The 576,716-nt window shown below is 44.3% G+C and overlaps 15 protein-coding genes, 1 long non-coding RNA gene and 2 other non-coding genes across 25 annotated transcripts in view; 9 read left to right on the forward strand and 9 right to left on the reverse strand.

The window, feature by feature from the left end:
• Positions 1-11,524: 11,524 nt before the first annotated feature.
• On the reverse strand, positions 11,525-12,352 carry LOC125907282 (uncharacterized). The gene has a single exon (XM_049608617.1). The coding sequence runs from the start codon at positions 12,292-12,294 to the stop codon at positions 12,100-12,102; it is 195 nt and encodes a 64-aa protein (XP_049464574.1). The 5' UTR covers positions 12,295-12,352; the 3' UTR covers positions 11,525-12,099.
• A 129-nt stretch (positions 12,353-12,481) lies between these two features.
• Positions 12,482-14,087, reverse strand: LOC120956282 (pickpocket protein 28-like). Its single transcript, XM_049609016.1, has 4 exons — positions 13,897-14,087; positions 13,578-13,769; positions 13,071-13,533; positions 12,482-13,015 (listed from the first exon to the last, which is right to left on the reverse strand). The coding sequence occupies exons 1-4, from the start codon at positions 14,085-14,087 to the stop codon at positions 12,482-12,484; spliced, it is 1,380 nt and encodes a 459-aa protein (XP_049464973.1).
• Positions 14,088-17,296: 3,209 nt separating this feature from the next.
• Positions 17,297-19,048, forward strand: LOC120954882 (pickpocket protein 28-like). Its single transcript, XM_040375176.2, has 4 exons — positions 17,297-17,602; positions 17,661-18,099; positions 18,216-18,691; positions 18,751-19,048. The coding sequence occupies exons 1-4, from the start codon at positions 17,376-17,378 to the stop codon at positions 19,046-19,048; spliced, it is 1,440 nt and encodes a 479-aa protein (XP_040231110.2). The 5' UTR covers positions 17,297-17,375.
• An 8,884-nt stretch (positions 19,049-27,932) lies between these two features.
• On the reverse strand, positions 27,933-187,677 carry LOC120959401 (uncharacterized). Of its 2 annotated transcripts, XM_049609959.1 has the most exons (2): positions 186,688-187,677; positions 27,933-27,943 (listed from the first exon to the last, which is right to left on the reverse strand). In XM_049609959.1, exons 1-2 carry the CDS (start codon positions 187,578-187,580, stop codon positions 27,940-27,942), a joined length of 897 nt encoding a protein of 298 aa, XP_049465916.1. In that variant the 5' UTR covers positions 187,581-187,677; the 3' UTR covers positions 27,933-27,939. The 2 variants fall into 2 exon arrangements, with proteins under 2 accessions (XP_049465916.1, XP_040238653.2); XM_040382719.2 differs by lacking the exon at positions 27,933-27,943 and having other exon boundaries at positions 186,606-187,677.
• LOC120957196 (MOXD1 homolog 2-like) lies at positions 87,737-113,917 on the reverse strand. Its single transcript, XM_040379263.2, has 7 exons — positions 112,793-113,917; positions 104,480-104,930; positions 92,565-92,720; positions 91,049-91,327; positions 90,777-90,962; positions 89,340-90,167; positions 87,737-88,878 (listed from the first exon to the last, which is right to left on the reverse strand). The coding sequence occupies exons 2-7, from the start codon at positions 104,735-104,737 to the stop codon at positions 88,540-88,542; spliced, it is 2,046 nt and encodes a 681-aa protein (XP_040235197.2). The 5' UTR covers positions 104,738-104,930; positions 112,793-113,917; the 3' UTR covers positions 87,737-88,539.
• A 1,578-nt stretch (positions 187,678-189,255) lies between the features above and the next one.
• LOC120956285 (chondroitin proteoglycan 2-like) lies at positions 189,256-190,565 on the forward strand. Its single transcript, XM_040377667.2, has one exon. The coding sequence runs from the start codon at positions 189,790-189,792 to the stop codon at positions 190,501-190,503; it is 714 nt and encodes a 237-aa protein (XP_040233601.2). The 5' UTR covers positions 189,256-189,789; the 3' UTR covers positions 190,504-190,565.
• Positions 190,566-190,681: 116 nt separating this feature from the next.
• LOC120955787 (uncharacterized) lies at positions 190,682-191,485 on the forward strand. Its single transcript, XM_040376933.2, has one exon. The coding sequence runs from the start codon at positions 190,682-190,684 to the stop codon at positions 191,483-191,485; it is 804 nt and encodes a 267-aa protein (XP_040232867.2).
• Positions 191,486-191,615: 130 nt separating this feature from the next.
• Positions 191,616-192,327, forward strand: LOC125907463 (uncharacterized). Of its 2 annotated transcripts, none has more exons than XR_007452686.1 (2): positions 191,616-191,852; positions 191,925-192,327. It is a non-coding gene; the product is annotated as an uncharacterized LOC125907463 (long non-coding RNA). The 2 variants fall into 2 exon arrangements; XR_007452687.1 differs by having other exon boundaries at positions 191,616-191,842.
• A 101-nt stretch (positions 192,328-192,428) lies between these two features.
• LOC120955785 (multiple epidermal growth factor-like domains protein 6) lies at positions 192,429-196,971 on the reverse strand. Its single transcript, XM_040376931.2, has one exon. It carries the CDS (start codon positions 195,972-195,974, stop codon positions 192,429-192,431), a length of 3,546 nt encoding a protein of 1,181 aa, XP_040232865.2. The 5' UTR covers positions 195,975-196,971.
• A 104-nt stretch (positions 196,972-197,075) lies between these two features.
• LOC120955786 (multiple epidermal growth factor-like domains protein 6) lies at positions 197,076-200,470 on the reverse strand. Its single transcript, XM_040376932.2, has one exon. The coding sequence runs from the start codon at positions 200,158-200,160 to the stop codon at positions 197,143-197,145; it is 3,018 nt and encodes a 1,005-aa protein (XP_040232866.2). The 5' UTR covers positions 200,161-200,470; the 3' UTR covers positions 197,076-197,142.
• Positions 200,471-202,214: 1,744 nt separating this feature from the next.
• LOC120956810 (MOXD1 homolog 2-like) lies at positions 202,215-282,158 on the forward strand. 2 transcript variants are annotated; one of them, XM_040378555.2, is made up of 11 exons: positions 202,215-202,417; positions 203,145-203,581; positions 223,781-224,305; positions 243,348-243,503; positions 250,630-250,902; positions 257,243-257,422; positions 263,222-263,743; positions 263,822-263,984; positions 264,182-264,317; positions 274,180-274,348; positions 280,989-282,158. In XM_040378555.2, the coding sequence occupies exons 3-11, from the start codon at positions 224,024-224,026 to the stop codon at positions 281,292-281,294; spliced, it is 2,187 nt and encodes a 728-aa protein (XP_040234489.2). In that variant the 5' UTR covers positions 202,215-202,417; positions 203,145-203,581; positions 223,781-224,023; the 3' UTR covers positions 281,295-282,158. The 2 variants fall into 2 exon arrangements, with proteins under 2 accessions (XP_040234489.2, XP_040234491.2); XM_040378557.2 differs by having other exon boundaries at positions 203,148-203,581.
• A 25,373-nt stretch (positions 282,159-307,531) lies between these two features.
• Positions 307,532-311,952, forward strand: LOC120958795 (uncharacterized). The gene has a single exon (XM_040381799.2). The coding sequence runs from the start codon at positions 307,571-307,573 to the stop codon at positions 311,756-311,758; it is 4,188 nt and encodes a 1,395-aa protein (XP_040237733.2). The 5' UTR covers positions 307,532-307,570; the 3' UTR covers positions 311,759-311,952.
• A 25,439-nt stretch (positions 311,953-337,391) lies between these two features.
• Positions 337,392-345,082, forward strand: LOC120957860 (collagen alpha-1(I) chain-like). The gene is made up of 7 exons (XM_040380277.2): positions 337,392-337,598; positions 338,195-338,604; positions 338,791-339,686; positions 339,765-339,863; positions 341,251-342,375; positions 342,440-342,979; positions 343,042-345,082. Exons 2-7 carry the CDS (start codon positions 338,310-338,312, stop codon positions 344,767-344,769), a joined length of 4,683 nt encoding a protein of 1,560 aa, XP_040236211.2. The 5' UTR covers positions 337,392-337,598; positions 338,195-338,309; the 3' UTR covers positions 344,770-345,082.
• A 68,166-nt stretch (positions 345,083-413,248) lies between these two features.
• Positions 413,249-453,119, reverse strand: LOC120959087 (protein cortex). Of its 2 annotated transcripts, none has more exons than XM_040382257.2 (6): positions 452,724-453,119; positions 417,576-417,707; positions 416,644-417,490; positions 416,402-416,551; positions 414,905-415,024; positions 413,249-414,820 (listed from the first exon to the last, which is right to left on the reverse strand). In XM_040382257.2, exons 1-6 carry the CDS (start codon positions 452,775-452,777, stop codon positions 414,576-414,578), a joined length of 1,548 nt encoding a protein of 515 aa, XP_040238191.2. In that variant the 5' UTR covers positions 452,778-453,119; the 3' UTR covers positions 413,249-414,575. The 2 variants fall into 2 exon arrangements, with proteins under 2 accessions (XP_040238191.2, XP_040238190.2); XM_040382256.2 differs by having other exon boundaries at positions 416,644-417,493.
• Positions 453,120-461,003: 7,884 nt separating this feature from the next.
• LOC120958773 (structural maintenance of chromosomes protein 5) lies at positions 461,004-465,289 on the reverse strand. 2 transcript variants are annotated; one of them, XM_040381773.2, is made up of 5 exons: positions 465,101-465,289; positions 464,885-465,026; positions 464,263-464,819; positions 462,213-464,187; positions 461,011-462,141 (listed from the first exon to the last, which is right to left on the reverse strand). In XM_040381773.2, the coding sequence occupies exons 1-5, from the start codon at positions 465,151-465,153 to the stop codon at positions 461,761-461,763; spliced, it is 3,108 nt and encodes a 1,035-aa protein (XP_040237707.2). In that variant the 5' UTR covers positions 465,154-465,289; the 3' UTR covers positions 461,011-461,760. The 2 variants fall into 2 exon arrangements, with proteins under 2 accessions (XP_040237706.2, XP_040237707.2); XM_040381772.2 differs by lacking the exon at positions 465,101-465,289 and having other exon boundaries at positions 461,004-462,141; positions 464,885-465,082.
• A 16,158-nt stretch (positions 465,290-481,447) lies between these two features.
• LOC125907585 (U6atac minor spliceosomal RNA) lies at positions 481,448-481,503 on the forward strand. The gene has a single exon (XR_007452788.1). It is a non-coding gene; the product is annotated as a U6atac minor spliceosomal RNA (small nuclear RNA).
• A 63,283-nt stretch (positions 481,504-544,786) lies between these two features.
• Positions 544,787-544,858, reverse strand: Trnam-cau (transfer RNA methionine (anticodon CAU)). The gene has a single exon. It is a non-coding gene; the product is annotated as a tRNA-Met (tRNA).
• A 16,920-nt stretch (positions 544,859-561,778) lies between these two features.
• Positions 561,779-576,716, forward strand: part of LOC120958048 (transcription factor AP-2-epsilon) — a 71,275-nt gene continuing 56,337 nt past the window's right edge. The window contains exon 1 of one of the 3 annotated variants that reach the window (XM_049609209.1): positions 561,779-563,580. Coding sequence is in view for 2 of the 3 variants with exons in the window: in XM_040380595.2 (XP_040236529.1) it covers positions 563,572-563,580 (9 nt within the window). In the remaining variant the exon portion in view is untranslated. The remainder of the gene's footprint in view (positions 563,581-576,716) is intronic. The other 2 variants (XM_040380595.2, XM_040380597.2) reach the window with 2 other exon arrangements.

The raw sequence follows: 576,716 nt of genomic DNA on the forward strand, positions 1-576,716 counted from the left end.
CCGGGAAGCAGGGGGAGCAATGCTTTATACACTTTGCCCCGCTATCGTGGCATCTAGCATGAAATGCATGTGTGCATCACGGCACACAAAAGCACACTGTAGACATCAAAGTAAGTGCACAGTGGTGCTGGTTCGTTTTCGTGCTTCGTGTTTTATATTTTTCGTTCTTTTTTCGGATGTAAAATCCTTCCCCATACACACACCACAAGGCGCCACCAGTGTGAATCCCAGTTGAATCATCAAAAAACCAAGGATTCCACAGCACCGATATGAATGGCTGCATCAAGGAATGAAATTGACATTCGCCTGGTGATGATGGGACACGATTTTAACTAGCACATATACACGTTTTGACTATTCTTCAACGTACTTGCACTCCGAAAATTTCCCCGTTGCTTCGTACGTATATATAAATGGTTGAGAGAACTTTAATCTGTCCTTCGGGAAGAATGGAAGCAAAACTGTTCCACTGTACAGAAGGATTAGTTTTTCTCTCTTCAGTACCGTCGAGTAGAAGCAAATGCTTTGTAGTGCATGGTTCTGTTTTAGGTGCGATCTTTGTGATAAGCGAACTTTCGCTCTACCGAACACTGTTCAAATGAGTTCATAATTGGTCGTGCAGGAGGGTGCAAAAATGGCAATTAATTAAAAGTTTTCCATTGCCAGCCTGTATCGAGCAGAACTTATCTAGCTAATTGGAAAGCCATTGCTTTGAGAAGAAAAAAGAAAAATGGCTTAACATTATGACGAACAAAATGCAAGCGATAACGAGAGAAGACTACCAAAGAGCAGGAATGAGGAAAAAAATGCAACTATTATTTTGGTCCTTCGAGCCGGATGATAATACGCATCTTTTACGATAGATGGCAGCGTCAAGCATGTGCTTGTGTACTTCGGTGGTTATTTTTTGGTATTTTTATGTTTGATTGGTCGGTTTTTAAAAACTTTTTCAACACTTAAAGTATTTCTTTTAACATTTCAAACGCTTAGTTATAAATGCTTACTTCAACTTGATGCTTAATCTTTGTTTTATGGGATGGTTTCAAGCATTATTTTGTTATGGGATGGTTAAAAAAAAATGTATATAATATTGTGACTTTTAACAGAAAATAGGCAAAGGAACTTTAAGGCAGTGTGTTAAAAGTAACATCATTGTCATTACTGTAACATGAACTATTTCACATGATTTATTTTCCATTGTATCCATTCGTACAACTGCTTACCACTGTTAAATCGGCCCCAAACTCGACTACAAATTGGACTTTAAAACCCTTTTTAGTAGAAACCACTTCTACAACCAGTGTCCAAAACAGATGAAACGAGCAAAATCTTTTTTTATCCCCTCTCGGTCTCCACAAGCTCATACCAATTTCTTGAGCCGGTATGCTTCGAAGTATAAAAAGGATACTCTTCCTGAAAAAGTCATGAAGCGCAAAAACGCACACACACACATATACGATACAATACAACCACAACCCAATGCTTCGGAATGGCTTTTATGTGACTGCAAGTGAGAATGACCTGGCGGTTGACTGCCCTACAGCAATATCCTTTGCAATCACAGATCACATGGCCAAGCGAAAGGATTACATGCAGAGGCACAAAAATGTCCTACCACAACGATCGACCGGTAGCGGGCGGGGGAGGCTCGTACGCTCGTGACCACGGGTAATGATTATGATGGTGACGATGGTGACCATAACGATAGTGATGAGAAGTGGCCTGTGGGCACTTGAAAAGTTCACACGATGTCCTTACGGAAGGATTTTATCAAGCACACGACCACACACACACACCGAGCAGTTTTTCCCCCAATCCCACTGGAACAAAGTTACAAAACTCGATTAAGAAATCATCGGACCACCTTTTTTGTCCATCTTCCAACGCTAGTGTGCTCTATTCACACGAAATATCCATTTTTTCCGGGAATTTTTGCACCATTTGTACCGGCACCCGGAACCCCGAACACAGCATACGCGAAAGGAGCGAAAACCGAACATTTATTATCGGACCCTGGCTAGACAATGCAGCTGACAGTTTGGATTTCCCTCCAGACGCTTGATAAATTGTATTGTCGTCCCAAAATGCACTCGCCCTTTCCCGGTGCAGGGCCCAGCCGTTCCAGCAGCGCGAAGCGCTAAAAACCGGAAACGAAATGTTGCTCAAAGTGTGCCAGCATTTATTTCCTTTTCGTTTCCAACACTCGCCCGCTGCGTTCACGTGTTTATTTGCAAAAGTCCGCCCGCACACACGGACAAAATGTTCGGAGCGAAGCGAACACTTCGGGGCAGCTTCTTTCACCTGTAAGAATCGCAAATGAATTCATTAAAGGCACTTCGTCCTGGGATGGGATTGGAATGGACAGCAAACGGCACACATTAAAAAAAGAGAAGGTAAATGGCACATTTTGATGTGTTTAGCACAATACACGGCAAAATATTTGTGCTGCCAGCGCGAAAACACCGATCAGTTTTGTTCGTTTTTGTGGTCTTTGTACCACGGTTCTCAGTATTCTTCACTTCCGGAGCCGTCCGAATCTATCTTCGCTCTTTGTGCTTTCTTGTCCTGCGGAAGAATCCTGCCGAACAGAACAGTACAGACAGGCAGAAAAATAAACTCAAACAAGCTACGGAAATAAATACAGCGAAATCGTTTGCAAACAGCGACAGCGATTTTGCAATCCGGTGGTCGACGGGCAGCTGAAAAAGCCACACGAGATAATAGAGCACAACTCGAATGAGCAGTGTAATGTTGTGCACGGTGCGGCCGGTACACTGCCGGCACTGGCGGGGGCCAATAACAAAGTGCCGGGAGATGTTTTTTGTTTACATCGTTGCTGTGTTGAGCTTTGTTGGTTTGGTACCTTTCAGGCTTGTACGAGTGATTTGAAGTTTCTTTGGGAAATTGTTCATTTTCTCAGAATGTATACGTAATGGAACTGTAACCGATGAATAGCTAGCAGGTAATTAATATTGTGCAGTTATTTCTGGGCAAAACACGGAATCTTCTGGAGGAATCACAATTTTTGTTTAGTTTTTTCATGTTCATATCATGATGCAAAATGAAAACAAAGAGATTTTTCTCTTTAAAAAGGAAAGAACAACAGAAGATCAAACGTACCAACGTCAACATGCTAAAGTTCTTTCAAGCAGGCTTAACATCATGTAAATCACAAATTAAAAAAAAAACATTAAAATCAAGTTGTAAAAGAAGTCAAATAATAATCATAAAACTATAAAATTGCAGAAGAAAATAAAAAAGAAGCTTATTATTATACCAGTTCTTTAAAGATGAAATTGATGACGACTTGGTTGCAAAATAAAATGTACGTCATGCACATAAACTAAATTTAATCAATACGGCCATTTGTTTCCGTTTCCCTTGATTATTATCGGACTCCAAGACTATACAAGATATGAATATATTTATATTCTGAGCCTTTCGAAGTCATTCCAACTAGTGATGTGCTCTTTGGAGCGCTGACCCGACTCCAGCATCATTCGAACCACAAGTTTCGCACTGAGTTGTCCGGAGTCGTCCGAAGCAGTTCAGAGTCGTCCGGAGTCGCCCGAAGTCGCTTAGAGTAACGCTTGTTTACGTAGTCTTCCGGAGTCGATCGTAGTAAACAGGAGGATGTACTTGTGATCAGGCATTTCATTTATTTATGGTTATTTGTCTTTAACTGTGTGCGTCCCAGTGATGTACAGGCCTTTGTTTCAACAGCCAACTCTGGCCGACTCTGGACGGCTCCGGGCGACTAAGAACGACTCCAAACGACTCGGAACGACTCCAAACGTGTTCAGGTGACTCCAAATAATGCTGAGCGGACCTACCTTCCGGAGTCTAATCCGAAATTATCGGAGTCGGATCGGAGGCGACTCCAGATTTTTGCCAACTTCAACCATCACTAATTCCATGGCAATTGTAGACCTTAATTCTTATACAAGGTTGATTTAAAGTGAAACAGTGAACTTGAATGTGCTTGATTCCTGATCATAGCTGCACCATTTTTGAGTTATTCAATTGTAACAATAAAGATTCACTCACAACGTAAACCTTGAAGAAAATGTGTAATTTTCAATTGAATGTATTGAAAATACTAATCTAATGAATCTTATGCCAGCCGTCAAACCGAATATTCTTTAATAATTGTCCACAACACGCACACTTACTCCAAATCTGTATCATCCAGCTCCATTGCCTGGAACATGTGCTTGTGATACTTTCATTTAGTGAAATTAATTCCCTAAATGAAGATCGATGAATGCAAAAGCAGACGCTAACCGAACGGAATGGCAACAAAACAAAAGTCTCTTATGCCTAAAACACCTCTCCACGCACACTCTCGCCCCATATCACATAAATCAAGTGTGTGTGCTGTGCTCTCGGACGCTGTTTCGGATGAGATATCTAATTAGATAATGCTTCAAACACTGGTCAAAGTGTTAAGAGCCGTGATTGAGACATTGGCCCAGGATGGCATTCTTTTAGCCGTTTGTATGAATCATAAACAGAAGGGCTTATGCTCTGCTAATTATGGTTGATTGATTACCCAGTTGGCGTGATTCTGTTGTCTTAGAGTTGCGTGAGTTGGTTTTTCTTTTTAATTTGGTGCCACTAATGAAAAGCAATGTGCTGAGGGAAAATCTATGCACCAGGGCCTAATACGGGCGAAATAATGTGTGATTACTTTTTCTAAAAACTTCCCTAATCAACCATGTTTGATTGTCTAAATATTTCCACAACAATTCGACTCGATCTTCGCATTGAATCTTTAATCAGCAAACGTATTCGCTTCGTAACGCTTTCCCATTCAGTGCATTATTCCATTTTTATCCGTTTAGTAAACAAATGCACCACCACACTTTCCCCCTTCAGACTGTCCAGGAGCTGTAGAAAAGGGAGCAAAACAGAAGCCACTTGAAAATCACATCCGAAACCCATTCGGATCAATCAGCTGTCAGCGGCACCGTGCGGCTCCGCATGCAGTGGTGTGTGTGTGTGTGTGCCTTCCACCTTTTAAATATTTTAATCATGATTGATTGATTGGTTGATTAGCTGGGGATAAATTATTTCTGCCTACCGTACGCGGGGCCCGGCATCCGCACTTAATCCGTTCTCGGACGGCCGCGCGGCGGTATCGTAGGCTAGGGGTGCTATTTTTCACCCACTTCCGGGCCACGTTGAAGGCACTTTCCCAGTCGGGCCCCAGTGGGCTTAGTTCCAGCGAGCTGCGAAAAAATAAAAAGCTTTTCACGCGAACGGCAAACGGTTGCGGCGAGTGTTTGGCGAGTGTGGTTTAGCTGCACTCTTTTATCTTACCCCTCGGTAGTGAACGCAAGTGGTCACGTGATGTGACTCCCAGGGAAAGCAAAGGCCCGTTGCCTCAAAAGGGGGAAAAATCTCCCACCGCTCGATTGCCGTCGGTTTTTGCTGACATTCAGAATCATGAAAAACAAGGAACAACAACTTTACGCATTCTTTCCATTTTATCGTACATCCATTTCTACCCAACAGTCATCCTCGTTTCTTTCAATTGTCTTTTCCAGATCCCTGACCCCTTTCGTTTCTAGCTGCTCGCTTTGGCCGAAAAAGGTGCTCACCAGACCCACCCACCAAACCCAGGCGGTCTCTGTGCCACCGACCGTAATAGGCTGCAAATAATTTAATTGAAAATGTCCTGCAGCACTCGAAACCGCGGGGTCGGTTTTATTTAGTCGTCGGCCTCTGTCAATATAATCCTTATGAATTAAACCCTTCACCCGTGACCGTGCGGAGGTGCTGTGTCTGAGTGTGGGAAGGGAATGGTTTGCCATTATTTGGTTCAAACATTGTGTGCATTATAGAGCCGTATCGTCCTTCTGGCGAAACGGGTAGGAAAAGATAGACACAACTCATTGAGCGTGGCATTTTGTGCTGTGTGTTGTTGAAAAGGTCTTGTCACTTTGCTTCGCTATTGGTTGGGGCGCATTAGGCGGGAGGAAGGATCGTCCTTTCAGTTCGATCAGTGAAATAGAAACATTTAAATCTAGGCATCTGATTATGGGTGTGCCCGAGGGATATTTTTCATTCGGTTTAGTGTGAGCTGGGGGAGCCGGGACGGTGCCCGGGAAAAGTTTTCTAATAATTTAAATACACTTCAAGGGGAACAAAACCTTCAAGTGGGGTTTATGCGACGGTTATTAGAATTTACTATAAATTTTTGTTTGTTGTTTCATAATTTCAATTGTTGACATCAGCACTATTTGTTAGCATTAAAATCTTCAAACATTTTGGTTCGCGGACCGCATTTCTTCACAATTAATAATGTTGAGGGCCATTTTGACGTCCCGTTAAATTTCGTTTTGGTCCGAAAATGCTCAGCGAATATTTGGAACTTGAATGAATTTAGATTCGATTATTGCAGAAGGTTTTTATCTTAAACATTAAATTGTTAATGAAAATATTCAAAATAATTGACTCTTTATGTTAATTTTTACAAAATTATCGCAGGCCTCATTACTGGCTTATTTCCAGGATGAACATTGTTTCGATTGATCTGTTCCATGACCTGCAAGACTTTAGGTTAGGATCTGCCTCTTAGGTTTTATTATCCTCTATAAATTACGTCCTCAAATATAAAGTCTTCAAATTATACTGATTTTATAATAAATTCAAAAGATCAAATAGCTTTTGCTCAAAATTGTCATTTACTTCACATTCGCTAAAATAAAATTACTTTTGTTACCAAGAAAGTTATGAATAGATGCAAAAGATCTGAAAAAGAATTATAATCATATTATAGGAACCCATCACAGACACTACGCCTCGAGAGGTTTTAGTTCTAAATTTATCTTTTGGTTTCTGTTTTTGGTGTTTTTATGTACTTTTCATCATCTTAGAAAACGGTCACGCATTATGATTTTCCTATATTAAAACAATTTTTGCTGTAGATATATCCAGCCACTTAGGAAAATTGTTCCTATTTTCCCAAATATTTGTACATCAAAACCAAACACAAACACCGTACCATAAAATGCTACACGTTTAATCGATTTTTATTGAAACATTGTTCCTAGCTGAAAATGACTTACCTTCTTTCTAGCAAAAACGCCCTCGCACGTATCGTCCACGTGAACTATCCTAACGTACACACTGGAACGACATTTGGTTTTAATTGAAATTGACAGCTTGACTCCCTATCGCCGTGTTGGATTAATACGTTCCAAACAGCTTCGCTGCGCCATCCTTCGCTCTGCACGCTCTGCACACGAAAAGTGTTCTAATTTTCGAACTAACCCAAGGGCGCGTCAATCATCCATCGTTTCGCTCCCGATGCGTTTAATCTCGCCCGCTACGCCGGCAGCAGGACGTTCCGATCGATGTCCGATCACAAAGGGCCTCTGTGCTAGGGATGTGTGTCACCACTGCCAACAAAGCAAACACGTATCTCATTAGCATACGCGTACATGGCCGTGCGAATAAGAAATAAAAAATAAAAGGTGTGCCCGCTAAACCCTCTGCGACAAGTTTGCATTGCATATGTTCGCCCGACCCGTGCGCCCCGTTTTTGCGCTTTGCGTTTGATAAGTGAAGATGAAGGAGCGCAGCAAAAGCTCACACGAAAAAGGGTACCACCGAATAAAACACCACACGCTCGTGCACTTGTGACTGTCACGACTGTCACCCACCCGCACAGCGGTGTAACGTTTGCGCTCATCGGGATAGAGATAGCACGGTACGAGCTATAAAATTCCCATTTTGCACTGGTGGAACGTGATTTTTGATAAATTCATAACATCCATTTGCCTTGCAGCAGCGGGGGCACGCCGTAGGAAACTGTTTCGAAACGACGAAGTAACGTGGCACAAGGAAAATGATTCCAATCTTGAAGAAACCCGGCAACGTGTGCGCGCAATCATGAGCAAAATGTGAAATTAGAATAATATCAAAGCGTACGGGTTGCCCCCGGGACTGCAATGACGAATGAGCGATGTGTCTCTTGTGCGGGATACACCAAACCCGAGACCCCCCCCCCCCGAGAAGAAGAAGAAAACACACGAAAGCGTAAAGTGATGTAATTGGTATGGATGGTACGGCCAGCGGGTACTGATTCCGGGAAATCGATACCGGGTGGAATTTCCAATTCCTTTCCTTTGCCACTGTCAGCGGGTGCAGCGACATTGAATTGAATGCAGTTAAAATGTCAATTGAATTCAAATTTTTCGCCCTCCATGCCGTACGCAGCATGTGCTTGTGATGTGTGTGTGTTAGGGGTGATGCGCAGCATGATGCTTTGTTGGATGAGAAATGGGGATGAGGGATCGAGCGCGTTCGAATCACCAACGCACAAGCAAAGTGCGATGATTCGTTGAATACAATGCAACGCTGTTTGCTGCGAGAATACATCATTTTCCAAGGAAAAAAGGTGTGCGCTGATTGAGGGCCTTCGGAGCAATGCGTTAAGGTGCAATGGTAATGAGGGTTTGTTACACCGTAAAGATGGTATTTATGATCACCGATGTTGATCAATTTGTTTGATCGACGCTATTGTAACGATTGGATGAGTTTCTTACAAAACATCTTTTACTCCAAATTTTTTTGTTAAATTTTGCACTTGTTTTGGTTTTGAAACGTTCAAAACATGTTCTAAGTCTTCTCTATTGCACTCATTTTAAGTAGGTAAAGCTTGACCGAACTTTAACAGTACATAAAAATCGTTTATTAAAGCTACAAACATGACAGTTAATGAATAAAAATGTTGCATTCTACTTACAATATGGACCTTCTTTATGACAGAATTCCTTCGGAAGTTCACGATTATCGTGCTCAAGCAGTAGAAAATGGTCAAAAATATTCGTTTAAGGGTTTAAAAGGAACGAAGGGGCTTAAAACGTTCCAAGAAATCAAGAACATGATGGACAAAAAGACATCCAAAAGACACTTGCAGAAATTCCCAGTTTAAACACTTTACAACATTCTCTGAAATCTTTCGAACTGACCCACTGTCATAAGCCATCAAATTTACTGTTTTATTATTTTAAATCATTGTGAAATTACGACAGCAATTTTGGACAAGCAATTCCATTTTCACACAAATGAACGAAATTTTCCACACAGTCCCTTTTCTGCTGGAAATGAGCGAAATTCAGCTCACGCTTATTCCACGCAATAAAAGCTTTACCAAAAAGTCCACCCACCCATTAAACGGCTCGGTGGGTTCAATTTTTCAGAAAATTGTCCATTCAGCTCTAAATTGACCTCTCGCGGGCAGGTTGACCCGCGGACCGATGGCATTGTTCCCCCAGATGGACAGTTTACCGTCAATTTGCGTACACACCGTGCAGCCGATGAGTTTGACGAACATTTTCCGTCATGGAATCGGGAACACGTGAGGCCTGCTAAATCGTCGGCGATCGTGTGTGTGTGTGCCCACGCGCAATAATAATCATAATAACTAAACATTAATTTTCCACCTCCGGTGGTGGCTTGTCCCTTGAGGTTGGCGGAATGGGATGTTAAAACGCGAGCTTTCCCTGCTCGGCACGCAACCCCATTCCTCGGCTCATTAGTGGCGTGCATGCGTGGTTGCGATGGGCAGCGATGAGATGAATTAGAATAATTATTAAACTGTCCAAAAAATGCTATCACATACGCGGTTTCAGCGGTTCGATGTCATGGCACGTTGCGGCTGGCTTTTAATGGAAAGGAAGGGCGACAAGCGGCCCAGCAGAAAAAAAGCGCCCGCTTAACAGAATAAAATGATTTGCTGACCGAGGTTTGAGTAATGTGTGCGCTGCGGCTTCACTTAAGGTCACGCTAATGGGCGACAACGGGCGATAGCGGGGTGGTTACGGCAGACCAAGCACTGGAGGAGAGAAAAAAAACGCACCTCCCTGTCGTCCACGGTACGCTGACCAGACACTGCCGGTGCAAAGTGAGTGTAGAATAGGTAGCTAATGTAGGAAATTTACAATAAAATAAATAACACCCATTCATTTTAAGCTGGCCGGCACGAGCACGAGCACAGCCAAAGTACGGGCAAGGCGGGTCGGAGCTCATCATCAATTGCTTGGGATGGTCGGAGCTTGGGAGAGTGCAAAAAAGAAAAGAAAAAGGAAGCACAACATTACGATCACCAATTGCGTGGCTGAATGTGAAAATAAGAAAAAAAATGTCAAATAAAACAGCAACCAAAAGCGTCGTGGAAAGGGAGAAAAGTCTTTAGACCTACCTGTGAAGGCTTTTTTTGCCACAACTGATGAATGATTGGAATCTTCATTTCAGTTTTTGGTTTTTTGTTAACGTTGCAAAAATGTAGGTTTCTTCGTTCGGTGCGGGGAAAAGGCTTTCATCGTGCGGATTTTACATTTCTCTTTAACCTTATCCAGGGGCACACACGGCACAAACGCACAATTTGCGGCATTAATCGAACAACATTTTGCAGTATTTAAGAAAGGACAGGTACATTTTTTATTACAGTGTGGGTGATATTTATAATCATGCCTATCATTAAGCTTGTTAATATAACATGTGTCATCAGCTTGAAACAGAGTAGTTTTTCATCTACTTTTTTATCACATATAAAATTCAATTTAACAAAAAACCCTTCACTATATTGTTTCAAAAATGCTTCCTCATTATTGGTTATTAAACCTTTTGATTAATCCTGCATAAAAAATTAAAATGCATATTTAATTTCAATTAGCAATTAAAATGGCGAAGATGAGTTTTTTGTTGTTTTTTTCCAACAACAAAATTCCAGCTTAAAAAATTAAGAATTATTTAATAAATCGATAAATAAACGAATAAGCCCAATTTGAACCATTTCAAAAATCTTTACATTTAAAAACAAATTTAGAAAAGCATATGCGATATTATCGAACGTTGAAAATGAAACGAAATAATAAGTACTATTACAATATTTGGCAACCATTTGTTGTACAATTACAGAATTTTCTTTTATTTTAAAGGATGTACAATTTGAAAAATAATAAATGGTTTGTTACTATACTTGCAAAAACAAACAACCAAACAAATAGTTACACCTATTCATTCCCTCATCACTGTACGCGTTTCAAGCCGCAGCATGCATGGCCGGCGTTCAGCATTACCTTCCTCCAATTCACATGTCTTATATTTTACGGCCCATTGATGAGAAGCTAAAACGGATGCCCCCGTAGTTACCAACTTCATTTATTTATTTGCAAACATACAGACACCCAGCACATTCATTCACATGCCCATAAATTGGCTATTTATATTCATAAGCAATTAGGAAAAGTTTAATTGCATTTTACCCGTGGTGCGCAAGTGCTTTAAGACGCTGGCTGCGGAGCTTACACACGCTTCCCAATTACCGGTTTAAACAGGTTACCAAAGCAAGTAGCTACCGTCGTGCCGTGCTGGCGAGTGCGATGTTGGTTTTTAAGACACTTCTTCACGCACATCAAGTGCCCATTTGTGGAGGGCTGTGAAGAAAAATTTAAGATATTAATAAGTCATAGAATGGGAAGATTTATTACCTTCATTTACTCACCCCGCGCCAGAGGCTCACGAGGGTTGTTCTGGTAACGAATTTATCATCTACCGCTGCCAGCGCCGCCGCGTTGATTAGATAAGATGAAGTGTGTGTGTCTCGCTGTACTTGTTCTTTTTTCTGAGGTGCAAAATTTCCTAAAAGAATGTGTTTGACACACGTTCCAGTAGAGGGAGAAATTTTAAAACTTCTCCCGCCGAACAGAAACGCGCCGACGACTTATCGGGCTCCATCACCGTCCATTAGAAGAGCGATCCGTTTGCCCGAAAAAAAGCACACAAAGCCGCCGTGGTGCAGGAGTGAATTTTGGTGTTTATAATTTATTCAACCAATAGGTTGATTTATGGCGACAAGTTTCGATAAATCGGCCCCGGACTCATTTCGGGCTGGAATGAAGATCACTTCCTAGACCGCGATCGCAAAAGGGGGAGAGCCAAGCGAGATGATAAAGCAACGTGCCATTCATCTTAGCTCATCGCCATAAATCTTTCGAGCCTTTTGCCGGACGACACCGGTCCAGTTAGCGCGAACAGGCGGTGACACAGCACGGAACTGCAGGAACTGAGTGGAATGCTTTAGTTTTACCACTTGTTGGTGGAGGCTTTGCGAATACGAATGTCGCCCGCCAGCCCGTACTCGGGCGGTGGAAGAATGAGCGTCGATTTGACCACCCTGGCCGTTTCGGCCCGATCGATGCCGGATCTGGTGCGTGCAATCAGCGGTTTCAGTGTGCAGTAGTAGACGAGCTCGACGATGCTCAGTATGCTGACGCCCATAAACAGTCCCAAAACGCCGCCGCAATTGGCGAGAAAGTCACTGATGCCAAACAGTTCGCTCCGCTTGATCGGGATAAAGCGAGACACTTTGAAGTATATTGAGAGATAGGACAGTTCCGTGCTGGAAGTGAAGTGAAATCAGTTTAAAAAAACCCAACCTATTCCGTAAATGTGATTCTATTATGGCTCACTTGTCGTCCACACCAGCGATGAGATGAATGTTCTCCGCCAGCTTTCTCCAATCGAACATTGCCTGCGATATTTCCGTGTTGTAGAACAGTGCATTACAGGACGGCAAACAGTTGCAGTGCTCCAGAAAGTTGTCGGTTTTGTTCAGCTCATGCAGCAAGTCCATCTCCTCCAACACGGACAGTGCCATATCGGCACAGCTAGCCTTGCCCATCCCACAGATCCTGTCATCCTTCGTGCGAGGCAGCGGAAACGGCACGCAACCACAAGTCTTCAGCGTGTAGTTGGAAAGACACTCAATGTCACAGTTGTACTTGGAGTACACCTTGAAATAGCGCAGGTATCGCTCGTGATTGTAGTAACAGAGCCGCCGACTTGGATCATATCGTCGCACATTGGCAGTGGTGTCGAACAGGAGTGGTTCAACCGACACGGACACCTCCTGGCTAAGCGGGATGCGAAAGAACTCGTTCACCATCCTTGGATACTGTACCGGTGAGTGTAGGTGCACCTTAAACCCTTGGAATGAGTTCTGAGAGAGGCAACAAATTATGGTTTGTAAAGATGATTAGAATTTTGGCACTCACCCCACACATATAGTCCATATCCGATATCTGAACCTTCGTTATGACAAACAACCCAGCGCGTCTTCCCGCTCCAAAGGCACGCCTTGGGTACGTGTCTCCCCCGGCCCGGCTACTGTACCCTTCGTCCATGTTCCACTGCTTGGAGGATTGATTCTCCGCCATGTACTCGTACTCGGAGTGTAGCTGATCGCGCCGCATCAGATCGTCCGCAGCGAGCGAGTTGAAGGTGTAGCAAATTCCCGCCTCGGTGAGCGTTTCCTTGAAAAAGTCTCTGCAATCGATCACCTGCTCTCGCCAACCGCACAGCAAAAACATATCCTCGAACGGTATTGCCATGCGCTGCAGGAGCGGTACCACGTCGTCCGCGTACGAGTCGTTATTCATTTCGATGCCGAACGAAAAGTCACACACCTGCAGCAGGGCCTCTAGCTTGTCAATTCTGTAGTAGAATAAGCAAACGACGCTAATACCAAAAACCAATGATTATTTCTAGATATTGACACTCACTGCTCTTTTGCCATAAATTGCCACAACTCCTCATCATTGTACAGCTGATAAGCGGTCGTGAAGTCGAGATCCTTCTTGCGCACCTTTGTCTCGGGACAGATCGTTACGGCTGGAAAGGGAATTGTAAACACGGGGACTGGCTTCTCTCCGAACGTTACCACGACTGGCTCTTTGTCCCATTTTATGTAGACACTGTGTATGAGTGTTCCACAACCGTACAGTGAAAGCAGACACACAACAATCCACCAGATTCTATGAAGATGGTGAAGATGTGCATTAAATTAAGTGTTCAGTTTTGGTTTATTCCACGCAAAATTACCTCTCAATAGTTGTCCGCTTATTGCCTACAAGGTACTTAAACCCATGGATCGTACTGTTCATACAGTAGTCTACCCAAAGACTGCGCGGGCCACTCTCTTTATATGACTCGTTTAGAAGCTCCGGCTCCCAGAGATTGCCCTCTGAACCAGGTACTGACGTACGTAGCTTCGGAAACTTTGTTTCCACCATGTCCAGCGTTATGTAAAGTTCTAATGCAACTGGAACATTACTTCCGGGGCGCTTGACGCACCAACTCGTGGCGTGCAAATGGCGAGAAGGATCCTGATTAAAAATTGACACGAAACAACTCCCAGACGTGCCCTAATTAATACGAGCGTGTCATAGGGCACATTAAAAATGAATTTGAAGATGGTTGTAGATTTGCTGTGAGATAAAAAGTAGCGTCGAACAATCATAAATCAGTTGGAAAGTATAGCACAATTTATTTAATTTTCAATTGGCCTTACAACTGTCCCCGAACGCAATAATCGTCTTAAAATCCTTTCCCATGCCTTAACTCTTGTCTTTAAATCCCCTGTATGTTTTAAAGCTTGGTGTTGAGTTGAAAACCTCCGAGCTTTACGCCGTTTCTTGTTCCGGAAATTGGCGTGATAAAACGTTGCACTCGATGTGCAACAGCTCGTCGTCGCCGAGCAAGATTGACAAGTCCGTGATCGTGCCCGTCCAGTTTTCCCTCCGCCAGAGAAAGGCAGGCAGCGAAAGGGCTTCAAAAATATCTTGGAAGTAATGAATATTTATTTATTCACTGTTGTTTATTTATTATTTCAACAGTTTGGCGAACCGTGGCAGCCGACTTCGGATTTGGATTTTTGCGCTGGCCGATGGACGGATGAGCAACGGATGGCTGCAGGCGATTGCAGTTTTCGGCTGCTTCTGCATAGTGAGGGAGAGTCGTTCACTTCAATGGACAATTTATTTTAGAATACATTACGCTTCAATGGCGGTAAGATCGTTTTAAAAATATAAAATATTCCGATTACTTAATTTAAAACAGTTCTTACATGGAAATCTTCACTTTTCACAATATTTAAACCTGAATTAAATAAGAAATTGAATCTTTTTGGCCAAAGAAACGTTTTGAGCCTGCTGTTTCAGCATGAAAAAACCACAGCAAGAAGCATAAGCTAAAAACGTGCCAAAAGCAAAATCGTGACGCTCCAAGATCATAACTCGGTGCACCTTCTTCAATCCGTACTTCACCACAATCAAGGGCCTGCAAATTCATCAGCAAAAAAAAAATGGAACGTTCTGATCAACTGTCAAGCAGTGGAAGATTTTCGGTTGTTTATCTGACGAAAATTTCACGGCCCAGTACGATGATCCTCCCCAAAATTTAGGGCATTCCATCAGAGGGCGCGCGCAAAAAAAAAACCTCCGATCCAGGCAAAACGAATTGTTAACAGTCTCCTGTCCCTTTCTACCTTGCTTAAGGAGACGATCGTTTTAAGAGCACATTTTTCATGCCTGTTTGAAGCTTGCAAAGAACGCTGTCGAGCCATAATGCAAACAGTGTTACCTGTTTTGGGTGCACAAAAGGGTGAAAAATCCACATACGTAAAAAAGCCGTGCTGACGTGCCCAGCGAATTAGCTGAAGAAGATCGGACCGGACTTTTTTAGAGCGAGAGAGCAAAAACCAAAACAAAAAACTCCATTAACTACGCAATTTGGTGGGAGGTGAGAAAAATCGTGCGCGATCGCGAACCGCAATTTGCAAACAATTTTCACCAGGTTCTCCCGTTTCCTTGTTGCGTTTCGGTATTGCTGAAATTGAAATTTACCCCAGCGGCACGCAACTCGATCAATCTCCAAGAGAGGGCGTGTACCCGCAAACGGAACCGTGGAACAAAATTGTCCCGCTGACGACGCTTCGTATGATGGACGGGGTTCTTTTATTTTAGCGACGTCCGCTAACCAATTGTAGCGGGGCAGTGCTGTCACATCGCGATTGTACGCTTCTTTAAATTTCTTTTGCGGTTTTTGCGGAGTCCCTTTCCGGCGGTGTTCGCCACTCGCTTCCCCTTTGCCATCCAGATCCACAGGGCTGATTAGGGACGGTTGTAAACGAACAACGTGGCCAGGGCTTTTGCGTTGTGTGAGGATAATTGGAAGATGAAGAAAACAAAAGCGAGTCCCCGTTCGGTGCAGTGTGTAATTTTTTTGGCACTTTCTCCGCAGTTGAGCAGCTTTGCCCGAGGCAGGAAGAGCAAAACTGCATTACGTTTTCTTTGAAATTGTTCCGAAATAATCCTGCACTGAAACGCGAACGAAAGTGCACGGATGATGGATGGAAAGCGGCTTTTGTAGACGCAGGACTGGTTTGGCCGCAAGCAGCAAATAGTTTGATGGGCAATAAAAAGCTACAGACAAAGGTGCGGAACGCTTCACACCTTCGAGTGATGAAAGCTTCAGTTTCAATTCGAGACAACAGAGCAATGAGTTTTGAAGCAATTGAAGAAATATTTAAGATTTATAAAAATCGTATGTTTATTTTGATGTTTCACTTTTCCAAACTCTTAAGATTGCCCAAGAAAACTAATAATGAAGGAGCTTCAGGGTATGAAGAATAAACAAACATAATGCCAAGGAATAAGGACTTCAAATTCTGGTATGAATACATTATTACTAAGAATATCATAAGAAAAGTATGTTCTGACCATAATCTGCAGCTTAATCCGTTTTTAGGGCTTAATATCAATAATGATATGATAGATTGCTCAATGGAATTGTTACGAGTCTATTTAAAATAGAAAACTACAAAAATAAAGTATCTATATGTAGTTTCAAGCGTGACAAACCAAAGTTTATCAGGCCGCCGTAACACCATCTTGATAGTACACTGTACAAGCAATAAAACAAGAAAAAGGTCAAACAAAACCCTAAACCACCGCTTGTAAAACTCAACCCGGTTACATTGCCCAACCCCTTTTTACAAACACAGCCATATCACACATACGCCACTCCGAAAAGCGCCGCGTGCGCGTCCCATATTTGCATGTCGCTGTCGTGCTAGCGATATTTCGTCTGAATATTTTACAGCTCCGTACAGCACCAGAACCGATACATGACATCGATATGCCGCGCGAGGGCGTGCTAATTGCACGACTTGCCAGAATAGAAACCGCACTGCACCCGGGCCCGGAGAAGCGTTGGCTTTGGACGTAAAAGGTTTTAGTATGACAATGGCGCCAGCGTCAATACCGATACGGCTCTACTCCGATCGGGCGGCCAAGTTTGTGCGACAAAGCCGACCGATCACCGAGCGCAAGCTGCGAAGGACGCGAAACGCGGGATTGAATATCTTTCGCGACTACTGTGGAAATAGCTCTATCCATGGGTTCAAGTATTTCGTCGGCAATGGCCGAACGAGAGCGGAGAAGTAAGGTTTTGTTTTTATTATTCAAGTACTCTTCATAACGTTTCGTATCTCTTATTTTGTAAGGGTTTTCTGGATAGCGATGTGCGTCCTTTCGATCTACGGTTGTGCAAGCCTCATAGAAACGGTGTACGATAAGTGGACACGCTCCCCGGTGGTAGTAACATTCGCAGAAAAACCAACACCAGTCCACGATATTCCTTTCCCGGCCGTTACAATCTGTCCGGTTACGAAGGTGAAATCAAAAGTGCTCAACTTTACTACCATCTATCAGCACCTTGTGCACGGTGGAAACGTGACGGATGAAGAGTAAGACTTCACTAAATAGCTTGATGGTTCTTATTGACAACGGGCTTCAATGTTACAGCTACGATCGGTTCCTCGCCATGATACAGGTGTGCGACTTTTCGTTCAATAAATACTTAGTCAAACAGCAATTTGACGACAATCTCGTACACCTGCTGCAGGAGATGGCACCTCCGTTCGAGGAGCTGTTCCTAATGTGCATTTGGCGAGGTAAATACGTCAACTGTAGCGATCTGTTCGAGCCAACGCTCACGGAGCGTGGCATTTGCTACACCTTCAATGGACTTGGAGCGGACGATATTCTGAGGAAGGAGGAGTACCACCAAGACTTTGAACATCTTGGAGAGAAACGATCATCCGAGAACTGGTCAATGGAGCATGGATATCGTCCTAATATAGGGCTGAAAGCTTATCCACGACGCGTAGCCAGCCCAGGTTCTACGGCAGGTTTGTTCGTGGGCCTGAAATCTGAACTGAGCGATATGGACTACCTGTGTGGTGTAAGCCTTACCTTAACATCAAAGTTAGTGAGGAGTTTACTAACTAAAAGATCCACCTCTAGAACTCATTTCAGGGATATCAATCGCAACTCCACACCCCAAACCAGTGTCCACAGATATCAAACCAAAACATTCGCATTCCGATGAACCAAGCACTTACCGTAAGCGTTGATCCGTTGCAAATCACCACCTCGGAGAACGTGATGTCCTACAGTCCGGAGAAAAGGCTGTGCTACTATCCGCACGAACGCTATCTGCGCTTTTTCCGTCTCTACACCAAGGGCAACTGTGAGCTGGAGTGTCTGTCTAACTTTACGCTGCATATGTGCGGTTGCGTCCTGTTTTCGATGCCACGAGCGGCCAACGTCCACATCTGTGGGTTGGCGAAACTGGCCTGCTGCGAAGAGGCCGAATCAATCCTCCAGGAGCAAGGACTTGGTTCGGTGGATAACTCAACGAAAATGTTGCTGCAGTCGTGCAACTGTCTGCCGGCCTGTATCTTTCTGAAGTACAAGACAGAGATCTCGCAGTCGCACTTCGATTGGCGCCGGCTAACTGACACGATTCATATCTGTGAAAAGGAACTGAATAAGTAGGTGATCAAGGTAAAATTTGAGTGTATGTAGCTAAATCTTACTTTGTTGGTTCTAGCTCGGAACTGTCATCTTTAGCAGTCTACTATAAAGAGGTGCAGTTTATCTCGATCAAACGCAACCAACTGTTCGGACTTAATGATTTCATCGCGAATTGTGGCGGTATTCTTGGTTTGTTTATGGGTGTCAGTTTGCTTAGCATCGTTGAGATGCTATACTTCTTTACGATGAAACCACTGATCAACTACTGTATGCGGAGGTCGAGGAACAGCTCAAAAATTGCTACCGTGGAACCGTACGTCCCTGGAGGCACCTATAGCATTACCTTTAATAAGTTTATTCGTGATGCTGCTTAAAATCGAACTTCTATAGGAGTTCTCAATGTACTCAGAATATTTGTTGATTAATTTGAACTAAGAATTTCATCACTTGCTTTGGATTTCAAAACTTAAATATATCAATACAAGTTGCATTATAAGGACAATTATAAGTTTATATTAAATTGAGAAAGTAGGTTGAAAAAGATAGTAGTAACAGAACTATATGAATGAACCAAATACGAATACTCTACATACAGCTCTTGGCACCAACCAAGCCATATAATTGCAAAGCTCATGCAAAATCTGAAGAATTGCCGTAAAATAATGAAAGACGAAACATTTTTCTTAGATTCAAACAAGAAATCAAGCATGACTAATGCTACACGTGTCCAAAAGTTCTCTGCATTTTCTTATCACAAAATCATATCTCTAAGCATTCCACTAAAAGTCAATTTCAATAAACGTTTCCCAATATCCTGCCAGCTGCATCCGTTTGAAGGATCCCTTAGAAAAAAGAAAAACCATTTCAACCCCGTTTACACTGCCTGAAGCACAAAGATGCAGGACGCTTATCTCGGGACTACAAATCAGCCTGTCTAATTCTCATCCTCCACCATCCGCCGAAGGTTTTTTTGCGGTTCGTTGGATGCATTTCGTTGGGAGTGCTTATGAATGCGATTATTCCATTCTTTTTCTGCTCTCTCTTTACAAAAGCCGTCCAGCGGTTAGAATGGAACTGCGAGGCATCATGCCACACGATCTGGAAAAGATTAGAAATACATCGGGGTTCGGGCTGGCGGCAACTTTTAACCTTCTGACCACACAGACACGGACGCGCGCGCGCACACACACCCGAGAGTATCCTGAAGGGTTTGGAAAGGATCTGTGCTCTGCAAAGGGTTCCAGTGTCGTTATCTCGATGGAACGCATCAAAACCTATCAAGCTCTCATCTTGCCTTAACCGATCGGGGGAGAATGAAAAAGACTTGAACTCCGCTTCGGAAAGGATGCGGTTTCTTATGACATTTAATTTTTTAATTAAAATTACTGTTTATCTTTTTAAGGGCTTAGGCGAGCACAGGAATTATTCTACCGAGCGCTCGCAGGAAGGCTTTGGCTCGCTGATGTAGATGGAAAGTGATATTCTACCCTCCGGGTTGTGGTAGAGACTTGTGTACAGCATGAAGCTTCTAAAGGTACGTGTGGAGTAGCAGGTGTTCTTTATTGTTTTCCTTCTTGTAAAACCATCACTAGCAACTTCCACCGTCATATGGGTAAGAGTGGAACATTCTGCCGTGCATAACTTCATCGTGATCGTGAGTATCACTACATGACATTTCAGAAAATGTTAATGGAAGGCTCATAAAACAAACCGTGGAACAATAGTTTCCCGTTGGAGTTGAAGTGAAACCGAAGGAGGGATACATTGTTTACACAATGCCAGGCAAAAACATACAGTTGGGCTTCCCTCAAGTCTATAGAGAAGGCCTCAAAAAATAACACGAACATGTGCACTGGAGGTGCGCGATCGCGCGTCTACAATAAAGATATGTTCAGCGAGATAAGACGGCGTGTAATAATGGAAATAAAGTAAATAGTTTATTTGTACCAGCTCATCATATGGCAGCGGGTGCGCTTACTTAAAAGTGACCTTTCTCCGGCGAAACTATCGCTAAGAATTTAATGTACTTTTCTTTTCCCATTCCGTTCCCCGTGCATCCAACGGTCGCATCCGATAAGCATTTTACCGTATCAAAGCATCGGGTAGTTTTAATGGGCCAATGTTTTGATACGCGTTGACCAGAACGCATTAAAAAAGGGAACACTTCTCGGAAACGTGCTAAATTGCGTACAATGTCCGGTGGGGGAGCACAGAACCAACACCGGAAGCTTTTAATTCAATAAAAGAAATAACCTTTTCCATGGACGGACCCTGGAACGCACAAATAGGATTTGAGCAATGGAATTAATCTCAAAGGATTATAGACTCATCGGTGGGACCTGCCTGCTCCACCACCTTTTTACACGTCTGGAACGAAAGGGAGGCCATTAAATCGAGAGACACCTGGAGCTACACCGACTCACCCTTTTTACCCTACCAACTTGTCAGTTGCTGTGACATTTTAACGTCCTTTTAATGGTATTTTCCCTTCTTATACTTCCTAAACTGCAAAATCAAGCCGATAAGACACCGAGTACATGTCGCCGTTAAATATCCCTTCCCTTGTATATCACGCCCTAACCCCGTGGAAAGTTTTGTGCACAAAATTCCAAAACCCCAAAGTTGCGCCCTCAAGTCCCAACATTCCTTATCGGAAGCGAAGTAGTTAAATTTACGAGCAAAACCCAAACCTACCGCCAGCCTGCAAACTGTGCCGCCGGCCGGGTTAACGCTGCTCTATTAACGCCTAAATAACCGGAACCATCTTAAATTTCCTAAACCACCTTTCCCTCCGCTGCTCTTTCCTGTACCATTCCTTGCTTTCCGTAAAGCTTGAAGATCGTTAACCATTAACGACCACGCGGCGGCGGCGGCGGTGACGACGATGGCAATCGGACACGGGCAATCTTTGGCATTATGGGTGGGAGTGTATGTTTCCACCGGCAGTATTGTGCCGCCGAGGATCATAATCGTAATCGTAAATACGCATGAAGTTATTGTTTATCGTGGTTTAAAACAAATAGACGTGTGCCCAAACCGGTATAGGTGCCCGTGCGTGTGTGTGGGCTTACTAAAAGATGTTCTCCAACGAGCTGGCGAGATGTGTTGTGCGCTGTATTAGATGATGCTGTAAACATAGTTAGCCGTCACGGAAGATAACGTTTGAAAAGGTTAGATTTAATGCATTGACAACTGCAATTAAAATTGTAGTCTAAGTCATTTGAGCTTTTGGTTTTTAATGTGCATGTTATATGCGAAAAGGCCATTACATTAACACATGTTTGATGATGACTTAAAGGTTTAGTTTTGCATTAAGCTGTGCTTTTGAATCTGCTGCATTTATGATTCATCGTAGTCGTTTGAATCCTGTTAACATTTAGTGCAAGTCATTACTACACTATTTTATTTTAACACTAGAACAATTATTCTTTTATATGCAACAATTTTGTTTCTTATGTAGCGTTTTTATTTGGTGTTATATTTTGATATTTGAAATTAATTAATTCAGTTTTACATAAAATACAATCAAATTGATTTAATTTTGATTTTTTTTTTGTTTTTTTTGAACTATAATTCAGTTTTTTGTTGAAATTTTGTGTTTCGCTTTGCAGTTTCATGTTTCAGTGTTTTCATTTTCATCTCATTTTTTTAACACAAATGAATCTAAATCTAATCTAAAATGTCTGAATTGCAGTTCTATTTATTTTTCTAACACTGTTAAAAACATCATAATTTTTACTTTAATTTCTTGAAACTTTCATTTATATTTTCATAAAGCATTGTGATACAATTTCTTACGTCAGCAATGTAATAAAACGTTTTGCAATTTTTCTTTGGGCTTAGCTAATTGTCATTTTGAATTAGGAATGATTAACGCTTATCAAAATTACCGAAATGTTGCTTATTTTATCCCTCGTTGTTTACATTTTTCTCTCCTTTGATAATACACCTCATCAGTGGCTTCGTGGTGGGTAGATGACCCATCCCAAATAAGCTCACAAAAATACACAGTACATCTACAAACTTCCTCCCACAACAGTGACTTTCAGCACCAGCCCTCGTCAACCGTGGGCAGCGGGCTTATCGCATTCCGGAGCCGAAGTTGGCGGATGTTTTATGACCTGCTACACTCCACCATTCGCACCGGGCACGCCATTCTTCCTAAGCTCTCGATGCTCAATCGCTTTCTTTCGGCCGGGGCTGGGCATGGAAAGGGAACGTGCAAACAGCATTAACCTGCCACACCGGAAAACGGAATTTCGTTCATCGGAAGGAAGTTCTGTAGGCAGATTAGATGGAGCAAGGCGCGGAAGAAGCAGCGGGTCGGTGGCCGGCGGTCGTCACACGAACCACTCCGAAAAATTTATCGCTTTCTGGTACGATGGGCACGAGCGTAAGCTCCCATTCTTTGGGGAGTTTTGAAACGTTTTAGATGACCACCCGTGAAAATGGCATAACACATTCGTTGGTGCGCTGTGCAAACAGCAGACTGAACTGATCAAAATAGAACACACAGCACGGGCAGGACGGGATCTAAGCTCTTCTTTTTCCATAGCAAGCAACTCATGAGACCATTAAAAGCTCAACAAAGAACAAAAAAACAAGTATTTACCCCTTTGCGCATTGAAACACTGTGTGTTAAAGTGAACGAGCTACGGTGAGTCATTTTGACACCTGTTGATTAAATCTTTACATTTTTCAGTCCACCCCAGTCCAAACTGTCTGTACGATGGTGTTTGCATTTTGGAAAGGGCTTCAGCTAAATAGAAAAAAAACGGCAATAAAATTAGACAAAGAAACAGGCGTCAACTGACCAGTCCAATTCTCTTCACTTTGGACACTCATTCCAGAGAACACACACCAGCTTCGTGGAAACACTTTTATTGTTACCATGAATATTCAACATTGTTTTACGGGTCGTTTTATTTTTTCGGAACGATCAGAACGATCTGCTTTCAATATTTCTCATTAAAATCATTTCGAGGAAAATGGTGACTGCGCTGCGTTGGAGAACGGTTCAGGGAAGCAATATTTTCATTTTTAATTCACCAGGTGTGGCTTGGATCAATCGATAGAAATCGTTAATAGAAAAGTGTGAGATTGAAATACGTTCGCAGAACCGCTTTGATCAATCGATTACTGAATATTTACACCGAACGTAAGCAGTGCATTGGCTAAAAAACTATCTTTTCACATGAAAACTACTGATACACCGATTGTTTTTCCTTTTTGTATAATATTTGGAAAAATATAGCTAAACTCTGTAACGATGAAACGATTTTAGCAATTGGAAATAGCCAGGATTTTGAAAGAAGTCAAAATATTTTAAATAACGCTTTGTTTGTTACCCACTATCTCACCTTCCTTTGCATAATAAAACGAACGAATCGAGCACATTTTCCTCCTCATTTCACTCACGCAGCCCGACTGATGGTTGAAATTTCAACTTTAGCTCAAACTTCTCCCAACAGCTACAACAAAAACACCTCCACCAAAGAAGCAGCTACGGCAAATAGGATTCTATCAAACTCTAGGACAATCTTCCTCAAGGTAGAAGTTTTACGTCCAGGGGGAAAAAACCCATCACCTCGGAAGTAAAAATCGAATCTGCCAAACTCTACTTTCAAACAACCGAAACAGCCGAAGAAACCGGCTGGAACGCGATTGGAATATTAAGTTGCAGCAGGTTCGATCTAATGCAAAACCGAGTTCTTTCATCCTTCGAAGGAAGGACATGAAGCACAATTTTACTGTTTGGACCTCAAGGAGGAGTAAAAAAAAAGGACTAAAAGTAGAAAAATCAGTAGCTCCCGTGTCTGACCGGTGCTGCTGTTCCAAGAAAACAGCGAGAAAATCAACCTAGGAAATGCGTGCGGCATTTGTGAGTGCATCAGCAAGCGGGAGCGTCTCTAAACGAATGGCGGCTGCCTACAGTCGATAAGACGCTACAGGGAAATAGAGAAAAAAAAGAATAGGGAGCGAACGAATTATTCGTACCAGTTGGTGCCGGGGAAGCAGAATGCGTGCCTTTCCTTACCTTTAAAGCGCTTCTTACAGCGCAACAAACGCAAAGTAAAAAGGATGTTCACTGAGGCACAAAATTAGAGAAGTGAAAATCGGGAAGCGAAAGATAGAGAAGAAAAAAAAACTAATCATACACCCGTCTGTTGTTTGTTGTGTGTGTATGTTTCACTGCTTTTTTACTCCGTATTGACGATCGTTCCGATGCTGTGCGCTCGATTGAATGTAGATCCGATTCCGAAATGCTTTGTGCGTGGACGTGTTTGTGCGCACGATGCTTTAAGGAGAGTTTGGTCGCGTTTGCGGGGTTTTTTACCTTTTTCTATTCTTTCCCTCCATTGCCTAAAATCTTCGAAAACATACAATAAAACAATTTCGGGATTAGAAACAGTGCCCGGAGCCGTGTGCGCCGAAGGAAAAGGGATCGCAAGGCCGCTAGGTAAGCGAGAGCATATGCGCTCCCTTCGAGGATATTGAAAGCTTGTAATCCCATTTTCGAAGCGCTTTGGGTGAGAGCTTAGGATAATCCGTCATTTTTATTCCACCGTTTGTACCTTTCTCTTTTTCTTGTTCCAGTTTTAAGTTCCCCCCCAGCCAACACACCTTGCCGGTTTTGTTGCGGTGTGGAAATGGTAGAATTCTCATTACTTTCTCCAGGGAATCGGTTCGGAAGGTCTTTTGATTCATTATGCATCTCTGCTCCCAACCTTAGCAGAAGACGACATCCCGAAAGGTGTCACATGTTTATTTGTGTGCTTAACCGATTTGTCACTTTCCCGAGTCTTTCTCTCCCGCCGAGGTGATGACCACACATTCCCGATGTGCCAAACAAAACAGGGATCAGAAGAAACACCTAGAGCAGCGAAAGGACACGTTCGAGTGACAAGTTCGTCTGCCTCGGTGTTCCTCGGGCGCTCTAATCGCTCCCGGTTGTTTGACCATCTGTTTGTCGCATAGGATTGCATTTTATTCACAATTTTTTCACACATTTGGCACACACTCACATATAGACGGACGCGCAGTGAGCAGTGTGCAGGATTAGAGTGGCGACCCCGGCCAGCGGCCGCCCATCACTGTAAATGAACAGCCCAAAACGATACCGGGGAATGAATGACGGGTTTGCCGTGTTTGATGGATTGTTTGGGTGTGAAATGGGTTTCGCAGGCAGCGAAAAGGGACGCTGCCGGATGGTGTAAATAGAGATTTAATGGACTAATTTAATGAAGCCAGATGGTGTACGCACTGTAGGTCCAAATTAAATGCGCAATCGAATCACTGCGAATATATACTTTTTGCCGCAACCTATCCTCTCCCTGCCTGTAGGTTTTGGGATTAGAATTTGACGCAAAGTCGTATTATCGGTGTGTCTCGGTGTTGTGTTGTTTATTGTCAGGTGAGTGAGAAAAGCGATTGAGGGCCCGTCACAAACGAGGTTAAATTTGATTGGTACATGAAAATGGTTTAAGCATGGGATCAGTATTGTTTATTCTATTGCTTAAACAAACGATGTAAAAGAGGGTTCTTTTTGATTGTAGCTTCCGTTGGTACATAGCTAGGGCATAATAATCATCAATACTTTCAAGTTTCTGCTTCTGCATTACTTTCAATGCAAGTTTCGGCTTTTGAAAATATCCCTGAATTTCAAGGCGTAAAGATGCAAAATTATATGAAATAATGCAAAGTGTATTATGTTTAGAACATTACAAAATCAAATAAGAATTTACAATAAAGCATACTTTAATCAATTTCCAAAAAGAAATGTTGACAAATCATTCATTCTTCATGAATTTTAGCATTCCTGGATCAAATCTAAATAAAAGGAGCTAATTACACCTTAAAGTTGGACAAAATTCAAGTGATTTAATGCAATAATTGTAATTTTCAGTTATGAATAAATAGTACAATTGTAAATATCTTGCAGCATCTTAAGACAACGGTACTTTTGCAGAAAAAAACAAACTTTAATTCAATAAAATTTATGTTACTGCTCAAAATCGCAAGCAAAGTATTCCATATCACAGGGGCATACAAGCCGCCTATAGCCCAACGGGAGGTAACGATCTCGTTTAAAACAAACACGCATAAAACAGCTCACCAAAAACAAAACCAAAAACCGGTGCATCCTCACAATCCAACACACACACTGCACCACGGATCAATCCAAATGGATCGAATAACATGTGTTTCTGCTGCGTTCGGGGCTGAATGGGAACTGCGAACGATTCGTTAGCCCCGTTGCTGCGTTGCATTCCATGGTGGCAGTAAAATTTGGCACTAAATTATTTCAATTTGTTACCGAATGTTAACGATCTCCCGCTGCCAGCGCAGAGGGAAAGGTTATGGGGAGTGAAATAAACAAAGGAGAAGCAAATAAAAAAAAATACGCACACATCTGCCCCCAAAGATCCGGTAATGAGTCCTTTGATTTTATTACGAGTCTAAATTGGATTAATTGGTACTCGCGCCCGGAATGTCAGTGTTTTTTTTTTTTAATCTTTTTGTTCTGTTCTGCAACACAATGCAACATGCTTGCGCAAGTGATTAAGAACAGGCAAGTTCCACACACCGTCATCCGCATCGCCTCCACCGGCATCGTGCCGGATAAGGAACGGAACACTTATTGGTTTTGGGGGGAATTAAGCGACACAGCATGGAGCATTGCGAGCCGTGCTGGGAAAGCTGGGCGGTAAATCTCGCGCGCGAAACTTGACGCGAGTACTCGAAGCTGTTTGCGGAGGCTTTTAGGCTTTCTCTCCGGGGCCTGTCAGCTTGACGTCCGGGACATCTCGGTACGGGACATCCGCCGTCAATCAGTTGATGCGGTGTGCACCGCAAAAAACAAGAACCTCACTGAATGGTAAATAAAACTTCACTTGTATCCGCAGGTGGGGGGAAGAGCGAAAGCAAAAAGAATATCTTCTCCATTTCCCATGCGATCCAGAGTCCTGCGTGCGGACCTGAAGGGGGAAGTGCACAAGAGAAACAGGCTCAAACGCGACACTCATCCGCTTAGCGCAACAGGATCGCTGAATCGGGTTTGTTGTGCGGATGGTGTTACATTTCAATTTTATAATTTATTCAAATCCATATCGCGCCGTTACATCGCTTCCCCTTTCTTTCCAAAGTCCTTGTTCCAATGATATCCTACACGGGAAATGGGAAGATGCTTCCCTACTTCTTTCCCCCGTCGCTGTGGGATAGTGCTAATGTGTTTCTGACAGACGTTCACAGACGTTCCTCCACTCTATCTCTTCAAGCCCGAGTGGTCGTAATTTATGCACACCCACCAGCGCCTGCAAGCCTACGGACGGCCTCTAGGGCATTGCAAGAGAAAGTAAACATCATTTAGCGGCTTGTCATGACTTCTAAAGATGCCATTTTTTCTCTCCGCACATTTCCTCCGCCTTAGGGGAAAAACGTTCCGTCGACCCAGGCCCAGTTCTAATCGCGAGTGTCGAAAATCGCACCTTTCGGAAAGATATTGCGCTCCTTCGGGAGCTGCCTGTCAATTGGAAGCTTTTCCGGTCGGTCCTTCGTCCTTAACGCGGCCATCAATCATCTTCCGCTCGAACATCGAGCGTTTCGTTTCGTTGCTTTGCTACGGACAGCTTCTGGATCGTCCTGCTGGCCTGCCTGGGTGAGGGTTGTTACTGGCGTAATAGGTCTGGGTGTTCCTGGACACTTAAGGAAACGCGAGACACCAAACACGCATAAACAAGCAACACTGCTTCCATTATGTAAATAGCACAGTAAATCTTAAATTTGAAGCCGCACTTCCACTTCAAGGTGGCCGTGTTTGGGATTGTCAGATTTGATCGTTCTTTGCAGATTCCTTCCACCACTCTCCTGTATTCCCTGGAGATGCAGCCGGAACGCGCTCTGCATGATATCCCCGGTAGTGAAACAAGAATCCCAACACTGCGCTTTCACAACAGCGCTCAGATGTTTTTGGAAAGTGTTGCTGCTGTGGAGTTTTCTACCAAAGCCCTTTAACTTCTGGGTGGTGACGGTTGCCTATCATATTACCAATCAACCGACGAACCATGTGGGAATTGGAACATGCCGGGCGTGTGTTTGGTGACATCTCAATGGGTCAGAATTAGTTTACCCGTACCTCAATTGAGGCGAATGTTTACAAACATTAAGGGTTTTTTGGGTAATTGTATCCAGTGTGTCGGAATGTATCTGGGTGTTCTGCCAGCAAGTAAGTTTGATAAATTGCAGCTTGTGTGTGCGAGTGCGTTTCATTTACGGTGTTTCATGTTACTTTGTACAGGATTTTAATAGGATATCGAAGGTTGTATTCAATTTGGGGAGAAAGTAGAACCGAGGCACGTGTGCATCGTGTGACAAGCAAAGACAAGGAGTTGAGACACTCGATTTATTTCTTAACCTGAAGAAATTAGGTGATAACTGAAGCATGTGTGTCCCATTGAATTCATGACATCACAGTTCGAGTAAGACGAGAAAAAGGATGCATTAGGGGATAGTAAAAATGAACAAATTAGGATACTGCTAGGGCAGATTCTTCGAAATGAAAAGTCGTATGAATGTTTTCACTAACGACAAATGGAAGTTACAATGCATCTTATACCTACTCATGTTGAGAATTCAGAGTTTATTGAGTTTCGATCTAATTAATTCACTTAATCCGAACAACATTTCATTAGTCCTGATATTGTAAGGTCTTAACCAATATCTCGTCAGCATATTAATATCATTGAAGAGATTATTCTGTGAAGAAGAATAGACTTGAAGTCATACGGATTGGTATTCATCGATGTGAATCTTGTAACAAGTGTGAACATATTTCTTATGATAAGATCGATTGGTTCTAGATGGAAAGCATGATCTAAAATTAATTAGCTTTACGTCTCCCACAATGGTTTTAGATCTTCATCAACAGTTAATAGATTTCAAAATATTTTAGCACAGTTTGTGTAGTACGGCGTATTTATAAGCATATACCTATACGTCTTCAAGCATATTCATATTCAAAATAAACTATCTGAAATCATTACTGCAATTTAAAATTGATAATTTAAAGAAGACCAAATTGGTGTAATGCTCTTCACCAAATCTTCTTTCCGTAGAATGCAACAGTTCCTCTTTTAACAGAGCAATTTGTTCTAATGATATCCCCGCATTAAACGCTTTGCTGAAGTTTATAAAAAAAAAACCGCGCCCCAAATTACAGCAACCGGCTTGTACGTAATAATTTGAAAATTTATTAGTTCTTCATTTGTGTTTGCTTCCATATTCCCCAGATGCACTTGATCCGGCCAATCCACGTTTCCCAGCAACAGCTTCCTTTCCCTAATTACGGTATTCCTTATAAGGTATCCCCGCTCCTCATTGCATCTTACTCCGTAACTGCGTGTACCGTAATGGAATTCGGTGATTACAATGCAAGCGCACATGCGTTTTAAGGGTGACGCGTTATGATCCAAAATCCTTGCCTTCTTGTTTGATTTCATTTCTTACCCAAACCGACAAAAAGCAATACTCAAGTGCGTGTGTTGTGTGCCAGTGTCATAAAGCAGAACCACGTCATTTGCGTCAGCGTGCTCCAATTTCTCTCTCTCTCTCTCTCTCTCTCTCTCTCCATCTCCCGGTTTTAGGGTTTTGATGCAATAAAATTTTCATAAAATACTAAAACCACGCTCGCTCAGGTGCAGACACCGTACGCGCCCATCTGCAAACCGACACACTTTAACATGCACCGTCTTGGTTGTGTGTGGAGAGGGGTGAAGGGAAAAGGAAATGGTGGGACGAACCCATCATCCCCAGGACGGTCGTTATCATCCGTCCGTACCGTCCGCACGGGGCGAGAAAACGTCCTTGGAGACGCTTCTGGGCAGCGCTCCTCGGGCTCCTCCTTGGAGGTACATTCCGGGAGGCGAATGTTCCTCACTCCGGCCTGCAGGTTTATGATTAAACGTATTATTACTCGAAAAGGTAATTACTGACATTACTCTTTATGAATGTTTCTTCTGAATAATATTAAATTCTTAACTCTTTCCTCGGGACGTACGCTTTCACGTTCGCCGGTGCCGTGTTGCTTCACGTTAGAAGCTTTCGCCGCGTTTACCAGCGCCATCAGAATACGTAGACGACACACACAGCACGCACGCGGACGTTATTAGGCAGAACTGCACACATCGGAATCGATTCGCGGCGCTGGTGCGACGGTGCAGTGGCAGGTATTAAAAACGACAAACCTGCCATTTTGCACACACGGTGTAGTATGGCCGGAGCGTAATCAGGGCGCAAGCCGGCAAACGACGACGACGATGACGGCGACATTACTAATTATTATTACAATGTGCATGCGGCGAAGCATCCTTGATACATCGGTGGCACACCGCCACACGGTTGGAAAAAGCAAACAGCTAATAAGCACTTCAACCAGGGCGGGGAAAGCTGTGCAAGTGGAAAGGAGTGCGCAGAATGGTCGACCGAGCATCGGTTGTCCTGTGGTGCTATTTGCTTAAGAAGTTTGGTTAAGCGGAAGGTGTGTTGCACCTTTTATGATACCCCTAAAACGGTAAAAGCAAAGAATGAAATGTTGATGTTGGAAAATTTACCTTTTTTTTGCATGAAGATCGGACGGTTGTGGAAAAAAGAACAAAGAAAAGAGGGAGGTTAAGAAATTACCCTTTGTGGGGTCGAGTACTTAAGCAAATTATAGCCGTGTGGTTTGCCCGCGTTGTGTTATTTTGAGACAAAATTTTGATTAGCAAGTAAAGGATGGGGGTTTGAACATGTTTGGGCAAATGTCACTTTTGCCAACGGAGCCTGGAGTTGAACCTTTGATGATCAGCTTAAAATCTGTAAGACAGGTGACTTAATGTAAGAATCTCAAAGCAGTTTCAAGTGGTTGTTGAACGATATTTTAGAATACAATTACTTGATTCTGAATCAATCAATTAGAAGAAGTTAAGATTCATAATATTTATAATCAGAAATTATGATCAATCAATTTAGAAACTAAACCATTCAAAATGAATACAACACAAACAATAACAAGTGCTCAAAACCTTATTAGTAATTAGACAGTAAAGATAAAGGAATAATTACACGAATAAACACACATCAGACACACTATTTCAGTTTGGCAGTGTGGTTATTACATTTAATTTTTACTTCACTTTTACGTTCCGTCAGCTATTCACATAGATCAAAGCTATCGCTATAATCACATAAACCTTTTTTTTTTCTTCCACTTGTGCATCCCGCCGTGTGAGCCTAAGTCATTCCCTAAGTAATGAAACGACAGCTCAGTACCACCACCACCACCACCATCACCAGTAGCAACCATTAAATTCACACTTGGTCCCCACACTGGTAGAAGAAAGGCAAAAGTGTCCCAAAGAAAGGAAGAAAAAACACCTCCAGCCACATCCCATCTGGGAGCTCTGGGACGAAGACAAAGAAGTCCTCCGTGCGCCCAGCAAGACGACGTCGTATAAAAGAAACGACTTGGAAAGCAAAATTTGCCCGGAAGCTGCACGGACCAAAGATATTGTGCCGTTTCCCCCTAAGACATCCTAGACGCACTACGACGTGCAGGAGCAGACCCGTTCGATGTGAATTGGTTTATGGAGCAATAAAAACGCCGCCCATTCGCCGCCTCGCTTGCTCTGCTCGGGGTGTTTCGGGATTTTTACGGACTACAAAATTTTCTGATGAGCACAGCGAATGTGATTAGATTAGTAGATGTAATGAGTGGATGCTGGGTGATATCGGGGCTTGTTTTTTTATTCATTTCCTTCTCCAGCTTAGCTGCTACTACTAGTAATACTACTACTGCTACTTCCACTGCCAAAAGCCCTCGTACCGGGGGTGTGGTGTGATTAGCCACTTTCGTCCATTGGGAAAATGAAACAGAGTCATAAAATATTCTCCCATTACGTACACGTGGGAGGCCTTTGGCTGTTTATCCCTCCGTTTCGGATGGCTGACACGAGTGCTTTGGGGGAGTTTGTTGCTCTTTTCGACATACTACACACATACAGCTGGCAAACGTTGCTCCCCAGCATTCCCGTGTTGCAAATGTAACGCTCTCCATTTGGCGTGATGTTTTCCCGTCACACAAACCCCCCGATCGTTGGAAAGCTCCCTTTTGCTTCGACACACGAGCAGACGACCGAAATACCGTTTACAACTCCCCGGAGGCATTTCGCAAAAGTGGTGCACACAAAACGTCATTTACATAACAATGCTCTAAACTGCACTCGAGCTGCTCTCCACCGTGCGCAGCCGGTGGAATCTGTTGGTTTTTCGCGGAAAATTGGTACCAGCCCTATTGCCTATTGGTCTGTGACGGAGTTGCGTCAGCCCGTTACCCGGGCTGCACCGAGCGAAAAGCTCCCGGGGTGTACGTGGTTGTAGCTATTTTGTTTCAATAATAATAATTAGGTGCTAGTAACATTTGGCGTGAGGGTAAATTTTGCCGTCGAACAGTGGTGGGGAGAGTGTCTAAATTATGAATAATTTAATTATTGTTGCAACACAAGCACTAAACATATACGCGCTGACCGACCGGACGGTCCCGCGGTGACGTGCTAGTTAGGTTGTGCAAGTAATTAAAGTTACATGACACTTTGGTGTTGTAAGGTTACAGGACGTGCTCGTGGTTGGTGTAAACATAGGGTGACCTCAACTCGTGCTGGCGTGCTAACAAGCGACCCATTTTGAAGGTCGAATATAATTCTAGTGGATTAAAATGATTTGAAAGATTCGAGTGATTCAACAGCTGAAGTTATACCTTCAAAGTATGTGAAACCATTTAGCCTTTATAACGATACAGAGCAAGTCCCAACGAACTGTCGGCTATTTTCCTTTGCTTGATTCAAACCGAAACAATTGTGTTAATGGGAAAAAATGAAAAATAATGTTGTACCCAAAGCTGTGGACGACTGTTTAAAAAATAAAATATCGTTGCTTCGCTCTTTGAACTTTGGAACTACCAATCTTTTTTGTAAATTTTGAGGACATGCAGGTAGTCGAGAATTAGTTAATTACCACAAAAATCTTTTGAGAGGAATTTGTATAAGATCTTTTTATGTTCAATATAGACAAATTTTGTTCTGATATTGATATGTTTCGAGGTTGCAACTCCAAAATCAACCATTCCTTACAAATCAACAGACAAAATGCATCAACTCGGGGTCAATGTATCCCGGTTGCAAGAATAGTATACGTCAGAGCTATACCTTACAACAATCAATATATAGGTAATAATACAAAATAGTTATTAAGAAACTGTTCTTTTGAGTAATCTTTCTATACGTAATGAGAAAAAACAACCGGGAATAATCATAACATTATTCAAGTATTCTCCTGAAGTAGGTATACTATCAAGAACTACTTTTGAGGTATTTTTTCTGCAAATATCCGCCATTTTCCTGCATCAACAGTAATAGTAACATAAATTGTTAAATTGAGTAAAAACCAGCGGCTAAATATTTTTTTCACTATCATAAAATCACCAGTTGAAGGCAGACCTGTTACCAAAATTGCAATTCTGTTGAGATCAATCTGTGTATTTGAATATGTCAAACGTCCATCAGTAAATTCAACAAAATATGTATCACAGAAAAATGAAATTCATAAAATCTCCCAACGCTCTACATAAATTAGATATTTTGTTCGTAATAAGCTGCGATGTATCGGAAATATAAATCACGCCTAATGAATCCAGCAAAATCAAACAGTTTTCCCCTAAACCTTTTCACGTTCTCATTCTCACAGCTTTGAAGAAAACTCCCAAATTTATCACCCTCTCAATTGCGCGTCTCAAACCATTCCCAACAATTCGGTCCAAAGTATTAAGGGTCATAAGAAGATTTCATCCTCCCGCCAGTACCCTACCCCCTTAGCCCTTGGCTTACGACGATGAATCATGTCTGATCTTCCATTTGGTAAAGATGCCTTGGGGACAACTTCACATCTTAATAGCAACCCAGCGTTCCCCGTCCAGTGTCCAGCTTTTTTAAAGTAAACCGTCCTCCACCAATCATCTCGTACTTTCCTCTTCGTACGGCCAGGTTCTCCCGCAACCAATTGATAATCAACCGAGTGCTGTTACGAAATTGCTCTAATCCTCCCATGTGCCAGCCACGAACTATCTCAAACGGTTATTGCCGTTTTTCTTAAGAGGAAGGAAATAAATTGATTCTGGTGTTGCGTCTTTTAAAAGCCGGCTTGGAGGTTGTTTTTTCCACCCTCCCTACAATTCCAAACGCTCCGGAGCTTTAGGTTCGCATGGGAGCAAGAATTTTCTAAACCTTGCTACCGCACACCGCCTTCAGTTGGTTACGGGCCCCCAGCAAGAAGTAATCCGATAAGCGGGTCAACGTATTATAATCCCACAACACGGGGTAGGGAGTTGCATTCTGCTGCAGCCGCGCTCCGAATGCAGCACTGCGTACGGTGGGGAAGGGTTTGGACGAGCGGTGGGTTAATAAAGTTCTCATAAATTGTATTTTATTGGTTATCGTCCACCAGGCAACAGTGGTTGTTTATTTTTTTCAGTTCCTGCAAAACAGTAGGGATTGAGCGTGCTACGGGCGATGGTGTGGTGGGGATATTGATTTAATTCGCAAATTAATTTCATAACTACAGCATTTTCAAAACACAAGTCCACCGGCCAAAGCGTGGCAGGCATTTTCAAACGAAATAGCTGAAGTTGGAGCTGTTCCAGTATGGTTCAAACGTGGTCAAAAATATGCACGCATCAACATGGATAGCGCCATCGTGCGTCGCTGTATCGTTCATTAGCGTTCCTAGAAGGATCAGCGAGTGACCCATTCCCGATCGAGCACCGCCTTCCTGAAACCGTTTATTTATGAGTTTACCGAAGCCGAAACAAACACCGGGTACAGCGCGGTTCAATAAAGTTTGAAATTTATTCCACCCAGCGTCGAACTCCGATAATCCGACATTTCGGGTCGTCGCCGTAGTGCTTAGCCTCCCCACTGCCCGCACTATGTGCCTTCCCTAGGCATGTGATAACTTGCCAAATGCGGTCCGGCCGGCTAGTAAGGGAGAGCTTTCATTTTAGCCCATCCAAGTTTGAACCATTTCCATTAAGATAACGAGGGCAAAGTGGCAGACGGGCAGGCAGCCGGTGTCTTCTGCCAGGCTCCCCCCGATACGATCCCATGATCGTGATCGTGATTCGGGGTAGCCTTTTGGCTGTGCAGCAGGCACTTGCTTTATCAGCGGTAGCGCATTTCGCTGTTTTTTTTCCTCGTTTAGGGAGGATGTTTTCACCATGTCTTTTATGATGCGTGGAAGCTCTCTCACGGCAAATTAAAAGCCTGCCCTCGCTTTAAGATGACACTCGAATGAGTTATGCAAACACACACACTCACACTCCCCAAACAGGAACCCCCTAGGCTGGATCGAACTCCAAAATCAATAATCTTACTATAAATTAGGGATTTGTAGCTTCTTTTTTTTTGTTTTCGAGTTCATTCTCGAGACTATTTTTTGTTGGAGTTCGCTTAGGACCACGGAGAAGGTTGTTGATTGTGTTTTATCGTTCCGTTTTCTTGCCACTCTTGAAGAACAAAAGGTGAGCGCAAGGTGAACAACCTGGTCCGTGTAACGGCGGCGTGATAAATTCCAACGTCAGTGCGCTCTAGATCTTCCACTTTGCAGGCCACAAAACACACCCTTTCTCTTGCAAATGCAGTCTCCGGATGTTTTCACCATCTCGCCAGCGTCTCCAACAGAAGATCGGCGCCCCCTTTTTTATGTGCGGGGAATGCATCGCGGCACACGACGCAACAATTTATTGCTGCTTCAAAACCTATCAACGCCAAATCGATGGGTGGTCTGAACCCGGACCCGACGGCGCATACGGTGGCAGAAAGTTCTTCCTAGTCACGCGCGCAGCAAGCAAACGCGGCTGCAAGAAGAAATTGATAAAATATAGCAACCAATAACTTTTTTTTCTCTCTCTCTCCTGGTCTTATCCACTCGACCAGGATGGACTGTTTTCATATGCTAATCTCCACACACGCCACATTCCTCTGTGGGTGGACTTCAGGAGGCGACGAGCTCAGGTTCAGCGAGGAGTTGGTTGAAGCACTGGAAGACGAATGTGATTTGTACGCTTCTACGGGAACGGAAGCAGATTACAATGTGAAAGCTCGTTCCATCGCTGGCCGAGTACCGTTTACGACGCTTGATCGATGTGCGGATACTTTCAAAGTTAGGGGAAACATTGCATGTAAGATCGAATGGGTTCTCTCATCAACAAGAACTTTCCTTAAATCTTGCATTATAAAAATGGAATGTTTACACATCAAGATGTTGAGTTGCGGTGAAAGCTACAACATATATCCAAACAAACCCCGCACTAACAACCCCATGCTGTTCGGACAAGATGTTCTATTTCTAGCGGAAAAGATGGAGAGCTCAATTTTTCGGGGGGAAATAAATCAACGCAATGTTTGTCTGCAGCTATGCGGCGAGTTCGTTCATCTTGGGTAGAAGTTAACATGGACCTTTAGGACCTCATGTGGAGAGCAAAATACTTCTTCTCTCCGCGGCTATGTAAGTGTGTGTGTGTAAAAACGGTTAAAATTATTGGTCTGTTGTTGAGTTTTGAAATTTAACATCCCTAAATGTCCTCGTACGTCCTCTCCGAAGCAGTTCGTGTTTGTGTAAACACTGTGAAGAACCATATGCTTACCGTAGGCCCCGTATGCATGCATGCTATGCGTGGGCCACACTTTTCGACATCGGGAAAGTGTTAACAGATTTATCGCAGCGTGACGGTGAAATTGTGTACCATTCTTTACGTACATAATGAAGACACTTCTCTCTTTTGGAGGTTATAATTAATGGAGCTGATAGAACGCTCTGACGCGATCGCTTGCGCTCTAGTTTGGGGGTAGTTATGCGCTAGATCAGCGTTCGATTCTTGTGCAATCGTGTGTAGCAAACTCTCTCATGGTGTTGGCTTATCGAATAGTTTCGAGATAAAACTGAACGTTTCTTGCAACAGTGGGCTTCATATTCTGCCGGCGAGACCTCCCGAGGTCCTCCCGAGCGCACAGCTGGAGCTCCCGGCACTAATCATGCGCTCACTCTCTGGCACTCGCTCAGTGGGAATCCATTATTGATGCTTTCTTCGCACCGTTCTTTCGCTGTTGCTGCTGCTGCTTTCTTCTCGCTTCATTTTTGCAGCCAGAAGAAATTTGTGCCCCGCTGAGTTGTGTGCCCAGAAGAGGGGAAACATAAAACACCAAATGTGGCCCAGGCACCGCACGTGGAGCATGGAAGAAAGAGGAACCGCGCTGGAAAGATTCAATTTCGCTGCTGAATTATTATTATTATTTAATTGATTGTGAGTTTATTTCCTTGGCTGGGTTTGACTGCCGGAGTGGCCGATTGAACCGAGTTTGTCGAGTGCCCACCCCTACACGTTTGTGGTTGAAGTAAAACAGCCCTCAGCTTGCCCACCTCGTGCCTCATTGCGCTTCATTGGGTCAACGGTGGGGTTTTGTTTCTGCCTCTATTTCTCTGTGCATTTAATTGAACGCGCTTTCCACGGGACGCATCCATCGATCCATTAAAACCGTTGAGCAATGTCTTCTCGCACACTCTACGACCATTAGCGAAGGTTTTGACGCGTTGCACGTGAATCATCACATCGGCTGTGAGCGGGATTAGTTACCGTTCCGTCCGCTCCATTCCGCACAGACCGAACCGTTCCGAAAATCGATTTTAATGGAAAGCGTACTTTAAGATGCCATTTTTGAGGTCATTATCGAGCTGTTTGGCCAGAAAGAGAGAAAAAAGGCCAACCATAACGCGCTTTTCCGGACGGTGGGTGCTTGCTCACGGGCTACGTCTACGGTATTTTGACAGGCAAGCAATGATTGATGGCGGTCATTTGGAGCTGCAAGGAGATCGACCGAAAGCCGGTGGGATGTGCCGTCTCCCACTAATCCCCAATAATCTCGATGTTTACGACGACGGTGTGTCTAAACATGTTGTTTGTTGATTTTTTGTGTGTTGGTCCTGTTCACTCAGCTGTGGGTAAATGTTATCGGTTGAGATTTAATGGTTGATTAAACGTTAATAAAGATGCTTTTTTGTTGGTCTTGCCGATGCTTCTGGGGTTTGAAATTTCCAGCGTAATCGAATGATTGAGTGACACATGCAATACCGTGTTAAGTAATTTTAGCCTTTGCAAGCCGTCTGCCTAAGTTGTCCTAGTAAATGTTACAGCTTTTATTCGTGAAACGATGACTTATGCACATAAAGCTTCTTGCATGTACACTGCACGACGAGCGCACAGGACGACTTAATCTTTGCTAAACCGTTTTCCACCACGTAAGATAACACCAGCAAAATATAGCTTTAGCTGCTTCGCTATCTTCTTGCTTCATACAGGACACTTGGCACACTTCCTGAATGCTTCAATTTGAAACATTCCAACAGCTTTTTTTTGTTGAAAAAAAGGTAAAGCACAAAGAGGCATATGTGTATACTCTTTTTCTCATCCCTGGGTGTATTGCTCACCGGAATGCATAAATTATCATTTCGGGTTGAATAAATTTACCGACTGCATAAATCAGACAAGATACATATGCAACGTCACTGGCGGGTGCTGAATGGGAGGCGCAAAAATATGGCAACCGTAGGATTTGCATCTTTCACCTGGCGGGTTTTTGGTACTCGAGGAGAACGAGGACTAAGTTTCGCCTAAAAGCAACCCCACAACCTTCCAATTCTAACAGCTTTGCAGGACTCACAAAGTTTGCACACATTCTCGGAGGTTTGCCATTTGTGAACGGATTTATTATATCTTATGAAATGCACCTTTACTATGCAGCTGCATTCAAAGAGCGAGTAGCTCGGGTGGCTTGTAATCGAATTACAATGGTAACGAAACACGTAAACTAGTTTCAGAAAGTGTTGCCGGACCCGGAAGACCTCAAACGCATCGTGGGATGACTGCAATTATTCTCGTTATTCAATTGAGACATGAATGGAATGCTTATTAAAATATATGTCTTCAATGCGGCGAAAGGATTTGCAGACAATACTCTTGCTAGTGAGGCTAAAGTTAAATCGTTCTTTGTGATGTAGGAATTTATCCATTTTATGAACATCTAACAGAAGTTTTACTTTTTTTAAAATAAGGCGAATTATTTGGTGTTGAGATATGTTTTTTGCAAAACAAAACTTGTTAATCTTGATTACTTGAATTGAAGGGGAAGAACAACATGCAGACATTTTGCTCTAGCAAATATTGACATTTTCTGTTATTGGATTCAATGAAATAATTTGAATGCAATAAAACAGTCCATCTATTAAATGAAAAGCCCATTATTTTCCTTACAACTTTTGAATAAGCTTTAAAACTGTTCAGCTAAGTGTGCCCGGGTGTGTCGCTATACGAAACTCTAGAACAAAGCACTAAAAGTTTAATGCACTGTTGGCCCAAAATTACGACTATCTTTTTCATTCTTTGTGACCACAGTGTGAGAACTGGAGCAACTTGGGCCCAGCTTTGAAATTGGAACTGACACCACTGGTCAGTCACTGTGTACGGAAATAAAGATGCAAGATTGAAGTTCATCGTTGGACCGTTCTGTAACTCTTACTCTGTTTTCGAAAGCATGCAAAAATATAACGTTCCTCTTCAAGAAGCTTCCGTTCGGCGTGCAAACAAAGCAGCGCAAAGAAGTTACTCGTACTTCCTACTCCACAGCCAGGCTGTGCCTGTTAACTTGCACTTTGCAAAGGGTAATCTTACCGAACTGCCGAGTTGGTTGGAAGTAGGAACCGAGAGGGATCTTTTCTAAAATAACTAATTCAAAGTTTTAAATTAAAATGCCATGCTATAGTCTTTCCTTTTCCCAATCCCTCTTCCTCCAGGATGACCAGTTGCAGAAAGTGTATCGTTAAACTACCAAAATCCTAGCCCTGTCAGCTGCGTGCAGGAAGTCAGTCAGTGGCCATCCTCCAAGTTACCCAATCCCAATAGCTTCGTCTCAGGTGAAATTCCTACCCAACCCTAGAAGCAAAAGTTTCCTGCGAAAAGATCACGCTTCGCATATTTTGAATTTCTTCTCCCCGGTCTATGTCCCTCTACCTCCTTGGAATAGTCCGCAGTGGAAATCCACAACGAGGAAGATAGATGACTAATTCGATGTGCCCAGTTATTTTGGGGAAACTGTGAAAGAGAATGCTGATAGGGTTGAAGAAGCTTCGAACCTGCTGATTCGTCTTGACTTAAGAAGGGATTGTCGGGAAGTTATCAATGAAACGTCTTCTCCGTGTCAGCCCGTACCAGTGTCTTTCGGGCTTTACACGGATGTTACGCTAGGGGTGACAAAGTCAAAACAGGCGAATGAATTAATGACAGCGAGCAATGAGAGCCACACGCGGGCACGTCCGGAGCACTTAAGCGGTGAAGAAGATTCTAAAAGAACCGGGAAGCAAAACACGAAACTCCCCAAAGGCGCCATTAAACCCGACCAGAACCTGTCGCGTTTCGGAGAAGGAAGTGCCGCACGCCGTACTGCCGCACCAACCGCCGTTTTGTGTGGGGAGATAATTCAATGGATGCTTTTATTTCACCTGTTTAGGTTAATGTTTATTGGTGTCCCCGGTCCAAGTAACGAATAAACCGGCTTTGAAGTTCATTTGCTTGCTTTACCCTTCGGCATTATCTTGCCCAGTACCTTCAAGGGTTAAGATCATTCAAGAAGAACCAAAACGGGCACCAACTATCCGTCCCATTCGCTTTTCGACGCTTTTAAGCGGTCCATTAAACAGGAACGGTCCGGAAGAGTCGCATTCCAGACACGGGTCACCTGGTCAGCTGGGAAGATAAACTGTCTCGCACGTTAAGGGGATCCTCTGGAACATGTTGAAGTGGTATCAAGAAAAATTGGAGAATCTTGTCAAGAAATTTGTATCAATTAGAATAGACTCGTGAGGGCTTCGTGTTCTTGTGACGCTGTGTAGGACTCACGTTATGTGTTTTATTCTCTTTTTATCTATCCAGCCCGAAGAGAAAACGATGAGTAATTCCACTTTCGTAGTCAGCTGCCTCACTACGTCGCTGTGCAATGTACCAAAAGTCGGGAGAAGAATAAATAAACCCGAAGTCGTTTTGCTTTTGTTTTTAATTGTGGCAATGAAAAGTGTCTCCTGTCTCGCACGCTCCGTGGTCTAACTTTACCCATAAGCGCACCACGAGATGACGTATTTGGCACTGGGTAAATCTTTTGTAAACTATACCGTTGTTCGTAAAGCAGGTAAATCCTTCTCTAACGGGGTAACGACTTGGCAGAGGTTTTTCGTACACGAGACTTACGAAGATAACTTTTTTTTCGACTTTACAGAAACTCTCTCTTCAAACGGGTTCACCTGGTCCTGGTCTTTAGGACATCTTCGCGTTCTACAGACAACGAAACAGTAGAATATTTTGTCGACGTGACAAAGTTTGCCGGTTTGTTGGCACCTTTTTTTTGGTAAAGGGAATGGTAAAGACAGTCACCCATCATCGCTTCACCAGGCCGGTTATGGCCACCATGAGCTTAAACCGGTGCGTTATGAGCCGAAACCCCTAACGAGACGAGGAGTTGGAAAAACTTTGGCGCCAGACGCTACTGATGTCAACGGTTTAATAAGAGCTTGGTCGCTCTCCTCCCAACCTCAATAGCCACCGATGATGGATTGGGTCGATTTATCAAAACGGGTGACTTAGCGCACTTTCCCGGAGCGGGGAAGGCCTGCACCGCGGAGTGGTGCACAACACTGCGTGAAGATTTAATTTCTGGGTGGTTTACTTTTGGATTATTCTTTTTTTGCCCCTCCAACAGTTGTTTGCTTTTCGGCACTGTTTGACACGACAAAGACCGAACTAAATCGGGTAGCTCGCTATCTGTCTCTATCGCCTAAGGGGCGTTTGTTGATTCTAGCTACATGACAAACTCGTGGCTCGTTCGGTCCAGTTTGTCGTATCAATTAAGGCCGTAGTTTGGTGTAAGTTCGACCGTCGACCAGCTAAAATGGGGACGATGTCTTCGCGCATCAATCATTGGAGAAGTACTAACTAACACACCCTTAAACCCCGTTCAGGCTTCAACTGTCTTTGTATGACCCCTCAGAAACTAGACGGAACCCCTCGTTTAATGACTCACAGCTCCCGGTGTCGACTCCGACTCCAAGAAGCACACCGGCACTACATTTTTCCCACCGACTGGGAACCTTTGTCCAAGAAAATAGTTTATGACCCCCTCGGCACACACACAAGTTCTATTTCCCACATTTCCCAAAATGACGATAAATCGAACTAGGCTGTACTTCCCTCCCTTTGAGCGCTAAGGTTGATTGGGTCGCAGGAAGTTGTTAACCGATTTGAATTTGAAGATGTCGGGAAGAGCGGGCAGCGGACGGAGCCCAAAGCTTACCCGGGAGTTGTCGCTCGAAGGTCATAAAGCTTGGGACTTGGTCTGGAGTTGGAGAGTTGATATTCTCGCGCACGCAGAGATACACCTCCCCTCCCGGACAAAAGCCTCTTGGACATGGCTTGTTAGCGCATGAAACATTGAAAAAAGAAGGAAGTGGTCGCCTGTGTGAGAATAGCGTCGAGGGTGTCTAGCTGGTTGTGGATACACCTTTCCAGTCTTGTTCGATCGTCCGCCAATTAGTCCGGAATCGGATTTGTGTGTTTTAAAACGCCAAACAAAAGACGTACAAAAGACAAACGGCAAATGCTGGCGGAGGTTCCGTTCCATTTGGCGTTGTTTGAAGATTGCGCGGGAACCTCCCGCTTCCCGGCGGGATGTCTATGGAACGTTTTTTTTTTAAGGCTTCGTGAGGCAAAACGGCTCATCGTAAAGATGTTCTGTTGCGTGCGCCATGCAGGAAAGAAGACTCCCAGCAGGAAGGAGGAAGGTCGCAGTTGGCGCTAAGCTTTCGTGTTTACGCTGAACGGAACGCTCAGCTTATGAGCAGGAATTGGAATGAAGGCAAATGAGTAAATGAGCCACAGCAATCAAAAGCACTAAAACTTTGAAAAGTTCATGATGAAGCTAGCGCAAAAACAGGCATTAAAGGAGGAAAGCCTGAAGTCTTCTGACTGCTAGAAGAAAGAAAACAAAAGAAGACAAAGCCAAACGGAGAACGAAAATCTCGTTGTTCGGGCACCATTAAAGAGACATCCCATCGTAAATTATCGCACAAATGATGTGTTAGTTGTCTGCCGGCGACCAGTTCCGATAGAGGATGGCGGAGAAGGTGTGTAAGGGAGGCCACACCGTTCACAAGTTCCCGCTGATAAGATAAGCATGAGCGGGTGTGAGCGTCTGTCTAGGTTGTGGAGGAAGAGGACTCATTTATTAATCATAACACACACAGCACAGCGCAGCTCATCGAAATTGGACATTTCTCAAGGTGTGCATTCGGCGGACCTCGGACTGTGTGTGTCGCTTCGAGACGAGATGAAAAGTTTCGGCAGAGGAGAACGTCGCGACTGATGAATCCATCACGGGTCTATTCCTCCCCTCTCATCCAGCGTGGTGAAGTCATTCCGTTCCGTCATCGTGCTTGTTAACATTTATGTTTATTCCCTCCACACCGGATCGGACCGGTCGATTCTACGAGGGTCGTCACATTGATAGCGACCACAAGCTCATTAAAACAGACCTCCAACGGCAAACGGCGAGTTGGGAGTGGATGGAAAACAAAGGTTTATGAGTAGTTTAATTTTAAATTCTAGTTTTATGAAATAAAACCCTGCTCCGCCACCCAACCGCACCGTAGGGCGGCTTTTGGGGTCTTGTTTCTTTTTTTGTTTGGTGAGGTCCAAATTTTCTCTCTATCACCATCCGCGTTACCTTCCCCCATTCACAGGCCGTTTATCCAACGGTTGGCGTGTGTCCGAACAAGGGTGCGATTGAGTTAAGGAAGAGATATCACATCGTAGCGATGATGAATTATTTATACCGCGTGCGTTAAATCGAGCCATTTTCGTTTGTTTTCCACTTCACGGAGCTTGTCCGGGGCCATGTTTCTCGCACCATTTCCATTATCTCGTTCGTCATGTTTGGCTAACTGGTCAGCTGGTGTCTTACGTAAACTACAAAAGGCAGCATCAAAATAGGAAATTAAATTAAATTACGTAAAGTTTTTGGAATTAATTCAAAACCACATTGCGATCCCTTGCTGCCCTAGAAATGGGGCCTTATAGCTGATCGTATCAAGCCGTTAGCCCTTTACCGATTGTTATACCTTCTGCAAAAGACAGCAAATGAAATCGTCAGTAAAAGCCATTTCAGCTCTGGCTAGCAATGTCTTTCTCCCGCCTCACTCATGTTCGGATACCCTGGGAGTGTGACATTTCTCTCGGTACGGGGCCACATTGTTCGGGGCGTGAGACGCCATGCGGCGAAGAATCACCAGCGCAGAACAATGTGCAGCCTCACCGGGAACGATGCTTTTGCCCGGGCGTGAGCGTGATGAGATTAGAAATCTTTCCGTCTACTACCAGCGACGCCCCGCGCTTGACCATGACCACGACAATTTCGACAGTTCAATCGTGCCAATTCGATTGTTACCGCCACCCGCTCCCTCTTACCTTTGTCCCATTGTTGGCGCAAACGAAACCCACTAGATAGAAAAACACGCACGACGACGATGTCCACGCTCCCGGCCGTTGTGATCGGCGGTCGCGAAATGCTACAATCGTGTCGCCCGGGACGCGACCACTTTCTCTTCCGCGGGTTCATCTTCGGCACGACGCGTGATGACGATCGCAATCCCCTACGCTACAGTACAGCGGTCCAGCGGGGTCGGATCGCGATCGCGCGGCTCGATCAACGTCCCCCTGCGGCGAAAGAAGATGTGCGCGCGGCTGCAATTTTTTGAGCCCGCTGAACGTTTGGCCGTGTTTGGCCGATTGAAAGTGAAAGCTGCCGCGGTTCGGTGGGTCTAATCGCGCAATCGCGGGCTGACCTCTTGCCGGCGATCTCAACCGGCGAGGGTTTTTACAGCGGTGTGAATAAATGTATGAATTTGGCGGAGCGTTTAAAACAATATTGCTAAAGATGTGCGAAAAGTCATAAGGCTGAAGCTATTTCGTATCTGTCTTGCTTTTTAATTACTCTGACACTATGTGTTGGTGTTAATAAATACAGTGGATCGCAAACGCTTTCAACAAATTGAAAAAAAATGCAAGGAAAAATGAATCGTAATAACGATACTCAATTTTGCAATTAGCACAGTCAAGTCAAGCTGCCTGAATTGAAAGTATTTCAAGGTGAAATTCCGGTTTGAAGGACTTAATTCATACGTGAAATATATTCCTGAATCATTTATTTGGGATGAATTTTACAGGCGAGTTTAAATCTAGGCAGACACCTAACCAACAACTTCAAACATTTCAATCACTCGGTTTAGCTTTGAATAGCTTTTTCAATGTTTTCAAATAAGCAAAAAAAGGTTATAAATGACGAGTATACAAAATCCCATATGAATTTAGAATATGTTATCAAGACAATAGCAATAACTGTATGTATTAGATTTTAAAACATGATCGAACCTCGATTAGAATTACTCCATAACGATAGCAATAGTCACCAGAAATACAATAAGTACAATATATTTCAGAAAAAAAACATTCATTTGGACGACAATTTTTGGTAAAAAATATTTTTCCTTTAAATTTAGAGTAATAAATTCGAGGGAAGTCCCAATGATTATGCAAGACTGAGATTAACAACATTCACCCAAACAACCACACTCTTCAAGAAAGAAATGAATGTATTTGAAAGCAACAAAACCGCACATGAACACTACCCTGACTGAATCATACACCACTCACTGTACGGTCATAGATTTGCAGCCATCAAATCCAGTGGGAATAAACCGTGGGGGAATCTTCTTCCCTTCAAAATGGCAATTTCAATGCAGGATCGAAAAGAAAGAACCAGCTAATGGCCGGACGCTGGAGCTAATGGGAGACGGACTTGGCTTTACTTCACTTGCAAAGCCGGCATGTGCGCATGCATTCGGGAAGGAGAAAGCAGCACACCGAATGCCCGATAGTGTACTTCGGTCGGTATAAGTCAATAAGTCACGGCACTGCAACTAGCGCAGTGCCCCTCAGGGTGCAGCTTTCGCCCGGCTGGAAAAGCAATCTTTTTCACTCGCCGTGAAATTACATCAATTATTTGCTATTCACCGGGATTGATTGAAAGCGGTGATGGGATAGAAGACGGCATGCGAAGAGCCGACGTTGGAAAAAAAAAACAGTTTATTCCATCTTCTTTCTTTAATTAGAAAATAAAATGTAAAGAAATCAGACACAATAAAAATCTAAGCGTCCGTCTTCAACTCAAAGGCAAAACAACTGATTGATTTTAAAGACATCTTTAAAAAACAGAGTTATAAAAACAGAACGAAAACTACCGCTCCCACCTAGCAACAGCACCTTGCGCTTGCTGTCTGTCTGTCCACCAAACGAGGGTGAAAGATCTTGTTACGCCCGGTAATATTTTACGCCCGCTATTAAATGTTTGATTAGTACAAGAAACTGCTTTTTAACCGAAAAGCGAACCAGCCCTACCCTTTCCATCGTCCCACCGAAATCCCAATTCCAAAACCTGTCTCTCGCTCTTCCCGAAACGCGTGTTCGAAAATGCGTGTTTATTCATAATTAATGCTCGCATATCGAAAGTTGGAACGGCATCAACGGATTGCGTGAAAAGATTGAGCTATCAAACACAATTCAAAACAACGAACCCCATACCTTCGAGCAGCGGCTCATCTTCCGTGCGACCGAGAAGTTTCATTGGTCGGCGTTTGAGATCGGCTCGTAAAAATTAAAACCAACCCGCAGCACTATGCGCCCAGGCACCCGGGGTTTTGCATCTACGCGTACATCTTTCTCCCATTTTTTTTCTACGCAAGAGGGTTTAAAAGCGTCCCATCGTAAAAGTGTCAACCGTCGGGCATCGGTGGCAAATCATGAACCTCGGTGTGATGAAACTAGTGTTCCCTCTATCGCTCGCGCGACCCGCAATGGACTGACAGCTTGATCTGTGGCCGGGTGGTAGAGCCGGCAAGTAGCATCTGTTGAGCGTTCGCGTAACATGTCTCCCGGGCTGCCGGACACTCAACTAGAACTGTATCGTGTTACCCACTGTTCCACCAACTCGACCTCGGCATTATTATAATCTGATAAAATCGATAGTAAAAAGTATCACCAGCCAACCATCACTGCTCCGTTTCTAAAGGCACACGCGCACGAGTACGAGGGTGCTGGAGTTGGTGTCACAATCTTGAGCGTTTCGGTCGTAAAATGTGCTGATGACACCTTTCGCTTCATATCGTACGGTTTACGATGGTTTCTGGGGCGATGAGGAACACAAGGCACAGGTTGCGCTATCGCTCCGTTCAATCTCAACGTTTTGGCAAAGTCGGTGTAGTGGTGTAGGTTAAATAGTTTAATAAAACAACTGCTCATCTGGTGATACCTTTTTGCTCTACGGCGCATGATTGAATTTTCAGCTTAACTACTTCCCTTTCAAAACCTCCAGTATGTTATTAAAGTTCAAACCAGTAAACCACCCTGCCAGCCTTTCCACCGTAGGTGCTTGGTCTCGTCCACAGTCATCATCTCCCAACCAATTCGTTTGCATACACAGACGTGCACGGTTTGGAGATCCGAGAAAGCCATAAAAGCATCTCAACACTGGAGCTCGACGGTAGATCACACCGCGCCCGGGTCGTCCGCCCATTAAAAACGATGGGTGAAGTGTTGACGTGATTTGTGACCAGCGTCTGAGACCGGTACAGTCACAGGAACAAGACTCCAACGTACTCCAACATGATGTGACGATGATGATGGACGAAGGTCCTCAAGGGTCTACCGGGATGCAAACAATTTACGATAGCAGTTACTGTGCTGTTTTTTTCTCCTCTTCCAACAAGGAATGGTGAGACGAAAATACACATAAAGCAGTCTTTAAAGACGGCCTTTGTGCGGCTATAGTCACAAACGCTCACCAACCGGTCACTCCGGAAGAGCAATGGATGTGTTTAATTGGCTCGGGTTTGCTCAAAATTAAAACCTCAATCCCGAAAAAAAACTCTCCTCCATATTGCCCTCACAGACAGACAGCGAAGTTTAAGATCTCAAGAGCTTCAGCGGCCGACCGGTGCTACTGCTTTGAGGGTTACGTTTCCGAAACGTTCGCGCACGTTTCGTTTCGAGCCGCGCTCGTAAAAGTGACGATTTACGCACGCGGGTGAGCAAATTCTACCACCAGTGCCCGTGCTGCTTTGAGGTTCTTTAACGGCCCACCAATCGTGGCCCCCGATCGACACCTCTAATCCTGCTCCTGGGAGGCTCTGGGCAGTTGTTTATTACCCCGTGCTGCCCGGGACTTGAGTTGAGAGATCAAAGAATGATCGTAATGTCCGCGGGATTTCCATACCGATCACGGATCTCCCTCAGTTCGGGGATGATGATTAATGAAGGCTGGGATGGGGGAAAAAAAATCGCTAACAAACCTCCGCCCAGGGAAGGTGATGTGATTTATTGTGGCTCTGGTGCTCCGGTCCCGATCGGAAATAAAAACGAGTCGAGGCGAAAGACGAAAATAAATTACGTACAAGATGCAGGACATGAACGGTTTTGAGAAGCAAAACATTGATTAACACTTATTCTTTAGTGATCAATAAAAAGAAGTACAGAACAGCGCGAGGTAGGGACATAAAAGATGTAAGGAATTTGTACAAATACAATGCCTGAGTGTTGGGGTCTCGAAAACCTTTCAAAAGTCATCCTGAGAAGAGAACGTGCCTGACGCATATAGCAGCGTGAGCGTATGAGATGAGATGTTGTGCAATGCGCCCCTCTGATGCGTCTTTTTTCATATTCCCATTCTAATAGAAATACACAAAACTCAGATCTAATGATTCCACAAAAACACCCAAAAAACACACACAAAATGCCACAAAAGCACGTGATACTTCCACCATGCGCCAACTTGCCGGCGCCACAAAACGGTGCAACGGTGACACGGTATCCCCACCGGCACAAACTATTTGCCCACGTAAGCGCCACACGCGATAGGTGCGGATCATATCGAAATTGATTCTACACAACTTCCGCACGGTGTTGGGTACACGTGCGACCGACACCGGCCGACACCCGGGTTTTTGTGGCAGCCGTGTACGACCGTGTCCGCCAATTAGAAGCATTCCACCGCGTGTAGAAAATAAAACTCTATTGATTTTACGTGTGCGAATAAATAATCTCGTTTTCGGCGCTGCTTTCTTTCACGCCGGCGCTTGCCTTCCGACATCGCCAATCCGCAGGGTGTCAGTGTGAAATTTATGCATGACGGTGCATGCTGGGCACGCGCTTCACAATTGTCGTCGGAGTCGTCGTCGTCGTCGTCAGGACGCCAGCGAGAACTTTTCCCAAACCGTTTCTATTCCCTCCAAAGCTTCAATCCTCCTATCTGTAGTGCAGATCGGTAGGACGGAACTGATTCCTCCATGCCGGTTGAAGTTCAATCGGTATCCATCTACTAGGAGCTGGCTGCCCGGCTGCAAGTCACAAAGCGTACATTGATTTATGGTGATTTTCACGCTGAACGAATAGACACCGTGGCGTGTAGGTCAGCACACAAACCACTGCGTAGCCCCATCGCAGAAGGTGTCCGGCAGGATGAGTTTTCAATTAACTTATCGCAACCGGTTTTGCTGGGGTTGGGAACGTGTTGGAATGCTATCGGTCCATTTTCTGCGCTTCACAGCCTGCACAAACTGCGAAATGAAAAGTCACTTCAAAAGGTTTTTGTATTTTTTTCCTTCTCTCTACAAATTTCCCCACGGATGTGATTTTTTGTATGTTCAGAATTGTGCATGCACGCGCGTATGCACTCCGAGATGACTCATGAACCCGTACGAACATGAACTAATTATGCCGCACGGAAGATTCAACTTCATGGTGGTTGCTGTCATTGGTTCGTATAATTGATGTTCGTCCAGTCGTTTATCATCAACAGTCAAGGTGGCGACTTTGTTCCCGGCAATGTCCGAATGCCCGCATTGGCTTTTTTTGGAGCATCCAATGTAACCCCAAGGCAACTAAAGCAACATTCCAGACGCACAACTACTTCACGTATGCTACACAGTACCTTTCAAAGATCCTATTTGTTTGATCCATTAGGATATTATTAATCGAGCTGCGTCTTTTTTATTGCCGTATGCCGATCGATTTGCCGTTTGCGAGTGCACAACCCCGTTCAGCGAACCCTCAGAAAGGAATAGAAATGCTCGATTTTGTACATTCTTTTCCGCTCATAATTTGATTTGTTGTGAATGATTGAACCACTCGCATCGTATGGTCCCTTCCTGTCGTCACCAACCGGGCTGTCTCTCTCTCTTTCGTTCTTCTTTTTTACCACAGCTCACGGGAGACTACATCAATCACGCAACGGCGAAAGGCACAAAACACCGCCGCACCATTTTAATAACCGAAGAAAGGATCATGGTGCGCAGGAATGAAAAATATCACGCGCCCTGCCGGACACCGTCCCTCCACAATCGAGCATACGATCAATAATAATAAAAGCAAACGTCGGCCGATCGATCGCCGTATCCCGAAATCAGCGATCCCCTGCGCAAACGCACGCAGAGACGGATGGCTTCGGGAATGAATTGTAACAAGTTTGACGTTCACAGTGAAAAGTCGTACCAACACCAACACCACCAGCTCCAGACCGATCAGGAATCGATTAATCAATGTTTGTGTACATATGAACATGTTGTTTTGTGCTGTTGGCTGGCTGCGTGGAGACCCCGCTGAAGTGTGTGAGATTCCCCGCTGGTCATTTGTGCGCCGGCAAAGGGAACGCCGATCGCGCGGCGCGGTCGATCGACACCGGGCTGGAGGTGGCATGGTGGAGATTAAACATGCCGAAAAAGAATGCATGAGTGAACGCGAACATAAGCGAGCGAACAAACGAATCTTGGAAACGAGTGTAGGGAAAACAGGGGGTACGGATAGAAAATTATGAGCGGAATCAACATAAAAGGCGAACGTTATTAAACGATGAGAAGGCATTATTTTGAGGGGTAGGAGACAAAGGGAGGGGGAAATGCGATCGACGATGCGTTTGATCGACTCGATCGGGATAGTGTTTGAGTTTGAGAAACCGTCCTACCACTGTCCGGCCTCTAATGGTCTGCAGAAATCGCGATAGGCTCAATGTCTAAACTTGTGGTAATTAACCATAAGGAAACGGGGAGCGTTGGCAAAAGGTGCGCTACATCCCCCGAAGCGGACACTGCGGTGGACCGCCGAGTGCACATGTGTACATGGAACGCGCGTGTATGGTCTCCCTAAAATGGACGTCACGAATCGTTCACGATCTGACCTAGAAAGTGGTTCGCGCTAGTCCAAACTTCAAGGTTTTCCTCCTCAGTGAAGCCCGCTTAAGGAGCGTCACCCCATCTATGGTATTGTTTGGGCAGAGAGAGAGAGGGAGATAAAGTGGGAAGCAGGAGTTCGGTTCAAGAGATAAAACTCCAAGCTGCATCGATGACCGATCGGTGAATAGGTAACAATCGACCAACCATTCTCGCCACACGGACACCGCAAGATCCTAGACGGGAAGATATCCACCAACGAACGAACGGTTCCGGAGATCTACTCCACTGACTTTAACCTCCTCGCGGGCGCTGAAGGGAGGACCAACTACCCGCACCAGCCCTCTCCATGCCGTTAGCCGGCATCAAATGGTTATCACGATCATTGGACATTTGCGGGAAAAAGCGAAAACAGTGCGCCGATCGCCCCGGTGCCAAAGTTCAGCCTCGTGCCACGACACGATCCTAACCCATACGCTCGATTTGGAGTTGCAATGTTTGGCAAAGCCGAAGCTCAATTCCCTCCCTACACTCGCCAGCTCTCCACAGAGCGAAGGTGAAAGAAAGGAAAGTCATAAATAAGCAAATAATGACCTCGGGACGCGTCCGGGACGTAGCGGTGATCGCCCATATCGCCCCATGCCACGGACGGGACGCTGGTGGCGCAACTGCGATAGTCACGATCCGCCCCAGCGGTACTTGTACGCGAGTGGTGAAAGACTTTCTTCCAACGAGATTTCGGCATTGACTGTATGGACTCGTTCTGTATCGTCTGCGTGAAGATTCAGAGGTGAAGCCCAGCAATGTTCTACAACGCCAGAAAGAAAACTGCGGGCGCCATTTATTCAGTGCAATGTCATCTCAAATGGCTGACATTTGTTACCTTCGAGAAACCGTCCGGGGTTCGAGATCTTGGGGCTGAGATCGAATTGAGCAGCAGGGCCGAAAACATCTGCTTCCCTGCGCGGCTACCGTAATGTCGAGTTGGGCGCAAGGGTAAATAAAGCTATAGCCCGTACCGCGCCTGCTGCGCCGATTTGCCCGCTGGTTGGAGCATAAATTTTCTCCCGGAAAGCTCACGGTAGTTACTTATCGGGAACGATCAAACCCAAAGGAAAACTCCGTGATGGAACAATACTCGTACAGTGATCCCTCGCACCACCTCGTTTCTCTTGCAGCTCGGTGCAGCTCCTGGCAAGAAATCTGGCACAGTCATGCAGCTCACACCGGTCGTACTTTCTCGTGGTTCTCCACCGTCCACAGCTGCCCAGTTGCAGGCAACATTCTTGGGCCGTTTTAGAGATTTGCACTCGCGGGGGCTCCTTTATTTTTGTTTGTAGGTCGTAACCTATTGAATACTGTTTGTGTGTGTGTGTGTGTGTGTTGTGTGTGTGCCCTGTGTTTTTGTCTATCCACAAAGACGCGCCGAGTCGTGCCCCGTGGACAGAGGGTGGAAATTTATCGACTTTCTTCCTTTCTTCACACGCTTGCGCGCCCGGGTGGCAATTGAATGCATCAGCCGATAGGCCGTCCATTATTTACATAGCGCACGAACAGCTTCGCGCTAACCCGTTCTTTCTCTCCCCACAAAGGGGATAAAAGAAATGGGAAAAATGTCTATCCCCAAGATAGAACAAAGCAACTCTCATGGGTGAAGCAGCACGGGTACTAGCTTCAAGTACAGCCCTGCGGATGGCCAGGGAGCCGGCAGTAGGTGTTAAAATTCTTCCATTTAGACACCCCGTAGTCCCCGTTCCAAAAGCCCCATAAAGGCTATGACAGATCGGTTCTTGAAATGCATAATCCATCCAGCGCGAACCTTCCTTAGCCAAAGACACTCGGTTGAACAACCGAGCGGGAGTCGTTGCCGGGCGCAATCATCAATAAATTCTACCCAATAAACGAACAGCCGCGGTACAGCCATATGGTTGGTAGCCGGCAGACATGGCCGAACAGCTTGGAGGATGCATAATCCTCAAATACGACAGCCCATGAAGAAACGCTCCAACCATCCAGTGCAATGCATTAATTTTCAAGAAGGTGGAATAAAATAACACCCTTTACATCCTCCCCCGAGGGCATGGAGTACGGCGATGCCTTCTGCAATTGCATGTGCTGGCTTTATGACTTCAATCTGCTACAGCTGTTGCTGCTGGCAGCTTCTAGCTCTAGCGAATGTCACACGTTATACACCTCGGAGTCACATTAATCGAAACCGAGGAAGTCTTTGGATGGCCTGGGTGGGACGGAGCTGGGAATTAAATTTATGATCAATGCCCTCCAGGTCTCCCTTTGGCTGTGGGTTTGATGGTAATGGTATGGTTGCAAAATTGGACACGGTGGCCCCAGTACTGAATGGAATCTGGGGGTGCTTGGAGAGCTGAAATTGATGAAATGCATATGACCAGAAAGGGTTAAGGGTGAAGAAGCTCGATACGGAGTTGTGATGAGTTTTAGGATGCATCTGCAGTCCCAAGTACATTGTCCACGGGGTCTAACGCATACCTTCCCTGAGTGCATTATGATCTTGTCCAACAACTTTCAAGAACATTACTTTTATCCGTTTCTCCAACGCAAACGTAGTCACTTGATTGCTCAATCGAACACTTGCCTTGAGAGCATTGCTGCATTGACTCCATGTCCAGAGATAAAGAACCACTCTGGATGTCGCTTTCCCGCACTCTAAGGCATTCCCAACCGAATGGCTACGATCAATTAATTATGATGTACGTCTGATAACAACTCCCCTGCCTGAGCCTCGGAGCAGAAAAGTGTTAATGTAATTTATCATAAAGCCTATCCAAACCCTACCGTTCATCGAGTGGGTCTAGCATTCAATTCCTAGTGTCCCCAATGCTTCGAGCTTCTCCACGAATCCGGTTTTGTGCATCACGGATTTCAAAGCTGAACAAAACAGCATTTCGAAGCCTTCAATTATCAAACCGATTCGACAATAAAAAGGCGAGACGGGAAAAGCTTTCAATGCAAGATGACCCCCCCCCCCCCTGTTCATGAGTTTGCTGAACTCCGGGCGCATAAATGACGGTAAGAAGATTAAGTCCGCGGTCGTAGGGTCCACCGTAAGTGAAGGCAAAAATCCCTCCACAAGTTCAGTTTATAATCGTAATACCATTTAATGCTTTTTTGCACGCGGGATGCGTTTTTGGGGGGTTGCGTGTGTGTGTGTAACTTGTTGCCAACTTGAAGCCATGCGGGTAGACGTGCGAAGAGGATCTAAAGCTTTTTATGGCCTGCAAGCCATCGATGGCATCGTTTTTGCGATGCAACACACACACGCGCGTCTTCGACCAGCAGACCTTTTAAGACGATCAACCTGTTGGCTGTAAGAAGGTTATTTATGACCGGACAGGATACGAGGGACACGAACAAGAAGGAATGGGAGTGATGGCATCGTTGCGAAGACCTTAAGAATCTAAACACGAAGCCCGCAAGAGTGTCCCGCAATCGGGAGGTGATTACAAATGGCTTATTTTCGGTGAGGAATGTTAAACCAGTTGAGTGCAGTTCGTGCATAAAGTGCATTTGTTTTTATCCCTTATCCCTCCACCAAGGCTTGTAATTAGTGCTTCTCTTGTGTGGCAACTTGTGTGCTCTGTTTTGCGTGGCGCTTCACTTTGTCTGATGCGCCAGATCGATTATTTTAACGGCCATGTTTACGAAGTTGCCCCACCAAAACACACACCCACCAAAAAGCCCTCTAATGCATCAATTATCGCTGCAAATCAACAACCCAAACAGGATGCTACCTGACCCCTTTGGTTGCTCACGGGAGCACTGTTCCTGTCAGGTTGCTAATGGTACAGAGAACCTGTTCACGTGTCAGTAGCATCTCACGTGGAGTGGAGCATGAATATCGGGGAGAAACGAAGCACAACCGCCAGCACAAAACAATGAAATCCATACAATCGATGCGTCGATGTAGTGCCTCGTGCACCAATTGCGCCATTCCCTGCTAGAAAAATCAACCATCCTTCGGCCTGAGTTTCAAGTGCAAACAACAAACACGACCCCCAAAAACGAAGTTTCGCTGCAAACGCATATTAAATCAATTGGGCCAAAATAGGGGATGCAAACGGTCCACTCGGTGGACGCGGGGTTTGAGTTGGCGTTTGTGTGGCGCTCGATAACGAACCACCGAAACCTCACCCGGACCGAGAGCTGGCCCCGGAAACATTCCAAACAATGTACCTCGAGTTCATTATTCAACGGCCCAGCGCCAGAGTTAATGCGTTTCACTAGCGAGCCAACACGAGCGAGCGTCATGATGGGTTTGTGGTCGACACAAGCTGCACACAGAAACTGGAATCTGGAATGAAGCACATACACACAGACCCGTAGAAAGTTTGGCTGCACTTCCGGCGCCATCCGGTAACTTCTTCCCCGCAGCACAGTCGTTGGCAGCGCAGCAAAATTGTGTGAGTGATTGATGAGTAAATAATCATTCGGAGCTGCCAGGCGAGGTACTCTCCGCGTAAGCGTAGACTATTATTTTGGGATCAGCTCTGCGCGGGAGCTACTGTGCACAGCGCCACAAAACTTCCCGACCGCAAACGCATGCACAAACTAGCTCGTAAAAGTATTACAAGAAAACTCTTTACCGCTGTTGCAACTAGCACGTGAGCTATGAATCCGGCTCGAAGGACCGAGTTGTGCATTTGACATTTCGCATCAAATCGCAACCGGTTTGTGGTGAGTGAGCACCGGGAGGGGATTTGTACAATAAATGATTGGTCACAATTCTAATTGGAATGGCGCAAAGGAACCCATCCGGCAGTCAATCTGACCGTTTCGTCGTGTATGGGAGTTTGGGCACACACACACATACAGACACTCTCACAACCATCGACGAGGATCTCGTACCACAAACGCAAAACGCAAGCATTTTGTAATTTGAATAGCATTAAGGTGTATTAAAAACATATTTATAAAGCAATCCGAGCGGCATCATTCGAGTTTGGAGCTCTCTTTGCGCGTGCACTGCTTGCGGAAAGGGGAATATCGTTTAGTATTCATCCTTTGGGGTGCTCCGGTACCACAATTGGCCATATGGAAACGGGTTCCGCTCGGGAGGCTTTGGCGGTCGAAAGGAAAAAGGGATTATTAATTTAATTAACTCACGCCTCGTGCCACTTGGTTCGAAGCTGTCGAAGCTTTCGTTCGCCTAGTCAGAACATCTACATAGGTGTCTTCCGTCTGCAAACAATACTAACATTGCTAAGACATTGCTCCGTGGCCCAAACGAGGTCTCGCAGGTTCTATTTTAAATAACGGGAATTTCAATCGCTTCGCTTTCCCCGTCAGGTAATAGCGTCGGTTGAAGGTAATCAACCATTTCAATCCACCCTTAATGCCATCGACTTTCCTTCCCCGACTAAAGCGTGCGTATCACAACCCAAGCCATTTCCGTGGACGTGAGATCGATTTCAAATGTGTTTCCAACTTCGAATTTCGGGGTGGATTTATTAATCATTTCCGTCGTTGTTTCTTTTGGAGCAATCTCGATAACACCGATGTTGGCGGGTTTGTGACGTGTTTCGTCACAATCCTACGCAATCCGGCCCGGGACCGTCCCACTCCTACCTTGCTCAGCTGCATGCGTGCCATTAATCATGCACTACCCCATGGCCTTATCTAGAAGTACATCTGTTTTCAGCGAGTTTTTGTTTTGAAGATTGAACTCGTAAAGGTAAACCATTCGGAGGACAGCAAAGGAGTACAACGACCTGATAAAACTACTGTGACACCTCCCCAGCGCTACCCGAATCATTGAGAAGCTGTGAAGTTTTAATTTGTTAACATATATTGGTGGTTTTTGCTAGCAGCTTCACTCCAAACAGAAGCAGCCGATTATTAATGATGTCGGCGAGGTGTATCTCGAAGATCTTTTCGGTGGCGGAGTTTGCGGAGCTCCAAAGCGTCGCGTTAAAAGCGTTTGTTTACCTTTTTGGTTGGGCGTACAAGAGCTTCAACCAGGGAGATGATGTTGCTTCATTTTCACCCAAAACGGTAAAACTTTATCCTTTGAGCTTTGTGTGGCGAAATGAATCTGTTACGGAAGGTGGCTTTTAACGAATGCATACTTGCCTCTCTCTCTCGTTGTCTGTGTACCGTGCCTGACAGTGACGTTATTATTTCAGCAAGATATGGGTCCTGACGCTGCATGGTAAGAGAAATTTTATCCTCTTTCTCCCATTCCATGGAATTGCATTTTAGCAGCAAAAGCAGTTGTAAAGCACACTTTACCTCTTTGTACAGCAGTGTGCTTCTTTTCAGAACGCACAACAAAACGCCTGGACTGTAGTCAGTTCAAACGATTTTGCTCCCTGCAAGAACTCCAAGAACACTCGTTGTGGGAAAGGGAATCTGGGGGAAACACGGGCAATGGTTGCAAAAATTGTTCCCTAAAAGCATCCAACTACCCAACCCAACAATGTAAGTGACATTTTGAGTTTTCTATTTTAGTCGTTGGGATGGAAACGCAAACACAAAAACTCCCGAACACTGGGGAACCGTTTTAGCTTCTTTCTTGCTCTTGCGCTTGGAGAGTGCTGCAGGAAGACCGGCTCGTATGGTTGGATCGTTTAAAACAAAAACAATACCCCTGGATACTCGAGAATGTGTGCCACATTCTCTTTCATCAGGCAAAGTACCTACCGGAGTGGCAGCCACCGCAAGGACGAGGCATCTTCCTCTCATCATGAGGCGCACGGAGAGCCTAGCTTTCGCACCAACTGGTCAAGGAGGAGTCTTTGATTGAGGGCATTTTTCTTTTAATGCTCTTTCCACTTCATGGTACACAAATACACGCCGGGATAGGTTGCAGGTTGTGGTCAGTGGGCGGTCAGTATCCATTCACTGTACAATCAGTCCACATCATGTGTTTGAGGGCGCTCCTTTCACATATTTGCATCTCGTGGAGGAATAAAAACTAAAGGACAAGCTTCCCGGCAGGAGAATGGCAGGACAAAATGGAAATTACTGTATTCGTTACCGAGGCTGGGAAAACTTTGTTTGTTAGAGTAGTGGAAATGTATGTTTGGTGTACTTTCATTCATATTCTACAAACTTGAGACCGAGCGTCGGCCGGGATGCATCTTCTGTTGGCGATGGTAACGTTTGCTCCATTTACTTCTCACCTTCAATTCGATCAACAAAAGCAACGTTACTGCAAAATGGCGTTGGTATGATTTTTCACTCGCCTGTACGAGTGCTTGTGGAAATAACGTCATCACACATTCCTGCGTTCACTCGTTCTGGCGCTTGCGGGTGGCCAACGAGCTGTGGAAACCTCGTATGGGCAAGCTTCTGGTAAGCCTCATTTACCAATGGTGCTCCCACTGTCTTTGTTCTTCACTCTGTAATTTTACCAGAAACAAAAGACACACATACAGCTGCTCCTGTGGGTTGTTCCTGTGGTGTGTTTGGGTGGTAAGTTCTGTGCGAAATTTATCCAGGTGTGCAGCATTTAAGCATATTCAATCTGAAAGAATAATCTACACTAGAACATACCAGATCGTAGTTACTTTTACGGAAACTTTTTCTAAGCATTGTTTTGATTTTTTGCATATTCAGCATGGCTGATGGTGGTAGTTATTCATATGAGTTCAACGTCTTTAAATTTAGATTTTTTCTAAAGTTATGGTATTTTTGGTAATTACATATTGTAAAATACAATATTAATTATCTTTTCTGTCCATAGAGCATTGATTTAATGAAATGCGTCGGTACATCCTTCCCATAGTCAATATAACCAACCAATTTATTTGTATTTTTTATGCAGTATAAGCCTCTATAAGCCACTCAGTCTGGTCATGCCTTCAAGTACTTGACAAGACAACTTTGTACCCCCTTTTTTATGATTTGCGAAGTATATCAGACTGCTTCTAGTTATGTATGTTAAGTTGAAACAGTTTCAACTCTTTGGGTTCTACATATCAATAAATATTATTATGCATCTTGAAGTACAAATTAACATATTTCATCGAACGTTGTTCCTCCTGATTTCCTCCTGATTTTAAAAATAAAATATGATATGAAAGCAGAATCTTATTGTAAACTTCATTTTGTTTCCATTAAGTGTGTTTATAATTATTTATTGTTGCTTCTTTCTTATTGCATGCAATGTAGTTTTTTATTCCAAGAACGCAGGATATAAACTATATCAGATATAAATTGTTAACTTAAACTTATTAAAATGTAAAAATGCATATCGACCAGAGTAGCTTCAAAGGGCAAAAACGCTCTTTAAAAAAATATGTAATCCTGGCAATAACTTATTCTCATTAATTTCAGCAAAGAAAATCATCCTCAAGCCAATCATCCATCCCTCGTGCGTAATATGATTGGCTTCCAATAGCCACCATTATCAAACATGCAAGAGTAGCAGTCGTGCCAATCGTGCCTGTAAAACTGCATTCTCATCCTTACTTTTGTTCGCACTGTAGCACTCCAAGTAATCACGCCGACCGGAATCAATCGGCCCGGATTGGCACATCATGTCCCCATCCTTCTCTGCTCTTTTGAAAGAATTGTGCGTCTGTGTGTAGAAATAAGCTATAATACACTGTCAAAACGAGACATGCTGATATTATCTTATCAAAAATCCATCATTCTTACCATCGTTAGGTCGGTTGCTAGTTAGCTGCCGCTGTGATTGCAACGCTCATTGATTTGAGTTGGTCGTCTAAAGAGTGTGTGTGTGTGTTTGTGTGAATGAGAGTGTTTTTTTCTTCTTCTTTTAGTTGGCTCCTACTCGACACACCCTCCAGAAACTCGCTGCGTCATTGGCTATTCAAATCGAGTGATGTGAGCACATCGCAGAACGTCCCACAGGAACGGAAAAAGGACTGTGCTGTTTCCCGCGGGCAACGGATTTATGCAATCAGAAGGATGAAAAATGCACCCGAAATGAGTTGGCAAAAGTGGTGGTCCGAGTCACCAAGTGCCCGCCGAACGGTGCATCTAGCAGTGGTGTAGCCAATTCCCAGGACATTTTGCACCAGAAATCTCCTCCGGCACAGCGGGCAGTGGCTGTTTGGGAAGTTGACGCGAGATTCGCAAGGGCGAACCCAAAATTGGCACAACCACGCCGAAGTGCCCGATCGAGTGTGGCTAACCGTAATCCCGTTTCGGAAGGTTTTCCCTTCGCAGAAAAGTCAAACCTACCGAAATTTTACTGCAAGTGCCCATGTCCGGTCCGAGATGTGTCCGAATGCCCACAAGCAACAATTTCTCATCGGCTATAATCTCACCCAAAACCCAAAGCTATAGTCGGCTCAGCGCACATTTACAGCCTAACAAGATTTGGCTACTTACGTCACTCAAACTCGGAGTGTCCTGGTGGGTAACGGGAGGCCCGTTCCTAGCAACCCACCAACACGACCAACCTATTGCTGGGCATGGAAAGACCTTGCCCTATCCCCAAACCCCAGAAACCCCAAACGCCATAATTCGATAATTCGAATTTTCTCAATTTGTGTCAACAGATTTTCCAACAACCTTGCTGCAACCCCAGGAAGCCATCGGAAGTTGCAGCTTTGGATGAAGGATCGACACGCTGCCTTAATCTGGCCCACATTCGATCACGGTGTCGGTGTTCGATTACGCACCGGTGTGGCGGGAGCGTTAGAAAATGGGTTTCTTCCGGGGCGTCCAACCGTGACTCTGGCACTCTGGGTAGGAAGCGCGTGGTCAACACCCTCCCCGCCACGAAGTTGTTGCTTAAACTCTGGCACACGCAACCATTTTCATGAACGCTTTGACCTAATCAAATGACGAAAAGCGTTTTCTGTCCTTTCCTATCACCCCACCCCGGCATTCGGTTGCAAACGGTGGTAACTGGACACCGAGTCAGCCAGTCCACCCGGCGGGAGGATTAGGTCCACTTGTTTGTCTCGCTCACATGTCAAACCTCGCATACCATCGGTGACCGTCTTGACGTGTTGGCGTGTTCTCAGTCTGGCAGCAAGCCACACACACACACACACACAGCACCAACTCACTTGTGGTTCTTCGCTAATGCTATTTAACTACTTTTATTTCGAAGAAAATTGACCACCGTCTTGGAAACCACCGGAACCATCGATATTCGACGGAACCGATCGAAAGCGCTTATCGGCAACCTGCGTGGAGCAGGAGGATACAAAAAAGAGCACACCAGTTCGCTGGATTCTTGTTCCGGAGGGAGGAGAAAGTTATTCCATGTTCTGCGCCTGCCTTTGACATGGGTAGCCAGTGAGCATACGGCGTTGGGCCCGGCTGTCACACAAGGACACGACGGGTCGCGGTTCGAAATGGAGAGGGAAACCCCGGAAAAACAGTTTGAAGCTGTCAGAACCAGTCCCAAACAGTATCACATTACCGCTCGGGTATGATGGAATAGTTTCACACGTTTTTGTTTCTGTCCTATCTCCTCCTGTAGCTCTCTTCATTCCGATAAAGTCTTCCTAGGAAAACGGTCAGAAACTCTAGAACACTGGAAGTTGTGCATTGGACGAACGATTCCATTTCAGCTGACCACCCATTCAAGTGTGCGGAATGATGCACAAATATCTCTAAGCCACAGCATTAACCCAAATGAAACACTTTGGACCCCCGGGGCACGGGAGGACTATTCCTGTGCGGATGAGATAGAAGGATCAATTTCAGGTTCTAGCTTTATCCGGATCTTTTACAAACACACACACACACACAAACACACACACACACACACACAAACACACACACACACACACACACACACACAAAACATGGGAAGGGCCTGTAACTCATCTCATCAGAATCCAAGTCCTTCATCAGCATTGTTGCTGAGAACAGGAACATGTTGTAACTATTTCACTCCTTCGGGTCATTATTTCTTCGGGCTGCTCAGAATTCTTTGCAACACGTTGCCACATTTTAGAAGCAAGTACGTGGAGCACTCCTTTTTTTGCAACGAAACTTTAAGAATGCACTTACGAGAGAATGCAACGGCATTGCGGTGGGACTGGGAAAGCGATGAAGTAAAACTTTTTCCACTTCATCACCTCATTTCTTATCGCTTGGTAAGCACCTGGACCTGGCGAGAGGCCCTGTAAATCTCGAGCACGTCCAGCCAGCCCACGGGCTGGTCAAAAGTTACTGCAGTCTTACATTGTAGCTCTCTACAGCCGGTACTACCTGCGCCTGGAGGTATGTTGATAAAGTAATTAGTATCTCGTGCTCCGCTCTGTCAAGCCGCTGTGTATCTGTGCTGCCTTCTATGCGGGCTTCAGGGGCGGATCGTAACAGCCGGCAGGGATGCTCGGGTGTCGAGCGGTCCCTTGATCCTTCAATGTCGGTGGTCTGCCGTATGTCTCGGGCTGGAGTGTAACGCAAACCAATTACGGCACGAAAACCGATACACACACACATACACTTCCCATTTTCATTGTACGCTTTCCCTATTTTTCCATTGGCGAACACACCAGAACAACGTGTCGGTGGTGCAGTCTCCCTCTCAAGGGAAAACCGGAGGCAAACAGCTGTACAACACGCAATCGTCCTGCCAATCAATCGAACTGGTTCGCTCTTGAACGTAAGAAGAAAGGATGCACTTCCACTCCACTCGCAGGGAAAACAAAACTCTGGCAAAAGTTCATTATCTTATCGTTTGAGTTGTTCGTACGCTTTTTGATCAAAGATGCCCGTCGGGTGAATGGGGCAGGGTGGTGGTTTCGATTGGTTTGCTCCTAGGTGAAGTGGACGTGACGTATGTACATTGGAAAGTACAAGCCACCCCAAGAGCTATGTTGCAGTTTTTCAATAAATTCCAAACGCATGTTTGAAGCAAACATATCGACACAGAAACACACACTCTTCAACAACATGAAACATACACACACACAAACACACGCACCATCCAAAACCGCGCATCGCGTAACGCGTGCCCATGGTCGGTAAATGAGCTGTGGTTTTTGCGTCAATCAAATAGCAGAAGTGTTAATTAAGTGGTTGAAATTTTATTAAAATAATTTAATTTTCCACGCTGGCTAGAACTGTTGAGAGGAGTTGTTGGTTGTGTTGATGCCGTTTGTTGCTGACAGCATAGTACAGAGAGGGAAACAATTGTTATAGTGTTAGTATATTACGATCACCAGAAAAATGCTTTAATAAACCCGAATAATAATACCATATTGTGACTTTAAAGTTTGCATAAAAAAATGGACAAAATTTGTCGATATTTAATGGATTTATCTTCACCCGCACTACCGGAACGTTAATTGCAATTTCAATAATAGTGTCCCATGAGTCAGCAGACCAAATTTGACACCTCTATTAGGCGAACTCTAACCGTGATGGCCAAACAAGTGAAGCAACTTCGTTCTGAAGCATGCGCGATCTAAAAACGGCACCCCGTAGCGTCAAAATGGACTCTACGAAAGCACGGTAGGCCAAATAGCCGACAATCCTGAGTGACTTGAGGTTCTAAAGGAAGCTGAAAATGAAGGGCGAGGGACATGACATGGCTACATGGCTGCGTTAGTTTAACCGGAAGGTCGATGCAACGGGCCAAACAGTGAAATGGGAACAGTGGGAAACATGAACAAACATATCAGGAACCAGAAATTGCGTCCTCTGGCTTCGCAGCGGCAAGCAATGACGCAAAAACTCGATCCAACCATTGAGATTTAGGCGAATTTAGATTTTAGGCTTAATTCCGATATAACACCCTAGTCCGCAAACCTTTTCAATATCCCTAAGCTGCGTCCCGTCGAATTTGTCTTTATCAACCTGATGCACAACCTCTACTCCAACAGTTTTGTCGCGAAAACTGAGTAGGAAATGATAAAAATCGAAGGTAGATCTTAAAACATGTTTACACGCATGTCTTCGTCCGCCATGGCGAAAATTTCGAATAACTTAGGACAGGCAGATCGCTAGTCTGTAGACTTAGTTTTACAAGTAAACTTAAAATTGTTTTAGGCCTCGTAATTCTAAAAGATGCGCTAAGAGCATCATACAATCCTCTTCTCTAACAACGCCTTCTTCGCAGGCATTAAACATGAAGCAGTTGAAGGTCTGAGATCATGTGGTTGAACATTCGCTAAGCATTCTTTGACTTCAATACTACCAAGCTCTAATTACACAGTAGGCCATTAACATGTGGTCCTAATCTCATTTAAAAATCGTAATCTCTAAACCCTCCCCGTTAATGGGTAGATTATTTGAAAATAAACGAGTTTAATCATTCAAGAATCTTTCGAGCGCGACAGCATTCTCATGCCTGCCACTATTCAATCTAATCCTCCCACAGAAAAAAAAAATCACTTAAAAGGATCCCAATAATGCGGAAAATGTGCATTCCCTCCCCCACACGATCGGGTGTCCCACGCCATCGAAAACAATAACAATCAATCAAAACATTATTTTACCACCAAACCGGGCACGGCCACTGTCCCATCCACAACGGAAACAAGAGGCGACAACCGTCGATCGATCTTCGTTCGCCGTACTTTCGAGCACTCTCGCGAGCGCGCTGTCGTCAATTACGGGTCTGACACTTTTAACACTTTCCCTACCACCCCGTGGAAAGTCTGGTGGGTGTCGAGGCGAAGCAGGGAAGCATTCCATCCATTTTGACCTCTCGTTACACGCGACTTAGTGTGTTGCTAGCGTTCCTTCGAGCGAACGATGCGCAGATAACACCCTCGCCTGGTTCTGGGTGCGCTATGTTTGTTTAGTTTCTTCCACCGCCACCGCTTCAACATCACACATCAAGCGGTGGAGATTTATGAGAGCCGATGGGAATATTAGACAGCGCAGTGCTGCCCGCTGCAGCCGGGGATAGATTTTCAGTGGAGGGAGCGTAGTGCGTAGGTGCATCAGTTAGAAAGGGTTTAATCGATAAGCGGAACTGCTTGAGCGTAGGTTTGACATTCGAGTGGGGTCGCACGTGGCGTGCTGGATGGTACACGCATCGCGACTGTAATATAAAAACGTGAACCGATTACCGAAAATGCGTCGATGAAGCTTGAGCAAACACTAGCATCGGACTGGTGGGCGATTATTACAATCTTTCTCAAACTAACTACCCGCTGTTCACTCGTCAAACGAACGACTCGTTCATAGTTGTGACGGACTCACTTCGATTTACTTGCAAATACTTCCCTCTAATAAACATTGAAGCGTACTTCAAGTATCACCCTTCATAAGAGTTGCTCCTTTTTTTTTACTCGTCGACAACCTTATTGCTCGAGAATGACCAGCAAAAGAAACGCACATTCGGGTGTAATGATAAATGAAGTTACTTACCCGGATCGAACATTCTGCATTCTGGATCTGAGCGGAAAGAACTGGGCCGCCGCTTCATTTCGTGTACGTGCTCTATGGAGTTTCTTGCTTCCTGCAAGAAGTGCAGAACAGCGCACGATGATTCAGCGAGTAAAAGGATGATGATAGTCGCGCTACATTTATAGTCTAATCAATTTTGCATGACGATGATTTGACAGGCAAGGGCGAGCAGGAGAAGGTTTGAGTGAACGAGTTAATGTAATATTTTATCACTCAACGAGTGAATAACGTAGTGAAGCGCCAATTGATATGCATCTATTGCCTGATTTTGGAAAGGAAAGGAAATGCAATTATATAATACTACAACGGGTGAGTTGTTTAACGAAATTTTAGAATTTTCTTAGCAATCAACATTGTCGTCGGAAGTTGTTGTAGCAATTTATCATAATTTGTGAGAGTATAGAGAACTTAAAAAGGCATTACTAATAACAAATTTCAAACAACTCAAAATGCTTAAATAGTCAAACATAAAAACTGGTTGAATTAAGTTCATTTTTAATATCTTCATCTATTTTTGGGATTTTAAAATTTGCGACAGCTAGAGACATTTTTTAATCTCTAACAAGAACTTCAATTAAGCTGGCAGTAACATGAAATTCAGCCACGTAGAGTCTCTAATTCGTAGTTTGTCTGGTTTATGACAATTCACACTAACCAATGTCGACAGTTATTACTTAGCTACTGAACAAGATATTAATTACTAGATACAAACATAGTATTACACACCATTGATTTGCAACTCCAGTAGCCTGAAAATGCAAAGCAAAAACAACCAAAACACACAACAAATGTCCGTTTTAAACATCACGTTCGGTGCATTCAACAAACGCCATAATTCAACTTAGATTCCGTGACAAAAACGCCACCACCGACCGCCGATCAGCAATTGCGCCGTAGTGCGTGCGAACGTCCCCAGCTGGTGAAGTGTATTTTAATCACATGCTTTGGTTTTGTTTCTATGTGTTTTGCTTGTTCCCGTCGTCATCGTTGTCGTCGCCGCAGGCGCGGAGGGGGGGGAGGACAGAGAAATAAAACATCGCGAATTAAAACCGGAACACGATGCACCTGCACGCAGGGCCATTGCATGATGCACCGTGCGTCGTGTGCTTGGGGGTCATTAGTTAGGGATAACAAATTAATCGCCTTTTCTCGGGGTCAACCTGTGACCCGAACCGTACGCACGCACGCAGAGCGCGTGTGTCGCCAAAACGCAATCGTTTGTGTGCCTTTTTTGAAAGGCAAATGCATGATGAACGGTTTATTAGGAGCACGAGGATAATTTTTTGTTTTGTTTTATAACTCATCAACACATGTTGCAATCAAATGCGCACCGACATTTACAAAAACATTTGAAAAACCTCCAACCAATACAAAACACTTAAATATCTCATTTGCATATTGAAAATAGTTCGCATCACTTTTGCCGCCCTTGAAATGGCTGTTAGTTTTTCCTTTTTTTGTTAGGCGTACGAAATTCCGATCGTAGCAAAGCAAAACAATACCCCGACCGCTCAGAAGGCGCAACCCCGAGTATTTGCGTCGGAATGCACATCCTAATGATGATGTACCGAGCCGCCGAATGCGTTCGGAATAGCATTCCCTGATGTGCAGAGCAGCAAGAAGAGAATAAAAAACCCACTCGTGGTGTGGAATGGCCGAGCGCTATTGAAAGTGATTTAAGTGACAACATTAATTAATTAGCATGCAGTGCTTCTTGCCCGGTGGGTTTACCGGACCACGAGCTGCTCTGGTTGATGACAGAGAACTATTCAGGATGGCGGAACGAGCTGACGGTACAGTTAAAAGCGGTGGCACGAAGGAAACATAAATAGCGTGAAAAAAAATAGATACATATAATGAAGTGCAAACGCTGGGGAGGAAGCTATAGAATGAACACTAATTAAAAGTGTTGCAAAATCTATGCCGCTATGGTTCTTGTCGGTGAAATGAAGAATTTGCGGACGTATCCGTTCGGGTGATATTAGCATACTAACACCATTTTACAACATACGCAATACAATGTGACGCACAAAATTATTCTGAAGTTGTTTTCCATCTGTTGTTAGTTGTTTTTTAAAAACATTTATGAATTCAATAATTTTTATTTACATTATAATCTAAATAAACTTTCACAAATAAACTCACTAAGGGATCTTTTAACGCTTTGTCTTTTTCTTTTAATCTTTTCAAATAATGTAAGCAATTTATGTTGACCATAGGAATAATTAATCTAATCGGATTAAACAGAATTTCCAAATCGTATTCAAACGAAACACATATCATGATATTGCTTTATGTGAAAAATAGCTCTAGGGAGCTCTAGCGAGTTATACCCAACACTTGTCTTTGCGATTTGCACTACATTTCCTTTCACGAAGCAATGTTGCACCCTACCCCAGCACTCGTTCCGTGCTTTGATGTGCATCCTATTCGAGCGGAAGCACTTCGGTAACATTGCCATGAACGAAAAGGAAAGAAGGAAGAAAACAGGAACCAAATTTTACCACTTCAAACACAAAATACGAAAAGAAAAATCGCTAGCGCAAAGCAAGCAACCAATTGATTCAAAAATATCTCACCAACGTGCATTACAAAAAAAAACAAACACACAAAAAGCTGCTCTGCACTAAGAACATTTCATTGATGCTTATGAGAAAAGCAGAATAAGGCACTGCAGTGGAATGGCGGAAGCATTACAACTATTGGTTGAAGCGTTTAAAAAATATCCTCTTCCAGCAAAAGAGCTCTTACAGAATTTCTGCCAAATACTCCTTACCTGATTGTGCATGTTAATGGGGTTTTGAGCAGTTTCCTCCACCGCGAAATCTCCTTTGATGCAGTTTACGCGAGTTTTGATGGTGTGTATGTGTGTGTTTTGCAAAAAGCTCGCCTATTTCATCAGTCACTTTAGATTGGATTCCTATAGAGGAATTTTTATCACTCTTTATGCTAATAGGCGATAGGCTGGGCACGTTTTATGGGAAACTTGTTCGCCTCTTCTGTGGTCGCTCAGCAAGATACATTTTCATTTCGCACAACAAAAAAAGACTTCATAAACGACATGCTTTTGATCTTTAGAAAACCGAAGTTTCTAAAAATAAATCCAATAAACGTGCAAGGAAACATTTAACGTCTTTTTTTTTTTTTTTTTGCTCTCTAGTCAACCGATCGCTTATGCTGAGAACACATTCTCAAAACTCAAACCCTCACAGCCTCCCTGTGGACCTCCCGCCGCGGCTGGTACGCGCTCGGCCAAAAAGTGTGAAACGACGGTGACGATGTTGATGTTGAAACTGTCACCCGAGTCATAATTTAATGTGACACGACTTTTTGATTAACATCTAGAGCGAACGATTAGCCTCCGGCAGCTGCTCCGGCGCGCGTAGGTGTGCGATCCGATCCCGGCCCTCGTGGGTGGGGTAACAGGACAAGTCGGTTAACGGGGAGGATGGAGATGGGGCCGAGTGTGTGTGTGTGTGTTGTTGATTTAGTGAAATAACCTCTCATGATGCCGCTTCTAAGCAAAAAGCAACATCGCACACGCATCGTGTGAAGTGAATTAGAGACCAGCGGCTGCATCTCGTGCGTCCCGGGTGTGTGTGTTACGGATATCACACTTGTGCCGCTACTCGCAATCTAATAACTCTCACACCGCGTGCTCCACATTAGCGAGAGGGCAGGATATTTATTAATAAGAAGTGTCTCCATCCCGCCCCAACTCAGCGAGTTGAACCTGCCGAGGGACGTGCCACGAAAAGTGCCCCATTAAAAGGGGTACTCATGATGGAGCCGTCCACCCCATGGTGTGGGTTTGGGGAGAAAATTAACGTGATGGAGTGGTACTGCTGCTGCTGCTGCTGCTCGCAGTTTGGAACAGGTTGAGCAAATGTATTAGCCTCCTCGTGTGACACAGTTTGTTCTGGCGCGGGTATGGGAAATATGAGAATCCTCAGAACGTGACGTAAAGAAGCAACGGATGCGTCGGAAGGGTTCGAGGGGTTTCACACCACAGATTACGCAAAAGTTTCGTTTAAAGATTGTGAATTTATCTGGAATCCGTGGCCGGGAGGAATTGAGTTTCCATGTTCCGAGGAGGGCGCTGCAGGAGCGAAAAGTGTGTCAAATACAACGGGTGAGTTGTAAGTCAACGATGTTTGAATTGTTTAGCAATTTGTTTGACAGCTACGTTCACGTTGGAATATAATAAAATATTCGGACAAGAGTCCATGCAGGTCGAGATAGCTCGGAAAAGTATTTCTTTGAGAAATAAAACAAAAAAGAATACTAAGCAACAACAAAGAAAGTCTCCGTGCACCTAAAACAAAAAATGAACATTACAAAATTAGGAAGATAACGTGAGTGACTTTTCTCTTACAAGACAAAAAAAAAGATAACAGATACAAGGAAATTTACAAGGCAGCTATAAACTATATAAAGTGAAAAAAAGACCTAGCAAATTACATTTAAATATTTCTGCTCTTATATTCCTTGAAATCCAAAAAAGTTATATGTATGTTATGCCTAATGTAAAGCGATATTATGACAAGATTGGATAGTTTTTTGGCATGTCATTAGCTACAATCTATTGTAACAACTTATCAAAAATTCTTTATAGAGGGCATCAAAAAAGTTCGTTGCGTTCTTCAATAAATGCCTCTGATCTAGGTTCAACTTGTAAAACTGTACTGTTTGTAGACTGACTTTTATACAGCCGTGGACGTTAAATTTTGACTCTAACTCAGCTATTTTTGTCTCGAAGGCATCAATCTTAGACAGAGTGTCAACATTTTTGCCTCGTAGGCATACACTTTTGACAGTGCGCATCAATTTTTGACAGTAAGCATCGATTTCGTCTGTGAGTCAATCGCTTTAATTACAAAATTTAACGTAATCTTTGAATTAGATTTTGTTTGAATTCCCATAAGATAATACGTTTTTGAATACCGGTAAGCATCGATTGACGGCCTCTTCCGGGAGTAGCGACTATGGATTTGGCCTTATGGAAGGTCGCAATCATTTCTTTCACTGGAGGATTTTTGGCAGTGAATTGTCCATTTTTGTGAACAAGAACTCTTAAAACACTGAAAAATAAGCTTTACAAGACAGGATATCGTATCGTTACCTTTGTTAGTGTTTAAAAAGCTGTTGCTTAGTATCTTGAAGTGATCTTCTTGTGTCACTTTTCATCTATTTTACAATTTATCCAACTAATAAAGGATTATTTACCCATCGAAAATTTGACAAAACCTTTTTTTTTGTTTTTGGCAAAGTTTGATAAATTATTTAAAAAATAGTAAAACTTGTTTTAGTCAAATTATAAGATACACTTAATGCCATTATGAACGAGTACTTGAATAAAGACCAGTTACAGCATTTAATGCAAAAGGTGAGGGCAAGAATTTGTTTAGGTTTAAGCAGATAAGAAGCTATTTGAAGAAAATAAAAAAAATCCTACAATTTAAACCTTTTTTAGGTATGATAAATAGATAAATCAATGATACTAATTCGCGCTTAACAACATTTATTGGAAGACTCAACACTAGATAATGCCAGTTAAAAATTTGGATCAAAAATTATCACCATGAAATTACTTTTCTTTTTATATTGATAATGTAAGTACGTTGAACCATGAAAAAAACGATTAAAGTTAAAAATAAAACACCATTAAGAGTAAAATCCTTCAAATGAGTTTTTTTTTTACTTGCTCGTCTTTTCTGCTCTGCTGCCCACCTACAACTTTTACTTTGACCTGCCGCTTTCATTTTCATCAAAGATGCGCCCTGGTCAAACGTTGCCAACACGCTATCTGCGTATCGAACGCTAATCCATATTTGCTTTATCTAGATCGCTTCCGTTTGCTGCGCACCAACGCACCAAATTATATGCGCACCCGCGCGATACGCATGGACGATCCAGCTGGTGAAAAACGCTAGCCGAAGGAAAACCCCACAAGATTAACACCTTTCTCCACATGAAATGTGGCTTGTGATTTGCTACGCGATGCGCTAAAGGCAACAAGAAAAAAAAAACCACACACAGCTACTAATTTACCTCCCCAATCCGGGGAGGAGGAGGGAGTGAAAGCGTTAAATTAGCAGCCGAACAAATTAATAACCAAACGAGATTAATTGGTTTAATTTTCACCGCAATGCGATAGCGGCAGAATCATCACCGTTGCTCGTGCAGCCTAATGCCAGCCGAAGGAAGGAAGCATCTCCAAAAAGAGAGAGAGAGAAAAAACGAGGCCAAGTGCTTATGGGAGACCCCATCCGACGCCACATATTCCTCCATCGGAAGTGGTGCCCTCTATTCGAAACGAGAAACGGACAGCGACGAAAAACTATTAGCCACCAAACGATACGCCCCAAAACCATCTTCACCGTTCGTGGATGTTACCCGCTTCGCTTCGGGAAAATAAGCACCCTCAAACCGCGGAAGTTACCGATTCGGTGCCATATTTGAGAATGACTGAAAATTGATAATTTGCCATTTCACCGTACGACCGTAAGCGCAAACAAACCCACCAAAGTCCGAGCAGAGCAGCGCTTATACGGGTTTCTCTCCCAAGAGTTCAAACATTCATCAAACGCTCCAAACAACGCTTCCCAATTTATTTTTACACGTTTGCTTAGCTTCGGAATCGATTTTTGGGGCGAACAGCGTCTCAAGAAATCTAGCGCGCATCATCGTGTGTTGTTTTATTGGAAAATTGGCACTGCCGGGTGTTTGAAGTCAGGTGCATCATCGCTACCAATCATGATTCGACGAATCGTCCCGAAAGAGGATCGTCCCAAGGAAAGGTGGACCGTTTGCGTGCCCGGTCGGTGGTTCGCTAGGATTTCCTAGATTCGCCTTCCGCCACGCTACCTTCGAAAGGACCGCTACCGAAAACGTGACTGAACCGCATAATTTTGGAAGCAAATATTTGAGCACGTTCCTGCCTCTTCGCAGCGGTTCGATCTCCCACTGGGAGTGGGGTGTGTTCGGTGCTTCGGAAGTAAAGGCAGTAAAGCAGGGCAGTACGAGAAGGGTACGACGATGTGACGATTTCGGAAGCGGAAGAAACACTTCGAAGCACATCAAAGTTTACGGGATTTTTGGTGGAAAAGTGAATGCAAAAGTGGGTTAGTTAAATTTTACACCAACTCTATTAGATGTGCAGCGGAATGTGCGATGCCTTATTATCGGGTGTACCCATCCGTACGTATTCGATCGATCCCTTTCGTTTGAAGTTGAAGCCACACTGGACGGGGGAATGGGCGACTCCTCACCGACGGGATTCCGTTAAGTGCCGCACAATGGGAAGAGCGCTGGATGAGTCCGCTGTTCGTGACTGGTGGATGAAATCTTGCGCCCCTGAGGGCAGCATATGTGAGCATGAAGCCATCCACTCGGCACCTAACTAACGGGTACCGCCCGTGCCCATTCGTACGTGTGTGTGTGTGCGTCGAAATTATCCGAAAAGAAGAGCCCTCGGTAACGGCGCTTCTTGGCACGCTGCGATCGGAATCGTCGAAATGGCAGTTAAATAAAATTGTGCACAGTGCAACACGCAGCAGGATGGTGTGATGTGATGAATGCAACTGAGGGAAAGGGGAGGGTAGGGTGGATACTTTCCCTTCCACTCATGGTGGTGGTGCATTGAGCGAGTGCGGTGCCCCTCGCGATGCTGTTCCATTCAATGCCGATAAACCGTTACGCAGCAGGGTATTCGGGCGGCGGTTGGGTGTTGTTGTCGGATGGCATGAAAGGTGGCCCTCGTTGCTTTATTATTATTTTTATTGCACCGACGAGTGATTTACAAATTATGCGTTCCAGTGTGGGGAGACAAACGTTGAGGTCTAGAAACTAGAAATTATAGAGAGGTTTAGAATTATGCGTTCAAGTATAATTCATGTACCATTAGATTCTTGATTATTGAAAAGATCCTCTTTCATGCCAAAAAGTGGATTAATCAATCTTTACATCAAAACTAAGGAACTCAGAGAATTAAATTGGAGTTGAATCCCTCGAAGCTTTCAATAAAATACTAACAATTGTCACACAAATTTGAATACGACAACAATTAACGTAAATCAATACAATTGGTTGTACGACAAAAATCTTTAAAATAAGAAACATATTGGCAAAGGGACCAAATTGACAGGTAAGGGAAAAAATAAAAGATAAATACAAAGGACAGTATCAAAGCTAGGTGAAACACAACTATATGACCCATCCAAACTGCAAACGTTTATATGACTAATTCGAAAATATTACCGTCAATCAATAGCAAATAACAAATCACCTTAAATAATAGAAAAGAGATAATGAAACAAACAAGCAAAATTTGTTAAACTGTAGAATGAAGAAAGAACATAACATAAAAGAAACAAAGAATAAAGAGACAACGTTAAATTAAGATTGAAAATTAAACAAAAATTACAGATAAGCTCTAAATGAATAAGTAAAATAAACAAGAGTATGACCACTCAAAGCACACAAAAATAGGATTGTGATGCATCACAATATTTCTCTTGTTTAATTTATTAAGAATAAATCATCAATAAGATTCAAGAATTTTCCCCAATATACATTTATCTATATGAACTCATATAAAATATAAAACAATTCAACAAAAATAATCAATATGGAAAACAAAAAAATTCTACAAGAATCTTACTTGTATAAGCAAAATGCCACTAGAAAACAGAAAACTCATGGAATGTGACATCGCTTTATGTTTCCTTGTTGGCATGTCTGTACTTGTCGCGTCAATTTATCATCCATGAGCGAAAACAATCTACAACACCCAAAAAATCTCGTTTCTTATTTTACACCTTTCAAAAACACAAAGCATCAAGAGAAAACGGCAGCAATTGCATTGAAAGCTAAATAAGAAACTAGAGCCAATGTCTTCCGACAGTCGTACGCTGGTAAAAGGTGTGCATAATTCATCGCACTGAACACAAGCACACAACTACAGTAGCAAGAATGCACACACCAAATAAAAAAAAACAACGCTGTCACATGATTGACTGCACCAAGTTGCACCCAGCGCACTTCCTGCCATACATTTGGCAGCGTTCGCGCTGTGCAAGGAACAAAGAAAGGTGGGCTTCCTTTCTAACACCTTTTGCCAGGGACCCAGCACGAGCGTACCCGAGCATCGACACATAAATTATGCATGCAATGATGATGATATTGTGCACGGTTACACCACCAACCTGCCAAAGGAAGGAGCTTACGGAACTACAACGTTACCTTTCGGTACTTCCACTGTGTGCCGTACTGTAACTCTGTTAGCGGCGCGGTTATGATGTGCCTTGCGAAACTTCAAACGTTTATCTCGCGCTCGGGGCTTGAGAGTGAAGAAATCTTTAAGGGCTTGAACTTTATATTCCACCAAGAAGTTCCTGCGAACTTCCCGCAGAAGCTTTGCTTAATCCTTTCCCGCTACAAATCTTCGCGCAAAACGGTGTTTGAAGAGCGTTTGTGTGTGTGTGTGCGTGGTGAGTATGTGCCGGTAATGCCCGCAGAAAGGAAGAAAATTCATTAGGAAGTTGAAAATTGCCGCACCGAAAGGCGGGAACTGCTCTTTGCCAAAGCTTCATGTCTAATGTTGTTGCTAAAATTATGACTCTCAGCCCAAATCCACACTCTGCGCGAACGCACACAAGATGAATGCTCCGATGCCCATCCGGTTCCTGCGGACCTACGAAAGTGGGACGAGTTGATGACCCTGTGCAGGCCACAGTACTGCTACGGGACGCCGGTAAAAGGCTGGCTGTCCGTGAGGCAGGTCGTCAACACACGATGCCCTTTTTTCCCATCGTCCAATATGCTTCAACATGGGCTTACAAAGGGTCTGCGCGAGTCGCTGCGGACGAGGGCGGAAATCGGGCAAGCATCGGACGGGGAAATTCATTCGCACATTGTGTTCGGCCCGAAATGGGCACACGGAACGAACTTCGAGAGAGAGAGGAAAAGGCTATGGCTATCGATGGTTAGGCATCATCGGGTGCGGTGTCTAACGTTCCGCATTGCCCCCTAGTCCGCTTACGAGGTCGGCGTCCTAACGAAATATGGTCAACCGGGCGAAGATAGGGGTACAGTATCGGACAGAAAGATAGGGCATTGGTTTTTTAACGCACCATGCACCCGTTGGGTCAAGTTTATGTGTGGTTTGTATGTGTTTGTGTTTGTGTGTGTGTGTATGTGTGTGTGTGCATGTGTGTGTGTGTGTGTATGTATGTTTGAATGTGTATTGATGTGTGTGTTTGTTTCACAAGTAGGTCGTTTCGGATAGATTTGTCAGTAGTTTTTTTGTGTTTTGGGTTAGGTTTTTGTTGTAATTTGCAGGACCACCGCCCTCGCGAGCAGTGATCCCTATTCAAAAATGCAATAAGCTCAGTTTTTGATCTTATTGCCGTCGCCCACGATGACATTAATCATGCGTTGACGCATCGACATCACCAGATTCTGGATCGTTTCAGGTGGAATTTTGCTCCACACCTCTTGCATGTGATCGAAGAGATGATCCAGATCTTCCGGTATGTTTTTACCCAGCCTCTTCTTGAAAATTGCCCAGAGGTTCTCAATGGGATTGAGATCCGGGCTAAGGGCTGGCCACTTCATTGTTTTGACATTGTTGTCAGCAAGCCAAGTTTGGACAGTCCCGGAAGTATGCTTAGAATCGTTGTCTTGCATAAACATCCAAGACCGAGGAAGGTTTTTCCTAGCGTGTGATAGCAAATGAGTATCAAGAATATCTCGATACCCAAACCGATTTAAATTACCGTGGATTCGAACCAACGGACCCATCCCATAGTAGGAGAAGCATCCCCACACCATGAGACTACCACCGCCATGCTTGAAAGTTTTGAAGCAGTACTTCGGATCAAGAGCACAATTAACAGGGCGCCGAACCAACCTACGTCCGTCCGACCCCTGTCGATTGAATTTTGACTCGTCTGACCACAAAACCCTGCGCCAATCCTCTTCATCAAAGAACATGTGCTCAATTGCAAATAACACCCGTGCGTTTTTATGCGCAGGTGTTAAATTGGGCACTTTGCGTGGCACTCGCGCGAGTAGCCCGGCACTGACCAATCTTCGCTGAACTGTTCTCGGCGTCACCGCCAATTTCAGTCTGCCTCGGATCTCTGGTGCCGAGCTAAACGGATGTTTCTTCGATATGTTAACAATCTTACGGTCTTCCTCCGCCGTGGTCTTCCGAGGACGTCCGGGTGACTTGCGCGTTTCGGTTGTCCGAAGCGCGTTCGCCACAAAAGTGCGCGATCGTTCCATCACGAACTCGATCGTTCTGCGCTTAATGCCAGCAGCCGCCATTCGCTTAATGATATGGCGCTGATAATCGGTACAATGTTTACCTCGACCCATTGTAATAAAAATTGCTTGCTTAGACCGTCAAGAACACACTGGTTAAAAACTTGGACACGACTGATGCCGTGCACTGCCTGCGTTCTGCTTTTATACGCGATGAATCACATCGTTGTCGAGCAGCAAAAAAGCGTATGGATAAAAACAATCAATGAGTAAGCGAGTGAGCATGTATCCATTCAAAACCAGAACAGAATACTGCCGCGCTCATGAAACAAAACGCCCATTGAAAAGAACACCTGCGCGCTTGCTCAATGCACACACAAAGTTTCCCATGCGCACACAACGTTCAACGCAAAGATGCACGCAGGCCTTTCAATGGCGTGCACTGGAGAAACACCTGTGAGGGAATGCCGAGTTCATTGCTATTGTGCGCGTTTTCATTTCGCACCGGTGTCGTATTCACATTCATGAAACAGCACACCTGCGTTCTCGTCCGGGGAACAAGCGCTGCTGTCGATGCAAACTTTAGCATTTATCCAAGTGTGAACGCACGCTGTTTCACATGATAACACACATAAACAGAATGCTTTCAATGCAATATGAAACCATGTCAAGCTACGTTTCTTCAGACAAAAACCCGCGCACTCGCACACACACACACAGACTCGCACACACACACACACACACACACACACACACACACACACACACACACACACACACACACACACACACACACACACAAACACAAGTAACGTGGCAAAAAAAGTGTACGGTGCGTTGAAAAAACTAGGGTCCTATCATTCTGTCCGATACTGTACATATGTTCAATCATAAACCTTCACCATACGGTGGGAGCCTCACGGATGACCCGCACCGAGCCGCCCGAAGATGGTGTGCGCACAATTTTCCGCCCCATCGAGAAGCGGCCAGGCGTTCCCCCGATGGCACCAGCAAGGGAAGAAATAATTGAAAATGAAATAAAATACAATAACGAAAGTTATCGCCGTAACTACGAACCCATTGGGGCAGCCGAGATGATGCGTCCAATAAGTCGAAGTCTTGGGAGTTTGGGGGACAGGCAGAGCGACACAGATTTAGATATGCCAAATGGTTTAGGCGGTCGGAGGGTGGTGGTGAGCATTATGCTGTTTGTTGGCCATTTCTTTCTCCAGCACGCTGCGTGCAACCGAGGCCAAGGGCTGAAGCGTATGGTTTATGGTCGATTCTTTCCGCATGCTGACCTCCTTTTCTTCGGCGTTGGAAGCATTTGCAAGATGCGAGTGATGAGAGTGAACACGCGGAAAAGGCTTTCACAAAGGCGAAGCCACCTTCACTTCCCATAAGGCGCGTAGCGTCGTCGTTGTCGTTGCCATCGTGCGGGCAACGTTTGGGTCACGTCGGTGATAATGTTTGTCTGTTTCGGGGGCAGGCGGTAGAGGAACGAGCACTAGTGTAGGGGTGGTGTAAGGGCTAGATTGCATCCACACACATGTGCGTGGTGGGGTACTGTAGCCGTTTTGCCCGGTGACCTCCATTAGCAGCGGAGAAGAACCCATACAAAAGAACGGTGGCTCTGACCTCGGTGCACAGTGGGAAATGAAGTAACTAGTATTCTTGAGGAAAGATCCAAAATTGAAAATAAAACATCTATATGTTAGCTGATGCATGACATAAAAAAGAAATAAACAGTTACTAGCCTTTCTAATCAATTCTTTGGTTCTATCTTCGGTTTTACAACCCGTAGCTGGTAAACGAAAAATCAAGCTAAACATTTTTACACCATATGTTGTTCAAGTTGAATATATGATTCAAACAGTTTCTTCAAACAGGCTTTTTGACATGAGCATCTTATATCTATATGTTCTGCATTTAGATTGGAATTTTCTATAGAGATATTGAGAGCTAACTGAAAAACAGATTATCATTTAAAAAATGACACACAATATATATTAAAACACTGTGAACAACACAAGTAGAGCCTCAATTCTTCAGAATTGAGGGATGCACGATACTAGCTAGCTTTTTCTCCAATACTAGATATCTAGCTAGATATTCCATATGAGTGGAGTTTTCATGCACGCTTGTCGACTGAAATCATATCACAAATCAACTCCATACAAAACTACACACCAAACTCAGATCTTCCAATGTACTAAATGCTTCAACATCTATATTAAATACACCTTGCAGTAATTCATGAACTTTGATCTTGTGACTTTCTTGCGGCTCCCAGTCATTTGTAAAAAGCATACGAATGGAATGGTTAGACTTATTGATTTGCCTAAATCAAATTTTCTGTGAATCATTATTTAAATCAAAACTCAATTCACCTATTTGTCCACATCAAACCCATAGTACCCATAGCACTGGGACACGTGCAAAAGGCTACAATTTCTCCCGTATTACCCTATCGCACCCGTTTCCGCACACTACCACCCGTAAAGTCCCCGATCCGTTAAAGGGGTAAAAACAAACGTAAAGTTTCAGGTAAATTGGACAATTTCACACCGACAGTTCCTAGTCGAGGAAGCGGGGGGAAGGTGACTTCGAAAAATCCTCCCTGAACCCTGAAACCACTTACTGCTAACGAACGGTGGTTTGAAGCCTTCCGAGTCCTGCCAGCCGGCACCCTTTGCTTTGGAGGGAAACGCTAGCTACCATGCGATGAAGCCATTAGGCTTAATTAGTAGTTCCCGGGTGCCAGGTCTGCCTGTTTGGGGTAGGTAGGTGGTTGTTGGTGGTGACGTGTTTCAGAACCTTCTTCTTCAGCTAACCTGACCTCATTTGCACACACATAGACATGTAGACACACACACCCATGCACCAAGACTCAGTGAAGGAATCAGTGAGGCACGTCAGATTTTTATCGGTGACTAATTTTTGAACAATATTGATGATATGTGCACAGGCATGTGAGTAATGTTCGTTGCATGTTCGGTGCATATTTCTGACGGCATTCCAAGCTATTCATGTCGCCCTGTTCACCGCCCACCAGCGGCCTGTAGTTTCCATTGTGGCAAAGGTGATTTGTTCTGCCATTTGCGATGCCTAAAAGTCGATGAAATTGAACCGGAATGATGCACTGACACGAAGAAATGTGTTTTGTGGTGCAAGGACATAGTTCGAACCGATGTAATAAAGTCATATGCGAGGGGCAGGTAAGCAGGAGCATTATTGTGCAACGAATGTAGCCCATAGTATCAAAAGAGGGTTGGAATGTTAATCTTGATTTTCCAGCTTCTACCCGTAGCACAGGCACATTGACATCGGCACGTTCGGTTTCGCAACATTTCAGTCCTGACACACAAAGAAGCCTCATTTCTACGTACTTTGCACAATTCTGTACCCAAATTTCGAACCAAAGTTCAAGTTCAAAGCCGTTGTACGTTATGGCGCAATGAATGCCTCAATAATTCACCAAGTACGTGCGTTCATTACAGAGAATATTTTGCTTCTTCGCCTAATGTCGTTCTTCCCATGGCAAGTTCTTCCAATCTCAAGTCTGCTCAAGCGCATGGCACGGCACACACTGCTGGCACTGGTTGAAGACCTCTAAAAACAGACCTCTGAAGTGCTCGTAAATCTTTCACTGGACGTATATTTCCATCATCGACAAGTTTGTGGGAAAATTGGAAACAATTTTACGGCCATATTAGTACGGCTAATGTATTTTGTAGCAGCCAGACGTCGACAAATTTGTTGAAACCACACACACACGCATACACGATCGCTTCAAACGCATCTCGCGTGGAAAAACTCACGCCCAATATTTATCATCACAAGCACCCGGGAGTAGATGTCGCGGTCGCTGCGAGTCGGTCGCAAACATCTTCACCCGCTAGTGGAGTTTTATTTTTAATTCAATCCAATGCTCGAACACCACTGGAAGCTGGTCCGCGGAGTAGTGTGTGCTGGCTGGTTTTGTGGTCTACATATCCCACCACACCACACACGAAGCACGCCTGTTGCACTCACACACACACACACACACACAAAGTGATCGCACGTTTGCGTTTCTTCAACGCCGGGGCCTCGGTTCGGCGGCTTGACCCGCGAACGCCCGTCCACAGACGGCGGGGCGGACAAATGAGCTCGCGAGATAAAATTAATGAACATAATCCGTTTAACATAACTGTTTTCCATCGGGGGCAGTTTGTGCGGTTTTGCCAGGGGAGTTGCGAGCGATTACCGAATCGGCTCGGTGGACCAGCTCGTCGCGAATGGGCGGTAGATGAATTGGATTTTTATGCTGCATCCTTTTCTAGCTGCGAAGTTTCGAGTGGGTCTGGATTGAAGCTCAAGCCAGCCACTTGGAATGCGTGGTGGAGTAGTTCCAGATCGCACTGTGACCAGTGGAGCATCTCAATTGGGTGAGTGCAAAAGTTTTGTAGATGAAAAGGAAAGATGAAATTCGAAGCAGGAGAAATGGAAATTATGTGTTATATTTCAAAGCAAAAATAGCTATTCGCAACCATGTCTGAAGCTATATCAAATTTGAATTACTGCGAAAGAGACAACTCTTCAGCATGTAGGCTTTACGTTTTATTTAAAATTATTTAGATTATTGGTTGTAAAGAGTTTTACATGCCTCTGATAATGCATTAAGCACACAAAACATTCTGAAGTTTTGAATGTTTCATTCTTCTAATTTAATTTCTCATTAAGAGCTCCACTGTAAAGCTAGTTCACTCTGTCACAGCTTTCTTTCCTCTATTTTGGTTTTTTTTTTTTTTTTTTTGCAGGAATTTAAAATCTTAACAAAGAGCAAGATTTCAAACTTTGTATAGCATATATTTATTACAGAAATTATGGTTTTAGTTATAGGGTTGCCTTTATCTTGCATAATCTGTGAATTTGATTCTGTTTTACTGGGTTTACAGTGTATGTATTACTTTTGTTAGAGTTGTTTCTCTGATATTTAAACATCTATCTTCTTTTCTCAGCTCAGATAGCTTCACATAATTATGTTCTTCATCTCCATTATTTCAAATAGTTTGAGACATTACTTATTCTTTTGCTCGGTCAAAAGTGATGCTATATGTAGCATTATCAACTGCTCTCCAACAAAACAACTTTTCTTCGCACCTTATCCATGCACATATCTCCGACGCACAGTGCGGGACGCGCAACGCGCCGAGGTAATATGCGTTCATAAATAATAATAATAGCGATAAAGTAACCCCCATCATAATCATAATCATCATCAAGCGGATCGAGTGCCCGCTCGCACACAGCTAAGGAGGTTTGTGCGGTTGTTCGGATTGTTGCGCTAACCTTCGTCAAAATAACCGCCCGGGAATAGTACGCAGCGGGTAACGTTTGTCTACGATCCGTAACGATCGTGGGCCAACAGCGCCGAAGATTATAGACGCACTAAATTGAAGAGAAGTAAGGTGTGTGTGAGTGTGGTGAGTAGAAAAGGCAATTTGTACGAGAAAAACAAATCGAGCCCAAAGAACACGTGCGCCGACTCGTTACGGGAAGTAAGGAAGCTGAAGTGTCAAATTAGGGTATGTAAACTAGCGCGGAAAAAACTATGATTAGCCGCCACTTAAGCGAAGCTTTCACTTAACGCAAACTGATGCGCTGCTCACTTCAATTTCAATTTCTTATTCATGTCAGTTCACTGCTCTCTGGCTTGTAGTTTCGCTTGTTCATCAATTCTGAGTTAATTTCACAACACCAATTGCCAAAGGACGATGCCAATTGCCAAAGGTCTTCCAATTTTTATTGGAATAGTTCGGCAAAGCCCTTCCCCAGGAAACTGTCAACTCATTTGCTGACACGCAGTTTGTTTCCTGTTCGCTCAAGACACCACAATCCCCCGCGCACGCTGTGTCCCCAAGGCAAACAGTGAGAAGCTTCTTCTGCTGCGGAAATGTTTATCTGATCAAGTGTCTTCCTCTCGAAAAGGAACGGCCACCAGGAGCCAGCCACGAACACACGAACGGTCCGTACGAAATGGATCACTTCCGACTCTGCTTGCTGTGTAACCGCGCCGTAAGTGCAGGTGATAAGAAGCGCCCGGACCGATGTGCCGGAAGTGCAACTGTCCTTGCTCGGGCTAAATCCTCGCCGTGCGCCCTCCAGCAACTTCTTGGAAGGCGAAGGCGAAAATAAATAATCACACCAGAAAGACGCCAGAAACGAACTGTCGAGTCACTCTGTCCGGCCTGTCGAAAAATGGAAAACTGTACCAGTGATAAACGCTCCCACCTCCCACAACCCAAAGTGCCAGTGGAAGTGGTGGGGTTTTGATGGACATAAATTCGGTTGATAATTTTGCCCTTCCCTGGGAGCGGCCAGAGCTGGGTTCCGTTTTCCGACGTCGTAAAGATAAAGAAAGCGCCTCCAAGAAGAGTCGTCAGCAGTGTGCAAAAGCGCCAAGACAGCAAGAAAATGAAAAAAGAAAAATTGAAAGCAAAAATAAGACATTTTAATTTATTTATTCATTACACTCTCGTGCTGGTATAAGTGTCTTTGCTCGCTGACTTGTATTTACGACGGTAGGGATAGGGCTGAGGAGTGCACAGGGGATGAAAAGCTGATAAGCGACCTAGCTTACAGCGACAGAACACTCCAAGCTTCGAGCTGAACCTTAAACATAGGTCCTGAAGCGCACAAGATGAATTACATCGTCCCTGCCAGGGCTGTTAGGCTGGTAATTTGGCATTAAAACTCACGGCTACTAGCGGATGTAACGTGTTTCTTTTTTCGGCTCGTCCTTCGAACACGAAAAGTCACTTTGGGTCACGAAACGAATGGACACAAAAAAATCAACTAAGGGCGATCAGCTAATTGAAGAAAGTAAATCTCATCAACTATGCAACGACTCAGAAATGAGGAAGAGAACAACTTTAAAGTCCTACTTCAGATATCGGAGCGTGTGTGTGTGTATTGTGTGCTTTATTGGGCAAATCTCACATCTCACACAACCCTGTACAAGATTGTATCGGGGCGTCCTAAACAAACATGCTTGGCTCTGATCGATCGGGAAGGATTAGGCGTTTGCGTGAGCTTTTTCCTGTCCTCTGCCGTGCGTTAAGGGTGGGCTTGTTTGCACTGTCCCGAAGGCTCAACTGTGTTAATGGAATTGATTTGTTGTGCGACAAACGCACACAATGTCCTTTCTTTAAACCGACGGACCTAGAACGGCATCGTCCCGAATGCCTCTTCTGGCGGGAGTAGTTTTTCCTATCCATTAGCGATTACATTTCCATCCCCTTCCGGTGTGTGTGTGTGTGGGCCTTAAAACTTGTTGAGTAGAGCCTCTGATACAAAAAAAGGAACTCCACCCAGGGCCCAACGGTGAAAGTTTGTTCTGCTTGCTTTCAGGCAGCCAGTTTTTTGCATCACAGAACCGGACGCATACTAAAAAGTTGTTAACAAACGGTTGATAGGAGGAAGGATGAAATTGAATAAATTTCAATTATAGTGGATTAATTTGCCGTGATTCGCTGCTTCGCGGCTAGACTGGCTAGCGGAGCAAAAACTATTCCCTTTTCGCCGCTCCGCATCCAGCAACGAACCCCTGGCTGGCGCCTTTGGAGTAGATGGAAATTAAACGTTACCATCAACCGGACGATCGACGCTTTCCCGGACGCCGGGCACGATAATGTTAAAGTTTATGTGACTATACATTAAACAACACGCTCTTCTTACCATGCCGCTGCCCGGTTTTCCCACCGGGCTCTATCGGTATCGGTCCAATCTTTGGAATGCACTCGATGACTCTAACTCCCTCCGATCAAGCGAACGCGAGAAACTCTTATCCTCCCGCCGAGAATACAATGTCCCCTGGATTGCAACTCGCCGCATCCGCATGATAGCTTGCGTGCCCTACCAAGGTACAGAAAGACGGAAAAGTTTGCCGAAAGGATATAAAAATAAATTAAAAAGAGATTTTCCCGTTTTACCAGTGTGTTCCGAAAAACTTCCAACCCTGGATGGATCCCAGCCAGTTCAGCACACCGAATGATTGGAGCGGGTCGCTAGAGACGTACTCTGTCACCGTGTACTTCTGTGTGGGTTGAGTAGAATGTGGCGGGGATTGAAGTTTCGGACTCTGTTCAATTTAATTTTATCGCTTAACTAAACCAACCTTTCCCTATCCCGGAGGCATCCCAACGTACATCCTTTGTTGCGACGGGCTTTTAATGGTTCCCGGTGATGGTGTATTGAGTAGCTTTCTATAGTCCAACGGGGGGAAAAAGTCAAGATAATTCTTTCCACCGTTTTTTTAATGGTTTTAATGTACATATCACACCCAAAACCGGGATTTTGTTGCCCTTCCGTTTTATAAGTGAAGGAAAAGGATCACACAAAAAAACTTTAAAAATGAAGTCCTCCGAAAAAAAGACAATGGAAACCATTTTCCCCAAACGCTAAGTGAAAGTGTCATTTTCGCGAGCTAATGAAAATGGAACCATTGCCGGATATGTATACCGGATCTGATAAGCAATATCCGAGTCTCGCGCTAATGGATCAGAGAAGGTTTCGCCGGGCGAGAAAATTAATCCATTTGGAGAAGAAGAAGAAGCAAAAAAGAGAATCGTTCCAATCCAACCAACAGTTGTCAGCGCGCTTTCGATTTCGCTGTCCGTTGTTTTAAATGGTATGCAATGGCCTTTTTGTCTCGCGTAGCTGCCACTTGCGACTCTGATTGATGGTCACCGGGAGAAGATACGGAGTAAAACGGACCGATTTTGGCTATAAATCAGTGCACCGTTCTTTTAGTGCACAGGATCGCCGGCTAGATGGCGAACGGTTTATTAGCTCCAAAAAGGCGTTATAATTCTACTCTCGATATCCTCTTGGCACGATTACAACGCTGTAATTGAGCTTCTATTCTTCGGTTTCTTCTCCACCCATCGAGGGAATGAATTATTGAGCAACCTGCGTGTGGTAATGAGTACCGCTTTATCGGATGATTTCTGCTCGATTTGCAACTTACAGGCCTGTGAAGAGGTTCTAATCGATATGCGTTTAATTTTGTGTTTAACAGGCAAACAGAAAACCCATCTCGGGGAAGAGAATGTCATCAGAGTGATCTGAAGAATGCAAGTCAGGAAGATTAGTTTATCTTTTCAGCAGCAGCAGTTGGGAGACGGCGGCAAATTTATCATCCCAACTAACTCTGGACAAGATTTGACTTATAGCACGCAAACCCCACCGGAGTAAGTTTTGCTGTTTACCGAACGCAAACATTTGTCTATGCTGCAAGGCCATTGTGCAGCAATCGGACGATCTTCGGGCGAAGAATGCATCTCACAAAACGGGGCGCACCATTTCGAAGCGGATGTGCAAAACAGCCCGCCCCTGTTTGCGACGCCTACGCCTACATCGGCCGGATGTACCACTGTGTTCCGTTTAGCCAAGATACCGGGCAAGCGTCCCGGATGAGAAAAGATGCACTGGTGCATTGTACGCCTACACTCATACCCTCGAATCAAGACTGGACCTTGAGCCTTGCACCAGGATTCCGGTTGTATCCGGTGAAAGGGTGATACCAACAGCAACCAGAGTCCCGGGCTGCCGAAGTTTGTTACGGAAATAATTTGAATGTTTGATGTAAGTTTAACCTCCCCCCTCCCTGCCTTGGTTGGTTGTCTTTACTCTCACCAGTCGCACGGACAGGAAACTGCTCTGCCTGGTTGCATCGTAGACACACAAAGGGAGACTAAAACCAAAGCCACGATAGAGACGGCTCCGGCTTCCGGACGAGCAACAAGGGGAAACATTTTATCGATGCACCAAACTTTCCTGCAGTCAATTCGCCACCCATCCTCTCCTGGCATTGTATGTGTGTGTAATCTTTTACGGATTAGTTTCGGGATGTTTGTAAAGACCGCTTTTAAACTTACTTGGTGCTGGGCGATTTGGAAAGGATGCGGTCAACGGCTGGTTCTTTCAATTCGTTACAACAGATAATGGATACAACGTATTCTTGTTTTAAGTTTTTAACTGAATTTCACTTTTTGAATAGTTTATTTTCAATTTATTACAATAAGTCCTATTTATTATGTACATATTTACCGTACTAAACTCTTCTCTCTTGCTCTCCTGCTCTCTTTCTCTTGGTACAGATGCACTAGCTGCAATACATATAGGAGAAGAATCGAGTTCCGTTCCGTTCTCGCAAAACGGACTGTCACTCCATTCTTCCCACAAAACTGGCTCACTTCTTGGTTTTCCTTCCTTTCATTTTTTTTTTTTCATTCTTCCGTAGTGTTTGACAATTTACATATCCCTGAATTAAATACGTACTACTCAACGTTTCCCCGTAACGCTTCCACCTCCCGTGTGCGCTCCGGCACACAACCCCGTTTGGGCCCCGTTTTGTGGGCACCTAAAATGACTAGTGAACTTGTGTGTTTAACCCCCTTGTTTTGGTCCTTCGAGCCGGATCGTTCTCTCCGAAAACGCAATCCGTTGGCATCGCAGCGACACTCAAAGCGGGCGGGTTGTGCGTGAGCCCGGAGCAGCGACACGGTAAGAAGAAAAGAGCACCTACCTACACAACTACTATCAGACTAAAACGCTCTGCACCTTACCGTACTATATATACACCGCTTCTTTTAAAATTCCCCCTTCTCCCCCTTCCCTGCAGCACAAAACTGCTAGTCAAAAACCCAGTCTTAGTATCACGTGCGCCATACGCCCGGTGTGGCAGCTGCTGCTCGCTGGATTCGCCTGTTATCACTGTTGTTCGTACCTACCGTGCCCAAACGCACCGTCCCGCTACACAGCAGCCTCACAGTAACCTGACCGTGTTGAGAAAGATCACAAACAGCACCAGCCGTGACACGGCAACGGCGAGCGTCACCCCGCTCGCCAGACTGGCGGACGGGGCCGAGCTGCGGATGGATTTGCTCCGGGCCGCACCCTCGATCACGTTCCACCGGTCATCGTCGTCCTCCGGCGGCCGGTCCAGGCTGATGTCACGCTCGGTCACGAACCGATTGACGCTGTAGCTGCTGCCACCGGCCATCGTGCCGTGGGCCGACGATGCACCACCGCTAAAGCTGCACGTTGCCATCGGGCGCCAGATTTTCGTTAAGTTCGGTGCGTACGCATCCACGTTATCGGTGCCCTGTTAAGAGAGAGAGAGAGGGAGAGAGAGAGGAAAACCGCACGTTAGTAAAAGGAATTTTCCACAGCTCAGGTTGGCCTGTAATCCCCTATCACGCTCACAAAGTTTGAAGTACAGAAACGAATTGGGAAACGGGGACATTGGGAGTGAAAACCTCAATATTTGCATAAAATTGATTTATAAAGTACGATGTAGCGGCGCTTCACGGGGATTCAGATCGAGTGGGAAAGTGTGACCGAAGGGGGTAGTAAATTGAATGTTGGGAAAGTTTTACAACCGATTGATCCAAACCCGGTTCGAAAGACGGACCAGAAAGGGCCCAATTTGGGATATTCATTAGTTTCGGAAACTAACGTCGTAACATGCAGGTCAATCCGATCTGCTTGACCAATATCGCCGCTTCGAGCTGCTGAGCTACCTACAAGGGTTCTAATTTATTCATCCATCACATTGAAACTTACCGGTATGGGCGTGTTGCGGGCGCTCCAGCACAGCGGCTTGAACGCACCCTTCCGCACGACGTACTGGAAGTCGTTGAAGTTCACGCGCCAATCGTACGTGAGCAGCCGTTCCTCCAGCGTCATGCCCGCAATCTCCGCCGGCGACGCGATCCGGATCGGGTTCGTACCGGCCGCCAGCTCGTTGATGCCGACCGCCCGCAGCACCGTCGGCAGGCTCGGTATCGAGTGGCAGGACGTCAGCTCCTTCTGGCGCGGGTAGTACAGGCTCAGCACCAGACAGGTTTCGTCACGCGACGAATACCCCCCGAGCGCGATCTGCTTCCTGCCCGTACTGTCGTACGTACATTCCGCGATCAACCGATCGCCCGGCAGCGCCTTTACCGGCGTGTGTAGCCGGCGGTACTCCTGGTAGTTGGCGTCCACATTGCCGTCGTGCGCGATCGGTGTCAGCTCTTCCCGCGAGCGCACCTGGCGGAACCGGATCTGCCGGCCCATGCCGTTCGTTTGCATCATCACCGCGAAGATGTTGATGCCGGGCCGGGGAAACGCACGCTGCGTGCACTCCTCGATGCAGTGGCCCTCGGACAGGACCCGATCCTGGCCAGGCGGGATGATGTGCCGCCAGTTCGGCTGCATGCCGACGGACAGTACGCCGGCGTCGTGCTTGCGCAGCGTGGTCGTGTAGTAGAGCCGCAGGCCCGAGTTGTCGACGCGTGGCGTCAGGTCGACCGAGTTGCTCTGGAACCCGGTGTAGTGCGTTTCCATCATGTAGAAGCGGGCCTGGTACGAGTCGAGCGGGTAACCGGCCTCGAGCGGATAGGTGAAACCCTGCGAACAGTGGACGGGAGAAGAGCAGAGAAGAGACCAGCCCAATCAGTTACAATGTACGCTGGGGGGAAATTGGTTGGTGCCACACCTCGGCGAGTTGCTTAACGCGTCACACTACGGGACGCCTGCAGGCAACATCATGCTCGAGAGTGGTGCTTTCTAGGTATCTGTCCTTCAATCAGACGCGAGAAGACATGAAAGCTGTCTCTTGCTTGCGTAACCAAAAAACCCCGCGGGCGCTTCGGCAATCAATCGCTCGCGCGCTCAGCTCCAAAGCGGAGCAATTATTAACTGCTTAAGAGGTTTGATTGATTTTGTTGTATGTTTTTTGCTTCATTGTGTGTGTTGCTTCATTGCCCAGAAGGGGTTTTAAATTGTTTACGCTTTATCTGCTGCTCAAATGATGATGAAATGTTTTCTTTGGAGGTTAGCGGAGAGTGAGAGAGTGATTCACAATTCCTTCAGTAGCACCTGGGGTTTGCTCGTTCACCACCACCGACATCAAAATGAGCAGTTTACACAAAAAATAACATTGAATTCTCTGTTTAACATCTCGCGTCGACTGTCAAACGCCGTTCCATAAATTCAATCTTTTGACCTGACACTTACCTCCGAACCGCGGGACCACGCAGCGACGATCGAGTTGCACGTCAGCAGCTCCTTCTCCGCCTCCATGCACGAGCGGCCAAACTCGCGCGACATAATCTCCAGCTCCGGCGTCGAGCCCTGACACTCGTACAGCACGATGTGTCTCAGATGGGGAATGTTTGACCGTGACTCAATTACAGGTTCATACTGGGGAGTAAAAAGAAGTGAAAACCCGACATTAACTACTGAACGAGTTAATCCAACCAGTAGAAGTGACTTCTACAAACACTTACCCGAATTACGTGATGCTTTCGCACGAACTGATCCAGCTTGAACATCGTACACCAGCGCAGATTATCATCCGTCTGCGGTATCGGGACGTCCTTGTTCTTCAGCTCGATCGTGCGCGTCCGCGAGTCCAGCTCGATCGGCACCTGATTGACGCGCTGCGTCAGAAAGATCGGCACCGAGTCCTTGAACGCTTCGGTCGGGTCGGGCAGTGTGCCCATCGCCTGCGAACCATTCCTTGGCTCACTGTTGTGGTACATGTAGATAATACGAATGGTGTCATTCTGTTTGGATTGAGAGAAAGAGAGAGAAATAAAACCAGAGTCATTAATATTTCAGCTCAATTCAAAGTGCACCGGCAGGGTTACACGTTACAGAGTGGCGCCATCTGGTGACAAGAGTTCATCAAACCTTTTGCAACCTAAAAGGCGCACCCGGCACAGCACACATTCGCAGCTCAATTATCGGCTTTATTCAGATGTAAATTTATTTAAATCCTCTACCTATACCATGGAAGGAAATCGTTTCCAGAGCACCCGGATTGCCTTCTAAGTGGGAAGGGTACACCCCGTGCTCCAATGAACCGAAACCCCAAAACCTCCGAAAAAAGGAGTTTTCAGGCATTCTGATGCGGAGGGCTACACTTTTTTTTTGCGCTGTAAAAGCAAACACTGATGAGAATTTTATGATCCCATCCAACATCCCGACCGAGGTGATACCGATGTGGCAACATTTCAAATACTGTCCAACAAAGAAATCAAGCAAGCAAGTAGTAATGGTTGGCGTTGGTTGAGTTGATGCTGAATGATGCATTCGCGCTCCAAACCAACCCTGCGCTCGGGATGGAATGGACACGCGCGGGAGTGGCCCTTAAGCGATTTATAATTTGAATTTGCATTCATAACAGTGCGCACAATTTTTGCCATTTGCATAAATTCATCATCGTCTCGGCTGAGGTTGAGGTTTACCCCGGGAACTTCAGCAAACGAACGAATGGTTGGGATTTGAAACAAAGGAGCAACCTAACAGAACGCACACACAAAAAAAGTGATAAAGTTACACTCGATTTCTTTTCCTGCTTCAGCCTCTGGCGCCTTCGGGCGGAGTGTTTGAAGGAGTTTTGCTAACTTTTTTTTTTCGACGAAGGAGATTTATTCTCTCTGTGCCGTCAACAGAAAAAAGTAACAATCCCAGGCAATAATTCAACGTCATAAAGCGCAGGTGAAACTACATCAGCATAACAATTAGCCAGCTGTTGTGTGGCGGAATGCTCAATGATACACGTCTTGAAGTTTGCGTTTTGCTGTGAAAGAATCTTTCCAGCTGTGGAACTCCCCTTTTCGGGTACTCTTCCCAGCCGTCCGATAGATCTCCGAGGCGCGAGGGAAGGCTAGTGACAAATTAATGCAAATTCCTGCCCAATTCCAGGCGACATTCATCGGATGTAGTAGCATTGGAGCTCATTCCGTGTGGGGAGCATTCTAACCGAGACCCCCGCATCTACTTCGTTACCAAACTTACCGTAATCGGCACATCTTGGGCCGTATCGCACGTATCGAGCTTCCGGCGGAACCGCAGCACCGTGTGGGTTGCATTCTCGTACCCGAGCAGCAGTACGTAGTCCTGCGACGAGTCTACATGTGGTTCGCCGTTACTGTTCTGCTTAAAGTGTCGATCCTGTAAATAAAGCGGAAAGAGTGTAGAAGAAGGCCGTTAGTGTATAGTGCTTTGCCTTAAGGAATTGCTTAATAAAGTATGGTTGAATAAATTAAAAGCCAACCCGGACGACGTTGCTGTTGGTACGCTGGAGGTTTTTTTTTTCGGACGTACGGGACGACGTATAAATTATGAAAATCAAGCACCCCAACAACAAAAAAACAGCGAGCAAAGCAAGGCTTCGTCAAACAGGTGGTCGTCCACTAACAGGGGTCCTCCCGAACTAGGTCTCGTGTCGCAACAGTAGAAATCGCAACAGTGCCGGGAACCGGTGGTGTTAATTATTTCACACCTTGATGCACAAACTCACACACAAAACCTTCGGGCGCGTATGTTTTTCGTCCCTTTTGTCCGGTTTGGAGTGATGGAGCCTCCCTCGAAGAGGAGCTAAGCGTCCCCTCGTGAAGAGGGTCACTTCACACCTTAACGGATGGTTTGCAGCGTGGGAGATAATATATCTATTTCGCAAATAAGGCTTCCCGTTTTTTTGAATGTCTTAAGGTGAGAAGCGTTTGTTGCTTCTCAAAATGAGTGTAAGCTGCTCATTAGCAACTTGGCTTGGTCGTGACGTTTGCATACAGTGACATCACGATGTGTCTTTTTCTGCTGTCCTCTTTTTACACATGATTTATTGGCCAAATAAAATGAAAAGCCGGCGTGCTTGTTTTAAAGAATCGCCCCACTTACGTCAGCTAATGCACGTCCCGTTTGCCTGTTTACTTCCCTTGCTCGTCCTATAACTCGATCAACTCAAAGATGGGAAGAAAAAAAATACATGCACGCAAACGGGAACACCTTCGAATGAAGGCTTATCGTGCCGCCAGCAGGCGACAGCAGCAACATCACACCGGGATTAAAAAGTAATTAACTTGCCCCTAGACGCGACGGGCGTACGATCCTAGGGCAACATTCTTAGCACAGAACCAGAATTTGAAAGGCCTGGCGACATAGCGAACGGCGGCAAACGGGGCGAAGCTAACCTGAATTTGAAAATCCCAAACATCTAAGCCACTGCCACAGGTCATGTCGTCAAGATGTCGGGACGGTAGGTGATAGTGAAATATTTTTCCACGTTTCGTTGCTCTCTATGCTTCACTTTTCTCTCTCTCTCTTTTCTCAATCCCCGGAAGTTTAGTGTGTGTGTGTGTTTCTAGAAACGAAGAAACAAGTTCACCCAAAAACAAATCCCCATACAGCGTCACCATTCAAGTTTTCTAAGCCAAACTATCCGATGACTTGTGGTGGCCATTCCCGCTATCAGCATGGGACAAGATTAATTGGCTTTTCGGCATCCCAAGAAGGGCGTATGGAGGTGGTTTTTGGTGCAAAAATATTAACACAAAATGTAGGCTAATTTCACTTCCTTCTCCGGTTGATGACGGTTTGCGAAGGAGAAACAAACACTGGGTACAAATTTGAAAAAAAGATATAGCGCCGCATCCCATCGGCAGCGGGACGGCGGTCCGAATTTTTGATTAATTAAAACACACACACACGCGAACGCGGAAGGTGAAAAGATGCTGTTTCACCAAAGTTAACCATTGGCAAGCGATAATTACAGGACCGTTCCCCGATGCCGAAAGAAACGTTACGAACTGACCATGATCTCCCGGTAGGTAACCCTGTCATCAAACGTTGGCGCTAGTGAAAGTTCGCAAAACCTACATGGTGGTGCTGGAGGGACACTTACACACACACATGTGAAGAAGAAGGTGAAGAAAATAATTCAACTTTTGATTACAGGCCCGCGCGAAGCTTAACCAAAGACCCTGAAGACCCACAAAAATAAGCCAGCCCACTGTGTGGTAGGGTCACAGGGCGTCCGCACACGTTTTATGGCGCTCCACAGCGTGCAGAGCGAAGCGGACTGACCCAGAAAAGTAAAATTAATTCCCCCGTCGGTAGATTACTACTACCGACCGGCGCGCTCGTTTCGGCAGGCGGTGGAATCAATTTCTCTGCGATGCTCCCAGAAGATGTGCGATGCTCTTCTCGTTTGCTGTTGCCCATAAGTCTAAACTTCCGTTCCGAACGGGGTCTTCGCCTTTGGTTGGATGTAGCCCCGACGGTCAAAGGCCTCTTTCTAAGACCCATCTGCACCAGCCCGCTCCGACTTCCGGGTTTTATGTGCCTTTTTGATGGGGGCCCGAACAACCCATCCCGCTAGGGTTTTTCGGGGAAGAAGATTGTAGGTTTTGCAGCGGCTTGAACCCCGGTAACCACCATCACCGTGGGGAGTTGGGCTTTCGAGCACGAAGCAAACAATCGCCATTGATTGAAATCAATTTCCGCTCCATTTCTTCGCAAGTTTGCTTGCTGACCCGAAGTCTGCGTCGCTGCGTCGATCGATGACGGAAGATGACGGAGAGTGCTGGGGTGTTCGAATTGGGCAAGTTATCGGAGTGTCAAAGTGCGTTGCGGAAAGTGTCAAGTCACCGTGGCTCATGCTTCCGGTTTTGTTGTTTTGCGTCAGCAGAAACAAATCAAGGGGGACTCCTAGTTGTGCGCAAATGCAATCCTCTGTGGGTTTTGGACAGTGACGGGACGGTTTTTCCAGCTCATACTTATGGTGGCATGGTTCAAATCAATCATGTTGTTTAAAATTAGACGGAACACAGATTTCAGAATGTTGCGCCGTTATCTGTCTAGCCGCTCGATGGCGTCTCGATGGCGAAGCATGGTGTACAACGAAGATATCAGGAAGGAACCGAAAAAGGTTGGAATTTTGTAAAAAGGACACCGACAGACATTTGGAATCGGAAAGAGCAGAAAGGAGGAAATCCATTTTTTCCTTCTCTCTCTCTCTCCCTAAGCTCTGAGTTATCGTAAACGACAACCGCATCAGGGTTAATTGAGCGTAAATCTTTTGAAGGAATCCTAAAACCGTCACCCGCGATAAATGCATACCGTCGGGGCCGTGAGTCACCGCGTGCAGTTAGTTGCCGTGCTCGAATCGAAGAACACAAAGTGCACCCGCTCGTTCTCACGTTCCACCGACGAATGGCACTTGGAAAAAAAGTTCGATCTTTCAGCTTCAAAGCAATCGCTTCCATTCGTGGTTGTGGTTTCTGTTGTTTTCCTATTACCCAGAAAACCTCAAAATCGCTACAAATATTTCCATTTTATGTTCACCCTGACTTTACAGAAATTCAGATTATTCGTGTAACGTTGCTGGACCACTGTACAAAAGCGAACGAAGCAACGAACGAGGAGACCGCAAAGCAAAGGGCCCGATCGTCTACTGCACACCGAAGCCAGCCCAAGAAGTAATGTTAATTAAAAGCAATTATTCTTCTTCTCGTCAACGCCAAACGGGCGGCGCGGCTACGTACATGTGCGTACTGCGGGTGCACTGGGCCTTACGGGGTGCGCATCTTACGCATATCTTCGTTGCCTGCCTTGCGGTACTACCATTATAATGGGGGCGCAGCCCAGCAGCTTGTGAAGATCGCTTGGGGGATTTTAGTTGTAGTTTTTGCTCTCCTTCACATTTTCCCTTCACACAAACACAACTCAACCAACAGGTATTTGTGTCTTGTGTGTCTTGTGTACCGAGAGCTACAATAGCCCTCTTTTTTATTGTGGTATTGTGACCAAGGCGCAGCGTCGTAGCTCTTCTTGCGAAGATTTGTCTTCGTGGATGGCGAGATGCAAAGTGAATTAAATGTAATGTGAGTAATTTCTAGTAGCAAAAACGAGCACACCGACTCCACAAATTGGCGAAAGTGTGTACAGTAGCGAGTAGGGTAGATGACGCTGCACAAAGTTTGCTGGCGCCAATCGCTTCAAAACCCCCTACCTATAAGGTCTAGACGAGCGCGCGCGCCCAAGCTGAGTTTGCTGGTACTACCAGCAATATGAACTAATTAATAAAAATTACAAAACTACCAAAGTTACTGTGAAACACCGAAGAAACAGCGCGCGCAAAGAAAAAACTCACTTTCTTTATTGCCAAATGTTAGCCCTGTTATTGGTCTTACAAATGAGGGCTCTACCCCTTGCCACTCCGGGTGCCAAACCGGTGCCGAACAGATAAACCAAAGTCTCGGTATCATTGCCCACACAGCGTCATCATCATTATGGAGCTGGAGGGGAGCTGGGCTGATATTATACCCCTGCTTTCCACCAACATATGGCGCAGGCAGGATGTCGAACTCCACACGATAGCCCGAGAGACGACGACGACGACGACGCAGAAGGTTATGATTATTATGACCATACACCCCATGCACCGGGGCTGTGTCGATTGAACCGGGAGCAAACATGTTGGGAAGGCGAAGCAGCACACACACACAAAAAACACGGTTCTTATAATGCAGAATATCAAGCAGCTTCTGGTAGGTTATTTTTCTTGCTTAACTACAGCCCCACTCACACACACACACACACACACACACACACACACACACAGACAGTCCTTTTCCCATCATAACTGGTAGCATGGCAGCGGTAGCACCAGTAGCAGCATCAGACGTACTCTTCGCGCCAGAAAAACTTTGCCTGTGTTACGCCTTTACTTTTCATGGCCTGGTGCTCCATTCTGTTTCCTTCTGCCATAAACGCTCCCCCCCCCCCTTCTCTCTTTCCCACTAAACCGTATGTACCAAATTATTATGACGCTCCGAAACGTCCCCCACTCTGCTATTGCGCCTTTTTGTTTGTCGCCACCGTGGTGGTTGCTGCCGAAACTTGATCGGGATGTTATGATTACACATTCATTGCAAACAAAGCAAAGAGAAAGCGAAGAATATGGTTGACTGTGTGTGTATGTGTGTGTGTGTCCCAGTCAATGTGTAACAAAATGAGAGGAGAAACCAGGAGCATTGTCCAGCATTGGCCGGTTTCGATCCTTTGGAGCAGATTGCAATATTGCGAACTGCGCGCACAATATGCTGTAACTTCATTTCGGTCCGTACTCATGACGGTTTTGGAATTGCAATTGGACTGTTTTTTTTGTATTCGCCCTCCGCAAAAATCTATCACTTGTTTGTGAAACTGAATACCCGCCGCCGTTGCTAAGATGATCTATTGCTTGGAAGTTCATCGCAACTCGGAATAACAACCCGTCAGCAGTTTTTACTGCCACCCAGTAGCTCAGAAAAATGAAAACGGACAAATATCGGAGAGATTCTTAAACAGATGTTAGAACAGGAGAGGGAACACTGGAGGTGGGAGGCAAGCAACTGTCATAAAAACCAAGCCAGCCATCTGCTCATGGATACCAACAGTACCTCGGACATTGGAAGCTTCTGAGCGGATCAAGAGTTCAAACTTTGACGGATCATCGGACATCGGGATTAACCTGACCACGTGATGAGGCCCTCATCAAAAAGTAGACAAAGAGAGAAAAAACTTGTTGCCCAAGTAATTTCTATTCCAAAATGACTTTACCAATTGAATTCCGGAGTGCCCTCTTAACATCCCTGCGCCACAAAACAAAAGGGGAGAAAATGATAGCGATGATGATGATGGTATCGTGTCATCTAGAAGGGCGACCTCAACTCAATCTAAATGCTAATGCTGCCTTTGCTTCTGTAACGCACTCACTTCACTCAACTTGGGGCAAGTTCGATTGAGCTGCTCCATCGCACCTGGGTGCGATAAGTTCGCAGCTTTTCTGGGTCATTGCAGACAAACCCCGTTCCTGGACAGTGCAAAACTTCCTGCCCAGGGGCGAAGATGGCAGGGAATACAATTCCAGTTTCAGGATTTTCGGGCCACTCTTCACGACCAGCTTTGGCGCCCACCTGATTGAGTTGTTACTGGCGGCTAAGTAGCTCACCGTAATACCTTTTCCGAGTGAACGAGTTCTACGGCCAGAAAGTTTGGGCACGCATTAAAAGGTCCCGCTTGACCTCCACATAATCCCGGTAGCACTCCACCCCGGAAAGCTGCTCACTTCCACACGAGTGCGTTGCGATGCGGCATCGGGAGGGATATTAATGTGAAACCCAAGAGCCAGAACAGCCGAGGCCCGGAGAGTGATAAATCATTCAAATTAGTGACCGAAGCCATAATTTGCATTATGGACCCCAAAGCAGGCCCGCTCTGAATGTGGTCCGTGCAATAAAAGTCGTCCCAAAAGTCGAGAGTCGTGGGCTAAGGAAATTGGAATTTCCGAACCACTTCAGTATAACTCCGAAATGGAAAGCAAAACACACACAAAAACGAAAACAGCACGCTGTATGTTCAGGCGAAAAACTGCCTTAAAATCCGAAAGTTGAAGTTCCTCCTACCAATTAATGTTTTAGAGAGCATCGGCGTCGTCCTTTTTGCCTTTTTTTTCTCCTTTTGGCACATCTTCTGCCTTGTGCGCTTCCCACACCGGGCTCGTTTGCATGTTCCCGGTGGAAACGGTGCTTTTGTGTTTGTGTGTATGTGTGTGTCTATGTATGTCTGATTGCTTTGTTAAGACCAGATATGCGTGTGTTCTGAAGCCTCATCTTCACCACCCTCCAGTGCAAGCGATTCTTTTCTCTTTCTCTTCTTTCATTAGACTGCAGCAAGTTTAAGGCAGCAATCGCAAAACTTTGTGCTCACGAAAAACCACCAAAGTAGACGAGGAAGGGATATTCCGTTTACCCAAAATCTCCCCCGGAAATGGACCAAGCGGGGAGGGGAATGCGAATGAGCGGAAAAGGTAAGCAAATCATAAATCTCTATCATTGGGAAATGAGTATTTCTTTTCTCGGGAAGAATAACGAACCCATCCTTTGCTTTACAGGGGGCTTTCGGGACCATCCCAAAACATTGTGACGTTTATGCGTGCCTCTTTTGTGCTGTTGCTGCTGCTGCTGGTAAAGAATTTCTAGCTTTAAAAGAGAATGAAATGGGAGGGCATTTCAAACCCATGTTCCACCCATATTTTTGTGCTTGAGAACTGCAACAGGCTGAACCTGGACTGGAGTAGCGGAGCGCGTCGCTGGGTAAGGGGCTCAAGGGAGAACTAACGTCATCAGCAATGGCCAGACAGAATGGCCATTAGAAAGACGTCCACGTATCCACTGCTCAATATAAAGTGCCTTGCTCTCTGCAAGGCAATAGAGAGCGAGAAAGGTAGAGAAAAGAATTGTGCTGATTTAGCCCCTGGGAACTCTCTGGGATGTGTGAATGTGTGTGTGTGTGTGTGTGCTGTGTCTCTGCTGGCTTGTTGGTCAAGCAAGCACGTCCCGCCCCGGGGAATTGTCCAATATCTGAGGCGTCAATCACCTTTTTTGCACTCGTCAATTCCCCGGCCCTTCCCAGGCTGGTGGAGCGGACATTCATATTCCAGGATAATGGCATCATGAAGATGTGAACATTTTAACGCATCGTAGGAGTAACTCTTACCAGGATGGAGTCTCCTGTTGGACACACACAACAACAACAAAAAATTGCTTCTATTCCAAAAGCATCCTGCACAAACCACAACTGAAGCTGCGAAAGGGAGGGTTCGCATTTGCATATTACATTTATCAGCCAACCCGGTAGCGAGTAGCCGTAAGGTATTGCGCCTTGTACAGCTACACCGGCGTCTGGTTGGCTTGATATAGACCTCTCCTCCCAGAATGCTCCGGATAGTGTCCTGCTTCGTTGTTGCTCAGGACACAGCTGCCCGTGAAGCAACACAGACCCAAGCGTTCACGAAAAGCACCAGACGCCAGAACTGTCCAGATGATAAAGCGAAATGCCGGAAAGCATGCCCAGCTCTTGTCGGGGTGGTTTTCCTGTGGTTTTGACCGAACGCTCTATGGTAGTAGTGCGCTAGAGCGCTAAAGATTTGTTTTTCCTAGCGTTTCTCTCTCCCCGTGAAACGCTCCTCTCGGTTATACGTTCGGAAAGGATATTAAATTGTTTTTAAAACGTGTAAAGCAGGTGTCGTCCTGCAGGGTGGAAAGAACGCGTCGATGCAACTGGAGCCGTTCCCATCGAAACGGGGTCTATGTAATGTGATTGTTATGACCGGTACGAACCAGTTGGCTCTGTCGGTTGCGTGCAGCTTTGATGCGTTTCAATTGCATCAAACCGAAAGGCTTCTTTTAATCTGGCAAAGCTTGGCCCACCTCTCGACTCGAAACGGTAGAACATGAAGCGCAAAGCTGCTCATATTAATTTCACCTCGAACTGCAGAACAAGCAGAACGCAGCCGTTTTCGTCTGTAGTCGTGTACAGTAGGCAACGCTCGTTCCAAGTGCAGTTGGAACGATATAAATCGTTGCTCATCGGTCTTCTAGTTTCGGGCTCCAGACACTGTGGTCCGGTCGGTTTTGCGCTATGTCTTTTGAAGGATTACCACGCAAACATTGCAACACACAGACCAGCTGGGGCACACTTCATTCGTGTGCAGGAATTTCTGGGGTTACAACAATGGCTATTGGTGCTTGTGCTGGATTGGAGCACATTAATCAAGCCATTTTTTGTTGTTGGCAGCGCTGTATGTAGATTGCAGAATATTCGTTCCCATTTTGGAGCTTCTTCAAGGCGATGTGAAATGAAAAGATGCACCCTCAGACACACACATAGAGTCGACTGCCGTTCTCAAATCAAAACAAATTGATTTTAATCAACTCAACTGATACTCCCTTCAGCTTCAATTACATCGTCATAACTTACGCACGAAACGTGGACTGAAAACTCTTCAACAACAGCAAACAAAAAACCGCTGCTAACCTTCCCGAAAACTAGACCCAACTCATCACGGGAAGTAAAAAAGATGCTGTGTGTCTTCAGCCGTAACGAAGTGAAACGAACCGCAACCGCATCGGAGACGAGTTCGAGTTGCCTTCAAAAAACGGTTCAAACATTCGGGGAGCATAGAAACGTAGAAACAACAGGCTACTAATATGATATCATTTTTATGTCCCTAGATCCCGAACCGAAAGGAGGGCAAAAGATGGACAGCATCAAACGCCCCGAGGTTTTCATCAAACGAGTTCTCGCAAGGTTCGTCTCCCAGCCTCTTAACTCTTGCCTCTTCCTATCCCAGATGTTACTCAGAAAGATGGTTCGATTCTCCAAAAAAAGATAAAAAATGTATAACAAAAAACTTCTCCAACCGGGGGGCCTCGTGTGCTCCAAAAACCGAATGATTGCCACCAATCAAGACACTTTATCTACCATCTACGGGGCATTTGGCGGGTAGTAGTTCCCTCGCTTGAGCGGGTGCGTGACGACAGCGTGCCTTGGAGATGCGTTTTGGGGGAGAAAGAAGAAAATTGATTCAAATCACCGCGCCGCCTCGCGCCACACCAAGCACGGAAACACGGAAACAATCAGTAGATGTGTTGGCCTCGACGGCTGACGTCACCGGCTAGCGCACACTGTGCTAAGGGCCCGAAACGTTCCCGATCGGTTGTACCAGATAGCAATGCGTGGACCCGTGTGGACATTCAATTCCACCATTTTAAATCATCACTAACGAGCACCAACAAACACACACACACACACACACACACACTTACTATGCTGTGAAGGAAAAGTTTCACACCACGAACGAGCAGGAGGAGAAGGAACAAGAACATGAGGGCTTTAGGTTTGCGCCACCCAAAAAGCAGGTGAGTGTGTATGTTAGGTAATTTATGCAGCCACAAAACACTGTCTCACTATGTCCGAAATTCTGTCAGATGGGGGGATGGAAATCATACGCACCAGGTTGCTATCTTCCTCTCTTTCATGTACATCAGCAGGGAAACAGTTTTCCACGCCCAAGTACCGAAAAAACAGCTTGCTTACTTTTCTTTCCCTTGCAAACCAAAAGCACCAGGGAAGCCATTTTGAGTTGTGTATTTACGCTGCTTTCCTGCTTTGGCAGCCGGTCGGATGCGATAAGTAAGGGAATTTGCATAACCAACGTTCCAAGTTAAAACAACATTTTCACCACATTTTTGGGGCATGTGTAATGGAAGTGCGTTAAGCTTACAATTCGATTGTGTAAGCTGTTGAGGTTTTTGTTTTGTTTTAGCTGGGAGGATTAAATGCCCGCAGAAAGCGCAATGGCGTTCAGTATTCGCTTCATTCTGGAACTTGTGTTCCACGCTAGTTCAATTAGCAGAGGCAGTTGGAATGAAAAGAAAATAAATAACGCCAATGTCTGGAAAAAGAGGACTTTTTCTAAATAGAAACACATAAACTTTTGAGTGATCATACATTTCTTCGAGCGAAATAAATCATGAAAACATAAATTCACTATCGAGGAACGACTGGGCAAGACGATACGTCATGATCCTTGTTCAAGATATATTTAATAAAAACTAGAATAATGTAACTTCACAAACGATAGCTAGTGAAAAAAAAACTTTATCACACACCCAATAAACAACTTGTTTTGTCCGTGTGTCATCAACAGCAATGCCTTCGTCTGATGCTCTCATTAGCTCTCCGCCATATCGAGCGGCATAGCGACAACAACGAAAAAAAAACACACAATCGCGTCGACAAACGCTTTCGATCAAGCGGATCTTATCTGATGCACTTTTTCGCCGTCACTGTTTGTGCTGTCCCGTATAGTTTTATTTTTTTCTGTGGTTGCCTCACGTTCCTCTGGCACAGCCACCCACTAATTATGAATCCTCGGTGGAGCGACATACCGATGGTTATCGCAAAAAAAGCCGAGCGATGCTGCGCCGACGAGGGGAAAGAAACTTGTTCCCCGATGCTATTTTCTCGTCTGTCTTGGCTAAGTTTCCTTCCTGCTTCATATTTTAATTCTTGCTCCCCGGCCCCCGGCTGGTGGGTCCCGCCGTGCCAGCTTGTCGGAATGGAGTGTGTATTTGCTTATCAGTGACCCAAGATCAGTGTGCACTGAATTTCTTTCCCCGACAACGGGAAGAGACACACAGCACGGAGAACAAGATCACAAGGAAAGGAATTATTCTCGAGCTGGTGGAGCAGCAGCAGCAGCAGAAAGCCGCCAGTCCTCTCAACGCAGTGGAAAAAGTGGGAAAATTTATCGTCACTCATTAATAACATTAATTAAATTATAAGCAGGACGCAGCAGCAGCAGCAGCAAAAAAAACAACTCCAAAACGCAGGGACCAGTAGTACCAGCAAAACCTGAGCGCCCCTTTCTTCCGGGCGCGGGCAGAGAAGTATAATAGAATCATAAGATTTTATGAATGCATTCATTCTGCGGTTCCAGGTCAATCTGAGTGTGTGGAATTGTGTTTCAACATTACAAAAAGGAAGACGCTGCTGCTCTTATTAACGTTTCGCGTCCGTAGACGTCCATGTTGCTTTGATCGTGCTCGATGATAAGATGGCTAAAAACAATCTCCCGCGAAGAGCCACAAAAAACAAAACAAACCAACTCGCTTTGTTTATTCTTGTAGCAGACACGCATTCAAATAAAGTCTCTGTCTCTCTTGCCGTCTGTCCGTGGTTTCAGCCAACTCGCAGCCAACTCCCACACCCTACTTAATGCTTAATCCGTTCCGAGCCGCCAATCCGCTTCATTTGTATGATTTATGGGATTGCCTCAGTCCGGGGCATCGGCAGACAATCTGATCACTCAACCGCCATTACCGTTGGTGATGATGATCGTTGGTGCGCATACAAAAAGGGCTGTGAGTCAATCCGTCACCGGAGATGTTCATCGATCGCGACGACAACGCTTTTACACGCATTATTAAACATCGCGATCATGGGGTGATCGCTCCTCGAAATATCTGCTACGAATAATATTCCCCCCTCAGATACTGCCGCGTAGGCGAAACAATCGAATCGTCTCTCGCGCTATGTCTTACCTGGAAGTGAACCTGCCCATTCTCGACCCAGCCGATGATAATGTCCGCACCGTAGATGGTACCGTCGGTGGAGAACCCGAGCCCGACGTACCCGGACGTGCGGGCCTGCACCTCGAACGTGATGTCCTGCTGGCTGAGGCTCCACAGTAGCCGATAGTTCTCGTCCAGGTCGACTGCATGGTCCCAGTGGGCGGCGGCGGCGACCGCCGACAGGAAGCCCACGACCACGAGCAGCACTTTGGTTGGGTAGCAGCACATTGTTGTGCTATCACACACTGTTTACTGAAGAACACTTTGGAGGTTTTGGGTATTATTAAACCGTTTGCTCCTTGCGAGCAGTTTGAGATGATAAATTTTCGTTGTTAGACACTTTCTCTCTTTGGAGGGCTTTTCGCTCACTGAACACTGAGGGAGTTAAGTTTCCACACATTGAAGACACTAGATGGTAATTCTGGAATGTGGAGAAGTTGAAGAGAAAATATTACGTTAGAAATTCGTTCCATAAAAATATCGAAGAAAATAAATAAATGATTTTAAATCTTTCAGACTACTGCGTTCACCAACCAAGGAAGTGAAAGAGAGAAAAACGGGCTATTAAGTAAAGCAATTTCCCCATCTCAATCCCGAACTAGATTAAATCAATAAATAAAACCCAATCCCTTTCCCAGCCAGGTGTCCGGATATTATACAGGTCCACCCGGTCCAATCTCATCCTTTCGCCCCTGCTGATAATGCCCAAACGCATCCATTACGCACACGCTCACACCCGTCAGCAGATCGATTATCATGATCGTGCGTGAGTGTGTGAAAAGAAGACCCCTCCGCAAAGGAAATAAACGTTCGACTCTACGATATCCTGAAAGCAGGTGAGTTTGCGCGAAAATACAATTTTCCCGAAACGAAACGCGTAACGGATTTCCTCGAGCTTCCGCGGCAGCATTTGAATTGCTAATATGATGGCGGTTTGGGGGAAGATTTTGCCGCGTTTCTGCCGAATTCAATATTCAGTGTGCAGGGTTTTTGCTGTTTTTTTCTTTTTTCTTGTAAGAAATATGCATTCCAGGCCATTACGGAAAATTTAATACAAACCACAGCCTCTTCTTCCATTACATCATCTCGTAAAGTATCTTCCCTTGAAGGGAAGGAGCAGAAGGGAAATACCACCAAGCAAGATGGCACGTATGTGCGAATATTTCAACACAAACCGTAACGTGTGGCATGTTACCTGGAAGGCATTTCCCACCTAGGAGCGATTAATGCAGCGATTGCGATAACGACTCTAATGATCAGGCACCAGGCACTAGAGAGTGTGTCAGCAAAAAAGAGCTTAAGGTGCGGGATGGCAGGCAGTCTGTCAAGCGCAAAACCGAAAGGCCCCGAATTGAATTCCACAAGAATTGAAAATTGAATCTTGAAAACGATCCCCCGGTTATCGCAAGGAAAGGAAATTAGAAACACTCTCTGGGCCCGTTTCGCTACGGTTTGCTGATTTTTATTTGAACCTTGTCGATGATCGTCTCATTTAGATATGAACGAATGCGATGGAGAGCGTCCTCGCTGAATTATGTTATTTCGTATGGGTGGTTTAAATTAAAAAAAAAAAAACTTCCAATAGAAAATCCCAATGAGTTTGAGTTTTTTTAACTCCATTTCATTTAACCTTCCAACAAAGAAAGAAAGCTGCATCTTTTCCTGGAAGAATCTATAGACCAAACAATACCTTATCCACAACAAACATCATCATCATCATCAGCGGCAGGGCAGATCGTGTTTCTTGATTATGATCCACACACACACACACAAAACACACGACCCATGGAACCTTCTCTCGCCGATTGACCACCGATTGCGAGAGAACGACCCCTAGAAACCCTCCCAAAAAAAACTGGATTTTTGACCTGCAAAGGTGTGCGTGCCTTGAAGATCTACCGTTCAGGAAATATGAAACGCTCTGGGTCTGCCTGAAAGGCCCCGAAACTTTGAAAACCGGACTGAAGGGAGAGTCCTGCAAGAGGTAGACGTGGTTTTGTCTTACTACCTGGAATTGCTTACAATATATAAGTTTGATGGTGCAGCCCAAAACTGCATCCGCAATTACAGACATAGAGCATTTGCTTTTACCAAAAACAACAACATCATCCTTTTGGCTTTCACGGAAATACACGAACTCCCAGCAGATGAGGCAAAGATTGTCTGCTTTTGCGTGTTTTTCGCCAAACAGTCCCTCCCTCTTTTAGAAGTGGAAACAAGCAGGAATGCCCAAAGCCCAAGACTCAACAATTCATAAACTAGCAAACATTAATAAAAATCCCTTCCTTCGTGTTCATGTTCTTCCATTCGCTGTGTCTAATAAAGCCCGAGGATGTTGTAGAGTCGCCAGGTTTTTGCCTCTCTTCCTGTTTGTTATGACAATCGAGAAGGTAACATAACAACGCTGATGGAATGCAGCCATGTCTTTGCAATAAAATGCAAACATGTTTGAATGAAGTTTTACCTCTACCCTCCCCGTTCTGTGCCCGGCAAATGGTGAACCGTATGTTTGTATTAGCAACACACAAACGGTGTAATGCATCCCATCCATCAATGCAGCCCAAAAGGCCGTTCTGACCGATGGAATGTCACACCTTTGGCTAGCACTGGCAGATATTGGAAATTGCATCTGCGAAAAAAAAATGAGGAGGGATGTGACATTTTCCTGCCTGTGACGAAGGCAACCTTTTTTGCCTTGTCAAAATATGTTTTTGTGGAAAGTTATTACAAACACATGACGCGAGGGGTACGTCGGAGCTCAAATCGTTTGGGAGGAGACAACACGGTACGGGGATTATTGTGAATGGTTGTTGTTTTTTTCCTTCTTTGGGTCGTCTGGCTTTTCGATGCCGAAGGTAAAGGGAATGGGCCTAATCCTTTGCTGGAATAACAAACTGTGCTTTTACGAAAACAAAGGAGATATTGGTTATGTTTTGGTGTTCGTGCTAAACACATTCCTCTAGAGGATAATGTTAGAGCAAAAGGTACTTCTAGTAAATTAAATTCCATTTCAAGGAATTTATCTAGCATCAAACTAGTTGGCGTAAAACATACAAGTTCGAAACATTCCTTCACAGTCTCAATTCCCAACTAGGGTTAATAAATTATCCATCCACAAGAGAGAGAGAGAGGAGCTGGGAGCGTAGGTTTACGTATATTATGGTACGTATTAATGAATCGAATCAGCTTCTCGCACCATTCGATCGTAAACAATCAAGCAGAAGGTTCAAATTTCAGTGTCGGAACCCGGGGGCTTCGTTTTAAGGAAGGAAAAAAAAAATGTTTTCATTTGTACCTCTCGTACGAGGGTTTCGAGATGATTTATCGCGACTGTGGAAGGAGGATCACTGTAACAGGAGCAGCCCTTTTTTTTGAAAATGAATTGTTTAATTACGATTAAAGGAAAACCTTTCCAGCGACTAAAGCTTACAGGGAGTGTGTCTAGAGCACCGAGAGGGACTCGTTGCAGCCGGGTTAGAGCCTCATCTTCCTTCTCGGCGGGTAATTATTTATCGTCCCATTTAATAACTGCATTTATACATCTTTCCCCAGCCTAAAAGCGTGAAACCATTTCTCTTTGCGTTCTTAACCCCGAAGAAGAAGGTTTTGAGAAATAGTCGAACCGATTACGAAATTATCGTATTAAAGATGGACTCTGGAATGGCTTTGCCACAACAACAACAACAACAACAATAAAAATCCGATCAAGCCACCCTTCTTTCCTACGCCGGAATGTGTCATCACAGAATGGACGTGGGCTTGGGTTTGTTACGACCATATTCTATCAATAATTATCACCCTTATCCCCGGCGCGTCTTCGTCCACGCATGTCAGAGAATAAACATAAAACCCCGGCTAATAGAGACGCATTTCGATCGACGGTTTCTGATCGGCTCGATGTGAGTCATGTGGGCCGTGGTACGGTAATGGCGGTGAGATATTGGTGTACCTTCCAAGTCAACGGCTAGCGAGTCCAAGAGGGCCCAAGCAAAGTAGAGAAAAACGCTTTGAAACAACACACACACACGCGCGTCTGGGTTGGATTTGTTGCGTCCATCTCAGGGTTGGCTTAGAATATTTGGAAATAGGAATAGAGGCATTCGAGATTCTGAAGAATCGGTTTGCTCGCTAACACAACGGCAACCTGAAAATACAGATTGCGTGGGAAGGCGCGGGACGGATGCGATGTGCTTTTTCCTGTTTTCTTCGTCATTTCCTTTTGGAACGTGCTTCGCTTGGAAGATCTTTTTTTTTTCATTCTTCTTGGTTAATGTTCTTTAGGCACACATTTGGAAGGCCCAAAAACGTAACCACACGGTTACGGATGCGACCGGCGGCCAGCTTCCAGATGAGAAGCTGAAACAGTACGTGCACACAATCACACACGCACACACTGGCACGTACAGGAAGCACAAGAAAAAAACGTGGTGAAACTCAATCCACTCCAAGCTCCCTTTCTGTGCGTTCGTCTCGATACGTGTTTCTTCGTGTTGCTCTAAGCTCGCTAGAACACATGAGCGGTTTATAAACCGCAGGCAGCGCCTGCAAGTGGCACCAGACCCAACTGGGACGAGCTCTCGGTCTCTCGCTCCTCTCCACATAAGCCGCTTCACGTCCGAATGCCGCGACGCATAAAATGTGGTATTAAATGACGCCAGGTTCGGTCGGGGCGAAGGCGAGCGAAGGCGAGGAATTCGTAAATCCGTGGCCCGGCGCACAGACTCCACGGACTCTAATTTGTGCTCCAGAAAAGAAGCCCTGAGTCCAGACAGGCAGGCAGGATAATGTTTCACGTCGCCGATAACAAAAAAAGAGATCGGCGGCACAGAAAGAAAATAATATTCTCCACCGCGTGCTGCCAAATATGGAAAATGCGAGTTGAAATGTTGTAGGTAAATATTTGGAGCGTTGGTTGCGTGCAGAGACAGAGAGAGAGAGAGACCGGCGATTGTATGGCTGTCCGGTCCCGGAAGCTGCACATCCAAACAGCGCCCGCAGAATCTGGCGAAAAAGATCGAGCACGATCGTAGATGGCCATCTTTTTCGAAGCTCGCCGCCATTTACCATCGCGCACCGGGCTTCCGTTTCGGAGGTCGTTCAGGAAAAAAAAGAGCGAGAAAAAGAGAGGTTTGGTGTTAGGTTACGATCGCGCCTCGAACAGGTCGGCGCGGTTGTTTTTGCGCGTCTTTATTCAATTAAATCATTTTGCACGCAACTTGACAGCTGCACGCTTGGAATGGTGTGAAATCGAACACCGTTTTAAGGCACACATTGCATCCACAAGGAACACAAACTCATCCAAGCGAGGTACGCAACACGGCTACCGGGAGCGATGGGTCGTAACTTTTCGGCACGATCTCTTGCATTGCACCATCTGATGTACGATCGAACACACCGAAAGCTTGGGTGAGATTGATTTATATTGCCAGCTGGAGCAGCATTTTTTTTCGCTTATGCTTGTTTGTCCATCTTCTACTGTGTACGCCGATTGATGCTTCTGCCCGTCTGCCCGAGCGGCTCAAAGATCCAATCTGCCGAAACTACGAAAAACAAACACTGGGTGGGCAAACACACCGAAAACAGATCGGAGACCCTTGTGTGTGTATGTTTTTTCGAACAATTTTTCGGACCACGGCACGATTAGGTTTATATTGGAAGGGATTGCTGGGTTTTACAGCCGGGACCGTGTGTGCGGTAGGGCCCAATTCCTGGAAGGACCTCATCAGGCCTTTTGAGGTGAAACAGGCTTTATAAAGGTAAGACTTTTATGTTGATCTTACTGTTTGCAAAATATCAAAAGATCACGCAGGCATCACAAGTTCACACATTACGATTGGATGCGGATGATCGATACCCGTACGGTCGAAGACGCACAGGAAACGATGCCATGAGTACAAAAAAAGGACATGTTCGTAGAAGGAAGCGCACTAGATCATCCGTGGAAGCTCAAGAAAACACAACAGCGAACAAAGCTAGAACACAGCAATTTGTGTAATGGTTTCAGCTTACACAAAAAGCCACTAATAGAGCAGCCAGTTGCAGTTGCCACTTGACATCGACCAGCCGTGGCTTCAGGTTATTCGACACCGCCTTCTCCAGCAGCGGAAGTGCGTGATTTAGAGCACTTTCGTGGGATATCACCGTGCGTGGCAGGGAGGGAGCATTTTTTTCACTGGAAAACAGAAGCACTAAACACCACACCACCATATGGTGCATCGTGTGCCGAATGCAGCCGGGAAGATGCACCCAGATGCAGGCAAAGCACGGCCCTACGCAGCACTGAAACACTCAGGAAGATCGAAGATCGTGTAAATATTTACCACAGCCAGCCAGCTCGATTTGAGTGATCACAGCACGATCGTAAAAACGCACTTCTTATGGCGTGTGGTACTGTCAGGCTGGCGGACCGCGCACACCAGCCTCCAGGCTCCTGGGCAGGCCACATCCACAAGAATTGGGGAACCGGCATTTGTTCTTTTGCCGCCCGCGTGTATGAGTGATGGACCAATTTGAACGTCCGAATCGAACCGTGTGTCGATCTCATGCGGCGTCGCCGTTGTCGTACCCGGGCCTAGAATTAATTAGCCCTCTATTCTACCAGTGCTATCACCCTCGGCTCGGCAGGATGTGTCGGCGAGTTGCGCAAGTGTAGCGAGCGGAAAACGGTTGTCTCGCGTCCAAAATCTGTCAACCTTCAACCAAACACCGTCAGCGACAACGGTGACGACAACGGCCATTCGGGAATGGTCGGAATGGACAAACACGGAGCACCACGCGAAAGGTCTATTTTTAATAATCCAAACGTCTGACGGGTTTTGACTAGCTCCAATAGTTTGCGGAGAAGGTAGAGCGGTGGAAGAATTTATGTGCCGACAGCTGACCGGCTCATGGTCAGAAGAAGAAGAAAAAAAACTGATCACAAATTAGCGTTTGTGCGTGCGTTCACGGTGGACGATCGGTTTTGTAATAAATATTATTAACCCCGCGGTCACCACAGCTCACAGCTGGGAATGTTCTCGTAGTGGTGGTGGTGGTGGTAATGATTGGCTGGAATTTATGGTGACATTAAACTGCCTGGTGCGGGCACCAAGAGCAACGCAACAGCTCCGGAAGATGGTTTGGGCATTGGGCAAGGGTGAGCTTCAATCACGATTTCCATAAATTTCACATCCACATACGGCTGCCAGCCAAAAGGGAATGGGCCAACTGTTGCGTGGCCCAAGACGCAGCCGAAAGAATAAAGCACCTTCACACACACACACACACTCGCAGACACTAGCACGAAAGAAAAAGAAGTGCGTGATGAGTCTAATTTTCTCCATGAATCATACATTCACAATGCTCGCTCCCATGCATTTCTGGCACGTAGATCGACTCGCCACTTCACTCAGAACTAAAAAAAAGCGATGGAGTATAGTGGTCTTGCCGCTGTATGGTTCTTTGAGCTGCTTTCAAATATTCAAAAATGCGCACTTATACTCGGATGTGCCTTCCAGCTCACGAATAGAAGAATGAAAAACAAAAAAAAACGAACAACAACCATCAATTGAGACTTCCTCCCTCTCTCCATCTCTCTGCCCACACCGGTCTAGCATTCCACGGATGTGGCACATTCTACACATGCTCACGTACGAGACGCATAACACAACGAGCAGTTGCACAGTCGAGGCTCTGGGAAACACTTCAGCAAACGCCCGGTGAAAAGCCCTACGTTCCGGGGATCATCATAAACTGCGGGGTCTTTATCTCGTTGGGTACTCTCCCACTCTCCCCTTTCGAATGGGTTTCCGGGTTGGGTACGAGTTTGGAAGTAAACGAACCAAATAAAATGCCCGCTTTTTTTACCAAACAGCTCTGGGTCAACTCGCTATCGTGCTGAGCGGGAGCGGAACATTCCCGGTGACTATTGTCCCATTTTATAGCACCACCACCACCACAAAGTTGATTGTTTTGGCGTTTTTTATTATTCGCTCCCCACCAACCACAACATTACTTCCATGTCCCAGTTTAGCTGCCTGGATGTTCTAGTTTTGTCGTGGCTGCCCGTGTACAGGTGACTCACGCGCCACAAGTGTGATTAATCGTTCCGGACAAACGCGCTCTAACACGACGCCAAATGAAGCAACACGGTCATTCCCTTCACATTGCCACACGTTATCAGTTTGCTGTGGTGAGCACACAGCACACCAGAGGATCTAAGACGGAACCCACCAGGCGACGACCCGCTGTCAACACTTCGCGATCGATCATCGCGCGCACGTACCGCTGTCGACCGACACTTACTTCGCAATTATTCGCAGCCTCATCGCATGCGGACCCGTTGATCACACACACCCGTTGGTGGACGACGCCATCTTCCTGCCGGACGTCATCGCATCCGTGGGCAATATGGTGGTGGGATGGAGGGGGTTTGTTGCTGCACTCGATTCTTCGCACGGCTACTTGGCTCGTTAGTTAAGCTAGCACCGTTGCTCGCATCAATCACTGACAAGCATTGACATTTGAACGTTGAACTGCCTTTAAACTCACACACACATACACTTAAGCACACTGCACGTACGCACTCATTTGGGTGGGGGGGTTAAAGATTTTTGAAAAGCAAATTTCCTGGTCACGGCACCAGCGGTTTTGGAAGGCACTTGAGAGGGTTGTTTCTTTTAGCACCACCACTACCACTACTCTTCGGGTTATTTTTTCCACCCTTTCGCTCCGTTGCGGTTTTACGGGTTTCCGGACGTAATAAATACGACTCACCGACAACGGCTCGGCTTTTTTTCTCTTTCCTCGACCTCTTTACCACTTGTGCACACAGACACGCTCACGCTTTACCACATCACAGGGCACACACAGCCAGGGAAAGGAAAGCTTCCACAACCCCGGTGAAATAATGCACTTACGTAAAGGAACAAAAAAAAATAGCGAGCAACCTCCACACACGGTACGGTAATATGCACATGCACATCCCGGAGAGAGGGTTAAAAGCCGTTAAACCGTAGAATGCGCTTCGATTTTTGCGCGCTCTGCAGACACTCGCTCTAGCACACTCTATCTCACACAAGCACACACACACACAAGTTTTCACTGTTGTTGATGTGTGTCGTTTTGAATGGAATAAAAAAAAATAAACACACTTTTCACTGCTGGAACGTTTTGTTTTTCTCCAAGCTAACCCTTATTGTACACTGAAATTCCCCAAAAACTTTCGAAGCAACCCGGGGATAGTTATTTGCCGAACGCGACGAAACACAAGCGCGGGCACGACACGACGCACACACTGGCAAAGCGGACTGTTCTGTACGCTATGCGTTTTGGATGGGGTGGGTTCCGATCACGGCACGGCGAACTACGGACGACGCACACCCTTCTCGTTTGACGCTTCGATGCGGAATGAACCCTCTGCGGCGGGTGTGACGGTAACCGTGCGCGATGGTCGAACAGCGTGCATGAACGGTTGCCTGCATAGGGGTGGGGATGGCTGCGAATGAATGAACAGCAGAAAGAGAGAATGAGAAAATGAGGGAGAGAGGTAGCGATCGTGACATTGGTAGAGAATGAATAGGTATGATGAATAAGTGAAGAAATTCCAAGCATTTTGCGCATTGTTCTAGGTTGCTGTTAGGGACTTTTGCATTTTAGAGGCAATTAATGCAATCAACGAGCTAAAACTTTAATTTTTAATAATTTTATTCAAGAATCAATTGAGCAAGCTTGTATTTGGAACAAAAAGTACTATAATAAATGAAATAATTCAAATAAAAACGAACACATTTCTAATGCCTACAACATGTAAACATTGTTTTCATTGGCGTCTAACCCCTCCTAATTGCAATTTCTTCTTGTAAGCGTCACAAAATTACTCGTAGTGACGATTATCGAAGCTAAAATGAATTCATGTCAAATGAATCTCCCTCGTGAACCGAACCAACGAAAAACAAAAATGGGAAAGGGACCCTCATTCTTGTTGCATCGCATCACAGTATGGAGAGAAGAAAAGTGGTGGGAGAATGATTGCGTTCATTTCCACTGGCTTAACGCAAGTCTGTTGCGTACCCCCACCACCAATTCTTTTCCGTCGCCGAGTGAACGATTCATCCAAACTGGCTTAAGCTATGCGTGACGTTTATGCCCTCTCTACCGAGTTTTTCTTCGCAAAGCTACGAAGAAGCCATGCAACATATGTCGGGCGCCGTTTGTTTCGATAAACTCTCCTCTCGCTAGAGCGCGAATGTTAGAAAGAGAGTTTGAGTTGGAAGAGTGAGAGAAGGCGACGAAAGCCCGTAAGGAATGAAGCGCCAAGCGTTCACGCATGGCTGACGACCGGTGCGCTGCGGTGCGTGAAGCGAGACCTCAGTTCAGCGACCAATTCTCGTTGCGCGTTCCTCTGCTGGTTGGTTCGCAGTAGGAGTAGCAGCAAAAAAGAAAAAAAAAAACTTCCAAACTAAACTCCATTCCCCGAGTGCGATTTTGGCAGTTTCTCTAGCTCTTTAACAACTACCTGGAGGCGCACTTTTTTTTCTTCTTTTTTCGAATGCTTAAACTCATGCGATTTTAACGATTCAAGCGTACACGCGCGTGTGTACCCGCAGCCGGCGGTTCTATTGTCGAAATGATTTCGCATCAACGCACCGCCACCAGTTGTCCAACGGTAGTTAAAAAGGCACTTAAAAAACGAGCTGTCTCGGAACTAAGCCCAAACGAATGTGACTCGTTGACTGTGCCGCGAAAAAAAAACGATCAAGATCAGATGATCCACCCAAAGGGGGGGAAATCCTTCCCTTACGACCAAACATGGAGGAGCTCCAATTAGAAACAAAAGGTGCCCTCCGTTGGCTGTCATTTTGTGTGTGTGTTTGTCAGTGTGTAGATGGGAAGGTGTTTGCTTAACGGCGCTCTTACAGCGGGGGTGGTCAATTTGTTAAACCAATCCGGACGCTTCTGGTTTTGCTGTCCGCCCGGCTGCTTCAAGCGGGGGTGTGAAAAGGTGTCAAATTCGCGTGGGAGCTAAGGTTTACGAATCGCAAAACAGCCGCAGTTTCGCATATAAATGTCAAATTTGACGTGTTATTGTTGGTGGCAGGTTGGGAGAAAGGAATTTTATTTGCGGTTTATAGAAAAGAATTGAATATTATTAACGCAAAATGTTAAAAATATGCAATATCTACAAGGAAACAATCGTTGTAACAAAAAGTTCCGATTTTTGAGTTTCATAACAAACAAAATTAGCACATTGAAACAACAAAGTTAGACACAGGAAGGATTTGCTAGCCCAAACACAACATTCAAGCAAGAAATATGCTGACCTCATGGCCCTCGGCGCGTTAGAAGGTTGAATGGTGAAGCACGCGTTTCATGCGTTTCCTACATTTCCCATCAGCAGCGTGCGGCAAGTTCAGTCAACCTTTCGAAGGTTCGATCAATTCGCAGCCCTCTCCCACACTTCGGCGCGCGGTCATCTCCAGACCTAATCATGGATGGGGAATAAATTTAAAGCAATAAATTTCATTAGAAACAAATCAAAATTAACGAACCGCTCGCCTCGTACCGGACGGGGCCGATTTTCGGATTTTTAGTTTGGAATTGGTTTCTTCCCCGTTTGTGTCCATTGCGTACACTGGATGTTATGAGGGTGTTTTCCCAGCATGAAGAAGCGACCAGAGCGTGTAGGAGTCGTCCTCGTTGCACTTGACCCCGGGAAGAAAAACATCGGTACGCACGGTATTCTTTAACACCCAGCGACATCGAATCGACATTCGAAGGGAATAAATCATCGTTACACCGTTAGGAAAATGAAATTACAATCGTCTGTACTGGTGTACACAGACACAGCCATAGCACAAAAGAATTACTTTACCCCAGTGGTCGGCAATGTATGAATGGCTAGTGCCATACGGTTGTTAAGTGTTTTGGATTGTGATTCTTGTACAACTTATTGGAAGTATTGAGTAAAATTAAATTTTTCGCTGCAATAGTCCTTAAAACTATTTTAGGAAGACAAATGAATGTATGTGTCTACACATTACAAGTTCAAACAATTATATGTTTTAAGATTGTTAATTATATTTTTTATTCAAAATTCTATAACCTATAATGATAATTTATTATCATCTGAAATTCTGAACATTCGTTTAACTATGATACATTTTTGTTATCATTTGAGTGTCAAAAACGGCATAATAAGTTTTTTTCTGATAAGAGTAACAAGGTATCAGACCAAACCATGTTATGTGTAACTTTCCCACACTCGACTGCACACTATTAAGGACAATAAATTTGAGTAAATAATTCTACAAAAGCCTTAATTATTAATTAAGTGGTTTTTCACGTGTAAGTGATGATATCTAATGAAAGTTTTCAATTTAAATGGTGCTATAAATATGATCAATCAAAATTGTATTGAGGCAAGATGTACCTTTTAGTAAAACTTAGTCCCATTTTGTACTATTACTCGTTCATTGTATCAGAACTGCCTCTTTTCTCTTGCCAGCTTGTCGATCCCTGTGCCTATCTACCCCACTACTCCGTGTAGCGATTCTACGAAAAATCTATGACCCTCCCTGACGCACTCCAAAACGGGGGAAAACGGGTACCCGCAGGCTACAGCGTACAGCAAGTTCGCCCTCTCTGCACACGCCACGGCACGGCAAAAAGTGTCCGTGAGGTGTATGTGCCGGCCGGGAAGTCAGTTTATTTAAATTATACGACCACCGTTGACACTTTGACCGGCAAGCTAGAGAGAGAGAGAGAGAGCGAGTGGAAAGAGAGTGGAGTGAAGAAACGGGCGAACTGACCAGTTGCCGACCAACAAGAACCCCTAATGTGCGTGTGAGTGCAATTGGTTTCGAAGTGCGCGCTATCGGGTTTAGACGTCGCAGCACGAAAAACCCGGTTATCCGAGCGTCATGTGTGGCTTCCACACTTTTTTTCTTCCACTCAGGTCCTAAGCTGTTGGAAGTACAAAAAGAAAGACATATATACACTCACTGTGCAGGCACAACCGGAATATTCGCTCTCCGAATAAACGTCCAGCGGGGGAATGAATTATGGACCCAATGGTGGTGAACACGTACGACACACACACACACCTCACCGCGGCGAAGGTGACGATGGCTTCCCGCCGTTGGTCCAGGTGACGGCGAAACGTACGACTGCCCTACCCGGCCGAGCGCACTTGGAAAGAATTAAGATATGCACGCCACGAATCTGCGTGCTGCAGAGATACCGATTAGACGGACAGCCAGCGACACTACCGTCGTGCTACCTTTAACCCGTCCGGTTATTATGGATGTATGCGTCGTACTGCTTTTCCCGGAAACCCGGCCGGACACCATTCTGGATCTCTAATCGCCTCCACCATAGCAGCTGCAGTTCTTTGCTCTCAATATCTCCTGAAGAAACTCCAGCTCTAAAATCCGAAAATCCGACAAACCACATGTAATTGCAACTGAGCGTTATCTTTTCCACACTATCTAATTCACACTGTTTGAGCCGCCGGAGTGGCAGCGTCTTTGTCTAGTTTCTTCTCCTTTGCATTAAAAGCTTACCACAAAACCCGGTGAGAAATGGCTGAACTGTGTGTGAGTGTCTGTCATAAAAAAGACGTGAATAAAACCCCTTTCCCAGCCACCAGAAGGGCAACCTGGAGTGCTTTTAATGGGCAAAAGTTTTAAAGACAAAGCCACCAGAGGTTCCCATTCCCCGGGTCTCGGGCTCCCGTACCACAAACAACATAATTCCAAGGTTGAGAGGTCGAGGTGAGCTTCAAAGTAGGATGAGTTAGTTACCCATTTCGGGAGGATGGACTTGTCAACCAGACACAGAATCCGACCGGTGGGATGGACCGAACCTTAAAGCCTTAATTTACTGTCTGTCCCGCGGGCTACCGGGTTTCGTGTGTCTGTGTGTGTGTGTTTGTATTGCGGAATAAGACTTTTCGGTCTCCCGGAGGTCACCTTTCGGGGGCTTTTTTTACGATCTGCACTTAACGACGAAGGCGTGCAACCGGCGCGGCAACTCCCGGGCACACACACTCTCTCTCTATTGCTCGTAAATCATCGTCACCAAACAAGGAAAGAAAGTGAGGACCGAAAAATAATGATGATCAACTGCTGCTGGTCGCAGCTAAAACTACAGTGTGTCTGTGCCAGTGTGTGTGTGTTGTGTATGACTTTCTGTACCGAAGGTTAAATTCCTATTGCGAAGTGTGCGAAAACGGCGCCATCTACATACGGACGGCGTGCGTCAGCGCGTGAGTGCAGAAATAGCACCCGATGTAAGAGTTAACAAAGTATCGCAATAAAACGTGAACAGAGAGAGTGTGTGTGTGCCTAACCAATTTTCGCTATACTGCACAGACACACACTCACGTATACGCAACGACTAACGTAAACGCCGAAGTTAATTTAATCAAGTAAAACCCTTCGTTAATCAACTCCGGTGCCCCGGCCCGGTTCCGTTTTTGGCCGCATGCCATCTCATCGTGACGTTGGCAGTCAGCGCGCACATTCGGGATCACATTTGGGGTCTCGGTCTCGGCCTACACCTCGAAGTCACCGATGCAGGGCTGGGCGGACTTTCACGACGTCATGTGCCGGTGGCGCACCAATGCCAAGCTCCGCACCGACCAACCAGCCGACCCATTATCGATGAGCTTTCCGTTTTTCCCAACACCGACACACAAGCAGCACTGCGAACGAGCAGGCACATGTGAATGAGGTCAATCGAGGTACGGTGTAAAAAGAAGGAACTGACCATCTCATGCCACAGCGCAGAATTTCGCATCATGGAGGTGGCCTCGCAGGTACGCAGAGAGGATTACGCCACGCGTACGTGGCGGGTCTTCGGTCTTGCAAATCGTTGACACGTTGTGGCGGACTACACTACACGGCGGGAGGTAATAAAATTCCCCAGTTCCCCCGGCACAGGAAACAAACAGCACATGCACACACGCACACTCAGCACACTTGCTGGCTTTTGTGAAAAGGGTTTTTTTTGCGCAAAACTGCAATATGAGGTGGCTAACAACGCGCTCACTCTCGGTCCGGCAGCGTAATATGTGAACGCCAATAAATCCGTCCCGGTAGCAGCGGCTTTCCCCGTCCACCAACGGGGCCCAGCTTGAACCCGGAAGGGTGGTGGGTTTCCCATTGACAGGTTGCATTGTAAAGCTGACCATTTCCGGTTACAAACTGTTTACCGTTATCGTGTTGGGAGTTAGTTTTGCAAAGGTCGGTAAAATAGGCGCTAGCGAGGCGGGCGCGCCCGTGTTAGAGATGTGGTTTGGTGGTTTTGTTTGAACGGTTAGTTTAGGGTTCGACGCTTATTAGTGCAATAATTTGCATCGGTTGTAATGCGATCTGAAAAAGGTGTGGTTTGTGAAGGAGTACAAAGGGGTTATTTATGGGACTGGCTCATTTAATTTTCTCGTTTTCTTTTCTGACAAACTTCTCTTGATAAAAATGATGATCTTGAGAGTTCTTTCACGTTTTTTACGCTTGTTGAAGATTTTTTATTCATAAAATGGTTTTTTGGTAGATATGATTGGGTTGACCTTTATTAATCAAAAATTAAATGTGTATCAAAACTATAAAAGAATGTCTACAAAGCAAAAGCCTTCTGAAAACAAAAAATGAAACAAGAGTGAGGACAAATTTAGCATCAAAAATAAGGAACGAACAAAATCACGTTTGAAAATAATAAAAATAATGGTGTACGTTCATGCATATTTTTTAGATTATCAAAATCGAACAAATCATCAATAATTAAATATTGAATAAAATTGTAAAAATGGTTAAAACATATTTTCCCCCTACGCTATTGAAAACCATCATTTCATGGAAAATAAAAAATAAAAGTGTATAGCTCAACAATGTAAAGAATAAGTTAATAAGTAAGTAAGTAAGTTTATTCAATTAAGGAATAATATCAATAAAGCAGATAAAAAAAAACAAAAATGCTTTATAAAAAAATCAATAAAGGAATAATATCAATAAACTAGATATAAAAAACAAACATGCTTTTTCAAAACGGAATCGTGCTGTACAAGTGATTCCTAACAAAAGACATATCACAAAAGATCATGAACACATGGAAAGGGGTGAGTACTAAAGAGCTTTTCATACAAAATAAAGACAAAGCTTCTCAGTCATTTAAACCATAAATCTTTTTCTTTACATGTCTATATCCTATTAACAAACCTAATATAACTCTCACCTATACTCATCACAAACTAACTTCCTTATCTTTGTACTAACACACAACAAATGCACAATTCCACCAAGTCAACCAACACACAAAAACAGCATCCAGTAACACACAATTAAACTTTTATCATGTCGCATCACGATATCACGACAAACTATACACAAAAGAAGCAGTCGGGTTTTGTAGAGTCCTTCAGTCTAAAGATGGAATGACAAAAACCGGCTTAAATCATCAGCTATCAATAAATAGCAACGCACACTTCCTTGCCAACAACACAAAAAAGGACAATAACACACATCGTCAACATCGTACCGATTCCTAAAGCCATGCTAAAACTAATGTCATTTAAGCACAAAACTTGCTTACCATTCCTTGATACCAAGCATGCTCATCTCACAGAAGAAGAGTACGAACGTTAAAAAAAAACAATCTCCTGAAGAAATTAAAAGTTGCTCCATCAACTAGACGCAAAAGATAGCTCGAAAGTTTGGCTTCCGTTTGGCGAAAACTGCTGTTTCGGAGCTTAAGCTCGAGCCGCCGCACTGCTCGCATCCCTCAACCTTAACGATTCCAATGCCATCGATCTTTAGGACTTTTTTGGGAACAGAAGAAGAAGAAGAAGAAGAAGAATTTCTGCATCGCAGCTTCGCTGTGCACAGTGCAGAAGTTGCTGGGGGGAAAGTTTGTTTCACACTGCAAACTAGAAGCAGCTTTTTACTGCTGCTGGAAGTTAACGTTACAATGTTTTACCTTCCCGATCGTTTCGCTTTTTTGTCCTGCTACAGAAATGGAAGGGATATATTTACGTCTTATCATTTTGACTGAAGCTCTTTCCGTTTCACACACACACAGCCACACACCTCCTCCTCAAATCCCAGCTTTATCTTCAAATTTGGGAAGCAACCTCCCAACGCAATGGCTTCCTTTGTACTTAGCTTAGGTAGAACGGAGGAAGATTTATCCCACGCGTCTGTTACTATAAATCGTCGTAGAATCCAGGCACTGCAAAACTGGGAAAACTTTTGCCCTGTCTGCAAGAACTTTTCTCCGTCGCTCGCCCGCAAACCCTCGCAGCGGATGCGTTTACCTCGTCGGTTTTTGCCTATTTTTATCGTCAAGTTTCGTTTCGTTTGTTTTTTTTTCGTTCATTTTCTCTGCGTTTTTGTGTGTTTTTCGTATAGCAATGTTCCTACGGGAGAGTTTCTTTTCGCTCTGTTTTCGCTACTCTGCCTCACACAAAATGTTCGAAGATTTATAGCCGAAATCAATTTTCGTTTTACCTTTTTGTTGTTGTTGTTGTTGCTCAGTTTCGTTTTACACTTTCTTTCTCGCCGTCGCTTGCTTGCCTGGTCCTTCGAGCCGGACGTCCGGAAGTGTCCCGGGCCTTTCGTCCCCGCGGTGAAAGGTAGATGATAGTGCAACCGTATGCAGTTTACACTGTAAAATGGCTTCTCTTATCAGGCAACTTATCAGCTTGACCGTTTGATTTAGAATAACTTTTTTTTTGGGCAAGAAATACAACGAGGATGCAAAACTGGGAAGGCAAATTCGACACGCAACGAAAGTTTCCATCCGCCTTCTGGTGCAAGCAAAAGCACTTAAGAATCTCGTGCGGCCTCTCGACCGCCCGCTGACGCTGTTGTCAAAACCGCGTCGCACTGTTTGGACAGCGGCCGAAGGCAACCATGAAGCGTGAACACGTTGAGCCGTAGCCGGAACGGCTTAAAAGTAAGCAGACTGTAGACCGGATCAATGCGGCGTGCATACATTAAGGGGCAAATTGAGGCAACATTTTGAAAGAATCGTTTGAATCGGAGGAAATGTATAATTGAAACACAACTGACGAATAAATTAAGCCGTTTAACCAAGCTACAGCCCCTTATCGATACTGCAAAACATCAAACGGTTTATATCTTGAGAAGCATCGTGAAAAATATGAAAAGGGGACATTGCTTATTAGTCGCCGCATCCTTCTGGAAAGGATTTAGAGAAAGCAAACGAGAGCAAAGAAACAATCCGATCCGAGAAGAAGCAAAGGATACAGACACAAACACCAGGTTGCGTATTTTCCACGTCATATCGTGTGTTGTTGTTATTCTGTTGCTGTCAATTCCTGTACGGAATCGGTAATCCTCTCGAACTCCTCGGAAAGACATCATAAATAAACTTGCCTAATGAAAAACCCTCCACATTCGGTGTAGAAAATGCAACCCCTTTCCCGAAAGCAGCTCGTCAGGAGAGAAAAAATGGGAAAAAGGGCTGTGGTCGATTTTTGTTTTGCCCCGTTTGAACATCAAAAGGAATCATCCTCCCCGAGCAAAAAAAAAACAGAGGGCTTAGGACATCCCGTTAAGGATGCAAGCACCGAAAAACCTCTTCCAATTGAGGGGAGGTCGTAACTGGGCAAAGTAGAAGAAAAAACCATAAAACCTAAACCATCGGCCGTAAAGCGTTACATCTGCAGGCCCGAGAATGGAAACGAGTGCTATCTGTCGAGTTTTATCTCTTAATTTCTTGTTGAAAACGAGGAACGGCAGCACCTAAGTTAGAGAGATGGAGCGAGACAAAACAGAGCTCACAGCCTAAGAAATTGCCGATTGGACACGATCACTCTCGTGTGAGAACTATCGAATTCGTTGCGGGATTCTGGGCCGCCGGTTTCTTATTGCTTCTTCTCTCTGCCCTTGCCCGGGCGTTTTGACTTACGGAACCTTTGGGTTTCGATGATTGCTTGCTATTATATTCCGGCTGAGAAGGGGGTGCCCGTTCCGTTTTGGTTCGACAATCGATCGAGCTCGGGAAGGGAGCAGAGGGAGCGCAAACGAAGCAAGGGTGCCCAAGACGCACCAAACATTAACCTTTTCCCGATCGCCATAAATAACGATTTGGCCACGGGTACGTGACGCACACCGTTTTTTTTATTTTTCATTTTTTTGGTTTCAAAGTCACTTTTTGGAAGAAGATTCCAAACGCAACACAGACAACAAAATATCTCCACCTCACGAAGATACGCCCAGAAACTAGTGAAGTCTTAACATATTCAAACGACCTACCCAGAAGCCCTGTGTGTGAGTAAAGGTTTCCTCCCTTTGGACCACATCGCAACAAGGTGTAGTTTTTCTTGCCGTAGATTCCGATTTTGTTTCGTTAAAACTTCGATTTTATTTTATTCCCGTTTGCCGGAAGAAGGGTGTACTTGGGGGTGCTTCTCGCTTTTTTTTTGTGTACGGAGGCACCACATCGGAACCACATCGAATTTGAAGTGGAGCAAGAACTCGCTGACGCGGTGCTGCAATGGCCACGACGAGAATTGATCGGAACCGGAGAGGAAGAAGAGAAACCTACATATCGTTACCGATTAGTTTTAACGATATGTTTCGACTGCTTCGCTTTCACGCTCGATTCGAGCCGGGAGGAATAAATATTTATGTTTCACGTCGATTACGCGCCCGGCACCGGCACCGGTATGGCTCAGGGTAAGGATGGTTGTTCAGTGGCGGTGTATTTCGGACATTTCGATTTTCGGGCAGCGGCGGGACGATCCCGGTTTCTCGATGCGCGCGAGGTGGACGAAATCAACAACTGTAGCGGAAGAAATTTGTTTAATTTGGAAAATTAATCGCTAATCAAGCGAAAAGGAATCGAAGGGAGGAGCTGGATTAGACGTAAGAAGTAAACCTGTGGCGACGAGTTTTAGCACAGGCGGAGGTTCTTGTAGCGACGGGCATTCAAATAACAATAAATTCAATTCAGTAAAAGTTACTTTTAAACAAAGATGAAGAACATTAAATAACTTCAAACATTTTTGTAATTCTTCCTTTTTTAGTCCTTTTGTAAATTCTTTCGCTTTTTGAATTTGCGTTATGATAATTTCAATCAAACGTTCACCAAGGAGTAAATTGATAGAATTTAATTTGATTTTTTCATGTAATGGATAACAACAAGTAAGACTGACTGCCGTTTAGAACACTGTGAATTCTGCAAAATATTTTGAAGTCCTAAATCTGTGCCAAAAAATAATTATTAGGGCTCGTAGTTACCGTTTTACATCCTGAATACGTTAATATTATTATTTTAAACAATTAATATTGCTTTTTTTTAAATGATGATAAAGCATAGATTCCTCGTAGGCATTTTTAGGCAATATTAACCAATTTCCTATAAAGAGTGTGTTTAAAAATCACTTCCTGAACGACTAATGTCATTAGTCCTCAAAACCTTTAGAAGTGTCCAACTGTGAGTCTTTTGACCGACCAAATATTCCAATTATTCTCCTGTAACTGTCACCCAGGAAATGCAATCACGCAGAATGCAATCTCACATAAACCAAGACCGAGTATCAACACCGTAGCAAACTATGCGGGCAGCGAGCGATTATTAAAGACAGTTCAAAATTCATTACCGTACTTTTTAAGTTCCCATCTGACCCGCCTCGCGCAGACCAGCGCGATGCAATTGCAGCACAATTTCACCTCAGCGCACCGCGGAGTTTGACGTATTGGTGGCGATGGTGTGCGCTCGCAAGCCTGACATTCCATTCCCAAAGTACTTTGCCCGAAGAATCCTTCAGCATCAAAGTTTGCCGACGGTAGCGCGGGCTCACGGTTCATCGGTCGGTTACGAAATTACAGCGGCAAAACTTCACGGGCTCGCGGACCATTGAACTCGCGAGAAGCACAAAGCAAGAGGCAAGAGCGAGCGCTTATCGCAAGACGCGCACCGCGAACCCAAACCCGCAGAAGCCGCAATTCGCGAAGGACAGTTTTCATGTGATTCAACCTGGCGATAGAGGTACCACTGCCCGTTGATAGAGCAGCAAAAATGTACGCACCGAATCGGATATCTCCCGTGCGGGCAGGCACGCAGATCTTGCCGCAGAGCGCAGGGCACACCGCAGATTCCGGGCGGATAAGCGTGCGCACGGTCGCGTCCGCGTACGTTGACAAACGAAATGTGCAATGAGAAGATAATTGGTCACATGACCTCATCGCAGTCTGCACATCTGAAGCACGCATTCGGGTCGGTACACTGGCGGGTGACAGATTGCCCGTGGCCAGATTGGTAAGCTGACAGACCTTAACCCGTGTACTACGGAGGCACGGGACGGACATACTAAGCTCGTTAGAAGGACGGATAATTACACCCAATCGCGGCTTCTTATTTGACTGGTACGTTTGCGGCGTGTATTCTTACGAAAGGATAGGCTGTGTAGATGCAAAGGAGCACCACGACAGAAGGCTCGCTGCATGTCGTAGCACGGGATGAGCACGTTGGGTTTGAGGAGAAAATGTGACATAAATCCTTTATGGTGCTGCCTCCGTGCGCGGTACGCTTCATAAAAAGCCACGTCTGCTTCACGAAGCATAATCATAAAGTTGTTTACGGGTTAAACTTTTCCCTTTGAAACAATGTTTTCGTGCGTCGAACTTTGGTGGTGTAAAACTTCCCTTCTTTCTTGCCTCTGCCTCTATGAGCGGCATTATGCATGATGCGAAGCTTCCGAAAAGTGTTGTTTTATCCTTGGCAAATGGTAATGTTGCAATGGTTGTCGTCGTTGGGTGTTAGAACAGTAATTTTTAACAGCCTCTTCTGCATGTGTGTGAGAGAAGGTGGTCACATCAACCAAATCTCCCAAAAAACCTACCCTTGTTGATCGTGCATCGTAGAGCGGTCCTAAGCATCGCCCTGCATCGTCAATCAAGCGTCATAAATTCGACACTCGAAGTACCACAGCTTTATAGCGTCGGTAAGTCGGGCTGTCTTAATTTATGTCGCCCTTGTTTGTTGGCTTGTAAAACTTGATAACATGCAACACTGCTTCCGCCGGGTGCACAGTGAGTTTGTTACGTGGCAAACATTGAACACACTAGAAGAACACGCTTTTTTAAGCAAATTTAAGGTTAATTTAAGGTTAATAACAAAAAAACCTATTTTAGTGGATTATTTTACAAAGTTCAATGAAATCAAATCAAGTTCAAAATCTGTAATCAGTTTTAATAATTGGCGTTCCTATATTTAGGTGATAAAATCAATGATTAAAGCTTCATAGATGAGAAAATACTTAAAAATTAAAATATCTAAAATTAAACTTTTGAACTGTTATATCAATTATCAACATTTTGGTAACTTCTTTGAAACTAAACAAATGTAAAAAAAAAACATTAAAATTGACAAAAAAGGTACAATTATAATACAATTATTCAGCAATGCCCTGTGTAATGCCGAAAATGATTGTTAACAATTATTTAAACAATATAAAGTTCAATATTTTCATCCTTTTTTTTAAATAAAACATTCGTAAATTTCATCTCAAAAGTTATGTCGTATTGTAGAAAAAGTTTAATAAAACAAAATTTTGGTGGCCAAACCTGACAATAAACAATGCCTGCAGAATACTTGTAAACCAGAATAACGGGTCGTTTGATAAAAAACAGAAGATGTTTCAATTTTAATAAGAACAATGCCAATTCATCCAACAATCAATGCATCAGCAATGCCAATTGAAAAGAATTCATATAGTCTTAAAAGAGAATTTCTTTTGTTAAATTAATAATTAACTCAAATTTACCTCTTATTTTGCTTATCCACTGTGCAATAGAGTTGTTTGCAAGGAGAGAAAATTATGTAAACCGCTTTCTGCCGAAGCTCTCCAATAAAAGCGTACCCCGTGTGTGCTTCTTCAAACCACTTGGTTCTGACTTACGTTTCGAAAGCTCCCACGGGATCTCCACAATCAAAAAAGACCCACCACAGACCAGCGCGCACACACGGTAAGCTGGCGACTACCCTGCCAAGTGATATAATAATTGCCCAATAATCCGTCCCATTTATGTTCGCAGTTATCGCTCACTACTCGAGAGAAGTCTCACCCCTCGCCGGATACCGTTTCGGCACCGGCGTTTGCAGCAATCCAGCGCAAGAAATATCTACCGAAAACAAAAATATAATCGGCAGCCAGTAGTAGTTCGTTTTTTTTGCCCCGTTTCAAGCACACACACACACACATAAACACATTCTGAAAAAGATCTCCCAAGATCCCCGGCTGGAGAACCTTTGCGACAGTCGCGCAAGCAGAAGGGAAATTCAATTACTCCGTTAAATTTATTGCTTTATTTTGCAATTTCCGATCCTCGGGATTGAGGAGGACTCACTCTCTCGCTCTCCCTCCCTCGGCATCTCTCCCATTCCCTGCCCTAGCCCAAAGTGAGGTGTGTTTATTCAAATGCCTTTAAAATTCAATATAAATTTAAATTTCTTACTTACTTTCAACCCAGCGCGAGTGAGCGAGTATCTGCATCGAAATTCCAACCCGCGTTGCAAGTTGCGCTTCACTGAAGGTGGCTCGGGTTTTGTGGTTTCGGATCCCCTAGCGCACACCGCACGCAGCCGCACACACACCTGTCAAGATGTGCATCTCAGGCGCGTTTTGCACTCGCGGGGCGGCCGCGAAAAGCAAGTTGACGACAAAGTGCATACCTTCCGTATGCAGATCTGCTGCCGCAGTACGGCGAGTGTAAGCGCCTTTTGCCGCTTCTTTCGTACGTTTCTCGCGTTTTTTTTTTTGTTTGCTTCTCGCGGCTGCTGTTGGCTGATGTAAGCGGCGGCACGAGCTGGTAAAAACGGTGAATGTGGAAATATGCAGATGCACGGGGAGCAGTTGCAAGATGCTGGAAAAGCGGCGGTGCCGAGAGTGAATCGTTGATAAAGCTTCCAAACCAGTTTGTCGATGCCGAGCGGCGCTTCTTCATACATGCACAGACTCGGTGTGGCATCGTCTGTTTTTTTCCGATCGTATTACTTCCGTGATTTCCGTCCTCGGTCCCGCACCACCTAGACCACCTACTCTGGGTCTCTGTAAGAGCTTTACCACATGCGGCAGCTTTTCGAGTTCAAGAATTGCATTCCACCTCGGCTCAAGGAGGACCTTTTTTTCCTCTTCGCCTCCCATGCAGTTCCCTCCACCCCCCCCCCCACCCCCCCCCCCCAACCCAAACCGTCGGCAAGGCGGCCTTTAGCTGCAGGTAGCTTCATCACCAGGCCGTTTTTAGCTATTAGGTGTACATAAATGAGCGGAATGATTGCATCCATTATCCTACAGCGCGCATCGCAGCTAAATCTCTTCCCGGCAAGGCTCGGCATCGTCTCGGTTCAATGCAATATAACCCCACCGGCCGCCCCGGGTAGGACAATCTAGACGGAGGGAAATAAATTATAGCACCCGCATGGATGTGCCAAAGGGGGAGGCAGGATGTGCTGGGTTGAGTTTCGATCGCGATAAATGTTGTGTGCGAATCGAAGCATAGGTGATTGTTTTATAAGCAAGCGCTGATGGTGGTATTTTTGCTTCCTTTCTCCGCAGATTATTGTAATGTTTTGTCTTGGTGAACGGGCTTTTCTCAAAGGGGGACCAGATTTAATTGTAATGAGTTATTGTGTTGCAAATTGCGAAAGAGTTTAAACGTTACTAGACAGGTTTATTTACCTCCTATGCGATTTAATTTCTTGAGTTTTCCTCAAAAGAATACTAAAACATTGTTGAAAAATCATAATAGCAATAATCAGGATCTATGTTTCGTCTGCTTCACTCTGAGTTTTTTTTAGTTTTTGAACGCAATTCTATCTTATTTTGTGTTATTCTGAAGGAAAAGAATGCTTAACAGTGGATGTACTTTGGAGAATTTTGGAGCGTCAATGAAACCTGTGTAAGATGGAAGATTTTTCATCTATAGTCACTCACTCAGTTAGAAAGCTGAATAAGATCTCAAGTGTTGCTATTCCTATAAGAGATATTGGCCAGATTATTGTTTGTTTTGAGCCTTTTTTAAATTCCAATACGGAATCTATCATTGCAAATTGCGCAAAGGCTTAAAGATGAATAAAAGTCAAAGCTTTGTCGCCTTATTATTTTCGTGAATAATCGGGTTTATCATGCTTACTGGCAGCACGACTGGCTAGCAGTTTGAGACCTATCGGTTAATTTATGTGAATTTTTTAATTTCCATTTCCATTATTTAAAAGCGAATCCGATTCGTTTGAATTATTGCCCGACTCCTAACAGCACAATTATGCACGAGAACAGCTTAATATTTTCATATTTCAACGCAAAACAAACAAAGAACTCCAACAAATACATCCACCATTAATGCCCGTTGAACAACTTCACCCCACCAAATCCCAAAGCCTGGCGTTACAGCCCCCGCCAGCGTTTGCCATCGTGTATTCCTTTCGCTCCAGACCCGTTATCGTAAATTAAACGCTAACAAGATCCAACTACAAAAAACATTGCCAAACAAATGATTATTGGAGCCGCTCGCGCTCCAGATACCTGTCGCGCTTTGAAATGTCTCAAGATCATCTTGGGAGAAATCGCCAGGCAGAAAGAAAAAAACATAACCGTGGGGATGGAATACAAATTAATTGCTTGCGTTATCATTGATTATGCAACCGGCAAGGTGGAGTGTTTTGGTGGTGCTGCTGTGTCTTCTCTTTGACTGGCGTGTTTAGTTCGTACAGTGAATGGTTGCGCTGTGGGGACTAAAAACGAAGGAAACATTATGCACAGAGGGTGGTGGCGTGAGTACGCACTCGAGTCGGGAAGTATGGGAAGGTTCGCTGAGCAGAGCAGCCAAAAAAAAAAACCCCGACAAGTATAAATAAATTCAAAACCGTCCATTCCGGCGTTGCTGGATGCAAATTAATGAAGCACAAAATGTGTTCTTTCGCGTTCTTTGCGCAACTTGTTTGCTTTATTTTTGAATTGACCAGCGTACGCTCTCGGCCGGTCACAATGGGGGAAGCGAGAGAAGGTGAAAAGGCTGGCCAGACCACATCTTTCAAACAAACCCTGTCCACGAAGCTGTTGTGTTCTAATTTATCTTTCACCTCATGCCGGGCGCTGAACAGCTCCGATGCGTCCGATGCGCGAAAAGCAGCGGTGCCGAAATCTTTTGCGCTTGCTGGTCTCCAGCTGGTGGAAATTAAGAGCGGCTGCTGCCCAAGGGGTATCTTTTGTGAGGCGCGTTGCGAATGGCGCGCAACCGAGCTGCATTTGGGAAGAAGAAGAGCTAGCGACAGCGGTCTGGAAGAATGGTTCGGTCGGCACGAGTGCTCAGAAAAAGAATAGAGTAAAAGTGTGCTCCATGCTAAATTTAATGTACTATATATCAGCTATTTCAAGATTTTGAAGTTTATGATTTTTTAAACGTTTGATATCTAGTACCAATTAATTTGTTAATAATTGCAAGCTTATGAAAACTAAGTAGTAGAATTACTATTAAGAATTTTAAATATTATTATTATATGTTCTTTGTTTTTGTCATTACACAGTTGATCATACGGTTTGTAAAAGATTGTTTTTTCTTTAATCTAATCTGACCTTCACAGTGAAAAACCTTTTATTTTTATTATTGAATTCTTTTAGGCTTTTAAACTGTAAGCTCAGTCCCTCGTTCTCATGCAACTTGTTTCTTCATCAGCGTCAAATGTATCAACTGCTTCTAATAACACAAATCTGTACTCACGCGTGTCCAGGATGCAACAACCTCTTGAAGACAAGAGGAACATGAACAAATTATTACTCCACGAGCTTGTCTCCATAAATTGTACCGCCTAATAGACCGTCGGCCTTCGCCGGGAATCATTCTCACCAAGAACCGTTGCAGGAACAACCCAAAAACCACACGACCCGACTGTCCATCGCGCGTCGATCTGAAATATTTTTCCACTCCGTAATTGCTTACCTCTCCATTTGCTTTTTTTTGGCAACGCGGGGAAAGAATTAATTTAATTGGTCCCCCAAAAAGACACAGTGCGAGAAAAGTGCAGCTTTGCAGTGCGGAAGAACCTCGGATGCAAAGGAATGTATCGGAGTTAAGGCAACTTCAAAGCTGTGGGACAGTGCAACAAAAGGTAACATAAAAACACGTATCCTCACGGGAGCGGAAAAAAGGATTCGGGCCTTTCGGAGGTTTGTTTTTTTCTTTCTTAGGGACTAATTTATGTCATGACCCGTGAGCGTGTGCGTCTAAAAACGGATGCGTTCAAATGCGCTCTTAACGTTCTTTATTGGCCATTCCGAGGATACGCTTCTTTAAAGGTTGACAAACACTAGAAAGTAGGGTAAAAGTTGTATCAGTCAGGCCTTGCCGAGAACTTTGTCGCGGGGTGAAAACACGGAAATGTCTGCAAGAATCGAACGAGATCGGGAGAGATAGTTTTTTTCTTTCTTCTTTCTTTTCATTCGTGGTTTCGGATGGTAACTACAATCATAAATTTTCTTCCCGCAGGGGCATCGACGCTGCAAAGGTTGGAAAAAAAGGAAACACAACCGAAAACGGAAGACCTCTGCCGGCCTTCGTACGTTCGCTCCCGACGCATGCCACTGCCTTTATGCCCCTAATCCAGTTTTCCCAGTGCCCGCATCGGAGCCAACAAACAAGCCCCTAAACATGTGTCTCCCATTTCAGCTTTCGGGCTAATTATTTCCATGTTTTGGTTGTTTTTCGTGTGATAATTTAAATGAAGACATTTCTATGGACCGTGTGGTGTTTGTTTCGGTTTGATTTCTTTCCCTGCTGCTGCTCGATCGTCCCCGGACTACGTACGGGCTGCCATGAGCAACCTTTGCCGTTCACCTTGCTCGCGGTGGTACGCGGGACCATTCTTTGTGCCACACTTATAAACCGTATGATAATGGTTGGTTGGCCCCGGGCTGGTGCTCGATTGTCCTCCGCATGCTACCAAGCGAAGGTGAGAGAGAGGGAGAGCGAAGGAACGAGAGGCCAATTGTTCTAGGCCTTGATCGTTGTTTATTTTTGTATGATGCATCTCCAATGTAAAGAAACCACCGGGAAGAGGGAGCCGATGCAAAGAAGACCGTGGTGCAAGGCCGGATCCTGCATCTTTTCGCTTGCGCTTGTTTGTGTGCTCGCAGTTCCTCAAAGCTCCGCGACAATGCACCGCGAGATCCTGTACGAAACGACGACGACGACGCGACAACACTGTGAGCGTGGTTTCAGCGCAATCATAAATTGTGCTTCAGCGGACCTTTCGGTTTCGTGGTCGGTTGATTTACGACATCGCCGATTAATTGGATGGGAAAGGGCGATTGCAGTTGGGCCCCGAAAAAGACCTCCCCGTTCAGCACTCTCAATGGATGCAATCGCTATTCAAATAATTGGATGTGACATAATCGGACGGTTCGGGCAGTGGGAGCGGACGGAACTCCACTAACTTTCCTGGGACCCCATATCTATCAAAATTATCTCCGTGCGGGTAAAATATTACCCCAGCGCAACTCCGTCAGTGGGCAATGTGCAGGTCGGGAATTAATAGCCTGCGCACAGCACACAGCAGCTAATGAAAACGGTCATTCTTTCAATGCGCTCCTTGACAGGACGATTTAGAAGCAGGACTGGATAAAGCGGCCTGCTTGCGTGTGTCTTTTAAGATGATCAATGTACGGGGTCAATTATCTTCCTTTTTTTGGTGCGTTTGGGAAGAACGAGAGCGCCGGGAAATAAAGTCATTAGAAGCATTATCATGGATTAGATTAATTGGGATTCGTGTACGTTATCGGCGTTGTTTGGTGGCTGATCACAGCAAACAAGATCTGTTAAGAAAGATTGTCGTTTTGTCGTGTGCTGACAAATCACTCACTTCGCTGGAGGGACTTTTGTGTGTGTGCTTATCTCTCTCTCGCTCTCACACACAACTTCAGAAGTACCTCCGGATATTTGCTTTAACACGCAGTATTATGCTTTGAAGAAGGCAAAGACCGGGCCCAGCTGGCGCCCCATAGTCCGTAACGCAAGATTACCCTTTTATCGACCGGTTCATAAACATAACCTCAACTGGGAAAGCTGTGTGTTCTTGCCATGCCGCCCGCGGGATCATTATGTGTGTAGTATCCTCTCCGTGATCATGTCGGCGCAGATGCCGAAGGAAAAAAGGGAAAACCCCTAGCCGGCTCGGTCCGTTGCTACCGCAATATTTATGACGGTTTTTGCATCGCACAAACCACCCGGCCTCCACCGGCCTCGGCAGTTCTCTCGGCTGGGGCAGGCAATTTAATGGGCCACTTCGACGCGCAAATCTTCTTGCCGAGTATCGAGCAACGAGCACCGAGTACGGGCAACGCTGTCTCGCTGGTTTGGCCCAAAACTTGTCGTTCGCGGGCGCACGGAACGAAGTCTGCCTCGGAAGTCTGGAAATAACCTGCACGGTTCTGCTTTAAATTTTCTCTGTCACCGAACGGCAGGCCCCCTATTCTTGGGTAGCGGAGCGCGGTAATAAAACTGTTTCCTCCTATAAATCATCCCACAAATCTTTGAAATCGGCAAATGTGCGTTCTCGGGCGGGGCTTGTTTTGCCTCTGTTGCAAAGTACCGAAGTAATGAAAGAACCAGCGTTGCTTACTTAGCGATGGCTTAGAGGTGGCCACGGTGAAGGTTGAAGGAAGAACGGTGTGCGTAATTTTCGGAGTTCACCAACCGACCCGCTAATTGGATGGAGTTGGTGGATGGTGCTGGTGGGCCCTCCTGGAAACATGCAATATTTTGATCAGATTAATCAAGCACATCCAACGCAGGCTTTTTATTTTAATTTCCAGAAGGCGGGAAGTTGTAAGACATCCATCAGAGCAGCTGCTGTCATGAAGCGCGGGTGACTTTATGCGGAACTTTTGTGTAAAAACATCATCCAAGCACGTGATGACATCTTGATGACGGCTTGGTAAATATATTTGCTTTCAGAGCCAGAGCTACACTGAAACATGCTCGCCAGCAGGCCAATTAACACGATCAATGGAACTCGGAACGCGGAGGCTGAAAGATGCTGTACACCGACAACGGGTAGACTTCCCAGTACATTACAGTAGTCACGCATTCGCACCCACCGTTGGATATATTCATCGAAACATCGAATTAATAATAATAACGTAATTATTCAATTATCTACCCCCAAAACCTAACCTCTCGGGCTTGATTGGAGGAATTGGAGGGAAGCAAATGGGAGATGTTTCGCCTTCTCGGAGAGCCGATGGAGATCCATTAAGACCATCTCCTACAGCCTAGTTAGGGTGCATGACGCTGCAACATCTCCTCGCACGATGGTCATTCCACTGTTGGAATGTGAAGTCTTCTTGGAATGCTTACGCTTCTTGCTGGCGAAGGCGAAGGTGTTGCTGGGATTTATTTATTTATATTTACTTGCTATTTTCTGTGCGCCCAACTACTGATTACTTCTCACCCATTTCGAAGGCTGACTCATGCCCGGCGTTAGGCACAAGAAGTGAGGCGTACTTCGTCACAATCCCTCCATTGCGACACTTGGGCACGTTAGATAAAGCTCCCAGGGAGGGGGTGAATTCCAAAGGCCCAACTAGTTCCTTTTTCATACGAAATGTTTTGTTTTGCTGTTTTTGCTAGTACATTGTGATTCCAAACAACCGACTTAAAGGCAACCGTGATGAGAAGAAGCTCCCATAAACATTCTCACCAGTTCCAAAAACAAGCGAACCAAAACCAAACAAGCTCATCCCCTGGAGACCTCGAAAGGTAGCAAAAGTAGGATCTTAATAATTCCCCCTTAACCTACTCTTGCGTAGAATAAGATTTAAAAAAGCTGTTCCACAGCCTGTAAAGAATCAATTAAACGCCGATAAATATTCGTCATTACCTAACAACCAACCAACCCAAGCGAATGAAGATCCTCCCGGGGATGAAACGGACCGACCGAAGGGTGGTTTTTTGTTGGGTGTAATCTGTGTGGTAGCAATTGGTAGCAAAACGATAATCCGGGTTAACGTTGCGTTTCAGCTGGGTTGCGTTGGTCTAGCAAGACCGCTCAGTTCCTGCAAGAACCTTTACATCCGTACAAGCATTCCACACGGGGGAAAAAGAAGCGATCTACAGCGGACCCGGTCGGTCTAACCGCTAACCACCCCGAACAGTACCATTGAAGATCACATTATTGTCGGCAAAGTTCACGCTTCGCTAGGAGCCCGAGCTGCTGGTTGGGCTTAATTTTTTTCAGTTTTTCAGCACAATTGAACCCTCGCGAAGGTGCGCGCAAGCACACACGTACGCTCGAGCCGGAGTTGAATACTCTTCTTTACTTCATACTGCTGCGTGTGTGGTGGCAGGCAGTCGGAATAGTTCAACGTACCCTTCCGCAGGGCGCAGAGAATCTGTGTTCCAAAAATTCCCGCTGGCAGGCCCGATCTCACCTGCCAGAAGAAGCTGAGACGCGCAGCAGTACAGGGCCCCTCCAGACGCCCAATGTTTATGATCGCTTGAGCTGCAATAAATTAAGCGGCTTACCTCGTTTGATTACAATGTGTTTCAATGCGGTGGTGAGCGCAAAGCCTTGCTGCTGCTGCTGGTTCGCGTGGAGTCCATTTACCATTAAATTTGTACTTCCAGCAGCTTGGCGTGGTGTGGTTTAAGGTGGGATACGGTTTTTTTTCTCTTCTTCACTTCTCGCTCGCTTTGTGCAACTGTTCCATCTTCTCGTGCATGAATTTCTTCGGCAGGGTTCTTTACTCGTGGCCGCTTGGTGCGTACTTAAATTCGCTTGCCGCTGTGTGGCTTCTGCTGCCGCCGCCGCCGCCGCTGCTGCTGCTGCTTTGTGGTGAGTCTAATCCTATCCCGGCGCAATCGCTTTCAATTAGGCAGTGTCTAAACTTTCCCTCCACAATGCCAGCACCTTCCAAATGCTCCCAAAACCACGACCTGAAGGGCGAGGCACTGCCGAAATGTTAATCCTTCTTTTCGAAGCCATAAAGCAGTTTTATTATCGCCCACCAGACACACACAGCTCGAACGCACGGACGGACGGACCAGACATTTCTAGGCGGGCACCACCAAAGCCGGACAGACCAATTTCATAATTCTTTTATTTCGGTGGGCTGGCGGCATCAACTTTTCGTTCGTTCGTTTGCCAAATGCTATTTTTAAATCGCTTTTTATTCATTTGCAGCCGCTCAAGGTCAGTAGGATGAGGGTCGAGCCGCATCGCGAATGATTCATCCCGCTGACTTTGAAATGGAATCTGCAGCATGTGTGCACCGCCGCCAGCACGATCCTTCGCACACAATGCGAACGCGGAACGTGCATTCACAGACGCATTGGCACACAGCGCTGCAAAAGGGCCCGGTAATATGCAATCGATCGCTAAATGCCTTTCGAATTAATTTACTCCAGTACATTCCACGGTTTTGCCGTGTTTTGCTTTCGATTTGTTTTCCAATCGATAGGCGATTGGGTGTGTGTGTTTTTTTCTGTTTCTCCTCTTTGTTTTTTCCCTTTTCTTTCTCTCTTTCTCTCTCGCGTGCAGCACATCACATTGAGTGCACATTTTCTATCATTTCTGCCACTTTTTCCTCGTGCTGCGAGAGTGGACCAGAAGTGGGAGAATGGGCAAAGGCAAACCCGGGGAATGTGTGGCCCTTTTCTCCCGGGTTGGTGCTTCCTGGCAGGCGGTGGTGGTGTTGTTGGTGCATCCGTTTGCACCGACCAATCGATTCGAGTGGGTTGGTGAGAGGATGCGCGTGTTAGAGATAGGGAAGAGGATAAACGAGCACATGTTTGGCTGATTGCCTACCGCTAAGCGGGAACGGTGGGAAAGAGTCATGATTTTGGATGGATAAAAAGGGGCCTGCTGCATTCGAAGACTTAAGGCGATGTTACTATTTAGTTTGAATTGAGGCACGTTGTAAATTTGGAATTTTCTAAACAAACTTAGTCGCTTGATTGGCTTTGAAGTGTTTAATTTTAATTTTAATAATTTGAGTTGAATGATAGAGCTTTTTTTAGCCGGTCTCGTAGTACAGTCGTCAACTCGTACGACTTAACAACATGCCCGTCATGGGCTCAATCCCCAAATAGACCGCGCTGCTATACGTAGGACTGACTATCCTGCTATGGGGGGAAATCAAATAGTCACTGAAAGCCAAGCCCACAAGTGGGTACAAGCAGGCCTTGATCGACATCGGTTGTTGAGCCAAAGAAGAAAGAAAGAAAAGATAGAGCTTTAGAACAAACTGTAATCTGAAAATAAGCTCTTCAATTCTTCAGCCTACATTTGATTTTGATCTCCCCACAAAAGATGTTTAAATCCCTTGAACCAGTAATAAACATCTGAAGTTATGAAAATTGTATAACATATTGGTATTTTTTTGTTCCCTAAAGTTTGGAAAATATAGAAAATATCTAATAAACTGTCATATGTTGATTCGGTGTTTAATTCCGACATGAAAGATGATAAAAAGATGAATGTTTTAACGCTTAACGGACACATAATGGTGTTTCAAGGAGCAGTACTTTACCACATTTGTAACTTCCAATAGTCATTTGGTGTAAGAGGATGCTTTGTCCTTTTTATTTACCGAAGTTGACCAAACTCATAAAGTGTGAGGACCGAAAATGATGAAAAACTTTTCCAAAACAGTATCTAATAATATCTTAAATTACAGAGCAAATGACAGCTAATTAGTATGCACAAATAGGTTAAGCTCAATCAATTGATTGAATTATGTTAGTGAACCATTTAGCATTCAAATTATGATTGATGTTTTTAAAAAATATTCCAAATCGAATTTCTGGCCAATTTTGTTCCCACTGTGGAGCTCACGCGCACCGCGCCAAAGCAAATCGCAAAATCGTACCCCGCTCATTTGCCGTGCCAAGTTTGAAAGTGGCTTCCAAAGCGTCTGCTCTCTCTCTCTCACCCGTACGTTTCAGCAGATCCAAACCCCAACAAACTGGAGCTCGTTATCGGGCCGCGCGCGAGGTTTCGCGATGATGATAGCAAATTGATTTAAATTTCATGTCCATACATACGTTTATTATCTTCGAGTGGATTAAACGAATGCGTTTAATCAATTAATACCCCGTTTGGGAGAAAGGCACGGTAAAAGAGTCAGCGGTCGGGAGGTGGGATGTACTGTACCCCTGCCGGCCGATAGCCAATCGACTGCCATAATCTGAACTCCCTGTGTTTTGCCCCTAAAACCCGGCCTGTGTGTGGTTATCGTTTGATGCGTGCGTTGTTAGTGTGTGGTTATGCTAGTGCGTGTGTGTGTGTGTGTGTGGTCTGCATGATACCATTTTTCCACTTATCCTTTCCTACCGATCGAGCCTATCTTGTTATGTGTTGCTGTTGTTCTTCTGGTAAGTAAGTGCAATTTAGCGATTTGTATGTTGTTTTTTTATCTTGAACTGTGCGTATTACTCTACCGAAAACGCTGGAGCTGTCGGATGCACAAATTAGTTCACGTGTTTTTACCCTCCTTCTTCCGTTTTGTCCTCCTCCACCTTCGATTAAATAAGGGGGGAATGAAGAAGCACTCTTATTGGTGCATCCTTCTGGAGGTCATGCTTCGAGCGGAAAAGGACAGCCATGTTATTCCTTCCGAAAGGATTTTACAACCAGCCTGAACAACCTGCGATAAGCTCCATTCGATTGCATTCGATCAGCCCCTTGCTCAGCTTATGTGAAGGAAGAAACCCCCTGTTACCTCACACAAAACAAAAGCCATATGTCCTCACGGTTGACTGCCCTTTCTGCCCACTCTATAAGTCCTACGCAGGCGGGCGTCATGCATGAAAGGGGCAGGCAAATAGAATCTTGCAATAACTGCAGAAGCCGCACGGGTAGAGATAACCCACCGTTGAGTCGTTCAAAGGTGGCTTAGCCCGCTCTGCAGTCTATCCAGGGCCTATCCAGGTGCAGCTTCACCGTCCCGTTGTCGTCATTTTTATCCTTAAAACCGCTCGCAATCATCGCACCGCCTTTTTGACCGTTCCGTTATAATTGGACCGAAATGTTTGTCCCTTGCGACGAGCTTTTCCCGCTCTGAAAATGAGAAGCGCTTGAGAAGCGAGCAAGGGGGAAGGATGGAAAAAAAACTGCCATTCCCTGGGAACGACTACCGACAAGGCCCCGCGAGAGTATTTACGCGCTTTTGCGAAAACGAAAACGCGTTCGGCACCGGACAGTTAAGGTCCATGGTCTTTTGCCTTTTGTATCTTTTTTGTTTTCTTTCTTTGCTTCTCACTACACTTTTGCACTAAATGCCAACGCTCGAACGATTTCGAATATTTCCGTACCAGGAGTGTTGGGCCGGGGCCGTTATTGCGCCCAATGTCCATCCAGCTAACCATACATAATTGACCCTCAGCGCGTTTCGCTCCCGCTCCATGCACCGGTGCAGTGCCGCGTGTGTAATTTATCAGCTCTATCTCCGGTTTCGCGTGTGGTTTTTTTTAAAGCGGAGACGGTCGCGCGATTACGAGATGGTGAAAATTGCGTCAAAATTGCCAAGCGTGAGCAGGGACAGAGGAGTTTTTTTTTCTTTTTCTGCTTTAAATGATGCACTTTTGGTGTTTAGTGTTTGTGGATTTTTTTAGAGTTGGTTTTGGATGGGTGGAAAGAGTGACATCCTTGGTGTAGCAGGTGATTGGAAGTTTTTCAAGTTCGTTGCTTTCAACAAGGCGTTGTTTTATGAGGTTAAATAATATACCCGTCGATGTAAGCATTTGTGTTCGTTTACTACTTCCTCTGTTATTACTTTTTTGTTACTCTATTTCTTCACATATTGTCTTGAGCTTTAATTTAATGGTTTTGTTTTTTGACTTTTACATGTTCTGCAATAATTTGTTTTACTACTTCACAGCTTCAAATACTAAACCAAGCAGACTTCTCATCTTTTATAACCATAATTATCGATTTGCTATGTTTATTTCAAAGGTGTTGAGCTTTTGACATGAAAATAATGTATTTCCCAATACTAATTATTTCAACTGCTCGTTATTCTTTGCCTTGCAATTAGTTTCGAACATAAGTGGTTTTGCGTCGAATTTAATTTAAAAAATATTAGAGTTTTTTCATTCTTCATGACAAGTGTTGATTGTGAATTCCTTTTTTGTTATTCAGGAGGAACAGCCGTATTGCTTAGATTGCGAATTCTTGTGGTTATTCAAAACAGTCAAGCTTTACTGTTTTCCATGTTCATGTTTCGTTTTACAGATTTATTGTTATAATTTAGAAAAAAATTAACCAGTTTTTCGTAATTTAAATGTAGAAAGGCAATAATTTTCTACGAGATCAACTACAGCCGTTGACGCCTAGTTTTTTCTCTAAAGCATCAATATTTTACAGTGTATATCAGTTTATGCCTTAAAGGCATCATTGTTTGATTCTAACGCTCCTATTTTGATCTGTAAGCATAACTTCTTATTTTTTTCCTATAGGAACTACGATTCATTAGCAATGCCGTTGAGTAGATTTATGGCACATGTAATTTTACATTTTAAAAACATTTTTTACATAACGTTGAGTTTCATTGTACTTTGTGATAAAACTGATGAAAATAATAATCACGACACTGTGTACGCCTGAAAATACATTGAAACCCTGCATTCGTTCTAGTGACTCAATCGTCATACTTTTTTCATATAATTTGTATCAAATCTGAATTATTTGGTTCCCTGGCCGAAAATGTGCTGCTGGCGAAAATATTCCAGGACCAAAAGTGCTCATATTGCAGCTGGAAAACTAAAAAATGTCTTCATAATACTAGCAATTTGTAGAAGACGCGTTAATAAAATGTTTGTTACGAAAAAAAACAAAAACAAACGTTTATATGTCACACACTTGTACAAAATTCGACAAAACTTTTCCTCCTTAGATGTAGAAAATATCAGAAAAATTAAATTTATCCAACAAACACTACAAATAACTGCTTGAAAATGTTAAAGATTCAACAATTTCTTTGCATCAAACATAATACGAGCAACGTAAAATGAATTATAAAATTAAATCAGGATTTAACAACAACAAAAAAGGGTAAAAAGACAGAATAACATACAAAATGTAGAAAAGAAATGAAGTATTTGGAACTAAAAGAAACATGATAAATTAAAAGCTAAATAAAAACATATAGATCATGTAACATACATAATAGTGTAGTGCAAAAATAAAACAAACAGTGCGAAAGAAGCACTGCAATCAACTCTTCAATTAAGCAGACATACGAGCTCTTTAGTGAAGCCATGAACACCACACTCCATGTAAAGCTTTAACAACTCTCAGTGCTTAAGTTAACCGTTTTTTGCCTCTACTCTTTTGCAACTGCAGCACTGCGCTCCCCATAATCCAACTTACATTTTGTCACCCCTTTCGACCATGCGCAAGCTTTTCCCACTGCCCATTGCGCCCGCAGAGAAAAGTTATCCCACCACCGGGCACACTCATCAGTGCGGGTGAGTTATTTCTGGGCGATTAAAATTGATTGCACATTCGAAGTACCAGCCAACTCACTGGCACACACACATGTTAGCTTACAAAGGGTTAGTGGAAGAGAAACAGACGGAGAGAAAAAGTTCCAGCCAAAGGGAATGGAACGCGCCGTTGCAAAAATCTTCGTCCATTGCTTCGTCCGGTCGAATGACGATGCGTTTAAAATTCGAAAACTTTTCCACCTATCTTACCGTGCTAATCGCGGGCTCGGGCCCGGGCAGCGTAGCCCTGTGAGGGTAGGTTGGGGGATGGAGCAGATGGAGACAGCAAAATAGCAACACACAATCGGTCAACATCAAACGATTTTTCTCTTTTTATTGCACACATCTTCTTCTTCGCGTATGTGCGGGTTTCAGGTGAGCGGAGGGATTTTTTACTTCACTTTTCCGTTCGCTGCAACCTGCACCACGCTAGATGACAGTTTTTCTTTTTCCCCGTTGCGGAGCTTGGTTTGCTTCTTCAAAGTGCAATTGCACCCAACACACACGTTCACAAAGGGACCGAGCAATTGGAATGGCATTCCCGGTGGTACGCGAAATGATCGGCACGGGCATGATTTCATACCTTAATCGATCCGCCACGTTCGATTGGTGCGATTGGGGATGGAGTTGGTGCTGCAACCGAGCGCGAGTGCCTTTCTCACTTTTTTTTTTATTGCAACCCGCTTCCTCCTTAATCTGCAACCAGTTCGTTGCTGCACAGTGGTGAACTAATTTTACAGCCATTTTCTGAGGCGAGCGCGGGACGGCGTCCGTGGTGGTTAGATTTTTGCATGAATCCGGCAGTCCGGTTATGACACCCTCTCCTATATGTCGCCGACACGACAACGGCCACCCACCCGACTTAACCCATCCGCCCGTTACGGATGATACAATTTTACTGCACGAGGAATGAGTTTACGATTCATTTAGGGTGGCCAGCCGGGTTTCCTTCGCCCCGCAGCAAAGGGGGCAACGTTTTCGTACGGCTCAAACAACACGCAGCTGCAACACACCGTTTCTGCTAAGCGGGATTTACAATTTCCGTCCGTCTTACTTCGCAGGGTGAGTGCGCGGTGAGTGCAATAAGCATAACCAGAAACTCCGACATAAATTTCTCGCGATTAACGATAATTTATGACGCGGGACTAGTGAGTGTGTGTGCGACAACTGGACCGTAGCGCAGGGCAGAGAGTGCCAATCCCGTGGCCAACCCGGTGGCGTTTTGCACCGGTAGCCGTATCCGTTCATCGTCTCGAGTGTCTTCGGGCGAGTGCTGGTTAAGGGCTGTAAAGAAGCTGCTTGAAGGTGTAACTACTCCGGAAGACGTTTTCCACCAAAAGCAAAAGGACAAACACTGCCAAACAGCTTTATTGTGTATGCATAGTTTGTATTTTAAAATTCACATTTTATAGCGCCACTTGTTTTAGGTGGGTAAGGAGTTATTCCTCTTTCAGGTGCTGTTTCCTGCACCACCGTTTAATCAGCGGAAATGCAATTTTAAAGCAATAAAGATAAGGCAAAGGTGTCAATCCGATGGCTTTCCCGGCTGTCCAATGCGTTCTACGTCATGCAGATGGGTACGCATCTTGCACAACGGATGGACGGTTTGTCACTTTCTGGGACGTCAGACCACACCCGAAACGGGCTGCAAACGCTCCTGTTTTTGGGCACAGGTGCACGCCGGTGGCCACGAAGCGAAAGCTGTTAAGCTCGCACGTAATTGTTTAAAAAGGTAATTTCGCCGCTCTTGCAAAAGACTTGTAATAGTGAGGAAGATAAAGAGAAGAAGAAGAAGAGAGAGAGAGAGAGAGAGAGAGAGAGAGAGAGAGAGAGGCGACGAGAAGGGGAAATTGGGTGCCGAAACTGGGCATCAAATTAGATTTAATTAATTGTAGCAGTGCAAAATTGGTTCCTGGGGCTTTGCCCCACCCATTGCCGCGTCGCGCTGCACTTCCGGTGTGCTGCAACAAATGCATCCAAATGTGGCCCCTCCCGGCTGCCGGGGAGATGAGGAGCAGTTGTGAGATTGAAGCTAACGAGATTTCAATTCAATTTAAAACGATGATATTTGGAAGCAATTTCTGGCCCGTTGCGTGGGCACCGGAGGAAGAATATTCCCGTGCGAATGACTTTGAAATAATTCGGTGAAATTGTTTTATGTATTGCTCGCTTGTGCTGGGTTTATCGCGTAGTTTTTTTGAGTGTGTTTCGTGTTAAATAGTTGGATCTATTTTTAATTGCAATTTGTAAGCGGAGAGTGGTGTGTACAAATTGTATTACATCCGGCAGATGCTGCAGGTGCAATTTAAAACAAATTATTGTATTCCACACAGATACAACTGATTGTAATCCATTAATTACGACAAGGACTGTTAAAAAAGTATTCGTGATTTTTTTATGAAGTTGCAATGCTTAAAAATGGGCACAGTATGTTTTATGCTCGAATTGAAGGACTTTCAAATTACTACAACATTAGAATTTGCAAAGTTACTGATTGAGGTTTTTTAAAATTATTTTCTTCGTTCAACAGCATTGGATGAAATCTTCTTATCATTTTGATGTTTCGTTACACCGTTTCGTCATTTCTAAAGATTTTCTATATATTCTTGCAATTTGGTCGATCTGCCTCAAACATTTGTGAGAAATAATTAATAAGCTTGGAGATGATTAAAACTACGAAAACATAAAAACACAACATAAAAATGTTCAGGAGAACTGTTATGGGCAGTTCTATTCGACTATTTGTGAGATCCTCGTTAAGAATCGTTCAAGATATTCTTAACACACTTATTTCATAACATTGAAAGCAATTAAAATGTTCGCAGTAAGAATTATTAAAGATATTGTTTTATGGTTTATTTTGAGAATTGTATTGCACATCATACTTTCTCCAAAGTTATTGTATTTGTTATCACATAACGATGGCTGTTTATCAGACTTGACTTCAGGGAAGTGACAAGGATTTGTGAGGAAAATATATATTTGTTTAAGTTAAAAGAGCAATTACTTTCGACAAAAAACAATATCACAGCATCAAAGTAGCATTAGAACATAGATTAAGTGATTACAAATCATTAGAAGAACATGTTACAAGAACATAATTCAGTTGATCAACTAGAAGCTAAATATTCTAACAACTTACACACCATAATACATTTAACAGTACTGTTTGTGCTGCTACACAAGCACGCTTGAACGCGAGTATTTCTTCCCTACAAAAACACAACCTTTTCGCGGAACCCAACAACTCCCGTCCAACAGTGGAAACCACGAGGTAGATAAACGTAAAATGCTTTGGTGAAATGTCATAACACAGGTGAAACCGACGCTGTTTGTTCCTTCGAACCGGATCTCTCGAGCACGCTGGAAAACCACGGAACAGAGGGAGACCTGCGGTGGAGTGGAGAGCAAAACCATCCGGCAAAGCATCACAAAATATGCAGCCCCGTCTACTAATCGCTGGATGGAAAACAATATTAAGCACAGGGTTTTTTGGGTGGAAGCCCCCGTCGAGACTTTGTCCGCTCAGGTGCTGGCGTGTGCGTGTGTGTGTGTGTAAAGTGGTGGTTTTTGCCTGCGTGAAATGAAATTTTTCGACCCCCTTATCCCGTTGGCTCATCGTTGGTCGGAGCTGTACTCCGCAGGCCCGGGAGCTCATAACTTTGTCGCACAACACAGCACGCACGCACTCTCGCACGCGTCGTCACACATTCCGGTCCCGGGCGAGGTACAGGACACACTAATCCTTTCTAACGACCCGTGATGTTTCATCCTGTTTCCGCTCGCTCCGGCCGCCCGATTGGAGGCGCGGCGGTTTGCGCAGCATTCAATGCTCCATTTCCGATTGTTTCCACTTGAGCTCGGGATCCCTTTTTTTATTCTCCCTCGCGCCTCGTGCAATGGACGGATGGCGCAAAACCCCCTTGCACGCTCAGCCCAGACCTCAACCGCAGGACCGATCCACGTGCAAATCTCGTGGATGGCGCTGTTGAAGCGGGCGTGATATTGACGTGCGGATTCCTTCACTGCCGCACGACCTCGGCACGGCGGAAATAGGGGGCGCGTAAAGCGATATACATTATTAAAAACCTCGCTCCCAAGCCCGCATTCTTTCCCCGATTGCCGTACTTGCTAAGGAGAGGTTGGTTCTTAACCCTTTAGCAGATGGGGCTGATGCCAAGGCCTTGGCAAGATGAGTGTAGATTTTTTGTTTGGTTATTTTTGGATCACCTTTTCTCCCGCTGTCTGAGCGCTTGCTGCAGATAAACAGCAAACGCACAAAAAAACCCTAGCAAGCTTTAGCATATTGGGCTTTGTTGCGACCTTCCGACGCTTGCTCATCCCTCGCGGGACTGCAAACCGGGACAGAGGTAGGTAGAAATAAAAATTGCGCTACCTGAATCAATAAAAGGATCATACAGAAGCGTTGGCTCACGAGACCAACAAAACAACAAACGGCAGCGGCGAAGGCTCCAGCTTTCAGTTTCGGCAGCAGGCATTGCGGCACATTTTTCGCGGTTTTCCGGAGCGGTACACCGCACCTCAAGTTCTCACCTGCGCTCAACCACGGTTATCCTGGATGCTGCTGTGTCCTCCATTCAGTCCTTTTTTGGCTCTTCATCTAAGCCTTTTTGATGCCAACAGGGGACAGGAAAAAGGAAAGCCTCCGCAGTGGGAGCAATCGACGGGCTGGCAGCAATCTTTCACGCACCGTTTCGCCGCTTTCTGGAAGTTGTTTGTTCGCTGTGCTGTTTGGACATTTTTATGATTGATTTCTGACATCTGCGCCACGGAAGGCTTTCTCGCGCCGTATGAAACAAAAAGCGGCAGGTCGGAGGCTCATGGTTTTATTGATATTTCACCGATAGCGGGCTCGTGTGCTCTTCAAATTGCGTTCGGATTTGTTTTTGGTTTCGTGGAAGTATTTTTTGTTGCTTTTGATGGAGTTTCAAAAACAAAAAAAGCGAGCTGAAACAATATTGTTCGGAGAAATTTCTTTAGGTCGCAAAGGGGGTCACAAAAAGAGGTTCAGGTGGAAATTATGAACAAACACTGTTTGAGATTGATGAGAACCAACGATTATTGAAACATTGCTTATCTTTATTCCAAGCATACCGTAGTGATTTTTTCGAAATTCTTTTTTGAGGTTATGTTTTTGGAAAGGTTCTAAAAATCTTTGAAACGGTAATCATAAGATGTTTGGAGCCTCAAATTGCATTACATATAGGTATCAATTTATTTTAATCGTACGATTAAAATCTTCTTCTTCTTCTTTGGCTCAACAACCGTTGTCGGTCAAGGCCTGCCTGTACCCCCACGTGTGGGTTTGGCTTTCAGAGACTAATTGATTTCCCCCCATAGCAGGATAGTCAGTCCTACGTATGGCGGCACGGTCTATTTGGGGCTTGAACCCATGACGGGCATGTTGTTAAGTCGTACGAGTTGACGACTGTACTACGAGACCGGCAACTTGATTAAAATACGACCAATAAATTCCTTAGTTAAAATAAAGTAAAAATAAAATCTTCGTAACCGTGGTTGTAACCGTGGCGTGCCTACAACATTAAGATAAAAAGGGATTGGCTTATCTTTTCTTCCTCGTAGCTATACGGAGCATTTTGTTGCATTTGCTTCCAAGATTTTCTTCATATTGATCAAGTTCCACGAAAAGATGACCAAGTGTTCTTACTTCAGTTACTATACATCGTATTGACTCACGTAGATAGATTGTATTGATGTGACGACCTAAATTGGTTTCGATGCAATCCCTTTGAAGGTCAGAATTTAAAGGTGGAAATGTAGTAGTGCGCACAGATTTTAGTCCATAATTTCGTGAAATTGATTCACCCTCTTCAGACAAATCCTTAGACCTTTAGTTTCATACAATTGGATGTATGTCATGAAGACAAATGCTGATGAACAGTTGATGATTTCGATCTTGTCAGTCAAATTCTTATGGATATGACGTTGTAGCTAGTTCATAGTGACGGCTTTTTAAAGATTTTTAGGCTCGCATTCTATTGATTACGTCCAACCCTGGCAGCATGGTATAATTTAATTTGAAAATCAGGTACCAATGCCTAATTTGCCCTTTTTATTACATACAGTGCAATGGATTTACTGGAATATTTCAACGGTAATGAACACCTTTTAATTCCAATTGTTAAATATGTGACTGAAATGTAAAGAACTACTACGTTATCTTCATTCTATTGGTACTTATTTATTCGATTTGTTTCCGGGAATTCTCATGGTCAATGGCAATCAAACATGAAACAATTAACATTCAAAGGAACACGTGTTTCTTAGACCCTCTCTATGCGATAATATCAATCCATCCAATACCCGAACATTTCGAAGGACAATCAATTTTTATGATCGCAAACGCTCCTTTATTGTGCTTTGCTCAAAGCAAGGTTTGTTAATAAGATTCACCTTCTCCTTGCTTCCACATCAAATCATCCCCCAGGGACTCCCAACCAACATCTTCCGGTGCGGAAGAGACGATTAATCCAAAGGCCGGTTGAGATCACCAGCCTGGTCGCCCAGACACCGATGGCAACGGCCCCCATGCACCTCACCAGACCACGACCTGAGCCCGAGAGACGTATTTTTCCTCTCTTTGCTTATTTACGACACATTCGAAATGGAACTGCAGTCCGGCGCCGCAAAAGAAAATCCAAACTCGGAAGCATATTTCCGTAATAAATGATTCATAAATAGTGCTTCCTGTTGCGCGGCACAACGATCGCCAAACAGCGTTTTTCAATCACTTTGTTCCGTTCCATCCACGCTTCTCGCCTTGATGTGGGCGGGTGTGGTGTGAACCGTTCGAAAAAGGTTCGATGTAAGCGAAAATACTTATCCCAAATAAATCATAACCTCGCACACACAGAGCCAGTCATGCCTTTGCCTGCACAGTCGTGGTGGCGGGAGTGGCCAGTCACCCAAAACATTACCGAACTGTCATAAATAATGATCTCACACGCACTAGCGGTGCACACCACGACAACAATGAGACCCGTGGAATAGCTGACTCGGGAAGGTTTAATGTCAGCAGGTTCCATATGGAGCTTTGCGTCTGTCTGGGGACGAGAAAAACCAAAGATGACAAAAACTGGATCTGGATATAAGAAGAAGAAGAAAAAAACGAGCTGAAACGAAGAAAATCGTTTTCTGTCGGGGGGAAGGATGCTCTACCAAACCCGTTCCACAATTGCGTTCTCCGTGCGTCGTGTTTATGCATACCTAATCTTTCGCTTACACAACACACGGGAACAGGAAGGCCGGTGATGTAGCTACTTCCGATCGCACGAAAAGGATGAGTTAAACACGTCCAGCATATAATGAGAAAGACAGAAAGAGAGCAAGTGAGATAAAGAGAGCAAGGGAAAATGGAGGACCAAACCTAAAGGAAGGAATCGAACAGAATCGATGTGCGAGTGGAGCTCCGTCCTGGTTCCGGTTCGAGCTCGGGACACTCCGGAAGGGAAAAATGCTGTTGTCTAGATCAAATATTTATGATACACACACTGCTCACAAATGCCTTCCACGAACCTGCCCACCGCTCCGTCAGCCAAAGACGACAGGCGTCCATCTTTGCCGTTGAGTTTCCTTTGTCTGCTTGGGACGAAAAGACATATTTGCTAAGAGGCTATGGCACCGAAAGGTTAAACAAGGGGGTAACCGAGGGCAGCATTTCATGGGAAGCAGTAAGGAAGGAAATGTCCTACATCCGGAATGGCTTCACTGGATGATATCCAGTGGGGTCTTGAATCCGCCCCGCTCCATATAGGGCTTTTGCCCAGCCCCAGCAGTCTTCCATCGCAAGACAAGCTTTGCAGTTTAAACGGAAGCTGCTTCAGGGATGAGCGAAGACTTAAAGATTGATTTATGGATCGGTTATGTGGCAGCCCTTTGCATGATTGAACCACTTCATAAACCGTTCAATGAGAATGTAATGATGATGTGCGATAGAGTTGAATTGTAGCTATTAACTGTACTTGATGTAAAATTGCTGATAAATAGTGTTGATATAGATCATGATTCATCGAGCTTTTTTTTCATTTCATGTATGTGATAATAATTGGTGCCATGACCAGGATTACTCCGCTCTGTCAGGTTGCATCGTTCAATTGTGATTGGTGTTTTTTGCATGTTGTGATTGATAACGATTTGTTGTGGTACCGTGACCAGGATCATTCAGCTTTAAGCTTTGATAAATCAATTCTTTACTTACTACCTTCCTTAACCTTAACAACTCTCTCTATAGGAGATACTCTCGATGTGTAGTTATATATTTTCCCATTTTCTCAACTTAACCCTATCAATTAAATTCATCATAATTTTGTATGTGATCAGTTTTAGTTTGCTTATGGACAAAAACATGAAATCAGGTTGATGGATAAAAACAACTTATTTGTCATATTTACCTCCAAATCACAACACTTTACGCACCAGCGCTGTAACGCTGGAGGCGTGAATTGCTAATTTATCTCCCACGAATGTCTCGCTCGCAGGGACTCTAGAGTACACTAGAAAGCGGAAAGCTGCGTGTATTTAAATAATTAAATTCGATCCCCATTCATAATCTACGTGTGAACTCCATTTCTTTTGCTACCCTTTTGAAAAGTATAGTTTGGTTTCAATTCTTTTGCCGCCCCTATTCTCCAGACATAACTTTTGACATGTTGCCGCTAAGTAAAGCTCACCGAAAAGGGGTGATTTTTCGAGCGAGAAAAAAAGGCTCCGCTAAACCGCCAAAGGTGACAACCGCCGAACCGATTTTGATTTACAAAAGCGTGAAGAGACTAATAACAGTGGCAGTGTGCGGCTGTATTTAAAAGTATGGCAATGGAAGAAGACAAAAACGAACCCACCGCAAGTCCCGGCGGTGGAAAGTCACCGGTACTCTAGCTGCTGCTGCTGCTGCTGTTGCTGCTGCTGCTACTGCTCCTGTTGTGAGCACTCGGGCAAGCTCAGTGTCACTGTCAGTCATGCTTCGATCGGAAAACGGCGAACCGGTCGGGGAAGCTGGATCAATCAGCACCATTTAAGCACCTTATTAACGTCTCCCGGTTGACCGGTATGCCGTCACAGTCACGTTCGCGCTGGCCCCAGAGCGCGAAGGAGATGTGTTGGGAAAAGGGTGGCAAAGTAGGAAAAAATATTGTCACCATTGGGCGGGGATGTCTTCCTGACGTTTGATGCCTTTGGGATTTGAAGCATGCCGCCTGTAGCTTATAGCCTAGAGCACGTAGCGACGGAATGGTATTGGTTTTTTAATTCTCAACTGTCCCGAGCTATCTAGGTGCTTCCGAAGCATTCCCGATTCTCTCGCTGTGTGTAGATATAAGTGTGTGTATTTGTGATCTGGATTCCTTTAATGACTTCATCACGATTCCATACACGGCGGGTCGAGTCGGTCAGTTGTCTAAAAGGAGCGCATGGGTGTAAATGAGTGAAGCAGCAGTTGGAGTTCCGGCGTGGTCGGGAATTAATATATCTTAATCACACGCCCGGCCCGGGTGGAATTCTCTCGGGAAATCGAGCGCTACCTTCCGTGGTCAGCAAGATGTGTCGATCATCATCATAAATTATCGCTGAACCTGCAACGCATCGTTAATTTTGTTGCCGGTGTGATAATGTTGTGTGAGGGAATGTTTCGTGCCGGATCAATATCGCAAAATAATTTGGCTGGCGTTGATGCCGTGACCAGGATGTTACGTAGCGGATTTAGAAAGCAAAGGAGTAGAGAGTAATGTTAACGAGTTTTTACTTTTTGGAGTTTTTTTAAAAATTTTGAGTTTTATTTGTATTGTACAATACGGCCAAATAAACAAATAAATAAGTGAACAAATAAATAAATAAACATATTTGCATTTTATTTATTTTATTTTATATCAAATATGAAAACTATTACAAAGTCTAATCATTTTTTTCTTTAGAATCATTTATACACTATTTAAGACTAATATCACCATTTGCCTTTGCTGAACAAAGTGTGAGAAATAGCACCGATCGAAATAGAGTGATTAAAAACACTGGAAGTGTTTGCCCATTTGCACTGCAATCGATCGGCCGAAGCGCCGAGAAAGGCAAAGCCATGGCAACTGACCGCTATCAAAATGCATCAAAATAAAATTACATGGTCCAAAAAAGGGCGCAAAACGAGCTCGAAAAGCTACGTTCCGATAAGAAACGATACAAACGAGCGAATGAATGAACTAAACGAGCGAATAATAATACACGGCGCAACACACCCGGAGTCAGGTAGGATCGAGAACAGAAATAAAAAAGGGCAAAGGAAATTAGATAGACACCGGCTGACAGATGTGGCACCGGGAGAAGGGCAAAAGGCGCTCAAACACATACACCGAAAGTAAGAAAAAAAACTGGACCTTCTTCCCCGGGAAGGTGTTGTAAGCGGGGCAGGCCCTTAAGACGATACGAGAAGGGCACATTCGCTGTTTTAGCCTAAGCAAAATGGAGAGGTAAAAGATTTTCACCTCGCCGTGCTCATGTGCGGTCCCGGCTGATCAACGCCAACACCACCCAGGTCGGGTTCTTAATGAAGTGTAAGTGTACGGAGCACCAGCACCAGGCCGGATCGGGAACCCCGTAATTATTGACGCTGCCAGCACCACCACCACCACCGCCACCTCGGGGACCACCCAGCGGGTAGCCCATGTTGATGCAATTAATTAAAGATTTCTTTCTTTCGGCTGGCACCTTCTTCGACTGGCGAAGGAAGCAGCAGCAGGGACGTCATCATTCTTAGATCGGTGAACCTGTACTTCCTTTGACCGGGTGTGTGTGTGTCTGTTTGGTGTTTGGTGACCATCTGTGACGACACCCGTCGTGGCATATGAGGTGGCTGCGGTGGCTGTGATGTTGATTGCGCCCAGTTGCGCACCGAATATCACTGTGGTATGGCAACTACACAAGTCGATTCTTTGCTTGTTTGTGCAAGATGTTTCTGGTGTGTAGGAATTAATGTGAGAATGATTTTTTTTTTGCGTGAATAATATGACGATTGCTGATAAAACATCGCGAACAAGTAACCTGTTTTTATGTAGAATACAAGGGATAATAAGTGCGAAAGGTAGATACTTTGTTAAACATAAAAATATAACATATTTTTATACACGGCGTTCAGTCAATTTTTCACATAACACGTCCCACATAATAATCAATCCAAAATACTTAAGATGTGTTGTTAATTTTCAATTCAATAGCCTCTCCTTTGGACATTTGGGGTACCTTGTTTGTTGTTCCAAAACTACCATTTCCGTAGTGAGAGTATCATTTATATTTAGAAATTAGATCATTAATAATAATGGGAACTTACGCCATTGTAAAAGGCGTATTAGACCTGTAGATTACACTCATAGATCAAAAAGAATAATTTCAAAACATAAATTCTTTTATATGTTCTAAACGAACAGTCGGAAGATCAGCAAATCTATAAAATTAATACCTAGGTTTATGATATGTATTAGTTATTTAGAGCAATTAATCCATATTGAATGCTATTAATGTATTCCTTTAACCTCCTTTTTTATAGCAAATTAGGTATAGTAAGGAGTGTTATCGGTCAAACGATACCGCTTGTCATCCACATTTCAAAGACCCTAAATATACTGCAAAAGAGTAATCATATTCTACCAATTATTTCCCAGATTTAATAAACAAATACCTGCTCTGCTGTTTGAACTGCAAATGCACTAACTCGAGCCTTACGACTGAACGGGTTTGTCACGTAATTGAAAAAGAAATCATGACTTTAAAAAAGAGCCACCTTGACTACAAAACATACTCCATACTGTTACATACTCCATGTTGACGTGAAGAAATATCGCCATCCGGACATGAGATATTAAAGTGATGATGATGATGATGAAGGCTCCAAAGAAATGATGTGTCCGGCGTTGGAAGAGGCGTTCGAATGTTGTCGGTTATTTGCCACATCGCGCGTGTGGCTGTTCTGGCCATCCCACACAAGTGCGCGCGAGCATTGGAAGTAATCATGATTTATTTTCATCAAACGCAGGCAGGAAAAAAACGCAGCACGAAGTACACCAGCACACACGATTTCCATTCAAATGCAAACCATTCCTCCCAGTTTTGGCTCAAGCCGATCGATGAATGAAAGATTTCGTTTTCGAAGGCCGCCCCTTCTCACCAAACGCGCCACCGCACCACAGCCTAAGCACACGTAGAAAGTCGCGATCCTATTTGTGTGTTGTTGAGGTTTATGTTTGCTACAAATTTATCATGTGAATCAATACAATTTATCTTTGCCCTCCCTCCCATTACCATCTCCTCCCAAACCATTCTTCTTCAATTTCCGCGCTCGCACGAATCGATGTGCTGTTGTGTGCTTTTATTACGGCTTATTTGTGTTTGCAACATTAATCAATAAACATGTGCATGATGTAATAAGCCGGTTTTGTGGTTTGAAGAAGCAAAAACAGAAAGAAAAAAAGTAGGCACAGAGAGTGGGAGGTCCGGGACCAATGATTGGCGGCCGCACACACACACATCGTAGATGAGCTTCGCTAGCTCTGCCAGTGCCAGCGTAAGAAGGTCTCGCGTGCGGTGGACCCATTTTGAGAATCCGTGGAACATGGAAGCGTGGTGAGCCATGGGGTCCTAACCAACTCCACCACCCGAAAACGAAGTTTCCTACGCTTCTTCATTTCCCTCAATACTCGACCAATTCGTAATGCTGATTGAGCAATAAATCTACAGCGAATGCACTTTTCCCCATTCGGGATGAGGGCCACAATGGGTGAGTGAGGAAGGGAGCTTTGTTTAGGATTGGGTCTTTTTTTTGATGAAGGCTCATTTTAATGCTTCAGTTTAGTGAATAAATGCTCATTTTAAATAATTAAGAGTGATTACAAAATAAAACAAAACAACGGGAGGATTCCGATTTGAAGCTTCTCGATAAGACATGAATTTACCTTAAATTTATTCTCGGTATGATTGAACTATTATTGTAATTTAAATTACATGACATTTCAAAAAAACTTCATACAACAGTTAAGATGGGATGGGAAGATGGGGTTTTTATATTAAAATTTAAAAAAAAATTAAAGCAACAATGACTGAATACTATAAGTCAAAATGTAGGAACACAGAAATTAAAAATATAAAAGAGTGGAAAATTAAGAAGAAAAAAATCTCTTTTTTAAAACGTTTTATATTAACTTTGTTTTTTTAAATTAAAAATGTTTATTGTGTATCCACTTTTCACTGAAAGTAGCAATATTAATGTTATGTTCGTCTCGTCAGGCTCCGGACATTAATCTCCTTCCTCACGATGTGTACCGGGAACCATCTGCACGCTTTATGCTATTTTGCAAAATTTGGTTAACCCTTAAAAGAAGAAAGGCAAGACACACAGAGCACTTTGCACTTTTGTGTTCTTAATTGCTGCAAAATGGTGCACATTCCACAAAGAAAAGAACAAACACCAAGAGAACGCAAAAAGTCTTAGCATTGCGGTGAAAAACCCCGGCCCGAAATTGCCTCGAAACACTTGGCTGCAATTTAAATTTATGATTCATGCCAAACGCGCCCGGTGCGTAAAAGGTTGCAGTTTGCTGTTGTTCGGTGGTCTTTTTTTATGTTCTTCTTTTCCAACCAAACGCTAACGCTTCAGTTCGGCGGATCATGTTGCAGCTTCCATGAATCTTTACGGTGTTGCTTTTTTTTTACTGTCCCGAATGCCGTTCTCTTAAGGAGATCCTCCTGGTATAACGCACAGCGCAAAAAGACGGAGATGCATAAAGCGCCAAGCGCGAGGACGACGACGACGGTGAAGGGTAAGATTGGGCAGAAATTAAAAGTTGTAAAAATTAAGATAAATGATTGTCGCGCTGATAATTAATTCCAGCCATTGCTCGAAACGCCTCGCCTCCTTCCAAGTAGGGCACGGGAGTGAGAACACACGCGGAGCGGGTGCGTGCGCTGCATCGTCGTGTCGGGTGCTGCATTTTCTCCCCGATTTGTTGCCATATTAGTGCAGAACGAGCGTTGCTGCTTTTGTTTGTTTGTTTTCCACTCCGCTGGCACGGTGCACTTTTATGCTAGCAGTTGCAACTGCTGGCAAATGAATATTTCATTCGGCGCGTCTCGGTGTCCAACATCGACACCCTGTCGTGCACGGGGAGTGCTCATATTTTGTAGCAGTCTCTTTTGTTTTGTGCAGCTGAAATGCATACCAATGCACCACGTGAGAGGTTTATGAGTGATGCGTGACTCCATGTCACACAAAATACAACAACGCATGCAAAATTCGTTTTTACTTGCATTTGTTAGAAATGCGCCGGACTGAACGGTTCAATTTCAATTATTCCGATAAATTGATTGCTCAATTGATAACTAGAAACGAGAACGCAGAAGCAACAGATCTCATCCAATCGGGACACAATACTTCATGACGCAAATTGGTGCGACACAGAGCGATAGGCGCAAAACAAATCAAAACAGTAAGCAAACAAAAAAGTTGGTCCTTCGAACCGGATCGGAAGGTTTTTCTAGGCTAGCGCATTCCAGCCATTTTGCTGGGGAATGGATATTCTGCGTAATTGACTTCTCCTTTGCGGTTGTCCACGCTTCTAGCTCGCGATGCGGTGCAGAATGAGGAAAAGAGCAAAGTTTGAGTAATGCCACCCAGGAAAGTAATGCCTCCATCTTCTCAGCCCTCCACCACGGTAGTGGTAAATGATTTATTTATTGCAAAATATTTCGCCATCCTTTAACACGCTCCCGTGTGCGCCAGCAGACGGCCAGCTAGTAGGCTGGCAGGAACAGGTTTTTGTGTGCGTGTGTGTGTGTGTACTGTTGCCACTGTGCTTGTCTTAGCTCGCAACGTTAATAGTACACGCTACTGAGCAAATACAGCAGACTGGACCGTGGCTGCCGCAGTTGGACGATCACTCATGATCGATCAATAAAACCGTCGCCCCGTTTGCAGCAGATTGACGGCTACGAAAACCGATCGTCGGCCGGCTTCTGGTTCTGTGTTCATCTTGTGATGTTGTGGACATGCCCGCTCCTCTGTGTCTGTCTGTTGTGGATTTTCATTAAACCTGCCCGCCTCCGGACAGCAAAAACCGAGACGAAGGAAAACTGGTGTGTATGTGGAATTTAAATTAAGCGATTACTGAGCGAAGAAGTTCTTGCGCAGCGTTCCGGCGAAGCCTCGGGAAGCCGTTTGACATTTGGAAACGCTTCTTGGCCGCGGTTCTGATCTACTTTTCAGTGGCAGCATGGGTGTACCCGTACCCCAGAACCATCCACCTCCTTTGGGCTACGATTTGTTATCATAATTTTATACCTTCCATTTATGAGATTATGATCGGTCGTCAAGATAAAGCATACATCGAAGCTTGTATCGTAGGCTTGAAACGTTCCGGGATGGTTCCGTCCGATCATCCCGTGTGTGCGGGCGCGCGATCCTCTTCGGACCGGTTTGCCTACCGTATTAAGAGCTGCGGCTTTTCAGCTTTTCAGCTTTCCCATCCCAACTGTTGGTACGGAGCGGGAACCAGCTCGTCCCAGTCTGATAGCCATCGCACACCGAACCTTGGATGGTGGCCCGCCTTTCGGCCGTCTTAAGAACACACGTGTCCATCAAAACACGACGGCAGCGGAGTCCGTTCCCGGACAGGTAGGATACGACCGACCCACGGTGAAACCCGTGTCTATCATTAAAAACCGATCAGCAAGTGATCCCGATGCTTTTCCGTACAGGTTGATCTATCAGGGGCATGCAGAAGCCGCAAACAAGGCTTTCGGGGTTTGACATCTTCAGGGAGTTTGTTTTTTGCCCCCCGCTCTTCTTTTATTTCCTTGGGAGGGATTAAATTTTCCTCTGGGCGTTTCGGTGTGGTCCTCTACGTGTACTGGTGCAATGGGTAGACGATGCGCCTCATTGCACGATTCGGGCGAGAGAGATAAATGATGCGTAACTGTCAACGAACGAATCGGAGTTCGGGCAGGTTTTTTGAAAGCAGGAAGCAGCCCCGGGAAGGTCACCTTAGGGAAAGGTCACATTCTGTCCCTGTAAGTGCGGCCCCGTTTCTAGCTAATTCGTATTTAATTTTTATTATCATGTACAACCAAAATACCCTTCATCGTTCCCGTGGTCACGAGTTTTCGGGTCCATAGAGGTTCTGGACAAATATTCGGTTTGTTTGGTAACTTTCTTACCAGGCTTACAAGATAAGCTCTCGTCGGGCAGCTTGTTACAGCGTAATGGTTTAACAGCTTAATTTTTAAACTCCACATACCGCACGACTGCATCCAATCAATTAAAGAGCAAACTGCAACGCTTCCATTCGTCAAATCGCTGCAAATAGCGACTGCACCATCACCGTGATCCACTGGACGAAATGGAGCTTTCAGCGGGTCATGAAAAATGGACGGATATCCTACGATTTCTAGCACAGACGCGCACGTCTTTGCCTCCCTAGACGCCCTCCCTATAAAACACTATTGGCAACAACGTTATTAATCATCAGTCAGCTCCAATAGCGTGCCCGGGGCCGCCCCCGGGGGAAACCGCTCCAACACTGCGAAGATCACCCTCAGGTTTGCAGTGCGCTGTTTGATAAATGACAACCCTTTTCCGCATGTCCGAACGAATCAATGTGTACGCGGGCGGCGGCTAAGCAATCAGTGGACTATGCTATCGTTTGGTTTGTTCTTTTTTCGTCCTTTTTGTCCACCCTTTTCTCTGTTGTTTGTTTTCAGGCGTGTCGCTGAATATGGTCACGAAGCGTTTCCAGAGCAAAGTGAGGAAAAGAATATTAAAGGAAACAAGAACAACACTCTCGTTATGACTTTATGCAGGATCGCTTCTTCCATGGTGGGTTTTTTGTTTTGTAAAAATATTTGCTCGCAATGTGCTTTTCCACTTTTGCGATCATAATTGCAAGGACGGTTCCCGTCTCTGTGAGGCGAACGGATAGAGCGCGCACTGGTGACAGCATACATTTTTATGATTCATTCTCCGATAAAGTATCGTTCCTCCCAGTTCCATCGCACCGCTGCCGGCGAGGTCACTTCGGCTTGGATCTCCCACGGGACACAATGGCAAAACCGACGCAAACCGCGCACCGAAGTGAGATAAATATTGACTTGGCTATAGTGCATACCGATTCCTCCCCGTTGGCTGGTGCTGGTCCGTCTGAGGTCGGGCCAAATGGGACCATGGTCGTCTGGTCACGGTGGGTACGTACCTCGGTCAGCTCGGTTTGGGGAGGGTTTTGGAAGCTCGCTCGTTCGCCTTCTAACTTGGCACCACTGAACCGCGACATGCGAAGACCTTCGATAAGAATCGGAAAATAACTCCCGGAACCACAGCAAAACCACCACCACTACCACCAGGTCCAGGGAATCGAATGCTCATAATTCCCGCTTTGCCACAAACCACACACACACACACACCCAACCAATCGGTTCGGTGTTTTGGGCCATCCTCGGCGACTGGCGCGACCTCTTCGCTGCATCGCGAAGGCAGAAGTAGTGCAGCAGGAGCGTATAATTTTTAATTTATTACATTTTAAATTCAATATTGTGGCACAAAAAACCGTTTGCACAAATCGTACCGGAGGTTGAGCGTCGTTGTTTTTTTTGGCTGCAAGCGCAAGAGTAACGCAAGCGAGTGTGTACCACCGAGCTAATGTGGCACAATTACATACATCCTTTCGGGGTCGGGATTTCCTTCGCAAGGTTGGCTTTTGTTTCGATTGCAGCCAATCGGTGCAGTGCTGTGCCATGGTACGGTTCGGTTCACTGCACTATATATGTTTTCGCTGAATTATGAGCCGGCTTGTTAACAGCGTCGCAATCGAACGGCAATCATCGGTTTACCGGGAAGAGCTTACGGTTTAACGTGTGCAGTTTAAGGGTTTGCTGATGTTTGAGGCGGTACGGTACGAGAAATTTATGTGAAGTGTAAAGGTGTACATCATCGAGTAAACGTGGAGCAGGAATCGACATTGTGTGATGAAACTTTTGGGTACTATTTTCAGAGAAAATTCAGAGTTCGTTGATTGTAGTTGTTGAGAATTAATGTGTTGTGACCGGTGAGAATTAGGGAGTCAAAACCTAACATGATATTTGTCTTCATCTAGTTTAGGTCCAAATAAAATTCATTTTACTTTAGCTGATAGATGTTTGCCTCTTTGAAGCAGGATCAAAGGTTCATTGGAAGATGTCGATCAGTGTTCTACCTAAAACAATGCCACTTTTATCACAGGTTATAAGCTCTAGCAACTACATTTTCATGTTACCCTCAGTCCTGCAAATCGTCTACTTTTCAACGTTCACGTACAGTTGAAAGTAAAGCAAACGCGAACCTATTTATTCTTAATAATGATAATGATCTTAAACTCAGAAGCTGAAAAGGATTTTTTTTGTAATATGAATAGATTCCTTTTCATGATATTGCATTTTTCCAATGTTTGCTGATTTCATTTCATGTCTTGTTTCATAGCGTGACAATATTATCAGAATTAGTAATTCATTATAACTCGTATTATGTTGAAATAAATTCAAAATCCAAAACCGTTGTAGTAGGATGATCCCTTTGTTCGAAGCTGTAATGGTTGAATTCCTTCAGGCTGATTAGGAGTGACCAAAATGACAACCAAAATATCAGCTTTAACTCAGGAATAGAGCGGCAAAGGTGGTTTGAGATGGATGACATGAAATATCGAATGACGACAACCAAAATGCTCTAATATTGTAGATTCGTTAATAATGCAAGTGAATAAGCTAAGTCTAATGCAAATTTCTCTCTGTTGTTTGTGTCGGCGCACAAAAGAGCACGTCGCCGTGACCACGCCAGGTCAACACTAATTCTTTGCTCCAAGTTCCTCGCTGCTGCTTCCTATCCATCTATACACCTGATCTTCACCAAGACTAGCTTTACCTCATCCAGCCATCGAGCTCGCTGTGCTCTCCGGCGCCTAATGCCAAATTGAGCGTCTCTGTCATACATCTTGTAGATGGGACATGAGTTTGACATCCTCATAACAAACTCCAGCTCTAGCTCCAAAGTTAGTAAAGAAATTTGTAAATGACAAAAACGAAAACTAATCCGTTTAAAACAAAACTCAAAACTGGAAATCAAATCTATCCTATTGATGCATGTGCAGTGTGCATAACACATTCACGAGCTCTGCATGTCCTCTGCCAGCCTAAGTTGAACGACTTATTTTAACTATTAAACAATTCCTTTCCGAAACTCTGAATGGTCAACAAAAAGCACCATAACTACAATTCTAACTCCGTTCTCCAAAACTACCACTAAACTCGATACATAAGCTGCTTTTCCCCGGTTTGCTGATAACCGTTTGCAACAAACAAAGCCTTCCCCAGCGAACCACAAACCTGCACCAGAAACGAATGGTGCCTGCGATAAGATTCGTCCACTCTGCAGGTGTGCATTCAAAAGCTTCTGCTGCCACAAAAAAAAAACGCTTCACACAAGGCACGGACACGAAATTGGGAAAGAATCCTTCCAAAAATGGGTTTACTTTGTTGTTTTTTGTGTCTTACCCAAAATGCAAACCAAAAAACAGGGAATGAATTTAACGGGAAAAGCTACAAAGATACACCATTTCTGTGTGTGTGATGCACCTATTCCTATTGCTTTTCTGTTGTTGTTTGCGGCTGGCAAAAGACAACCCGTAACCATCCAGCGTTTGGTGAAGTTCATTTACTGATAAAAAAGAAACCTGGTTCAACCTTCATTCCACCTCCCCTCCTCGTCCCTACAAAGAATCCCTGTTGCGTTTGATGAACCACAGGAAATGGAAAGCATAACCTAACCACAGTGACCCTCGTAGTAATACTACAGGGTAAGCAGTGCACGACCGAATCACTTCTTGCCGCCCCAGGCCAGGCAGTGCGAGCAATACAAAAGGCTCGAAAGAAAAAAGAGAATTCCCCGTTTTATGCATCATCTGTGTGGGGTATTAATGGGGTGAGTTAGATGAAAGGACGTTAAAATTGCAACTAGCAATGGTAAAGGAAAAGCGCAATAGCCAGGGCTTTCCACACTGCGGTAGTTGTACAAGGAGCGAGAAAAAGAAAACTACAGTACACACACACACACTCACCCTCTCGATGGGAGGATTTACTATGCGTATGTGTGTGTGTGTTTATGTTTATGTTTGTGTGCATGTGGACAATCTCGAAAGGATTAAGGTGAGGTGAGCTTACCTTAGAATGGAGCCTGGTTGCCTTTTAAAGTACTGGCAGGACGACGCTCGCGTTTCCATTTCTTTGCGTGCTATTTATTTTTATTTCTCAACCTCAACCGTGATGCTTCGCCGGGGCACCCCTCGCAGTAAGCTCTGTAAAGGGTTTTTCTTATCACTTCCGGTGGTTGCAGCTTGCCGGTTGGGAAATGGATGGGATTAAGAAAAGCCGCCTGAACTTATGCAATTTTCGACGGTACGAGGTGAAAATGTACAGCGCAAAATTGTGCTTACGTGCGCGGGGGAAATAGAAAAGCTTACAGCTCTTTGTTTCTGTTGCTGAAAGGATTGTGTTGAATGGGCATTTTGTTCGGTCGATTGTTTTTTTAGACGTTTATTGTTGAATGAAGGAATGGGAATTTAAATGGGTTTGTTCCTTTCTTGCGTTACATAAATTTTGTTAGACCGAAAACGAAAACATTGTATTGAAATAAACAATAAGCAAGACTAGTACAAACATTCTATTCACTCGTTGATTTTTTTTGAAGTTATTTGAGTATATAAACAACAATACTGGCCGTCAACACTGTGTAAAGAATATGACAATACAATTTCATAAAAAATAACTCCCTTAGTTGAATCTTGAAGGGACTGTCAGGACTTATTCAGAAGAAACGGCCGTATTGCTTCATCAAACACTGCTAAATCACATATGCAGCTTAGAGTACGTTCATCGTTAGAGTACGAGTTCATCGCAAAGAAACAATTCATGTTAAAGAAACTACGTTTTAGAGGGATTTGCCTATAATTAATTCCTAAACCATAGGTTTCTTTCAATACACAGTATAATGAAGTTATTTGTATAAATTTGGACAATATTTCTTGCTAAACTTGTTATTATTAAATTTTTTAGCAAAATAATTTCATATAATCTGATTCGAACATAAAAAAGGTATGTAATGTTTCAGATAAGCGGTACAATAAGTCATGTTTCCATATTTATGATGACAGTTATGTATAGACCTCGAATTTGTATTCGAAAAAAACAGGAATCATAAACTGTTTTATCTGACGCTGTTCCTAATTAATCATTAAGACAAGCAAACACAATTGTCACATCGTCTTGTATTAAACGAATACATCTTCAAACTAGCCTTCTCCAAGGTATCTTGCAACAATTAAGAAACATAAAACTCTCACCCACGGAGTTTACCACGGTTTCATTTCGTTGCTTTTCCTTCTGAGAGCGCACCAGGGCAATGATTCTTTTCGAGATAAACATCAACCCCGTTTTTTTTCCTTTTCCCGAGAGCTTGCAATGGTCTCCGATCCTCCGATGAATGGGTGCTCGGTTGTGATAATGTTAGAAAGCAGAGAAGAAAGAGTGCATGTGTGTGCGAGACAACTGCGTTCAGCTGGAACATTAAATTATTTCAGGTTAATTAGATATAAAAATTAATTATGTCAGTATATCAAGCGTGTGCGGATGAGTCAAGCCTGCGTGTGAGTGCGTTTAGTGCTTCTTTTCTTTCTCAAAGTCTTTGAGTTGAACCCAACCAACCGCTAGAAATAGAGAAGATGCTTCTGTGCTTTTCTCTCCTTCTTTGTTCTTTTGCTCATTGAATCCCAAGCTAAAGGCAGCCTTCCTACTAAGCAATGGCGCTGGATCCGTGTTGGTAGCGGCTTCCACGGAAGCCTCGCGGTAGGAAGCCGGTCGGACAGTGGCTCCCGGGGGTCCATTGCCCATCCACGGAGGTCGCGACCAGATCGCCTATCGGATAGCTGCCGGTTCCTGCCGCAGATCCCTCCGAAAGGGGCAACAGCATCTTCTTCCTCGCGAAGAGAATCGACGAACAAAAAAAGGCAGGGAGAGACCGCGGGGCACGCGAGAATTAATTGCCTTCCCGGAATCTTTCACCCAAAACAAGTTGATAATTTATTCAAGCTACACATGTCCGAACAACGAGTTCGTCGCGTTAGATTAGTATCTCGCGGAAGATTAACGCACTCACACTCCGGAGGCGTCTGTGTGTGTAGCAAGGTGTGTGAGTGGCTTTAAGGTTTGGGGGCAAATCCCGTCATCGGGTCACGCTGCGCGCCACCTGAACGGGCCGATCTTGTTCTTGTTCCACCGCGCGATCTTCGTTCGCGGGACCGAATTCGTTCGCAGTTCGATTGGAAGCCTAATAGGCTTGCTCATTAGGTAATGCGGCTTCTCGCCGGCCCCCCCCCCCCCCCCCCCCTCGTGGCCTCATCGCCTGCGAAGTGTACAACATTTCAACACGCTTGTACACAATCGCGCCAGCGTTACGGTGGACAGGTGTGGTCGGCCCTGTCGACTACAGCAACTGGTCGGGAAACGAAGCGCAAACGGGCGACGCCACCGAATAAACAGACACACACACACACCCCGGCCAGCACCTTTCCGTGGGCTGGAACGGGCCATAAAATTGATGAATATTATTTCGCTCGGAACCGGTACTGGAGTGAAGGAAATTAGCCGAGGATTAAGGGGCCGGCAGGAATGCAGGCTGGACACTCCGATGGGGCCGAGGCTTTTGCTTGAGTTATGGAGCCGGGGCGGATCATTTGCGATGCACTGCAAAGTATTTTCCCATCGAATTCCTTTCGCAATTTATTCGATCGGCTTTTTGTTAGTTTAAGCTGTCCGTTTCTTGGAACGAGTTGTTTCTTTTTCGGGATCGGTTATGTGAATATGTTTTGTTGTGCTTTAAGTTATAACATACCAAGTCCTAAATTGGGTTGAACGTGGAGGTGAAGACTGAGAAAAATCAATATTGAAACAGAAAAGGGTTAATTAAAACACAATAAATGACACATAATTTGACATTGTGAACCATATTTTCCTAAAAATGGCCGAGGCAGTTTTGGGATGCATGGGATGCAATGCTAGGGAGAAATCTATAAATGTATGTATTAAAAATTTCTCAGCAAGAAGTTGAATAAATCGTTATATTGTGTTACTACAAAACTGAAGTTTTTGTATTTTGAATTGAATCACACTGATATAAATGTTTGTTTGAAATACAAAAAAAAAACACTTGTATATACTTTTCAAAATACAAAATACAAAATACAAAATACAAAATACAAAATACAAAATACAAAATACAAAATACAAAATACAAAATACAAAATACAAAATACAAAATACAAAATACAAAATACAAAATACAAAATACAAAATACAAAATACAAAATACAAAATACAAAATACAAAATACAAAATACAAAATACAAAATACAAAATACAAAATACAAAATACAAAATACAAAATACAAAATACAAAATACAAAATACAAAATACAAAATACAAAATACAAAATACAAAATACAAAATACAAAATACAAAATACAAAATACAAAATACAAAATACAAAATACAACACTGTCATTGTCTATTAAAAATGATTTTGTCCACCATGATCGACTTACTCCATTTACAGAAACTATTGCATTAGCCGACGATGGCGATTTGTTCAATGGTCCCCAAAAAGTTCAAAACGGTTCATCAATTTTCGTCAAACAGTAAAAACGTAAAACATAGCAACAAGAAAAAAACACGCTAGAAAACATCATTAGCATTCTTCTTCACCTACGAAAAAAAACCCAAACATGTGTAAATGTTTCCAAAGCACATTGGTCCAGGTCACAGCCGATCATGGCGCCAGCTGTCTAGCGCCACAGACGGGTCACGATTCACGGTTTGTTGTGTATGTAAACCAGAGACAAAAAAACATCAAATTTCTCTCCTACAACACAGTGACGTGCGACAAAAAGGAAATTGTTGCTGTGTTTTTTTTGCTCCAGAAGGAACACACACACACAAATCTGTACCCCTTTCCATTGATACTGCGATAATTACTGATCGCATCAATCATTTAACCCGGTTTTCCGTGCGACGGTTAAGTGCGTACGAGATGCATCTAGAAAGAAATAGTGTTTAACGCGATCGAGATGCAACTGCAGCTTTCTTCACGCTTGTCGAACGTTGATCGGGGTCAACTTCTTCTTTTTTTTATTCATTCTGCCCACAATTATCTCTGTTGACCCGATACACCTTGGAAAGGAAAGTAAGCGGCAGTGGTTCTTCGAACGATTGAAATTCAACACGCGGCGGCCGAACCCACCCGCAAGCTTCCAAGCAGGAGATCTCGCACCCCGGGCCAAACCGTGCCAAACGGTTCCCCGGAGTTCATTATCGTCCTTCATCGGAACACCTTCGCGCACCCGCGCCTGTCTGTTCGGAGCTGGATATTAGAACGTTCATTAATCATCTCGCGAGTGTCTGTTTTTTTTTAAATATATTTTATTTTCGGTGGGTTTTTGTTTTCGCTTCCCCACTCGATGCTGTCAAGCTTCTCAGAAACTCTTCGAGAGCACGAGCTGTTAGAACACAGGATGGGAAGAAAACGTGAAGCTACAATCCCCCCACCCGGTTCTCCTGATTACGGCCGTGACGCTTGTTCCGTTAATGAGTTAAACATCGTTAATAGATTGAGCCGACCGTTGTGTGGCAATTAGCGAAGATCTAAATGAAGATCCCCCCGACATATACACACACACGCGGAGAGTTTAAACCGCGTAACCGCGCGTTGATGGCCTCCCGCCGCGCTTCGCAGGCATAATAAAGGCTGGTCAGTGAACGACAAGACTCCCAGAAAGCTGCTAAACGAGAGTATGTTGGTGGTGCTGGTGTCACCATGATAAAACAGACACCCGGCCGAGGCGCTTGCGACGCTGTTCGCGATCGGATCGGTAAGATAGGGTGGTGCGAATATTCCAGTTGGAAAAAGGTTAAGGTCCAGTGAGCATCGAATAAGCCTTTCTTCGTGGGAGGATTCGCTTAATGCTGTTTAACTTTTTTTCCCTCCAACTAGATGATCCCATTACCGGCAGGGTATTTTATTTCCGCATGCTTTTCCGCATAGCTTAAAGCCCCTAAAAGTAGGCAATTCGCTTACCGACGTTTGATTTTCTAGCTTTGTGGCTCAGTTTTTGAACGGGCCACCTAAAAAAATCGACAACTTAGCTAAGCAATTTTAATCTCCTAACTAGCCTCGATTCTAACTCCACCCACGTGCTGGGTGGGAAAAGTTTCGCGAGCCAACGTGAGCAAAGGGAAAACAATGCCTTGTGAAGTGAAGCTATTAGAGCGGTCCCTGCGAAATGGTTCGCACAAGTTAGGAACACAGAATGAAGGTCAGAATTGCTCGCTCCCGCTGGGTGGTAGAATGAAGGCGTTGTTAAATTTAATTGAAAATAAAAATAATTAAATGACTAACCGGGACCGGGTTAATTATCGTTGCGCCTGCCAGCAGCCAGCACCAGTAGAAAGAGCTAGACCTTGGGGAAGAGAACTACGCTGCAATTAAAACTTTTATTCTGCATTATTATCTAAAGCGATCACTTTTCGATGATGATGGTGTGGCGGAAAAAAAATGGCACCAAAAACTCATCTACTTGCGCACAGCTAAATAGTTAGCTTTCGGTTCAATTTCACTCCGGGCAAATGTTAGCTTACTTCCACGCGTTTTGTTGTGCAATCGTGTGGTGTGACGTTGGTAACAATTTCCGTTTTCCCGTACAAGGAAAATCAATCCCACCGTTGGGATGGGATCTTCGTGTCAATACGTTCCCCTTCCGCCAGGACGGAAATGGTGAAGGAAAGTGCATTTCGTACTTCGTCACTCCCCTCCCCGCAACGTAGCAATCAGGAAGCAATAATGAATCATTAGAAATGCAATTAAAACTGTCATTAAAACTGCACACCGAACACTTGGCACGGTGACGGTTCAGGAACCGCCGCGACACATATGAAAGAACGTCGTTACACACGCACGCAGGCGGATACTTCTCAATGCGCCTTCGACAGCACAAATGATTTTTAATTGTTCTAGTGCAGCACCAGCAGCACTCAGCGCATCGTTTCCTTTCCGTGCGAAGATGATGAGTCAAACAACGAACCTGCATCCGATGCGCTTCACATTAAACACTAAAATGTAATTAAAATGGGTACCGGCTGGAAAGGATAAAGGACATCAGTGCCCACCGTTACCTCCGGCAGCATCCACCACCTGCTGATGTTGGTAGAACAGGTTTCACCCGTCCCGTGTCCCGGGAAGGGAACCGCTCGCAAAAGAACCATCGGTATGGTTAACTCATAATATTATTGTAGACATTGCAGCGTGATATCAGAATCTTCGGAGAGCCCCCGACCGGCGTGTGCGGGAGTGATTACAAATTCATTAAACACTTCCCACCCCGCCTCGGCGCACGATGCACTTCCGGATAGAGCGGAGAGGCTGGCTTCCGGAAATGATGCATGTTGTCAACCAAGATGGTACGAAAGCGTACGCTTCCTCGAAACGCTCGGTTGATGAATGATGATGATAGTTGCGGCCCAGCGCAGGATTGGTGCGCTTTCAAATGAATTGCATCCCATTCATTACACCTTCTGCATGGTGCTTGGATTGGATGAAGAAGTTGATCTAATTAAAAGGGTGAAAAAAATATATATTTATTTCAAGCTAGTGCGCGTGATGATGAGCGATAAGAAATCATCCTTCTTCGCGCCAAACACTTGACGCACTGGAGACCTTGCGGGGGTGCAGATGGCAAATGTCACTATCTCGGCTCATCAAAAAGTGTGCTGAAAGGGTAAAATATTTGCTTTTTATTGGTACGGTTTTATAATTGGATTTCTTTGAGAAAGATGTTCATATGCTATTACCGAAAAGAAATTATTATAAGTCACATCAGAGGATGGCAGCACTTGTGTACAATGATATTTTATTTCAAAAAGGTATCTACTATGTGTCCTTACATATTACTTAAAATCGGATAAATTTCCTTTTCTCTTAAACAAAACGCGTAATCAGACAACAGTAATTTTATTTCTGTTCAGACCACTTTCAGACAACGCTCTAACTTTCTTCTCAACTGGGTTTCATTTGTTATAAATCAAATCTGTTAATATTATTGTAAATCCTGGAATAGCAATGGATAAATTCATTCCAATGTATTTTGTTTTTAAAAAAATGTAGAGTTGTTTTGCTTGCCAATTGAATAGTGATGCGCTGTCTGAAACGCACTCACGACTCCGATCCGATACCGGTTATTCGCATCGACTCCAATTGCGACTCCATCAAAATCAAATTCACTAGTCCAGCCCGGAGTCGAAGTCGGAGTCATCTGCGATCAGTGGCGTTCGGAGTTGAAGATGACCGGGGTTAAAGTAGTCCACAGTCGAAGTCTGAGTGATCCGGAGTCAGAGTCATTCAGAGTCGGAATCAAACATGAGTCAGAGCCGGTCAGTGTTGGTCCGGCCTTTTTACGGTGACAGCAATGCTTTACAACAGCACCGGCCGTCTCCTTACTGATACCGACACTTGGACTATAACTATGATACTAACCGACCCCGGCCGACTCCGAATTTGAGCAACTCCGACTCCAGACGTCTCCGACTCCGGACAACTCCGATTTCCGACAACTCCGGAGGACACCAACTCTAGATGACGCCCGATGACTCTGGACGACTTCGGACGATTCTGGACGGCTTAGGATAATAATGGTCGGACCTATCTTCCGAAATTCAATTTTCCGGATTTTCGCCAACTTTAGTCATCAGGCACTCATTTACTGATCTTTTAATTCTGGTTGTACGTAAATTGAATAGTCAGGCAAAAGATACTTCAAAAACATTCTAAACAGAATGGCCAAAGCTAAAATCCTTATTATGGGTTCAATGGAACTCATTTGACATACTCTTTTTAGCTTTTGGCATATTCTAACGTTCACGTGTTACGAGTTAACTTTCTAATGGTTAGTAGTTGAAATAGGTCAAGAGAGGCTTGCTGGATCCATCTTAACTTCAACATAGGTCATTTATACTCTTTAGCCTTATATTACAGCACACTGATATTAGAGATCTAAAAAACAATGTTTCTTACTATTTACGTTCTTTGTCATTTTGGAGCATTGTTGGGCATTGGAGCATTCAACTTTAAACCCTCAAACCACAATATTTTCTCGCTGCCCTGTGTGATCAGAAAGCGCACGGTGCCGTTCGCACTCCAACTGTTCACCGATTGACACATGGCTTCCTACTAACCTTTGAGACCCATTGGAGCACTAGCTAGAGGTGAAGTCAGTAAATTCATCCCTGCAAAGACATTCCACCACCAGCATCAACATTTGTGCGTTAGTTTCTGCCTCTACTCTTTCTGCCGGTCACACTTTACAATGATACTCAAACACAGCAACAACGAAGAAACGAAGACCCCGTTGCTAACAACACAAACGCCCCGCATGTGTGCAGCGGTGCAGATAATTTAATGCGATTAAATTTGTAATTGAAAATATATTCCGCGCTTCGCTTGTTAGTGATGAATAATTCACGCCACTTCAAACCGCCCGTTGGTCGATGGTGTGTGTGTGTGTGTGTGTGTGTGTGTGTGTGTGTGTGTGTGTGTGTGTGTGTGTGTGTGTGTGTGTGTGTGTGTGTGTGTGTGTGTGTGTGTGTGTGTGTGTGTGTGTGTGTGTGTGTGTGTGTGTGTGTGTGTGTGTGTGTGTGTGTGTGTGTGTGTGTGTGTGTGTGTGTGTGTGTGTGTGTGTGTGTGTGTGTGTGTGTGTGTGTGTGTGTGTGTGTGTGTGTGTGTGTGTGTGTGTGTGTGTGTGTGTGTGGGTGTGTGTGGGTGTTTGTGAGTGCCGTCATGGGGAGGTCTTTAGTGCGCCTATCTCACCAGCTCGTCCCCATTTTTTCGGCCATTTTTATTGCACTCTAGAGGGGTGAAAATATAAACCAAGATGGCTGAACAATTCGGTGCAATCGCTATTCCAGACTTAAAGAGAGGAAAAACAACCTTTCACTACAATAAATTATTGCTTTCGAGCTTTCGTGTACATGTTTAGAGTGGTTTGTTCGCTTGCCAGGGGTGCAGGTTAGATTAACTCAGGTTGTGTATTTATACGTCGAAAGAAAAACCAAACCTCGGTAATGGAAAAACAAAATGAGGGGTCCTGTCTGTCCGCTGGTCCCACGAGAGCAGATAGTCGAGCCGAAGGGATACCAACTTGTAGCTGAAATTTCCATAATGCTGCACTCTAGTTTTTTTTCTCTCTCTCCTTCCATATCGTACTTGTTACGATTCGATATGGAAACGATTGTGCTCGAACAAAAAAACAAAAAAATCCCATTGGAGAGCCGACGTGAGTTCCAGACACAGACCTGTTAAATTGCAAATTCCCTCCTGTAGAAAGGTTTTTGCCGGGACGCGTCGAAAAGAGATTACATACCACCCAGCCCTACCCTGGCACCCACTGCGTGAAAATGGACACGTGGCACATTACAACAACAGCAGCAACAACAACTGGCAACCTGGGGAACGAAAAAAGTAGCCATTTCGGCCCGCCTCGAAATCCCCCAACCCCCAGTCGCCCAGGTGGTTAAACACACTCAATTCGATTCTGATTCCCGGGTTCGAACAGAATCCCGAAAAGCATTCCCGGTTAGTTTGGTGGTACGGTCGAATTGGAATTGTTTGCAAATTTGTTAAATTTTCAGCCCCAAATTAGATTAGATTGATTTCGTGCAATTCCACCGCTGTAGTGGGAATTTGGTGAGCATTTTTAGGAGGTGGTGTGATGCGGTGGCGGCTGCTTTTCGCTCCTAGCTCCCGTGGTGCAGCGTTGTTGCAATAGGGAATTGAATGTAAAGCGCCTTCTGTACCGTGTGTGCTTCTCCCTTTCATCCAAATAGCTCTGGTTTATTTATTTTTCCCCCTCTGACTCAATATCACGCTTTTTGGGAAGTTTTTGGCCACCGTTTGACCAACGCTTCACCAACGGTTGGTTAGGAATGAAATTTTAATCAGCTTTTAGAGCAATTGCTGGTGCACTTTTTGCTGACGTGTTGTTTTTTAAATGTTTCCAATACAATGGATTATTTGCTATCTATAGTTGAAACATTTTCTTTTTCGATGTTCAGGCATCGTCAATGGGAAGAATATACATTTATTTGCCTTTTATGTGTTTTAACACGTTGATTCACAAGACTATGCTATTGAATTTCTTATTACTTTCATGTGATGTCGATCAGTAAGACGTGGTACTAAAATGTGATTGAAATAACTTTTTATCCATTAAATGCTTTTTTGCTATATCTTTTATTGATGTACTTCGAGGTATGAGCACATAAAACGTTTCTTCATAATCGATGTATTGATTGATAAAGTAAATAGAATGGAAAATGCTGCTTAAATTGCTCAAATTTTCAAAACTCATTTTTGAATCATAAAATACAGCGCTATTTAGGAATATTTTTCATGACATAGAAATTCTGTGAACAGGATCGCTACTTTCCCCTCACTGCACAATTATCATCCCACAGGTCATTCAGCTAGCTGACCTCAAACGGCAAAGATACAATGACACTGGGAAACCTTTTTTCTATTGCAAAATTTTCCATTTCATTTATTTTGTTACGAAAAAAGCATACGAATAATTTGGAACGATCACCTTTTCGGGACGAGCAGGTTCGGGCTAGGCAAGGACAGAAAACTGCTGACCTTTGCATCAGCATATTCCGCTGCGCTTGGGCGGCTCCCAGGAAATGAAGAGACCCTCACTAGAGGCCCTGATGGAAAACAATATACTGATAAACGGATTAGCACCAGCGTGTTTCACCCATGATTGCCGTGTTCGGCGGAAGCGGAATTGAAATGAAGCCTAACGGTGCTGTAGTTTGCCAATGTCCGCTCGAATCAAAGCAACGAAGGCATTTGAAGCGATTCACGGGAAAAATCCACAAGCGCTGGCTCGCGTAAGGTCAAGCGGCCCGGTAGAATCGTGTTTGATTTTTGGTCACCGTTTTGCCAACGTCATGCCAAGCGAACCTAAAGCCTGTAGAATGGCTGGGTATCGTAGAACCTTCAATCTTTGGTCTGAAGTTAAAATCCCAAAATTGAATCGAGCTCATGTTTTGCTGACTTGGCAGAATATTTAGCACGTGAAAAACAACCATCGGAGTCCTTTTTTTCCATTTTTTTTGACAAACCTATTGGGGTTGCTGGGTAAAGAAGCTTTAGAAAGATTGAAAACCCGAGGCCCAAGATTGTCTTGTTTGAGGGCGTTGCTAGCCGTTACAATTTTCACTATTCTAGCTACAAGAACTCCAAAGGAACTAAACCGTTGGGGTAGCTTGAAGCTTCACAAACGATCCTAGCGAACCTTCTGCCCACATTTATCGTGCCAGAAATGATGAGCAAAATCATTTCCACCCGACGCCCATCACGGAAAAGTGCCAATGCAGTGGTCTTGTGTGTGTGTGTTCAGAGATTTCTTTTGTTTCGGTGTTCACGACCGTCTGGGCATGATTTTCTTTGTGCGTGGAGGGAGTTTCAGGAACTGCCCAAAATAGCCACTCCGTTTCCGTTCGGTGTAGGCGAAAAGTAGTATCTTGGCTATGCTGACCGAGGATGTATCAATTTGTGGCGTAACGAATGATGAGAAGGGGTCTGTTTGGTTGTTTTTCCATTAGAGTGCTGTGTGGGTGTCTTCAAGTTTGCTTTAGTATCAAAACCAATACATTTTTGTAAAATAAAGACAACAAATCGAACAGAAATTCTGATAATTTGACCTCAAGAAATAGAGGAAAATATTAGTACGTAGGTAAAAATATTTAATTTAAAGAATGAAAGAAACAACCAGATTGATTACACTTATGAAATAACCAACAAAAACGAGTGAAAAGCTAACTAGCAAAAAAGCACTACACAATCGAGTACACATTCGAACCAACAGCAACAAAAACAGAAAAAATGGTTGCAAAATCAAAACAAAACTGTCAATTTGCTTTACAAAATGTCAAAAACAGCCCGATTAACCCACCTTTTTCCGTTTTGTACATGTGTGATCTAAAGCTCCTTTTCCTTGTCCTGCTTACTGCCACCGTTTGCTCCACTCCATCTAAAAAATACAGGTTTTCCAAAGCGCAAGATCAAAAGTTGTTTTGATTTAAAAGGATTACAACGGTTCGCCGTAGTTTCGGGGAAAGAAACTTCCCAATCCGCCTGATCCGCCCTCCCTACGGAAAAGGGTGAAACATTCTTTTGATCATGCAAGGATGTGGATAACAAAGCAGCAGGATGTGTTGTGTGCGATTTGTTTTGGGTCACACGTGCGTAGATGATGGAAAGCGTAGCATCACCAGCAGCAGCAGCAGCGGAAAATGGTCCCGGAACTGATTATAATAAAATTGACCTGCGGGAGCCTCCGGCTGTTTACCACACGTTTGGACAACCATTGGGTAACATTAAACTTACATGAATTTAACCTGTTAAGCTACAAATAAACGGCGACGGTAGCAAGGGGTAAACGTCCCTCTTCCGATTCGTTCCTTGGGGGAGCATCATGTGATTAGCACCTTTTGACTTCTTGTGCCGCATGTTTGTTTCCCGCGTATCTCCTCTTTCCGTGCGTCGTTTTGTTGAATTATTCAGCTACAGCTTTTCGCACTATGATGCAGCTACGGAGAAAGAGAGAGCAAAAAAAACGCTCACGGGTTTGCGTATTTGTGGCCACATCATTTTTCGCCCGCCGAAGAGCTGGTGTGCTGTAGAGTTTTAAGAAGCTTTGAGGAAAACCCGAAGCGGCACACGCGGAGCGCCCAGAATGAGGTTGACTTAGAGGGAGGGGGAAGGAAAAAGGAGTGTACGTGGAATTGGCCACAGAAGATTTGGCCACCACCGCTCAAACTCATCTTTAATTCATGGCGCCTATGGGGGCGCTCGATCCTTCATTTCAAACCTTCGCTTCAAGTCATCGGTTCGGAGCGAATGGAAACGAAAACGAACCCCTTGCCTAGTGCGACTAGCTGGACGGTTACCGTTCCACTATCGATGATCAATAAATATTCCTAGGCTGCGGGTCGCTTCCGGGCTTCTGCGGTCCTTCTGGGCCGGGATAAAGCGCCGGCACCGGGCGCAGTCGAATAAATATTCATCTGACAATTGTTCCGCCGGGCTGTGGAGTTGACTGTGGCTGTTGGCTTTCGATTGGCTGGCCCGGCCGGCACACCACAGCAGCCTCCGTGCGCGATGAATCGAACGCAATCGACACATTCCCTTCATAGGGTGGCCCGCATTTCATCCCAAGCTATGGTTGGACAGTGGAGTACCACCTCACGTATGCCAAGGTCAAGATGTGGGCGAGCATTTTCCCGTTAGTGGGATTGTTTGCTCGGAAGGTAAGATTGTTGCAATCGATTCAAATTAATACCGCCGAGGATGGTTTGTTGCCGATAAGCTTTTATAAATTGTGATAAACGTACGCTCAGGGGGCGTATGTTTACGGTGCAATGTTTCAAGTAATTGGTGCGGCATATTACAGTCATGACACTAGAGATTGGTTTTCTTTTCATGCTGTCAAAATCCAACAGTTCTGTTTCATTTCAAATGATACACTTAAACTGCTTCGAACGTAAAGTAAATACAATAGCTTAACAATACTTAAGCAAAATAGATGTACCTAAGGCACTATATAAGAGTGCAAAAAAAAGTAAATTCAAATTTTACATTACAACGAATTACGCAATTCAAGATAACCAATGTAAATGTAAGCATCAATTGAGCATTAAAAAAGCCATTTTGGAGCTTATTAAAAAAACTGAAGGCATAAACTATAAAATACATTAATTATCGGGAATCATTCTAAAATATATCATTCTTTAGAATCATTGTTTAGAAGCGTATTTTAATTTAAAAAAAAAAAAACATAAATTACCAGAGTAAGATTGGATTGTGTCCTATTTTAATGATGCTACCTTCATCTTTCTTTTGTATTTTTGTTTCATTATTAGTGTGCTTATTTCTTTTGATATTCAGTTCAGTTTCATCCTTCAGCAAAGCTTATAACTGATTCCGTTCCACTCTGATATCTTCATCGGATAAGAGTGTCCTAGTTGCAGCTTCGAGCAACAAGCAACGGCAAAAGATCGAGGCAGCTATACTCCAAAAAGCAATCTGCAAAGAAAAAGAAAGTCAGACAACAGCAACAGCGTTTGAAATTGGCATGAAAAACTCACCGAAGAAATGCGAGCAAGGTATTGACCATTCATTCATTGTTTCAAAAGAGGGGGTAGAAACGATGGAAAAGCATCAAGAAACAACCGTCCGCTTCGGTATCCGATGATCATGTGCCCTTTCGCAGGGAGGAGAAGAAACAAAAACTCCTCGAACAAACAACTGAAGGCAGACAGCAAACACAGGGAAGAACAAAAAACAAACAATGGATGATTTTGAATGCAACTGATAAGCGAACTGGACGATAATGAAAAATGGCCAACCGCACCGGGAACTGGAGCTCTCGTTCACTTGACCAGTTCAACGCGGGCTAAGATGCTGCTGCTGCCGCTGCTAGCGACCGTCATCGCCGTCATGTCGGGGTCGTCGTTCTTTTGCCGTCGTTTATTATCGTAATATCGCTCCCCGAAGTGAAGTTGCTACAGTTTTCGCGGACGGCGTTTTGCCTGCTTGGAAACCGTGTGGAAGTAAAAGTTTGCGATAAGATCCCCGGATCCCCTAAACAATGAGTGACTGCTAGTGGTGGTGGTGGTGCTGCTGCTGCTCGTTGGGATTTTGTGCATCTTCAATGAAATCCAGCGCCCGTTCAATACCAGCTCGCCTTCACAATGCCCCATCATAATCAAACCTCCCGGGATGGAGCGTTTTCGTTCGCCGGCTAATCGAACCACCAGCACGTACCTTTGCCACTTTTCCGAAGGCAAGCTTCGTACCGCGTTCAAGCGCTTTCGCAAATCAGCAGGGAGGATGCGGTAACAGCGACAACGAACAAAAAACGGCATTTAAAAACCAGCGTGCTACCGGAAAGCAGGCGCTCTCGTGCACAGTGGCCAATAAAATTGCGGTCAAAGCGCGCCAAGCTGCACTTATTGGGCGGGGGTAGAAATTTCAATAATGATAATAATATTCGCTCCATTGTTTCTCGCTCCTCCTGGACCGGGCGGGTGGATTATTGTTTTTTTTTGTGGAAGAAAATGAGACGCTAGCCAAGACGCGGGGGCCACTCAGAACAAAACTAAAACAAACACACGAAAAATCTCACCGATCTTTTCCCGTATCTCGTGTGGCTAGTGTTGAGGTGCGGGGAAGATCTCAGCTGCTCCATTGTGTTTTTGGTGCGGTGGTGATTTTACATCCCTTATCCTTATCTGTGTGCCGTATTATGGTGGAAAAACAAATAAACCGCAAACAAATAAACCGTAGACTATTGGTTGCTCCCAAGCACAGTGTGGGTGGAAAATTAAGGAAGCATCTTTGTGTAATCACCTTCATCATGAGTTTGGCCATTGTCTTGGCGAGAAAGGATTATCAAAGCGACGGTACGGTATGGGCTAGATGCAACGAGAGAGAGATTGTAAGTGGCCACAAATGCTTGTTTGGATTTAGTAGCGCAATGTACAACTATCTCGAAATAAACATGGATTGGGTGATTAAAATGTGCTGTTTAGTCCGATTGAAATTTCGCATCGGTTTCAATTTGTGTTATTATGATTAGTTGTGAGCCTGGTAGCAAAAATGTTTTGAATCTGATTTTGGATTATGACGATTTTATTAGAAGCTAAAATAAGTTTAAGAATCAACAAATGTATCGGTTCGCCACATACAATTTATTATACACCATAGCATTGCATTTTCCTTAAATTATGAATAAGAGATGGACCTCAAAGAGCCGTAATGAGGTTCCTCTATTATCAAGTTCCAGAGATTTAAATCTAGAGCTTAAAAATTAATTCAAATACGGTACATTACTTTTAAATTTGCTCTATCTAGTAAAAAATTCACTGAATAAAAACAATTTTGAGGTTGATATCATCAGGAAACACATACCATTCTAAATTTTCTATTTGTCTGCTTGGTTCGTTAACAGTAAATCATAAACAGTATGAAATTTTATGAAATGCTTTAAAGCTAAAACTAGAAATTTCAAGTAAAGCATGGTAAGTAAGCTTGAAACATCAATTCCCGTATGGTGTGTATCCTGCTTGTTCAAGACAAAAAAATCGATACGAAACAGTTGGAATCTGCCGCTCACGCATAGATAGATTTAATTTCTGCATGATCGGAAAACAATTTAAAGAAATTTCCAAACCATGAAATAAAGAACTCGTGCAACAGATGCTGTTACAGTGAACGGCACTGCCTGCCAGCCCAGCGCTGGGCTTAGCAGTGCTCTCCTTCCCTTTTGTACAAAGTCCCCTTATATGACAAGAATAATGGACTGAATAGGAATTTCCTCCGCCCACCAAGCTCTTATTTTCCCACTTTTCCGGAATTAGAATGTCGAAGCGAGCGAGCGACCGTACACCCGAAGCAAGCAGTCTTGGGTTGGTTATTAATTTTCTCATTCGCATTTTCAGAAATACACGGCCGACAGGGAAAAGACGTCCATCAAGACGTCGGGTTCGTCCTAGCAAGCGAAAGCAGCAGGAGCAAGCGCGGCGCCGCATGTTTGTGTAATATGGAGTAAAGGGATAAGAAAAATGACTGAGTTGCCATTTTTATCCGATTTCCTCCTTCCTTGTCTGCCGCTTTTTCTATGCTCTCCACGAAGAGAAAGAAATTCCCCAACATCCGTTAAGACGAGAATAAATGGGAAAAAAGCCACCGAGCACACGCAATGGAGCAAACAAGACAAAAAAAAAAACACACAGGAAGACATTTCCTTTCAATCCCACGGAACGTTCGCTTTCCGGGAGCAGAAGAATGAAATGCGAACAAAACGTTACATTTGGTGGATTTCGTCTTGCTGGGTAGCAGAGGGAATGGGCGAGAACGGGAAAGAAGAAAAGCGCAAAATGCATTGATAAGAAAAGAAAGAGCCTTCGAGCAGGGAGAAGCAAGCAGATTTCACATTGTTTGGGAAGCGCGAGCGGTATTACGCGCTGTTCCTTTCGTTGGAGCTTCCTGCGATGACGGAGTGTAGTTATGAAGACGGTCCATTGCCGGCTGGTACACTGGCGCATGTAGACTGGAGCGAAGCATAAAGTTGTTGCCGGTGGTGGTGGGTAATAACAACAAGCATCGCTCGCTTGATCTCTCTCTCAAAGCTTTCGATACGATCGCTATCGCTTCTTCAAGATCGGACGCGTTGCTGCAGGGTAAGAAGAGTCCTCTCAGGATAAACTTTGAACGATGAGTTTAGCTTGCCCGAAACACGAAAAAGCTCCCCCCCTCCCCTTCTCTCCGTTACAGCGAGCAACTGGTAGCCACCGCCGACAAGTACGGGTGAATGGTCACGAGGAAATAAATTTTACTCCCGCAGACCCGCAAACCGTGAAAGTACACGCCTTCGGGTTGAAGATCTCCCGCACCCGGGGTGGCCCCCGCTAGTCGAGAGCAAACGAGGTTCAGCGTTTGCTGATAAGATTGTTCGATAAACGCAGCGCTTCGTCCCTGGGAGGGTCTTGGAGCATTCCAGAAGCAGCTACACTTGTCTTCTGGTCCAGCAGCAGAATGGAAGAAGCGACGGGATGATCTTGATCCTCCCGTCGGTTGTGGTTGTTTGGAGTGGCCGGAGGGTTTTCCCCAGATTGGATGTATGAAAATTTATTGAGAGATTTACCGAACCGTTGCCGTTGAAGGTTGTAATTTCACGTTGACCACAGCACGGGTACACTCGTTGAAGGATGGAATGTACGCCAGAAATTGTTGATGCCTCAGATAGATCGAAACTTTTGTTAAACTTTTACCCTTCCAGGTAGCTGCCGAAGGATTTGAGTTCTCCCAAAACATCTTTACAATGCTTTTACTTAAGTTCTCTTGACATTTTCAACTGTTAAACAATTTCTTTCCACTTATTGGACAGGCTAATTGAAAAATTCTCCCCGCCTGTAAGCAAATCTCTGCTACATGATTGACGGACTTCCGGAAGAACTTGTTCGTTAAAAGTTCGGTCTGCTGTAAAGAATTACAACTTCTTCACCCCAAAAAAAACACAGCTCCTTCAATCAAGTGTTGCAAGTTCATCACTCATGTCATCATGCTCTCCATCCTGGATCGAAGAAGCAAAGAACACCTGCCAATATGCGGGCGCATCGACTGTTCATTCCGAACATTCATTTCCATCTCCAGCCAGTGTAATGAACTGTAAATGAGCGGCAGTTTTAATTAAACTCAACGTCAGAAAGTTAGCTCCTTTTGCAGTGTGGCTCCATCCCAACCAGTGTGTCGAAAAGTAAGAAACTGATGCCAAGCTGCCCAGGTCCGTCAATGTCACTATAGTGTTGCCGACCACCCACTCACGGTGCGGAGTTAATCATGCGAAAACTGATCCTCTGCCTTCTCGGGTGGTTGGTGCTTTGGGCGGGTGAAAATGTTGCCAAGGTAGTTTTCATTGTAGATTTCCCTTGTTCTTCTGACCAGCTGCAAAATAGGTCACCTTGCTTGGGAAGTAGCTCGTACCTGAGATGCAATAACTTTATCATTTTTTTCCACTAGAAGAATCCCTAGAAGAAATGGTAGTAAAAAAACCCCCTCCATCAGCTATTTCGATAGGCAAAGCAAGAAGCACCCACCTGTCAGGGTGGAAACTTTGAAATGCCGACAGTTTGAAAGTGATTGAACTTTTACGCTACCAAACATCCAAACGTCCCATCGCTCGAAACAGGCGGGCGGTTGTGTGTTGTGTTTGCTCTCGATAATAACCAAACAGGGATGTAGCAATAGCATAGAAGCAAAAACACAACACAACAATCTTTTCCTCATTCAATCGCAAATAAACAAATCTCGATGCGGAGGCAAACTTCCTTCCCAAACAAGCAGGCAGGTTTTTCCTTTCCAACTCGCTCTGTGTGTGTTTCGATAGAAAATAGCAGAAAACTAGTACGAAGTGTGCCCGAAGGCACCTTTTGCAACCAACGTATCGTGTCCAATCCATACACGCCTTTGTGTGCAGGATGAAATCAAACTAAAGCCATCCTTTCTTTCTTGCTTTTTTTTAGTAACCCTGTTTCTGGTTGATATGTTCGAAATACACCTAGAACTGTGATGTAAAAGCATTGCCAGATAATGGGACAACAACGCAGGGAAGAAAATGTATCACCAGCACAAAATCCCCCGTATGAAGTTTTCCAGTTTGGGAGGTGTTTTTACTTCCTCGCTTCTTTGCAATTCGTAGAACATCAGAAGTGTTTGTGTGTGTGTGTTGGAGTTGGATGAAAAATTACTTTCCTATTTGTTTCCTACCTGTTTCCTACCGCCCGGTGACGTTTTGGTTTGATAAATATCTTTGGGTTTGCTTTGCTTACGGGAAAGGTAGGGCAAAGTGCTCTGCTTGATTGAACAAGTACATTAACGTGTAAAAAATAGGAAAAGTTCAATAAAATCTTTTTCATACAGCTTCACAAAATGCCTAAAAGTATGCCTCATAGCTCTTGACAATGAGTTAAAATAGGCGCAACAATTAATTCTGAACGTTACCATTTCAACATGATTTTTGGTAAGGTACGCCTTATAGTGACAGGCGTTAAAAGAATAACTTCAGGCGTTTACAGTTCCCTACTTGTTACATTTTTTTTGATGTTCCATTTTATATAAATTTGGATGACGTTCAGGTTAACTCTTCATTTTCTCTCTTAAAAATGTTTCCAGAAATAACCAAATTGTTATAACATAAAACCTATTAATTTCACTGGACTAATCACAATAAAACTAATAGACATAAACAGGCAAAAGGGGCTAGTAGTGTGAACCGTTCAATAAAATTTATAGAATCCTAAGAAAATAATCAAATGAGTATTGGAAAAACACACGTTAAATATTGTAATCATCCATGCATTCCTCTGCTGACCATTTCGCTCCACATTCCCTTACGGGGGTTTGTATTGGAAAACGAAAAAATAAAATAAAACAAGTCAAAAGACTTTTGTTTTTATCAACATCACCATTCTGCACCAAGAGAGGTGTACCGATTCGTCGAACACATCGCAAATTCCGGCAAATCACTGGGGCAAAATCAAAATTGAGACTTTTCTATTACACTGAGCCACCATAGAGCCAAGGAAAAAAAGAAAACTCCCAACCCAATCACCCCCCCCCCTTCTCATAATGTGTGGCCAAAAATAGAAAACACATTACTACCTTGTTTGCTGAATGTTTAGTTCTTGGAAGCTGTTCGAACTTCACACCCCGTCCGGAACACGACCACGAGGGCGAAAAGAAAACGATACATCGTTCAAGTCTCCGGTCCTTCGAGCCGGATTGTGTAATGGAAGTTTGTTGGGGGAAGGAAAAATCAATAGTTGATTACTTCATACACCAGGATGGGCTCATTTGGACGCCCAAATTTTATGCCATTATGAAGTGATACGTACTCACCCGGCCATCAACATGTGCACTGCAAGGGTGGGTGGGATGGGATGGGAGTTATGATAACACTGAAAGTCACTCATGTCTCTGTAGTGAAAACGGCGGCTGGAGCCGTCTGCAGATGAAGCAATGAAGCTTCTTGGGTTAAGGGTTGTTTGAACGAATCAGGCAAACAAAAGTACACATACCGTAAACTGCATCAACCAAACCGACCCGTACATGCAAAGTAAGTCATGTTTATCCCAAGCAACTGCTCCCTTTGGACGCTCCGTACAAGCGTGTGCATGTGTGAGGGGGAGTGAGAGAGCTAAGGAAAATATCGGTCCGAAGTAACCTTCGGCCCCAAACGGTATGGGAATGGTTTTGATAAATTTCTTTCGATTGAAAGGAGCCCAACAAAAGCATGTCATATTTCGGAAACTGGAAAATGTGTTCTCCTCGTCGTAGTTTCAATACCACTTTTTTATTGTGTGTGTTTGTGTGTGCAGCCAGCACTGCTGGTATTTGTCTTCGGGGGGTTTTTCTCGCTTAGGAAAAGCTTTCCATCCCTCCTGCCCAATAGAATCCAGCTTTGGCTATTCAAAAACCTTGCCACCGAACAATGACCGGAAAACAAATTTTCGCAACCAAGCAGAAGCGTCCAGATAAGGTGCGCCCTTTCTGTTATTTTCCCGGGGTTTTGCATTTCTGTTCCTTTCGAGGAGGTTTTTGTTTGCGCCGTTTTTTCTATCCATTTCCGGGCTTCCTGGTACCGGGCTTTGTTTTGTTTGTGCAGAGTGGGTCCGAAAACTCCCATTTATGGTCACGTGTGCGAGAGTTGAAGCATTCGGCGATTCGTCATGCCTGGTAGGTGGCAAAAAGTGAAAGAAAATAGCACGCTATTGTTGCGAAGACGTAAGTCCCTGGCAATCAAGCAAGAAAGTTACCTTCGTTCCAATTAATCCCATAAATTGTGCTCCAGCCAGCCAGTGGATGGAAATGCACGATAACACCTTCACACACAATGTGGATTTGATTGAACCAGCAGAGGGAACTTTTGTTTCTCATCAGCGGATGAAACAAAGGTAGAAGATGTACCATCGAAACCCATACTTGATATGCTGTATTCAAATTGTCAAATGGAAAAATGGAATTACACTTCTTCATTCGTATTTTTTTCAATTTCCAACCCCGGAAATGTATCCTGTAAAATCTCATCTCGTTATTTTTTCGTGCTGCAGAAAGGAGTTTTTCTCCTTTTTTACAGATCCAACGTTTCTCGCTGTGGATTTTTTTTCTTTCTATCTGAAGATGTGGAGACGTTTTAATCCAATTTAGCGGGATTTAGTGGGACGCTCCAAAAAAAAAAAGGGGGACGCCTACCGCACGGGCGGGAAAGATCGAAAAGCCTAAACATAATCCTCTCATTTTTGTGCGATGTTGTAATCCAGCATGTCAATACAACTTTACCGCAGGGCTTCAAAATGTATGCGGATGTGTGCGTGTGTGGGTGAGAATAGAACCATGCTCCAATCCTCCTGCTAGGATACAATCAATTTGACAAGATAATACTTACCTTGCATGAAGTTGCCGGGAGGGAGAAATAGAATAAAATGATAAAAGGATCCACCGGCGGGTAGGATTTTTCACTTACATGCTAACGCTTGCAGATAGCGCTTTGCTGCGCTGGCACAAAGGTGCACAGGTGAGCAAAGAGGCGCGTTTGACAACAGTTCAAAATGTATCGTTGCTAGGATTAATCAGATCTGCTTGGTCGCGGCCGTAGACAATCTTAAGCTCATTAGGTGAAATGCTGAACCTTCGGACGTCAGGTTTATTTTTTAGCTTTGGACATTCGGCAATGGTCTAGATAAGATTATGGCTGGTTGATTCTGTTTTCGTTTTGGTATGGAATCTTAACCAACTCTTTATCAACCAAGCGATTATGCTAGGCGAAGGAAACTGATTGACTAAGCTTGAGCTATCGTATGATTCCGGTGCAAAATGTCAATGAATTTCGTAACCAAAAGTTTCGTGTAGATAACGTTGCAATTTTAATGCAGCTACCATTCATTACGATTCTGGCAGTAGATCCTGTCGGAATCTTATCATCTAAGACTTTAGCATTGGAGTGAATGAACAAACACGTTATCTTTGCCTTAGATTGCAAGACATTTATCATAAAAAACGATGTATAAAATGCAAATCTTTCTTCGCATTACCGTATAATACTTCTTTCAGTGCAGGCTTAAATTGATTCGGATATTTAGACAAGAATGATGTTAGGTTACTGTGTTAAAAAATATGAGAAAACATAAGGTAGAAAAAGAACGTCGTAGTTGATAGCAGTGCATCAAACTAAAGTCGTCAACTGGTACGACTTAACAACATGCACGTCATGGGTTCAAGCCCTGAATGGACCCTGCCGCCATACGTAGGACTGGCTGTCCTAGTATGGGGGGAAATCGATAAGTCTCTGAAAGTCAAGCCCACAATTGATACAGGCAGGCTTTGGCCGACAACCGTTAAGCCAAAAGAAGAAGAAGAAGGTAGAAGTCACGTGTTGTTCAAATTAAATTATAAAAACCACTCTTTGCTACCCAATGGTTATTACAAGCTATATGTCCTCGTTAAGATCTATTCTTCAAACCAATAGAAGCTCTAACAAGCATCAATAGCTACATCAAACTACAAACCACATAATTGCAACATCGCAAATGAAGTTATAGTGCTGCAATGGTAACCCAATAACTATGCTTCATGTACAACATTTCAAGGACACATACACACACGTGACACGCACGCTACAGTATGCACAAAAAATAGGAGGAACCCTCCCGTCGTTCTTTCGTTCCTACCATGCTCAGAAAAGGATCATCATGCTCTGGAAATAACTTCCCGTCGACGTGTAACATCTGTCCTACCGCGAGCTTGCAGTCCACCGATTCCGTACATCCTGGCTGGAAACCCGACCTGACGAGCGTGAGCTGCAACAGTCAGCTCACCCGGCTGCGGTTGAACGAGTGCTGCTGCTGCTGCTGCTGCCACTAAAGAGCAATTAATTATCTCGCTCACGGCGTTCAGCTCCTCGAGGAAAAGGATTTCCACTCCCGAGCAGCCCGAGGTCATATACCATCTTGAAGCGTTTAGAGCCTGCCACAGTGTGGCTGGCTGGTATATAAATTATGAACTCCGAAATGTGGAATGTATCGCGCTTGGGAAAGAGTTGACAAAATACTCCCGAACAGAGTGTGGTGTTGGTTTAAAAATTTCATTTTCTTTTGGCATTTTTTGTCCATTGTATCTGCCTCATTGCTTCTCTTTGCTCGTCCTTTTTTTTCAACTAGCGAAAAACTGCACCACACCGCAACAAAACCCGGTACAACAACAGTTGCTACGACATGGGCCATAAACAACCTAACGGGTCATGAAGCAGGAACCTTTGCATAGGGACGTTCGACCCGGGGCAGGCAGGAAAGTGGAATGCAGGCCACAGGGGGTAGCAGCATGACATTTAGGATGTTATTATTTCAACGCCCACAATTAATTATGCGTAACGACGAGACGAGCTACGACGACTGCTGACATGACATGGTACTAATGTTTTTCTTTTTTAATGTGTGTGTGAGTGGCTAGCTTTCATTTTTAGGCTTCTTTTCCCTTTTTGAAAAGATCCTTTTCTCTTTCCGGATTGCGGTCCTCCGATCCATTCCGTCCGCTTCAATGCGCTACTTGCTGATAAGGACTTTCACTTGAACAGCGACTCCCTGTACCCTCGAACATCTGCATACACTGACGCGAACCCCGGTAGGAGCAGCAATGGACGTTTCTCGTTCGGAAGATTAATCGTTACCAAATGACTTTAATGAGATGCAGAAATTCACGCGAATCAGGTTCGTATTTCTTGAGAGTTTCGGAAGGATAACACTTTCTCTGACTTTTATCTGAAGTCATCACGAAGGCGTAATGACAGAGCAAGAAAGAAACACTCACTTGTATGTGATGATGTACAAAAATAAGCAGAAACAATATTTATTACATTCTAAACAGGTAGCTAAGAGTCCTTCATTCCGTTCCACTCTACTGCATCTCCAGCTCTGCTTCCCGTCCCAGAATCGGACGGCAGCGATTCACATCACCGATCATGCACATGGAGAACCGCTCACTGAACACCTTGAACCGGTCACAGTCGCGCTCGGCCGGGATCCACAGCGTGCAGGTGACGTACTTGGTGCAGAACTGCGGATGCGGCAGCACACCGAACGCCACACTGTTCCGGCGGCAGATATCGCTCGGCAGCGGGCGAATGTCTTCCGGCGCGATGGTGGACGTCGTCGGCAGCAGCGTCACCGTGCAGGAGTTTAGATCGCCCGGTAGACACACGAACAGCCGCTCGGAGAACACGAACCCAGGCCGGCAGGAACGTTCGCGGGCCTGTCCGAGCAGACAGCTGACGTACTTGTTGCAGTCCTCCGGGTGGACCATCGTTCCCAGCACTATGCCCCGGCACATGTCGGTAGGGAGTGGGTAAGGGTCACCCTCCTTCCGGCAGGTGCGCTGATTTCCCGGCACGCAGGTAATCTCTTCCAGATCGAAGATCGTATCGGGCGGGCAGGTTTCCTCGGTGGCCACCTCCTTGTAGCAGCTGATGTACTTGTAGCAACTGCTCGGATGCTCCAAAATACCGATCAGCAAGCCTTTGCAGGGGTTTACGTAGGCATCTTCCTTGGAGTCGCTGCTGTCGTCTTCACTCGAGTCTCCACTGTCCGGCGTAGGGGCTACTGGTGGAGGTGGACGACTGCCTCCGCCACTACTTCCACCACCATCACCGCCCGGTCGGTTACCGCCACTTCCACCACCACCGCCGCCTCCACCACCAGGACGACTGAGAGGTTCCTCAATGTTCACATGCTCACTGACTGCCATCACGGCACTGGCCAGCACTGCTACGGTTACAATTACGGCAAATGTCTTCATCGTTGCACTTGAAAGTTTGTACAGTGTTTTGTCGAATAAAAACCAAACTCAGTTGAAGGTGTCTAAGATGGGTATGATCCACGGTAAGCAAAGGCCACTGCTTTTATACAATCTTCTCGAGACATCGATGATCCGCACGATTTAACGAAAATCATCCACAATACAATAAGCCCCGCGTAGATTACAGATTACAGTGGTTTGTTTTGAGCCAGCGCTGATAAGATCGCCCTCCATCACCTTCCCCCCAAAACGTGTGAATATCCGGAATTGCCCAGCTTAGGTGGACTTTGTGATTTTTATGACCCAGTCTAAAATCCGCTCTTCCTGCCGCCAATCGAAGGTTAAAAATAACTCTTTACAACACGCACCTGCTTGCGCGGAAAGAAATGGTGCCAAATCACGGTTTAGTCGGTGGAGAAAATTCGATTGTTTACTAGATTGTGGAGTTATCAGTGACAGACAGTTTCTTGGACAAATCATAACAATTGCGATTGTGGTGCGGTTCATCTGGTCCAAAGGTTGTGGGAAGCGAATAGTCAATACAGTGAGGTAAGCGCAAATGTAGCTTTTGCTGTGCTGAGCAATGCAGAACAATTGCTTTTATCAGTCATCGTTACGCCGTTAATCGATTTCAGTGTCCCGAAGTGACACATCCGCGGTTGGATTTGTCAAGCTGAGCGGAGAGTTAAGCTGAAACGGTTTAGGTTAAGCCTGCGTGAACGTTTTTGAAATATTTCACGCGCAAGCGCTCAGCGCCTGACAGTATGCAATTGGGGTGCGTGCGGTGCACAGTGGGAAAATGTTGTGGCATTTTGAGATATATGCACTTTTTTCAATAGGATCGTCGGAAGATAATGTTGGATAATACTTCAAGTTTTTACATTACTTACAAAATTTAGCTAATTGCTCTTTTTAAATCAATATAAAAATTATACTAAAATTCCTATACTATTTGCTACGCTAATTTCTAAGCTGCATGTGTACTGCCGTCTATGGTTTATGGCGACCAGCAAAAGCAGTTACTTGAACGAAACTGGAATTTTACGGTTCTAGTACCGGACCGAATTCGGAACAGGTACAGGTACAGATCCAGGAACAGAATAAAATCGGGAGTTATTTCAGAACGGTTCAATAGCGGTTCAAGAATCGATATGGGTTTATGATCGGATCCAGGACCGTTATGAGTTCATGAGCGGCTCCAGGACCAGTATGGGTTCATGATTGGTTCCTGGACCGGTAGGAGTTCATGGTCCCGAATGAAGTCATTATCATTTCCAGGACTGAAAAGGGTTCAAGAGAAATTCCAGGGCTGGGGTTAGGTGTATGATCAGTTCCATGATCCGTATGGTTTCAGTAACAGTTCTTGGACTAACAGTATCAGTTCTTTTTGTATAGTTACAATATCAGCTCCAGAATATGTATGGGATCGTGATCGGGTCTTAGAATAATATAGGTTCACTATTGGTTCCAGAACCGGCATATGTTCTGCATCAGGTCCAGGACCAGCATAAAATGAAGATCATTTCTGAACCAGTACAGACACTGCATTAGTTTCCGTACAAGTGTGGATTTGTTGTTCTTTTAGTGCGTCGTCATAAGTTCCCTGCTTGAATTGTGTTTCGAAGCCAATAATTTCGGCGTAAACCTCAGAACTACTGCTGTAGCAAAGAAACGTTTCGATGCATCGCGGTGTATTTTATCGGGTATGATGGTTTAGTTATACATGTGAAGCTTACAATTGTTTGAAAGCATACATAAAACAACACGAGATGCAGTTGAGTTTGAAATGACTCTTTAGATGTTTCCAAAGCTTACTGAAATAGATCCTGAAATAGACACTCCTTGCAAATATCTTAACTTTCTAAATTCTTACAAGCTATAACTAATATCATCTGCAATCTCCCAGCCCATCTATAAATAACACAATCTCAACAGATCTAATCAAGAACGGTACCCAACAACAACAGGCCCAGTGCGTCTCTATCTACTTTTATCACCCTGAAAGCCCTTTACTAAGCATTCCTGCGTAGCTAAGTGTAGATCGTTTCCCGGAAAACGTACACCAGACTAACACTGTATCCAATGTACCTATCTTAGATCGCTTATCACATCTGATGTCAGTTTAAAAGCAACTATCCTACTGCCTTATCTCCACACTACTAGTTTACGTGTCGATACGATCGTGCAGCGAAAACCTGCTCTTCCCGCAATGACTCTTCAACAAGTCCTGGTCACTGCATTGCTGGTCGCCGCTACTCTTTGGAGTGTACCTGCCGAAGGAGTGGATTTTAACAAACTGTGTCAGGGTGTCCGGTTTGGCACCTTTGCACATCCCAACGATTGCCGACAGTACGTAATGTGCGTTCTCTGGAACCCGGTTGTGCTATCCTGTCCCGGCGGGTACGTCTTCCAACCGGAGGTACAGTTTTGTGTTCAAGAATCGCAGTACCAGTGCAATACTGAGGTAACATCCGGTCCAGAGGAGACAACTACTACCTCCACTACACCGGAACCAACCACTTCCGTGCCCGAGTGTGTGCACCGTCCATCGTGGGAATCATTCTTCTGTGACAATGCACGTCGTGCGCTCGTGGCAAACCCGATGAACTGTACCCAGTACATCCGCTGTCAGCTGCAGGTCCCGGCGAATCAACATTGCCCTGCCGGAACTGTTTTCAACGACCTCTATCAGGACTGTTTTCCTAGAGAGCACGAGACGTGCACGTTGGCCAGCGTTCGGGAGGATTTCTGTGTCAGCCGTGCCGACGGTAGCTATGCCCATCCGTTCCTGTGCAATCGCTTCGTCACGTGCGTCCAGCAGCAGCTACGGCTCGAATCGTGCCCACCGTTCTTCGTGTTCAGCCCAACGGTAGCGCACTGTGTGAAGGGAAGTGCCGTCGACTGCTCGAGTCTGTTGAATTAGTGATAAGTAAGCGTATTTAAAATAAAGTGCACGCGTTCAATGGCATGTGCTGTCGCAGAGAATGGAGGATGTATTATTTTTTATCATGAATTCAAATCCACTCACGTAGAAAGGCATTGTACGCTTAAAAAGGTGGTCACTATTGAAGGTTCTAATCAGTAATCAATTAGCCTTCGAGATGATTGCTTTCTACAGTCTTCTGCTGTTCGCGGCTTGTTCTTCTGTTGCTTCAAGCAGTCCGTTCGAGTCTTGCGTGGTAGAGAATGAACTCACCTCGAATCCCTCGACCTGCAATCAGTACTACCGCTGTCTGAGTGGAGAACGGATCCTGTTCAGCTGTACAGAGGGCAAAGTGTTCAATCCCTCCACCAAACGGTGCGTTACATCCGACCTCTACCCGTGCGATGAGACACAACCGGAGATCACAACAGCGGAACCATCGGTGCTCTGTCTTCACAACCCAAATGGGATCGTTCCACACCCGTCCGATTGTGATAAGTACATCGTTTGCAGTGGAGGTTTGCAAACAGTGCAGTCCTGTGGATATCGGGAGAATTTTTCATGGAAGAAGTTAGGTTGTGGCGAAGACGTCTCTTGCAGTGAATACTTTAACGGTTACGCCAGAACGCTCGAATCAGTCGCGTGCAACCGACAATCACTCCCGCTGGCGGAACATCCTTACGAAGTTGGTACGTACATTGACTGTGGCGCTCAGGAGTCTGTCAGCTGTGCCGAAGGTACAATCTTTCGCTGGAACTATCAGCGCTGTCTTCCGGGGCTGGTGGAAACGAACGAGTTGCAGAGTGCCGCACCTAATTGTGGCGCCTTTGGCAAAAGCGCACATCCTTATCTCTGCGAGAAGTACTTCAAGTGCGTCTTCTGGATCTCTTCACTAGAAAATTGCCCCGCGGATATGATCTACAGCGCAGAGGGCAATGAGTGTGTTCCGGGTAACTTCCAAACGTGCACCGTCAATCAGTAGAGTTAACCTAACCAATAAAAGAAAGATGTGCATACACAACTAAGCTAACGTCATCGCAAGGGCGGGTTTGTTTATCGCATTCGTTACTACTGTTCCGATAAGATAACATCTTCCGAAACTGCAGCAGTACCTTATCGTGACGTGGTTTCTAGTGCATATCACAAATACTATGAAAGTAGTTGTGTTGTTATCAGAGAGTGTAGCAGAGTATGACCATTAGCAGCACTTTCAATGCCAGTGTCATATAGGGTGTAGTGGTCATCGTGCCAGTATAGGCTAAGACTTCTGAGGTACGGTTGTCACATTTGCTTGTCTCTTCACGACTAGAAAAAGAAATTCACGAAGTTCAAAATGCTAGTTATTTAAGGTTTTCTTACTTAATCACATTGATTTCATACTTCGATGACTCTATATTGATCGATCTTCGAAATCCAAACAGCTGCAACACGGCACCACGACGACCTTCTGGCACATTTAACCGTTCGATGAAGCTTTCTCCCTGTACTTTAAGCTGGAACAGACACAGCATAATAGCAACGACGGTCAACCACGGTGACAGCTTCATTTCGCATCACTTACTGAGGTATTTATTCAACCGTACGATCAAGCAGCGAATTCTCTCCGAACCGGCGTAAACGGATAAGCGGTTTATCAGTTTGTCGCAGTAACGATAAGAAGTGGATGGACGCAACAAATGAGATAAGAATGCGTTTATTGATTTATGTTACTTCAACCCCTTTACAGTGGTGTGTATATTTTCTGACCACACGGTGCGGCGAATAATACCAAAATAATACACGGTGCGGCGAATAATTGTTTTGCTTGCGATTTGAATGATTTTATTCATGTAATTCCAAACTTCAGAATTGAGTTATTTCCGAAAATACAGCCCAAGCCGTAGCAATGTTGTTTTGAAATAAAAATCTCGTTCTTCTTTCCCCATTTACAGCGGAATGCACGATTCCTGATTGCCCGGCGCACAGCCTCGAATAGCACCAACAAAGATCTGATCCTTTGGACAGGAACGAATCTCTGTGGCTCCCTTTGTACAATGAATAAACAGATAGCACAGCAGTGGATGTGTGTAGTTTCCATCCGGACGACCCTCACAAACGGAAATGATCGATGGCTCAGTAGTGACCGGTGCCAACGAACAGTCATCAGCATTGCCTGCCGCACAGACCAGGAACTCCGGATGTAAGATCTCACCCTCCGGACAGCGGAAAGCAGCCGTAAAGCCCGAAGTGCACAGCAGGAACAGCGCACAACCCTCCGGATGAGGTATCACTCCATCGGGACGTCCTGCACACGAATAATCAAGGAACGTGCACGTATCACCATTGCCAGCGACGCAGGATTGTGTCGTTGCGCGGAAGATAGTTCCAGGACGACAAGTCTCGAGCGTTGGTTGCGAATTTTGACAGCGCAAGTACTGTGTACAATTGTTTGGATGTGGATATACGCGTCCATCTGGCCGTCCCATACACATTTTCTCTACTGGATCAAACACACAAGAGGTAGGATTCCCCGGCACGCATAACTGAGCGTCAGGGCGTAGAATCTCTCCACCAGGGCACGAGTGAACTGATGCTACACCTTGCTGGCATTGAATGAAATGACCACAGAGACTTTGATGCTCGATCACCCATCCATCTGGGCGACCTTGACACACTCCATCAAGGAACTGGCAGGTTGCTGTATTGCCCGGTCGACAAGTTCTAGATGAACCGTGTAGAATCTCCCCTGGAGGACAATCTTTTACGATACCCTGCCCATCGGTGCACTGCACAAACCGCGAGCAATCGTTCGGGTGAGGATAAATTGCGTTGTTGATCTTATTGTGGCACATCTTTTCGACGGGATTGAACTGGCAGGAGGTTACATTTCCCGGGGCACAGATCTGCGCCTGTTCGTTCAAAATTTCGCCTGGAGGGCAACGAAGAGGAGCTGCCTGCTGGGACACACATAAGATGTAAAGATCACACTCGTTGGGATGTGTAAGAATCGATCCATCGGGCTGCCCAACACACATTCCATCATTCCGTGTGCATGTTTCTGTATTACCAACAACGCAACCTCCAAGGCTGGGCTCGAAAACGGTCCCTGGAGCACACTGCTGGTAGACTGCCAAGTTGGAGGAGCAATGGATGTAAGCTGTACAGGTATTCGGATGAGCAATCATGCTTTCCGGTCGTCCAACGCAAATATTTTCAAACCGCTCACAAGTGGCCTCATTGCCGGGCGTACAGGAGCGTGCTTTAGCACTGTACACACTGCCAGCTGGGCAACTCTGGACGACACCGTTCTGTCCCTGGCATGCTACGAACGACGAACATTCCGTTGGATGCGGGAAGCGAATGTGATCAGCCTGTCCCAAGCACATACGATCGATGGGTGCGTATTCACAAGTTGTTAGATTGCCAGGAACACAGAACTGTACATCCGGACGAAGAATTTCCCCAACGGGGCAAGGATTTATGGTAATAGCACCACTCTGACACCACACGAAATGTCCACAGAGACTTGGATGCTGCAGGATTACGCCATGCGTTTGATTTTGACACACGTTTTCCATCACCTCACAGGTGTTGGTGTCTCCCGGGCGACAGGACATACTTGAATGGTGCAGAACATGCCCAGCGGGACACACTTGGACGTTCGGCTGCTCGCCTGCACAGCGAACAAACTGTGTACAATCACTCGGATGAGGATAAACCGCTCCGTACGGACGGTTTCTGCACATTGTTTCTACGGGATGTACCTGGCAGGTGTTCAGATCTCCCGGTATGCAAAGCAATGTAGTAGAGTTAAATATTTCCCCCGCTGGACAAGACCTCAAGGTTGGTTGTTGCATCATACACACCACGATAAGATTGCATTCGCTTGGATGACCCACAAGGGTATGATCCGCGTGATCGGTACAGATAGTTTTCGCCTCGGTGCAAGTTTCTGTGTTGCCCACCACACAACCACTGATCCCCTGCTTCAAGATCGTACCCGGGCCGCACTGCTCGAACACGGCCTGCCCGGACGTACAGTAAACGAACGCGTTACACGTTGTTGGGTGCGGTATGATACCATCGGGGCGCCCGGAACAGATGCTATCGAATCGCTCGCAAGTGTCATCGTCTCCCGGAACACAGGAACGTGTTGAAGCGTGATACACACTTCCTTTCGGACAGGTTTGCACAAGAGTTTCCCCTCTAAAACACGCCACAAACTGTGCACACTCGGTTGGATGCGGGAAGCTTACGGAATCAATCTGTCCCACACACATCCGATCGATGGGATCAAACTCACAGGTAAGTTGATTGCCTGGAACACAGAACTGTGCATCGGGGCGCAGGATCTCTCCATTAGGACACGGTTGAACGGTTACGGTTCCTCCTTGACACCAAATAAATAGTGAGCAAATACTCGGATGTTCCAGCACTGAGAAATCGGCTTGGCCTTCACACACGTCAATGATCAATTCGCAAGTATTGGTATTGCCCACTCGGCAAGATCCACTCGGTGCGTGAAAAATTTGCCCCGCCGGGCAGAAAGTCGTTACTCCTTGACTGGTGATGCAACTTACAAACTGGGTACAGCTATTCGGATGAGGATAGATCGCACCTATGCTCGCGTTCTGGCACATCGTCTCGACTGGATGAAACTGGCAGGTGTCTGCATTGCCCGGGACACAGAACTGGGCCTGTACGTTTAATATTTCTCCCGATGGACATAGATTTGCCACTTCCTGTCCTCCTTGACAGAGGATGAAAAGATCACACTCATTCGGATGAGCCAGTACCGTACCATCGGCCTTATCTCTACAGACGTTGTCAATACGAACGCAAGTTTCCGTATTGCCTGCAACACACCTTTCCAGCGTCTGGTCAAACACTTCTCCCCTTGAACACTCACTGATCGTTGTCTGGCCATTGTTACACTCTAAAAAGCTTGTGCAGTTGGTTGGATGAGGCAACACTCCATCTGGACGGTTTTGACAGGATATCTCCAACTCCAACAGCTCACAGGTGTCCCAATTCCCGGGTAGGCAAGCCCCTTCTCTCTGTGACCATATCTCACCCATCGGGCACGAGTAGCGATTGGCATTGCCTAGCGAACAGAACACAAACTCCCAGCATACCGCTGGAAGGGCGTAGAACGCGTACGAAACACCCGAACAGAACTGATCCCAATCGGGCTCGGTACGCTCCGGACACTGATCGCGATCGCCAGGAATGCAGCGAAGCATGGCACGATCAAACACAAACCCTTCCGCACACTGGTAAGCAGTCGATTGTTCGAATGTGCACGTAATGAAAACGTAGCACAGAGCAGGATCCGGATGCGGATGGATACCGGCATTCACACCAACACAAACCGATTCGATCGAATGATCATTTTTAGCGACGAAATAGGCTAGCTTTTCGTCCGGTTTTACTGGTAAGGCGAAAGCAAGCAGCACTAGAGCCACAACTTCAAATCTAGGCTTTCTTCTCATTGCACCCGAGTGATGTCTTCACGCTACTGAAGCTGTCCACGTATGTGCAGTGGCAATTTAATGTAAATTGAGTTGCCATCTCATTGCGTTATCTGTCGCGCACTACCGGAATTGAATGCAGTGCATATCGGAACCATCGATCGTAGATCTCGTTGGTATGATTGAGATCGAACAGCGATGTATAGTGATGATAGTAGAGGTGGATAACAATCGGTACCATTGTAGTGCAGAGTAGTCTTGTAGCGTAGATAGGAAGCAATCAGGTAACTAATACATTTATTTAAAGTGTGAGGGACATTGTGGAACAAGGTAGTCGTGAAGCGTTTGAAAAGAAAATGGCATTTTTTTCAATGCAATATTGCAATACAAAGTATTGACTTGGTGCTGAGGGTGTACGATAATGAAATTGATGCACTGGAGGTACAGATTATTATCAGGTATTATCAGGTATCAGGTTTTAGTGTCTCGTGATGCGGCCTTGTTATAAAATGTGTCGGTTCATCGGCCATTTTATCTTCTCAATGTAAAATGTACCGACTGCCTTCAGGCTATAGGACTCCCTTCCGCGTACGACCATACTTCTCAGTAGGTTATTGCAATACTTAGAGTACATTATTAACCTGAACATTTTCGATGCTACTCGTAGGTTATAGATAACCAAGTGATACTACGATGTTGATATTACAGTGCCTACTAGATTATAGCCTTAAGATATATTGATAACGATGTATTACTGTTTGCTGGACATGGACGTTAGAAATGAGTCCAATAATCGTGATAGCAGATCTGGAATGAATTTTGTTTGAAGGTCTCCGATTGATGAATGTATCGCAAACAACAAGGGCTATCAAAGAGTTGATAACAAATATATTATGTGAAATAGACGCAAGTAGACGACTTTATTGTAGGACTAATCTGGTTGATTTGTAAGCTGAACGTTAACGAATCTATTAAAGATGTTTATTGTCTCTTAATCTATTTCGGCTTTACTTTCTCGATAAGAACCTGAAAAAATATGTTTCTCTTTTTTGGCATCCCTTCGCTAAAACCAGTTTATCGGCTATTCGCAATAATGATAACAAATGATTGCCAAAGCTCGTGAACAATTAGCAGTCGTTTATGTTTTTATTTATGTATTTTAACAACATATGCCCTTGAACCCTCTAATTTACAGTGGAATGCACGTTTCCTGATTGCCCGGCGCACAGTCTCGAATAGCGCCGACAAAGATCTGGTTTGGTGGACAGGAAAGAATCTCCGTATCACCATTTGTGCAACGGATGAACAAATAGCACAGCAGTGGATGCGTGTAGTTTCCATCCGGACGACCCTCACATACGGAAATGATCGGTGGCTCAGTAGTGACCGGTGCCAACGAACAGTCATCCGCATTGCCTGCCGCACAGACCAGGAACTCCGGATGTAAGATCTCACCCTCCGGACAGCGGAAAGCGGCCGTAGTGCCCGATGTGCACAGCAGGAACAGCGCACAACCCTCGGGATGAGGTATCACTCCGTCGGGACGGCCAACGCATGTACCGTCAAGGAACGTGCACGTATCACCATTGCCAGCGACGCAGGATTGTGTCGTTGCGCGGAAGATGGTTCCAGGTCGGCAGGACGTTACAACTGCTTGCGAGTTTTGACAGCTAATGTACAACTGGCAGTTGGTCGGATGGGGATAGATGATGCCATCCGGTCGCCCAAGGCACATACGCTCCACGGGCTCGAAGCCGCAGGTTGACGGATCTCCCGGCACGCAGAACTGAGCATCGGGACGCAATATTTCACCAGGTGGGCAAGGATTAACCGACACCGTGCCTCCCTGACATATTATGAAATGACCGCAAAGGTTCGGATGCTCGATCACCCAGCCATCGGGACGGTTCGAGCACACTCCATCAAGAAACTCGCAGGTGGCTGTATTGCCCGGACGGCACGATTGGGTCGGTGCGTGAAGAATCTGCCCGGCCGGACAGTCCGCCACCGTTGCCTGCCCACCGTTGCACACGACAAAGCGGGAACACTCACTCGGATGTGGATAGATCGCACCGTCTGCCATGTTTTGGCACATTGTCTCGACGGGGTCGAACTGGCAGGTGTTTGCATTGCCCGGAGCACAGAACTGCGCCTGTACGTTCAAGATCTCGCCGGGTGGACAGCGAAGAGGAGCAGCCTGTTGCGATACGCATAAGATGTAAAGATCACATTCGTTGGGATGTGCAAGAATCGCTCCGTCCGGTTGTCCCACACAGAGACCGTCTACTCGAGTGCAAGTTTGCGTATTACCAACAACGCAACCACCGAGCTGTTCGATGAAGATGGTTCCGGGTCCACACTGTTCGAACGTTGGCTGACCTCCAACACAATTGATGTACGCCGTACAAATCGTTGGATGAGAGTACGTGCCATCAGGTCGACCAACACAGATATCGTTGAACCTCTCGCAGGTGTCCTGATTTCCTGGAACGCACGAGCGCGACGGAGCATTGTAGATGGTTCCAGCAGGGCACCTATTAACGACCGCGTTCTGTCCCTGGCAAGCAATGAATAGTGCACACTGCGTTGGATGCGGGAAGCGAGTGCTGTCACCCTGACCAATGCACATCAGATCGATCGGCACAAACTCGCACGTGTCCGCACTTCCCGGCACACAAAACTGTACGTCTGGGCGAAGAATCTCTCCCACCGGGCACTGATTCACGGTTGGTCGTCCTTCAGTACACCAGATAAAGAAGTCACAGCGATCGGGAAGGGGCAGTACCTGCCCATCTGGCTGATTGGCACACACCCCAGTGAGTGGTGTGCAGGTATTTGCATTTCCAGGGATACAAGACTGCGCCGGTGCGCTGAAGATGTTGCCCGGCTCACACCCGTAATCGTTTGCCACGCCTGCCTGACACCAGATGAACCGCGCACAGTCGGTCGGGTGCGGTAAAAACAGACCTCCGTCCCGTCCTTCACACATCGTTTCGATGGGGAAGCGTTCGCAGGTGTTCGGGTTGCCCGGCACGCAGAACTGTGCATCGACACGCAGGATCTCCCCCGGTGGGCATGGGTTTACCTCTGCATTGCCTCCCCGACAGATGATGAACATTCCACAGCGCAGCGGATGCTCCAGAATAGTGCCATCGGGTTGCAACGTACACAGGCCCTCGGTCACGAGACACGTGTCACGATCGCCCACACTGCAGACACCGGTTTGTGGATTGAAGATCGTGCCCGCCGGACAGGACATTACGGTGGATACGCCGTTCAGGCAGGAAAGGAACAGCTCGCAAGACGTTGGATGTGGCACAACACCGGGCGGTCGTCCAACGCAAGCCGTCTCGACCGGGCTGAACTCGCACGTATCACGATTACCCGGCACACAGAATCGAATGTCCGGGCGGAAGATCTCGTTCGGTGGGCAGATCAGTACCGACACTTCGCCGAGTGAGCAAAACACGAACAGATGGCACTCGTTCGGATGCGGTCGAAGATCGTTTGCAACGCCACGGCACATGTCTCCTCTCGATTCACACGTCTCGGTATTGCCTACAATACAGCGACCGACCGTCTGGTCGAACACTTCACCACGCAGACACTCCAGCATTGTCGTAACGCCACCCGTACACTGCAAGAACCGCGTACAGTCCGTCGGGTGAGGCACCAAACCATCGGGACGACCTTGGCAGACGTTCCCAATGTCATACACTTCACAGGTATCTCTATTACCGGATAGACACGCTCCGTCCTCCTGCGACCAGATCTCACCGGCCGGGCACGTGTAGCGATTGACCGTGCCGAGCGAACAGAACACAAACTCCCAGCACACGTTCGGATCAGCAAAGAATGCGTACGAATAGGCAGCACACTGCTCGTACCAGTTGGGATCATTCCGTTCCGCGCACTGCTCCCGGTCACCTGGAACGCAACGAAGCGAGGACGGATCAAACACCAGTCCAGCGGCACACTGGTACACTATCGGCTGCTCGAACGTGCACGAGACGTAAACGTGGCAAAGGGTCGGATCGGGATGCGGGAAGATCCCGGCGTTCACACCTGTACAAACCGATTCGACGGAGGCCGGGCTAGCAGGAAACTGGATGAGCTGACCGGTACTGGGACCAGGTAGTTGTACCAGTAGTAACAGGAGGAAGCCCACTCCGGCAGGGCCTCCCTTGAACGGTAATGTTTCTTTCATTGCAACAAACCACGATGCAGGTGTGTTGTCTTAGCGACACTGAAGTCGTGGTCTGCTGCGAGGTGGTCATTTATTTCTCTTCCTGTGGTCTAGACGTCCAGTCTGACGCTCTGGCTATCTGCCGCCAATTGGTAATAATACGCCCTCCCCTCGTCCTCTTTAATGTCGTTGATAATGCTTACGTTTTACGAGCTTATCATTTCAACGCCGGAACTGAGATAAACACTGGGGGAGGGGGGATGCTTTTTAAAAGAAAAACAATCGTTTTTTGGCAGATAGGTGAGAATGGGGTGATAAAGACAGCATAAAGCATTAGATTTAAAATAATTTAACATACATAAGAGACCGAAGAACAACGAGTTTCGGAGAAGTATCTATATCACATTAAAAGTGTTTTTCTGCAATATTTTAATGAATAAATGTTCTAAAAGCATTGAACACCATAACACTAAAACCCGTACATTAAGAAGGATAGATATTGCTGCTGAAAAAGAATGATTCGAAAATTTAAAAAGTTCCTCGAAGATGTCAGCTATACTGGCCTCTATCCTCGATGTTCGCCTCGCTATCCTCGATGTTCTCGAAAAATAACACGTATTACACGAACTTGACTTATTATATTTGTTATTATTATTATTCATTTATTTAATAAATAATAAATAATAAATAATAAATAATAAATAATAAATAATAATAATAATCAATGGAATTATTCTAGTTTACTTGCAAAAATTAACGTACGACTTTACGAGCTACCATTCGTTACCTGGAGTTATCCGGAATTTTCGACATAGTGGATCTACCTCGATTTGAAATTATTCCTCCTTAGTTTTCACGACAAAACTTTTGATGTAGAGCTTTTGCATCATTTTGGTCCATACAATTCGGATAGGACGCAGCTGATGGATATTGAGGATTGAAGTTCGCGAACTTTAGTGTCATACACATGAAATGATCGGTTTGAGTTTGGCATCATAGCTTGCCGCTGCGAAGCCAGTGGATGCGATTTCTGCTTCCTGATATGTTTGTTCATGTTCCCCGGGTACGATTTCACTGTTTAGCCGGATGTTACGGCCTCCCGGCCAAGCTAACGCATCGATGTAACGATTTTTCTCTCAGTCTTCATTTTCAACATTATTACGAGCTAGCTGGCGCTCAGGGACGTCGGCCATTAGGAACTGATTGTTATCTAATAATTTCAAGATATTCTAGATGTCGACCCAGGTAATTGAAACGCCCACAAACTGTCATACATTGTCAGTTTTAGAAGCCACGGGGTGCAGCTCTTTGAACGCTCTCACTTCTAAACGAAGTAGCTTTACTTTTTTGACCATAATGGTTATAGTTTGACTGATATCGGTATCAAATTTTGTCTACTGAGTCATGAAATACTATAATTGAATGGAATATAAAGCTAGTCATCAAAGTAAATAGCTATACCTACAAGAAAATTCTTTGCATTCTGAAGACATATCAGATTGGTAGAAAAGGTCTGATAACGAGAATAAATCACACGAATTGCCATGCATATAGGCAAAAGCAAACTCTCAAAACCAAATCTTCCTACATCTGCTGCAACATTCAAGCACATATTACATCGCAACAACACGCTGAAGCACATTGTTGCACAGCCAACGAAAAATCAAGAGAGGGGATAAGTTTGCCATAAAGCTCAGGACGTGGTAAGCATTTTCCCTCGGCCGGTCGACCATTTATAGCACGCAGTGTGTTCATTTTCCTGTCCTCATTTTTCTCGGCATGAACCCACGGCCAAATTCTCTCTCTCCCAGCACGGCCAATCTGGGGTGGGATTCTGGAGTGCGAATCGTTTTCCCAAGGGGATGCTCGCTCGAGAGAGTACGCTCCGAGCGCAATGGGAAGCCGACGACACGTCCGAAATCTCCGAACCGGCCGACAACCGAACCGACCGAATGGCCAAAAATTTCGGTCTCAACAGCCACCGACCGGGAAAAACAGCCGGAACCCTCCACGTTCACGTCCGTGTGTATATATGTGTGTATGTGTATGTTTGTAGGGTTCGGCCAGAGAAAGAAAAAAAGCAGAGCATCCGCACTCGAACGGCTGCCGGAGAGGATTTAGTACGGTCGTGACGTTCGCTCGTGACGCGCTGTGTAAGTGCGCGAGTGCGTAACAACGGAGGAAAAGAAAAAGGGAAAAATTCGCGCCGCGATCTGGGTTGCATGAGTGAGTGTGTGTGTGCGAGTGTGGCTGTGTATGTGAGTGTATGTAAACTAAGGTACAGCCAAGGGGTGCGAGAGGATAGTTTCAGTAGGGATGATGTGTGGCACGTGAAATTATAAGGGAAATTTTAGAAAAGTGATGATAGAACGAAAAATTGTGACTGCTGGCCAGTGTTTCGTGCGAACAAGAGTTTCTGGCACGAATTCTTGAATTAGGAAACGAGAATTCCCTAGCAGATTCTGAAGTATTTCGTCATTATTTAGACACCGTTTTCCGTGACATCCGTTCCCAACCTACGCTAAAGGATAATCGGTAACTATTCGTGCTAGTGTGAGCGAGACAAAAGCCCAGTAACACACGTGAGAGGAATCAGAAATAAACATACACACAAACAAGAATCGCACAGCAGGGACTGCGTGCGCGGGAAGAAAATCGATAAATTTCACTCAAGGTTATTCACACTGGGCCGGGTGGGTTGTTCGCTGTGTGTGTCGCGTCCGTGCCAGTGTGGTAATTCCGGGCACAACAATCGAGGCTCTAGGACGCTGAGCACTCCCAGTGACATCGAAAGGGTGGTTCGCGCAGATTCTCGCCAGTTGTCTGTCCACCGTCCAGGGAGGGTCGCTTCCGTGGCCCGGGGCTGCTCGCGGAAACAAAACCGGGACAATCCGGAATAAATTGAGCGTTCCGTTGCCGAATTGCATGCTCGTTTTGGGCTGTGTCTGCAACGGAAGAGACTTTGTGTGGCTGAGTGTGTATGTGGTTGTGTCTCCTTTTTGAAGCAGAATTTACGTAAAGTAAACAAAAGAAACAGACGAAAAGCTAGCTGAACGTTAAAGTGAAAAAAAGCCAACTCGGTAGAGACGCAAAAGCCGGAAAAGTAGCGGTGAAAAGCGACGAGACAAATGGTCAAACCCTTGGCGCACGGCCTTGGCTACCGCAACGTTGGACGTTGACAGCACGACGCGCGAGTCGAAGGCGAGTCATGAAAAATGTAAATTTCATTTCGAACCATCCATGAAACGGACCGTTTCCGGTGCGACCAAAGGAGACAGCGAAGCAGAGCATTGGGATTGTGACAAACTGTGTCGGTCTGCGTGTGTGTGTGTGTTTGTGTGCTCTACCAGAAGAAAACCAGAAATCAGCAACCAAACCCAGCAGGCCATGAATCGGTGTGCCTCATTTGTTCGACGATGGTTTTCCAGCAGCGCTGGTGCAAGTAAGTTTTTTCCTCTTTTTGCTGTCAGTGTGTGTGTGTGTGTATGTGTACTATTATTCTCCTGTACCCGTTTTTCTTTTGCATTTTGTGCGCCTCCAAGCGACGAAAAGGCGGAAATTATTATTTTTCAGCTTTTGGGGAGGGAAATCATTGCTGACAGCTGAACTGTCAGGATTGCGGGGGGGTTTTGGTTTTGGGCTGAAATGTGCTGCCATTGGGGAATGGCGCATGGAACGGTTAAATTTACGCCTCCTGGGAGCGTTGAGGACTGATGTTACTTGAGGAATGTTTGCCTTCGTAACTTCGAGTGTTCGGTTGGTGTCCTATTTCGGTGGATTTTGAACCTGTGCCGTAGACACTTTTCGTCTGCAATCATTAAAGGGGAAAAGCTGTCACTTTTAAATAGGTCAGCATGGTAAAGGTTGGCAACTCTACCACAAAACATATTTGTCCTGCTAGTTGAGTTGAGGTGCTAGACACTTGTTATGGAAGTTGAGTGGCTCCAAAGTTGAAGTTCCTGGAATAGACATTTAGCTGAGGAGCTTTTTAAAGGAACAATGTCTGAATAGTTGCTGGACAATCAATTCCAGTTTAAAATTTATAATGTCACTTCCTTTGGACTTCTTAGAGCCTGTCGATAGATGTCACAGTGTCATCGTATTGGAGGAAGTTTAGGGCATTCAAAGATTCTGTGACCTTTGAGAATAAATTGTTAGGGTGAAAATTTAATATACCATGGAAAGCTATGTATGATTTCACATTCAACAACTTGTTATTAAAAGCAAGTCCCAGACCGAACAAAAAATGTTCCAAGAATGTCCACCAAGATATATAATAACACAAAGCTTTTGAATTCTTCTCCTAACCAAAGGAAAAAAGCATGTAAAAGCAAGAATTATATGGTGACAAATCAGCAGAACTGCCACCTAGAAGCGGTTGTTCCACCATGAACCCCATAACAATCCACTCCGGGTGCTTTTGGCGCTTGGATCATTTTTCGTAAAATATGCAGACATCATTAAGCATCAGCCAACGAAGAAGCGAAAGGACAGTGCGGCCACCATGGTAAGCGGGAGGGTTGTGGGGAGTGGGAGTGGGTATCTGCTCACCCACCTGGAACCAAAGTGTGACCTTTTGCTTGCAATGGCACAATATTGTCATCATGTGAAGCCTGCTCTTCACCCGCCCCCACATTCCGTGGCTGGCCGAGTTGGAAGGGAAATCCAGGTCGACAGCTTGATGACGCCTACCGGAAGGTTGGTAAAATGCCGACCGTCTCTCGCTCGCTGTTGCTCTCTCTCTGTCTCTCTCTAGATGGTGGCAGGTCCTTTACCGGGGTGTAAAGCTCGGATCGGATCCTCGTTATCTTCGTTATCTTTGCACCCCCTGTGTCGGTGTGTGTGTGTGCGTCTGGCTACGGTAAAGAGTGGAAGTGTTGGGAAGCTGCAGAAGGCGGCTCCAGTTTTTTTTACGGTTCGTTATGTAACCCGGCCACACCGAACCGTGACAATCAAGACAACCTTTGGCAAACTTACTGCTGCCGGAGTTGCTGCTGCCGCTGCTGCTAGGAAAATCGATAATCGATGAGCGGGTGAAGCGGCTTTTACAGAATGGCCCCTCCCATCCCCCGGAGGGAAGGTTGCCCTGATCGATGTCATCAGCGGAGCAGCAGCGGCGACGTGTCGATGGAAGTTGGAATTTTCCGGCCGACAAAACTTTGTCCTGTGTTTGAGTTTCGCCGGTGCCGTGACGTCGTTCCGTAACGAGGGAATCATTATTGAGGTCAGTACTGTTCCGTTGTTTTCGCGAGGTTTTTTTGTGTGTGTGTTTCTGTTCCCCTATTGCTTACCTTTTGCGCGCGGAACAGACGGCGGGTTTTGACCCGCTCGTCATCAACCATTGCCAGGTTGGACCTGGTATTGGTTTCAATTATTCACCAGTCCATCAAAAACCTTGATTAAACTTTTCCTCCTCCTCCTCGCCACTTTCTGCTGCACGATTGCAGAACGGGTTTCGTCGAAAAGTACTGACACCGTCGCTTTTGCCCGGCAACAAACTTCCCGCAAGAGATCCCCCAAGAAAGGCATTAAAAGCTCCACCGGGGCAGTGCAGCGGGATGGACCGAGGGAGCTACGGGAGTTTTGGTTTGGTTCCCCGAGAGTTGTCTTTTTTATTTGCAGTCCCCACCCGCGGTCTGGAACCTGGTCACCTGCAATGATGTCCTGCGAGCGGGGCGCTTGTCCAGCCCGGTGTTTTTAGACGGTCGTATGTTGCTGCGGTCGTTCTAAATTTCCGTCGATTTAAAATTCATGAAAACAATGAACTATTCATTTGAGGGCTGAGCTACGGAATGTTTCGAACCCCCTGTGTGTGTGTGACGTTTTATTGCCTTTTTGGAACGCGAACGGGAGGGAGAAAGGGCAGCAGTGAAATTGATTTTTCGAGTGAAGAAAAGGTCAACCGACGGTCGCTTCCCAAAAAAACGAGAACACGAATAGGGCGGACCCGGGGCTTTGTTTTAGGGGGTAATAATTTTGGAACCTTCCCTGTTGGAACTCGTTCCCAGTGCCTGAAGTTTTTGGAGTTGGCAATAGTGCGCCCTCTAGTGGGTAACGCGCTAATGAATCGTGCGTATACGCTTGGAGCTGTACGCGGCCATACGTTTGACATTTGCTGCAACAACCGTGTTTGATTTTTGGTGATCCATTACGTGAACTCCAAAACGCCTGCCCTCCCCCCCCACTCCCTTCCCACCCTTTCTTTTACACGACTCCTTCTTCGGTTCTGCTTTTAAAGGATCTTTATGGGTGTTTTTGAATGTGTTTGCAATGGGTAAACTTCTAACGTTGTCGTTGTTTGTCTTTCGGATCCTTCCGGCCGAATGGACGACCGAACACGCGCACATTCGGGGTTGCTTTATTTTTGCCCTCAGCTTCTAAGGGATGTGGAGGAGGAGTTGCAAAGCCCTCGCCGCACAGCAGCACGAAAAAGCACAACCAGCAGCAGCAGCCGGATCGTTTCGGTGAATGCCGCCGTACCGTGGCGCTTTGGTCGTGGATGGGAAATCGATGTAAAATCAGTAGCCGAGACGTTGTTTTTCCTGCTCTCCCCCCCCCCCCTCCGTGGGCCCTCATACCGATGGGATGGGTTGCAAACACACATACAAAAAAGGGATAAAGCAGCAAAACTTCGGTTCGTCATCTGTGTTTGGCGAGCGATTTACAAGCGTGTGCGTCTTGTAAGCGATCAATCGAATTGAATTTGAAGGCAAACACATGCCGGCGAAGAAATGGATAACGATGTAGGCTTCGTTGCTTTTATGAGGCCTTTTCTTGTGTCATCCAGCCGGGTCGGCTTAAAGCTGTAATAAAGAGCTTAAAGTTTAGTTTAAAATGCTGTTACAGCTTGCAAATGGGTGTGATACGATGAGGGAAGCAGATTTCTCTTGTAATGACAATGTATGTGTTATATTATTAATGTCAAACAGTGGGAGGTTTTGCTATCATTTTCACATATCATATAAATTATGGGGTTTGATGAAAAGTATAGGTATTGATTTTGATAACAACTTCAAACCATGTTATGAGTGGCATATAATTATTGGGTTTTGAAGACTCAATTGATATCGATGCTCATTCAACAATCCATAAATGCTATGCTTATGACAGTTCTTGTGTAAAATAAGCACAATTTTCTCTAAGAATTGTTAAATGAAAAAAAAGCTTTTTTTAAGCACTTTAATTATCCAGTGCACATAATTATCCAAATTCTATGCACAAACTATTTTACCAACGAATCAGTGTATACAAATTCCAAATTTAATCAAAAATAGCCAATCAAATTTTGTATTTTAGCTGAAATATGCGAAATTTGAATAATGCGGATGTCTCAGAAACGTACGCGTATCTCGTGAGCAGACTGTAACTTACTTTAATGCATCCTTTATTGGTGAAAAAGGACGTCAAATCATACGAAGTAATATTGCGGGTTTTATTACAGCCCAGTTAATGAATTTGACCTATAAATATCTAATTCTGTATTATTAATAACAGAAATAACTTTTCAAATAATTGATGAGCAGTTGGCATATGTATACACTTAAAAAAAGAAAGGTAAGAATGGGTTTACGAATTCACCTACTTACAGCATTGTTTGGCGCTCAAAGATGAAGGTACAGTTGGAATTGTTAGCTATTCTTCATAAATTCGATACAAATTCAATAATATATTAATAATAAATGAATCTAAAAATCAGATTCGAACTTGGTTGCTTGTTTCCTACCACTCTGTAAGCACATTTTGTGCCACATATTAATAAAACCAAACAACCAATCTCTCACCACCATACCTCAACATGGTACGCTATAAAAAAACACACACGCATTCCTTTGACACACATCGCAATCAACGATTAAAGTGCTGCAAAATCTGCATGGTCTACACACCTGCAGTGCACTGCACCAGTCGCTGTATCGCGGATTTATGGCCGCCAACCGCTGTAACGATGAACCGCCGTCCTCGCTCAGATACGGCGCGCGAATGTTTGATTTTAATTTCCATGTGCAGCCGCATAATGCGCATTAAAATGATAATCACTGTATGGGCGCACAAACATATGCCCCGGGGGATCTCCTCCATCCCGGTGACCCGGTGACCCCCAGCGGCGCAGCTTTAAGCGACCGGCCTGGGGGGCCGGGCACGGACGAAGGTTCAATCCATTACGTGACTTCATCTGCAATTCAGGTCAGGAGATTTATTGAGTGATTCGATCTTTCGAGCCCCGTTTCAGCCCTGTCACTGGGTTGCTGGTGCTGTTGGACAAAGGGAATCTCTGGGGGAGGAGGAATTGGGATGACCACAATCTTGGTACGTTGGATCAATAATGTACTGTACTCCCATCCTCAACTACACAGCCCAGCAATATCCGGATGTTGTTGGCCGTTGACTTGTGCCATCTTGACGTGACTGCCCGAACACACACTCCTACACACACGGCCGAGCTCATGACTTGAAATCCTTTAATTGATGTTAATCGCAACGCACAATATTGTGAAGCGAGGGACGGCATAAGAATGGAACTGTGAACTGTGGAAAGCGATCGAAACATTAGCAAATCAATCAACACGCACATCATTACGGAGTGATTATTGGAGGTTATTGTAGATGCAAGCACGCCGTCGTGCTGCTTGGACGTGAAGCTACATAATTAGCTCGTTCGAGTATTGGCAGAAATCAGGGCTCCCTTAGGGCGACTACTACAACAAGTCATCGTATTATCATAAATAAATTAATTAAATCGCCTTTCCGCCCAAGCGACAGCGACTTTCCTGCTTGTCCAGCGGTGTGTGGCAGTTCGAGGCGATTTGCAATCCGTTTTCCGACAGCGACCTCAATATCCTTCGCATCCTCGTCGCAGCTGCAAATAATTGTTCAAACACACTGACACACACACACACACTCGTAGCAGCGTGCTCGGGATGCCACCGTGGACAACGGCAATCCTGTGGAGTGAATTTTAAATTAATTATTTTGACAGAACACGCGTCAGATTGTCGTTTATTGTGATTCTGCTTGTGTGTGTGTGTGTTTTTTTTTTGTTGAACATTTTTATTAATATTTATGTCACCAATGTGTGGGGAGAGCGTGCCGGTCAGAGAGCATCGGATTGGAGCGACAACATTCACTACCGTCCCCGTCCCCCCACGGGTCGTCTTCTCATATGAACGGAAGCACAGGGACACAAGTGGCCGTGTTTCGTGTCGTTGGATGAACCCAACACACCGGGAAACACACTCGATCTACCGATGTACGGGATGGTGCAGTGTCGAGAGGGCATGTTCACGTGCCGAACCGTACAAAACCACCATGTTGGGATGAGTTCAGAGTGTGCCGTGTGCCGTGCCGCTTGCAACATCGATGACCTACATCCTACATCCCGGGCTAGTCAGCGGGTGTTGATGCGGCAGTGGCAGCGTCAATGGGCGGAGATGGCGGTACTTGCAAATTGAAAATAAGAACATTAAAGCAATGTTTACCTGCTGCTGCCCGGTGCAGCCTGATTCTCTGTGATGTCGTCAAGCACTTTCGCTTTGATGGTTTCGCCGGGATATCCCCATCCAGGTTTCGCTCCCTCAGCGAAGAAAGGGCACGCTCACTCACTGCCGATTGAAGATAAGATGCGGTACCTATTGCCCTCGCAGGATGGTTTGCTACTAGAAATTGCATGGAAATGAGCGACTACTTTACCACTCGCTTCATGCTATATTCACATGCACAGGGCACAGGATATGTTTGTTTCTGGAAGTCTGGAGGGAGAAAAAGGAAACCAGCTCCCGATGGCGTGTCCGATGTAGCACGCTAAGGTTACTCTTATCGAGCGGCAGTAATCTGTAACATGTTGAGAGTCTATTAAAATGGTTATAAGGTTTTTATCCCCGATTTCTAAGCATTTTAAATGCTTTTTCCCTCCCCGCAGGATGTTGCCAACATTCTTGCAAGGAGTCTGCGGACCGCCACTAATCCATTAGATCATCTCTATTAAAATGCATCCGTTTTAATGTTTGTAGCAACCGATGCACAAGTTAAGCACCGACGAAGACACATCTCGCGTCTTCAAACTCCCCTGTGGCTAATCCCCGGGCTAATGCACAACGACTGTGCACTGTGCATAATGCATATTCCTCCGCAAGTAGCCTTGAGCAGAGCGAAAGCTTTGCAAAGGACATCGCTTCGGGACTGCTCAACGCAGACGCAGCCGCTGAAAATGTTTTAATTTATGTTGGGAAGAGATTTAAATTAGAATATTATCGACCGTACAGCAAGCGCGCGCCCGGCGATGGATTGAGCTGCCTGACGACGACGACCGTGTGCAAGTATACAATGCAAATATCGCACAGTTAGATCATCTCCCTGTCTACGCTTGTACTTAGTTTTCTTCTGCACCATCAACACGTCATCACCGGGACCGTGTTTGCTACACTAAACAAACACACACACATAACCATACGATGTGTTTTGTTTGATAATTTATGCTAAATCTGCACTTGAATATTCTACCCCGAGCTTCTAGCGCTGGGATGAGCGGAATTCTTCGCATTGCGCTTGTTAGTTGTGCTGTTCGGGTACACCGATACACTTCCACGTGGGTGTGTGTTTTATTTTCCAAGGCACACGACTCTCCCCCTTATCTTAGATCGATTACCGGGCGTCTCGACTTCGAAGGCAATCCATAATTTCGACCGGCTTAGTGCGCACGGCGGGAGTATTAGGGAATTTTATTTAATTACAAGCCTTGCCACGTGGCCCGCCGCATCGGATCGCCCGGATCGATGGCCATCCGCGCGGTGTGGCAGTGGTGTAGAATTACCCTCACTGTTGGGAAATGGGTGAACCGGTGAAGTGAAAGCGAATTCGACAGGCAGGGCACGTTCCCCGTACAAACAAGCCGGATCGAAGCGGGATCGAACCGCCCGGTCCCACTGCACTGGACAGATGTCTAATTAGACGTCTTGTGAGCGCTTAGCAAACAAGCGAACGGGAGCTGCTCTCTTTTGTGATGCGTAGCTGCTGGGTGAAATGATTAAACATTCCTTAAAGGTGTGTGTATACAGCGCGTACGTGGCAGGAAAGGCAATCAGATATTTCATACAAAACTAGGGATCCGATTACACATGTGTAATGGATGTTTGAGACGTTTTCGTTCGATGACTTTAATAACAGTGCGCCCGGGAAAGGACGGATCTCCCAATTCCAATTTATTGATTCTTGAGCAATATATAGCTCTGGAGTCAACGCCACAGAACCTTGACGATCGCTAAACGAAGCTAATGGTAGCCGTGTCCGGGTGGAATAGAACTTTCCAAATTACTTCCGGTTAGCTAAGCATTTAGTTTCGCCAGGTTCTAAAAAACAAACGGCGAGCCACTTTCGTTTGCTGTTGAAACTGTCACAACTTTTCTCCTCACCGGCCTGAGTTGCCTGAGCAGGAGAATAAAATTTCCCAGAAGATCCCAGCGGGGACCATTGCTTCACCTTGCCTGTGCAAAGTCCACACATACGAAATGAACCATTTAAAGAGTTGGTTTCAGAGTTTTCGTTTCGGAGGGCATTTTTTTCCAGCACACAACTCACCACAACCACCAACCGCTCGGTAGACTGAAAAGGTTAATCACCTGGGATTACATTTTATTTCTGTTGACATTTGGACCAGTGGCAAGAGACATGCACACAAAGAGACAGAGATAGAGAGAGAGAGCGAGAGACAGAAAGCATCGGTTTCCGGTTCGTTGGACAGCGGGCAACAGCACCTCGGATGGGTATAATGCCCTCGGGTCCACATATCGGGATGATTTGTTTTTCCTGTTTCCGGGTCTCCGGGTGGAAAAAATAAAAGCCCGGAAGCATCCCTGAAAGGACCACAGCAAATAATAACGAGTCGGTCGGCAGCACGGCACAGAACATAAAGTATCGGTATTTTAAATCGTTGCCAATGGATTTTTGCGCTATTTGTGCGGTCGCCAGCATCAGAAGGCTGGAAGGAAATGGGACAAAGAAGTACCGACCCTGGATGGTGATTGGATCGATCAGCAGGCCGGAATGTCCGCAGTCAATCAATGCCGGTTCCGGGGCGAGGATTTACTTCGATTGGAAGTATCGGTTCATTGACCCATTTTTCCTCCCTCAGTTTTCAATTCACCCTTCACGTTGAAATTGTTGGAAAATTAATCAAAGAATGAAGTTTCTGAAGTGCTGCCCGGTAAAGGTTGGGTGTGGGCTCGCTCCGACTATTTACAAACTTGATATCCCTTTCGCGTGAGGGAATTGATTTTTTATTTTCCCGAAACGGTGGGCGAATACTCACCGGATGGATTTAAAAGGAATCGTGTTGTTTAACGTGAGCCTCAAGAACTTCTACCCACACCCCATACAGCAGTAAAATCACCCGAAAACATGGCTCCGCCGCTTTTGGGCGAGCACCGTAGCAAGTGGATAACATTTGATTTTATCACTAACCTGAGGGTAATTTTGAAGAGCAATAATTCGAACGATTATTGCTGTTAGGATTATTGTTGGACCTAAACGATGTTGCAAGCGTTGCTGTTGTTTGGTTCTTTAGTAGTAGCGAACAACAAAAAAAAACTACGAAGGGAGGAAATCGATAAAACATCTTCCCAATACTGGGCAAACCGATACCTTCGATGTCTTCGGGGCATTTGGAAGCTGCTGACTACGGCCAACGCACACACACACTGCATGGGGAAGGGTACACGAACACGAGACAAATGGCTCTCAATCTAATAAAGCGCTCCGGAATGACCAGAATGTACGATGTTCCGAGTGTTTTTTTTCTTATTTTGAGAGTTCACTGGCTGGACTAGTGGGATCTTTGGGTTGCTGGAAAATGGACGGAAATATTTTGTTGCCGAAAGAAAAAAACAACCGACAGGACGGAAAAATCAATTCGGAACGGATGGCTCCAGGGTAGAAGAGTGTGTGAAGGTTGGTTGAAGTAAAGTGGTCAGAAAAATGTCGAAAGATTCACGAACAGCTCTCGGCGTTGGAACTCCTTAACCAGAATTTGCTGGAAAGGCTTTAAAGTAAGGAGAGAAATGTTGGCATCTAATAACCCGAACAGATACCGATGGCATTGAAATGTTGAAGAGCTCATCTTGAGGAATTCTCAATATTATTGATGGGTGAACAGTCGGCAGAGTGAGGGCTCGTTACGGTGGTGGAGATATTCAACACTGTAACTGGGACACCCGTTTGCTGGAGAAGATATCCTGCGTAATCCTTTAAGATAGCTGATAATAGGCCCGACCCGCTTCCAAAATCAACTAAAAACCTAACACAACACAACAGAGCCAACTACGTCATGAGTTTTGATGTCTGCCTTGGGGATGGGCACCTTCCGAGAAGGTACCGTTGGAAAGGTAGTCGTTGCTCGCCTTCCCCCTCAAAAAGACGCTAACTACTGGTGTGGAATTACCCGACAAAGCCGAACTCAATCCATGATAATCCACCTGATTATCAAATCTCACCATAAACAACGTCCCGTCGACCTCTCTCTCTCTCTCTCTCTCTCTCTCTCTCTCTCTCTCTCTCTCTCTCTTTCTGTTTCTTGCGCTCTGTGTCTCTCTTCATTCAATCCGATGCAATGAAGCTGTTCAAACAAAAGACTGCGGGTCGGAAAGGACCCTGGCAGGGAAGACATTCCGAAAACAACTAAATTCGACCTAATTTCGTGTCGGATATTGCATCCGGCAAAATCGTCTGAGGTGTGTTGCGGCACGGCAAAAGTTTCCTCAGTTTTTGGGGCATTTTCGGGTAGGAAATAGCCGGTGCGCTGCTCACATAGACACACAAGCAGACACCTGTGTGTGTATGTGTGAAAGTTTCGGCTGGGAAATGGTCTCATTTATCCGCTTTAGTACGAAATTAAGAGCCACACATTCCATTGGCCAGGCCTCGCCGGTGTTGGAGCCATTAGAGCGTGCGAAAAGGCCTTGAACCTTCGGGGCCAGTTCCTTGGCTCGTTCGGTCGTTTGTGCAGAAATTTGCTCACAAAAAAAGCATCGCCAAAAGGCAATAGAGGAAAAAAAACCCTGACGCCTTTGACCAAGGCGACGGGATAAACTCATTTGAACAAATAGAAATTAATTAAAAGCTATTTTTCTCACTTTACCACCTACAACGACCCACTACCAATACACGTTATCACGTACACCTTTAGGCAAGCTCGCCAACCGCTTTTCCATAGGACACTGCCATCTGACTGTTAGCTTTCTGGTTTTCCGCTGGACCATTTCTTTGGCTTTGTGCTTGCTGTCGCTTCTTGAAGCTGCCTCAAACAGGAAGAATATCGGCCGTACCAAGAAGAGACATCGAGAAGCTGCAGCACCAGCAGCAGCAGCAGCGGATTAGGTTCGCTCTGTGTACAGAGATAAGCGGAGCCGGGTCTGCGAGCGGAGCGGATATTTAATTCAACTGCAGACATTGCGGACATTTTGCTGCGATGTTTGCCTGTGTGCCAGAAACGGGCCCGTGTCTTCCGTATCGGGCTTTGGCTGCGAAGTACGTAGGTAGGTCAAGTAGCGTTTGGACCGGTTTGTCGCAGTGTAGAGGGCGCTCGTGGTCAGCAGTTTGCCGGCATTCGGAGGAAAAGGCCAAGGTGCGCGTACCTGCAGAAAAGAAAACCATCGTGCAGCGAGCAGCTTGAAGTCAATTTATCGATAAAATAGGCCATCTCTATTTAAAGAGGGCCCTCTCCCTGCTATCCTCTTTGCCTCTCTTCTATTTTTGAGACCAGCGCGTCCTTGGTTCTGCATGCGAAATGAGCGTATCCGGCTCGAAGGACCAAAAATGGCAATTTTTTCGAATCCAAATTTGTTTCGATGCCATACCTTTTGCCTGTACAAAAAACGGGTCCGTCACGTAACGGGTTCACCGGAACACCCCTATCCAACTTCAACACACATACACACACATACACACATACCGGTACACTTACATACTCCGATTCGGGCTATTGATTTCTGCAGCCATAAACTTAACTAGCTTCCTGTGTCCTTTCCTGTGTCCTTCCTCCCGCCCGTTTTCAAGTTTAGTAATATTTTATAAATCGATTTATTGTCGAACGATGTAGCGCAAACGAGGGCAGGTTGTGGGCAGAGTTGCTTCCTCCGCATCAATTCACCCTCGGCAACCACTGCGACCGCTGGTCGACGAGAGGCTTCCCGTTTCCCGTGTTGGGCCTGGGCGATCGACATCGAACGCTGGGATGACAGCAAAAAAAGGGGTTTATAATTCCGGTTCCGTTTTTTCCGAGACCTTTCCCCCGCAGGGGTCGGGTACGCTTAGGTGTACGTTGAGCGTGCTTCCTTCCAACAAAGTGGGAAGCTAGTTTTATGGGTTTTCTTTTCTGGCTGGGCACCTCGGTTGCAGCACGTTAGCGCCGTTTCCCCTTCTTCGGTTGTTCCGTCCCGTTCATCAGTGAAAATCGAGAGCACTGGAAAGGCACTCAGGCTATTCAAATTCGTACCGAGGGAGGGGGTTTCGAAGCGGAGTTGGAAACTCATTTAAATTCCGATACGATAAATTTTGGCGCAAAAGCTTGCTTCACTTGCCTCGCGCGCGGCTAGGGATGAGGTGAAGTATAAAAAAAAACCTGAATCACATTTCACAGTGCTAGGAATGGAAACAACATTGAAGGTTGTGTTTTTATCGGGATTCAGGGAGGGGGGTTTTAACCATCCTCACCAAAACTCATGCAATTGCAGATTCTTCTGTAAGCGCGTATAATCGGGAACTAGCAAGTGCAACCGCTCCCGGGTACAAATGGGACCATCGGGCCTGAGATGGGTGTTTTTTTTCGTTTTCGTTGACTACCGGCACTCGGCACACTACTGGCCACGTGTATATGTGTGCAATTTACAGTACGATGAACCGTAAACGGGTGTGCTTTGAACAGGGAACGGGATGACGAGCGAAAACAGGGAGAACAAATTTTTCAATCGCACGTGCATTGGGATGGACCTGGAGCGGGGACCGTTAAGTTGCAACCCGACCGAGTTCGTTTGTAGTTCCGACTGATTTCGAAACGATCCTACCGAAGCACTTTTTCTATGCTCGGACGGGTGGAGAAAGACACAAAAAAATACACACACACGAGAGTGAAGCCCGACATCCGGCAAAGTATTTACTCTAAACTCTCCACAAACGTTCCACCAGGAATAAGAGGTTTAAACATTCTCTGGCCTGAATGTAGAGTGGAACCGAGTGAGGAGGAGGTACCAATGCTCAATGCACATTGCTTCGGTCGGTAAACGTACGGTTCATGTATGAGTTTTTCGCTTGCTCAACAAACCAGCAGTGTACCGTTGTTGGAGCATCGAAATGTTTGGGGAAAAAAGGGAAAATAACAGAAAAAAGCACGATTGAGGGGTTTTTTTTAAATGTATGTGTGCGCTAAAGGTTATACTTTTCGGCAGCTATTTTTCTAGGTGAGCACGGTTCGAAACACACGCGCGAATGCCCGCTTTTTTCTATTCTGCCCCTAGAGAAACCACATTGGGTACCAATATTTTTCAACATTTAGATCAATAAATTGTTCCCGTGCTGACTGGCACAATTTTTTCTCTCTTTCTCTCTTGCGTGAAAGAAGCGGGCAAGGCTGGAAAGGTTAAACATTTTAATGATGCACCTGAGAAGCTCGCAGCTCGACCTCGCCGGCGAACGAAACCGAAAACTGCCTCCCCGTAGTACCTTCGCTTTCCCGGTGGAGTTTGGTTTGGGGAGATACGGGGTAAGATACGGAGATTCGTGTTTCGAAATTTATTTCGGGGCAGTATGGGGTTTCCCTCTTGGGAAACGTATAAAAAGGGTCGTGAGTAGGTTTGTTTTTGCTCTCCCGCTTCCCGCCAGCTAGAGTTGAGTGATTTTTTATTTGACCTAATAAATAAAATATAGACTGTACGGGGGAAAGATGTATAGATTATTATTCTCATAGATGGCAAAATTTGGCTGCTAACAAGGGAAAAAAAATAAATGAAGAATTGTGCTCAAACTACATACATTTAATTAAAAATAATATATTGGTGCCATGACCAGGATTTTTTTAAATTGGAATTATGCTTGTACTTTGAAGTATTTAAATTTATTGTGCTGTGGTACTTGTATCATTCTTTTTTTAATATAATAGTTCAGCATGTCACTTCATGCAGCAGACGTAGAGTTTTTAAGCATTTAAAGTATTTCACAACAGAAACCGATTAGGCACTGTAATGAAAGAGTTAAAAAGACTTCCAAAATAGTTATTGAAAATATGATTTACTCTCATGTTTTTTAGTGCTACTAAAGATCGATATAAAAAGCTATTTGAAATGCACTCTCTCTAAAAGTGACTATAAATCGGTTACCTTTTTACAGTAAACGCATGTACCTGTAGTCGCCCGTGAAGTACCAGGTAGCTCCATCAGATACATACAATGTTATTGACTGCTTTATTTTTTATTTTTTATTCAGTACTACATTTTCGCAAATTATCGCTTATACTAAAATCGATTTTTTCCCAGAATAGAGGGCTATAAAAAACAGTTTGAACAGAAACGTATTTTTTGGAAATTAATTTAGTTTTCCAATGGATGCAAAATACAATCAATACCGTCGACTGATATGTGTTCTCGCCTAACAACAATACTAAACAAATCCATCGACAATATACGAAAGTTAAGTTCTGTATTAAATTAAAGTTCTCGGCTAAATATCACACAGCGCCTCCTTTCGGCAAAGCTTCAGCGCTTTAATCCACGGCACGGCGTTCCCGAAGTTTTGCCTATTGTAAATCAACGCCCCTCTCCGTATCAACCCTTTTTCTTTGCTACATCCGCACGTCCGCACGCTACTACTGCTGCACAATCGTGCCCCACAAATCTGTAAGCAATCATGTTTCACTTAATTAACATATTCGCAAAAGTCATAATCCCGTCCCCGCTTCGTGTCGGCTGTGTTTCGCCTTGGCAGCAGTCGGAACTGCTTCGCACGCGCAGCCAAAAATCGAAAGTCGCACAACATCGGAGGCTTCATTTGCTTGAGCATCTCATGTGTAAATAAACTTTTGTGCCACGTCGAGTTGAGTGTGGGTGGGTGTGTGTGGGTGGGTGTGTGTGTGTTGAAAATGTGCCTCCTCTTGGAAACACGCAGCAAGCAACAACTGACAGAGCGTTTCGCGTTGTTGTGGGCATATTAGCTGTTTCTAAGTAGCTTTTTGAAAAGAAAAAAAAACGAGAACTTCAAGAAGGAACAGCACAGGCGCCTCGGTTTGGGCTGGAATTCAGCAAAGCAGCAGACACGCAAACACACACACACACATACACAGGATGAAGAAGCAAAGCACATCGTTCGTTGCCTCCCATACGCGGGGAGTGGAGAAGTAGCAAAAGACGCTGCACAAAACTTAACGAATTTTCAACGAGCTGCTAAAAATGTGTCTAAAAGTGAGTGAGTGAAATTGATTTACAATGGCGAAGACCTACTTGCTGGTGGGCGAAGGGGGCGATGGAGTGAGATTTTGGTTTGGATCAAGTGTACTTTTAAGATTTCAGCCACCCAAAAACTTCTCCATGTTTGAGGGAAAGACATGGAGCAGGGCTGGCGCGTTGAGGGAGTCTAAGGCCCCGGTGTTGACGGTGTTGGAAAGGATCCTTAAAATATGCAAACAAACGATACGCACCGGGCAGGATTTTGGATTTTTCACTGTAAAAGCAAGCAAAGAGAATGGTCCTGCGTTTTTTGCTTTTGGTCCGATCTTTCGGTTCATTTCATACGCTCGCTTTGTACATATTCATCCGACTGACCGATAAGACCACCGCGACGAAGAAAAATCGTCCGAAACACCAATATCTCTAGTGTTTTTGTGTTTGATAAATGGACGCGCTGTTCTAAGGGGCGCGCACTGTAAGCCAAATCATCGGCGAAGAAGCTTGGTGCGCTCAAGGACACTGGGAGCACAGAGCGATGCTCTTATACGCTTGGGGCGCATTATGATGCTGATGATGATAACGGCTGCTCGTTGCTGTGCGCGGTAAATGTCCTTCGGCTTGTTATTGCTTGACTGGAAGAACCCACCACGACCACGTCGACTACAAGTGTCAGCAATTTTGGAGCGAGGTGAAGAAACGCTGCCGTACTTGCGTCGTGGTCGGACAAACGTCGCGTGGATCGCTCCCGTTCCCGCTTTGCACGGGGAGCGGAATAATGCGTTTTGCACGATTTTCATCAAACGACATTATGAATAACAATGGACGCAGACAATGGCGTTTCGAAGGCACATTGTTGTGCCCGCTAGCAGTGGAGCTATGGCCTGCTGGTGTGCCTGATTGGAAGAGCGGGAAAGCCGTGTTGAGCTGATGCTGAGGTGGTTTTGCTCATTGAATCCGAAAGCAACATACTTTCGATGTCCTCCCACAAAGTGTTCTTCTAACATAGTCTGTTGGCAGGAGAAAAAACCTTTTCTTTTTGCTGGAATCACTACACATGTTAACGCATGGGCTAAAATGGTGGCTCCCACCAGTTGGGGTGGCCATGAAACACGTGTTGATGGGAAGGACGTGTTGTGTAGTACGTCGAGGGACGAAGCTGTAAGACCAGCATCTCAATGCATTGGTGCCACAGCAGCCTCCGAAGAGCTCAATCACATCACACGGACAAGGGAAGATGAATTCCGACAACGGAATGCTTGTTATCCGTGGCGGCATGTTATCATTTATTGTGCGATACAGCGCGATGTTGCTACCCACTCAGCATTCCCACGCAGCCCAACAAGTCCGGTTGGGTGGGAGGTGGCCCTAACCCAATGCCTCATTTCCGCTTTTCGCCAACAGTTTTTGACATAAAGACGCTTTTTCTTTCATCAAGTGTTTCAAATGCGAGGCAGGGGATGAAGAAGAAAAAAATACAATCGACGAAAAGTAAGCAGGTAACCTCTTCAACGGCTCTCTTGAGCCCCTAACCTGTACTTCATGACGGTTTTGTCAGCTTTTCATGCAAATTGTGAAGCTTTTTTTGTGAAGCTGACTGCTGTGCCCGTTAGTGTGTGTGTGTGTTTGTGTGTTTGTATTCTTTTCTTTTGCGGTTATTCATCCCCCATCGACTTCATTGAAGATGAGGAGCACACGCGAGTGTGTAACCCCGAACGGTATTCAGGTCTTCTTTTTTTATGTTGGCTTAGAGCTGCCAAGCACCACTTGTGTGACAAGTTTCAAGATCCTCCTTCTCCGCACTGCGACAGGAAACGATGTAAAGCACTGGGAGCGGCAGGAAGACAGACACACACACACATATACAGTTCGCTGGACCACTCGGGCGGACATTATTTGAATTTGAATGGCGGCCTGTTGGGTGGAAAGACTTTTTCTTTATCACCGGTGAACCATGAGACGCCTCCCGCAGGCTCTGTGCGACGGTGCCGCGCAACGTGCTTTGTTTTGTGTGCAAGAAAAAAAAAGCAAAGCGGAAACGCTTTTTGACTCGTAATTGTCGAAAAATTGTGCGCACCAACCTTTTTATTCACCCACAGACACACACACACACAATTCACAGCAGATCGCACGCTCTGTACGTGTATGTGTGTGGGGGGGGATCTGCCTATGACGCGGAACTGATGAAAAGGTTTTCTCAGAAACCCCAGCGGAACCGGGTGGGTTTTCTTTGTTCTCGCGGGAAAGCTTTCGGAATGAAGTGATGCTTTGTGTGTATGCGTGTGTGTATGCGTGTGTGTGCGTGTGATGTGTAGGTTACATTGAGATTTGAACGCTGAATAGGATGTAAGACTCGCACAAAAAGTATCCATACAATGCAAATAATCCACCTCTTGTAAATAACTAACAAGGCATACAATCACAACATATTTGTTCACTATGTGGGAGAAATGGGGAGAGAAATCAAATAAGATGTCTTAAAACATGACTGATCATATAGTTAAATAAATGTAAATATACGGCAACACAACTAAAGTTTTATAAGACTCATAACATCAGTACAGATCGTAAGGTAAACAAAATTGTAGTAACTTGATGGAAAATATTGCCAAAATTCTCTTGAAATTATCGAATTAAATTGTGACTTCATTGTTTGCCACTGCGAAGCCAGTGGCTACGATTTCTGCTGCGTGATATGGTTGATCGGGCCGGTCTGGTGGTACAGTCGTCAACTGAAACGACTTAACAACATGCCCGTCATGGGTTCAAGCTCCGAATAGAACGTGCCCCCATATGTAGGACTGACTATCCTGCTATGGTAACAATAAGTCACTGAAAGCTAAGCTCACTTTACTACTGGGTACAGGCAGGCCTTGACCGACAACGGTTGTTGTGCCAATGAAGAAGAAGAGAGATATGGTTGATGACGTCTTCCAGGTACTAATTCATTGTTTGGACAGGTTTCATAGACATCCCGGTCAAGCTAACGAAGCAATTTAAGGGACATGTAGGTCCCTCGGTCTTCATTTCTAGCTTCCTTTGGTACCTCAACTCACTCAGTGTTTCCGGCCCTTCGCAACTTGGCTTTTTTATCCTCTGATTTTTATCTAATAGGACCAAAATGTTGTAGATGCCAGAACAAACATACACGACGTCACCAAACTGCCTCAAGATGACCGTTTCGTTTGTGGCGTGGTGCTTTTCTTCGATCTTGTACGCTCACGGCTAGATTTCGACTGAAAGAGGTGTCAAATTTTGTCTGCTGACTCATGGAATACTATTATTGAAAGCGCAATAAACGTTTCCGTACCCGTTAATAAACGGGTTAAGAAAATCCCATGAAATTCTACATATCGAAATAATCCATGTTATAAATGGAATCGATAGTATTCAAAACTAATATCAATTGAAATTACCTTGAGAAATACTAAAATAAAAATTAAAAACAACATTTCAGAAATTTTACATTCTTCCTCAACTTCATGATAGGATAGCCTAATAGCACAACTTGATAGCTTAAATAGAACGATGTCTCGGTATCTTGATACCAGAAGGTATCTTGATACCAGAAAGTCAAATAGTGAGAGTTCAAACGTATGTTCAGCATCCCTACTATCGAGTCTACAATGTATGCAATAAGGATTGCAACCAAGTTAGAACATTCACACGGATCCATTGTTATCCATTGAACGAGTAATAAACAATTAAACAATTAAACAATCAAACAATTATTTATCAAATGAATTTATAAATAACTTGGCTGCAATCCTTATTGCATACATTGCAGACTCGATAGTAGGGATGCTGAACATACGTTGGAACTCTCACTCATTTGAATTTCTGGTATCAAGATCTGGTATTCTCTCATCACAATCAATTAATGATTGCTTCATTATATTGCTGTAAGTAATGCTGCATTAATGTATATGTTTTTGGTACTGATGGTATCTCATAAAAAAGGAAACAGTCGTCATTTTATGACTATTTATCAAGGTCTGATCAAAACAGTTCCGTAAAAATAAATAATGCGACTTTTGCCGTTCTTCCGCAATAAAGAAACGAACGTCTTCAGCGTAACTTAATTTTATATACGTTATTCATTTAAAACAAGGTGCTTGGATTGCCTCACCGTGTATGTTTAAATCGAAATATTTCATGATTAAACCCAAAAATATTTTGGACTGTTTGCCTTATTACATTTCTTTTAATTAATTTAAACTTAAAGCAAAACTTTCCACCAGCTTTTTCCAGCCAGTGATGCGAAGTAAAAACCTACATCTAAAACCTCAGCAAAGAGGCAAAAACGAATAACCACTTGACCTGCTCCTCATTTGTCAGCGCTGCTATCGCTTCGCGTGGCACACTTCTCTCACTGCCCGTGTGCACGAGTTTTATTGTGGAAAATAAATTAATTTCTTAATTTCTCACCGTGAGCGGGCGGGAACGCAAGCGGGGCAAAGGGGACAATTTCACTTCACTGTTCTTATCACGGGGCGACAGTTAATTTTATGTGTCAGCGTGTCCGTCTTATCGGCCCCGATGCTCCCGACGTGCAATAAAGAAAGTGTGGTGTGCTGCACAGCAGGGAAACAGATTCTAAGCTCCCTGGCTGCCGGAGAAGAAAGTATGCTCGCAGCGAGACAACAAGGTCGCACAGGGTTCGCCAAGAACATAGAGAGTGCAGCACCGCGCCCGATCGGTGCATTCCTTTACCCCGTTGTACACAGTATGGCTGTGTGCAGTCGCGGTTACGATTGTTACTTGCATTGCACTAAATATCGTACCATCAGACACACGCACAACTACCAGTTGTTTGTAAATGTATGTGTGTGTGTGTGTGTTGCGTGTGTTTGTATGTAGCCACATTAAATTAAGACTAATTTATAACAAGTGACACTTTCCAACGGCACTGCAAACGCTCCTCAGTGCATCCAGTGGCCCGTTCCAAACCGCCGCTCACTGTGGCCGTCTCCCGCAACCGCCCCGACCCGACAAAACAAACGCATCATAGAACATAGTTGCAATAGAGCCGCGGGAATGGGAGAGACGACGAACATACCCGTTCCCTCCTAACACTCTGCGTGTATCATAATTAATGATGTAGATAAAATGAAGCTAGCCGCGAGCGATGCAGCTGGGCAGTGTGGTGTTGCCGCCCAGCCCGGGAGGTGGCTGCAGTTGTTGTGTGTATAAAAACTGATCACTCTTCTTGCATTCCGTTTCAGATGGTGATGTCTTGCGGTTGACTTCAGGTAGCAGCAGCAGCAGCAGTGCGAAGGATCTTCCCCGGTGCGTGGCACTAAAACTCAACTAGAATTGCCAAGTGGAAGTTTGCCATTTCCATTCGCAAAACGTTGCTGACAGTGTATGTGCGTGTGTGAGTGAGAGTGGATGGGAGTGTGCTTGGGTGTGAGAGTGAGTGTATAGTGAACACAGGTGCATCACCAGGTGTGTAGCATCTCAACAAAATGGTGATCGGTGGCAGAATGTGGGCGATAGTGGGGCTGCTCCTGGTGACGGTGTGTGGTTTCGGCGCGAGTTCCGGTGGGAGCCCGTCACTCCAGTGGGAGCATCTGGTGGACTTTGATCCCAACTATCGGCTGCTGTGGAGTGTCGGCAGTGCGGAGGTAACGTTCGAGATTCAGGCCCGCACCCTCGGGTACGTCGGCGTTGGGTTTTCGCGCGACGGCACACTGATTGGGGCGGACCTTGCCGTCGGTTGGATCGACCAGGGACACGTCTATCTGCAGGTGAGTGTGCGAAGATGAATAATAGAGCATGGGACGCAATGGAGAGAAGCAAATGCGCTTGCCGCCTAAAGCAAAAACGATACATCGATCACAAGTCACACGAGGTGTGCAAAGTCATTCATTTGGAACTTGCGTTGAAAAATGAGGCCGTCCTAAACCAAACCGCGAACAAGCAAACTACGAGGGGCACTACAAAAAACCACTCCCTCCTTCCCAATAAACCATCCTCCAACTCCAATCGAGTGCAAACATCACCGTGCGCTTCCGGCGATGGCAAAACTCGTGCCTGGGTAGATTTTACACATCATAACCTCGAGCGGAAAAGTTTTGCATTTACAATGGAAATTGAGCATGAACTCACACTGTGGTGAGCGCAATAACAAACACCAAACGAAGGCAGTGGCGATACACACCAAAAAAAAAGCCTTCCCGTAAGCGTGCCCTGTGTATTGCGGCTGCCTTCATTGAAAGATTGCGTCACTGTGAAGCAGAGCGTCGTACACACACACAGAGCATGAAGCGTACGCCAACTTCCTGTGATGCAGCCAGGCCAACCTCGCCGCACCGTCGTACCCTGCCGGCGTGACCTCCAATTAATTTCTGCCTCGATTTCTGCCCGCGCGGCAGTTGTTATTTTGAACTTCGTTTTTTTTTCGGCAGTGAGGAAAAGGACGAAACACAACAGCGCAAACGGCGAACAATAAAGCTGCGTACCTTTGGTAGTGCCTCGGGCTGGTGAGGGCGACTCCTTACGTCGTCAGTCGTCACTGTTTTTTGTTGTGCCGTTTGGTTGAAGTCAAAATGAGATTGATTTTTCCGTCGTTTACTGCACACAAACACAACCACATGTTTTTCTTGGTGCATTGTGGTTTAAAGTAACGCTTGTGTACGCGGTCGTTAAATGTAAAAAAAGATAAAAGTCTGAAAGTTTGTATTTTATTGACAAAAAAATCTAACTTTTGTGAAGTTTTATGTTTTACGTCTGGCATTTAAAACCTAAAATAGTCGCAAAATGACACAAATATGTACATTCTAAACTAGTCTCAGATGATAAGTCAACAGGTTTCTATGAGAATTTAAACGTAAACGTAAAGTAAATGATGAAATATTCCACTCGATCTTATAACACATCTTCATAGTAGTAATAGCATTTGACTTGGCTGTTTGGATGATGTAAGTCATATCGTCGGACAGATCAGAAGGAAAAGAATGCTCTGCTGCTTCTCGGTGACTTTTATCATCCAATGATCTTCTGGCACTCTGGTCGATAGGCACTATGAACCTGTGACCTTTGTGGCGGAACAGAATTGATTTTTGGGTTCAATCAATTGCCAACGTCTGTGGGGCCATCCAAACAAGTGGCATCGTAAAGAATCGAGGAAACCAATCATATATTGTGCGCCATTTCTGATGGTGGTACTGTTCTGTGGGCATTACTCAGTCACCGCCTTTATTGAGCTCATTGTTGCAGTTGATCCTCATCACCCACCCTTAGCAGTCATCCGCCACGGTTTCCGCCCATGATTCGTTGTTGCCGGTGGTGTAACCTTGACATACGCTACATTTACATTATATTGAGAATTTTAAAGTTTTAATTGGAGTTCAGCGTTAACTGAGCTGGCCTCACACGATATGGGTATGGAAACAGCTTCTGAATTTTAACTGGCTAACTGGCTTTCACTCATTTGAACAGTTTGTTTCAGTTTTTTTGTGAGCAGAAATTCAAATAGCTTTAAATATTTAAGACACTAAGCAAAACAACATCACTCGGCAGCCCTTGGCTTAACCACTTTAAATCATCGATGATTGCTTTCAATGAGTCTCTTTTGATGATTTTACAACTATCATGAACGATGTTGACAGCTGTCTGTGAGGCCATATATCTCCCATTAATTTGATATCAGACGATCCTCACTTTACGATCCTCGGTCGAACTGTTCTCCCTTCTTTTCTGTACTATTTCTCATCAACTCTCGACAGAACTAATAGCAGATAAAAAGAGAGAGGGAGAGAACCGGCATTGTTTCAAAGAATCAGAAGGGAGTAAACGATCGCATGTCAATGTAACACTATCACAGCTCTCATTTTTTGTACATCTCAAACACTTTGTAAACTCCAAAGTGTTTAATGACGTATTGCTCGTTCGATCCCTTTATCCAGAATTAGCTGTCTTGCTTTAAAGTTACCAATAAGTGACAGCCTTTTTTGTGGCTAATGAGTTGCTTTAGTTTGTCTGTTCAGGCATATTTTAATGCAGCGAAAAGTGATGGCAGAATTTGGTAAAAATGGAGTTGGCTCCGATACGACTCTGATAATTTCGGAACCGACCTCGAAAAGATAGGTAAACTCAGCATTATCTGGAATCATTCGAAAGTGTCTGGAATCGTCTCGAGTCGTCCGGAGTCGATCGGAATCGTCAGGAATCTACTGGAATCATTGGGAGACGGACTCATCCGTAATCGTCCGGAGTCTTCCGCAATCGGTTGAAGTTGGGGTCGTCCGAAGTCGGCCGGAGTCAGCATTTGCCTGTACATAGACAAAGGCATGTATGCGAATTGCACGCGCAAAGTGAAAGGAAAAAACACAACGAAATGATATTCCTGATTCCAAGCACATTGTACCGGAGGGCGCCTGTAGACCCCGACCGATTCCGGTCGACTCCGATTGACTTTGGACGACGCCTAATGACTCCAAATCCGGTCAACTCCGGTCGACTCTGGACGACTCCGACTCCGAACGACTCCAGGCGATTCCAAACGACTTCAGTCGAATTCGGACGTCTCCATACGATTCCAATCGATTCTGGGCGACTCAAGAGGACTTCAACTATGGACAGAATTAGTGGTTCTTAGTTTCCTGAAGTGGAGGTCGGACTAACAATAGTCGAAGTCAGATCGGAGTCTTGGGTGCGCTCCAAATAGCACATCACTAGCAGGCAACTTCAATTTTTCATTTTCTTCACACTTCAAGAATCACACTCAGGCTAAATTTGAATCCATCAAGGATTTTAAGTTTGTTTTACAAAAATACACGTATATACTTTTTTCAACCAACCAGAAGTTTATTTCGCTCACCATTGATCTCCATTAGCATGCGTATAATAATTCTACTCCCGTCGTGTTTTCCAACCATCGTAAAATATGATTTTGGGTTGGTTTCCTACAACTTTACAACCCTCATTTGCCTAGAAGATATTTTAACAATCACCTCCAAAACACAGACCGGTTTGAATTTATCATGACCGAGAGCGCGCGTGAGCAGAAGATGCAAGGGTCACCTCCTACCCATCCCAGGCTTTGTAAAACAAAACGCCCGGGCTACAAACCCTACCGCTGCAAGTGAAATTTTCCAACCAATGTGACGGGGTTTTTCAGCTTGGAAGAACATTTTACAGACCCCTCACACGAACCCGAAGTAATCCGTTGATCGGATCATTTAACGGAGAGGGCCCGGCCGTATGTGTTTGTGTGTGTGTGTGTGTGTGTGTGTGTGTGTGTGTGTGTGTGAGTCTGTGCAGTCGTCCGGTTCGCAGCACACATATGTATCGCGAGGTAATCTGATTATGATTTGAGCTAGCTTGCCCTGTTACACGCTGCTAAGCTGGCGAGGGGAGTACCTATGGAGCCGAAATTTGAAGTTGGTTGGAATCCTGTCAGAATCGGTGAGGCGCATACGGAGATTCGGGTACATCCGTTTTTCTTCTTCGTCTGCAGTTCCGGGGGTTTAGCGTTTTTCGGCAGGAAGAGAGCACGGGAAAGTTCGTCCAACCTAACCTTGCCCCGTGCGCTCGGCGGGATGTCTGCTCTGCACACATCACCCAATTCCGGTAATCCAATGTCTGGGGTATCTTCATCATCATCTGGTCTTTCCCGCACAGTCTGGAATCAAAAGCAAGCGGGTGGGATGTATCCCACCCTGCGAAAGAAGTTTTCTCCACATTCTCAAACGTTCTGCACACGAATTCAACCCACGGGGTAGTTTTTGCAGCGGAACACAAACACGCGGGAGAGCAACCGGTATGCACACAGCATACGTGCAAATGATTGTTGTTATGATTGTATCATAAATATTACACAAATAAACAAATTAATTCCTCCCTGACGTCAAAGTCTCGAACCGTGCTCGAGCCGTGCCCGGCGGCATCAAAACGTCACTTGCGCTACCGAACGTACGTTCAGCGGGCAAGGGTTTTCGGGAAAGATGGAAAGTTTTAGCCCTTTTCCTGGAAAACTGTCAGAGCAAAGCTGGTACCGTCGAGCACCGTCGATGAGCTGTACAGGAAGCTGACTGGCCTCGTGATTGGCAAAGGGTAAAGTTTTGTTGCCGGGCCGGGAAGTTTCACGTACACCGGTATATGCCGCTGCGGTGATGAATGAGTTTCCCAATTTCACCGTAACTCGAGCCTGTACTTTGGGGATTTAGCAGAGATGTAAAACAATTTGACCATTTAGTGTGAACCAGCTAGCCAGCGAACCGGCCTACTCCCAGCACAGGAATGTAGAGAAAAGAACGGTTTTTCTGCCGAAATCCAAATCGTTTCTCGATCGGTTCCTCTATCCGGCAATGTAAACAATCCGAGCGTACCCGGTACCCTGTGCTGGATTAGTCACCTGCCCGGCCTTGGTGTATTAATTAGCTACCTCAGTGAAGCGGTGAACCGTGGGCTGGTGAGCAGGGAGTTCGGGGAAATTAATTGCACCTACTCGAATTTCCATTGCCCACATCCGGAAGACCGGCGCCCGAGCAGCACCGTGCGCTTTGTTGCTTTGTGACGCGATTTGTCAAGTGCCGGGCGTATCAAAACAACATTATCATTGTGCTGCGGGCTGCGTTCGATCATCGGTATCGTTAAGGAAGCTAGTTTATTTCCCCCCTCATTCACTGGCGGTGATGGTGGGTTTTGGTCAAACCGGGCAAAGGTGGCCATAAATCACGCCGGAATGGGTGAGCAAAATTTGCTTTTCTTTCGCAGCCAGTTGTTTACTGCAGTTTGCATGCCATTCGCGATGGAAAACTCAGCCAAACGGGGTGAGCGAGAGAGAGAGAGAGAGAGAGAGATTGGAATAGTGTGATGAGGGCTATAAAAGGTAGGTGCGTCATGTCGAAATTCTACGGAATAAACAAAACTCTACGCATACGCCAACAGCGCGGTACAGTGGTGCTTGGGGTGGGGAGTGAAACAAATGACCACCGATTTTACCTGCGTGTTTTTCTTTTTCTGTTCCGTTTCTGGGGAGCGGGATGATGATCATTTACGAGTGTGTGTGAACGTGTGTGTGTGCGAGAGAGGGAAAATGTGCTGATGATGGTTCAACTTGCACGAGCAGCTACATTTCCGACTACGAGGTAGAGGGGTGGAATAAACGATTGAAGGCTTACGATATTTGCCATTTACTGAGCGCGAACGGTACGATCCGAGCTGGTCATTAATAATGTTAAGACTCCATAACCTCCTGCTGATTTTTTTTGCTTTCTTTATGTATTTTTTGGATACAGTGTGGCTAGGAGAAATCGCTATTTTAGGAGTGTGTATTGTAAATAAAATCTATTATTTTATTTTATTATACATAAAACAATGCTGTAGAAAGATGAGCGATTGTTCAGGCAATAAAAGCTACCGTATATTTCAAAAGAGGCATTATTGTAAAAATGTGTACTTGAACTGTTTGTTTTCGTTACGGTTGTTTTTATAAAAAAAAAAACAATTTTACAAGGACATTTAAGACGAAAAAATGTAAGATTAGCTATGCATTCAATCGTTTGGTTTTTAGAAAAAATTTGCTTTCGCTTCACCACAGTCTGTCCAAATATGTTCAAGCCCGTGATCATTCGTTGTATGCTTTCTGTATCAAGTCTAGTTAGGTTTGAGTAAGCATTTAGGACATATTTTTTTTTATTTTCTTACGACTGTCTAAGTTATCTATTTCATGTTTACAGTCACTGCCACAAAATTTTCTCTCTAAGGCATCAATTTTTGCCTCTAAGGCATTAATTTCGACAGTGCGCAACAATTATTGACTTTAACTCCCCTTTTTCGGTGCTTAAGTCATCACATTTTTACTCTTGTAGGAATCATGATGATTTAAGAAGGTATTTGAGCAGATTTTTGACAGTTGCAGTTTTAAATCATACAATGTATACCACAACCGTGTAATGCGATTATTTATTGTTTTGGAAAAAAATGAAAATATATGACATCAAATATATCACTCCAATAAAACTTCCTAAATTGGCATAAAATTTGTTATATTTGAAATTTTATCAACGAAATTATTCACTAAATTTCATCAACGAAATTATTCACGCTTAATTTCAATAATTTCAGAATAATTTTAGAAATGACGTTAAATTTTGTTAATATTTCGATTGATTCACAGTCAAGTGATGCCTAAGAGACAAAAATTGTGACATGCTGTTAAAAATTGGTGCCTTAAAGACAAAATTAGGTGAGTTAGGTTTGACAGTTACCTCTTTCAGTTTTACACGCACGCACGCAAGCTCACAATGAATGGTAAGTTAAGTTGACGATTATTTTTTACATTTTTTGGAGTGCTGTTCGAGTGTCTTAATACAATTGTGTCAACAATATGAGCAACCAAGTTCTCCCAGTTGCAATTCGCCCAAAAAACAGGGTATTGCTCTTAATGAAATGTTTCTTTGATACACATTCGACAGGATTTTATATGTTTTTTGGTGTCTGGTGATAATATTCATAACTTGATGCCAATACATTTTGTTTCGATGATCGTTTGTCTAGTTCATGCTACAGAAAGGTCAACAAAAACAACAAGATCAATATTGAATACACTTTTATTCAGGAGGACCCATATCTTCGCTCGTATTGCTTACCATACAACAATTTAAGATTATAGTAAGTTTATATAATCATTGTTTTTCGAAATTCCGATGGTTGTCTTTGCAAAGGTTGTTATTTGTTAATAAAAAACAAACTTCCTACAGATAACTACTAGAAAATACATCTCCAATTAAGAAAATCACTCCACCGTTGCGTCGTACCACACTGTAAATCGGCTAACCGAAGTTAATGTGTCCTTCCGCAACACCGTTTGTTCATTTCCCTCCCTAAGCTCTAAGCACAAAATAGCGTATCGATGGCAAAGTTAAAATAGCACCATCAAGTACGCCCTCGAGGTGTGGCAAAACGTGGCAGTAAAGAGTACTACCTTCCAGCCCCCTCTGCCGAGCCCGTCCCATGTAGTGGCCACCGTTCTGTACACCCCAGAACAAAGCAACAATTACCGGCTCAAGTATCCGGCGTGTGTGTCTGTGTGCGTCGACCAGCAGCCCGGGAGACAGATTGGCATGTTTTGGCGCGACCGGTCGGGCCTAGATTCCTTACCGCCGATAAGAGAAATTCGTGGAAAAAGTTTCACGGAAAGTAATAGCCCCCGCTCCAGCGCCCGGCAAAGATAGGTGAATCGACGTACCGACGGGTGATGGTGGCTCTTCCTCTTATCTAACTCGCACCCACCCACCTTACGTACTAAAGCGAAGCGGGAAAGAAAACGACAAAACTTAGAAACCTTTTACACACGAGAAAGCGTGTGGTTGAAATTGCGTGAAATTTGTTATCGCCAGCCCGCAAACGCCACATGCCGGCGGGGGTACCACTTAGGGCGAACTGCGACGCGCTGCAAAGCTTGCCTTGGGTTTGTTTTGTCGTGTTTTGTATTGCGCCCATTGCGTGAAATCGGCCAGCCAAGAACGGCTCCAAAAACAAAATCCAGCGTTTCTTATCATTTAAAGGGAGAAAAACTTTTTGCCACGGAAAAGCCTTACGATTGCAAGCAACAGGGTAAGAAGTTAGGGGAGGGTTAGAACGATTGCACGGTGGAGGTGAGATGTCCTTCAAAATAAAATAAAAACCCGGGCCAAAAACAGTGAGAAGGAATTTTCCCCACACGAATGTGTGCCACCCTGGGTGAAGTTTCATTTTTTATGGGGTAAAGTTTTCGCCTTTTGCCCACTTGCTTTCCTCATTCTGCTGTACCCCGTAAACTAAAATGGTTGATAAAAATATGCTCTCCCAATGGCATGCTAATCCCTGCGGTTATTCGTTTGCGGGGGCTCTTTCTTCTTCCTTCCCCACCTGAGCGCCCTCCTGAGCGTTGTGGTCAGGGTCGCTTTTTTGCACCCTGCCGTCTTTATTTCGATATTTATTTAAAAAAGAAAAAAAAAGAAAACAGAGCTTTTCCGCAACGATGATGACAGTTTTTTCCTCATTCTCGTTATTTTGCATAAGAACTGTTCCACCGGTCGGTGGGGAATTTATTGCCTAAGGTCAGTCGGTAAAGGTGTGCTCGAAGCGTCAGCATTATTAGAAAATTTCACTGCAGAGGGTTCGGCAAAAAAAAGCGAGTGTCTCATCGACGGGACATGGAATTAGCGCTTAAATAGGGGCGTTGGTTTTTTTTTGTACGTGACACGGTCACTTTCCAGTTAAAGTTGAGCTTCCGGGTGAGTTTCTCTTTCCATCTGTATTGCTGCTGTATTTTTTCCGCAAAAAAAATGTTACTCACGCAGCTATACTTGAATCGCAATTAAAAAGTTGAAACGTTTGCGAAAAAACGGAAACCCAGGTTGGCTTTTTTTGTTCGCTTCGTTTGCCTATTGCTCGCCGCGTTTTGTTTCCTTCTCACCGGTCTAAAAATGGCTTTGTGTTGAGATAGAATGTTAATAAAATGTTGGCTTGTCGATGCAGTGAGAACGCTATTTTCCTTTTCCCCAGAGGTGCTTCGTGGTGAACGGCTTGTGATGTGGTTCTAGCCAAGACAATCGATAACGTGCTTATTAAAAGATATAACATTTACACAGAAGATTTGATGAATGATAACTTGATAATTGTTAAACGATTTCATCACGTCAAGTTAATGCCAAGAAATATAGAGTATTCCCATCAATGCGGTAGCTGTTGGTTGAAAATTGTAACAACAAAAATTAATCATTTGAATGAGCTATTTATTAAAACAAATATTTTTACAATCTTTTTATCGCTCTATTTCTTTGTTATGTTAAACTATGCGCTATGTCTGCACTTTTTCTTCGTGTAGAGAATACAAGGAGGGAACAAAAAATATAAATATCACTCCAGAGCATCTTGTCGGCTCAAAACGTCACATCATCATGACTTGGGTAACAGGAGCAAAAAAAAAAGAATCTCTAGAACGCACCAGAACCCAAACCGTGGAGGAAGAATTTAGCTGACGCTTTTCAAAATTTACATTATTAAAAATGCTAACGCTGGTCACAAGCCCCGGGAAGGAAAAAAATACTGGGAAAGCAAAACATAACGAACGAAAAGTAAATGCGCGCACCTGACCGATTATGAAGGAAGTGGCTGGGCTCACTAACGGTTGCTGACTGAACGCTGCTCTCCTTGGCTGCCGGAGAAGAGCCGTCCCGTGATAATCAGCGCGAAAAACTCGCTACCCTTTGCACAATTTGTCCGAGCGCGTGTGGGCAGGAGTGGGCGATTACCCGAAAGTGGGTGAATTTTGGGTGTAAAGATTGTTCCTACACACACACAAAAAAAAAACTTCTCTCGCAAGCACCACCGTTGACGGAAAGCAGACGGCTTGTGTGTAAGGGTGCTTCGCGCGAATAACTTTAAACATGATAATTAGTTAATTTTTAACCCTCTACACAAACACACACACACACAGGTGAACCAACGTAAAGCACGTGCAGTGGCCCTTTCGTTGCGGGGATCAGGAAATGTATACAGGAAGCAAAATGGGGTCGTTTTTGCCTATTACGTTTACGTTTCATTTCTGCGATCTTGCGCTGTGCTGCTGCATCAAAACCCTTCTGCTTTCTTTTTTTTTTTTTTTTGAAGCCAACCAGAGCTGGCCTGTGTTTTATCTAGCAAATTGGATGAGCTTTTAATTGTGGCGCACAATTGAATTACACAGCCGTCGTTGGTTTTAATTAGTGTACTCGTGTAGCGGGCGCAATTGCGCTTCACAAACATAATTTTGTTTGCCAGTGGTAGGGCATTGGAGAGGGCTTAAGAATGAGAAAATGGATTCCAAAATTTGAAGGAACACTTCAACCACACCTGCCCATAAACGCTGCATCCATAATTCATCCTTTATTGGAAAGCATTCAGTTGTCCATAAAAACGATTTTCTTCAATCTACTAGCGAACGTTTCCCACTTCTGGAGCGTTCCGAGTGATTCGGAAGGTTCCAGGAAAACTTCCAGCCCTGCTTGGGCGCTATAAAATGGAGCAATCCATCGATCAAAATCTTCTCCAAAGAGCTGATCACGTAGGTCTTGCGAATATTCCTCCTGGCCCATTTTCTTCATCTCCAAAAGCATCGTTCCAAAGACCCAATCTCCAGCTCCCTCCAAAAAAAAAAGCGTCCACATAAAGCGAGAGGTAAGCAATAACAATCTATGGGAATAAATGAAAAATTGTTACCATATTACTGTGCCATTGCGTGTGCCGCTTGTGATTACGTTTATGGAGCGACCGTTTCCCGGTTTTATTGCAGGGCATATTTTAAAGGCAGCACCGGAACGTCAGTATTCCTGGTCTATCTTTCCGGTCGTAAAGGACCTTGCAGACGTTGCGATATCACCGGGAAGAACGGGGGGGGGGGGGGGGGAACACACACACACACACAAGCAGCAATGCCATAGAAATGTCCCGATGAAGAGGTATGTTTGTGGGAGCTCTTTTCCGTTTCTTTTTTTGTTGCCTTCATTCTGCTGTCATGGATGCCTTGTTCGGATTCCATATCAAGCCGTACGAACCGATAAGGATGAATGAATGGGCACTTCATCATTTCTATTGCGTGTGGGATTTTGCTTCCCCGTTTTCTCTGGGTGGGTGCAAGAAATCTGATACAGCATAGGTGTAGGTAATGAATTGTATGGAAAGGAATTTCGTACACTTTTCTATAGTTGGCCCAACAATTTTCTCAGAATTCTTGGAAAACTTGTGAAAACATTTTACTGTGCGCTGTCAACTCTACCCGACAAAAAGGCAAATATCAATTAAAGTCGGACGTTAAACGACAACAAGGCGCCCGTCACCGAGCAAACCTGCCCGCTGGCAACCTTTAATTACCCCCATCCCCCCAATGGGCCAAACCCCATCGCCCGCTGTACATTAGCATTAGAGCTGCAAAAGCTGAAGGAGGGTCCTCAACCCACCGAACGATTCGAAAACAGCTCCCCAAGAAAGGATGTTCGAAGTTGCTGGTGCATTAAAATGTAAAACATATACATAGACACACACACACACACACACACACACACACACACACACACACACACACACACACACACACATACACTCAACGTACAACCTTCAAGCGTCGAGCGCCTGCAGCGTAAAAGGAGGTTTGCGTGAGCACACTACTCAAGAAGGCGGCGACGGCCCTGTGGTCCGTCCTTCGTCAGAGGCTTTCGTGGCAGGAAAAACGGCATTGCCTCACGGGGGCTCCTGTTTCGTGCCTGTATGCAAGCCGAATGAAGTTGTGAACAGGAAACAGAAGCCTAATGAAACTAAACAGTTATTTGTGTACTACGCAGGCTTCAAGCGCGGGGGGAAGGGCGCAGTGATACAAGGACCGGGGACCGTTCCTTTTTTGTCTGGTGCAAACGTTGTAGACCTCTGGAACCTGCACCGCACTGGCACCAAGATGGCACACACAGACCCATACCCAAACACGCACACACACACTCACACCTACTTTCTGGAAGGTGTCAGAATGCGCACCTGGCCACAACATGCACAGCGTCGCAGCGTTTTGGAAGCCTAACCTGCGCCATTTTCGCATTTGGACCGTTGTCAGCAGTGGCAAATCGCATTACCGTCACCTACATGGAACACGGTGGTTCTTCGTAGTTTGGCGCATGTAATGTTTGTGTCATTGGGCTTGGTTGCTTGCGTGTGTTTTTTTGTTTGTTAGTTTCTTACCACGTTCGACCATGCAGCAGTGCTTTGAATAGACGTGTGAGTGAACGATAAATGTTGTTTGCTTGTCCGATGTTCACACACCGTATCGTAGGCTGCATGTTCGTGTAAAATTCTTACGACCCCAAGCAAAGCAGAAGGTTTCACTGCTAGTGAAAGCAAACTCATAGCAATGCTAGCTGTTTTCCCTTTTTTTTTGTGGTGTAATTCCACGAGCAGGGGTCGGCAAAGTTTGAACAATGAACCGATGTACGACCTGCGAGGGTATTTTTCAAATTTGCGTATTGGATGGATCCACAGCAGTAGCACTTGAAGAGGATATTTATATTAATTTTTATTTTCTTTGACCTCAACAAAAGGGCAAAAAACTATATTAATGAACTATATTTCAAAGCAACTTTCCTTGCTTTGAAAGCAGTTTGCTCAACTAAATTTTGGAATAACAGAAGAATGGAGAAATTAAACTCTCCAGTGTTGCATGTAATGTCAACAAGTATCCATATAATTTTCCAAAATTGCTGTATAGCTTTGGTGCGGTTTTGCTAAACGTATTGGTCATGGGTTCAATCCCCAAATAGATCGTGCCGCCATACGTAGGACTGACTATCCTGCTATGGGGGGAAATCAATTAGTCACTAAAAGCCAAGCCCATAAGTGGTACAGGCAGGCCTTGACCAACAACGGTTGTTGAGCCAAAGAAGAAGAAGATTTGCTTCCTCTATTATTTGCATGAATACACTTCGATGATATCAGTCTCGTAAATGCCTTGGAGCGGTTCTTGTAGTAAGGATCAGCTTGTCGTGTATAATGCAAACATGTATACCAGTAGTACTACTATTGTTAAAGAAAAAGTAGATGTAATTTAAATTTTTATCACCATCAAAATTTGTATCATTACACTTATTTACCCTTCAAACTTACTATGAGACGAATAATGTCATTCTGCGAGTATTGGAACTTAAACTGGAATTTCAGAAAGCTTCCAAAAGCATAAATAATCTCAAAATGGTTGAAGTTTTCGCACTTCTCTAAAAGAAATTGTGTACCCCTGTCCAAAAATAATCTGATTTGTTTTTCTTCTTGTGCCGCGCAATATTCGCAGTCCCTGTTGTAGAAGATTATTCACACATTGCAGTTTAGGACAGATGACGATGCGCACCATACTTTTCCTACAGCTCAGCGTTGTATGGAAAAATAATAGAAGGCAGAGTTCGTTCCCTGATTTGCAATCTTGCAAGCACCCGTTAATAGAAAATAGAGCTATTGGAACAATTTTACTACACATGTTTGTGTGTATGTGATTGTGTTGAGGAAGTGTCCCAACGGGCACTCGACCAACAAAAACATGGACGCTTCTCCTGTCCATGTACGGTAGCAGCAGCGATGGCTATCAGAATCGTTCCGGTTCGGTGCGGATTGTGTGCAAAATTCTCACAGCATCTCGGTGTGAGTTAGAGGTTAGAAAGAGACGATGTGCGCTGTATGTTTAAGTAAATGTATTTACCGAAAGCAGTACAGAACAAGCAAGCAGTACAGCTAAGTGAGTAGTACTCCGGACTGTTCCGGGGGGGTGACTGCAGCGACTCGGTCGAATCACATGATGTCGCTGTAATATAGTTGCTAAGTACACTCGTAATAGCTTTAATGTCGGAAAGTCGAGATCCTCTTTAGAAAGACAGCGTGCGCAGTACACAGGGTAGCCTGCTGGTAGAGTTACTGCACCAGGCAGTGCCTGGCGAGAGGAGGACAAGTTTTACTACACACACACACACTCTCGTGGCCTTCCGCACCGTGGTTGCCTTCCGGGCCGGGTGGGGACCTCCATATCGCCTCTAACAGTCAGCACGAAACACACTCTGACGCCAACAAGCAGCAGTCTGTCTGTGCCCTTTCTCCTCGAGCCGTGAGTCCCGTGAAGCTGTCGCAAGGTTGCGATGATGATTTTTAGCCATCCGACGAAAGTTAAATTAATGCAAACATGTTGTTTGATATGAAATTTTAACTTCTTCTAAACCGTTTGCATTTGCTCGTGTCACCGTGACGGAGGTTAGTTACTGGCGACTTGCTGTAGTGGCAGTGCGGGAGTAAGAGGGTTTTATCGAGTTGTCAGACCAGAACCAGAGGGGTAGGTACCGGCTCGTCCATTAGAAGCGTGCACAGGATGTTCCTTGTAGTAGGAACTTCCGCGGTGTAGGATTATCGCCCGAATCCGAGACACGAGCCAAAATCTCGGCAACCCAAGCGCCGGGTGAGTCTAAATTGATGGGAAAATAAATGTCATGATTTATGTAAACGGTAAGAGCCAGCGAATGAGAATGTTCGTGTGGGTGTTTGTACGACGAGTTGTCAAACAGGAATGACACAACCTGCCCCCCCCCCCCCCCATGCGCACAAGTAGAGCACTGGAGCAAATCAAACATCAACCCCGGTTGGGCACGGGAAATGGAGGTGTACATTTCACTTGAGCCTTCAATGAGTGTTCCCCGTCGAATGGCGATGGCGACATTCTGGCAGGCGCTACTCCAGTAGATTATTGCTAATTGTTTGCAGTTGCGTACGGGAAATGCGAGAAATTATTGGCTGTATTTGCATTACTAATTGAAGTTTGTGATGTGCAAAGCCGGCGGCACAAGTGTGGTAGCGGTTGCCGTTACTGGCACACCGATTAAGTGTCTGTAATAAGTTTGCAAAGCATGATGCTGCAGGAAACTGCTGCCAAAGCTGGGTTCCAGTGTTTGTTAATTATGCTTTGAGGGTCGTTAAAATCTGCCCTCAATGAGTTGGTTAGAATCGCTTGAGACAAATCTCTTGCAGCTTGGATTTATGGCACAGGAAGGAGTGAAGGGTGATTCAATGAGATGTATAGTTTGATATGAAGGTAAATATTTAGTTTTCAATCTATTCTCAATGGGTTAAAATCTCTAGAACAAGTGAGTAGAAACTATTTTGCTACATCTACATTAATTTAAATCTTTTAACAGCTCAAGAAGAGAAAAATGATCGAGATGATTTAATGGTATATCATTTTGTTTTTTTTTTCTAAGTAATTTACAATGAGACACCAGGCGCCTCCGTTGCCTTGCGTAAATGTTAGGTTAGGTAATTCAAACTCCACCCAAAAGACTCCAAAAATTATGCATTCTGCGAAATGTTGATTTCGCAAAACATATTGAAACCATCTCAATACTACGTCAGATTAGAGTTGTCATGAAAAAACAAACGAACAAACGAAAATGGTTAAGGCCTGGATACATTCTGAGAGTCTACACGTGTTATCAATTCCGATGTTATAAAAGTTGTCTACAGCATCTCGTAGAGCACGGGTTACTGGGGCCTTGAGATAGCCAGCATTGCTCGGACTCGAAGTGTCTTGGTAGGCACGTACTGTTGAATTCGCGAAATTAGCACTAGACAAGAGTCATTGTTTTTCTTTAAGAAGCTCGATGAAAAATGTCAAACATTGCATATGTTTGAGTATGTTGACGACCAGCCCTAGCAGACCCAAGGATCTTACAACAAAGTGGTCAAGATGTTCCTCTAGAGATAGAGAGAGAGAAAGAGAGAGATAGATAGATAGAGAGATAGATAGAGAGAGAAAGAGAAAGAGAGAGAGAAAGAGAAAGAGAGACAGAGAGAGAGAGAGAGAGAGAGAGAGAGCTCATAGCTTCATAGCTCTGAATGATGACTAACACCAGACAGCATCGTGATTAGTCCCTAATCAGAAATATGCTTAGAGCCAGTTTTATAAATGGTACATGTTCTCATTAGGCCGGTCTCGTAGTACAGTCGTCAACTCGTACGACTTAACAACATGCCCGTCATGGGTTCAAACCCCAAATGGACCGTGCCACCATACGTAGGACTGACTATCCTTCTATGGGGGGATCAATTAGTCACTGAAAGCCAAACCCACAAGTGGTACAGGCAGGCCTTGACCGAAAACGGTTGTTGAGCCAAAAGAAGAAGAAGAATATGTTCTCATTAGTTCAATGGCATCATTATGTTCTGGAAAAGATAGGATTAGTTAAGAGAAGTTCAAGATTTGTTTTTAAATCATCAGTTCTTCACATCACAGACATCAATTTTCATTCTCAAGTTTGCTTCATTGACATTCTAATTAGGGGATTAAAATCAAATAAGATTGACTAGTTTGCTTCTTTAAATGAATATGTCTCTGAAAATCTGGAACGTTCCACAATAAACTGGCAATCCTTTTTAAGAAAGACCATAGTTCCTTAAACATGATAGTTTATTTTAATTTAGCCGATGTGTTTAAGTTCACTTCCAAAGAAAATACCTGAAGCAGTTGTTGAATATAATCATGTGAAAAAAAATTCAAGAATAGACATTATGAGCTAATAACAGTTGAGCAAATTTCCACTTTGCTTTCCATTCACAAAAATGGTTGTACATCAAAATCCACTCCTCAATTTCCAAATATTAACCCATATAATGCTGTCCGATTCACCTTTCGTTCAACTGCCCGATTGAATGTGAAGGCACACTATAATTGCCAGTCGATTAAGGAACGCTCAAAGCCTTCCCAAAACCGATCTTAAACGCTATCACCCATCACATCTAATCACCCCTCGGTGGAAGTCTTCACCCAGCCAAACGGTACCGCAACCCGCAGTCCTAGCACAACACCCATTAAATCTCATCCACGGCTTGCACATAAATTACTGTCCATCATTCGCTGCTAGGTACGGTTTGTGCTCCACCGGCGAACCCAACGCGCGGACGCCCTTTTTCCCCACAGGATGATTGGTGTCCCTTGGGACGCCACACCGATTGGGTACCACAGGGAATTTGGTTTCCTGTCCGTGGGTTTCATGGCGACTGTATATGTATGTGTTTTGGTGCCGTGAGTGCTATAAAATAAAATGGCGATGACAAATTGTAGCAATTATTTCCACCATAAATCATGCGTGAATAAACTATGAACAAACCTTTCCACGGTGCGTACGGCTCAGGACGACGATGGTTGTTGCGATTGGTGGAAAAATTCTGCACCCATGCTTTAGAGCGTTGGTCGTCACGGGTGAATAAGATCCCCTATTTTTTCGGCCGATACACTCGCCTGCTTGAAGGCTTACAACGCGCTGCCCACTGCCACGTCGAGCACAACGGAAGTGGTTTTGCCTCGTGAGTGCGTGTAAAGAGTCCGTGCCCTGCGCCCGGAAGGAGGCCGGAAAATTAGTTGCCAATCGGCAATGCTTTCACCGCCCCCGCACCGCCGAAGAAAGCAAACGTACGCAATATTTGTACCGAAACAAGCGCGTCAACGGTGGCATTTTCGACAATTTGTGTGAACAATTACCTCGCCACTGGGTTACGCTCCGACTGAACACACCGCCCAAGTGCCGGTAATGAGGTACCGGGCCCGAGCCCTCGGTTGGCTGGCCGCGCACCGTGTCGTCCGCTGGCAGCTGTCAGCGGAAGCCTGATGTTTATGACGAGCAATTTCCGGAGGTGACCCCGATTGCCCGCAAAACAAAGCGTCAAAAATCTGCAACAGTAGCAAACGTCGGCGTTCCAACGCTGACCGGCTGTTGCGCGGCGTTGGGCTCGGCTTCCGTAATTAGGACCATGGGTGAATCTTTCCCCCAAGCGTGTGTCTCAGTGTGTGTGTGTGTTGGCACTTTCTGTAACGGAAATTATTGTTCCGTGAGGTTTGCGCTAATTGTCGTGCGACCATTGCTGATGATGGATTCGACAAGGGACAACCCGAAACGAAAACACCCGCGCACAAGGATAATTGTACGAAAGGACGGTGGATGCTCGGTGGTGGCGGTGGAGAAGCAGCAGTGCGACAAGGGAACGTCCATTTCCGGCATGTGACGGATTATCGAATGAATGATGCAAGCAGGGCTTCCGGGTGCTGCTGATGAGTTGAGGCAAAACTACTCGAAGCTCGACACAAAACAATGTTGGACCCGTGCCAACGCGAGTCGGCTTTTTGTGTTGGCAGTGGACATGAATTACCATATAATTGACTGACGAGGCATTTGCTTAGCTCAAAGCGCTCGGCAGGTTTTGGTGCTGCTGGTGATCTGGTGACGGTTATCCGATGCAATAATGTTGGTATCGAGATTTGGGGAGTTTATTTGAGGTTTTGACAATGAAGTTTGCTGTGCTATTGATGGAGTTGGAGCATCGAGTGCTGTTGGGAGCGAGATAGCGAAACGTTGTGATGCCCTAGTTTTTCGAATTAAGCTATTTGAGTTAATTTTGCAGAAAGTATTTTGTTCAGATCTACTTGCATAGGTTTCATACGATCATTACTCTAAGAAACATCAGATAAATTGAACTCGAAAAAGTGTTTTATCTGTTTGTGTTATAATTTAGATGAATACTTTGTGCCCAAATTTAATTAAACTTACTAAAATTCAACAAATTAAATTTGTTAACGTCATAAGGAACTTGACATGAATAAACAAAATCCAATAAAGTTATATTAAATATTCAATATTAGTACAAATAATCGTTGTAACAGATTTTTCACCTTATAATTAAACGAGCCTTTGAAACAATAAGTCTATGTTTATTCATATCAGCTTAAAGACAAAGTTTAAAACATCATGTGAGCTCGGATATTATCAAAATCTTGGCATGAAAATATAATTTAACATTTGCCCTTTCAAGCCGAGGGCTTTTCTAATAAGCAAATGTTTATATTCTGTTGTATCATCAGAATGTTTTTTTCAAATTAAATGCTCTCACATTGATTAATAGGAAAGAAGCAATCCAACTAGAAACTTTATTAAATGCAAATAAGAATCGATATAGTATTAAATTGCATAATGTTTAATAGTACTATAGCTTTGGAATTTATTGAACAGCGCTATAACAACTAACTACACAATCTTTTAACATATTCATGCAACACTATTGGCTGAGATCCTTCATGCTGTTTTTGCTTTAAATAGTGCAACGGTTGGGTTTTTTTTTATTTCCACTTATCTTTACACACGCAGTTCAATGAATGTCAACTGTCAATCATTGTCACCTATAGACTTTCGATTCCAATGAACTTATCCCCATGCTCATGGTGTGGTTTTTTTTGTTTCTTTTCTCCCCGTTTTTCTCCCCTAGGATCGTCACATTCGCCCGGACAGTGACGGTGAACCAATCTACGATGCCTCGCAGGACTACACGCTGCTGCTCGGCTACGAGAACACTACCCACACCGTAATTAGATTTAAGCGCAATCTGGATACCTGTGATATGAAGGATGACTTCCCGATAACGGTAAGTGGCAATGTTGCAAGTGTGTGTATGTGTGTGTGTGTGCCCTCCAATAGTCCAATCCAGTCACGTACAATGTGCTCGAGTGGCAGCAGGGACAACTGCCACTCGACGCACACACACGTGGCAAGCATCTACTTAGCGCACAAAGTTACAAGTAGCCAATTTGGTAACGTTCTCCTTTGACAGCGTCAAGCGACAGCGCGACAGCGCAAAGAGCGACTTCACGCGGTCCACCACCACTTGTAAGATCTGTATCCTATTGTTTCAATCGTGTCCGTCCGACTGCAAAAAGGGCAGTGGAGTGGGGGGGGGGCGGTTTGGAATGGCCGGAAACCAGGTTCCAGTTCGTTGATTCCGAGATCTGACCAAGACAACCGGCAAACCAATGCCAATGCGAAATTCAAATTTAATCGTTTGCAAACTGTTGCCATAAATCACCGACGGACGTTGTCCGGGTGGTGGTGGTGGTGACGATGCGGTTGGTCGTGTTGGTGGCAGGTTCCTCCCGGCTTCCGGAGCTCCGCAGGGAGGAAAAGGGAAGCGTCTAGCCCAGTTTTGAGGCTTAAAGAGACAACGGAAGCCGCCGGTCCATTCCCAATTCCCCAGCTGAGTTGAGGTTAGCTGTGCTGAGGTTCGTTCGGGATTGTGTCTGTGTGTTTCGGAAGAAGAGTCAAACCGAGATAACGATCAAACGATAAAACGCCTTGCACCACCGGCCACTGTTCATTGGCACCGCCAGCTCTCACCCACCAGCAAGCGTTGGAAGGCAAATGAAGCTACTCAGCATCGAGCCCGTCCATCAGCGGTCCATCGACAAGCGGGGAAACGGACCGATTTCACCGATCAGGTTTCGAGGTTGCCCATGTCGCTTTCTCTCCCTTTCTTTTCTCTTCCTGGAGTGGTCGTTTCGTACCGGACGACCGGTCCAGGATGCATGCCCGCTGTCTGCCGGGACTGGCGAGAATCATCCCCGGGAGGAAAATCGATTTGCATACCGTTCGGTGTATCACCTTGCGCTAGTGGCAGTCAGCAGGTCGATAGATTCATCGGTTTGCAACACAATCCTCCGGTGCGCACGGAGAAAGGCAAGAAATTACGACGCTTGCGAAAAGGGGCACAAAACTCGACACAGGGAAACAGGGGAAGGGGGGGGGGGGAGGACAACCGAGCTCGAAAACCCGTCGATCGGTTGACTATCGCTCGTTCCCGGAAAACGATTTATCAGGCCTGCAATCGTGAAAAAGGCTGAAGGTGAGAGGAAATGGTCCCGGAACTTTGCAGCAAAATCGGAAGCGACCCAAGAGCATTCCAACCACTCGGGCGGGTGTCTCGTTGCGTTACGACGCTGCTGGGTGAGAAAAGTTTTGCCATTCTGCCTTCGCGCAATCTTCCCTTCGGATTTGCAGCAGCAGCGGGGGGATGTAGCGTTCCAATGATGGCTTTTCCCTTCCAATCAGTACTGCTTTTACGCTTACCAACCCCTTTTCTGTTTGCTGTTGCCGCTGGTCCGTTTGCAGGCTGCAATTTCTGTTCTTCCCGGCTCTGGTGGGTGGAGGTTTTCCCACAAACTCTCTTCTGAGAATGGGGAGGACCTGATTTGCTTTATCGAGGCGGAGCTGACGGCGGGCTGAAAGATGAATCCAATTTTCTTGCATTTTACTATCCGAAAAACGCAAAACCAACAAACCTCATCTTGGTTGTGCTTGCGATTATCCTCATAGTGAGTGGAGGACCTGCCGCCATTTGTAGAATGTCTTGCCTCACCGAAGCGTGCGCCCGTTAATAAACAGGACCGGGAGGCATTACAGGAACTTTTCCAATTAGTTTGGAATTACGATGACAGTTGAAAAGCCTCGATTTGGAACGGGAGGGTGTCGTACGCTGGAGCTAAACCGAACCCCCAGCTCGCCTTAAAATGTCGCATCCGGCGGAAGGTGCACAAGTGAGGCGGAAAGGAGTTTCGGGGGCCTTAAACTCAGATGATGCTTTATTTATTGTGTAATTAATTTGTACCACTTTTCGGGTTCGGCTGTTGGAGGGGGCTGCTGAAGTGGCTGGTGTCAGGTGAGCATTTGCTGACAGCTTGCAAGTGGTTGGGGGTTTTAGTGCTGCTTGAGAGAAGACGACATTTGGCAGTTTGAAGTCGTGAAGTCGTGAATCGTAAATCAGATGTGATGGGACTTTCTTTTTTGTTGTTTGTCCTGTCAGCGTGTGTTACGTGCTTCTTTTTATTGGATTGAGTTGAAGTCAATGACTATTCTCTGAGGATAAGGGCTCTCTCTTTCTGTTTCTCTCTCTCTCTCCGAACGTCATCATCCCACTCTTCCAGCAAGGCAGCAAAGACAGCGGCAAACTTGCAACAAATCGGATAAGATAATCTATCAACCATCTTCTAGCTATTAGGGCCTTTAATGAAGAAATTCGATCTCCCCCGAAAAAGGAGCGCCCAAAACTTCCAATACCAAGGCATGTGTCTAAATCTTGTTAAACTGGAACGCTCTCCAAAACTGTTCCATGGCCTTTCTCGCCAGGGTGCGCTGCTGGTCGGTACCGGTCGGTTGTGGGAGCCAATCCAATAAGATCGGCGACCCATTAGCCAACTCAAACCACAAACTCAATTACGGCTACAAACTCAATCATAATCCCGCACACCGGACCAAGCCGCCGCGCTGGAATTATGAACCCGAGCGATTTCCCATACAACGATAGTGTACCCCCCCCCCCCCCCCCCCGACCTATGGTTCTGTTCTCCGATCCTTGGACCATAAAGTCCACCAAAAAACCCCCGACGCACTAATAATTTCTCCCACTCCAGTGATGTGCGTTCCTAGATGAGTGGGTAGACAGTCGGCTGGGTTGTTTTTTCGCTCCATTCACTATCCCATCGCCCGGGCTTGGTTCGATTTTCCCAAAACCTTTTGCCCCCAAAAACCCCCGGTAAAAAGGTAGAGGCATCGCTTTTCTCGAGCGATAAATTCCATTAACTTTCTCTGCTGCGCGTCGGGCCGCTGAAAGTTTTGTACCCCCAGACACTAGATGCTGAAACCGGTGTTCCAGTGCTGGAACGGGCCCGACAAAGCGAAGGCAAGCGAATAGCAAATTTCACTCTCCGAATTTAATTGAGATAAAAACCTCCGGGGTAGATTAAGGTGTCGGAATAGTCAAAATCCTGTTTTCTAATTGGAAATTGAATTATGAAAATAAGGAAACACAATACTCCTTCTCCCCCGACCACAACGGGAATGGCGAGTGAGATTTGTCCGATTACGGTGCCTGAGTGGTCTCGAACGGTACCGGCTGGGGCAAAACACACAAAAAACCCTTATCGGAATACTCCCTTTCTTAGCGATGGCCAGTGAGGAGGAGAAATATAGGAGGTGGGAGGTGAAGAAATAATATTTGAATATAAATTGAAATTAACATGTGCAGTGATACAGACGCAAAAAAGGAGGGTGAGGAAACGAGCAATCAACGAGCGGAAAACATTCCGTGCAGCGGTACAATCTGTTTTGTTGGTTTTAAAGTATTTTTTGAAATCTTAACAACGCCACTTTTTTAGATGTTTTATATTTGTAGGTGTTTGATTTACAGTCTCAATTAATTTCTATAAAAGATTGTTCATTTTGTACTGTTTTTTATACTTTTAATTGGCTGTGCCAAATCATTATCATTTAATTTTTCTGCCTCTTATTTTCTCAGTTTTTATGTGCAGTTATAATCGTTTGCTGGATTTTGTTGATTAATGTGGTGTTTAGATGAAATTGAGAATTGTAGTAAAAACTAAAAAAAAGACTAAAATATTGCCGTCAATTAAAAAAAATCATTTCCATTTTCAATCTTTGGAATGAAAAATACTAAAAAAAAATAAAAAAAAAACTAAATAAACATAAATTTAATTTTTATTTTTACATGATAAATACTCTAATGAGTACTAGTTTCATAAAGATAATTCATTTTTTACATTATAATACCTTTAATCTAAAACATTCGCTTAGAAGCAATTAGATATATAACTATTTTATCTGCTTATTTTATCATTTAATCATTCTTGAAACAATTGAAAAACATAAATTGAAAAACATAAACCATCTTGCTATATAAAGCAAAGTTTAAGCTCCTGAACGCAACACACCACGGCCCACAGCGGGAAAGTGTGGTGAAGGTAATTCATTGAAAAAGCAGCGCAATCCTCCTCCGCGTGCACGCTTTATTTTAATCAAATATGTTTGCCACTTATTTCATAAATTCATGCGCCTCATCACCGACGCATTTACCCATCGGCCCCGGTTCAGAGTCGGTGGCATGGTCGAGGGCGCACTGAAAAATCCAAGAAAGACGATGCACAACTCAAACATTTCACCAACTTTCTTTCGCCCCTGCACGGCAGCATTCCGACGACGGTGAGCGTGGCATGATAATAAATTCCACTGGCCGGCACAGTGGTTGCCCGTTCCACTGTGCCCAGTAGATCTACGCCCGGTGCCTGCCCTAGTGCGTGGGCATTCATTTGTAGCCGAGCCACGCAAGCCCCGGCCCAGCTCGGGGAAACAAACACTTATCTAGTCGGATTTTATTTACCCTTAAAAAACCTCCCACCCGAACCCAAAAGCTCCACCTCCAATTATAATTCGAGTGTGCCGAGATGATGAAAATGGGTGCGGAAAGCGAGAGAAAGGGGCGCAAAAAATTTGGTCCTTCGAACCGGATCACGTTACAGCTACCCGGCACGGGGTTTGTTGGTCGGTGCGTGTGCAATGCAAAGGATTTACATATGGAATTGAAATTTAATTACATTTTTCTCCCTGCGCATTAATTTATTCCAATTGTAATGCAAACATTTTCGCAACAATTCCCACCCCGTGGTTTGTTGAGCTAGAAATCCTATTGGTGAAAGAGGTGCTGGAGTGGTTTTGGTGAGTGTGTTGTTGTTGGGTGTGTCTGACATGCCGCTGCTTTTAAGGATGATGGATCATTTTAAACTTTTACCGTGCTTGAAATGGTAACGGGCTTAACTCTTTTCTGACACACGCGCCCCCGCGCATAAGGATGAGGCTATTTATTTGGAACTAATTAACAACTGTAGCCTACATTTAGGCGCACAGCTCCAGCGAAGTGGACGCATGGTTGCGCATGAAACTGTATTCCCATTTGTTTGCTATTCAACACCGATCCATTAGAGCGATAGAGAGAAATAGATAGCATCTCGATAGCATTGTGTTTTTGGCTTTAAAGTGTTCCGTCATAGCAAGTGGTTTAACCAATCCAGAATTGAGCAGGCCCGAAAATTGCTCCTTTCATCGAGGTTCCATCCCGTCCTTCAATCGCAGAACCAATGCTGATGCACGCCAAACTCTTTCTCCTCGCTCTGTGTGTGTGTGCCATTTGATAAAGCGTGCCACGAAACGAAACAGATAAAATTTCATGCTTCGTAATTCCATTATTGCGCAACGCATATAGGGAAGGCAGTACAAATCCATTCGCCCGTCCCCATACGGTACGGTGAGTTTTGAGGCGCAGCTGCAAAACCGACGGTAGACACTGGGACGGTTGTGGTATGCGGCGGGGATGAGTATTATTACGCCTGAATGCTTACCAATTTCAAATCAATGCTACACCATTCCCCCACCCAGAGCTGTGAAATGCTACCACCACCACCAGAAAAACAGAATAAAAACTGCCCTTCAAACACAACTCCCATGCGCACCAGAGACACTGGCACAGTTGTGGTTGTGAGGGTGGAAAATATTGCACTTCTCGGTGCGCTGCATGCCTTCTACCCCACCAAACCCAGGCTCGGTTAGGAATTGGTCAGGGCCGGGTATTGAAAATGTTGCATTTGCGCTTCGGAATTGGGTTTTGGCGATTTCCGATGAATTTTCCACCCCAGAAAATGCCAATCCCCTCTTTATTTTTGAGTGGCTCGCCTGTGTGGCTGTGTTTGGGTGTGTGTGTGAGAGGCAGTCGGATCAGCATTACTAGCTCAATTGCACCGAAATTGTTTGCCCAATATTTCCGACCCAGAGTGTGGCTGAGCTGTTTTTTTTCTGTTTTTCATTGGAAACAGTTTTGCTAACCACTCTTCCATCTCACGTCAGATGTGAGAAGGATGTGCAATTTAAATCGATTAGCCTGCCGCTGCTCCGGCCAATGGCAATCCAATGATCGAAACGGCAATTAAATGCTGTCCTGCGGGTGGGAATGGGCAAGCATAATGCTTTTTCCCCCACAATGAGTGCAATCGACAACACAGTCACTGCAATTATTGCACTCTAAACGATGTTCCATGGGAACGCGAAAGGATAAAAAGAAGCATGTTAGATTTCGAAGCAGTCATAATGTATAATCATTGAATGTTTGTGGTGTGTATTGAGGAAATATGAGAAATATGTATTAATGTGTCTTTAAATATAAGTTCGTATAAATTTGCTGAGAATTGTGCACCTTCATCGTAGGTCTGTTTGCAACTGTTTGTTCGTTTGTCCCATAGTTCATTACATAATCAATTACACAGTTCATTCGTGTAGTTCAAGCAGTTCATTTTATGCAAAAAAAAATAAGTCAAATAGTTTTATCTATATGCTGTAGTACAGTTCCATCTAATTCATGTGTGTATTCTCTTTTGAATTCATATTCGAAAAATTTATTGTAAGCCCAAATTCCAACAGAGATCTCTCCCGAGATCTCAGATGTGCGATTCTCGTTTATTTTTTGTGTTATTCTAACACTTTAAGCGAGTAATTTACTAAAACATAAGTTTATTTTTGGCTTATTTTTTATAGAATGTTGTCATTTTTATCCTTGATTCTAACAGATTTCATGTTTTTTGCGACATTTTCTTCTAATCAAATCTCTGGTTAGCTGTTTAAGATTCTAACATTGTTCTTATTGAATTCTTCAATGGATTGATGGATAAAGGATGAACGAATCATACGCGATTCAATTTCCATTTTTTATTTATCTAATGCTTTCTTTTATTCAAATGCGAAGATAACTGAAACAAAATTGACGTTTGATCTCAAAGTTTGAAAACAATCTATAAAAAATAGAAATAATATCTCATGAAAGTTTCACTACAACCACTGATTAAATTGTACTAATTGTTTCTTATGATGTACCTTCTTTTCAGAACGACACGATGCGCGTCCTCTTCCTGTACTCAAAGGAAAAGCCCCGCTCGGGCCCGAACGCTCCCCTGCCCCAGCCGCTCGTGGCCTTCAAGGGGTCGCGCTCGATCTTCCTGACGCAGCGCTCTGCCCAGGACGAGCTGTCGAACGCACCGAGCGTCAGCATACTCGAGCTGCGCAACGAAGACGTCGAGCTGCCGGATAGCGACGAAAGTCTGTACTGGTGCAAAATCTTCAAGCTGGACGACTTTGCCCAAAAGCATCACCTCGTGCGGGTAAGTAGAGAGAGGAGAGGGGAAAGTAAAGCAGCGTTTAGTATATAGTAGCTTCGAAGCATTTTTGTACTCAATCGTTCGGGAGGGAAAACTCCATACCATCAATAGAATGTGGCGTTGGTTTAGAATTTCTGACAGCAATTTTCCACCCATCTTTGGTGGTTTTGGTTGAAAGTACAAAGCAGCAACAACAAAAAAATAATAGGAAAAGCCACACTTGCCACCAGAGCATTAACACCAGCTGCAGCAGCAGCTGGACTCGCTTCAGGCAACAAAACAAATGGCACCCAGCGTCACCGCCACTGTCAACTGGAGCGAAAAATGGTCAACTATTTCCGGTGCCAGTAAGAGTGTGTGTGCGGGAGAAAAGGCACCCACGTTCAATTTCCGGAACCGAATTTCATTCAATTTAGCGCGTCGGTCAACCGCGGACGTTCCCGGTCGGCGGTGGGAACAGCGAGGAGCGTTTGCCGGTGCAACAAAATCGGGATTTCGGGCTATTCTTTTTGACGTTCTCGAAGCCCGAGCAGAGAGCGAGCGCACGCTGCTGGCACGGAATGGCAGCATCAATAAGCATTCTCTCGCCTCGGCTGAAAGGAAATTCCATCAAATGTGAGGAGAGGGAAACCCCGGCCGCTTTGGCACGCCATAGAAAACCGGCACGAAATAATATTAATGGTGGAAGATTTTTAAAGAACGTCTAACCCGTTGAGGAGGCGTGAAAGCGTGGCGGAAACACATTGAAAATGCTTTCAATTTTTTGTTTTGCCCTAAACCCCTTGGTTTTGGTCTGGATCGGAACGAGTTGCAGAGCATGCCTGGAATTATCGTCAGATCATCGTGGTTTACCGCGCTGGAATGGATGCTAATACATCTTCATCGATCTGAGCGTCGGTGTAAGGATGTGTGCATTCAGCATTCCTGCTCGGTTCAGGACGGGGTTCAGCTCCTATCCCCGTTCTTTTCTCGGTGGCGTGATAAATATTACACATTTCCCGCGCTGCCGGGAGCGTACCCATCCATTTGGGGAAGAATTTCTTTCGGATTATTTTACCACCTTCTGCTGGAAAAGAGCGTTTGTGTTAGGAGCAACCCCTCCAACCACGATGATTACTACTATAAAGTGATTTCAAGTGGTGTAATATGTTCCCACCGTCTCTACCTTCCATCGTTTTGTTGCTTTTTGCGAGCCAACCTTCCGCGTCGATAAAAGCTGCCGCTTGCCAAAAAAGGAATGGAAAATTTATTTATAATGTGTATAAATTGGAACTGTGTGCCCGGCACCACCGACACGTGATGGGTGTACACTTCCAATTTCCGTTATCATTATGGTGATATATTGATGACGTGGAAGCGTGGAACACACGTAACACATTTCCCCGGGTTCGAGACTTCGATGGAGAAATCTTCCATTCCGTTTGCAGGGTTTCTTTTTTCCTCCTCCACTCCCGAGAAGAAGAAGTAAAAACCGTCAAACGATTCGAACTGAAAGTGTTGGACATTTTTTATGTGTCTTTGTGCCGTGGACGACTCCTTCCTGTCCAGACGATGACGACATCGTCGTTCGTGAGGCTGCGGGCATGAGAAATGGTTTCGTCAGCAGAATACTTCCAGTTGGAAGTTGAAATCCAGTTGGGCAGGGCGGCAGGGCAGGTTTGCAAGATAAGAAAGTTGTAAAAAAATCATTTCCTCACGTTTACGTTTTCGGGTGCGGGTGACGTTTTTTTGGAAGACAGAACATGAAAACGAAACTGTGGAACGTGTGTGCTTGAAGTTCGTTTCCTTCACAAATCCAACGCCCGAGTTCGGGTGAGATGAGGTGAAGTGTGGTGAAGCAACATATGCATCCGGATGTTTTGAAGTGTGTACAACGGGGTGTAAGGACAACTGCAAGGCAATGTAGCACCAGTAGGAGGTTGGGTTGGCGGTGGGTGGGAAATTGATTGGAAAATATTTCCCCCGTAACTCTGGGGGGGGGGGGGGGCAAGCAGCATTTGCGATTTGCGACCGTGATAGACTGTCGAGTCGTTCGGGATCGTTCTGCTGACATGATGTCTGTTGATTTGGGACTTTGGGCGGAGTGGGGGGAAAACTGAAACAAAAAGGAATTTTGAAAGAGATTTCTGTTTTGGAGACGGAGGAGACATCCTTGCCTCAGAATACATCACTCCAGTGGATCAAACCCATTCCTGAGGCAGTTTATTCCAAGGATATTCTCGTCAAGCCGAATCGTTAATATCCTGTGCTAGCTATTTTTCCTTTTTTGTGTTTTGCTCTCTCTACTCCAATACAAAGCCACGCCAAAGATGGAAAGGCTACACCGGAGGCGGATGACGTTTATGCAGCCGGAAAGTGCAAACTTTCATTACAACTCGCAACCGGAACCAATACGTCTCGCCCTCGTTTGGGGTGTCGGGGTAGCAAATTCTTTATCCCTTTTTCATCGCGCGCCAGCGCTGGTAGAAGACCTAACACTCACCAGAACCCTAATTTTAATCGCATCACAGTGACACTTGCTTCCAGCGACGGCAGGCTCCAAGCGCAATTTTTCTGCTGTGAAACGTGGAACTAAAACGTGGAGAAATATTTTCGTAAAACTCACCACACCGAATGGCGTTTTGTTGGTGAAAGTAAATATTTTTTTGAACAACAGCAACATTCGTACCCTGAAGCTGCTTTGTGTGCGTACAAACAGGGTCACCCTATTGGAAATGAATCGTTCCCTCGGGATTCCTTCGAGCTAGGAATGGTGTATCATCGGGAAAGAGGAATAAACGCACCCAACTAGGGCCTTTATTGTTTCGTCTGGGCAAATATTTGGTCGTCCGGGGGTACGTTGTAATAATCTTTCCAAAAATCAACGACGAATTAAACGTCGCAAGAGGTCGTTCGAGAAAGGGGAATAAAGTCTTGAAAAAATAATAAAAATAAATCTGGTGAAAAGCGAAAGCCATTGTGTTGGTGGCGGTTGGGTTTGATTGAAAGGGCGGGTCCGGGACGAGATACGTGCCAGGATCATGGCAGTAGCTCGCGCACTGTAAGATGATCTGGGTATGCACGCAATACGAAAGCAAATCCCCTTTCGAAGGAATCTGCATCCACCAAGTACAGCCGTATCGCGCTTTCGTTCCTTTCAGATAGCGCAGCAGGAAGCGACGTCCCCGGTGGGAATTAATGCCACGAACCCGCGGTGTACAAAATGAATTATTTGAAACCACTCGAGGGAGCCGAAAGTGAGCTCGGGTTTGAAAAGGAAGAGGGCGGCACCGCGTGCTGTAAATGTGTGCCAAAGTTTGTTTTTTTCTTCTTGGAGGCAACGAAAGAATGAGTTCAAGTTGTCGAGCAATGGGGAAGATGCAAAATAGGGACGACAGGACAGTGGGATTTCGTAATTTGATCTGCTCGATTCTCAACTTTCTCCCTTTTTTTAAGGCCGTTCTTTCCTGTTGTAGCTTCTCCTGCGAACGTTAATTAGAAATTAAGCGCAAAACGTGTGGACATTAAAAATCGCTGTTCGTTTGCTTAATGCTTGCATAATACAATGTTGGCTTTTGGAAGGGATTTTTGTGTGCACGATGAACGCACAATCTCGGTGCGAGAGAGTGATGTATCCATTTATATATATTTTTGTGTGCAACCGTCTTGAGAAGCTGAGACGTCCTTTTTCTGTTGGCAGGCACTCTTTACTTTTCTCCCCCGTAACGAGCACGAACACAAACAGCAGTGTTTATTTCGCCCTGTTAAACAACTCTTCATCAGCACAATCAGTTGGCAGCAGCGTGAAGAAGGCGAGGACCCAACCATGCTGAAGGCATTCACAGGAATCGATAGTTGATCGATCAAATCACTCTTCGCAAAATGTCACCCCAGTCTTGAGAGATGCCATTGCCTGTCTTTGTATTTCTATGTGTGTGTGTGTGTGTGTGTGTGTGTGTTGGCATTTGTGCTTTGACAAGCTCTTTTCCGACGGCTTCCGACACTCGCTGCAACTCGGTCGCTGTTGCTGTATGCGACGAGAATATTCATCAATCTCAATCGCACCCGCACACAGGCGAAAGGAAAGCGGCGAAGGGATGGCAAGTTTGAGGTGGTTTGACGCCACATTCCAATGCCCGCTGCGCTACCCGGCTCCGTATTCAGATCATTCACTCAATCGCGCCTGTTTGAGATTTTCTTCCGGCCGTGCTGCCCGCACCCGCCCGCTCGCAAAGATTGGACGGAAGTTGATGCCTTGTGTTCGCTCTACCGCACGCTGTGCCCGGCAATGATCTGTGTTAAGCCATTTGCCGTCAGTTCGTTTGCCACCTTTTTCCCTCCCCTCCCCCCCCCCCCCCTACCCTTTTCTCTCCAACTGGCACACGCATGAACGTCTTCTTTCTCTACTTTATGCAAATGAGGTGACACCATTATCCGGCCCGGTTGCTCGACGCACTCGGGCCTCGGTGGTGATGCGCACGGATAACTTCATTCTGGTGAAGGGGGGTGGTTTTTTGTCGAACGGCAAAAGGCGTAATTCTCGCATCTACCGGTAGCTTATCTCCATTTATCAAGTTGCTGCTAGAGTTTGATAGTACTTGCTCACACACACACACCTTCTCCGGGGATGGCTTTCGCTCGATTGACGTACTGATAGTTGACGGTTGCACGTCTCTTTGGGCTGTATGGAGTCGAAAACGGATTCCAGAAGAGCGGAGTGGGAGCAATGATCTGTCTATCTGTCTAGCCGAAGTAGATTAAAAGCAGTAATGATTATAAGACTGTTTCGTTTTTGTGCTTCGGTTTGATGCAGGATCTATCAATTGAGATTGGGCTCAGTGTAAAATGGGTACATTAATGTTTCATTTGCGAGCATGAATGAGGCAAATGTGGCAAGTTAGTGTGAGATGTTTCCTTGTGAATAAGGAATAGAAAGGGTGCTTAGCTGGTTTGAGCTTATAATTAGTTTAAATCTCATAGCGCGATATTACCAGGGTTTACCATCTTCGATAGCACAACTGTCAGATTCGGCACAGATTCTGCTGTTTGGCAAATTTTTGCAAAACTAAAACGGATTCAAACACATTTCTATGCAACAAGATGTAAATCTTCTTCTATTTGGCGTATCGTCCTACGCGAACATGCCGGCCTATATAGGCTTTCGAGACTTAATTCATTACCACGCAGCCGGATAGTCTATCCTTGCTACGGGGGGACGGCCCATTCTATGCTTGGACCCATGACGGGCATGTTGTTATTGAGTCGTTCGAGTTGACGACAGTACCATAGGACCGCCCCTGATTGAAATGTAAATAAAATGTAATTAATATTGTTTATTATGCAGCCAATCGGTTTTGTAAATACTGCAACAACTAACTGTAAAGAATCCGAGTTGTGCAATGGAAGAAGACAATTGTGTTATTAAATTGAACAATGTACCTTACACCTTTCCAGCAAGTTAGCAGGTAGCAAGAGCCTTTTTATAAACTTTCTGCATTTTTGGAAGATTTTCGTCTCTCGATTGGCGAACAATAAAGTTTTGTGTGAAAGCTGGAACCTTAACAAGAAATTAAATGATTACTGTAAAAAATCAATTTAATTGGTGATTTTTTAACTTGATCTTTCACATATTGTTGAAAAAAATCCTTGTTTAAACAAACACATCAAGCTGCAACTGAATTAGTTCTTAAAATATTTGAGAATCAAAATTACAAACAATATCACCGAAGGAAGAGAATATAATCATTCAAAAATAAAATAATCTGTTCTTACGGTTGACATGTGTCGAACATGTAGGCAAATGATGTTGTCGAATGATCTTATGGCACTGCATTTACTACTATCTTGATCAAGAATTAATTCTTAGGTAGGTTAATATCTAAAAAACAAAGAAAGCAAAATGTTTTTAAAATGAAAAGTAAAATGATAGACTTGAACCTTCACTAAGCAAATCCATAAATAATTATATCTAAATCCCATTTATGCCAGAACATCGGAGAAAACGCATGTTTTAATCATGCCTAATGGTCAAAAAATGAATCGATCAAAAATGTCGATGGAAGATAAGTTTCTACAATCTTCCTGTATGGAAAAAAACAAACAATAACTTTGATTGAAGTAAAAATATTGTTTGTTTATTAACTCAAAAACAAATCATAATTTGAACTCCAAGACTTTTTGCTTGAAAAATTACTACTTAATTGTTAAAAAAAAAATACTTTGATTTCTGCAGTAAAATAACGTTAATTGTTTGCATTTCCACAAATGCAATTCCATTACATAAACCAATTACCGTTTCCGCTTTGATTGCTTTGTTTTGGACCGCGGGTTTGATCTATCATTTTTTTCCCTTTTTTACTTCCAGTATGAACCAGTATTCGATTCCAGCACCAGCGTCCTCTACCTGAACCACCTAATCCTGTACGAGTGCCAGGGGCTGTCGCCGGACCTGGAGCAACTGTCCCGCGAGCGCGGCCAGCCCTGCTTCCAGCTGCAACCGATGCACTGCAACACCGTCGTAGCTAATTGGGCCCGCGGATCTGACGTAAGTAACGGGCAGGGGAGAAAGAAAGCTGGGTGGCTTTCAAGAAGTCCCTGGTCTGGCTTCGCAACAACAGAGCCGACTGGTTGTTCAGAGGCTTTTATTAAACCACCACTGATTTTTTGCTTCTGATTTGCTTCCACTGAGCATTTCCAACCGAGAAAGTCTGCATAACAGTTCGCTGTCGGTGCAGGAAAAGAACAAAACGCAAAAAAGCGAAGCGGAAATGAAAATGTACATTAACCGTAGTAAGAAATGAAGAAAGAAAGAAGCCCAACCGGAGCGTGTTTGTGTAGGTGACAAAAGTCACTCTCATTTTCCGCCCGCTAATTAACTAACGGTTACGGCTTTCTTCCGTCGATGTTGGCATGGCTTTGCCCGCATTTTCATTTGTCCGGGGATCGTTTGCTGAAAAGCTATTTTGTACGCTATTTTACAGCAACTAGCACAGGACCTTACCTCTGGTTTTTTGTGTGCGAGTGTGTGTGTGTGTGTGTGTGTGCTTTTTTTGCTCCCATGGGTGTTAACATTCGAAACGACGGTTTGAAGCTTGAAGAAAGGAAAAAAAGGGCGCACAGAAAAAAGCACCTTCTCAGTACGGAGAAATGTTCTTTCATTTCACTCCCAGCAGCGAAAATGAAACATAAAAAGGCAACCCAGTTTAGAATGATTTTTTTTCCACCGTCGGTGTGTGTGTTTTAGTTGTGTCCTGGTGTCACGGATGAAAGCAGCACGCAAAGGTAAACGGCGAGATGTACCAAAAAAAGAGAAGGAAACGCTCAAACCCGCCAGCAACTGATGCAGCAAAACATGAAAGCGAACATTTACGCACTGCTGGATCAGTGATTTTACGCCTCCCGTTTCCCCGGCCGTGCGTCCGTCCGCCGTGCTCTTCCCGGCTTTGAAGCTGCGCTGTGCGCGATTGCTTTTTGGCGCGCCATGGTGTGCACGATTCTTTCACGGATCGTGCGCTGAAACGTGCTCCCGGTTGCTAATATATTGCTGCCAGCGGGACTGGGGGGTTAAAATTAGGTCACAAAGCGATGGCGCCCCCTCCCAAAGGCGCCAAAGGCATGCAAGTTAGTTGTGTGTGATGTTTTAGTGTGCTTTCTTTTTATTCAAACGTGCCAAATGTGTTCTGTTCTTGTTGTGCTACGGAGGGAAACAGAAAATAAACAAATAGAGGATGCCGCTGTGTGAGGATGGGAGGATGGTGGAAAACGCAGCATAGCAGGTGGATGACAATGGCGTGTAACAAGGATTGTTAATGAAACTGCCAAACAAAAACCATCCCAGCACCAACCCCCAGCAACAAAAAGCTTGCGCCCGTTGTTGTCAGATAAGCTGGCATTCCGGGTCAGCCAGCAAAATTTTACCGAAAAATGGTTTAACAACGCGCAAACAATACACTAGGAGGGGATGAGTTAGGTAGCACTGAATGTAATAGTTTACCAGCAACCAGTCGAGCTCGTTGTGTGGATGTAAAATGTGTTATGTTTATGCTAAAAACCATTACCGAGAAACATATTACATTTTGCACTGTGTCAACATTTTTCCTCTTCATTTGTTTGTTGTCTTTTCCCCCAGCTGTGGTGGTATGTTTGCTTGTCGCTGTTTGTTTTTAGTACTGCGAGGTACAGCAATTCAACTGACCAACGCAGCTGGCATTGATGGGAGCCTGCTGTGTACGGCGTGGGTGAAGGAAAAAAAAATGCACACCACCGTTCACATGAACATGTCGCAGTTGGAGATGAGTTCCAGCGTACTGCAATCGGGCTGCAAACCCGGGTTGTAAGCGGAAATGCATTTTGTGTTAGTGTCATGTTTTTGTTTCATGTAAAAGGCGCAACACTTATTAGCATAAAGAAAACAAAATATTATTCTATTCCGCGGGTAAATGACAACATGCACTCCCATGTTCTGGGCATCATAGATCAACAAAATAACCCGGTATGTCGTTTTGTAATGAACTAGCTCCAATGGTGAAAAGCTAGCGAACATTTGGTCATCAGATATGATTGCTGAAAATTTATGTTTTCCCCCCAAAATAATGCTTAAATGCTGTGGTTTATCACTACAAAAAGCTTTGAATATTTTTCATTAGTTTTATAATTTATTCCATGGATATGGAAATTCAAGACATTTTTTAGAAGCTACTGAAATTGTTTGCCAGGATATCATCAATGGAGACGCACAATTCGTTCAGTAATTGAGCTGAGTTGAATCATAGCATACTTTTAGGCGCTTAAGGAGGACTTATGTTTGGAAGAGAGTAGTGATGTGCTGTATGGAGCGCACCCACGACTCCGATCCGACTCCGACTATTGTTAGTCCGATTCCGACTCCGGCAAAATGGAACCACTAGATCCGCCCGGAGTTTGATTCGTCCGGAGTCCCTCGGAGTCCTCCGGAGTCGTTCGGAGTCGCTCGGACTCGTCCGGAATCGTTCGGAGTAGTTCGGAGTCACCCAGAGTCGGAGTCTTCCGGAGTTGTCTGGAGTCGTCCGGAGTCGTCTGGAGTCGCTCGGAGTCGCCCGGAGACGTTCGGAGTCGTCCGTAGTCGTTCGGAGTCGTTCGAAGTCGTTCGGAGTCGTTCGGAATCGGAGTTGGTCGGAGCCAACAGAAGTCGTGTGGTTTAATGTGCTTGTGATCAGACATGTCCTTTCGTTGTGTTTTTTGTCTTTCATTTTGTGCGTGCACTTACTATACAAACCGACCTCGGCCGACTCCAGATGACTTTGGATGACTCCGTCTGCAGCCAATTCTGGATAGCTCCATACAACTCCGGATGACTCTGAACGACTCCGGACGACTCCGAACGACTCCGGACGACTCCGAACGACTCTGGGCGACTTCGAACGACTCCGGACGACTCCGACTCCGGGCTACTCCGGACGATTCCAAACGACTCCGGATATTGCACCGTGGACCTAGCTTCCGGAGACGATTCCGAATTTATCAGATTCGGATCGAAGTCGACTCCAGATTTTTGCCAACTTTACCCATCACTAGAAGAGAGTATTGGAGATGTGATGTTTGTAATTATTATACGCTTTAACTTAATTTTTGTATTTAAATTTTAGGTGAAACAGTCGTGTAGTTTGATTGTTTTTATTGTTGAAATAAACAACAAACAAATGAAATTTAACATATTTATCTGATTTGTCATAAACTTTTTTTAAACTACATTACAACTTCCAACATAGGCACAACAAATATTGTATTTAAGATTGTCTAAATTAATTATTGACTTCTTGTTTGGCATAACAACCGCTGTCGGCCAAGACCTCCCTGTACCCACTAGTGAAGTGAGCTTGGCTTTCAGTGACTTATTGTTACCATAGCAGGATAGTCAGTCCTACGTATGGGGGCACGGTCTATTTGGGGCTTGAAACCAAGACGGGCGTGTTGTTAAAGTCGTACGAGTTGATGACTGTACCACCAGACCGGCCCCATTACAACGGAAGGCAACGCGCTTCGCCCTTCGTGATTGGCCGCGTCGTCTCGACTACAGAACTAGGTGTCTGCTGCTTGGAATCCCGCCTCTCGCCGAACGTGTTGAGCACACCAGACTAGCATTTATCACGGGAATCTTAAACGGAACCATCGACTGTCCCGAGCTGCTTTCAAGGATTCACCTCTATGTTCCTGCCAGAATACTCCGTCGCCGACCAATGCTGGCAGTCGCTGAAACCCGAACAACATTTGGCTCTCGCAACCCCCTTCTTTGTATGTGCCGTCTATTAAATTCAGCTAACGATATTTATGAGCCTGGAATGACGATAACGGAACTAACTTCACTTTTAAGTGTTCGGAATGCGTTCAACAATAACAATATATAAATGTTCTGTTCGTTATCTAATGTAATGTATTGTAAACAAATTTTGACTCGAGAGGGCTTCATAGTCCATCGATTAATAAACTAAACTAAACAAACGGCACCATTAACTACTTAAACTAAATTCCATTATTTCTGAACACACAGTTTTAGACATAAGGTTAAATTTTATAAACAAAACAATAGACCTAGAGTCAAAAAATCATGCCTTATAGAGTGCCTGAGAGACAAAAATAGATGAGTTAGAGCCAATTTTAAACGGTCACAACTGTTGGATTTGAATATTCCAGTTAATGTTTGAATAATTTTCTGAAAACATCCATGTACTCTCAGTAATGTTTCGCGTGTTAGTTTATTATTTTGAACATCAATTGTTCATGATCAATAACATTTCATGCTGTGTACTTAGGTATAGATTAATTTGCTATTTTTCCATTCAAAAGAAAGGCTAACTGACAAGATACTTATTTTACTTAAAGTATTTTTCCCCCAAACAAACGTCACCAGCCTCAGCGTCGCAAGCTTTAATAAATGCCGAATAAATCTACTGATTGAAAGCAAACAGTACCGCAGAACAGAACACAGAACAAATCAAAATGAGCATAACTGCTTCGGAGAGTAAAAAAATCCCCCACCATCAACCACCCATCTCTAACCAAAGCCAACACCAGAAACGCGCGGAACAGGGAACAAAAGGGCGAGAAAACAAATCGACAAATGGCTGATTGAATTTGTGCCGCTTATTGCCTGAGAAAAGGGAAGGCATTGAAAGCAAAGACATTGAGCAAAAAAAAAAGTGTGAGCCTCAATGGAAGACTACATAAAAAGTAGAACAAAACTTCAGCCAAAGCACACAAACACACGCAAAAGCGTTCCGACCTGCCACATCCAGGCAAGCTTAAGCTTTAGCGCCGTTGGGTGCTCCACTCTTTCTTTACTCGCTGCTGGTGTCGCCTGGTGCTTCCTACTGGCACAACGAAAGGCGTCAATTGGGAGGGGCAGGAACGGGGAGGACACCGAACCGAGAACTGCGAACAAGAAGCGAATAAATTAAATTACACGATAGAATAAATTTGCCAATTGCCAATTCAATTTGAATGTGATGGAATGTAATGAATTTCGCGTTCGGACGGGACGCGCTCGCCGTGCTTTGCTGTGTCATCGCGAGCGGGCGTGAACTGATTTTCCGTCGTCAGGTTCTTCGCACCGCAGAGAAGAGAGTGAAAAAAAGCGAGTCAAGCTTAGAGCCGAGCACTCACATTTGCAGCAGGTGAGCTGTCTAGGTGCGAAGACTTCGCTTCGTCACGTTCAGCAGTAGTAGCTGGGGGTTGGATTTTCTGTAAAAGAGGTGTAATTTATCGCATTATTCGCGCACTACACACTACGAATAGTGGTTATGGGTCGTCGCGCAAAAGGTCCATTTATGATGTGTGCAGGGACAGGTCGGTGTGGAGCTAGTGTCTCGCATCGGATTCGCATCTAGGAGGGAGTGGCATTCTGCAAGAAAACAGTAGCAGCAAATCGAGTTGTACGGCGTGTGACTTTTACGACGATGACGACGTAAGAACCGCGTCATGCACGGTGCACGCTTACCGAGGCGTTATTACCGAGCCATTGTTCCGCGCCGAGTTTATAGGTCTGGAATTGGCACTAGGAATAGTGAAAACGGTGGGATGATGCGCGCCACTGTCATAAAACTCTCGCTCCTGAGCAGCTATAAACCCCATCCGTGGCCGTTTGCACCAAACCAGCCAAACCAGCCAGGGCTGGGTAAAGATTTATGTAGCAGCTTATGCGTCTTGGATGCTCTAAAAATAAGGCACAGACAAACCTTGTTACTGACGGAGCGCTGTGTGTCATTACGCCACTTGCAACAAGCGGTGGATGTGTGGATAGCTCGCTTTCAAAATTTGCTCCCCATGCAACCCTCTAATTTCCCCTCCTTCTCCTTCTCTCTTCGCGCAGGGTTTCACCTTCCCGCCGGAAGCGGGCTACCCGCTCGAATCGCACCAGGCCACGTACTACATGCTCGAGACGCACTACAACTATCCCGACTACACGTACGACTTCTCGCCGTTCTATCGGAAGAATCTCAGCAAGCAGCAGCGCAACATGGGCATTAAATCGCGCGAACCACAGCCAGCGGAAGACAGCGACCCGCTGGCAGTGTCGGCTAGCACCGAGCACGGCGAGGACGGCGAACAAGACGACGGGGACGACAGTATCGCGATGGAGCAACAGATGGTGGACAACTCGGGCCTGAAGCTGTACTACACGCGCAAGCTGCGCCAGCACGATGCCGGCGTACTGTCCGTTGGGTTGGATCCGAACTGGCGCCACATTATACCCCCGCGGCAGGAGAAGGTCGTCTCGCAGGGCCACTGCATTGGGGCCTGCACGCAGCACGCGTTTCCGCGCGACGGCATCAACATCTTTGCGGTGATGAGCCGCACGCATCTCATTGGACGACAGGTCACGCTGCGCCAGGTAGGAGTGAGCTTGGTTTTTTTTTCTCTCTCCCAATTTCTTGAACATTCACACAAGCTGAACTGGCTTTCCAAACAGATGCGAGGAAACGCCGAGCTGCCACCGATCATGCGTGACACAAACATCGATCCAAGCTACCAGGACTACCGGCGGCTAACCGTACCGACGCGGGTACTGCCAGGTGACAGTCTCGTTGCGGAATGTATCTATGACAGCTCGTCCCGCAAATCCATCACGCTCGGTAAGTGAACCCGCCCGGTGTGGCTGTCACACTTTGCTGGCGTTGGCGGCGTTTGTCCCGGTTCGTTTTGTGTTGTCTGCTTGTGGGCTGGCTTGTGGGCCACCGCAAAACCGGACAGCCACCAACCGACCGACATTGTCTTGTGACGGGGCAGCTTTGCTGAAATGATGTACGCTTCTTTCCACGGTGACTTACAGGTGGCATGACGACCCGGGAGGAAATCTGTCTCATCCTGACACTGTACTACCCTCGTCAGCGCGAGCTGACATCGTGCCATTCGCTGCCAAGTCTGCCGACCGTGCTGCACTCGCTGGGCATCGAGGAGCTCGCCTCGTAAGTATCCTCTGTGCCGACGTGTTAAGACGCTTCTGTGTGTGTATGTGTGTGGGTTGTAGAATCGTTAAAAGAAGAGCTGCAAGAAACGAGCGACTGACGTTAAGTCCGCCTTCGCCGGATGCTGTGTGGGTAGTCGTCGAGCTTTAAAGGACCAGCGGTGGGAGTTACTGCCTGCTTGTTCATTTCATAGCGTCTCAATGGAGTACAGTGTTTTAATGGTTTCTTGCTGATTGCTCTTATTTACTGATGCAGTTGTTACTTACGATGGGTTGGTAACGGTTTTGGGTCGTTGCCGTTTGATGTCAGTGTCAGTGGGGTTGCATTTGACATTTCGATTGCATGACGACGCTAAACTTGATCGAATTCGAATCACATCGAGCTATAGATATTACAAATGCTATTGAATAGCTGTTTGTCTGTGTCAAGAACATGCTTTTTAAGTGCAATAAACAAAATGTGGTCCATTTGGGTTCAGACAAATACGTCATCGGTGATCTTACCAGACAACCCTGTGTACTCTATGCCTAACTGTTTTTCAAAAGTCATGTACATGTGAAATATCTTGATATGTCTTACCAAAATTTTTGGTTTTGCGATCCCAGAATTACTTCGTCAGGTCTTATCATAAAGAGGATGAGCTCTTCAAACGCAGAACTTTGTATTCTGCTATCGGTTATTCTACAAAATCAAAATAAACAACCATTTCAAGGCTTTCCAATAAGGGCCTCAGTACATCTAGTCCTGTTAACTGTAGTCTTATACTCTGGTATGTAAATCATATTGATATGAAAGGTTTGACAGCTGTAAAAAGAGCAGTGTATTTACCGTTGATGAATTTATAGCCACTGTTGGGATATTTGCGTTTGTTTTTGTTTTTGAAGAATCTCACACCTTATGAAATCAAAGTAATGCGACCTATGCAGGGCTCTATTATTTGATACTGAATTATGTTATAACAATTATAATTACAATAGAATTCTAATGGAAATTGATTTCTACAAAATTTGAACAATAAGAATCAACAGAGAGAATCATACAAATAGGAAACTTCAATAGTTTCTTGTTATCATTCTTTACATTCTAACAACACTTAGATGTTAGTGATTGCTACTCAACCGGTATTGTATCTTTCTAAATATACCTCAATATTGTTTGAAAGATTACGCCGAACTGTTTTCCACAGTAATAAAGGAAAGACTGGAGTTCGATACACAATTTTATCTTTCAAAATTCCACCCAAGATTCAACCATTCATTTGAATCTTTATTCAATCCATTTCCTTCAAAACGAGATGGAGCACCTTCCGTTAAGGTGAAACATTCGCTTCCCGAACTCATGCTACGCATAATAAAACATCCCTTTTCCTCACCGAACATCCCGGCGCTTAAAGGGTCGTCAGAGGATGACGTTTAATTTGTACCACCATTGTTCCACTTAAGTCCCGACATTAAATGAATGTTGGACAAAGTCCCGTTCCTTCTGCCATTCGTAAAAAGGCGTACACCGACTAGGAGCCATTCTTAAAATTCAAGCCTTTTGTCAGCGGCGTGCTTGAAAAGGAAACCCCTCTCAAGGGAGAGGAAAGACGACCCATCTCCGTCCGCATGGTTAATGATAATTTCTTGCCAATCGGTCATTTTCATGTAAAAGGCTGGAATGATAAAAGCGGAGAAAACGTGAGCAGAATTATTTTTTTCCCAAAATTGATACACACACAAACTGGCCCGATTTCCTTCGCGGAAATCGATCGAACTGGAAGCAGGCCGCACTATATCGATTATCGAACCCTTTACTGCTCAACTGTGTAACGAAGTAGCCTAATGAGGTGTATTATCAGAGAAAAGGACAACCCTCAAGAACAGCTGCTGTTAGAAGCTTTAAAAGTCTTCTCCCTGCCTTCACGATCGGCAAAAGTGGAAATGGAAAATGGAAGGATACAGTGGCAAAAAAATAAAACCAGAACAAGAACCTTTTTTATATTCTGGTTCAGATTGTTTCTGGCTTCCCCAATTTCCGGTCACCACAAAACAATCGACCGCAACCGAAAAAAAAAATACTACGGATCGAGGTGTTTGAAAAGTATGAAAATTGTGTGACGATAAAGGAATGCCTTTATCGCTCCCGATGCGGACGACTCCCTGTGGGGGATGGCTTTTCCATTTTTTCTCATTTTTTCGTTTCTTTTCGCTTGCCTCACTCGCTTCGATCCTTTCATCGCAGGAATGCGTGTGAGTGTCGTGGGCTTGGAATTTGTGAAGTAATTTCTATACCACCCCTTGCCAAGCCTCATCGCTTCGAATGCTTTTCTATCGCATTTTAAAATTCCACCACAGTAAACGGCCCTGTTTACGGTGTATAAATGAATTGCTCGTACTATTGTTCTGTTTTTGCTCTTGCACATGGTTTTGGTTCCGTGTCGTGTTCCGATTTCCTTATTTACTCTTGAACACCATCTAAAACCTTGGAGAGAGTTCAGCTTCACAGTCCGGCCACATTCTTTGCTAGTGTTAATTTTCTTTATAAAGCTTTGCGGTCCACCTGAGACTGTCTTTCCTATCAACTAGTCCAAGAACTGAAAAAATGGGGTTTTTCGTTACCTCTAGAGGTGCCTCCTTATTCTGTGTCACTATTCAGTTCAGTCTCATACTTCACCGGCTGTTGAAGCCTGATGCACCTTCATTCTTAGTTCTTTCTAAATAATGAACGTAAAATGTGGCCACATAAACTGTTCAACGCGGAATTGCTTTCCCCGAGGTGGCAAAAACGAACGAAAATATAAAAACGTTGGAAAATAAAAGCCCTTTCCACCTGGCCCCAAATCTGGCGAACCCTGAAATGTTTGTTTCAATCTACCTACTTTGTCTGGTTCCTGCTTCCTTTTTTTTGCCTTCTTATTACATCTTCGTTTGGCACTACGTTTCTGCGGCGAACCGTCAGCAAACGAAGGTGATGGATCGTTCATTGAATGTAAAAAGAAAAGAACAGAAAAAAGGGAAATGGAAAAATCTCATTAAATTTTAATGATAGCTCTCGTTTTTTGGCTGCTCAGTGCACGTTTCACTGTTTTGTTGTTTCGTTGTGTGTATCGCTTCAAGGTGATGATTGTAGTGTCCGTTTTAATACATTACCAAATAAAAACGCACATCAGCGTAAATGATTTTCATCCATTGCATTGCTCCGTTTTTTCACCGAAATGCACCTTTGCCGTGTCGCTGATGCGCTGATGAGATATTACATTTTACATCCTGGCTACCGGTGACGCTTTGGAGTTCCCTTCATCAATGGTACGATATTGCTCTTGCCAGTTTTGAACAAAGTTGCTCAGGTGATACCAAATGAAACAAAATGGAGAGCAGTGAACAAACGTTGAGCCATCTTTTCATCTGACCGCCCGGTCGCAAAAGCAAACACAAATAAAAACATTATTTCCGCGTTGAATCCATCACGGCACTTTAAAAAAAAAAACGAACACAAAACCTCTGTTATGGGCGCGTCAATTTTTGTTTTGCAAAACCCACTCCATCTCCTTTTCGGGGGTTGCATTCTCCGCACACAGAAAAGCGTCATTTTGACACAGCATCCCAACCGAGCGAGAATAAATACAAAAAAGGCCAAACGGGAGGAAACTTATCTTGTTTATAGTTTTGTGGCCACTGTCAACCGCACTGGGATGATGGCAATGTTTTGCTTGCAAACCTTTCCCGCTGGCACCGAACGCTCGCATTGTGGGTTCAGGTGCAATGGTTGACTGAAGCACGGACGTCATTAAATTTGATGCAAAACACAGTCACTCACAATGCATCGGGATACTTCAACGTCCTGTTTTGTGTTTCCCCCCTGGTGCCATGCAATAATGCTGTCGTTATCTTCATCACGCTTCGATGCGAACGCTGCAAACACTCCGAATGAACAGTGGTCGTGAAATGAAGGATGCAAAATGGAATGAAACCAAATGAGGTTTGCTAGTTCTTTTTTTTTTCGCCCCACCAAGCGTCGCGAGAATTAAAGTGAAAATTATGAAAATTTTATTAGGAAAAAAATGACGTAAATGAGTAACAGCAAAATGGAAAAATCGTATTCCCATTATGCCTGTTATTCGAACGTGTAATGAAAATTTAATTATTTTAACCTAACTGTCTGCATTACTCTTATTCGATGGGGGATGCGTTTTAGACTTGGTAATGTAACTATGGAGCCGTATTTTAAGATTTTAAATGATTCAACAAGAGTTTTGGATTGCTTCATTATGATGAAACAGTGCAGTCTGAGGTATAAAAATGCAATAAATATAATGAAGCATATAACGAGCATAATTTTGGAAAGTGATGTATGAAGGGATCATTTGTTCTAAACGATTTTTTTTCGGTGAATAACAGTTTGCTAAATATAAAGCTAAATATATATATATATAGTTTTGAATCTGATCGAATGCAAACATAAGTTTACTCTCTTACAAAAGCTCATTTGTGCTGAGCATTGCATAGCTTTAGGCTGATATGTCAAATGTTTCAAATTGTTCGGTACAGCTTTGAAAAAAAGATAGCAAAGGCATCTTTGCAGTTTGACCGATTTCCTTGAGATGATTATTCAAAAGTAGGCGGAAGGAACACAAATAGATTTAATTGAAAAAAATGCAAAAACATGATATAAAACTATAGAAAAACGATATTTAGCCTTAAAGCAACAGCTCACTGTAGCAGTGCATTTTAACATCTCTAACGTTGTTTTTCCTGCAAATTGGAAACTTCATGATAAAACAAACATGAGAAAATCGTTTCCGCTTTTTTTCCTCATCCATTTTTCATCCGTTTCCTACAATCATTGCCATGCCGCACAAGCAGCACTCACCACGAAGTGGTGCTGTTTGTTTAAGGAAGTATGCAACACTAATAAAAACATTAAACACTGTGCTCTCCCCTTGCTATCGTTGGTGGCACGGCAGAAACTTATTAGGAGAAAAAGCAACAACGAAAACGATACGAGGGAATGTATGCCGTGGGAAAGGCATGAAATAATTTGCACCTGAGAACTTTTGCCTGTGGTACGGTTTTCGCACTATTTATCATTCCCCTTCATTGCTTCGTGCTTCGCCCTAAACAATACACACCCGTCAGGCGATACAGTTTGCAACACGTTTGCAGTGCACACATAATATATCCGAGGGAAGAAGAGCGAGTCGTAACATTAGCTCGAGAGGGGAGAACTGTGCCAGCTTGCACCTGATGCTAACCGGCAAACCCGTACCGGCCGTTCAGGATGTGTCTGAAATGGAGGAGGCAAAAAGGATTTGCAACTGAAAATCCCACAGAAATCCCGGTGGGAGTCTTACGTCTTCTCGATCAACCATTTCCTTCCCGCTCGCTTTACTCGGCCCTCGTCCTGCCGGATTAGCACCGGTTTGTCGCACCATCAATAACGACAATGTTCCCGGATATGTCTCGCCATTGCTGCTGCAGCTGATTGGGGGTTTTCTCAAAGGGGATATAATCATCAACCACACACAAAAGCACACACTCCCCTGTTTCGACGGTGTTGTCACCCCGTGTTTTAATGCATCTTTCGTGTTACAAGACGCTGCGCGTGTTGTCGGCGAAATTGAATAAGACAAGACAAACCCGCTGAATGACAGGGCCAAGGACTGTAGCTTACTCCGCCCCGGCTTCCCATTTTAATGTGTCCCCGTTGTGCTCCGTTAATGGCATTTCGAACGAATAACACACACACACACACACACCCCACACTGAGCGAAACGGCTCCCGGTGGAGTGATTTTAATTAAAACATCGAAAACTCAACGGTTAGCCGCCAAACCGTAAGCAAAAGTTTGATCACGCTCTGAGCGATGGCATTTCGCTTCGGTGCCAAAGTTTAATCCTTTTTTTCCGCGGGGCGAAAAGTGCTTCTACGAGGGTGCGATGGTTATTGTTTTAAGAGGATTCGCCGTAGATGGTTAAGCGAGCTATTCACACTTGCAAAGCATGTTGTTGTGTTTGTATGTGTGTGCGCGCGATGTTTTAAAACACTAATGGACCTCGAGTTCACCTGGATCGTTAGCAGTTGGTTCGGTGCAGTGGTTACACTTTCACCTACAGCAGGTGATTGGAATCGTTGGCAGATAGGGCGGGCAAACTTTTACAGCTGTTTGAAGTCCAGAGTTGCGAAATGCTTTTATGTAGTAACAGTTTTGCTCTGCAACAGTTGAAAAATGATGAAAAAGTTGGCATAAATAGTTCATTTATTTTGCCTAAAAAAGCTTAAATTGAAGTGAAATGTTTAATTCCAAATAGATAAATATTGGTTGGAATTCCTGGAATTCTATAAAATATCACATACATTTGTTGAAATCGCGTCTCACTTAGTTAGTAACTCTTCTTCTAAGCCGTCGTCCGTCGAGGATTGTTCCATTGGTGTGTCATTTTGCAAATGCTGTTGACACTACCAATCTACTTAATCCCTGTCTGCGCCTAGAGGTGCGCAATAAAAAATACTTAGCGCCCAAAGGTATGCAATGTCAAAGTAGCTGTATCCGCTTTTAAACTGATACGATAGAATAAAACTGCTTCAAACGATAATCTATCGAGCAGCGGTTCCCTTGCAATGGTTTCCAACACTACGATATCCTTGTATCGGATCATTCTACTGCTACTAACTGTATCGTGCAGCAGCTCCCACTCGGCACCAGGAAATTGGTGAAAACATTCCCGCACCCTCAGCGTAAATCTCATTTCGAAAAGTGCGCGAAAGTGGGTAATGAATTACTTTCACTACCGCACAGCACTCCTCTGCCACCAGCACGCTCGCTAATCTACGACAACGAGGTGGAACAAACATGGTGGAATTTTTCCCGCCAGCAAACCCGAAAAACATACAAACACTCACCGGCACCGGAGTCCCCCTGTTGTGGACAGGCTGAAAGAAATGGGTTTTTTGCTTCTTCCTAGTTCACACTCTCCCTCGCTGCTTGCCTTTTTTTTTCTCTGTCTACACCAACCCACGCTATATGTTTGATCTTGCGCAACGAATGTAATAAATTACTTTCGAAATAATATATATAAATACATTCTGCCGCCATCACCGAACATAGTTTAATGGGGGGGGAGTGCGCTCCCGCCCGCGAAGGCTTGCACGGTGAGACGATAGAATTTAGTCGTTTCCCTTCACTCACACCAGTGTTTCCCTGCTGCGAACGCAATATGGCGCACCGCAATCCATCGCGCCAACTGTGGCGAAGGCGTTCGCGGAAGGCACACGCGCTCTAAAATCTAAAGCCCACGTTATCGGATGGTGGGCAAACATCGGCAGACGAAAAAAAAAAGCACGAGCAGCTTGACTCAACCGGCCGGCAGTAAACTTTTCCACAAGAATGTTGCACATCCCGCTGAAAACCGATGGCTCCATCATTTGACCAAAACATTCTAGCGTTCCTTTGCTGCTTTGGCTGCCACATGAAGCGAGTGGCGCTACACACACAACAACAACAACAGCTGCAAAAAAGCACAACCGTAGCGAAAAGGTTCAAAACCATTAACCACTTAAATTTATTGCTGAAAAACATAATTCTTCGGAACGATTACGGGCTGGGAAATAAATTAAGTAACGATGCCTGGACTCGTCGCCATCGTCGTCGTCGTCAGCCACGGCAGCCACAGCCTTCCCGAAGTTCATCCTCATGCACGTGATGGGTGGGGAGACTCAAAGAGGTGGGGGGACAAAGGGAAAAAACCCATTCGTAAAATAATTTCTCTTTGCCGCACTCCGTCCGTCCTTCGGCAGCAACAAAGCAACAACATTTCTTCAAACGCTTGCCAAAAAGCGCTCAAACGAAATTAACACCGTTGTGGAAAGTAAATTTTCGGTGTATTCTTGTTGTTGTTGTTGCCGTTTAAGGTTCTGCACCGAAACCCTGGATTGTGCCGGTTGCTTAGGAGAAGCGGACGTTACCCAGCGTCCTCCCAAAACTTACCCCTCCGCGATACGTTCCGATGCCAGCACCACTGACGGGTTGGCTATTAATCTCGGTGGATGGAAAAATGGATTTCTCTGCTCAGCTCGGGCAATGGCTTCGGGAGCGGCCACTGTGCAGGGGTTAATTGAGGCCTCATCGGCAAAACGGTGCTGGGAAGCTGTGATGAATCCACACCACAAACACATACGAAAATGCTTGGAGCCATAAATCTTGCAGTTTGTGGTGGTTGATATGGTTTTGAAAAATTGACGCACCTAATTGAGCATATGTCAGCGTTTCTTTGGTGTGAAGGTGCAATAATTTTATTCTTTATTAGACAGTAGCATGCTTAATGGACAATCGTGATTGAAAAATGGATCTTACTAGGTTAATTTAAATTCACAGAGTTTTAACAGCTTAATTTTTATTGTACAATTTACATAAATCTAGGCGATTAAAGTCATTAAAATGCCGTGATTAAAAATAACATTCGTATCAAACGACCTGAAAAGTGTAATTTAATTCAGAATAAAATCTGCTTATCAAGAATCTTTGAATTTGACCTAATGCAGGTTCAATAGTTGCTCAAAACCGTAATAAATAAGATAACATCTAATATAGCATACCTTCAGGTGCCTATTGAAGCCGTTTAGTACGTCATAATTTAAATTGTTTTTATTGATTGATCGCCAAAAACAGTTTATTTGGTAGATCTGTTCGATGGTGAATAATTTAAAATAAACCGTCACGACAAGAAGTTTACACAACTATAACGCGTTTTTTGCTGAACATGATCACTCATTCCGTGCATAACTTTAGGCGTTTCATCGCACAGGTAGCATAGTAAAAACAAAAACGCAACAAATGATTGCAATCGTTCAATAACTTCAAGGTACGAATCGCTTCCTGCCACAAACCTGCGTTTCTGATAGTTCATATTAGCAGGCAGCGAGGGCGACCACAAATTATTGTGTAATAAAAGCACTATTTATTTACCAGTCATTTCCCACTAAATGGGTTCCATTTCACTGTCAATTGATTCTTTACTGCGATCAACCAAACCCTATCCTAGGATCAGATTATGACGTCATCTAGTTGATTCTCTCCCGAGGGCTAACCACATCCGGCGTGTGTAGCGTCGGATGGGAATGGGGAAGGAAGAGTTCGTTTCTGCTTGCCTCGAAACCGCTGCAAACTAACCGATGGTGCCGTGCAACAATTTGTTACAACATCCACCAACCGAAACCGGAACGGTTGTCCACTCGGGATTGCAAAAACAACAGCAACATTGCAAAAAAAAACAACACACACACACATGTAAACTACGCTGTCCATTAGTACACCTTTTATCCGCCAACCTTAACCAGTGGGATAAAGTTTTCCAGGGCGTTTAGCAGCAAATTTTCGGCTTCATCCAGCAGCTTGTGGGGCGCGTTTGGGTGCGAGTTTTGCGGAAGAAAGAGCGAGCAAACCCCATCGCAAACCACAAACTGTCCGGTCCACTAATATTCTCCACCGAAGACCCTGTCGACCGGTAATGGGTTTCGGTTTGGGTTTCCTGTATTACCTTTTTTTTTGTTTGCTTTCCAACGCTTTGTGGTGTAGCAGAATTTTTGGCACAATTTTGACCACTTTTTTTGGTTCAATCGACCCTTTCCTCTCCCAATCGATCGCAATCGATTAACGCAACGTTACACTGCTGCGTGTGGCGTTGTAGCGACAAAGTTGTAGGCCTTCGATCGAAGCTGTATGTACTTTGTTTTTGTGTATGTAAATTTATTCAACCTGCAGGCGAGCTATTTTGACTTTAAACGATCAACCCACGCGGCATCCGGAAAAAACCACACCGTAAAGAGTGCTCATACTACAACACCATACTTCTTCTCATTTTTTTCTCTCCCCTCCTCTACCACAGTGGCACCAATCCCGTCGTGATAGCTTCACCGGCCGAGCTGGCAGGCATGACGCTGGAAAGACGTCTCACGTCCTACGACTGGGAGAATCAGTTCGAGAGCTTCCAGGACGCCACGCGGCAGGGTTCGTTCAAGCCGCTCTGCTGGACACCGACCAACACGATGCTACCGGTAGGTAAAACGCCCCACACAAATGCTCCCGACATTTTCCCACCAAACAGGACCTGTATTTGTGAACTGGCATGTGTTTTAAAAAGGGTTTTAATGCAAAAAAAAATAGCGCCAACACAAAGTATTGCTAAAGGTATTGGTTTGAACTCGAAAAACAAAGCAAGGTTTTTGCAGACATGGGTTCGCTCGGTGAGTTTTCAATTGACAGCTATTTTGGGAGGAGGATCTAATGCAAAGGGCCAGTGCTTTGCCTTACCTGTGTTCTATAATCTACCCGAAGGACAGAAACTTTGGCTGTCCTTTACCCATTACAAACATACTGCACATGACAGCTTATGACAGGGGCACACGGAACGAGTGGGTGTGGAGGAAACACGTGTGTGGGATTTTCGTCCCACAGTAGTGACACGTAAGCCCAGTTTTCCCTTCCCAAACCAAACAAGCCCCTAACAGTAGGTCTCTTATAGAGAAACATACCTAACGATGGAAAAGGAAATAAAACTTTTAAATAAGCCTTCCCAAAAATGATAATGATAACATATAATTCCCCACCGGAGCCATTTCTAGTAGCCTTTTTCTGAAGGGTTTGGGTTCTCTCACTTGCCCTTTTGCGTGCGTTTTTTTGTGTGTGGTTACAGTACGTGCGTACTTTAACACACAACCAGCGGTGGAAAAGGAAGTAAAACTAGGAAGCAATTACATGAGCCCACATACAACACGTGTTGTGTGGAGGAAGATTTCGATGAACTTCCCGCATGGTTTTAGCTGCCCTAATATGACGCTCACGCACGAAACGCTTCTCTTTCTCTGCTTGATGCTGTTTGCGTGTTTTCATCCACACTTTAATCCATTGCAAAAAAAAACTCCTCTCCCTTGGTAAAACTACCCGAAGCATTGCGCATTAGTTTCGTTTTACAAATGAAGGCAAATCCTTACGAGTCCCGTGGGGCATGGTACCCCTTCGGTGTTGGGCAGGTCCGTGGTCTTAACGTACGGATTTCAAGTGAAATAAATGAGCTTATCATGGTAAAGCGTAGAAACAACAAAGCTAAGGCTTGTTTATGGTCGGGACGAACGAAAACACATAACAAAAAAACACGCAAATGGGTAGTGTCTTGTTAGTGCACAAGCACATTCACATCTGGTGTAAATGCTAACCAAAAAAGACCTGAAACAAGCGTTAAAAACGAGGCGCCTTTCGAGTGGCAATTGGCAAGGCGCAAACAGGCGATGCACATGAGCTGCACAAAGATAGTAAGTTTGGAAAGAGCTCATCACAAGATGCACAAGCACGCACACACAAACACATCTTTTCAGACAGCAAGCACAAACTCGCGTGTAATGAAGAACTGTTGTAAAAGAAACGCATCCCAGCATGAGCACAGCCTCTCCAGACCAACATCAAAGCGAAACGCAACGTCGCACTACAATCTGTACACGAAAGAGGGATCTAGATAAGAACGAAAAGTACATACACACACATGGGTGTGTACTCACTTACCAGAGATAAGTGATTTTTGTAGCTTTTCTTTAAACACACATTTTTCACCCAGCGTAACTGGGGACGCTGTTGGACTAAAGGTGAAATTCATCATTCATGTTTGGATTTGTTTTTAAATTTTACATTTTAATATTTTAAGTTTTTTCTACAAAATAGATGTGTCGTTTTAAATGTTTCATTACCTGTGTGTAGGATTGCGCCCTACACTAGATAGTTAAAACTCGCGACTCGAGTTTTCTATGGGAGCAAAAATCAGCACAGTTACCATATTCACCGGAGAGCGCTAACAAGTGTCAAGCAAGAGCTACCCGCCAAGGACTCTATGCAAGATTTGCTAGCAAGGTGATATGAAGATGTAGAATTAAATTCAAGCTCCAAAATCTGTGCTGTTAACTAAATTCTGTATGTATTTCTTGGGGTACTTATTGTGGTACGTGCTGTGTTCCGGTAGCGATGTTTACATTTTTGGGTTTGTACGCTGGCTTAATTTCCCCTCTTTCCGTGGACATACAAATGTTTCCTAATTATTAGTCGAGACACCACCCTTTGAACCCATAATTTGCATAACTAACTACGTAGATGGCGCTATTGTGAAAAGGGGAGTAGTTGTGTCATTGCCTCGAGATGGCGCTGCTATTGGTTTTATGGCTTAACTCACGCGTACAACAAATTGCCTACATTTTGGCGCATTTCAATCCTGAACAACCTGTAACGACTACTTTGTAGTTGATTCAATGCTATTATGGCATATTATGGAAAGGCCTTGTTGAACGCCTAAATATATGCAACTTCATAATTTACTACATTTTTAAGAATAATTTTTTTCTTTTTCAAAAATAACGATCAAATCACATTCAAGTACATGATTAAAGTACAAAAAAAAAGTGAAAATAAAATGATCTTAAGAAAACATCAAGAAAGTATTTGCTCAACAAAATATCATTATTAACTCGAACGGAAAATATTACTTTTGGACCTCTTTTTCCATGCTAGTGCTCATGGTGCCCGTAGAGAAAAGGAACAAGGGTACGAGGGTTTTACTGGTCCCTCCCCCTACGACAGCCGAGCGTTAAGCGCTAATGAGAGGCAAACCGTGCCCGACGAGGTCGCATTGTTTCGTACACGCTCACCAGGAATGCTTGCCCAAGAATGACAAGAACGACTTCTTGTACACACATTGGGCGACAACATCAAAGAACATTACGTACATGGTTGCGCCCGCCCGTGTCTCTACGGAAGTGTGCGTGAGAGAGACTTGTGTTTTTTTATTTGTATGAGTGTGTGTGTGTGGTGCATTCTTTATCTCTGAAACATCGCCAGTGGATCAGCATTTCAGTTGCACCAAGCAGATGCACCAACTCCGGGCATGTGACAATGTACCTGCCTGCTTGTTGTTTTTTTTCTAAAAGTTAAGTTTTTAGTATCATGTTAGACTCTGAAAAAATGACGAGAGATTTACATTGTTTTCTGCTGTTGTGCCTTTTTTTTGTGCATTGCAACAGTGATACTTGGATGCTTTTCGGGGACCCGCGCAAGCAACCCCAACCCAAATGTCAAGCATGATAACCGAAACATCAAAGGCGTTTCGGTTCTGTGTTTTTTAGCCGGTTGCAAGTGAGTGAATTGAAAAATTGCCTTCTGCATGACACGGTCTGAGTAATGTCAATGTCTTCCCATGGTCCTATGGTTAGCATACCAACATTTTGCTTGGCATCTGTTGTTTGAGAATCGCGCTTTCAATAGGGTGTACTTAATCACGTTCTGGTTGTTTTACATTTTTCCACCATCCAGATTGGTTTAATCAAAAATGTGTTTAATTAGCGCCTAAATGTATGCTTCGTTCTCTACTAGCAACAGCGGCTCCATCTGGTACCAATTTGAGAAAGTATGCAATCGATAGTCGGCAGCACATGAAGACCAATTCCCAAATGTAAATTCTACTCTTTGCAAAACAGTTTCTGAGAGATCTTTATTCTTTACCGTCTTTTTTCAACGGGACACCCGTTCGCCTTCCCGTGCAGTAAAATCAAGCGACATGCTTCATCGGTCCCGTACATTTCTGGTCACGGCATCAACTAAGCTACTTGAGAGTGAGAGAAAAAAAACGGGACGAAAAAACCCCGTACCCACCACTCCAAACTGTGTAGCCCGAAGAGCCCCCGAGAGCGGCCCGCTATTATGCTCGATATGTTGTAATGTCGGCGCATCCCTTTGATGTTTGTTTCAAAAGCACTCGCCCAGCTCCTCACTACTCCTTTTGTTATTTGTCCTTTGGCAGTGGACGCAGGAGCAGGAGAAAGAAGAGGTTGCTTTTCTTTTCAAACCAAACGCGCGATGAGATGGAACGGTAGTGGCAGTGGCTGTTGATGATGATGATGATGGTGATGGTGGTCGAGACATTTTTTAAGTACCCAACCTCAAACCATCGCACCACTATCCCTGCTCCCTGGGTACTTTTTGCCACCCTTCCCACTGCTCTGAATGTGTGCATTTATATCTTGCCTCTGTGTCCAGACATCAGAGGCCGCTCTCATCCTGTTGAATGGATCAATGGGCTGCACGCGGGTGAAACGCGAAACCAGGGCGCCTGGGGAGAGGACAACAACACGTAAGAAAAACACTTGTGCGCAAAAGGGAACTATATCATAAACTGTACTCTTCGCCTCTTGGAAGGGGAGTGGTGTGACTGGAGCAAGTAGAAGTAGAACGACAGGTACTTGAAGTACTGCTTCCGCCTTGTTTTTCTCCTGAAAGCCGCCCCGCGGGCACGCGTGGTGCAATGGCCTTCTGGAGGCTTGGTGCGACCGCTTTCAGCCGACTGAAAGAAATAGGAACGTCATAATAAAACCATTGATGGTAATGATTAGAAGAAACTGTGCGTGATTGCTTTATGAAGAGCCAGCGCTAGCGTTCCAGTGTGTGCATTGGATGTAGAGCATTAGATCTTCTCATTTAGATGTTTCTCATCCTGTGCGCTTTCCCAAGGGTAGTCCCGCTTCTGCTGCAGTTTGAATGATTCAAAAACGAGAACACATCTACGTCCACGCTCAGACAAAAAAAACGCAATTCTGTTAATAATCCCTCAGCATTCTTCACCCTCAACAAGGCCTATACCGCAAGGCCTCTAGGTTTATAAATATTACATTTTTAATTTTTTTATTTGCCGTTTCTTCAAAACATTCCTAGATGTGCCCACTCTCTTCCCTACGCCACCTTGCTAGCAAGTGGTTGCAATTCAACCATTTATTCCAGTGGTTCAACACAACTGCGGGAAAGTAGAAAAAAAGGGAGGCTTAAGCTTCAAACGGAATAATTGAGGCGCAAAAGTTTGTTTTCCCTGTGCCCACACCACTTCAGGGCGGAGGAGGTTTATGTTTTGGGGTACTTCCTTTTTTTAAACATTTCTTAAGCACGGCATGGTTTTAACTTCGTTGTTTTCTTCGCTCCCCTTGCGTGTGTTTGCCTGCGACCAGTCGGGATGGTCAGCAATTCTTGGAAGAAAACGGAAGGTAGCGAGGGGGGGGGGGGGAGAAGAAATTACAACGTTGCAGCTGTGTGCAACGAAGGAAGTGTGGAGCAGAGAAGCTGTTTGAGGCAACAACAACGACAACAACGAGCAAAAAAGTCTCAGATGAAACCGAGAGCTCGTTAAGAAGTTTTTACATCTCAAGTAGTGCTGCTGCACGGATTGTAATGATTCTGTCGCTGCAGTAGGAAACTTTGTTCGGATTTTTTTTTGTTGGTAAGGGGAAAGCAACCAAGCCAAACGCTCCAGTGCAGCACTCCCTCACTGTGGTCGAGAGTGCATTCTTACCCGGAGGAAGTGTGTTGTGTTGCGCGCAGGAATCTTAAAACGGCACCATCGTTTAGAGTTAATTTATTTTAAATGCCAATTATTCGCTGCATTGCTTAGGCGCAATCCGCATCCGTTAGCGGATGGCCAAGACATAGTTTCGGGGGAGCGCTTTTGTTCTGAACACGATCTATAATTAATGGAGGTAACGGTTTTAAATGAAGCTTTCTTGTTGTGCAGTGTGCCTACATTTAGGCGCGTTCGGTGCTTACCGATCAACATCTTCGTGAAGCACCATTAAAATGGCATTCTTAGAAAAGAAAACAAAACGTACCAGCATGAAACAGCAAATATGAAACTTTTATCCCTTCCTTGAATTACACAAGAAAACTCTCTCACACACACACAGCATGGGTTCGGTCTCGTTAAGAAATAGTTTTGCAGGTTGCTCCGAGCTCCGTGAGCGGTGGTGCAGTCGTGCAAATGGTGCCAGTGTAATTGGTATGCGGTTACAAGTATCCATCCATTCGCTCTGCGCACCCCGCAGCCGTGCCTGACCGTCCCTGACTCGATGTGACGTGCTCGTCCAACGTCCATCTCCATTATTTGACGGATACCATCCTAACCGCTTCGAATAGTGTGGCCGCAAGCCATGAAAACGGTACCCCGAAACTCATACCGTGCAGGAGCGAGAGAGAGAGAAAGAGAGATAGGGCAAAATAAAACGCAACCTCACATTCCGGCACTGCAAATGAAAAGTGCACGATGCAACTTCCGATCCTCCCGGACCGGCACTCTTCTCCTTTTGCTCCGGTGGTCCAATCCAAGCTTACGCGTCTCGGAGGAAACTCGTCTTGAGAGGGCTAACGAATTGGAACAAATGACCAGAACGTTTCCATGTTTTATCAGTACAATTTCTCTGCCCACATTCTGTCCGATGTGTTGCTTATGTATCCTGCTGTTTTATTTTTTTACGACATTTTGTGGCTAGATATGAGTAGTATCATTTACCAAACCACCGAGCGGAATGATTGTACAGAAAATGAAGAGAGAAAAAACGGCTCCAACTATTCGAACACAGTTTCCATCCGCACCATTCAGAAGATACACTTTCAGTGTACGACCAGCGGAAAGGGGAACGAAGCACGAAGCACCAGAAACATTTAAACAGAGTAAAGTGGGTTTTGCCAACGTGCGAAACGTGATGAAATTTTCAATTCGATAAAATTTCGGTCCACTTTTTGTGGCCCGTGTTTTTATCCCCCTTCGCTCCCCCCGCTGCTGTTGTGGATTAAACTTTTCTTTATCCGGTGTTTCAACTCTCCCTCGTTTTTCTCATCCCCCAGGGCATCGAGTCGGAATCGTACGGTAGCAACGTCACGCGCCACTGGAAACCGGTGGACAAGTGTCGAAACATTCACACCAACCTGGTCACCGATGCGGGCCCGAACATGATCGATATGCCGGCGATGGACGACCACGAGTCGACCAACATGATCGACATCGATCTGAAGGCAAAGATGTCCCGCAGCGGTCAGCAGACGCCACCGACCACCAACCATCGGCAGGTCGGTCGGAGCGCCAGTTCCACGCTGGCCGAATCGTTCGTCGCCCTCGCGGTCGCGGCACTGCTCGGGTTTGCGCTGCAGTAAGGCAGGCACGGTGCCACCGGAGTGGGCGAATGGGATATCAACCAAACACACGGAAAGCAATAAAATACCACAAATCGCTCTTATCGACGGAAGCTCATTAAATGCCCGCGTAAACGGAAACAATACTGTACGTGCACGAAGGAGGGTCGGTGGGCACGGTTTTGGGGGGAAGGGTTACGAAAAATGAGTTGCTCGCTTATCTGTAAATATGTCATGTATCAAACGTGCCCGGCAGCAGTAGCAGCAGCAGCAGCAGCAGTGGTGTCGTATGTATAGGTGAAGCTGCATGACGGGCACCACGAGCGGGGAACGCATGTATATAATCACACTGATCATGTAAAACCATCTAATATTAGCACCGTAAGGAGAGGAGAAAGGCAGAAAAAAGAAGAAGAAAAAAACAATATCCGGAGCATTCGAAATGAATTCAGCTGCATCCGACACACAGACACCTTCATGGACATTGTAGAGCGTTGAGTAATGTTTAGTGCTTGATTTAGGGAAGTGTTGTATCTTGTTTCTCTTTTGCATATTTTCTAGTATTTCTGTTTTTTATTCTTGCTTTCGTTAAATGCTTTTCTATTTTGCTTTTCTACACACTGCATTTACCAAAGCAAATTAGTGTGCTAGTTGTCAAAGACGTATCATCAGCATCATCAATTATCATCGACACACCGTACGAAACCGTTAGTTCCTTTTGCGACACAGAATAGAAAAGGGGACTAAGGTACTGAGGTGAATAGCATAAATGCAGGCGCGAATACAATTGTGTAATGTCTAAGCTAAAACAAACGGATAAAAAAAACACTTCAACACTCAAACCACAAACCAAAGTGATTATGGAATAAAATGTCAAACAGATAATTAGTGGGTTTGCTTTTCATTGTGTGCTATTTCTACTAATACTCAGGTCATGTACTACTACATACGTGAAAAACAGGTAAGTCTGATCCTTAAAGCTAAGTTGTGTTGCGAAACGCCTTTATGTATGCAATATCCTTTTAAATGTAAAAACAAGCAGTTCAAAAAGTTAAATAATTAAAATAAATTGAGCTACACTAGAACCCCTAAATACAACTTTGATCAGTTCCAGCGATTCACTCGTTATAAGAAAAACTCGTTATGCGGAGCACCGGAACGCATCCGAAAACACGGAAAATATCTTAATTTTACGGATGATTTTGTAGTCCCTTTTCTTTCAATACATTTGGAAAGATGGTTGATTTATTTTAATATTTCTAGCATTAATATTTCTCAACATATTATTTCAACATAACAAAATATTGCTCAAGATTTTTTTAATGGTATTTTCTTTGTTTGTATCTAGAAAAAGTTAGTTGTTACGCTGTTAAAAAAAGTGTAAGTTTGTTGTGGTAAGAATAATTCCGAATGAAGAATACCAACTCATACTATATCATGCTAAACTCCTTCAACTCTCTCCTTTATGAACAATAAGATCCAGAAAAGAATCCAAAAACTTGTGCCTCACACAATTCTACGATGCTTCTCCTGCTGGTGATAGATTCATATTAAACATTTATTAGAATCGGAACTCTTAATTGCTCATTATGCGAAATATCACTCATTTAAAGGGTATATGCTCGTTATAAGGGGATACTCGTTAGGAGTGACTCTACTGCACATTTACAAGTTTGCTTACTTCCAGGCGCTGGCACTTCTTTTAATAGCTCTCATATGGAGAACAAAATAAACACTAAATACAAAGATTTACCATTTTTTGTTAAACATATATACATAACATCAAAACACATTGTCCATATTGTGTATGTCTAAGAAATCCAAGTCTAAGTTTGAAAATAAATCAACCGAATATCCTGATAGGAAATAGCAACGCAAAAGCAAAAGAAAAGATGGGTAGAAAAACGTCTATTGAGTTTTATCGATTCAATTCGGAGATTACCATAAACCATTGGTTTTAATAAGAAAACTGCTAGATGCACACTGTTCGCATAACAATGTTACCTTCTCTGCCAACGTTCGGCCAGCCCGTCCAAGGAGAGAGGTAACTCAATCAAGTTATGAAATCAATTTCATTCCTCAATAAGCTCTACTCTACCATTCGTAAGCAACCGCCACGCATCCAAGAGCATCCTGCTCGAACGGTCCACTGTTTTAATCCTTATCGTTCGTTCAAGTACCGCCTCAGCATCGTTGCATCCTTCTGCCTATTGGTGAATAATTGCAATGGATGCGTTTTCCTCTGCGCTCGCAAGGCACCCGAACAAGGCTACCACGCAAAAATAACACTACACACACGCAGGTTCCTTCTACTCCGGATCCACAGCAAACAACAGCGAACCAACAACAACAGTGCGTTGTTCAGCTGCCCACCACCGTTCCAATGCGATATTACCCCGGCAAAACGGAGCGAATATTTCATCATCACCAGCAACGTCCGATCGAATCGACTCCCGGGTGCACCCGTAAGCAAGCGTTGCCCATTGGCATTAGCAGAATCCGTTGTTTGATGCAGCACGCCTTGCAACAACGGTTCGACTGTGCCTTGCGCGGACTTGCACCGGGCCACAAACTGATAATTAATCTTCACTACCACAGCCCACCATCATCCAATCCCCCCCGTTTCCAAACAGATCAGATCCGGCGCGTCAACGGTTGGTGTTGGTCGGTGCCGACCGCACACCAAAACCCTCCGGGAATGCATACGCTTCGATGTACACACCATCGGCTTCGGGCCTCGTGCGCGTAAATTATGCACCTTTTCGTCCAAGCACAAATGAGTTCGTCATGACACGCGAAGGGAGAGAGAGTAATTTCCCCCCCGGGCCGGGCGCAGGAACCGAACCTGCGGATGGATCGAAGCCAAAAACGCAATTCATCAGAGAATAGTTAATTCAGTGCGGGTACAAGTATGCTCTCCCCCTTTGCATGTCGTGGGTGGTTTGCGTGTGTGCATGTGTTGGAAAAACAGATGAAGGGGATTGGATTTGTAGTTGTGGACCCCTCGGACGCTATATATATTTAATTGATCGCATCGTTACAGTCGGGCGTTTTGAAGCGAAGATCTGCAGCCGTTCCTCTCGGGCACAACTCGGGATGCACAAACGCACGCTGGCCGTGCACTTTCGGGATGTGGTCAGATCGAAGGCACGTACGAATGCAAACACCCATACCCGGGCGGACAAAATTGACGGTTATGTGGAGCAGTGTAACAATGGGCTGGCCGAGAGAAGCCGACCAGACCGGCGCTAGACGGCCGCCTAATGATACCTGGCAGCCTAACGGGACGTCTAGACGTCTGACGACCACTAAATTGCTTCGCTGGGGCGTGTATGCAGCGCGACACGTTGCGTATATATGTGTATGTGTGTGCCTTAACGTGCGCGACACGTAAAAGGTCAATTTAAAGGACTGCTCTGCCCATAGTCACCCATTGCTCACACCCCTAGCAGTATAAGTTTGACTGTAGAACCGTTTTTTTTTTTTTTCGTTTTTAGTTTTGGGAGGAAAAAATTCTTTCCAGTTTAAATGAGTTTTCTATTTCACTTTGCCTAATTTGGTGCAATTTGGGGCTCGCTCACGGAAAGGTAATTTTCTACACGCTGTTAAACTGCCGGCGCTGTCAACGGTTGCGTTGAAAAGGTCAAATCCAGTGGTTAGCAAATGGAGTTCGCCCAAATCGTAGCTCATTACAAATAATATATATTGGTCCTAAAGGTAAACGATTAATTTAACTATGAATTTAGATACTTAAATATTTTTTTTATTCAGTAGGGACGGGATTTATTCAGGGATACTTAAATATTGAGTTGATATAATTGCAAATTGAAAGGAAGCTTGACGATCGAGTATATAAACAAGCTACCAAGCAAGAGTCAAGTCCAATGCCTAGTGCTTTAGTCATGCATTGATAGCCTAAGATTGTTGTGCCATATCAGAAAAAAGGTTGATTGATAGACAGGTCAATTCCTCCATGGTCAATTCTTTTCTATTCTTTTTATCTATAATCTTTGGGCTAAGCATGAAATTTTATACTCCAATTATACTAATTATATTCTAGTATAAAGTTTTAATTTCAGCTAATGTCATGTTCACAAATCATTATTATGTAGAATAATTCTTTTGTTGGGTAATATCCATTAGTTACGTTACGCTAAAATAGAAAATAGCATACTGTACACAAAAGCTACCAGAGTGGTTGTTTAAATGCAATATGCGTCAAAAGTTTAAATCATTCCACTCTCATTTATCAAATCGTGTACGTCACGTAATTGATGGATGAAGTCTCAAAGAAGTTCTGCTGTTTAAAAAGGCCATTGTAAAGCACCTGATCACAAAAAAAAACGAAGGTCTTTTTCACCAACACTAAATGTGTTTTTTTTTTCAATAAAAAGCAACATGTAAAACTTACATTAAATCATCCAATGCTTTAGCCACGATTTAATATAGAGAAAGTCATTTTTCTAGCATTTCGAATGCTTCAGTTTTGCCAAACACTTTGCCGTCCCCTGACTAAGAAAATAGTTCCGGAAGTGTAGCTGCCGGGAAAGGTCGTGACATTTGTGCTGGCAGCTCCCTCATACACATGTGGCGAGTTGACGGTGTGGCATTTCTTACAGTCATTCAATTTCTAATTGAATATTGCATGGCACAAAAGCGTCTCGTGCACAATTACCAAAGTCATCCGGCATAAGAATGGCAGCAGAGAAGAAAAAAGGAAGAACAAGAAGAAGTAATATTTGGGGCAACTTCGGCGGCGCTGGGGGTTTTGACTTTTGTTCACGGCTGTGGCCGGAAGCGTACAGCGTGATCAGGGGGGATTGCAGCACGTGCAGCGCCTTGTTAGCGATTGTTAACAAGCCGGCGTGGCCATTGCGTGTCTTTTTGTGTGCCGTGTACGTGTTTGAGTGAGTGTGGGTGCAGGTTGACATGTGCCTCCTTCGTGCTTCCGGAGGCACGTGTCGTCCTAAATCGTTTTATGGACTAAAACTGACGGACCGGCGGCACCCGTTTACTGTCGTCATGATTCATTTTATTTTTATTGAACGTAGCTGCTGCCGCCCTGCACCCCGGAAAGTATGCAACAGTAGCATCCCAGGCACGTTCCGCGGGAAGTGCAAAAAAAGCCACAAAACAAGTGTCCGTTGTAATAAAACCATTCAGGCGAAAAACTCGTCCAAAAACCAGATGGGTCCCGCTTCACACTTATTACAACGTTGTAATGGATGTCGTTTTAAAAAAAATTGCATACCAGTCTTTTGGGGCGGTTGGAACGAAACTAAGCCACCGGAGTGTGTACGTGAGGACGTTACACTCAAATACACCCGAGCCTGATAAATCAACCGCACCGAAACCGCACCACTGCAATAAAACTCATCCACTGTCAATAAAGGAAATCTTCAACAAAATGACAGTAGAATATATGTGAGCGTTTCTCTGCCTACTGTCAAGATGCTGCAGACCGAACAAGCGACCCGCTGACGAGGTTTATTATTGTGCGTTGTTAGGATATCAATCAATCATACAGCCCCGCAGAAGTGATTCCGGTACGCATTCGGAGTCTGCATGCGATGGACGAAAGTCGGTCGATCGCAATTGTCTAGTATATTATTATCATTATGATGCGAGAAAATCGAACCAAACCACCCGCAAACATTTCAATAATTTTCCGTACCGGTCATTACCGGTGTGCGTTTTGCGTGAGGAGGATTTTTACTGACAGTCGAGGAATAAATCATAATTATTACAGGTCCCGGGCTTTGTGGTCAGGATTTCCGAAGCAGGACAGCTAAATAGCTTTGGATTTGATTGATATGTGTCTTAATAGTAATGATACCTTGACATTTCTATGCTCAATCGGTGGGCACATAAATCAATCACACAAATTCAGTAATCACGGGAGCAATGTATGTGCCGTTTAGGTAGCTTGTTTATGTTCACAGAATTTTAAATACTTTATATGCCGTACAACTAACAAAAAATTGGATTTTATGTGTTCAACAAACTTTAATAAAAAATATTTATTTTGTCAACATTGATTAGGGTAAATTCTTCAAAATACCTCAACAAAAAACCTAGTATATCATGTTTAAAATAGTGCAAAACTTCAGAAGTTTATCGAGGGCAATAAACAAGTAATTGTGTATTTAACGGAGCAGTTCCGTTTATTAAGCAAAATAATGTTTCATACTATACGTCAAAAAATCTAATTTATCCCGTTAATTTTTTCATGTTCTGATCTAATGAACATTAATTATATAAATACTATTGTTGTGGCAATCTCACAATCTCATAGATCTCGTGCAAGGATTTTTGTGATTAGGATTCTTGGTCCAAGGTTCGCAAAAATCTGGGTCGCGAAATTCTTGGTTACAAAAATCTTAGTAGCAGAATCCTATCATCAAACAGTGATACAAAATCCAAAGATGCAACGTGTACTGAAGCGAACTATTAAACGAAAAAACTAACGGGCACAGATTTTCTGATTTTCTGATTTTCTTGATGGGAATTGATCAAAATTAAGTACAACGCAAAATGTACAAAGAATTTAATGTAATTGTACATAGCTTTGGAATGCGGCAATATATTGAGCCATTTGTTGTGATGGTAAACATTCGCATTCTGACCCATTCTGAGCTAGGTATTCCGTCCAGGCGTGCAACGGGATAAAGAATTCATTGTGATGTAGAATTTGCGGTACATTCAACGTCGAAGAAAAATAGTATTGTTTTTAAAGTAAAGAAATGTGTTAGCTGAATTCTTGTCGTTATTAAAAAATAAAAATTTATCTCTTTTTTTACTATGTATTTCCCTTCATCGTACTCACATACGCCTCTGAGACATGGACACTGTCCAAATCTGACGAAACCTTTGTAGTGTGATCGAACGTACGCGGGGCCATCGAGCACCGTTTTTGCGGGAAGTCGGTTTTTACTGACATGAGCCGAGGTGGAACAAACTATTCGAAGCGGACTGATTTGACCGTCCAGGCAATCATGGAAACCTGGAAGGAATTTCCCTTACTAGAAATGTAGGAGTTTAGAAGCCTTACCATGGGTAGGAGGACATAACTAAAAACTTGAAATAAGTTGGTACACGAAGTTTTAGGAAGCGTAACGTCCTATCTTGGCAGTCCGAACGAATCTGATCTGCCTTGATCGGAATTGGTTTTATTTATACTGAAAATAAGTTATGCGTTTCGTCGTACATTTGGTTTTGGAATGTGTTTTTGTCCTAATTAAATGTTATTGTTATTGGTAACAATTTATAAATCAAATTGGTGTTAGGTGTTACTACATTGCGAAACAAGGTTTTAACTATTGTTGCTAAAGAATGGATGTTTTCGTCGCTGAGCTTATAAGTTGCCATGCGTTCTCGGTTCACCTAGTTTGCTGTAGTAACGCATGATTTGCGTATTACACGCCTGATTTGCGTGTTTCTGGTGTTTTCACTAAGTGTCTCACAATTGTTTTTATATGAACGGTGTGGCCTGAGCTCTTCCTGTCGTCTTGTTATGGTATGATCTGATTTGCAGAGTGTGTTGTAATGAATGTGTTGCAATAGTGTGGTTTGGCTTTCCGAAGTGTGCTACAGCTGATAGTGTGGTTTAGCTTTCCGAAGTGTGTTACAATGAGTCTATAGCTGATAGTGTGGTTTATAATTAAAACTGTACAGTAGATATGCTACACCCTCTTAGCCGCGTTCGAGAGGAAGATGCTCAGAAGGATACTTGGCCCCGTATGTGTGGAAGGACAATGGAGAAGCCGCTATAATGACGAGCTATACGAGATGTACGGCGACCTCACTGTCGTGCAGCGTATCAAGCTCGCCAGGCTCCGGTGGGCTGGCCATGTTGTACGCATGGAAACGGACGACCCAGCCCGTAAAGTCTTTTTAGGCCGTCCACAAGGACAGAGGAGGCGTGGTAGGCCCAAATTGAGGTGGCAAGATGGCGTGGAGGCGTCCGCCATTAAGACCGGGATAACGGACTGGCAGACGAAGGCGCGAGACCGTGAGCGGTTTCGGACTCTCCTGAGGCAGGCAAAGACCGCAAGTAAGTAAGTAAGTTTCCCTTTTTCATCAACTCTGTTACATGCTATTGCTATGCAATAATTCCAGCTGAATTTTAAGAGCGCAGTAATTTTTATGAATTTATCAAGGAAAAATTACGTTACCAAAAGTAAGGAAATAGTGCCTTATATCTATAAAAATACTGCAAACACGCGTAACAACAGAAAATTATGTTTGAAATATAGGCTATGTGCAAGACTACGCTTTAATACATTTAAAAAAATCACCATCGTTCTGAATAATTGCTAATCAGCGACCGCAGTAATTAAAATAAAAAGTGTACAATCAATTTAATGCAATTGAAAATCACTCGCTTATTCTCCATCCGGGTTTTTTTAAACCATACCAAATGGCCTTTTTCCACAACCAATTGGTAACACAAAGCATATTTAAATCGTTGTTTAATTTGTACTACAAACATAATGCCCTCGTTTTGAATAGTGTCTCTTTTTTCTTGTATTTTTGTGTGTGTGTGTGTGTGTATGTGTGTGTGTGTGGGTCCAAGTGTGTTACTTAACCAACAGAATGGGTGCAATTATAACAGCTAATTAATCATGCGTGCGTGCTTGTGCGCAGTGGGGCACATTAGCATAGATAGTGCACACTGTTATCACTTTCCCGCTGGGCGTTTGCAATTGATTAGATAAATATAATTTTATCATCACCCGTGGGCCATTTCGTTAGCGATGTTTTTATCGCTCACACACGCGCACTATTGACTTGTAATGTACTGCGGATAAAAGGAGGAGATAAACAACAACGGAGCGTCCCACCCTGGTGGGAGAAGGCGCACGGTAAGCAATTAAATTAGTGTATGCGTGTGATTAAAAATCGATCAATGTATGGTTGGGTTTTTTTACTCCCAGAATTTGCATTGTTTTTTTGCACCACAATGGTAAATAAAATTAGCTATTGTTTTAATATGCAGAAAGGACTGCTCCCCACACTGTTGATCAACATTGCGTAGAACCACCACAACAACCGCAGACGCTGTGCGCAATGGCAAACAATATTGTAGTTAAAAGGTGATGGTTAGGTTTTTTTTAATGCAGCCTTTCCGCTGGTATGTCATTAAAATCGTCAGCACAAATCGTTATTCAAATGGTTTAGAATTATATTTGCTGTTACAAAAAAAAAAACAATCCACTCTCAAGCTCGTGCTTTTCAATTGAGTGAAGCGTGATGGTTGCGGAGGGTGGCTACCACTGTATCCGTTTGTGAGAACAGTAACAATAATTTGAAAAAAAAAAAACACAATAAAAAGCCACAGCACAACACCGGAAGCGAACACGCATTGATCGACGAGGTTGCTCCTGTCCCGTGCCCCACAGACAAACTTTGCTGCGGTGGCGGACACCGGGTGACCCCGGAAGTGCAGCTATAAATTAAAATGCGCTCAATACGCTTGCCCGGCAAACAAATAATTAGTGCCCGAATGTAAACCGGGGTAATCCTTTTGCGTTAAATAAATGAAAACCCCCCGTTCCCCAAGCTTACCGCCCTGTATGGGGAGACAGCAAAATACAAAAGAGCAAACAAAAAACAGTGGCATCGTAGCACGCAAAAAGCACGGCGAGGTAACCAATCAAATTATTTTAATGACCGCAAAAGGGATGAACCAATGGGTGCGGGTGATGGAGGGAAGATTTTTTGTATATATGTGTGTTCCTTTGCTACTGCTACTGCTTTGTGTGGGCAGGCAACGACACATTTGTCGCTTTGTCCTGAGTGATGATGGCTCAAACAATGCGAAAGCTTGTTTTTTTCTTTCCTTCTCCCACCCATGAATAAATGATCTAATGCGGCAAATATAAAATTTTAAAGCATAACCCTTCGGGGACGGCCGTTGCACAGAACCGGAATGGAATTAATCGCTTAATTACATTCATCACTGTGGTTTGAGCGCTGTGCAGTGCACATTACTGCTGCTAATGTGACCCATAATGCTACTCATCACATCAACTTCGAAGGTTCGAATCAAATCCGACACCGGAGTTAGTGCAATAAACACTGTTCCCGAATGCTAATCTGCACAATAATCACTAAACTCTAATGAATGAGGGGGGGGGGGGGGAGGTAGGATGGCCAAAATGAGGATGATGATCGCTCGTGGGACCGTCGTAAAATCTTATGTTTATTGTGCTTTGTACCGTACATTGGACGGCGGTGGACCACCCAACCGTACGAGGCCAAGGCAATAAAGTGCTCGATCGATTTTGTAAGCCAATTTTCTAAATTAAAAACCACCAATGTGAGCAGCGTATCTCTATGTACCTTGGGAGTGTTCGAAGGGTCGGCTCGCGCCCAACGGGTATGCAATTAAACGGAATTGAAGACATTTTGTGGTCGGTGTACCGTAATTGCAAGTGTTTCCAACCCGGGAAAGGGACTGTGATAGATCGAAGATGAAAAATGGTTTATCGTGGAAGCTGGAAATTCGATTCCAGTATCGCAAAGAAAAGGCACTGTTGTGCTAAACAATAAGCATCTGTGCACCTCAATTATGTTGCAGCGTTTGGGGGGGGAGTGCCGTGTTCGGTGCAAAAATAATAAAATTATTCCAAATGTCCACACACCCACGCAGCACCTCCCTGACCACAAACACGCACAACCCACAGCAACACCCAATTGAGCATTGGTCCTGAATTCTTTTCCCCTCTTCTTTTCCCTGTTCGGGGTACAAATAATGCCATTAGAGCATGTGTTTCCTGTCCCGCTTTTCCCAGTCCACTTTTGGGCAAAGGGATTATACAGCATTAATGGCTTTGCCTGCAAAGGGGGACAAACGGACAAGGGGACGTTCAAAGATGAAAGAAATCGGTGAGCGAAATCCGTCTTGACGCGTTCTGCTCACTGTTTCCCTGCTCTTCCGTCTCGTCGCTACCGGGGGAGACCGATTCCGTTGCCAAACCGAGGGGAACACACAAATGCATTAAAAAGGACGATAATTTACCAGCTGTGCGTTTGCTGTGGCGCTCGGCTCAGCTTCTTTGCATTGTGGTTTTTAGCTGCGCTAAGACATATTTGTGATTTTCGTGTTTTTTTTTTTCGTTGCGCTTGGTGAGTGGGTGAGTGCTTTTGTGCTCCTGTTCGATGGCGGACTGGCGTTAAATCTATACCGAACGCTAAGGCGCGACGTTTACTTCAAAGCCTAAAGTTTTATGCTGAATAATACAAAAATCGGTTTGATTGCAAATCCTCTTTGCCGGTGCTTTTCAGCCGCTGTGTACCATTGATTGCAGTTGGAGTTCTGCTACGTTGGCATCTCTTTATTTTTTTCATAATTTATAGAGTTAAGTTGCAGCATGTAGAGCTCTTTAAAGGTATAATTCACAAGTATTTATATTACACTTCTCATTCGTTACAGAAAACACAAGGGATATGCTTTAAAAAAAAGGCTTTTTGTTGCTACGAGTAGTTTTTTTTTTTTTTTAATTTTGTTACCCAAACACAATTGGAACAATTTAAAAAGTTTTTCGTTTCGAATATTGCACTTAAAAAATGATGATTATTCTCAAATAAAATTTGCTTTATTTTGTTCCATTTTACATCAATTGTACATCAATGTATTGTACTCCACATAGTAAATTAATTAAAGTATCTACTATCTAGTAACAATTGCACAAAACGCTTAAATTTTTAAGCCTTACATCATATTGCTCAATGACTTTGACTTACCTCCAAAGGAAAACAATTTTGTATTTTGTTTGATTTGTTTAATTTAAATTGTTCAGCTGAAAATATGTTTTGTTTCTAGTTCAGCATTTTGCCTTATTTTTGCGCAAAGCACTGTTCACAAACAAAGGTTGAATTGTGAAGGAAATAGTTCTATTCCACATTATAATTTTTCGTTTTTGTGAATTTATAATAGTGAATTTATTATAATTTATTTCAATTAAACAATTAATTCTTCTTATAACCCCACAGGCACTAAATATAATGAGACTAGAACCAGTAGAAATTGCACTATAAAAGGGGCATACAAATTTGCTTGTGTGACGTTTCATAAAATGTCTGTTATCACATAATTTCATAATTCTTTGAACACAATTATATACTTTTGCAATTTTCATTGTTGAATAGCTAAATAACAGCATTTACAGTGTGCAGAATTAAAAAAAAAATCATGCCTAGACGTTTTTATACGATTAATTTTACAACGGAAATAGTGCTACAAGGGGATTAAATATCATGATTCAACATAAAATGTGTACGATTTTGTCGGGAAAGTACAACAAGAACTAAAGATAGCAAAAAATATCTGTCATTTATCGGTGATGTAAACGCCAATTAGAGTTTTTTCAATTTTAGTTTGATGTTTCATTCCAATAACAACAGCAATTTGAAACTAAGGACAAATAAGCATCAAAACTTTTTTTTATACAGGAGAACGCACTCCAATACTTGTTAGTTTTAAAGCGTTTTCAGAATGTAAATCAAGCCCGTCCGGCGTTGTATGAGCCTGTGAGCGCTCTATGTAAATATAATCATCATATAATCATAGTTATTATAATTAAGCTTAAATTATTACTTATTTTGTAGTACAACAAAAGTTTCTAGTTCACGTTATAGTGCGAGCATTTCATTGCGCTTTTGGTTTCAATGTCACAAAGGGAAAGTACTACCGAAGCAGCAGACCGACCGGATGAAAATAATAAATCGATACAATCCGTTGAAAAATAGTGTATCCCCCTTTTTCCCTCTACCCGCCCCATGCAGCCACCGGCTCCGGACGGATCAGGAAAGCAAAACAGCAGGCTTCGTTTTAATTTGCTGATACATTTATGAGAGCACGACACGTTTCAATGATTAATAACGGCGAATTAATTTAATTGCAATCCATTTAATGCCCGGGCCGCCCGGGTCCCGTTTTCCTTGAGATAAGGTTGAAAAAAAAAAAACAAACGCGCCGTTCAATTATTTTCAGCCCACAGACACCGAACCGATGCGTAGGGCCCCCAAGGACTCATTTTATCACGCCGACAAGATCAGATCGACAGTGCCGAAACGCCGGGGCGCGAGCATACCTTTGGCGCATTTGGCGCCGCACAATAGTTCCCAGGCGTTTGGGCCGGTTCGAACGTTTCGGAAACGGATGAAGGACACCGGGCCAAGAAAGGGGAAGAAAAAAAAACATACAACCTGAAACCCTCCCTCGTACCGGTGGATAATAGAACCGTTTTTCGTGTTCCAATTGTCAGACACGATTGCCAGCGACGGGGCACGCAACATAAATTTGATATTAATGATAAAAGTTTTCCACTTTAATTAAACGATTCAAAATTCACGACCACCCCTCCCGAACGGACCCGGGCATCCAACGGATGGCGAGAACGCAAAGTCGCATGCTGGTACCGCGCGATCGCAAAACTTCAAGTGCGGGTAATTTTAACCCGCGCGCTCGATTCGCCTGGAAGTTATGCTATCCGCCTGGCGCACATCGAAAAACGATGGTGGAATGTAAATTAAGGTTAAACATAATGCGATCAAACGTTTACTCGCTCGTGCTTCTTAATGGGAAAGGGTTGGGCACTAGGGGGGAATGGAAAGCAGGCGGTAAAGGTAAGTTCCCCCCGGTGTCAACAGTAAATTAAAGGTGTTTATTGGACGTCTTCACGTGCGCACGGGCGGGCAGGCAGGCACAGTGGGAATGTTAGGTACGTAATGCGCACAACATGTCGTCACATTCCACAGCTACCAGAGTCTCATTCCAACGCAAGGCGTACGCATCATTGAAAGCGACGCACAGCCACACACATACATACGCATCGCATTCCAAAAACGCGGCTACCAGTTATTAGTACAAACGGAGTGCTTCAGCTCAAACGAACCGTATTCCATTCCCGAATCCCATGCTACAAAGGCCCCCAGCACACACTCGAACCGTGTTCTGCCTCAATTAAATACGGTGCGACATTCTTCCGCTAATCAGAACCTAACATCACGGGAGCGCGTACGGGCTTCACCTCGATTGCTCGACCCTTCCGCTTGATGAAAAGACTTTGCTGTGCTTTGTGTGTATGTGTACAGACCAGGAAGCGGGTGGCCGAATGGGTACCAATGCTTGCGGAAGTACAAGGACGAAATGGAAGCATAAAAATAGAACAATCAGCACAACAAAGTAATGCCGTACCACACACTAAATGCAAGTGCATGTGTTTTGTCATCAATCACCGTTGCTAATTAGCACTTCTGTCGCTTCTGAGGTGACATGCAAAAATAGCCAGAAAAGGGCAAAAGAAAACCATATGGCCTTTTTCATAACAATGTTCAGTGTAGAGATGGGAATAGTGTGCGGAAAAGGTTTAAAATATTTAGTATGTTGTTAAGAAATCAGTGGTTATTTTATTAACAAAAATAGGATTTTTTAATCTATGTTATTTGCTTTTTAGTCTAAAAAAATTGAACTTGTTAGCCCGTGATGTTCAATATGTTTTTTTTTTGTTAAATTAATTTCTGTGCTAGCTACTTTCACGCTTTGAATTTACTTCTTTCTGACGACTAGTTTCTTTTCAAGAGCTTTTCTACTCTTATTTTGTTGTCTATACAAATTATTTTAAACAAATGGTTTAAATTATTCGCTTTCTTTCAGTCCAGCGCCCAATTACTGGGAATTACTTGCTTTAACTAGTTACTCCTGGAAAAGTAAGCTGTTATGTCGACGGTGGAACTCGGGCCAATCCGTATGAAAGAAAGGCTTTGGGACTCGAAAGCTCCAAGCAAAAACGGGTTTATAGAGAAAGATGGGTTTCTGTCCGAAAGGTGATATTATAACAAGTTGTGCATTAAACGTCCCGCTAGTGTTCACAGTTCGTGGGAACCAATCTGATCTGATTTAAATTTGAAGGTTAATAACCTTAACAGGTTAATAGGTTAATAACAAAACCTTTCATTATCTACTATCATGATTGACGTGTCCATACAGGTTGTTTAAAAGTATTGATGTGCCTTGTTTCTGAAATGCATGTAATTGTCTATTTTCTGATCCTTCTGTTTCCATAAGCTGCGCTACGTTTGTGGTTATGCTTCAATCCCACGCATTCCTAGATTGATCCGAAACATACTTGAGATTGTATGACTTGGGTTAGGAACTGAAAGGATACATTATCTGGCGCATATGCACGTTTACGCCTTGCGTATAGTTTTATACTAATTTCTTTTCACACGCTGTACGTACGAGCTCTAAGATTATTTTAATATCTTACCTCCATGCTGTTCACACTTATCGGTGAACTGAAGAAACGGGCCGATCTCAAAAATGTATGTTTATTTAGGCCAGCGATCGCGATTTAAAAATCGCTTCAAACCTATCCGTTGCTGCCGCAATATGCCACCTTGTTTTAATTAATGTTTTATATTCCCATCTCTAATTAAATCTAATTAAATCTAATTAAAACAGAACTACATTTTGATAACCCATTATTAGTACAATAAACCGCAGGCAAAATGTGTATAAAGGAGCTTGAAGAATTTATTAAACATATATTACGTGCTTTATGGACTGTATATTTTAATTTTAAATTTAGACTTTTTATGGACCTCAAACGAAAATTTAATTTCCTTTTTTTTATTTTTAATTTACAATATCAAAAGACTGATGTTATACGTAAATGTTATAAATTATTTCAATTCAATTTTCTAATAAACGTGTAAGCTAAGGCATCGACTTTTGTAAAAGTTATATTCTAGCAAGGTCATGCAACATTCTGCACAATACAACAACGCCTACAAGGTATGCAAATAGAGATCTGAACAAACAGAAAAAAAAATCCTAATGCAAATGGAGACGCACTGTACTTCACGACCGTAGGTCATAGTTTCCCGCCGGAGAACCTTTCAATAGGCCACACGTTGACACACAACTTATCCGCATTGCCCTTTCGTAATGCAGTTCCTATCCACCAACAACCAACAGAAGAAGAATAAGAAGAAAAACCAAAGCACACAAACGCTCCATACAGCACAGCCATTAAAAATTAAGTTGTAAATCAGGGTACCGCGATGAAATGTGAAAGCAGCAGTAGCAGCAACATGGCATACAAGCACCGAACAGCTACACCCACTACACCACGGGTAGCACCTATAAAAGATGATGGATGGAGTGCAAAAATAAAGCAACAAGCAGCGAGAAAAATGCCCGTCAAATGCAAAAGCAAAAAGGTTCCTCATAAAGCACGCGGCACCGAAGCTAATCTTCACCCGCCGAGCTAATCCGTACACAAAAGCGATTGTGTTCAGATTTTTATTAGCTGCTCGTTCCTCAAGACCTCTTGCCCCTTGTCTGTGACTGTTGTAATGATGGATTGATTTAAAAATACTTCGAATGATTAAGAGAAAAAGAGAAAGGGAGAGAAAGAGCAAATGAGTACACATCGTCCCATCGGGCTGGCATTGGCGTTGCATCGTTAAAACGACATTTATCGGACGTAAAATGGTATTCGCGGGTGGAGTGCCTACCGTTCGACTTTGACGGCTGCAACTTCTTGCCGGAAAAGTATGCTTCTTGCTATGTAGGGCCCGTGCGGAATGCACTTGGTGCTTGTTAGAATATGCTCGGGCGGGCGAAAACTATTTCCCCGTACACATTTACACACTCACCGGGCCGTGTTTCGCAGCGCAGTTTCGTAGCAGCATAAGTTTACATGTGGCTGTCCACCGATCGATACGAAACCACTTACAAACGGGGCAAAAAGGGGACTGGTTGTGCATGCAAAGGACTGCCGCGTAGTGTGCCGTTATGCTGCCCGTGTTGCGGGAGGCCTCTGCTTTATCGATGCACCGAACGGAACTATCAGCACCACGGTGCAGACGATGGAGTGCGCAGCTTCAAGGCAGACGGAATTCCGACGCGCTCCTTTGAGATTTTCTAAAGAATGATAAATTACTCCCCGCCTCATTGCTAACTCACTCTTCTAGTTGGTGCAAGGGAAACATTTTCGATACTGTTGCAGTAAAATTATGAAATTTGTATGCGTCACGCAGCGTCTTCATCGGTCGGTGATAGATCGCGATCCAGCTGGAGGGGGAAATAGAGACGTTGCATTAATGCAGCTCAATTTGAAACGGTGTTTACGAAACGTCATCATTTAGGTGGCTGGTCGGTTGGGTATCGAAGTGGAGGAAACAGTGACGCTTGCCATAGGGTAACTAATTAAAGGGAATGAACACTTCACTCAAAACGTTTTAAATGGTGCGTTACCGTTGTTCTGTAAATGACCATTACAGCGCCTAATTTTATAGTTTTGGCCGCTAAATTGTGGCTCTTATTCACCTTTTTTTGTCAAAGGAGTTTTACATCGCTGCTTTTTTAACAAAATTTAACGCAATGCATGAAACGGTGTTTTCTAAAATCATTGAAATTAAGTAAAGCAGTTAAAAGTTTCATCGATATCATTTCAAATATATGAAATTTAATGTCTATTTAGGCTTTTTTAATAGAATAAAAAAAGATGGCATGTATTTGTTTAGTTAACTAATTAAATTCCATCAGTTGTTTTCCAAAAAAATAATCAAATTGTGCAATTTTTTTTTTGAGTTTATGTGATGTTATATTAAAATTTTCATAAATATTCCTGAATACCTTGTAAAATTATTTTCACTCCTACAAGAGTAAAAAAATTGTTGACCTACACACAAAAATTGATTCGTTAGAGTCCAAAATTGATGCCTTACAGCAGCTGTCAGCAAAGTCCAAAATACTGAATATCTTCTTGTGTGACATTTTATATTATCATACTCTTTCCACTTTAACTAAAGTAATTATGGAATGACGGGACAATCAGTATGTTCGAACTTGAGGTCAATATGCGTATCAATGTTTATATGTTTCAACGTGGCAATAAGACAATCGGATTGCAGGAAGTCGCATTCGAAATTTTGTATAGAGAAAATGAACTAATGCTTGGTTGAAGTAAGTTTTTTATATCGTTTTGGATGCGACTTTACGGCTAGAGAGAGCATTTGACTATCGTCAACGCAATTCATGTGAAACTTAATGTTCATTTTTATTCTGTTTTCGATCATGCAAGTTTTCATGAGGATTCAGTTATCAATTTATCGGTCTTGGCATTACTTTTTCACAAAGCATTTTGATAGTTATTAAATTTGTGTTTGTGATAACACTCGTACGAGAAACTGTCGCTCTCTTCGCTCTCTTGCCATGCGCTACGTGCTCACTCAAAAACTGTGACATCAGGCCGGCGGTCAAAGTGTTAAAGCAATATCATCAATTGCATTGCTATATGTCGGAACTGTTGAAGAAAATGTTCAAGGACAGAGTGTATGGCTTATGTAATATGCTTAGTAATGAAATTCATTTAAAATATTGTAAAGAGTATCAGCAGATATAGAAACTGTTTTAACAAATAAAAGTGAAGTATGTGATCTCATTTTCTTCTTTAGATCAACGTTTGCAATAACCAACGAGTTTGTTTTTCATCTCATTTACTAATAGTTATTCAAGGCACAGCTTTTCATTAGTGAATTATTAACGCCTAACAAATGATCCTTCTGACATTGCGCACCTTCCCTCGTACCCCGGGGCCAACATTTCAACATTAAAAGTCGAAGCCTAAAACAACATTTCAAAAAATGGCAACCTTCATACAACCTTCTTAGCTTCACCTTTTGACAGCTCACCGCCAGCTACGGCGTAAATTCGACCAACACAAAACAGCCCTTGCGCTCTACCCATTGGTGCACCTAATTTATCCTAACCTAATGGAAAGCGAATGACTTTTCACAATTTCACACCGAAGCGATCGAAAAAGCGGGACTCATTTCGGTTAATGAGGAACAGTGTAGTTCCGTCGCCGTTTACAGCGCTACCTCCCCGGTAGGTTGGCAGAATTGCTCAGTGAAACACAAAACTCATTAGTACTCGAGTTCGTCCTTACCTGACCGCGGTGCAGCTCCGAATAGGGTCTGCGGAATGGGAAGTGCTGCGGAATCATCTAGATAAGAAGCTCATCCCGTTGGCTATATCCGTACCCACTGGCAGGCCCCAGTGTGTTGACTGCACGACACAGTAGCGGAATCATACCAAAGTCATACCAGAAGGCAGGACGCAAGGGATAACCCGTTCCCCCCAACTAAAACAGAGGAACGGCAAAAGAAACGGCGAGCAGCAAAGAAAGCAAAACACGAAGGGATGAATAAAATTCATTACAAATAGTCATTAATAATGTCAAAGTTGCATGCACCGTGCCGGGGATCACGGGCGACCGTAGCGTGATGCGACGAAAGCCGATCCTTTCGGAACCGGGGCCGGGATGCCCTCGCAACAAGGGAAAGATAAATTCACCCCACCAAACCATTCGCACAGGGTCCATCCACGATGAGACTGAACTGGTCATACACACCTCGCTCGCACTGCACAGCCCGGAAGGTCGAACCGGATCGGGTTTTCATTCTTCTTCCCTCTTCGAATGCCGTGTCTAACAGCTGTAAATTTGATGATGATTTCACTCGCCGCCATTACCCTGCCCCTGTGATGGGATTGGTCAGTGAAAAATTGAACCCGGGTGGTTCGGGCTAATAGAAACGTTTTCCCCAAATATCCGCTTGGTCGGTGTCAATGCGGCTGTTCCGGAACCGGATTCATCGCTCGTGCTGCATCTAATATTCATACCCGACACATAAGAACCTCTAAAAAAAACCCTTCGAAACGCATCAATCTTGACGGGAAAGTGATTGTGTGTTTGTGTAGGAAGGAAGCGAGCGAGAGAGAAATCCTTGCCATTTAAAGGGAAAACCTCTATGAAGCAAAAGCAGAAAACCGTTGCACATTGCCCCTCATTCAGGCGTTTATTGAGTCATGACAAATAGAGCTACGTCATCAGATTTCCGATCACGTATGCGATTGTGAATTCGGTTTTGTTTTGCCCTTTTGGCTCAACCCCATGTGAGTGAAGATTGAGTGCAATTTATATTCGAGCATATATTACCTCAAAAAGAATGTAATGCCAAGTGTGAGTTTTCTCCCTTATTGATATTAATCCATGCAGTTGGGGGCTTTTAGCAGAGGGCTAGTCTTACACGTTCCCGAAAACGTGTTGATATGTCCCAACAATCGATGCCGATGTTGAAAGTGTTCCTGAAGTAGTTCCGACTGTTTGCTGCCGCAAGGGATAAGACATTACGCGCTTTCTGCCATTGAACGCGACGCACTCGATGCCCTGAAGCGTTCGTTTTTCTTCCCTTTGAATTTGAAGGAATGCAATCCGGAGGCAGTTGTGGTGATGACGATTGCTGCGAAAGTGCCAAAATTTCAAACGGAGCTGCACCGACACTTCTGCTTCTCCCGGGAACAATTTCATTTCCTCGCACGCATTGTTCCGCTTCATTTTCAAACCTTCCTTTTCTTTCGTTTTTGGGGAACCTGAAGTAAATCGTGCAATTTTGACAAGGGAAATATTAGAAACTGACTTGAAGTGTGCGCAAGAATTTGCCCCCTGATCACAAGCAACAACAAAAAAAAGACCAGGGGTGCATAAATTCGGGCGTCGTGTTCATCAATCTTTTATTAGATTTTTCAATTTCCCGTCCCGGCGTTACAGTGGCCTCCGCGTATTGAATGTATTGCCCCGAAGGGGTCGAAGTAAACACACCGCACGGCGACGCCAACCTCTCAATCGGACGAGCAAAGAGCGGCCTTAAGAGTCCTGAGAAAAGAAAGTAAATCCAAAAAGAGAGCTAAGAACCGAACCCTCCGGAAACGCACCAATCAACAACCGCGTGAGTGCGTGTAGTAAAGCAATCCTGTTAGCGGGCCGCGCTTCTTCCCTTTCTGGTGGCTTTCCTGCGCTTTCGGCGCAAGAATTTATAGCTTCCCGTGCTTCTGAATTCTACCCAACGCAACTTCCTGCAGTTTCGGCGAACGAGAAGTGCTGCACAAAAATTCAACCGAAAACCAACAACAACCCAAAACAACCCGGCAAGGGTCTCAAGCATCAGCCCAGCCTCATCAGCATCATCATTGGACGCTGCAATCGAATCGACGACGGCTCTTGGAAATAACAAACCCTCTGCTCTGAGGAAAGAAAAGCGTTCCGCGGCCCTTTGTCGAGGGGGGAAGGAGAAAGTGATTTTTCTTGTTGTCTTGATGGTGGCGGTGATGGTGCCGCCTTGGGTTTCTTTTCCGGTATGCGTACACCTTTATTCGGTGCGAGCGAACCTTTACACTTAACAAGTGAGAGAGAGAGAAAGATGTCTGTCGAAATCGAAATAGGAATGCGAAACAGAACCGAAGCCGTAGGAGCAGCGAGTGAGTTTGTTTGATTTTATGTTTCAGATAAATATGTTTGTCTGAGCAAAATGAATTTAGAAAGAATTTAGAATGTTGTAAACGACGCCGTCGACTGCTATGTAAATCTAATCTTAGTCTAAAAATTAATACCATTCAATTTTTCAGCCACATTTCAAGGGCACCTTATGCTGTCCGTTTAAAATTAAAAATAAATAATCATTCATTTTAACCAGGAGATACAAAGTAAAGCGAACTAGAGACTATTAATTGATTTCAGACATTTTAGTAATTTCTACTTACATCCTGGTGTTTGTTAATTGGACAGCCAATGTTTTTAGAAGTAGATTAGTAGATGATTGCCATTTTGTTTTTTTTTTTTGCGGATTCATTTGCTGAATAATATCATTCAAGTAGTAATTAGCCGTATGAAAGTCATTTTCACCATTTGAGGCATTTTAGAAATAAAACTCCCTCCCGAGTAAAAGTTGAATTTTTTCATAACCAAATTGTTTCTCAACACAGAAGCTGCAAAACGTCATTTGTAATCTTTGCACACATTCTATATGATGAATCATAGTATAAAACATTTCGAAATAAAGTCAACCCTACTGAAATATTGCTGATTGAAAAGTAACTTGTTTGTAGCTATTTATTTAATTATTTAATAAATTATTTAATATCATTCATTTAGATTAAATAAAGTTTTAATTGTATTTATATCGTTTAAAGGGGTTCTTCGTCATTGTAAGCTTTATTTTTAATCCGTGAAAGCTCATTTCAGCATTATTCGATGCGTTTTAAAAGTATTCCAAGCATCCAATGACAGATCATTAGGTTTATCATTGATATTGTTAACAGGTATAATATAGGTTTCACGTATGGACTATTATTTAAAAAAAACTTTCATATATGTCATACGAAACAATCAAAAATGTATAGCCCATATTTCCAGAATGGCATTTCTCGTTATTATATTTAAATTAATTAATTAATTCTTTATTTATATAGTTACTTTTTATAGACAAATGTAGTTTAATACTGATAAAGTAGCCCGAATAGTATGCATTGCGTGGTGCTGAGACAATATACGTTTTGTGTTTTTATTTATTTATTTAAATAATCCATTGTACGAAAAAAATATATAGAACAAACAAATATAAATAATGCTTTATATTGGTTATTTTTGATAAAATTCAAAAGAAAATCATAATATGCTGTTTACTCCAAAACCTCTGGAACACATTGACTGCGAAACAAGCAATCAGTACGCACCGGGTAATGCATAAATACAGGTTCCATTTCACAGTACGCTCGCTTGTGCTACAAAATCAACCATTTACTCATGCTTAATCACAACTCATGGCAACCGAAACGACGGCAGGGGGTACGATCGCAAAGCAAACCCCCGGATGGAGGAAAAACATAATGAAACACGCACTCATCGCCTCGGACTCGTACGCGTGACATTAAATCTCTCCGATACGGTATAAATTTCCCACCAAACGCACCAACACACAGCACGAGCAATCCTACCGAACGGGTTCAAACGGGAATCAAACAGCCATGGCAGTGGGGAAACAAATTAAAAATTATAATCCTCTCAGTGACACTCGCACACTCGCACACTCGCGGGGTTGCTTGGTGCCCCTGCTGCAGCTTGCAACAAATAAAACTGTTTTGCGTGAATGTAAACAGAGTTTTAAGAGCGCTCAACCAAGGGACACTTCAACGCTGACCCCTGGAGTGGCCGGGGGGACGGGCAGGCCATCGGATCGGGCAGGGCCAGTTAAAACATTAATTTCGTATAAAAATAATGATTTAAAATATGCAACAGGGTAGGACTCGCGCCGCCCATTCCACCAAACCATTAAACGCACGCATGGACGTTTCGCGGATTGGGGATTTTTCATTTATGATCATTTGCAAATTTGCGTGAATAAAAGATGATTCGGTTCGGTTTGGGGGAGGGAAAGAAACAGGAGCATTGGGTACTGCAAAATGGGAAATGCTTTTAGCAGTGCTAGCAGTAACCGTTGGGTTTTGGTGCGTTTAAATCCTGATGAATTTTCGCACGAACACACGGATCGGAAGTTGAGTTGGCAAACTTTATTTTCCCGCCTGCAACTTTGCCGGCACCAAAAATCTGTCCCTTCCTCGATCGGTTAACGAGCTGGGATGCTGTTTAAACGGGGTAGTTCCTGCTTCCTCTTCCCCCCGGGGAACCTTCTGAGGCATCCCCGGTATTCTAATCCCGTGGAAAGTAAACTGCTCACATTCCCGAACGATTCGCCCACAGGACTGTTACACAACTTTTAATTACTAAAGTACACATTACTCGCCCTTGCGGATGCAGTTGTCTGTCGACTGCGCCCACTAAAACCTCCCGCCGGTACCGCACGTGGGTCAGGTGTCGGGCGGTAACTTTTTTAATCCCTCCGCAGCGCGTGGCATTCTTTGGCGTTGGCCGCTATCGCTCTCGTTCGCTATCCTTTTCCTGTTGTATGTTTAACAGCAACAGCAAAAAGACTCGACAACGAATACCGTGCCTGACCCGGTGGTAAATGTCTGTAAAGTTTCTGAACCGAGGCAAACACCCGGCCCCGAAAAGGATTAGGCGTGCATTGCAAACGATGCACGTGCAAAGTGGCTCAGGTGAAACTAATTAGTTTGAACCATAAAGGGATCGAGAGTGTTGGGGTCGATTATAGGCGAAGTTTAAGACGGCTCACTTGAATCGGGATGATGGAACGAGATGTGTATCTTGCAAGACGGAGTGTTTAGTAGCGGGTTTCTAGAATATTTATCGTTTTTTGAGTAAATCTTGGACGGTAGAAAATGACTGTCAACTGAACAGATCAAAGTAATAAACGACGAGAGTCTTATGAACCAAGGTTGGTCTTATGAAACGAATGGTTCTTCTAGGCAATAGTTACATCTTGCGGTATTTTAAAATGTCACAAATCTTGCTCTTATGCTTTAGTGGTTAGTTATAACCATTTCAATTGCGATTGAACCGGATAAGATGCGTCTTTTATAGGACTATCGTATCCCATTAATTCAACGTTTTTAATTAGTTGTTTTAATTAGCTCACCGAATTGCAATGATTAGATAACGATCAGATTCAATAAAAAAAAACAGAATATCAGTGAATGTCTTTGTTTCTATCACTGCAAAGGGGACCTGCAATATCACCAAGTGCAGTGCTGATTGTGAAGAAGTTTAACATCAGTACAGTATATTATGAAGTTGTTGAAGATTTATTAAATGAATGTTAACTAAGCCACATATAACTGTCCCAATTATTATTTTCACTGCTGCTCTAGGCACAGAACCATGTAATCATGTGATTTTAGATCCTTGTAACCATTCCAGTTTTTATGTTTGTACATATCTTATTTAGTTAATATGTATGTGCATATCTGTTTGCTTTTCTTAGTAGAAATTGTAATTCATGCGTTATCTCGCGTTATCAGTAGGAGAATATTACCAAAAACCTGTTTTATTTTATATGTATTTCTTAACAATACATTTGCCACCTTGGACACGTTTATTTTAAAGTTTTTACTTTCCAATTATGAATGCAATAATAAAACAAACAAGAGCCAGTCAAAACCATGCAATTTCTGCAAGTAGAGAATGAAAAATATAAAATCGATATAGTTATGTACTGGTCAACACATTTTGGCACCAACGGCTGGACCCGTGGCATCACGCATTGCCAGTCGTACAGCACAGTCGTCATGCATAATTCACCCTTAGTACGCATTCGACAGTTTCATTAAGTTAGTTTCAATAATAGGTTATCGATGCATTCTTAATCAGACCACTCGCGCATGCAGTTTAGTTTAGTAAAATAAAGACTAGACCAACCGGTCGACTCTTATTATTATATATCCAGTCAATCAATCATAAAGCATTTCATAGTATAAAAATCATTTTAAAATAACTTCAAGTGCTCAATTCAAAGTTCAGTAATAATAGTAAAAGGTCAACAGGTAAAAAGTCAAAAGAGTAGTAAAAGGTGTTCCAGTATCATACAAACACTTTCAAGGCTCATAAAGATTACCTCGAAAAGATGTCATTTCATTGTATGCTCTCACTAAGGGAACCCACCTATGCCATCTGAAGTATTTTTGTTTTGTTTGATTTGTGTGTTTTTATAGCATATGACAAGCACCAACGAACATATTGTAATAACCAGATAATACCAAATGCTTATTTTTAGAGTGTCATAACAGTAAAAATACAGCAGTCACGGTAAGCTCATTCATAACTTTGCAAGTGATACGATTCTGTCAGTCGTTCCAATTGGTTCATTCAATGGTTCAATCATCATGCCAACTCACTGTTGTGATCACATCCAGCGTGATTCAACCAATAATTCGCAAAAAATCGTTTTTGGAACACTCATTTCCTCAATCTATACTTATCTGCAAACCTAGCTACTGAACCAACCAGAAACGGGAGTGGCAATTTGTCTGCAAAGGCTACTGAAATTCATTCCACGGCAAAGCCCTGTCATGGTAAAAAAATCCTCACATGCAATGACTTTCCACGAACATGTACGATTGAGTTAGTTTACGACTTTACCTAGAATGTACGCGCTCCGTGTAGGTTATGGGTGCGCTATCATAACCATCCTGTTTGTTGTCCATCTTCATTTATAGACCCACAATTCATGAGGCCAATCGACATAAAATGACCACTTCCGACGCATCGCCAGCATGCCTTGTACAATGTGGCTATCGATTTTTGTTGACTAAAAATAAAAAAAACGACTATTTCAAGCCGCGAAATGATAACACCCGGTAATTTAACATGGTCATGGTCAGCTGCATCGCTGGACGCTTGTGCAATTGGTCTGTCTCAGACGATCATAAACTATATACTGCTTGATAAGGATATGTATTATTAGGGGCTGAGTATAAAAGCAGTCCATCTTCCGATCACACAGCAGTACAATAGACAAACAAACAAGACATGAGACTTCTAGTGGTACAGGCTGTGGCGCTGCTGGCCATTCTTGGATCAGCGAGGGCGGAAAAGACTTCTACTTATGGTAGTTGTTCCAAGCAGGAGGAAGGACTCACCTACGGTATCGCGGGTGACTGTCAAAAGTATTTACTTTGCAAGAAGGGTGTGTTAGAGATTAAAGATTGCAAGAAAAAGTACTACGATACGGTGACAGGAAAGTGTGTACAAGCAGATCGTGCTATCTGTGCTGTGGAAACTGCTCCAGAACCGGAACCTCTGCCAGAACCAATTCCAGAGCCAGAACCAGAACAAGAGGAGGACGCTGAGCAGTATGATTACCTTTGTTACAAAGTGTTGTACGGTGTGCGAGTTCATCCAACGGCATGCGATCGGTACCTCGTGTGTAATAAAGAAAAGGCAACGATTGAACGATGTGAAGACGGTCTCATATTTATAGCTGATTTTATTAGCTGTAGCCCCGGCAGCAAAGTGACCTGTACGGCAGAGCCTGACGAACCAACAACCCAAAGCACTGTTGTGGAGCCAGAGCCAACCTTCCCAACTACTGAAGAGTCCGGATCTGAGGAGGATTCCTCGGAGAGCTCTGGAACGTACGATTATCTGTGTGCCAAGACTCTTGTAGGAAGCGTCGCTCACCCTGAGACGTGCAACAAATACATCTCCTGCTACAAGAACAAGGCCAAGGAACAGAGCTGCAAGAAGGGATATGCATACACCTCGAAACTGCATCTATGTATCAAGCAGAAGAATGGAGCGTGCCCTGACGATGTTCAAGAGGAGTCTACTACCCAAAGCACTGTTGTGGAGCCAGAGCCAACCTTCCCAACTACTGAAGAGTCCGGATCTGAGGAGGATTCCTCGGAGAGCTCTGGAACGTACGATTATCTGTGTGCCAAGACTCTCGTAGGAAGTGTGGCTCACCCTGAGACGTGCAACAAATACATCTCCTGCTACAAGTACAAGGCCAAGGAGCAGAGCTGCAAGAAGGGTTATGCATACACCTCGAAGCTGCATCTATGTATCAAGCAGAAGAAGGGAGCGTGCCCTGACGATGTACAAGAGGAGTCTACAACCCAAAGCACTGTTGTGGAGCCAGAGCCAACCTTCCCAACTACTGAAGAGTCCGGATCTGAGGAGGATTCCTCGGAGAGCTCTGGAACGTACGATTATCTGTGTGCCAAGACTCTTGTAGGAAGTGTGGCTCACCCTGAGACGTGCAACAAATACATCTCCTGCTACAAGTACAAGGCCAAGGAGCAGAACTGCAAGAAGGGTTATGCATATACCTCGAAACTGCATCTATGTATCAAGCAGAAGAATGGAGCGTGCCCTGACGATGTTCAAGAGGCGTCTACTACCCAAAGCACTGTTGTGGAGCCAGAGCCAACCTTCCCAACTACTGAAGAGTCCGGATCTGAGGAGGATTCCTCGGAGAGCTCTGGAACGTACGATTATCTGTGTGCCAAGACTCTCGTAGGAAGCGTGGCTCACCCTGAGACGTGCAACAAATACATCTCCTGCTACAAGTACAAGGCCAAGGAACAGAGCTGCAAGAAGGGTTATGCATATACCTCGAAACTGCATCTATGTATCAAGCAGAAGAATGGAGCGTGCCCTGACGATGTTCAAGAGGAGTCTACAACCCAAAGCACTGTTGTGGAGCCAGAGCCAACCTTCCCAACTACTGAAGAGTCCGGATCTGAGGAGGATTCCTCGGAGAGCTCTGGAACGTACGATTATCTGTGTGCCAAGACTCTTGTAGGAAGCGTGGCTCACCCAGAGACGTGCAACAAATACATCTCCTGCTACAAGTACAAGGCCAAGGAGCAGAACTGCAAAAAGGGTTATGCATACACCTCGAAACTGCATCTATGTATCAAGCAGAAGAATGGAACGTGCCCTGACGATGTTCAAGAGGAGTCTACAACCCAAAGCACTGTTGTGGAGCCAGAGCCAACCTTCCCAACTACTGAAGAGTCCGGATCTGAGGAGGATTCCTCGGAGGGTTCTGGAACATACGATTATCTGTGTGCCAAGACTCTTGTAGGAAGCGTCGCTCACCCTGAGACGTGCAACAAATACATCTCCTGCTACAAGTACAAGGCCAAGGAACAGAGCTGCAAGAAGGGTTATGCATATACCTCGAAACTGCATCTATGTATCAAGCAGAAGAATGGAGCGTGCCCTGACGATGTTCAAGAGGAGTCTACAACCCAAAGCACTGTTGTGGAGCCAGAGCCAACCTTCCCAACTACTGAAGAGTCCGGATCTGAGGAGGATTCCTCGGAGAGCTCTGGAACGTACGATTATCTGTGTGCCAAGACTCTCGTAGGAAGCGTAGCTCACCCTGAGACGTGCAACAAATACATCTCCTGCTACAAGTACAAGGCCAAGGAGCAGAGCTGCAAGAAGGGTTATGCATACACCTCGAAACTGCATCTATGTATCAAGCAGAAGAATGGAGCGTGCCCTGACGATGTTCAAGAGGAGTCTACTACCCAAAGCACTGTTGTGGAGCCAGAGCCAACCTTCCCAACTACTGAAGAGTCCGGATCTGAGGAGGATTCTTCGGAGAGCTCTGGAACGTACGATTATCTGTGTGCCAAGACTCTCGTAGGAAGCGTGGCTCACCCTGAGACGTGCAACAAATACATCTCCTGCTACAAGAACAAGGCCAAGGAACAGAGCTGCAAAAAGGGTTATGCATACACCTCGAAGCTGCATCTATGTATCAAGCAGAAGAATGGAGCGTGCCCTGATGATGTTCAAGAGGAGTCTACTACCCAAAGCACTGTTGTGGAGCCAGAGCCAACCTTCCCAACTACTGAAGAGTCCGGATCTGAGGAGGATTCCTCGGAGAGCTCTGGAACGTACGATTATCTGTGTGCCAAGACTCTCGTAGGAAGCGTGGCTCACCCTGAGACGTGCAACAAATACATCTCCTGCTACAATTACAAGGCCAAGGAACAGAGCTGCAAGAAGGGTTATGCATACACCTCGAAACTGCATCTATGTATCAAGCAGAAGAATGGAGCGTGCCCTGACGATGTTCAAGAGGAGTCTACTACCCAAAGCACTGTTGTGGAGCCAGAGCCAACCTTCCCAACTACTGAAGAGTCCGGATCTGAGGAGGATTCCTCGGAGAGCTCTGGAACGTACGATTATCTGTGTGCCAAGACTCTCGTAGGAAGCGTGGCTCACCCTGAGACGTGCAACAAATACATCTCCTGCTACAAGTACAAGGCCAAGGAACAGAGCTGCAAAAAGGGTTATGCATACACCTCGAAGCTGCATCTATGTATCAAGCAGAAGAATGGAGCGTGCCCTGATGATGTTCAAGAGGAGTCTACTACCCAAAGCACTGTTGTGGAGCCAGAGCCAACCTTCCCAACTACTGAAGAGTCCGGATCTGAGGAGGATTCCTCGGAGAGCTCTGGAACGTACGATTATCTGTGTGCCAAGACTCTCGTAGGAAGCGTGGCTCACCCTGAGACGTGCAACAAATACATCTCCTGCTACAAGAACAAGGCCAAGGAACAGAGCTGCAAAAAGGGTTATGCATACACCTCGAAGCTGCATCTATGTATCAAGCAGAAGAATGGAGCGTGCCCTGATGATGTTCAAGAGGAGTCTACTACCCAAAGCACTGTTGTGGAGCCAGAGCCAACCTTCCCAACTACTGAAGAGTCCGGATCTGAGGAGGATTCCTCGGAGGGCTCTGGAACATACGATTATCTATGTGTCAATGCTATTCAAGGTAGCTTGCCCCATCCAGACTCCTGCACGAAATACATCGTCTGTTCCAATAGTAAGGCGAAAGAAGAAAGCTGCAAGAATGGATACTACTTCTCGGTCTACCTGAAGTCATGCATCAAAGGAAACAGCGAAACTTGCGCTGAAATCAATGGAAACGATGGTACCTCGTCACAAGCACCGCCAGCAACCACTGAAGCCGTTCCACCAGCCGTTGGAGGCGACCCTGGAGACGGAAACGCCGGCTGTATTGAGGGCTTTACCGGATACCTACCGATCGCAAATGACTGCACAAGCTACGTTTACTGCTTCCAGGGAGAACCGGGCGTTCGAAAGTGTCTGGAGGATTACATCTACTACGACCCATTCAAGGCGTGCCTTCCGGGTGATACTGTGCTTTGCAAACTGTACACAATTTAGAAGGCTCTCGTAAAAAACACATACAACACTACCATTACGTGATAGAACAAACTAGTTGTGATAACGTTTTTACTCTTATCCATGTAACCGAAAGCAACCGTGGCTTTATAGGCTCGTGTACGATTGCTTCTATACAGAAAGGGAAAATAAATCGATGCCCGTGACGGTTACGATACGGTGTAATTGACAATCAGTTTCAGTCGGCTTTTTCGTCGGTAAAGACGTTCTCTTCGGTTTCGGTCTGATAATCGAACCGCCATCTCCTCCTTCCTTTCCTTATTGATTGGCACTGAAGCTTCACAAAACCACAACCAAAAAACTCTCGAGCTATCTGAATCCGAACCGAACACAACAGTGCTGGTGATAAAAAGTGGAAACGGTTACGGTTTGGGCAACAAGGGTACTGGCACTACTGCAACGGTACGCACACGAACCGGAATTACAACCGGCCGGTGGCGTGCATATGCTTCGAGCATGTGAGTTTAATTGCTTGTCCTTTTGTGTGTACTGCATACGTTCGGTGCTACGGTTCGATGAAAGGCAGTTACTTCACATTTCGAAGTCAGACATCCGTTACAACCGTTCGGCGGCGGTGGTGGGCTGATCTGTGTACACATAACGTGCTCAACGCTCACCCCAAGTTTCGATGTGCTTCGATTAGCTGGAAGATAAAAATGCGGCCGCGGGACGAGCAAATGCTTCTCGGAATGGTACGATTCGCTAGTTACGTGCTTAACACACAGTACCTGAAGAACTGAAGTCACATCTGAAGAGGTAAATTTTCGATGGAAGTAGTTATCGATTTTGTCCACTGTTCCTTTCTGCACACCGGCTACACAACATCGCTGTGCTGTCTACTAGTTTACCCAGTGTCTGGCTTTTCCAGTGAACCATCAACATCATCATCATCTTCTTCATCCCGTCAAACGTTGTTGCTTTGTTGTGCGTGCGGTTTTTGGAACTACGTTTTCAATTATAGGTCCCTTCGTTTCGTTGCCGTGGGTCGTGCAATTCTTCAAACAGTAGCATCGGAAAGATGGTAGGCAGCACGCGGCAACCGTTTAGCGCAATTCTGTAAATCCTTTTGCTTGAGCAATTTGAAGAAAACTGTCTGCCTCCATCTGCATCTGTCTGTCTGTGCAGAAGGATGCAAGTACGAGTAGCTGTTGTATTTTTACTTTTTGATTGCGTGGAAAACGAATTCGAGGGGTTGTTGGAAAACGCTTAAATTACGCTCCACCCTTCAAAGGAGTAGCTGAAGAGTTGCTGGTCAGTCATCGTTCAATGGATAGATACTTGATGTTGCATGACTGTAAGCGCTGACTAGTAGCAGAGTTGCATTCGACAACTGAATAGAGCTATTGGATGGTTGAGATCATTCAAATACGCGCAGAAAACCATATCCCAACGATCGCACGTAATTACTAAATCGTTGGTGTGGAACGTGAGCTCAAAACGATGCAAAACTGCGACGCAAAAACTCACCACATTTGCGTTCAGAAGAATGATGTTTGCTTTGTAATTGCAATCACAGTGCCTTTTTAGTGACCGGTAGAGTGGAGGGTTTTTTTTCTCCTCCGTCAACTTCAATAACATTTTGCTACGCTATATACCTTTGATGCAATTGTGTTAAGTGTACGCCAGTGAGGCTTGACGTGCAGTGCGTATCTAGCATATCGCTGTCGACTACAATTCTTTTGATCAGTTGGAAATTATCTCAATCGACCATGAAACCGTTTGCTGTAAGTACAGTGGACGGTAATTGACACTCATTAACAGATGTAAGAAAGGTCGTTAATTTTTTCTCACAATTTCTTAGAAAACCTATGTGCTGAGTATGTTGCCAGTAAACGGTTTATTAATTTAAGCAAAAGCTGGCAAAAGAATAGAATTTAAAAATAATTCATCTAAAAACTACCATAATTTATCTCAATTTCTTCCCGGTTTTGAGGATTTTAGATATTTCATTTCTGTTTTTTTTACAATTTTATTGTTTAATTTCAATTTTTTCCTTTTTTCATCGCTTGTGCAGTTTTATTTATGTTTTTTTTTTTGCAATTATAATCGTTCATTTTTGTCTCTTCACAAAATTTTATTGCTAATTTTTATTTATTAACCCTTGTTTATTTATCTTTGTTTTGTGTTTTTTAACTGTTTCTTCATCTACTTATCTTTTTGCTTGATTGTTTCTATATTTTTTTTGTTTTTTTTTTTTATATTTCTCTATCAGCTTATATCATTGTTTCAATAATCCATTTTCTTATGTTCCAAAGACAGTTTTACAAAGTTTTAAAATAGTATTTAAATAATTTTTCAATGTGCTATATTCATTACAAAACAGCTGGAACTTATTCTTGTTTTTTGCTTTTTTTCGTATTCTTGCTTAAGCTAGCCAATATTTCCTTTTGAAGGCATTGCTCCCCCTTGACAAGGACACGACCGCATGCTATCGCTTCAACCATAGACCACAGCCTGTGCCTGCCCTTTTCACCGCAATAAACATCAGTTTGAAATACAACCCACTTAGTTGGCACGCTTGATGACAAACGACGGCCATAGCAAATGTGCGTTTAAATCGTAGAAATAAAAAAAAGTTACTCCACCCACAAAATTTCCCTTTCTTGGGCACTCTTTACGGTTGAAGCAACGGAAAGCAAAGTTTAACAAACGCCCGCAATAGGCCGACGGGGCTACATTATCATATTTAATTACTAGCCCGCCAGGGCAACTGCTCCCCATGCCGGGAATCGACTGCAAAAACTTTTCCCACAGACGACAACAGATCATTAGCCTAGCCAGGCAATGGGCAAACTTTTTCGCCCTTCGGCGACGATTTAAAAGATAAGAATAGGGAATCCGCTTCCGCAACATAACCGACAGCGGTCACCCGGCCCACAACCGGTCCAGTTCCGGTGGTTGGCAAACTTCAGCAATACCGCGCGCGGGCGCAGCTATTTCCACCCCTGGCGTACTGGTTAATTTTCCATGCGGATCATTAATTTTCCTCAGGCACTCATTCGCACAGCGGTTTTCGCACTGTTTCGCACAGTGTCAAAAGTACTTGTCCGTTTTGGGGGTTTTGTTTCACCTGGTGTTGGACAAACAGGCAGTGCAAAAAACAGATACAAATCAAGCAGCTCCTTACAGCTATTTTTCATCTCCCCGAAGAACCACTTTTACAACATCCGAAGCGACAGCAGCAGCAGCAGCATCAGCAGAAACAGTACATTGTTTCTTCTAGCAACTCGATTGAAACCTAACGGATGGGGGCGCCCCTATCCTAGATGACTAAAAAGAAGTTGTTCCACTCTTAAGACATCAGCAGCAGTAGCAGCAGCAGCAGCAGCAGCAATGTTTTACCACCCGTGTGAAAGTGCAGTTGTATTGTAGTTTAATTATTTCCTCCACACTGAAACCGTTTTTGCGCGCCAGCGTTTCCAGCAGCCTCGGGTGTGTCTCGGTAGTGTGGTAAAAACCCACTCGAAATGACGATGTAGTTCGGCTTGCCCGGGGAAAGTGGCCACAAAGCGGTAGCGAACCTGCAAGCTGGAGTGGTAAAAAAAAAAGAAAACTCGGTACGAAACGAAACTACATTAAGTTTGTAATTGATGATGTGAGCATATGTTTGCTTCTCACCAAAGTTGGACAGTTGTAGGCACTGGGTGTATGATAAGACGAGCTGTGCTCTTTTACAGGCACAGCTCTTTGTACCTTTGTTCTGCAATTAACTATTCTTTCGCAAGTTATTCGATGCTTAAACACATCTTCAAACATGCGAGAATGTTGTAGTTAATTCGCGACAATAGATGAACGGATGAGTTGATTGAGAATTTTGCAATTAAAATGTTAAAATGAAACACGGAAACAATACACGGAAGTTCAATTGGTTTTGAATTTTACATGCAAGGACATAATAATAGGAATTTATAACAGAATTGTTTAGAGAAAGCTGAAGTGCATTTTGAATATCAGTCAATAATCAATAAAATAGAATTTAATAGTAATGAAAGAACATCATTCACCAACCAACATGATGCATGAAAACTGTTCCTTTTTATTTCCACAATAGCTCATTCGTCTCACATTTAACCAAAAACTTGATACCGACTGAGTCAATGATTAAACTTCACTACAGGAACACTATTCCCTTTTCCAAGATAGCAATCTTTTCACGCGTCATATTTCCTGCCACCCTATCGGTACGATCGGTAACACAAAGCCGGCAGCGAAAAAGCCAAACGAGTTAACTGCAATGGAAAACCTTCAAGAAAATCCCACAAACTCTCTCAACAATAATGCCCTCCGCCGACTCGAAACCGGGCTGCGTAAAGAGTTAAAATAAAATACCAATTTGAAATGGAAAACCGTGCCAAACGATCCGCTTCCAGCGTTTTGCGGTTTTGCCGTGAAGCCATACGAAGGTGTTGGAAATTGGTTCTTAAACCGGTCCACGTTGTACGGTTTACGTAAAAAAAAGGCCACAACTTCGATGCACACTCACAGTACACAGTTTCACCTAAATTGGTGCCGTTAATTCTGTGCATCGTCACGTTGACTGCCAGAACTGGCACTGCACTGAGTTCTCGCAATTGAGTGCGGGTGTGTGACAATTTTTCCCGCGAGTTACGAAACGCAAACGTTCTCGGTGGGAAGAGGGGTAGGTAAGAAACCTGTGTTTGACTGTGACTTTTGCACTTTTGCACTGACGCGGGCCGAGCCCGGTACATTGAAGGTGCTTGGCCTGCTTGTTTTGCCGGTGTCGACCGGACCATTGTCAATCCAATTGCTTCGGTCGCGTTTCCGTGTGATTCGTTGTGTAAATATTGACACGTTGCTGGCGGGTTGGCCCGTTGCGCGTAATCTCGGCGGGGTGATGGGTGTTTGGCTTTGGTAGAGGCTACAGCTAAGATTGCTTATGGGTGATGATTGTGGAGATTTAAAAAGCATAATTTATTATAAAGTATTGTTTTGGGTATTATAAGAACCGTGAGACAGTATCACTATTAACTGACCCCTTATGATGGCTATCTTTTGGAGGTTCCCGTAACGTTTACGTAAAAATAAATAAAATAAACACGGTATCTCTATGCATTATAAAAAAATGATTATTCTTATTCATGCATAGACAAACAAAACACACAAGAACAGAAAAATAGACAATCTTTAGATAAAAAGATAAACTATATGATCAATAACATAAAAGCAAATATTATAAATATAAAAATAACTAATAAACGAAGACTTAAACTCAAGATAAATAATTGTGGGATCATAAAGATAGATAATAATAATAATAATAATAATAATAATAATAATAATAATAATAATAATAATAATAATAAAATTAATAGTAGAAATAATAATAATAATACAATTAAAGCTGCAAAACGTTTTTTATGGTAGGTTGATGTAACTATTTAATCAAGTAGAATTTATAGCAGTCCTGTAAAATTAGCACGAATTGTTCAAAATCTACTCTGTTTTGAATCAATACTAATCTTTACACAACATTTCTCTTGGCACATACTTTGTCTACATACACATACACACAATCCAACACCTATCTAGCTCCGGTTTGCGATTGCCTATCTCAAACCGCTTTGACCGACGATTTCTATTTTAGTGCCCGAGCCGTCAATCCCTACCAATCGCCCAACACAAATCACTCGTGCCATAAATTCATAATCAATTACGCGGGAACCGACCGGTCGGCCGGCGTCCGGGAAATGGGCGATTCGTTCCACAACAATGACATTCCATATTGCTATTGCCGACGATGATTGCTTATCCCGTTGCGACGCGCGCGCACCGATAGAAAAATAGTTGAAGGAGAGAAGGGAGAAAAAAAAACTGAACCGAAACACACACAAAAAATGCGCAAAAGAAACGCACTTTTACTAGGGACAATGCTGTGAGCGGGAGACTTTAGGACCCTCTTTTCTGCCGCGTACTGAATTATGGTTTCACGTGCGTATCGGATTTATGCTCAAGCATCCTGCTGGGAGGATGAGCAGTGTCTAGCGTACCGTCTTCCCCGTTGCTCTCACTCCCTATCTTGCACCCGCCGCATTCAATTGGTATGCACACCAGCAATTAGGATCCCTTTTTTCCACGTTCGAGTAGTGCTGTAGTGCCTCCCGATGAGCCTCCGAAGGGGAACGACTCCGGATCGTGCGTTAGCCGCTGTCGCTGTAAACGGTTGCAGAGGATAAACAACCGTAAACTATCGGAAAATATGTTATGCGATGGGATTATGACGCATCGGCGTTAGGTGTGGTGGACCCACGGCCAGGTTGTGATAGGGCGCTAAGCTGACTCATCCCACCAATTGAATCGTCATTAGGGAGGTTTTTTTTTCGTTCGTTTGTTTCGGTTTTGGTGCATTCGCTTTGTTTGCTGCTGTTTATGTCGGAATATTTCTTAGTGATAAATCATTTTCAACGTGTAATTGCATCTAAGAGGGTTATGCCTTATTCTTGTATTGCATGATAAGCTTAATGTCTTTCTATTGCTATACATTCTGAAACGAATGTAAATTCTGTAAATTCAATTGAATTTAAGGTTTGAATACAAGGTTTATTATTTAATCTGTAGATTGCATGTTGTTTGAATCTGTTGATTGAATTATTATAATGAATTTGGTGTAGATATCAATCAAGATATCAGTGCTGTATCAATCATCTTAAACTACACTAGCACTTATTGTTTTGTTCCTTTTCGTCTCTTCTTCCTCCTATTTTCTTATTTTAATTTTTACTCCATTTTTTATCGTAACAATCTTAAACAATAATAAATTAATCATGCATATTTGAGCTTCTATGAGTATCCCACAATTATATATTTTGTCATCATTAGCAGCAGCGCCAGCAGCGAACATAGCAGTTCGCTTCGATTTTAACATCGTTTGTTATATTTTTAAACTCATAACATCCATCCCACAGCACGGCACAATGATCTTACAGGCAAACAGTCGACGGATCTTCCCATCCTTCGCCTGCGCACGGGATCGGCACCGTGGCAACATATTGTTTCTAGGTTCAGCGAACCATTCACATCGGCGGCACACGCCTGCACCATCATTGGCATCGTTTCGCAGAAATCGGTAACGATTGTGCTCATTAAATTTAATAAATCAAACCCCTCCGGTCGAATGGCACGGGCTCGGGAGGATTCTGAATTTCCCTCCGCCTCAATGCCCTTTTTCCAACTTTCCGCGCTTGGGTGGTGCGCTTTTTTTATTTAAACTGTGCATTCTTTCGTTCGCCCCCCAAATGAGCAGAGATGACGACACCCAGGGGTAGTAGAACGCGTGAGATAATCGTACATACACACACACGCTTACCGGGGTACGAATCTGGCAAGTGTCACAGCGGGAGGTTTGGTTCTGCAGCGTGATTTCTCACGGCGTGCTGATTGGCCACCGCCAGCACTGGCACGGGAAGTCCGGGGAAGCCTAAGGGTTGGTGTTCGTGTTTGCACGTTCGCGCGACTACTTTTCGTGTGCAGTAGTCACTGTTCAAATAAGAGTAAATTTTATTACAATTTTGCCCGGCAGCGATTACTACTCCGGGAGTTCGCGGATGGCGACTGACGCCCGGGACAATTTCGAGCAGGGAGTGTGTACGCGGGAGCGTGCTGCCGCTTTGCTGGACTTACACTTAATCTTATTAGAGCATCGCCCAATCCTAGGAGGTTTCTGTGAGATACCGATCGCTCCCGGTGAATGGTTGATCCTGCAGGCACAATGGGAAAAGTTGGTATGGTTTGTTGGTCATGCAGCGAAAATTTAACATTTAATTAAGTGTTAAAATTGAAATATAAAATTAAATTGAATTAATGCTATGCATAAATTTTAACTAAAATATTAAAATAATATACCAATCGAGGTTAACCTAAGAAAAACCTGGGAGTTGAACCTTTCAGTTAAACAAACTAGCAATTATATTATTCAAGTGTATGATGGATAAACAAATTTAGGACTCTTGAAATATTAAATTGAAATTAATTGTCTGTCGATGAATTACTTTTATTATTTAAACTCAAAATAATATGATTTTGTAATATTATTCGCTTTATTTGCTGAAAGCTGTGTCAAGAGAGTAGATTGAAACTGATTTGTTTAAGCATCTTTCAAGCAGGATTGAACATTTTCAAGGCTAAATAGTATTTGTAGCATTAAACTAATTTCTTCATTTGTTTAGGTATGTCAATGTGATGCATTGTAGAACAATTATTTTTATTTTTTATTGTTTTTTTATGCTCTAGAATGAAAATTGCTTTGTTATAATGACGCGTTTTAGATAAAAATAAAATAAATTGTGACGAAAATAGCTGTGCTCTTTGGTGTAAGTCAAAATCATTTCTGGAATAATTTTAAATACGTATCAGATAAGTGCAAAACACTTGACGTGTTCAGTATCAAAATAATGTTTATTTTTAGTATGAAAGCATACTTTCGTCATGCACTCCAAGCATTATATTGATTTTCTTAAAATATTTTAATTACAACAGATCCGCCACCTGTCCCAGTGTGCACAGCCAGCAGCTCAAAACTTCCACCTCATCCACTAGAGCACGAGATGAATTTAGCTGTGCAATAATAACAAAAAAAAGAAGCAATTCCTGTCGATTCCGAGACTCATGCAATCTAGGCAACTTCTTCCGCCTTCAGGGCATGGTGAGCACCAGCCAAATCATACCAGCAACAACAAAAAACGCTCGGTAAAACACGAAAATCTCGCACTGTAAAACCTGATTGAATCGAGAGCTAACAGTACTCCTTTTCGGATTTCAGATTGCCAAGAGCTTTCAGGAGCGGAGCTGCAAAGGGGACAGTAAACTAACAGGGAGACACACACACACATACATACACGGCGTTGGTGGATTTTCAACTGCAACTTCCATCGTGGCATCGAGGCAATGATTTAGCTCTCCCAGGTGTGAAGACGACGTGTAAAAAGCGAACTTTCCTTCCAAAGTGCGCGCCGGTGGGAGAGGGCGAGCCATGGCGTAACGAACCAAACCCGCGCCATCGGCACTACCGTGTGGCCTGGGCCACAAACTTTGTGTGGCTTTCGGTGTGTGTGGGTGTGTTGTGCGTCAAGCAGCTGGGTGTGAAAGGGCGGGATGGATGTCTGAGAAAACCACTTTCCCGAACGGTGCACCTGAGCACCGGCTTGCAGGCGCACTATACAATGCGCCCACCAAATGAGGTTGTGGAAATTCGTTACTTCCGTCCGATGTGTGTGCTTCCGGTATATGTGTGTATGTGTGTGTGTGGTCGCTGTATCTACAACACATTGCTCCTCATCGCCCAAAAAGGATCCTACCGTTCAGTTGCAGCAAACGGAAGGTACAACTTCGTGTATAGTTGCACTCTCTCTCGCTGTGTGTGTGTGTACCGTGCGCTCAAGATAATTGAATCGCGGTATGTGTACGTCTGGACGCGCCGGGATTGAGTACGCCCGTGCGCCCGTTCGTCGCCCGTTCGGTCGGTAAGCCTCGAAGGTGAAATAAATTTGATGAAAATTGAACTTCCCCAGGGTACTGTACTGGTAAAGAAGCGCGAGAGGCAAGGTGTGAGCTCAGTACAGGAGACGACAGAGCGGGAAGTATTGGCTTTTGGGATGGAAGCTTTTACGTTACAGCTTCCGGGATAGAGCGTGTGCTGCAGGATTGTGAAGCTGCACTTTGACAGGAAGCGGAGTACGGCTAATTATTACAGGTATTACAGGGTTTCAATCGATCCTTTTCTTTTCTTCTGCTAAAGGTGGTTTTCATTATGCTACGCTCAATGGTATGAAAACGTTCGATCATTGGCAGCCGTTCTATTGTCCTTGGCCGTGGCACCCTATTGTCAAGTAACAATAAATGTTTGGTTTAGCAACCTAAAAGGCAGTACATAACATTCAATTTTAGAGAACATGTTTTATAAAAGCACCAATGAAAGAAAAGAAGCAATTAATTGAAAAACAATGTTACGAATTACATAGATAGGTCTTTATTTTGTCCTTCAATTGACTCAATGCGTTAAACCAAAAGCAATTCTTCAATTAATTCAAAGAAATAAGCAACTCTATAAAAAAATGAGGATTTCCTACGAAGGATATGCTATACTTTTTTCATTATTATTTCATGTTTTTTGAACAGCTAGATCCGTCCAAAAACATTTGAGATAGAAAACGTCTGGCCAGCATCTACCAAGAGTGCCATTTGATAGATAGGAAGGTTTTGTAGCTTAATAATATGCTATATATATAAAAATCTCGTGTCACGGTGTTTGTTGCGAGCAACCTTCGAAATGGCTGGATCATTTTCAACGAAACTTTGCACACACCTCATGGTGGTATGAGAATAGGTTTTAAGACTTAAAAATCGTTCAGATGTTACACTAAACTTTATTTAATAAAGATTTTCTAACTTCCATACAAAGAGAAGGATTGTTGTTGTGTTGTATACAGCAGTTTGACACTTGGTGTGAGGTTTCCTGGCGGTTTACACTCGATGATCGGATCCTGAGGGGATACGGGCACGATACAACTATCCCAAGTAACATAGCAATAATGGAATATTTGATTTTTTTGAATAACTAAGTTTGTCGGGCCAGCTAGTAATATAATTTAAAAATCTGAAGAATACTACAACTTGCTTGATGTTGATTCCCGTGATCTTAATTAAAAATACCATTACGGCATCGACTCCGGAATCGACTTCAGATTCGGCTACGAATTCAGCTGCGGATTTGGCTCCGGAATCAAAATCTGCTCGAGAATCGAAAAAAAACTCCAAAATCGATTTCGGAATCGGCTCCAGAATCTGCTTCGGAATAATAATCGGTTCCGTAATCTAAATCGGGTCTGGAATCGAAATTGAATCGGTTTCGGCATCTCCATAAGAATAGACGTTTGGATCCATTGATGATACAGTAGAACGTCGATTATCCGGGGGCGGATTAACCGGCGGGCGGTTTAACCGTGCCCATAAATGTGACAGTTGTTCAAGCGTACGGCGAACATTTGCAGTGTTAGCCAAGTGGGCAACCAGTTTTTTTGTACAGCTCTGTAGTGTCTAGTGGTGTTTTCGAAATTCATTTTTGTTCATGAACAGTTGTAAAACCTATAGTTATTGATTAAAATAATATTCTACTAACGATTAATCGATTGATTCAAAGTAAATTAATCATAAAACTAGTGTATTTTATAATTGTTATATGAATTTGACATTTCTTGGACCATTATCCGTGCAAATCGATTAACCGGCAACCGTCCGGTCCCGAGCTACCCGGATAATCGACGTTCTACTGTACATATTAATAGCCGCAAAGAATCAAAATTTTCTTATAAATGATCCATTCTTATCGAGATTCTCGGACTGATTTTGCTTCTGGATTTTTCTGAAGTTTTTATTTCAATTCAGGAACTGATTCTCATTCCGGAGCTAATTCCAATTCTGGCGTAAATTCTTATTTCGTTACCAGAGCACACTGCGATTCCCAGGTTGATTCCGATTTCTTAGCTGATTTTTATTCCGGAGCCGATTCCGATTCCAGATTCGATCCAGGATTAAGCTGCGGAATCGGTCCCGGAATTGATTCCGAACGCAGAATCGGAATCGTGTAGATCCGAATCCGAGGTCCCACCACTAATTTCGAAGTACACTCACGCAGTTGCTGTTTCTTACAACTCTCACGCTTTTTTAGTTCTATTTTGTTGGTAAGTTGTAGATGTAGAAAACCAATAATAAACAATTCGTTTTTCTATTCAACATTTTTATTAATTCTTCACCATGTTTTTAGATGTCTCAAATAGTCTGAAACTATGGAAGAATATGTAGTGAATATCCAGGTCGTTGTAATAACTTTGAGTATATATCCATATAGTTAGTGTTGGTACATACTACAGAAGTACGTTAGCATGAAACAAATCGATTAACGGGGCCCTTCACGATTCTAGTCAGTTTTTTGTATGGAGTTTGACAGTTGGAGGCCGAAATCATGAAAAACTGCTATACAATGCCAACAGCTGACAGGCTGAAATTTCAGCCTACGAACTTACAACGGAAAGGGCCCCAATGCTTAGTTTGGAAATAGAAACTAAAAAGTGGAAGTTTATCTTTTATCTGTGATACTCATGTTATTATTATTTATTAATTAATCTTCAACGGGCCCTATGGCCTAATTAAGATGTAACAGTTCATTAAAAAAAAACATAACAAAACATGATTTGCAGCGCAATTCACTGCGGCCATGGCAAAAGCCGGAGACGTTCCTTGAAGCACTGAGTTGAGATGTCGAAGTCGAAGCAATCCGAAACAGTGTTGATACACTAATTATTTTTAATCTTCACATTATTCACTATCGAATTCTTTGGTCTTTATTCACGGTTCAGATTACTCCTAATCCACATGTTCCTTTTAATTTCATTCACCTCAATTACGATCGCATCACGTCGCTTCTAGTGCAAAACGGCACACCCTAATTTGATTTACGACCATCACCCCCCAGAATGATAGCAGACATTCCGTCGATATCGACAAACCCCCCAAATCGCATCGACGCACATAATTTATAGCACTGATCTAATTCATCCGATTTCCGCTCTCCGCTCTTTTATGGCGCGATAATCGAGTGATAAGCAGGGTAACCTCACGAATAAACCCCCAAATTACATTTGTTCGTTGCCGCATCCCGGAACAAAATGACACAGCCCGTTTTGTTCTGGACGATTCAAGCTACCAAAACGGTGCAAGTTCCGTACACAGCGATGTCTTATCTTTTCGACGCGATGAAGATTGCTTGTAGCGGCGGTGGAAGCTCCCTTCTAGCCAGTCTGGTACAGCGTGCACTGTTCTATCACTCCCGGAAGACACAATAGAAAGGGAACGTAGAAAACGTACCCATCGGGACAGTCGAGCAGTGAGGCCACTTCCTGCACGCATAGGATGTACTTGGTGCAGTCGGGTGCATACGGTAGTCGTCCGTTGCGTACCGTTCCGCACGACGCCGCTGGTTCCTCGGTCGACGGTACGTCACCGGGTATAGGATCCCTCGGCGGGCACTCGCTGCCGGTGTAAGGTGCGCACTCGTCGGTCTGGCTGTTGTACACGAACTCTGCCGGACATAGCATCATGTCCCAGACGCCACCGCCCAAACAGTTGTACGCACCGTTACAGCACGCGGGAAACGTGTACCATTGGCCATCGCGCGCCATCTCACACTGGCTGTTGTCCGGGAAGTCATCCGCGTAGAACAGCTCGCACCAGATTACATCCGAGCTGCGGGCGGTTCGGTACTGGAGAGCCATCCGGGCCCGGGAGTCTACTTTGATTTCTCCAAAACAGCTCCCAACAAACAGGAAGCTTAAAAGCGCAAGATGTAACATTGTATTGATCGTTTCTTTTACACGGTGCACGGTTGAGTTTCAACTACAAAATGACCCGTGAAGATGGTACGTATTGTGCTTTTATAAATGTCATGCGGTGGGACACCTTCTTATCTCGGATAGACACCTGCGATTTTAGGACACAATCCGGTGTAATAAAACCTTGGCGTATTGACCATCGTCGTAGCAGTCGTTTTGGCAACCTACCTTATTTCCGGATGATACGATTGTTACGATGCTCTTTTGCTATGCTCTGTAGAATTAAAGGTAATCAGTGTCTTGTGATGATTTAATATTTATTGCTCGTATCACACATTACCACAAATCAAAGCATTATCATTATGGAACCTACAACATTTCGTACACTTTTTCTTCCACAACTGTATCTTCACTCTTTCAGGAATCTGCTGTTTGCATCGTTCAATTGATAGTAGCTCGATATTCATCCATCGCGCTGCAACTAATTTCAATCCGTCTAATTTGTTCCATTCCATTACCAAGCCGATCTTTCTTTGAGTGATGTTCTGGCCTTTCTGAAATCCTTGCCCCTGCTCATCTCAACGTTCAACGCTGAAAGATGATCGCACCACGATGGTAATATCATTTGCTTAAAGTGAATCCCCTTGCTCGATACCGCGCAAAACCTGGTGCAAAACCTCGCCTCGTAAATCAATTACCGAACCGTCAAAGAAAGTGCAGCCTTGCTTCTTACGCTCACTATCAATTAATGCTTTTACCGAAGGAAGCGCGGTGAAGGTTGATGGAACATGGAAATCATTACGCGCTGATTGCAACGAGCACCGTTGCAGCCAGAGGAGCATAGTTTTTGTCGAGTTTGATTCAATTTGTGCCTTACTTTGTAACGCTACGCTTATCGTTTGATGCCATTAAGATGGGGTTTGAGTGGATGGATGAAAAGGTTGAATTTTAGTGCGTAAACTTTGTTTGCTTCAAAGCAAGTGTTGAAGGTAAATTACGTTAAAAAATTTAATAAAATTAGTAAATTAAATAAAGTAAATTAAATTAGTTTTGATACGAGTTTTGCAACAAAACAATGCGCCTAAATTTTTCCAATTTGTGTAGAAAATACTACAAAATAAATTTAGTTTTCATTTATTTTATGATTAAAATAACACCGAACCCGTTCCTTCTGAATAAACAAGAACCATTAATTTTGTGTAACATGTAAATCATAGATTCAAACCAAACAATTATTAATTAATATGAAACTAATGATCTGGATACAAAACGGATGTAAAAGATTTGATAAATTGTTCATTAAAACACGTCATAGTCGAGAGATTGCATATATTTGGGCGTAAGGCAATAAACTCAATTTTAAAGCCTAACACTATGCAATTCGCTTTCAAGAGTGAAGTAATATCCTGTTTAATAATAACATTTCGTTGAAATTAGAGAGGCAAAGCACTAGAATTTCATGATTTCCGAAGAAGTAAATATAACCTTCCCATACAACAGACTCGAAGTTGACACACCTCCGCAGAAAGAACCCAAGTGTGCAGGCTTCATTTGTGGTAACCGTTTTCCAAGAAAAAAGTCACTTCAGTAACGCGCCATCATCTACTTGGCAAACAAAGGCCACAAACTACAAGCGAGATGAATGATGCACCTGCACCGATGTCAACGTCTGCGTAATGGTCCCACTGAATGGAGAGACGTATTCCCGCAGGTCGCACTGCCTTCCTTTCACTGCATATCATTTACGGTGGAAAATCTGTCTTGCGTATTACAGCTGCAGCCCAGCTTTCCGAAAATGAAACAGCATCGCGGTGCGCACCAACTAAAACTTGCCCGACACAAACACACAAACACACTCACCCACACATTTCTACAACGCTCTGCATCATGTTAGTGCGATAATATTCTTCGAAACAGCTGCGGTGCAGCAGTACTGTACATGCGGCTTTCACCAACTATATGTCTACTTTGCCTGCACAAGATCACTTGGAACGTGGGTGCAAAATTCTTCGAGCAATAGAACAATTCTAAAACCGAAAACCACCACACACAAAAAAACAACAACCTTCGCTATTTGCGCTCCGAGCGATTCATACTAATAGCTGACACAAACCCCTAACCCTTCTGTGCTGACAAGCGTTGTCTAAATTTTATCCTCGCCTGTCCCTTGCGCCAGCCTGCCCAGGCGGCGTAATGTCACAGCAAAAGTTTGGTTTTTGGAAAGATTGGTGTGGTATGCCGGAGAGAGGTTACTGGAACCATGCTAATGGGTGACAATGTATGTACTGTGTGTGCGATGATGTCTATTGCGTTCGCCGACAACGCCTTCAACCCGCGGGGCACGCACATATGAAAAACGTATGTGCGCCTTCGTGTGTGTGTCTGTTTACACAAACCGACGCCGTCGTATACAGGAAACTTTGCAATGTAATTAAAAGCAGATCGTTCCTGCAAACGCATGTTACATTAGAGAGTAAAGAGGTCACAGGTCGGGGCAACGGGAACGTACAGGACAGGGGACACAGGAACCATCCAACACAACACCGCGAGGTGTTGACATTGAGTGAACTGATGAGATTTTGACTCGATTGTCAGACACGTGGAGTACAACAGGAGAAGAAAAAAAAGAACAATAGACACGCACACCCATCACACCAAGGACAAAAACTGAGCTTCCGGTGTTTAAAAAACGTGGTCGGTTAATAGGGTGTGTGACTCGGTGACAGTAAAGTATTCGCGCCGGGAAATTATTTTACCCTGTTGCGTGCAGCAACCATGCGCATGGGAAGTTTTGAAACGCTTCAGGCGTTAATGTCGCTGTTGGTTTTGGTTAGAATTGTGGAATAATGTTTATACTGCCTTTTGGAAGTATAGCATCTATATATCCCAGCAATGTTGAAGGTGTGTCTCTCGAAGTAGACAAGACGTTGGAGAGAAGAAATGCTTGTTCAAATATGTATCTAAAGAGTAATCTTTCGATACTCATTTCAATTTCAGATTTCTGTTCATCTCAAATTTGGAAGTCTTTTTGCACTCAGCAAACGGTTTAGGTCTTGTAGTTTTCACGAATTCCTTGCATAATGTGTCGTCAGATTTCGCGAATTATGTCGTTGTCCTAACTAACGATCATACATCATACGATCATCAAGATAGCAGAACTTCTCTACAACCTCCAGTTTGTAGCCATTAACTAATACATTGCCTCTCTATTGGGTCCTTTCATGAGATGACAACTTTAAAGTATATCAATTGCAAAAAATATGTGAAGAGATAAATAAACGCTATGATTTTTATTGCAAGTACCTCAAATACAAGTACAAGTCTAAATACCGATAAGTAAGTATCCCAGGTTCTCAGGAAACCTGAAAATCCTATGTTAAACTGGTCTACGTGATGAAATTCATGTTCTGAAATCATTACAATGGCTATCAGTGTAATAGAATCAATTATTTTCGTTACCTTTGATGTCTTTACTGTCAACTGTCCACTATTCCAGCAGAAGACAACGTAGAAGAAACTATAAAACACACAGAACAGACCTTCAGAGATTCCTTAAGCGATGAATGCTAATAACAACACTAACAATTCCTTAAACTATCTATTTCAAGTGTTCCCCGTTCCTGTCATTCCCGAGCTGTCCTCCATAAATCCTTTCCATCGTAGATTTGCACATGCTAAAAGTTCCGAGCGTAAATTGAATCCTTCCAGCACGTCACATTTTCCAGCGGAAAGAAATCATAAACAACGGATGCAATTTTATTTTTCTACCACAATTTTATTCATCCACACTCTATCTCTCCGAACAAACCCATACCCCATTCACCGCCGTCACTTTTTCCCTTTTCGCACCCCTTTTCGCACAAACTCTTCACCCTTTGCCCAGAACGCCTCAGAACGTCGGAGCGAAAGACAACTTTCTTCTCGCCGTGGTGTGCCATTATGCTAATTTTACGATTACTTTCGCACATCTGGTGCCCGAGTTCGCGCTTTCGCTTGTGCACAGTGCCGAGGGGGTTGGGTGAGGTGCTTGGGGGCTCCATTTTAGCCCCGGTAATGATTTGTAATCGTTTGCAATTTCGGCCATTTAAAATATTTATCCGCGTGTTCTTGCAGCCTACCCCTTCTCGACTGTAGCCTGCCGTATTCCTGTACCAGCCGATGCTGTGTGCCTTGGTTGTGTGTGTGTGTTTTTTTTAAAGGTAATTAGACGCTTAGAATGCTTCCCCTTCCCGGCATGTCCATCGAAAAGGTAGGATTGTGTGCGCTCGACTAAGTTAAGCCGTATAGATTGCAGCAACGTTTTCATAAATTTAAATTTATTCTCAACAGAATGCTCCACCAGGGGTATAACGCTCCCATTCCCCAATTGGGTCGGAATTAGGTACCGGGCGCGAACCACATTCGCCCCCCAAAAAAGCCTATCACAGCCAGAACGAACGTTGCGTGCCGGGGCGTTCGGCTGGAAAATGGTGCTGAAAATTTATGAAGCTGCAATATTTGATGTAATTTGAATAATAACGTTTAGCTCATTGGGCCCATTTTGTCCATTTTCGATTAACCGATTCTCGGTACATGCAAAACGGTGTGGGTATCTGGTGCCACCTGTCTAGCACCGAACACCACCGCTCCCATGTCCGCGGTAACCGCACATTCCCGCACAAATACAACAGGGCAAAGCACGACCAAAAATGGTTCCAGCACTAATTCCCTCTCGATGATTGGAGCCGCGAATTTAGTCGCCGACACTTAAACGGCTTACGGACGTAACGCGCTACGCGGCACCACGTCCCGGGTGTCCGTCGCCCGTTCCGTCCACTGCCTTCAATTGTTTTGCTTTCCAATTAACCGCGACTTTCCAGCCAACACTTGATCGGAGTGAGGGAAAACATATTTTGTCGCTTTAAAATATCCACACAAAAGGTAGGAACAACGCTTCTCCTCCAGCGCTCGAACCATCCTTCCACCCAGGATCGGGTTTTTTGGGGCCATGGCGAGGCGAGCAAACGATTGAACTCACTTCGAACGATTGAACTTCGATATAAATAATTTAGCGTAATTTGATAAATTAGCTATCGAATAAATATTTATAGTGCCGATGAATAATTTATCGGGCACGATATGCGCACTTTCTAAGCGGTGCCCTTTACAGCTTGCAGCGTTGCGTTGCAACTCGGCCACATATACCCCTGTTTTCGAGTTTGCCCACACTACCCGTCCAGAGAATGGCGTGTATTTGTGCATATTTTCAACACCACAAGCATTGTGGTTCAATCGCCACTGCCGCTTGGTGCAAGCTGGTGGAAATCGAGTGGAAACAACTCCGTTTTCCCCGAAAGCGCGGGGGGGTCGGAGGATCGGTGGCCGAAAAATTACAAATCCAGCCCTGTTTCAATTTTTGCTCATAATCAATGTGCAATGGAGTGGTGTACGAAATAGACATCTTTGTAAATAAAATCAATACTAGACCGGTGGCGAGAGTTAGAGATAGGCCTCGGTCTGGTTTTACCACATAGTAGTACCCTGTTCGGCTGGCTTGATCATTGCATCATTTATTTCGAAATGAAAGCCAAATATTTATGTAATATGTAGTATTTTTAGCATAATCTATAATGTTGTAAAATGGTTCATTTGTTTAATTGTCTCGGTATGCACAAGCTCTAGTTTACTGGGTTCTTCAAGTCAGTTTCAATTGTGCAAATCATCGTTCACTGCCGGCAAGATGTTTTTCAACAGCTATCTGGTAGTGTATTGGCATCACAATAAAATTTCATTTCTTACACATGACTATCAACACGTCTCAAGCGGGATTGAGTTTGAAAGCTCTTTGTGATATGTTGAAAATCATGTGTAAGAATTGAAATTTTATTGAGATATAATTACACCATTGGGCAGCTGTTGAAAAACATCTTGGTGGCGGGAAATAATGATATGAACATTTCAAAGTGATTTGGAAAGCCCTGTAATATCACGCGAAATCGTTAAATCGATAAATTTCTATCAAAATCAAAGCTCTAAATTTGTCAATAAAAATTTTATAATTTTCAATAACGAGTATTCACCAGTTCCGGTTTCTAGGGAGAACCAATTTCATAGTCTAAAGCGCCGTTCACAAAACCGACTCCAATTTCTATTCAAAACAAATTCACCAAACTCGCAATGTTTTTCAATCAGTTCCTACTAACCAAAGATAGGCTAGCTTTCCGTTTTATTTTCCTCTAACCGATAGACCCTTCCTGTCAGTGATAGCAAACACTAATGGTTAACTCCATTACATGCCGGGCCGTACCCGCGCGGAATCGCGTGCACATTTCTGCTGAATTCTGTTTTCGCGCCAGCAGCAATCGAACACACTGACAAATCAGGATGATAAACCGTACCGTACCCCCGTGCGGTGTGATCGGCAGCATCGATAGTGCTGAAACGGACGATGATGATCCGGCGGCGGACCGTGTGGGGTTAGCCGTGGATAGCGGCGGGCTTTTGGGCAGCCTTTGATGCTGCCAATCCCGGGGACCCGGTGGCAATAATATGTTGAGCTGTTGTTCTATCAGGCAACCATCAACCTACCCGCTTCGCTCCGCGATAACGGAGCGCCGGATGAGCACGACGAAAATGAAGCCGTTTATTAAAGCGTTTGATGTTGTTTCAAACTATAATGTGCGTATTAATTTCCATCGTACCCGGACCGGTTTTGGCGTTCGCTCGGCTTCCGCTTGTGGGAGTCGCTGCTGCGGGTGAGGCGCTGGTGGCTTCCCGGGTACGGTTGAAGTTTGGAAGGCTGGTTGAACGGGTAGAAATAGATATGCACTCGCTTTGTGCGTTGATGGTGGGCCCAAACAAAACCCGGAAGCTGCATAAGAGTGCGGGTCTGTACTGTGTCGTTTATTCGTCACGCTATTTGGTCGTTTATTACAACCAACTTCCCTTTGCTGGTAGTATTACTAAACAGAGACACAAACAAACTGCAACCTAGCCGATTGCGAACTGGTCTTCAGCCTCGTACCATCGTTTGGCAACAGCAGTGGCAATGACTATTAGGGAATGGGACGTCGATTACTTAAGGGTGAGCGGTTTGGGACGAATTGGATCAGCATCAATGCTGACGAACAGATTGTTCTGCTACATGAAGGGAAGGATTATATTTGAAAGACCTACCTGGAACTTTGATGCTATTTAACCTTTGAAAAAATGCGAATTCAAGCAGCCGTGCCAAAATCGGCTGCTTAAGAAATTTTGGCTATTTAGTAAAAAGCATAAAAAATAAGATTGAAGGTTAAAAAATATTTCAATTTCTAATACTAACATATTTTATTATATTCTTATATACCTCATAAGCCGGCTATGAGCTCCCTCACAAAAATTAACAAAAACACTGTAAGCTGTAAAATCTTTCATATGCGTTGATTAGTGGTATAGGCAAGCCTTTACCGATAAGTGTTGTTACCCCAAATAAGAAGTCCAACAAAATAATTCCATTCGATAGACGAAAGAGGTATCTCAAAATTATAATTGATTCTTTATTGATAACATTCTATCAGTTTCACAAACATTGCGTACAAAAACAACCAGATAGCTCATTCAAAATGTCAGAATTTGACACGATCTCGCATCTCCGGGCGAGAATTTTTGAAAGGCTGATAGTAGATATAACCTTCACCACTGGTTCGTAAGTAGTAAAATGCACCAAGTACTCAGCATTGTTTGTAGCTGATGCTATTCGTTGCCCAGACAGTATACAACCATCACCAGCTTTGGGATCTCACGTTGTCCATTGTTCCATGTGTGCTGTTATTTGTGGAATGATCAATGAGGGTTTCCTAGAGGATACTGTTGTTGGTTTTGCAAACATCCAAATAGGTAGTTTCATCAGCAAATTCAGTTTCAGATACTATGGGAGTAACGTGATCCATAGCTATCGGTACATCTCTTGTAGCGGATTTATACTGTACGAAACATTTCTCTCTCGCTTTTTCACAATTTCTCGGCAATCGTTAATTGTGTGAACTTTATATTACAAAAACCAGCGAAAGAACCAAGGTATAACAAACAGCGTTACGATCATTCACTTAGAGAATCTCATTTACGGTAACTTATTTTTCTAACTCATTGCTCATTTATTTGGTTAATTAACCAAAAAGTGAACAAGCATGGATGTTTCCTGGTAAACACATGTTGAATGGTTCGTAGTAAATGTAGCCGTCGTAGCAGCTTCTTTCGTTGTAGTAGCCGTCCGAGCACTCGCCATATGATGTGCACTTTCCGGCTATCGGTATCCGTTTTCCTTGGTCCTTAGAAGAACATTGTTCGGCCATTTCTGTAGTCGAAGACGTTATGATAGTTGTGGTAGGTTTAGTTGTGGTGGAGGATGTTGTAGTTGGTGTGGTTGTAGTAGATGTAGTTGTAATCGGTTTAGCTGCAGTTGATGCGGTTGTAATAGCTTTAGTTGTAGTTGGTGCAGTTGTGGTAGATGTAGTGGTAGTTGGCGCAATAGTTGTCGTGATCGATGAGCCTTTGATAAGCGGTAGATCCGGAACGCATGTTAAAGGAATATCACAGTCCGAATTGACGTCGTCTAATGTGTACCAGCATTGTCTTAACCATTGATTATTACCGCACAAATAAACAGTATTAAAGCAGTACGTTGACTCAACGAACGTTGGTTCCTTGAAGTTGTTACATATATACGCCCCCGCATCTGCATCTTCCTTAAACGCACATGCCGTACGGTTACCACACTTTTCGACCGGTACAAATCTTGTGCCAGTACTTTTAGTTGATGCAGGTAACGTTGTAGAAGCTATCTCTGTTGTAGTCGGCACAATTATGGTTGGTTCCGTTGTGTTCGATGATCCTCTCAACAGCGGTAGATGAGGAGCACATTGTAAAGGACTGTTGCAGTCTCGTTTCATCCAGCTCAAATTATACCAGCACGTTTCTATTGCGCGTCTATAGCTGCACAAAAACACCGTATTGAAGCAATATGGAGATTCAATGAAGGTAGGCTCAATGTAATTATTGCATAATTCTTTTCCAAGCTCAGAGTCTTCCTCCAAAGCACATGCTTTACGGTTGCCACACTCTTTGATAGGTACGAATCGAGATTCATCGGTTAAATCTGGCGCAGCTGTGGTTGGCACAATTGGTTCAGTTGTGTTCGATGAACCTTTGACAAGCGGTAGGTCAGGGGCGCATTGTAAAGGTTTGTTGCAGTCTCGCTTCAATCCACTCACAGGATACCAGCACGACTTTACTACGCGATTAAAACTGCACAAAAACACTGTATTGAAGCAATATGGTGACTCTACGAAGGTAGTTCCGACGTAATCATTGCATATTTCTCTTCCCAGCTGCCCGTCATCCGCTAAGGCACATGCTATACGGTTGCCACACTCTTCGATCGGCACGAATCGAGGTTCATCCAACGCTGTAATTACTTGTCTAGCTAGCTGCGTAGGACTAGCTGCCACTAGCGAAAGTATGGGTAGTACAAGTGCAAACAGGAGCTTCATTGCTACTTTCACTAATTTTAACAACACTTCTGGTATTGGCTCCAAACAACACTTGATTGTCCTGCAGGTGGTTATAATGGTTATGGTTTGAAGTACTTCAACAGTGAGCACCTCCACCAACCAAAACTGATTGTTGAGTTGCTATTATCGATGTTTCTTTTATACCAAATCGTTAGATAGTGATCTTGAGCGCACTATCTCTGAAGATAATAACAGTGAAGACAGATATAAATCTTTAATTGCCTGTCGTTTCATATCGTAAATCGTATCGTCATCGTAAACAAATTAGTGAAAAAATCACCTGCTATATACACTCCAAACTCTTAGATAAAAAAAACTATGCTGCTTTATTCAACTAGACAGTGACTAATGAAACCCTCATACTTCTTTCATGTTTTACTTCTTCCGGAAAGATAATTGGGAGCAGAAGGTATGTTATGAGGCTTACACACTAATAAACTTTCTGGCAGAGTTGTTTTACAATCAACTGTTATCAATCTTCTTTGATATTTTGATAGCAGTTTTTTCCTTGAAAAGGTGTAATTCGATGTAAAAGGGTAATTCAAAGACACCAGATCAACAATGTTCAATAACGGTTTTGTTCATAGCAGCATTACGGATCTGTGATCAAGTATGTAGAAGCTCCAGCTGCTACAAAGTTAGTGTGGTTGGTACAATGGTGGTTGCTGTTCCATTCAGTAAAGGCAAATTAGGAACACATTCTCGACGACTGTCACAATTCGCTATTACTAGTTTTATAGGATACCAGCAGCTCTGTCGCTTTTAGTTACTTTCACAGTAATGTAGAATATTGAAGCAGTATGGTGATAGAATCAGTAATGCTTCTACGATATTTTCGCATATTTCTTTCCCTAGGCTCACATCGTTTGACGAGACACACGCTGATCGGTTGCCACACTCTACAGTTGGCACCAACCGAAGCTCATCTTTCGCTTGCACTCTAACCTTTGGTTTATCGTACGAAACCGCGTGTAGGCTGAGTGAACGAAGTGATGTATCACATTCAAACGTTTCGACCAGTTGTTTTGCAACGTGTTGAAACGTACTTTCCCTTATCTTGCCGTTCACACATACAAACGCGCCGTTCAAACATTTTGGGGATTGAATCACTGCCAAATGTTCATATCCCTCACAAACACCGTATCAGACTGTTGAACGGTTATTACACCGTGTGAGTATCACAAAACGATCATCATCGTTTCCTGAGCTGGCAGCTACACTCGCAAAAGCCTGAGGGTATGAGTAATGAAATCAGTTTATTGCTTTGTTTCACTTTTCGATTCACTTTGAGTTACGGCTCTTCATAAACTGATTCTACAATATTTTTAATCTGATATCTTTTATACCAATTTTCATTAATAAGCTATCATTAATCTTAAGCTACCATCCCAACAGATAGTCTTGATTATTATTTTTCCACGGTTTTTTTGATGATTTTTTGTTTATCAGGGATCAATTTAATTTTGTAAATAGCAAAGGTTACATGTTATTTGAAGGCTATATGAAGACTATATCTCGGTGAACGGAGTTTGTACTGTGGATTAATATTTTAGACCGTGCTCTTTTCATAGCTGACCAACAAAAATACTGGCCCATATGGTTTTTCGATCACCATAGTGTTCATGTCTAGCAACGCTACATTTTGTTTAGTGCGCTCGAAAGTAATAAAACGTCAACAGCTGGTCAGCGATGGTGGTTGATATGAACCATACAAGAACTGAGGGTAAGTTTTATTGTAGTTTCTTATGCAATAGATGCATATCATGACGTTATATTCTGTTCAGGTTTGTGAGAAGGTTAGTTATAATTTCAACAAAAAATCATTTCCAAAAGGGAGACTTACTTACTTACTTATCAATAGTGAGTCTATTTAAAAAACTTAATCTAAAGTTGAAGAATAGAACAAAAACCTTTTTCGTATCCGTTTTATTACTAACGCTGAATCGCTTTCTGGCGAAATGCAATGCAGTAAATTCTCATTGCCTGTTACTTTATTAGCAACTTTTCCAAATGTGTAGTCTGCAGTATTGTCCTGTTAATGTTCATTTAGCTCATTTTTTTGTCGATCTCGATCGATTTCTAATTTTTTTTTCTAAAAATTATCTAATTATTTCCCGTATTTCTAATGTTTTTGTATCGTCTTTCATCTAGAAATGGAGCACTTGTTGCATGTTAAACAGTGTTGCTAACGGTAATGTAAATCGTTATGATACACACTGCTATTGATGGATCGTATGCAAATAGCGATCGATAGCGCCTTCTTCTACGATTTGCATCACTATTGAAACCCACCGACAGCTGTCCAAGCGTACAATGTCACTGTTCTCTGTACCATCGTGCAGTTCTATTAGAATTAATCGCTCTTCATCACGACACCCCCATCACATTTCTTCCGTTCCACTCCGCTAGCGCGATCGCTATCGAACGTGCACAAATTATGATTTAATTCTTCACCTATTTCTGTTCACTCGTGGGCCAACTCCAGTACAGTGTCGAGAACTAGAAAACCATCTGTGCCACCAGTGTGTGAGCAGAAGACAGCATATTGTGCCCGGAGAGTTCTGTACGACACACTCTTGTTAAAGTAATTAAAATGCGTTCTTGAGGCGGCCGGCAATGGTGTCTGTATTCTAAAGCTGTGCACCAACCGATGAAGTCTATTTCCAGCTGATGCGTATGCCGCGAGCTCGAAAGGGCTTAAATCACTGTGCCACAGACCATCTGTGGATCGGATGGGTGGTATAAAACGATCTCCAAAATCCGCCAAAAGTTCAGTTGTTCGGGTGGTGTTATCATGTGCACACTGGTAGCTGGTGCCACCCCGTAACTATAGTGCCGCTTGAAGTGTGATCTTAGTGAAAGTGTCGCGTTTTGTGTGGAACCGGAGCAGTGGAAGTGGAAGTAACAGATCTTAAGGAGAGAACGTGTGTTGCGGTGGTGCTGTCCCACTGTGTGAGTTATTGGTGAGATTGCTGTATACTAGCTTTAAACCGTCGAAGCATGTATTTTTGAGTGTGAGTGTGTGATTTCAAGGACTTTTCTTGGGATTTGGACTTCCTGAGAAGTTGGTTTGCAAAATTTCTCCCCATCACGCCCCCAAGTGTGCCCCAGTGACGGTGTTGCTTCTTTGCATCTAACTTGATTCTATTTCGGCTCTGCCGTTTTATCGTCCCTCGTGGTGACCAAGTGGTGCTCTCGCTATCAGTAAACCAAGAACGGCTCCAACGCCCGAAAACGTGTGGATGATGTGAAATTGAAATTAGAACAGCGCGTTACTAGTGCAGTGAACCAATTTGATAGTGACCAAGAAAAGAATTGGGCCCCCGCCGGCTAATGCTGTCTAATTTTTCCGGCCCATGTTAAAGTGTCGTTAGGGCCGTGGACCTCTTATCAGTGTTCCGGAGGCTGCTGCTGCTGCTGCTACTTCCACTGTGTTAGCTTTGCAAGAACTCATTAGATTTAGTACGGGTGCGATCTTCAGATCGCTTGGTTCGGTTTCGCGCTGTGTTAATTGTGGTGCTTTCTCCTGCACTCTTTACCTTCCATAGGATATCCGAAAGGACGTGTGCAGCCATGTGCTAAGGAGCCGTCCGGGACACACAACCCGTAAAAGGAGGATACCTGCGCACGCTCGCACGCACGCACGCATCAAACCCTCGCGCCATGAAGTTCCGTCTCGGAAGTCCGCTGCTTCTGGCGGTATTCTTTATCATAGTGCTCGTTGCCGATCAGATACGATGCGACGACGAACCGGCAGCGGAGTCGGTCAAACCGATCAAACGAAAGTCCAAAAAGAGCAAGACGAAAAAGGCGCTGGCTACGAAAAATCTGAAAAAAGTGCGCCCCGATCGCCCACAGGCCGATCGTCCCCAGGCCCAAGCGCCGGAGTACGATTCGGCATACGATTATGGCGACAACTACGACTACGGGACGGATCCCGACTATGATGCAGAGAATGGTAAGTGTGTGTGTGTGTGTGTGTGTGTGTGTGTGTGTGTGTGTGTGGAGTGTGTCATTAAGATCATCTGCTGCATCGCTTAGATGTCGCCGCTCAACGAATCGAGTGGAAAGATTACTTTGCCATCTGCAAATCATGATCATGTGATTCTGTGGTAACGATTCGTATGATCCACATTTCATACAGGGGGTACACGCAGTCCAGACCCAAGCTTCCGGCAGCCCGATGACGAAGTCCCACGCGTCTCAACGACAACGACTACCACACGTGCGCCCGAACCCGAATCGATCGTACAGCCCTTCACTTGCTACTACGAAGGGAAGTGGTACCGAGAGGGAGAAGTGTTCGAGTCCGGCTATCAAGGTTGTGCCACATGCCGCTGTCGCAACGGTTCAATCCAGTGCGATGAGGCGGACTGCCCACGTGTCATCCCAACTACCTCTACTACCACCACCACTACGACGACCACAACCACCGAGAAGCCGGAGTTCGATGCATCGGCCGTAGGTAATCGACTTCCGGCAGCTCCTAGTGGCGAGCCGGGCACACCAGGTGAGGCCGGACAGCCTGGAATTCCGGGTACTCCCGGCATTCCTGGACCTCCGGGACCACCCGGTCCAGCACCGGATCTGACGTTCTACACGCAGCAACTCCAAGAAACGATGGGCGGAGCGGATAAGGGTCCCGGTCCGGAGAACTTCCAGTTCATGCAGGCTCAGGTCGGTCCAGTTGGCCCTCGGGGTCCTCCCGGTCCGTCCGGCCCAACAGGACCGCAAGGATTCCAGGGATCGCGTGGTGAACCGGGTGAACCAGGACCCTCCGGAGTTGGAGGGCCACCCGGTCCACGTGGACTGCCCGGCCCGCCCGGAAAGGATGGTGCGGCCGGTGATGATGGTGAGGTTGGACCGCAAGGTCCGGTTGGTCTGCCAGGACCACGGGGACTTCCCGGTATGCCCGGTGTTCCTGGTTTGAAGGGACATCAGGGGCTACCAGGGCCTGAGGGCATGAAGGGAGAAACGGGAGCGATCGGTGAGAAGGGATCCGTTGGAGCTACTGGACCGGCCGGTGTACCCGGAGCAGTTGTAAGTAAAACAGTGCATTGAATATTGTTTGGAAAAGGTTTTTGATTGTGCATTGCTTGTGAATGTGTCGAACTACAGGGACCTGCTGGACCTCGTGGTGAACGAGGGCGGGAAGGACCGCCTGGACCTCCTGGACTGCGCGGCATTGATGGTATTGCTGGACCACCGGGACCTCCGGTAAGTTAATATTCGAAAGTGTTTTCATCCTTAAATTCTAGTCCTCTATCAGTATCCAAATTGTCCCGGATAAACTATTTATACGAACAATATGATGCATATGAGTTTTAATGTGAAAAGTACAGTCATTGTTTAGTCAAAACAATATACATCATTTTGGTTAAGATGCAATTTGCCATCGACAAAAGGAATATTGTCGCATACTGTCGAAGCCATGTTTTTCTATTTGGTATAACGTCTTATGCGGACATGCCGGTCTATATAATCTTTCTAGACTTAATTCATTAAAACGCTGCCAAATAGCCAATCCTTGCTACGGAGGGACGGTCTATTCTAGGCTTGAACCCAACTGTCTAAAACAGTGGTGTTAATATTTAGCTCCAGAGTAAGTTAAGTTAATCAATTCATGGAAGAAAAGTATGTTCTAGGAAATTTTTATTAGTATTTTTAATTTGGTAGACGGTCTCGTGATACAGTCGTCAACTCGTGCGACTTAACAACATGCCCGTCATGGGTTCAAGCCCCGAATAACCCTTGCCGCCATACGTAGGACTGACTATCTTGCTATGGGTGGTTATCCAAAAGTCACTGAAAGCTAAGCCCACAAGTGGTTCAGGCAGGCCTTGACCGACAATGGTTGTAGAGCCATAAGAAGAAGAAGAAGAATTTTTAATTTAGTTATTTTAACATCAAACACGCTTTTAATTAATACAGGAGGAATTTAAGAAGATATATTTTGATTTTTGCAGTTTGTATTTGCTTTTAAATTTTTATCTGGACCATGTCAAGACGACGTGCACAATCGCGAGCTAGAGAGATATGCTTTTCGAGCTATAAACGATCATTGACAAGCTAAAAGTAACGATAGCATGGCCTCCAATAATGATATTATTCACCAATTCTCATTGAAAAGTTCACTGAGCCCTGGTCTAGACGCTATGATGATACCAATTCGCGAGGTAAATGTTCTTGGTAGTACCATACTTGATTTAAAAAGAAACCTACAAAGTTCTACTACACAAAACGCAGAACCGCCAACGGATTTCAAATTATGACATATCATGAAAGTCTGTTTATTAAGTGTTTCTAGCCAGTTTACAGTGTTCATTTCCAATCCAAAAAGACCCTTTTCAACATTATCAAATGAATCAAAACCAAAATAGCAGATTTAATTTGAAACTAGGAATATCCATAAAAAATAATATATTTTTTATTGAATGTTGAAAATCATCGTATGGTTTATTTTATAACGTAACTGTACGTATTGGTATCGATACAGTATAGATAAGAATCATTTCTTGAATAATGATTCGTTCAAACTTGAAGTTAGCGTCATAATTACGCAATTATGACCAGTAATTCTTAACTTCTTTTTGCACTTTTCCAGGGCCCCGTTGGAAAGCAAGGGCCTCCCGGATTCCCTGGTAGCAACGGCGCTAAAGGTGACATGGGAGCAGCCGGTCCGAAAGGTAGCCAAGGCCCGCAAGGTCCACGGGGTGAGTCTGGACGTCCAGGACAACCGGGAGAGCCCGGTCTAAACGGCCCGCCAGGAAAAGATGGAGCATCCGGCGAGAAGGGAAGTCCTGGATCGCCTGGAATTGCGGGTCCACCTGGATTCCCCGGACCTCGCGGAGCTCCAGGCGCCAATGGAAGTCCGGGAGATGCAGGAGCCAAGGGTGAACCCGGACTGCCGGGCGAACGTGGCTACAAAGGTGAAGCAGGCATTAAGGGCGAAGGCGGCGTGCCCGGTCCACGTGGACTTCCGGGCGCCGTCGGTCCAGAAGGAAAGCGTGGCAAACGGGGTATGAAGGGTCCAACGGGTCTTCCGGGACCACAGGGAGAGCGTGGCCTGCCTGGATCTCCGGGTCTTCCTGGACCGGATGGAGCGCAAGGTGTGAAGGGACAGTCGGGAGATCGCGGTGCAATGGGGCCTCAGGGTCCGAAGGGTTCGAGCGGTGATCCCGGACCACCGGGTGCGCCAGGAATTCAAGGTTTGCGTGGACAGCCGGGACGCCCGGGTGCTCAGGGTAAGGCAGGCTCAACGGGTGAGCGGGGTCTGCCCGGTGCCGATGGTAAGGTCGGTGAGCCAGGACCTCAAGGATTGCAAGGATTACCCGGACCGATGGGATTGCCCGGTGATAAGGGATTTACCGGCGAGCCTGGCAAGGATGGTGACATTGGACCCCAGGGACCAGTTGGGCCGCGGGGAGATGCTGGCAAGGATGGACCGCCGGGAATTTCGGGACCTCCGGGACCACCCGGAAACGATGGGGATCGTGGACCACCAGGAACACCGGGCCCGAGAGGATTCCAGGGACTGCCCGGAACTCCAGGCAACCCGGGAGCGCAGGGTAAGGATGGACAGAATGGACCACCCGGACCTCCTGGACCTGCTGGCCAAACGGGTATACGCGGTGAGCGTGGCTTCCCGGGAGAGCGAGGACCAGTTGGAACACCGGGTACGCCGGGAGTTCGAGGAGAACCGGGCGCACAAGGAAACGATGGGCCACCGGTAAGCATTTCATGTTGATTTTCAAATAAAACTGTGATCTCAAAACGCTCTCTTCCTTGTTCAGGGATCTCCGGGTCCAAACGGTATGAAAGGACACCAAGGAGCTCCAGGAATGGTGGGTCTTCCGGGACTTCGAGGCCCCGCCGGACCGGCAGGAGAAAAGGGCGAACGTGGTAGTTCTGGACCACCAGGGCCGGAAGGACCCGCTGGACGTGTGGGCGAACGAGGACTTCAGGGTCCGATGGGACCTACGGGACCACCAGGAGAACCAGCCGAGAAGGGTGAGCCAGGAAATCCCGGTACCTCAGGCGAACCGGGAGCACCGGGAGCGGTTGGAGAACGTGGTGCAGTTGGACCGCAAGGTTTGCAAGGATTCCCCGGACCGCAAGGCCCTGTGGGATCTCCTGGAGCTAAGGGTGATCGTGGAAACATGGGTCTGAAGGGTGAACAAGGTAACTCCGGACTTCCGGGCGTGCCGGGTGAACCTGGCCCGCAAGGATTGATCGGCTTGACTGGCTCGAAGGGAGCTCGTGGAGAGCCATGCTTACGAGGAGATACGGGACCGATGGGAACGCCCGGACGTCCAGGAGATCAGGGACCGATTGTAAGTACTACGGTTAGGATATAGTTTGCATGTAAGAATTCTGATTGTCTCTCTCAAAACAGGGACAAACGGGCAATCCAGGAGCACCAGGAACACCTGGCACTCCAGGTCTGAAGGGCAATCCGGGAGATACTGGCCGACCGGGCAATCCAGGCCCACCGGGCATGCCTGGACAGCAAGGCGCAGAAGGCATCAAGGGTGAGGCAGGCAGCGATGGACCACCAGGACCGCCAGGCAATCAAGGACCACAAGGAGTGCCGGGCGATCGTGGACTACCGGGACTTCCCGGGCCGAGTGGAGCGCAAGGCCTGCGAGGAATGCGAGGAGCAGCCGGCGAGCCAGGCACTCCCGGAAAGCCAGGAAACGATGGACCACCGGGTGCACCGGGACAACTGGGACCTCCAGGACCGCCTGGCCCGACCGGAGACACAGGCCCGGAGGGATCACCAGGAAAGCAGGGTCCACCAGGAATTGCTGGACGTACGGGAGACAAGGGACCGATCGGAAACCCCGGTACACAGGGAACGCCAGGCGCACCGGGACTTCCAGGTCCGCCAGGACCGCAGGGTCCATCCGGACAGACGGGAGAGCGTGGACTGCGTGGTGAAACTGGCCCGCAGGGCGTAGATGGTCCTCCAGGACCGAGAGGAAAACCGGGTCCGCCTGGGCTGGAAGGCCCCAAGGGTGAGAATGGAGAACCAGGCTTGAAGGGCACGAAGGGTCACCGTGGGCTGATCGGTCTGCAAGGTTTGCCTGGTCCGGCAGGACCGCCAGGAGACAAGGGTAACGTTGGCAATGAAGGACCGCCCGGTAAGCCCGGTGAGGCGGGTCCACGTGGTCCTCCCGGACGTGATGGATCGCCCGGCCCGCAGGGTATGCTTGGCACAGCTGGTCCCCGAGGTCCTCCTGGAAATGATGGCAAAAATGGACAACCGGGTCAGCCGGGACCACCAGGTCCTCCGGGACCCCCGGGAGATGGTGTCGGTTATGATGCGGCCGCTCTTGCTGCTCTCCTTGGCCATGGTCAGATGAGTAATACAAAGGGTCCGGATCCAAGCATGGGCGATGAGCCGATGAACCTCGGCCGTGTGTTCGAGCTGACGGACGAGGAGCGCCAGAAGCTCGTCGAGAACGCGTACGAAAAGCTCAAGTCCGCCTTTGCCACGTTCAAGAAACCGGACGGCAAACAGAGCTCTCCGGCCAAGACATGTCGCGATCTGTTCGCCGCCCATCCCGAGTTCACCTCGGGCCACTACTGGATCGATCCGAACGAGGGCGACGCGAGGGACTCGATCCTGGTGTACTGCGATGCTGAGCGGAAGGCATCCTGCATCCTACCGCAACCGCTTCGAACGAAGGAGCTGCACTACGATGGCGACGAGCAGGAAGTTTGGCTGGGCGAGCTGAAGGACGGCATGAAGATCAGCTACAAGGCGGACAGCAATCAGATCGGGTTCCTGCAGCTACTGTCCGCGAGCGCCTCGCAGAACATTACCTACCACTGCCGGAACAGTGTCGCGTACTACAACAAGGAGAAGAACAGCTACCGGCAGAGCTTGAAGTTCCTCGCCTGGAACGATGCGGAGCTGACGGCACGCGGCCCACAGCGACTGCGGTACGAGGCACTGCAGGACGACTGCCAGCACCGGACGGCACACTACGGCCAGTCCGTGCTCGGCTACAGCACCGACAAGCCGATGCGACTGCCCATCATCGACATTGCGATCCGTGACGTGGGTGAGACGCACCAGCAGTTCTGGATCGAGATCGGTGCCGTTTGCTTCCAGTGAGATCGATAGAATGCGGAAGGAAACACTGAAATGGGGGGATATATGGGGATTCGAGACAGGGATAACAGCAACAAACGAATGAATGGTAATGTTGGTGAAGCGATTGTGATGACTATTTCCCTACCCGGACCGGGTAGTCGATTCCTCTTCGTGCTTTGTACTCGGCGGATGTGGGGTGGCGATGGCTGCTCGATTAGTACCATCATTATCGGGACAGCTCGTTCTTCGCTCTGCAGGAGTTACCAGAGCGCGTGTGCGTTAATGTGTGTGTGTACAAAAAAATCGAGAAATACAGTAATTTAATTATAAAGTACGACTTATAGTTGGTGAGGTATCATATGTCCCCATGGATGACAAAAGTAGCTGTAATCTGCAAATGGAAACAAGAGAAAAAAAAAAACAATTCAGTATTGAAGCATACCGCTGTAAGCAGCTTCAACCGCTGTACAAATAATGCACAAGCGTCCTCTATCTGTCATTTTTGCAAGCATGGATGAAACATTTTGCACGTATGAAACATTTCATGAAATTGAAAATTGACACATTTCAAGCCGACCGTTATTTTTAACGAGCTACTTCGTAAATATTTTAAGAATAAAATTATTGTTCACATTACATGTTTGATCATAAGTTTATTTTCTGAAAATGACAGTCTCTTACACGTTGTTTTCATTTGGATTGAGTGAAATAAATGAAGAACGATGGATACAAAACGTTTTGAACGAAAATCTACAAGAAATAAAAAAAAACATTTAAGTCAAATGCAATGAAGTACAAGAAAATGGAAATAATTATGTTCATTCCGGTTGATGCTGGCACATTGAGGCTGATTGAACTTTAAAATTTACACTGTAAAACTTTCGGATGAACATCTTTCTGTGCATCTTCCTTTTGGGCGCAACTATGGCATCATCCATCAATAACGTACCTCATTTGAATGTTACAACCCACTCGCTCCATTTATTGAAATGTAACCATGGTTGATGATTTTTATGAACTATTGCTACAAAGGTACAATATAATCTAAATTAAAAAAAATAAAAGAAATAATTCACTAACTAAAAAATCAAAACGATTCATCATACGAGAAAAATTGATTGTTTGCATTGTTTATTATCCGAACATAACTACTGTAATCTTTCTTTCGGTGTACATCAGTATATGATCACCATAGACGTTAAATCCGTAGAATGTGAAAATGACTTAAACTGACTTGCAAATTGCGATGATTGCGCTGTAATTAAAGCAGAAGTGTGCCCATGCTATTAATCAATTGCTGCTTCATTTCGATCGATGGCACGATACGACTTCGGGGCTAAACAGCTCGATCTTTCCTGTGCCCAGAGTGAGGGCAAGCAATCTGGTCCAGGTTGTGTTAATCGTGCACAAGAACCGCAACATTGTACCCGCGGAAGGTATGAATGTGTAATGGAATTATAATTTATCATTACACACACGAACAGTTATGTTACGATTCTGGGAAAAGCGTGCGCTACCCTTCAGGCTGATTGAGGACGCGATCCCGGCATGATGTCTACCCGTTGGCTCAGCAGCACCAAACAGCAGTGCATCATGGGAGATGATTCCTGAGCTTTTATAAGCCCCAACCAGTTGGAAAAGTGTTACTGTGTTGTATCCAAGCAGACCATTGCGAGTGTGCACTGAGACGCAGCTTCTGCATGTGACGGCGATTAATCTCAGAATCAAACGACGCAGATGCAGGGATGAGTAGCGTCAGTTCGCTCAGCGACCTCACGCAACGATGCCATCGGGGTGTCTCTGCCGCTGCTTGTCTAATTATTATCTCCCACTGGTAGCACAAGGCTTATTATCATTCCGACGATCGCTGGAGCGCTGGAGCCACCGGCCTGACAACCAACCAATGACATGGGGATGCTGTGTTCGTGTACCCAAGGGGGTCTTAGTACGCTGACTGCCCATAACGTGCTACTGAATGTGTTCGGGACGAACATGGCCAAGATGAGACGCAAGACAACATCGGCTTCAAGGTGTGACCGATGCAAAGTGCTTACAAATTGAGCCGTACCCGTGTGATCACTTCGTTTCATGCGCCAAGATATGGGGAAAATCGTGGAAAAGGGATAAACCAAAGGCGCCTATCGTATCTTGATTTTGACAATGTAAAACCGGTCGTGAAGTGATCAAACTATGCATATAAGATGACCGAAAGAGACTCGAATAAAGATCGGGAGAATGGATAAGGATAATTTCAAACACATTGTGGCCAAAAACAAAGGATTCCGATGGCGCTATTAGTTCAAGAATAGTTTGATAAGCATCTATTGCTCGATAATTAGGCTGTAAAAGAATAACGTGGTTTTCAAGTAGGGTTTTATCTCGCACATTGCTGAACCATGAAAATATGATCGAAATTCTTATTTTTACTACACTTGAACGATCATCTCCTTTACAGTCAGCTCGTTACAACACGTAGACACCTGTGCAAACATTCGTGAACTTCCATTTAATGGCACCTGTTTCGATCCCTCCGAGCGGCCCCAAAAGACTCACCTCAGCCCAACCATTACTAAACGTATCACCATCATGAATCATACAAAACCCAACCACACGAACACGGTCCAACGAGCAACGACAACGACAGCGACGGTGTGACTGCCCTCGGCCACCACGGATTCTACGCGTTCGCACAGTAAGGTGCAAATGGGCATGTTTTTGTGTGGGCCGAAACATATCATCAAGATAGGCGGCTCGGACCAGGCCCATAGCCTCGACGGGATTACCAAACACATTCCAGCAGTATTTGCATTGGTCAGATTTATGCACAGCCCCGTGGAAATTGTATGACTAACTCACGGAGTAACTTCCACGACCGTTCGAACGAGGTGAGGAGTTTAAGGGCTTTTTTAGGGATCGCTAAAGATACACTCTCTGGAATGGAATGTACTGTTGTTGTTGTAGGGACTGCTTTGCACTTGTCCGGAAAGGATTCTGTGTTTTCGCTGACACACTGTTGGCAATCTGATCGAACCAGACAATGAACGAACTTTCGAGTAACAAGAGATTGGACGATTCATAAAAAGCGGACAAAGAATCATAACGTTGGAGTATCATAGTTGGACCTCCTTGCTGAAGTCTACTTCCTTGTGGATGAACTTTGATTTTCTCCCTTCAACTTGTGCTACTTTTCTTATACTGCAGCCAAGATGCTCGTATCATACAAGTAAGTCCACAGCAGAGAAGGAACTGTCTCCGCAGCCGGCATGTCAAAGGAACGATAATTGTACAATTATGGGCCATTCCGTGGAGGAAACGTTTCAATTAATGCTTCTCTTTGATATTCGAGGACATTCCTATCAAATCTCAGAGCTTATGCAGATTCAACGACGGCCATTTTTTATTTGCAAAATATCATCTTCGTGTGTGTCTAAGCACTGGTCTGACGGTTGCCGACGATGATAAGCTAATTTTTATCATTAGACGCAATTACTATTTTTCAACTACCAATGATCGTTGACGTTGGAGCTTCTTGTCGTGTGACAAGATTATGGAGCAGTTTAAGGCAAGACTAATGTTGGACGTTTAAGCGTTTTCTTTGCCCACTGAGCAGAAGGTTTCGATGCAACAGGCCAATCCTTTAGTGGTTTGTTTGGACCGGGACACTCAATTCAATCAATTCGTACCGATTGCTCCTTGGTTTGAGGCAAACTTCGCTTGAGACGTTGTCACTTTGCGGACGGGTGAGTCGTGAGTCGAACAGCAGCGCGGTGCAATAAACGACCACCAGAAGCACTCAACTGGCGCACAAGTTTATGCATCCGAGTGACATAATAATTAGCGCCGCTACCATACCAACGGCAACCGACGGCGACAGCAACCGCGATCGGGACGGACACACGATTGCGCTCACGATTTGCGCGAGATATCACGCAGAAATGGGGTCGTTAATTATTGTAATTGTGTACTCTTTTTTATATTCTGCACACAATTTCCTGACCCACAACTATCCAAAGCTTTACGATATCGCGACAACGGAGCGGACGGGTTTTTGCGAAATAATTTGTTTAGTGGTGATTGCTTGAGTTGCAGAAGAAATGGTCCTTACACAGGGTAACATACTTTATTAACCCAAATACTTCCACTAAAATACGACACTCGTCTATACACACACCATACACACAAACGAACGATAAAGAGACATCGCGTGCCTCGCGCAAACAAACAGCGAACGCGATTTCATTTCAATAATGGACTGTTTGTTTTATGAAACATTGAGCTGGCGCGCCCGGTATCAAGCTGATCGGATCTCGACTTGTGGTCTTCGGGACGAGACTCCAAGAAAACCAAGCAAGCAACCATCTCGCTTTGGGGGGTCTTCCTCTCTCACCCTAGGGACGGCTACTGGAAGACGTCCCATCGCTTCGCAACCGTTCGCGCACATTTCATTTGTGCCATTTTACAACATTTGTATTTAAATTAGCCTTGTATCTGTTTCAATTCCAGCCACCGAGCGTCCTGAAAGCGATCTAAATATATAGAAAATAAAGAATAAATAGCGGAGGAATATGATGTCCTGGGGACGGGACAAGACTGCCCGGTTGGGTCATGCTGTGGACTGTGGGTTGAAGAAGCATTTGGAGTTGTTTCCAAGAAATCGTAGGCAGAGACATTGCTGAATAATATCTCCATCGTGAGATTTGCAGCACAAATAAGAAAAGGAAAAGGGAATGCAGAAGACGTTCGAAACCAAATAGAAAGATGTGGGTTTGCTCTATTTTTGATAAGTAAGTGCCTCTGTTCGCTAATGAAGCTAAAGCGAACTGATAAGTCCATGATTTCTGAAGTATATGGGGTATTGTGTTGGTGAATAAGTGAGTATGGATGCAATATTGGTTCAATGCAATGATTTCGCTTCCTATAATAGGAGCACTCGACATGTCTCTCTATTCTGCGATTGGTTTTAATGGTACTTATTGCATCTAGCCCGCAATTATTTGTTGCTTTTATCAAAGGAACTATTTTTATGCTCCATAGAATGCACAAAACCACATATTTTACACCACAATTAAGCGTTATCAGTGTGTTTAATGTTCACCTTTGAAGGAATTCCACCTTTAACTACCAAATGCTCACTCGCAACCTCGAACTTTCAGTCACTTCTGTAACCTGGACTAACTCCACCTCTACATTCCGCACGGCAAAGGAATTCGTTTTCAGTTTGAACCCTTCCCAGTCAAGGGAAAGTGTGAAGAGTCAGCAGGGGTTCGAAAGGTGTTCCTTTGCTACCCTCGACTGTACAGTGACAGTTCGGTTTGGCTGGCTAAGAAGGTGGTTCGAACGATCGTTGGTTCGTTGGTTGGGATTAAAACGAGCCGTGGTCAGATGCTGTTGGGTGGTTGGGGGATTGGCACTAGGGAAAGAGTTGTGGTTGTTGATAAGATTGCCAATGCCTAAGGGTATGTTGGATCCGGAGTAGCAGAAACCTTTTAACGGCGATGAGCTCAATTCGTTGGGCAAAGACGATTTTTGAAATTTACTTTAGCTATCTGTGACAAAGAATACATACAAAGTATTTTGTATAAAATGCATATAACTGATATTCTTTACATATTTATTGTATATGTGATCTTAAGTTATTCATTCCACTGCATGATCGTTCAGCCCCGCTCGACATCATTCCTGGTGCTTGTTTTATTGCAACAAGTAATTAAAACTCCAACCAATCGCGGAATATTAAACAAAGCACCTGCAATAAAGTAAACCCCTTGGCATAATTACAAACACGGCGTGATTAAAGCATTACAGCTCGGGTGTGGACCGTGTTTCCGACCGACAAGAACATGCACACAGAACAACGTTTAACATATGATAATTTGATCAGCGTCCTGCCTTGATTACTTAACGGGCGACATTTATAACATCTCTTTTTTATGACCTGACCGCACCTGCTGATCGCGGCATGTGCAGGCAGAAAATCAATTACATGAAAATGATTTCTTAGCACATAAATTAGTGACTCAGAGCAAACGGGGAGAGTGTGTCTTTGTACCTCTGTGCATGATCTTCTCTTACAATTTAAAACATGGAACATATTCTGTTTCGAAGCTTAAGGAAACGCTTAGGAAAATCAATTAGTGACAAGATTTATGGATAACTTCAAACCCTCAAAACAAAATTCCTCGATGAAGCTTTTGTTTGCCCTTTTGAAACAGGTACTTCTTCAGCAGGTTGGGAAATATAAATCTGTCACGCGACCTATGAATATTCATTATGCTCAAGTGCATATTTCAATTACTTATTCATTTCACGTGTGATGTACGACATCTTGTAACACAGTCACCAGGAAGCAACTCTCGGCAAGAGCCGCATTGATCTTCACTCAGCCTCACGCAACGCAAGGATAACATGCACGCAAATGCTAATAACTGTCCCAAACATCGACAGGATATCCTTGCCGATACGATACGCTTGTCTTGTGAGATGTCTTTTGCATATCGGTTCAGCCTTGTCTTGCGTTGCGTGATTTATCTCCCGACAAAACACTCTCCACCCATCAAGCGGACAGGGCGAACCTGTTCCACACGATGACGCGCATCGAGACCGATTTCGTTCAGGTTCGACAGGAAAAACAAATCAGCTGTTGTCACATGCGAAGGAACTGTACCGGTAAAACCTGTCCCAAAATTGCTGGCAGTGACTCAAGAGGAGACAAGAGGGAAATTGCTGTCGATACAGTGACTCTGTTACTCTCAATACTTGGATTTTTTCAGTTGGAACTGACCTGTTGTACTGTGTGCAGATTCAAAACTGGATAGTGATGAAGTCATTTTGGCTACTGTCGAATAAGATTGATCGATTGGATCGTTGTTTGTTTGAGTAAGGGTTGTTCAACAAAACGGTTCGTTGTTTAATGTTCCAGCACACGTCCAGATTTAGAGATTGATTTGCAGATATAATAGCACGAATGAAACACATCGATGCGTAAAATATTGTTCCTGAGAGTAAAGACCACACACATCTCCAGAAGGGAATGTCTTGCGTGTTAGTAATGATGATTAAATGAACCAAACGTAGCAGCGGAACAGGAAACTGGAATACTTTTGCTCCATATTTGGCAGCGTATCGTTGAGCGATAATTAATACATGATTCATCATGATCGGCTGTCGATCTGGTCGACCTTTTAAGGAAGTAAGGGAAGAAGCTACTTCTAGCACGTGCTTGTTAAATAATGCCCTCGAATATTCTCAACTAAAGTCGATCGACTTAAAAATCCAGCAGCATCAAGGTGCTGCTAAATATCTTATCAACCCTCTTGTTGCGAACGCGACTCTTTTAATGTTATAAATTTTATTTAATTCAACTTCTCTTTACGAGCGATTACCACGACGATCACATTTTCAAACTTAACGGTCAAACGTAAAGAAAGATTAGACTAGATTTCGTAAAAATCAACATACGTCGCTAGCCGTGTTTCTGTATTTAATAATAATAATAAACAAAATAATAAAACACAGACAAAAAACGATGTACGAACATGCGTATCACAAATAGGTTCAGATTTCTAACAAATGTAGCTGAACAAACCTGCAACAGTATGACACAGAATAATCAACAGTTCAGACTAACGCAAAATATTGTACTCAGTGATCATTATTGCTATCCCATATAAATAATAACCTTCTATAAATAAAAAATACTCATGTCCATAATCCCATGCTTTCTTTAGTTTACGTGTACTAAATAAGTATTAAGCACTGTTGCAGTTTTGTGATGGCTCAAACCTAGCAAAATAGACAGAGCTTTGGAAGTGCTTCATTGGTTCTTAGCTATGCAGTCTAATAACTTAATTGCAGACGAATGAATCCCATTTGATGCGTCAGGTCTCAACCCCCAACAGTCCTCAACTGAACGGTAAGAGCCTTCAACTTCACTACCTACAGAATTATGCGTTTTTTTTGGTCACACAATACTGACCACAGACAACCGCTTCCCGCCTTGGAAATGGAACAGGTTTTGTGGTGTCTCGCTGTGGGGAGACGAGTGCGTAATTGGTGTCGGAAATGGAACCACAACCTCCACGGCCGTAATCGATGCTCATACATTTATATGAGCGCTGATGATTGTTTGCGGTAAATCGTGCATTTAACAAAAACATTAACGCCTTCTCACACAGCCACCGGACCACCTAATGGTACTCGCAAAGCTCGGACAATACTGGAGAGCGCTGTGTGAGGTGGAAAACTGTACCAGTTGAACGGGTAATTGCTGTAGAACAGGAAATCGGACCATCCTGTTAATTGGTCCGGTAAAACAACCAATGCAATCTTTCTCCCCTGGGTGACAGTCTTCTTCCTTTGCTCTGAATTAATTCAACAATGCGCCTTTAACGGGGAGTATGGTCACGGAATGCCAGCATCGATCTTTATGATATCGATATTCTCTTTTCCTTCTGCTGTACCACTGCGGCTAAATGGAATCTACTTTTCTATATTTCTGCTGATGATGGATCTTCCCCGTTGCTGTTATGTTACTCCCATTCGCCACTTTAATTAAAGGTTGTGAAGTTATGCTCGGGCGAAATAATTAGTCGCTTTTAAACATTAACGCTCCTCCTCGCTGGCTCGGCGTGTCAAGCCGGTCAACGAGGTTTGATTTCTGAAGCATAAAATAATGCTCTCCTGCGCTCTCGACCTCGATCGAAAAAAGCATCGTTTTCCAGCATCATCATCTCAGGCCAGCCCGGAGAGAGAGTGCCGATGCCATTTTTATCAGCTCACGTTTATCATTCGAAAGTGATCGTCGGGGTTGCTTCGACACTACCCAGGGGCTATTTGAAGGGCTCTTTCGTGCCTTCTCCGGGTGTCTAGTAGAGAGCTTAGGTTGAGAAAAAATCGCGCACACAACCCAGTAGGTTGGTTGATAGAAGGGGTTGTTATTAAAATTCAATTTAAAAGCAGTTCCGCAAGGCACTTTAGCAATGGCATTTTGCACGCCCGGGGTCGCCCATAGTCGATGGGCTGGGACCATGGCCCCCACATTCCATACGATCCTGGGATAGAGGAGAAACGGTTGAGTAGGTTGAAGCAGAGCTTGTGGCGCCTGTGAACGTTCTCATTATCATTCGCAAAAATGTTAATCAATAGCTTGGGGAGTGATAAAAAATACTCCGAACGTTGTTTGTGATAAAAAAAAAGCAAAACTGCAACTGATCCAATTTAAATACACAAAAGTAGTCATGCCTGAGCGAATCCAACACCCATTTTCAATTCCATTTTTGCTCGAGATCCGTTGGCCTTTCGCTGAGTCGTTCAATATCATCCAGTATTCGTATGTTACCAGCTATATGCTTTGTTTCTTAGTTTAAGGTATTGTGATACATAAGGAAACCTGTTCCAGTTTCAATAATTGTCGTTTTGAATTAATTCAGAATTATTGAATGAATCGTTTGCTATTCGTAAGATTTCCTATTCCAAAAACTTTATTAATCATACACACAAGAGAAATGTGCCTCATACACGACCGGCACAAAACATGACACTGGCATTCCTATAGCATCATAAAAATAGCTGACATTGAACGTTTTTCCTTTACCCCATAGGTGCGATTTCCGTTCCCAGGCCTCGGAGACATCGCTACAATGTTAATTCCAACCTGTGCGTTGAAACTGCGATTTAACTGCTCCCTCATCAGGTTAAATCGATTTTCCCACCCATGCACACGTACACACAGACATACACACGCACTCATACACACTGTCCGGATGACTTGATCGAGCAACTGCACGGTAGCCACACCGAAGCCACGCATGCCACACCGAGCACGGAGGTTCTGGTACGATTTTCACAGCTCTCACTTATAATAACTTAATTGCCACTGTGCATCCGTTTTGTCATCGTAACCGGATGGCTTGGGAAAGTTCCCGGTTTCTTACCCTGTTGCAGGTGCTGCAAGCGGACGGGCGCGCGTGGTGTTGACCTACCCGTAGCATAAAACTTGTCACCGGGTGGCGGCACCACACCCGGCACCGGGACCATTGACCGTTTACTGCAAACACTACGTTTTCACTGGGCCAGAACGATCGGTCGCTTCGAGCGTGGCTGGGGGAATATTCTACTCAGCTAGATGGTTTTCTGATTGCTCCCCCCGGTTTTGCTCTGCTGCTTGCCAAAAGAAACGTTTCGTTCTTCGTTCAAATTTTCCCCTGCAAGCGCGAGCGGGCCTTACTCTCCATCAAAAGCAGCGCACCGATGTGGAGCGTATGAAGCAAGAACCTGTTCAACAGCTCGTGATCTGTTCAAACTAGTGATGGGAATTGTTTCAAAAATTGTGGAACGGAACGAATCTGACAAGCTGGAGAAAAAGAACGAAACGCATGTTCAAGATAATCTGCCATGGTTTTGCCTTTTTCAGATGCTCATTTTATATATGGATAACTTGAAAGTTTCCATTCAAAATTGTGTAATACATGTTATGTTAAATAATAACACAGTTTCAATTCAAATAGAGCTAAATAATAGTTTAACGAACGCGCAAATCTATTCTACTACTAAAATAAAAACGCTTAATTTAAGCGACCCGCTATACATTGCATTGCAAGTCAAATCATTCTGTGGTTTTTGTATTTAACAAATGTCGATGATTTTTTCCTTTTTCAATAGTAATAATTAGGGCTGAAAAATGTCACTGTCAATGTCATAAAAAATCTGACTGCAACAAATTCCATGTCAGCGTCACATACTCAGGTTGGTAGCGGCGAGGTTGGTTGGCAAGATTAGCACGTTTGGAATGTGAGTTTAGCGAGTTTGGAAAGTGACTTTATTGAGTTTGAAAAGTGAGTTTATTGAGTTTGTAAATTGAGTTTAGCGAGTTTGGAATGTGAGTTTAGTGAGTTTGGAAAGTGAGTTTAGCGAGTTCGGAAAGTGAGTTGCAGACCGAATGGAACAGAACACTGAGAGAAATAGGTTCATATTGAACCTGGATGATTTATTTACAGCAAGCCGGCTCATCAAATCAAAGAGACTAGAATGTCGAGCGTTCTAAGCTGGATCGCAAAGAGCATTGAGAGCAACCGGCCCAGCACAGATCACAGAGTACGCTGAGAACAGCGGGTTCAGGTGGGAGCAATAGGTTCAGTTTGAACCTACTTGGATTAAAAATAAGGATCGCGGATCAGATACTGGCATGCTGGAACGGATCGCATCTGGCAGGTTCGGAACGCAACGCACATCACTAGTTCAAACCTTCACGCCCTGTAACGGTAACACGGTAGACACACAGACACGTACGGACTGCGATCCACATTGAATTTTGCACAACACCCCTAGCGTCAATGAACCGTGCTACGAATAACCTCCGAAGGATCGAACGCTTTACCTCCCCCCCCCCCTCCCAACGGCTGCCCCCAGATCCTGCTCCTTCCGAATGGCACGCTTCGCGCGTGTGCTCAACTCACGATCCGTACACGAGCTTTGCTGAGGGGAAATTCCACCCCTTCCAGCTTTACTGCTGCGTGCTCTCCTGATATAAGTCAGAGAAGGAAGAGAAAATAAGAGAATAGGTGAGCACGGTTTTACGCTCCCTGTTGATGGTTTTAGAGCAAAGGGACGATCCTTGCACGGGAATCAGTTGCGGCGGGTTCGTCGCTTGAAAAACTCAACGAAAGACTTCAACCGACGCTAAAGCTTTAAAATGATTCTGCAGCCTGTATCTGTAGCTGATTTTATTGCATATGATGTATTTATCATAAATATTGAGAGTAATGTTAATTTTCAACTTCAATTTAATTATTGTTTGATTTTTGTTGCGGTGCGTTTAGAGTTTTGAAGCGGATTTTCATGATTAAACATTGATTTGAATCCATGTACAAATTATTCTATTTTTTTTTATTTTACTTTTGAATCAAATTACACCAATCTGTCTTAAAGTGTGTCGAAAAATAAAAAAAAGTTTGATATTTTAATGTAGTTTTGGTATGCAAATAGTGAAGAGGAAAATCGCCCATTGTGAAAATCGCCAAGTAGATAATGACACATGAGGTCAAAATTGTTGCAGAAGATTTGCTTCAGTAAAGTGATCTCTAAATTGGTTTGAGCGATTAAAACTGAATTAGTAATAGAACATTAAATACTAAAATTGACTTAATTGTCCGTAATTCTAAGCAATACGGTATATGGTTTTATATTAATTTCAATTTCATGATCAACGGCAGCCATTGATCAAGCGATTAAAGTGTCAAATGGAACCCTCTTGCTTTAATGCCCTGCGCGCCTCATTTCTTCCAGCTTATACCGTTCCAAGCTTTTTAGCTAAAAATAAAACCATTCAATAGAGTGCGCGATGAAACTACTCTCCTGTCTCCCGAGCCGGACAGGACGAGGACCAGAGTTTGGATAGCGTAATTGAATAGCGCACCCGCGGGTTTACACAGTGGGAATAATCAATCGTATGCCTCACTACCGTACACACACACACATACATTCACATACGCACATAATGAGCGTATTAAATTAAAAGCTTGCCGACGCACCCACCGCAGATAAATGGGTTCGAATCTAAAATGGACACACAAAGGCTCGAGTCCCCTAGCCGATGCGACTCTTCAAAGGGGTTCCGCGGCTCGGTATGCAAAACGGGTGCCGCCGGGGCCAAAAACACCAGAAGCTGCCGCGCGTTGTCCACTGCGCGGTTTGTAATTACAGCGCACAGAACAGTGCAGATTAGCCGTGTGCCGTTCCGTTTTCGACCTATATCGCTTGCCGTCCGCTGAATGTTATCAGGTTCGGGTTCCGCAAGGGGACCTGTTTCTTTCCGCTCGGGAGCGACATAATGTTATCATTTGAAGGTAGCTTTTAAGGGTTATCTGGCGCAAAAAGAAGGGCAGGTAGGGCGCTGTAGCAAATCTATGGGAACTTTTGTGCCCCTCTGGATTCGGCTTTGTTCCGAAATAGCGCTGCGAGAGCGCGTCTATTCGAGATCGGTAGCTAATGATCCATTACCATTGCGATATTGGGTATCGTATCTGTTGGAAGTGAAGTTTTCACTGGCACAGGTTCACTTGTAAGGTTGTTCCCACAAAACGGTATTAGAAACGGCGCGGGCTACTTCACACAAAATCAATGGTTAGCAGTTCTTAGAAAGGCAAATGTAAAACAATGAATAAAAATACTAATTGAACAGTAATTTGGACAACTATCCCTTATCCGGACTGTACGCGGTGGTCAGGTTTGGTCAGATCTCGATTGAACGCATCGATCCCGCGGCCAGCGACAACAACTACCATCGCGTCCACAAGGGTTCGATCATCGCGATCAAGTGCTCGTGCGGGTCCTGGTACACTGGCCACTGGATCTCGACAATCTGTGCATCCACAGGGACCGGGGAGCTGGATTTGGTCAACGTGTGTGCCGTCCGCGACTGGCACCCGTGGCGCGATGATGAGATTATTATCGGTGACTGTGGTTTTCTGGCACGGGCTGGACGCCAATGGCCCCTGACGCACACTTGCTGCAACACAGGATGTTTAATTTTATTAGCCGACAGCAAACTAATCACGATCGCACGAACAGTTCCACTGCGTACCGGTGTCGTACTTTCGACGTCAGCAGTGTGATTGTATCGTGATGACGCTCGCTCGCTTCAATAAGATTTCCGGCGTGCTGGATCGTGTGCTATTCCTTCGCGCGGCTAAGTAGTAATTAAACGTCATTACGCGATTAATCGTTCGCGGTTGTAGATTGCAGATGAGAGATGTGCCAAGATTTGGAGACGACCGTACGAAACGTAGGTCTGCCCATTCGATGAGGTGTCGTGCCGGGGCTGGATCCATGTTCTGCATGGGGCTGGATGTGTTCGATTTATCATCGATGGTGTTTTCAACGCGGGCTGGCGCTGGACCAGACTGGACTCATAATCGGAGGAAAGATCCTGACGCGTACGTATCGTGTGCCGTTGTTTTGGTTTATGTAAAAGCCATAAGACCGACTTGTGTACTTGATACAAATAAAAAAGTTTAATTGATACAAGAAAAAGAAATTAAAAGGTTATTGGTATACAATGTCTGATGATATCTAAGTTAGAGCAAGCCTCTGAGAAGCCTAAAATGTGTGACAGCATTGTGAAAAATATGATAACGTTAAATAAATCTAGGGTTTTGCTAAATAGCACATCTAGGTTGTGATATTCCCTGATACCATGTAGTGTTCATATTTCACTAGATACAAACTAACATAAGACTTCTAAACTTTCACTCAGTTGACTCTCCAATCACAATCCCATTCCACTCTTCTCATTTCTGCTCCCTATATAATAAAACTAATAATCATGATCAAGTGCTCCACAAAGCTATCGGCTACAGTCTGCTCAAGCATGTGCCCTCTCTTACAATTATTGATATTGCTACCTTCCAACCACCATCCCATAAGATCCCTTCCTTCCCTGTGGCCATTACGATTGGCTTAGCGCTACACACCCAGCGCCAGCGGTTGTGTCCTCCACATCGGTTCGATCAATGAGCATGGGTAAACCACGGCAAGAACGCGAAACGGGAAGCAATTTCGTTCCGGCCAACATAGTTTTTAATGATACAAATTTAATAAAGCAGCAAACGGTGCAGGAGCAAAGGGCATCGATGTAATGCCGTTTGCTGAGTCGGATTAAATTGAATCCCCATTTCTTTTGCTTCTTGTTGTTTTCTCTGTTCTACCATCAACCGTAGATCTCAGCAAACCACCCGAAATACTTGTTCTCGCGTCGATGGATCGCGTGGTGGATGTGATGCGCAATCACGATGACTGCATCGTACACCTCCTGTGGAGTCCGGATGGAAAGCAGCTGGGTTGGTTTTGAGTTGTTCTAAAACTATGGCCTCCGTTCGGAAGTATCTATTAATCCTTATTCTTGCCTGTTTTTCCTCTTTTAGCAAGTGTAGGGTATGATGAAACGCTCACGATTTGGAACTTCTTCGGTACCTCACCAACAAACGAATGCAAGAAGTGGAAGCTGCAATGCGAACCGCCGGTCAGTAGCGGTAGCTCACGGACCGATGGAAGAGCGTGTGGCAATGCTGGCAGTTCCTGGGACGCATCTCGCATCCCGTGCAACCGTAACAAAGAAGCCACCTATCGTTATCTGGCCTCGAGTTTTCTTTTCAAGGCAATGCGCTGATGCTGCTATTCTTCAGGCCGCCCAGCAGCAAATGCAACGGAAAAGGCCCTTTGATGGAGTCTACGGGCATCGAATGCGAGTAGGTAATTAAATTAGAGACATAAATAATTGCAAATGGGAGGAAGGAAATGAAGACAAGCTTTTTCCACCTACGCTTCCACGGTGGTTGAGGCAAGATAAGGGACACATCGGAACGTCTATTGGGTGTGGAAGCTGAGTGCATGGGTTCTGCCTGCAGCAAACGGTTCTGTCCGTAAATCGATCGTCCACGATATCGACCGTGTCATTAATGGTTTGCTCGAACTCGATACGGTGCTGTTTTACATCTGTTCGGTACGTATGTGTTTCCTGTGTGATGAATGTTTCTGGATGGAATGGAGGTTGTTGAAGAATCACTTAATCAAGGAAAAGGTTACTGAATGTTAAATTACTCTTAATATAAAATCAATGCTATGAAATGGTTGAATCATTAAAAAAGCAAAGTTTGACTTCAATTGTGTTCAAAATGCTTTCAAAAATAAATAATATTCTTTCGGAATTCATTTTCAATATTCATCTTAAGATTGATCATTATTATTTCAAACGAAAGCCACCAAAGGTCTTTTCAATAAATATTTCGGTTACTTCAATTAAAACAGTTTATTAACTTCAAACGAACGAACTAATATTAACACTTCCAACCCTCTTCTGGGTGGATTTATGTACACGTATGTTTGAAGATCATTCAGGAAATGATTCCTTGCAGACAAACTGCACCAAACAGAAACTTTACCTTGCGTACGCATATGCGCACACGGTTTTAATGTACTTGTGTGCGATCACTGTTTATGCTTTTCGCGGTCAGGATGATTTATGAAATAGCTTCTTTAAATGCAACTGTTTGACTGGGCAGTACACCACCGATGCCCCTGCTCGGACTGCTTAACTCTGACGGTCGTGAATGCGGACAGATAAACCCGAACGCTTTACGGAGGGTATTGGTTTTATAGCATCCCGAGGAAGAAACATGATCCTCTAGTTTCTACTTAATATTAATAACAAAAAAACGATACCACTACCCTAAGCTTTACCACTTTCTTCTGTTTGCCATGGACATGAAACTCTCCGCGCAAGCAGCGAGCAGGCAAAGCGGTTACCCAACCAGTGTGTGTGTCCGCAACCGAGACCGGTGCTATCACATTATTGCTTAATATTCCTCCGCACATTATGGGTGCGTGTTAAGATCGCATAAAGCATGGACCGGGTAAAGCAGCATTTATACCAGGCGGTGGTACTCTGTGCATTCCGCACTGCGATTTATTGCCGCACTCTAAGGGCGAGAGGAGGGCGGCTTCTCGGGTGGCTCGGGGAGGTTGTTTGAAAGGAATCAATCGATTCGAGCGGAACAGGTTCGTCGCTTGGTAAGGGTGTGACGCCCTTTTCGGAGCGGAAAACAGCCAACCGCAAGGAAAGCGCAGACCCTGTGCCCTCTTTCATGTGGATACGAGGAAGCCTTTCGGCATACGTGATCGATCGGAACGGATCTTCCCCTGGCGAGCGCCTTTGATCTTGATTGATTTAGATTGAGCCATCACGAATCGATGGAAGCGGAGAGATAAGTATCGGCTGCCTTTGAAGCGTTTGAACCAGTTTCCACACAGATCCAGTAGAGCCTCGCTGCACGGAGCGTACAGTGCGTTTTCTTTTTAATCATATTGTTCGACGGTGATGTTAATGCTCACATGAAATAATAGCTAATGATGTATTAAATTAAACTCGGCTATAATTCAATTCCAATCAAAAGTCGCACAACGCTAATGTAAGGGGGGAAAACGGCAGAAAATCTCATTTAATTACCAACTCTTTATCAAACCATGTGGATGATGAAAATATCTACCTATCGAACCGACTTACCAACTAAGTCGATCGTTGAACAGGGTTTCTTAGCTGTAGTCGCCTCGCCGAATGCTTTTTAGTTATACTTTTCTCGTCACTTTTTCTTTGCCTAGCGGTTCGGTAGAAAAACGACGACCAATCAACTAGTCCACTGGTGCAGGCGACTATGGGTGCGGATCATATCGCTGACGAACGATCTGCAACAGGTACGGTACCGGTAGTTGAGCAGTAAAAACACATCCACACCGACGAGACCACACTACGCTCCGACGGGGCGTTCCCCGGGCCGGAACACAGCGCACCTGACCGAACCGACGGGTTTGACCGTGATTGGAAAGTTCCGCGATGCCAGTGAAAGAACAGAATGGCAGGCGAGAGCGCACAGGAGGAGAACAGTATGCGGCAGTGATCTTGGCACGAAACATTGCTACTTCCGCCCACGCCCAAAGCCTACTGCAGGTCACGATATTGACAAACCGATCCAATTTTTATCTGGTTTTGCGGCGAGCGCGAGCCGCGACTGATGTCCGGCAGCTGGACCCGGTACAAGTCTATAAGCTGGCATGCTCGGGCCGGACCAGCAGGCAACGTTGAATGGTGATAAAAAAAGGGAAGCAAAAGCACTGCTAGGTTATATGTTCTACCTGGGTAGACATGCAAAGGTAATCATCCGATACGGTTCTTCGTGTAATTATTCTGTAAAACCGGTACAAGTGTTCGCTGTGCAGGTACACTCAACGGTTAAATTATGTACACAAGGCGTAACACGTAAAGATGGCGCTCGATGTAAAGGGAGGCAAAATGAATGCAAAGTGTGTTGAATTTAAAATTTTAATGTAATAAATATGTAACGGAAGAGTAGCTTGCATTATACTTCTATTAAACAATATAAACTTCAGGAATTTGCAAAAGATCTAATTGAAGAACAAACACAACAAATGAAATATACTTTCTTAAGGAGCATAAAAAGTATTAAACATACATTTATCATAAGCACTTTCTTTAACATACGTAAAGTACGAGTTCTTGTCAGCTTTACAGCGCACAATTAAAGTCAGTTGTTATAATCGTTGGTTTCTGTACATCGATCTAATAAAACATCGGCAGAGCAATAACTCAAACTGCGACCTGACCAGCGACATCGCCCAACGATGTACCGATAAGCAGAAAAAAACCTCAATCATATAGACAAGATTCCATCCCATTGGTTGTTCTCAGAAATGGAAGAGCACGTGCGTTGAGTTTCTTGCTTATTCCAGCACAATTAATGGCATCAAAGTCGGGACTTGGTAAAGTTGACACTAAATCATACACGTTTACACTGTCGCACACCAAACCTCACCAAACACGTCCATTCATGCTGGTCCAATGGATGAAGCAAAAAAAACCCGAGGACGGAAGATGCCAATCGATAAAAATATGAGGATGTAGAGACAAATGTGACACTATAAATCATGCATCACGAGAGCAACGCCGCTGAGGGGTTTTCTTGGAATGAGATTCACGCAAGCACTGGAAATTGATTTAGAAATCTGCGCTGCGTTTTAGGATCATGTGTTGTCAAACGATTTTAACAACTCTTTACGATGATCACGATGTAGATTATGCTTTTTATTACGAACGCTTGCTGAAAGCAAGAGATAATTTGATGGATCTCGATCGCGATTGATCTCATAGATGCTACGAGCGCTGATGATTGATTGAGATGCTTGATCCGTCCAATAAACTACGCTCTGAGCTCGTACGGAAGCTTGCCTTTTCACAGATGATTAAAGTGATGTTTTTGTCACCACCTGCTCTTCTGTCCTCCCCATTCAACCAACCGAACACAGATGTACTCCCTCATCGACACGAATTGTTGCAATTGATTCTGAGTTTTGTCTCAAAGTTGATCGTTTCGCTTCCTACGCCTCGTCATCCACCCTCTTCATCCGGCCTAATGGAACTTGATGTCTCTGTTCACGTACACTCAATGTACGCGATACAGGCTCTACTGGAGATCGTCTGCTAATGGAGCTCGAGGTAGATCTCCTCACCTTCCCGCATTTCCTCGTCCTGCTGGGCAAATATTTTATCAACGGAACGATTTTTATTGCTTGATCCTCGGTTGCCGTTTTTCGTTTGCCTCGATCATTCCCCGTTGAGCGAGGATTTTCGCGTCTTTTTCCAACGGACGGACGAGCGTCCATAAATCTTGCACAAACCTTGCGCACACGTTCTTCACCACACACCACAGAAACAGCGATTGGGATCGCTCACACACACACGGAGGGGAGAAGGAATTTCCATTTCCCAACTTGTGCGTTTGAAGCTCGAGGTCGCTCTAGGAATTTTGCAGCGTGGCGGAGAGAAATATTACAAAAGTAGTAGAATTGGACCATAAATAACACTTAACTTTAATACGGTGCAACTGATGCGGAGCAGCATACGGGTACGGCCAATAAATCATGCATTATATTAATGTGCATTTTCTTTTTCACTTAATTGTGGATATTATCGGGATATTACTTCCTAGCGCTTCAGGTGGGAGAGCAGACGGTTTCACTGGAACCGGCAGAGCTGTTGGTATGTTCCGGCAATAAGTCCTTTGATGTCTGGAGTGTGTCGCAGTGCATGGAGCGTACTTGGTTTAGTCGGTAGATCCACCATAATCACGTATCAGCGATTTGGGGACATATTATTATGGATGTCTAGGGGTGGCGTTTGAAAATAAAGACACATTGGACGTAAAAAATGGCCCCCACCTCGTACACATTGTGACTGGAGTTGTCCGGAATGTAGCACCACAAAGTACAACTGGGTTGCGGCAACGTGCGCAAGGTGCATCAACAAGCTTCCAGGTTTGATTGGATCGGACGTGAGGAGACACTCTTGGAAGGCGCCATGGAGCGCTCATGGAGATCATGCGATAATTATCACTTCTTCAAGCCGTAAGGATCGTGCGCAATGGCGAAGTGGAATGTTTAGGCAATGTGTCATTAAATAATTAACACGTTATTACCTAATATGGAGCGGTAATTGTGGATCGTCAATTCCCACGACGATCATTAAGCTTCAAAACCGGGTTTCTCACTATGTGGGGGGACAAAGAATTCGTGATGCTATGCCCCGAAGCGATTCTGCAGGAAGCAGAAATGCGTGCAACAAACTATCGTTTAAATAATTATTCTTCAGCGCCGCTTGTAAGCTGTGTTGTCGTCAGCGGGAATGACACAGACACAACGGGTTCAATATAAAAGTTTGTACTCAAGTTTTGTCATCTCAGGCACGAATACGATCTCCTCCGGCAGCAGCAGACAGCAGCAGCACGGGTCAGTAGTAGTAAATAGCACCGCAACCAACGCACCGTTGTCGTGAGCCACCACGATAATTAAGACATTTAACGGTAATTAAGCCCCAGATACCGAAAGCATCCGTAATGACTGATAATAGTCGCAGTGATAATAAATAAATTAGTATTTTATGTGCACCACTGGTGCGCGCCCCGTGTGCGCACTGTCGTCGGAGGGTCGTAATGTCCGGGCCCTGCTTGAAATTGTACGCACGGTTACGTGCATGCCAATGTCGTTTTCTGGCTGCGAGATGGCGACACATTTCCCGCTCGAAAGGACGTTACGGGCGACATTTATGATTTGCTTCGCCGAGGTGAACGTCATCGGTGGACGAGTCAAAGCCAATGATGATAGGAAATAACCTCGGGATGGAATGTGTACGGGTGTAAAGACAAACATCGTGCAAGGCGCCATCGTTCTGACTGACTCAAAACATTGGTAAAGATATCTTGCATAGTACGGAAACTTTTTTTACGATTCACTTCCATATACAACATTTCTAACGTTAAATACAAACTAAATGAAATTCTAAACAAAATCCCAGCATCCATACACTTACTCCTTTCCGATGCCCAACACTCAACTCACCGTGCTCTGTTTTGTTTGCCGCATTTAAACAAACATCCTCTAGCAAGCAATTAAACAACCACTGCTGCATGTACTTTCTGTGGTGCCGCTTAGCCTTTTTTCCTGGAAACGAAGAACAGTTTAATGTCGGCACATGTTTGCCCGAAGACTTCGTGGCAGGGTGTTCGAGGCAGGGAGATTGGACTTCACGAGATGCGACTACCACCGCAGAAGGGTTCAGTCCCTTGTCATTACATGTTTTCCGCACGTGCTCGCCTCGGGTTGCCGATTGTGTGGCGTGCTTGCGCTCAAAAAAAACGAAAGAACCTACCGGCTACGCGACGGATCCTCCGAAGGGGTGACAATCGCGTGTAAGAGAGGTCAACAGCGTCGTGTCATCGTGTGCCGATCGACTACCGGCGAAGACGTGTTTAGTGTCGAACATGAAATCGGTCGTGGCATTTATGGCTCCTGGGAGATGGGTCCAGAATGGTACGAGAACGGGAACGAGCAATGCAAGCAAACTTGGTGCTACTGTGGCTTCAGGTGGAGATGTTACGTGTTTGCATGTTTGCAAAGGGGGATGTGTGTTAAATCATTCAAAATTAGGTCACATTTTGTTTGCTTTGTATTTGCTTCGAATTTTATTTGCTTAGCTCTACTATTCATTCAAAACTGGTCATTTTGTTTAATATTGATATAGGATAATGATAAAAGATGTTCAACAATTTTATAACACTGATTCATTGTTAAACTTACCATGAAATACCAACAGACTGTAGCACAGTCTCAACACACCATAACGAAGGCAAAATAATAACGCTTTTGGTTTCTTTGCTTGCGGACCTGCACCAAGGCACTCTCAGTAATCAATCTGTTTTCTGTTTTCAGTAGTGCAGAAACAGCGAAACCCAAACCGCACGACCATACCCTACGGTGGCTTCAGGATCTGTTGTGGCCGGGGTGTTAAACAGATCGTGCCGTACGGTGCCGACACCGTGAGCAAAAGAATCAATGAATATCTAATTATTCACGCGTTCTCACTGCTGCTCACATTGGGGAAGAGTGTCCTGCGCTTTTGTCTCGTTCTGCAGGACTGGCACGCTGGCTTAACAAACCAACTGCTGCCGCTACTGGAACGGTATGCGCTCGTCATTCGCAATTTAATTTAAACCGATCATGATTAAGATGCTCTCCGCGGCGATGTCGTGTCGGTTGCGTCGCAGTGCCGCTGCTATTGGTTTGAGCTAAATCAGGAAGAAAAGCAGAAACCTGGGCAAGAGTCACAAAAGCTTACTTAAGTGGCTGCAAACTTAACATGTCTGCAAAATGTACTGCAAATGTGATGAGGAATAAAGAGACATCTAAAATAACCAGACAATTTAAAATGTACAAATACACCAATCTTCAAAATTCAAGCTCAATTCTACTAAGTTGGAGAGCAAACCAACGTATCGCATTTGAATATCATAATTTTATGGTCAGTAAACTTCCCAACCGTAACCACGTACTCTCCAACGTTCCAAAGGTTGGCAAAGCTCTTCTGGCACATGAAACCCTCAGTTTGCCGCCGCACTGCCAACTAACTACTCGCCCTAGCTTCTGTACACGCGAAACCGGAGCATTTTTAAATATGCATCTGAATGCTTGATTACGGCCGCTTCGTACTAAACTTATTCCACCCGGTGTGGTCTCGATCCTCTGGGAGTCACCGACCGACCTCATGGGTGGCGTTTAGTGTGAGCAGGTCTTTGGCCCTCGTCCAAACACCGGCACGGCCCTGTTGTCGATACTTGCTCAAACAATTTGCTGATAACCCGTGTATGGACGAATGGCGCTGGTCAAATGGCTTTGGGGAAGATGCAGTGGCGTCGACTCAATGACCAGCCGACCGAGTCCACGAGCCTCGGTCCCAAATCGAGCTCCACAATCGCAATCGATTACTCCGTGCAAAATTGTGACTAAAAGCGTTGGCTGAATAATTTGAATATTTATAATATGTTCGCATGGCAGAAGGAGAGCCCTTTAGCGCAGGGAAACGGGGAGATCCCAATATGGCCCTACATCAAATCTGATGCGAGAAGTACCAGAGGGCCGAGTCCGGACCACAGGCAATGTCCATGACTAATGAGGGTGAGGACAAATTTCACGATTTTCCCTCCCGCAGTGTGCAGATCAGATTGGAGCATTGTGTGGAGTTGGACTTCCAGGTTGACAGTGATATTCGTCCACAAGCCAGCGCTGGCCGCACGAGCTCACATTGTGTGTGTGATGGATTACTGAAACAATCGGGGCGTAATTTATAATGCCGACATGATCTATATCAAGAGCCGTTTGGCTGGAGGGTTGCCTGGGGTGGACAATCTGGCACTCGCCGGTAGCTTACATGTCATGATATTTATTGGTCGGAAATGTGTTTTTGATCTTTCGATTCGGACGCGGAGCAAAACAATAAATAACATCACCACGATCAATCGTGCGCTCGATCGACTGTGTGTGTGGTAAAACAAACAATGCTTCTATGTACATTTTATTGGGGCAAGCAGCATGGTCTGCTGCTGTGCCGTGATCATGATTTAACGTGTTTGATAGAGTCATATAAGCTTCTGAATAATGTTTTATGTCACAAGGAGTATGCAGCGACTCTCTTCTTACTTCAAATTTGTCAAAGATCCATCTCTGATCGGTTGCAGCTCAGCTAAACAATTCCAATTCGCGTTTCCATATGCAAATTTACTTGGACCTTCTTCTTACCGATATTACTCAACTCGAAGGAGAAATGCAGATACGATATGCTGCTGAGATGCATCCATAACCGGTGCTATCACTTTATGCAAATTCATGTTGGCCTTCTTTCGCCGTAGCTCCAACCGTGCCAAACGAGTTGTTGAAGTCCGTTTAATGGATGTAACTGTCCCAATAAATCAAAACCGTAATGTACACGTCGCACCGAACAGGCAATGATGTGATCCCATTACACAGCGACATAGGAGCGGTCAGCCCGATTGATTCTAGCCTCCTCGTCTCGATGGCCAATTTGCGAATGGAGAGATTATTGGAACGCCTCGGGGTAGACTCATGACTTTATTCAATTGTGGGGCTTTCGGGCGCAGTGCTCGCGAATTCCTCGCCAATGACTCTCCGTGAGGTCCCCGGGAGGAGATTGGCACGGAACACTACGGGCTTCCATATGGTGTGGACAGAATGAATAAATAAATCAATAAGCTAATAAATCTAATGGCTTAACTCCTTTTGAGAGCGATCTCCTCGGGGAACGGATCGATTGCATCAACATTCCTGGTCATAGCGAACTGGGAGGTACTTGGAAATCACCCGCAGTGTATAAAATGGATTCCAATTTATCGTTGGCTGATCAGAAACTGTTTGAATAGCCAAGGTTCTTGTTAGGAAACCTCCGACCGTACTATGAATAGATCACCTCTATTCAAAATAATTGATCTTTTAATTATCGAAGGTAGCAAGAGATAGTCTACTGGAAAAGATAACGAAGCTCATTGGTGCTGCAGTTCAACATTCCTTCGTTTTCTGCTAAGGACGCGTTCACTCGATCTCACTCGCTTGAGTTCCTGCTTGAGTCAAATATGATAAAACTCGATCCATAAAGCCGATTATTGCAGATTGTTTGGGTATTTGGTGTCATTATGAGCGATGAGAATATCAATTGCTCCATTGCTGGAATGAGTCCTTCGTGCTTACTCCAAATTAATATCGCATTATTTCACATCGTTGGCCATTAAAATGCTACAGACGAATGGCTGGCAATCGACTTTTGTGCAGTTTTCATCACTTATCGCAGCATACAACTACTGTCAAAGTGGTTTGAACAGATTTTGGAGAAAACGAGAGTCTTTTCCTTACTCGAGACCTCGGAAAACCAATAATGCAATTAATCCGAACGAATGTTTTAGAAACAGATACAGCTCGGAGCCCCCTCGCGCGCACAAGATCACGGTACCAAGTTTGGGTAACGATAAATTACACTCCACTCACGAATTAATCACCCTCACTATAAATCTATCGCTCACGGCACGCCACGTCCCAGCGGAACAGCAGAGATCGCGTTTTTCTACCCCGCTCGCAGTTGTTGTTGCGAGTTCTTGCCGTGGTGCTGTGCGATTATGCTTGCGCAGGAAATGTCGCTGCGTTTTAGTCATCCAGGTGAGGTACATTTCAACGCCCTCGGGCATACAGACACACTCCAACGTTTCGAGCAGGAGTTGAAAAATCCAATAAATCACACGTCACGCCGGACGTCCAGTGTGCGGCGGTGGTGTCAGTGCCATGGTAGTGTCCGGACGCGTTCACGCGCACTAATTGATTACTTATTTAATTATTATTTATGTTGGTCGGCTTCCTTACACGCGACCTCTTGTCTTGGCGCAGTGCTGATATGCGCTTGTCGTTTTATTTGCGCCAGCTGATCGCTCCATGTTCCGTCGAAGTCGAAGCCGTGTTCGCTCCAGATTGGAAACTTCCTGCCAAGGGTTGGTTACGGGGGTCTTTGTTACGGTGATTTAGTGGGTCGAGGAAACTGATTATCACGCTACTTCAAAAGGTGCTTTGCGATCGAGACGGGTCAAACAGCAGTCGGAAAGGGTTGTGTATGTCGTAGCGATCTTGGTGATGTGATGAATTCATTAGCAGCTTTCAATGCTTCATAGACTTTTACGCACCTGATTCACACAAGTAAAGATTTTTTCTAATGCCATTGATTGTAAGACCGAAAAGGGAAAAATCTATGCACAATATAAATGTTGTAACTGGCCATCCTATTGGCTTTAAAATACTTTTAAATTGATGGATATGTTAGAATTCCTCTCTTGTGATAAAACACACACTGTAAAAAATGTACAGGAAATAAGCAAACCATCCTTCCCACACGTTTTGACCGACACGATCAGTTATCACCCAATGCAGAGACACACTGAGTAAAAGGCAGGCCTGATTCCATGGCGTTCGCCTTAAATGATGCCTGGAGATTAACACTCCGCACACGCTGCCAATCGATAGCACCAGATCACACCAGATAGTGTCGGCGGCACTGTAAAACAGTGACAATCACACTTGTCATCCGACGGTCGAGAAGGTGCCTCCTGGAACGGAGCAAGTGAGAGGCGTTTGGGTGTTTTGATGCAGCCGATTTCCTGGGGATAAACGACCAAAGCAAACAAGCTGCCGAGTTGACGCGAATGATCTCATATATGGGATTATCTTAACGCCATCGATTATTCATTAGCCGTCCCCAGACGATGGCTATCGAGCGGGTCATTAAGGTGATCCCGAGGGCGACACTCACCGATCGTAATTTGACAGCATCGACATGTGGCTTTGCGGGATTAGATATTCCTCACCCCTACCGGGATCACACTCTATCTCTTTTCGATGGTGCTGCGATGCGTCCTTCTTGAGCCCTTTCCAGACAAACAAGACAAATTTTGCAAGCAAACGGTAAACACTTCGCTCCCTGCGCGGACAACTTTATTGCATAACCGGACATCAATAGCATAAATCGTTCCTCCGATGATGACTGGTACCACTCACCAGACAAAAGCCCACGCGCGCTCTTTATCCCGCGCGAGTCTGTACATACAGATTGAAAATTATGAAAATCAACAGCACACGAGGCTACAGAAACGTTCGACGTGGCGCCTGGATCGGGCATCAGGAATAATCGTATTTCTGTCATCGAGCTCTCGTGAGCTAAGGTCTCGCGATGCAGGGATCCCCACTAAGAGACTCGGGAGTAGAGGTGGAAAACGTGAGCTTCTGAAGAAACGGAATGACTGACGCGCGATAACGGACGTGTGTAGCTGTAGGAACGCCTTCGTCTACTCCTGCTGGCACGTAGAATGGAAATGTGATGCTCAATGGACCTCAGCCACAAAGAACCACGTGGTTGCTATTGCGTGGGCTTGTAGGTTCTCGCACCACATGTCGCCAATAATCGGCGCAAGCGGGATGGATTTATCGTCTGCTGTCATCTGGAGATTGAACCCAACGCGTTGCCCAGGGATGTGTTTACTGCTGGGAGGTTTAGGAGCTGAAGTACAGCACGGGTTCGATTTGGAACCCTCTGTCAGATGGAATGTCATACGACACCTCTGCCTCAGGCTTTGGCACTGCTAAATACATGCTTGACACACTTTTCCCAGCTCACCAGACGAAGCTAATGCATTATCAGCAGATTTGTCACTCGCGAACCTAATCCCAGGCTGCAGAAGCGCTTGCTAAAAGCCTGCCTGGCTTGCCATTAAGCCCGCACAAGGCTATCGTCTTACAATTAGCAAACAATATTTTCCCCGATTAAGCTCATTTTTCAGAGCCCGCTAGACCTTTTCCCCACTGTGCGCGCGAGCGCTTGTATTTTGATCGCACCTAGAAATGGTAAGCGTTCCACATTCCAGCAGTTGATTCGATCGGTTCTGAGCGCGCACAACAGTTCAAACGACGGATCACCGACAACAATCTTTTCCATTCTTCCTATGGCGAGGCGGTAAGCCGAAGCTCCAAAAGCACATGTTTTGAGTGTAGACTTGCTTTCGACCTTAGCTACACTGTTGCAATTGTGTGCAAAAAAAAAAGAGTGTGCGCTAGAGAATGATATCGCCCGGAACGGTCATGACTGCTCGGTTGCGGTTTTCGCACCCCGACACCCGAGATTAATGAAGGCTCACATTGCTTGCACACAGCAAATCACAGTCACCCGCCGCCAGCGGGAAGGCGTATCCTTGTGGCGTGGATGGATATTACAAATAGATCGTTTTCGGTACCGCCCAGATTTTGTTTTGTCCAAGATCGAGAGGTAGTTTTTTTGTTGCTGCTGCTCAGGAATGGGGAAAACGATCGCAATGCCCCCGTGCTAAAGTGTGAAAAAATATGCAAAGATAAATGGACTGCGGTTGGAAATAAATGGCGGCTGTTTTCCAAAATACTCAATCGATTACAGCGCGTACCGGGTCGTGGTGGTGCTGCTGCTGTTGGCTACCGTTACTGATCGTTACTGATCGTGACTGTGACTACTTGAGCTTGCGCTGTGAAGGTACAGGCGTAATTGTTGCAATTGGCACACTTGACCCAGATGCGGGATGTGTGATCCTTCGTTTGAGTGTTTATTATACAAAAATCTATCGATCATACGCCGGTGAATAGGTCCGCCGGAGAGTACTGCATGTGGTAATGAGAATGTTTCCCCTCTTCAAAAGCATTGAACTTTGATCCTTGCGCGGTACGTGGCTGATGCTTGATTTGTTGCAATGGATCGTGTCTTGAATTATTTAAAAATACCATTCCCCGCGATAGGGATTGGTGGTGGCGGCGGGAACAACCTGATGATCGTACGCTTAATCTCAACCGATCCAATCAGGAACGTTGATTGGATCAGCTTGTTCCACGCTGTGCTGGTGCAATTAATTTCACTCCACCACTGCAGCTCGGATAACCCACTAGCAAATAATTATCCATTAGAAACAAACATATATCACACCCGTACGATCTACTAACAGTTCCTTCAAACACACGATCTGGACATTGAGATGTCGACCATTTGCCTCGTCGAAATAAACTTGTCCGGACAATGGGGACCTCGTAAGTGCGGGACAGTTCAGGACGAATCGAAAGAAATGTCGCAATTTAATTAAGAAATAAATCGCACATTCGACCATTCGCCTCAATCCCGCGATCTGAGCAAGATCTTTAAAGGGAGTCCCCTCCTTCCCGCCCCTCCCTCCAAATACAGGCTATGTACGCTGGTGACATCAAGGCGCGATACGACACAGTTCGACGGGCAAAATGGAATCTCGATCCCGCTCTCCACACATCGCGGTGTGCGATTCCAATCGCGCTGGAATGTGAGACCACGGCACGAGATGACCAGCAAACTTCACTCCGCGCTGGCAGCGGGCCGAAACCACGGGAAGGATGCCGAAACATAAGTCAAAATGTCAATTTAGTCCGATTTGTTTCGTTTCGGTGCCGATCGCGGGTGAGCGCGCGCGCGCTCGCGCTCGCACTCACTCCCCTTTTCGCTCCGTTTGTCGTGCAGCACATTCCGCGCGCGTCTTTCGCTCAAACAACGAGTCCGCATTGGAAGTTCGCAATCGGTCGTTCGTTTTGTCGTACGGTCACGGTATGAACTTTTACCGTTTCGTTTTGCCCTCCGGCATCGAATGGGGGGGGGGGGGAGGTGCTCTGGGCGAGTTGCAATTCTGCGCTGCAACACCCACCCAACCAACCAGCGGCTTCCGTTGCGTTTAGCCATGCGCATTTTGAATGTGTGTACATACATACCCTTGGCGATGGGCGGTGAGGCTGACTTTTGGGGAACTCTTTATGGGCGGAGAAGAACAAGAAGAAGAAGAAGAAGAAGAAGAAGAAGAAGAAGAAGAAGAAGAAGAAGAAGAAGAAGAAGAAGAAGAAGAAGGGATCTTCGATCGGAGCATGCCGAAGATCGGTACTATGTGTGTGCATGCGAGTGCCACTTTCGTTTTACGGACAGATCGACGGACGTGAGTAAGAACTATTGCCAGTTACGAACAGTGGGCTTTCGGTTGAGACATTTATTTGTGGGATTTTCATTATTTTAGGTACCATATTTTAAGGAAATAATATCTTAAACTCAACCATTTTCAAGGGAAGATTGCCAGTTTACCACAATATCATAGAACTGGATTGCAAAAGTATTACAACCGCTAACTAAAACTTGTTGCCATTGAAAAGCACCACCTAGTCCACTGTCATGCTCATCCACTTCATCGCGTTGCAATTCCGACAACAACACCGGCCCTTGGAAGCGGAATCCACGAAACGTCCGGTCAATATTCCCCTTTCAGCGCCAATAAATATACTCACAGACAATTGACAGGTCTTCGGTGGCGTACGTACGTACCGGGCATATCAACGTCGGCTGCTGGTGGCAGCAGGAAACGATTTAGCTTTAGTTACGGGTAATTTCAGCACGCGATCAAGTGTCTTCAGCAACGATCGTATGGGATGGGAGCTAAAACCAGCGTTTGTTGGGTGTTGCGGGACGCTAATGCATCGCTTGCTTTATTGATATTGTAACTTCTGCTCGAGTGGAATTCGAGTAATGATTGTGCAGAAGGTTTTGTAGCTACACGCGAAGAGCTTTTTCTCGGTTGATATTCTGATGAAAATGTTAGAACGTTTTATGAGGAAGAAGAAGACCTCTTGGAAGTTTGAAATGTTCCCTGTACGTATCGATGATTCAATCAACGGTGTAGTATTGTAAAGCATCTCGATGACCGTTGACGTTTATGTTAGGATTGCAGACAAGCTGTTTTAAAGGAAATTCTCTTTCTCATTCAACATTTTAGTCACGTTGCATTCAATCAAAACCCTTCTCAACAACAACTCTGCACAAGCGTTCTAGTCCCGCGTCCTATTTCTGCACACCATAGCCAATCGTTGCACTTTCGCTTCGGTGCGATCGGCAGTAGGCGATAAATGAAAAACGACAACGGTATGGTCCGTTCCAACCATCACCATTGCGAAGGGAACGACCAATCCTTTAGCCACAGAAAGCTATGAACCTTACCGGTGTTGATCGCCTCCCGGCCATTGATCGTGCTCGATCGATCCGAGAGGCGATTAGGCTGATCCGTTGCAACGATATCACGAGCTCCTTTGCTCATCGGGTGGCTGGAGACGTTGGCCGCAGTGCAAAGAGTTTGAAAACGATCCCTGGCTGGTAGTTGTCCATCATACGACACCGACGCCTTACGTACGGCATAATGCATCTCGTTCGGTATGTGTTTACTACAGCAGAGGCTTTCGACAGAAGAACAGGCTTATGCAATTAGCTTTGGATGGAGTGTTGTACGCTTTTAAACGGTACAAGAAGAGTGGATCATGTCCAGCACGTGCCTTGATCGTTTCAAGAGCGAGAAGGCTTGCTCAGTCTACTTGGCAAGTAGAAAAGATGCGTTCAGATATTCGGAACGTTTGACAAATATAGGTCATTGTATTGATTTTGAAAGGGCTTTTATTCAAAAATATCCACGATTTGTCGTCTTAAGGCGTTCACAGCATTCTTTGGACATGTTTTGAGGCATTGCAATCGATCTCTCTTCCAACACGAAGAACTGACGTTAGCGCCTCTGGGCTGTCGAACCTATGGAATAATTGCGCCCATCAGGGTTCAACTACAAGCCTGGAATATTGTGATGGACATTAAGACAAAACACCTTACAACTCTATCGTTTGCAATGAAGAATGGACACACCTTCGAATTTGGAAAGGGCGCTGCATGCAAACCCTTCCTTTTTGTAGCTCTATGTTCCGCAGAACAGCCCCAACCGTCCGGACCGTCCTGAATGTTTCCTGAATCGAATTAAGACATTACGTCCGTTGTGTTGTGGTCCAAAACATGCGCCGAAACATGGCTCGGACTGTGGCAGGAAGAATGTTTTCCATGGACACATAGCAAACCACATGTAATGTTTGCAACACGTTCAAACAATTCGCAAGGCGAGACAACACGGAATCGTATTCGAACGGTTCGGTTGGGTTTGATGTGGTGTTCCCACAAATTGAAGTACACGGTACCTGAAATACATCAGCAGAATGCAATTGTTTATGGCCTTAGGGTAGTTTGTCGGGTTCTTTTTCGCTCTTGTGGGCAGGTTCTAATTGAGTGACGACAGGTTTGGTACGTGCTGTCTATTTTGAAATTGAACATTTGAGGTCACATATTTAAAGACTGCAAAAATATAGACAGTAACATTCAAAGTTTGCCATGTGGTTTGGTTTGGAGTGTGGATTTAATAATGAGGCACAACCTGTCAAACTTCATATTTCACAATTTCTGAAATTGTTATAACTCCACATATCGTACATTCAAGCTTAAATGCAATGTAATAATATTTTTTACAGTACATTTTTGTGTACAGAAAGTTGACTCGTTGTGATTGGATGTATATGACCTTTATCGACACAGCTCCTTGGAATTGTTGTAAATTCTTCTAGCTAACCCTGCATTTTGCAATGCAATCCTCAACATCGATACATTTCATTCACCTCTCTGCTCACACCGGAAGACGTCCCTCACGCAAATGCAGCGACAGCATCCAGCGATAGCGTGCGTGAATTTAAATGAACCCTTGCTCACGCATTCGTTTATCGACGCTTCGCTCGAACTGGGTCACGAAGCCAGCTTGACGGCATGATAACGATCGATCCCTCCGGGGAGCAAACGCGACATTAGACCTACGGGCCATCGCTGGCCCGCTCGGGAAGATTAAACATGCGGCCCCAAACGCAGTGGAAGATTTATTCCTGCGTTCGCCGATCGTCCGGAGCGATCGATTTACTATTGAAGTGTCCGTTCCGACGGGATTTAGTTTATGATGGATAATGCACCCTGAGGAATGCTTTTGATTTCGATCGGCCATCTGGCCTGGCAGTTATTTGACAAAGGCCATCCCATCCCGTTGTACCGTTCCCTGCCCATGAACGGCGCATGACTGACGCGAATCGACATAATTGCAAACAAATTAAGTAATCATGCGCTGCAGCTGCCCTCAAGCTGGTAAACATGAGCTATCCCTGCGTTTCGATCGAGATGTAGCGTGTGCGGGAAGATTAATATCTGCTGCGCCATAGGGAGGCGATACCGAGGCGTGTGATAAATGCATCGAATTATTTTGTTTATAATTTAACGGTCAGCCGATTTGCTTAATCAAAAGCAGCGAAGCTTAAATTAAAGAGGAAGCGAATTGAAAGACTCTTCATGTACAACACATTTCTTCGTCCACGGACCTATGAGGGTGCGGTAGCTAGCCTAATAATAGACGCCTGCTCACCCACTAAGCAGAGTCCTGTTTGCGTTACGCTAAGATACGACTTAACCTTGCGCTGCACTCCGTCTACACACAATAAATTCAGAACAAAACGACGCCTTGCGTTTTCCGAACGCGCATTTACACCGGCTCGCGTTGCTTCTAGCTCTAAAATTAGTACCTCACCACTAGAGCCACGAGGTGCACATCGGCGCTGGTGTAACCAGCCACGGGAGCAACTAATCGGCACGGTACAATCTAATTTATCAGAATCGAATTAACAAAACTAGCTCATTCGGTTGATGGGAAAATTATAAGCATTTTTCTCCCGGCTCGTTTATCGCGTTCGCGTAGCGCTATCGGCGTGTTACGATCGGTGCCGTTCATGCAAGGTTGCACACCTTTTGGTGTGCCGGCATCCGTCCATAGTGATTATAGATGCCCTAAGTCAGGAATGCAATATTTTGCTGCCAGGAACATAATAAGTGGACGATCGATAATCGGCTTTGGAGGAATAGGAGCGGAATGCTCAAGGGGGTTTCCACTGAAGACTATAAAATAGAAACGGCACTTGTCTGATTATGGGCTCGAAAGAGTTTACCAATTGGGTAGAGACGCAACATCCAGAAGACAAAGAATTGACGTAATGTTTTGAAATATTATCTAAAATATGAAAAAGTGCACACTAAATTCAGGGGAATCATATAATTTTCTCCTAGGAAATCATTCCAAGAAAATCAAACATTTCTATTAAATCAAACATCCTTAAAAATCTGCAAAAGATATTTTATCTTGATAGATTACAACCTGATTTTGGTGCAAGTTCCCCAACGCATTACCTATTCTACAATCCATTTACTTTAGCAGGCCCTTTTTGTGCTGGACCGATAATTATGCAGCACCTAGAATTCACGGCTCGGTTCAGCTCCCGTTTCAAATACCACATGAACACACATTCAACTGCAGGTGGGTACACCACCACCGGTCAACCTGTTCTTCCAAAGGAGCCTCCGCTCATTTGGGTTAGTTGCCCCCGGGTGCTCAAACACAAATAATTAAAGACCCACCACGTGCTGCTCCACCGACTTGCACCAGCTTCGCTCGGGGTTGTCTTCGGTCGTGTTAAATTACCCAGTCACTGAGATAGATCACCGCGCCAGTCCTAGGATCAGCAGCCGCGCAGCTGATGCGTCGACCACGAAATGACCGGGCCATGGTTTCTACAAAACGACGTTAACTGATGGCGATGCTTGCTGATCACGACAGCCATACATACCGTGCTACCGTGCTGGTAGCAGTGCTTGTGGTTGTCAGTGAGAGCTGCCCCGGTTCTCGGTGATGTTGACGGCATGTTTGACGTGGTCCTCGAGAGTTACCGAACCGAACTGCCTGGTCAGATAAAATCACTTCGGGTCCGAAAACAAATCCATCCAATCCATCGTCCGACAACAGAGATCTTCGCCAGCATAACGACGCACTTCCCCGACGACACGATCACGATCGCGTTCACTCTCGCCAAGGTTTGAAACTGATCGATTCGGCCAGCAGAAAGGTGACACAAACTGTCGTCTTATTAGCGGAGCAAATAATCCACCCTCACATGGATCCTTTATCTAACGTTAATGGATTACAAAACACATCAGCCCAACTCTTATCGCACTGATCATGTGACTCTCACCCAAAGCCACCAACATGATACGCGCTACAAATCAATGAAACTCTATCCTCCCAGAATGCTGCCAAGAGTAATTAGTCATCTGCTCTATTCTCGGCCAGGTACACTGAATGTCTCGGACCGAGTCTCGGGTCTGATTTATGAATTATGTTTTGCCGAGTGCATATGATCTGCATTCCGTTCAGTGCTCACTGTTCTGGTTGCAATGTCGGTAGATAATCTGCCAGATCGTAAGCCTCGGACTAGTTTGCAATCTATAAATGATCATTCTAAGTGTCGGCGGGCGGCAACTTCAAACCGGCAGCTACAACTGCACGAACACAGCGTGTTCCTGCCACCCTCCTCGTCTACCCAGCGATCATCACGAACGATTGGCTGGTGATCATGTTCAAGGCTCTTTTCCTCCAGCACTGGCTGATATTGGCCCGCAATGTGCATTCCGAGCGTCTTCCAGACGCTCCAGCGACAAAAGATTCACGTTCATGTATGATCCATTTTTCATGAATTCTATGTTTTCACTCTACGTACCCTTCCTATTTCCAATGCGGCCAGTGTGTTTTGTGCCGCGACGAATCCTGACGCCATCGCCGCAGACCACACATGGAGCGGCATGCGGCTGCCCTCGTCCGTTGCTCGTCTCGAAGAATCATAAAATTGTAAAACATTTCTCCCGGATCGTACCGATGCAAATCAGCCGGATGGGTATCTGGGTGAGTGCGAGAGGCGTTGACTCCATCAACAAATCACGAGCCACCTGGAAGATAACCCGACGCGAGCCATCTTCTTCGTGCTGCTCCCTAGCGTCGCTCCGCTTTCCGCTCCTGCTCTTGTGTCCGTTTGATGATATTTGCCGATTATCTTCCGCGATCAAATCGATGAGCTGTAACCGGAGTCGTTTGATTGAGCTGCGGACATGATTCCGGGCCCTCCGTCGATGCGTTGAAGGGGCCAATCGAATTTATTGCCAGCGCGAATCGATCCGCGTCGAATGGTTGTTGCAGGGTGCAGACGACTTACATGCATACAAATTGATACGATACAGCCGTGGACATCGAACGCTAGTTTATGGAGCTGTTCACATGTTGAGCGTGTAATTTAGGACCTTCTGTGTGGATCTGAGATGGAGCGGAGTTGGTGTGTATGCTTGTGTGGATGCAACTAAGTTCATGTTGCCCTAGATCAGGGAAGAAATCATCACAAGACATTACGAAGACCAAGGAGTCATTTGACCAAACAAAATTAAAACTCGCACAACTCAGAACGCACAATGAGTCACCACGTGTTCTGGAGGGAAATGATTAATGACACCCAAGACCTCCACTCCTTGTCCTCGTGGCTCGCCAGAAAACAGGCGCTAGGAAACGATGTACATACTTTATTTGCTTGTTTCAGCAGTCGATCGACGCCTCTGTGTCTGAACACAACTCGGCCCACACTCGTCCACCGCAAGACGGCAAGACCACCGTACGTCTCACAAGTCGGTAGTAATTAAATTTAAAAGCATTATGTAACTGTCTGCGTCTAGGCGCTAAGTGCGTCAGGCTCACCGTCCCCGCGTACATCTGCGCGTATGATTTATTGACTCGCGTCGAAAGGTTCGGGTACGGTACGGCACTGGCCACGTGTTTCGCGGTAACCCGATCGATCGACAACGTTTCAGAACGCAGGCGTCAAAGTTCTCGGTCGATTGACATTCGAGAAGAGTGAAAGAGCGGGCGCGAGCGCGTGCGAGACCACCAAGATAAACGCTTGTAATGGCAAATTGCTAACATAATTCATGTGGAATGACTAAACGCTGTGGCACAAACATACCTACCCGAAAGGAAGTGTGGAGGTACATGGTGTATTCAATGGGTGCTCTTAAGGTGAGAAGTCGTCGCGGATGATGGTGGTGTTAATGCGTTTGATTCGGGAACCATTAACTATGCCTTCAACTTAAGCACAATCTAATCGACGGAGCAGGACAGAACGATAGGAAAGACCAAAATGCCAGCATGGCGAGAGTGACTTAATGTTATAAATATGAAAATGAAACACACCGTCAGACACCGATTTTACTGCAACAATGTAATTGAATCGCGTTGCTGGACGGTCGCGTAGGCTGCAGCGGTGGTTTGGAGAGTGGTCGGAAAAATAAACAACGGCGATCTACTTCAGTAACTGCGGCAACGTCAAATTGTGCTGCCATTAGTGTTCGGTGCGCCCTGGGCGGGGCTCTATTTATGCAAACAAATGATTTAATATCAGTCGCTGTAGGGTTAAGGATATAAGCACTATACACTGTACAGCAAGCAAGCTTGATAGATGGTGGATTATTAAATTGAATGAAATTAAGCAAGGGCTGGTTTGAGGTATTGAGGCGAAAGTGGTTTGGCAAATGTTAGATAGTCAAATTATTCTTAAGTTGTTCTGAAGTAGTTTAAAGTGATGTTTACAAGTGTCTGCTTCAGCAAGCTTAACTGTTGTTTCAACTTGTTTGATACTCTGAACATGTCCCTAACGAGACATCACACCATCGGCAAAGTAAAACTTCAGCTCAACATAACGTCAAAAATGATCAATAAATTAATTGATACCACAAATGCACAAAACAACTATCATTCCGCTTTGAACCTCGCCAAACACGCTAAAGCCTATTTAGCGGCGCCTGTAATGGATCGATCGACAGACGATCGTAGCTTCCCCTCGGAATCTACAAACATAAATCAGACTCAATCGTCCGGCAAAAGTGGGAAGGATCGAAGCATCATGGTCACAGCCCACAACCGCCGAGTTGTAATTACAGAACGGAGCGTAGAAAAGGCCTGCCAGAAGATCATCTGGCGCAGTCGTTGCACTGCCGGTCTGATGGCTTTCAATGCAACAATTTATCGTCACTGATTAAGTGATCCTTCGACCCAGTGGTAGTTTGGTTGCCGGTGAACTTAACGCTTTTAGAGGAAGCTGGAAATGGACCGTTGCAATTAACGATTTGTTCGTGATCTCGAAGGGCACTACGACCTGGGCAAGATAAGTACCAGCCGGAGTTCAATTACAATTTGTATTAAAAATCGTGACTTCTATTGAGTTTGTAACTCTACCAGCATAAATTGAAAAAGAAAGTAGATGCAGTTTAAAGGGATAACTGAGAATCCTTACAGATAGGGCTAAAAGTTTAATAAAATAGTGTAAAGTTCATATTGCAAAACAAGCTACAGAAAATGCACGGATCAAAATTTATCCTACAAAAATGTTAAAACGTGAAAATCATCTCAAAAATCATATAAAAAATCACGACATATATGACTGGTCTCTAAAACAAAACACCATTGCTGTTCACTGTTTGAATTATGTTAGCAATTTGCCATAACAAGCGTTTATCTTGGTGGTCTCGCACGCGCTCGCGCCCGCTCTTTCACTCTTCTCGAATGTCAATCGACCGAGAACTTTGACGCCTGCGTTCTGAAACGTTGTCGATCGATCGGGTTACCGCGAAACACGTGGCCAGTGCCGTACCGTACCCGAACCTTTCGACGCGAGTCAATAAATCATACGCGCAGATGTACGCGGGGACGGTGAGCCTGACGCACTTAGCGCCTAGACGCAGACAGTTACATAATGCTTTTAAATTTAATTACTACCGACTTGTGAGACGTACGGTGGTCTTGCCGTCTTGCGGTGGACGAGTGTGGGCCGAGCTGTGTTCAGACACAGAGGCGTCGATCGACTGCTAAAACAAGCAAATAAAGTATGTACATCGTTTCCTAGCGCCTGTTTTCTGGCGAGCCACGAGGACAAGGAGTGGAGGTCTTGGGTGTCATTAATCACTTCCCTCCAGAACACGTGGTGATTCATTGTGCGTTCTGAGTTGTGTGAGTAGTAATTTTGTTTGGTCAAATGACTCCTTGGTCTTCGCAATGTCTTGTGATGTCTTCCCTGATCTAGGGCAACATGAACTTAGTTGTATCCACACAAGCATACAAACCAACTTAGCTCCATCTCAGATCCACACAGAAGGTCCTAAATTACACGCTCAACATGTGAACAGCTCCATAAACTAGCGTTCGATGTCCACGGCTGTATCGTATCAATTTGTATGCATGTAAGTCGTCTGCACCCTGCAACAACCATTCGACGCGGATCGATTCGCGCTGGCAATAAATTCGATTGGCCCCTTCAACGCATCGACGGAGGGCCCGGAATCATGTCCGCAGCTCAATCAAACGACTCCGGTTACAGCTCATCGATTTGATCGCGGAAGATAATCGGCAAATATCATCAAACGGACACAAGAGCAGGAGCGGAAAGCGGAGCGACGCTAGGGAGCAGCACGAAGAAGATGGCTCGCGTCGGGTTATCTTCCAGGTGGCTCGTGATTTGTTGATGGAGTCAACGCCTCTCGCACTCACCCAGATACCCATCCGGCTGATTTGCATCGGTACGATCCGGGAGAAATGTTTTACAATTTTATGATTCTTCGAGACGAGCAACGGACGAGGGCAGCCGCATGCCGCTCCATGTGTGGTCTGCGGCGATGGCGTCAGGATTCGTCGCGGCACAAAACACACTGGCCGCATTGGAAATAGGAAGGGTACGTAGAGTGAAAACATAGAATTCATGAAAAATGGATCATACATGAACGTGAATCTTTTGTCGCTGGAGCGTCTGGAAGACGCTCGGAATGCACATTGCGGGCCAATATCAGCCAGTGCTGGAGGAAAAGAGCCTTGAACATGATCACCAGCCAATCGTTCGTGATGATCGCTGGGTAGACGAGGAGGGGGGCAGGAACACGCTGTGTTCGTGCAGTTGTAGCTGCCGGTTTGAAGTTGCCGCCCGCCGACACTTAGAATGATCATTTATAGATTGCAAACTAGTCCGAGGCTTACGATCTGGCAGATTATCTACCGACATTGCAACCAGAACAGTGAGCACTGAACGGAATGCAGATCATATGCACTCGGCAAAACATAATTCATAAATCAGACCCGAGACTCGGTCCGAGACATTCAGTGTACCTGGCCGAGAATAGAGCAGATGACTAATTACTCTTGGCAGCATTCTGGGAGGATAGAGTTTCATTGATTTGTAGCGCGTATCATGTTGGTGGCTTTGGGTGAGAGTCACATGATCAGTGCGATAAGAGTTGGGCTGATGTGTTTTGTAATCCATTAACGTTAGATAAAGGATCCATGTGAGGGTGGATTATTTGCTCCGCTAATAAGACGACAGTTTGTGTCACCTTTCTGCTGGCCGAATCGATCAGTTTCAAACCTTGGCGAGAGTGAACGCGATCGTGATCGTGTCGTCGGGGAAGTGCGTCGTTATGCTGGCGAAGATCTCTGTTGTCGGACGATGGATTGGATGGATTTGTTTTCGGACCCGAAGTGATTTTATCTGACCAGGCAGTTCGGTTCGGTAACTCTCGAGGACCACGTCAAACATGCCGTCAACATCACCGAGAACCGGGGCAACTCTCACTGACAACCACAAGCACTGCTACCAGCACGGTAGCACGGTATGTATGGCTGTCGTGATCAGCAAACATCGCCATCAGTTAACGTCGTTTTGTAGAAACCATGGCCCGGTCATTTCGTGGTCAACGCATCAGCCGCGCGGCTGCTGATCCTAGGACTGGCGCGGTGATCTATCTCAGTGACTGGGTAATTTAACACGACCGAAGACAACCCCGAGCGAAGCTGGTGCAAGCCGGTGGAGCAGCACGTGGTGGGTCTTTAATTATTTGTGTTTGAGCACCCGGGGGCAACTAACCCAAATGAGCGGAGGCTCCTTTGGAAGAACAGGTTGACCGGTGGTGGTGTACCCACCTGCAGTTGAATGTGTGTTCATGTGGTATTTGAAACGGGAGCTGAACCGAGCCGTGAGTTCTAGGTGCTGCATAATTATCGATTTTTAGCCACTTCATATTTTACTTCAAGCAAAGGATCGTTATTACTGTTTAATTTTAGATTTAAATTAGTGGAAAAATAATAAAATTTAGTAGTCAATCACTTTAGTCCTATCCTTGTTTTCGTCATGTTTTATTTTTCATTTGCTTGTTTTCTTTTCATTTGTTCTGTTTTTTTTTTTTTAATATTTTGAATTTTAAAATTGTCCCAACAAAACCTGGACAGCAATTTTAAAATGATGAATAAATAGCATGTAGTTCCAAAGTATTGATCATAAGAACCTGAGAGCTATCGTGGAGAAGTTATTTGAGAGTATAAATATTCCCGCCAATTAGTATTTGGAATGTAACCATAGACTAAGCCGCCTAAAGCCATAACTAAATCCAATGACGCTTCATTCGATTCATTTCAGATGCAGTGTTGTCTCGCCTTGCGAATTGTTTGAACGTGTTGCGAACATTACATGTGGTTTGCTATGGTCCGAGCCATGTTTCGCCGTATGTTTTGGACCACAACACAACGGACGTAATGTCTTAATTCGATTCATGTCGGTCTGGACGGTTGGGGCTGTTCCACGGAACATAGAGTTACATGAAGGAAGGGTTTGCATGAAGCGCCCTTTCCAAATTCGAAGGCGTGTACATTCCTCATGACAAGCAATAGAGTTGTAAGGTGTTTTGTCTTAATGTCCATCACAATATTCCGGTGTGTAGTTGAGCCCTGATGGGCGCAATTATTCCACAGGTTCCACAGCCCGGAGGCGCTAACGTGAGTCGTGTTGGAAGAGAGATCGAATGCAATGCCTCAAAACATGTCCAAGGAATGCTGTGAATGGCTTGAGACAACAAATCGTGGATATTTTTGAATAAAATACCTTTCCAAATCAATACAATGACCTATATTTGTCAAACGTTTCGAATATCTGAACGCATCTTTTCTACTTGCCAAGTAGGCTGAGCAAGCCTTCTCGCTCTTGAAACGATCAAGGCACGTGTTGGACATGATCCACGCTTCATGTACCGTTTAAAAGCGTACAACACTCCATCCAAAGCTAATTGCATAAGCCTGTTCTTCTGTCGAAAGCCTCTGCTGTAGTAAACACATACCGAACGAGATGCATTATGCCGTACGTAAGGCGTCGGTGTCGTATGATGGACAACTACCAGCCAGGGATCGTTTTCAAACTCTTTGCACTGCGGCCAACGTCTCCAGCCACCCGATGAGCAAAGGAGCTCGTGATATCGTTGCAACGGATCAGCCTAATCGCCTCTCGGATCGATCGAGCACGATCAATGGCCGGGAGGCGATCAACACCGGTAAGGTTCATAGCTTTCTGTGGCTAAAGGGTTGGTCGTTCCCTTCCCAATGGTGATGGTTGGAACGGACCATACCGTTGTCGTTTTTCATTTATCGCCTACTGCCGATCGCACCGAAGCGAAAGTGCAACGATTGGCTATGGTGTGCAGAAAAGGAACACGAGTTAAGTATTCTTATGAAGATTAAAATAGTGCGACATGACTGCTACGAAGATCATAAGACGAATTGATTCTAACGAATTTCACCAAACTTTATTTCACTTTGTAAGAAACGATTTGATGAGTAGGTTGATTTAAATAATTGTGAAGTTTATGAAACAAAATTAGTTATAAATATTCTGCAATCTCACAACATCTACCGATACAAACCGAATGTCTTCAAATCACGAACATGCCAATGCAAAAAAATAAGCTCAATCCGTTCAATTAGTTTACAACTGTCAATTTCCTCGCTCGCGTTGTTGATCGAGGTTTGCATTCCAGCACGTTTTACTTTCAATCGCCCACTGTGCGATCGAAGACGCTGTGAGATCGTGAATTGTTCACGGGCACCGAACCCACCTCACTGTCGATTTTATTGTGCCTTGGCTCGGCAGATCCCATGCGGAAAGTCGATCAATTTCAATTTTAATAGGATTCTGTCGAAATATAAGCTGCCCATACAACAATTTCATGATATCGCTGAGTTTTATTTAGTTATATAGGAGGGGAAAAATGGAGTTTCATTAAAATGTTGATCTATTGTTTACCGAAGCTATTTGATTGGTTTGCATGTTTATATGTAAATAATTCCCGCCTTCATTGCTTGAACCTCTTGAACGCGCGCATGAACAAATCGCAACAGAAGTCACACACACACACACACGACATTCGTCATGGTACAGCTACCCCAGGGGCATAAGGCAACTGGAAAAGATCACACACCGTAAGAAGATCGACAAAACGTACTTCAATGCAAACTCCTACGCACGTTGAACAAACAGAATGCAGCAGCACAACAAACGACGCGATCGACACCGAAACAAATCGTACAAAATTGACATTTTGACTTACGTTTCGGAGCTGTTGTTGCCTATTGCGTTTCTCCCTATGCTTGTGGAGACAGCGAACAAAGCGACGCAATTCCAACGGACATCTTGTGTCGTGGTTACCCTTCAAGATATCGTAAAACACTTTGAAAATAATCTGTTTGTAACATACATCCTGTCTGGAAAATCGGAAGCTTTTGAAGCAGTTTATACATACGAAGCAGATGTTAAGTTTTCTTAAAACTTTCAACCGAAATTCAACAATTACTTTTTTTGGCTAATTCCTGTTATAATTGTAAAGATCATTTTTTATATATTTAATAAACCATCGTTTGTTGAAGTTGTTCACAGAAAGCGTTATCATAGATAAATGTTTTCTAATTTAGGCTCTTAAAGTTACCTTTTGCCCTTTTAAATTTCCCTTTACTAATTCGAAGGCACACATTGTACCACCGTTCCTAAAACTCAGCATTTCCTTTTTTGTCAATTATAACACAACGCTGCTTCCACACACAGTTCCATTGGCTTTAATCGATAACCCAAACCATTCTAAAAACCGATCACATCTCTCACTTCTCCAACGTTACACCGGGAACCAGAGACCCTATTGACCAAACCACTTTATTGGCAATCGAAATACCGAAACATAAAGTGCAATGCGGCAATGCAGAAGGCATCAGGTTGATCGAATTGACCTTACCCTCCCTGCCAACGGGTGTGTGTTTGTGTGTGTGTGTGTGTGTGCGCTTGTCTCCACCGTCGGGAATCGTGCCACCATTAGGCAAGATAATGAGAATGCCTGCCCAATATCTTCCAACGCTCGTCTCGTTACCCGAGGCCTTGCCTTCTTCGGATAAGGCTGGGGAGATGTATTCGCGCTACGCTCGAACGGACACTCCCAAATTCGGTGTTGCAAAAATGTTTGCGACCCATCGTTACGCTGTCCAGGACGTGTGCGGGTGCGTTCGGGCGGCCGCACGATTCACGCTAATATCTGGCAATAGATCTGCATTCCACGGGAGCAACACAATAGGCGCAGTCTGGTCTGGAACGAGATGCATTCAGGCTTTCGATTCGATTGGGCCAAATTACCAGTGGAGCGAGCCATCGCGGAGAGCTGATACGATGTACAAAACGGTTTGCTTGGGCGTAGTGGGGCTTGTTTCATGTTCATGAAATGGAGGGTGGACTGCGATGAGATGTTTTGCAGATTGAGGATTTTCTTTGTGCGTTTTGCGCTTATCGCTTTGTGCTGGAGGGGTAACTCCTAAAACGAAGAACTCGACCAACCCAAAAGGCACGTTATTGCGTTGGATCATTTAAATACTTTGTATTCGTCGGGGACACGTAATAATGGAGCTATAAAGTGCCTTAATTGTAACACATATGACACATCCAAAAGCACTTTAACGTATAGCACCTTAGAACTGAACAACCAAGCGCCAACAACAAAAACATACGCAAATACTTTCATATTAAACCACCGAGACAATGAACGTGAAATGTGTGTCAAGCATGTATTAATCGGCCTGTACTTAAGTGCCAGTTTGACATTCCATCTGACAGAAGGTTCCTCAACTCAATCCTCAGATGACAGCAGACGATAAATCTATCCCCCTTGCACCGATTATTGGCGACATGTGGTGCGAGAACCTACAAGCCCACGCAATCCCAACCACGTGGTTCTTTGTGGCTGAGGTCCATTGGGCATCACATTTCCATTCTACGAGCCAGCAGGAGTGGACGAAGGCGTTCCTACAGCTACACACGTCCGTTATCGCGCGTCAGTCATTGCGTTTCTTCAGAAGCTCACGTTTTCCACCTCTACTCCCGAGTCTCTTGGTGGGGATCCCTGCATCGCGAGACCTTAGCTCACGAGAGCTCGATGACAGAAATACGATTATTCCTGATGCCCGATCCAGGCGCCACGTCGAACGTTTCTGTAGCCTCGTGTGCTGTTGATTTTCATAATTTTCAATCTGTATGTACAGACTCGCGCGGGATAAAGAGTGCGCGTGGGCTTTTGTCTGGTGAGTGGTACCAGTCATCATCGGAGGAACGATTTATGCTATTGATGTCCGGTTATGCAATAAAGTTGTCTGAGGAGGGAGCGAAGTGTTTGCCGTTTACTTGCAAAATTTGTCTGGTATGTCTGGAAAGGGCTCACGAAGGACGCATCGCAGCACCATCGAAAAGAGATAGAGTGTGATCCCGGTAGGGGTAAGGAATATCTAATCCCGCAAAGCCACATGTCGCTGCTGTCAAATTACGATCGGTGAGTGTCGCCCTCGGGATCACCTTAATGACCCGCTCGATAGCCATCGTCTGGGGACGGCTAATGAATAATCGATGGCGTTAAGATAATCCCATATATGAGATCATTCGCGTCAACTCGGCAGCTTGTTTGCTTTGGTCGTTTATCCCCGGGAAATCGGCTGCATCAAAACACCCAAACGCCTCTCACTTGCTCCGTTCCAGGAGGCACCTTCTCGACCGTCGGATGACAAGTGTGATTGTCACTGTTTTACAGTGCCGCCGACACTATCTGGTGTGATCTGGTGCTATCGTTCGGCAGCGTGTGCGGAGTGTTAATCTCCAGGCATCATTCGAGGCGGACGCCGGGGTTTGGATGCCTTTCGAACAGCATTTCTCTACAGTGGGCTGTGGCTTGTGTTAACCGATCGTGTCGGTCAAGGCTTGCTGTAAGCTTACTATTTTGTCTTTTTGAAATGTCTCCTGCGGCACTAGCGTGTGCATTCCAGCAGGGTGGAACTCGTGAGCTGCCGGTTTTGGGCTCGACATGGGTAGAAACTTTCCACAAATGGGTCTTGGCGCTCGCATGCACACATGTTCTACGCTTGCGGAGTGTAGCCCATGCCCGATCTTCTTTAACCACCAGCAATCTATACTCGGAAAGTAGGTGCAGACTGCGATACAATGGCCCCCGGTTGCTAAATGTTAAATCGATAGGCGTGAACTATAAATCATTACGCTTTCGGTGAACATCTATGAATCTTCAAGGTGTCGTGTTTTATGGCACACTATTCAATTTATGAAATTATTTGGTTCACTGGATGCATTCAGACACTTTCAAATGACACTTTGTTGCTATTTAACGAAATTGTTCGTGCGCTTCTATAAAGTTGTTTTTAGCAAAAATATAGCCTAAATGTGCCGTTCTTGAAAAGGTTGAATTATTGCTTCATAAAGTAGCTTAGTTTTACTTTTCAGATGCCCCTTAAAGGCATGGGGATGGCATCTTTCTGCACCTGAAACGGTAGGACCTGCCAGTGGAAGGTGTGAAAACATCATTCGATATTATTTATAGCCCTTTGCGCCTTGAATAATGGCACTCGGTACGGTGAATGAAACGTTTAGGAATGGTTGTTTTCCATAAACATACAAACATGTTTATGCATAGTGATTGTTCGAGTGCGTAACGTTGCCATGCTGCAGCGATGCAATCCATATATCATGAAAGCAAGGTGCTCTGCTTTACGCTCCTGTTCTTGCTGTGCCGCTTGGGTATAAAAAAGGTTATAACGCCCTTCTGTAGCTTCTGTAGTAGCTTCTGGAAACGGTGTAATGAGATGCAAGTACACTCTCATACGTGTGCTTAGTGCCTTATTCAGATGGAAAGTGGCTAAGGTGAATGGACGACATCTGCCACTTGCTGCTCGCACAAGTAAAACAGGTTAATGTTATTAGATATCATACGATAAGCGTTCTGCGCACTAAGTAGTTTAACGCATTGTACTATCATTGGCAAAATTATATTAAATAAATTGCTTCGAGGAACTAATTACGATTACCTCTAGGATGATTTAAGGAACTTAAATCATAAAATTATTTTGTTTTCCTTACAATCCTTTTGGTTGAAAGTTTTAAAATGCATCACATAAACATGTAAAACCGTAGAAAAGCACCTGTTGTAATATTTTAATGCGTCAAGAAACAATCTAAATGCCATGTATTCCATTACAAATTATGTAGGATATTATTCAATAAATACCTTGGAACATATTTTGTTCGTTGTTTATTGCAATCAAACAGTTTTAAACATGGTTCGACAATATGATACAATAATATCATTTTCTTTTCATGAACACTACGTCCTCTGAGTACGCTTGAGAAAAACAACTTCTCGAAACAAAACGGATATCCGCTTTTACTTATCATCCGATCTCTGATATTTCCAGGAAACTGCGTTGTTAATAAGCTGCACGTTGTCTCTGGGCGTAGCAATACTAATCCTATGCCATTGAAAGTCAATGCAACAGAGCTTTACTGTGCCAGCCGTATCCATGTGAACACCATTGAAAGCTGCTAATGAATTCATCACATCACCAAGATCGCTACGACATACACAACCCTTTCCGACTGCTGTTTGACCCGTCTCGTTCGCAAAGCACCTTTTGAAGTAGCGTGACAATCAGTTTCCTCGCCCCACTAAATCACCGTAACAAAGACCCCCGTAACCAACCCTTGGCAGGAAGTTTCCGATCTGGAGCGAACACGGCTTCGACTTCGACGGAACATGGAGCGATCAGCTGGCGCAAATAAAACGACAAGCGCATATCAGCCCCGCGCCAAGACAAGAGGTCGCGTGTAAGGAAGCCGACCAACATAAATAATAATTAAATAAGTAATCAATTAGTGCGCGTGAACGCGTCCGGACACTACCATGGCACTGACACCACCGCCGCACACTGGACGTCCGGCGTGACGTGTGATTTATTGGATTTTTCAACTCCTGCTCGAAACGTTCGAGTGTGTCTGTATGCCCGAGGGCGTTGAAATGTACCTCACCTGGATGACTAAAACGCAGCGATATTTCCTGCGCAAGCATAATCGCACAGCACCACAGCAAGAACTCGCAACAACAACTGCGAGCGGGGTAGAAAAACGCGATCTCTGCTGTTCCGCTGGGACGTGGCGTGCCGTGAGCGATAGATTTATAGTGAGGGTGATTAATTCGTGAGTGGAGTGTAATTTATCGTTACCCAAACTTGGTGCCGTGATCTTGGGCGCGAGAGGGGGCCCCGAGCTGTATCTGTTTCTAAAACATTCGTTCGGATTAATTGCATTATTGGTTTTCCGAGGTCTCGAGTAAGGAAAAGACTCTCGTTTTTCCAAAATCTGTTCAAACCACTTTGACAGTAGTTGCTTGCTGCGATAAGTGATGAAAACTGCACAAAAGTCTATTGCCAGCCATTCGTCTGGAGCATTTTAATGGCCAACGATGTGAAATAATGCGAAATTAATTTGGAGTAAGCACGAAGGGCTCATTCCAGCAATGGAGCAATTGATATTCTCATCGCTCATAATGACACCAAATACCCAAACAATTTGCAATAATCGACTTTATGAATCGAGTTTTATCATATTTGACTCAAGCAGGAGCTCAAGCGAGTGAACGAGTCCTTTGCAGAAAACGAAGGAATGTTGAACTGCAGCACCAATGAGTTTCTTTATCTTTTCCAGTAGACTATCTCTTGCTACCTTCGATAATTAAAAGATCAATTATTTTGAATAGAGGTGATCTATTCATAATACGGGCGGAGGTTTCCTAACAAGGTCCTTGGCTATTCAAACAGTTTCTGATCGGCCAACGATGAATTGGAATCCATTTTATACACTGCGGGTGATTTCCAAGTACCTCCCAGCTCGCTTTGACCAGGAATGTTGATGCAATCGATCTGTTCCCCAAGGAGATCGGTCTCCAAGGAGTTAAGCCATTAGATTTATTAGCTTATTGATTTATTTATTCATTCTGTCCACACCATATGGAAGCCCGTAGTGTTCACCGTACCAATCTCCTCACGGGGACCTCACGGAGAGTCATTGGCGAGGAATTCGCGAGCAATGCGCCCGAAAGCCCCACAATTGAATACAGTCATGAGTCTACCCCGAGGCGTTCCAATAATCTCTCCATTCGCAAATTGGCCATCGAGACGAGAAGGCTAGAATCAATCGCGCTGACCGCTCCTATGTCGCTGTGTAATGGGATCACATCATTGCCTTTTCGGTGCGACGTGTACATTACGGTTTTGATTTATTGGGACAGTTACATCCATTAAACGGACTTCAACAACTCGTTTGGCACGGTTGGAGCTACGGCGAAAGAAGGCCAACATGCATTTGCATAAAGTGATAGCACCGGTTATGGATGCATCTCAGCAGCATATCGTATCTGCATTTCTCCTTTGAGTTGGGTAATATCGGTAAGAAGAAGGTCCAAGTAAATTTGCATATGGAAACGCGAATTGGATTTGTTTAGCTGAGCTTCAACCGATCAGAGATGAATCTTTGACAAATTTGAAGCAAGAAGAGAGTCACTACATACTCCCTGTGACATAAAACATTATTCAGAAGCTTATATGACTCTATCAAACACGTTAAATCATGATCACGGCACAGCAGCAGACCATGCTGCTTGCCCCAATAAAATATACACAGAAGCATTGTTTGTTTTACCACACACACAGTCGATCAAGCGCACGATTGATCGTGGTGATGTTATTTATTGTTTTGCTCCACGTCCGAATCGAAAGATCAAAACCACATTTCCGACCAATAAATATCATGACATGTAAGCCACCGACGAGTGCCAGATTGTCCACCTCAGGTAACCCTCCAGCCAAACGGCTCTTGATATAGATCATGTCGGCATTATAAATTACGCCCCGATTGTTTCAGTAATCCATCACACACACAATGTGAGCTCGTGCGGCCAGCGCTGGCTTGTGGACGAATATCACTGTCAACCTGGAAGTCCAACTCCACACAATGCTCCAATCTGATCTGCACACTGCGGGAGGGAAAATCGTGAAATTTGTCCTCACCCTCATTAGTCATGGACATTGCCTGTGGTCCGGGCTCGGCCCTCTGGTACTTCTCGCATCAGATTTGATGTAGGGCCATATTGGGATCTCCCCGTTTCCCTGCGCTAAAAGGCTCTCCTTCTGCCATGCGAACATATTATAAATATTCAAATTATTCAGCCAACGCTTTTAGTCACAATTTTGCACGGAGTAATCGATTGCGATTGTGAAGCTCGATTTGGGTCCGAGGCTCGTGGACTCGGTCGGCTGGTCATTGAGTCGACGCCACTGCATCTTCCCCAAAGCCATTTGACCAGCGCCATTCGTCCATACACGGGTTATCAGCAAATTGTTTGAGCAAGTATCGACAACAGGGCCGTGCCGGTGTTTGGACGAGAGCCAAAGACCTGCTCACACTAAACGCCACCCATGAGGTCGGTCTGACGGTCGGTCGGTGACTCCCTGAGGATCGAGACCACACCGGGTGGAATAAGTTTAGTACGAAGCGGCCGTAATCAAGCATTCAGATGCATATTTAAAAATGCTCCGGTTTCGCGTGTACAGAAGCTAGGGCGAGTAGTTAGTTGGCAGTGCGGCGGCAAGCTGGGGCTGCCATGTGCCAGAAGAGCTTTGCCAACCTTTGGAACGTTGGAGAGTACGTGGTTACGGTTGGGAAGTTTACTGACCATAAAATTATGATATGCAAATTTGAGAAATTCTGCACCCGTGTTGGCCCAACTGTACTGCGAGACCTGGGTGATCGTGAGCGATTTCTATCGATAGCTCAGGAAACGCAAAGCCAAACAAAGCTATGGTACGGTACGTGTACCGAAATGGGTTCGAAAATAATTCATTAGTTTATCTTTTCCACACATTCATTCAGAGGATCGCCATGCACGCTTAAAGGTTGGGGAGGGAAACCCTTTGGCTAAACGATTTGCATTACCTTTTAGATCGGCCAGCAGGACAACAACGGCCATTAGAGTCAAACATTTCACCACCCAATGAATCGGTACGGGAAGAGTTATCGATTTTGCGTTTTGTATGGTTAATTTTCTTCCTTTCTTGTTTAAGGCCGTACTATCGATTGTGAGGTACACGGAAGGAAAACAATAAATCAATAAAAACCAAGAAGTCTATTTTTTGATTCACTTTTAACGTTTGTTCATAGATTAATGAATGAAATAAGAACACAACAATCAAAACACAAGAACTTTGGTAAAAACATAGTATATAATAATTTTTTTAGATAAATTCATGATTTTTAAGCACATAACGTTTGTTAACATGATCTTTTGAATGAAATTCTCTTCCGATGTCAATATACGCAATTATTCATCGAAAAAATATGTAATGCTTGGAATTAGTTTTAAAAATACTTCAACTGGAACGAAAACTTATTAATATACAAGAACGTGATCCCACACATTCGAAATTTATAGATTTGAAAACAAAACGCATGAAAGTTATATTAAGTATAGCTATCAGTTATCATAAAATCATAAAATCCTCAACAAAAGTATATTGACAACATGATTTGAGCATGTTACCAATTTTATTAAATTGATTTTCTAGTAATGTTCTTCAATTGGAATTGGAATTATTCGCTGATAGATGTATAAAATCTTTTTTTTTTTAACTACGAACATTTGGAACAACATTTTTTTAAATTATCAAAATTTTTTGAGATATAAGAAAGCTCCTCGTACTAGAATTCTATATGATTCCAGTTGTATCCATAACATTACTAATCAGGTTCCAATTGATAATTGCAAAATAAAACAACGCTAATCTCCGTATTCATGGAATGCCATGGAGTTGATCCTTCCTTTCTGCACCGATTACTCAATACCTTCCCTATCGGCCGGATCTTGTCACGATCGGCACACTTAATTGCATTCTCTTCCCTTCTCCCGCATTTCCCGAGTCCACCACAAAGCCAAATAAGTGTCTGTGTGTCTTTGTTTTAATCCAATCCTGAAACTGGAAATACTCGTTGCCCGCTATCACTGCACCGACATCATTCTAAGCAAAACGCGGGAGCAGAAAGAAAACAGCACTATGCAACACCTGGCCTGCATTGGTACGCCAACTCCAATGGGGTAGAGTTGTTCACCTCCAACACACACACACACAACATATCCGAAGTCATCTAGTTCCACCATTAAAACGAAGCAGAAAAAAAACTGAGAGCTAACGAGAGTTATGATTTATAAATGCGAATAAATTAAAGATCGTCAGCGAGGATGACAGATAAATTTAACCAGCCGACGACCGTTCAACTCCAGCTTGCAGCTGTCGCAGCCTAGGAAGTGATCATGGACGCTTTCGGCGACTACCGACGTCGTAACCTCTTCGTCACATCAGCGAGCGCGCCAAAAGTTCACCGTTTGCTTGCGGGCCTGCACCAAGGCACCCTCAGCGATCAATCTGTTTTCTGTTTCCAGTAGTACAGAAACAGCGAAACCCAAACCGCACGACCATACCCTCCGGTGGCTTCAGGATCTGTTGTGGCCGGGGTGTCAAACAGATCGTGCCGTACGGTGCCGACACCGTGAGCAAAAGAATCAATGAATATCTAATTATTCACGCGTTCTCACTGCTGCTCACATTGGGGAACAGTGTCCTGCGCTTTTGTCTCGTTCTGAAGGGCTGGCACGCTGGCTTAACAAACCAACTGCTGCCGCTACTGGAACGGTATGCGCTCGTCATTCGCAATTTAATTTCAACCGATCATGATTTAGATGCTCTCCGCGGCGTTGTCGTGTCGGTTGCGTCGCAGTGCTGCTGCTGCTGTTGGGCTGAGCTCAGGAAGTCAGCTAGGGAAGCAGCAGCCTTAGCACGAGCCACGAACGCTTGTTCCACTCGAGCCCGGCATGTTGTTGTACTGGAGCCAAGGCTCGGGTAAAAAGTGGAACAAAGTTTCAATTAATTTAATTCCGAGCTGCACAAATCATGTAATGCCACACTCTATCGGTGCGGTTGGATCATCGAGGAAAATTGAATTATGTGCAGTAAGTGGTATAGCGTGCTCTTTGTGTGTGTGTGTTGCGGTTCGTGTCTTAAAGCTCCAAGAGGGTGTCGTTCCGGTTGAGATAGATTTTAAACCCTTAAAACGAATCAGCTTCCTGAATAATGAGACATTAGTGTTTTTAATGAATAGTTTCGCTCCAATGTCTTTCCAAACCGCCCAACGTTTGACAGTTGTCTGGTACGAAACGCACCATAATGGGTCACGTTAAATGGTGAGTTTCACTCTCCGGCACAAGACACGCAAACCTTCTTTTCAGCTTAAGCACCTCCGATAATCTTCACGTGACATGAAAGAGGCTTAATTAAAACTAAGCGTTCGGCAGGGGAGGAACTTCAGCCTGCTCCACCACTAAAACCCACCATTGGAATGCAATTTGTCTTCTAGCAGTCGGGCTCTTCTGCACTCTCCTGCCTCGGCAACGACTGTCACTCACGGAATCTGGCGAAGAATCTTTGTTTTTCCGTAAAAAAAATAAAACATCACACGTACTGGCGTGTCACACAGTGCAAAGCTAGATCCGCGCGCGTGTGAGTGTGCGTTGGCAAATATTTATGGATGCTGTCCACGCACTTGATCTAAGTGAGGTACTCGCTGCGGTGTACGCTAGCGCTAAAGCTGACACTCCAGTGGGCCTGTTTTTTGTTCAAGCGTCCATGCGCTAGCGTTGGTAAAGATCATGCGGTGAAGCTCCCCGGCCAGCGTAATGCGTGAAGGACAGTTTATGGTCATCGCATCTAAAGCATCTCCAGCTGTTGTTTTTATTTTCCTCCAGCGCGCTGCACGCCTTGCGAAATGACACCCCGTGGCAGAGTTCACGTGTTTTGTGCTTAATTCTTCGTCACATCCCAGTTGGCGAGGGAGAGCGCATCAAATTACCACCCTCGTCCACGTGCTCGGAGTACATCAGCAACGCGCACTGTGCCGTCCTGTCTCGTCTTGGAAGGGTAGTGCCACCTGCTGGGACCAAGCCACGGACCTGCTGGAGCTAGTATCTGGAACGCCGAAGAGCGCCGAACAGCCCCATAGCCTGACTGATATCAGTTTATCCGGCTCGCGTTTTGCATTCCAGCACGAGTGAATACCGGTTCCGCGCGGACGTACATGTGAGTCAGATGTGAGTGGTCAGTGTGTACACAAGTGACAACAACGCGGCACCCCAAACGCAGGTGAAAGCTGATGAATTATTTTGGTGGCCACGGGTAAGTAGTGCGAGCGCAAAACAAATTGTAATTTAACACTTCTCGCCCGCGTCCGCCGTGTGAATAATTGCTCTTTATCTGTGTGTCGGAGGCGAAGACGAAAGCTGCAAGATGGTTTGGCTGATCTCCCCGGGGGTGTAGCCCGGGTAAGATCCGGCGCACTGCAAGTGCAGTGCAGTGCGCGCTCGGCCCGAGTCCGACCTTCGTTATCGCTGTGTTGCGCCGTGTAAAGGCGATCGGCGCGATGTGGACGGTTTTATCGCGCGCTTATCGGATGATAAATTTACAAACAGGGAATGCAGCTACTGTCCGAGGCGGCTTGTTTAGATTGCGATCGGGCCAGTGTTTGACCTTTCGATAGTGTTTGCGGTGCGATAGTGTTTGACTTTGATAGGTGGAAATAATTAAAGATCTTACTAGGATTAACGAAAAGAAGCTTGATCTGAAGCGGTTTAACATTGCTGCCTTAGTTAAAGCCGGAGTTTAAAATAGAATAATTTAAGTTTTTGTGGTAGATTAGAACCATGTCTAAAACCATGTACTGTTTCTTCATATACGATAATAATTCCTATGAATAATGGCATGAAGCATTCATGCAAAGCAATGTTTGAAATTAACAGACTGTTTTGAACCAAATTATTTTTATGAACCAGACAATCACAGCGGAATATTAGCTATTCCCCAATATACACAATTGATTAATGAATTTCCAAGTTTTCAGTGAAATTATTGCTAATTTTTGTATAATTTAGCTTAAACAGGTCAGTTTTAGCCACTAAATTAGTTATTTGCTCTGATTTCAACTGAAGATTACAATGTTATACCTTTTAAAATGGTTTTTGAAATTCAACCAAAAGCTCATTATTTTGCATTTGACAATGAATGTGTCAAATCAGTACAACTTACGCAAAGATCTGTCAAGCTTAGCATATCGTGAATATATAAATTATGACGTATATCGGGGAATATTCTATACTACTGGATGGACCAGCTTGACTTCTTCACAAAGGTAGAAAATAATGATTTTTCATAAAACAAATATGACAAGAAATATATAACATGGTATAAAATTGAAAGCAACATTTATGAATGCTATTACATCAATCTAAGAAAACAAGTAGACAGTAGTTTTTTTGTTATATGAAGTTGTACAGATGTGAAGAGTTATATGTATGTCTATGAATTCTTTTTGTTGATTTCCAGTTAATTTCCAATGTTACCAACTTTTTTCGTTAATACTTTGTGATGTGTTGAAAATCATGTGGAATAAATAGCCAAATAGAACTTTTAGGTTATAAAAAATATTTTTGTGCATATGCAAGTTAGACATGAATTCAAAATAATACAAGATAATAAATTTAAATCTCTTACATAAAATTCTATTTTAATGTTTACTTGATTAATGAAATTAACTCGTGTAACACATCCTCGTAGTACATAGATCGATAGAAACTTAAAAACATTTAATTCGACATTAAATTTGTAAAGCTGCACCCAATTACCTTCCTCTCGCATTCCGGCTATTTTCTCTTTTCCCGACACGTTTTCCCAGTAGTCGATCGGCACGATGACACGACCATTGCTGACCTCACTTTACACGCGATTGTCACCCATTCGAACGGTTCCAAAGGGAAACGAATCTTCCTTCTGAGTCTAGCACGGTAGTACTCGTTCCGTCGGTGCTTGCCTCTTTCATCTGTACTCGGTGGAGGGTGGACACGAACAGGAACGGCCGTGTAAAGACAAACTCCACCAGGATCGCAAACCATCCAACGTCACGTCCAAAACTTCCAAAGCTCTAGCACGTCCATCGAAACAACAGCAGCATAAACCTTGCACAACATCATGCTTTGCTGTGATCTATTGTGTGCGATATCGGCTACCAGAGTGAAACACAGACCCTACATGCCGACCGTGCCGAGATTGGAAGCCCCGGAGGAAACCGGTGTCACACCGGTGGCGTTACTGTACCGGCCCGTGCAGTAACTGTCTGCTACAATTTTAATCCCGTTCGATGGGTGTTGTTTGAAAAATACACTCCAATTTAAGAACATGCACTTAGAAACGCCGCCCTCCCGGTGCACCTTCGCACACCGAGGATAACGACTTTAAAACACCAAATTATGAGACTTTTGACATTAATCCTAAAACGGTCCGGTGAGCACATAAATTACACGTTCAGCATAATTTAACGCTTTGTTTCGAAGCGCGCGCATGGTCGTTTTTTTTGAGTTTTTTGCTGGTGAAGCTTTAGCGAGCGACACACCCCACAGTTTAAAAGCGAGCGGGCCCCAGCGCAGTGTCGTGCACTTTATGGTGCAATGGCAGAATGGGGGTTTTTTTCGCCGGGACAGCCAGAAGCAGCATACCGATGGTCATGTTTTGTGCTTGGAAGACCTGCTAAAGAGAGATGCCATGTGCTGTGGGCCCAGACCGAAAGGACAAGGTGCAGAAGATTGATCAAGGGTTGCGGGTGGAAGGATCGGTAACGGAGAGAAAGAACACCCCGAACTCTGAACGAAAGACAAAACACCCTTTCGCCTGTGCGGTGTGCCCTCCCTGGGTGGCTCGTGCGCCCGTATGTTTGCCGCATGACGTGCAATAAATTATGCAAAGCGATTTTTATGTCCCGAATTCAATTAAACGACAGCAATGAATATTTATGATAGTGTAATTGTTCAAACCTTCAGCGAGCCGATGGAGCGCGCGCGCGTGCGCTGTGGTGTTGTCACGTCATCGATCAACAAATCACCAATGCCGTGGTTCCTTCTCAACGTTTTCAAGATCAGTGAACCGAAATTCTTCCACTTATAATACAGTGAGGGTCATTTTTGTAAGAACGTACGTTAGTTAGAGAGTTAGTAGAGATAAGTTATTGAAATTTCAAATCTACAAAACCAAATCACAAACATAATAAATTTAATTTTTAATAGACGCAAGCCTTCCTTAATTATACAGCGTATTGAAATTGGAATAAAGTAGGTTCTATTTCCACTGATTGAAATTGCAATTAAAATAAACTAATTTGCTACACTATCCAAATAAGAGTGCACCTGCTTAGATTTCCCTCACTGTTGCGCCAATTGAGGTTGCAAGATAGTCGCATTCCATTTCAAAACATTCAAACCATCCCCACTGGCCATCTTAAATCACCCAACTGCAGCTAGTAAACCCGGGAAGCAATAAAGGTGTTTTCTATCCCTAACCTTTTACGACCAGTTGATTCAAATGACGGTCCGTGCCATGCCAGGCCCCGACTGCGTGCCATCGAAATGAGATGGAAATTTATAGAGTGGTAGTTTTACGGTGATGATGCTTTCCAGTTCGCAAGTTCCAAACCGATCAACTACTTCACACCTTAGCACACCATAAATTGGTCGTAAAAATGCCCATCCGGAGAGCGTCCACAGTGCTGCTTCGTTTTGTTCGGTGTCAATGGGTTGATGAGCCACATTAAACGTAACGGATTGGTTGAGCCGTCTAGACTGGAGGCGAGTTTACGCTAAGTAAGTCAGATAGTTCAGGACCGTTTTTCGAACTGTTTTCTTTTATCCTTCCAGACAAGATTAGCGCGCCTGCCAGCTCAAACCATGAATCTTGTAGAGTAGATGAGTTGCGCTGAACGGTAAAGGCTCGCTGTGAAACCACTGTGTACCGGGCGGAGGACGTGGATCATCGAGATAAAAAGGCAATAAATATCCAATTCGAAGGCAACCGGAGCAACCGAACAAACACACATACACACACACACAAGATGGAACAACCGTAGCAGAAACGAATTCGATCGTACATCAAGTATGCACCGCTGGTCCAAACATTGCAACATTGTAGCAACGCCAGCGCCAACGGTAAGCGGGAAGCGAAACGGTGGATTAAGTTCTCTCTCGTTACGCGAGAAATGAAAGAAAAATGTGAGGGCGGAAGGAGAAATATTATTGATAGCCCGATAAAACAGCTGTTTGGTGGTTCATAAAACTTGTTCATCGTAATGTGGGGCTCGATCCTTTGCATCCACCTTTCAGTTCGGTGAACGCTATTTGTGCAGTAGTAAGTGGCACAACGTTCGGCCCTTGCGATGGTCATGTCAAAATGAGCTGTGTCACGCCATTTAGCAGCGAGGTAAGTAGGAGTAGTGTGAGGAAAGAAGTCGGTTTCATTCATAACTGCATTGTACATCATTGCGCGGACGTTGAAGCTAAGTTCCAGGCGCAAAGCAACCTTTGAGTAAACATGCCATCTGTGTATGGACATGACTGCAAAAAACCGGTTGCATCTATAATGTTCTTATATGTGGTTAATAAATCTTTAATTAAAATTAAAACAAGCACTCTTACAAATTTAATTCATTTCAGGTTGCCTGGTGCTCTTCTTCAAGAATGCTTGTACGGAAGAGATGTGTGATTTGTAAGATTTCATCTAAAGGAAAACGTTGTTTACAGCAATTATTTAATACTTCAAAAATTGAATCCATCACAAAGATTATTATTTATTCTGATCTTGGATGAAATTGATAATGATCACTTGAATTATGATATTGGAAATAACCTGTAAGGTGTGTTTGGTACAGCGTGATAACATTTGAAATCAAAACACTACTTTTGTAAATAAGAGATCAACAGACTTAGAGTCAAGTTGATAAAATGAACTCAAAGTTAAATTGTCCATACAAAAATGCATGAATTAAGCTTCAAGATATCTCGATTTGAGTTTGATGTGAAATAAAATAGGCCTTTCAGTGACAAATAATCCACAAGAAATGGAAGAATTCACTGATACAATGATAAAGATGCTATCAATTTCAAATTTAGACAATTATAACACGAGACATGACACCTAGATGGGTTACAGATGTCATCATTCTGGTTATAAGAATATTTAGTGATTAAACATAAAGAATTGGAGCATACACCTGATCCTAAAGCATGGTTTATAAGGTAAAGACTACTATCAGAAGTGAGACCAGGACCAAGACTAGCGGCATATAAGGGCCTAAAGGTAAGTCGAGTTGTCTAGCCAATATTATACGAATGTTTCGAATCTGGAACATAAACACATAAAGTTCAAGATTGGTATTGAGGACCTATTCAATGCATTATAACTGGTTTATCCTTGAACAGATGAGACAGCGTGAAATCGCCCAGGAAATAACCTATAGAATAAAGCCTAAATCTAAGATAAAGACAACTATGATCTCTCTACAAGACTTTTCAACGATCTATTTGCTGATATTTATTCTCAGTATTCAAGAAGCTAACTAACCCGCGCATGTCTAATTATGTTACTTACGTATAACTGAGGGAAAGGAATTATTCTTGAAATAACAATTTCATACTAGAGTCTAAATATTACCATTTGTGCGTAGATCTTCCGAAAGTATGAATAACGTAGACTTGCACGCAAAGTAGTACGCCAATATGCAAAACAGTGCTAATGAGAATGCATCTTGAAACTATTTTTCTTTAGAAGTGCTTGTAACAAGCTGTAACAAAAAAAACACTCATTCCATTCCCCTCCATGCTCGATCATCCGTTTAATCCCGAAACACCCAAACGCAATCAAGGCTTTGCGTCCCTTTTAGCGCTCGATTGTAATTTGTCAAGCCGTCAGTCCAATTCGCACTTGATTAGCGATCTATACGGCAAGCCACCTTTTTACACCGCTTCGCAGACACACCAAACCAAACATTTCGCCCCTCAAGGGAAGTCCTGCCTCTGCAGCCTTCTACAAGTCTCGCCCAGAGGCCCTCGCCCACCTGAGCTCCCCACGAGCCGCAGCTAAATGTGCTTTCCCTTGAGGCGGACACCGATTTTCACCGATGCCGCCGTTGGTCCAGCAATCCGTTGAAAATGGGAAAATAATAATTGTACTTCGCACGCCACGCAACGCGCAACCGCCACGGTATCGGAGTGTCGGGATCGGGACACCGTGGAACAAATTCCCTGCGAGATATTTTGCGCTTCGTTAATACACCGAGCGGCTGGCGTGCGGGTTCCGGGGATGCAGGAAGCAGTGGAGCAGTGGTTTTGTGTTTTGGGTGGTTATGGCAGTTAAAACTGGATCGATGGCGGCTAATCAAACCGCCGTGCAAGTGGGGCTTCGCGCGAGATTGATTGAATCGTTTTGCTGCGAGTGTGGCGTGCTTACGTGAGACACTTTGGCATGGGAAGACCGCCCGGAGGGTAGAACGGAGAGGGCTCCGGTATAATGAGCTTGGGCGGCGTCGCGTTACGCTAGTTATGCCGTGTTCCCGGCAGCCGTGCGCCGTGGCGTTTATCATCGTTTACTTTCACGGGATTAATTTGGTTTTAAATACGTCTCGCACCAATCAAATCATTTCTGTCGACGCTTCGTACCTGTTGATTGACGACCACACTGCCGGAGAAATACTGGAGAAGCAGTCAACTGAAGCAAGGATGCACTTTACAGAGCACTCAAAGCACCTGATAAGTTGAAGCACGGGAAAGATATCATTGACATTCGTGACTTGTTGTATGTGGTGCGATAGTTGTGCTTTCGAGCCAAAACTATCTTCCTTATCTGATGTTGTTCATTCTGTTTCTTGAAATTACACAGGACAGACCATCTTCGTCCTACAACAACTACTAAATGTTTTCTTTTACCGCAAAATCAATTACAAAATCTCTTTCTCTCTCTCTCACTTCGCCAGTTGACATTAATTGTTCAACACGCTTTAATGTCTGGCAAAACATTGCCACTTGCAGCCGCCCGTTATTGCCGTTCCACGTCGATTTGTTCCGCCGTCGTGACAGAGTCATCGACACAAGCCATACAATTGTCACGCGCTACATTTAATTGCATGTTGCACAAATTAAAGCACCCTGCTGCAACTTCTGCACTTCAATTAGCGTACCCTTTATACTCATTGTTATTGGCTGCTGCTGGCATATTGATTTCCGTTTCAGCAAACTTGCCTTTTTTTTGCTTTAGCCTTGCCGCGCTCTACATACAGCGCTGACGATGTTCAAGAGGGTCGGGTTTGGAGTGGGTGGAGTGTGCAAACTCATAACCGAGAGCAACATCGACCTGGCGTGGATCAGGTTGTTTAGAGACAAGCCTCCCGGCACCGATAAAATCAATGCGCGATCGAGCTCGAAGCTGCAGAAGAGCTTGGCGAAGAAGTAAGCTTCTTCTTGCTCGGCGTCGGTGAGCTAATGCCCGATATCTTCGATCGAGCCGAACGATGCCGCCGCCAGTTTTGAAAAGGACCGTTTTATTGTTAGCTACAGATTGCTTTTTTTTAACGTCCACTTCTTCTCCCACTGCAGCTCTCTCCCTTCCGGGGTTTTAATCCTTACTAATTGCAACGACAGCTTCCACGGCAGCAGCAGCAGCAGCAGCAGAGTTGGCTGCCAAACGTGGCCTTTTTTTACGCGACACACGAAGGGATCAAACCCCCCCGAAGGGGCTATTTTCGAGCGAGGGAAGAGGTTTCGCAAACGAAACGTTTCGCGCAACTGTAGATATTTTGCTGAAAAATGGCCGCACCGAAGGGCAGCGGAGGAGAAAAAAAGCGTTTAAGTCATTTGGCAGTGGCGATGGTCAGCACCGAGCACCATCCGAGCGAGTGTGTAGATCCCCTGAAGGGGATTTCCAGGGAGCGGTTGTCTGCAGAACAAAAAGGGTAGAAAATCGGGGTGTTTCGATTTGTAATGGCATCAGGCAGATCGAGCGCAGTGCCGAACCCTAAGGGATAGTGGTTTAATTGTCATTATTAATCAATAGTGCTGATTATTCGATGGTCCGATCACGGCAACCGACCGGGGACCCCGATTCGCTTGTGCAGATTTTCTCAACCGATGCTTATGGGGAAACCAAACGACAACACCGGCCGAGAGGAGGTGGTGAAAATCAATAGCTCGGGTTCGGTCTACTTCTTCCCCCTCGGGGCAGGTTTAGCGGATGAAAGCTGGCTGTCGATGATGCTTTGCGCCTGCCTGATGCGCCGTACGCCGAATGTAGCCGCTGCCGAGCGGCCCGACGATGATTAACGCAATCAACCGGCTACATAAAACGCACCACGCTGCAACAGTGTAGCGAACAAGTTTTAATTAAACACACGGTGACACGGTGTGACGCGCGTTTGAGCAGCCGCCATGTGAGCCTTTGCGTTTGCAGTTTTAATTTGCCGTGCGTCCGCTGGTTACTTACGGGCAGCAAAGACACAGGTTCGGTCAACTGGAACACTAAAACTCTCCTTTCCGGAACCAACGCGCTGGGTACGCTTCTGGCAGATATTGATGAATTTAATACCGAGTATGCCAAAGCGCCCGATAGCCTTGGGGTGTTGAGGCAAATCAGTGGTACAAAGTTGCAGCTGCTGCCGCTTTTCTCACAGTTTGTCATATTTGATTTGCCATTTAGCAGGCAAGGAATGTGTTTCATCGGAGAAGCTTTGATCAATAACCTTCGATCCAACCTATCAGCATGATGTTGGATTGCCGATCGCGTACGTGCCACGAATATCACATCACAAGGATTCTACTGCATAGTTTGTTGTAGCGGGCTGCATTCCTGCACGTATTGTTTTGCTCTCGCGGGACTAGCGCAACGCAACAAATGATCGTCGTGGGAAATTAAACCTTTGGTGAGCTACAAAACTATTTGCCCGTATTAGGTAATAACGTGTTAATTATTTAATGACACATTGCCTAAACATTCCATGGCTATTGCCACCGATCCTTACGGCCTGAAGAAGTGATAATTATCGCATGATCTCTTGAAGCTCCAAGATTGTCTCCTCACGTCCACTCCAATCAATCCTAGAAGCCTGTTATGCACCTTGCTACAACCCAGTTGTACTTTGTGGTGCTGCTTTCTGGACAACTCCAGTCACAATGTGTACCACGTGGAGGCCATTTTTTATCTCCAATGTGTCTTTATTTTCAAACGCCACCCCTAGACATCCATAATAATATGTCCCCAAATCGCTGATACGTGATTATGGTGGATCTACCGACTAAACCAAGCACGCTCCATGCACTGCGACACACTCCAGACATCAAAGGACTTATTGCCGGAACACACCAACAGCTCTGCCGGGTTCCAGTGAAACCGTCTGCTCTCCCACCTGAAGCGCTAGGAAGTAATATCCCGATAATATCCACAATTAAGTGAAAAAGAAAATGCACATTAATATAATGCATGATTTATTGGCCGTACCCGTATGCTGCACCGCATCAGTTGCACCGTATTAAAGTTAAGTGTTATTTATGGTCCAATTCTACTACTTTTGTAATATTTCTCTCCGCCACGGAGCGATAGAAGGGGGAGGGCGAGAAGCGCACTGGAACATTCCTAGAGCGACCTCGAGCTCCAAACGCACAGGTTGGGAAATGGAAATTCCTTCTCCCCTCCGTGTGTGTGTGAGCGATCCCAATCGCTGTTTCTGTGGTGTGTGGTGAGGAACGTGTGCACAAGGTTTGTGCAAGATTTATGGACGCTAGTCCGTTGGAAAAAGACGCGAAAATCCACGCTCAACTGGGAATGATCGAGCCAAACGAAAAACGGCAACCGAGGATCAAGCAATAAAAATCGTTCCGTTGATAAAATATTTGCCCAGCAGGGCGAGGAAAAGCGGAAAGGTGAGGAGATCTACCTCGAGCTCCATTAGCAGACGATCTCCAGTAGAGCCTGTATCGCGTACATTGAGTGTACGTGAACAGAGACATCAAGTTCCATTAGGACGGATGAAGAAGGTGGATGACGAGGCGTAGGAAGCGAAACGATCAACTTGAGACAAAACTCAGAATCAATTGCAACAATTCGTGTCGATGAGGGAGTACATCTGTGTTCGGTGGGATGGAAGAGAGGACAGAAGAGCAGGTGGTGACAAAAACATCAAACACGTTAATCATCCGTGAGAGGGAAAGCTTCCGTACGAGAAGTTCAGAGGACGGATCAAGCATCTCAATCAATCATCAAGCCCTCGTGTGGATCAATCATCCCGATCAGATCGTAACGTAATTGAATACCCTTCATCATCAGCGCGTGAGTAGAGTACGAGACTGTCACCCTCATTACTATGTGCCGGTTCTACACTAAGTAACATTTTTATGGCCCATTCCGGAGATGTTACACTGATTTGCAGGGAAAATAAATCTTCCTCTTGTTAAGCGCGCTCACACTGTAAACATTCCCAAGGTGACACAATCTAATGTCGTCCACACAAGACACATGCTCGGAAACCGCGAGTCTGTACAATGTGTTGCAAATAGTGCAGGCAAGGCTAAACCTCCATCCAACACACCCTTGGGCACTATTTCCCGCCGTCCCGTGACGGTGTAAATGGTCACCCTTGGAGAAGCTTTTGTGACAACCTAACTGGAGGCCTTTGGGAGTTTATTTTCATAACCGCAATAGCAGGCCGCAATTATCGCGCTACTTATGACTCTGATATGACAGCATGATAATCTCTTGTTATGATGTGAGACATGAGCGCAAACGGGAAGCGAACGATGCAAGAAGAGAAATAAAACATGTCTGTGTGTTTGAGCATGTACACCGAACTGGCCCACAACAATGTTGCTGTATTTTGATTCCGGCACAAACGCAAACCCCGCAGTGCCTGATGCTATGCGAAGCCATTAACGCCCACAGTGGCCCACAAGGGGTTTGCAACATTTTCCACACCTTTCTGGATTTGAGGTCCAGTTTGTGGTCCAGCGGTCTGACGTACATGTACTTGAGATCTGTAGGTACGCAGATAGTTAGGAACAATATGTTTAAGACACATTGCAATTGGCATTTGAATATAACATTACCACTGCCAGAGGTTGGCAGTGGTGATACATGGAAGCTCTAAATAAAGATCTCACGCGTGCTACAGATATTGGATCTCTTTCAACTATCGATTAATTATAATCCCTCCAGAAATCTCCCTCCCCAAACCGCGTTTGGCATCCAATCACATCGATCTGCAGAGATCGACATCTATATTTCGTGCGTGCAAGACTTGTAAACCGGCGAGGGGATCTCACTATCAAAGCCAACCGATCTTCGTGTTCTTTCCGATCGCCGATCGCTAAAAGGACCCATGCGACCCTCGTCTGAAGCATACCATATGCCTCCACGATACGGCCCCGTCGGCAATGTACGTAGGGAGTGCTTTGCCCCAACTCTACCACTATTTGATGTCTTAATTGTCTTGGTTAGCTGTGCTGTGCTGACTCTCTTTCAGAGTTTTCTTCTCTAATTTCTTCTTCCTTTCGCCTGTTAAGCCTAGCAAACATTCACCGTGAAATGCACGTACAAAACGCACACATACTCATGCCGTGCCTGGAATGTTTTGGAGCACGCCGAACGACAGGCGGAATTCAACTGTTGAAAGGGCGAAGATTTATATCATTCGATGTGTCCGATGGGGCATGAGGAACTAATCGATGGGTGGGGTGCTTGAGGTTTGGGGTTTTGTTTCTCATGCGCTCATGGGGCATAGATGCCTGAAGACATTTTAGTTAGCTTGAATAGCTCGATGCGAACACGCAACAAGATCCTGAAGTGGACTAACCATCAAACAGGCAGCATATCATGCTTTTAAGTCCTGTAAGCTGTGTTTGTTCATGGAGTATTTCCTATTTCTTCATATTTCTTCCAGTAAGAGTGACATTCCTTCAACTATGGAACCGTTGTTTACGCTATCTACATTCCAAACAGAGTCAAATGTTCAATTTAGCTACCTTGAATTGTTTTGCTACCATCTAAGGGACAATTAGTGATTGACAATTAACTAACAACTCCGCTAAAGTAGTGTTTAATTGCAAAACGGCCCAAAACGCATAATCTTTACAAGGCAACAAATTATAACCTATTTCCACCATTTCAACTCGATCCCTCCAGAGACCAGTTCGTTCAAGGGAAGCAACGCAACATGAAAACCGATATCCGATAAAAGGGAAGTTCCCCAACCGTACTGACTGACGGGTCCGTCTGTCCGCGGATGACATGGCTGATCCTGACGATCGTGACATGACAAGTGATTTGCGCTAAATTAATTACGCCACTCCAAAGAAGGGCCGCAACATGCCAATAAACCATAATGAACCTCTCGAGCCTCGGTGAACGAAAGAGGCACACGGTGTTCGCGCGTTCGAGAGTTTGCTTCCAATGAGTCAGCTGGTTTTACAGCCCGTTTCCGATGCAGGACGCTCAATCTGACAACCTGTTAAGTAGCGTTGGAAGGCCATCGACTTGAGATGCTCTAATTTTAAGCCCTCTCCCACCCATCGTTGATGCGCTTCTGGTGTACGCCTTTTTATCGCCCTATTGCTTGGAAAGCACTTTCCGTTAGGGATGGTTTGACTTTCGATTCAATTTCCAATGCTGACACACGTTTAACTTCTCACTCCTTGCTGCAGGAGGAGTCTTGTCAATTCAATCATTCCCAAGTGTGGGATCCGCTTTTCCACCATCTTAATCGGGAGGTGAATTTTTATTCAACTTCTCAGCCTTGCCTAGCGTTGAGTCCAGTGGTCCATCGGTGGCATGATCCGTGTGGCATGCCTCCTTCCAACCGCTACCGGTGTTAACACAATATTTACGGATATGCATAAGCAACTTTGCGCCGCGTCCAGTGGTCTGGAAGTCCAGTCACGACACCGCGCGAAAAGGTGTTGATAATTTGAAAACTACATCGTGATCACGTCAAGTGTTGTGCACCCGGGATCGAACCGCACTGGGAGAGGCAAACTTGTACAACAGCCCACAACTCCACAGACATTCTACGGTACGGTGCTTCATCGGTTGCTCGAGATCTGATTTCAATTTGTGCGGAAGCATTAGCTGTGTGCGTCCTGGAAAATAGCGCAAAGATGGATGGACATCATTTCATTACGCGCGTGAATGGTTAATGTTGTCTGTTAATGCTGTAGGTCAGATAAGCGTAATGAAAGATCCTTCGCCAGCCTGCACTACAAGGTGGGTTACGTTTTGTTATCGATTGGAAAAATTGGTTTAACCGATCGAGCACGATTAAATGCACGATGTTCTGTGGCGTTTTTTTTTTGTTGTTTCAATATTGCCTGGTTTTGCATTAAGTGCAATAACAGTAAAAAAGAAGTGTGCTACAGTTGCCCGTAATTGAATTGCCTGCCAAAAGCCATCGTGTGCGGACAGGTTAAATGGAATGATCTCGCCTCAATCCTGTCCTACACGCCTGCACCTTCGGGGTATTACTATTACGTTTAATGAGAGGAAAACTCGGTGAGTGAATATTGCATTTCTTTTCAAAACGCTGCCTCCTCTAGCTAGATCGTGCATTGCATAAGCTGGAATCGTTCCACAGGGTCAATATCGTGACCTGCAATACCGTGCCCGGACAGGTGAACAGAACCTATCCGAAAGCTGGTGCTACTATTGAGATATCTTTCGCTTTGTACCATTTCAGGTGCATCCTTCGCTTTCTTGAGCACGCTACAAAACGTTTTGAATTAATTGGGGCACTGAAATGACGTGACATCACCTAGCCCCTTTCAACCAAACCACCAGCGGTCGGTCAGCGTTTGTCAAGATTTACGGCCTCACTTTCATCGAAGGCTCGTGATGGCTCAATCTAAATCAATCAAGATGAAATTTCAGTCACGAGAGATCGCCACAAGCATCTCCACCACGCCGCATCGAACGCATCACGGCCGGTCGTCAAAGATCGTCACTAGCAGGGAGTCGGGCAATTACAGGAATCGAACGCAAGCCGAAAAGCCCGCCACCACGTACCACCGGTACGCTTTGTCGAGCTGAAGCCAGAACCGGCGGTAGAGGTTATCATAAAAGATCGAAGAACAAAGATAAACGCGGGGTGCATCTTAAGGTTGGTTCGTCCCGGGATGGAGAACGAAGAACCTGTTTTGCGATCGGAAAGCCACATTTCAGCACACTAATAAATGGCGTGGCGTGACGAGCGCCGAGAATCTTCAATCCAGATCATTACCGTCGATTCGGGAGGGATCGAGCATTCCGAACGCATCATTATGGTACGGTGGCACGCACCCGCAAAAGAGTACTAAGCGGATAGAATCGACTGATTAGCGAGACGATCCGGTTGACAGGAAGGTAATTGTACCTTCTTAATTATTATTTTAGAAACCATCGAAACGAGAGACGAGACTCCAATCGTCTGATGTTATCCTGAAGTCATATTGCTTCAATAAAAAAAAACACTTGCAATATACTTATATTCCTACATGCAAAACACTCCTTAATGTACAACATTTTCTATCCTGCAATACAATCACGATGCCATTTACATAGAACCGTACCATGATAATGAGACAGGGCAGGCAACACAGTGCTGGAATGGACCATGCCCATCCCAGCCAATGGCCACCATATCGCAGAAAATCAAACTAAGCTCCCGGCTTAAACACAACGTGAAGCTACAATTTTGCCCTGTCTAACCGCCATAAAGCAAGCTTTCACTTTGCCTAATCGCATCGGTTCCAGCGTGCGCCACCAGCGTCAGTAACAAACTATGGCTCTGTACGAACAGGGGCACACTGCGACAAGGAGTGGACATTTTAGTCACTCAATAAAAACCTTAAATAAAGTTCAAGCTCAGGTGTGTAAGGTATTGTAAAAAAGGAGACTAATAGAATGTATATAATAAGCATTTAATTGTATTTGATCCATATATTGACTCCTGCGGAATAGTATAATAGTATAAAAATAAATATTCATGAAAACTTTGAAGTCACTTTGTTCTGGTAATAGAAATTGTAATTAATCTAAGAACTCTGAAAAATCTGACACAACTGTTCAACCGCAGTAGAACTTGATGTTCGTATCAATAAAGTCGTTCAAATCATGTTAAATCATATTAGCAAACCAACTAAGCCTCTGTGTGGATAAATATAGCTCAATTACATTCAGCAGACAACGAATACCTTTAAACTTTGAGTACTCATTACACAGTCACAAGTTGTCTCGCTTGTCATCAGTCAGGGATCTTGATGTAATCCTTGATTCATCATTATACAATAGGATGTTGGGATTTGTAGTCGGACAAACTCTTGAGACACGCGGCGACATAGGCTCTCCCTACCTGTAAGAAAAGCTGAATTTGTATGCTTCTGAACGACCGCTCAGGTCACGTGAGCTACCTACTTTCTCAATATCTGTACATGCCTATAAACCAAACGATAAAAATGCTACAAAATATACCAAATATTGTTTAACCTCAACAACTCAGAAAACCTGTGCAAGACACTAAATGACAAATACACAAATCAACAAATGAAAAGAAATGTCCTACCGTTTGCTGTTCACGGTGACATTGTGCGAAAAAGTCCCTCACAAATATGAGTATGTAGAGTTTGGATTAAAGTTGACAGGTTACGGGAGTAGAAGTTTTACTAATTGATTATACGGACACCATGGATGGGGGAGTGTGCACGGTGGCAGATCCGCTTGGCATGTTGCTGTCAGGTGTACAAAATACGTTTGCCAGCAGCTTAACATGCTGCACCTTCGTGGTTCCGAGTGCGAGGTTTTATCCCGCTCAGGCTGTCGCACGACCGCACAGCAGTGGACGCGAAACGACAACCTGTTCAGTATGTATGAAAATATTACACGGTTGTTCGGGACTAATTTTTTCTACTCAAAAGGTCACTTGTTGCTAACAATGTTTTAATAGGCTTGTGCTAGTTGCGCCAGACAAATGAAATAATAAAGAACTAGTCTTATGATCACATTTGATGAGTTTAAAGCACGAAGGCCTCGGTAAAATGATTTAACAAACTTCTTGATGGTTTATGAACTTTACAATGAACTTTAAATATAAAATAAATAAACAAACTGGAACGACTATAATATCGGACCTATGCCTATACAACGTTTGCATTCTATCTGCTCTGCTGTGTTATCGAAAGGCCGCCCAGCAGCCTGTAAACAAACTCAGTCCGAATGTGTCCCCTATCTTGCCTCATCTTCTCCGGAGTGTAGGTGGAAAAAGATTGTCTTCATTTCCTTCCTCCCTATGCAATTATTTATGTCTCTAATTTAATTACCTACTCGCATTCGATGCCCGTTGACTCCATCAAGGGGACTTCTGTTCCTTTGCTTTTCCTGTTAGACTCTACGGGCAGCGTATACTGAGCAGCATCAGCGCATTGCCTTGAAAAGAAAACTCGAGGCCAGATCACGATAGGTGGCTTCTTTGTTACGGTTACACGGGATGCGAGATGCGTCCCAGGAACTGCCAGCATTCCCACACGCTCTTCCATCGGTCCGTGAGCTACCGCTACTGACCGGCGGTTCGCATTGCAGCTTCCTCTTCTTGCATTCGTTTGTGGGTGAGGTACCGAAGAAGTTCCAAATCGTGAGCGTTTCATCATACCCTACACTTGCTAAAAGAGAGAAAACAGGCAAGAATAAGGATTAATAGATACTTCCGAACGGAGGCCATAGTTTTAGAACAACTCAAAACCAACCCAGTTGCTTTCCATCCGGACTCCACAGGAGGTGTACGATGCAGTCATCGTGATTGCGCATCACATCCACCACGCGATCCATCGACGCGAGAACAAGTATTTCGGGTGGTTTGCTGAGATCTACGGTTGGAGGTATAACAGAGAAAACAACAAGAAGCAAAAAAATGGGGATTCAATTTAATACGACTCAGCAAACGGCTTTACATCGATGCCCTTTGCTCCTGCACCGTTTGCTGCTTTATTAAATTTGTATCATTAAAAACTATGTTGGCCGGAGCGAAATTGCTTCCCGTTTCCGTGGTTTACCCATGCTCATTGATCGAACCGATGTGGAGGACACAACCGCTGGGCGCTGGGTGTGTAGCGCTAAGCCAATCGTAATGGCCACAGGGAAGGAAGGGATCTTATGGGACGGTGGTTGGAAGGTAGCAATATCAATAATTATAAGAGAGGGCACATGCTTTAGCAGACTCTAGCCGATAGCTTTGTGGAGCACTTGATCATGATTATTAGTTTTATTACATAGGGAGCATAGAGTGGAATGAGCTTGTCTGAAAGCAAGCGAGAAAGGGATCAGTAGACAAATTTGAGTTTGTAGCAAGTGAAATATGGACTCTCGATCGTAGCAGGAGCCCGAGTTGTTAACACTAAAACCCATAGACTTTCAGTATTTCCTATCGAGTGGCTGTACATTCCGATGGTTTGTTACAAAGTTGCAAATGGGCAAAGAGCTTGTAATCCATTCAATATTAATGTTTTAAGCTGTTTACACAATTGTAAGCGTCTTTTATGTTTGCTTCCTTACATTTAAACACATTTTTAAGATCATTTATCGTATAGTTCTCTACAGGTTCTACAGTCTGTTACAATGTTGCCTTGGTACGGAAGGTTGCTATAATAAATGATTAAGGCTTAAATACACAAAAACTTTTTGTAAAAGTATGTTTAAGTGTAGTTCTTATGATAGGTCGATGTTGATAACATTTGTATGGAAGTGTGATCAAAAGGCTAAAATGAAATCAACGCAACCAACCAATAGGCAATCTGTAAAAATGTGTAAAATATAGACAATATGCTGACTCTATCTTGCACATCAAAATCTCAGAATGGCTTGGATCAGCAGGTTTCAAATATTATTTTAAATTATTTTTTGATGCTTTATCTAAAGCCAAGATACTTCAGTACAGTTTCAATAAAATATGGTAAAAATCATTGGTGAAAACATCCAACTACAACAACGACACTTGATCGTACATGTTCGGATCATTTCTGCGATTATGACCATTTCGTTCAACACCAAACTGTGTGTCTCGATATAAACACAATCAATGATAAATCTAACCTACCGTGTCCTAACAGTTCCAACCAAACCATTCTCGCGCCCGACACCTCATCGACGTACAGCCCACATGTCGCGCACGCAGATGCATCTGCCCCGCGCAGCAATCTACCAACCGCGAACGATTAATCGCGTAATGACGTTTAATTACTACTTACCGGTGAAGGAGTAGCACACGACCAGCTCGCCGGAAAGCTTGTTGAACGAAAGCGTCGTCAAGATACAATCACTCTCGCGCCGTTGATAGTACGACAGCACCTGGCGGCTCGGGACGTGGTACAGTGCGATCAGGATCGGTTCGCTGTCGGCTAATAAAATTAAACATCCTGTTTTGTAAGTGTCTGTGTGTGTGTGCGGCCATTTGCGTTCGGCCCATATCAACCAGCCCAACCACACTCACCGATCACAATCTCATCCTCGCGCCACGGATGCCAGTCGAAGAAGGCGCACATCGAGCTGTCCCAGTTGGTAATGGGCGTTAGGTTGCCGGCGCTCCAGTGCCACAGGTACAGCTGGCCGAGATCGTCCGCGGTCGCCATGTACCGGCACCCGCACGAGAACTTGATCGCGATGATCGAACCCTTGTGCACGCAGTACTTGCTTTCGCACTGGTTAATGTTGGCCGCCGGCCGGATGCGTACGATCGAAATCTGACCATTGCCAAACCCGCACAGCACGTACAGTCCGCTACCGTCCCAGGTCAGACAGCTGATCGGGTGGTCCAGCGGGTCGAGCATCTTGAGCGAGCCGTGCCGCTCCGACTGCGGCCTGGCCGGGTCGTCGAAGATGTTCAGCCACGGTCGGTTCATCATAAAAATGCCCATGGCCAGCCGGGTGCCCGCCGGCTCGAACGCGATCGACGTCGCGTACTGGGCCCCCAGCCCAATGATCTCGTCCGTGTTGGGCGTCCAGATGACGAGCTTTTTGCTGAAGATTGCCGCAATCTGCCCGGCCGCGGACCAGTCGATGATTTTGTGATAGTACGTCTTGATGTTGGGCAGATCGTGCACGGCTTCGATGAACCCGATCGGTTTGGTGCGCGGATGGCAGCTCCAGTCCAGCTTCTGCTGGTTGCTGTACGTGGGGCGGACGATGCACTCTAGCGGGCGCTTGTTGGCGAGCCGTTTGCAAACCTGCCGGCTGGTGCTATCGCGGAAGGACAGTATCTTATCGTGCGTCGAGACCAGCCCGAGCTGGCTTTTCAGCACGCTCGAATAGCGATGGGTACGCCAGTAGCCAGGCATCTCCTTCTGAAACGAATCGTTTTTTTTATGTGGGTGTAGTCGTTCTGTTTTGTTTATTATATACGTTAAAATGTTTCAATCGACGTACCATCACCATTGGATCCGTTTTCTGTTCCGGCATGCTTTCCGCCTTGAACCGGCTCGATCGGGACAGTGCGTATCGACGGGGAATAAATCGATCACCGTAGGAATTGGGCAAAAAGTTCGCCGGCTGTTGAAGCTGTGGAAGAGGTAAGAACATTCACGCTATCACAACTCGAATACCAAGCAGACATAAGTACACCTTTTCGGTGTGCAATATCGTTGGGGCTCGAGTCCCTCAAATGGTAATGGCTTTACCCGGCGTGTGCGTGTCATGCTCCAAAGCAACTCCAGCAAAAGCCGTCCAATACCATTAGCCTTTTCAATGCACCTGAAAAACCGCGCGCGGTCGGGCCGGGCCATGCGTGATGGAATTGGGAACCGCGATGGCTTCGTGTCCAAAGTGGCAAGCGTGGCCTCATAAATTATGCTTCCAGCAGGGCGACACACAAGTGTAGCGCACACGTTCTGCGCAACTCTTCCTGATCCAGACACACTCTGCCCATCGGCGCTTTTTCTTTGAAGCGCAATGCTGCGCGCCGGGGCGAGGGTGGGCTCATGGGCGCGTGCCACGGCCAATGTTTTGTCGTGCTTTCGGCGTAATTTATGGCAGTCCGGCGGAGCGAGAGACCGCACCGGGCACGGGGGAATTGATAACACGCCGTACACCGTTTCTCGCTTAACAGGTTGCGAAATCATGAGTGGTTTTTGGAGTGATTTTGCTGTTCTGGCTCAGCTTGGCAATACGAACAGGCTGGCAAGAATGTGTTAAAATGCTTGTCAAAGTTGATTTAATTATTGAACGAAATGCATATGTATTAAGAACTATGTAACAGCTGTGTAAACATACAATTTATGTGAAGTAAGATACTTTTAAATAAGAGAATCAATGAGATTCAAATAGATCACAAAATGTAACAATTTCAAAGAAATAAATCCTAAAAACCTAAAGCTTAAGCTATGCCAGCCGTTCCACAATCCTTAAAAATGTTGTTCAAGCTAGTCTTGGAGTGAATGTACAAATAACAAATCCAAAAAGACTGAACTTTTTCTTCTTTTCTATCCCAAACTACCGAGCAATTATAAACATACACAATACTAGTTCAAACAGAGCGTTTGATGCCTGTAAATCATTCAAAGCAAAAACTCTAAACTAAAAGAAACACACAATTAACATAAATAATTATTGCTAAAAACAACCAACTCAAGGAATGGGCAAACACCAAACAAAAGAATGTTTGAAAAATGATTGAATTCGCAGGGTTAAGCCATCCAAAATGAAAGAGAAATATTTTTTTTAAATATACTACAAACCCACTAAAGCTTTGAAAGGGCCAAAAAAATTGTTGACAAATTATTTAATTCGCAGGGTCAAGCCATCCTACAATTAATATCAATTAATTAATTAAATATAAAATTAATCTTTTCTAAACATCATAAACATTGATAAAATTAAATAAAACAATTATGGCGCTAATTGCATGCAAACAAACAATCTGAAACACGTCCATAGCGAGAAAAAACGACAACTTCAGCGTCATTGCCCTACCACGCCATTCCAGCGATTGAAGTCTTTCGTTGAAACTGCAAGCGACGAACCCCACTACAGCAGCGTCTACCGTTTCGGTGCGACCCGATCCGAGCACGGGCTTACCGGTGAGCGCACTTGTGCGCCAACGCTCTTTACGTGCTCGCTCTTCCGACGCAAGTTTTCCCCTCGAACGAAGCAGCACCCGCCGTTCAGCCAAACGCAGCAATGGCGCGTGCACCGAATGGGCGAGGGCAGCACACGCGTGCCAAGATGTGCCTTGGTGCCGACCGCGCCTGCAAACTCCCCCCTCCGAAGCAGCACCAGCACGGTCAGCTGATGAGCAATTCTGGAGGTCGTTCGAGCGTCGCGCGCGTTCATTGACGCTGCGTTTGCGCGAACAAGGCAAAACTAACGGGTCTCTGAGGCGGGCCAACACGTGCGACAGGCCACACGCTGGATGCTGCTGGGATGCTGGAGAGACTTGAGTTGTGTTTTGGAAACATGAAGAGAAACACGAGCAGTGGTGGGTTTACTCGGATCGACTCTACAGAGAGGATTATCTATGTTTTGCTCCTATTGCCTTTACTAGTAAGGCTGGAGAGCAGCGAGCAAACTGTCTCAAAGGCTCCTAAGGTTCGCGGTGGGGTTGTTGTTACCATTTGATCTCCTACCTAGTTCTAATGCACTCGCTCTCAGTGGCTCTTGGGAGGCTGTATTAGACGCCCGTACAAAAAACTCCTAGATTGAAGAAAAGCAGAGAGAGAGAGGCTGAGACTAGATTAACCGTTTCCCCGCGTACGGAGAGAACTAGAGCAGGCGAAAGACGAAGAGCCAGCAAAACAGCAACCCCGAACTGTCTAGGTGCCTTGCTTCCCGTGGCTTGCCGTGCCTCGAGAAAAGCGCTAGACAAACGAGATCAAGACCCGATCGTGAGCCGAACCGAGGTCCTAGTTTAAACGCGAACAATTGAACCATTCGTGCAAGTGGAAGCATTGCCGACTGCTGCAGTTTGTCCCCTGCATCCCGAGCGGTGTGGTTCGATGATCGTGGCGATCACATGCAGGAAAGCAGCAGCAGTAAAGCCAGAAAAAACAGTATGTAACCAGAGCATACGGTGCATCTGACGGACGCGATGCAGTTCAGTGAATATGCAGTGTTTGATGAAAGCGGTCGAGCGGTCCCAGGCTTACATGACGCGCCCCGAACCGGACGTGTGACGCCTTTCACCTAGCGCGACTCTTTTTTCATTCTTGTTCGATCAGTGCCGTTTGCTGCTCCGGTGCAGCTTGGGTGTAATGATTAAGCTGTTAAAGTGAGGCGCACAGTGATGTTGTGAGTGATGAAACACGGTGCGTTCCGTTGCTGGGAAAAGGAAGTTGCCCGAGAGGAAGTTGGCAGGAAACGAGTGACTGCAAGCGTTGGCAATTGTCGAAGTGTTTAAAGCGAACGGAAATTTTCCTATTATGAAAAGAGGAAAAGGTTGGAGGTAATTGGGCCACACTTTCCTTTGTAGAGTTATAAAAGTGGTTTTAATTATTAGAAAAAAACACACGAGCAAGTTGAGTTGAGTCTGTGAAAGTGATACTATTATTTTATGAAATCAGCCTATAATTGTTAACTTCTTCATTTAGTGAACTTCAGCCATGAAAACTATTCTATCAATATCTTTCTTCATGTGGTTTTGTGAAGAAATTATACAACAGAAAATAATAACTGTGCTGGTAATACTTATGCAAAAATGTGATTTAAAAGCTCCTTCAAAATTAGCTCAGAAAACAAAACTACAATGTGGAAGACAGTCTTTCCAAAACGCTACGGGTCGTAACTTCATCTAGTTTCATGGTGAGTATTTTTTTTTTTAATCCTCGGTTAAACTGTTCAAGATTTCCATGATTAGCTTAAACTTTACACGACACTAGTCTTGCTGGAAGCGTCTGAACCTGACGCCCTGTCAGTTCCGCTTGTCCAGAAGCCAGCTCATAAGATCGACCACTGTCCATGGCTGAATACTGCGGCGGCTTCAGCTCAGGCTGCCACCGTTCGTTCACAATAGTAGGACCTTTTGTCCAGTTGATGAGGTGAACCCGAATATTAACTCCAGCAGACAGGGCCTATCAATCTACCAAATTCCTGCCACTCCTCTCCGTCCTGCCTCCCTCGGCGAACGGTATGATGAACTGCCTATTCAAACATGGCACCAAACGGGATGATAGATTCTTCACCCCCCCCCCCCCCCCACCTCCCATTGGTGTCTTTTTCTTTCTTTCCCCTTTTTGCGCTGTCCAAAACGAGATCATAAGAGTGAAATGATGTCTACCTGTATATGCAGTAGCGGGCAACGAAAAAAAAAACTCGTTTTAGACGAAGTGGCCGATCATGTTGAATGAAATATTGAAAGGCGTGTTTGACCATTGGATTTTGAGCAGAAAAATGAATCGAAAATTTGTGTCGGCTATGCTTGGGCATGAAATTGGACGTTTCTTTAAGCGGGTGGATGACTGTTTTCTGAGCTTATTCGATACACGTTTCACCCATAAATTGGATCAGTTGGATTAAATCTGTTACCTCTGCAGGACTAAAGACCCTTTTTAAACAAGAATTCTGTGTTTTCTCCATGATCAAAAGCAACGATCGGAGCATTTGTTATCATTCCCCAAGGCATTGATTAACATTTTTGCGAATGATAATAATAACTTTTACAAGCGTCACAGTATCTGCTTCAACTTACTCAACCGTTTCCCCTCTACTCCAGCAGCGTATGGAATGTGGGGGCCAATGTCCCAGCCCATCGACTATGGGCGACCCCGGGCGTGCAAAATGCCATTGCTAAAGTGCCTTGCGGAACTGCTTTTAAATTGAATTTTAATAACAACCCCTTCTATCAACCAACCTACTGGGTTGTGTGCGCATTTTTTCTCAACCTAAGCTCTCTACTAGACAGTGCCCGGAGAAGGCACGAAAGAGCCCTTCAAATAGCCCCTGGGTAGTGTCGAAGCAACCCCGACGATCACTTTCGAATGATAAACGTGAGCTGATAAAAATGGCATCGGCACTCTCTCCGGGCTGGCCGGATAGATGATGATGCTGGAAAACGATGCTTTTTTCGATCGAGGTCGGTAGCGCAGGAGAGCATTATGTTATGCTTCAGAAATCAAACCTAGTTGACCGGCTTGACACGCCGAGCCAGCAAGGAGAGGAGCGTTAATGTTAAAAGCGACTAATTATTTCGCCCGAGCATAACTTCACAACCTTTAATTAAAGTCATGAGCAGCGAAAAGGAAGGCGAATGGGAGTAACATAACAACAACGGGGAAGATCCATCATCAGGAGAAATATAGAAAAGTAAATTCCATTTAGCCGCAGTGGTACAGCAGAAGCAAAAGAGAATATCGATATCATAAAGATCGATGCTGGCATTCCGTGACCATACTCCCCGTTAAAGGCGCATTGTTGAATTAATTCAGAGCAAAGGAAGAAGACTGTCACCCAGGGGAGAAAGATTGCATTGGTTGTATTACCGGACCAATTAACAGGATGGTCCGATTTCCTGTCCTACAGCAATTACCCGTTCAACTGGTACAGTTTTCCACCTCACACAGCGCTCTCCAGTATTGTCCGAGCTTTGCGAGTACCATTAGGTGGTCCGGTGGCTGTGTGAGAAGGCGTTAATGTTTTTGTTAAATGCACGATTTACCGCAAACAATCATCAGCGCTCATATAAATGTATGAGCATCGAGGAGGTTGTGGTTCCATTTCCGACACCAATTACGCACTCGTCTCCCCACAGCGAGACACCACAAAACCTGTTCCATTTCCAAGGCGGAAAGCGGTTGTCTGTGGTCAGTATTGTGTGACCAAAAAAACGCATAATTCTGTAGGTAGTTGAGGACTCTTGGGAGTCTTTAATAAGAAGACGATCCCATGGATGGGATGGCATCTCACTCGGATGACTGACGCATTAAATGGGATGAATTCATTCGTCTGTAATTAAGTTATTAGACTGCACAATCACGACCCAATGCAGCACTCGCCGGCCTCTCAGCCTGTCTGTCTGTTTGTCCGTGTGGATATTTACTCCTCATTTTGCCCATCATTAAAACATTCCCCGTCAGTTGCAAACCGCGGCTGGTGATGAGATCGAAGGGCCGTGCATCGCATCCCGATGAGGCAGACGTTTATGACGATTGGTGTATGCTTTTAATTAAAGCCAGAAAGCATACCGTGCCAGTGATTGCTGGGTCATAAGCTTTGCAAGAGGCTGCAGAGTCAAGGATGTAATCTGCCCGGTTGAGGTGTGATTATCGGTACGAGGTGTAATCAGTGTTTTATAATGCGCTACGTGGGAAGATTTAAAGATGTGGATATGAACTGTATAAAGCAATTCACTTGCTTTTCGTTGTTTACTTCCCACCACTCACTCTTGCATTGCTCGGAGCGGGAAGAATCAACTCAAATTAAACTTCTTGCCCAAAGGGCAGTTTGCCAATTCCAATCCCAATCGTCCAAGTAGAAAGGACTTCCTCCAATCGATCGCCGAAACGATGCCGAAATGTGTTAATTTAGGTGGCACATTTCGGTTAATTATAATTATTGACTGCCACTGCACACTGCGGCATGATTTGCGCCATCAGCATGCACGGCCAAATCAGCGAACACTCCGGCTCCGCATACATAAATCGAATACCCGAAAACCGATCATCGGGCCACATTAAGTTGTTTCCTTTCGGAGTGCGCGCACCGTTCAGCGCCACTCGATCTGCACCTTTTATGGGTACGATAATGACCGCATGGAACGGCAACCGGATGCAGTTTGGGGCTTTTTTCTTCTTTTTTTTACTCCCTGTTCATACCCCTGCAGCTATAAAGCAAAATGCCCAGTAGCTGAGATTGAGCAGAGATGATAAGAGTTGGTGTATAATTTCACCATAGTCCGAGTGGCAGCCAACCGCCTGCCGTCGAAATCACCTACTCAATCAATCACAATCGTTCCGAATTGTGCCATTTTTTAATGATACTCCTTGCCAACTTTACTTCTTGGTGCCTTTTCTCTTTTGGTAAGCTTTAGTATGCAAGAGGGATTTTTCTTTGGAATTATTGGCATGAAAGTGATACGCAGGCAAACGGTGTGCTGCGCCTTTTGTTGTCAGTGATCAAAATGGTTGTTTAATTGAATTTTGTTTCCGTTTGACGATCGGCTTGAAACGAGTCTCATCAATCAAACTTTTGCCCCCAGGGTGGTAACAGTTTTCCTTGCAGAAGGGGGAAAGTTGATTTTGTTTTTTTTTTGTGTTCGATTGCTTCCACACAGTTTTTGCCCCTTTCCAAACGACGTTCATCAATCAAGTGATAAATATCATGCTGCTACCGGGCCAGGTGGATAGATGGAGCCACCAAAATGAAAGATGTGCACTCTGTTACTGAAAATACTTCCAGCGTTCCCTCACACTATGATTATCGAGTGAATATGGTGGCATATGGTGACAACAAGCTCCCGAAAATACTCCCTAGATGATCAAATGCATCTCATATTAAGGTTTTACATACATTGCAGGGGTTTTCAGGGGTTCTTATAATGCTGGGACAGTTTCTTGACTGTCTATTACGGGTGAGTTGGGAATTGGATTCTAAGGCACGCTTTTCGGATAGGCACATTAGAAATTCCTATTGGATTCCAAATGAGCAATACGCAAATAGTTTTGGAATAAAAATATATAATCACACGAATAATCATTGTTTGACCTAAACGCAAAAATGGCTTCGCATTTCTCCACACATTCATAAAGATAAAGCAAGCGTACCTACATATCAATCAACCATTTATCTTCATCACCAAACACATCCAAAACATTCCCCACCACTGCTTTCCAGTGATTTTGCAAACATAAATCGATAAAGCATATGCAAAAAGCTCTCCCCATCCCTGTAATCGTTTGTCCGATTGACTACATCAAGGAGCATTCCAGGAATAGCGCAGTTCCTCTTGGCTTGCAGAAACATTCCTCAAAAATAGAAACATCACAACCATAGTTAACGATGTCAAACACTCACCCCGCCGTATCGATGATTTCAGCGTGTCGATAAAAGTCAATCATGTTAGCTGGTAAGACAATGTTTCAATTAATTTCTATGACATGGCAATATTTCACACAGCACCACAACCTACCACAGAGGAAAGCATCATCTCCACCGTATGGTCTACAGCACTCGTGGATCGAATGGAACTCTTGCTGTGCTCTAGCCTCAACTTAGCCTCAACTCCTGTAGCTCCTAAGCGTATTAGGGCGCTCTTTATGCTTCCCAGCATGATACTCCGCGATGTTGCGCAGCTGATTTGGGAAATTATCTGCAGTCTCATATCAGCCCAGCATGAAGTTGATTAATTGAAGCTTAATAAATCTGGTTAAACACTTCTACCGCGGCCGTTCGTTTTGCCATCGATGGTAAACAGAAAGAGATGATAATTGTGGTACCGATGTTACGTTATGCGTTTCCGAGTTCATGTTAACCGTCTTGATTGGTATCTTAAGTTGTTTTATACACATTTCGTGGCATTCCAACAACATGGATGAACTATAAACCACGCCTTTGAAAATAGCAGTGTGTAAAATGTACCTCCATGCTCGGGAGACACTTCACCCATGACGGTCGCACCTAATTGCTCGCGCATTGGAGAGGGAACCAATATTGACCATACGTGTTGCGCGCGCGGCGCTCGGTGTTCAAATACTAATGGCCATATGCATGCAGGTACTGCAGCCCCTCTTTTCATACAAAACAGTAGCCGAGGCGTTTGTTCGCATCCCTACCAAAGTGCGCGCGGTGCGCGTCGTGAAGCATTACACGCCTCACTGGGAAGCTACCGAAGCGAGAAAAAGAGGGAGGTCGCTAAAATAATTCACCACCTGCATTTCGATCCTACCGCAGTGCGGGAAGCGAGACGTAAACCATCCAAGAAGCTATCTATTGCCAGCGAATCTGTGCGCAATAACAATCTGACCGATCTTACCATTAAAATTTAATTGAAATCACAGTGCAAACCCCAGTGCAATTGGTGTTTGATGCCTTCTCGCGTTTCCTTCTGGTAGGAAGCGAACGAAAGACGAACTATGTTAATTAAATACCATTCCTTATTTGGAGACGTAAGATATTGGCAAGATACGACAAGCACGAGGCACGAGCCTTCGAGCTTCCAGCTTGATGCTGCTGGAATTTCAAGCGAATTCGAGTTTAATTGATAATGTTTCAGGGGCAAACATTTTCCTCCTCGGTTAAGAATGTTACAGACGCGTGGCAGAAGTTCAGGTACCTGCTGCTTATTCTACGACTGCCCTAAAAGGTATTCCCGATCGACAGCCGATCATTCGCGTGCGTTGAATCATGTTTTAATTATCGCTCAACGATACGCTGCCAAATATGGAGCAAAAGTATTCCAGTTTCCTGTTCCGCTGCTACGTTTGGTTCATTTAATCATCATTACAAACACGCAAGACATTCCCTCCTGAAGATGCGTGTGGTCTTCGCTCTCAGGAACAATATTTTACGCAATGATGTGTTTCATTCTCGCTATTCTATCTGCAAATCAATCTCTGAATCTTGACGTGTGCTGGAACATTAAACGACGAACCGTTTTGTTGAACAGCCCTTGCTCAAACAAACAACGATCAAATCGATCAATCTTATTTGACAGTAGCCAAAATGACTTCATCACTATCCAGTTTTGAATCTGCACACAGTACAACAGGTCAGTTCCAACTGAAAAAAACCCAAGTATTGAGAGTAACAGAGTCACTGCATCAACAGCAATTTTCTTCTTGTTTCTTCTTGATTCATTTCCAGCAATTTTGGGACAGGTTTTACCGGTACAGTTCCTTCGCATGTGACAACAGCTGATTTGTTTTTCCTGTCGAACCTGAACGAAATCGGTCTCGGTGCGCGTCATCGCGTGGAACAGGTTCGCCCTGTCCGTTTGATGGGTGGAGAGTGTTTTGTCGGGAGATAAATCACGCAACGCAAGACAAGGCTGAACCGATATGCAAAAGACATCTCACAAGACAAGCGTATCGTATCGGCAAGGATATCCTGTCGATGTTTGGGACAGTTATTAGCATTTGCGTGCATGTTATCCTTGCGTTGCGTGAGGCTGAGTGAAGATCAATGCGGCTCTTGCCGAGAGTTGCTTCCTGGTGACTGTGTTACAAGATGTCGTACATCACACGTGAAATGAATAAGTAATTGAAATATGCACTTGAGCATAATGAATATTCATAGGTCGCGTGACAGATTTATATTTCCCAACCTGCAGAAGAAGTACCTGTTTCAAAAGGGCAAACAAAAGCTTCATTGAGGAATTTTGTTTTGAGGTTTTAAAATTATCCATAAATCTTGTCACTAATTGATTTTCCTAAGCGTTTTCTTAAGCTTCAAAACAGAATATTTTCCATGTTTTAAATTGCAAGAGAAGATCATACACAGAGGTACAACGACAGAATCTCCCCAGTTCGCTCAGAGTCACTAATTTATGTGCTAAGAAATCATTTTCATGTAATTGATTTTCTGCCTGCACATGCCGCGATCAGCAGGTGCGGTCGGGTCATAAAAAAGAGATGTTATAAATGTCGCCCGTTAAGTAATCAAGGCAGGACGCTGATCAAATTATCATATGTTAAACGTTGTTCTGTGTGCATGTTCTTGTCGGTCGGAAACACGGTCCACACCCGAGCTTTAATGCTTTAATCACGCCGTGTTTGTAATTATGCCAAGGGGTTTACTTTATTGCAGGTGCTTTGTTTAATATTCCGCAATTGGTTGGAGTTTTAATTACTTGTTGCAATAAAAACAAGCACCAGGAATGATGTCGAGCGGGGCTGAACGATCATGCAGCGGAATGAATAACTTAAGATCACATATACAATAAATATTTAAAGAATATCAGTTATATGCATTTTATACAATATACTTTGTATGTATTCTTTGTCACAGGAAGCTAAAGTAAATTTCAAACATCGTCTTTGCACAACGAATTGAACTCTTCGCCGTTAAAAGGTTTCTGCTACTCCGGAACCAACATACCCTTAGGCATTGGCAATCTTATCAACAACCACAACTCTTTCCCTAGTTCCAATCCCCCAACCACCCAACAGCATCTGACCACGGCTCGTTTTAATCCCAACCAACGAACCAACGATCGTACGAACCACCTTCTTAGCCAGCCAAACCGAACTGTCACTGGAGTTGGAGCATGCCGAGCCAAGAAGCTGTACAGTAGAGGGAAGCAAAGGAACACCTTTCGAACCCCTGCTGACTCTTCACACTTTCCCTTGACTGGGAAGGGTTTAAACTGAAAACGAATTCCTTTGCCGTGCGGAATGTAGAGGTGGAGTTAGTCCAGGTTACAGAAGTGACTGAAAGTTCGAGGTTGCGGGTGAGCATTTGGTAGTTAAAGGTGGAATTCCTTCAAAGGTGAACATTAAACACACTGATAACGCTTAATTGTGGTGTAAAATATGTGGTTTTGTGCATTCTATGGAGCATAAAAATAGTTCCTTTGATAAAAGCAACAAATAATTGTGGGCTAGATGCAATAAGTTCCATTAAAACCATTCGCAGAACAGACAGAATTGTCGAGTGCTCCTATTATAGGAATCGAAATCATTGCGTTGAACCCATATTGCGTCCATGCTCGCTTAGGCACCAACACAATACCCCATATACTTTAGAAATCATGGACTTATCAGTTAGCTTTAGCTTCATTAGCGAACGGAGGCACTTACTTATCAAAAATAGAGCAAACTCACATCTTTCTATTTGGTTTCGAACGTCTTCTGAATTCCCTTTTCCTTTTCTTATTTGTGCTGCAAATCTCACGATGGAGATATTATTCAGCAATGTCTCAGCCTACGATTTCTTGGAAACAACTCCAAATGCTTCTTCAACCCACAGTCCACAGCATGACCCAACCGGGCAGTCTTGTTCCGTCCCCAGGACGTCATATTCCTCCGGTATTTATTCTTTATTTTCTATATATTTAGATCGCTTTCAGGACGCTCGGTGGCTGGAATTGAAACAGATACAAGGCTAATTTAAATACAAATGTTGTAAAATGGCACAAATGAAATGTGCGCGAACGGTTGCGAAGCGATGGGACGTCTTCCAGTAGCCGTCCCTAGGGAGGGAGAGGAAGACCCCCCAAAGCGAGATGCTTGCTTGCTTGGTTTGCTTGGAGTCTCGTCCCGAAGACCACAAGTCGAGATCCGATCAGCTTGATACCGGGCGCGCCAGCTCAATGTTTCATAAAACAAACAGTCCATTATTGAAATGAAATCGCGTTCGCTGTTTGTTTGCGCGAGGCACGCGATGTCTCTCTTTATCGTTCGTTTGTGTGCATGGTGTGTGTATGGGTGTGTGTGTGTGTGTCGTATTTTAGTGGAAGTATTTGGGTTAATAAAGTATGTTACCCTGTGTAAGGGCCATTTCTTCTGCAACTCAAGCAATCACCACTAAACAAATTATTTCGCAAAAACCCGTCCGCTCCGTTGTCGCGATATCGTAAAGCTTTGGATAATTGTGGGTCAGGAAATTGTGTGCAGAATATAAAAAAGAGTACACAATTACAATAATTAACGACCCCATTTCTGCGCGATATCTCGCGCAAATCGTGAGCGCAATCGTGTGTCCGTCCCGATCGCGGTTGCTGTCGCCGTCGGTTGCCGTTGGTATGGTAGCGGCGCTAATTATTATGTCACTCGGATGCATAAACTTGTGCGCCAGTTGAGTGCTTCTGGTGGTCGTTTATTGCACCGCGCTGCTGTTCGACTCACGACTCACCCGTCCAACGAACCGTCCGCAAAGTGACAACGTCTCAAGCACAGTTTGCCTCAAACCAAGAAGCAATCGGTACGAATTGATTGAATTGAGTGTCCCGGTCCAAACAAACCACTAAAGGATTGGCCTGTTGCATCGAAACCTTCTGCTCAGTGGGCAAAGAAAACGCTTAAACGTCCAACATTAGTCTTGCCTTAAACTGCTCCATAATCTTGTCACACGACAAGAAGCTCCAACGTCAACGATCATTGGTAGTTGAAAAATAGTAATTGCGTCTAATGATAAAAATTAGCTTATCATCGTCGGCAACCGTAAGACCAGTGCTTAGACACACACGAAGATGATATTTTGCAAAGAAAAAATGACCGTCGTTGAATCTGCATAAGCTCTGAGATTTGATAGGAATGTCCTCGAATATCAAAGAGAAGCATTAATTGAAACGTTTCCTCCACGGAATGGCCCATAATTGTACAATTATCGTTCCTTTGACATGCCGGCTGCGGAGACAGTTCCCTTCGTTCTCTGCAGTGGAATTACTTGTATGATACGAGCATCTTGGCTGCAGTATAAGAAAAGTAGCACAAGCTGAAGGGAGTAAATCAAAGTTCATCCACAAAGAAGTAGACTTCGGCAAGGAACTTGGACCTCTTTGACACTCCAACATTATGATTCTTTGTCCGCTTTTTGTGAATCGTCCAATCTCTTGTTACTCGAAAGTTCGTTCATTGTCTGGTTCGATCAGATTGCCAACAGTGTGTCAGCGAAAACACAGAATCCTTTCCGGACAAGTGCAAAGCAGTCCCTACAACAACAACAGTACATTCCATTCCAGAGAGTGTATCTTTAGCGATCCCTAAAAAAGCCCTTAAACTCCTCACCTCGTTCGAACGGTCGTGGAAGTTACTCCGTGAGTTAGTCATACAATTTCCACGGGGCTGTGCATAAATCTGACCAATGCAAATACTGCTGGAATGTGTTTGGTAATCCCGTCGAGGCTATGGGCCTGGTCCGAGCCGCCTATCTTGATGATATGTTTCGGCCCACACAAAAACATGCCCATTTGCACCTTACTGTGCGAACGCGTAGAATCCGTGGTGGCCGAGGGCAGTCACACCGTCGCTGTCGTTGTCGTTGCTCGTTGGACCGTGTTCGTGTGGTTGGGTTTTGTATGATTCATGATGGTGATACGTTTAGTAATGGTTGGGCTGAGGTGAGTCTTTTGGGCCGCTCGGAGGGATCGAAACAGGTGCCATTAAATGGAAGTTCACGAATGTTTGCACAGGTGTCTACGTGTTGTAACGAGCTGACTGTAAAGGAGATGATCGTTTATGTGCAGTAAAAGTAAGAATTTAGATCATATTTTCATGGTTCAGGAATGTGCGAGATAAAACCCTACTTGAAAACCATGTTATTCTTTTACAGCCTAATTATCGACCAATAGATGCTTGTCAAATTATTCTTTAGCCGGTAATGCTATCGGCATCCTTTGTTTTTTGGCCACAATGTGTTTTAAATTATCCTTATCGATTCTCCCGATCTTTATTCGAGTCTCTTTCGGTCATCTTATATGCATAGTTTGATCACTTCACGACCGGTTTTACATTGTCAAAATCAAGATACGATAGGTGCCTTTGGTTTATCCCTTTTCCACGATTTTCCCCGTATCTTGGTGCATGAAACGAAGCGATCACACGTGTACTGCTCAATTTGTAAGCACTTTGCATCGGTCACACCTTGAAGCCGATGTTGTCTTGCGTCTCATCTTGGCCATGTTCGTCCCGAACACATTCAGTAGCACGTTATGGGCAGTCAGCGTACTAAGACCCCCTTGGGTACACGAACACAGCATCCCCATGTCATTGGTTGGTAGTCAGGCCGGTGGCTCCAGCGCTCCAGCGATCGTCGGAATGATAATAAGCCTTGCTACCAGTGGGAGATAATAATTAGACAAGCAGTGGCAGAGACACCCCGATGGCATCGTTGCGTGAGGTCGCTGACGCTGCTCATCCCTGCATCCGCGTCGTTTGATTCCGAGATTAATCGCCGTCACATGCAGAAGCTGCGTTTCAGTACAAACTCCACCCGATCGAGACGCAATGGTCTGCTTGGATACAACACAGTAACACTTTTCCAACTGGTTGGGGCTTATAAAAGCTCGGGAATCATCTCCCATGATGCACTGCTGTTTGGTGCTGCTGAGCCATCGGGTAGACATCATGCCGGGATCGCGTCCTCAATCAGCCTGGAGGGTAGCGCACGCTTTTCCCAGAATCGTAACATAACTGTCTCGTTCGTGTGTGTAATGATAAATTATAATTCCATTACACATTCATACCTTCCGCGGGTACAATGTTGCGGTTCTTGTGCGCGATTAACACAACCTGGACCAGATTGCTTGCCCTCACTCGGGGCACAGGAAAGATCGAGCTGTTTAGCTCCGAAGTCGTATCGTGCCATCGATCGAAATGAAGCAGCAATTGATTAATAGCATGGGCACACTTCTGCTTTAATTACAGCGCAATCATCGCAATTTGCAAGTCATCTTAAGTCATCTCACGAGACTCCCAGACACGGATGCCCTGTAGCTCGCAGCCGAGATTTTCCATTGCTGTCTTTATGTCAGCAAACTGTAAGCTGACCGAGGCTCGTTTGATCGAAGATTAATCCACAGCCAACTGGATGCCGCTTGATGGAGCTACATTTAAACGGTGTCCATGATTCCAATGACTTAAGGTAACAAACAATAAATCATGACGTTGTAGCATGTGTAGGCAGTGATTGAAGACAAGTCCATTTAGCGCAGAAAAGACTTCAGTTTAATCCCGTCTGATTAGTTTTCATCACATTTTTAGCGAACAACAACTGTAACTGCTCATTGAACACAGTGATTTGCTGGAATCTTTCCCGAACATTCCTAAATTTGTGTTATTATTTAGGCAAAACATTACTCGATTTGATCTGTTGTGATGTTTGGCCAGCACCGTAATCTGTTTTTAGCACAGGATAGGGCTACTTTCAAGTTCAAAGATCAACCTAAAATAATTAGCTACAGTACGAGATGCACGCTATAAGCGACTTGATAGTAAGAGATAACTTTGAATTCGACAGCTTCAGATGTAGATCTTATGTTGCATCCAAATGACTACAAACGTTGCGGATGGTTCTTCTCAATCATAATGAGCATTTTACGGCTCAAGTCGTGATGTTTTGTTCCACCGAAATCGAACTCTAAATGGTAGCTTCCTTCAAAACCAGCTCCATTTCGTTCCATTTCATCACGCAACCCAACATCAAGCTCCATGTTTAATTCCAACAAAAAAACCTCCCAATCCCTAGCTAGTTAGGTTGATGGTAAATATACTTGCAATGCTGTGCTAAAGTGAACCACTGTAATTTTGTGGAATGTTGATAGCAGCTTATTATGCTTGAAGCGCACGAAAAATCGCTGCACCCGCGGGTCCTGGCCCGGCATGATCAAGCCGGCCAACAGAACGGTTTACGGTGCGCAAAAAGAAATGATTGGCCGCTTCATGCTTCATGGTGTGGGATAGTGTGGGAGGTGGAAAAATATAAAATTTCCCCCATCTCTTCCCCACTCATCATCTACCCTCGTTGTCCATCGCTGCACCTTGTCCGGTCATTTTAATCACCATCATTTGAACGATACGACGGCCCCGCGACCGCTGACATTTTGCACCGGGCACCATGTGCACCAGCGTCTGACCCAATTTTTAACCGTCCTGGGTGAAACTGCTGCTGCTGCTGCCGCTCGGTTTCACCGATGATGACGGCACAATTAGTGCCGATCGCAAAAGCGCGTTAGGTGCGATTTTTTTATCTTCCCTCACAGTTTCGCATGCGAAGGAATGGAGAGACAGCAACACAAAAAAAATGAATCCTCGAGCGTGAAAACAACGTGATTGAAATCGTTCATTTAGTGGGTACAACAAACGTGTGTACGGATGGGTGTTTTTTTTTCACTACAGCTGGAATGAAGTTTCATCGTTCACCAACGGGGCCACGAAGGAAAAACTGAAGCAACAGTATCCCAAGCTAGCGCAGGTCAGTTTCTACGCGTGACTCGTGCCCGGGGGCGACCATCTCCTCAGCGGACGGCGAACGGCACACTGTCTAGCAGAAGAATGAAGTTTACACTCACCCGAAAGAGGTGGTAAAGAGGTTCACTTGACACTGAGGTGAAGGGCGAATAAATTCCAACCTGTGCCCGTGCGCACCGGGCAGACATTCCGGAGCATCGATCCGGGGGAAAAAACGGGAAGAAAACGGGGGCAAGCCGTCGATCGTCCCCGGATGCGACGACGCAAGAAATTGCTCCCAACAAACACACACCCGGAGTATGCTACAGCGTTACAGATACATTCTATTTACCCGCCAGCGAAACGATCCCCGTGACCGAAGCGTGCGCAGGCGTCCCCGTACATGTAAAATATATCAGAATCGCAATGAGATTATGTTAATGAACCCAATAAAAGGGTAATAATATCGATACTTACGAATCGGGCCGCGTGTACAGGCAGCCGACATCCACGCCTCCATTCGGCGCACATATGAGGATGGTTTGGGGCAGCAAAGTTCAGGCACACGACGGCACGCGCTTCGGGACGATCGTTCGGGATGGATCGTTCGATTAAACAACGGGGTGCTCATTAATGCTCACAGCCCCTGAAAGTATCTGCCTGCCTATCGGGGGTTTGAGTTTGAGGCTGTTGGTGTGCAGACAGCATTGTAGTATCATTGCTGGAGGGCCTGGTTGGTGCTATTTCGCGGCTGGTCATTATGAGCGGAGGCTATTAAGGAGCACACATTTATGGTTTGTTTGAAACTGTTGCTGTGGGCGTCCAGCAGGTGTACTCATTGAGTAAGGTACGCTTGATGATACCAGTTGGATTGCTCATTAATGCACAAAGCAGGACCGTTTATGAACAAATGATAGTAAACATTTAGGTGACATTAAATTGCACTCAAATTACATGACAGTGTAAATATTCTTTAATATGTGTTCCTCATTTGAGATCCTTTCTTAATAAATGGATCGGTTTGTTTGTAATGTATTGATCTACTTTCCAGGAAAAGCAGCACAGTCGTAAATCTTACTGCCGATTCAGCTATGATCAGTAGTTGCTGAAAGCTTATTAGCTGAAAGCTTAAACACACGATAAAGGATCAGCATTCTTCAATCGTGACTAAAACCAGTTACGATTCCAAGCCACTGTCTTCCAACAGCTAATCCCACACATTATTGTCTATGGACTGTAACTCCAGAAGGATTATTCTTGATCAGTTGTGTACATATCTACATGTACATTTAAAAATGTCTAATAGGATCTCACAAGCTGAGTTATTCTGGAAAGTTTGTTGGAGATTGATGATGATGCTACCTATTATTTTCTTTGAAGCTTGGTAACCTGTGATCTGATGTTCCTTTTCATAGGTTTTACCATTTGCTAGGCTACAGTTTCAGAAGAGAGCCACAGATGAATGATGCATTTGTCATAACGATGTCGATCATATGAAGACTAACAGAAGAGATTCCTAAAAGTCTTCAATCGGAAACCATTGAGTCATCTTAAGCTTGAGCTATTCTCAGGTATATTCTATTATATTGACCCAATATTCTTAAACTCGTCGTGTAGATATCCCGATGCAAATAAACTTTTTCAATTTATTGCCATAGTTCCTTGTTAAGATTTGTATACAATATGGCAAAATATTTGAACAACATCATCAGATATAACAAATTAACCTTTTTTCTGACAATTGTTTCGATATGATGTCTTATTTGAAATGATACATAAAAAATTGCAGAATATTGTATTATTTTTGCAAAGCTGTAGTAACATTTGAGACAAGATAATAAACTTTTTGTAGAGATATAAGACTTTTACGATTAGCAGTACAAAAGTAATATGTTATACTCTGCATTGGATTATTGAAAAGTTATAAAATAGTTGAAGTTGAATTGAGAATAAAACAAAATAATTTACTCCCGTTATCCTCTAATAAATTTCAAGAGTTATTTGACTTTAAAGTCCAATGTACGGTTAAGACATCACCTGAAAAATGCATTAAGAAATACTAAGAACAATATGTATGCTGTCATGTCCGTCCATAAAACCAGTCACTTACAAACAATCCATTAAATCCCATACAAATCACAAAACAATATTTCAGCCCCCAACCTAAGCGGTCCAACCGAGCGATGATTCATTTCCGAGATCAAAGTTTCCTATGCAAAATCGCTAAACAACACATACGGTAACGGTACCGTGGCAATCTCTCCATTGCCTAACCATTCCAACCACCAAACGCGGGGTACAGGAGCGACGGCATTGTTAACACGATCGTCACCACAAATCCCGCTTCTGCTGTTACTGCTGCCGCTGCTGCTGCCGCTTCTGTTGCACATAAATCAGTTTAATTAATTTGTGCTACATGCGCACACGGAATGAACACATTCGGTCGCTTCCACATTGAGTCGATTCTAATTTCCCGTTGCCGCTGCCGCGGCCGCCTCTTTTTATCATATGCAGTTGGCGGCGTTGTGCGAGTGTGCCAGAAGCTCGCGAAATAAGAAGCCGCCGACGATGTGGCGACGATGTGTGGCTGCGATGTAGCGCGCGCAGCACGAGACGATCATTCATTCTGGGGCAGTTCAGACACACACACACCGGGCAACCAAACGCGGGGGAATAGGTAAGAGCGTGCTAAGGGTGGTTTGTCGCAATAGACCGAAAAAACCCACTCCGACCCTCTTCCCCGGAACGAATGAAACGACACACTCGCTAGATTTAGTGCCCTCGATCGATGTATCGATGTATGTAAATTGGTATATCGGAGGACCATTTTCTTGTGTCAACGCGGGGTTTTTGTACTCAATCGGCCCTGCATGGCACCTACCCTACTGCTCCCCCCGTAAAAGCAATCGACGCTCAGCGTAGCCTTTTTGCCCACCATGATCGATTTTTTCTTCCCCCAACGAGTTCGCTCCAAAACAGCGTACAGCGTCAGCCCGAATCTCCGCGCGATGGTAATGCCAACCGGGTCAAGAATTTCTCCGCACCGTGTGTTGTCGCACTGTGGCAACAAACATCAGAGCACTCACACAAAAAAAAACCCCCCGAGCAACACCCCGGAACGTCGGAACCGGGGCCGGATTCGATGCTGGCCATGTAAATATTTTAATTTTTGTGATTCCACCACCACGATTACGCGCGCCACGGTGGAGGAGAGGGTGTGTATTGATCGACTCCCTTGTCGGTAATGGCACGCCTTAGTGGTTTGGTGGCGGTATGTGTTTTGATTTCGTTCCGGGGAACCGACCTGGCGGATGGGGCCGTATTAGAGCATGTACTAACAACTCGTCCGTGACATGTACAGAACAGCAACATCAGCGACACAAACACACACAAAAACGGTCAATTGGGGTACGAACATCACGTTTTCTGTGCGATTCGGTGAAGATTTCTTAACGAAAGACTAGTGTATGGGAGCTTTTTTGAAGGGGTTTTATGCACTGTCGGATCGATAGATCTGCATAGTAAAAACAACCATGATCATATTTTATAGCAGTAGCTGCAGCTCTTCCAGTTCAAAGCAAGGAAAATAATCAAAGTCTCTAGAGCTCTTACTATTTCATGCGATGACCATTGCTACTGATGAATGGGCATAGTTGTTGCAATAAAATTGAAGTCATTAAATGGTAATATAAATTCAAGATCCTAATAGCCTAAGTCCTAATGATCTAAGTGTCCACTTCTATACATACAAAAGTAGATCCTATCACATCTAGATGGGTTCAATCTGTAAGAAGAATTCCATCTTGTTTAAAACCATCTTGTCAGTGTAGATTAAAAAAAAATCCCAAAAGAAACATTTAGCGAAGCTTTGGATTGTCACATGTATCCTAAGAATGATTATCACTTTTTAAATGTTTGACGAATGTAGGTTTATGCAACCGAATACATGCTTCGTAAGAAGTTCTGATGATTTTGAGATACATTCTTATTTCATTCTTTTGGACGACACCTTTGTTGGACAGGATCATTTGGAATGTAATAGGAATTTCCCATGTCAGCAAGCAAGCAAGCTGCAAAACAGTTTTTAATTTTAATTCCAAAATCGTAATAAAAAGATGATTATGAATGTAACACAATAAATCAAATGTAATGAGATGAGGTACCGGTTATTATCATAAACTATATAGAGAGGTAGAAACATTGTGGTTAACTGAAAGACAAAACATGATGCATTAGATCCTCACAAAACGTGCAGCCATTTTCACACTATTTGAAGTTGGCCTAAACCTGTCCCAATCACGTGAGACAGAAAAATTAATCCTGTTTTACTACTGAAGTGGAATCTTCTATTAATACAGAAAATACTACACCTACCCCTGAAATACAACTAGAACAAGTTTTTCTGAAGTGTTTCACCAATTATTCCTACAACTGTTCAATAATTCCATCAAGCCCAACTTTCCTCGCAGTATTTTCTTCTTCGGTAATAATTATTTTTCCTGACACTAACAATCCTGCTACAACGTACGCAAAATTCTTCCCAGGCGCTCCTTCCCACATCTTCACCCAGCCGTACGTGTAACCACTTACAACCCCATGTCGATACGCCGGTGACACTCTCGATGTACGATAATTTATCGCCGCATTCAAAACCGCCCCAGAAACCGTCTCCTAACCATCCACCGACACGTTTCGCACCCGAGATGGCAGACGGCGTGCAAAAGCGTGCGCGCGCACATTACGCGAAAATTTAACGCAACCCATTTATGCGCAACCCGTGCAGGCTGGCGGTTGCCCGAACCTAGACAAATGAAAAATGTACCCGCGTGAGGTGAGCTCGAGATGTTCAACAAAACGGTAGTAAATTTAAAATTGATTTTTCAATTCGGCCATAAATTTTTTAACCCGACGCATACACACACACACACACACACATAAATACAAAAAGCATTCATTCACTGGGAGAAAAGCGGTCTTTGGCCCTTCCGAATGGTGGTAGTGGTGCGGAAATTATCAAGCAGCCTCCCGTGCCATGGAGTTGGTGATACCCGGTCGGTGGTGGCCGTCATCATCATAAGCGGCGGGTCAAATCGACCGTTGCAAATCGACTGCAGCAGCAGGCCCTAGATGCGGAACTGGTTGCAGCCAAGGGAGTGAAGATCGACCGAAGATCTAGCCCACCCGCCGTCGTCGTCGTCGTCGTCTGGGCAGCAAAAAGCTTCGTGATCTAACTATAATCACACGGAAACAGAATTCCGGTGTTGCACGTCAATGTTCCGCGTGTTTCGGACGGGGTTTTGCTCTCCTCTCCCATTGTCGACATTGCATGCCAAATGGGGCGCACTGCTGCGTACACGATCCGCGCATATTTCTTGCGACGCAGCTTGGCAAACGGTTGAGGCTTATAATTAATGGCTGTGGCACGATCCCGAGAAGAGAGGAGTGAATTTCCTTCCCTCGATGAAAGAAGCTGAAGAAAAGTTTGAAGATAGCGCATTGACCAGGGAGTATATTGCGTCGCTGTAATGTTGAAATTCATCTTTACCAATGCAAACACTTCTTTTGGTGGAATTTGGAGCATTTTTCAAAAATGTTGAAAAGCACTGGAATTTTGTATACACACCAATTAAACGCTCCACACACGTCAACGAGCTAACGAGCTCCGTTTTCTACTCGAACGCCTCTACAAGCTACTAGCCATTTCTTCTAAAATTCCCATGTCTAAACGATCACCTCACCTTAGCGTGTGTGTCTGTAGTCTGCCCGCCTCTCCGTTAAGCCATATAAACTGCTAAACACATTTTCCCACTTTACCGGTCCGTGATTTATAGATCTACCGCACCGGTCCCGTTCTCCTGCTTGGCATGGCCCCAGAGCCCAGATGGCTTTAAATTGGCACACGCATCATACACATGGTAAACGCTAAACATACACACAAATTCGCCATATCGCCGCAAAGGATAATCAACTGCCCGGGCGATCGAGGGCGCCGTGAAGACATATGGGGTGAGATTTTTCTCCATTCTTTCTCGCCCCGGTTTCCCGGAGGCGTTGTTTGCAGAGGCAGCGCTAGACGGCAGAGGTCCCTTTCATTGCAAGGCAGGGAGCAACACCGTCAAGAAAACGACTGCACTCTGCTCTGGATGCATTACTTGAGTGTGTTTTGTAGGCTTTTGGGCACATTCCAATCTGAGACATCTAGCGACACAAGCGCTTAAGCGAGAGAGAGATCCTCCCGTACAATGTCGAACGATAATTGATGGTCTATTGTTTGGTGCTGTGCTGTGCCCCAAACGGGCTCAAAAACGATCGTAACAACACCTACCTACACTAACAAACACACACACACACACCGGGGCAAAGACAGTCCCGCATCGGCAACACAATCGACCCAATCGGCCCTCCAAGCGGTGTTGGCGGCCCCTCAGAAATAGATGTCATATTAATTTGATCGTATATTCCAATAAATTGAAATGTTCCATAATTTATTGATTATTATATCGCACTATCGGCCCCTATTCTCTGTTTTGCTTCGCAGTTTTTCCAACGTCCCCAACGTTCCAAGTGCGGGAAGTTGCAGCGTTGCAAACGGGGCAACTACGATCGAAAGGACTGTGTCGTGAAATGTCATTATCGTCTTCTGTTCATCCGCAACCCCCCGCGAAGCATCAAACCTAACGCCATCAAACTGCAGCGAGCGCGAAAGAGAGCAGCAACAACAACGGCTCGATCAACAAAACGATCGAAACGGAACCGTTTGAGAGTTGCCCGGAGTGAGTAGAGTGTTAAGGTCCCCTGCGTTAGTTTTCGCTGTCCGCGTGCGCGCGCGCAGGCGGACAATGAGACATAATATGACCCAGGTGATGGCCGCCAACACCCGGCAGGGAATTCCTGTCCCACCTGGTCACCTGGACAGTGGAAGTGCGATAGAAAGCACCTCAATCCCCGGTGAGTACACTATTGAAACGTCTTAATATCATAAACAAGTCATAAAATGTGGCGGATAAGCGGCGGTCGCTACAGCTACGATCAACAACAACCACAACAGAGAAAAAAAACACGAAGGAAGCACGTATAAATGGGATATTTCACCGCATGTGATCATTATTGTGTGCGGGAAAGAATAATAGAGTTCATTAAAATTGATTCAACTCCGCTCGTCTGCGCGGGAACGAGTAAAATGGAGTGTAGCGAAGAACCCGTTACAAAACCGTCTGGTTCAAGTGTGCTGTGTGCGACAGTGCTGCTGGGGTAGTGTGTAAAGTCCATCCATTATCCACTGTGCTGACCGGCTCCGGTGGAGAGGATTTTTTTCTTCCCTTTGCAGAAACGGTAGAAGAATGTCCCGGGTGTACCCCGTTTGCCCCGTTTACTGCGAGGGTGCGAGATGTCAATAAAACTGACATTTCTGATCGCCGTCCGCTAGAGGACGCTGTCGTCCCATACCAGAAACATGACGCAACTTCGCACTAATGTCAACAGTGATTTGCTGAGCGCACAAACCATCACCACCATCACTTTTGCATGATAAATCAGTTGCACCGATCATTAGCGAGACATTGAAATCTCCCCCAGGACGGGATCAACCGACACCGGTGACGTTTTTTTAAATAGAAAATCACACAAGAAAAACAAACCGCTGTGAAAAGCTGTCTCGTGCAATGCTTTTCAATGGTTTCAATGTTCGATACTGCGCCGAATGAAGGCTTTAGTTCTGAGGGAAACCTTTTTTATCAGCTTGCTCGGAGATACTTGGATCCTCTCAGTATCTCACGGTACCTTTATTTCCTTATTTATTATTTTCCGACGCTACAAGCCCTTTTTTCCCGGCTCGCTTATTTTGGATGTCATCAAGACTTCCCAGAACGGTGACAACATTTCAACCATTTCCGTGTGGTGCTCTGCTAACGAGAAGAATACTGCCAATGTCCAATCGATCACCACAAGATACAGCAAATCAAGATGAGCAGCTCCCAGATCACCTTCACCCATTACCATGCCCCATTACACCGAACTGAGAAGCGGTTGCGGCTCAGTTATGCCGTTCGCACCATTTATGATTGAGTTTTTCATCATCTTGCGTGCGGGCAAGAAAAAGACCTCAAGATGTCCACCTCATTTTACCATGGCGAGGAGTATAATCATAAGCAAGGGGGTGCAAACGGTTTGATCTCACACGCCATTTTCAGCACCTATCGCAGGCAAAACCTACGCTGTTCCCGTTTTTCAAAACTCATGCATCACGAGTATCGATCGCGAATTGTGGGGAACGTCTCTCGAATGCTCACCCATCACCCATCGCGTTCGTGAGATCATCATTGTGGATGCATTTATGCATCGATCGACGCTGGGTTTCGCGTTGTGGTTTGCGATCGGTTAAATTGAATTCATCTGCTGGTCCATCTTAAACAATAAAAAAAAAACATCCACGCGAGCAGCACATCATTATGCGGCGTTCACCCCATCCGCGGCTATGCGATCGGCATCAATTTATGTGCTGCGTACGCTCCCATAAGGTGGCAGCCGGATGAGGCTTTTATCGGTTTGGTTTGATGGTTTATGATTTATGTGTGAGCGAGCATTCGGTAGCCGGGAATGTCGTTGTCCATGTAGGGAGAGCACCTTTGGAACGGGTTTGCCCGGAGAGGAACCTCTTATTTTGTTCATTCTTGTTCGAGAGATCTTGCTCCAAAGTTGGGAATAGTCGGTGTGATATTTCATACAATGTCGTGATTAATGGTCTTTATGATTGGAATGTTTGCTCTCATTTTTTTTCTGGGAATAGATAGTATTAATTAAAAGAACGCTGGACGCATGATTCCACTATTGAGGTGTTGATCGGGATGACACCTAGCACGGCGTCGCTTGCCCGCTTCAATACGTCCTTTCTCGCTCGCCCGCTTTTTCCCATGGGTGTTTGGTGTTGGTTGAAAAATTTCATAACTTCCCAAGCCACCATCGCGATTCACAGCCTCATCCCGACGCTGAGGACTTCATAAATATTGAGCGCATGTCGACACACTCACAAATCCACACGTTGACGATGCGTCTGAGCGATAGTGTCTATCAGTCTGGGCCTACGTGACGAGGTTTTGAAATTGAATGAGCCGTTTGTGTCCATCACGGGGCGGACGGAGTGCGCTCGGTGAGTCCCATGGGAAATGCGTACACAGACATAAAGGTGATGGATTAGCATAGCTTTTCCTTTTTGCTGGTGAGTGAGTGAGTCGTTGAGGTGTGATGGAGAGATTCGTGCGAACAGTGGACATTACGGGACAGTACGGTCTGGGTCAAACTTGTCACGTCAACGGTGCAACTCGTCACCGATCGATGGGGATTGATGCTTTAAAGGAGAACGTATGGTAGTAGGCGTATCAAGGTCAAAGGCTTGATTTTATTAAGTTTGCATTTCTTTATGTTTAAACAACTCCATAGATCATATCATTTGTATATGAACTATTATTGTTATACTATTCTTTACTCGAAGACCTGCAAGATTTGATCATAACTGATTGCACTTTATAAGGTTTCGATACTGCTTCTGTCAAGAATATCTATGGATTACAACCCTAATCCATAGATACTTCAGGAATAATGAAATTTGAATCTCAGAAGACTTATACCAATTTTTAGAATATATAATATCGAGTTATCTGTTTCTGTGGCCTCACTAACTAGAATTAACAGTACATGATTCTAAAAATGAATTGATAGGAATAGGATCTTCACATCCTTTGATTGAATGAATATGGCATAATTTCAATTTGCAAGATGTCTAGACCTTACTCTGGGACATAGAGATAAGGTTAAGGATACTTATAAACTTTGCCCGATCAAAACACAAGCATCATTTATGTATCGTAAGAACATCTTCAATAGATCTTATTCGGATTTTATCGTATTCCAAAATCCCTAGTTTACGCTTATGTTTAGTATCGTTGCCCTGTGTAACTTCATCTCGTTCAATTTCAACGATTTGCTAATTACCTTCCAGTATTTGCTGGAGTAATATTACAGTATTTGTAGCCCCCTCATCGAATCGAATTCTCCACACGTTTCTCACCCCGACCGAACTCCAACCCTTCTGGAGGCGTCCAAAAAAATGCGATGCGTGTGCTTCCGAAAGCGCCAAGATGTCGCACTCCGGTGCAGGAATTTTAATTGGTATCTCGGGTGGAACGCCTCGGACGCCATCGGATTTTTTGTCCGATTTCCCAATGCCACCAGCCCAGACCCTGTGAGCCATTCCAGCTTGTGTGTATGTGTTTTTTTGGCGTGCGTAGGAATAACCCAAACGCCATGCTCCGCCAATCTTGATATTGTATTTAAATTACTTACTGCCCCGCCGGACTCTTACTCCACTCCAAGATCGGGGAGTTCCTTTGCCCCTAAAGATGGGGCAGTTCTCAAGTGCGAATGAGCTGGCGATACGGGTGCAGAGGGCAGAAAGCCCCCAGACTGATGTTGTCTGTATCCCCGTGGGTACGAGCTCCAAAACCGGACCATGTGCCATATTCTCCGGACGATCGATATGCGTGCCCTGCGCAGCGCATGCAATGCTCCACTGCGGTGGTGGCCATCGCGGGCGATCCGGGACACCTACGCAACACTCACTCCGAACGCAAATTGCACACGCAAACGCAACCTTGCCGGGGAAAGCCAGTTTTTGCTTACATCACTGGAAGCACACATTAAACGAGAAGCAAGCGTTACACACACACAAAAAGAGGAAACGTTTGGAGCATGTTCTCGCACGAAGAATATTATGGCGATTCTAATCTAATCGGCATCGGAGGTGCAGGAAATTGAATTATTTCTTCTACACCGTGTGCTGCTGCTGGTTGTAATTACCATTTACAGAGGATGTTGGACGCTGCACCAGCAGCGTCGTTGCACCAAAAGAATGCACAGTAATCGCGCCAGAAATGCTCCAGCGCCACTGTTATACAGGGAAACTGTTATACGCTTGGTAATGGCGGTTGCAGCGCACACAATTATGTCCCCCCCGCACGGCACCATTCACTAATGTCAGTGACAATTTAGAAATGAAATCGTTCGCAATCAGCAAACATCGCCACAATCTGCCAACCGGATGTCAACCTTGCTGATAAACTTCGGTAGCCCGCTACCGAAACGCTTCCACATCCCATGAGGACGTCGCGAGTGCCATTCTGGTTGGGGAAGCATGGAACACAACACTACTCTCGCCAAACACTACTCGTGCATAATCTACAATTTATGGGACCGATTTTTTCTTTCTTTTTTGCTGCCTTACCATTTCGCGCTGGTTATGCGTAACCGTAGCCCTATGCCTATCTACCGGTGGAGCGCGCGGAACGAAAGTGCCATAAATTCGCTGTCCCAGGCGTAGAGCAGAGAATTTATTGATTACATTGTAATATTTCCCTGCCCCTTTAGGTACTTCCAGGCCTTCGCAGATACCCTTTTCCAGTAGTGCGGATAGGATTAGTACCACGGGCGTTCCACAGAGTTCAATAACACTCGCTGCACGCGTAGGCTTTTCCTCGCAAGGGTGATGTGTAACTGGAGCGCGCGCACACACACACACACAGTCCTCAAAAGCCTCATCCACCAAGCGCTGGATGTTTGCATCTGATACAAATAATGGTACGGTCGAGCGCTTGCAACGGTCTGTGGGAAGACGGTGGAGCAAAAACAGCAAACGCAGCAAACGCGTGATAATAATCACCTATTGAAATGTCATTTCCTAATGATACACATACACACACACACAGTCGGTGTCGCGACAAACGTGGACGCCCACATACCCAACCCCCGACTCGGTCGGTCGGGAGGATGGAACCGCAGCAGCAGTTCAGCAGCTGGAAAAACCGGACCCAAAGGGAGGCCCTCCCGGCAGGACCTCCCGCTGGACGGGAAGCTGTGGTGAAGAAGAGGTGTGAAATTAATGGCCGTCGTACTAAAAAGCAAAATCTTGCACTTATTAGCGAACACACAATTTATTTAGTGCGTACACACACACACACAAACCGGCGCGCGCTCCACGTTTGGCTGGGCCGAGCTCGTGAGCTCCGGTGAGAAACGCCTGGCCGCCCTAAACGCAGCAAAACGGGGGAAAAAAACACAAGGCGTCGAAAGGTGCGAAGCATGGCCCCGCGTCATAAATAATTTGCAAAAAGCCCTACCGAGAACGCGGATCGGTGGTAGTCCCCCCCCCCCCCCCGCCCCTCGACAAGAAGCGATCGTCGTGCCTCCAACCCTTGCACCCAAAACGAGCATCATCGCCAGCAGTGGGGTGTGCATCGATCGCACACCACACAATTTGAATGCCGAACTGGCCCGGCCACAACACACACAAACGAGATGTGTTTTGCGCGACTCATTACACGAATATATAATTAGGAGCGGGTTAAGGATGTGTCAACAGTAACAAGTGTGCGCTTGCCGCAGCACATCGCCCGCCACCGAGGAGATGTCAAACCTTTCAACCCCCTGGCTTAACACGACGTCCCGGCGGAAGACGTGTACGCACCACCCGGAGCCCTGAGAGCCTGGAGACCGAACAGAGCGCTTTTTTCTGTTTTCATGTGTTTTTTTTTTTGTTTTTGTTTTTCGCGCTGTAAATGGTTTGAAGGGTGCAATAAATTCACCTTCGCCGTCGCTTCATCATGCACCCGCGTCGCCCGTGCTCAAGGGATACAGGGTGTCCCGTGTGTCTTGGTTGCGTGAACTGCGGCGGCGGTAACCGGAGCGTAACTAAATGTAACGAGGTGTAGTTTTTAGAAAACCACGACTACAACCATACCTTCCTAAATGGATTATTTATGGATAGGACGCGGCCCGGGCGCAATACAATGTATGGGCTAATAATCGTCGGTGGTCACCAATAGGCTGAGTGTGAGATGTTGACCAGTACAGTTACGATATATTTATAGTCTTTTTAAAGACTGTTGAGATCTTTTAAGTTTTTTGAAAAAGTTTGAGAACTTCTCCTGTCACAGTTGAATGGTTCCTTAAAATATTTGAATTTAATTCGCATTCCAAAACTGTTACACTATCCACCAGGATCCACCTGAACTTCTTTTAACAGTGTGTCTTCTACGCTAACTGCCTTTTCAGGCGATTTTAAACTTCCTCGAACCTTAGTGACATACTTAACGCCTTTCTTTAATGGATCGTTTTGTAATTTTATAGCTTCAAGGCACAAGTAATAGTGATAACTTGATGAGTTTGGGCAATTTCTTGTGATAAGCTGTGTACATTGTGCAGTAAAGGACCCTTACTCTATGTAATTTCTTGTGTGATCTTAAAATAATGTGCTGAAAGTATTGGAATATTCAAACTAAAATGTTTCGGAGGAATCGTTATGGATGGAATACTGCTATTGCCAAAGTTTTTTTTTTTTTAATTTTATGGCAATTGAATTTAGATTTCAGAGGAAATAAAATGTTTCAAATCTTATTCTTCAAAATAAGAACTTCAGAGTTTGAGCAACACTCTTGACAAAGCCAAAATATATTTATCATTTTGTACTGTAGCATTGCAGCCATCTCAATGATCTTTAGACACCTTGTATACGTGGTTTTGAATTAACTCAAATTCTAGTGTTGGTCATTGTTGTAATAGTTTAGAGTCATCAGACTTCAAAGACTTTTTTCTGGAGCTTTGCTCGAAACAAGGTTTCCCTTTTATTTCTAATGAGTTCATATTGAGCAAAAGCCTTTCATAATAGGAATCATTGCCCTTTAGTTAATGATCATTTAGCCATACATACCATACCTTTAGGGATTTAGCTTGGCCATACCTATCCAATCACTTGATTTTCAACTATTTTCGAAAATAGATGTGCGTAGAGCTCTCTTCAACTTTAAATCCTTGTTAATCACAGCAAAGCGAGTCCTTGCTACGGAAGGTTCTTTCTAGACGATATCTTACTAGACAAAGAAGATTTAACGTATAGAATAAATAGTTCATGTGAGTAAGTAAATGGTAAAATCGACATCAAACTGAAATAATAAAACATAATATATCAAAACTACTAAAAATGATTGAAAATGAGGATACACAATGATTCAATTCTAGAAATCGACCAAAACATTGAAAAATATTAACAAATGCACAACATAAAAAAAGAAAAAGAGTTATAAAAAGGCAATAAAAATATCAAAAGAAAAAGTAAAATTAGAATACAATCAATCGAATCATTTCATTCAATTGACTAATCAGCAAAGCTTATTCGCAATCCGCAATATTTCCAATGTGTATACCATTCCTGGTTAACTCGCACCTCGCCCATCGATGCAATTACCGATCACTGTTATCTGATGAATGCCCCACTGGTAAATGTTACCTCTGCAACGGCAATTGATCTGCTAGCATTAGTCTTCCTATCTGCATCCCACTACAATGTGTTCTTGCTTTGGAAAAATAACACACATACGTACTACGTACATCTGTTTTGCCCAACCGTAATCGTACGAAATGCGAACGACAAACCCAATCATTACGCGCCAAACCCCTTGGCCAACCAACGAGCCACCAAAACGAGAGTATCATTCGAAACGCAACGCCCCAGAATACCACCCCGAAAGATACCGCCCATTGCTCCGGCCAGCACGATCAATCGTTCTGTGTAGCATAGAAATTACATAATTTATGATCGCGGAACTGACCGCAAGGGAATGGCTGCCACGCGTGTATTAAAAAAAAGCCCCCGGTGGCACAAATAATATGTAGGTGGGATGCTACGTCTATCTGTGTATACGTGTGTGTGTGCAGTGTAATGTCCAGTTCCCAGTTACGGGAGTGTGTAATCTTCTTCCGGAGCGAAGGGAATAAGCCTGAAGAAACAACACAACAAAATCATCCCGCTTGCGATGTAATGGTTTAGCAATGGGGCAACAATTGTTGCTCCAGATGCTTCGTTATCAGTAATCTTTGGTTTGGGAAGAAAAAGCGCTAAATTGAAGCGCTAGACACAAAGTACCGACCAGCGTGCCAAGCGCTACACTGTACCTTCTTTGTAGCTAATTTGAACTACCAAACCACGCTCGTGATTCGTGACATTCATGTTTATGATCCGTGAAACAAGTAATTCCTTGCCGACCGTAGCGAGAGGAGCTGCTCCTTGGACGATTGCTAATGCTATTTAAATTACGTATCATTACAATAAAGGTTAATCGAAACCAGAGCAGAAGAAGCGATCCTCGCTCGCAATGTTGAGGAGCAGCAGCAAACGTGGAGCAGAAGTGTTCTCCAACTCCAACGGAACGAGTCGTCGTCGTCGTCGTGATCGCACTTCCACCAGCCCAGCCCAGCCCATCATGATCAAACGCGGCACTTCAAACTGCGACTCGCTTCAGCTCGCCCGCTGGTAGCTGGGCTAATGGTGTGGAATGAATTGAATTGATTCGGATGCGGAATGATACGGACTTCATTTGTTGATGATTTAATTTTAAGTCCTACGCGGCGCGCCGGTGGAAGGATGGCTGCGGTACGCTAGTGCTGGGGCCGTGACTGACAACATGCATGACACTTGCACAAAATGTGAATGGGCGCACAAATGTTTCTTCCGAGGGTTTCTCCTTGAAGATGATGGAGTACGGTAAAGCGGAATGGTAGCGAAATGGTAGCGAAATCGTAAAAAAGTGGCAACAAAACTAAACATCGGCGAAAGCTCCTCTCACGAGCAAGCCGAGTCACAGTGAGCCTAGTGTTTGAGTATACCGGGGCAAACGTGTGAATGATTCATTTTCAACAAATTATGTTTTTAAATGTCGCGCTTAAGCTACTAAAGATGCTCACTGATTCAATTCTAGTAATAAAACACAAATTCTTCATTATTATTAATAAAGTACTGCAGGGTTTCCGAGTCAATTTCTAATGTCTACAACATTTTTCATTGATTGCGAGATGTTTTTCAACAGCTGTCAAATAAATTACAACAGGAAACTTAATTTATGAGCTCTTAAAGATAATCTTCAAAATTTTCAAGCTAGATTGAGTATGACAGTTCTTTAGAATGTGTTGAAAATCATGTCTAAGAATTGAATTTTTATTATTATGTAAAATTTTCAAAATTTTCAAGCTAGATTGAGTATGACAGTTCTTTAGAATGTGTTGAAAATCATGTCTAAGAATTGAATTTTTATTATTATGTAAATATACCATTTTACAGCTGTTGAAAAACATCTTGGAGGTGGCGAATAATAATTTGCACATTCGAAGGTGACTTGAAAAACTCGATAAAATGACCTTTCAATCACATTGAAATAGACTGCTTAAATAGTGTTGGCATAAAATGCGAAGTTGGCATAAAATGTGTCATACGCGATGGAACAGCGATCAGCAGCATCTACCCGAGGATAACATTGTGGAGCATCTTTTCAAAGCAGACAGTGTTAAGCATCGGCGTGATTTGCCCGAGCTAATTAGGACTAGGACCAGGGCGTTCAGTTCAGTTTTGGAAGTCATAATGTAACCACGAGAGCTTTATCGTGAATAAAAATCTTTTTATATTTTGACAACAAATCGCTGAAACCCATAATGATAAGCAGTTTGAATTGTTAGTTCGTCCGAATATCACCCTTTCTGATACAAATATGACTATAATGCATATTTTACTTTGTTAAACATTATATCATAATATGTCAATCTTTTGAAAAGATGGACGTTGTATATAAATTATTTTCAATCGCTAAAACTCAAATTCTATCACTTGGTGCACATGTTTGCCCCACTTTACCCTTTTTAGTTGGGTTATAATCCTTTCCACACTCGTCTCGGGATCACGATCGTCCACTTTTATGTGTCAAACGTGCAGTGTGTGTTAAAGTGACGTCTTGGTAAAACAAACAACTACTTTACCCAGCGGCAACGGCATGGCCTGTCACATACTCTACACCCAGTGTAGCGACAGAAACGCCTGCAAGCAGTACTAGCAGTGCCACTTGGAGGAAAACGATACAAGTTCATTTAACGCCCTCCTTATGCCCGACATGTCAAGCACCGTCAAGCACCGAAACCAATAAACTGTACACCGCCAATCGAGAACTGTTGCTCATGCCTTCCGTTTTTGCACCACAACGCTGCGAAACCGTTGGCAAAGCAGGGATTGTTCAAATTTGTACATAATTAACTTTAACATGACACCCGCCAACAGCATCCTCGGGATGGAGTGGAGCGAGGGAGTTTAATTTCTGATTAACGTAAAACGGTGACGTTTCGTGGAGCGGGGAAAAAATATCAAAACCTCTCCCCATGCGCGGCTTTCTTGCACAACCATTCTTCCCAGGAGATGATTTATGCATACGCCTACAGCGGGCTACGGTATAAGGTACACGGCGATTCATTTTTAAACGCTTCCGCACGATCCGCAACGAACGTCATGCGAACGAAGGATATATGGTTGTTCGGTATGCCGGCAGCATTCCAGAAGTCATATGGTACACAACATTTTAACGGTCTCGGGACACTAAGCGGGGGAGGGGAGAGAACAAACGACACTGAAAGAATGATCGTTAGCTGTTTATCCCAAACCCCTCCACCCTGAGGGGAATAGTTTGAAGAGTAACCGCATAAACATACAGGCCGCGGTTGTTGTGATTGTTTTGTGGGGTAACACGATACGGAGAACCAACCCGAAACACCCCTCCAGCGGCCGGCTCTATCCATTGCTGGACAATAAATTTCGTCCAGATTTATAGCAATCATTTTGTGTGTGCAGTTTTTCCCCTAACATCAATGGTTTTCTCTCCGTCTTTTTTTGCTGTTGTTGCAGAAATCCCATCGAAGCTGTGCTGGCATTCCCCACCGATCCGGTACGGCGATACGGCGATCACTTTTCGGCTCCAACTTCTTACAACCCAACGGAGTAGCAGACGGGGCCCGGCAGATGCAAAGATTCGGTACAAATGATTTTGCTATTATTTATCGGTACAGAGTGCCGCCGGGAACGATTCGGCATACCCGAACCACAACCGCCGAGACGCTGAGTAATTGCCCGAACACTACCGGGACTAAAGTGGACGCAACGGCGCCTGGGGGACGGTTTTGGCCTCGACCACCATCACCTCCATTCCATGGAGGGTTTTGTTGATCCGATCGCATCCGAATGGTTCATGGATTTCACCAACCCAAACGATCACCACCTTGTGTGTCTATTTTCAGCTTCTATTCTACTCCTCTACAGGTTGATTGGGACTGTACGATGTAAACGCAAGAATTGTACCTTTGTGGTAAGTGTACACGGTACGGTGCGCGTCCTCTGCACAGATGCTTCCCTGCGGGCGTGTAATCGCGATCGACCTCACCGACCACCTTTCGATAGAAACAACACGCCCTCCACACTACTCCCTGTGTTTTCGAAGCGTTTCACATCATCGTTCACTACACCTATTACAGGAAACCCCGGAAGTGTATAAAGCAAAATTTTCAATCGAACTGGGATTTTGTGGACCAGAAGATTTCCATTCTGCGTACGATAAATGCTACTGGCCTACTAAGTCCCAACTTGTTTGGAAATGTGTTACAACGACGACAACGATGTGTGAGTGTGTGTATGTTTGCTATCCTGTTCCGAAGATCGGTTTTCTGCCTGTCTGCACTGTGTTGGGATTTTCGAGAGACATTAACGTTTCCTTGCCAGTGTCATTGTGAGTGCACCTGCTTACCAATGCTTACCCATGCAACTCGCAGTTAAACACACTTCGTAATGCCCTTGGAAATCCCAAAACGTTGCACGTCACCACCATATCACAAAACCAGTGCAGCGCACACACTTTACCTTTTCGATCTCGTTCAGCCGGTTGTTGGTGCGCTTCTTTACCGCGAATGCCATATTCACTTAGCTTTGTCTTCACGGACAGGCTAGTACACACAAGAGGAAGAGGTAAAATGCGGGTTTTTTAATCTTTGTGTCCTACAAAAACTGACTAGGACGGACGAAATGAATAAGTACGATGATAACTGTAGCCGATAAAATGATGCGTGCCAGCCATCCGGTGCTGTAATGGTGGTAAATGTGTTTGTGAGATAACGATAGGATTGATCGTGTGTGACAGAACGTTAGCCCGAGTGATCGAGTTATTAGTGCGAGTGTTTTTTTTTTTTACAAAAAAGCTTACAGTGGCGGTCAAAAAAAGGAATACGACGTGATTTAGACATTAAATCCTTTATACTGCTGGTGCTTTTCTTAAATTTTAAGACAAGTTTTGTGGTCCTTGTTTTGTGTGAAGGCATGTGTGAAGTGTTATTTGTTCATGATTTTTATAGAAAAATACAATGACTTTCTTTTGAGTTTTATCATTTTTCATTTGCTTTATCCCTTTCTGTAAAACAACAAGTACATAAAACAATGAAATTGCTACCACCAAAGGTCTACGCCAGGGGGACATGCTTGCCTGTTATCTATGCAACTTGGCGCTAGAGAGGGCCATCTGGAACTCGGGGTGGAGACTACGGGAATCTTCTATAAGTCAACCCAAATCCTGGTATACGCTGTTGATATAGGCATCTCCTATGTAGCAGAAGGCTAACAAAGGAATCGAGCAGGCGGCAGAGAACCTCGGATTGCAGATAAACGAAGCAAAGACCAAACAGATCCAAAAGAATCCAAACCTACGTAGGCGTGAAGTACAGATAGTTGAACGCACTTTTGAAGTCGTTCCAGAATTCACCTCTCTCGGGTCAAAAGTATCTGTATTGCGCGCAAGAATGCTGGCTGCCAACCGGTCTTTCTACAGCCTCGCCTCAAAGCAGTTCACCTCAAAGAACGTGTCGCGACGGATGACGCCTCTCTCACATACGCCTCTGGGATATGGACGCTGTCCAAATCCGAGGAAAACCTTTACCATTCCGTCTTCCCATCGTGCCTACGATGTGAGACATGATCGGCAAAGGTATTCTAACGAATCTCAAGTGATATTAAGATCTAACATCAAACATCCAACCTTTTAGTACTCCTAACAGCATGTTCAAAAGATCATTAATCTCCGTTTTGATTCACATCGTTTGATCTTGCATTTCCTCAACAAAAACTAAACCAACTGGATGATTAGGTTTATTAAGCCAATGCAATTAATCAACCCTTCAGGAGCAACCTCCAATTATCATTTTTAACAGCTCTACACACGCCTATTACAATCGCACCACATGACAGCACACGCTTAATCTTAAAGTCATTTGCACTGTTTAATCACATTGCTCCCCTTTTTAAATAGGCCTTCCACTCCCATTTAAGGACGGAATTAATGCACCAGAGCTACAAAAAACCTAAATCTTTCATATCATTCCCAGATTAGATCGCTTTCCCTTGGAACCTTCTTGCAATCGTCTCCTATTTCACAGGTGCTCCTAACCTGCCCAGCCCGCCAGCACTCGAAATGGTTCACCGATTGACGTTTAATTTGTAACACACCCAGCAGCAGGTCTGTGCAAGTCATAATAAACGATATCAAAAGAACCAAACGGTTTTCCCGGCGGACCCGGTGGTCACCGATCTGCCGGATAAAGATGCCGCCCGATTCCGAAACTCAACGACACCATTACACGTTGCGCGTTGCGCTAGCCCGGGTGGTTTGCGTATTGCGGAATGACTAAAACCGGCAGGACGTCCCGGGTGGATCGCGTTGACAGTGATTGGTAGCGGTCATTTGCGTGCCCGACTCTGTGCCCGAGTGTGCTGAGAGTGCCCCCGTGGACGGTGCTGGCCGCCGAAGATAATTTGTGAATAATTATTTTCAATCGAAGGGAACCGTCTCTTTCTCTCTTTCTCTGACAGTTGTTCGGGCAATCGCCACATGCTCCTTCTGCGTAGTGAACGGCAGACCACCCTTACGGTTGTGTCATTGCGTTGAGGCCCAACCTTGCGCTGGCCGCTGTCATACCATTGGGATGCCGAAATGATGAAGCGTATAATTATCGACATAATAAATGAAGTCATTTACGTTTATCTTCACCGAGCTCGGGAGCGCACTGGACGAACACGACAAACCACATCACCTCATGGGGCATTCCAGAGCTGGTTCGCCGAGCGAACTACACGATAAGATGCGCAAGTCCTTAACTCTGCCCTCGAGGGAGCACAGAATCAATTAAAAATTTAATAATTTTATTGACACCCAAACGATTCTTCTCGGTGGAATCTTATCGAGAGAACCAATGTCACTCCGTTGCACATCGATCAGGAACGTAATCAGGAGGCTGACGGTGCGAGAGAACTGCTCTGCAAGAAAAAGGCGTTGGGCAAGTTTAATCGATCTGATTAGCATATATATTGCTATCTTTACTTGTCAAGTTAACAGTGCCAGGGTGCTTTGAAGGATCGGAGTTACCAGGAACCTTTTCTGCTCCGCCTATCTTATCACTCACAAGTCTTATAGAATTACATGTTGCCACCAACATCCAACTAGCATTTAACGTCCGATGTCATTGTCTTTGACTAATTCGTTAAGGAGTGCCTAGAAGTAAGTCGCCTATGAGAGAAGAGGCAGTTATGCTTGTCCCGTAGAATGTGACCCTAAACAGAATCCTCATGAATGTTAAGAAAGGCCTGATATTGATTCTGGAAAAGTCGTTTAAACGATTTCCTTGTGTATTCTTCAGTTCATGAGGTAGATGTTGTTCCAGTCATTATTGCTACTGTCATCGGTAATATCCTTTATTCTATCATTGGAAAACAATACAGATTCATACTTCTGCTAACGACGTATATGTGAAAGGATAGCTGCGATGCAATATAACCAATAATGTGAAAATATCTAATGTACCAGCTCTATATAATTAATCAATTATTGCCTGTTCCCAACGGAGGTTACAGATTTAGAGTAGTCTGAAATATCGTTTCAAAAAGAGATTCGGGATAGCATTGAAAATGTTCCGAATATCTTCAGCATCAGCTATCACTTCGCTCACCAGCTTCCTTGAGCTTTATTCTCTGATATAAAGCCATCTCAATTCAACTCGACACTCAAGTCAGGGTAATTGGACTGAACTGATGGATTCTGAGGTTCTTTAATCTCTCCCTGGAGCAGTATCACTAGTTTTAACCACTGGGGGAGTACACTATTAGTCAGATAGCAAAAGAAGAACACATTGTTCTGACAATATGCTGACAATGATAAGAATAACACAACAAAACATACTCCTTCACAAATTGTAATGTAGATATTGCTTATAATTTCTGGAACTCGCTCCGAAAGCTCAAAAGTGACTGTTACAAGATTTGGACTAAATAAAACAAATTCCAGCTATAACTATCAAAGCTAACAACAGATTTCCATTGTGAGTCCGTTAAAATCTGGCATTAAAGAATTAAAGGCACCTTTGAATGCAACATCTGATAAAGCGTACTGCACGAAATGAGAAAATTGTCACTAGCACAGCATCTTAATTCCGTAATAACATACATCATTCTCTAATCAACAGCTTACTTTGCACGATAACTCATCTCTGCCCGGCTCATGTCCGTCGGCTATCCATCCACTCCCCGTGTCCTCGTATCGATTTCATACCAACAACGACGCCCCAACCCAACCCAAGTGGCCGATGTCAGACATCATGATCTGACGTCTCGGCGTAACACCGGAAGCGAAACGAGCCAGCGGTCACTTAATTGCACCACATAAGTGACGATTCCGAGCGTCCGCATCCATTAGCATGCGTGGTGGCCACTCCACATGCAGCCAATCACCCGCTGTCCTCTCCCCGTTGCGCCTTTTGTCCCGCACTGTGATTGATCCGGGCTAGAAAAGATGGATGCGAACGCACCCCAACAGGGGATCACGCGCCCGATTCACCCGATCGCCCCGAGGGCAAAATTTCTTTTCCGACCGACCGATTTTGCTACCCAGCCCCCCCGCCGACTGGGTCGAACCGATCCGATCGGACATGCTACGTCTATTGACCTGAGATCCGCATTATAATGCCACCCCTCCAGGCGAGGGGAGAACAGCGCTCGCGCGCTAAGTGCTCAACAGGCGCTACAGTTTAATAATGGTAGCGTTGACGAGTAATTTGTCCACCGCTGAAGCGAGAGGCGGTAATTAGGACGCGAATGCAATTACGCGGCGAACTACCCGGCGCAGGATGATGCTGCCGGATGACGGCCCGGGGACGCATTAGCGGTACGCATCATCATCATTTGGCAATTAAATCAATCTGCTCCATAATTGGCACATTCGCGGCATGCTGCTCTAATAGGATTAATTTTATGGCTCCTTCCAGGGCCCCAGACCGCTGTGTCGCGCAGGACGATGTTTGCCGGGGACGGGTGACAGGTGATGCGGCCTGGGGTTTGGGTTGTTGTGCAGGCGGATGCACAGCTCCACCACCATCGAAAACCCCGCTCAAAAGTCATCATTATCATCAGCCGATCGATCGGGGAGTGACATCGAACATCGGGCTAGGGGGCGCGATAAGAATCCATGAAAACGCCATCCCCAACGATCGCTTTTCGACACCTCGGCGGTTTGGGCTTCCCTCCTTCATTTTTTTTAATTGACTTTTCGTGTCATGTTCTTATAAATCGTGCCAGCTTCTGTCCGCACCGTTTGACATAAATAGTATGCGCCCGCCCGCTGCCTGTCTTGTTTGTATTGGCGATCGCTATTAGCCATTTCGCGATCGATCGATCGCGATCGATTGCGCGGAACGACGACGAAGACGACGTTCGAACGGTTTTTAATCTTCGCACCGGGAGTGTACTGACCGCTTGCAGTGTAGTCGTCGCGTGTGAGTACGCAAATGGTTGTCGCGTTATCTTGAGCCCGCGCGAAACCAGCTCGCGCGGTCCAGGGAGAACCTGTTGCGCGGCGGCACGGTCGCCTTGTAGTGGTGGTTTTGCGCATGATCCGCATGATGGGACGACAAATTCCTACACGCAGCTGATAGTGGCCGAACGAACGGTTCTTCGTGAACCACGCGGATCTGTGGCGCAACTGCCGATGAGAAAGTTTCGGTACGCAACGATAGCGAAGGTTACCTGATAACAGCGGTTGCATTAATGGCAATATTAATTTTGAAGCAATACATTAAAAGCCCTGGGGAAGCGTGGCATGGTCATAAAACATACGTACATCCAACGTTTACTGGCCTCAAATCACTATCAACATTCTTTCTATCTTCCCGAGAGCGAAATTTCGCGATTATTTGTATAATTTGTACCTTTCTTTTCTAGCAAAAGATACAGAGGCACGCGTGTTTGGAGTCCTTTAACTTTGAATTACGATCTGTTCCTACATGCACCTGTTTGCTGCTGTTATTCGTTTTGAAATACTTTTCTTTGCCTTTAATATTGACTGTACAAGTAACTAATAAAAAAAAATCAACAGAAATTATGTGTTATTTTGAGTTTGAGAAATATAATCCCTACATGTCAACACAACCCTATTCTCTCAGACTGCTTCCAATGCCAACCGAGGAATACTGATCCGAAATATGTTTAGATTTTTAAAAGGACAGCTTTTTGTAAAAAAATATTGCATGGGATGATAACGGCACAATTGCAGATAATCTACAAATCTACAGAAGAATGGAGAAGTAACGTGAAATATATTATTAAGACAAGAATGGAACATAATAAAAACATTACAGGAAAAATTTAAAATTAAATTCGAATGTCATGGTATCATATTCTTGCGTTGATCGAGCACGAGTTAGACGGATGGTAAATCACCGTTATTAGCCTTTCTCAACTATTTGGAAGTCGCAGAGGTTTAACGATAAGAGATTAGAAAATCACAAGACACTGTATTTACATGTTCATGTTAACAAAAAAACAACTAAACATTATGATCATTGTTTTTAGTTTCATTACGTGCCTTCCAAGCGTCGAGAAAGGGAAAACTTTCGAAATTGTTGGGCAATATAGGTCGGTAACAAATGGAAATACTCAGGATTCAGTATCGTTGTCTTAGAATCGCACAAGGTAGCATGAAGTCGACTCACAACATTTCACTCGAAGTGATGTCCGGAGTGATGCCGCTAAAGCTTCGTTTTGAGCTACTATCGCTTCGCCTTTTCGTCCGCTCTACAGTATCAAATCCCTTGATAATCGAGAACTTTAAAACACTGCAAGAGATAGGTTCTAAATGCAAAATCATGAAGGTCTATCGTGATTTTGTTTCTCTACAGGTGCACCCTAGTAGTTTTCAAAACATTAGTAGTGCCAGCTTACCAGAGTCCTACAGTTCCATTTTAAGTGTAGATACCTCGTTGAGGGAGGCAATTAAAACTATCCCTGATAATCTTCGCTGGATGACAATTCCCAACATTTTTGTGGAAAGACATGGCCAACCAAATGTAAACCATTTTTACACTGACGGATCCTCATCAGAGCAGGGCATTGGTTTTGGTGTATATAACACGTGTACCGAAGCATATTTTAAATTACGCCAACCATGCTCAGTTTATGTAGCGGAGCTCGCCGCAATCTTTTATGCCTTACTGTTGATAAGTGCATGCCCTCCGGATCAGTATGTAATTTTTTCAGACAGCCTAAGTGCTCTTGAAGCATTAAAATCCGTGAAGGCTATTAAGAGCCCAGACTATTTTGTAAAAGAAATTCTAAAAGTCCTAAGCTCCCTGTTTGAAAAATCGTTTCGAATATCCCTGGTATGGTTGCCTGCTCCTTGCGGCATCTTAGGAAACGAGAAAGCAGACCATTTGGCCAAGAAGGGTGCTTCGGAAGGGTCTTTTTACGATAGACCTATCCTCCCTCACGAGTTCTTACGAGCCCCACAAGCATTCTGCATTGCACGCTGGCAGGGCTTGTGGGACACGGATGAACTTGGGAGGTTCCTGTACTCGATCTCTCCTAGAGTTTCTTTGAAACCTTGGTTCCGCGACATCTCTGGAGAGCGTGCATTCATTCGAATGATGTATAGACTTGAGCGCACATCTCCAGCGTATAGGACAGGTCGACACAAAAGCATGTGGCTGCGGCCTTGGATTTCACGACATAGACCATCTTCTATGGTCTTGCGTGGAATACGAGGCTGCACGACCCACTTTGTTGGATGCAGTCGAAAAACTGGGAAGATCTCCTGGTGTTCCCATCCGGGATATACTAGCTGGGTCAGACTGGAGCCTTCTAGGGATCATCTTTGAGTTCTGCAGGGCTAACGGATGAACTGTGTAATATTCCTATAACAGATCTATTGTGGCTGGCTGTGTATTGGTTGGTCGTTGTCGTTGTCATGCACTCTCACGCCGATGGCATGGATCGCGGGGTGCTATGGAGGGACTTGCTCCCTCGTAGCATCTTCGCGGTTTTTGGCAGCGGGGTGCGGTCATGTATCATCGTCGTGCGGCTTGCTCTTGCATGGCTGGCTGAATGTGTTATGTATCCCACTCCCACTCCATATGTTTGTCTTTGTGCTACATGTTGTAAATCGCTAGTTTGCTTGTGATGAATGACTGTACGTATGAATGAATGAATGAATGAATGAGCGTGGTTTGTATGGATATTGGGTCAGCTACAGCTTGAGACAGAAGGCCTTTGCATGAACGAAGTCCTTGTAAAGATAAACTCTTCAAAAAGAGTTCCGCAAGAGTTCTCAAAGCACCTCAACTCTGCTACCAGAGGCAAGAATGCAGAATGATGCAAGCTAACCGTCCCAAAGAGCCCTGGAATATGGATTGGATTAAGACCCCTGCAATGCCCACGGACAAGAGCGGACAACTTCAACGGACAAGAACGAACCAGAAGAATTAGGATAATGACGAAGCATATGATCTCGACCTCTGCCCCCTCTTATTGGACCACTCGACAAAGACAAGGATCGGATTTTGACAGCAACGTCCGAGCACACCCGGGATATGGTGCCCTCCTAAAGCTGCGAGAAGGAAATGTCTCGCAACAGTCGTGCATTAAAGATTAAACTGAATTTATATGTACTCTAATTTTAAGCAATACGGCAAAGCCGTCCCTACTGAATAAAAATAAAATGGAAATACTCCATTGCTTTTTGGACCAAATTAATCGAATCTCGGGAACGTGAAGTACACACACAGCATAAAATTCACAAATTGTTAAGAAATAATTTCCATACATAGGTGTCACTTTTCTAAGCGATACCAACATAATTCCTAAGCTTCCTTTGCGCTGTTAGTGAGTAACGGAAAGCTTTTGATTTCGATGAACTAGCTTAGTAATTATTGAAAACATGAAAAAGACAGATTTAAACAGATCAATAGATTCTTATTCCATTCATTCTTAGCTTTAGAGCTTGGCGAATATACTAAGGTGAATGGAATGTAACCATGCAAAATCACGGAAAGTATTTTCAGCTTCAGAATCGTCAAGGATTTGCTCGTTTAAATTGTGAAACATTGTTCGTTAGGCTTGGATTGTACTTGAATTTAAAACTATTTATATATCGTATCGTGTCGCACCTATAAAGTACATGCTAATACTAAGTAACATTGTAATGGTAATGATATGGCTGGATTCAATCGATGTGATACTGATTCTGAACATTATACATTACTATAAAAACTGTGCGTTATGATCTAACAATGTTTATCTGTCATGTAACAAAGGTGTCTAAACTCCTGCGTAATATTGCTAACGTCCAACATTTATCCTCAAATAGATGGATTGTCCGAAACAATGACTATGGAACAAGAGTGTAATAATAAATATATATGTCTAGATTTGAACCTGAAATAGACGCCTTATGATGCTACTTGTTCTTGGAAAAGCATAAAGGAAACGAAAGAAAAATTACGCTTTCAAGTAACCCTAGTAACCCTTACTTACAGTTTAAACGCTTGTTTGTGTCTACACATCCAAAAATTTGTCGGCACAGTTGTTACCCCCGTCACGGCTTCACATCCGGTATGAACACATCCGGATTCGCGATGTACTTCCCATTGTGCACGACGATCACGTTCATCTTGGCGTTGCACTTGAGCCGCGGCAGCAGCTTGGGCGTGACGAAAAAGTACTGCGACTGTCCGGTGCGGCACGTTTCCTCCACCAGCATGTTGAACACTTTCCGCTCGTTCGTCGGATCCATACCCTGGTTGATCTCGTCCACACACCGGAACGGTACCTGCGTCATGTGCTGCAGCGAGAGGGTGTAGATCGCGATGGCCACCGCACGCTCCCCCCCGGACTGTAGCTTCCGATCGAGCGCGCTTAGCTTCTCCTCGTTGCGATACTTCACGTAGATGCGGATGCCGTACTCGTCGTAGTCGCGCTGTAGAAAAATTGCATTTAATGAACACGAAATAACATTTCAATGTCGAAACATATCGTCCTCTCTCTTACCTCTCCCTGCCGGATCAGCTCCACCTCCCCGGCGAAGCCCATCGAGCTCATGAAATGGGAAAACTTCCCGTTAATGCACTGCACCACGCTCTGTATCTCGGGGTACCAGCGGTCATGCAGTTCCGCCATCTGCTGCTCCAAAGTGGCCACCGTCTGCTCGGAACAGGCCACGCCCGCCCGCAACTGCTCCAGCTGACGCTTCTTCTGGGCGTACTCGTCGGCGACCGACTCGTTCGCCTGCGGCAGACACTCGAACCGGACGCGCAGCTCCTCCAGATGCGCATCGACCAGCTCGATCGTGTCGGGCAGCTCGGTAAACTCTTTCCTGTACGGGAAGTCCGGCTTGTCCGGCGTTTTGTTTGCGCACAGTGCCCGCGCCGTGCTGTTTTTGTCGGACGATTTTGCCTTCACCTCGGCCAGCTTTTTCTCCACGTTGGCCAGCGTCTTCTTAGCCGACTGGTAGGCGTCCTCCAGCAGCCGAAAGTTTGCCTCCCGATCGTTGTTTCGCTCCTCGAACAGGCGTATCCGCTGCTCGAGCAGATCGTGCTCCCGGCTGGCGGCTGCGTACCGCTCCAGCGCCGCCACCTTCCGCCGCTGCTGGTCCAGCAGCTGCTCGATGATGGTGTGGCACGACCGCTCAAACTTGTCCTTCTCCTCGTCCACGTTCACCAGCCGGGCGGTCAGCTCCTTACACTTTTGCTCCTGCCGCTTCACCTTCATCTTCGTCTGCTGGTACTTGGACAGCTGCTCCTGCAGGTCGCGCTTCTGCTCGCGCAGCTCCGCGCAGCGCTCCTGCAGCTCCTTGATGCTGTTCTCGATCTGGCCCCGCTGGTTGCGGATCTTGTCACACTCGCGCACGAGCCGCTGGTGCTCCTGGCGCTTCTGCGCCAGCAGCGCGTGATCCGTCGAGCGGTTCAGCAGGTTCAGCGTGCGCAGCGCATCGCTGCGCGTGGATTTTTCGCCCGTGTAGCGCGATTTCGACACCTGGAAGCGGTGCGACGGCGTGAAGAACAGCCCGATCTCGTCCGGCAGGGCGGACACGTACTTGGCCGAGTCGGCCCCACCGACCGGTATGTTGTGCAGCCCGTACAGCTTGCACAGCCCGTTCAGCACCGGGTACGGGCCCTGCACCATGTCGATCAGGTAGGTGTGGAAGCCGAAGCGCTTCAGACTGCCGATCGGATGCCGGGCGGTGTAGTGCAGCTTGTCCGCCGGATCGCTCTGGATCGCGTTCACACCGTCGATCCGCAGCTCTTCGCGCGTTTTGCGCAGAAACAGATTCATGTCCTGCGTGCTTTCGCACGTAAACGCGATCAGGTCGCGCACGCCGATCGTATTCTCCAGAAACTGCACATTCTCCAGCGCCGGCACATTCAGCTCCAGTATCATCGGCTCGTATATCTTCCCCTGGAAGAGGTGCTTGTGCTCGCGCAACCACAGCACCGCCTTGTACGTGCCCTCGAAGCGTGTCTGCAGGATGCGCAGCTTGTTGCTGGCCACGTTTTCGATCGTTTCGATGCTGCGCTCGATGCTCATCATCTCCGGCTTGAGTTCCGTGTCGATCTTTTGATTCAGCTCCTGCCGGCGCCCCATCAGCAGATCGTTATCGGCCCGAATTTTGGCCTCCTTCCCATCCAGCACGGAAATCTCCTGCCGCACCTGGTCCTCCGACCCGAGCGCGGTCGCCGAATCGGCACAGTCCTGCACGAAGGCGGCCAGCATGACCTTGGCCTCGTCCAGCTCGGTCTTGCGCTCGTCTGCCTTGGCGAGTGCGTCCATCAGTTCGCGCTTCTGCTTGCTGATGGTATCTTCCAGCCGTTCCGTCTTTTCCTCCAGACTGTTGATTTCGTCCGTGCTGCGCTGTCCGATCGCTACCTGTTTCGCTTTCGACGTTTCCAGCTCCTTCTTGCGGGCGAGTATTGCTTCCATTTCCTGCTTGAACTGATTGTACTGCTGTTCCTTCTCTTCGGTGCATCTGTAAATGTAGTGGCCAAACGATGGAATCGGTGAGAAAACTAATGCCACGGTTGGTGGGCTGCTGATGACTCACTTCTTTGCCAGCTTTAGGTCCTTCAGCGTGGCCGAGTACAGCAAAAACAGCTCCTCGTACTCCAACCAAGCCTTCCGGGCCATACACACGTGAATCTGCTGCTGGAACTCTTCGCGTGCCCGCATCGACTGCAGCTGTGCCTCCAGGGCCTCCAGCCGGGCTTCCAGTTCGCGCACCCGGGCAGTACCTTCCGCGCCCTGGTTGGTGCTCTTTTCCTGCAGCGAACGCTTCTCCTTCAGCTCCTCGAACCATTGCTGCACCTCGGGCGTACACACGGACGACTGCGTATTGAGCAGCAGTTCGCGCGGATTCATCTTGGTAAAGTCCTGCACCCGGTCCTGCGGGAGAAACTGGCACAGATTGTCCACCTGAATGTTGAAGGCGCGGATCTGCTGCAGGTACGCCTGCTGGGACACGGTTTGGTTGTCGATCTCGAACGTGCTCTTGGCGCTGTGATCGAACGACCGGCTAAACCACCGGACGGCTCGCTCGTTGTTGCGGTAGATCGAAATCCGGATCGTGGCGCTGTCCTTCCCGTTCTTGATGTAGCTGTCGATCTGCAATGGGAAAGGCACATACATAAACAAGCTTTCACGTGCCTTACGCTGGCTATATATATTACGTTATCACATCTGGAGAGCAGCTTGCAGTTGCCACCCATCCCGAGTACGATGCCGGCCACAATGGCTGACTTGCCGGTTCCGTTTGGGCCAAGAATTATGTTCAAATACTCCTCCGGGTACAGCACCACCGAATCGTATGTACTGAAATGGATTATAAAGATTATAGCACACACTTTCGAAGCAATTACAGCAGCCATTCCAGAAGATAAACATACACAAAGTTCTGCAACGACACGGACGCTATCTTCCCTACGATCGATGTAGACATGGTGGACTGTTGGTTTGAACGCACTGAGAGTTTTGCGGTTCAAATAGCAATTCAATGGCAAAATAACACAAACTATGATCAACACACAATCTTTACTGTTTCGTTATTTTTCGCGCGTTGCTGCGGCTTTGAAATTTTGCTCCAGAAAAAAAACGTCAACAAGCAAATGACAGCTGTAGCCAGTGGGGCCAGATTATTTTGACACATTTCGGTAGGAGCTCCAACATTTTAATTGTACATAGTTTTCGGTAGGTTAAAACTCGAAACTCAGTAACAAAAAATAATATGCATCCTTCATCTAGGATATGAATAAGATTTGGTTCAGTGGTTACACAAACGAAGGTTTTTATGAAGTGTTGAACTTGAAAATTGTATCAGGAATTGTATCAGGCCTTAGGCCGAAAATACACGGACCGGAATTTCGCGGCCGCGGAATTCCGCAAGCTAAAAAATTTATGGGTATGACAGTTCGGGAATGTTGCCATTGACACTTTGTATAAGGGTTTGACAGCAGGCGGAATTTCGCGGCCGCGAAATTCCGGTCCGTGTATTTTCGGCCTAAGCCAAAGAAGGACTAAGATGCACATTTTCTTCTCTGTGGTGGCAAGTTCTTTTTTTTTCGGGGCTCCAAGCGACCGCATAGGGCCGCTACAGAGCTCCATTGGATACAATTTTATCGAACGTGTTGTCATTTGATTTTCGCTGGATTTGTTTATTTGGTTGAGTTTTAGAATTCAATGACTAAAAATATTAGATTTTTCCTTCAAAACCTAGAAATACATGCATAGGTATTTCTGGTCACTCTGGCTGTAGCTAAATATTGAACTACCCAATGAACAAAAAGGCTTATTCAGTGGTGTTTACACTGCGCTAATGCATGAGTGAGAAAGTTTTGCTCTTCACATCTCACCGAGATGAAATAATTGTGTCTTTTCTTTTGTTTCATGAGTGTTTTTATGCAAAAAAAACTGCACGTAAAGTATAACTTATGATAAAATAAGTAAAAAAGATTTTAATTTTAATGGTATACACAGCAAACAATTACTATGTACATAAATAAATCCTGTTTTTAAATGTTTTTTAAAATAAAGGTTTTTCGTATTGTAAAAATAAATGAACATGCTAAAAGTATCCAAGTACCTCAAATCCATTAAACGACCTCTAAATGGGCTCTTAATGGCTTAAGCTCTCTACCTAAACGGAATAAAGAAAGACTTCTTTTTGCAGACGGTGAACGACTAAAGCATTCTAGAAATAGAAAAAAAAAAGTTGGCGCCATCTGTTGGTGGGATACCTAACCATTTATAGCATGTTGTTTGGGTCCGCTTATTATCGCTATCGGGTTATCCGTAATCACGGATAAATGAGAAACAGTAACAGCAAACATAACATTTCAAATTAGCCGTTATTTTATAGCACAGTTAAGTTTCTTCTGTGTAAAATATTCAACGATGGGGAAAGAAATGCTTAAATCAAAATTCAATGAAAACTTCGAAATCAAACCATTATCATCATCATTTCATATTTGTGCTTTTTGCTGCTATAATTGTTGATTCCGTTAAAAACAAATCCGAAAAAAATTTTTGTCTACCATAGGCTTGGAAATTTCCGCATGTGAGAGTTGTGTCCGTTTAAGTTTTGAATTAAAAATGGGCATGTTGTTAAGTCATGTATTGTACGGTTTTAATACCTGAGGTCAATGATTGTAAGAAAGGACTCAGAAAATTTTTTCCTGTAACGTTCACTCCTCAAATGAGTTATTCATTAATTATTTGTTTTCATAATTGCATTAATTGTTGCATAACTTACTTCGTTAAATTTTTCATTATACTATAAATGGAAAATCTTATTATACCTATACTTATTATACTTATACTTATTTTACATTATATTATAAACGCAAACAATTATTCTAACAATTTTTCGCTTATCCCATTTGTTATTTTCCATATCGTACTAACAATCAATTCAATATACCCCCCAAAAAAATTGAGATTTTCAACGTTCCAGAAAATTTCCTTCCCTAGTCTCATACATGCGCCAGCCATGCGAGCAATTGGACTCGTCATCGTCATTCTCATCGTTTGTTGGAGACGTTATTAGATTAGGTACCGGCTTGTGTAGCCGATGTCGGTCGGTTTTCACATCGACAGTGCAGGCAGATCCCGGAGAGCACACGGAGGAAAGCCGGAAAAAAGGATATGTTTGTGTACGATCGAAATTGGATTATCCTTCACTTTCCATTTTCTCACCCACACTGGGATGCGTCTTGGGCGAAAAGGCACCAAAAACCTGTGCACAAACACACACATATAAACTCGGCACAGCATGCAGAGACTGCCATTTGGCGGTAACCGAAAAACGTTCCGACTAAAGCTGTTTGTGGAAAGGATTAGAACGGATCGCTCGTCCTCGAGAGCAAGGTTAATCCTTACGTCCTCGACCGATCCCACCATAAGGAGCGTGAAATTTCTTCTATTCCATTGGTGTGTGTTTTTGCATTTCTTTTCTATTGCAGCCTAAGTACTTGCTCACTTTCTTCCAGACCGGTAAGGGCTTTGTTGGCGAGGCCGCAGTGAGGCGTAATAATTTTCGAACCAAGCGTAGAGCCGTGCAAGGATGCTCGCCAGTGCTACCCATCTCTCAATGCCCAATTGCCGAAGAGTGGTGCCGATGATCCAATTAGTTATTCTCCGGTAGTTAGCGCTAATGATGCAGGCCGTTCGGCTGGGAATATTCCCAGCACCATCGCTCGACGCGGGTTTTCGGCTGCGAACGTTTCGGACCCGCTTCCGGGGCATCCAGCATTGAGAGAAGCGATATGATACGTGTATGTATCGCTGGGCAATAATTTGCATTCATAAGCTCATTTTATGGTTGCCTTCGGTGGGTACAGCTCCTTGGCACGATAAAGCAATGCAACCGAGCGCGACTAATGATAATCCTCATAATTTGATTATGATATCGTTACATCTTGCAGCACCGCCGGGACACATGCAAATACCGACCCGCACCCGGGCCGGGGAGTAAACGGAGGGTCTGACTGCGAGATAAGCGCGGTCGCGAGACCGCTGATGGGATTATGTATGCATTTTAGCAGCGCATCGCGATCCGTGCCAGGCGGTTCGGTCCGTCCCATGGGAAAAAAGTGGCGCTAAGAAATCGCGCGCCAGTGTGTCGATGGCACCGAGCGACACTTGCTTCAACCCGCAATATGCCGCAATGTGGTGATACGGGGTTTTGCGGAATAAATTACCAATACCTAATGAGGGAGAGCCGCACGCGCACCCACCGATACGGTCGCTTAAGTACGCGCGGTAAGTATCATAATGTTTAGTCTTTGGGTGTGGTTGTCACTGGGTTGATTGCTGTTACTTATAGGTTCAGGCGACAGTTAATCGTTTTGTAAGGTGATAAGTGAAACAGAGCATTGCATAAGTGGATCATAATGGTAACCTTCTATCTTTCAAATAGACTAGCCTGGTTTTTTTAATTACTCCAAGGTATGAAATCAAAATGTAGCAATATCTGTAAGTGGATTCAAGGTCATTAAAACCATTTTAAAAGACTCGGAATAAAACGAAAAAGATTAGAATTATAAAACATATCATGAAAAAGAAAATATAAAGTGACTAAAAAAGAAAAATAATACATAAAGACGAAATATCAAAATAAAGCATGAAAAGCACAAAATAATTTGTTGAATAAAATTACAAAACAGTGCTACTCAAACAAAGAACCAAATAAAAATCGTAACATACTAGCTGCAGTGATGGCAGAGCTGGCAAAAAAAAGAACAGGAGTCAACCCCTATTATGTTCCAAAACTATTGGAACCAGCTCCGGAATCATCAGGACTCAATTACCATTACAGGGTTTACCAGTCCAATAAACAACCGTCCACTTGTTTATAACAATAGTCGTTTTGAATAGACACCGCTGTCTACCACTTGCTCACACGTCAGATGGTGTAAGCTACTCTGTCCAATTCAATAACACAATTTTCGCCTTCGATTGCACAACGGTCGGATTCGGCACGGTTTCTTGTGGTTGTTGTATAATTAACAAAATTAATGTTTTGATTTACTGAAATTTCTGGATTATACTGCATATTGCTTGAATAAAAGAAACGTGTTTGAAAATGTTTTGTTTTTGCAAAATTTGTCAAAACAAAACAAACAATGCCGGATCTGACAGTTGCTACTCGAAGGAGAAAATTGTGTTATTGAATTGGACAGAGTAGCTTACACCATCTGACGCGTGAGCAAGTGGTAGACAGCGGTGTCTATTCAAAACGACTATTGTTATAAACAAGTGGACGGTTGTTTATTATGCTGGTAAACCCTGTATTCGGAGTAGCCCATTTCGGACTCGACAGGAGTCGATCTAACCTGCCAGATTCAAAGTCATCCGGAACACGTCTAAGTCAGAGTTGGAGGTTCTAAAGCAAACCAGAGCTGCCATTTAGGCATCAAAGAGCTACAACTGGTGAGTCTTAATTTGCTGATCACTGACCTGATCTCAAACACATTTTATAGGCCGTATTAGCTTCTCACATCAATCAGTTCTGTCTGTCTTCGACTTCAACTAGCTTTGGATGGTTCATCTAGACTCCTAATTCCGAATGACTTCGTCTCGGGCTGTCTCGGATTCCAGACGGCTTCGGTGCCAGCTCCAACTCCAGCCGAAACCGGTGTTTTGGATTTCGTGAGATACGGAATCTTACTAATTATACTCGGAGTCAATATACACTAATAATAGCTCACAAAATAGCTGTGTAACGAAACGCAATAAATCCTCAGGCATCTAGCGGGCAGATTATGTACCAGCAGCTTCAACAAACAAAGGATTCATATACGGGTTAAAGGTCAGTTTATAAGGGTCAAATAAGGTTCAAAGGTTAATATTAATATTATGAAACTTAAACCAGACAGCTCTAATTCAGTTTTAATAGCCAACTCCTCTTATGAGACGTTCTCAAAAATGTAACCCAACTTTTTAGATTGAGTGCTAAGTCGAAGGATTTTGAAGGCAACAGACAATGATAACTCCATATATTCTATTCATCATATTCGATATACACAAAAGCATCTTCAGAATTTGTCTGACTTTGGCAATTTGTGCTCCTTGACTTAAGTCTCTTAAGGTAAACTTCTTATAATATTTTCCATTATTTAATGAACACTTACATGCTCCTTCCCATAGTCATATTTAAAACAACACAAAAGCCCTTAGCCAACAATTTTGCTCGCTCAACCCAATTTCCTTCCCATTTATGATAGAAGAAAAAAAACTTAACCACCACATGAAAGGTCCTGCTTTGCTTAACCGCACACGCGGCGTGTTCACAATAATAATTTCTACCATTGCCTTATTACCATTCCTAATTGAGTCTCTATTACATCGACACCCTGAAGGCAAACACCCTGTGCCATTGCCAAGTGCCACCAAGCGTGTTGGTAAGCGTGTAGTACAAAACCACAGATGCGATGATCGTCGACGCTCGGGCAGGAAAGAGAAAGATGGTGCATGAGTGTGTTCGCTACCTGGAAAATAGTTTTCCACGAAGAATTGTGTGTAAAAAAGTATCCTTCGCGTAACGTATGCATGAGAGGGATATGCTTTCCGCCCGAAAAGTGAACCCCAGCCTCAAGAGTTTTCAGAAAAATAAAATACACACACACCCGCCAACTTCTTTTGCCCTCCGGGAGTCAACTTTGTTGGTGAATGCGTGGTGGAAAAGCGAATACGAAAAAGTAAACCGAAAGCCGTGTGTTTTTTTCCTCGCCAGTGTGTGCGACATGTGTTGCGTTCATTTGCGTGTAAAATGCTTATCAACAAACAAACGCATTCGGAAGAGCGAAGAGCTGGTTGGAGGTGTCGTTTTAATATTGTAACGATCGTGCAGCGTGCACACACGGCGCTGCCCAGAAGGTGCATATGCTTGTGTACCGGCTTCACGGATGCTGCTGTTATATGCTTCTCGCACCGAGCCGGGAAAAAAACGAGAAAACGGGAAGACCGTTTTTTACTACCACCCCCGTGGGTAACTTACACCAAAAACACATGAAAAAACAGAACAGAAATTACATGTTACACAACCATGCAAAGTGTAGGCGTATAAAATGTGTGGTGTGGTGTTTCTCGAAACCGTGCTACCGCGACCATTTGTCCACACTATGATTTACTCCATTCGATAATCACTACCTATCCGCCCAGGCCAAGGGGATGAATAATGGTGTAGTGGGTTTTCGGAAAGCCAACAAGATCAATCTAGCACCGAACCGAATCCGTCACCAAACAAAACCGTCACCGTTGAAAGTGACACCCAATGATGGTGATGGTGATGAACGGCAAGTCGTCAAACGAAGGAGCGCGCCCACCCGCCACCAGGGTATCGGCATCGGGGTGACGGCGTTTGCCTTCGGGCAACCGAAAAAAAGTGGCCAGTTGTGTGGGTTTGAGTATTGGGTCGGCTGTGGTTTAGTTTAATTCTTGCGGCTCCTGCTGGTTAAAGCGAGCATAGACAGGTTGGACGAAAAAAAACAGCACACACACACACACATACCCTCCCTGAGACGCCCGGTCACGTACGCCTTTCGGGCATCGAACGTATCCTGCTGGGTGACGAACGTTCGGCGCTCCGGCGAACGAATTCTGCTCACGCCTTCGCCGCTGACTTTAACTTCCACACAGAAGTCGGTTCACGCGCCCACTAATTGGCGATGATGAGTACGTGGGACGGGGTACTACGGAGCAGTGAAAATAAATATAAAGTTTATTTTAGGTTTTCCGGAAGTGTGTGTGTGTGTGTGTCTGATGTAAGAGAACAAACTAAGGACCGAGAGGACCTGCTGCGATTGTTAATTGCAAGTGAGTGTAGCAAGTTATTATTCTGAATTTACATGCAAAGAGGAGTAAGAGGAGAGAAGCAATCATTGAAATGAAACATAAAATCATTAATTTTGGGGAGTAGAACATAAAGACGGTACACATTTGTGTTATGGTTTTATTAAACCGTGAGCTCATATGTAGGATGAGTTGACTTCTTCTCACACAATGAATTCTGAACTAAAATCTCAAATCTTCAGCAAAAAGTGGTGGAACCACGGAATCGGACCCATCCGGAGCCGATTCCGGAGATGACTTCGGAGCCAGTTCCGGAACCGACTCTGGAGCAGATTCCGGAGTCGGCTCCGGAATTTGATTCCACGATCGGAATTGGTTCCTCCATCAGAATCGGTTTCAGAGTCGGATTTAACCTGAGAATCGCAATTTGCTCCGGTTTACGGAATCAGAATTGACTCCACAAATGGAATTAGCTCCGAAATTGGAATTAGTTCTTGAATTGAAATAAGAAGCGAAATCAGTCGGGGAATGTCCATGATAATGGATCGTTTACTAGTGAATTTTGTTTTTGCAGTTATGAATACGTAGCATTTTGGAGCCAATTTCGGTTCCAGAGTCGATTCCGAAATCGTGTTTACATTCGAGTTTTCGTAAATATTTTTGCTATTATTTATGATTCAAGCCCACTTTATGGCTCTTACAGCTTGTGTATGCCTTCAAAACTTGAAATCCTCTCTATTTTCGCTCGTAGTTCCGAGATTCCATTCCGAGATTTTTTTGAAACAGTAACAGAAGTGTTCAGTAGCAGTAGCATTAGGTTGTGACATAAATATCCCAGATAAAATTCCTAATGATTTTAGGGTCTACTCATTGTTAGTTATTAAACATTATTACTATCGGAAAATGTAGTACCATCCAGGCTCTTGAAATCTGCTGAATAGTAAAATATTTTTATCCAAATGAAATGAAGATTCCTTGTGAAACATTTCAAACCGTTGAATTGTGCCAAATATTTTTTTCTCGAAAATCACAACTGACTAAGGTATTAAGTCTTCAATTATCCTAAAATGAGACTAATGAGAATTGAAGGTTCATCCTTGATGATTTTATATGATATTGTATACCAGGGTTGGCATAACTATCAGCAATGCCATCTGTTAGTGTTGATAATGTTACAAACAATTTATTTGCAGCTTCGGCCAGTATCCAAGACCACAAGAATCTTTTGGGCAATTATGATATGTTCTCTAGCTTTTCTACATTGGAGGCAAATATCATACGACGATTGGTGTTTTATCGTAATAAAATGAACCAACCTACTAGCCCTCAATACACATCAGTTAAGGTTTATTTGTGATTATGTTTTGTTGATACAATATGTAGATTTGTAGACACATAATTATTTGTATTTTAATGATTTGTTAATAAGATAATGAAGCTGAACTGAACAAACTATACACATAATGTTAAATTGTAAATAATATTGTTTTATATGAATTGTGATGGTTATATCTAGCACGTCTTCAGATATAGGCAGTGAGATGATGGAATTTTGAGATATTATCATATTTCGTAGCAAAATTACTATTATTTTTAGTTTTTTTTTATTTTAATATTTTAGTGTATGTGTCAATAATATGATAGTCATGGTCCAATTGGTATTGTAAGTGTGGATCTGATATGATCTGAATCTGAAAAAATACACATTTTTCAAAAATACAGGTTTGCCCCTTAGGTTAAATCAAATAATCCTAAGGTGCCCACAAAAAAACCAAGATTTCAAAGGAATATCATTCGCTAACTGTCAATTTAACAGCCAAACACTACGAAAAAAACACACTAAAATCAATTCAAACTCCCCGCAAACTGCTCCGTTAGCCATCTCGACACTTCACGCTCCACTCAGTCGCTCGTTTGTCATTCGCAGCAGATCGATGATAAATGTTTTATTTCGCGCATATTTAACTTGTCCGAAACATTCACACAAAAGCTCCCATTTAGTCCGCATCGAGCCCAACTTGTCTCAATTATGTCGTTCGCTTAGCACAAAACCCAGCTATCATAGCCTCCCAGCACGTATAATTAAGTGTAGTTTTTGGCGAATTGAAGAGCAAAACCATCGTGCCGAGATGAGGCGCCTTGCGAGAAGATTGCATCCCGCGCGAGGAAGCATCTTAGCGTCCACCGTACGCGGCGTTCCGGCGCAATCCTTGCAGCAGCAGCTACTTGTCCATAATTCCCATGCTTGCTGGCAGGTTTGGGCAGATTCGATTAAAGGTTGCTGCTTCAAAACGGAACAGAAAGGATTAAGCATCTGGGAATGGTTTCCATTTCATCGACAACAAAGATTATCAACAACCTGTGCGCGAGGTTCACCACCCGAAGGGAAATGATTATTTTCTTTCGGTGATAATTTGGCTTTAATACCATTGTCATTAGGCGGAAGGGGGGAGGGGGGGGGGGGGCAAACATGCGTCAGCCTCCGAGCCGTTTTGGTGCGTACAGCTTCAGCCCTAATGGTGAGGATCATTGGTGATCTAATTTGAGCAGTAGTTTCCAGCCAAAGCAACCATTTCGCTGTCATTCGCTTGATCGCGGGTACGAATTTGGCTGTCCCGCCGGTGGAGGTGCGTTAGCGTGGACAGCGAAACAAAAACAAAAAAAAAAGATAAATTGTTAGCTCATGAGGAACGATTGTCTCATTATTGTTATTATGGCTCAATTGCTGTAATTGAAATTAGGACTTTGATATCTTTGTTCGGGGAGAGACGGGTTTCCTTTGCTCGACTTCTTGCTTTCCTCTACGCAGGAGGGTTTTTTCCGCTTTTCTCAAACTCAACTCCTAATGTCAATTCGTCCCTACTGCAAATGAGTGAAAAATTGCTTTTCCATAGCCAGAGCGGCCGCACGCTGTTCCGTATCGCATTGGTAGTTCATTATTTTCCTCACAACATGGTAAGTACGCAGCCGACAGAGACACTAGAAAATGCGTCACACCGTGAAACGAACGTGCCAGGCTGGTGGAAAAAAAACAGGGAACCGTAAAATAAACACATCAAAACACAAATAAGTTTGCTGCCATCCCCTATAGAGGGGGTGAAGAAACTCTCCCCGGAAAAGTAAATCTAAAAACACTCGATGTCCCGGAGGTGGATAGGGGCAGGATTGGATGTTTTATCTGCTTCTCCCTTGCTTTACTGTTCGCTTCGTCCTTCTCGCACCAGAGATTTTAAAGGGACAAGCACTTTTCCACTTTTGAACGCGAGGGTAACATACCTAAAACTGTGAAACCAAACTATTTAATACGCTATTACACCCTCAATTTGGGATTCAATTAATGCTCACGACGCATTCAGCTGTAATGGTCGTGAGCATGGCGGTTCTTTGCGCTGTTCGGTGTTTGATGGGAGTTGAATTTAATCCACCCATCTTAAAGAGAAACCATTCATCCTGGTGGTTACCAGGCGACAAATTGCAATAACATATACAGATGTGTAATGAGTTTATTATAGATTGAACGTCGAGAAAGAAATGTGACTTTTTAAATGTGTAAGTAAGTAAGAAAGAAACGAAAAAAAATGACAAGTAAAGGTAAGAAATATGAACAAATAAAGAGAAAACGTTAAAAATTAAAACAGAACAACATAGCATGGAAATTCATAAATATAATTTAAAAAAACAAAACAAATATGATAATAATATACCTACTCAAATAAAAAATGATATATTTAGATTAATACGTAAACCACACAAAAAAACATACAAGCCTAATAATTTCAAAACTATCAAATTTCAAAACAAAACAGTTAATTATAACTTGACTTTCGAATTATGCTATTATCTGTTCCTTGTAGTTTAACACAATGACGCATATTCCAACCCAATAATGAAATTGTTTAATTTGTACAAACGCAACCAAGAAGTATCACACCGGTGAAAAAATAAAACGCAACCGTAACAAAGCACATCGGACGACAACAACAGCGATCAGCAGCAGACATTCAGCAGAACACTACCGAGCGCATCACCGGAAACGCTCTTCCACGGAACAGGTCGTTGTCGCTTACGGTAACCCACACGCCGTTTTCCGCCTTTATTCCCTTTGATGAAGGATTAAATGTCCCTTTTCATGAACCTGTAGGGGTGAATTTGACAACTTGTTTGAAAATCTGTGGACATTCGAGCCCCTCGGCTGGCAGGGGCTGCGCTAATCGATCCTCCTGGGCGGATGCTATTTGCAGATGTGTCACATACCCGCCACTGCCACACGGCCCACAGGCCGCCCGGTCGGGATAAGGCACGTGAGGCATAAATATCTGGTGCTTTAGGAGGAGGATTTTTTTGTGCGCCCCCTACCTTACTGTGGCCCTGCTGCTGCTGTTCCCGTTTGGGCGAATGTGTTCATTTGTTTGCCAAAAACCGATCGTCACATTCATTGGGGCGGTGTGCATGAATGTGTGGCACGGTGCGCACCTTTTGCCGGTGACAATTGTTAATGCCCACAGGATAGTGTTTCCCTTTTTGTGTTTCCCGCAAGCTCGGCAGGTCAAGTGGCAGAGGCTAGCCTGGTCGCACTGTCAAGCTGGGCGATGAGCTGGGAGCTAGTGCCACCCGCACACCGACCAACTTTGAACGACATTCTAATGTGCTTTAATCATCATTAAAATCGCATTACCATGGCGATGAGCGCCACTCTACCTGGTTCCTGCGGGGCGTGGGACAAAGTTTTGCGGCCGGTAGAGTTTTCCCCAGTCCCAACAAGCTTCTGCTCCCCCCATCTGCAGCGGGGAGGTTAATCAAGCGAAACTTTAAAGATGTAATAAAAAAGGAGCAGTAGAAATCACCTTTGGGTGTCAACAGTGTGTGACACAATATATTGCTGGGGATATGTGATACGTATCATGCATTGAAAAAGTGCTACCAATGACAAATCAAAGGAATATCATTGAATCCTTAAGAAACATACTATAAATAAAATCAAATTGAAAACATAACAAACACTATGTTGAAAAATGCAACTAATCAGAAAATTTAACGTTATCAGATAAAATAATAGTAAGCACATAAACTCATGAAGAAACATGAAAACATCGTTAGGGGTTTACTAAAATAATAACCTGTAAATAGATTCGTTTTCTTTAGTTGAGAAAATTGAAGTTTTTTTTGTAACAATATTTGTTGATAATTTCAATGTTCAAAATATTTTTTTTCTTTTAATATTATTTTTCGCATCTGTTTTGCCAATGCATGGTTTTGATGGCGAATTTATTGATTTGTTTGATTTATGTTTATTTACGGATTTATTGATATATTGATTTATTAATTTATTTATTTATTTAGTTATGTATCTATTTATTGTACTTAGGTATATTTATTAAATTACTTATTTATTCATTGATTTATATATTTATTTTTTATGCATTAATTTATTTATTGACTTATCTTTGCATCATTTGATTTATCTGTAGTTTATTTAGTTATTTATATATTTATTTATTTATTTATTTATTTTCTTTTTTATATTTATTTATTTAAATAGTTATATATTTGTTTGTTGATTTGTTGAGTTATAAGTTTATTTATTTATTTATTTGTTCATTTTTTTATTTTTTTATTTATTTCTTTTTCTTCACCTAACCATAATTCAAGACGTACTGCTCAGCCAGATTGTGTTCCATTGACTATAACAGACAATAATTCGAAAATTCAATATTTAGGCTACACGGCGGAGGAATAAAACTTCCATTTTCAGTGGTTTTTATTACTTTTTGAGGATGTCGTAGGAGCAGTTCCGATACTTCCAGTACTCAATAACATGTCCCGTCATCGATTCAAGCATCATTTGGACCATCCCCCGTTACAAGAACTGACTATTCGACCGTGTGGTACTGAATAAGTTCCGAAAGCATATGTAGGTGGCCGGTATGTCCGCTTAGGACATTATTGCAAATAGAAGAACAAGATACTTAAAGTGTGTCAAATAGGCCCTTTCGGTTTATTTTCTTCATATTTTCAATATTGGAGCAGAACTCCCCGCAAAAAAACACTTTTTGTTACAAAAAATACCATGTTCGGTGGTAACAATTACAATGTTACATCCATCGTAGCAAAAGTCTTAGTTGTGGAAAAGAAAGCCAAAGGTTCCACCAAAGTAAAATAAATTATTGACGACAACTCAACACCTATACTAAAAACGGACTTCATAGTAACTCAAAAACAATATAAAAATAGATTAATTCAAAGGTGCTTCATATTTTACGCCCCGCACTGTACATGGGGGCGTTTGTGGAGTTGCACTTTATGACTTTTTAATATGAGAAAATTACAGATTGTTTTCGGTAACGTAACAACGGGAAAGCAGCACCGCAGGGTATTGTGATCATTATCATAAATCACGATAAAAGCGAACAAAAATACATATACACTCCCAAAATCTAAACTAAAAAAAATCATCGTACAACACCGACCGTTACGGAAGGACGTCAGGCAGGGGAACTCCAGTTGGCAACGTCCGGCAACAACCGCGGGGGAAAACGAAAGAAAAATTCACATTTGAAATGTAAATTGAATCTTTGATCACTTCATTTCTTTTCGCTTTCCCGTTCTTGTACCGTCGCGAAACCCAACACTCTCCACCCCGACTCACTCACCGACCTGTGGAGATGCGTTGCTGAGACGTTTTGGGAGTGAAATCTTGTGCCTCAAATCAATAGATTTATCTGTTTTAAATTGATCAAAAATCAGAATCAGGGACCCTTCCTGAAAATAGGACGATGTTTATTTACTTTCACTTTTATTTTCGTCTGATTGCAGGAATCTTTTTAGAACGACTCTCGGTAAGCGACGAACCGCAGCAGCAAGGGTGGATAAGCGTACCCTAAGAAGGACAGATCACAGATGGTGTTGAAAGGAGCGGAAAAATGCATGAGTTGTTGATAAAAGTTTGTAAACATTCGTTCTTCTCTAAATGGGAAGCATTTTTTGTGTGTGTGCTTTAGTCCGTGTATGCCATTGCGCAACATATTCTAATTAATTGCCACCGATTAATGTCGCACCGCACGCAAAGCACTGTGCATGTCCCTCTGTCCCAAGTGGCACTAATCCTTTGAACACCACTTCACCATTATTAGCCCATATGGGTTTGTTTCCATTTTGCTGCACAACAAGCTGCCAAGCATGCTCAACCCAAAGCAAAGGGGTCACACAGGGGTCGGGTTTTGGGAAGAGATTAGGTCCCGTCCGGGTTTGTTTGCTCTTCCCGTTCGCTTCCACCCGCTTGCTACATCGCTTTTGCAGCTTTCCGGCAAGCAAGCAAGCAAGGCTGGAATTAATACTGAATCAAATCCGCATCAGTGCATGCATCATCGGTGCGAGGCCCTTCAGTTTTGATGTGTTTGGGGAGGGTTTTTTTTTCATTCGTTCATTATTACACTGAACTATCATTTCTGGCTGATTTTCTGGCTATGCGGAGTGCGTTCGTGCGTTGCTGAGCTTCTGCACAAACAGTGCAGCTCATCCCGTGTTGGCACAGTGCGGCGATGTGATGTCCTCGAGCGATGGATCCTTTTTTAGCCGATGCTGCTGTTGCTGCTGAGCCTCTTCTTGTGTGTGAAGCCAGCGATCGTGTGTGTGAGTGTTCAGATTATGAGAATTTTCCGGCCCCGGTGTAGAACGGTGGAAATATTCAATCAAATTAAAATCATGTGTCTCTCGCGTTTCCAAGCCATCGGATTTGTGGAAGCACAATGTGCCTCCGATGACTGGTACAGCGTCCTCATCGCCCAAATGGATATGATTAGCTAATTGAATGAAATAATGTAATAAGGCGTTCATTATACGTTTTCGGGCACAAAATATGATGGTTTCGATATAATTGCATCTTTGCAAAAGACAACTTATGCTGTGCAGGAGCTTTGATGGAAGCAAATCAATGGTTAGAAAGCAACCGAAAGAAGTTTAAATTATTCCGAAAGTATTGTAACATTTGTTTTATGCGTTAGTTTAATAAGGTCTACAAATTTCAAAAGAAAATGTAAGTCGATGAGCCTTTTTTTTAATTGAAACTGGTTTAAAACAAAATTAACTTAAATTAAATTCCAAACCATCGACACCATTCTGAATTGTTGTATATTTTAAGTTAAATACTCTATCAAAAGATTAGTATTTCATAATGACAGTACGCGTAAAACGAGATTTTACATGCTCGTATAAATAAATGACATCAAGTATGATATGGACATTTTAGTGGCTTTTCTAACATATCCTATAACAAATTTTACAAAAAGGTTCTCATTTTCAATCTCTCACTATAGAGCGTTACTTTTTCACTCTATAGTGAGACGATGTTGGTTAGTGAGTTGATGTTAGGTGCGGATAGCTTGGATGATTTTTGTACCGTGTTGGTTTTCTTGCACACTTTGCACCGACATAGCGATTCATCGATGTAGGCGTGTGACGTTAAACGACAACCATGTTTTCGTCAAAAGAATATCGTCCATTAGTATGTGAAGTTGTGTAATATGTATGAAGTAATCTAAATAGCAGAAAGATTAAATAAGTCCAGGTAAGTTTAAAATTAATTGCAGCAGCTTCCCTGGTATAATGGTACGGGTAACCAGTAGATCGTGCGCCACTGCCAGACTAATATCGTTATTGGCTGCATGGTGTACTGTTGATGTTCGGATTGCTGCAGTACGACATCAAAATATCCAGGACCCTACAGGTTGCAGTCTGATTTAAAATGCTCAATTATCTGCGTCACCTATTTGCCCTTATATTGTCTGAGGAAGTGTCCCAGAATCCTCTCTTATTGTAGGACGCAAACGTGAACCACGTTTGTGAAGACTTTCACCGGCAAAATATGGACCGGTACTCCGTTGAAGACTCCGAGCAGAATCGGAAGCTGCCGGCTGTCAAGCTCCTCAAAGCGCTGCGACTCATTGATCAGCACCTGCGCGAAATGACGCCGCAGAAGACGCTGACGATGTTTCCGCAGTTAACCGACTTTGTGCAAATACGACCAGACCTGCTAAAATCTTCCTTATGCTATTGATATGCGGAGCCTTATGGGAGCACTCTTATTCTATCGATGTGATGAACAACATATTAGCAAACGTGACCCGAATGAACAACGAACGGTGTATGATATAGTTACTGCAGCAGTGGATGGATAGCTACGGTTTGACAGAACAATCTATTTTTGATGAACCTGGTGGCACCGGGTAGCCGTTTCTGCTCAAAACTAATCTTGCGTACACGCGGCGTCGATTGAACATTGCAATAGCAGTGGCTTTGAGTTGAATTGCTGCTCTGCTGCTGACCTGGTGACGTACGCTACACTCTAAATTCAAGCTATCGCTCAACCTGGACGCTAACAGTTCCTGTAACATCCGTGTACAGTCAGCACAGGCTGAATTGATGCAACAGGCTTCACTGATCGTTTGGTTGTGCCATTTGAAAGTAGAGCAGGTTAGCACACCCCCTTGACAAGGATGGAACACATACCCTGAGATCAGTGGGCACCAACACTGATCGTATGGAACGAGACATCCATGAGTAGCCGCTATACTCTTGAAACTCGCGCCCTCGATCACGCCTTGCAGGACGTTATGGGAAATCGGCAAACGTTCGGTGATAAGATGGTGCTGCTATGTGGTGACTTCCGACAGATACCAACGTCTAGGTTTTGCAGCAGTGTATCCGGCAGAGCATGCTGTGATGCAAATTTAGGGTATTGCGTTTGCGGCCAAAAATGCGTGTGCAGAAAGCCCAGACTGTTCAAGATGCTGAAGAGCGGAAAGAGTTCGCAGAATCGCTGCTCCTTATCGGCGAGAGTTACATATGGCAGCAATGTGAATTTCGATGAATAAATTATTTATTCCAAGAGGTACACCATCCTCAATTTAACTTATAGAATTTTAAATAATAGAAAATTAAGAAATCATGGTTGTGTGTATACTGCAATGTATGTTGTAAATACTATAAGCATACAAAGTTAATCAAAAGCATTCAAAAAGTGCAATTCTCATATGTCCCATAATAAACGTTGCGAAGCCCTCTAACCGGGCCATTTTAACTAGTATTTCACATATCCTCGGGTGCAAAATGATACCCGATCCATCGGACGTCAGTGTCGTACCACTGCCTGGTTTACCAATAAATCGGGCCCAGATTAGGGTTGGCACATTTTTTACATTACCTCCAACCTCATTCTGGGGCAAATTTCGTGAATAAACAAAAAAAACACACTCACATTCACTGGTATCATTCCTCGGTCTAGAAAACGCATCACAACTCACCTCACTCTCCCAACCGCTCAACATACATCAACATACATCCCCGGGGCAACGTGAGCCTCTAGCTTACGAGAACATTTTACGTGCGAGTGCTTGCTCGCACAGAACACCTCATCCCCTCATCCCCGGTGGGCTACTATGATTTGTGATGCTGGTGGGTATGTGTCCACACACATACACACCAAACCAAGATACGCGTTTGGGCTTTTGCAGAACCACACACACACACACACGGCGGGGAAATATCCATGTAACGACCATAAAAAAAACAACAAAACAAAAAATACATTCCAGCCAACAACGGAAGCATAAGCATAAATCGTTGTTTTGCAGCATTCCCACAATGTAATCGAGTATCTGCAGTGTGCCTCTACTGGTCGATGCCGATGTGTTTTCGTACAACTAGACACGGGAAAGAGGTTTTTGGAGCTATGGGGAAGTATCACAGATTTGATGGACCATTTTCACGGAACGCACTATGAGTAAAGGAAAGGACAGAATGTTCAGCTGGCTTAAACAAGATATTTTTAGGTATTATTTTTATTAATATGTCCAGCATGAACCTTATTTTAAAATTGGTTTTATACATTATCATGTCGTGTCTTAATTTGTGCGTCCAATTCTAAGCTCCCGGAAAAAAATATCTATGATAAAATTATAGAAAAGGGTGATCAGTGTTAATTTCCAAAGGATGTTGAAACATATCTAGAGATTGTCTTCTACGACATGTAAAGAAAGTTTTCCAGAATGTGGCCCAAGGAACTGTTCAGGAAGCCTCAAGGTCAGAATATAGGTGTCCTACTTTAGGTGGCCGCCACCGTATGTCCGGATAAATGGAAACGTTGCGAAAACATTTTTACAAAAAAGTTACTGCAACAAATATCCTTCTTTCAGTGGTAATGCGACATGCTGGGCTATACAGGCTTCCAAGATTTATTAAAATTACCACGCAGCCGGATCGTCAATCCTTGCTTAGGGCGACGGACCATGCGAGGATTGAGCCCAGGACGGGCTTGTTCCGAAGTATCCGACTTGAATATAATACTGCGGGACCTCCCAATGCAATAAAAGGAAAACCACTAAATAGTTCCATGACTGAGACAGATGTAGGTACTATTTTTGGAACCGAATTGAAAAAGTAGTAGTATCAGAGATTGAAATGGGGTCAGGATATGTTTCAGGACCAATATGGAATCTTAATTTGTTCAAGCACCCGTATGTATTCGGGATCAATTCCAGTACCGGTGTAGAGTCTAACTCAATTAGGATGGGATTGGTGTAAGTTCCTTCGTCAGTATGAAATCTGTTTCAGGATCGACATGCGTTCGGAATCAGTCGCAGGACCCGTATGTGTTTTTGAATCAGTTTCTCTTAATGTGTCCCTTAAAAATCACCAGGACCAGGTTGGCGTTATCTTTTAAAAAACTTTTACACGCGTCCTAAAGCTATAAAGTTTCCTGAAATTATCTTGTACATAAAATCTTGCACATCTTGTGCATAAAAATGGCACATATACTCCTTGCTATTCGGAATTTACATACAATACAGTTTTTTTTGTTAAACCGTGAAATCAACAATCCAAAAGCATATTTTCACTTTCACCAGGTTCACCACTGATTATCTTTTAGGTTTACCCATAAACGCTTTACACATTAGATTAAACACTCAGGTAGCGAAAATCATTCAATCCCATTTTTGATTCTTATTGAGTCAAACAAACATGAAAACCAATTGCAATGTTTTGTCAAATGCTCAAAAATTTTTTGTATGTTGTAGATGTATTAAAATATACCCTACTTGTAATTGTAAGCGTTCCCATAATGCAACCAAACGCACATTTTGCGTTGCGCTATTATGATAAAAGGCCCCCAAACACCGTTCCTTTACCTCCCAATCTCTCTCACTCTGTATTCGCATCCAATGACCGCATTGTTCACATTGAGGATTACACACTATGTTGCTTCCATCGCCCACTGCTCCATACGCTTCTCTAGTCACCACTGTTCGCCATAAAAACAACCCAAGTCCTACTTTTGTGCAAAATCATCCCCAAAACACATTCATTCGTGTCTGTCATTTTGCGAGGCGGACAGAGCTTTGCCGCGACATACCATCCCACCAAACCCATATTATCATTGTTATTGCGAAACATTAAACTAAACGACAACCGGCACAGCTTCCCCCGGCCTCGACGCACACGTTTTTTGGCAGAATATTTACACCCAGCAACAGAGCAGCAGCAGCAGCAGCGTTGGCCACAGCAACACAGGAGGCTGGCAATATGGCCTCCGGGCTCTTTTTACACCGCCAAACCAATGGAAGCATCCACCGCCGCCTGCCCGCATGTGTATGTTCTCCGACATGCTGAAAACGAGAAAATCGATGACCAAATCAAACACCAGCACCAAAAAGCATCTCCCCGGGGACCGATCGAACAGTGCGGCGAGCCGAAACAAAGAGCGTGCGTAAATTAGAGAACGCGTAAATCACAGCGCTTTTCCTGGTTGCGCATTTTCGATGCGTTACACACTAGGTGTTGAGGGAGGTGGTGGGGAGCGGAGGAGAAGAAGGAAATGCTTGAGGACAGTAGGAAAGCCGACAACGTCGGATAGAAAACTCAGGCCCATCGGTGGTATTGGGGCATTATTCATGATATTTATGATCGGAACAGCACCGCCTACTGGGAGAATCAGAGGCCCCCACCAAACCACATTAATGCTAGATGGGAAAGCAAGCAAGGGGCACGAGTTAGGACACAAACAAAGGGCAGTAAAAAACTGACAGCTGTCAAAATTACCCGAATAAAAAAAAAACCTGTAACCTTCTTGCGCGTGGAAAGATTTTTATGTACCTTTTTTACGTCTATGGGACACATTTTTCATGGGACACATGTTTAGGGTAGCGAATGGATTCGGGTGAGATCATTAAATGGACTCCAATGTTTCAGGTTTTCTATAAACTGCCAAATTTGTCGAGAAGAAATCCAACATCTTCGAATATTAGAATTTCTTGGGAAAATCAAACCCGACCTTGTTGTTTCTTTTGGAATCATCGTTCATGTGTTATTATTTTTAATAGTAATTTCTTTCTGGGACGAAATGGTTCAACAAACTCACACAAAACCTTATATCCTGGTGTGGTGTGGCAGGTTATTTTTAATATTACATTCTCCGTCGCTATATTGAGATATGCAGATTCCAAGAAAGTGTATCAAATATGTTTGAAGAATTATGCGATGAAAGCGATTTCCCCATGCTCGTTCTAAATTTGGTAGAAACACACTGTGGCTCCTCGAAGACACGCAAAATTCCTAGAATCGAGTACGAGGTGAAGGAATTTTCTCCGTAGAGTTTAGGAAACCATTCCGACCAGGACATACAGAAGACCAAAGGACAAGATCCAATAAGAGTACGATCCGGGGGAGAAACAAATACTTTCAATGTTCTGATAGTAGCAGTTACATCGAAAACGGATATCTATTTATGAAAATGTTCGTTAGAACGACATGAAAGCCCTGTACGGTCTGTTTCATCGTGTCCTACGCACGCACAAGGATGTCCTTCTTCCCACACCCATAGCGAACATGACAAAACAAAAAGGAAAGAAAACGCTTGACGACAAAATTCGATACTTCTAGGTGTCATGGTCGTTACGGCACAAAATGTTGCCGAACCGATTTCGGAAACAAAGGACATCGTGCAGGCATAGGAGACGGCCCCCAAATACAAACACCGTGCACGTGTACGTGTGCTGCTGTATCGCCTTTTGCTCATGCTACCAACGTAACGGTGTGTGTGTGTTTGTGTATGTGTGATGCTGCTCTGAAACAGTTCGGCGCCCTCCAAGATGGTGGAGTATTCTGCCAAATGATGACGACACACACAGCAACAACGACGGCGACTCTTGTCGACGGTATGGCTCGGAACCGTTCTAACGAAGGATCTGCAGATAAATAAATAAAAAACGACGCAAGTAGCGGGGAGTGACAGAAGGGATCCAGGATTACTCCAGTGTGCTTTCACACACAGGCCGGGTGTTCCTTGCCGGGGGAAAACACACCGAGAAGGGCGGCCACAAAATGTGCGCAACGATTGCTTTTTTTTTTGCTGTAGAGACAGTTGGGAGAGAAGGATGGAAGAATGCGAACAGAGAAGGAAACATATGCGGACATTGGCGACGGATGCTGCTCCTGCTGCTGCTGGCTGGTACATGTGTGTAAGCATCCCGTGCATAATACCCGGGCGAGTGAAGGGCAACATAAAATACAAAGTACCCGCCTTCGGGCTGTTTTCTAACATATATCTCTACTTTAGCATTGCCGGGCCCGGCAAATGGCCGGAAAACCGATGAATCCGATCCGTCGCCAAACGACGGTTCCCTCCGGTTCTCCTCTCCGGAGGGATAGGGAACTAGGTTACGGTGGGCGCGTTCGGTGCGAATTCTAAGAACTTTCTAGCTCACTAAGCGTAAGCGTGTTGGAATTGGACGGGTTTGTGCGTGGATGCGGAAGTGCGGTGGAAATTGCTATCGAGCTTATTTTCACACCATATGAGAACACTTTGCGGAATACTATACAAGTTCGGGGAAGCTTTCGTGGTAAATGCGGAATTGAGCCGGAGATTGAAATTGATTGGAATGCACGAAGACCGCTTGTTAAGTTAGGCAATGGTTACAATTATTCATTGAAGTTTTGTTTCATTAGTTTAACCATGGTCTTTTAACCTTGAGTGATTAAAATCTTTTTATTTTCTTAATTATAACATTAATTATGAAGTTTTATTTAACATTTTTTCTTAAAGTCGTACTTAGTGTTTCTTATTGTTATTTAAGCTGTGATGATTTTATTTTCTAGTTTCATTTTGTTATAAGGCTTGCAACTCTTCTAACAGTGAACTAGACTAATTTCATTTATAAAACGTCTCTTAGACAGTTAGAAGATGATGTTTTCTAAGATGTTTAAATGCTACAGTTTCCAGATCCATCGTGTGTTTTACATGTCTTTCAAATGAGAATCTCACTCTCCAATTTCTTCGAAAATTAGTTTCAAATGTGATTTTGATCCCAAACAATGCACGTGTCCATTTCTATCCCCAGTTGTTGATTTCACATTAAAATAGAACAAGAACCATCAGATCGTTAAAATACAGCAAACCCCCCATCCATCATTTCGTCAATATCTGTCGCCCATACATCGTAGTCAAACATGCTCAAAACTGATTGAACTAAAATACTTTTTCTACCGTCCAAAAAAGCCCAGTAAAGTAAACATAACAAAAAAAGTCTCCTACTTCTTGTCAGCGCCGTAACACATCCGCTTCATGTAGTCGCGGAAATTTCGCAAAATCACGGATGACGTTGCCGGTGCTTCGGAAGCGCAGAAATTCGTCAACGATATACGCAAACTGGCAACCGGGCATACATCAGTAAAAACAAAATCCACGAATGCCCCCAAGCGACTTGGCTGCCAGCAGGAAAAGCGAATCGTGAATGGAAAAAACTGCACTCAGCGGTTTTTTATGGAAATCAGTTCTAAAAAAGGAAAAACAGTTTGAAATTCATTTCTGTCTGGTGTTCCAATTGATGGGAAATTTTTGGTAAACCATTTGTTTGTTGCTGTACAGTGCTGGTGCAATCTCTCAACCGATTTAATTTGTAGGCAGAATAATTTCATACACAATTAAAAGTAGTTACTGATATATGACCCACCTTTAAGATTGACAGTGCGAAACACACAAACAAGAAGTAAAGAGTAAGCAATCATTAAAATCAAATTTTGAAACAATAATCTTAGTGAAAATGAGAAAAGCATCTTGAAAAAATGTACTCAAAAATTGGTTAACGTAAAATTATTTACCACTATCGTAAAAATATATAATAAATATAAAAAAACAATAACATTAGGACAAAAGAGTAAAAAAAACAAGAAATAACAATATAAAAAGGTAAATTCACGAAGAAAAACAAAATGATAAATGGACTAAAACAAAAAGAAAACATTTTTAAACTAAAACATTATGCAAGAGAAAACAAGAGTGTAATGTTACTATTGTTATAAAAGAAATAGGTAGAAACAAAAAACCACACAGAAATTCGATCGTATTCATTCATAATCATTCAGTAATAAGTAGTAAGTCAAATATCATTCAGTGAATAAATAAGCACATATCATGAAAGAAAAACTACACAAATACGTTGTATTGGTAATGATAAAAAAGTAATATCAGTTACAATAGTGAAATGTGCTAATATGTTAAAGTCCTTGTTCTGTTCAAATGTATTATAAAATTGTAGAAAACACGATATTATTAAAAATGTGTAAACAAAAAGTACAATTTCAACTCAAATTGTAACACAATTTAAAAAGAAATGCAATTATACTGAAAATTAATGTGCAAACGTCCACAACACTTCACTGTAGGGCAGAAAAACCCACTCAATTCTTCTGTTTTCCACTGTCCCATCAACTCAACAACAAAACAAAACAGCAACTCTTCCAATCTCGATCAGAAAACCGTCGTAAAACGACAAATATCATTGCGTTGGGGCCTAATTTTTGTTTTGTTTTGTTGTTCGCTTCTTTCCCGCTCTCCTGGCGCTTATATTTACGATCGTCGATAGCTATGGCCCACAGATTCGAATGTCCTTTACCCCGTTAAACCCCCTGCTCCCCCTTTTGGATGCGTATTTTCCATCCCTCACGTTTGGGATGGAATGGATCGGTGCCAGGATTTTGATTCCGGAACGCATCCTCGGCCTGGTTTTTATGCTATTTCATGTGTCAGCCTCTTTTTCTCTCGCTCGTATGCGTGTAACGTTGCCTGTAGGCATGCATATACGCCCTTTCGGTGTTGGTGTACGTGTATGCCCACGTGTGTATCGGTGTGTGCTTTTCCTTTTGCTTCACGTTGCACACACATACACACACGTTGGTATGCGTATCATCGTCCCCTTACAGCAGGACTTTGGGGCTATGGGGAAATGGGGCTGATGGGCAGGCGATGGCGTCGTGCAAAACAAACAACGCACGGCACATACTAAGAAAGCAACAAAAAGGGAGAGAGAGTGAGAGAGAGAGAAATAGAGTACCGAATCCTGAACCGTAAACAGGTACAGCGTGTACTGCCAATCTCTCCCAAAGGCAAGGCATGCACGAGAACCACCACCGCAGGATGGATGATGATGTTGGACAATGCGATATGGTGGGCGAAATATGCTGCCGATGTTGCTCCCGCTGCTGCTGCCGATGCTGCTGCCGATGCTGCTCGCAAGCAAGCCCGCCAGGCAAAAATGGCCGCTTATGTACGCCACCAATAAAGACGATGCGCGTGCGGGTGCGAGAAGATACTGCAGCAATGTGGAAACTCGAACGGGTGAGAAAGTGGGGTGATGCTGGGTGGAGATTGCGGGGAGAAATATGCGCAAGGGAAATGTTTTCATCGTCTGTACACAGAAATCAAATTAAATATTCAGTGCAGAAATCCTATAGGGCGCGTTGCTCCGGGCAACGGTGGTCCAAATTCTTTTTGTTTCTCTCCTTTTTCGACGAGAGGGAAGCACATATTGGCAAACTGGGAAAAACCTAGCGAGGAAAATGAGCTGGACTTACAACGAGCAGCTCAAAACAAAGAGCGGCAACTGCGAAGGCGTTTGAAAAATAGAGCCCAACGAAGACACACAAGGCTCGCAGTTAATAATGCTGCCGTGGTTTGAATGCCAATTGCCGTTCAATCGTACTGCGTAGAACGATCTGTTCTATTTTTCACCTACCTCGCCTATTTCTGCCAGCCTGCCAATCGGTTCGTAGCGTCGACCGTTCGAGGTTCTACACAGCAAGAAACGGTTCAAGAACGCTGATAATTCGCTACTAAATTGGTAGTAATTTTAGTGTCCTCTGCGCGCGGCGTGTCCTCTCTGCTTCAGTAGGAATGACATCCGGGCGGTTCGAGTTCATGTGGCACGAGCCACAATCAAAAGCGGTGGTGCGGTCCGGCAGGAAGTAAGACACAACGAGAGTCGGAAAGAAACCGTCACCGGGCTGCTGCCGGTGCTGACTCACAACACGGGCCAAGGTGAAACGGTTTAAATGCGCCCGAGAGCCTTCCGGCTGGCTGTGCGCCCGTTCTGAGGCTATTGAGTGACAGCTTATCGGATGGGGATTGTGTGTCTGTGTGTGTGTATGTGTGTTTGGTTGTTGGATCTTGCTCGGAGCGCTTGCAGTCTTTTTACCCTGACCTCTTCACACGGCAGGAAGCTGGCAGACGCTAGCCGGAAGGCTTAACACCTTGGAAATAATTGTTCTGATTTATTTTTTTAAAATGCGAACTCTTCAACATGGTCTTAGTATAATAGGATGCTAGTAGTTTTGTTAAACATGACGAATTGCTGCGCGAGAGCAATGTACTTAAAATTAAAAAATCAATCCTTAAAATCAAGTTTACATGTGGCAATTAAAAACCGTCTTTATCTGAAAGAAAGGATAATCAATGGATTAGAATAGATGTACTTGGAACTATTATTTTCTTTTATCAAGTTATTGATTATAAGACTGATGCTAAGCCGTATATTTTACAGCTTTACCCTGGGATGAGACTGTTAAGAGTAATGATATTGATTAGATATTACTTACTTTTCCAAGAGTTGTTGACATTATGGCCAGGATGATTAACTGTTTGTTAAATATTTTTGAGCCGATTATACGGGCCTCAGTCTATAAAATTCGGTCTCGTAGTACAGTCGTCAACTCGTACGACTTCACAACATGCCCGTCATGGGTTCGATCCCCAAATAGACCGAGCCGTCATACGTAGGATTGACTATCCTGCTATGGGGGGAAATCAATTAGTCACAGAAAGCCAAAGCCCACAAGTGCTACAGGCAGGCCTTGACCGACAACGGTTGTTGAGCCAAATAAGAAGAAGAAGAAGTCTTTGAAACAGCCAATGAATCTTGGAAACAATGAGTTTAAATTATATCAAATAGTCAAATATTCAAGTTTTGATTTTGAATTCTAAAAATAATTCTATAAGGACAATATGATAAGGACATATACTTCTCCAATATGAACCAAAATCGACTTTTCCTTTTTGACACTTTTAAGCATTAAGCAGTTATATTGGAAATAAGAATTTTGTTACATTCAATTATAAACAATTCATATATTAAGTTTTAAGTACCTTACGGTATTAAGAACAACCTACCCCACTGAATACTGACGGAATTAATTTTAAATCTGATTTTTATTATATACCTACAGAACCGGTAGCTTATTGGTTTTGTTACGATACAGTACCTAAAAACCAAAATTATGTAAGTCTTTAAATTAGCCAAACATACATGATGATCCAAATATTTCAGCTCCGCAAGATGTTTCAGATTTTGCACAACCCATAAAGACTGCTCTGCTTCAACGAATGCACCGTTTACGAGCTTTTAACTACGAAACGTATGCATAGTTTGGCATCTTATTCATCAACATCAGCGTCATCATCTTCATCGCCCTTCGTTTCGGTGGGCTCGGAGCATCAAAAATCCTTCCAAAGAGAGAGTGAGAGACAGAAAGAGCGATGGAATATTTTTCGTAGTTCCCTCGGGGCGTTAAGATACCACCGCCAAAGGTGTCCGTCTCAAACGACCGACAAATTGGTCTCAAGAACAAAAAACAAAAGACACAGACCAACACACTTCGAGTAGAACAGACTGCGCTCGATCGACATGGTTCCTCGATCCTTACTGCGAACTGTTCGCGCACCGATGGGTGGGCAGGTCGCGAATACTTGACCCTGTAACCTCACGATTTGAGCACGCGCAAAAATGGTCCCCAATCTGCACTGGACCGACCCGTTTTCTTCTGGGCGCGTCCACCACCACCATTATTGGCAGACTTTTGCAGAAGAATATTGCAATAAATAATATTGCCTCGCTCGCTCGTGCCGCTCTCTGAAGCTGCGTCCACCGGACTATGCTGATGTATCGCATACGAAGCTGCACAACGAAAACGAGATATCGCTCCCCCTCCGGTATGCTCATCGTTTAGCCGCGGCACATGCCTATCTGGCCCGGTCGTGGCTTCTTAGACGGCACGAACCACTTGGGTGGACTCGTACGTTCCCTCTTTGCCACGCTTCTTGCAGCCCGGGTCGACGGGGCGGTGTCCAAGGTGACGCCACAAGAAGACGAATCGTCGTCGGCTGTGCCCGGCCGCGATTCCTGCATACTGCGCGGGCCAGTAATTTTGTGTAATGACCCTCTCCACGGTTTTCCTCCACAGCACGCCGCAATGCCCACCGGTGATGTGAGGGCCGTGTGGTGTTAGGGTGGTGCGCACGAGCGCGATCCTGTCCGAGCTCCCCTAAATCATGCGCACATGCGCGCTAGAGCCGCCGCGTGCGTCCTTCCCCTGGGTGGAGGTTATGAAAGTGGACAGGCGAGCGTTTAAGCAATTATTTGCTGGCAGTTGTTTGTTGAAATATCAATTTGGCGACAAGTGAGCTGCGAGCGCGAGCGCGCGTGTGTGTCTCGTGAAATCCGTGAAATCTAGGAGAAGGAGGGAGAAAAACACGGTTCGTGCCGTTTGTCACCGATCAGTTGACGATTATTATACTGTTTCCCTTTTGCACTGATCTGGGGGGAGCTGTGCGAAGAGCACACAGAACGATGGCAAAATGTATGTAATTGAACAGATAGTCTTTCAAGCGGTATTATAGTTGAGTAAATAATAAAATTGAAAATAAATGACAGCAGAGCTCTCTGTGTCTCGGATGTTTAGGACAATTTCAATATATTCGAAGAACTAGAAAGGACAATGACTTTGTACAACCATCACGAAACAGCTTTTATTATATCTTACGAGTAGTAAACAGCCTCTTTTTATTTTGGAAACCTTTGATTGACAAACACGATGTTAAGTAAAGTGAATAAATGTTGATAATAATTAAAGGATGGTTATTAAGAACTAACGATATACTTACTATTTCACAGTCGTAAAGAAGCCGACGGAAGGGCCAACGGTATATTCTTTAAGTAGGGCGTAAGGACTATGATGATTCTATGGTCTATTATGATGATCCTAGTAGAAGAAGTCACTGCTCACAAATTAAAAAAATATAGATTAGTGATAGAAGACTCTGTTTTATAGTTCAGAAAAACGTCTAAGGCTTGCATCCTTGCTAAGGCTGGCAGGCTTGCAAAAATTGTCAAAAATTGTCGATTTTTCATGGGTTTATGTTAAACCACACTAACGCAACGTTAACTCCACTTTCAATAATAGCAACCCATGAGTCACTAGACAAAATTTTACACCTTTATCAGTCGAACTCTAACCTTGATGGCCAAAATAGTACAGCAACTTCGTTCAGGAGCGTGCGCGATCAAACAGCGGCACCCCGTAGCGTCTAAAACGGAGACCGTGCGGCAGTGTGTGGACGTCCTATAAGCCTGTTCTGGTATATACAGCATCTTGGCACTAATAGACAACAATCAGAGCATCGAAAGAAAGCCTGGAATGGTCAAAAGCTCTACTCCAACAATTTTGTCGTGAAAACTGAGTAGGAATTGATAAAAATCGAAAGCAGATCTTAAACACACGCAGGTCTTTGTCCGCCCTTGCGACAAAATTCCAGATAGCTGACGTAAGGTTAGCTAGCAAGGTTGTTGATTTATTTTTGCCAGTAATCTTAAACAATTACCTTTTATAGGATGCTAATGGAAAGAAATTATCTCTCTTAGTTAGCGTTTAAACTATCAAACCATTTAAAAATTGAATCTATAAAGAAAAGCATAAATGTCACTTTAGCCAGCAACATAACTGTCGATATAACATGATTGCTAAATTAAAGATCTACCGAACTATCCAAGATCACTCTTAGACGATGTAACTTTTATGTGAGAAACATAAAACAGCTGTCTTGCAGAGCATCGTGTGCAAGTCGGCCTTAAATTACAAAACCTGTGTAACTAACGCACCACCATGCTCGCTTTCAAAGACTGACCACACTTGTAGGTAAACAAAAACACATTTCTCTCACCAAACGTCCAGCATCTTGCAGCATCTTCCTCTGGAAACAAAATCAATCCCATTCCCAGCTAATGACTTTTACACAAAACAAAACACTTACCCAAGCGGAAGAGGAACCGTCCAGGTGCCAGGCAATGAAGGAAAAAAACACACACACGTACCGGACCCGGCAAGAAGATACACTACGGTGCAAGCAGCTACAAACAGAATTTTCTAGCACCCAGCTAATGCTAAATCTACAAGCGTTATCCTAATCCTTCTCGGTACATCTCGGTGCTTACGAGCACAACGCCCCTAGCGGTACCCGGTTGTGTTTGTTTTTCGCTTACTTGTGCTACTGATGCTGCTACTGTTGTATTTTCAGGCTGATGTGCAACGTTCTCATGGTCAGATGGTTGGGAGACTTTTTCTTCTTTAGTTTCTGTTGCCAAGAACGGTTCGGAGGTCTGTGTGAGGATCTGGTTTTTTCATGTTGAAGATAGTTCATGCCGATCACCTTTTGAAGACAATCGTAAGGGTTGAAATTCATCTGGTTACGTTTATAAAGTATTATTCCTAAGTTTGAAGTGTCACATCCAATCGAGAGCAGTCCACTGAAGGCCACCGAAGCTGCGACACCTTACAATTGAGCTGTTACGGTTGTATGGGTTTATAAACACTTAATTATGGCAATCATCGTTATTACACGATAATTTGAGTTGCTGTTCCCTCTACTTCCCACCTTTCCAGCTTCGACAATTCAACTTCTTCACCTTCGGTAATGAGACGCTGAGAGTGTCCGGAGCAGCAGAAAAAAAAATGATGAAAACAACCAAAGCAACACTCAGCGCAAACAAACGTACACCAATTGAATTAAAACATTATAATACAGTTTCTTCCCTCGCGATCATGTAATTGTACAGGAAAGGGAAGGGAAAGGGGGGGTGAAGTAAGGCGCTTGATTGTCACCTCACCCGGTCGCCGGTCGTTAGCCGTGCGCCAATGTCACTTAACGGGTGGCGCACTCACAACGAGCCTTCGAGCGATGCGAAAAGTGCTTGGCCACCTCGCACCGTCTGATACACGCATGACGTATGACGACGACGCACTGGAAAGTTGGTCGCGAGGCGTCAGTCGCGAGGTCTGTGTTTGTGCAAACGCTGGAGGAAAAGTGATAAACGAATTCGCAATCGTTTGAGGCGTACCGTCGAAAACAAAAAAAAAAGAAGAGACAAAACGCCGCAAAACATTAGAGAGCGAGAAAATCACATAACGTCAGACATCCTGACGACGTTATGGCCTGAAGGATTGATGTTTTTTTTTTCGTTCGTCCCAAGCTTTCTGCCCACTTCTTTCACACCCGCCGAAGCCCCCTTTAGAGAGACGTGAGATGGAGACGTCTTTTTTGGTGGGGTATGTATCTGTTCCTTATTTCATCGCTTGCAACGGCATCACATCGAATGACTTGTCTTCATCGTGGCGCAGGAGATCTTTTTCCCAAGCGTTGGAATGTGTTTAGCTTTTGCCCCTTTTTTGTTTCGTGTCACTTTCCAGGACACAAAAAAAGCAAAAACCTCCCGGCGGCCATTACACGCAGCTTCCGTTTCTGAGCGCAGGTTGTTTGTTTTTTTTTTTCATGGTTTGACAGATTACTAATTCCACGTCGAATGAGCGTACTTGTCACAGAGGATCGTTCTGTGATCGTGTCATTTTATCGGCTCCTACAGGGGAGGTCTAAGCAACCCCGTTAGGCGGTTGCAAAAACGGTTGCTGCTTGAGTTTCTCACGTCACACTAACTGTCCCCTTTCTTCTAGCAGAATGTTCTGTAATGTCGAAAGCAGACATCTAGTAAGCTATTAGCCCCCGGTGTACCATTTGCCACCATGTAGCGCAGCAACCAGCGGCTCCCGTTCCGACCCGGTGGTGGAAATTAATTCATTAGAGCATCCATTAAGGCAGCTTCGCGTTCGCGCACAAAAAGCAAACAACGTGCGCGTAATGAACTGTTTGGATAAATATATTTTAATAATTATCATCGCATAAACGGCTGCACATCAACTCGTTCCACCTGCTGCACTCCTCGCTGCGCTCTCGGTGGCAAAAGTCGCCGTAACAGCGCCCGAAGTGTTCGGCGGGAAGCGAATATTTGCATAAAAGTCGACACCGACGACGTCGTCGTCGAGCGTCCTGCGGTGCTTCCCACGACGGAGCAAAAAAAAACCTCAAAAAGGATACACAAGAGCTGCCAATTCTTAAAAGTGGTATCCTCAAGTGTGGAGCTGGGCGGGAGTTGCTGCTGTTCATATTTTTATTTCCCAGTATTTTCGGCTTCCCTCCTCCGAAACCGATGCCACCGAAAACGCGAAAGGTTGTGCCGAAAATGGCTGCAGGCAACGCCTGGTTGCTCGGTGTGACTGAACACAGAGAGATGAAAAAGGAGAGAAGGAGAGAACACTCACACACCGAAAGTGAACGCGATGGGAAAAGCTCAGCTGGCGCTAGCCGGGGAAAGCTTTCTTTCTTTCGCCGGACGATAAAGTTTGACAGGCAAGGGCACCGTTCCTGCTCCCCAGCGGGATTTACAATTTACCGGTAAATGACATTTAAGCGGATGACGCGAACGTGAGCGAGTTGTGTTGCCGATGATAACTTTTCGCTTCTTGTTCTTGTTCGTGGAGCGGTTTATCTTACACACGCGAATGCAGTGTCGGGGAAAAGGGCAAAGGATTTTACTGAAATTACTCGGTAAAATTACTTGAGGGCTTGAGACAAAAACGCATCACTAATGATTTTGGGAATTGATTGGCTATTGATTTTACTGTAAAATAAAGCCTCCTAAAAACAAGGACCACTTCTCTCGAAATTGACATTAAAAATCAAAAAGAACAAACCTTTTCAAATCGGGAAAGTGATTCGATTAGCATCAGTTAGTGTTCAGATTTAGTCTATTGACGTAGACAGGTGTTGTAGAGAGAAAATACTGTCAATTTTATTGTGGAACCAAAAAAAATCTTAAATACAAATCCCAATAACATTTTGGAATGTTTCTTCAAGAACGCTGAGCTACTAGAAATTCTTAAAAACTGGAATCAATAAAGGAATTAAACAGAGAATGATTGGAACAACACTCAAGATCAATCATTAGTAAAATTTTACGAGCATTTTTCAAGCCTATTTATATAACATGTGCAAGTTGACAATACACAAGGTTTTTCAAGGTTTTTGATTGTTTTCCCCAAATTTTTGGTTGTTTTTCTTATTTTTTTTTGTGTGTTTCCACGATTTTTAGATCGTTTCCCAAATTTTTTGGTTTAATTGTATTGATGTTCATTCAGACGATACTAATGGATCGTGGATACCAAAAATGTATGGGATACGATTAATAAAATGTAATTCGAGCCTAAAACACTACGGGATCTAAACAAAAAATCTTGGGAATCGCTGTAATGTGGAATTTGTTGAAGTTAGTCCAGAAAATTCACCCAAGACGTCTAATATAAAATAATAAAACATAAAAACTCAAGATGAAGTTCTAAATTTAACATCACAAAACATCCAATATACTGTAACCAAGACATCTTAGTTACTAGTATGCTAGTACCTACATTCTTCTTCTTCTTCTTTGGCTCAACAACCGATGTCGGTCAAGGCCTACCTGTACCCACTTGTGGGCTTGGCTTCCAGTGACTAATTGATTCCCCCCATAGCAGGATAGTCAGTCCTACGTATGGCGGCGCGGTCTATTTGGGGATTGAACCCATGACGGGCATGTTGTTAAGTCGTACGATGTAGTACCTACATTAGTTACAGTTTATGCAAAAGTGAATTCTCTATGGAGTTGCACGACCAGCAACTTGTGTATGCACTGATACGACGGAACAGTTCTTCAGCTATGTCAAACAAAGCCTGCCAGACTCTCCAAATCCCACGAGCTGTTTTTAACTTTGATGTAACAACAATGTCGTGCTGTAACGTACTGACCATACAAAAACTACACATTTTCAATAGTTTGCAACAGTGCTGGTCGGTGAAAATCTACTCCTCTTGACAGGTAGGCAAGCAAGTAACCACGGCATCAGTTGCAAAAACGGTTACGGCAGGAAGAAACCTGCCTCCCACCAGAAACCAGGAAATGCGTCCCATTTTCCATGTCCTTCCCAAGAGGCACACACACGGGTGGTGTGCCCGGTACACCGTACTTCCACCCATCCTCCACGTGGAGATATTCATTTCAAAGTGTCACTTCTGTTGCAGCAGCAGCAGCAGCAGCCTTCTCTCGTCCTTCTCGTTCCCCACGTTCACGGGGAAAAACGTTTGCTCCCCCAAAAGAGCTCTCCCGACATGGTTCCGATGACCATGAGAGCGATCGAAAGAGAAAGCCATTTTGGCCAGTCTCCTTGTATGGTTGTGTGCGTACTCGTTGGAGTGCAAAGAAAGAAACACACCGCGAGAACGGGAGAGAAAGTGAGATGGAGAGCGAACGTTTGGAGAGCGAGAAAGTGGCGCATGTCTCGAAGGAAAATTGCGTGCACAGGACAGGATTTTCCCTTCCGGGAACGATTTTCCACCTCCGAGGTTGAAGCGAGACAACCGGTTTCGCCGCCCAGCTTTCCCGTGCCGCTGGCTGCGCAGTTGTGGCGGTGACCCGCCGGGATAAAAAGGGAAAGGACTCACTGTGCCAAATGCGCCTGCGGCATCCTGCATCGGTTTCGGTTCTCATCCTTCCTTGTCTTCCTTCACACTCCCGCTCTTTTACCCCTTCTACCGACCGTTATGTAAAGCTAGGTCCGCAGCTGCCCGTGCACAACCGCCAACCCTGCAGGGTTCAGCCACAGATTTCGGAAGCAACAGCAGCCACTGCACACACACACACACACGCACTCGCGCACGAATCACACCCGCAGGGAGGATAGTACGCGGGAGCCATCGTCAACGTTGGCAAAGCCTACGGGCTCCCAAAATCGCTGCAGTCGTAGGTGAAGCCTTTTACCTGGCGCGCAGGAGTACCGGGGCACTGGGCTGTGATAGCGCGTAGTAGTCGTAGTACGCGCGTTTATAGTTATCGGTTCGTTGCTTTCGCGCTGCCCTGCAGCCTCAACCAGGGCACACTGGTTTTCAATCAACTCTTGTTACGATTTCTGCCGATTTAAATTGGCGTACCGATAGGACAAGCACGGGAAACCAGCCGCGAGTCGTGCGCCGTGAAAAACAATTCCAACAGGCAGCCGAACAGGTTGTCTATGTTTGCCATTTGTTTGGTTTGTTTGTTAATTTGATAGATTTGGACTGCGAGCAATATCAAACTTGGCGCCGAAAAAAAGGCTCACCATATATTCAGTTTTGAGCCGTTCCGCGCATAAAAGCCGTCGGGAAAGTTGCATCCGTAGATCCTTTCAGAGAAATTTCACTTACCGTCGGCTGATACGATTTTAGATTCGTTTTAATGACGACTTTCGTTTAAAACATCATGACAGGGTTTGTTTCAACAAGAATATAAATAGACGGTATAATGAATAATTTCATTGAACCGAATTAAAAACGGCAAAACAAAAGAATAAAACAACGGGCGAATATGGCGAAAACACTCATTAATAACGTGAAAGCGTGTCAATATCAGTATCGAAATGAAAACTTAAAAGAACCGCTTTGGAAAATGATAAAAGTAGAGAAGAAAAAACCAATAAAAACACATGCACACACCAAAGTGAGAAAATAAAATTGCAATTTCCGCTGAAAAGTGAAAATTATCTACTTCAAACAGCACCTGCCAGGAATGGATGCTTTTTCCCCAATTGTACTGCGACATGGAAATGGAGAAACAAAACCTGCACACATTAAAAACGCTCACCGAAAACGAGTAGTACTAGTAATATTAATAACACGTTCATGCCTGGTTCCACATCAGCCCCGCCGGTAGCGGAAGTGCCCGGTGAAGAAAGGTGTTCTTTTTCGAAGCACCCGCACCAGCATTTCATCTGGCAATAAAAAAGCGTCGAAACTGATTTATAGTTTTAAATTGAATTCCAATCGCGTACGCACACACACACCTCTGTACCTCTGTTGATGATGATGTGGCGTGCTTGGGTTGGAGTTTGGAATTTTTTGATTTTTTTTTTTATATTCACAACAATACGCCAACATGATCAACATCATCTCCATCCCGGCGGCGGCCATTTGACGGTGATGCATTTTGATTTCGTGTTGAAAAATTAAATTATCGATTACAGTCGAGTCGGAGTGTTTTTGTTGGTTATGTTTTTTGCATTCATTTTCAGTGCATTGTGCCGTGCAGGAAGGGCGGGCACCGATTACAACTAACGCTGTATCGTGTTCTTGTGAAGTTAATTAATTGCAATCCGGGTGATGATTGTGACAGGGAGCGTGTGAGCGAAGTGCAGTTAAGTGATTTCATGTCACAAGTGCATTAACGTGTCTGGAGCGCGTGCGAAACTCATAACGACCAGTGGAAGGTATTCGCAGGTAGGTGAAATTTGGTTTTCGGTTTGCATCATTAATTCAAAGAAAGAAAAAGAAAAATAAATTGGTAATAAAAACAATTAAATGATTACGATGGCATTATGTGTAGGAGTAAATAGATGAAAATGATCCTTAAAAACAATGAAAGGAACTGTTGCAACAGCAGATAAATAATAATAACAATCTTCTATATAAGTTTATTAAAAAAAACTAAGGAACTTACAGAGTATATTTTAGAGTAAACAATGGACAAACAGCAAGAATAAGAGAAAAGTAGCTCAAAACAGATGAAATAGAATACAACAGACAATAACCATCATAAAATGAGTGATGTATTAAAAAGAAACAAAAAGCAGTATACAATAAAATAAAAACTTTACACCTTTAACAGTACAGATTGCAGATTGCATTTCGCTAATTTTGTTCTGCACTGGTCTGCTCCTTTTTTGGTTTCAGTTTATTCTGAAATAAACTATTGTTCATCATACAATAATATCAAGGAAATTCATAAATAAGTGAAAACATCTGTGACTATTACTAAAACTATAATTTAAATAAACATAACAATTTATTGAGAAAAATCTGAGATTCAAATAGCAAAAAAAACCCACTCGAAATCCACACCATTATTCATTGTGCTCTGTATTTGGTTCAATAGTTTCCTACAACATCGAAAGGATTCCAATTCATTCTCAAAATTTAATAATATTTTGGAGGAAAAATAAGCTAAGGAAATCTCATTATTATTACAAAGCAAAGTAACTACAGTACAGGTAAACGAAACCGATAATCTGCTGCATCTTAAACCCATTTCCTTTCCATACTCAACACTGTTGGGTTTGCGACGGCAGCTTGACTCTCGGAAATGGACGCTCAAAGCTAATATCCTTGCTACCTCATGCGAGTCCAAACTTAAACGGTCCTTCCCAATCCATGCCGGCCATTCCAAGAGGGTGACAAACCCACAATCGCTCCAACTAAACCGAACCGATCCGAAACGAACACCCCATTACAACGTGTGTTGCGTGTCCCCAAGATGTGACCGGAAACGAACTTCATCTCATCACACTTGACCGCTTCGGTACGAAAAAGGTGCACCACTGGACCACAATTTCATTATCCTTTAAATTCAATGATAAATTTTGAAACGCTTACTGTCTGCGTGTATGTGTGGATGATCCTTTTACAAACGAGAGATAGAAAGAGAGAGAGATTGACAAAAAAAAACACCCCACCCGGCCGAAACAAAATGAAGTAGGTCCGATAGCTCCCCGGGGGCTGTCCAAGATACAAAGATGCGTAAAACGGGCAATGGGTGGGTGGTTTATTTTTTTGCAAGGATCTGTTTTTCTTTTCATTTTTCTTCTTCTTCTTTTCGGTTCTTTCCATGCCGAAAGTGTCCCCTCGGTGCCACGCGAGGTCGCCCGTTAACGATGTCAAATAACTGCGGGAGTTTATCAACACTTGGTCACGTACTGTTACTGACTGTGGATGTCGGACGGACGATGAGGTTCCATTTTTCTTGGGCCGTGCGTTTCTTCCTCTTGCCATGTTTTTTTTTGCTCCAGCCCAGTACTCTCCTGCATACAAATACACCTAAAACTCTTTTTTTTTTGCTCGTGTTGGCAGTCGGACATGAAAATGAGGAAAAACCCGTCCGTGACTTCAGACGAAACATGAAAGTGAGCGAGTTTCTCATCAGCAGGACGTCTTACGGGATGCTCCCTATTGGGCGATTGGGCCGACGAAACACACAAAGAAAATCAACCAACCCATCTCCAATGCATCCACACAAAAGGGCAGGGAAACAATAATAATAATAATAATAATAATAATAATAATAATAATAATAATAATAATAATAGTCCAACGACCGGGGAGAGCAGTGTGAAAAAAGGGATCGACTAGAAAGGACCGCGCGCAAGAACAACGAAACCGGAGGAGTTCATTATCACGTTTTGCAGTTATTGTATTGTTTCGCAATTGGAGTGAGTAGTCCTCATTCATCCAGCTTCTCCACCTCTCCACCGCAAAATCGTGTGGTGCGGGCGTAAGGTTTAGCACAAAAACCCCTAACGCTAGGGTGAAGCGTTACAAATAGGATCAACGCAGTGCGGTTTCATGGGATTAAAAGAGGGGCGCACCAAAAGCGACCACGACGATATGGCACATGCTACTACTACTGCTACTGCTGTTGGTGTTTGATGAATTATTCGGTTCATTTGCTTAGACAGGTTGGGTTTTGGACAGGGTTCATCTGGCAATAGCGCGTTTGGTTTTCTCTCTCTCTCCCGAGAGCTGGTGGTTGATTCAGCTCCTGGCCGGCTGTGTGCAAACATCGCGATTGTGTTAGCTGATTGTTGTAAACGGACTGCTGCTGGCCGCACAAATGCACAACCTGTGATGACAAATTTGAGCGTGTGTCGTGTTGACGTTCTTTCGCTTGGAGTTTCAGGTTTGCAGATTGATTACATCTACAGCACATTGGGTACGGTTGGGTGGATATTTATACGGCTCATTTTTGTATTATTTTTGCGATTTCAAAAGAACGTAAGATATGACAGATGCCACGATGGTAAACATATATTGTAATGTTGAAAACTGAAAACAAACACGTTTAACAGCTTATGTGCAGAATAAAGGACTTATTTGAAGAGAATGGTGTTGATTACAACAGTTTCAGGTGGTATTTTATGTGTAATAGTTCCATAGTTCCAGCAGGTATTTCAATTCACAGAGAAAGCTGGAAGAGATAGAGGGATTAGGGAGACCTAGTGGCTTATATTATCGATAGCTATTCCACAATCCTCAAGCCCTAATCTAAAGTCTAATATGTCCTAGCTATCTGATTCACCCAGCTCACATGATAACTGATTCCAAAATAGAAATATGAGATCTCGATCTTGATCCATCAAACTATTCTTCAAGAATCTCTTGATCCTATAAGGTCTAACAGATGGATCCATACAAATCCAGACAATAGATATGGTCCTTTAGATTGACACTACTTGTTAGAGTTTGGTCCTATCGATCAATAGTGTTCTTCTTGACATCTTTGATGTCTCGCTCTGTAAAATTTGACGTACATTTTCTCATTAACACAAATTTTAGATTTTACAAATAGAACACACTAATTAAATACTTAACTGCATTTTACAACGATGGTGATCCATAGTGTGATCGCAAACAAATATCAATTTGGTCTGAATCTTCAAAATGGATCTCTTGTTGAGCTTTCCAAGCCGAATTGTGGATATTCATTACAAGTTTTATTCAGGGAAAAATATAAATCGAAAATATAGAAACAATGGCCAACAAAGCTCAAATAATATCTTTGATCGGTATGAGGTATCCTTCACCAATCGTCATAATTTTAATAATGCTATATAACTGCCCCCATTAAGGATTATTGCTACAGTCTCACATTCAACGAGATTCCAAAGACATCTTGAGCCAATAAAGCCGCATTAACCCTTTTCTACTACCCTTCCGTAATATATATCACAGGAAAATCCTCTTACCAATCAATCCACCACAAATCACGAAATTCAACCATCATCACTCCCCACCAACACACCAACACAAGCAAACACACAGTGTATGGAACTCTCACAATTTAATAGACGACCACAACTGGTACATTACAGTCCGCGCACTAACGAGATTCCTTTGCCCTCTCTAATTTCATCCAACACACAAATATCGAACTATCGGTAAGTGCACTTGGACAAACACAACACGTCCAACATAATGGCCCGATTGTTGAGCCCATTGCATGCCACGGCCTCGCCCCTGCTTTAATATTGTTCCCGGCAAGTCCTTTATTCACCCGCTTCGCTGTTTACATAAAATGCCATACACGTGCGACACACACACGGTCTTCCCCAGACCTGGGATTTCTTTCGCAGTGGCAAGTGGCATTAAATTGGCCCATGCGTTACGTGGCATGGGGTGGGATTGTTTAATTTGTTGGGCGGATTTTTTGTTTTCATCTCGAGCAAAGCGAACGAGCCGTAATGTCAACACATGCACGGCTTAGCCCAGCGCACACGGTGCACAAAAACCGGACACTGATCCGGGATGTCTACAGTCCGGGATTTAGGTCAGGTTAGCTGGCAGATAACAATACACACCACCAAATGACCATCCGAAGCAGCAGCAGCAGCAGCAAAAGGACAAGCGACATGCGGTTTAGTACTTGTTTGGAGTTTGAGAAAAAGGTGAACGTAAAAACAGCACGATACGATGGGTCATAATGCTTGCGCAGGAAATTGCCGTCGAGATGGCTTAATTTTCATGCCGCATTATGCATTTTCTTTATCCATTTACATTTTTATATGCTGTTTTTATTGTTTTGCTCCACCGCGTTTGATTGTGCGGAGCGTTGCCCTCGAGCGTTGGAAGACGAAAACCAGATTCCTTTTCAGGCAGATCTTCTGTTTTACTTGCATTCAATAGAAAGAAGCTAAAAGAAATAATTGAGAACGAGTTTGCATCGAAAAACGCTCCCTTATCCAATTGCGGGCGACGTCCCTTTTCGCAAAGCGCAGAGCGAGTGTTAGAGTGTTGGAAAATTAAAACGGAAAAACACCCTCCTTACCTTTTAGCTTCTACCGCATCTCACAGTACTGACCGGAAACGCCGCTTTTTTTATTTTATTTTTGCTCTCCTTAAACACCCACCACACCCCAAAGCTCGACCATTGCACTTGGAAGAATTCGCACAAAAAAAAAGAACTAAAGCATCCAACCGGGGTTTAACACAAAAACAAAACCCGGAGCAAACGGCGGACAAGCGGGCAGGACGACATCGACCTGGACATTACCGCGATCCTGGATCAAACAGAACGCTGTGTAAGTGCAGGACTGCTCTCGTGGACGAGAGGTGTTGTGTGTGTGTGTGTGTGTGCCGGGTGCTCCGAAAATAATAAGAAAACATCACAACGGTACCAAACCGAACCGGACTGGACATGAAAGAAGCGTGCAGTAAAAACTAAAAAATATAAAAAAATAACAGCCCCAACACACTCCACGCAATGTGCATTTCATAAATTATTTAAAACTGCCGTCGGGGTGGGGCGCTGGGGGGACAACGGGGGCAGGGTGCAATGGGCACCGGGAGGGAAGCCGGGGCGCGGGGACACAAGATGGAAGTTTAAATTTATTTTTCCACCGCTCGGAGCGAAAATCTCTTAAGTCGTGGCCTGCCGCGCGTCCACCGTGCCCGGGATCCTGCTGGAACGGCTAAATCCTCGTCCAGCTGCCAGGCAAACCTCCCCACCCTTCTTCGATCCCGGGGTCAGTACGGTCCACCAAGGTGGGGCAGCCAGCAAGTGAGAGAGAGAGATAGTGTGTGGAGAGTAGTCTCATCAGTCGCCATGCTTGCTTGAGTGAAATCCGGGGTGAGCGGTGGCTTACACGGTTCACGGTCTCTCGTGCCCTCCGTGCGTGGATTCAGCGGCGCACGAGGAACGGACGACTTCCGTTGAGAGGGAGGGATGGTATTTGGAGGGTGGGGACGATAAGCCGTCACCGTCCCCGGAGCTATTCGGAAGGAGCCATTTGCCGGGCTATTTGCCCTGTTACAACCGTGCACCGTGGCGTCTGCGTTCCGTACTGGAGTTTTCTTTGCGCGGGATTGGCGCGTTCGGAGGGTTCCTTTGCTCCAAACGGCTGCTTGTTACTGCTTTTAATGCTCCCGTTGCTTGCTCGTGGTATTTATTTCTTGAGACGGCATTTCTGTTGCTGATATTGCTTGTTTTCTTTTCCTATGTCACAGCTTGTCTCCATCAGCGAGGACAGAGCGTATAAACAAAATAAAAAAGCCATTTGAATGAGTAGCGCCTAGCAGTGAGTTCGAAGAACGGTTCTAGAGCCAATCACAGATACTGTTCAACATTTTTTTATGGCATTGGCTCTACGATGTTGCAGCGCTTGGTGCGTTTATGGCAGTGAGTAGGATGTTGTGGTGCAGTTCATTATCTATGCGGTGCAATAAAACACGCGGTATGCAATGTCGATGACCGAGCATAGTCCATAGAAACAAAAAAACATAAAATAGTAGCCAGACAAGGTGAGATGCATTTGAACAAGTGTAGAAAATAAAGAGAGCTTTGTTAAGATCTATTAAAGCCTTAGGTCTTAACCAAAGCTGAATATTACATATTGCAATAAGGTAAGCACCATCTTCTACTTCTAGTTGACGTAACGACCTACGTGGTCATGCCAGCCGATACAGGCTTTCGGGACTCAGTCCTTGCTACGGGAGGAACGGCCTATATAGGGTTTGAAAGCACGATGGGTATGTTGTAAACACGTGCGAATTGAAGACATATTGTACGTCTAAATTTAGCAGATACAACAAAAGTCTTCTTTTGTGGTAGCAATGTATGAGATCTAGTGCGCCATAGGTCTTATGTTTAGCTCCACTAAGGTTTAAACTCCATTAATACTTCAACCCGATTCAGAGATGACTAAGCAACTTATAAGCTTTGCTAGTTGTGACTGATCAAGCACTGTGCGTATTTTTAAGGCGAATAAATAAAGCGAATAAATTAAAATAATGCATAACATCTGACAAACAATCATAGGCTGCAATTATCTTCAAGGATGGAAGAAAAATCAGCCTATTTCGTATTAACTGCATGACTCAGAGTCAGAGTTGTACCAGTTGTACCAAAACGTCGGGCAATTAAATTTTAATAATTTGAAGAAGGAAAACACGCACTTCTAGGACAAACAAGGATTGGAAAAACCGTTTCCAATTCCTCTATAACTGAGTACTTGTTAAAATCAAGTAAAAGAAACTTGTACCAGACCTTCGAAAACGCATTCGAACTGACTTTATTACGCTTATGTCATAGTTGTGATTCTCTTTAAAATTGCAAAACATCTTTGGTGTTGTTTTATTGCAGTTTTACCCTGGAATGAATCCACGATGACTGGAATGGTTGAATACGGGTAACCAATAACCATTACAAATTAATGCTCGTTATTTGTGGTTACTGGTTGCCTTGAAATGCCTCATTTGTAGTTTGTTTTTAAGTTAGTTATAACAAAGAGATATTTTAATTATTTGTCCATTAAATCTTACGCAAATTAAAATTGGAAAAAAAACTCTCGAATTTAGCAATTCAGATGATTATTAAATATGTAGTGTAACCTTTCACTGGACATGGCTAGTTTTTTTTTCAGACAAAAATCACTGAACATAAAACGGCATTCCTCCCTGAACATAAAAAAGCAACATTTTTACAACCGCCGTGTCCCTGGTATGCCAAATTGCATTGACAATTTCCTGTGCCGTTTCACTTTCCTTAAACGTTTCTTTGGCACCAAGCGTTCGTCCCATTGGCGAAGGGATATGCTAAAATCTCTTCAACAACTCTGAGGAAACAGCTGTTGAAGTGTAATTATGAAATATTCAACAGCTCGCTCACACAGACATACAGCAACATAAATGCGGAGTCGGTGCCAACTCACTTGTCTTTTGCTAGCAACAAAAGGTTGCTGCGTGCGTGAAGTGCTTGCAATACAATTGTCTGCCCGGTGGTGAGTTTACATATGATTACTTTTCGTTACGGCTTGCAGTTACGAGCGCGTTGTGTCGGACGGACGAAGCGAGGAATTTAAAGTGGCAATGTTATTTTGAAGCAGCACTATCACAGGCACTCACTCGTACAAGCAATTAAATGCTTTGCATAAACGATAGCACAGGCACAGGGAGACGTCGGTGAAGAACCGTACTAAGGCACACAAAACAAATTAATCCTTTGTAGAAGCTAAAACCACCACTCCAAAGTCGCTCGGACGGAATCGTGTATCGGCTCGGCGCGGACGGTTGATTGCGCATCATGTCGCACACGCGGTCGAATTGATTGTCTATTTCTTAATTTACCGAAAGCCACTTTTCATTCATATTATGATTAGCTGCCGTCGTCGGGTGCATACGCGAGAGTCCGTGGAGCCCTGCGAAACCTGGTGCCATTCATAAAACGAACGCACCGAAAACAACGATAAAGATGATAAATTGCGCCCGTGTGCAAGCGCATTCGAACAGGACCGAAATCAACGAACGGATGTGCTGCAGCCTGTGCGTACCGTCGAAGAAGCGAGGGGGGCATCCGATCGTAAAGTAAGTGACAGTCGAGACGATCGCGATCTTGTGCCTTTTTTGCATGCCTTGTGTCATTTTATTTTCGCTTCTTCGCTTTTGCACCACCAGTTGCATGTGTTTCATTGAGGAAATGGTGCTGCTGCTGCTGAAGTTACCAGACCATCCATATTGCGAACACGAGCGAGCAAGGCAACTCATCACCATCTCTCTGTGCCATTTCCGATCGAACAGATACGTGTTGGATGCGCGCGTGTGTAGTCACCGATGAGGGGAATAATAAAAATTAAGAAGATGAAATATATTAATCCATAAAAATTATTCATTTCTGTAAATTAAAAACAAAGCGAACCCTTCATTTCGTTTTAAGGTGGTTTGGTAGCTGAAGAGACCAGTATAGTGTAGACAAGGTGAAGGCATACAGTTGAACGTTATCGGAATGAAGAACGAAATATAAATAAGTGAAAAAAATTCAGCAACAGTTCAGTTTCACAGTTATTAAATTCATAATATAATCGTATTACAGATGCTGTTTGGTTGGTAATCGTGTTACAGATGCTGTTTGGTTCATACATCATTTTGTATAGGCATTGAACAGAAGGAATACCCTAAGCATCTGACGGTTCTTGAGCAAATTATAACAACCTTTAGTAACTTCCCATCACTTACTATTCTTTTGGACATCCGACAAAGATTCCATCTGGCTCTATCATACTCTATTTATAAGATTATGTTTATACTGGCCTCTCGCGAGACAGAGCGGTTCTATCGAAACAGTACTACCGAAGTACTAACAAAGATGGTTTGTACAGAAGTACTAACCAACTATGGCTTTGTATTTAACTTCTTCTAGCCTGTTAGGTTTTAGATTTACTATTTAGGTGTCGACACTAGCAAGCTACACCTAGTTTTAAGGTATATAAAAGTCTAACAAATCCTATTCCAAACATATTGCAGTTATGGACCACTTTTTTGAACATATTTCTGTAGTCCAGAATCAGCTCTGAAATTATCCTGAATTTGTATTATTTTTTGCTATGTAAATGTCAAACAGTTTGGCCCTCTTACTAAGGCGTTAAATAATTTCGCTTCTGTTATTTGAAACCATTTAATAATCAGATACAGATATGGTTATAAAAGACACTATCAAACTAGATTTTCCCGTTTCCTGGTCACGGCATCAAAGCAAAAAACTCGATCAATTCCTATTGCCGAAAGAGAGGATTAAATATAACGCCTGTATCAATAAAAATGAGCTGATTGACAGCAAAACAATCCATTCAACTATTGATGCCTTGTACAAAAACAAGGAAAAGGATTGCGAAACACCGGCACATCCCAAACATTCCATCGTTTGATCAACTGCTGTGCTACGCATTGCGATTATGTTGTTAGCGTCTACCCTCTCAATCCATCCGGAATAAAAATGCATCCCAGCCCACACGCTGAGAATGAATAAAAAATCAAGCTGCAAAAAAATGCGAATTGCCAAACACTCACCACAACCACACGGCGATAAAAACGTTATCCTTTCCCCGAAAACTCGACCCGAAAAGATTTTGCGCAAGATTTGCCCTCCGGTAGCTAGGCAAAGTTATGCTCAAACCCCTTTTTGTGGAAAAGCCCGGTAGCAGCCCGAAAACTGCACTAAGTAGTTCCACCTAAAAACCATTTCAAAAGCGAACACACACACACACACACACACACTCATGCCTGTTGATGGGTTATGCCATATGGTTTACTGAGGCACCAATTTTTGTTTCCCTGTGTCTGTTTCTCGGGGTCCTATCGCCACAGGGGCCCAGTTTTATGGCTGACGCGGATGCGTTTTTCAAAGCGTTCAGGTATTTTGTTAAGCTATTTTGCTGGCTGTTGCTTGCGTTTTTTTTAAGTACGTCCTACACCACCCTCCGGCATAGCACTACCAAGTGGCAAGCGATCCTGCCAAGCCGAAGGGACTGCAATTTCGATCAACACCTTCGTGCCTTCCGGGGGTGGCAGCAGCTTGCACGGGATCAATTTCGTCTTATTAGTAGCGGTCCCCTACTCCCCTAATGAATTGGCCATCTTGCTGGCTCTTTTTAGCAAGATCTCGCTCCCTCTCGCTAAGCCACTCTAAGTGGGCTCGGTGACGATTATGACGCTGAGACACGGGCGACATTCACTGGAAATCCGAAACGAAATCTGCTGCCGCAACCGTAGCAGCAGCAGCCGCAGCAGCCGTAGTCCACTCGGAGTCCTTCCCCGAGGGGTCCCAAAATGATAAAATGGCTATAATAACCAATAATCACTCTCTTAACCATCCGTCAGAGCACAACTGCCGCCGCCGGGTAGTGCGAGAGAAAGACAGCGAGAGTGAGAGAGAGCGAGCGGGTGACGCATCCGCAACAACGTTCAGGCCAGATTGTGTCCGTCACCGTCGCATAAGGTTTGTGACGGAATGCCACAAATAATTTTCTAATTATATCACTCTACGGACACACAGAGGCGGACGCGCGCGCTATATTTCACTGAAACTCTGTTGCGAGTGTACTGCAAACAGGGACCGTTGTAAGCCTCCAGGGTCAGTAGGCAGCATCCTCGCTAGTGCTAGCGCTCGATGCCAGCTGTCAAACGGAGATCCACAGTAAGCGAAAGCCCAATTTTCCCACGTGCAACGTGAACGATTAGCATACCCAAACTTTGGAAACGCATATTTTCGGCGGGAAGTTTCGCCTTTCGTTACTGATTGCGCTGAGGGTCCTTCTCTTTCGGACTTTGGGCGATAAATTAATAAGTCGAAATTGAGCGACCGTCATCTGGTACGATATACGGGCATGGCGGTCACACATCTTCTCGGCTGTGTCCACGCGAAACCCTACCTAGGTTTGAAAACGTACGCCGGCGTGCGGTCACAACGCTCCTAGCGGAGCACTGAACTGCTTGAGGCGTAAACATCGTCCGAGGCTCTTCGGTCGGAGGTACTTGACTTGGTTGAATTTAATAAACTCCGAAAGTTTAACGAATTTCTGTCACGTGTCACATAGGGTTCTCGCATCACGTGCTGGTGTTTTTTTACGTTTGCCAGAGGAAGGGTGGCAGAACTCAATCGTGTTTTGAATCCACGCGTAAAACAAATAGCCGCAAGGGTGTGGATGAGTTTCTATGGGAATATTTGCTACTTTGTATTGAGAAGCTGTTCGGGAAAGGGGGTGTAGAACAGTTTGAAGTCAATAAAAGGATTTTGGTGAGTAACGTTCAGACGTTTTAAAAAAATGATAGCTTAAATGCGACCAATATCCTGGTCACGGCACCATGTGTCATTTAAACAGATTCAAATACTCACCAAAGATTCAAAGGATTTTAGTGCGTAACGTTCAGACGTTTTAAAAAAAGGATAGCTTAAATGCGACCAATATCCTGGTCACGGCACCAATTGTCATTTAAACAGATTCAAAGCTCACTTTAATGTTGTGACAAAAAATTTAACACACAAAGTGTCAGGTAGATGCAAAGCAACACTCAAAAGCAAAGCAAAGTGCACATTCTTACTCACACAAGGCAAGTTTTGAAGCCTTTGAATCGGCAATTTTGGGCTACATTCCTTCACCGACTGGGCTGTCATATGGACCGGTTGTCATTCGAAGCCAAAAGAACGGATACACCTTACGCATTAACGTACGCAACTACGAAAATGCCACAGGCCTCAACAATTCAGAAGCATTGGCCACGGCACATGGAATTAGACATTTCGGAATCTTCCCCTTGTACATGTGCTACACGCCGCATTCCGCAATTTCGAGATAGGGAAGCCGGGGCAGCAAACGCAAGCCACGCATTCGTGCGGACTCTCCGGACAGGGCTGCGGGGAATGAATTGCTGAAACCAAACGGTCTGCAAAGCTCCACGCTCTACAACGGCCTCTATCGCCGACGATCGACAGTGGAAATTGCGTTTCTGATTGTTTTCGCTTCATCTCGCAGGCCTTTTTTTGGCGGAAGGTTTTGTGCGTTGAAGTTATTTCCATTTTTTCCCCCAATTCTCCCAATGGCTATCTTCCACCGAGCCGGCCATAGGTCGCAGATGCACTTTACGGAATGTAAAGGGGACACGATGTGGCGGTTCGGTCAATTTGCAATCAGGTTCGCTCGTTTTTCGTAGTCGCGCTACAGACAACCGTGGATCTGCTTGTTTCACGAATCGTGGTGCACAAAGTTTGGTGCCCTTTTTGGGGAAAACGAGAAAGAGAGAGAGAGCGTTGCGGAGATTTGCGTGAATACTGATACGGAGCGGTCCACCCGTCGCGATCCGGCAAACGATGCGTGATGCTGTCTAGCTGGAAGGAATTTCATTTTGGCGAAGGTAGCCCGCACATGCACACCGAACCGTGTACTTTGGTACAGCTGCTGCAGTTGCTGCTGCTTCTGCTTCTGCGGCTGCTCCTGCTGCGAGCTTATGATGAAAATGACTGAAAATGACCGACATGACCTCGGTCAAACTTGACCGGAAGCGGTTGAATGCTCTGTCTTTCCGCTCGCTTTTGCTGCAGTTCGGTGGGTTCCGCAATCACACGCAGCCAAACCTCGAAATAGGTCCAGAGCACAGAACCGGAACGGATATACGCGAATACCGTCCGCTAATGAATAGACGGACCGAGCGCTTACAGCGTTTCGCGGGAATGCATGCATACGGGTACATCTTTGGAACCGCTCTCACACACGCACACGGCCGCTCTCTCCCCATCTGCGTACAGCAGTCGTTGGGGAAAGGTCGCATAATTTGAGACTGCCGCTGTCATGCCAACCGTTCTGCCTGTTCCGATCCCGGTCCCTCGGTCCGGAAGGAAACAGTTGTCTGCCAATTATTTGCTCAAACCTCAGCTGACACCTCATTTGCCCGCATCCGTGCACCGGGCACCGGACGTGCACTGGGGCAAAATTAGCAACGACTAGATCCCAGACAGCGTTCTCGGAATTGCCACAAGAAATGCATCCATCACGTCGGCTATACCGAATCGGTGGAGCTTGCCCGGGCAAAGTGGGCATTCGATTTATGATATTCAATCAAAACTCAATCATCCCCAAAGTTCGGAACAGTTTGCACCATAAATCATTCGCGCCGGAACACAGGGGATATCAAATAAATTGTGGAGCAATTTCGATTGGGAAGGATGGGGTCAGGGGATCAAATTAGTTTAGTGGAGAATCAGGTTTGAGGTATTTTTGAACAGGTGGCATGGATAGCAGAACAGCTACGTGAAAATAATTGTAAGAACAAGATGGCTTTGTGAGAATTTTGCGTAAAATTTGCCAAAAATTTGTCTAAATGGCTCAAAATATGATAAATAAGAAATAAAAATATGACGACTGACACTTTTCCATTTCTGTCACGTAAGAAACTGCATTGTTTTAATAGAAATAGGGGTTACTTTGAAATGAATTAAGAAAATATCCGGCTCGAAGGACCAAAAATTGATGATGGTTGCATTGCATTTAAATTGCATTTAACGACCTTTTTCCCAATTGCTTATTCCTTGCTTAGTTTTGACTTATTATTAGTTTATTTGTTTTTTTTTTCATCTTTTTTGGATTTGCTATGAATGTTTCGTTTTATGTTGCTTTAGCTTGTTTTTGTTATTGCTTGTATTTAATTGCTAATGTAAATTATTTTTGGTCTTATTATCCTTATTATTTTTTATTTGTATTTGTATTTTTTCACAAAGGCCCGCAAAAGTGTGTAATCATTATCCAATAAAGTGAAAAGCTCGAGACTCAAATAATCACCATTATAAAAATCACGTGAAGGCAACTATTGGTAAACTACTTAAGTTGATGTCCAAGTCCCACGAAATATATATATTTCAAATTTCTAACACTACTAAGCCATGCTTTCCCGTCGATAATACTGCCTGTTTGCTTGATAAATGTCGTAATGTCCTCTTTAACCTACTGCCAAGTGTTCATCCCTTCCTAATAATATTAAATTCGTTTCGTTTCAATCCACAAATCACCCCCCTACTCCCTCCCTTCTCTGGTACCTTAACCGCTTCCAAAACGAAAAAGGAAAACACTCGCACATACACATATCGCCAAACGAAATCGAAACAATTTAGTTGTCCATCACAAAATAATTGATTTATGTTTCTCGCCCCAAAAAATCCCCCAAAACAACGCATCAAGAGATCGACAGCGTCTCGGGGATAGATGGATGACGACAACGGGCTCTTTTTTCCGAACAACGCGTTCTCCGATGCTTTTTTCATCTTGCTGTAGAACAGTGAAGCACCACCTTCCTTCCCATACCGGGCTGATCGATGGTCGTGTGCGTCTCGATTGGCGATCGCGCCCGTGATGGCGTGGTGCAAGATGGCGAGCGCCCGTGCCGTGCCGATGCTGATGATAATCATTATCGAATGGTGACAGCGAATGCGAATGCCGCACGGGTAATGCAGCGTGCATTGCGATCCTGCTTTGCGATCAGGGTTATAATTTGTGGCGAAGATTTAGTTTTAATAATAACGATAATCATTATAATAACGAACCCGCTGCTGGCGGGGCAAACAAGCGAGCGGGTGGGCCGAGCAGGGACGATAATTTATCGATATCCAAATTGTTTCGGAAAAGCACACAGCACCGGTGCCCTGTCGAACCCGGTTTTCCTCGATCGACACTCGTGGAGAATGGAGGCTCTCGGGATCGGCACGGGCTATGGCAGGACGAGCCACGGAAGAAAGCAGCATGATTTATGTGTCTTGGGCCGATTTTTGGGACCGAATCGCTCCGGCGTACGATTGAATGATGGCTTTCAAACGCGACGGCTGTTGCACGCAACCATCGGATGATTTTATGGTTTATGACACGTCCAAACGTCCAAGAGCCGAGTGGATTAGAAACGAACGTTTAGGGGCAGCACTGTGAGGAGATTGGTTTCATCATAATATTGGATGCTTTAATTGGAGCAGGATGAATGGTTTGTGAGCGATGGCAAATTATTTCTTCATTTAAACAAGAAAAATTGTATTTACTTTCGTAGTAAAATTAATTGAAGTACTTGCAAGTAGTGTGGTGGCCAAATTATAATTTAATAAAAATTATTTACAGTTTGCTCCAGATGTTGCTCTCATCCTCTCAATTTAGTGTGAAGTAAAATACACCAAGAGTCATAAATATATAAAAAGATAAAATTCAAAAATGAAAAAAGCTACATTGAGCAACTTTACATAGCTACAATCCGCTACATTTTATATTAAATCTTGTTGATGAACGAACATAACTGTGCATGTTGACTTTTATGTGCCAACAGAATTTGTATCGCTAGCCTCAGAACACTCGTGTTAAAATATTTGCCATTTCCACCGACCGACAATAAACCTCTCGACCCCCAGCCGATTCTACGGAGGGTCAGCGGCTAGTGCAATAAAATTAATCAACAGCCAGAACCAGCGGAACAAAAAAAAACTGCAGCGAAACAAACAAAACAATAAGCCAACCCAACATACGACCTCCACGGTGGCATGATTAATTCGTTGCCCCAAAAGTATGACAGTCGGGTCCCACAAAGCGCCTTCCCGGCTGTCTGGAGGGCATACCGTCTTCCCTCGGGCGGGACGACACAAAGGGAAGAAGCACATAGCGCCGGACGAAAAAAACAAGGATGCCGCTGCTTGCTGAGGTCATAAAATCGCCCGTAGCGTGACAACAAACACACAGCCACAGCGGAACGAGGTGGCCCCACAGGATCGAGAGTCACGCGCGTGCCGACCCCTGCCAGGCGTGCTTAAGCTTTGCGTGGGGCTTTGTGGGGTCTCCAGTTGCCGAAAAGATATGGCTCGAAAATTTTGCTGCATCTTGCTGCTAAAACCCAGCTCCCAGCGGGTCACACACGCCGAAGATGCCCGCTGGGGGTATGCCTTTTTTGTTGTTGTTCGCAGCAAACTATCAATGATCAACGAGACCAAGAAACGAAACCGTGCTGCAGTGTGAATGTGGCATTTTCTCAAGCGGTGTGATATGTTCATTAGGCTGGTAAGAGCGTCCCTTCAATTTTATTGTTCGCTAATTAAACCGTCTCATGGATCGTGTATCGCATTCTAAATTCCATCTACTTGCAACGGGGAACTTCAATCGTATGCAAAAAAGTGCACCGAACAAGAACGGCCCCATTTCAAATTAGGGCCGTACAAACTCCAGCCCGCGGTACAGCAGCAACTAGCAGCCATCCGAAAAAAAGCGCAGCCTTACCAATCAAATCGCAACCCGGCGAGACTGCACCCCGGGATCGGGACGACTGCAGTTGGCAAATTATAGCTTTTTGGCATTCCGCATTTTTATTTCATATTTTAATTGATTTGAAGTCAGCCCGCTACCGGTGTGTTTTATTCATTAGTTCACCTAAATGATGAGCATAATGAAAGGGTGGGGTTTCCCGCTTCCCTGCTTCCCGAGTGACGACGACGGCGACCACACGGGATCGGTAGTTGCCGCAGCCGAACTGCTAGCCAGTGCCATTGTTACATCAAACTGGCGGCGCGCTACTGATTGGTGTTGCATAAATTATGCCCGACAGCATCATGCATTTATTGATTTTTTAAAGTTTTGTTTTACTTATTATTTGTGCTCCGCTCAGGCTCTTGCTCATGCCTTTGCTGGCCCAGGCTTCTTAATCAAATTTAATGAAAAACCAAAATAGAAGCCCGAGAAGTTACGGCGGTTTATTTGATGGGTTGTGCGCGCGAAAGCGTTGATCGTTGCTGAAATGCATTGCGTTTCGGTAATGAACTGGAAATTTGTACACTGGAAACCGAAGCTCGTTACTTGATTATTTGTCGATTTATCAAATTATATGAAACGAATCGGGTGGACCTGTTTGCAGAGTCAGAGACCTCTCACGATCCTTAATGAATATATTCTTGAAGAATTATAACTGAAATTAAATAAAATTGACAAACAGCGTCAAAAAGTTAGCTGCATACTGAATCAGAAACATTTGACGTGATGTGTTTTTGCTTTGAAACATTCGTTACGAAAGTTTACTGCATAACAAATATCTAATGCTTCATCCTTCATGCTTCATCTAATGCTTTAACTCAGTTGATTATGCGCTGCTTCTCCATTCCCAAGTGCCGTCTAATTATAACTATTTTAAAACTATCCCATTCCAAGAAACTTAACATCCACCGCCCTCGCAGTAGCGCAGCAATCGGCCGCCCTGGATGCTTCCAGGCAACCAGAGCTGCCAACAATTACCGAAAATTGATACGATAAAACGTATGATTAGAGCGCTGCTGAGTGAATTTTAGCACTTGTTTACAAAAATCGCTGCCGGGCGAAATCGAAAATTTCAGCCATCGACGTCAACCCGGCGACCCGGCGGATTGTCGAAAAACTTCCGTTTACGGTCACCGGAACCACCACCAAAGCTTCTCGTTTCTTCCCTATTCCTCTCATGGGGCGTTCACGAAGCAGTTTCACAAAACTTCTCAGTAATCTCACCTCAACAGTGTGCCATAGTGTCCTGTGGAACGGTGAACCAGCGCTCGCCGGAAAGACATCGCCGCGCCGTTTGATAAATTATAGGATAAGCGGAGATTTTAAATTGATTTATCATGTTTCCTCGAACTGACTCTTCTTTCACTCCGTCCCCGAGTGCGGCCTTCGTCCTTAGGAAGTGTCACTTCCAGTAAGCTACGCGAATCCTTCCCTCCCACCGTACACCGTGATGTCTGTTTTCTCAAAGCACCGAACACGGCGGATCGAGTCTTGGGAAGAAAGTTATTTCTCGCCTCATTTTCACACACCTTCCGCACTGCTCCCACGGGTTCCTTTTTTGACATTCGGACCCCGATGCTTTCCCAGGACTCTTAATTAGGAAATCGAAGTGCGGCACAAGAAGCACCTGAACGGCACCAGCGGCCGGTGGGTTAAAATCGAAAACGTGCCACCAACCACTCGCGAAGGAGCACACGCACAAACATTATTTTGTAGCAACAACTCTTGCCAGGGTGCTGCACGGTTTGCGTCAACAACGAGCGACGTCCGGTCCTTATAACTCACCCTCCTACTGTCCTCTTCGACAGCAGCAGCAGCAGCAGCCACCAGTCCTTGACGGTTGATCCAATATCAACAAAACCACTTAATTACGGCATAATACAGTTGGCCGTAGTTGATGGATTTCAACGAGCAACACGTGACGCGCACTGAAATCAATACCGCGCCGAAAGGGATAGTGTTACCGAGATGAAAAAGTAAAACATTATTGCTTATTACGAATGGCAAAACGGACGGCAGGTCGGTTCAATCTAAAAAACAGCTAGCAAATAGGGGTGATACCAAAATGGTACCTTATTATGGTGTAGCCTTTTTTTGTCGTTTTGAGGCACGTGAAGATATTTGATTACTAACATTTCTGGGCTAATTTTAGCGTTGCCTAGAATTATGAAACATTTTGAGGGCTTATTCGCAACTTATATTTGTTCACTAAGCAATTCGTTTACAGTATTTTGTTAAACAATCCGTTTGATACGCTTTTCTCTAATAATCATACATTTCTAAAGATTCATGAATCCCTGGAGCTACATACATCATTTAGATTCTTGAAACTTTGAAAATTCATTTATATTTCGAGATTCATGAATCTTTGGAGATTCATTAATGTTTAGAGATTCATGAATTCTTGGAGATTCGTGAGTTTTTTAGATTAATGAATCTTTACAGAATCTTTAGAGTAAGGTGGTACAGGTTAGACTAAATCCCCAACCTTACATTAAAGATTACAAAAAATGCCAAAAAATACCTAAACCAGTACAGTCTTTCCATCTCTTCACTCCCAATCACCACATGGTATTTCCATCCATTACTTCCTTTTCCAGTAGGTATCACGTGTAATCCAATCGTAACACTCCACCGCCGAGAGCACGAGTCAGGAAATCAGCACTTCAACCAACCTCCTCCCTAACTACAACGCCACAATGGCAGACGCACTGTAAAGTATCATTACGCAGCCGTGTATCTTTTGTCAAGAGAGCATTTTGCGCTACCTTTCTATTTTGCCATCAACTGGTCGCCACGTGCCAAACTGGCAAAACACGTCGCACGTAGTGTTTTCATGAAAATGGACCCAACGATGTTTTCCTCGAACATGACGGGTGTTGTTTTTTTGTTACCGATTCTCTTCTCTCTTTTTTTTTTTTTTGGTTAACTGATCTGTCTAATTCTGATCCTCTTTTCAATCGCGCTTTACCTTCACCTTCTAACGCACTTTTCGCACTTTTGCGCATTGCGCTTCTTATCGAAAAACTGGCCACCAGTCGATAATATGCTTTATTTTTTTGTTCAAGGACCCGTGCCAGCAAACATGCATTGCGTTAATCATAATAATAACTACCTCAGCCTCGATGAGTACTCGCTGTGTTGCGATGAGCCGGCATGGTTTGAAGTCGGGCACACGCGTCCCGCTCGTGTAGCCATACCAGCACCGTAACCGGGATGGAAAGAAAAATACGAAACCTAACCATCGATTAGGGGGGTTGTAGTTAGCGAGGAAATCTCCCTGTTTTTTGCAAAGGCTCACATGGTGGTGAGTGTAACAAACCAAGGACGAGCAGAGAGAGAGAGGAAACAAAATCACAGAAAACACAGGTAAGCAGCAAAGCAAAGCGGTACCGACATCGATTAGCCAATTAGTTTATGAAATTTAATTGGATACTTGCGCTCTTTGCGATCACTTGCCGGCTCGACAGCCTAGTCAGTCAAAGTTTTTGCTGAGGTTTTGCTGCACTCTTTAAAGAAGCCTCTTTTTTACCCACGTACGTGTGCCTCCGATTAGATCCTGAACGTTGGTCAGTGCTCCATCCCTTACGTGCGTGCCCATTTTACACTTCGCCATCTCACAGGAAACGTGCGTCAAGAGCGTCAATGCTTTGTGTCCTGCCTTTCGATCAGCTCGTGTTATGATGAACTCTTTACTGCTGTCCTTCAGTCACACGGCACCCCTCTACAAGCGAAGAAAGAACGTTTTGTAAACCCATTTTGTAGCAAACAGACCGAAGCGACCGACGAATCGAGTACTCATTTGCATGCGCAGCAGATAACTCACCAGCAACCGACGACTCATCCCCTTTCGACGAGCATACTTTCAAAGCAAATTGTCCTGGAAAATTCGCTTCTTGCACCCTTCGCCACAAACAACACGAGGCGAGGGTGCGTGCGCCCCTTGTTACTATCCCATCAGTGCCGGAAACAACCGGAACCAAATATACGTTGCGTCGATTATGAACTGCCTCGCACCCCTTCTGGCAGCCGAAGCTCGTGTCTCCTTAACGTGACATTTGATGGGATTGCAATGAGATGCCCGATGACTCGCGTTCCAGCCCGCGATAAGATACGATAAACCTAATTAAGCACTTAAAAGACCATAAAACCTGCTGCTGCTGCAACGAGGGATCCGAGGCAGTGTTGGTTGCCCTGCTGTCGGTTGAGCTGAGCGTTGTTGGGCCGATCTGTTAAGGATGATAGCGCGCGGATTTAGCGTTCGACGTGCGTACTCTTGACTCTGGTACTATCAGGAGACAATCATCTTGAATTGTGTGACTTTTGCTTTATTTTTATCATATACAAACGGGCGGGGTCGATCTGGTTCTGGTTGGGATTTAAAACTTTATCGGGAAGAGGAAATCGCGTTTAAAAATGAAGTACGAGATACGAGATTTGTAAAAACAGATGCTGCTTAGTGGCTCGTGTTTAGGAATATTTAGTACGGAGTTTTGAGAAATTCTTGCAACTTCAGAATCTCTGCTATAAATGCGTGCAGTAAGACTTCATATTTACTTCTATCACAACCGATTTCGTGTCAAGAGCGTCGCGAAAAGTGCTTTTCTCCTTCGACTAGCGCTAATGAGCATTACATCTGAAGTGTTTTCTAAATCCACCCGGCTTGCCGTGGAACTTGCACCCTCGGCACATTGTACAGCCGCGTTATGCCGCTGCCTCTGGTAAAATCTCATGCTGTGAAATACCATTTAACGCCTTCCCTGCAATGCCCACTTCGCGCCGTTTGGCACTGGGAAGGGTGTTTCTTTTTCCACCCTCCACCATTTACCATCCAATCGCTCTGTGTGCAGTCAGTGCAATCCTTTACCACACACCACACGGCGCATGGTGTCTAATGTTCTCCAAAAAAAAAAAAGTTCTCTCTCTTTGCTCTACCCAGCACGCTACTTTACCCTTCAAGCGGCTGGGAAATGGTTTTCGGGGAAAACAATTTGTTTTATTATTCATGCGTAAAAATAAGTTTATTTACATTTAGCGCTCGCTCTACACAGTGACACAACACACTCTTAGCCTATAAAGCGGTGTATGTGTTATGTTGCGTGTGGCTTGCAAATCATGCTTTGCGCGAATGCAAGCCCGTTTTAGATGGTTCCCACTTGACAGCGCAATTCAGCTGGTACAAAATGCTCCGAACAATGCTGTCGTGCGATGTTGCATCAACCGAAAAGCGATAATACGGCCGTTACATTTCATGATTGCATAAAGAGCAGTTCTGGGAGAAATATTAAAAAACTTGGTGTTTATTATTTCTAACAAATCATTGTAGTCCAAATAAAATAAAATAGTTCATCGAGGGAAAATTGGTAGTTCTTCATTAATGACTTGTTATTTTAAAGCTATTTTAAAATTCAATATAATTCAATCAACCAAAACAAACAAATCCAAACAAACTTGAGAAAAAATGAAGATTTCCAATAATTTTACACGAAACATTACAACAACTCATGAAATTATAACGATATTTTTATTAATATTCTGTTTAGTTTTGAGTTCATGTTTCATGTTTGAGTTCATTATCTCGTTGCTAATTACCTCTGCAAAGGATTCCAATGTACTTCAATGCATCTGGACCAAATGTATAGGAATTATCTAAAAAATTCTCGAAGTTTAAGCAAAACAGCTAAGAATGCTTCCGGTGGTGAACTGATCGACAGAAAATATTTATTTCTCAAGACCTCAGGGCCAACTGGAGGTAAATATATTTTTAATAAATTCTAGTCCATCATAGCTAACATCCAACTATTTACAAGTTGCATGGCCAGGGGCAAAGTATAAAGAAATTCAATAAAAATATCATGAATATCAGGAGTTTTAAGCTGTCCATAATTTGAATAATAACGGTATTTATATTCCAACAATCTGCCACGTTTTTTACAAGAATGGAAACACCTCATCTTCAATACTCATAGTTTAAAAAAAACTTAAATTCGTAATATAATTCAATTGATCCAAGAACTTTCTAGGAATGTGTTGTCCCCAAGAAGAAAAACCTAAAACTCAATAGCTTTGTTGGATAAAATCAAAAATTAGTTAGACCAACGGACAACTTCATCTTAATGCATTTGTAACCCATTCCTAGTTAAAATAGATAAAAGATAAGATACATAGAAAAGTGAATAATTTAAAATAATCGTGAAATAAAATATAGCACCATCGCTGTTATCAATAACGCTGTCAATTGCCACTCTCGGTTACAGAAACTTCAAAAATTCGCCCATAATCGTTCAAACCCCCCCAAGGCAGCGAGTAGCCGGGCATGCCAGGCATTATTGCTCCGTGTTCGCTTGTTTCCACTTTCCCACCGTGGCAGCAATCGGAGGAAAGACGAATGCAACCGATATTAGACATTACCATGCATCCCCTGCGGGGGCAGCGAGAGCAAATTTCTACATGAAATTTATCCGCAATTAATGTAGTTCATGACCATTACACCGCGTCCCGGTGTAATACCTTTCATTATCCTTTGCGCCCGGGCACGGCCGTTTGCAAAAATAAAAACTGGTTCAAATTATCGGCTCGCTCGGTATTGGCGTTCCGGGGCAGGCAAATCTTAGCCGCCGTCCAACCTCCCCCCTACTACCCCCCGCACCAATCATTAACTCTGGCATGTCGTCAGAGTCGTAGCCCAAACACAACCGCACCGCACCGAGCTCAAATCGAGTTGCAGAAGCAAAAAAAACCACTGGCGCATAGACGTTTGGAGGCCATTTTACCTTTCCCGCCTCCCCGCGCGTGATGTGACGCGGTGGTAGCGGGCTAGCTTCTGCAGCCACTGAGAGACAGCCCGTTGAGATATCCTCTTCCCTCCCGGACCGGACCGAGGCCAAGCTCGGAGGCCATTTTTCTGGCATTTTTCTCGCACTCCCCCAAGCGAACACGCAAACTCGTGCTGGTTTGGGGCGAATCGCGCCATCCAAATTGTAGTGCACGGTCTGTGTGTAAACGTTTCGACGACGATTGCCAGTTGTGGTTCTGCCAACTCCAACGCGGTCATCATACGCACCCTGCTGCTGATGCTGGTGCTGCTGCTGGTCGATGCGATGGGGACTGGGCGGTATATTACTGCTTCGCAGATCATTACGCACCCAAGCGTCAGCTTGATCCGTGGACACGAGGTTGTTGTTCCTGGAATTCTGCTCCGTCCTGCGCATCTCTGCTGGGAAGCTGCGAAGGATCAAAATATAACGAGAGAGAGAGAGGCACAGCATAGGTACTGCGCCATTTTAGTGCATCCCGAGGCTATCGCTTAATCGATATGCGTGGGGTTCCCGCCAGCGTTTGACGAAGATCGTCAGCGTACGGATCTTCATCACACGGGAAGGTAGAGCGATCGATGCTGTACCAGCATGAGCAACAATGTGCAAGCAGCGGCTAATCATGGATGTCAATAAAAAACGAACCACAGAACCACGCTGCGTGAGCTGGTGGAAAATTGCCACAAACATGTACCACAAACTCTCGGTATATTGCACTGCATCATTATCGCATAGCGTACAAATGCGTTCTGACAAAAAGTAAGTCATTCGTCTCGAATTGCGGCAATTAGTTTGCAAGACAAAGTCTTTGCCCGTTTGGAGGGAATGCGTTCGTTGTGGTGTTTTTCCTTAGTACAAGATAAAAAGGTTAGGAACCGAACATGCCTAGTTTGACTCAACGTTAGATAAATAGTTTCATTGAAAAGTAACAAACATTGCAATTCAAAATAAACATTCATTTAATAAAATAATTGGAAAACGAGCAAATAAAATAAAATAAACATACTAATAAAAAGATCATTCATATAAATCAGACACTATCAATATTGTCATGAGCATGATCAAACGTTCAATCTAACAAGATCGCATACGTTGTTACACCAAAGAAGGAAAAGTATGATAGTGATTACCTTATTCCAGTCAAGCATTAAGCTATTAATATAAAGTACATCGATAAAAACGATAATGATGTATATTTAAACAATAGCAATAATAACAAAAGTCTTATTACAGTTTTGCTGCAAACCCATTTAATACAGTTAACTTTTGAATATAATGTCAAATGGGAGAAGCTACTTTGCCCAATGATCTCAACTAAACCAGTTTTAACGCAGCAATACCCATCATCTTAAATCCGTCGTTAAAATAATTCTACCAGCATGTTCAATACAATGTTTTACAAAATGCGCAAACATGAAACATATCGAACGGTGCTCTAATTGGTGGAATGATTTTAAATCAGCGCTTGTACAATACATTTGCAACTACTACTCCCCAAGGCAATGTAAGGCTCAACATTTGTGAATCCTTTTTTTGTGTGTTGCAGTACTGTATCAACCAATAATTTATGCTTGCCAACCGCCCAGCATTGTGATTAATCCCATAACCTGCAGCCCAAAGCGGGCCCGCGGAATTAAAAATGCATTCACTCTCCCCAAAAACCTAAACCTTTATTGCTGATGTGTGTGTGTGTAAACTGTGTGGTCCAACTTTTTTTTATACACTGACCACATCTGTCATCCACCACATGCACCATGAGCTTTTACTGCATAGCCGACTGCACCACGACTCGATGTCGATTGCTAGCGGCTATTTTTGGAGCATAACAAATCCATCTTCCCGCAGGTCCTTTCGCATGATCTGTGACGAGTCCCGGGAACCGGAATGATAGATGCAAACACCCTCTCTATCCCTCTCTCTCTCTATACACAGCGATGGTATAACCATTTTGGTTTTTTTTTTTGCTGGCTGCATCCAATCCAGCACAGAATAATCGGTAAAAGTGTAGCAAACATTCGTTCCCACGCACGTTGATCTCCTACAACACGACAGCACCGAGCAAACGACCAACAAAAAAGCACTATTTTTCGGGCATCCGAATTCCGCAACCACACCGAGACGAATTTTTGGCAAAAGCGACACGAACACGACACCGCAACCGACATGCTATGTTCCTCCATAGCACGGTAGAACAGGGTGGATGAAGCGGGCGTAGAAACAACAGCAAACTCCGGTAGCCTTATTACCGATTATTATACCTATCCTTGCCTTTTTGCCTCGGTCGGCTGACTGAAGCGGTCGTCCTAGTTCATTGGAGCAGTGCGTCGGTGCAACATCATGCCCGGACGATTATCGTCCGATGATGATCCCGTGTCTGAAGCCCGACCGGCACCGAATGTTCCGAGCGAAAATCACACACCAAATTTATTCCAACGATACGGTGCCCCCAGACTGGTGTCTGGACCGGTAGGAGTCGCCGACCCTTTTGGAGCGCGGGTTTAGAAGTGTAGGAAGAAATTAGCGAGGGATTAAGTGGCGCAAAGGACGATTGACTTCGTGGAGTGCTACGAATGTTTTACCATTAGATCCAGTGCTATATGTTCTTAGCAAGTGTCTGAAGACTTCTTCTGGGTCCAGGAATTGAATTCGCAAAACTCAGAAAAGATCTTTACAGCAACGCTAACCCATAATTTCCTCCGAGGACATTTGACCACAAACATCACTAACCGCATACTCCCATCCACCACAGTCTACTAGGACGCTGTTGTTGACAAACGGTGACTGACAGGTACAGGCCGGCTCGATGTCTTGCAGTTTGAAAAGCTACGCTACAACCAGCCCCGTACTAAAACAGCAAGGTCGTCTTTTTCACCACACACCAGCGCACCAGTGTGTTCGGTCGTGGGAGAAAAGTCTGATAATGCGTGTCTGCATGCGATACCGGGAAGCGTACACCTACAATTTGCCCGTTATACAGTCCGAACCGAAACATCAGCGTTACGCCCCGTTTCCCTTGAGAACGCAGCCACGACCAGGTCCCCGGCTAGGCCTAAGCCACTAATACCTGTCGTGTTGTACCTGCTGTCTGAGTTCTACCACGTCCACGTCCTTCAGACTCTCTGCCACACAACGCCGTACGGGATCCCATCGTTTTGCCTGCCGCCCAAATTGTGGGATCACTCGATGGTTGGCGGATCGGTTCGTGACTGGGAAGCATTTTGCGAAACGAGCCCGATAGAGGAGTCAGCAAAAAAACAGTTCAACACCAAAAATTCTACAAATACCGGGGCAGATTTGTTGGAGTCCGTTCTGGTCCGGCGAGTCGCTCCTATCGCTATTGGGACGTAAACACCACGTAGAGGGGCAAAAGGTAAAACGATGTTTGCCGCCGAATTTGGCGCCGATTTGTACTGCAAAAGATATAAAGAAGGAAAGAAAGATTCTCGGCATTCGGCAAAGAGCCTGATTCCCAAGTCACCCACAGCCTGAATCAAAGCTCGGCTGAAGCAGAAATGAGGCGGCTTGTGCGCGTTAGTCGCTTTTTGTCTGTTTCTTATGATATCAAATTATACGTCTCCGAATGTAAAACGGCACACACTGACACTCCCTCACATGGAAGATCTCTGCGGTCTGCAAACCATGCAGTCAGTGACCATTATTTATTGGGTTGCTTTGGCTGGGACGCTGGGATGAACCTGCGCACTCTCCAAACAATCCCAAACAAAACAGTACTTAACCGCACTCCAACACTCCATTATTGGAAAGGTTCGTTATTCTTCCCATAAAAAAAACTGCCTCACTACACTATCAAACAACCCCATGATGAGGCTTTCGAGTGAGCAAGAACTGTTTGGCTCCTCATCTTTGCCGATGGTTTTGATTGCTATCAATAAAATCATTAATTTAATTTAGTTTTCTCAAGAAGTCTATCATTTTATTGACGTATCATCCGATTGCTCCCGAGCGACGTGTAGAACGGACCTGGCGGATGATAATGTTGATGATGATGATGGTGGTGCCGATCGAGATGATAGTTTTGCCAATATACACCTTCCAACGTGGTGTTCGGCATTGGAGATATTAAGGAAAAAATATCTCGAGCCTCGCAAAAAAAGTTCGTCCTTCGTCTCGGCATATCGCTCGTTAGTCGTTAGTGGCATTCCTCTGCTCGCCGCATTTGCAACCGAAACGTTTCGGCCGGTAAGTTTGATCCACAAGAATGGCAATTTGTGAGTTATTTGATTTAATTCACCGGTTCTTCAAACCTGTCGAGGTTGTGTTTATGGTGCAGTTTGGCATTTTGAAGGATTACATACTTGTGATTTCGTTGGAATTTTTCATACTAATGGTAGTCCCTGAGGAAAGGTGAAATGCTTTCTTCGTTCTATGCATTCCACCAATACCAATACAGTTCCTGGTAGAGCTTTTGCTCTGTTATATTATTATCCTCGTTGCTTATAGAGTAGCTAATTTTATGTAAATTTTTCTCCCCGTGAAAGCATGATAAAGATGAACTCTCACATGGTGTGGTTGTTGCATGTTTACAAAAATCTAAATTATCAAAAATTATGAAAAATCATATTCATGGTTGAGAGAAGGACAGAAACTGGCAATCATCATAATACCATCTTCTATCGATAACCTATCCTAAAAATTCAAAGATTATAGATGTTTATTTTTTATTCGTTTTTAACTACAAAAATATACAAAAAAGGGAAATGAAAATCAAAGATAAGTCAAACATTTTATTCAAATGAATAATTCCTACCAAGGTCAGTAATGTTCAAACAATCGACAATAAATATCAATAAAGTGGAGTGGTGTAACAAACACGAAATCAGTGCACATAATGCAAACATGAATGACAATAAAGAAGTATAAAATCAATTAAGTGAATAGGATACAAAATAAGAAATAGAAAGATATAACGATACAATTAAAAAGAAGATCAAATAGTCAAAATGAAATAGCTAAGTTAAACAACAACACAAATGATTGTTGTGACGGCAACTTATTTTGGGTATTTATAAAATGCAACCAAGAGCTAACACCTTACTTGTTTCAAGTTCAAAAAGAGATCCAATTTTGATGGTTTATAAAAAGAATCTATAATGCAGCATATCAAACAAAGGATTAACAATTATATAGCATCCTAGAAGCACATCGAATCGGCAATTTCTGATATCAAAAATAAATTTATATCAATCATGGCATTCCCATCCACCCCATTTTAAACATCCTTCTTTTAAAAACCACACAAACATCATTTCACCCCCATAATAAAACAAAATCAGCCGATTTCACTTGCAACAATGTAGCGACCCGTCGCGCTTCGTTGGCGAAGCGGGATTGAAGCAAATTGGCAGCTGATGTATCCGTATCGATAGCAGCACACAAACAAGCCTCATTATCTCTTCACGGCAGGCAAAACATAGCCCAGCCAAATGTTACCTTTTTCTCGGGCTTGTCCAGGGCAATCAAACTATAAAACGTAACGTTTCGAATCCTTTTCCAAAAAAAAAACACGTCAACCGCGCGCTCTTTGATGTTTGGTTTCCTTAACCCCTTGGTACGACCGATCTAATTATCCCAACAGGGGAGGGGGCGTCCTAGCGCAAACTGCGAGGGGAGAAAGGATGGGTTTTCTTAACCAAAGCAGAAACACGGGGTTCGGAAAATAACCCGGTGAGAGGGCAAAGACATTTGAAGTTTAAAGTTTCCTCGGTTTTTATTGCCCCCCCTGGTGCATGCTACGGGAACAGATGTGACCGGGCAGTAACGTGGTTCGCGGTGACGATAGCAATCAATCACCGAACGGCGCCTATGAATGGCGCGCCATAAGGAGGGAAGACAACGGAGAAATGTTTCAATTCCTGCAGTACATGGAATGTTACGGCTCCCGCAGAAGTCGCCAGCGATCCTTTCACCCCGAAGGGGAAGCGCACCACAAGATCGGAGAAGGTTTTAAATGGTTCGAAACAAGGGGGGACGCGCGCGCGCTCGTAAGACAAAACACACGCAGCGGGAATCGTAAAATTGAACACAGAAACAACACAAACACACTTAAAAACAAATCATTATTCATAATTCGAACCGATCACGTGCTAACGTGTATAAATCACTACCAGGCCACCGGTCCGAATGGGCAAGAGGGTGGACCTGCAGCCTATCCATGCTGCTAGAAGTCGTCATTCGTGACCAATCCGCCCGAAGCGAACATGATCCCGTTTACCGTGCTCCGGTTCGAAGGACCATTGTGAGGGGGCGCAAGCGATAGTGTCTTAATGTGATGACCAAGAAGCGCCATCGTGCGCGAGAACCTTCAGGGCAGAACTGATCGCTCGCTCGCCCAGCGCTCCAAAGCCTGTGGAGGAGGCTTCGAAACAACCGTTAACTTTAGGATCCTTTGGATATGTTAAACACTGGTTTCGCATAAACTATTTCGTTTCGCTGTATCAACAATAAAAAAAGGAATATAACAACAAAAAAACTTACACACACACACACTTTTGACGCATTCCGTATGAAACGGGTCCCAAAATCAAGCCTAGAGCTAGTGAACAAATTATCGGTCCCGGGACTTCTGTGTTTTCTTTCGTTAAATGTGTCTGTCCCTTTGGCTATCACTACCTTCTCGTGCGAATGAAGCGCAGCTTCCTTCCCTCGCCAAAGTTTTTGGGGGTTTGGCGCTAAAGTTGGGAGAATAAAAAGAAGAAGTTGACCAGCCACGACAACAAAAAAGCTACCTAGCTTCCACGCGAACCACATCCCCGAGAGCGATTTATCATTTTATTTAGTAAATAAAGCCGCTGCCGCCGTTGCCGCCGCCATCATGGACACACACACACCGGAGTCGATGACCGAAAAATAAAATTAATTAAATCATGCATTCGGAAAATGGCAGTGGCACGAGTCATCATGGTGGTGTTGGTCCCACACTGCCGCTGGCGACGCTGGTCGTGTGCACTTTTTTTTTTGGTTCTGTTCCATGCGAATTCGTTCCGGGTGTTTCTTTGTTATTGGTCGGCTCTGATGTGTGTGTGTGTGTGTGTGTGTGTGTGTGTGTGTGTGTGTGTGTGTGTGTGTGTGTGTGTGTGTGTGTGTGTGTGTGTGTGTGTGTGTGTGTGTGTGTGTGTGTGTGTGTGTGTGTGTGTGTGTGTGTGTGTGTGTGTGTGTGTGTGTGTGTGTGTGTGTGTGTGTGTGTGTGTGTGTGTGTGTGTCTGTGTGTTTTAAAGGCCTGGTCGAGGCAGTGGTGCTGTGTCGCAGATTGACTTGATGGCTTCGGGTGTCACAATTTAGCAGATGATTTTGCAGGTGAGAATGTCTCATTTGAGGTGGAGACTGTTTGAGCAGAGGAGAGCCAATCAAATGCGGCCAAAATGGAATGAACAGACGACGAATAATTGGATATTAGAACTATCATATTTCAAGAAATTACCTCCATATGACCATGGCGTAATTATTGAATAATAATAACATATATTGAATAATAACATAAATATAAAAAAAAAACTATTTCATTTTCTATTATCTAAGATCATTTTTGTGGTTCTCATTCCTAAAAATAAAAAGATTAACAGAGATGTACTAAGTGTTGCAAGACACTCGCTAAAAATCTTAAAAGAGTAGTCTAGTAATATAGTTTGAGAAATGAGTATTATTACATTAAAAATCTGTATATCTTGCTGTAGAAAAGAATAGAATAGTGTACAGAAAGGTTTCTTAGAATATTGAGACCTCTGAGAAGCATCAAATGTTAGCTTAGCACCTTAAACATAAAAATCATTCATTCAAACGAGACATCTCCTTTAAAATTCGCCCAACTGGTTTCCCCTCCAGACAATGCAAATTAATTGCCTTCAACTTAAGCTTGCCCAGTCAATCCACCCATAATCATCACGAACCCTTTCCCAAAAGCTCTTCCTCAAATCCTGCACCACAAATTTGCATCATTTCCAAACCGCAACGCTTTCAACCGACCCCAAAACGGCCAGCCTAATTTCCCTACGCTCTTAATAGCGCTATGCATCATGCAATCTGTGTGCCTGCCCCAAACAGTATAAACAACAGCAACAAAAACAACAACAACGGCATAGCCCCAAATTTACGGCATTCTCCTCCCACGACGGCTTCGGTCATTAGGCGATCTCGGTTCTTATCGGCCCTTGCACGCAGACCAACATGCAAAACCAGTGCCTTTGATTGCCCCGGTCAGATGAAGGCCATAAATGATTGCACGAGCGCTAAGACGAACGCGGGCTAATGTTGCACCCATCACACACGGTAAAAAAAAAGTGCACGCACCCGACAAGACAAGCGGACAACAACAAAAAAGGAGCGGAATGCCCTCCGCCGCCGCACCAAAAATGTGTAAATGCAATAAACGCACCGCCAGCAACGACGACGACGACGACGACTTGACGCAATGTAGACGTCCGGCAGACGTACGGACGCACGGTGACTGCTTGCGCTTTATGGACGCCCACGTCCCGCCATAAAACCCGTCGATGGCGAGCGGGGGGATTGGGCATCCTCGTTACGGAGATTTCCCTTCTACCGGCGCCTAACCGTTCGCGCGGGAGAGACACGTTCTCGCGGGCAGATAATTATAATGCAATACAGCGACCGAGCCGATCTCCCACCCCCCTTCGCTGACGTTGAACATCTCGGTGCACTTTTACGACCACGATCTCGGCCCAGCCTCTAATTCCTTTGAGGCGATGCATTCGGCAGGTTTCAGACAGGTAACCAAAAACAAAACAAAACAAAAAACGACCAACGACCCCAAAAAAGCGCATGCCAAACACTAACGTTGCAACAAAACTACCTCCGAACTGCCCCTAATTGTGGGGGTGGATATTTTGTGAAAAGGGCCCCTTCTTTAGTTGTGCAAAAGGGCAAGTATAACTCGAAAGCAACGATTTTGTTAGAAGGATGGAGGGGGTGCAAATTTATCATATCGTTCCTGGTTGCTCTTCTATCTGTATCGTTTCGGCTCCGCGCTCGAGGACGAAGGTTTAACCGACGAGGTCCAAGAAATCAACGTAGTAATTATAGCCCCACTAATGCTCGCTCTAAAATCGGTGGTTTATAGTGCGTGTTTAGATGGGGTTTCTTGATTCGGGCTTTTTGGAAGTCGTGTTTGATGCTAGATTGCAATAAATTCTGAGGTGAGTTAGCTCACAAATTTTCAATTCGATCGCGATCATTTTGAGCGCACATTGAGCTGTTAAGGAGAGCCTTAATGTAGTAATTTTTAAAGTATGTTTGCTGCTTCAACGTGATTGTAGCATGTGCCTTGATTAGATCGCGTACGCCGATCCTTACACACCTTAATCGTGTTTTATGATCCTCAAATTTAGACAGATTAACGAGATCCATCTCCACCAAACATTGCCGACACTCTTATCCGTCCCGAAATCGACATTCCGATCATTATGGCATCGCTTCAAGGATAAACAGGTTGGCACACAGCACGATCCACGGTGTTTAACGCTCCTAAAGTCCTACGGTGTATGCATTTTACTCCGTAAAGTGGGACGATACCGGGCGTAACCTAAGCGTAACATACGCGCGCGCGATCCATCACAAAGGAGAGAGATCCTGTTTGATTAATAGATTCAACACGAATTCTCTCAGCCTGTGTGTGTGTGTGGTGCGCTTCGGTTTTCGTGGAAATGTGCCACAAAATTAGCACGAAACAGCTACAAAGCTACGGCGGAATCGTAATGATCGGGGCGCTGGCTAGCGTCGACGACCTCCCGAGTCCGAGGATACAGATACGGCAGAAAGGATCGGCACCGGGCTGGTCTAAAGATCTTTGATTGTGCTCCCAACTCAAACTCAAACAACTCGCACGCTTGTGTTTGTTTCGCGCCGCACCTAAAACAAAGAGTACAACAACCCGTACCTGCCCGATTCTAATTGTCCATCATTATTAAAGCATCACCGGGTTTTGGGGCACGATTATTATTTTATGTCATTATAATGATGACGTTTTAAGGAAGATTTCGGTCCAATCCGTTTTGAGGTAATGATCCCGCACGCATTCTATCTAAGCTGATTCACCGGGTTAGAGGAGTTTGAACCAGCGGCATCAACGTATCGACCTATAATCATGCTGTCTTGCAGCACGGTCTAGCGGCTTGATAATGCCATTGACGACGGTTTGGCGGAACGATTGCGTGAGGCGCCCTATATGGTGGCCGGTGTGCCACTTTGTACACTGTACCCTGTTTGCTTGACTGAAGAGGTCAAGTGGTTTCGATTTGAATATACACTCTAATTAATGGGGGTAAGGTAAGGTTTCTGAATGAACGAGATTCCTAGGCTAATGTACGAAATACGAACACGAACACGGGCCGGATTCGGATCGTATCAAAGCACTGGAATGGTGCGTGTTGTGAAGCTGGTTGATATCGTGATGTACCAGAAACTAGTAAAACACGAAAGATCAATTAAAGCCATGCAGAACATAATGTCAGATCACTGTTTGAAGGAAGATCGTGGAATAGAGATCGTCTAGTTGGTTTGTAATTTGCACATTTAGCTTGAACTTGTCTTGACATTTTCCATTTCTTGTCTAGAACATCCATCTTACAGAGTGAAGAATTGCTTTTTTGTGTTTAAGTAATTAATAAACTATTTTAATTAATTTAATTAATAAAACATCGATGTAAGATTCAAACATCCTTCAAGCTTCAAACATCAGACATCTACATCCAAAAGCGTGCAATTTTTGGAAATTTGCTGTTTGTAATCTAATCTGTAATTTGGCAATTGTATACTATTGATTCAATTGATTCCATTGAACGACGAAATATTTGGAACGGGTTTCATATATGGACCGTGCCTCCGTAGCCAGGACTTACTTAAATGATACAGGGTTTCGAATCATATAAGGGAATAGTTCAATCACTTAGGGGAATGTCGCAAATCGCTAGAGGAATGTTGCATGCAAGCTGTGGAAGTTTGCAATCATATAGGGGAGTGTTGCAATCGTCTAGGGGAATTTTGCAAGCATACTGTGGAGATGTCATCAGATTGTGAGTGCCGGTTTAAAAAGCATCGAATTGACGCGTTAGAAGCCTGTACTCATCAGAGTTTAATGATTCCCTCGGGTTTTCATAACTTTACTCTAGCGTTCATTTAACCACGTCAGTAAGCTACAACTTTAAGTTAAGCTTAATCTGTTATTTAGAAATGCGATAACGAAGGATAATATTAATTGTTTAGCATGTTATGACCATAGCTACGCTCTTTAAGGACTGCTTTTAACTTAGCTAAATTACAATAAATCTGCATTTGAAATCTAAGAACTTTGATTACTAGACTATTAGACTACTATCTATTAGACAAAGATTTGAAATTTTCAGTTTAAACTTTTGTTTGAATAAAATGTATAAAGATTTGAAATCCTGATATTTAGATTCAAACAGGTAGCCGCATTCACATATTTTTAAACAACTAAGGGACTTCTCGGAAGAATTGTCGATGACTACAACAAAAGTATCTTAATTAACAGGGCATAAACTGAAACAAATATGACAATTTCATTTCACGTTTTAATGTGCGCCAATGTCTCAACAGTATGGCTCTTACTTACATCATACACATCCAACTTACTTCATTAAAACAACAAGCCAAAACCCCCCACCCCTGGTTTACAATAATCACGAACCAACTCAATATTGTTCTCCACCGATACCAGCACAGGAAACTTCATTACGCTCATTAACTGCATCCAGATCCCTGTTTTGCCGTACTCGACGAGCGCAATAAAAATTGAAGATGAAACACGACGCATAAACCAATCCGACCGAATGGTGAAGCATGGGGACCGAATTGGCAAACTAACAATCGAATTGGCAGTGAAGCCCACGAGGCCGCCTTGGGCTGGGTTTATTTTATACCTTCCTTTTTTTACGTCGCTGGTAGCACTCCGCACCGCAACCGTTGGGTGTCGAATGAAAGCAACGACAACAAAAAAGGAACGTAAAGGCAACAGGAAAAGTGAAGAAAAACAACATACAAAAAACATCTCCATAATTCCTCATCATGTGCACGGAGCGAAAATCAAATGAGAATTCTCGGTGCATAAATTTTTATTTCCTCCCGAAAAATCAATTCCGCATTCATTGGCGGCTTCGGATCGGAATTAACATTTGAATTGGAGGCAGGTAATGCATCCAGACAACGCCAAACAAACAGGATACGGGCAAAAAGCATACATACGGCGACACAGTTTGTTGTAGTTAGTCGCCCACCAGTACCACCACATGCCGAAAGCGATGCTGCTGCATTTTGTTTGCAATGCACCCGAAACACAATCTAAGGGACAAGGATACCGGTGAGCTTGATTACGAGCTCCTCTACCCTTCTTCCCGATCCGATTTAAGCTCATACTTGCCCTACTCCCCCGGACAGTATCGATCTTCTTGTGTTTTTGCCTTTTTGCTATCATCATCTTCATCTTCTACTTCTGCTGTTCCTGCTTCTCTTAGTCCAGGATCGCCAATCAGCGAACAAGCAACTGCTGCTGCTGCAGCACACTTTACTTGCACCGCGTGTGTGTGTGTGTGTGCGCGCAACCGAAAAGTCCCGCGCGTTGGAAAGAGAGCCAAAGGCAACGACGAGGCCGCGCTACGCGTTTCATATCTGAACGGAAGGGCACCCCATCCGACACCGTGACCATCCTCCTCCCAGTTGCATTCCCGATGCAGCACACGCGGTGCATATTGCCAATCGCTCGCGGTCCTGCGCTTCGGTTAGCGGCTATTTGTGGGTATGGGTGTGTGTATGAAGGGGATTGTGTGGTGAATTGTTGCTGCTGCAGCAACTGGCCGTACCGTGAACCATCTCTTTTCTGTGCAAGCGCCGTACCGTGCTGTGCCTGCTGCTGCTGCTGCTGCTGCCGGACGTTACTGCCGATTGCCGGGCTCGCGCGCGACTTATGCGTTCGTCTCGCTCGCTGCTCTCATTACTTCGTGGTATACACGGCGTATTTTTATGCTTATTACACCTTCCTTATGTACACGCTGGCGGTGGCGCTGCCTATCGGAAGATGCGTTGCTACTGCCTTTGTTGTATCTTTGTGACTGCGTTTTCCTCTTTCCTTGGTGCAATGTAATCGCGTTGGTAAAGGTTTCTTCTTTGCGCCGAAGAAGAAGATGCGGATGATGACGATGATGATTGCTGTACGTAGCCCCCCGCTGATGTCGATGAGGATTGGATATACCACACGGCACGGAGCACGGTGGGGACAGAGCTGCATTTATTGGAAAATGGAGACGCACACAATCGGTGCGTTTGGGAAGGTTTGGCTGGTTTGTGTAGTCATGAGCGTACATGTAAGATAAACAAGAAGGTTTATAGGGTGCAAGTTTTACAAAAAAGAAGGTTAATAGGATCTTATCTTTAAATTAGGAATAAAAACAGCAGCATTCCATAGTTTAGAGCAGCGATGTCAAACTCATTTGACCCTGCGAGCCAAAATGCTACTGAAAATAGTACCACAGGTCGCAGTCTAGTTTTTGTATGATATTATATGATACAAAAATCAGATCGTTAGCAGATAATTTCATTTCATTTTGGCATAACAGTAACGTTACAATAGATAAGACTTTGATGTAAAATAAAGCTTAACAAATTGTAGCAGATTATTTTCTATTGGCCATGCACTTCTGACATTTCCAAACGATGCATAGTTGAGAGCCAACTAATAGGATTTAGTGCGCAAAAATAATGGCAAAAACTGATCATGACTAACTACGTTAGTATATCCAATTCATAATAGTAGATTTTATGTTGATATTGGTGTTATTTTGAATTGTTTTTATTGTGAACATCATTTGCGTACGTTAGAAACAGCGAATTCCTACTTTTGATATTATCCAAGGTTCATAAATTACTACAAGTCTGTTCGTCCAGTCCAGTCCTTGACTTGGACAAATCTTCATTTGATAATAAGAGAGTGCAAGGTGTCATACAAGTCATTCGTAACTGTTACTCCCTTTCTGCCAATATCCTTAGAAATCCTTATTCTCATTATGGTGACCAAAACCAGAGCCATAAGCCCATCTGTAGTTTATCTAAACACATTGGTTTCGGAAGGCTGCCGCATGGAAAGCTTGAGATCGTTTGTAACATCCTATCAAAAGTAAATGGTTTTTGTGCTGACGCCTGATTTCTTCTGATTTCTAAAAGTTTTGCAGAATGTATAATGTTCTAAACAGCAACTAAACCTAACCAGGGGTTTGTTCTTTCCCAAAACAATTTGCCCAAAAATGTGCGAACTTGCGTTTTTAATTTCTGTTAGTTGAATGATTTTTATTATTTTTTTTTTTCAAGTGTTTTCCATATAGAAATTGCTTTGTTTAGTCATCAAATGCCTTGATCGATAGCTTAAAAATAAAAAAAGTAATATTCCTAAACCACATACAAATGGCTTAAATATTTCCCAACATTCACACTTTTGTAGGAGTTTAAAACAAAGCTTCTTCTTCTTCTTCTTCTTTGGCTCAACAACCGTTGTCGGTCAAGGCCTGCCTGTACCACTTATGGGCTTGGCTTTCAGTGACTAATTGATTTCCCCCCATAGCAGGATAGTCAGTCCTACGTATGGCGGCACGGTCTATTTGGGGATTGAACCCATGACGGGCATGTTGTTAAGTCGTACGAGTTGACGACTGTACTATGAGACCGGCTAAAACAAAGCACGCTGATGAATATGTTAGAAATAAACTGATTGATAATTGTTGCATCTCACAATTACATGAAGTTTTGCTATGTTTAAGACAAGAATTATTCACCCTGAACAATATGTAAACATTTCCAGCAAGATGCACTAAAGAGTTTCTTTCCTAGCTTTAGTTTAAATATCAGGGAACAAGAGGAATTTCCCGAGAATGATTTTGTAGTCCATCTCATAGTAAAAAGACAATAAGGAAAATTGCACTTGAACTGTAAGCCAATATCGTCCCATAAAAACGGCTTAAACATTCCGCCGCACTTATCCGATATCGCCATTTTGTTCGGAGTCATCCTTTTGCCGTGGAGGATATACCATTCCTTCTCCCTCCACAGTACGCTCAAGAAGCTACCACCAAACAAACGGGGAGATATCATCCTCGCAACGATGGTCACTTTTGTTGCTACCTTTACGCCCTATCCGCCTTGCGGCAGTATTGCTCCAAGGCGCAAGCGCTATCAATCCCATAATTTGCACCCATTCCCTGCTTTTGCTGCAATAGCCAAGGTGATAGGGAGTTGGAAGAAAAGAGGCAGTGCAGTCAATTGATTGTCCTTTTCGGTGTCGCTCAAGAATGCCTTGAGGTGATGTTGGGATGCGTTAGCCGATGTAATAGTGACGGTAACGTGTAAGAAAGATGCACGCAATCAAACGAAATGTTGATACTGGTTCTGCGGAAAAGGATTGTTTTGTTTTATTTGTGTCAATTTCACATGCCTTACAGGTTTCTGTTACCCTACCGAGTGTATTTGAAAAACGAATCTTTTAGTGATTTAAACATTTCTATACGCTTTTTAAAGCACTCCTAAGCTCTAATCTACCATCAACAATATCCATCACAAAGTTTATAGAGAAAAGCCTATCTATCGCACCATATTGACACATAACGCAAACGCAATATCTCGCCGATCGTATCGTCCGCTGGTGTAAAATGCACCACCACGAAGGTAATTATTATTTGAAATTAGAAATTACCACCAGCATCATGCATATCGCCATTCCCAGCTCACGACTCTCCCATTGCTGACTGCCCCATTAGCCGTGGCGGAATCGATAGTTTGGCGAGTAGTTCAAGGTAGGATGTAATTTTATAAGCTCTAAAATTAAATAGCCCCACCAACTCGGCTTGCCAATCGACTGCGATGACGCTCAATGGCCGCCGCTGACTGGAATGGCTTCCACTAGCCCTTTTGGCTTCTAGTAATGGTGTAATTCCAAGCGCAATGCTCTTACACGTGCACCTTTATTTTGGAATAGGTTCTTTACCAAGCCTACTGGTTTGTTTCACGAGCAGACAATTCACCAATAAAGCATAAGTACACACACACACACACTAAACAATCGAGTAAGGAATTGATCGCGCAAACAAACTGCCAGCATATGCTCCACGCGCGAAACTGACAGCATACAAGCCGGTACAAGCGTTCCCGGTCTCTACAGCCAAACACGACTCATCACGGCTCTTGCGGTTTCGTGTTTTCCGCTCGAAACATGCAACCAGTCAATCGTTTGTTGGTGTGCTATCAATCGCTTCAAGTACTGCTTCGTCGCAACCGTCACCCCCCCCCCCCCCCCCTACACACCTCCTATACACCCACCAACACTGCACGCAAATTGCTTGCAATCGATTCGTCACTTCCAACTAGCCCCAGCACGCTCGCCGGATGCAGCTATATAATCGTTCTGCATTTGCTGTCGTGGCAGTGAAGCCGTCTGTCGGTTGAGAAAACTGAAACCCAACCACCAACCGGGATGGACCGGGTTGGAGGCTGTCCCGTTTCGTGGAAAAATCATACCGCCGCCCATCCAAGAGGCTCACCCTGCAGGGTGATGGTTTTATCACGACTTTTCGCGGCACTCGCCGTTTTCCGCGGCTATCTTCTCCCCTACGCTGGTTGTCGGACGTAATTGACACAGCGCACTGTGGTTTGCTTACCGTTTGCACGTGTGCGCTTACGTTTATTAGGTTGGTGCGTTTAAAGCTGAGCTGGAATTGTTTAAACGATCGCTGTTAATTATGAAGTCAACTGTACCGCCGTCAAATGTCCTGCGTGCTGCAGGATAAAGGGCTCAATTAAAAAGAAATGTTTCTTATTATAAAGCAGAAACATGTCGGCTTTTTCTAGTGGCCTGCGAACGTGGTGAAATATTCGCTAAACAATGCAATTCTATCTAAACACGCGCACAAGCACCACCGACAGCTCAAGCCGGATTGGAACCGATCGGTAAAGGATCATTAAAATCCGTGATCTGTAAAGTGTAATTTTGCAGCTATTGAGCTGTGCCCTCACCGTGTGTGTGTGTGTGTGGCCGGCAGCTGTAATTGCCAGTGTATGATATTTCCCTTCCAACAATTTGCAAGTCACGACTCCCGCACCAAAAATGCGGCCAACAGGGAAAAATCATATACCCGCCGCAAATCAGGCATGCCGAGCAAATTATTAGCCACCAGTCCTGCACCATCCTGTTCGAAACCTCCGACACACACACACACGCGCGCTCCATTTTGTTGCGCGTCTCCTGCGTAACGCTAATCGCGCCAGTAATTACTGCGCTCGGGTATCGTGCGCCGCGCGCTGGAAGTGTTCCTTCTAAATTATTGTTTCAGTTTCAGGATAACAGCACATCCCCATTCCCCATTAGGTGGCGATACGGCCGTTGGTTGGGGGGGGGGGGTGGGTTAGGGGTAAAGAAGCAGGGAAAGGTAACTGATGCAGCAGGACGCTTATCTCTCGGGGCGGTGCTTGGTCAAAATAAAGGATCGCAAATAAATCGGGACTCCAAACGGGCTCCACACGGGTTGCCAGCTGGTGTTCTCGTGACTGCGCGAGCGGCGATCTTATTGGTTTGTTCTGGCTGTATCGATGAGGGCCAACACCGGTAGGCAACGGTAGGTGTGCTGGTGGAGACGGGGAGGAAAGAAAATGGCGTCGATTTGCAGGGTGGCAGTTGCCGCTTGTTTGTTGAGTTCATTACAGGAATATATATTAACTCGCAAGCAGGATTTATAAAATGATTTGTGTGGTGCCTAAAAGTCGTGAAGATATAATTTTGAATTGAAAAATAGATGTTCAGCCATGGAATTGGTAAACGGAGTTAAAGCATGCATACAGTAAAAGTGTTAAAACGTAAAAACAATTACTATAACGCAACTGTTGACAAACGCGTTTCATCGAAAGGTATTTTTGTTACAAACAAATAAAACTCAAAACTATAAACGTATTCTATTAAAAAAATATTTTATAACCATAAAAATCATCAATATAAAAAATTAAACTCATAATATGGGAAGAATAAATACCTTTACTTTAAAACGAAACAAGTTAAACTTTACATTAGTCATACAGATTGTAAAAGCAAAATCAAACCAACAAAAATTACCAAACATATTAGTTTACAGTTGAGTGATGTAGATGAATTTTGATCATTTAAGTGGAATATAACGGATATTAAGTAAATAGAATACTATTTTTGTGAACTAGATGCTCAAATAACGTGCAAAAATAACTAGAAATCATACAACAAAAGTATCTTTATCGCAGCAGCACTAAATTAAGCAAAATCGCAATGGCATGTGTTTTTATAACTTTGAATATGTTAACATCTTAAACATTTATGTTGAACATACACAATATCTTTATAACAAGTTGTAAAGAATCTAAAAATGTCCTCTAAGCTTAACAAAGTATATAACGTGTGTTCTAAGAACCTAAATAATGTAATACAATTAAAAACGTGTAAAGAGAGTAAATTAAAAGTAGAAAGATCTTCTGTCGTTTTTTTTAATTACAAACCAAGTGAATGTACTTTATCTTTATAAAATGAGAAACATAACATATAAATTCGCTTTCCTTTCTAATAAACATTTTTATTGGTTCTTTTAATGTACTGTTCATTGCGTTCATTGGTCTATCGCCAACTCGAGAGCCTTTCATCCAACGCAATGGCGCACCTAGAGGAGGACTTTATTAACGATCGTGTCCCGATTAACGATCAGGCACGCTATCTGCCAGCAGCAGCAAAGCACTAGCTAGCCGGTAGAGCCTGCTGGAGCAAAAGAGTATTACGGATAAAAGAGCGAGAACGAGGAAGCAGGCAATAGTGTGCATTATTTCGCGTTTTATTCTTCCATCCGTTCCCCAGCCGATCCGTTCCACAGCAGAAACAGGGGGTTTTAATTTGTGTAATTTTATTTCTCTTTGCGGGTCGCTTTCTTACCCACCGTGTACCCAAACCAACCGTCGGCAGGATCTTTGCTGCCATTTTTGTCGTGGCCGTGTATCTCGGTAGCACAGCGGAACAGCAAACCTAAAAAAATGCGGGAGACGCTGAAATTTTAATGCCCACCCGTACACCACACGTTCTGCAATCCTGCTGCCGATGCCGAACTCCACTCCGGGCAGACGCCTACCATCGTGATCTCCTCCTACGGGAGCATACCGTCCCAGAGGCTTGCCGCTGCCTAACGCTTTATTTGCTGTTTGGAACGCCCGCGGTCCACCGCAATTGATGACCGGGGCTATTGCTATTTTGCTTTCGTTAAAAACAAAACACGAACAAAAAATGGCCCAAGCTAAGACGGTGGTGCCGGCCGGGTGCCGGTTTTTGGGAAGAGGGCTGGTGTACCATGGAGCAACCATAAAACGCACGAATCGCCTCCTTGCAAGGGGCGGAATAAATCGGTAAAGACAAGTTCGCCATTTGTCGGGCCTGGCGATCTCCCCGTGTTGTCGCTCTTCTGCTTGCTGCCGATACAGCCAACAGTAACAGGCAACATCCACCCAAAGGGCAGATCAGCTAACAATGAGGCTCTCATCCCCTTGCCTTGCTCCGTAAGGTCTGAGCAGGGGTGTAAATATTACAGAAATGCAATCAATACTACTCGAACTTATGGACATGGAGTAAATTTATAATTACTTTTATTTTAATTAAATTTATGAATTGATGTTAGTTGAAGAGGAACAATTTTTAAATACAAAATTAACTGAAATTATGATATGAAACAGCGTTAAATCATGTAATATTAAAAACAAAATCATATTCAAACATCAAACATGCACTCAACCATTACCATACTGAAGAACCCTGCATTATAACGCAACCCTTCCCGGGCACCGCACGTAATAAAGGGACAGCTGAAAAGGGACATAACGCAACAAACATAAAACCGCCCCAAAACCCAAAGCACCGGGAGCCCCCTCCCGGTTTGCGCGCAGCATCGCCCACAGCCCCATCATCACGCCCGAACTAATAAGAGAAAACTAAAGCGAAAACGGAAAAATCATATTCACGAACAGCCCCTGGGGTAGTTTCTTATCCAGCAAAAGGGGGGGGGAACATTTTCCTCCCTTTTGCAAATTGTTTGTGCTGCACATTTTGGGCAACATTCCCCGTGCTGTCGTACTGTCTTGCTTCCTTCCCATTCGGATTGCAGTTCGCTGCCACCGTCGTCGTCGTCGTCGTCGTCATCATCATCAACCGTACTACGGTCAGCTTCTTCCTGCTATGCTGAGAGCATATTGTGCAGATGCACATTTACCGCGCACGAGAAACGATGCACGAAGCATTACTCCCAGTCTCCTCCAGAATCGAAAACGCGACCAACAAGCGGCTGACTGCTACCCTAGTGGCAAGTACCGCGTGCGAGGGGAGAGCCATAAAAACGAACCTTTAAAAACACGAGCGCGCGCGCACACACACAGGAAATTGCATGTACGGGGAGCGCCGCCGCCGCCGCCGCCGCAGCCGCGCACATGGTATGCATCTGTGTCGCATGCGTTTTCGAACGCGCATCGATCTCTGGTGTGCCCGACCGGGGGGACAACAGGTAGAATGTCGTTATCTCGGTACGGTTTTATGCTGTATCCGAGCTCGCATTAGAGTTGCCGGGATGAAGAAGCTCAACACCAGCGCAACAGCTTGTAAAAAGAAGCCCAAACGTTACCCGTTAAAGCAAGCTTCTGCAGTATAGAAAACAGTAAAAATGTGATTTATTACATCCTGGGCCATTCCAACGTGCTTTTGGATGAGAATAATGAGCAACGGAAAAAAACTAATGCGACGACACACATCTTCGCTTGTGGAGTTCGCGATAATCCTAGCAGAGCGTAGTTTCGATCTACGGACCTCTGGGTTATGGGCCCAGCACGCTTCCACTGCGCCACTCTGCTTGTTGAATTTAGAATGGATATTTAGTGTTATATGAGATTCCTTTAACTGGTATGAACTTCCACTCGGTTGACACTTTACCAGTTTGAGACCTTTTTTTTAAGTTTACTATCATTGATAACGGTTTAACATCTTTAGTCATACGTAATAACAATAATAATATAAATAAAAACCTATTAATTTGTTTCAGCGATATTGTATCACCAGGTACATCCTTTGCATATAATACGAATTTTTGTAGAAAAAAGTGATTGTTTATGCTTATGTTTTTTTTTATTCAGGAGTAACGGTCCAAAAAGGCCGTATTGCTTGCTTATGTTTATAAATATAGTAAAAAATAATGAAGAGCTCAACTTTCACTGTATTCTCGAATATGCTTAATTTATTTTTAAATACTTCACAAGTTTTTTAGGAATAGATGCATTGGGAATTAAAAACGCAAATAAACTACGGTGTACTTTATTTAAAATAACTATCTAAACATGGTGCTAATAACCTGCATTCTCACTTTTGTTTAAATCAACAACCGCAACAAAAATAACTTTCGCTTTTCAGATTACCACCCATGTTTATGCCGCCGTAGAATTGGAACGTGTACTTAATTTAAAGATCAAAAGTAACAAAAAAAACACAACGTACAAGAATGCAACAATCCATCTTTCTGGACCTTTCATCCCGACCAGAAACCAGAAACATTAGCATACAATTTTTGCAACTCGCACTCCCCGTTTCTTTCCCTTTTTTGATGACTTCAATTTCCGTGTGCAATACCTGACTTTATCTCGTCCTGGTCAGGGCAGTCCGGGCCACCGCGGTACAACACGCCAGTCAGCTCGGAGCCTCGGGGCAAAGTGACCCGAAACGGTGCGCAGGAGAAGCAGTTTTTCTTTTATTTTCCCTCTTCTTCAAGGCTGCACCAACGCTCATATGCAAAAAGGTGTGTAATTTTGCTCGGTGCATTTAGGATATGGATGAGTGTGCAGCCTTTTTTCCCTTCTACGAGTGTGTGTATGGTCAGGGCGTGCACACGGTGCTGCAGAAAGGATTTGAAAAATTGGTCCAGACGTGCAGCGTATGCAAAATTGCACAGAAAACGAAGGTAAGCTGGAGCGAGAAGGTAAAAAAGGGAGTTGATTAAGAGTGTCCGAGAATTCTTGGGACAGCAAGGTATGCACGCCTTGCCTTTTCCTGTATTTGTTGGTGATTAATATAAAAATGTTGTAAAAGTGAAGTGTTTTAGTGGTAAGACTGTTTTACTTTATCCACTGTATGTATCTCTGAAGGGACAAACGCAACGAAAAATCCCTCATAAGATGTCAAACATTTGCTGCATGTTAAAACGCCTACAGGTGGATCTACTTACACAAACCAAAGCCTTGCCGGACGTAGTCCCTAGCCCTTGTCGATCGTTGCGCCGGGAAGCTGATTGGGCACGAGATTATTTGCAATGCAACCATGCCACCGTCAACCCTTTCCGAAAAGCGCACACCCAAAAATGCGTTTTGATGCATATAATTTTGATTGATCGTGCGTGTGTGAGATGCAGCAAAAAAAAATGGGATGGCTGAAGTAATTATCGTGATTTAGTAGCAGAGAAGAGAAAAAGCTGATGTATTGCACCAGCATCAGAGCCCGATGATTACAAGGCAAGCGTAAGACAGGCGTGCAAGATAAATCGAACTGCAAGCGATGAGCGAGTATGGTTGCGTTTGGCCCCAAAACGTTAGCACAGCCGGCCCGGTCTGTGCAGGATTAGAGGAGATTGATCGAAGCGACAGGTTCCAATTTTCGTCGCACACCTCCGGGGAAGCATCGTTTGCGCCGTGGAATGCAATATGCATCCGATGCACTTACGATAATGACGCTCCGGCTACAAGCTACGGCGGACATATGCGACCACATGCGAGCGCACCGTGTCCACTTATTTCGCAACCTGAAACCTGGACCCGCTTTTCACCCCGCAGGTGTACGCGGCCGGCTTACGGGCGTATGTGGTGAAATTTTGCGATCCTCGCTGCCTCGATGTCGACACCGACTTAGGGCTTCTTTCTGTGCCGGTTTGAAAATCGCCCGCAAGGGAAATTGGGCATGAAATTGAAAATTTTCCACCTGATTTTTTGGTCAACCGAGCGCTGCCCCGCATTGCACTGATTGGTTTCTCGTGACCCTTCGGTTCAACCCAGGCAGGCATTGGAAATGGCACGCCACACTACATTCGACCCGTGCTTGTGAAACTCTCAACAGTGGCAGGGGATCCTTTTATATCCTTTCGCCTTTCTTTTCGAGCACCGTTTAGCTGTGCGGGAATAGATGAATGGAATGGCAGCTCAAAAGGACAGCAGAAAGGTCTTTCTTTTTTTTTTTGAGAACAGAAACGCATGCGAGGGAATGCATGAAAATGAATCGAATAGCCATTTTATGGAGATTTTGTTGCTCTGTTCTTTTGTGAACCAATTGACACGACACAAAGCAAAACGGCATCTGTTAGAGCGATAATAAGAAGGTTATACATTCTGGTTGCAAAAAGACATTTGAACACTCATCAGGCAAACAAAGGTGACAAAAGATCCGTATGCAACAGATAGGGATTACGGATGGACCAAAAAAATCCTCTTATGGACATATGTGACAAACATTGTAGCACCCATAAGAAAACACATTATTCTTTTAATGATCCCTTAAACGCTGAACATATTACAATGTAATTAATTACAATAACTTCATGCTCAACTTACTAATCGTTTGTTCCTTTTTTACATAATTTGATACATCTGTTATACCAACAAAGCCTCAATAGAAACAGGTAAAATTGAAAGAAGTCGTTATAGATAATAGGAAATCTACTAATTTTCGATCTCAATGTCTCACCCGAATCTGACTCAACTCTGAGTTTGATGTCTAAATTTAATTCTTCGTTGTAATGATTTCTTTCTTCGGAATTATCTATTCTGTTATTGATCGTATGATCCTCAGTGTTCATGCTAATGATCCCAACGTATCATCGAGTTCATTCTATCACTATGAAATATATCTATGATTTTGGGAATAAGACTATGGCCTATAATTTCAAAAATGGATTTATGTCCTACGGATCCATTTGCAAAGAAAGAAACGAGCAACTGGACATGTATTGAATGGTGGACTAATGTTTTCCATCACTCATTCTATGTCTTATGGAGTTCAAATTTTGTTATAACTTGAGCACTATTGAGTTATTATTGTTTTGTGTATATAAAGAATCCTGACGACATGTAAAGGTCTAGGATCTGGTTATTTATTTAATTCAAAATTCAATAAAGCATTAACGTACACTTGTTGTACTTCTTTACACAAAAATAACACCACAGAACGGTTCCCAACAGTAAGAGAAACATCTCAATCAAAACCCAATTTCTGCCTGTCATCGATCCGTGCAATTGGTTTAAGAACTATGTTTTATTTACCAGATTCCTTTTCTCCAGATTTTCCTGTTTCGCACATTCCATTCAATTTCATGCATTCTGTTTAAACAAAATCGCATTCGCAACACGGAAGGGATTAACCAAATAGAATCATTCGAAGAAAACGACCCAAAAAAAGCTGAAAATCTTTTCGTTTTCTCCAGGGCTCTCGAACTATCCCTTTTGCTCACACACGCACACAACGGTCTAAAACGGTTATGAATATTTATAACATGTTTACTTGCCAAAAAAAAACTTGCTTACGTTGTCTACACCAGCGTGAATGGAATGTGTTCAATGAACCGCATCGGAAGAAAGGAATCGTTTGTGTCGGCTCCCTACCGATGGCTCCCACGACGATTAGCTGCTGTGCGATGGAATGGACGCAGGATGGGTTGTTGTTTCTGCCGTTTCCATCGTCACAGTCCAATTTATTTCTTGGCTAGTTTCTCTCTCTGCAAATGGACTTATCCCTTGGTCTTATCCCCGCCGACCTGCTTCATATCCGGCACCCGGTCTGACTTGGCAAACACTTGACTTACGCGCTGGGAGCCGTGTCGCACGATGACGCAAACGCGCAAAGGTATCGCTCGCAGGTACGCTGCTCCAACGGGGAAAAGAAAAGAAACCGAAGAAAAGACAAGACGCAGAAAAGGCTGAACCAGCAGCGGAGGTAAAACTCCGGGACGGAGGATATGGCGTAAGGAAATTGGATCATCCTCCCGCAATTATAATTAAAACCATTGTTCCAAAAGTAATTTTCCTTACAAACTTAATCAAAACAACAGACGAATAGAAGAAAAACTTCCTCCCTTTCCCATTCTCGCACTCCACTTCGTGCCTTCGTTCTACGTTTTACGCCCAACCGCGTCCATCAAGTGCCCGTATCCCCAGGACACTCGCAGGACCGTGGCGGACACAACAACATCAGCAGCAGCAGCAGCGGGCAGCAAAACTGCTTCCTTCCGAATCCGGCGCTACCAGAAAAACAGAAAAGATGATCCCACCTTCACAGCTCCCAGCTCCTCCCAAACCAACACAGCAAAAAAAACGGGAAAGAAAACCACAAAACCCCTCACACAATTCGCAACAAAGCCTCGCTGGGAAACAAAGGGGGCGATAGGGGAACAGTAGGAAAATGCCCCTCCACTCCCAATGTCTTTCCAATCCTTGGCTCACCGGGATGGAAAATCTTGCGCACAAACAAACGGAGAGCTCCCAAGATAGATAGGGAACTAATTAAATTTTCTCAAATGAAATGAATCGCTTTTCTCTCTTTCTCTGTGTGCTTGTGTGTGTGTGCACCTACTTTTCCCTTCATTCATAGTGTGTCTTAAGTAATTTTCTCTTTCCTGCCCATCCCAGCGTCTTAAGAAGTGGAAAAACAAAGCCGCACACGCCCGCCGCGAAAAGTCCATCGCCCTTTTTCTGGCGTTTTTTCTGCTTTTTCTCCGGACCATTTTCCGACCACCGAGCCGTTTTGTTACAAACGCAATTGGATGGAGGTTTGCTGCTTTGTATTGTCCCGCAGGCAACGATGATCTGCTTCTTCTCCCGCGGAAGCCCTCGCGATGAAAGCGTTCGCGCTTTGGATACAAAACTTCCAACGCCGAACGCTGCGTATTTCGTATTTACTGCTTTTCATTTCCACCTTTTCCAAGCCCAACCGGCCGGCCAACCGACCAGCTGGCCAGGCAGTGGGATGGCGCGTTTTGTAATGCTCAACTGACTAGCACGGTTTGGGACGGGGGGAAAAAAGGTAAGTAGCAGCAAAACAAGACGCTTTGTTGTAATTTCTTTTCGCCGACGCAAACTTTCCGCGGAAAGCTTTGTAGCGTGCGGCGCGTTGTTTTCTTTCTCTAATTTTCTATTTTCGCCTTTGCCTTCGTGTACTGTGTTGTTTTCTGTGTTTTCTTACAAGGCAGTGGCGGAGTGGGAAAACTTTTTCATCCTCCCCGCTCCGCACAGCAACCAAAAAAAAAAGCGTTTCATCAACCGCAAAAGATAATGCTCCTTTGAGGTGAAGCAGAAGGAAAAACTTCACCTTAACAACGATCCTGCCCCCCTCCGCAGTAGCGCGAGTAGGCAGCTAGGCAGAAGCTTCCTTTTGGCAACTTTTCTTCTTGATCCCACGGCACGGCAAATAAAAGAAAAACACCAACCGCTCCTTTATATCATCCACATTAAGCTTTTGTGGCCTGATATATTTTTCCGTACCGACAAAACGCGCTTTTCAATCATTCTGATTTTATCGCCAGCATGCGAAGGAGGGAGAGTGGTGGTGCTTGCTGGTGAAAAGTGTGCAATTTAATTACACTTGCAAACTACGCCGGTGGGCAGTGCTTTGAAGATGTGCCGTTTTTTTGGTGGTGTATAGACAACTTTTCTGTTCTGCACATCCTTGGATTTTGTTGAGAAGATCGCATTGCGGGGTGGGGGAGAAGAAAACAAAACAATCGTGGAAGTCGACGGTAGGGCGGAAGGCGCAAAACCAGACGCAATAAGTGTGGTGAGATTCAGAACAAATGAACTTTGTGGGCAATAATGATATAGTGAGCGGATGAGAGCTGAAGTTCAACCATCACTCGGGAAAATTAAAAGACGAGGCATTAGAACCAGTATCATGATTTTAATGAAATTAATTGCTGTTTACAGTGCAGTAAAATATTTACATGCTATCAATTCAATTATTTGACGTTTGGTTAAAATGCTGTGAAAATGTATGGAACATCTCTCAACTGTTGAAAGGTAACATCGTACATTCTGATACTTCAACATGCTCTTCAATGCAATTGTAGTCGCTATTTTTGTAGAAAACTACGATCTGGGATCGCTGAACTTAGACATAATGAATATATTTTGAAAGTGTTTTACAAATGACACAATATGATTAAAATGCCTGAAGTCCTTTCGTCCTCTGCATTTAAGAATGACTCATTAGTTAATATCTTAATGCCAGCTCTTTTATAACACTCAATTCCATCTATTCCAACAATCATTTTGCAGTAACTATTTGCTTAAACACAATCTCATCCTCATTCCATTGCAAAAACCACATTACAATTAACCTATATAGAGGCTAACAATCGCATTTGCTCTTTAATATAATGGAATTTTAGGCAAGCCTAAAGAAGAATTCATGCTAAGAATTAATTAGGAAAATGTAACAGGGAAATAACATTCGATAAATTAACTAACATCGTCAGAATGTGAAATTGTTCTAAAATTATATTTTTGATTAAAGCTATCTCTTCTATTTGTTCTCTTTATCTCTCTATCGCTCTCTATCTGTTCATCTGTATTTCACTCTTTCAATTTCTCTCTTCTTTTCAATCTATCTCCGCCATTGTTGTATTTTGTCAATGTTCTGTTATGTATAATATCTCTTCAATATTCTGATTGTCTCATTCCTTCAATTAACTTACATGGACATAGCAAAGATAGCATTTGGGTGACTAGTCTTCATCAGATGACATCAGATGATTGACTTGACATAATATGCTTATTTACTTACTTACCCAATGAGTCATTAACTATTCCATATTGTTATCTTATAGCTGGTTTACTTACTAACGAGCTTACTTAACTACTCAATTTCTTACTAACTTTCTTACTTACGGTAGCGTGCAAAAGCAGTGACAAAGAGGGAGAGCATACACAAGTAAGGAGAATAGGTTGAAGGTTGTCATTGAATCACAACAGTTGTCATTGAATCACAGACTAGTACCCATGCAATGCACCTTAAGAAAGCTACTTAGGCACTATTTAACAGGCCCATATAGAACTTTCATGCTGTTTAATCGGTGTAATAATCGAATTCATACGGTGTAATCGAGATTGTGTATAAGTAACTAGGTACTGCACAATGATTGTTTGAATAGATGGAATTGAGAGTTATAAAAGAGCTGCCTTAAAGATATTAAGAAATGAGAGGAAATCGTTGGTCATTCTTATTCTTTAGCGTGAAAATTTGGCTGCTTACTTACCTTACTTATTTGGTTATTTACTAACTTAACTATTTTCCAACGTACTGCTCTACTTTATTCAAGATTTGGTTCTGGTTCAAATTATTATCTCTTCCCAGTCCGCATCTGCGTATTTGACTTGCTGATTGTCTTTTCCCGACTAAATTTCCTGTTAGATCGAAAGTTCCTCGTGTTCCTTTATGGTTCCTTTATGGATACTTCACGTAGACACGTAGACATACTTCATCTGTAAAGCATATGGCCTTCCCGGTGCTTAATAAGCGTATTAAGTAAATGCTAAATATATAAAGAAAAATATAGAATTAGAAAGAAATATAGTATTACATACTCCTACTCTAGTCCCTGGGATAGCTTTCAGTTTGACTACAAGCACTACAGGCATAGTACTGTTTCTCTCAATAACTACCCAACCACTAAAAACCACCGAAAAAATCTCCAATTTCATTCGGTGAAGTTTTTACTCCCAAAACAAAACATATCCTTCCCCCTTCCCCAACCCACAATACACGCACACACACAAGTCTGCACAGCACACTCAGCCCAAATCAAGAAGTTATGTTTTTGCGAAAAGCAAAATGCGCCCAGATCGCCCCAAGCCCCAAGGAATGCTCACCTGTTGCAAAAACAAGAACGTAAAACGCACCTCCAGTTGGCAGCACGGAAAAAGTAAAACAATCGCAAGGGAGAAGACAAAAGCCAAAAGGTGCCGATGTGCCTGCTTGCAAAGAGGGCAAAAACGTTTGAGCACGACGGGGGAGTTTTAGAATAACTTACACGGTAAACCCTCTTTGGAGGGGGCCCATACGCACAGGGTGGATTTTTTGTTGCTATGCTTTTGCGAAGCGTACGCGTCTAGGCAGGATGGTTGGCTCCTTGCCGCAGTTCCTTGCTTTATCGCTTGCGGGCGGGCAAAGACGTGTTACCGGGGCATCCCAATGCCCGTCGACAGCGACAGGATATGATGAGGGCGCATACTTCCACCATTTTTATCATCTCTCCTTCCAGTGTTCAGCTTTTCCCGAACGTGCTCCATTCCATTCTCTCTCTCGGGCTCGCTCGAAAAGCACTGGGAAGAGAGGCGGTGGAAAGGTATGCTGCGAGGGGTAAAAAATGTGCAGAATATTATTATTATGCACCTTGATTTTTATGCCTGTTGGACTATGTTTTTGTTTCCAACCATGCGTCGTCTTTCTTTCCCACTCTGCCCCCCCCCCCCCTCCTTGCCTGCTGCGTGTTGACGTCGTCCCGTGCCTTGGTGGATTTCAGTGCGCCCTCGCAAAACGCCTACTTTGCGCCCGTCCCGTAGCACTAGAGCAGGAAGGCTTGTAGTCTTGTAGTCAGCCTTGCCGTTTTTCTTCCGCCCTTGCGTTTTTTTGTTTGTTGCGCGATCACTGCGCGTCCGCACCGCACCAGACGAAGGACGCATTCATTAAAATGCGCGCGATTATCTATCAAAACAATGTGCAATGTGTGCGCTTCCAGAGATTCCGGCAAAGGATAAGCCGGCTGACGGTTAGGAGGGATGTGTTTTTGCTTCTCTTCTCCAGCTGGACCAGGGGGCCGTACACACTGCGGTCAGGTGGTCAGGGCAACCGATCTGCCGGCTCTGGGTCGTACGATCGAGCGCGCACACACACACAGACACCCACCCCGAGGGCTTCAGTTGGTCCGTCCGTTCCAAGCTCGGAGAGGTCCATTTTTCTTCCACGATCAGTCCTCCCGACTCCCCCGTCGCACCGGAGGACGCGGTAGATGATGCGCCTGGCTCCAGAAGAAAATCCAGTGTCCACCAGTTGGGATCTCCGCCTAAGACAGCCTTCAAACCCCCTCTCGGAAAGCCTTATCGGAACGTGGAGAGAGGCAAGTATTAAACAAAAACGTAAAAAAAAGCAACGAAACCTGACTCGCGACCAGCACCGAGCCTCTTATTACTGTTATCATTCATATTATTATTATTAAGAATGTACAATTTTTTATGCAATTTCCGCCCATGTCGCCGTACCGGCGTGCGGTGTGGGTACGCCTCATTGCCAGTCAGGCCCAGGCCCGGGCTCAGTTTCCGTTTCGCGTTGTGCGGGGATGCGATTTATAAGCTGGTGCAGTCGTTTGCACACAAACACAAAAAAACGCACAAATGAAGTGAGGAGGCTCAGCTGCATCGTTTACATATTGCCTTTTTCTTACCGCATCTTACTTTCGGCCGGTACGCGAAGATCGCTTATGTGTGGGGTGGAGGTTTTCTTCACGGAGGAGCCTCAAAGTGGCTAATCTGGCCGAAGAGGAGGAATTTTGCATTTTGGTGAATTATTTTTTGGTTGAGCGTTTTTTTTTTGTGCGATACATGTGATTTATCTGACCAGGGCAAATAGAAGATGATATTTCAGTGGGTAGGGACTGAATTATGCTGTGCAGGTGTAGCTTGAATTTTGCGATCAAAAGGAAATAATCGAAAGGAGCAATATTGAAGTGCGGGCATTTTTGAAAGAGGGAATATTATGCAGAATAGATTGAATTAGAGCCCTGATAGATGGTTAGCCATTCCGAAAAGCGAAAACTAAAGTTAATGAACATGATTGAAACGATTACTTGCTGTGATACTAATAATTAACACTAGCAACTCAACAATGCCTTTGAAACAAAGAATTTTAGATATATTTAGATGTTTTCTTCTTCTTATTCTTTGGCACAACAACCGCTGTCGGTCAAGGCCTGCCTGTGCCCACTAGTGAAGTGAGCTTGGCTTTAAGTGAGCTTGGCTTTCAGAGACGATTTGTTACGATAGCAGGATAGTCAGTCCTACGTATGGAATGTTTTAGACGTTTTTATTCACAAATAAACTTTAATAACATTACATACATACTAAATGGGCATTAAACGTAAGACATACAGACAATCAGGATCACAAAAATCCTATTAAAATAAGGTTTAAACAAAGATAAGCAACAAAGTTTTAGTGAATTTACAGACATACTGATAAATCTTCAATTTATATCAACGTATGCATTACTTCACGTTTAATTCTTTCAAACCAAATTTGAATAATTGCTTGAGTTTATTGGTTTTCATTGAGGGAATTTATTGCTAAAAATGACTTTAATGTTTTATAAACAGTTTATTAATACAGTGACTCACTATATTGATGATATAATCATTTTTTACGCAGTCATTTGCAAATACGGTGACCAGTTTTCAAGTCAGCCCTAATCTTTTAATGCCTTTGAATAGATAATCTTTCATTGATAAAGTTTTCATAATGCAACATTATCAAACTTTGTCTGTCCTATTCTGGTCGGTTCAGTAGTAGTATATTATCAGCATATTTTCAGCACTGATTTTTTGTAAAACAATTTACTTCAGTAATACACATTTTCCTGAAAATTAGTATCAAATTAGTCATTTTACTGATTATCAGTAAACATAAATAACTGAAAATGCAGCAATTCAATCTATCCAATCGTCCCGTCTCTCAAAACATCAAAACAAAACGCTTGCTGGTGTCTGCGTGGTGTCTGTGAGCGCTTACCATCGAAACTTGTTGTGGCAACATACAGTATTAAAAACTGTATCAAACAGCATAAAACACGGATGAACATGAACTTAAGGTTCATGATTCTGGCAATCTCTGCGCATCAATAAAAAAAACTCAAATTGATAGAAATATTTATCCCTCTCCATACTCTTTTTAATTGCTACGAATTACTGAAAAATAAGCAATATGAAAATTTTGCTGAATTTTGGAGAACTGTCAATTTTGATGAGCACCGAATATGATGATGTTCACGGAACGATTCTGCCAATATTTGTTTTACTGACATGATTACTGAATCTTCAGCTCAACAAATTCGTTCAAATTTTATGAACTTCAGTGAGCAAATGTTTTATGTGTAGAACCTGTTGGTCAGTATAGGAAGTTACACCAAATAGAAGAAGAAGAAGGGATACTAAGCACTTTTCTAGACATCATTTGTGTTACAAAATAGCACATGCACTATGTCTTTTCACAAATGATCTTTGGAAATTGAACAGAAATCCTGGTTGACGAGACATTAAATTGATTGAAATTAAAACAATAACTAATCAAAGTTAATCAATAACAATTAATAAGTCATACAAAAGGATGTTTTATTCGTCAATATTTGACACTTTTTCTACCTAAGTTACTTCGAGCAACTCTGTGGATCGTTTATTTATGGTGCAAGCTCATCGTCCTAATTTTCCGTGTTTATATTAAAATTAACATTAATTGATAACCATCAACTTTAATTTCCAATTCATATTTCATTACCAAGCCTTACCTCTCCTTTCCATTCAACCTGTCACTATAAAACTATTCATTAGCTATACACTCTTCCCTGGAGCATGCATTAGCCTTTAAACCTTCCGTTCGATCATCGCCATCCAGCCATCCAAACTCATTCCCATGCCATAGAGCACGCTATAGGAAAGGGATCGCCCCAGCTCTGCCGTGCATCTTTAGAAATTAATTTTCCAACCCACCCAAAGCATCTGCACAACGGCATCGTCATTGGCACGGCAGTGGAATGTAATTATCTTCCAACAAAATATATTACAAACATCATTGTTTACCGTTTTTACCCGGGTCTCAGTTATAATGTATTCCACCTATTTTACCTCTCCACTTCTCCACATCACCAAACGCCATAAGAAAAACTGAACACACACACACACTCCCTTCGGGATAGCCGAAGAGCGTTAGGACGATGCCAGAAACGAAAACAACAACACCAGCGATGGTTGGCATGCAAAAAATGGCTTCCTTGAAGGAAAATCCATGATGCCATCCCCATCGGTCGGTCGAGAATGGTAGCATTGTTTAGCAATGGTCCCCGGCCGCGCTCGCGATCCACGTTGCCAGGCAAAAGCAGGCAACAATGTTGCTTGCATGGCCGCGCTCATTGGGAAGCTCTCGCGCGGAAGATGCTCACAGTGTGGGTGTGGGTAATAAGTCGTTATCATTGGAGGTCCCTATCGAGTGCTGGGTGGCTAGGAGAGAGATGTACTAGAGTGGGTGCTATGGCAGAAGCTTGGAAGCGAAACCATCAAAAGACGCTGCTGGCGAGCGAATTCCATAATATTGTATTTATTATTTGACGGTGTGTGCATAATTTAGCTTTGTCGGGGCCGTGCATGGGTGGAAACGCACTGGAAAAACATAGGTCGACGGTTGCTTGGCTGAGTATTTGTGTGTTGGTGTGCATTATGTATGAAGTAGAGTAATCCTCCTTCCCAGCAGCAATGCTGGCAATGCCATCGCACCTAGCGCGTGCCCTCACACACACACACACACACACACACACACACACAAACACAGCTGTCAGCATAACCATGACGACAGCATCATAAATTAGAAACGTTCACCCACGCCTGCCCCTTTCCTTATCCTTCTTCCCATAGTGATAGTGTACCTTCTAGCGGAGAGTTGTCGCCCAATGGCATCATTTGTCCACCGCCACGTTATAATCCATAATGCATGCCGGCATGTATGCTTAATGCTCCAATGATTTCATCCCCGCATCGACCCACATTCACCGCATGCTTAGAATTACCATCCGTTGGAGGAACCTCGGGCCGCTTGTGGAGGATCCTTCGTGCTCCACTACTAGTTGTCACTGGCAGGGAGTTCGGTTTCGCGAAGACCGCCCGCCAGGCATTTTCGGTGGCGCAGTTTCTGGCGCTGGAATATGTTTATTAATTAAACCGATTATTATTACTACTCTTGCACTTGTGGATATGTGTGTGTATGTGTGTGTGCTCTGTGTGCGCTGCTATTAATTCCACCGAGACGTGCCAGGAGCTATGGCCGGAATTCGCAAACCGCGAGCGCCATAACTATACTGTGCCATACCTTTGTCCTGGTTGCAGTACAGCGTTTTGGGGCTAAAAGCTAAAGCTAACAATCATTGCTGGTAATCAACATCATTTCTTGTGCTGCAATGGGTCTAATGGAGGAAGTTACATTTCAAACAGAATATTTGTTGTTGTTAATGTTGTTTCGCAAATCTTCCCTGTTTCTACAAGGTTTAATCTTCAAAATGTAAAATAACAAAAGTAAAATGTATTAAATGCAGAATCAAATATTTCGTTAAATTCTTTCATGTTATGTGCACTAGACAACTATTAATTATTCTTCAATCTTTACAAAATATGCTAAATATTACGGTCCGCTGTAATTTAGTAAAATCATTGCATACATTAATTATATATTTTAGCATCCGAGCCGAGGTAGAATCAAAACTTTGGTTGAAACGGACATAGCGTGATCATAGAAAACCCTCAAGGTGTTTCCCTAACTGGAAATGTTAGAGTTTAGAGGCTTTACCTTGGATACAAACTCGGGGGGAACTACAAAAGAGTTTGGGGGAAAAATACAAACTCTTTAAATGAGAAGTCGATATATAGAGTGTCTTATAATGAATGTATTGCAGTGGTATTATTTGAATTTTCTAAATAGGATTCAACAGAATTCAAAAAATTTAGCCTAATAAATCATGCTTAAGTGGCTATGTTTTCGATGGTTTCCTAATGCATATATCCTGTATGAAATTACAATACCAAAGATTAGCTAATATATTTTGCAATAAAATGGCAATACACTTGATTGGATGGAACACGCAATGCTGATTTATTTGAATGTGATAAATTATCGATGGCAACATCAATAACAAAGGGCACCAGCCGTTTTAACTCACCTATGATTCTTAAAGCCTCAAAAAGGATTTTTCCTATGATTCTTAAAACCTCAAAAAGGATTTCTCCCATAAATGATGCACATTTTTGCGAAGCAGAGGCTTGACATATCATCAAATTTCCAAAAATATTGAACAAAATATAATATTCTTTTTAATCTTGTACCTTAGTAATATTCAAACGAAATCTTTTTAAACTTTTCAGCATATTTCAGGCCTTCTTAGCAAGAGAATAATTATCATTGTTCTAAAACGTTTACAAAATTACTATCACTATCATTTCTGATAACTGCTTGAACCCCTGTAAAAATGAAATGTACATAAAAATCATGCCAAAGCTATCATAAGCTATATTGTTAATTACACATACATTAAACATGCACGGCGAATTGTATAAACCTTTGATCAATAACAATATTTACTCACTTTGCAATCGATACTTGCATGAATAAATCCCACATTTAACACTCTTCCCGCAAAACAACGAAACTCTCCATCGTTACGCACTGCAGATTCAACTCAATTTGCACTAAAATGTGACAAAATGGTGCCTCCAGGACCCCGGGAAAAGGCACATAAAGTTCCTCCATCCTATCCAGTACCATACCACGTCCCCCGTACGTACGCCCATTAAACGCTCTCTTTCTCTCTCCTCAAACCCACCATCCACAAGCACTCATTAAAGTGCAGCACTCCTTGCTTTAGTCATCTTTCCCAGTGGGGATGGGGGGAAATTGTGCCAAACGTCCTGTGAAGAGCCAACGGGAGCTAAGGAGGTTGGAAAATCGACCAAGTAAAAGGGCTGTTTGTCTTTAATCAGCAGTAAAACCCAGCCACTAGGTAGAACTACCAGGCCGTAACAGCCACCACCGTTAAAGGGGGGAAATGTCATAAAATCTCTCCCCCCCCCCCCCTCCTATTTTTCGGGTACAAACTTTTCCTTCTTCCTCCGTCTCACATTTTCCATGCGGAGTACAAGGAAGGAGATTTTTATTGCTCCGCATTCTCGGCGCATTCAAAATGGAAACCCCTATAACCATATTTCATCCTCAATGATCTTTCTCGGAGAATGCCCGAATTTTCTATCCGTGTAATGACACTGCCGTGCTAGCTCGTATCGAGCATGAAAGAGTGTGTCTGTGTTTGTGCCAACGTTTCTGGGAAAGTGCAGCAGTAAATTCTGGCATTTTATTATGGTCCTGCAGGGTGTGTTGGGTAGCGCACGGGAAGGTTCATCGGGGAGGGGGTGGGGGAAGGAGAACCAGGGCAATCTAGCAGCTACCCCGGAAGATGCCTTCGAGCTCCGGCGTGTGCAGTAGAAAGAATGGCGGAAAAGTTTTATGTAACTTTAATAAATCCCCTCCATCTTCTCACAGCCGATCCTGTCCCCTTGGCAAAACGTACCCCGCACCTAACCAAAGAAAGCAAACACGAGAAGGCAGGCAGGACAAAGACATTTTCCACTTCTCCACTCTCCAGTAGGGCCAGCATCCTTTGCCACCAAAATCACGACCACACGCGAGGCAGGAATTTTCCCCGAAGTCTGTACCGGACCGCCTCGGGAGTCGCTTTTCGCGCACCTCGGGCATTAGGAAAAGGATAGCATATCACACCCCCTCATTGAAGGGGGTTGAAAAACAGGGACCACTAGAGGACGCTTCCGGACACGCTTCCTTTGGCTTCGTGGACGGGAGGGAAAACGCTGCCGCGCACCGGAGGCTGAACTACCGGCCAATCGCTCGGAGCGATGTCGGTGTACATAAGGCTGCTGTGGTTGGTGCTGGCAATGTATTTTGGAAAGTGCATCGTGTGGAAAGAGGGATAGAGAGGTAGGTAGGATAAGGTGGGTAAAACAGGCGAAATGCGCTTTTACTGCTGGATAAAATCGATTCCAAGTAATATGAAAGATGTGAGACTTAGTTTAGTTGATAAAGCAATCGATGTAACGACGCAAAAAAGCAAAATGCCTCTTTTTAATTGAAAGCTCCTTAACAACGAGCTCCCTTTACACACCAGATTAGAACACACGACGGTTGACAATTTAAACACCGCTGACGCTGCGCTTACCAACTACTCCGACAATTCAGTTATACTACCAGGCGCAATACAGCGTACTAAAATGGAACCGCGATGCTGCTTCGAGAGAGTGAGAGCCAACAATTGTGCTTATGGCGCTTTTTGCTGCCGTTTACTGCCACCGTTGTGCAGTAGGGATACGGCCCTGTGTGTTGTACCTTTTCCCTTACCGCCCTGCTTCTTTTTGTGTGTGTGTGTGCTGTATTTGCAATCTCCCTCCTGTTCCGCACCGCCAGCCAGACAGATATACACAGCACGACAGAGAGATACCAACGATGGGATGCTTTGGCACACACAGCATCCCGGTACGAGCGTGTCTGTGTGTGAGAGAGAGAGAGAGAGAGAGAGAGAGCAAAAGAGAGCCGGAGAGTAGCCGCGATGGTGAATCGTCGCGCGCTTCCGACAGCGACAAATAGCCAATAGCCGCCTTTTGCTCGGAGCGATACGGCGAAAGCGAGACGGCTGACGCTGCTGCAGCGGCGAGTAGGCGTTACCAGTGCAGCTAGCGGTTGCTTCACTCGCACCCGGCACATAGCGACCGACCATCCTGCTCACCCCTTGGGTTGGCGCCGACTGCCCGAGGATTTACGGCCCTTTCGGCGGGAAGCGAAAACGGAACCCTGCAGCGTCAGAAGCCGTCGTCTCCTCCCCAGCAACCCTCGGTTTGTGTGTGCAAGGACACACCGTGGCATGGGTTGCGAACGGGGCAACCGGGGGGAGGAGGGGAGGACGCCGGCCCCGAGAGAGCGCGCGCGCTCGGGAAACCGAACAAACAGAGAACAGATACACACGCAGAAAAGGGCGCCCTGCGAATAGGCCCTGCAGCTTCACCTGAGCGCACACTTTCAATCGATCGATTGCGCAGAGCATTCGTGCTGCGCTTGCTGTTTCCGCGGGTTCGCGTGAGTTTTTTTTGTGCTGTTGTTGATGTTGTTGCTCGGTTCTTCCCTGAAGGAGAAGTTGGTCCTAGGCGCGCTGCTGCTGCATCTTCATCACAAAACACACACCACCACCACTGCTGCTGGGGCTCTGTGCGTGTGCCGTGCGTGTGTTTGGTTTCGGTCGCGGTGTGTGTTGTGCTGTGCGTTTGGCAGTTGACAGGGCCGGACACGGCGGACAGTTCGAATTGCGCCCTCCGTACGGACAAACGGAGCCACCGAAACGTGCAAACCCCAGGACATACAAGCGTGGCAGTGCGTAGTGGTCGTACGAGCCGGGACTGCCTTGCTTCTAAGGAAGCGGTTTGTGGTGTGTAGTATAGACGTTGCGTTTGTCGTACTGCCCGGAATACTAGTTCGAGTTCGAGTTTACAGTGCGTAACTCTGTGTATGTTTGTGCCAAATTCTGGGAAATTAAACGTGCTTACCCTTTGGCGAGGATACTACGCATTTGTAAGACGCATTCCTGAAGTAGACTACGGAAAAGCCCACTATTAGAACGCAATCCAAGAAAGGCAAAACCAAACCACGTTAAAAGGATAACCAAAAACCAAACCAAACTGGACATAGAGAGGCAAATTCGCTTCGTGATAATCTCGTGCCGAAGATCTCGCTCTCTGTTAGCTGTGCTCACTTCTAAGTGAACCAATCTACAGCGTGTTTGTGACCTGGAGATCTACCGTAAAAGAGCGAAACCTCAAAATAGCGTGTGCAACTTGGCAGCCATCAAGTTCCGTGTTCCATCCAAAACGTCAAGTGTGTTGCTTAGTGACGGTGCACGCGATCTGGTGTGTTTCCCAAAAGTTTCCTTCGTTTCGTCGCCTACTGCCAGTTCCTTCACTTTGCTCCCACTCCTCCATCTCTAATCACAACACCACCTACGCCATCGGCGCCCAGTTTCAAGCTGCAATACCTTAAGCGTGATACTTTAATGTGCCTTCTCTTCGAATTGCTCTCGTTCGAAATCTACCAAGAGCAGCACGTAAAATAACCAGCCAACACCTTCTAGATATCGTCTGAATCTGTGAACACGGGCGCAAGCATTTGGCGTTGAATTAGGCGGGCTGACAAGTGTTGTTTTGTGTTTCGTGACTGAATTCCCACAACCAAACTGAATAAGGCGGAGTAGTGTTTAAAAATACACACAAACACACCGAATAAAGAAGCGATTGCTGCAACGATCAGTGATTAAGGTGAGATACTGTTTGAAACAACGGAAAAAACCCTTTTGTAAGCCAAAAAACAAAGCACTACATATTCCTCGCCACCATTCTCACGTGTTTACTGTAAGTGTGTACGTGTATCTCTGTTTTTGTGTGTGTATGTTGGTTGTATACTTGTGTACGTGTGTATGAAGCGTTGCTTGCTCCCATCAGGCAAAAGTGTGTAGCACGTTGTGTAACCTTCAGGTGTTTCTAAGGACTATTGCTTGTGAGATTTGTTCCGTTCGTCGTGTATTATCGTAGTGTGTGTTAGTGTGTTTTGTGTGAAAGAAACTATTAAATTCAACGAAGATCAGCAACGCACCCTTGGGCAGCCACTACGGAAGCCAGCAAATCCTCTGCGACATGATTATGGTATGCACAGTTCAGTAATTCCAAAAGTGTTCCCTCATAAGCGCCTAAAGTTATACTACCCTTTCACTTGCGTGAAAGTATACTACTAAACGTGCTCTCGTACGTCATTATTAGTCTTTTGAGTTTTTTTTTCTCTCCTATTGCTTTTGTTGCATTTAAACCTTCCCCAATGCAGAACTAGCTTCCATGCAGAAATGCTTTGTTCCCACGATAAGGCATTCCTCACTCACCTATCACGAACACCCAAAACCTTCCCACGGATCATTATCATTCCAAACCAATAAGCTGAGACAGCCACCGCAACAAAAACGGCCACAGCAAACAGAAGAAAAAAATCAATCACAAAACTTAATATCGCTTCGCATGCAATCGTCAGCCGTCCCAATAACCGATAGATTGGATGAGCATTTGATCCTTTGGCGGTCATCGGTCGATGGCTTTATCCTTTCCACCGGGAGTTGCCCTTTCTTATTGCCACTACCACGAGCTTCAGCGAACCGGCCACGCTACCCCCGAGAATGGTAACAAAAAAACCCGAGGTAGAGAGGTTTAACAGTTAAGCGTCTAGAAATTATTCAAATTGCTATCGCCCACGGATATTGGGGAGGGTTTTTGGCAGTTTCGGCAGCGTGATGCGCTTGCTGGTGTTGAAAGGATAAGAAGAGAAGAATTGGAGGATTGGAACTTAATCAGACAGTTCGTCAGGAAGGTTTTGTTGCTAAGCAAACGGTGGGAAAATAGTAAAAAGTAAAACATTTCAAATCTAGTGAGATGAAGAATTGGCTATCGTTTCAGGGGATGTTCAGCGATTTATACGAAATTATATGTATTTTTAGTTCTTTGGAAAAATATCTAGGTTAAGACCTACATTAGGTAATTATAAATACACTTATAGTTTTACATCGTCATTTCTATAGCTCTTATAGACATTACTCCCATTTTATACCTTTCAACTGCTTGTTTGCAACTGCATAACATAAAACATTATAGAAAAATGTTACAATATCTTCTAGTTATCTGTATAACTGAGATTTTATAAGTGCATTCTTCCTGGAAGCTATTACACCAGCATCTAGCGTATATCAATCAAATCAGAACTTGTATACTCAAGGCACTGTTTTCTGATAACGAACTTTATTAGAAGGAGATTCTCGCTCTTTTATACACCTTCTAAAATATGTGCTCTAAACTGCCGTACGAATATGACTTGTTTGATGTAAATCAAATGAAGAACTCAAAGGTATGATTGAGGAATAAAGGACCATTCACAAGATGTTTAGTGTGATGTGGTTTGATAGAACAATTTGATATAAAATGATATAATATAATCCAACATTAGTTTTTGAAATATTGTGTCTTCCTTACATTATGTTCTTTAAAATAAATCTAGGCCTTTTAAACTGCCCTTTTTGCAACAACTATTTCAATCCTTGAAATTATATCGATTAAATGAATGACTTGAGAACGAATGTAAAATACTAAGCGACTGTGAAAGATACTGAATAACACCTATAAGTCACCTTCTCAAAGACCTAGGAGCTCGCTTGAAATCCACCCCACCTTCCCCCGTGCTGCAGTATCGATTCATTTTTAATGTCCCACCACCGTCCCGGCATCGCAAACAGAGAAATAAAAGTGATCATTAAAATCTTGCTTGATGATTACCGGGCGATGCACGCCATATTCCATTTCGCGTCCTGCTTCTTGTCTGGGCATGAATCATGAATCGCCCCCAAACCCTTAGCACATTTCCTGTCGCTTTGCTGATGCAGTCAGATGCCATCGGAAACATTGTAAGGCACACCGCCATGCAATGCCACTAGCATCCATGATGCCTGGCCTGTCTGTCCGTCCAATGGGCTTCCTTTCGAGGTCCACATCCGTGCTTACGTGCTTTGTGTGCACTGTGTCCCGTGTTTTCCTTTTACACGCACCCTTCATCATTTGAGTTCGTTCATTTATCACGCTCTCGGCGTCATCGAAATCGTGTCTCGACATCGGACCCGGCCCTGAGAGTCTCCAACGTCACCGAAGCGTCCATCATTCGATCGATCGAAGCTCGTACTCGCTGGTTGGCTGCCGGTCGCCAACATTGTTCTGATCCTGCTGCCCTTTTGATTCGAGAGAGCAGGTTATCGATTTGTGCTTGCCATTGCACGCCGATTCTCGATACGCTGTCCAATCCGAAACCTTTACCTTGCGTCCCATTCGTACATACCCGCCCTCAGTGATGCTTCTGTTCGCTTATATAATGTTTCCGACATTTGGGTCTGCGTTGATGTAGAACGTGAAATGTTTTGCCCAAACTGGATCACGTTTGGCACGCTTGAAGCAAGCCATCCCAAGTTCAGCTGGTGAAAAATATGCCTTTTAGTAAACCCGTTTCGGAAGTGTGGAACCGGTGAATCGACATTAGAATACCGAAAGTGCGGCGATTTTCGCATCACGCCAAAATGTTACCACGACCACCCGATCCATTACCACCCTGGCAGGGGTACTCTTTTTCCCTCTTGAAAGCTTTCCACCGGCACTGGTTTCTCTTCCGGTGAGTTAACCTTGCCAGTGGCGGGAAAAACTTCAACCAGACCGGAGGACCAGACCCACGCACCCGCTCCTCCACAAAAACCCCCGGAACGAGCCCGAGCTGTACCATCAATTAGTAACTGCTGCCGGCACTGGCGGTAAACTTTAACGAGAAAAACCAGTATCCGGGGCCGGGGCTCTGGGCTCTGGCTTTGGCGCGTTGTTTACGTACGAGTGTGCGCGCGCGAGCATCAGCAAATGGGTTTCGGGGCGAGAGGGCGGTTGGTTTATGGTAAACGTGTACTTTTTGGAAGCCTCGCTGTTTTGAAGATGAAACACAAACGAAAGGCGAGTACATCATCGCGTACACGCAGACAGGCAGACGTTCTTTAATGAGGGAAGGACGAGTTTGGGAGGGAGTTTAATGGAGTTTGTGCGCGATGGGAGGCAGGATGTACACAGAATTCTATTTCAATTCCAGTTAAAGCACGTTGAAGCGTTGCGCTGCGCCAAAATAGGCTTTTTTCGAAGAATCGCCATTTTCATAGCAACTAAGTAACCAGAGCAACACAACGTGACAGCCAAGCATGGCACTCACTCAATCTCTCGAGCAACGTCCATAAACGCACACAGTGTGAAATATGATTCGATCGATAAACCATGCCCCCGATAGCCGACGGGGTTGTAGGGAATCCCGATATTTTCCTGGAAGTTTGTACGGTGCGAGCGAAATGTCTCATTTTGCACTCTCATCAGCACCGGAGTGGCTAACAATCAACTAACTAGCAGCAAAAGACGATTGTTTCTATTTTTTTCCGGCACTGTTCCACTACGTCCCACATCGTTTGCATATATCACACTGCACCCTCCAAGCGTGTGCGTACATGATGCAGGTCGGCCGATATCGATCTCGCCCTGTGCAATGGACGGCCCCCGACGGCAACGTGTTAGCCAGCAATTGTCGCATCGATTAAGTGCACACAGACACTGGGAGCGTGGGGCACTAATCACGCCGACACCGTGAAGGTGGAATGACAAATGAGGTTTGCATTATAGAATGGAAAGGTCGCACCCCAGCAGGGAAGGGCCGGGAGGGGATGTACGTTGTTTAGATAAATCACACACGCAATCGGGAGCCTCGCTTTCACGTACATATGTGCAGGCAGCAATTGACGGCCCACAGCGGCGGCGCCCGGGCGGCTCGGAAAGGTTGAGGCAAACCCGGTTGGGTGGAAAAATAATCACCACCCAATCGGGGTGGCGCTCTACTCATCCGGAACATTGTAACCGTCACACCGGTGTGTGGTGTACCTCTGCTCACCTTCATACCACTTCATTATTTAATGGTTTTGTTTCGATTGCTACATTATTTTTTTACATTTCTCCTGCGTCAAACTAGAGTCACACGAAAAAAGCTCACATTGCGGCACAAACTTAATCTAATCCGTTGATGGACCCGGGACTCGAAATGCACGCGGTAAGGGTTGTGGGTAATATGTTACAGCCGAGGGTAATGAACACATCATCCATAAACCACCGCAACAGCACAAACGGTACATGATTAATGTCGTTCGATTTGTTTCGCCCCCGGTTGTGCAAATATACGCTGCTGCCGCTACATTTTGAGCAACGAGCAATTGGTTTCAATGTGTGCGGGGCCGTTTTTGGTTAAGCTTTAGTGTGGTCAACTAACCCATCACTTCGTTTTTCGGGACTCTGGGATTCACACACTCTGAGCGATCGATTGATGGAGAAGAGTTGGCCTACGGTTGTTTTTATTTGTGTTTCGGGGATGCTCGTTAGCAGAGGATCTTTCCTCTTCGGATCATCTTTGGTGATTCATTCCGCACCGCAGACTGTAACTGAAGAAGAAGGTTAATAACTCTATACCCCACTCGTTTTTTTGTTATTTTTTTTTCATCCGGTGATGAGCGTACCGGGGCGTAATCTTCCGTAAATGTCCATTAGCTACGTTCGGCAGGTTTTGTTGCGCTCCAGAAAAAAAGGGAAAACATGGCTCAAGCAGCTCATTCCACTTGATTGAGAAATCGAGTTGACCTCGCCTAGAATATCCTCCCGCATGCACTCGATTCTAATGATGGGTAGTGCCAGCGCCACCACGCATCTCCTTCACCGCCGAATGCCGCCGCGATAAAGCTCATTTCCTGTTGTCAATCAAGCGCCGGACTGTGCGCACCTAATAATCAATCTAGCGATCGCTTCAACCCCCGCCAAGAGAGAAAGAAGTGATTAGGGCAGGTCTAGCAAGCGACCGAGATCCCTTTCTGCTTTGACTGTGCCGTTGTTGTTGAATTCAGCCATAGTGTGTGAACGATTAAAAAGACATGAAATGAAACCTAGTGACACCCTATAACCGATGGGCAAACGGGAGGTCGGGTAAAGTTCATGCGGCATTAGCGGCACACGGATCGGAAATGATCGCTCGCTCGCTCGCGGAGTGCGCTCTTTCACCATTAAGTACCGTTTAGGCCCGGGACTCGATCCCCCTAGGTCGTTTAATCCTTTAGTGTTTGGATTTTTTGTTTGACGAACTTTGAAGATGAGCGATAGGTTCGGAGGTTATAAAGTGCATTTAAACTCAATTAAAAGACGGAAATATGTAATTAAGGCCAAAGAAATTGACATGAACAGGAACAATAAAAAATCAGTGTAAAAGTAATTTCTTAAATGTAATAAAATAATAGCAGGTTATTATTTAAAGAAATTCAACATCATCATTTAAGTCCGGTTATTTTTTTTTTGTTGCTGGGCTTTATTTTAATTATTTTTTAATTTTATTGTTTGTTTCAAATGTGTAGATATTGCATTTTAAAGTTTGACAATTTGAATACCTAAATGTTTGAATGGGTTTCAAATATGTTCTTAAGGTTTCTCGTTGTTTAGTTTTTAAATTTATTAAAAAAATTTATATAATTTTATTATAAAATATTAATTAAAAAATATTTAAAAAAAAACACATCTTTTTCAACAGAAACACCATTTCTGTATACATCATAGCCAAACAACTTTCCGTTTAGTAACACACACATTCATACTCCTTTCTCTGCCAAACTTCATGCTTCAAAAAGTATCAAATGAAAACGCTCATTAAAAGAAACCAAAGCCTGCCCGGCATGCCTGCTTTTATGTTATCAATTATCAGAGGTCTCCGGGTGTTTTTGCTTTATTACGCCAAATCATACGTATCCTTACTGCCCAGCCGAAATCAATGCTCACCCAAACAATGAACGATAATTTGCCCACCGAGTGGGTGATCGCACACAGTCTTTTTTTCGCCAGTTTTATGGTGCTATGTTTTTGCCCTTTGCTTGGGCAGACTTTTAACCGCTGCCTTCGATCATCCTTCAAAATCTCGAAGGCTCAATCTTTGCGAAATACGCCAGAAACCAAGCCCGAGACTGAAGAAACGGGAGGGAGTGCAAAAAAAATGTTTATACTTTTTGGAGTGTGCCGTGCATGATGTGTTGGGTTTGGGTTTGTTTCCTTTTTTCTTCCCTGCGTTAGATGGATCATAAAGACTGTAAAAGGATCGAACGTCAGGGAGAAGGAAGAAAAAAAACCCACGAACGCGTTTTGCTGCGGCCTTTTCTCGCCACTTATGCCATCAGCTCGCGCTCCGTGTCCATACCTTTTAGTCACGAAAGGCTGTCAAAGTGTGCGTCCCTCCCGTGCCTGTGTGTGAGTGGCTAGCAGCACCGTTTGTCGAAATTCCTAAACGCAGACCCTCTTTTATCGCAGGAGTTGAAAATTATGCCAAAAAAACGAAAAATGAAATACATAAACCAGCAGAACGTGAACGCGAAGCCACAGGATCGAGTGAACGTATTCAACAAGCAAACAAAAAAAAACCACGCACAGGAAAATGCACCCTCCTGCATCGACGTGCAACAAGCAATTGACCCAAATTGTGTAATTATAAAATTCTTCAAATTCGTTGATGCGCTTCAACAGAATCTTCGTCGCCGGCACAGTACAGTGTGTGTGCGTGTGTCCGTGAAGATTGGGCATTCTTGTAGTTGGGCTTTACTTTACGGCAGTTGCAGCATTCGTGGCACACGATAATGTGTGCTTGTCAGCGCGGTTAGCCAAGATGCAGGCTCAAAGTGAATCATAATGCGGCTGCATTCATTAAAACGATTAGTTTACTTAACACATTACGCGGTCCAAACCCCCTCTCCTTTTCTTGCAACGAAACATAGCACATGGTAGGCATTCGTTGAGGAAGACTCGCTGTCTAATGTCAGACAGATAACAGCGAGCTCAGAGAGTTGTGTTGAATGGGAGCCCTTTTTTTCGCTTGCCACGGCGTATGATCGATTGCTAATTAGTGTGTATGACTTGATTGCGGTCATTATGGTAATTAATGAGAAGTCGTTGCTAGCTTTCCTGCAAATGGCAAGGGTAAGGGTCAGTATTCATCATACGAGCGAAAGTGATCGTTGTCATAGCTACGTATGGGTGTGGAATGTGATCTACTACGGTGTGCTCGGTTTCTGAAGGGAATCGGAAGAGGGTTTGAGGATAAAACAGGTGATACAAAGGTTGCTAATCGATTTAAAAGAAAGAGGGGAAACATTAGAATTGCAAAACAGATGGGGTACATCATTTGACAACTTGTCATCAGTGCACAAATACGACACTACCAATTACATATTTTAACAATTGGTTTACAAATGATCAGCAGATAACTATCAAATAAAAATTACATGATATTATCCTCATTTGGAGTACAACATGAAAAAGGCCACATATTTGAAGGGCTCTGTAGCAGGTGTAGGAATTCGTAAATATGTAAAGTGTGTGGTAGTTTTTTTTTTTAATGTTGTTTTTTCTGTTCTTAATGTTTAATGTTTTGATGTTTTTAATGTTCTTAAATCTTGAAGCTATTACTACAATTTTGAATTATTTGTGGATTTTAATTTTAAACTTAATTCTATTATTATAATTAAACGAGGAGGAAATGTTTTAACTTAAAAAATAATTCATTTTACCTTCCTAAACTTATCGGTTCAAAAATCTCCCAACAGAACCTATATCTGTTAGTGAATTTAGTGTCCCTATAGAACATAAAAGTGATTAAATCTATAAGATTCTTGCCTCAACATTTTCAAATGATTGTATAGCATCCTAACATATTGAGTCGCACCTGTTTTATATACATTGATATGATATTTTATATTGAGTTACCTACGTGTTAAGCCATCAATTTCAAGAGAGAAGAGTCTTCATGCACAACTCTTTATTTGCTATGCTTCATACTTCATACCCAAGTCAACCACTTCCATCGATACTCATTTAGCATTTCGTTTAGCAACTCCCTTGCCGACCGAAACGATCACCTGCAAACGAGCTGAAAACGTCAGTTAGTAAGCCACTACCGTTCATTATCATCAATGGATAAACCGATACGCGCTGCGAGATATACAACACCGCACCGGTCATCCCGGGGCGAAGTCGCTTCAGTCGAATCAATCATTCCGGACTGGTGTGCCCTGCCTCCGATACACTGACAGGCGGCAACGATCTTGATCCTTTCGGTTGACCTCTTGGCCTGTTCGTCCAAGCGCCAAACCACTGCCTTCTAACGTTATTTGTTAAGCCATAATTATATCGTTAAAAGAAGCGGAGTCGGTTACAGGTTCGAGAAAGACAATCATTCCCTAGAATCCCCTAGACAAACTAAACCTAACTCTGTTCGTTTCATTCGTTCTAGGGCATCGCATAGGTGTCATTAAAATGTTATTAGTTTTTTGGAGCATTCGATCGTTCTGGCGTGCAGGATCGAGGGCATTGATCGAAACGCTTGGCTGTTGGTAGTTAAACAGAGTGAACAGTTGCAACTCCACCGGTGCCAGCGCGTCGGTGAACGAACGTGCCCAAACACAATCGGTGGTGGCACCACCCCGTAAAAACCACAAACTAATAGCACCCGTGACAAGAGGAGTGGAAAGAGAGCGAAAAAAATATATTCCTCCAGAACGAGAAATTGTATCCAGCAGACACTCACAAAAACTTCAACGCGCGTCCATCGAACTCCCTGGCGCACCGAAGACACCCAGCATGAGCCGGCCAGCCAGGGGTTTTGTGGTCATATTCTACACGGGGTATCCACTCGCCCCGTTCCCTCCCCCTACTGTTATGTCCACCGACAACAGACGACTTCAGTTGGTCCAGGGCGAAAGATAAATAAATTAAGTTACATCACGCTCTTTGGCGTGATTCCACCAGAAACCGCAAAAGGTTTCATTCAAATGCTCGGTTCCTCGCCTCCTCTCCTACTCCCGAGCTGTACACCTTAACAGCTGCGTTACAATTAACAGAAAACCAGAGCAGAGTTTTCATTCAGGGGATTTAATTCGATTCTTTCATTGCATCCATTAACGCGGAGCATGTCTCTGCGAGTTGTTCCTTCCTGTGCCTTTGCCTTTGCTTCTTCAAATCCCTCCAGAAATTTTCCACAACCGTGTAATCATCACCGGCTCTAGGATCTTTTGTATCTTTGTAGTCACAGGCGTCGTTTTGCCTATACGACAAGAAGCACGAGTCTCTAGCACGGTGCAAAAACTGCATCTATAATGCAGCAAAACACTGCATGCCGTTCATTATGATCCACGTGCAGTTGGTGGGACGGGCGATATGACCACAGACCACAATAAAAACCAAGCCCGGCGTCAAAGGCGTTTGCTTTGTCGCAGGCCAGACACGGTTTGCCCCGTCCCTTTGCGCCCCCAGGCGTGACAAATTGAATTGAGCGCGCTAGGCCCCTTTTTTGCATTGTAAAATGCGCCACACTGATGCTTTGGCCGTGGAAAGATAGATCGCTTCGCAAACAGAACTTTTAAAGCGCTTTGATAAGAAAAACGGGACACACCACCGCAGGATCTGAGCGACGCGATCCACAATGCTAAACGATTTGACCTCAGCTCAACCTCCTCGAGCGAAACGCGTGAGCCTTTAGCCCTAAAGGGTGAACAGGGTTAGCAGAAGTAAAAATGATTTATGTGCTCCCGAGCAATAAACTTTGCCAATCAATCCATCCAGGATCTACCAGCGGATAAGTAACATATTTGTTTTGCATCGTTTTGAGGCTCCATCGGAAGCGAGGACCGTGCGCCAACCGTTGGGCAGCATTCTTCACCTACGAGCATAAATCATTACAGTTGCCCATTTGCTCCAAGAGGCCGGAGGGGGGTTCTGATGCGCCCTGAGAATGCCACCACTACCCCCCTGACGGCTTATGGGATCATCTTTACTCAACAAATCCATTAACTTTGCCTCCCTCTTTTTTGGATGGATGGATGGATGGATTTGTAGTACCTCTGTGCCTGCTTGTCTTACTCGGTTGAAGTAAAACGATATGCAATCAAACACAGAGAACAAGAACACTCATGTTGTTGCTGGTGGTGTTGCTTCTCATCTCAACACAGTAAGTCGAATGTGGAAGCATTTATTTGCACCATTAACTGCCATCATATATGGGTGTTTGTTAGCTCTACTATCAGCAGGATCAGTGTAGAGAGTCAGTGTGTAATGTTGTGTTGTGTTGCTTCGGAAATTATATTCCTGCCCCCTTCATCAAAGTTCTGGCTTCTGGCTTTCTTCTTCGTTGTTTTTTGTTTGTAATGTGATGCTTTTTCATTAACCGAGGGAAAACGAAACACAAGATTACATGTTTTGGAATCTTTTTGGTAATGCTGAAAAGGATGTATGAGATGGTAATAAGGTAAACAAAGATGATAATTTTAACGAGTCTGGATTTGAACTACGACCTTACCATAAAGCAAGAGTAAACTCTCTTCACCTTACCAATCGAACTATTGTGCTCTCGTGAGTAACACCTGTTAATTTATCATATTAACCACTCAAAATCAGTTGACCTACATCGACTCTTGGCGTCCATATTGCGATACAGTGAAGAATCATTGCTTCTCATAATTGCTTAAATCAAATGCCCTTGAGGAAAACTACCAGACTCCTAGTCACACTATTTTACGATCTCATACAACAACCGTATCATTGCGTAAGGCTTGGTGCTTCTCTCCCTTTTGCGTGCAACGCAATTTTAATACAAAAGTGCACAATTTTTTCAATTGGCTGCTAAGAGCAACACGCTAAAGCTGACAATAACTAAGGATTAAGCACATCCGTTCCTTCGAAGGTCAACATAAAAAGTGAAAAGCCCTTTTACAAGTGCTACCAAGTGCTTGCCTCACACACACACAACGGGAAGCAGCAACGAACAAGAAGGAGTGCTGTAAAATTTATAAATATTCAACAACAACTAAAAAAAAACAATTTCCTGTGTTATTTTCTGTTGTGCCAATGACGAGCGCTTTTAATTTTTGCTGTTGTCTGGAGCGCGCGATGTTTTGAGCCGGAGCTGTCTCCTGCCTGCAAAGACCCAGCGAGTGACCACCTGGTTGCACCTCCGCGTACACCGCACTCCTCCAAATCCGAACCCCTCTTGTTCGGAATCGGATAAGGGCACGGGCCAAAACCGCGCACTCTCTCTCCTTCGTGCTCTCCCTCGTGCGCTTGGTGCAAAAGTTATTAAATGGTGAAGTACGAAATTAATGACTTTTTTATTTTTCCACTACATTCTGAAGTCCCGTGGATGAGCAGAAGAAGGGTTACATTTGCACACAGCTTCCTTACCGAAAAAGACTGCAACCTGGGCTAAGGAATCCGAGCATTAAGCAAGCGAAGCTCCTGGGCCTGGGCATGGAATGGAATGAAATGGACAGCGGAAAACAACGGAACGAATCAGTCGCGCAATGCCATTTTCTGGGCGCAGTTTAAAAGACAATTCGTTTAATGGAGAACCCGCAACAGGATATGAAAACTCATTAAAATATAGATTAGAAGAATGCACATTCTGCATACATACACACACAGTCATTTCATTGATGGGGTTTTGTTGGTGATGCCGTTTTCGGGTGCGAGCTTGCCCGTTTAATATTGTTTTCTTCATTTATGGTTTTGAGTTTTAGTACCCATCACCTGTTTTTTTTTTTGCGATTAGACTTCCGAAAAAATTGTTGCACTGTCCGTTTGGCGCTGATTCGCAAACTCTACACCTCTCGCCCCGCATTTCAATCCGAGATCAATGAGCAGGATCGGTCGCGAAACGAGAAACGAGATTTTACGGATGCATGATTTATGTCTTACCATTGCCGCGTCTTACCTGGCCTGTTTTGGAATGGAATGGAAAATATGAAACAATCAAATTTAAATTTACGAGCTCATTTAAACACGAAAAATCATTAGTTGACCCAAAAAATGCAATGCCAGACACCACCGCAGCCCTTACAGCAGCGTACCGAGAGGCGTTCAAATTATCTCGCACAATTTACCCCACCGAGATCCTCATGTACGAGATGCTTTTTATTGCATGGTTGGAATGTTGGCACATAAAAAAATCACAACAAAACGATAAAGAGACATGGGACTGTGTCCTTCCTGCGCAGTACGTATGAATGACAAGTGGCGCACCTAGCCAGAGGAAGCGCAAAATAGGAGTCAGCACTTAAAACACCGTCCATCCGTTCCGTTGTGCTTAAGACGACCATTTCGAGCTACACTTACAACAGCGCTTGCGCTTTAGTTGGTTGCTGATGCTTCACGTCCGTACTGGATTTTCGCATTTCAGTTTCTTTAATTTTTGCCCCACTGCGAGCGCGCGCGTGTTGCCTTTGTTTTTAACGGCTGGTGCATTTTTAATCTCCATAAATTATATCCTCCGCATACGTCATTGCACTCGGCTTCGGCTCAGTGCACTCAGTGGGCCGTGCTTTTTTGTGTGTGTGTGTGCGCGAGATGACCGGCCCAGAGATGCGCACTGCTTAAGCTTCCTGCTGCTTTTGGTTTGCCTTGCGCACCCAATCATAATTCCCCGTGTCAGAGCCGGTTGGGCCCACAAGGACCGAACGAAAGCGAAGGACCTGAAAAAAACCCTTGGCCTGCCGGTTGGAATGCAGCGCCCCGAAAACATGAAACCGTGAATGAAACGACGGGGTGCAATTATGATTTCCGCACACACCACACGCTCGGACTCTCTAAGCCCTTGCGCACCACTCAGGAGGTACTGCTCTCGTTTGGCCTTCTTTATCCTTTCTCGTGGCCCCAAAAATCTGTCCGATTCGGGCTGGATTGCAAAACATCCAAAGATCATAACCCAGCGGCCCCGCGGTGTAACCTCGGTAGCATGCTACCCCTAATATGTTAGTTGAAAATTACACCCTGCCCAGGTGGGTTTCGGGCGGAGCGCAGCAGTGGCCAGTTTGGCCACTGGTTGGCTGGCTGTGCTCGAAATTCCGGTGGCCACCGATTGTCTGGTGTGCTGTGCTTTGTGTGTGTGTGTATGTGCAAGACAGACGAATTACATACTTTGGGTCCGTACCGGGCACGTACCAAACCAACTCGGAAGCCGAGCCCTACTTCACCACAGCGGGAGCACAATCCATCGCGATACAAAAACAATTTCGCATCCCTCTGCACGCTGCAATTTAACGGAAGCACAGAAATGTAGTGAGGTAGGCTTTTTTTTTGTTTTTAGCGAATGCTTCCACCTTCCACCTAATTCAATCGATTCG

The sequence above is a fragment of the Anopheles coluzzii genome, chromosome 3 (genome assembly GCF_943734685.1).
Source record: "Anopheles coluzzii chromosome 3, AcolN3, whole genome shotgun sequence".
Taxonomy (NCBI): Eukaryota; Metazoa; Arthropoda; class Insecta; order Diptera; family Culicidae; genus Anopheles; species Anopheles coluzzii.

What these genes read in the sequence shown, in the direction of transcription:
- LOC125907282 (XM_049608617.1), bottom strand. Translation starts at nt 12,294, where the DNA reads ATGGGCGTCAGCATACTGAGCATCGTCGAGCTCGTCTACTACTGCACA.
- LOC120956282 (XM_049609016.1), bottom strand. Translation starts at nt 14,087, where the DNA reads ATGGTGGAAACAAAGTTTCCGAAGCTACGTACGTCAGTACCTGGTTCA. An exon ending in CAATTTATGGCAAAAGAGCA is followed by an intron (nt 13,534 to 13,577) that starts GTGAGTGTCAAT and finishes TTTTGGTATTAG; the next exon opens with CGTCGTTTGCTTATTCTACT. An exon ending in ATATGGACTATATGTGTGGG is followed by an intron (nt 13,016 to 13,070) that starts GTGAGTGCCAAA and finishes TGCCTCTCTCAG; the next exon opens with AACTCATTCCAAGGGTTTAA.
- LOC120954882 (XM_040375176.2), top strand. Translation starts at nt 17,376, where the DNA reads ATGTGCGTCCTTTCGATCTACGGTTGTGCAAGCCTCATAGAAACGGTG. An exon ending in ATATGGACTACCTGTGTGGT is followed by an intron (nt 18,100 to 18,215) that starts GTAAGCCTTACC and finishes CAGTGTCCACAG; the next exon opens with ATATCAAACCAAAACATTCG. An exon ending in TGTGAAAAGGAACTGAATAA is followed by an intron (nt 18,692 to 18,750) that starts GTAGGTGATCAA and finishes TGTTGGTTCTAG; the next exon opens with CTCGGAACTGTCATCTTTAG.
- LOC120957196 (XM_040379263.2), bottom strand. Translation starts at nt 104,737, where the DNA reads ATGTGCTGCTACCCAACCAAAGTGCTGCTCGTGGTCGTGGGCTTCCTG. An exon ending in CCCAAGATGTGCCGATTACG is followed by an intron (nt 91,328 to 92,564) that starts GTAAGTTTGGTA and finishes CAATCCAAACAG; the next exon opens with AATGACACCATTCGTATTAT. An exon ending in GAAAGCATCACGTAATTCGG is followed by an intron (nt 90,963 to 91,048) that starts GTAAGTGTTTGT and finishes TTTACTCCCCAG; the next exon opens with TATGAACCTGTAATTGAGTC.
- LOC120959401 (XM_049609959.1), bottom strand. Translation starts at nt 187,580, where the DNA reads ATGAAGACATTTGCCGTAATTGTAACCGTAGCAGTGCTGGCCAGTGCC.
- LOC120956285 (XM_040377667.2), top strand. Translation starts at nt 189,790, where the DNA reads ATGACTCTTCAACAAGTCCTGGTCACTGCATTGCTGGTCGCCGCTACT.
- LOC120955787 (XM_040376933.2), top strand. Translation starts at nt 190,682, where the DNA reads ATGATTGCTTTCTACAGTCTTCTGCTGTTCGCGGCTTGTTCTTCTGTT.
- LOC120955785 (XM_040376931.2), bottom strand. Translation starts at nt 195,974, where the DNA reads ATGAGAAGAAAGCCTAGATTTGAAGTTGTGGCTCTAGTGCTGCTTGCT.
- LOC120955786 (XM_040376932.2), bottom strand. Translation starts at nt 200,160, where the DNA reads ATGAAAGAAACATTACCGTTCAAGGGAGGCCCTGCCGGAGTGGGCTTC.
- LOC120956810 (XM_040378555.2), top strand. Translation starts at nt 224,024, where the DNA reads ATGGTGATCGGTGGCAGAATGTGGGCGATAGTGGGGCTGCTCCTGGTG. An exon ending in AGGATGACTTCCCGATAACG is followed by an intron (nt 243,504 to 250,629) that starts GTAAGTGGCAAT and finishes CCTTCTTTTCAG; the next exon opens with AACGACACGATGCGCGTCCT. An exon ending in GGCATCGAGGAGCTCGCCTC is followed by an intron (nt 264,318 to 274,179) that starts GTAAGTATCCTC and finishes CCTCTACCACAG; the next exon opens with TGGCACCAATCCCGTCGTGA.
- LOC120958795 (XM_040381799.2), top strand. Translation starts at nt 307,571, where the DNA reads ATGAGACTTCTAGTGGTACAGGCTGTGGCGCTGCTGGCCATTCTTGGA.
- LOC120957860 (XM_040380277.2), top strand. Translation starts at nt 338,310, where the DNA reads ATGAAGTTCCGTCTCGGAAGTCCGCTGCTTCTGGCGGTATTCTTTATC. An exon ending in CCGGTGTACCCGGAGCAGTT is followed by an intron (nt 339,687 to 339,764) that starts GTAAGTAAAACA and finishes GTCGAACTACAG; the next exon opens with GGACCTGCTGGACCTCGTGG. An exon ending in CTGGACCACCGGGACCTCCG is followed by an intron (nt 339,864 to 341,250) that starts GTAAGTTAATAT and finishes GCACTTTTCCAG; the next exon opens with GGCCCCGTTGGAAAGCAAGG.
- LOC120959087 (XM_040382256.2), bottom strand. Translation starts at nt 452,777, where the DNA reads ATGGCATTCGCGGTAAAGAAGCGCACCAACAACCGGCTGAACGAGATC. An exon ending in CGAGGATGAGATTGTGATCG is followed by an intron (nt 416,552 to 416,643) that starts GTGAGTGTGGTT and finishes TAATTTTATTAG; the next exon opens with CCGACAGCGAACCGATCCTG. An exon ending in CGTGTGCTACTCCTTCACCG is followed by an intron (nt 415,025 to 416,401) that starts GTAAGTAGTAAT and finishes CTCCAACCGTAG; the next exon opens with ATCTCAGCAAACCACCCGAA.
- LOC120958773 (XM_040381772.2), bottom strand. Translation starts at nt 465,082, where the DNA reads ATGGCTGCTGTAATTGCTTCGAAAGTGTGTGCTATAATCTTTATAATC. An exon ending in TGCTCTCCAGATGTGATAAC is followed by an intron (nt 464,820 to 464,884) that starts GTAATATATATA and finishes TTCCCATTGCAG; the next exon opens with ATCGACAGCTACATCAAGAA. An exon ending in GACCTAAAGCTGGCAAAGAA is followed by an intron (nt 464,188 to 464,262) that starts GTGAGTCATCAG and finishes CTACATTTACAG; the next exon opens with ATGCACCGAAGAGAAGGAAC.